Source organism: Acinonyx jubatus, chromosome B4 (genome assembly GCF_027475565.1).
Source record: "Acinonyx jubatus isolate Ajub_Pintada_27869175 chromosome B4, VMU_Ajub_asm_v1.0, whole genome shotgun sequence".
Taxonomy (NCBI): Eukaryota; Metazoa; Chordata; class Mammalia; order Carnivora; family Felidae; genus Acinonyx; species Acinonyx jubatus.
In genome coordinates this window covers 19,584,012-20,160,727 of record NC_069387.1, presented here as the reverse complement: position 1 = coordinate 20,160,727, position 576,716 = coordinate 19,584,012, and the positions used below count along the sequence as shown (strand labels likewise).

General features: G+C 38.5%; 3 protein-coding genes, 2 long non-coding RNA genes and 2 pseudogenes across 27 annotated transcripts; 4 read left to right on the top strand and 3 right to left on the bottom strand.

Moving 5' to 3' along the window:
• Positions 1-32,835: 32,835 nt before the first annotated feature.
• Positions 32,836-250,333, top strand: DNAJC1 (DnaJ heat shock protein family (Hsp40) member C1). The gene is made up of 12 exons (XM_027073603.2): positions 32,836-33,349; positions 105,929-106,030; positions 106,520-106,566; positions 112,974-113,139; positions 114,031-114,128; positions 115,099-115,192; positions 129,037-129,127; positions 149,360-149,523; positions 221,300-221,419; positions 245,878-245,926; positions 247,187-247,647; positions 250,108-250,333. The coding sequence occupies exons 1-12, from the start codon at positions 33,134-33,136 to the stop codon at positions 250,174-250,176; spliced, it is 1,677 nt and encodes a 558-aa protein (XP_026929404.2). The 5' UTR covers positions 32,836-33,133; the 3' UTR covers positions 250,177-250,333.
• A 19,872-nt stretch (positions 250,334-270,205) lies between these two features.
• Positions 270,206-504,069, bottom strand: MLLT10 (MLLT10 histone lysine methyltransferase DOT1L cofactor). 19 transcript variants are annotated; one of them, XM_027073587.2, is made up of 24 exons: positions 503,726-504,069; positions 503,296-503,455; positions 499,964-500,043; positions 463,876-463,930; positions 421,222-421,331; positions 395,359-395,462; positions 393,857-393,950; positions 391,934-392,029; positions 365,411-365,506; positions 343,397-343,649; positions 339,489-340,058; positions 331,753-331,797; positions 330,882-330,914; positions 317,321-317,368; positions 298,638-298,816; positions 287,384-287,501; positions 285,952-286,024; positions 283,023-283,177; positions 280,876-281,064; positions 280,359-280,447; positions 279,866-280,227; positions 278,729-278,825; positions 274,315-274,524; positions 270,206-272,013 (listed from the first exon to the last, which is right to left on the bottom strand). In XM_027073587.2, the coding sequence occupies exons 2-24, from the start codon at positions 503,453-503,455 to the stop codon at positions 271,969-271,971; spliced, it is 3,261 nt and encodes a 1,086-aa protein (XP_026929388.1). In that variant the 5' UTR covers positions 503,726-504,069; the 3' UTR covers positions 270,206-271,968. The 19 variants fall into 19 exon arrangements, with proteins under 19 accessions (XP_026929388.1, XP_026929386.1, XP_026929398.1 ...); XM_027073585.2 differs by having other exon boundaries at positions 503,598-503,732; XM_027073597.2 differs by having other exon boundaries at positions 339,489-339,626; positions 503,598-503,732.
• Positions 397,254-405,193, bottom strand: LOC113603612 (NADH dehydrogenase [ubiquinone] 1 alpha subcomplex subunit 5-like; annotated as a pseudogene).
• Positions 444,884-450,427, bottom strand: LOC128316301 (uncharacterized). The gene is made up of 2 exons (XR_008299948.1): positions 446,931-450,427; positions 444,884-446,698 (listed from the first exon to the last, which is right to left on the bottom strand). It is a non-coding gene; the product is annotated as an uncharacterized LOC128316301 (long non-coding RNA).
• Positions 483,237-483,322, top strand: LOC113603749 (uncharacterized; annotated as a pseudogene).
• Positions 504,070-512,249: 8,180 nt separating the features above from the next.
• Positions 512,250-532,718, top strand: SKIDA1 (SKI/DACH domain containing 1). 5 transcript variants are annotated; one of them, XM_053225374.1, is made up of 3 exons: positions 512,250-512,768; positions 518,770-519,594; positions 520,511-527,084. In XM_053225374.1, the coding sequence occupies exon 3, from the start codon at positions 520,621-520,623 to the stop codon at positions 523,366-523,368; it is 2,748 nt and encodes a 915-aa protein (XP_053081349.1). In that variant the 5' UTR covers positions 512,250-512,768; positions 518,770-519,594; positions 520,511-520,620; the 3' UTR covers positions 523,369-527,084. The 5 variants fall into 5 exon arrangements, with proteins under 5 accessions (XP_053081349.1, XP_053081348.1, XP_053081350.1 ...); XM_053225373.1 differs by having other exon boundaries at positions 520,508-527,084; XM_053225375.1 differs by lacking the exons at positions 512,250-512,768; positions 518,770-519,594 and adding exons at positions 520,016-520,396; positions 530,685-532,718 and having other exon boundaries at positions 520,508-523,072.
• Positions 532,719-569,224: 36,506 nt separating this feature from the next.
• Positions 569,225-572,590, top strand: LOC128316300 (uncharacterized). Its single transcript, XR_008299947.1, has 3 exons — positions 569,225-569,343; positions 569,709-569,861; positions 572,475-572,590. It is a non-coding gene; the product is annotated as an uncharacterized LOC128316300 (long non-coding RNA).
• Positions 572,591-576,716: the final 4,126 nt, after the last annotated feature.

Sequence of the window (576,716 nt, the reverse complement as noted above, 5' to 3'; positions counted from 1 at the left end):
ATGTTAAAGTTATTGGTAGATTTTTACAAAGTTTCAAAGTATGTCCCCAGAGGTTATTGATTACAAAGAGAAAATGGCAGCTACAATGAGGAAATCTGGTGGTCACCACCTTAACTGAACTTGATGCAACTTAACATGGCCAAAAATGGGAAACTGATGTAATACACCCATAGGTCATTTCATCATTCATGTGAAATTCCTGCCCCAAATGCATAGTCTTGAATCTAATCATGAGAAAACAATCAGAGCTGAAGTGAGAAACATGTTACAAAATAACTGGCTCACGTTCTTTAGAAATGCCAATGGTACAAAGAGGTGAAAAATCTACACACGGAAAAGTATAGAAAGCTTATGAAAGAAATTGAAGAAGACACACACACACACAAATGGAAAAACATTCCATTCTCATGGATTAGAAGAACAAATATTGTTAAAATGTCGATACTACCCAAAGCAATCTACATATTCAATGCAATCCCTATCAAAATAACACCATTATTCTTCACAGAGCTAGAACAAACAACCTAAAATTTATACGGAACCAGAAAAGACCCTGAATAGCCAAAGCAATCCGGAAAAAGAAAACCAAAGCTGAGGCATCACAATCCCGGATTTCAAGCTGTATTACAAAATCATCAAGACGGTATGGTACTGGCACAAAAACCGACACATATATCAATGGAACAGAATAGAGAACCCAGAAATGAACCCACAAACGTATAGCCAACTTATCTCTGACAAAGCAGGAAAGAATATCCAATGGAATAAAAACAGTGTTGGGAATGGTGTTGGGAAAACTGGACAGCGACATGCAGAAGAATAAATTTGGACCCCTTTCTTACACCATGCACAAAAATAAAATGGATGAAAGACCTAAACATAAGACAGGAAACCATCAAAATCCTAGAGGCAAAAGCAGGCAAAAACCTCTTTGACCTCAGCTGCAGCAACTTCTTGCTTGACATGTCTCTGGAGGCAAGGGAAACAAAAGCAAAAATGAACTATTGAGACCTCATCAAGATAAAAAGCTTCTGCATGGCAAAGGAAACAATCAGCAAAACTGAAAGGCAACCAGTGGAATGGGAGATTTTTGCAAATGACATATCAGATAAAGAATTAGTATCCAAAATTTGTGAAGAACTTAACAAACTCAACATCCAAAACACAAATAATCCAGTGCAGAAATGGGCAAAAGACATGAATAGACACTTCTCCAAAGAAGACATCCAGATGGCCAACTGACACATGAAAAAATGCTCAACAATAGTCATCATCAGGGAAATACAAATCAAAACCACAATGAGATACCACCTCACACCTGTCAGAATGGCTAACATTAACAACTCAGGCAACAACACATGTTGGCAAGGATGTGGAGAAAGAGGATCTGTTTGCACTGCTGGTGGGAATGCAAAATATTCTGGTGCAGCCACACTGGAAAACAGTATGGAGGTTCCTCAAAAAAGTAAAAATAGGGGCACCTGGGTGGCTCAGTCGGTTAAGCGTCCGACTTCAGCTTAGGTCACGATCTCGCGGTCAGTGAGTTCAAGCCCCGCGTCGGGCTCTGTGCTGACAGCTCAGAGCCTGGAGCCTGCTTCCGATTCTGTGTCTCCCTCTCTCTCTGCCCCTCCCCCGTTCATGCTCTGTCTCTCTCTGTCTCAAAAATAAATAAACGTTAAAAAAAATTTTTTTTTAGAAAGTAAAAATAGAACTACCATACAACCCAGCAAATACTGGGTATTTATCCAAAGGATATAGGAGTGCTGTTTTGAAGGGACATATGCAACCCAGTGTTTATAGCAATGCTATCAACAATAGCCAAAGTATGGAAAGAGATCAAATGTCCATCGATGGATGAATGGATAAAGAAGATGTGGTATATAAGTATATACAATGGAATATTACTCGGCGATCAAAAAAGAATGAAATCTTGGGGAGCCTGGGTGGCTCAGTCAGTTGAGCGTCCGACTTCGGCTCAGGTCATGATCTCATGGTTTGTGGGTTCGAGCCCCACATCGGGCTCTGTGCTGACAGCTCGGAACCTGGAGCCTGCTTCGGATTCTGTGTCTCCGTCTCTCTCTGCCCCTCCTCTGCTTCCACTGTCTCTCTCTCTCAAAAATAAATAAACATTAAAAAGAAATTAAAAAAAAAAAAAGAATGAAATCTTGCCATTTGCAACAATGTGGATAGAACTACAGTGTATTATGCTAAGCGAAATTAGTCAGAGAAAGACAGATATCGTATGACTTCCCTCATGTGGAATTTAAGATAGAAAACAGATGAACATAAGGGAAGGGAAGCAAAAATAATATAAAAACAGGGAGGGGCATAAAACATCAGAGACTCTTAAATATAGAGAACAAACAGAGGGTTGCTGGAGGGGTTTTGGATGGGCAAGCGTGTTAAGGAGGGGACCATCTCGTTGGGATGAGCACTGGGTGTAATATGCAGGTGATGAAACACTGGATTCTACTCCTGAAATCATTATTGCACTGTATGCTAACTAACTTGGATGTAAATTTTAAAAAAGAAATAAATTTAAAAAAAAAGAAAAAAATGCCAACGGTAGTGTCCATCCATAGATGAGTATATAAAGAGAAGGTATGTATATACAATGGAACATTATTCAGCCATAAAAAAGAATGAAATCTTGCCATTTGCAACAATGTGGGTGGGGCTAAAGAGAATAATGCTCAGTGAAATAAGTCAGAGGAACACGAATACCACATGACTTCACTCATGTGGAATTCAAGAAACAAACCAAATGAACAAAGGGGGGAAAAAGTGAGAGACATAGTAAGACACAGAGTCTTAACTAAGAAACAGAGTCTTAACAAACGTTCCTGGGGTGGGGGTGGGGGGATGGGTGAGATAGGTGAAAGGGATTAAGAGAACACTTACCGTGATGAGCACTGAGTAACGTATAGAATTGTTGAATCACTATATTGCACACCTGAAACTCACATAACACTGTATGTTAACTATACTGGAATTAAGATTTTAAACTTAATAAAAAATGCCAATGGTAGGAAAATAAAGAAGGGTTCAGGAGCTGTCCCAGATTTAAGGAGCCCAAAGTACAGAAAGGCACAATCCTAATCAGGATCCTGGATAAGAAAAAGAAAAATTGTTGTGAAAGATATTAGGCCAATTTGAAAATTGTCAACATGCGCCTTATGCCAGATCAAAGTGTTGTGTCAATGTTAAATTTCCTGAATATTGTAATTGTACTGTGTAATGAGCCTACATTCTGAGGCTAGCTTATATTAGGCCTTTGATAATTTGTTAAGCATTTTAGGCGACTTCTTTTTCCTAACTTGCATAGCTTCCAGTGTCTGCCTCAGGTAAGCGTCTCTCTTTGGAGACACCTGTTTTCCCTTAGATTTGGGGTGAATTGGCTGCCTGCAGTCTTAGCTCTCTGATGAGGTGTGAGTCTCCTGTGGCCGTGATAGCCAACTACCGCCAAGCTGGTGACTTAAAACAACAGAAATTTATTCTTTTGCTGTTTTCTTGAGGCCAGAAGTCTGAAAGCAAGGTGTTGGCACAGTCGTTTCCCTCTGGAGGCTCTGAATGAGAATGCATCACATACCTGCATTCCAGTCTTTGGTGGTTGCCACAGACCCTTGGCATTCCTTGCCTCGAAGCTTCATGACTCCAGTCTCTGCCTCCGTCTTCACATGGTTTTCTCTTCTGGTTTTTTTTCCCCCCTCGTCTTTCTGTTAGAATTTCCTTTTCTTACAGGGTCACTTGTTAGACGTAGGGCCCGCCCAGATAATCCAGGATGGTCTCATCTTGAGATCTTTCATTACATCTGCAGAGACCCTTTGTCCAAATAAGGTGACACCCACAGGTTTGGGGAGTCAGGACATAGATAATGTCTTTTTGGAGGCCACTAATCAATGATAGATTCAAATAACGTTAGGATTTTTGCAAATTATCTGGCTCTTTCTCTCTTTCTTTTCTTTTTGAATACTCAGAGTGTGGAAACAATTCTCTTTCTAGATTTCTACATCCTAAACGAAAACTGGGCATCCCCCATGCCAATATTTAATAGTCAAATATATCAAAAGTCTTAATATAGTTTCCGAATGTTGTGGCTTGCTCACTTACAGGTCTGGTACCTGTGCTGGAAAGACTCCAAAGGCAGAGGTCTGGAATACCTAAGGCTTCCCAGAAGCCTCTATGTGTGTTCTCTCCATGTGATCATTCTAGTGTGGCAATTTCAGAGAACTGGATTTCTTACATGGGAACTCAGGGCTCTAGAGTATGCCCGGAGAGAAACTCTATTGCTTTCTATGACCTAGATTCAGAAGTCACACAGCAGTGCTATTAACAGCCTTTTAGCTGGGAAAACCACAAATGTTGCCGGCATAGACTTCTCTTGATGGGAGAGAGGTGGCAAGGTTCTAGAAGAGCGTGTGGAACCAGAAATACTGTTGCCATTTGGGTAAAGAGAATCTGTTACAGTGAATATAATCCTTTATATTATACTTCATTTTTTCTTCTGTTTTATTGCATTGGCTAGAAAGTTCCATGTATCCTTGAACAAGAGGTATAAGAATAGACATCTTTACCTTTTTAATAACTTTAATGCACATATTCTATATAGATTCCCCAGTTAAGTAGCCCGTTAAATGTGATATGTGAACCCATGAACTTTGAGATCATGATCTGAGCTGAAGTCGGATGCTTAACTGACTGAGCCATGCAGGTGCCCCTAGAATTTTCTATAGTTTTCATAGATGTGTCTCTCCAGTTAATTTTGACTCCAGGATGTCCTCACCTGGGCATGTGAGTGCTTCTGGCTCCCTTGCAGGCTTCAAGCAGGCCTTGGAGAGCCAGAGACACTGACTTAGGCTCATACATACAACCACCTCCCTCACTGTCTTTGGGTCTTCACTCTTATGCTTACTGGGGTCTTGCTTCCTCCCCCTGCTATGCCAAACAAAGCAGACACTGGCTTCAGTTTTTCTCAAGCTTCCAAACTAGGGTGACCGTATAATTTATTATCAAGTCCAGTATATTTGGAAGTCAACAGGAGAGCTAGTAATAATTATACTGGGGTAACAAACATATATCAGGACAATCCTAGACAAATTGGGACTTATGGTCACCCTACCTATAACAGTCTAGATATTTTAACCACATAACCCTACCTCTAACTAGGATGCTTTCCTAGAAAACTATGAGGTAAATGCCCTAGGATCTTTGATCTGTCTCCACTGCCTTCCTTCTCTTGAGATACCATAGCCAGAAAAGACAGGCTTTCCTTCCTCCCATTCTATCTGGGTAAGACTTTCTTGCCCAAGTAATTTGTAATAGTTGGCCCGATTATGTATTTGCAGATAATAAGTTAATTTTTTTAATGTATCAATTCAATTGATAAATTTGATCCAACTAAAAGACAGTGTCCTAGCATCTTTTCTAGCAAAAGAATATCAACAGCCCAGGCAATCTCTCCAACACGTGGGCCAAGAAGCAGGGCTGCAGGGAAAGCGTCTTCAGTTTGGCTACACCTTTTGGAAGGAGGGTAAGAAAAATATAGAGAACTGTGACAAAGACTAATTCCTCCCCAATATTTATTTGCCCTCTTTCCCTTATCGAGATAGAGCTGCGGAGTTTTAGTTGGGGAAATGGCCACCCAGAATAAAGACTATATATTCCACCTCTTCCTGCCCCTGGGCATAGTCATGTGATTGAGTTTAAATGGGAAGTGAGTGGAAATGTTTTGTCTGATTTATAGAAAGTGTCCTTAAGTGAAGTCTATGTGTGGTCTCCTTACCCCTTCCTCCCTCCTTTTGCTTAGAACATGCATTTGATGGAGTGCTACCTCGGACCATTCAGACACAGACAATACTCTTTTGGGAACATGAGCAACAAAGTAGGGGAAGCCCGGTTACCTGGACAGCCTCGTAGAGCATTGCCCTGAAACACCTACCTCCAGAATTTCAGATAATAAAGAAATTAATTTGTCGTGAAGCTGCTGTTATTTATATGTAGTGAAACATAATTCCCTTTTATGTTTTAATTTTTTCTACAAGCTTTCACCTAAATTGCAGTCAACATACAGTGCAATATTATTTTTAGGCTTAGAATGTAGTGATTCATCACTTACATACAACAGCTGGTGCTCATCACAAAGTGCCCTCCTTAATCCCCATCACCTATTTAACCCATCCTCCCGCTCACCTCCCCTCCAGTAACCATCAAACATATATTCTAATCAATATAAGGACATTACTTAAAAGCTCTCATTTTTCAAAATCTTTTAGAGTAGCTCAAGTTCATTGATTTATTCACTCAACAAATCTGTAACTACTCTGCGCCAGGCAATGTTCTGCACACTGAGGATACAACTGTGAACAAGACACACAAAGTCTGCTTTCATAAGTTTACATTCTAGCAGGAGGAGGCATTCAGTCTACAAATAAATATGAAATATGGCAGGAGACGGTAGCACAGTCACCCAGTAGGAAAATAGAGTTAAGGAGTGACAGAATGCTTTTCTAACAAGGTTATAGCTGAGCACAGACCTAAAAGAAGTAGCAACATTGAAAACACTTGGTTATCTGGGGAAGGAACATTCCAGAAAGAAATACCAACTATTAAGTGAGACGTGGGAGCAACATTGACGTGCTTGAAGAATAGTGAGGCCATTATGGTTGGTGCTGAGGAAGCAAGGGGGAAAAGTGTAGGAGATCTGAGGGCTTGTCTGGTAAGGGCCTACAATTTTCCTAGGAGTGAACAATCGGAGACATTTGAGCAGAGGAATAAAGTGAGTTTGGGTTCTATTTTAAGAGCACCTCTGTGGAAAATAAGAGGGCAAGTGTGGGAACAGGACGATGAGGCGTAAGTTGATGGTGGCATGGATCAGGGTGCTAGTTGTAGGTGCTAGTGGTCAAATTCTAGATAAATTTTGAGTGTGGAGTAGCTGTGATTTGCTGAAGAACTGAATGGGAAAGGTGAGAGAATAAGGACTTGGGGGTGACTCTTAAGAATGGGCCTGATATAGGCTGTCTTCATAAAATCCTGCCATAAATCCTAGTGTGGGGCAGCAGTTTGGGGAAAGGGAAGGCTTTGTGGCTTTCCTAAATGATAGTAGTAACTACATTCACTGTGACCGGGCATATGCTAAACATGTATATGGTACTTCATCTAATGTTTTCACAATTCTATGGAAAAGCTATCTCCAGACTCATCTTACAGATGAGGACGTGGTTTTCAGCATGTCACATAACTTGTCCAAGGTCACACAACTAGTGGATGGCAGATCCAATATTCAAACCCATCTCTGCCTTGGAGACTGGATGTTTCCATGCTTCCATCAGTCGCAGTCCTACAGGCCAAATCGGGCCCCTCATCTGTTTTTTTTTTTCACGGCTCATAAACTAAGGAATTTTTTTTTTTTTTTTTGAAAAAAGAATCGAGAGAGAAATATTTCATGACAGTTGCAAATTGTATGAAATTCAAGTTTCAGTGTCCATAAATAAAAATTTTTTTGGAACACAGTTACGCTCGTTCCATTACATAGCGCCTATGGCTATTTTCATGCTACAGCGGCAGAGTTGACTAGTTGCAACAGAGACCATTTGGCCCACAAAGCCAAAAATACTTGTCACCTAGGCCTTTACAGAAGAAGTTTGCCAACCCCAGGTTTAGAGAATGAACTCTATTCTAACATTTGTGAAGTGCGATACTTGTGAAACATGTCTATTGTAGTTAATTTTTCTAGTGTCAGAGAAGCTACAGACAGCTCTGTGCAAGGGGGTTTGTTCAGCCGGTTAAAGATTAATTACTCATGTAGCTTTGTTCTAGAATGAAAGTGCAGTCCACCATGGAAGAGAAGCCAGAGCCAGAATAATCCAATAACCTTTGACTGCTCAATCTCTCTCCCCACCCTCTCTCTCTCTCTCCCCCTCTCCCTTTCCACCTCCCTTTTCCTCTCCCTCTTCCTCCCGCCCCTCCTCTCTCCCTCCCTCCCTCTTTCTCTAACCCTCTTTCTCAAATAGGGATTAAATATACTCAGATAAACTATGTATTTCAGAAAATTGAGAGTTCTTGTTATTTCGAAATCATTAAAAGATTTTCTTCCAGGAACTCTTTTTGAAAAATTTAGGTTCCCAAATTTCTAACTTTGAAATTGTATCATACAGTGGTATTTCATAGACCTAATCAAGTTCATGTCTACTGAATGCCAATGGTGAGAAATGACGGTAACACTGATCAAGGAACAGCGTTCCATAAATGAACAAAGCCTTTTGTTTCGACCAGAGAATTATATAAGGTCTACAAACATGTCTTGCCCAGTAGAAAGCTTTGTAATGATCTCATATGGACGGAAAGAAGAATATGGAAAACAAGAGGGACATATGAAAGAAGAATGTTCAGTCTCTATGTCACGTATAGAAAGGCTCTCTTGGCTACAGCTTTTATCTGGGAATCTAGAAGCAGCTGATATTGTGAAGCTTTGTGTGTTTCTGTGTTGCTATCATTGCTGCTGGATTTCTCTTTCAATAAAAATCTATCTTATCTGAATTGAGCTGAAACAGTTTCCATCCATCCCATTTTTGGCTCAGAGAGAGGTGGGAAATCCCATCCTTGGAGTAGCCTGGAAAAGAGATCCACCTAAATTACCCTTGTGTGTGAATGGTAATGCTACCCAGACTCCTTGGAGAGCAAGGACTAATTCTCTTCTTTTTGATTATGCCCAATTGCCTCTTGTCATGTCCAACTATTATATCATATACATAAACTTTTCTGTACTGTAGACATTATGTATACCTACTACTTCTGGTAACAGATATTTTCCTTGGGACCAAACTTTTGTTTAACAGCAATAGAACCAGCCTTGAGGGGGGAGGGGCATTGCATATTGTGTGATTCCCTTTATATAGCATTCTCGTTTTTGACAGCTTTATTGGTCTATAATTCTCATGCCCTTCAATTCGCCCATTTAAAGTGTAAAACTCAGTGGTTCCCAGTATATTCACAGAGGTGAGCGACCATCACCACATTCACTCTTAGAACATTTTTATTATCCCAAAAAAGAAGACCTGCACCTTTTTAGCCATCACCAACCACTCTCCCCCACCCCCATCATCCCACCCAGGCCTCATCAACCACTAATCTACTTTCTGTCTCCGTAGATTTGTTTATTTTGGACACTTGGCTTAAACGGAATCATCCAGAAGGTGGTCCTTTGTGGTTGGCTTCTTCTTTCACGTAGCATGTTTTTAGGTACTTTTAATCATTTGAGGAACCTCCACACTGTTTTCCAGAGTGGGTGCACCCGTTTGCATTCCCACCAACAGTGCAAGAGGTTCCCCTTTTTCCACATCCTCGCCAACACCTGTTGTTTCCTTAGTGGTTAATTTTAGCCACTCTGACTGGTGTTTGGTGGTATCTCTCAATGTGGTTTTAATTTGTATTTCCCTACTGAGTGATGTTGAGCATCATTTCATGTGTCTGTTTGCCATCTGGATGTCTTCTTTGGAAAAGTGTCTATTCACGTCTTCACTGTATTATTTGTTTTTTTGGATGTTGAGTTTAGTAAGTTCTTTATAGATTTTGGATACTAACCCTTTATTTGCTCCATCGGTTGCCTTGTAAAGTTTCATTGATTAATTCCTTTTCTGAATAGAAGATTTGTATCTTGGTGAGGTCCCAATGGTTCATTTTTGGCTTTTATTTCCCTTGCCTTCAGAGACATGTCAAGTAAGAAGTTGCTGCGGCTGAAGGTCAAAGAGGTTGCTGCCTGTTTTCTCCTGTAGGATTTTGATGGTTTCCTGTCTTACATTTAGGTCTTTCATCCATTTTGAATTTATTTTTGTGCATGGTGTAAGAAAGTGGTCCCGTTTCATTCTTCTGCCCAGTTCTCCCAGCACCATTTGCTAAAGATACTGTCTTTTTTCCATTGGATATCCTTTCCTACTTTGTTGAAGATTAGTTGGCCATATATTTCTGGGTTCTCTATTCTATTCTATAGATCTATGTGTCTGTTTTTGTGCAAAATACCATACTGTCTTGATGATTACAGCTTTGTAATACGGGCTAAAGTCTGAGATTGTGATACCTCCAGCTTTGGTTTTCTTTTTCAGCATTACTTTGGCTATTCAGGGTCTTTTGTGGTTCCATACAAATTTTAGGATTGTTTATTCTAGCTCTGTGAAGAATGCTGGTGCTATTTTGATTGGTATTGCATTCAATGTGTAGATTGTTTTGGGTAGTATTGACATTTTAACAATATTTGTTCTTACAACCCATAAGCACGGAATGTTTTTGAATTTCTTTGTGTCTTCAGTTTCTTTCATTAGCTTTCTGTAGTTTTCAACATGCAGATCTTTTATGTCTTTGGTTATGTTTACTCTTAGGTATTTTTTGGTTCTTGGTGCAAGTATAAATGGGATCAGTTCCTTGATATTTCGTTCTCTTGCTTCATTATTGGTGTATAGAAATGCAACTGATTTCTATACATTGATTTTTATATCCTGCGACTTTGCTGAATTCATGGATCAGTTCTAGCAGTTTTTTGGTGGAGTCTTTCAGGTTTTCCTTGTAGAGTATCATGTCATTGGTGAAGAGGGATAGTTTCACTTCTTTGCCAATTTGGATGCCTTTTATTTCCCTTCATTGTCTGATTGCTGAGGCTAGGACTCCCAACACTATGTTAAACAACAGTAATGAGAGTGGACATCCCTATCGTGTTCCTGATCTCAGAGGGAAAGCTGTCAGTTTTTCCTCATTGAGGGTGATATTAGCTGTGGGCCTTTCATATATGGCTTTTATGATGTTTAGGTATGTTCCTTTTATCCTGACTCTCTTGAGGGTTTTTATTAAGAAAGGATGCTGTATTTTGTCAAATCCTTTTTCTGCATCTATTGGCAACATCATATGGTGCTTATCTTTTCTTCTATTAATGTGATGTACCATGTTGATTGATTTGCGAATATTGAACCAGCCCTGCAGCCCAGGAATGAATCCCACTTGATCATGGTGAATAATTCTTTTAATAATATACGGTTGAATTCGATTTGCTGGTACCTTGCTGAGAATGTTTGCATCCATGTTCATCAGGGATATTGGCCTGTAATTCTTCTTTTTAGTAGGGTCTTTGTCTGGTTTGGGAATCAAGGTAACGCAAAGCCTCATGGAATGAGTCTGGAAGCTTTTCTTCCATTTCTGTTTTTTGGAACAGCTTGAGAAGAGTAGGTAGGTATTAACTCTGCTTTAAATGTATGGTAGAATTCCCCTGGTGCCTATGTCACCCGTTTTATCTCTCCTAATTCTCATACACGTACCTCTGTCCCATCAAGCTGTCTCCATCCACCTGTGGAGATCTTTCTGTCACTCCACAGACTGTATGCCTGAGTATTCCAAGGATATCATTAAATATATCAACATAGGAATAATGGAAATCCCACAAGAAGGGGACAGAGAAAAGGAAGCAAAAAGAATATTAGTAGAAATAATGGCTAAAATTTTCCAAAATTTGATGAAAACCAATCTATACATCTAAGAAGCTACAGAAACTCGGGATGCTAAATTCAAAGAGATGCACATCTAGATTCATCAAAATCAAAGGAATCTAAAGCCACAGAGAAAAAGACAATCTTGAAAGCAACAAGAAAGAAGAAAATCATCACATATGAAGGATCTTCAATAAGACGAACAGCTAAATATTTATTGGAAACCATGAAGTCCAGAAGTCAGTGGGATGATATATTCAAAGTGCTGAAAGAAAAGACTGTCAACCAAGAATTCTTTGTCCAACATTACTAACCTTCAAAAATGAAGGAGAAATGAAGCCATTTTCAGAAAAATAAAAATTGAGAGAATTGGGGCACCTGGGTGGCTCAGTCAATTAGGTGTCCGACTTCGTCTCAGGTCATGATCCCACAGTTCATGAGTTTGAGCTCCACATTGAGCTCTGTGCTGACAGCTCAGAGCCTGGAGCCTGCTTCAGATTCTGTGTCTCCCTCTCTCTCTCTGCCCCTCCCCCACTCACGCTCTGTCTCTCTCAAAAACAAATAAACATTAAAACTTTTTTTAAATTTTTGAGAGAATGTTCATAGCAGCATTATTTATAATACCAACAAGTAGACATAACCCAAATGTCTATCAGCTGAAGAATGGATAAACAAAGTGGTGTATCTCTAAATGGAATATTTTTCAGCCATCAGAAGGGATGACGTCTAGATACGCTACAACAGGGAAGAATCTTGAAAACATGCCAAGGGAAAGAGCCAGTCACAAAGAACCACGTGTTGCATAATTCCATTTATGTGAAATGTTTAGAATAGGCAGATCTATAGAGTTCATAAGTAGATTAGGAGTTGCCTAAGGCTGCAGGGTTGAGAAAAATAGGACATGATAGGTTAACAATGGTGGGTTTTTTTCAGGGTCTAATTAAAATCAATTCAAAAATTGATTGTGGGGGCACCTGGGTGGCTCAGTTGGTTAAGCATCTGATCTTGACTTCAGCTCAGGTCATGATCTCATGGTTTGTGGGATTGAGCCCCATGTGGGACTCCATACTGACAGCATAGAGTCTGCTTGGGATTCTCTCTCTCCCTCTCTGTCTGTCCCTCTCCCATTCACATGACCTCTCCCTCTCAAAATAATAAATATTCATAAACAAACAAACAAACAAATAAATAAATACATAAAATTGATTGTGGTAATGGCTACACAGCTCTGTGAATATGCTAAATATTATTGCATTGTATACTGTAAATGAGTGAATTGTATGGTATGTGTATTATATTTCCATAAAGCTGTTACCAAAAAAGGGGGGAGGCTAAAACAATTAAGACTCTTAGAAGAAAACATAGGCCTAAATCTTAATGACCTTGGATTAGGCAATGGTTTCTTAAATATGACATTGGAAGCACAACAACAAAAGAAAAAAATAGCTAAATTGTACTTCATCATAACTAAAAATTTTAGTGCTTCAAGGGACATCATCAAGAAAGTGAAAAGACAAGCCACAGCATGAAGGAAATGTTTGTAAATCATCTATCAGATAAGGAAACTTATGTAAAGGACCCAGAATTATTAAATAACTTTTACAAGTCAATAACTAAATGACAACTAACTCTATTAAAAATGGGCAAAGGATTTGAATACACATTCCTCCAAAGAAGATGCACAAAATAGCCAATAAATACATGAAAAGGTGTTCAACATCATTAGTCACTGGGGAAATGCAATCAGAACCACGAAGAGATATCACTTCACACCCACTAGGATAGCTTTACTTTAAAGAACAGAAAATATTAAGTGTTGATGGGGATATGGAGACATTGGAACCCTCATATACTGCTGGTGGGAGGAAAGGTGATAACAACCACTTTGGAAAACAGTTTGGCGTTCTTTAAAAATGTAATGGTAGAATTGTTAAATGACCCGAAAATTTCACTGCTAGTTATATTTTGGTCTCAGAATGTGCCATGAATCACATTTTGGCCAGCCAGATGTTGGGGATATAATGGAGTTTGCTGGTGATATGCCATGCGGGCCAGAGGGCATGGTGGAAGAATTTGGAAAGACAGAAAGGGGTGGGAAGATGGGTCAATTAGTAGAAACACAATAAAGTTAATAAAGTTACTGTTCTTACCATTTTAGAGTTTTCAGGGGGCAGAACGTAAATGTTCAACTTCTCAGGAAAATAGAGAAAACAGAAGAAAGGTGGCTTTGGGGGAGATGGGGGGGTGTTGTCTCACGAAGGTGGGAGTGGGTCTTCCTGATAGGCAGCTGACCCTATACTCAGTCTATGAGGAGAACAAAAAGCTGGGGGTGCCCTGAGGAGCCCTTCTATCCTCCTCTTCATATTTCCAAAGAAGGGAGAATATGTCCACTTGGCAGCAAAGGAAAATCCCAGGTTTTTTCAGTCTCCTCATTCACTTCTCCCCAAAATCGGGGAGTAATTTGTATTTAAAGGGACAGAACATATATGGTCCAACTTTTCTGGGCTCCTTTTTTCGATGCCTGGTATTAGGAGACATACTCCCTGCTCACCTTTCTCTAAGCTTTCCAGGGTTGACATAATTTGGTGGAGTAGGGGACTTTTTTAGGGATCCTGTGAAGGGCCATAACTCAGATTAGGATCTTTAAACCTACTGGGTCTAAAGCTGACGTTTTTATTTCAGTCTATTTGATCCCAGCATCTATTTCTCATTTGATTTTAACCTAAATGGGGAATAACGGTTTATTTGTTGATGGCCCTGAAGATTCCCCCAAACTCTAACAATGGAAAGCCAAATCAGTCAGAAGGGCGGGGAACACTTGGGTGACTCTCTTCTCCTGTAGTTGCCAGTGGCGAGGTGAGCAGAGGGCATGCTCAAGGACAGTTCTCAGGGCTCTGTTAGGTGCCAGGGACACAAGATGCTGTGAGGATCCTTTGCTTCCCATGGCAGTCGCGTATCCCGGAGCAGGAAGCTGGAGACTGCCACTTATCCCCAAAGAGGGTAGGGCGGTGGCATGGGATTTAATTGTAGACACCAGATTCAGTTACCTTCACTTCCATTGATTCAACACATGTTTGTTGAGCACCCAGTGTATACTCACTGCACCGTCCAAGACATAGGATGTCTTGTACATAGAATGAAGAGGTGAAAGTGAACATGGCAGACGTAGGATTATGTTGGCCCTTACAGACCTTGCATCTGGAATGAAAAGCTGTCTGCTCCCTGAAGACAGAATTTCACCACTGGAGTGGAGACTGGTTTTCCCTCTCAAGCCTCATGTACCTTGGACCTGAAGGAGGGGAAAGTCTTCCTTGCTCTCTAAATGCCATTTCCAGGCCTTCTCCCTGCCGCCACCCTCCTTCAAAGTTCTTGTCAGACTTTCCACCTGCTATCTCTCTGTCACTATCTTGCCGTCCTGATCACCCCACTTCCGTCGCTGGTGACTTTGACACCTGGCCCACTCTCTTCTCTTCCACCTCTACTCCTGTCTTCATTGTTTGGACGACTTTGACAGTCTCGTGGATAATCAGTCTGAGACAGGGTGTATCTCTAACTTCCCACGTGCCTTCTGTGAATTCTGTGCCTCTCTAGAAACCTGAAGGATGGTTCTACCCCTGGCCCAGCACACGGTGAAGAAGAAGCAAAGACTCAGAGAAGCTCCGCTGTGAACATAGGACAGAAAGATACAGACACGGGCTTGCTGAGTAAGTTGGGGCTCCAGTAAAAAGAAAGAGCAGGTAAAGAGTTGGCTCACAAAGAAGAAGAAAACCTTGAAAGAGCGGAGTTCTTGAAGTGGGAAGGGCAAGAAAGACCCTTCGTTGAGGGAACCAGGAAACGGAGCGGACAGGACTCCTGAGCTATCCTCAAGTGGGAAGGAAGTTTCCACCCACTGGGACATCCTGCAGTTCCCAGAGTTGAATTGTGCCCTTGATCCGAAGGTGGGGCACTGGGTCATCTCGTGTGGAAATAGAGACACAAAGGGACAAATCACACTTCCTGCCCAAGGTGGGACCGAAGAGAATCAGATTAGAGTTTCCTAAACTCTGCACAGAAGTGACACATCCTCACTGCCACATACAGGCCCACTTTGAAGATACTGAAGGTTTGGTTCCAGACCATGCCAATAAAACTAATATGGCCATAGAGTGAGTCAAACGAATTGTTTGGTTTCCCAGAGCAAATAAAAGTTGTGTTTATACCATACTGTGAAGTATGCAATAGCATTATGTCTGGAAAAAAAAGGACCTGCCTTAGTTTAAACGTTATTGTTTAAAAAATACCAACCATCATCTGAGCTTTTCAGCGAGTTGTTTTCAGTGATCACAGGCCACCATAATATGTAATAATGAAAAAGTTTGAAATATGGTGGGAATTGCCAAAATGTGCCACAGAGACACGAAGTGAGCAAATGGTGACCATCAACTTGCTTGACACAAGGTTGCTACAGACCTTCAATTTGGAAAAAGCAACTTCTGCAAAGCGCTCTAAAGCAATGTGCAATAAAATGAGGTATGCCTGGGGTCTCCTGGGTGGCTCAATCCGTTAAGCCAGGATTGATTTTGGCTCAGGTCATGATCTTGCAGTTTGTGAGATCAAGCCCCACATCAGGCTCAGCACTGACAGGAGAGAACCTGCTCAGGATTCTCACTTTCTCCCTCTCTCTTAGCCCCTCCCCAGCTCTCTCACTCTCTCTCTCTAAATAAATAAATAAAGTCTTTTTAAAAATGAGACATGCCTAGGGGCAACTGGGTGGCTCAGTCGGTTAAGCTTCCAACTTGGGTGTAAGCCATGATCTCATAGTTCATGAGATGGAGCCCTGCATCGGGCTCTGTGCTGACAGCTCAGAGCCTGGAGCCTGCTTTCGATTCTGTGTCTCCCTCTCTCTCTGCCACCCCTCCCCTGCTCATGCTTTGTCTCTCTCTCCCTCTCTCTCTCTCTCTCTCTCTCAAAAGTAAATAAACATTAAGAAAAAATTTTAAACATAAATAAAAAATGATATATGACTGTATCTGTACCATAACCTCTCATTTCTTGATTCTCATCTCCAGTAATCATTTCCTCAACCCATTTCAGACACCCACTATCATGATGATGATCTTGTCATCAGCACCGAGCAAACCTGATCCGAACCCAAACATTCTCTCGCTGCCAGTCACCAACACACGCCTTGCAAACCACATTAATATCATCCTCCCTTTTCCTTTGTTGTGCTTGGGCAAAGCCCCAGTCTGCTGTGTCCCTGTCCCTGAGCAGCTGAGTGGTGCCAGAGAAAATGCACAGCCCTTCGGAACAGTCTCACTGTGAATGTGTGACCTTAAGTCTCAAAGGGGTACTCAGTACTGTCCAGGGTCCTGTTTTACATTCCCAGTGTATTTCCTTTCTCAACTCCAAAATGGTTATTCTGTACCTTCTTTCCCATCAAATTCTCTGTGCACACCCCATCCCCCCTCACCTCAGTTCCCCGGACTAGAGCTTTCTCATCCTTCCTTTGCCAAGGTTACCTTACCTGCACACACTTCACCCCCCACTCTCCCTGCCAACTCTTCCACAAGGGCTGTGGAGCCATCCATTTTTGTGTTCTCAGGGACTGTGCTCCTACAGTTCCCCAACCTCTTCTAGACTTTTCCGGCCAGCATCCAAAATGCTGCAATCTGTCCTGTGAAGGAAACAAAACCAAAACATCTCATTTGACCCCATAATACCTTTCAAATTCCCGTCTCTCTACTCTTCTTCAAAACATTTTGAAGGCAGTGACTCTAATGACTGTTTCCACTTCTTGATTTTAGAATCTCTCTTCAACTCACTCCATCCAGTTTCCACCTACACCAGTCCATCAAGACTGCTCTTGTCAAGGTCTCCCAAGATCTTCATGTTGCCAACTCCAGGATCGAGTCTCTGCTCTTATCGTACTGCCTTGCCCAGCATTGGACACAGCCAACCATTCCAGCTTTCCTTCTTTCCTTGGTTTCTCTGGGCACACATCCTTTCAGGTTTCCTCATACCTCAATCACTGTAGCATCTCAGTTGTTCTAAGCTTCTCTTTCCTTCCCTTCCTTTAAACAAGTAGTCTCATTACAAAGGTGTGGTCTGAGAAGACAATATGAAAACCTCTATTTTCATTTATTTTTTCTTTAAAAAATAAGGAAGGGCGTGCCTGGGGGGCCCAGTTGGTTAAGTGTCTGACTTCAGCTCAGGTCATGACTTCACAGTTTGTGGGTTCGAGCCCCACATCGGGCTCTCTACTGTCAGTGCAGAATCTGTTTCAGATCCTCTAGCTCTGCCCCTCCCCCACTCGCTCCTGCACTCTCTCTTTCTCAAAGTAAATTTAAAAAAATAAAAAAGAAATGAAACTTCACTAATATACGATACACACTTCTATACTCATGCCCTCACTTGGTTGGTATATTAGATGATTAAAAGCCACATATGCAACACAGAACATGCTGAGGAAACAGTGAACATTCCACAATCCGAGAGGTTACTGTTTGCTATACTTTATTTGTGACCAGTCACGTGGTTTTATAGATGATATTGTCTTCTAAAATATTTTTTTAATGTTTATTTATTTTTGAGAGAGAAATAGAGCATGAGCAGGGGAGGAGCAGAGAGAGAGGAGACACAGAATCCGAAGCAGGCTCCAGGCTCCGAACTGTCAGCACAGAGCCCATGCGGGGCTCAATATCATGAACCACAAGATCATGACCTGAGCCAAAATTGGACCCAGGAGCCCCAGATTATATTATCGTCTTAAAATTTTTTTATTGTAGTAAAAAATACATAACATGAAATTTACCATTTTTTAAAAGATTTTTAATGTTTATTTATTTTTGACAGAGAGAGAGAGAGAGAGAGAGACAGAGCATGAGTGGGGAAGGGGCAGAGAGAGAGACACACAGAATGCGAAGCAGGCTCCAGGCTCTAAGCTGTCAGCACAGAGCCTGACGAGGGGCTCGAACTCACAGACCAAGAGATCATGACCTGAGCCGAAGTCAGACACTTAACTGACTGAACCACCCAGGTACCCTCCCCTGCCCATTTCAACCATTTTTTTAAATGTGTATTTATTTTTGACAGAGAGAGAGAGAGAGAGAGAGAGACAGAGTGTGAGCGGGGGAGGGGCAGAGAGAGAGGGAGACAGAGTACAAAGCAAATTCCAGGCTCTGAGCTGTCAGCACAGAGCCCAACGCGGGGCTTGAACTCACGAACTGTGAGATCATGACCTGAGCTGAAGTCAGACGCTTAACCGATTGAGCCACCCACGTGCCCATCATGTCAGCCATTTTTAAATGCACTGTTAAGTGGCATTAAGTATTTTCACATTGTTGTGCTGCATCACCACTATCCACCTCCGGAACTTTTTTATTTTCCCCAGTTTATCCATGAAACAATAACTTACCATGTCCCTCTGTCCCCAGCCCTTGGAAACTACCATGCTACTTTCTATGTCTATGAATTTAACTATTCTAGGTACCTCATTTAAATAGAATCATACGTTATTTGTATTTTTGTGACTGACTTATTTCACTTAGCAGAATATCTTCATAATGGATAAGCATAATCCATACAATCCAATGGATAAAGTTTATCCATATTGTAGTATGAATCAGAATTTTGTTCCTTTTAAAGGCTGAGTAACATTCCATCGTGTGTCTATAGCACATTTTGTTCATCCATTCATCTGAGTTTTTCCACTTTTTGGCAATTGCATGAATAATGCTGCAACAAACATTGGTGTACAAATATCTGTTTGGATCCCTGCTTTCAGTTCTTTTAGGTTATATACGCAGAAGTGGAATTGCTGGGTCATATGGTAATTCCAGCTTTAAGTTTTTGAAGAAGCATGATGCTAATTTCGACAGCAGCTGCACCATTTTACGGTCTCGCCAGCAAGGTGCAAGGGTTCCAATGTCTTCACATTTTCACAAACACTTGTTATTTTCTGTTTTGTTTTGGTTGATAATAGCCATCCCAATGGGTTGTGAATGAGTGTCTCACTGTTGTTTTGATTTGCATTTCCCTAACTATTCGTGATGTTGAGCATCTCTTCCTATGCTTCTGACCATTGGTATGTGTATATCTTCTTTGGAGACATGTCTATTCAAGTATTTTGCTGATTTGGGGGAAGTTATTTTGTTGTCGGTGGTGGTGGTGGGTGGCGTTGAGCTGTAGAGTTCTTTATATATTCTGGGTATTAATCCCTTATCAAATATATAATTTGTAAATATTTTCTTCCAGTATATGGGTTGCCTTTTCACTCCGTTGACAGTATCCTTTGATGCCCAAAAGTTTTTTTTTAAATTTTGGTGAAGTCTATTTATTTTTGCCTTCATTGCCTGTACTCTTGGTGCCGTATCCAATAAATCATTGCCAAATTCAGTGTCATAAAGATTTCTCCCCTATGTTGTCGTCTAGGCGTTTTATGGTTTTGCGTCTTAACGTTTAGGTTTTTAATCCATTTTGAATTAATGTTTTATATGATGTAAAGTAAGGGTCCAACTTCATTCTTTTGCCTATGGACGTTCAGTTTTCACAGCACTATTTGTTGAAAAGACAGTTCTTTCTCCATTAAATGGTTTTGGCACCCTTGTCAAAAATCATTTTACTGTATCTATGAAGGTTTATTTCTGGGCTCTCTATTCTATTCTGTTGATCTGTTTTAGTTGTTTCTGTTGTTTTAGTTACTGTAGACTTGTAGTAAGTTTTGAAATCAGGAAGCATGAGACCTCCAGCTTTGTTCTTTTCAGGACTGTTTTGTCTATTTGGAGTCCCTTGAGACTCTCTATTTAGGATGGATTTTTAATTCCCCCCCCCAAAAAAAACTGTAAAAAAACCCCAAAAAATACAAACCTTGGGATTTGATTGCATTGAATCTGTAGACCACCTGGGTAAGATTGCCATCTTCATAATATTAAGTTTTCCAATTCATGAAGCCAGGATGTCTTTCCATTTATTAATGTCCTATTTAATTTCTTTTAGCAATATTTTGTTGTTTTCAACATACAAATCTTTCACCTGCTTGATTAAACTTATTCCGAAGTATTTTATTTTTGATGCTATTGAAAATGAAATTGTTTTCTCAACTTCCTCTTCAGATTATTCATTGTTCCTGTATAGAAACACAACTGATTTTTTTTAAGGTTTATTTTTATGTATGAGAGAGAGCACAAGCAGGGGAGGGGCAGAGAGAGGGGGGGACAGAGGATCTGAAGTGGTCTGTGCGATGACAGTAGTGAGCCGGATGCAGGGCTCGAACTCAGGAACCGTGAGATCCTGACCTGAGCATAAGTCAGATCCAAACTGACTGAGGCACCCACGCACCGCGAAACACAACTGATTTTCGTGTGATAATTTTATATCCTGCAGCTTTGCTGAATTCGTTAGTTCTAACAGATGATTGCTGTTTGTTTGTTTGTGAACTCTTGGGTTTGCACTTATCTTTGACTCTTCTTTTTCTCTTTTGCTCTCTGCCTGCAAACAGCCACCAACACAGTTCGTTTTGATTTCTCGATGTTTCTGATATTTGACACTTTCATTAGGCTCATTATAATTCAACGTGATGGAATGAGTATTTGAATCCACAACCGTCTAGGGCCCTGCCAGAAGCATTTATTATCTAAAATAGTCCTTTATCTCACTATCTCAGTCAAACCTCTAAGAGTTCTGTATAAGAGCAGAGGTCTCATCTCAGAGGCGGCCCTGGTGGCTAAAAGTCAGGAGCACCCGGGATGGAAGCAGACGTCCTGCTTACTAGCTGTGTAACCATAAACGTGAAAGGCTCGCTTTTTCAGCAGGAAACTGGCAATGAAAATAATATCCACTCCACAAAGTTGTGGGAGGTGTCTTAACCTATTTGGGTTAAAATACCACAGACTGCCTGGCTTATAAACAACAGAAATTTATGGCTCATAGTTCTGAGTCCGGGAAGCCCAAGATCAAGACAGTGGCATGGTAGGACACTCTTCCTGGCCCGTAGCCACACCCTCTTGCTGTGTCTTCAAGGGATCTCTTTTATAAGAGCACTGACCCATTCAGGAGGACTTCATCCTCAAGGCTTAACCACCTCTCAGACGCCCCATCTTTTAACGCTATCCCGTGGGCATTATGATTCCAGCGTGTGAATTTGGGGGTGGGGACACAAACATTCGGACCATAGTGGGAGGCTTAAACAGGCTTAAAGCACTTGGTAAAACACCCCCTTTCTCCTCCTCTCTCCCTCTGAGGCCTTTAGGTTGGGTCTTTCGACAAAGACACAGATGGAACTGACTCTTCTTATCTATATTACTCCTTTGGCACTTACCATCGTCTGCCTTGCACTGTTTTATTTTATTTTTTTCTGTTGTGTTTTGTTTTGTTTTGTTTTGTTTTTGAGAAAGAAGGAGGGGCAGAAAGAGAGGGAAAGAGAGGATCCCAAACAGGTTCCACACTGTCAATGGTGAGCCTGACTTAGGGCTCAAACTCATGAACCATGAGATCATGACCTGAGCTGAGATCAAGAGTTGGACACTTAACTAACTGAGCCACCCAGGTGCCCCATGTTTGTTATCTTTTTATATGTACACATATTATCTTCCTTATCAAATTATAAATTTTCCAAGGGCCAAGAGCTTCTCATTTTTTCCTCTTTTTCCCCTCTCCTGTGTTTGTGGCATGTTGTAATACAATGCCTTATGTATCGTAAATGCTTGGTCAATATTTGCTTTTTAAATGTTTGACATGATGAAATTCTTCATTGCCTGATTTCCAATGTCTTGAGAACCAACGTTTCATTTATTTTATGTTTTTTCAGCAGTTTTCCCTTTTTGATTTTAAAAGAGCTGACATTTTAAAATAGCCAACAAGAAAGTAAGGAAGACATCACTACTTCCTAGAAGACCATCTGAGTGTATTTCAACCTATGTGTCCATAAAGAGTGGAAAAATAAATACTGGCCAGGGTTGCCAGGTAACATACCCAGTTAAATGTGAAAGCCAGATAAACAACAAATAATTTTTAAAAATTTTTAATTGTTACGTTTATTTATTTTGAGAGAGTGAGTGGGGAGGGACAGAGAGCAAGAGAGACAGAATCCAAAGCAGGCCTCAGGCTTGAGCTGTCAGCACAGAGCCCGACGTGGGGCTCGAACCCACAGACCGTGAGATCATGACCTAAGCTGAAGTCGGACACTTAACCGACTGAGCCACCTAGGCACCCCAACGACAAATAATTTTTTAGTATAAGCATGTCATATGCAATATTTGTTGTTTATCTTACATTCAAATTTAATTAAGTATCTTGTATTTTTATTTGCTAAATCTCACAACTCTAGCATGAAGGCTTTAATTAAAAAAAAAAAATGAACAAGCATTATTCTCTCTGGAAATGAGAATATTCCTATGTGCTTAAAACAAAGTGTTTTTGTGTCAGAGGTATACAGCCTGAGACATCATTATGAAACGATCCTTAAACACAGCTATGACCCTACGTGGAAAAGATGTGTAACGAAAAAGCTAATGAAGGGTAACATTAACTAAAATATCAACATGTGTTCCTTTGAATATAAATGAAAACAATGATGCTTCTGTGAAATGCAATCCTATACTAAATGCAAGAATTGGTTGGGCTTGTTTTATAGCGAGTGTATAAAATTATTGTAGTATTTTCATATCTGTGTCTTCCTGGAAATACTGTTGCTTTGCAGGTTGAAAACATGGCTCAGAATTTACAAGAAAAATTTTGAAAAAAAATTTGAATGATCTGTGGAATATCCTATTGCAACTGAAGAGAATATATATAAAAATCGTACCTCTCCGTAGTATTTATTCAAGATGTAAATAAGGATTTTTATGTGACCGAAGAATTTTTAGACATGGTCATCATTTTGGTGCCATGTTAGAATCTGATTTGTTTTTAAAAGTCATGAATAGTTTGGGGAGACTGGGTGGCTCAGTCAGTTAAGCGTCCAACTCTTGATTTTGGCTTAGGTCATCATGTCACAGTTTGTGACATCTAGTCCCACATCCAGTTCCTGCTTGGGATTCTCTCCCTCCCCCTCTCTGTGCCTGTCCCCGACTCGTCATCTCTCTTTCTCTCAAAATAAAAGAAAACATTTTTTTAAAGTCGTGAATAGTTTAATATATAGTAATCAAAACGAGTAAGTGTAGCTACAAATGGTATACCTGAGGAGACACTTACCTCAGACTTGCTGCAAATAATGCAACCAATTTATATCCAAACAGCATGTAGGTCAATTCATCACATCCTCCATCTTGAAACACTGGGTTCTACAAGGTGAAACACCAAATGGGGTACACAAGTAGCAGCTTACCCTGAGAGCTGGGTACTTTCCGATGGCTTGAACGGAGGCAATTTTCCAGGTTACGTGATTGTTTTGTCTTAGGAATCTGATCCACGATATGGTAAGTTATTTCCCTCAGAGAAGCAAAGGTGTTTTCGTTTTTAAATTCAACAATATTTCTTGAAAGCCTAATATGGGCCACACACTATTTGGAGAAATGAACAAGATAGATGAAGTTCTGCTCTCACGGAGCCTGCATTTTAGTGAGTAGAGTCACACAACAAACAAATGATGAATAAACAAGGAAAATAGCTAAGAGTGGTGAGTGCTATGTAGAAAATCGACTAGGGTGGTGATTTGAAAGAGAGAAACTGGGTGACCTGGTAGGTCAACTGGATGCCTTTTTAGGTTGGGAGATCGAGACAAGCGTATTAAAAAAGCAAAAAAAAAGGTGGTAGAATATCAGTGCAAGACTGAATGGAGGGAAGAAACCAGCCATCGGCAGATCTGGAAGAGTAAGGGGAGTGCAAAGGCTCTAAGATAGAATGGGCTTGGTGTGCTCTGAAGGAAGACCCGTGGGGAGAAGGAGGACGGTATGAGGCGGGGCTGCAGTTACGAAGGGGCCTGATTATGGAGGACTTTAAAAAGAAATGTATTGTAAGCATCCAGGGAAGCCATGAGCCTTTTCCATCAGAAGGAAGGAAGGAAGGAAGGAAGGAAGGAAGGAAGGAAGGAAGGAAGGAAAGAAAGAAAGAAAGAAAGAAAGAAAGAAAGAAAGAAAGAAAGAAAGAAAGAAAAGGAAAGAAAAGAAAAAAGAAAAGAGGGAGGAAGTTAATTCATTTCTTTGAGGTAAAGGTAGTATTTTAACAATGAGGAAAAAGTAAATATTTTTAAAGAGAATTAAGCACCAGATAAAATATTTTAATAAATTAACCTTACTATCAGCCTCCTAATTATGGCATCATGAAGTATTTCTTATACCAAGATGTTCCCCCAAAATGGAGAATGTTATTTACTCTCTACTTATTGAGAGAAATGTGATGTACAACAATGTCTCGAAAGCTGGTTTAACATTTTGTGATAAAATGAAGGTCTGATTCTAATTTCAATTTATTTAGGTGCTTAGTTTTAATGGATATTATAGGTGAGCATATTCCTCACAAAAAGATCATAGATCCCAATGAAGTGTGCATATAGATGGCTTGGCGCTAAGTCATATCTAGTTTTTCAGTTCCATTCAGCAATTGTACAAAGGTTTTTGCTAGAATTTAGATCAGCAATTTTCTGCCCTTGCTGATGTCAAAATAATTTTTCTTGCAAACAAATGGAAGATTGAAGGGTTTTGGGGGCACCTGGGTGGCTCAGTCAGTTGAGCGTCCGACTTCGGCTCAGGTCATGGTTTCATAGTTTGTGGGTTTGAGCCCCGCGTCCGGCTCTGTGCTGACAGCTCAGAGTCTGTGTCTCCCTCTCTCTCTGCCCCTCCCCCGCTCGTGCTCTGTCTCTCTCTCCGTGCATCAAAAATAAATAAATGTTAAAAAAAAAGAAAGAAAGAAAAGTTAAGGGTTTTTATAATTTTAACCAATGGATTTTAGGCCCACTGAAAATTTTCATTTGGAAGATTTCAAAGGAGTTTTTAAGAATCCACAGAGGAGAATTTTAATTAGTGATACAAATAATTTTTGGCAAAAGAAAAGAAGTCATATTGATATGATGATGGAAAATTTCCAAACCTTTTTTCCATGCTTTCTTTCTGGTATGAGCTCCTTTCTTGGTCATTGATGAAGTATCGCTTTTACCTTTAGTCGATCCTGTATGTGTATTCAAATATTTTTAGGAAGTGCTGGATAGCATACTGTGGACAACCCCTTGCCATTACAAAAAAAAAAAAAAGATCCGAAAATTTGGCCCGAGGCCAGATGATGGCGGAACGCAACTGTGGGAAGCTGGTTGAGGTCAGCGTGAGGCTGGTGACTTGGCTGACGTTAGTGTCAGGTGGAGAGGATTTGAAGGGACACACCAAGGTGTCTAATGCCAGTTGTAATGTATCAGAGTGAAAACCTTAGTCATTACTGGCTGGTCACAGCTGGAGGGCGGTTAGTGAAAAAGAAGTTGTTTTCGTCAATTCACATTAAAAACAAATTAAAAATAAAAAAGCAAATTGACAACAGTAAAAAAAAACAAAACACCCCACAAAAAAACACCTTATCTCTAAATGTTATCACTAATATAAAAGGGCTGCGTCATAGAATGTTCTTTAGTGTGTCTGAAATGGATGCTTCGTGCAGACTTTTTGCAACTTCTCTTTCTTTCTTCAGCTTTGCTTTCAGTGTTTATTTCAGTACGATTTCATACAGATAAAAATGTTCTTTCGGTGAACACATGGTGATGTCTGGTCCAATTCTGTACCCCCTGGAGACAGCCCGGGTGGTAAGGGCTGACAGTGCAGATAATGACCAGGCTTATGGTGAACAGTTGAGGGAAGGAAAATAGTAGATCTTGCCAGACCACTGCGGTGTCTTCATTCTACTCCAAGCCTAATTTGAAATAGTGGCATCATTATAATTGATTCAGGGAAATGTGGTCTCAGCAGGTACTTAGGAGCAGGAAGAGGGGAGAGAAAACAAGCCAAGAGAAATAAAATCTGTTTTGTTTTTTTTTTTCCTATACCACCGATACTTTCATTTCAATTAGCAGAGTTTTTACCAAGTCAGAAATTATCAAATATCCAGAAACTTCAGAACACAGGACTGATGCATATTGGGCCACATTTTCCACCTCTTACCAATAAGGTTTGCTGTAGCCATAATTGTGTTACTGTCCATTAGTTATCCATAGTTCTGGTACTTTGCCAAGTAAATTCAGTGATACCAGGTTCATAAAAGAGATCATTTGTGAAACGATGTGGTTATCAGTTATTAGTATCATTTCACACTTATAAAATTAACGAATGGCAAAGTATTCATCAAAACAAGAGTCAATAAATCCAATTTTAGACGGAGGTAAGGACCTGAGTACAATTAATCACACTGAGTTAACAACAAGCAGAGCTGAAATAAATGCTTGGGAAACCATTGGTTAAAAGAGAGCACGTGCTAAACGCAGTTGAAAGGCCAGCATAGACAAAAGCTAGGTTAGTATTTCAAAAATTCAAGTTCTATTTCTCTTCCGCATGTGCAAACATATGAAAGGAGAGGGAAAGGGGAGGCAGAAATTTCTGTTCAAGTGTTTAAAAATGATAGTAAATGAATGGGCACCTAGTTGTTGGTAACTTGTACACTTTTTTATAAACATGATTCTTCTTTAAATGTATAGATTTCAGTTAGAATCTGTATCTCTTCATTTGAAGCAACTGAAATCCTAACAACAACAACAACAACAACAACAATTATGTTCACACAAGGTAATTCCTTTAGAGTGTTGAAAATAACCTTCGCCTGTAAAACTGTTCTTTGCCCCCTGGTGGTGAAATTATTATTATTCAAGTTTTTAAAAGTTAAAAGAGTCTAATTATGTAGTCTTGGCACTAAGAAATCCTTCCGTGGTGAACAAAAATAATAGAGAATTATGTATCGGAAGTAGAGAGAGATGACGCTGGGCCACTGGTGTGGTAAAATAATTTAAATTTCCCATATTCTCCCATTCGGAACTAAGTTTTCCTGAGTCTAGCTCTATTTGTTTCCCCGTTGATCATACTGCTAATTTGGTATTATTTTAAAATTCTGCCTCCTCTTAATAAATTAAATCATGGGCACATGTGAGGCATGGAATTTCTGTGCGTAAACTAATTGCTTAGCGATGGCCTGTTGGCCGAGGTGAACAGCAACTTTGTACTGTTTTTTCCTTTGTATTCCAATTTGGCATCACAAACAATATTAGGACTCTGGCAGAATGCCAAAACCAGGCTGTTCAGCCTGAAAGAGTAGATGATGAAGGGGTCTGTGAAAATTTTTCTTTTGCAGACTAATTGGAGCCTCTGTATATGAGGAAAATACAATGATTGGTGTGCTTCAGCTGAATTGAGGAATCAGTCGGAGAGAACTTATTTCTTCCTTGCTTGGCTAAAGGAAAAAGGGGAAAAACTAGTTTTCAAATTTTAAAGACTGACTCAAGTGAGTTACTGGAAAGCTTTGAAAAAAATCAATGATAATCTTCAAATTGTAGAAGATGAGAGAAAAAAGAGATTTTAACATGGATTCTGTGGTGACACACTCAAGTCTATGTAAAGCGGAAAACCTCATTATCTGAAAATACAAGGCTACTTCAGGGTAAGACAATGACCAGTGACTCTTTAGGGACTAAATCACTGAATGTGAATATTTCCCCTTCCTTTTGTCCACTTGGGTTACATGCTTTTAATTAGGTATCTATTGTATAACTTTAAGCCGGATTTAGCCCCAAAATCATGAATAATGTTTTATAGAGTTGGAACAACAACAACAAAAAAATTAAACTGGCTTTGAGAACCAGTCATTAAAGACAGTCTTGTCTCCCACCATTTTGGGCAAGCCACTATTGGATAGTTTTCCGGTGAAGTGGGCAATCACCACCTAAGTTTAATAACAAATGATTTAAAAATAACATTTAAACATTTAAAGATTTATCTAGGAATCTTTAATACTAGGTAGATGGAGACTTCCCATAAAATGATAGTAACATTTGAGTAGCAGTCACTATTCTAGGCACTAATGACCTCACTGAGTTCCCACAAAAACCACCTTATGATTTTGGTAGTAGTATTATCTTAATTTTACAGATGAAGAAACTGTGAAACAAAGGTATCACCCAACAGGAGATCCAGGTGGTAGAACCAAGATTCAAATTTAATCAGTCTGGATCTAGAATCTGTGCTTTATATACTGTGAGATTATTAAAGCAAATAGTGGGGCGCCTGGATGGCTCAGTCGGTTGACCATCCGACTTTGGCTTAGGTCATGATCTCATGGTTCGTGGGTTTGAGCCCCGCATCAGGCTCTGTGCTGACCACTTGCTCAGAGCCTGGAGCCCGCTTCAGATTCTGTGTCTCCTTCTCTCTTTGTCCCTCCCCCACTCATGCTTTGTCTCACTGTGTTTTTCAAAAATAAATAAATTAAAAAAAATTTTTTTAAATAAATAGTACATTATTCAGAGAAATGAAAACCATGTGTTAACATGTTACAAATAAATTTATTATTTACAATATGAAGAAACTCTGTATTTATTCATGAGGAACTTCCAAATGACTAAAATTCAATACTGTAATTAAAAAGGAATTATTTTCCAAGGGGGTGCTTCCCCCAAGCATCTTGAACTTTTATCATTTTCAATATAAGTTTGTGGGTGTTATTTGGATAAACAAATTACTGAGTGAAGATAATGTTCCATTAAAGAGCAATGATATTGGGGCGCCTGGGTGGCTCAGCTGGTTAAGTGTCCGACTTCGGTTCAGGTCATGATCTCATGGTCTGTGAGTTAAAGCCCCACGTCGGGCTCTGTGCTGACAACTCAGAGCCTGGAGCCTGTTTCAGATTCTCTGTCTCCCTCTCTCCCTGACTCTCCCCTGTTCATGCTCTGTCTCTCTCTGTCTCAAAAATAAATAAACGTTAAAAAAATTTTTTTAAATAAAGAGCAGTGATATCTTAGAACTCAAGTCCTATATTTAAGAAATAGTTAGAGGGGGGCAAAGAGAAAATGTCAAGATTTAATGAGAGCCAGACATTTCTAAATCATAGGATGAATAGGTCTAACTGCTAAATGGCAATTTTAAGAGAGGTTTGGGTTTTTACTATAATAGGTATTGTATTAATTCTGTTGGTAGGGTTAAGTCTGATCTTACCCAAAAGTGAGGGATAGACTACTAGATGGCTTATTTAAACCTCTTTGAGTCCTACTGGTCTATGAAATCACCAGTGCTCTTTCACACACACCCCCCGCTCGGAAAGCAGGGATTGTTATGATGTTCAAGTTCATGTACAACAAGATCATCACATAAATCACATAAATCTAGCTGTTTCTCTAGATTTCTCTGCTTTCCTCACTGCCAATGGCATATTATTTTAAGACATTTCAGCCACATGCCATGATGGTCACATCTTGAACCTTGTCAACACCAGAACCTGCAAACTAATGAAATTAAAAAAAAAAAAAAAAACAAAAAAAAACTTTTTTTGTATATGAGCTAATATGCACCCCACTCAGATTGCATAAGTGCCATGTTGAAAACAATTAGGTGTCCTTGAGACCCTCACGCTGGGTTTATTTTGTGGTTATTTATGTACCCCCTCATGTTGAACATTTAACTCATGAATTTTCTGTCTTCCTAAGACATTTAAGGCTTCAAATGGTCTTTAAAGTCATTACCTTCACTATGTCCCACAAGCTTTTCTACAGTTTGCCTATGATATACTAAGGTATGATTTGCTTTTTTGTTGTTGTTGTTTTTTGTTTTTTCATTTATCCTTTGTGGGATTTGCTGAGCTCATTGCATCCGTGGGGTTGTTTTTTCTTTTTAAGTAGCTTTATTGAGACATAATTTACCCATTTAAAGTATACAGATGAATATTTTTTAGTACATCCACAGAGTTAATCAACCACAATCTAATTTTAAAACATGTCCATACCCCCTAAAAAAAATTCTGTACCTACTAATTGTCAATCCCCAACCTCCCCGACATCCAGTCGTAAGTAACCAGTAACCTACTTTTTGTCTTTGTAAGTTTGCCTATTCTGGACATTTCATTTAAATGGAATCGCACAATATGTGTTCTTTTGTGACTGGCATCTTTCACTTGGCATAATGTTTTCAAGGTTCGTTCATGTTATAGCATGTATCAATATTTCATTTTGTTTTATTGCTGAATAATATTCCATTGTATGGATATATCGCATTTGGTTTATTCATCCATCAGTTGATGGACATTTGGGTTGTTTCTAACTTTTGGGTTATTGTGAATAATACTGCCATGAGCATTTGGGTACAAGTTTTTGTGCAGCAAAACTTTTTTCATTTTTCTGGTGTACATACATAGGAGTAAAATTGTGTCATGTAGTAACTCTGTAGTTTTTTGAGGAACTGTCAAAGTGTTCCCAAAGGGCTTCATCAGTTTGCATTCCCACCAGCAATACAGGCAAGTTCTAATTTCTTCATATCTTCACTCACACTCTTTAGTATCTATTTGATTATCGCCATCCTACTGTGTGTAAGGCAGTGTCTCTTTTTAGTTTTGATTTGCATTTTCCTAATGGCTGATGATGTTAAGCCTCTTTCCGTGTACTTACCGCCATTTGTACATCTTCTTTGGAGAAATGTCTGTTCCAAATCCTTTGCTCGTTTAAAAAAAAAAAATGTTGTTGAGTTGTAAGAATTCTTTCCATATTCTGGATATAAGTCCTGTATCAGGTATATGATTTGCAAATATTTTCTCCCATTCCCTTGGTTGTCTTTCTGTTTTCTTGGGATAGTCTGTGACACAAAAGTTTCAAATTTCTATGTAGTCCAATTTATCTATTTTTTCTTTTGTCACACGCTTACGGTGTTGTATCTCAGGAGCCATTGGCTAACCAAAGGTCATCAAAATTTACCCCTATTTTTTCTTAGAAGAGTTTTATAGTTTTAGCTCTTACATTTAGGCATGATCCATTTTGAGTTAATTTTTTCATCTGTGGTTTTAGGTCTTTCTAGTTTTACAAAATAAATGACAACATTATTTTATTTCATTTTACAAAATAAATGTCTATGGTATTTTGTTATAGCAGCCCTAGCAGATGAAGACATTCCTGCTCTCCTACCTTTCAAAGGTAAGCCTCATGATGAAATTAAAATGTGATGAATTCAAGCATATACATTTTATTTTATTATTACTTTTTAAAATATTTTGTTTTTAATGTTTATTTTTGAGAGACAGAGTGAGAGCGGGGAGGGGCAGAGAGAGAGGGAGGGAGAGGGAGACACAGAATCTGAAGCAGGCTCCAGGCTCTGGGCTGTCAGCACAGAGCTTGACATGGGGCTTGAACCCATGAACTGTGAGATCATGACCTGAGCCGAAGTCGGATGCTTAACCAACTGAGCCACCCAGGCGCCCCAAGCATATACATTTTAAAGCAAGATATTCTTGCATTCGTTTAGGACTATTTAAAAATTGTTTTAAGCTGTATACTAATAAAAGGATTTCTTAAGATTTACTTCCTAGATACTGTTTTTCTAACCTTTATCAAACATATTCTTACTGTAAGAGTGCAAGTAGTTTTATCATTCCCCTATTGAGCTTAACTTAACTGGCCAGGTCTAAGATGGGAAAAATGTAGTGTAAAATTTTCAAAACTGGGCAAGCATCCTGTTATACAAGCATTTTTTTGTTCCCTTCTACTTCCTCAACAAGAGTAGGGGGTTAGGGAAGAGAAGTGTGAGATGCCTAAGAAAATAAGGTTTCATGCAAGAGAAAGCAATAGTGGTAGAGCAGAAGCAACATAGGACTAGAAGGTAAGACACTGGTGGAAAGAGAAAGGAGATTTTAAGCCTTTTTGCCTTTAAAAACATCTCAGTTGGGAAAGGAACCCCAATTAGAAATGGACTAAGTGGATAAACGGCACTTCCCTTAAGACCATGATTGCCCATTATTAATTCTACCAATCTGCCTATTTTATGGTATTTTGCCTGTAAATCTTCATTAGAAGTGTAGTTTTTGTGTTGGTCTGAATTCCATTTCTGCTTTACCTCTGTCATAAAGGACAATCTAGACAACGCACTAGATTTGCCCCTTCTCCTATAACTTTATGTTGGCGGTATCATGAAATGCATGGAACAGGGGCCATAATCAATAAATCAGTCTTCAAATATGTTCTTAGTTTTCAGTATGGGAGGGGGACTAAAAAGGTGGATGTTTCGCGGGAAATTTATAATTAGTCTGTTCCAGGTACACGCGCGATGCCTATGTGCTTTAATCTGTGTGCTTCTCAGTGAGCGCGAGCTACAGAAACGCTTTTCTCACAGGCCCCGATCTGGGGCGCCCGGCTTCCCTACTTCCGGCTCCGCCCACCCACCCGCGGTTGCTAGGAGACGTGATGTCACCGGAAGCGAGGCCTGGGATTGGCTGAAGCGAGGGGAAGCCTCTCCTCCTCGGCAACCACGGCGCCCGGCGTTGGCTTCACAGCTGTTTGTAGGCCTTGGGGTGAGGGTCTGCGGAAGGTAGAGCCTCCTGCGGCCCCGCCCGCCCTCCCGCTGCTGAATCCGCAGGCTCCTGCCGCCCTGCCTCGCCCAGCTTTGCCCTGCCGCTGGGGCGGACCGCCGGGCGGGCTTCTCCGGTGCGGCTGCCCGTGCTTCTGACTGACAGGCACTGTTCCCACAGCTCGTGGAGCCCGCCACGTCCCCGGTCTCGGCCGACGGCACATTGAGGCGGGTGACCTTTCCGAGCCCAGCGCGATGACGGCTACCTGCTCCCGGCTGGCCCGGCTTCCTCGGCGCCGCTGGCGTCGGCTTGTGCGGTTCCCGCCGCCGCCGCCACTACTGTTGCTGCTGCTGCTGCTGCTGCTGGCGGCTGTAGGGCCGGCACACGGCTGGGAGAGTGGAGACCTGGAGTTATTTGACTTGGTGGAGGAGGTGCAGCTCAACTTCTACCAGTTCCTCGGAGTGGAGCAGGTAAGCGGGGCCGCCGGCCGGCCCAAATGCTGCGCTTCCTTTGGCCGCTCGAGGAAAGAAACGTGCAGGTCGGGGCGGAAGGGAGGGGGTGGGGAGGGCTTTGACCCGCTTTCCTCGGAGGGAGCCGGGCACCGCGGCCAGGGCTTGGTTAGCCTGGGTTCTGGCTGTCCTCCTCTGCTCGGTCCACCGGGGTCTCTTCGGAACCCTGACCGCAGAATTTGCCCCCCCCCCCCCCCCCCAGTGCCTCTTCGCCGTGCTCCTCTTGATCCGGTCTCAGTGACAGGTTGGACGGTGCCCCTGGGCTGGTGATACCTTCTCTTTCCTCTGCCATTCTGCGGAGGATCCTTCCACCCAGCTGTGCTGGAGGAAGAAGGAAGAATGGTATAAGTAGACCTTTGACACCTTTCCTTTCTTGGCCCCTGAATGTGGAAAGAAAGTCATGTCTCCCCTAAATTTTCACCCACCCGGTTACACTTTTTATTTTAGCTGCTGCCTTGCTTCTTCCTTTCCGGGAAGATTAGGAATGCATTTTGGTTGGCGTCCGTGTGGCAGAAGTTTTTCTTGCGCTGTACTTTGGACTTTTTAGCCTGTTGGATAGGGGTGCGTATCACAATTTGGAAACTTGGAGGATCTTGAAACCTCCACCGTGTTGGTCCTGGAATTAGATTAGAGGGATCTATTAAGTTTTCTGGGCATTGGAGGCGCTTTGGGTGCTACAGGAAGAGAAGCCCTACCAGCAGCACAGGATTGTTTTCTTTCTTTTTCTCTTCCTTTTCTTTTTTAGCTTGAGACTAACTTGTAAGGTCCGTTTGTTGATCTTTACCTTCTACCTAGGGAGTCGTGAGTGAGCTTGTATATCCAATCTCTATCTGAAACCTACTGTCAAATAAAATGACATTTCACTGATTTAAGGATTATGGGGTGAAAGATAGGATTTCACACGATCTGACTGAACCCTTCAAAAAATGCTGTGAATAGTTATGTGGGTTAAAAAAAATAAGGTTTGCCAATAATTGTCATCAAGGTACACTTCACATGACTAGGTATGAAACGTACATTTTCCTCCTATAGGTTATCATAAATTTGTATGACCTGTTGAACTTAACACTAAATGGAAATTTACGTTTAAATGAAATATAATGGAATATAAAATTTTGCCATGCCACCATGATTTTAACGATTTCATTTGTGTAAGAGTTATAAAGCGTAAGCATTCACACTTCAGATTCTTACATGCAAGTAATTATGTGATGTCTGTCTATATTCATTATCTTCACTTGGTGCCAGTTCCTACTTATGGAGACAAAATATACCTCATTTTCAGAGTAAATGATCATACATTATGTTTAAAAATCATTAGTGAAAATATAACTCTGAAGACTTTTAAGAATGCCTTAAAAATCAAGAATATTTTTTACAATTTATCATGATTGGTTAAACTCTGTACAGGGTTATATATAACCTGTTATATGTAACCTGTCCAAAGTTATGAAGATGCTTTCCAGTTACACAAGGAAAATTAAGCCCCTTTAAAAGACTACAGAAATTTAGTAGCAGTAGTTTAAAATTTAGATTATATAATCTAGCTTGCATGTGAACCCTCATAGGATTTTCATTTATAATTTCATGCAGTTTAATTTCGGAGTTAATTAGGCAGTGTGAACAACCAGAGCACTTAACTATATCGGCAAAGATGGGAAAATAAAGAAGCATAGATAATCAAGAAGATTCTATGTGAAGGTAGAATTTGAAAAGAAGGATCCTGAAAATTGTTTTCATCTGTGTTTCTCTATCTAGTTGTGTTGAAATTGGAAAGAATGACAGAAGAAATTTTATTCTACCCAAGCAGAGACACTGATTGGAAGAAGTTCCTTACATTACATTGAATCTTAACTTTCTTGGAAGACTTTCAGGGGACCAGAAGTTTGGTAGAGACAAATGCAACCTCTTTTCGGTCCTGAATGTGTAATTTTCAGAGCCAATCAATCTTTTGGTGACTAGCCAGACATGAGGGACCAGGACAAAGTAGATAGGTTACTCAGAGTTGCAACCTGGCTGTATACACTCATCAGTTTTGTTGTCTATTCAACAGAGATTTATTTGGTGCCCGCTGAATTTTAAGCACTAGTCTAGTATATAAAACAAAACCCCCTAGCCTCATGAAACTTACTTTTTAGTGGGGGGGGGGGGGGGGGAATTAATGGTAAACGGCCAAACAAGTAAATATAAATGTCAGGAGGTCAGAAAAGGCCTCTGAAGGAGGAAGGGAGTGAGTCATGTTCACAAGTTGGGGAAGAACATTCAAGAAAGGCAGGCCGTAAATGCTAAGACCTTGAGGCAAGAGCCTGCATGATGTTTGAGGAATAGCAAGGCAGCCAGCGTGGCTGGAGCAGGGTGAACCAGGGGGACGGTAATAGGAGATGAGATCAGAGTCATGGACTTTGGCTATTACTTATAAGTAGGTTGAGGATCCATGTTGGAGAGTTGAACAGAAGAGGTACATGATTTGACTTAAATTTCAGAATGATTGTCACGTTGAGGATCGTTTGTATATATGTCGTTTCTTAGTGGGATACTTTGTGGTATGGAATGTAGGAATGAATCCGGTCACATTCTGGATTTAATTTGAACAACGTGCTGACAGAATTTTACTGATTGTTTGAATGTGGGATATGAGAAAGAAAAAGTTGAGGATCATTCTAAAGCTTTTGGCCTCAGTAACTAAATAAAATACTTGTCTAACTGCAGGTGCTATCTACTGAGACGGAGAAGCCTGGTATAGAAGCAGGTCTGGTTGGGGGAACATCAGAAATTTGGTTTGGGTCATGCTAAATTTAAGGTGTCTTTTAAACATTCAAGTGGACCTGGCATATAGACAGTTGGTTATGTAAGTCTGGAGTTACCAGGAAAAAGTTCCAAACTTTGAGTCAGGGAGAGGTGGGAGAACCAGCAAAGGAGATGGAGAAGGACCAGCCAGTGAAGGAGGAGGCAAACCAAGAAAAAGATGGTCTCTTTCAAGTCAAGTAAAGAGAGTATCTTAAAGAGGAGAAAATGATCAAGTGGAAGAAATGCTGATGTGATTAAAATCAGGTGAGTTCGGAGAATTGACTGTTGAATATGACAGTGTGGAGACCATTGGCTACCTCCGCAGGAGCTGTTTGGGTGTGGTGGTGAGATCAAAAGCCTGGTTAGATTGGGTTTGGGAGAGAAAGAAGGACAAGAATTGGAGACAGTCAATATAAATTGTTTTTTGTGATATCCATATGCCAATTAGAAGCCAGGGGTGATAGAGACTGAATGTAGCATCCATTTTATCCCCTTTTCCACCAGCTCTAAAATAGTTGGCTCAGTCACTGTCTGAACTCTGTAATTGGAATGACTGATGACTTTTAGAACTTGACTAGGCCAGTTTCTGACTTATAACCTTGGACAGTTAGTTGCCTCATTTTTAGGACAAATGGTGTGGTATCTTTATTTACTTCATAGTTAGGTACATAGTAGACACCTAAATATTATCTTGTATAGAAATGTGCAGAGATGGAAGGAGAAGAGTTGTGAAAAGAGAAACTTTTGATTGGAAGCAGTACCATAGCCCATTTTACAGTGAAACTGTAGTTATAAATGTTTTTAAAAACCTTTTTTTGTTTTCATCAAAACACTTGTGAAAGTGAGTTCTATATTAATGAGTGTGAGAAATGATTCCTGTGTTTTAAGTTTTTATTTACATTCCAGCTAGTTAACATACAGTGTAATATTAATTTCAGATGTACAGTTTAGTGATTCAACACTCCACAACACCCGGTGTTTATCACAAGTGTGCTCCTTAATCCCCATCACCTGTTTAAACCATCCCTCTACTCACCTTCCTTCTGTAACCATCACTTTGTTCTCTATAGTTAAGAGTCTGTTTCCTGCTTTCTCTCTTTCTCTTCCCCTCCCCCCCACTATGACCATTTGCTTTGTTTCTTAAATTCCACATACGGGTGAAATGATCTGGTATTTGTCTTTCACTGACTTACTTCACTTGGCATAATACTCTGTAGCTCCATCCATGTTGTTGAAAATGACAAGATTTCATCCTTTTTTATGGCTGAGTAATATTCCATTGTGTGTGTGTGTGTGTGTGTGTGTGTGTGTGTGTGTGTGTGTGTGTGTCACATCTTCTTTATCCATTCATCAGCCATAGACATTTGGGCTGTTTCCACAATTTGGCTATTATAGATAATGCTGCTATGAGCATCTGGGTGCAAGTATCCTTTTGAATTAGTATTTTTCTTTGGGTAAATACCTAGTAGCGCAGTTGCGGGATCATAGGGTAGTTCTATTTTTAACTTTTTGAGGAACTTCCATACTGTTTTCTACAGTGGCTGCATCAGTTTGCATTTCCACCAGCAGTGCAAAAGAGATCCTCTTTCTCCGCATCCTCGCCAACGTCTGTTGTCTGAGTTGTTAATGTGAGCCATTCTGACAGGTGTGAGGTGGTATCTCCTTGTGGTTTTGATTTGTATTTCCCTGATGATGAGTGATGTTGAGCATCTTTACATGTGCCTGTTGGCCATCTGGATGTCTTCTTTGGAAAAATGTCTTTTCATGTCTTCTGCCCATTTTTTAATTGGATTATTTGGGTTTTTGGGGGGGGAGTTTGATAAGGTCTTTATATATTTTGGATACTAATCCTTAACCTAATATGTCATTTGCAAATATCTTCTTCCCTTCTATAGGTTGCCTTTTAGTTTTGTTGATAAATTCTTTAGTTGTACAGAAGCTTTTCATTTTGATAAAGTCCTAATGGTTTATTTTTGCTTTTATTTCACTTGTTTCAAGAGACATATCTAGTAAGAAGTTGCTACAGCTGATGTCAAAGAGGTTACTGCCTGTATTCTCCTCTAGGATTTTTAATGGGTCTTACATTTGGGTCTTGAATCCATTTTGAATTTAGTTTTGTGTATGGTGCAAGAAAGTAGTTTAGTTTCATTCTTCTCCATGTTGCTGTCCAGTTTTCCCAACACCATTTGTTGAAGAGACTGTCTTTTTTCCATTGGATATTCTTTCCTGCTTTGTTGCGTATTAATTGCCCATATAGTTGTGGATTCATTCCTGGGTTTTCTGTTCCATTGACCTATGTGTTTATTTTTGTGCCAGTACCATATTGTCTTGGTCACTACAGCTTTGTAATATGACACAAAGTCCAGAATTGTGATGTCTCTGGCTTTGCTTTTCTTCTTCAGGATTGCTTTGGCTATTTGGGGTCTTTTGTGGTCTCATACAAATTTTAGGATTGTTTGTCCTAGCTCTGTGAAAAAATGATGGTGTTATTTTGATAGGAATTGCATTAAATATGTAGATAGCTTTGGGTAGTGTAGGCTTTTTAACAATATTTGTTCTTCCACTCCATGGGCATGGAATGTCTCCATTTCTTTGTGTCTTTTTCAGTTTCTTTCAACAGTGTTTTATTGTTTTAAGAGTCTTTCACCTCTTGGGTTAGGTATATTCTTAGGTATCTTATGGGTTTTGGTGCAGTTGTAAATTGGATTGATTTCTTGGTTTTTCTTTCTGCTGCTTCATTATTGGTCTATAGAAATGCAACATATTTCTGTGCATTGATTTTCGTATCCTGAGACTTTACTGAATTCATGTATCAGTTCTAGCTATTTTTTGGTGGAGGCTTTCGGGTTTTCTATATAGAGTCATATCATCTGCAAATAGTGGAACTTTTACTTCTTCCTTACCGATTTAGATGCCTTTATTTCTTTTTGTTGTCCAATTGCTATGGCTAGGATTTCCAATACTTTGTGTTTTTTTTAATGTTTATTTATTTTTGAGACAGAGAGAGACAGAGCATGAGCAGGGGAGGGTCAGAGAGAGAGGGAGACACAGACTCCGAAGCAGGCTCCAGGCTCTGAGCTGTCAGCACAGAGCCTGACGCAGGGCTCAAACTCACGGACTGTGAGATCGTGACCTGAGCTGAAGTGGGACACTTAACCAACTGAGCCACCCGGGCGCCTCCCCAATACTTTGTTAAATAACCGTGGTGGAGGGGACATCCTTGTCTTGTTCCTGACCATAGAGAGAAAACTCTGTTTTTCTCCACTGAGGATAGTATTAGCTGTGGGTTTTTTATATATGACCTTTATGATGTTGAAGTATGTTCCCTCTAACCTACTTTGTTGAAGGTTTTTATCATGAATAGATGTACTTTGTCCAGTGCTTTTTCTGCATATACTGAAAGGATCATATGGTTCTTATCCTTTCTTTTATTAATGTGGTATATCACATGGGTTAATTTGCAAATATTGAACCACACTTGCAGCCTAGGAATAAATCCCATTTGATTGTGGTAAATGATTCTTTTAATGTGCTATTGGATTTAGTTTGCTAGTATTTTATTGAGATTTTCTGTATCCATGTTCATTAGGGATATTGGCCTATAGTTTTATTTTTTTTTTAATGTTTTTATTTATTTTTGAGACAGAGAGAGACAGAGCATGAGCAGGGGAGGGTCAGAGAGAGAGGGAGACACAGAATCTGAAGCAGGCTCCAGGCTCTGGGCTGTCAGCACAGAACCCAGTGCGGGGCTCGAACTCACAGACTGTGAGATCATGGCCTGAGCCGAAGTTGGACGCCCAACTGACTGAGCCACCCAGGTGCCCCTATAGTTTTCTTTTTTTTGTGGAGTCTTTGTCTGGTTTTCATATAAGGGCAATGCTGGCCTCAGAATGAATTTGAAAGTTTTCCTTCCTTTTCTATTTTTTGGAATAGTTTGAGAGTAAGTATTAACTCTTTAAACATTTAGTAAAATTTGCCTGTGAAGCCATCTAGCCCTGGACTTTTGTTTATTGGGAGATTTTTGATTACCGATTTAATTTCTTTACTGGTTATTGACCTGTTCACGTCTTCTATGTGTTTCTTCCTGTTTCAGTTTTGGTACTTTATATGTTTCTCGGAATTTATCTATTTCTTCCAGGTTGTCTAGTTTGTTGGCATATAGATTTTCATAATACTCTCTTATAATTGTTTGTATTTCTGTGGTGTTGGTTGTTATTTCTCCTCATTGTGATTTTATTTACTTAGGTCCTTTCTCTTTTCTTTTTGGTAAGTGTGGCTGGGGATTTATCAGTTAATTTTTTTTAAAGAACAACTTCCTGGTTTCGTTGATCTGGCCTATCATTTTATTTATTTTATTTTATTATTATTTTTTTTAGTTTCCATATCATTTATTTCTGCCATAATCTGTATTATTTCCTTCCTTCTGCTGGTTTTAGGCATTGTTTGTTGTTCTTTTTCTAGCTCCTTTAGGTATAAAGCTAGATTGTTTATTAGCTTTTTATCTATATTGCTATATACTTCCCTCTTCGGACCGCTTTTGCTGCATCCCAAAGATTTTGGACTGTTATGTTTCTGTTTTCATTTGTTTCCATGTATTTTTTAAATTTCTTCTTTGATTTTCTGGTTGTCCCATTCATTATTTAATAGTATGTTGTTTAACCTCCATGTATTTGTGGTCTTTCCAAATTTTTTCTTGTGATTGTTCTCAAGTTTCATAGTGTTGTGGTCAGAAAATATGCATGGTATGATCTCCATCTTTTTTGTACTTGTTGAGGTTTGATTTGTGACCTAGTATGTGATCTACACATCCCATCTACACTTGAAAAGAATATGTATTCTGCTGTTTTAGGGAGGAATGTTCTGAATATATCTGTTAAGTCCATCTGGTGTAGTGTGTCATTCAAAGCCATTGTTTCCTTGTTGATTTTCTGTTTAGATGATCTGTCCATTGATGTAAGTGGAGTATTAAAGTCCTCTACCATTATTGTATTATTATCTATTATTTATTATCTATTTCCATTACGTATGTTATTGTTTTATGTATTTGGGTGCTTCCATATTGGATGCATAAATATTTACAATTGTTACATCTTTTTGTTGGATTGTCCCCTTTATCATGGTACAGTTCTTATATACAGTTCTTATAACTCTTGTTATAGTCTTTGTTTTAGAATCTAGTTTGTCTGATATTAGTATTGCTACTCTGGATTTTTTTTTTTTTGACATCCATTTGCATGATAAATGTTTTTCCTTCCCCTCACTTTCAATCTGCAGGCGTCTTTATGTCTAAAATGAACCTCTTGTAGGCAGCGTGTAGCTGGGTCTTGGTTTTTTTATTTTTTGTTTTTGTTTTTTTTAATCCATTCTGATACTCTGTCTTTTGATTGAGGCATTTAGTCCATTTGCATTCAGAGTAGTTATTGATAAATATGTATTTAATGCCATTTTATTACTTGTTTTGTCATTGTTTATGGAGATTTTCTCTGTTCCTTTCTTGTCTTTGTCACTTTTGGCCTTTCCTTTCAGACAGTCCCCTTTGGTCTTTCCACTCAGACAGTCCCGTTTAATATTTCTTGCAGGGCTGGTTTAGTGGTCATGATTTCCTTCAGATTTTGTGTATCTGGGAAAATCTTTATCTCTCCTTCTATTCTGAATGTTCTTGGCTACAAACTTTTCCCATTCAGTGCTTTGAATATATCATGCCACCCCCTTCTGGCTTGCCAAGGTTTGGTTGAGAAATCTCCAGTTAGGCTTATGGGTTTCTCTTGTAAGTTAAGGACTTATTTTGTCATGCTGCTTTTAAGATATTTTCTTTATAAAAATTTTTCTTTATCACTATATTTTGCAAATTAAAATAAGTTTATTTTTGAGAGAGAGAGAGTGAGGGAGGGGCAGAGAGAGGAAAGAGAGAGGATCCCAAGCAGGCCCCCCACTTTAAGTGCAGAGCCCGATGTGGGGCTCAGACTCACGAATCCGTGAGACCATAACCTGAGCTGAAATCAAGAGTTGGACACTTGCACCCAGCATGAGCATCCCATATATTTTGCAAATTTAATTATAATAGGTCTTGGTGTTGGCCAGCTTTTGTTGATTTTGATGGAAGTTCTCTGTGCCTCCTGGATGTGTGTGTTTCCTTCCACAGACTAAGGAAGTTTTCAGCTATTTTTTCCTCGAATTTTCTGCCCCCTTTTATCTCTCTTCTTCTGGCACTCCTGTGATATGAATATTACTACATTTGGTGGTGTCACTGAGTTCCCTAAGCCTATTCTTGTGTTCCATAATTATTCTTTCTCTCTTTTGTTTAGCTTCATTATTTTCCATTTTTCTGTCTTCTATATCATTTATTCATTCTTTTGCTTCTTCCGGCCTTGTGTTCATCGCATCAAGCCTTTTTCCAGTCTCAGTTATTGCAGTTTTTCACTTCTGACTGATTCTTTTTTACCTCTTTTATCCCTGTGGTTGGTAAGGGTCTCCCTGAAGTCTTCTTGTCTCAAGCCCAGCTGTAATGATTACTGTGTTTTAAGTAACATCATAGTATTCTGTTTTAAGAGCTAAATGTTTGGATTTCTAACTTAGATTTACTGAAATTTTGAAGAGTGTCATTAGGACTTAATTAGAAACTTAATCTAGAATTTGGATCTCATTCAAATCCTTGTTAACATTAAATTAGGTAGAGGGGAGCCTGGGTGGCTCAGTTGGTTAAGTGTCCAACTTAGGCTCAGGTCATGATCTTGTGGTTTGTGAGTTTCAGCCCCACGTTGGGTTTTGTGCTGACAGCTCAGAGCTTGGAGCCTGCTTCAGATTCTGTTTCCCTCTTTCTCTGCCCGTCCCCCACTCATGCTCTGTCTCTCTCTGTCTCTCAAAAGTAAATAAAAACATGAAAAAAAGGTAAGTAAGGTTAGGATTCAACAATTCATTTAGTAGGTGTTTCTGCTTAATATCATCCATGAACTGCAATCTCATTTGTAATTGGGCATGTTGCAAAAGCAAGGGTATGCCACATTCTACATTTCTGGTTAGAGAGAATATGTGTTTCATTATTAGATACCCATTTTAGTGCCAGTGAGGCAGTAAGCATAAAGTTCTGTGTAGCTACACAGTCAGCTAATAGAATTTGAATTGTTAAAGGTAAAGAGTAATTGTTGAGGATAAGAGTCTGAGGTTAAGAATTAAATAAAGGGTATCATAGTATAAACAGCAGTATTAAAATGGAAAAGAAGCAATATTAAAATGCAGCTGAGCGCAAACACTAAATTCTAAGAGGGAATAATTTCCTTAGTTAAACAAATTCTGGAACACACACAACTCCTGATTATTAAAGGCACAATAATTTTAAAAAGCTACTTTACTGAGTCTTTACTGTGGCATGTATAATGAGCAGTAGTCAAAACAAGTTAAGACCAGAAAGATCATTGTCATTTACTGGGAAGGTCCAAAGAGATCTAGGGAAATCATAGGGTACATCTACATGCCTACGAAGGAAGGTAGAGACTTCTTATTTCCAGTCAATTTTTAAGGACTTTATTCATGCCACATTAAAATGGATCAAGATAAGGATACTATCCCATGACCATTTATACATTATACATTTATACATTACCAGGAAGCCTCTGACTTTTTGTAATTAAAAAATATTGCAAATCTTATATGACCACACTTTTAGTTAACAGATAAAAAATTAGTATTTAGGTTTTTTTCTGACTTTAAGTGGTGTTTTGGTTAATAGTTGTTTCTAAATTCGATTTGAGAAAGTTAACATGTACGTATAATGTAGCTGGAAATTGTGATTTTACTTGTAGAGATTATATCATATCTTACGGTATTTTTAAATGGATCTTTAATTTATGATGGGAAATAGACTTCTTGTGTTTAAAGCATTTTAGCTTAGACATTTAAATGACTGCCATGCTGTGTAAGATCTGTAGTAGTTCACAGAATTAATGTGTGACTTTTTATATCATGCCTTTAGAAGTAGCATATGAGGTTTAACTTAGAGCAAATTAGATTGATCTTAAATTAGTTGTGGGAAGTGTCAGAGGTTTTCAGTAATGCTGCCATCTCTCAAACTATTGTTGAAACCACTTATTTTGAATCACCTTCAAAGCCTGCAGCATATTTGGCAGATTATTCTCATTAGTATTAAGTCTTTAAGATGGATTTGATTTTTAGCTATACCTAATAGTCATTTGGAGCTAAGTTCAGTGACTAAATTGGGTTAGCAAGCTTGGCTAAATACAGTTTGGACTGATAAAAAGATCTGAATATAAATTTAATGTAAGGTTCATAAACTGATTTAAGGACTGTTCTCAAAGAACAGTGTTCCAGAGAAGTTTGGAGCAATATCTACATGAAGTAAATCTATATAGCCTTACAAAGTAACAATGTATTCTAGTAAATGACTTTTAGAATGCTTATTACTTTGTGGGTAGCAAATTTTTAAAAGAAATTCACCTACAGGAGAAAAATATATAAAGATTACCCTAATTTTAGAGAGGGAGAAAAATAGAGCTAGAAGAAAATAATTCGCCTGCTTTTAGTATTAAGAAAAGTATTCATATAATACTCATATAATACTTCTATAACAAAGCTTGTTACAGCAGAGTGGCAGAGGAATCAGAGTAAGTGTTAGGGATAGGGACAATAGATGGCAATACCACTGAGGTGAAAAAAGTAGGAAATACATGGTGGGGGGGGCAGGATGTGGAAAAATGCATAAATTACAAATAAAAATGGTGATGGCGTAATATCTCCATCTTGTGGCCTTCTTTAGATATTGTCAGTAAAAATGTTGAGGGGTTGTGTTTTCACAACTGTAGGCATAAGTAAAAATAAAATTTGAGTCAGGTGAAAATAAAACATGGGTCAGAGATTTTTGCAGTGTTTTGGGTGAACCTTTAAAACCAAGCTTCCCAACTGGTGTGCTACAAGCAACTGTGCTTAGATAATGGTGTTTTCCCTTGGGTGGCCTTAACAGTTTACTCCAATGTGTCTTTACAAATACAATTTTCTGTGAAATGCCATGAAATAAGAAAGATTGGAAAAGCACTGTGAAGGCACATAGCTCTGATGTTTTTCTTCCAGGGGAAAATTTGTAAGCCTGTGTGTGTGTGTGTGTGTGTGTGTGTGTGTGTGTGTGTGTGTGTGTGTATGCAGATATGCACACACATACGTAGGTATAATAGATGTGTAACATTAGCCTTACTAAAATCTTTGCTATACTAAAGATCCTTATTTAGCTCTCATAGATGCAAAAGCATTATTTATTGTATCAGTGTGAAAATCTGAATATTAAAGGAATCAGTAAGTCTTTGATGAATTCGTGTCCTTCAGATACTTGGTTACTTACTCATTCTTAATGATGGAATAACCATTAAACATTGCCATGGTTTGCAGTAACACAAAGAATTTGTACCAATCCTCTGTGTGAAGGGAATACAAATAACTTTGGATATATAAATATAAAAATTCTGAGTAGGAGTGCCTGGGTGGCTCAGTCAGTTAGGCATCTGACTTTGGCTCAGGTCATGATCTCGTGGTCCGTGAGTTCGAGCCCCGCGTCGGGCTCTGTGCTGGCAGCTCAGAGCCTGGAGCCTGTTTCACATTCTGTGTCTCCCTCTCTCTCTGCCCCTCCCCCGTTCATGCTCTGTCTCAAAAATAAATAAACGTTTAAAAAATTTAAAAAAAAAATTCTGAGTAGCCTAAAGTAATATTTGTGACATTGGGAGATAGGTAATATTTTACTTAAAAATCCTGACCTATATTTCAAATTTTTGGCATTTGACACTTTTTCAAGCCACTGATCCCTTAGAGCAGCACTGTGCAATAGATATATAATATAAGCCACATATGGAATTTTATGTTTTCTGAAAGCTACATTTAAAAAGTAAACAAGAGGGCGCCTGGGTGCCTCAGTCGGTTAAGCGTCCGACTTCAGCTCTGGTCATGATCTCGTGGTTCGTGAGTTTTAGTCCTGCGTCAGGCTCCATGCTGACAGCTCAGAGCCTGGAGCCTGCTTTGGATTCTGTGTCTCCCTCTCTCTCTGCCCCTCCCCTGCTTGCACTCTGTCTCTCTCTAAAAGAAATAAACATTAAAAAAATGTTTTTAAGTGAAAAAGAAACATTAAAATAATTTTAATAGTATCTTAATCCAGTGTATCAAAAATATTTTAACATGTAATCACATTTTAAATGATCATTAATGAGATAGTTCACATTGTGGCTTTTTTACTGTCTTCAAAATCTGGTATGTATTTTACATTTATACTTCTATTATACTTCAGATACTAAACTTTGATAGAAAATACTTGATCTGCATGAGGTTTCATAAAACGTACAGCTAACAAGTAGATTCATGTACTCATTTTTCCAAGCATCCTTAAAAGCTTTCCAGTAACTGAATCAAATACATTTTAAATTTAAATGTAAATTAATCAAATAAAATTAAAAATTTGGTTTCTGCATTGTAACAGCATGTTTTAAGTGCTCAAATGTGGCTAATGGCTACCACTTTGGAAAGCGCAGGTTTAGAGAATTAGCATTTCTGTGTTGTAGAGATAGATTTAAATATTTTTGGATAAAATCACTAATTACTATTTCCATTTTGTCAGGATATAGTTTGTAGTTTTCTTTTTTTTCTTTTTTTTTTTTTTTTTTTTGCATTTTAACTGAGCATAGTTTTTGTTGCTTTATTTTGTTTTTAGATTGTTTGAGTTGTGCTAAATCTCATTTTCCTAGTTAGTTATCTGTACATTTTTCCATTCTTTTCTTTGGTCTGTAAAGGCTATCAGTATAGTCGTGCTGCTTTTCTAAGGACAGTGGGTTCTGAACGTCCATGCATAGAGGCCTGCCTACTAATAAGGGTGTTTTAAAGTAATCAATCTAATTCAAATTGGTTATTTACTTTTGCTGATTTGCCTGTTTGATAATTCTTCAAGTATTATTAACTTAATGGATTGTCTTCAATGTTGCTTTAACCAGGAATTCACCAGTGTTCTGTAATTTTAACCTTTGCTCATTCTTTCTATTTATTTTGAAACTCATCCATCAAATGTGTTGTTAGCTATGAAACAGTCACTGTATTCTCTACTGGCATCTATTTTGATTATTTTGTCTTTTTATTAAACGATTTTCAAAGGAGATTTCTAGATGCACCTCTGTTCGTTTGCCAGTATTTTGGCTCTTTAAATATCAATCAGGGATTCCAAGTAATCCTGTTGTACTAGGTGCCTCTGCCTCCTCTACATAGTTCCTAATAAGTATTTCTTTCCTTTAGACTGAATAATTAATTGCTGATCTTTTTGACTTTGCCTTTTGTAATTTCATACACAGTTGAGGAAAAGAAGTAGATCTTAATGTTGATGATTCTCATATCTAGCTATTGTTGTTTTAAATAATCTTGGTACAAGAAGGAAATTACACTGCGGTCAGAGATGTTAAGAATTCTATGTTGAGTGAAAAAAAAACCAACAAAAACAAAAATGAAAAAACCAATAATAGAATCCTGAAACTGGAAGAGATCTCACCAGTATCTAGCCTATTTCCTCATATAGGACTCTCTTCTATAGGTCTCCCAACAGATGGTCACCCACCCTGTTTTATTTATGTCTAACAGTGGGGTTATGAAACAACCTGTTAAGTTTTTAGATAATAGTACTCAGTGGAAATGTTGTTATGTAAAGCCAAAATCATAATTCTTATATCTAATTTCAGCTTCATTTGCATTTTTCCTTTGGAGCTCCCCTGAATATATATTCCCTCTAAATTATTGCTCTGAAATGCCTTAAAATAAAATGCACAAGGAAAATAGTTATTTGTTGATTCTCTCTACAATCGTAGGGTTACTTAAAAAAACACATACACACAATTCTTTGTATGTCAATTATACCTCAATAAAGCTATTACAAAGAAAATATACAGGCAACCTTGGGGTCTTCTTGTTTTCATGGTCTTTAGATATGTACCACATCCACCCTAGAGAAGACCTAAGCCACCATAGTTATGTTTTCTTGGAATTACATCCAGCATGATTTGAGATGACTATAAATGATTTGCTGGGCTCATCAAAGTCAGCAACAGAACATTTCTAAAAGTTGAAAACATGATATGATTTGGGGAATGCCAGCCTTGATAATATGGACCACAAGATTAATTTAATTAAAATTGTACCCAGACGTTGTTACAGAGTCCTAAAGCAGGACCCATGTGTGCAGTTGTGCGGGTTGTGTGTCTACTTCAGACTTCTATCATTGTGATACAAAAATCTTTTAGACTTGGAGATTATTATAAAGAACTACACATAGGTAGTTCAACTTGAAGGAAGTAGTTTCTCTTTCATGATTAAAATGTTATTTGTCTTTCAATAGTATTTTAGTTTTTAAGTTCATCTTGAGTGGGAGTTTCTCCTTTCTATGCAGCCCTCCCTAGGGGCTTCACTGTGGCTTTTACTCCTATAGGCAGCTTAGGGCTCCCTCCTGAGGTTATATTAGGGCCACTGCAGATCCAGCTACCAGCCCTGCGGATCGCTTACCCTGGTCTCGGCTGCTGCGGGGCTGAAACCATGGCGTCTTACCATCTAGGATACGTGATATTTTATAAGTCGTAGCCTCAGGTAGTCGCCTTTTCACTTTTTACCTTTTTCCCCCCACAGGTGGTAGAGTCCACTGCAACTCTTGGTTTCAAGCACTGAGCCTGGCTCTGATCCCAGGCCTTTTGTAGAGAATGTTTAGTCCTCGTTACTCTTTGAGAGTCCGTTTTCTCACGCACTGCCTACTTGTAGGTATGGAGTCCGGTAGGACTATACCTTAAGCTCTAATTGGGGCTACAAGTTTCCATTTGTTCTTGTCTACAGAGATACTTAACTAGGTTTTATCATGGCTATGTGTTGGTAGTTTTCTCTTTTTAAATTGTATCATTGGTATGTATTTGGAGTGGGGTTAGGGAGGAAGTCCCTCAAGTTCTTGCAGTGCCACTTTAACCCTGGAATATTTTTAAAAGCTTCATTTCTTTTATAATAATTATTATTTTTAATGCCAGCTTTCCTGTTACCTAAGAACATTTAACCATTTATCATCCAGAACTATAATCAGGCCTATTATTCACAGCACTATAAAAGACTATTAGGTATTGAAAGGGACAGTAGACCATTCACTTTCTGACCACTATTCCTGGATTTTATTCCAAGTCTGGGTGCTAAAACAAACAGTCAAGTAACATTTCTAAAGTACTTGAATCTCACAAGGTTTTGAATATGGTAATAAGTAGATTCTGTGACCTCAGAGTGATGCATATGGTCCTGTTGTTATTAGAGATGCTCAGAGGAGAGTTCTCAACTTTGTCTTGAACCTTAGCGAGAAAAATATGCCAGGTGGAGAGAAAGATAGTGAAAGTCAAGATACATGTCATCAAAACCATTGTTGGGGGAAATGAATGGTCCTAAAGTTAAGTTATATGCACGTATATATGTTGGCTATAAATATATGCTACTTGCAAGCCTCTTGAATTCTTTCTCTTTCTGGGGGTGTCTGGGTGGCTCAGTCAGTTGAGCATCTGACTCTTGATTTCAGCTCAGGTCGTAATCCCAGGGGCGTGGGATCTAGCCCTGCATCGTGCTCCATGTGAGTGTGAAGCCTGCTTGTGATGCTGTCTCTCTGCCCTTCTCCCCTACTTGTGCGCACTCTCTCTTTCTAAAATAAAATAAAAAATTTTCAAAACCTCTTTCTGGGCCTAAATAACTTTATGTTCTCTTATATTCAGTCTTCAAAGATGCGAAAAACAAACCATAGGACAGTGAGAGTTAACCTCACTGAAAACTGTTTTAGTAATTAACTTGATGACAGTACTAAAATCATAGAATTTCAGTGGCTATTAACTTCATGGAATTGAATGATCCTTAACCGAAGCTTCAATAAATGATTTATTTTAAGGAAAGAAGTATATAATTCAGATTTACAAGGAAAGGTAAAGAGTCCTTCATTTTGGATTCATAGCACTTAACTATAATCAGTTTACACATAATTTGAGGAATACGTTTGTTTTATAATTATTGTATACATTTAATACTTAGTTGTTAATCTGAAGGATGTGTTTAAAGATACAAACATGGAAGGCAACCGTGGTATAATGAGCTTTTTAAAAGATGTTTCACTTACAGACAATCATTGTTGGTTTTCTGATGTGGATAACAACCCTGTCTCTGCAGCAATGTTTCTTGACCTTTGTTTTTGTGATAGTATAGAATATGCAAAACTATCTAGATTATGTTACAAAACTGATAACAAAGCCTGTTTTTATATCTGTTAATTCATTAGTTCTTTTGATAGTATTACTAATAATAGTAAAGAATTGGAAACAATCAAATTTTAACCAGAGAATGTTTCAGTAAATACTATATGTGAAAAGCACGCAACAACATGGAAGAATACTTATAATATAAGTGAAAAAAAGCCAAATACCAAGTTATATTCACATTTAGTTATAATTTTGTAGGAATTATATATGTGCACAAAAGTGGGACAGTAACATGGACTAATGGGAACAGTGAGTTGTGGGATTAGTAGAATTAATTCATTTAGGGGTGAATATTTCCTTTTAGAGTTCTGTTAATATTAGTAATATATACCCATGTACATTCTATTTCTTTGGAAAAAGAATGCTATATAATTATATCACAGATAAACTAAATTAACAACATATCTTCATATTTATTAGATAAATTGAATGGGTATTTTTAAGTTGCCTTTAACCTATAACCTATTTATAATTATAAGTGGGAAGTTGGACAGACAACTTTAGACTAAAAAAACCCATCCATTTATTTTGTTATTTTAAAAATATCGAATAATTTCTAGTATTTATTTCAGTGAATCAAAACCTATTTCATCATAGTTTCAGATGTTAGTCACTTGAGAAATTAATAGCTTGGGTCAAAGTAGCTTTATGGTTGCAAATATACTTAGTATGGTATGGCTATAGTTCTTCATTTTAGCAAACAAACACCACAATGTCCTAGCCAAGAAAGCCAACTAATACATCTTGAGGATGAGACCACACTTTGATGCCTCTTAACTTTTTATTATTTTTCTGAATGCTTACACACATATATACAGCATATTGTATATACTGTTGAACAACCAGCTACATTATAGGCTTATTATAATTTCTTCAATCTTCACAGTGCGTACAGTTTAGAAGTGTGCTGTCTAGTACTGTAGCCTATAGCCACATATGACATCAGGCACATCAGGCACTTGAAATGTAGCTTGACTAAGAACATTAATTTTACATTTTATTTAATCTTGATTAACTAAAATGAAAATTTTAAAACTGAATGAGTAAAAAATATTTTCCTATTAAACACAGTTTTATTGTTTGGGTAGGACTACATTTCACTTTAGCCATCAAAAATTTGGCTTATTCATTGAGATGTGCTGCACATGTAAAATATACACTGGGTTTTGAAAACTTTGTAGAGAAAGTAGTGTAAAATACGTCAGTAATTTTTAATATTGATTACATGTTGGAAAGAATTTTTTTTTAAAGGGATTACAAGGTGTTTTGGTTTTTTTTGTTTTTTTTTTTTAGTGTTTATTTATTTTTGAGACAGAGAGAGACAGAACATGAGCAGGGAAGGGGCAGAGAGAGAGGGAGACACAGAATGTGAAGCAGGCTCCAAGCTCTGAGCTGTCAGCCCAGAGCCCGACGCGGGGCTCGAACTCACGAACCGTGAGATCATGACCTGAGCTGAAGTCGGACGCTTAACCGACTGAGCCACCCAGGCGCCCCAGAAAAGAATATTTTTATATATTGGTGTATATAAAATATTGTTGAAATTAATTTTACCTATTTCAAAAACTTTCCCCTTTTTAATGTGACTACTAGAAAATGTAAAGTTACATGTGGCTTGCGTTATATTTTTATCGGACAGTGCTGGCTTCCTGCAGGCATCAGCAAAGTATGACCTGTCCCTGGTGTAGATTTCTGGGTGGAGGAGCACGTACTTACCTTGCCCAGGGTGTAAAAGATAGTTATTGGGCTCAGGAAGAAAATGTTAAAGCTTTATTCACTTATATTTCTTTTACCCTTTAAAATTTTATGTCTTCATGTGTGTTTTATAATATACCATATATTGGCTACATGTAAGTTAGAGAATAAATATATATGAAATTTAAATATAAATATTAAAATTAAAAAGTTTTTTACAGAAAATTTAATGACCAAAAATATTTGGAAGCCATAGTTTAGAGGCTCCTTTAAAAGAGAAAGAGAAAGAAGGTGAAAGATAAGAGGCAAGGCTTTTGGATTAATGGAGTAAGGAGCTCAGCAAGTCTCCTCCCCCCCCCCCCCCCCCCCCACCAAATGATGAAACAACTATTTCAGGACTCTGAAAATTGAACAAAGGCACATGACAAATTGAGAAGCATTAACTAAAAAATAAGCTGGTGAACTTCAGGTAAAGTAAGTGGAAGTTGGTGGCATTTTTGCTCGGGATTGCACTCACCCCTCCTTCCAGTTCTGTCTGTGAGGCAGTTCTACCAAGGCAGAGCAAGTTTCCACCACTGCTGGTGGAAGAGCTGACTTGATTTGGAGTGAAGTGCAGAAAAGTCTCTAGCCATTGAGTACCGTCAGGAGTACTGGCTATCTCGGTGGCAAACAAATGGGGAGGGCCAAGATCACAGCCTCCCTGAGTTGTGATCCTAGATAGAGAAAGCAGTAACCCAGCAAAGTAGTCAGAAAATTAACCAGGAGATCCAGCGAATGGGACAGTCACGTGGGTCTTGATAACATCCCACCTCTCCATTATAATCTGGAAGGCTGTGCATATCCACAAGGCTGCATGCACATTCAGGAGGGAATGGAGAAGGCCTTACCTTCACACATTCCTGACTGAACAAGAGGTCTTGTGCATGTGCAGATGAGACACAAGGGGTCAAACAGAAAGTAAGAACCTCAAAAGACTTATAAAATGCTTAAATTATGAATGTGTTCCTTTGCTGACATGCAGACCCATCATCAAAAAGTGGAAGCTTTACTGGCTTGAGGTGTTTGAGCACAACCTCTAGCTAATGATTGACGAATCATTACTATGCTGAGCAAGCTTAAAAATAAAAACAAGGGAGGAAAAAAATCCTGAGCACAGATTTCAGTAGCAGCACACCACACAGAAGACAGACTCCATAGAATAATCCCTAGCTGGTCACTAAACGAACAAAAACAGAAGAATAAGCCCCAGTGCAAGGGGGGAAATCAGAATCTAAGGTTGCTCCAGTATATTATCAAATATCCAGTCTTTGATAAAATTTGTGATACAAAAGAACATGAAAGTGACCTGTATTCAGGGTAAAAAAGAAATCAATAGAAACTGTCATTAAATGGGCCCAGCTGTTGTACTTAGCAAGCAAAACTTCCAGGATGCTGTTATATTTTCAAAGAAATAAAGGAAATCATGTCTAAGGAAAAGTATGATGACAGTGATTCAGCAAGTAGAGAATATAAAAGAAAATAGAAATTAAAAAAATGAAAATTCTGGAGTTGAAAAATACATTAGCTGAGATGAAAATTCACTAGATGGGATCAACTGCAGATTTAAGATGACAAAAGAGTAAGTGAACTTGAAGATAGATTAGTAGAAGCTATTCAGTTTGTAAAACAGAAAGAAAAAAGAATAAGAAAAATAAACAGTCTCAAAAACCTGTGGGACACAATCAAGCATATCAACAATATGTGTAATGAAAATCTCAGAAGGACAAGAGAGAAAAAGAGGGAAAGTATTTTGAATGCTTCAAAATTAACCAAATTTGATAAAAAATATTAATGTGCACATCCAGGAAGCTCAACAAACTCCAAGAAGGATCAATATAAAGATATCCATACCTAAGCAAATCACGGTAGATTTTGGCTGTAGAAAGCCAAAAATAAAGAGAAAATCTTGAAAGTAGAATTTAAAAACCATACAGGATGACAGTATGATTAAAAACTGACTTCAATTCAGAAACAATGGAGACCAGAAAACAGTGTTATATTATATTCAAAGTTCTGAAAGAAAAAATTCTATATCCTACAAACTTAACTTTCAAAAAGAAAGCAAAATAAAGAAATTTCCAGATAAGCAGAGATTAAAGGAATTCATTGCTAGTAGATCTGCCTTACAAGAAATACTAAAGGAAGTTCTTTAGACTGAAAGGAAATGAAACCAGAGAGTAATGTGAATCTATATAGAAAATATAAATATGTAGATATACGATTACATAAAACAATAACTATAAAACTATACTATTGAGCTTTAACATATAAAGATTACTGTATATGATAGTGACAGCATAAAGAAAGGAGAAAGGAACTATAATGGAGCAATGTTTCAATATATTTTCAGTAAAGGGTTAGTATTAATCTGATGTAGATCTTGATAAGTTACAATATATATGGTAATCCTTAGAGCAACCATTAAGAAACTAAAAAACTGATATAGTATATATTAACTAAAAAATTAATATAGTAAAAATGCTAACAAAGTAAAATGGAGCACTAGGACATATCTATAGCTATGTAACTAAAAAGAAGACAATAAAGAAGAAACAGGGGAAAAAAGACATGAGATATATAGAAAACAAATAGTAAAATGGCAGATGTAAATCCGACCGTATCAGTGACTAAATTAAATATGACTAGCTTGAACAATAAAGTCGTAGAGAATGTCAGGCTGGATTAAAAAAAGATCCAACTGTATTCTTTCTACAATAGACACTTTAGATTCAAAGATACAAGTAGATTGAATATAAAAGGATGGTATAAGCAGTAATAATATATTAGTAATATACTGAGATTAAGCAATGTACCGATATACTGATATATTAGGCAAAATTGACTTGAAGACAAAAAATATTTCCTACTATAGATAGCGAGGGACATTTCCTAGTGATAAAAAGGACAGTTCATCAAGAATCTACAACAGTAAATTCATCAAGAATTTACAACAATAAGTCCATCAAGAATTTACAACAGTAAATTCAGTAAACAGTAAATACATCTAACAACAGGACTCCAAAATACATGAAGCAAAACTTACAGATTTAAATGGAAAAATAGATAGCAATAATTGTTTAGTACCCTGCTCTCAATAAATGATAGAATATAGACTGAAAATCAATGAGAATATACAAGACTGGAATAATTCTGTCAACTAACTTGACCTTACTGACATCTATGGAACACTCCACCCAAGAACAGAATACACATATGTCTTTTTAAAAATTTTTGTTTTTAATGTTTATTTATTTTTGAGACAGAGAGAGACAGAGCATGAGTAGGGAAGGGGCAGAGAGGGAGACACAGAATGTGAAGCAGGCTCCAGGCTCTGAGCTGTCAGCACAGAGCCTGACGCAGGGCTCAAACTCACGAACCGTGAGATCGTGACCTGAGCCGAAGTCAGACGCTTAACCGACTGAGCCACCCAGGTGCCCCTGGAATACACATATTTCAAGTTCACATAGAACATTTGCAGGATAGTTCATATGGTAGACCAGAAACCAAGCCTCAGAACACTTAAAGGCATTAAAATCATACAAAGTATGGTCTCTAATAATAATGGAGTTAAATTAGAAATCAACAACAGAAACAAATCTGGGAAATCCCCAGATATTTGGGCCTCAACACATTTCTCAAGTACCCTTGGATCAAAGGAAAAAACCACAGGGGAAATTAGAAAATATTTGAACTGAATGAAAATGAAAAAGGAACATATCACCATTTGGGGGATGCAGTTAAAGCAGTACCTAAGTGGAATTTATAGCTTTAAATACCTATTTTAGCAAAGAAGACAGATTTCACATCAATAGCCTTAAGCATTTGCCTTAAGACAGAAGGAGGAGAAAAAAGCAGATTCACAAGAAAAAATGAGGGAAATAATAAGATTAGAACAGAACAGAAAACAGAAAAAACAATGGAGAACAGTGAAACCAAAAGTTTGCTCTTTGAAAAGATTATAAAATTGATAAACTATTAGCTAGATTGATCAAAGGAAAAAAGAATAAATTATCAACTTCAAGAATGAAAGATGTGTATCAGTACTAACCCAACAGAAGTTAAAAGGATGATGAGAGAATACTATGAAGTTTGCCAACAAATTAGGCAACATAGGTAAAATGAACAAAATTTATTTCCCAGAACTGTCTCAATAGAAAATCTGTTAAAAACACAGAGGAAAGCAAACCATAAGAGACCTTTAAATACAGAGAACAAACTGAGGGTTGCTGGAGGGGCAGTAGGTGGGGGGATGGGCTAAATAGGTGATGGGCATTAAGGAGGGCACTTGTTGGGATGAGCACTGGGTGTTATATGTAAGTGATGAATCACTGGGTTCTACTCCTGAAACCAAGACTACATTGTATGTTTAACTTGAATTTAAATAAATAAATTTAATAAATAAATTTAAATAATAATAAAAAAGAAAATCTCAACAGACCTATAACAGGTAAATAACTTGCCTTAGTAATGAAAAATTTTCCACGAAGAAAAGCTCATACCCAGATAGCTTCATTAGTGAATTCAATCAGATATTTAAAGAATAAGTAATTATAGTCTTCCACAAACTTCCAGAAAATAGAAGAGGAGAGGAGGGAATACTTCCCAACTCATTCTGTGAGGTAAGTATTACTCTGGTAACATAAAGCCAGACAAAGATATCACAAGAAAAGAAAATTACAGACCAATTACCCTCATGAATATAAATGTAGAATTTCCAGCAAAAATGTTAGCCAACTGAATCTTGCAACATATCAAATGGATGAAACATCATGATTAAATGTGACTTATCCCAGGAATGCAAGGTTAGCTTAACATCTGAATGTAGTGTGGCATACTAATAAAATCAATAACAGAAACTACGTGATCATCTCGGACACGTGCATCTGCTTTAAAAAAATTTTTTTTACGTGTTTATTTTAGAGAGAGAGAGAGAGAGAGAGAGAGCGTGAGAGGAGAAGGGCCAGAGAGAGAGGGAGACAGAATCTGAAGCAGGCTCCAGGCTCTGAGCTGTCAGCACCGAGCCTGACGTGGGGCTCAAACTCACGGACCGCCAGATCATGACCTGAGCCGAAGTCAGACACTTAACCGACTGAGCCACCCAGGCGCCCCCACATGCATCTGCTTTTAAAAACCAACTCTAGTTTGTATTAATAAACATTATAGTAACTTAATTATAGAAGGTGAGATATTACACAGTCTCTATCAGTATATTATGTACAGTCCTGGTAATATATTACCAAATGGAGTTTTTTTAAGGGGGAGTTACAAATATAATAATGGTTCTAAGAATCTTGTCCAATGAAGAACATATTTAATGTGGAAAGGAGAGGCTAAAGGGATGAATGATCACTAACTTCAAAATTAGAATTAGAAAATATATTTTTAAACTATTTTTACTTATTATCTTTCATTTTGGAATAACTTCAGACTTAAATAGCAAAAATAATACAAAGAGGTCTTTGTACCCCTTTTACCTAGCTTTCCCAAATGTCTGGGAATAACCTAAATAAAATTATCAAAATCAGGAAATTAACACAGAACTGTTAACTAACCGATACTCTTATTCACATTTTGCCAACTGTCCCTCCAACATTCTTTTTCTGGTCCAGAATCACACATTTAGTTACCTCATCTCATTGATGTTTTTTACTCTGGGACAGTTCTTCAGTCTTTGTCTTTCTTAACACTTTTCAAGAGTTATATTTTAGATAGTTGTGTTTTAGAATGTCCCTCAATTTGGGTTTATCTTGTATTTCCTAATGATTAAATTCAGGCTATGTATGTTTGGCATGAATATCCACAGAAGTGATGTTGTGCCCTTTCTGGTATATCAGTAGGAACATGATATTAATGTATCTTATTACAGATGATATTAATTTTGATTACTTGGTTAAGCATCTGCCAAGTTTTCCACTGCAAAGTTACTCTTTTCCCTTTCTCATTTTTCTTGTGGGAAAATACTTTGAGACTATGCAAATATTTTGTTTCTCATCACACTTTTGCCCAGTAATTTTAGCATCCATTGATGACTTTTGCCTGTAACCAACATTACTGTGGTATTTACCAAATGGTGATTTTTCTATTTCCATTATTTGTATATTTATTAGTTGGTAGTGTACTGTAAGGAAGAAATATCCCTTCTTGTTATTTAATGAGTTACTTATATCAGTATGTACTCGTGAATATTTATTTTGTTTTATGGGTTATACTCCATCACCATCAATATTTCCTTGCTAATATTATATCACATTTGGCCATTGAGAGCTCCTTCATGTTGGGTCCTCTGTGCTTTAGCTTATACCTACTATTTTGCAGGATACTTTCTTCTTTTCTGGCAGCACAGGATGTTCCAGACTTATGTGCTTCCCACTGACCTAGCCCTGGAATCCGTCATTTCTTCAAGGAGCTCTGGTTCTTTTCACTGAAGAATAGTGTTTAGAAACTAAAATATGGTCACTAAGTGTGCATATTACTTCTGTGGTGCCATTGCATGTAATATTCCTCAACGGAAAGAACTAGGAAAAATGTGTATTTATATAGTTTGTTCAGTGTCTAGATTTTGTGTCTTAGGTTGCTTGCTGCCATTTCTTTACTATCTAGCACAGCGTTTATTTAGCATTGTGGTCAATAGATATTCGTAACTAAGGACTTTCGAACCCCCTAAGTCTATTATGTTTTGATTCTGAGAAAGGATGGTAAGCTGGGGAACTAGACAGAGAATCAGAATAAAGAAAATCAAAAGCCATGAGAGAAGTTTTGATCGTTATCAAAACCAGTGAAGGCGCTGAAGGCCTAGAACAAACGCTCAGAGTAGTAAGCAAGAAAAGATTGAGAGTCTTTTTATTCATTATACCTTAGTCTGACGGACTTGCAGAAGATTTTATCAGTAAGCCATGGTGAAACAAGTAAATAAGGACATCTCCTCTACAGGAATCCTGTCTTTAATTTGCTTTCCATTATTTTCTACTTTATTCAGGTAGACCAGATCCAAGAACAGTTATTTTTGCTGTAACTCAATTTTTGGCTTTCTTGTTCTGCAAAATCACACTCTAAGAAAAACAGTGTATAGGGGAAAAGGATTGAATACAGCCTTCTATGGAAGGCATTAACTACAACCATACTTTTAAAAATTTAATTAAATCTTCATCAGCATTTTTACCCAACATTATAGTCAGTTCTTAAAATCTTTAACTTTTGTGCTCCTGCTTTCTTATTTGAGATAATAGGTTTTTTAAAAAATTTTTAAAAATTTTTTCTTATGTTTAGTTTTTGAGAGACAGCAGTAGGGGGCGGGGGTTTGGGGAGCAAGCTGAGGAGGGGCAGAGAAAGAGGGAGAGAGAATCCCAAGCAAGCTCCACGCTGTCAGCACAAAAGCCTGACATGGGGCTCAAACTCCAGAACTGTGAGATCATGACCTGAGCTGAAACCAAAGGTCTGCGCTTAACCGATTGAACCACCCAGGCACCTTGAGATAATAGTTTTGGGGTTTTTTTAAATTTTTTTTTTATATTTATTTTTGAGAGAGACAGAGTTGTTGTTTTTTAATTTTTTTATGTTTATTTTTGAGAGAGAGAGAGTTGGGTTTTTTTGTTTTATTTTGAAGTAATTTCCAAATCCAACTTGGGGTTCAAACTTATAACCCCAAGATCAAGAGTCACATGCTCCACCGAGTGAGCCAGCCAGGCACCCTAAGATTTCCCTCTCTTGATGGAGATATGCTTCTAGGTAGCTAGTGGCTGTTTATGTTTTATATTCTTTAGTACTTCTTGAATACTTTATTACCTATTAAAAAGAGTTAATCAAGAAAAAATCTCACTCTATTTATATATAATTTGGTTGATGTGGAAAGAGAAAAGTAGAAGGACTTTCTTCTGAAGAGAAGAGCTTTAGGGAAAAAAAAACCTGAAGATTAATTACAAAATAAGCAAGGGGTACCTGGGTGTCTCAGACAGTTAAGCACCCAACTTTGTCTTAGGTCATGATCTCACGGTTCGTGGGTTTGAGCCCTGCGCTGGACCCTGTGCTGACTGTTCAGAGCCTGGAGCCTGCTTCAGATTCTGTGTGTGTCTCTCTCTTTCTTGCCTCTCCCCCCACTTGCACTCTGTCTCTCAAAAATAAATAAACATTAAAAAACAAAACAAAGTAAGCGAAATATTCCTATATACAAACTAGACGTCCTCATTTAAAATTTAAACGCTTTTGCAGTTAAATTTATCATCTAAATGTTGGGTAAATGTACAGAATGTACCAAAATAATTTGGGCATGAGTTTTTTTTTTTACTCCCCTTGCCACCTTGAAAAAGAAATTTCATTTATTTATTAGTTTTCTGTAGACTTTTTAAAGAATGTTTATATTAGACAATCTGATCAGCTTTTCTAGAAGAGAGAAAAGATCTATTATCAACTTATCAATCTACATTATCCGGCTGGGGAAGTAGAGATCCAGAGTGATGTAATGATCATATAGGGTCAGCACAAGAACATAAGCCTCCTGACTCCTAACTTAAATGTTATATTAGCTATGTTAAAGTGTATTTGTTTTATTTAATGTGAAAAAAATCATCATTATTGACAACCTGCTCCTGGGCATGTGTATTTTGGTCCTCTGCCCTGGGGTTCAATTCTAAACTTAAGTCCAAATTGGCTCCAGAGCTAGAATGTTGAGAAGAGAAATAGGAGGAGATAATGTATACTTCTTCAAACCACATAAATAATTACTACTTTTAGAAATTATTTCTCCTTCAGAATCTTGATTTTGATTCATATTGTACTTTGTGTGCTTATCTACAAAACAAGAAAGTAAATTCCTGAAGAAGACCTTGTAACAATTGCTTTAGAGAAACTGAGCTTTGTAAGTTATTAATTACACTATCTATATTGCAACTTTTAGGTAAATAACCTACATTTACTTGGCATAGTCTCCCATGGTATTTTTCTTTTCATTTTTGAAATTTGATAGTTTTCTTTTTTAAAAATCACTTAGATAAAATCCTGAATTTTGTGTGGCATTTAAGTACTAAGATTGGCTTTTGTCCTTGTGAGTGCCCACCATAGTCTCTACCTACCTACAAAGAAGCATCAGGATGCTCAGGGTCATTCATGAGGCAGATTTGGAGTTATCACTGTTTCTGTCTTCCGTTGGTTACCATTGGTCCTAATTTCTCTTCACTGATGTTGCTTGTTTTGATGGTTGCTTTTGCAATGGTTATGCTGGTGGTGTTATGGAAGAAAAGAGTAATAGGGGAACCTGGTGGGTGGCCCACATTCAAGAAGAGACTTGGAGAAAAGCAGAGGCTGTATCCTTCTCTTCCTCCACTGATTTTAACTTAGCTGTAGAAATCAATAAGCATAACCTGTGTAGCATGATGCAGGCCAAATTCTCTACCTCTTTGTCTTTTATTATCCATTAGGAAGAACTGAGAAAAGCCAGAACTAGCAAAAGTCCCTTGCTCCTAAAAGCAAGTGTAACCTTTTCAGACTGGTATTGATCTTTGTTAGGTTAGGAATTCTAGTGGGTATTGCTTTAAACCCCACCTCAAAAAAATCTGTTGGCATTTCCCCCAATATGTCAATAGCATTTTAAAAATTGTTGCTATTAAGATTCAGTGACAAATAACATGGCCAGAAGATTTGACATGGAATTTTGTCTGATAGTGGGATGATATTGGTTACCCAGAGCTGTGGGTAGTAGGGACAAGAGAGTGTTAGGATTAATGAATACGTGTTTATATGGATTGTCTTAACTTACTATTGAACAATGCATGTTTTTATTATTGGCTCTTCTACATCATAGAAGCGAGCCTTTCACATATGCCAACATTTCACAACATTGGTCATTACTAAATATTTGCATGCCTATATAAAGTGTATGATACTTTTCTAAGTTTTATAGAATGTGTGGAAGATACGATCCTTGTTCTCGAGTATAATGCTTCAACGAAGATACGTGACTTTTGGAATCAGGAAGATGAATACAGTTTTCACCAATAAACCTATTACTGTCTTTTTAGAAAATCATATTATAATATGATTATAATACACACACACACACACACAGACATATAGCCTATATATAGGTATATAGCCCTTCAAGATGCTAAGTTCTCAGAAGTAGTAAGTCATAAGTACAGATATAACTGCTTATATAGCAGCTGGTTGGTTTATAGAAGTCTTCAGTGCATATTAGGATTTCCCTATTAGAATTTTGCCCATTTAAATATGTTTCTCTTTCCCTAATTTTCCCCTAATTTATCTAGAAGAAATTTGAGGTGAATCTAACCGGGGAAAAAAAAATCCTTTAGGCCAAAAAACTTGAGTAGTAATCAATTCATAGTTTAATAAAGGACATGTGTAGTTTGAGTTTTTGGATAACCTTTCTTCCTTTGAAAGCATTCTTCAATTAAAACCAGATGAGAGTAGCAAAGAAGGTATTTAGAGCACTAAAAAATGGATATGCTTCATGGAATTTGCAGAATTCATCAATACATGTAACAGTGATTTATAATTACATTTGGTCCTAACACATCAGTGTAGATCTAACAGAGGCACAGTAAGTAAGATAGCTAGTATAAAACGCTAAGGTGAAAGGGTTAATTGGCCTTCCACAGTTCAATTTGCCACTCTGGTGGCACTTTCTGTTGTCTGTGTAAACAGAGTTGCTAAGTACTTTCCCACTAATCTGCCACCCTTTTATTTATACAGTTGAACCTCCAATGAGGAATGGATCAGTTTACCAGTTGTTAGGCCTTTTCTTCCTGCCTTTTCAATCCACTTCATGCTTCCCCTGCCTGCCGCCTCCCCCCCCCCCCCCCCCCAGCTGTTGCTACATACCTTCCTAATCTTTCCTTAGTCCTTATGATTTTGGTCTTTCTCCCCCCCAGCTTGTTTCACTCTTATTCATCGATGCAAGTATATGGATGTGTATACCTGGTTCTACTCCTCTATACCTCCTTATTCCTCACCTCTACTCCCATTCATTCATTCTACTCCTTCCTATCTCAAAACTTGCTGCAACTCTTCAAATTTGTTTTCAAGTAACATTTAAATATTCTTTAAACATTTAAAAATAATGAAAATTAAAAGCATATCACTAAAAGTCTCTTTAACCAGCTTTATTGTCTGAGAGCCTTCTACTTCTCTGTGAATTAATATAGTAATATATATATATATTTGTATATATATATATATATACATATATATACACACACTTCTGGCCATATTAGTAATTTTATATATGTATGTATACATATTCATAATCATAATATGGTATTGCTGAAAATCTACATAATTCTGGAAATACTGTTCTTCTTTTTTCACTCTATTTTTAAGGTCTGTACATATTACATAGCTAATTTCAACTGTTAACTGCTTCATAATACTACATTGTATTTTACATTTTAATTATCTACCTATCAGTGGACATATAAATTATATTCATTTTTTTCTGTTTTAAATAATGCCAGAGCAAACAGTCTTATAGATGTTGTCTTGTACATATTGCTATAATTTTTTAGGGCAGTGTTTTCCACATAGCAGGTAGTTGAATCAATTTAGGTAGGTTGGAATTTGCATTTTGAAAAAAAATAGAATGTAGAAGTGTCAGAGTAAAGGGCATATATTATTTTCATGAGACATGTATCACAACTCAGAACACAATTATAGAAAATGTATTTCCTACTGCAGGTCTCAGTCAAAAAGTTTATAGTGTGATACAAAATGTATTTTGTAATGTGTATCTAAGTTTGTTTTGGGTTATATACCCAGATGTGGATTAACTAGATCATAGGCTACATAATATTTTTAATTTTGTTGGACATAGCCAAGTTACTTTCCATAGTGGCTGCACTAATTTACCTTCCCTACACCCAATCAATATTTGATATTCTAGTCAGAATTTTACATATTCTATATTCTTTTTCTTTTCTTTTTCCTTCTTTTTTTTTTTTTTTTTTTGGTAATGCTTATTTTTTAGAGAGACAGACAGAGACAGAGACAGAGTGCTAGAGGGGGAAGAGCAGAGAGAAAGGGAGACACAGAATTGGAAGCAGGCTCTAGGCTCTAAGCTGTCAGCACAGAGCCTGTCATGGGGTTTGAACTCACGAACTGCGAGATCATGACCTGAGCCAAAGTCGGATGCTTAACTGACTGAGCCACCCAGGGCTCCTACATATTCTGTATTCTTAAGGATGAAAAATTCCATTTTATTTTAATTTTCATTTTAACTAGTGAGGTTGAGTATAATATTCTTATTGCTAAAAAGAAATTGTCAAGAACATCTGGTTGGTGGGATTACTATTCTTGCAAATCCTGCTTCAAACTAGAGAAAACTTCACCTCCACAATCTTTGCTAATAACACTTTCCTTTTATTTTTTAAAATATTTATTTTGGGGTGAGCATAAGCAGGGGAGGGGTGGAGAGAGGAGGACAGAGGCTCCAAAGTGGACTCTGCACTGACAGGCTGACAGCAGCGAGCCCAGTTGGAACTCAAATTCATGAACTGTGATAACATGACCTGAACGGAAGTCCGAAGTCGGACTTTCAACAGACTGAGCCACCCAGGCGCCCTTCCTTTTTTTTTAAAGTAGTTAGCCTACCATGCTGAGCATGGAGCCTGGTTGAGATTCTCACTTTCCCTCTCTCTCTGCCTCTCCCCCACTCATACTTTCTGTCTCTCTCAAAATAAATAAAATTAAAAAAAAATAAAATACAGTAATAGCATAAAACTGTGTGGCCTTATGAAATAATTTCTCAAAATAATTTTGTTAAGCATGCCACATTATGTTGTTCCATTTAGGTTTGTGTCAAATTTGCTTTGAAACTCTTTTCTTATTCACTGTGAGTAACTTTAGGTATGGTAGCATATTTGAAGAATACTGATATCCCTCAGTATATGAATTTAGATTCATTTCAGCAAAATTCCATCTATCGTGTATTTCTTCTGTTGTACAAGAGAAGATGAGTTCCAGCCAAGTGCTAGGAAATATTTCATCCCTTTGTTAAGACCACTATGGGTGGATAGAATCTTAGTACTGAGCAGAACATTAGAAAATAATTTTGGTTTAATTGTTGGTTATCTACTATATTATAATGATTTATAAAAACAATATATACTTAGTTACTTAAATGGCCAAAATCTGTTTCTCAGATATATTTGGCCTTTATTCACAGCTCCTGAAACTACTTTGGAGCCATAAAGGTGACATAGATGTCTTCTTACTAATGAAGGTGACTCTTGGACCCCACCCATAGGTAGGACCTGGTTGTCTGGAGGACTAACCGTGTGATTAGAAGTTTGGAACTTTCAGCCCCACCCCCTGACCAGAGAGGGGAAAGGAGCTGGAGGTTGAATCAGCCAATAGCCAATGACTTAGTCATGTCATGACCATAATGAAGCCTCTCAATAAAAACCCAAAAAGATTGGATTCAGGGAGATTCTGGGTTGGTGAATACATGGAGGTGCTGGGAGAGTAGTGTGCCTGAAGAAGGCACGGAAGCTCTGCACCCTTTCCCCACACCTTACCCTGTGTATCTCTTCATCAGACTATTGATTCATATCCTTTATCATATTAGAAACTGGTAAACGAATGTGTTTCCCTGAATTCTGTGAGCCACTCTAGCAAATTAAAAGAACCTAAGGGGAAGTTGTTGGGACCTCCAATCTGAAGCTGGTGGGCTAGAAGCACAGTTCACAGCCTGAGGCTTGCGACTGATATCTGAAGTAGGGGGTTGGAGGGCAGTAAGGACTGAGCCCTTAACCTGTGGAATCCAATACTGTCTCCAGGTGACTAGCGTCAGAACTGAGTTGAATTCTTAAATACCAGCAGGGTGTCCAAGAATTGGTTGGTGTTGTAGGAGTGGGACCCCACCCCCCGCCCCCCACCATGTTGGAATTGGATCTGGGAACCCTAAAAAAGTTGCTGTTGGCAGGTCTACCTTCTGTTTGATTTTCTCTGGTAATAGAGATATAGTCACTTTCTTCCTAGATAGTCATTTTCATTGTTAGTGTTGGTTATTAAAATTTAACCATGGGGGCACCTGCATGGGTCAGTCATTTGAGCATCTGACTTTGGCTGGGGTCATGATCTCCTGGCTCCTGAGTTTAGGCTCCACATTGGGCTTTGCAGTGGCAGCATGGAGCCTGCTTCAGATACTCTCTCTCTCTGCCTCTCCCCCACCCCCTCTCTCAAAGATAAATAAACCCTCACAAAAAGAAATACCTGTCAGGTGCATTCATTGGTGCTATATTTGCCTTCAGAAGTCACACAGGAAAGAGTATACAGTACTTCTTTAATTGTGACAGTTTAACAAGACTTCTTCGTTATGGGAATGCTGTTTTTTAGATAATTGAGAAAGCAGAACACATACTCAGTAATCTAACCAACAACAAGTAGCCCTGTTCTTTAGGTTATGTTTACGTATATGTATATATATACACACACTAATTAATTTTTGGTTAATTACTTTGCGAGACTTATTCCATAAATTGCCAGTTTTAAATATTTCTATACTTTAGTTAACTATGTGGTTGATAAAGCTGTTAACAAAGTTGGAAGCCGATTTGAAAAATGTCATCTTTTGAAGAGGCTTTCAGTTTTTGATTTTTTTGAAGCAAAGACTTTTTACTGGAATGTATCATAATATTTAGGTACTCTATTTCTGTTTTCAGCCTAAAATTACCCTGTTGCCATTTTCTTAATGTAGAACATGAAATATACCAGCAACTATTCTCAAGTAGTAGAAATAGGGCAGAAGTAGTTCTGGATTAAAACCAGTGGATGATCATCTGCCCATACCTGTGTCCTCCAGACCACTTATTTAGCAAGTACTGTTTTGTATCGGATAAGTAGGAATTGGTTATAGGACTGCGTTGACAACTAGTGTTACTCTTGAGGGAAAATAGATTAAATTAATTTGTAGTTTGTTATTTTCGAGATTCACGTTTTTTTAAACTAATTGCATGCTCAGGTGTCAAACTCTGAACTTCAAATGTGATAAAGCTACCTCTTAAGAAAGAAAAAAGTTATAATTCAACACTTTTATTTTATTTTATTTTTATTTATCCATATATCATCTATTTATTTATTTTTAAAGATTTTATTTTTAAGAAATCTCTACACCCAACGTGGGGCTTGAACTCACAATCCCAAGGTCAAGATTCTCCTGCTTCACCCACTGAGCCAACCATGAGCCCCCAACACATTTATTTTAGACTTTTAATTTTTTTTCAATGTTTATTTATTTTTTAAAGACAGAGAGAGAGAAAGACAGCACAAACAGGGGAGGGACGGGGGGGGGGGGGGGGACACAGAATCTGAAGCAGGCTCCAGGCTCGGGGCTGTCAGCACAGAGCCTGACGCAGGGCTTGAACCCATGAACCGTGAGACCATGACCTGAGCTGAAGTTGGACACTTAATCAACTGAGCCACCCAGTTGCCCCTATTTTCAATTTAAATATATCCTCTTTAACCATAAACTTGTTTAATACCTAGCACTTGAATAAAGCTTCAACCACTAATTCCTAATAATTATTTTTTGTTTTATGTTCTTTCTTGGTCTCTGAGATAATGCTATTCAAATTGTGATCTGGGGACTGGTGCTTGTTTGCAAATTGTTACCTTGTTTGCAATGTGATAAAGAAATTGAGAGCAAACATTTAGAAATTTTTATGGCAATTTGACAAAGATATATATGCCTGTTGACTCTAATAATAACAAATTTGGGAATTATATTTGATGTGTCCTTGTTTTAAAGTGTATTTTTCCAGTAATTCATTTATATTATATTTTACACAAGTCTCCTTGAAAGCAAAACACAGACTGGGTCATGCTCCATGTTAGTAAATAGCTGCAGCAGAGTGAGGTTCTTAATTTATGCAGGTATGTGTTAAATAAAGAAGTTAAAGGGAAACGGAGAAGATGGTGAACTTAAATTATAGAGTCAAATTCCTGTTTCTGAGAATAGCAGGTTTTTTGTATTGGAAATCTACTGTTTATATGACATATATGCCTTAGTTACTCTATGCAGTTATAGTACTAACCAGGTTGCTTGCTCTAAAATTCTGAAGTCCTGTCAATGACTGAGGGATCTTTTATGCTATACATTTATATTTGTACCATTTCCTCTTTAAATGATTAATTTTAGTTGAAGTAATTTGGATTGTGATGTTAGACTCTCTGTTCAAGACATTTCCCACGTAACTTTTAGGAGTTTCTGACATGTGCAGAAATTGGTTGTAACAAGTTATATATATATATACAAAAAAATGTATAGCATATCTGATGTTTCTCAAAATAATGGGGCTTTAAGAAATTTTTAAATGACTGTTATGTTTTTCTTACATCAGTTTTTCTTATAACAGTATTTATTTCTTTTTTAAAAGTTCAAATTGTATTTCTAGATGTCCTTTTCTTTTGATTTCTCCTAGAACTTAAAATTTTCTCTTAAGCTGGTCCTTATAAATATATAGCAAAGAGGGGCACCTGGTTGAGTCAGTCAGTTAAGCATCTGACTTTGGCTCAGGTCATGATATCATGGTTCACGGGTTCAAGCCCTGCATCAGGCTCTCTGCTCTCAGCATGGAGCCTGCTTTGGATCCTCTGTTCCCCTCTCTCTCTACCCCTGCCCCACTTGTGCACACTCTCTCGCTCTCTCTCAAAAAATGAATGAAACATTTAAAAAAAACTTTAAATATATACCAAAGAGGAAGACAAGATGTGACTCTTTGAGATGATTTTAGCTTCTGAAGGTGAAATATATTAAAATAAATGATTCATTGTTTGATATTAACAAAGGATATCCAAATAAATTATATCTTTCATTCCTAGTTATTATTGAATTGTTAATGAGCTGAATAATTGTTAAAGGGCAGTATTTATTAGCCATCAATGATTCCAAATCTCTTTAAATAAATTATATAGTTGAAGGCATTATGTCACACGTATGGTTAGACAGGTATTTTGTGTGTGTGTGTGTGTGTGTGTGTGTATATATATATATATATATATATATATATATATATGCTTCTGTGGCCTGGGTCCTGTCAAGACAAACTAAAATACTTATCCTAGTAGTGTGGAATAAAAGTTTAGAAGCTATATTTCAAAATTTTACTGTGATATAAAATGTATATGAGAGATTAGCAATATAGAAACATTTCATGAATGGAAAAATATCTCGAAATATTTAGGATAAGATTCCAAACTCTTAAATTGATAATTTTATCTTTTTTTCCTACCATAATCATGATCATATTAACTATCTCTGAGAATATTAGGAATAGTTTTGTGGAATTGGCACAGCAGAAATCATGTTTAAAAATATATCTTTGGTCTATCAACTTAAGATAGAGATTCTGACACAGGAAGTAGTCTGTCAAGATCTACAAAGGAAAGCATTCATTCTGGAAGCACAGGAACAAATACTTGAATAGTATCACAAATATTTTCTCTCCTCTTGATAAATTCCAAATTTTTTTTATTTAAAAATGTTTATTAGCCTATCTTGTAACTCACAATTGCCTGCTTCTACTTGCTTTCTGGCTCCAGTGCGATTTCTGCATTTTCCCTTTTAAAAATATTTGTATTTTAATACCTATTGAGAAATGGGGAATTTTTTGTTGTTTTCTCTTATTGACCTCCTTTAAAGAACTTAGTCTGAAACAAAAAGGAGACTTAATTTGTTAGTTAACTGTCAGAATCATAATATCTGGAGAGCGCAACGAGAATTTACCTAATTCATAGTGTTTATCCCATTTTTATTTGATAGTACAAAATTACATTGTAGCTTTGAATTACTATTTTTTATTTTGCATTTGTAATAAATTTGCCCAATTAGAGGAACGTAGAAACATCACAATGTTGAGTAGCAAAAAATGCTAACAGAAATCAACGAAATTGTTAAAAATTTTTCATGACAAAAAATTTAAGATAGTAACTCAAATGCCTAAAATATTTTTAGTTGTTACTGCAGACTTGCATATTATACATAGGTTAAGACATAAAGAAATCAGGAACTATTTGAATAAATTAGAAACTCAGCAGAAAAACATTGTACTTTATGACCCTGAAAAAAATTGAGAAAGTGTCAGTGCTATGGTATGGGTTAATTATCAGATTTTTGTCCCATGTAATGCATAAGCTCCTGGTCAGAGGTGAGGTTGGGGGGGAGGGCATGATATCATTGATGTTATATCTGAAGCTCTATGTTAAGATGTCCTTTAGTGAATTATATAGTAAACACTGGTTTTGCCATCATAGTATGTTGTACCGTGATTTTATATGCTACTTAAACGGAAGATAAACTGTCGCAGCTTTTTATCAGTCAGAATTTTCATATTTATTAAAAGAACTCTATCAGGATTGATGAGGCATACATTTTATTATTTTTTTTTTGCACATACCTGAACATGAAAACAGATATGAAATAAATTGGTTAAAGGATTGCTAAAGTTCTTTACATTCAGAGTCCAACTCTTGAATCGCCTTTTGACTCAGGCAGTGAAGTTCAGTTTCTCCACATGGAGTCTTTTCTCCGTGCAGCATTTCTGTAAGAATCAAGAAACCGTTGCTGCTGAGTTCTTGAGCCAGTTTTACAGTTTTGTGGAGCTAACCTACTTTTAATTGCCACATTGAAAAGTTGCTTGGAAGTGTTGCTGAATAGGTCTTATTTCCTCCACTTTCTCCCTCTCCTCACAGTTTTTGGTTCTTCGGAGTTAAAAGAGTGTTCCAGTATTATCTCTAGGATTTTCTTCCAACTCAAATTCGGCAGGTTTGGTGCTAGTGTTTTGGAGGTTTGTGTGTGGATAGGGAATGACAGCTGCCTCATTGTTGCCAACGTTGCTTCCCCCGTAGTTGTCATACACCAACAATTTTAGATACATCCTGGAGTTAAGGAGCTTAAAGTATGGGCAAAATGTTCATTTTAAAGCTAAGTGGCTTAGCCCAGCCTGCTCAAATTGGCTAAGATCTCACAGTTGGGTTGCTGTATTATTTGCTAGTTGTGTGATCTTGGATAAGTGCATAAATCTTAGTTTCTTCATCTGTGAGATAAGCAGTCCTTACCTTTTAAGATGGTTGTGAGGTTTCTATATTAAAAGTACACTGCTTAATAAATGTTAGCTATTACTTTATCTTAGTTTCTAAGAGGATGTACTTTTATTGAGCTCCTTGTATTTTTTTATTTTTTATTTTTGCTTGTGTGTGCTTTTGCTTTGAAGATAGCTGTAACTTGTAGAGGAAATGATACTGATAAATTTAGGTAGCAGATGACTGAGTGAAAATTCTGGAAAAATGTTTTAGTTGAACTTCAGTTATTGGTGCATTATAAAATTATTCAAATGTGCATTTATGATTCGAGGATGGTATTGTATATAATGGGTCATTTTGGAAATTTAATGCTAAATTATTCCTATTGTTTTAGAAGGTAATTAATAATTTTAAATTGAAGATTGTGAAATGATACATTTTGTAACCAGCGTGAGGATAAAAGCTTAAAGCTGTTGGCATATTTTGTGACCTTTGTTTTGGTTCTTGATCTGTGATCATTCAGAATTATTGCCACCTTGCACAGCTTAAAAGAGCGAGCAGGGCATTTGGTTTGTATGTGGTGCGTTGATCCTCTCAACTGAAACAATTAAAATACTGAATACAATATGAGGGGAAACAATTTGAATGCATTACTCAGCTGGCATAAAGGTTACCATTTCTCAGAACGCCAAAACCTGGCTATCTCAAACCTGGTGCTCTGTAAAGAGGCAAAAACATCTCCCCAGAGATTTTGTAACTGTGAGTGGGTCTTCAGGTAATTTGGTGGTCCTGTGTTATGTTACTTATGTTACAAAACCTCAGGTGAGGAATTTAATTTGAAGCGGACTCTCATTGGCACCAGAGTCAGTGCTAGTGATACACCAAGATTTCCTGGGTTATAGATGAATATATATGGCTTATGGCTGCCAGACTAAAACCTACATTTACTGACTTCCCTTGAAGGTGGTGTGGCCAAGGCTAATTCTGGCAATGGATTATTAACAGAAGTCAAGTGTGACACTTCTCTGTCTTGCCTTAAGAAGGAATGCCTACATATGCCCCTTTCATGCCTACTGATGATGAAAACTTGAGTCAACAGAATTTGGACACAGAGATTAAAGCATGTGTTGAGCTGCCCCTCCAGCCAAGCACTGCTTATTTCTAGACTTCTACATGAGAAGGAAACAATTTTCTATCTTATTTAAGCCACTATATTTTAGAATCTGTTACAGAGCTTAGACTGTATCCTAATTAGTGCACTTTAAAGAAAACCAAACAGATTTTTTTAAAGGACCAGTTCGTTAGTACTTCTATAAATGAAAAAGAAAATTGAAATAAAAACTCAGTGAGTGAATAAAAATAACCAGGGTTACATGAAATGATTGTTTTCCAGGGCTGGGACAGAGAAAAATAGATGAACTTAGAACACTGTGTTAACAAAGTAAGGAATTGCTTAAAACATGATAAAATTGTAACACTGCTGAGTAATTTTTAAAAAAATGAATAAACGATACCAGTAACAACATGTTACTGTATGAGCCTCTAAAACATTATGCTAAATGAATAAGACTACATATTGGGTGATTCCATTTATATGACATTTCTAGAGAAGATAAAATTAAAGAGATGGAAAGTAAATTGGTGATTATAATAATTTACTATTCATTCACCCAGAAGTGATTTATTGCCTGCTTTCTGTGTGCCTCGCACTATTTTAGGAACACAGCATTGAATAAAACAGGCAAACTTCCTGCCTTTGTGTTATTTACATTCTAGTGGAAGAGAATGTCAATAAATAAGTGAAATATATAACATACCAGATAGTATAAATACTATGTGGAAAAATAAAGCAGAGAGGATGGATAGGAAGTGTCAGAGGAGAGGTTGCTGTTGTCGGTGTAGTGGACAGCAGATTTCTTATTATTTAAAAGGTGATACTTAAGCAAAGAACTGAAAGAGGAAGGATGTGAACCATGGAGATGAGGGGGGAGTCCTTTTCAGGCAGAGGGATCAAGAGCTCTGAGCAGGATTGTGCCCTGTGTTCAGGGAACATCAAGGAGGTGTGAGTATGGAAAAAGCCAGAGGAAAAGTGATTGGAAATCAGATCAGAGAGATAATGAGTCATCTTGTCCTGGGGACTTGGTAGACCATTTTGAAAGACTTTGGAGATTTTAATGTAATGTGAAGACTGGCTTTTTTTTTTTTTTTTAAGTGTGGTAAAATATGTATGATGAAACGTTTGCTATTTTAACCATTTTTAAGTGTACAATTCGGTAGCATTAAGTACCTTCACAATGTTCTAAAACCCTAATCCCCATCTATTTCTAAATATTTTTCACCAATTCCCATCCCCCTTCCCCCAGCTTTTGGTAACCTCTGCTGTATTTTCTGTCCTATGGATTTGCCTATTCTAGGTACCTCATATAGATGGAATCATACAATATTTGTATTTCATTTTGCATAATGTTTTCAAGGTTCATCCACGCTATAGCATTTATCAGACTTCATTGCTTTTTTTGGCTGAATAATATTCCATTATATATCATTTCATCTCTTGATGGATTTGTGTTGTTTCCACCTTTTGGCTATTGTGAATAATGCTTCTATGGACGTTGGTGCACAGATATGTTTGACTCCGTTTTCAATTCTTGGAGGAATATTCTGAGAAGTTGACTTGATAATCATATCATAACATGATATCTAACTCACTGAGAAACTGTCATGCTGGTTTCCATAGTGACTGCATCCTTTTACTGTCTCATGAGCAATGTACAAAGGTCCCAATTTCTCTACATCCTTACACTAAAAAAATTTTTTAATGTTTCTTTTGAGAGAGAGAGAGAGAGAGAGAGAGAGAGAGAGAAAGATGGAGCATGAGCAGGGGAGGGGCACAGAGGGAGGGAGACACAGAATCTGAAGCAGGCTCCAGGCTCTGAGCTGTCAGCACAAAGCCTGACACGGGGCTCGAACTCACAAATGGTGAGATCATGACCTGAGCCAAAGTTGGACGCTCAACCGACTGAGCCACCCAGGCACCCCACTGTTTTCCATTTTTAAAGACTATATTCTGGGAGTTTTGAAGTATATATTATAGGTTTGATTTATAGTTCCCTAATTATTAGTGATGTTGAGCATCTTTTCATACACCTATTGGCCATTATATGTCATCTTTGGAGAAATGTCTGTTCAAATCCTTTGCCCATTTTTTAACAGTATCGTTAGTCTTTTTGCTTTGGAGTTGTAGGACTTCTTTATGTATCCTGGACATATACCTCTTATCAAATATACAATTTGCAAGTATATTTCCTCTTCTGTGGTTGTCTCTTCACTCTTTGGGTAGTGTCCTTTGAAGCTATTTGCTTCTGTATCTTATATGTTTTTTGTTCTTCAGTTTCCCCTGTTTTTGTATTTAGTTGATTTTTTTGTAGTATACTGTTTTTATTCTCCCTTTTTTTTCTTTTAATTTCTTTTTCAGGGGCACCTGGGTGGCTCAGTCAGTTAAGCATCTGACTTCGGTTCAGGTCATGATCTCGCAGTTCATGAGTTTGACCCCTGCTTCAGGCTCTGTGCTGACAGCTCAGAGCCTGGAGCCTGCTATGGATTCTGTGTCTCCCTCTCTCTTTGCCCCTCCCCTGCTTGTACTCGGTCTTTCTCAAGAAATGAATAAACATAAAAAGAAATTTTTAATTAAAAAATAAAAATAAAGAATTTCTTTTTCAGTTATTGCTTAATGGTTATATAGGTTGTTATGAGTTAAACTAGGTTGTTATAAGTTTAAGCGTTAATTGAAATTCCTGAGATAACCACCAAGGACTTTGACTTTTGATCTGAGGAAAATGGAAAGCTGTTGGAGGTTTTTGACTGGATCTGTTTTTTGTTTTAATCTGGCTGCTGTGCTGAAAACAGACGGTTGAGGGAAGGGACCAAGCAAGGGCTGAAGTCAGACAGTGTGTTAGGGGATTTTGTAATGATCCCAGCAAAAAAAGATAGTAGCTTGGCCAGAGATGTTAATGTTCAAATTCTGATATACTTTTGAGTGTAGAAACATCAGTACTTGCTAGTGAATTAGATGTGGACTGAGAGAGACAGGGGAGTCAAGGGTGACACGAGAATTTTTTGAATGATAGAATTCTGTTTGGTGATAAAATTGCATTTGGCGACAGAATTCATATTTTAGAAGACCTGTATTAAAGACCTGAACGGTTTTTTCAAATGTATTTCACATTTAGGAGAAACTAGAACATCTCAAGGGTCTATGTTCATCTGTTTTCTTTTGCTTTTCGCTAAGCTCTCAAGATATGTAATGGAATCAATATGGAAAGGCCATTCCTTGTACCTTCCATGTGTACTATACTAAACAATGGTGGCTTTTTTTGAGTGATGATCATTAAATACTACAGTGAAAATTGGCAAATGGAAGAAAGGAAGTAGAAGGGGGGAAGGTAAATAAGGCAAAGGAGTTCAGTTAGTTTATACTGTCCTTACCAAATGAGCAAAAGCATCTATAACTTTTAGAAAGAACTTCAACTGCAAAATCTTCACTCAAAAAAGAATATATTTTTTTTGCTGTTAAATCTGATACTGAAGTATATTAGAAAAATTTCATCCCTTCCATATATATGAAATGTCCAGAAAAGGCAAATAAATCTATAGAGATGGGTTTGAGAAAATTTGGGGGGGGGGGGGTTGGAAATATTTTAAAACTGGAATTGTAATAATGTTGTACAACTCTATAAATTTACTAAAAAATCATGTATACTTAAAACAGGTGACTTTTGTGGTTTGTAAATTATACTTAAAGCTGTTGAAAATATAAATGCACCAGAAGGAAAATGAAACCCACGTTCCTTGATTATTCTGATTAATATTTCAATACTTGTATGGAGAATATTTTGGTTAAACTTTAATCTCATTATAGTTTTACTTTCTGGTCCCTGCTTATATATTTTATGTGTTAAAATGATGTATGTTTTCCATAATGGTATTCTCAATTAAATGTTTCTTTTTTTATTATTATTTAAAATTTATTTCTTTATTTTGAGAGAGAGACAGAGACAGAAAGTGAGCAGGGGAAGGAGAGAGAGAATCCCAAGCAGACTGGGCTGCTAGCTCGAAGCCCAATGTGGGGCTTGAACTCACAAACAGTGAGATCATGACCTGAGCCGAAGAAACCAAGAGTTGCAGGCTTAACCGACTGAGCCACCCAGGCATCCCGCTCAATTAAATGTTTCTAATAAGAAGTCAAATCCTTGATAAAACTAGTTTAAGTAGCATAATTTGTATGAAAATGAAGATTACAACAAAGCCCAGCAAAGGAATATGCAAATGGACAGACATTAATTAGGAGTTCTTTTTTTAAGTGTATTTATTTTGAAAGAGAAAGAGAATGTGGGGGAGGGGCAGAAAGAGAGGGCGAGAGAAAGAATCCCAAGCAGGCTCCCTACTGTCAGCATAGAGCCTGATATGGGACTTGAACTCACGAACTGTGAGATCATGACCTGAGCTGAAATCAAGTTGAATGCTTAACCGACTGAGCCACCCTGGTGCCCTGAGTTCTTTTTTTTTTTTTTTTTTTTTTAATACAAGGAAAGTGCTTTGCTTAATGACTCTGTGCTTTCTTTAAAGGATTTCTGAATAATCAGAAATAATTGGGAAGAAAGCTTGCTCTAATGGGGATTGGCAAAATGTATGTGGTTAAAGTTATTGCAAAAAAATTTAGAAATCAGTAAGAATTTTTCGAAAAACAATTACACCCATTGTCATATACATCTTTAAATAGCACTCTTGAAAATATATACCTCTAGTGTCCTCTTAATTATTATTTGGTTTGCTAGCTTTCAAACCCATGGGTGACTATCTAATTTGTATTTTTGGCCTGATTAAGTACAATTATTTTTATCATGTATTTATTATATTTCCTATGTTAGCATGTAAGATAGAACATATAGGGAGAAATATGGGAAAACCAGTGAAAACAGCATATTTAATAAGCATTCCTGAAATGCTAATTTTAGAAAGAGAAAATTTTTCCTAAAATTTGGTTTCTAAAAAACTTGGTGAAAAAACAGTATGCTGTTTGAAAAAATTTAACACAATACAAAAATGTATAAAGTAAAAAGTGATATTCCCATACTTTGTCCCTTAGTCCCTTTGCCAGAGGTAACTACTTATATAAATTTGTATGAAATTTATGTATCTCCTTCACTGTTTTCATGTTTGCCTAATATTTTCATGTTTACCTATATAAATCTTGCATTATGAGGTTTGCCCCTCATATTATGGTTTTTAATTATATGACACATTATCCCCTAAACAGTAAGACTTAAGAGTGTTACTATCCTAACCCATCTGTAGATTTTAAAATTTCTGTGTTGTGGCAAATAATTTAAAATTAGGGACAACTAATTTCAGATAAATTGGTCACCATTTGTTTCTGCAATGTTATAACAGATTAATCAGTGATTAATCAGTGATTAATCTTAATCAATGATTCTCAACTGGGGGCAATCCTACTCTTCCTCCCCTAGACTTTTGGCATTGTCGGGAGACATTTTAGATTATTGCCTCTTGGGGGAAGAGGTGATGCTAATGGCATATGGTGGTAGAGGTCAGGGGTGCTGCTAAATGCACTGAACAGCACCCCTTTAATGAAGAATTATCTAGTCCAAAATGTCAGAAGTGCTAAGATTGAGAAAAACTGCCTTATATGAAAATGGTTAAGAGTAAGGACTCCCCAGGCAGACTGCTTAGGTTCATATCTTATGCCCTCTCCTTACTGTGTGACTGTGGATGGTTATTTAACCTCTCGGGGCCTCAGTTTCCTTATCTATATAATATTAATAGTACCTATCATAGGGTTGTTGAGAAGCTATTTAATACATGTGAAAAATTTGGAATGGTGCCTGACACAGAGTAGGAACTCTATAAAAGTTGGCTGCTGTTGTTTTGTTGTTAATTTAAATGTGGATTCATATCTGCAGTCAAAGAAATTTTTCAACTTCTCTGATTTAGAAATAAGTGTCATGGTAAAAATGAAAATCTAGTCAAAAGAATAAAATCAGCATTCTGAAATGTTCATGTTACAAATATATAAAACAGAATGGATCATAAACACATATTTTAGCAATTTGGGGGAGTTTCCAAACATGATTATGAGACTTACTGAGTTAACTATGTCCCCACATGCTATTTCATACACAATTTTTTTTTTTTAATATTTTTTACATTGTGCATGAGTGATGATGCATTTCACAGAGCGGTAGCCCTTGAACTGAGACAGTCTATCATTGGTCTTTCTCTTTGGTTCTGTAGTTTTGTTTCTTTGAAAGTCCTAAGTCGTATTACATAATTCAGGAAGGAAGTGTTCATAAAAAGAAGGAAAGGTATTAAATAATTTTGAATTGAATTATATTTCTGATTTGTTGCCTCAGTGTTATTTTTTGGGTTTTTTTTTCTTTTCTTAGTGTTGAATCCCTTATTCTCATCTTTCTCCATTCATAGGCAATGCTATGAGTACATCCTGAGAGTACAATGAGGGCATTGAATGTATTAAAATCTAGATTATTTTTAGAAAAAATAGAAAATACTTATTCAAGTTATATCATGGTTTTATTCTTTTCATAATTGTTGTATAAAATTCATTAATCATAATTCTTTGTGTTTCTCACTGCTATCTCTGTCAGTGAAGTAATTTATGAGCTGTACTTATATTAAATATATCATTAAACTGCATCATGATTTAAGGTATTTTTACATATCTTGCAAACAAAAGAATATCCAGCAAAGTTCAGATTTACAGACTATAGTGTTATCATTTTCTGGAAACAGATGGCAAATTTGTTTTCTCCTTAATTTGATTAAGATGATAAATGGGAAAAAAAACCCCACAAACTCATTTCTTGAAACAAAAAAGGTATGTAAGTGGTATAGAGTATATAAATTTTTTTCCTGTCTTTTTTGCCCTCTTCCCCCCCACCTTTTTTTTAATGTTCAGTTTTAGTTTTTTACCACTTGATGGCAGTGATGGAGCTACAGCAACCCTAAGAAGGTTAGGGCACGAACTCATTATGAATAACAAAAAGGTAGATACAAAAGAAATCTCTGACATTTTAATATTATTCACATTTCTAGGTGTTATTACTTATATTGAAAGTGACAGTAATAGGGGGAAAAGCCTCTAGATGGAGCTTCAGTACTTTCTAAGGGAGAACATTTTCTGTATCTTTCCAAATACATATTTTATATTGTTTTAGGTACTATGTTGAATCCAGAATGGATTTTTCTAAAACTGATATTTAAGGATGAATATGTCACTTGTAGAGAAATTAATTCACCAAGTCCACCAATAATTTGAAAACATGGCTATTTAAGTGTCTAAAATTTCTATTTCATTGTTAGTATTTGTTGAAAAAGTATATTAAAAATGTTAGTCAAATGTTCCTAACCTAGTATTAATTAGAATGAGATTGCATATCTAACCAGTTAGTAAAAGGCACTTTATTAGTAGGAAATCAGGTGCTTAAAATCAATGTTGCCCCTTAATTAAACATTATCATCTATACTGTTAATTGTTACATTCTCTTAACAGAACATAAATATTTTTTTCCAACTCAATTCCCCAAGTTTAAAAAAAGTTGAAATTAATGTAATCAAAATTTAGGAGATTTTATGTAAAATATTCTTTTACGGAACATACATACGTGTTCTTTAAGTAGTAATTATTCTTACTCTCATCAGAAATGTTTACCTTTTGTAGCCAAATAAGGAATCCATTATCACTATACATGGGAATAAAGTTGTCATTTTTATTAGGGAAAAAATGGATGTTAATATTCTCGGTACATTGTTGATTTTAGTTTCTAATTCATTTGGAATAACAAGAAAACTGAAAACAAGAATAGTAAGTTTTCTTACTTTCCTACTAGTATGCCATAACCTGGATTATTTTTGCTGTCTTATAAAATGTTTTAGTAAATATGTGCTATTGGTTTATAACTGGCATTTTTAGCACTCAAATGTTAGAGGGAAACCATGGGTAATATTTAGTCTGGCATTAACATGACATAGTAGTTTTATGTTGAAAGAAAATGTATAATTGGGAAATCATATGAGAAGCATGAAAAATGATTTGTGGTGGTTTTACCATTCTTCAGTTTCTTGATAAAATTTTTCTCTATTGAGGCAGTTCACTGAAGTAGAGGAGTTGCCAGTAACTTTTTATAATTACATTTAATGATAGAGTTTGTAGCAGTTAATTTGGGGGGATGGCTAAGCAAATATGGTATAAATTCATTTCAAGTTGTGTATAAAGTCAGCTGAATTTGTGGTGTAATTTGCTTGTTAATCACCTTAGTGGCAACAGTCTTCCAAAAAGCGACGTATTGCTTTGTTTCTTATCTTACTAAGATTTGTTTCTTATCTTACTAAGAAAGCCATGTACTGCTTTATTTGTTTCTTATCTTTATTTGTTTATCTTACTAAGTTTTAAACATTTCAGAAACATCTCATAATTTTTCAAGCATCTCCTTTTATTATTAATACTTTCTAAACAAATATAATTGGATTAAATTAGTTTTCAATTGTGTAGTAAAATGAACTTTGAAAAGATACAGTCTATTTCTCAGAGATAGGAAAACTCCAAAAAATTGTTAAGCTACTACAAATATCTGTAAATGATAGCCTTGTACTTATAGTTACTCCTAAAATAAATCCATTTAAAATAGTTATGGTTAAGTTTGAACTTCACTTAATTTGAGCAATCTCTCTTGACAAAAGTTAACTGAAATATTCTCCATTTCTCTGAAGTTCTTGCCCTAAGAAATAAAATCAGTTATGTATCAAGTTAATTTCACATGTCAAAGCTTTTTAAAGGAAAAAGAGTAAAGCATACAGTTGTTATTTGCTACAAATTTAAAAATTATCTTCAATTTGGTGGAGGAAAAATTCCTTTATTTTACATTGAGGTTGCTGAATTGCATTTTCTCCATTTTTAACCAGTATGTTGGCATTATGTAGTATCATCTTTAGTAAAGTTTCCTTATGTTACTTTATCTTACTGGTTGTAATGCCAAAGCCTGCAATGAAGCATTCTGGTTGATTAACACTTAGCATTATATCTCGAATATTATATACTCACTTTCAATGTTAGTACTATACACATTGTTAACAGTGAATTTTACCAATGTCAATAAGATAAAAGTTAACCAAGTAGAAAAGGATAATCAAACTTCTCTTATTTCTTTTGGTAAACTATTTTTTTTTAAATAAGTTTTCCTGAAATGTAGAATACCTAACAGACTTTTATTAAACTATATGTTGCAAGTATATCAAGCACAAGAAAATATGTAGCAGTTATTATAGTGCTTAATACAAATCTTTTGATTTTTCAAAACATTATATTAATATACCAACAGAAGCAGATAAGGCTCCTGTTATTAATACAGACTGAAGAATATAACTTCTGTTTGACAATTCTTAAAATGTGTCTGAACAACTCTATATTCCATTAGTTATATATGTGTTCTAATATTGTTTGTCTTCATTCTGTTCAAGTTTTGATTTTACATTAATATTTGATAGCTTTCATTGCTACCTAAAATATGATCACACAATAGCTAGAAAAACAGTTCGGCTCTCTAGTTGTTACTTTATTTTAATAAAAAATTTTATTTATCCTTTTCATTTATTCTAGCATTAAAGAATTTCTATTTTATTTTGCTTTTAAAAATAAAATTATATATATATATATATAGTGAAATAATTTATTTCATTTTATCTTGTATCATCAAGCTACCTAAATAGCTATTGAAATACTTTCCAGAGCTTACTTTCTTCTGAAAAAAAGGCTTTTAATGAAGTTGTACTACATAAATGATTTATTTGGGTTGTCCCTCACCTTGGATCCATCCCCTTTCCCTAAAATTTTCATTATTAAGCAGAAAAAAAGATATGATTGTTATGTAATAACACCATAACTTTTTATTTAAACTAAAAAGCAAAAGATCAATGAGTAAACCCTCTGAATTTAATCTTCTGTATTCTTTAAATATTTATGAAGGTAAATAACACCAAGTGAAAGACCATTATAATGTATATGTATTTTTTATAGTAAAGATATTATTTTAATTTACTTTTAAATATAAGTTTTATGTTAATACTCTTGAATAAAGTAGCTCTGACTTATGAACAAATTTATTTGCATCCAAATACAGGTGTGATGATTTGCAAAACTTGTCGTGTATGTTATCTCCAAAGTCACTGATTAAATTAATTTTCAATTGTGTAATAAAATGAACTTTGAAAATAACTTTAAAAAATTAGTTGATTTCTAAAAAAGTAACTTCACTATGAATTAATAGCTTATTAATGAAGGTTAAATAATAAGGTCATAATATATAAGACAAAGTATGTATAACGTCTGTAGAGTAGATTATATGTTATGCGAATAATTATGTATGTTTGTAAGATACATTTTGTGGCATATTGATAATGAAATAATTAGTTATCAATAAGAAATAATAGTGTTAACTGCATAGAAAATTTGCAGCTCTTCTATTCATCTATTCTATAAACATCAGCTAGATACTATTTTATTTTTTAAATATTTTGATAATACCTTACAGAACTCTGTGTTCTCAGTCCTCTTGCTAACATATTAATTGAACTGTAGCATAAAAATAGTAACTAGGTAAATTCATGTAACTGAAGATGACCTGTGAAAAGAAAAGTTTAATAGATACAATAATAGATATGTGTTAGACTGTTGTATTATGAAGATAGGTAGTATTTTATTATTTAAGCTTTCATCCCAGACCTGATATATAGACTTAATAAAATATTGAAAACTGATTTCTTGTATACAAACAGTTATTACATATCTAGGATTATCTTGAGGTTTTAGAAGGAGAGTGTTTTGTTATCAATGTAAGTACTCACTTATCTTTAAAAAATTAATTTGGTTTGACTTAAAAAGTTTTATATTGTCTTAATAAAGTTCCCTGCAAAAGCATGTAGCCTCACAGAACTGGGTATGTTATAATTAACAAAGTAAGCCTAAATTATTCAGATAACTGTGAATGTTATTATCATTCACAGTTTTGTTAGCTTCTCAATTAAATCGTTTTCCAGATAATGTGGTTTTAATCCATAATAATATGCAAAAGTTTGTTTTGTTTTAATTTTAAGTACAGATTTTAAAATAGATCTGTTCCGGGTTCGGATGGAAATGTGTTAACTTTTGAAGACTAGTTTGATTTCTCAGATATCGCTAATGTCATGCAAGGAAATGGGATATAATAAAAATAGTAGTACTAACCAGTCGTTATATCTTTACCAACTTGTAGTCTTTAGTGGTTCAGTCTGTAACTGTCAACATTTAACGTTCTGTATATTTACTGCTTTTCAAGACTATCAGAAACCCTGCACATAATAATTTTAGGAACAAAATAAATGGCAGAATACTGACTCTAAAAAGCACTTAATATGGTATCACAGTGATCTCCAAATCAGTAGTGATAGACTCAACATGGAAAATTTCTCATTCTAGGCAGATTGTGTTTGGTGACCTGTAGTGCACATTAGGAATCCATGTAAGTTCAAAAGAAACTTAGGACAAGTTAAGAGCACCCGTTCTTTAAAATGCCACTTATCTCAGCTTCATTCTCCACTCTTTCCCAAGTGGAGACTTTCTAGAAAATTAATATTACTAAAGCACATTTGATTAACTTGGAAGAGTAGCTGAAAGAAACTGTATCTTTCAGTGAGAGGTCAGACTCCACCAGTTGCATTGCAGGCAATACATTTTTAAACCTTTTGCTCACCTTCAATAGTTAAAAGTTTTAAAATCTGGATGCATGTTAGGGTTTTTCTTTTCTGTCTTTTCTGTTTACTGCTTAAAAACAAAACAAAACAAACAAAAAACAGAAATAGTTAAAATTCCCAGAAGAGAAGTGAGATAATCCTAACCAGTTTAAGAATGAAGGTTCTTTTCCCCCTCATGTTACCCATGTATTAGAACCAGGAATACATTGTTGAAATAATTTTTGGATTCGAGTATTCTTCTTTTTTTTTTTTTTTTTCATTCTCTACTTTTAACTGACTTGATAAATGATTTAAAACCATTTCCAGATTCACAAGGGTTATATCCTATTTTGTTTTGAAGTACCCATGTTTCAAGAAGTGATTGCTTTCTAACACCAAACTAGGTTATTCAGTCCTCTAAACCTTTGGGGTTACCTTGGTAATTAGGAGAGTTAATATTCCATATTACTTTATGGAATAATACACAGCATACTTTTATTGTGCTTGTGTCTTGTGTGATTCTGCTTGATGATCAGTGGTTAGAACTAGGTTGATTTTGTTCAAATTTGATTATGGTTTTGCTTAAGTAAGTGTTCATTGCAATAGCCTTTTTTCTTACCTCGTTCTCTCTTCCTAGCAACCAGCATTGCTAAATTCTTCAATCTTTCAGGTACTTCTAGCATCCTTTTGTTTTTACTTTGCCTCTCAGTTCACATCAAATTTCTCAGGTCACATCAAATTCTCTGTCTACAGACCACTAAGGTCTTCCTCGTCTTTCACAATCATTTTCTGTCGCAACTGTTCGTAAATCCCCTCAACCCATTCAGGCTGCGTACTAATTCTTGGAAATATAGATGAAACAGAACTTGGAATTTAATAGCCTATATTTGCTTTGTTTCTTTTGTAATTTCTTCAAAGATGGATTTATAAATTATTACAAATAATTCGATGACAGTTTGGTAAACAAGTAGAGTATTGACAAATATGCTAAAGTAAAGTACTTCAGATTTTTTTTCACAGAGAACTATCAGACCCTGACTAGAGCATAATGATCATGGAATAATCTATAAGAAGCTATTGCATAATAAAATGCCCCTGGGGAAACAAGACTTTGAAAATTCTTGGCTTCAGGAGCTGCTAAAATGTATAGGAAAGATACATAGTATCAAAGTATACACTAATACTGATTTTCTTTTATTACTTGCCTGTTTGTTTCCTAAGTCATAGAAATTACAACTATCCTGCAACAGGGAAGATAAATTATTGCAAAATTCTTCTCTGGCTACAGTCCTAAAAGTAAGCACAGAGCAAAGAGGAAGAATAAATCAGGTATCATCTCATACCATTTTATCTCATGGAAAGCTACAAATGAGGTTTTTTTTCTTTTTTTCTTTGTTTACTCAGGATAAGGAAAGGGGGGAAGATCAGATGATGCTATAGAATGAAGCTGGTTGGTGGAAAGTTTTTGTTTAATTTGCATGTGATATCTTTTGCCTTTTTTTTCTTTGGAAGAGAAGTTGCTTAAATGTGGAGGTTATATATTTTCTTTTCTTTTCGATTGTTGCTATTTCTTTAAGGAGCTCATTTGGAGAGTCAGATCTACCAAAGTAGTGTAACAGATACAGTTTTCTGAAGTAAAGTTTTTACTGAAATGCACAAATTGATACATTCAGAAAAATGCAAAAATCGTAAGTATTTAGTTGGATGAGTTTTCACAACTAAATCCATCTGTGTAATGACCAAGGTCAAGAAATAGAATGTTACCAGCCTTCCAGAATACCTCCCACCCCCCCCCCACCCCCCACCCCACCCCGCTGCCTTGTGCTCCCTCTCGTTTACTCTCCTTTGGTAGTCACTATCCTGCTTTATAACACCATAAATTAGTTTTATCTTTAAAATAAAATCTGTATACCCAGAATCACACAGTATATACTATGATTGCTTGGCTTCTTTTGTTCAATAGGCTCATAAAACTCAAAATTCATCAATGCTGTTGTGTAGAACAAAAGTTTTACTCATACTTATTGCTGTCTATGCATTTTCATTGTTTGAAGGTACCCCAATTTATTTACCCAGCCTACTGTGTTTTTTTTTTATGTTTATTTATTTTGAGAGAAAGAGAGCGCATGCGTGAGTGTGTGTGAGGGGAGGAGGAGCAGAGAGAGAGGGAGACAGAGAATCCCAAGCAGGCTCTGTGCTGTCAACACAGAGCCAGATGCGGGGCTCAAACTCACAGCCCTGAGATCATGACCTGAGCCGAAATCAAGATCTGGATGCTTAAGCGACTGAGCTACCCAGGTGCCCCCTATCCGTTCTATTGTTGATGGATATTTAGGTTGTTTCCAATTTGGAGCTGTTATGAACAGTACATGTATGAACATTTTTGCAGATGTCTTTTGATGAGCATATGGGTATGCACCCAGGAATGAAGTTGCTTGATCATAGGATGTGTGTATATGCAACTGTAGTAGATGTTGCCAGTATTCAAATGGTGGTGCTAGTTTATTCTCCCTCTAGCTGTGGTTTGATGGTGTAGTTTCTCCATATTTGTGTGAACACTTGATATTACCTTTATAAAAAGAAAGTCTTTTATTGTGTCATTTTATAAAGATTAAAAAATTATCTTTTTAATTTTGACCGTTCTGATAGGTACATAGTGGTATCTCGCTGTGGCCTTAATTTGCTTTTCTCCAGTGGTGAATGAAATGGAGTACTTTTTCATGTGTTTGTTGGCCATTTGGATATAAATATATAGATTGTAAAATATTATCTTTTTCTCTATGTAATATGTAGGGAGAAAAGCTGGGAACTTGAATTTACTGATCATTTTATTCAGTGATTGTCTAGTATAATTTTGGTTTTTCACATGTCACTTCTCAAGTTACTAAATTATCAGTTATTTTGCATAAAACTGGAAATATGAAGAAACACTAACATAGAAAAAAGGGTTAAGTTAAATGTAGACGTACCACTACATACTTCAGACCTTCTTTTATTTATTTTTTGAATGCTTATTTATTTTTGAGAGACAGAGCTCAAGCAGGGGGGTGGCAGAGAGAGAGGGAACCAGAGGATCCCAAGCAGGCTCCACACCGTCAGTGCAGAGCCTGATGTGGAGCTTGAGCTCACTTACAAACTGCGAGATCATGACCTGAGCTTAACCAATTGAGCCCCGCACCCCAGTCCTTCTTTTTAAAGAACAGCTAGAGAAAATTTACAGACTATGACTAGTTCTGTCTTCTCCGTATCCACCTGTCCATTTTTTCCCCTTAGTGTGACCTTCCTGCTACCTCTGATGAAGAGCTCAAGGCTAGGGGCACCTGGGGGGGCTCAGTTGGCTAAGCAGCCGACTTTGGCTCAGGTCATGATCTCACAGCTTTTGAGTTTGAGCCCCACATTGGGCTCTGGGCTGATAGCTCAGAGCCAGGATCCTGCTTCAGATTCTGTGTCTCCCTCTCTCTTTGCCCTTCCCTAACTTGTGCTCTGCTTCTCTCTCTCTCTGAAAAATAAACAAACATTAAACAATTTTTTTTAAAAAGAGTTCAAGCCTAAAAGAACTCTATACCTTCAGATTATACCCTCATTCTTGTTAATTCAAGCAAAGAATTCCCTTTCCAACTTTTATTACCAATGGGATTTATATATCATCAAGATTTATAACATTTACATTCAGATGCTTTCAGCTGCCCACGGCCCACCTACAGACTTACTCCTACATCTCCCTCTCCTTGCTGTTGGAGATGTCCCTGCTTTGAAGGCCAGTCTTTTTCTCATAATTTGAATTTTATCCCTTGCTCTGCTCCCACCCACTCTGGAAGCATACGCTCAGTTATCCCCTATTCACCTGTGTTTAAATTCTTCTCTCAACTGGATCCTTCTCAACCATTCTTTTATTCTTGAAATAAAACTACACTCTCTTCTTTCTGATTTTCTGCCTGCCTCTGGTTCTCTGCCACTAATTATTTACATTTTTTATACTTATTGAGGCCTTCATATCTTACCACTCCATACTTTCTTCTTTAAGCAATGTTATTCATAGTTTGATTTTTCTTCTTGTCCAACTAAATTTCTATAGCTCGCACAAACTACTTTGAGCTTCAGACCTATGTATCAAGGTGCTTAATTGGTAGTTGCATCTGATTATTTCAAAGGCACCTTCTGCTCAGCAAACTCACGGTCTTCTCTGTGCATCCAGTCCTCCTCCAGTATTCCCTGTTTCTGCCAATGGCACCAGTATCCTTACTTGTGCAAGTCTGACACCTACAAGTCATCTGTCATTTACACTGAACCTCGATCTAATTTATCAGTGGAACTTCTTCAAATATCATTTCTTCCTTCTCTTTCAGAGTCTTCCTTCTCTTTCCCCCACAGGTTACCCAAGGTAAACTCATTGCCACTCTCTTGTATCTCTTACTTGAACTGTACTATGATTGCCACAATTAGGAATCACCATGATCAGGACACTTTCATGACCAGTTAGACACTGAAACCTGTGCCAGCTCCAGACCTACACCCACCTCACTCAGAGACGTGCCCAGCATTCCTGAAGCTAGTGGTTAAATACTAGGATCTTTACTCATACTGTCGTCGAAAAACCCTTAACCTTGTTTGCCAAGTGGTCTTTACCTCATTTCTGCATTCTGTATCCGAGTGCATCTGCTGGCCAAATCCATCTCACTTCTAGTTTTTTGCTTTCTATCTCCTGTAATATGAGAAGGTACTCTAGAAATGCATTGTCAAGTACAGTTAGCCAGCGGCCACATGTGGCTATTTATTTATTTATTTATTTTTAATATAATTTATTGTCAAATTGACTTCCATACAACACCCAGTGCTCATCCTAATAAGTGCCCTCCTCAGTGCCCATCGCCCACTTTCCCCTCTCCCCGCTGCCACATCAACCCTCAGTTTGTTCTCTGCATTTAAGAGTCTCTTATGGTTTGCCTCCCTCCCTCTCTGTTCGTAGTTTTTCCCCCTTCCCTACCCACCATGTTCTTCTGTTAAGTTTCTCAAGATCCACATATGAGCGAAAACGTATGGTATCTGTCTTTCTCTGACGGACTTATTTCATTTAGCATAATACCCTCCAGTTCCATCCACGTTGCTGCAAATGGCAGGATTTCATTCTTTCTCATTGCCACGTACTGTTCCGTTGTATATATAAACCACATCTTCTTCATCCATTCATCAGTTGATAGACATTTAGGCTCTTTCCATAATTTGGCTATTGTTGAAATCTCTGCTATAAACATTGGGGAACATGGGCCCCTATGCATCAGCACTCCTGTATCCCTTGGGTAAATTCCTAGTACTGCTATTGCTGGGTCGTAGGGTAGATCTATTTTTAATTTTTTGAGGAACCTCTACACTGTTTTCCAGAATGGGTGCACCAGTTTGCATTCCCACCAACAGTGCAAGAGGTTTCCCGTTTCTCCTCATCCTCACCAGTGTCTATAGTCTCCTGATTTGTTCATTTTAGCCACATGTGGCTGTTTAAATGCCATCCTGTCTCTAAAAGGGAATAAATGCAAAACTGCATTAGGTGAACAACAGATGTTAAATGTCCCCTGTTATATCTAGAAGTTGTCTGGGCTGAGCTTTCAGATGAGATCATTCAACCCTGCTATTGAAAAATAGAGGAAAGGAAAGGAAAGTTGACATGTGACCATTTTCAAGATATAGAGACTGAGGTTTTGAGTGACTAGTGAGGCACTCCCTGGTACATTTTGTTCATCTTTCCAAAGAACTGGCTTTTTTCCTTTTTTGTTTCACTGCTTTCAGCTTTTATGATTATTCCTATTTTGTGTATTTTGTTATTTTTTTCTACTTTCTTAGGTTGGGCACTTGGTCTATTCATTTTCAGTTTACCCTGTTAATAATAGCATTTAAAGTTACATATATTTCCCTCAAAGTAGAGCTATAGCTCTCCGAGGCTTTGATGTTGAATATTTTCCTTTTCATTAATTTCTAGGCAATATGTACATAATTTCAACTTTTAATTTGCTTTCATAAATCTGTTTTTTTTTAATCTGTAAATAGCTGAGGTTTTTTTGTCATATTTGACACTGATAGTTATTTGATTGTTATTTTAAAATGTGAGCTGTAAAAATCACTTTTTAGAATTAAGACTTTCTTTGTGACCAAATTCATTACTGTTTTTTTAAATTTCTGAGCTTGGATTTGGGGCATTGTGCTGTTTTGTTTATATGTATGTTTGTATGTTTATATCTATGCAAAGTATAAGTATCTTAAAGGTTTTTTTTTTTTTAATCATTCAAATTCCTTATAACTGTGCTTATTTTTGGTTCACTTATGTCAAGTTCTGTAAAAGGTATATTAAAATCTCCTACCCATGATTATTTTTATGAAGTTTGGGAGTTTTTGCTCTTATGTATATGGATTTTGGGTTGTTTGGAGCATAAAAGTTTATGACTATTTTAACTTTTCAGTTGGTTATATGCCTTTTATCATTACCTACTACCACTCTTTGTGGTTAATTTTGACCTTAAGTTCCAATTTTTCTGATAATAATGTCAACACTCTTGCTTTTGTTTACTTTTGTCTTTATCTCTGGTTTCAAAAGTCTTTCGGGTTTTGTTTTGTTTGTTTTTAAAGGCAGTCTTTTTTTAAGTTTATTTATTTATTTTGAGAGAGAGAGCATGAGAGCATGACCGCCAGCAGGGGAGGGACAGAGAGAGAGAAGTGGAGAGAGAGAGATTCCCAAGCAGGCTCTGCACTGTCAGCACAGAGCCCAATGCAGGGCTCGAACCCACGAACCATGAGATCATGACCTGAGCTAAAGTCAAGAGTCGGACACTTAACCAACTGAGCTACCCTTGGTTTTGTTTTTAACTCAATTTGATGATCGTTTGTATTTTGATAATGGAATTCAATATATGTTTATATTTACTGAGAAATTAATGTTTGATTTTTTTATTCTTATTTTGTCTGTAATATTTATGATACTTTTTTGTTTTTTACTTGCTATTGTTGGCTTAGCAAAATTTTTTTTCTGCTAATTTGGAAGTTTTTGGTGGCTACCTTCTCATTTTTAAAAATGATAATAAAATCTATATTTCTCTTGTGGATCAAAATATAATAATAGCTTTTGTTTCACTACTTATCCTTCTTTCCCTCTTTACTCTTCCTTTTTTTTTTTTTTAATTCTTGGTTGCTAATAGTTTGTCTCTTATGGCATATCTCTTCTGTTTCAAGAGCACTTACTAAATACATAAAGCAACCAATTGTAATAGATTTAACTATATATTGCATGATTTATTGCTTACCATTATGATTTTGGGGTTTTTTTTATTAAGGATATTTAAAAACATACACAGAAGCAGAATAATTTAATCTTCCATATGCCTTCTTTAAGATTTCAGCATTTGCCACATTATCCTTTTTTTTTCTTCTGAAGTATTTAAAATGAATATCGACATTATGACATGTTATGCCTCTTTTAGATAAAGATATTTTGTTAAATAGTCATGATATAATCATCTAGCTAATAAAATTAATAATAATTCCTTAATAGCACCTAGTATGTAGTTCTTAGTCACATATTCCCAGTTGTCTCAAAATGTCAATTTTCACCTTGCTTTTGTTTGAATCAGAGACCAAACAAGGTCCATACATTACATTTGATTGTTCTGTCTTTCAAATCTCTTTAATACTGAACTATCCCTTCCACTTTTTTTCACCTGCCATTGACTTGTTAAAAAGACTTCCTCTTCAACAGGAACTAGTTGCAAAATGTAGTCTAAGATAACTAATCTGGTTACCAGAAGTGATAATTTTGTTTTGTGAATAGTTGATCTGGTCTTCCTGCCAAGTCAGTCCCCCAGTAATTAGATATCAGAAGCAGCTGTTTCTTGAGGCTGCAATCTTTTTTTTAACCTACATTTAGAGAGTGCTTACTTTTTTAATCCTGTGGAGAGAGCAGAGGTGTGGCCAACTTAAATAAACATGTTATTAATCCAAATGTGTTTTGGTACAAGTTAAAAATGAGAGGGCAGTATTCCTCTTTTACTGTACTAGGAATTATCTGATTTGTCAACAAATCATTTTTACTGACCTTGACTCCCAAAGGATTTTTATACAGGCTAACCTATCATTGGTTCCTATGTAGAGTTTAATGCTAAGAAAAATCTATTAAAACTATCATGTTATATAAATTTCAGTAGATTTCTTTAAAAGCAATTGACTTTAACAGATTTATAGCAGAAGAACCCAAAGCTTCTCCCTGCTTCTTTTGTAGATTAGCCATAGAAGCCCAGACTTAAAATTTATCGTGAAGAAAACTTACTTTATTCTATGCTATTTATTTATTTTTGCCATGGAAATTATTATTTATCTTTATTTTTTTATCAAATTTTTTAAATGTTTATTCATTTTTTGAGAAAGGGAAAGAGAGACAGAGATGAGTGGGGGATGGGCAGAGAAAGAAGGGGACACAGAATCCTAAGCAGGCTCCAGGCTCTGAGCTGTCAGCAAAGAGCCTGACACAGGGCTCGAACCCATAAACTTTGAGATCGCGACCTGAGCCGAAGTTATGCGTTTAACGACTGAGCCACCTGGGCGCCCCAATCATTATTTATTTTTAAAACATTTTCCTTTTTCAAGTTATTTTGAATTTTATAGCACCTGTTCTAAAATCCCATGGTCCTGAAGATGTGAATACATATCTTAGTATGTATAAGTTTCCTGCCTTATTTACCCAGTCCACTGACCAGAGATTTCTTCTCAGTGTCTCTATTATTTAGTTCTTTTCATGGTAATTGCATTTATGCCTAGGCGTGTGTGTGTGTGTGTGTGTGTGTGTGTGTGTGTGTGTGTGTGTGTGTTTGATGGCTTTTTGGCGGAAGAGGGTGGAGGGGGTGGACTCTGTTGACTAATAAATTTAAGTGCAAAGGCCAGAATAAAGAGGACAAAGTTCTTATTAAGACTTCATTTAGTGAGCTTTTAATCAGTAGTACCGAATGTGAAAATGACCAAGTCAGAAAGATTACATGGAATTACTAACTTTGAGACAGTTGATCTTCTGTAGTAACACTACACAAATTAAGATTTCTAGATGTCAACCAGAGTTTGAAGTCCCTCAGTTTTGTGCCTAAATACATAGTTTGGGTAACTGTGGTCTTTTCTCCTTGCTGAATCTGATAGCCAAATATATGTTCTTCTCTTGGATTTAATATCCTTGTGTTTTTTGAAGACAGTAGAAAGTTTTATTAAGAGTTTTCTTTGGTCAGATCTTGGATAAGGTCTTCTGATTTTTGTTTTGATTAACTAGTCATGTGTTTTTCTACAGCCTAGCAGACCTAAAAATAGGTGGGTCTCACATTTGTGAGATGAGTGTAAATAGAATCAATTAAATTATGGGCAATCCACTGATATAAATCAGAGGTGAAAAAACTACAGTCCAGCCCATGGCTGAAAGCCTGCTGCTACCTGTTTTTGAAAATAAAATTTTGTTTGGACACTGCCCCACACATTTGTTTTTGTATTCTCTGTGGTTGCCTCCTCACTACAATGGCAGAGCTGAATAGTTGGAACGAGACCCTTTGGCCTGCAAAGCCTCAAATATTTATTATCCAACCTTTACAGAAAAAGTTTGCCAATCTTCAATAGAAAGTAAAATAAATCTCTCTTAGGTCACCTAGGCAGTGATTTCACAATGCTCTTTGTCAAACTTTTATAAGAATAGACGTTATGTTTTGTTCATCACTGTATCCTCAATACTTGCACGTAGTAGGTATTCAATAAATGTCAAACAAATCAAAAAATAAGAAATCTCCAAATCCATTTTACTCTGCTCAGTTCCCTAGTTCTTGTGGTTTAAAGCACAAATCCAAAGTAACTTCCAGTCAGATTTGCCAAGTGTAAAAATGAAGGATAAATCGTGACTTTCTAGCCTACGTGTTATAATAATAATTTTCACTTCCTTGGCACTGCTGCCTCATACCATAATAAGCACGTCATTCATACGTATTATCATTTAAACATCCCAGCAATCTTTTTTACATTTTACAGCCGAAAAATTCTCCAAAACCACATAACTACTAAATGGCTTAGTTATGTTCACACCTGTCTTCATCATAAACATTGTAATGAATGCAAAGGGGCTAGTTCTGATAGGATCTAGAATATAAGTAAAATTTCTGTGAGCTCTGTCCCAATCAAACAGCAAGCCTACCAGGTCTATACATAAATACATTAGGTGAGAACTTTTTCTTTTACATTAGTACATCTGTCTCTAGAAGAATGGTTCACAGGGAGCAACACATACAGTTTAAACATCTCTGAGTTGAGCCGTATCAGATCATTAGTAATCTTGTTTTTCCGATTCCCAGAGATAACTGCCTCCATTTTGACGTATATAGGATATCTTAACATTAGAAGATGACCAAGGGACGCCTGGGTGGCCCTGTCGAGGAAGCGTCTGACTTCAGCTCATGGCTTGTGGATTTGGGCCCCGCATCAGGCTCTGTGCTGACAGCTCAGAACCTGGAGCCTGCTTTGGATTCTGTGTGTGTTTCTCTCTCTCTGCACCCCCCTCCCCCTGCTCACTCTCCGTCTCTCTCTCTCAAAAATAAATAAACATTAAAAAAATTAAAAAAAAAAAAAAGAAGATAACCAAGGAGTGGCCATAGGATATGCAGAAAAGTCTTTAATTCTAGAAGAGGTACCATGGGAGGTGAGACCAAATTTCTGGCAAGAAATTTTTTGCCACTTACTACCTGTGTAACATTGGGCAGATTACTCAGTCTCAGTTTGAGCCCCAGTTTCCTCATTGAAATAGAGATAGTAGTTATCACAAAGGGTTGCAAGGATGAAGGGAATTAGCATATATAAATATATATGTACATTAATATATATATCCTATGTACATCCTATATACATATACATACATATATGTGCTAATTCCCTTTATATATATGTATATTTATATATGCCTATATATATATATGCACATATATGTATACATATACATACATATAGTGGCTAGAATGATGCCTACTACATAGCATGCAATAAAGGTATTTCTGCATTGTCTTGGTTTTTTAAAAGCGAGATAAAATTCATGAAACAAAATAACCATTTTAAAGTATACAATTCAGTGATTTACAGTATATTCACAGTGTTGTGCAGTCATGATTTAATTCCAGAACATTTTCATCACCCCAACAGAAACTCTGTGTACATTAAGGAGTCACTCCCCTGTTCCTCATTCTCCCCAGTCCCTGGGAACTACGGATATGTTTTCTGTCTCGATGGATTTGTTCATAAAGTACAAATGTATAGTTAAAATGGATTCATATAACATATGGCTTTTGTGTCCAGCCCTTTTCACTAAGCATAGTGTTCTCAAGGTTTATTCATATTGTAGCATATATCAGTACCATATTCATTTTTGTGTCTGAATTATATTTATTGTGTGTATAGACCTCTACTGCATCCATGCGTAGGTCGGTGGACATTTGGGTTGTTTTCACTTTTTGGCTATTGTAAATAATGCTGCTGTGAACATTTGTGTGCAAGTTTTTGTTTGAACACCTGTTTTCATTCTTTTCAATAAATATCTAGGAGTGTAATTACTAGGTCATATGGTGCTTCTGTGTTTATTTATTCTATGTTTATTTATTATATATATTTTCAAGGAATCACCAAACAGTGATTTTGCCCAGTGGCTGCAAAATTTTAAATTTTGATGAAGTATAGTTCTCTCTTTTATCTTTTGTTTTCTATCCCTTTGATGTCGTAGCTAAGAGTGCATTATAAAATCCAACGTCATGCAGATTTACCTCTATGTTTTCTTCTAAGAATCTTATCATTTTAGCTCTTACATTTAGGACTTTGATCCATTTCTAGCTAATTTGTGTTTGTAGTGTGAGGTAAGGGTCCAGCTTCAGTCTTTTGCATATGGATATCCAGTTGTCTCAGCATTGTTTGTGGAAAAGGCTATTCTCTTCCTATTAAATGATCTTGGCATCCTTGTTGAAAATCAGCTGACCATGAAAGAAAGAGAGAGAGAGAGAGAGAGAGAGAGAGAGAGAGAGAGAGAGAGAAAGAAAGAAAGAAAGAAAGAAAGAAAGAAAGAAAGAAAGAAAGAAAGAAAACCAGTTAACCATAGATGACTAAGTTTATTTCTGAACTCTGAATTCTTTTATTGAGCTATATGTCTGATCTTGCTTCATGACCATATTATCTTAATGACTGTAGATTTATAGGAAATTTTGAAATTAAGACTTGCAAGTCCTCCGATTTTGTTGTTTGTTTGTTTTCATGATGTTGTAGCTATTCTGGGTCTCTGGCATTTCCCTATGAATTTTAGGATAAGCATGTACATTTTTCCAAAATTCCAGGTAGGATTTTCATAGGGATTGTATTGAATCTACTTGGGAAGATCAACTTGGGAAGTATTGCCATCTTAACAGTATTAAGTCTTCTTATTCATGAAATGGGATATCTCTCCATTTATTTAGATCTTTCATTTCTTTCAGCAATGTTTTATAATTCACATTGTACAAACGTTACACATTTGTTAAACTTATTCCTAAGTATTTTATTCTTTTTGTTGCTATTGTAAAAGATTTGTCTTAATTTCATTTTCAGATTTTCTTATTGCTAGTGTATAGAAATACAACTGATTTTTATATGTTGATCTGGTGTCCTACTACTTGTTGGATTTATTAGCTCTGATACTTGTTCTGTGATGCTTTAGGATTTTCTTTTCTTTTTTTTTTTAAGATTTTATTTTTAAGTAATCTCTGCACCCAATGTGAGGCTCAAACTCACAACCCCAAGATCAAGAGTCACATGCTCTTCTGACTGAGCCAACCAGGTGCCCCATACTTTAGAATTTTTTCCCTTTCTTTCTTTCTTTCTTTCTTTCTTTCTTTCTTTCTTTCTTTTTTCTTTTCTTTTCTTTTCTTTTCTTTTCTTTTCTTTTCTTTTCTTTTCTTTTTGTCTTAAGTTATGTATTTATTTTTGAGAGAGAGAGAGACAGAGAGAGAGAGTGGGGAAGGAGCAGGGAGAGAGGGAAGAGTGAGAATCTCAGGCAGGCTCTGCACTGTCACCACAGAGCCTTATGTAGGGCTTGAATCACAAACCATGAGATCATGACCTGAGCTGAAGTCAGGCACTTAACCAGCTGAGCCACCCAGGCACCCCCTAGGATTTTCTATATATAAAATCATATCATTTGTGAATGGAGATGGTATTAATTCTTCCATACCAATTTGGATGCCTTTTATTTGTTTTTCTTGAGTAGTTGCTCAGGCTAGGACACCAGTACAAAAGTGGTGACAGCAGACACCTGTCTTATTACTAATCTTGGGGGGAAACTTTCAGACTTTCACCATTAAGTATGAAGTTAGCTATAGGTTTTTCATATATGCCCTTTATCAACTTGAGAAAGTTCCCTTCTAGTCCTAGTTTATTTATTTTGTTATCAAATGGTATTATATTTTACCATATACTTTTCCCATCAATTGAGATAATGATGTGATTTTAGTCCCTCATTTTAATAATATGGTATATAATGTTAATTTTTCATACATCGAATCCACCCTTGCATTCATGGGATAAATAGCATCTGGTCATGATATATAATTCTTTTTACATGCTGCTGAATTTGGATTACTAGAAATTTGTTGAGGAATTGTGTCAATATTCATAAGGGATATTGGTCTATAGTTTTCTTTTTTTGTAGTGTTTGTCTGGCTTTCAGTATCGGTGCCCTATAGAATGAGTTAGAAAGCATTCCTTCCACTTCAGTGTTTTGGAAGAGTTTGTAGAGGACTGGTGATTTCTTTAAATGTATATTAGAATTCACTAGTGAAGTCATCAGATTTTGCAGTTTGGGGCTTTGTTGGATGTTGAGGTTTCTTTTTTGGTTTTGGGTCTTTAAAACTAATCAATTTCTTTATTGTTATAAGTATATCCAGTTTTTCTGTTTCTTCACGAGTCAATTTGTGTGTTTCTAGGAGTTTGTCTATTTTGTTTGAGTTTTCTAATTGCTTGGCAAACAATTATTTATGCATAGTATTTTCTTTTTAAAAAAATGTTTATTTTGAGGGGCGCCTGGGTGGCTCAGTCATTTGGGCATCCAACTTCAGCTCAGGTCATGATCTCATGGTTCATGAGTTTGAGCCCCGCATAGGGCTCTGTGCTGACAGCTTAGAGCCTAGAGCCTGCTTTGGATTTTGTGTCTCCCTCTCTTTCTTCCCCACCCCCTGCTCACGTTCTATCTCCTCTCAATAAATAAAAGCATTAAATTTTTTTTTTAATTTTTAAAAATGTTTGAGAGAGAGAGAGAGAGAGAGAGAGAGAGAGAGAGAGAGAGAGAGAGAGACAGTGGGTGTGAGCAGGGAGAGAGAGAATCCTAAGGAGGCTTTGTGCTGTCGTCACAGAGACTGATGTGGGGCTTGATCTCACAAACTGTGCGATCATGACCAGAGCTGAAACCCAGGATATTTAATGGACTGAGCCACCCAGGTGCCTCATGCATAGTATTTTCTTACAATTGTTTTTATTTCTGTAAGATTGGCAGTGATGTGTCCCCACTTTTAGTCCTGATTTTAGTAACTTGAATCCCCTCTCTCATTCAAGTATAGGTTTATCAATTTTGTTGACGTTTTCAGAGAACCAACTTTTGGTTTTATGGAGTCTCTCTGTTGTTGTTCTGTTCTTTATTTCACTAATCTCTGCTCTAATCTTTATTATTTCCTTTCTTCTATTTGCTTTGGGTTTAATTTATATTCTTTTTCTGTTTCCTTAAGGTGGAAGGTTAGGTTGAGATTTTTTTAATCATTGTTTATAGCTGTAAAATTCCTTCTGAGCACTGCTTTTACTGCAGCCTAAGTTTTGGTATGTTGCAGTTTGGTTTTCATTTATATCAAAGTGCTTTCTAATGTTTATAGTGATTTCTTTTTTTACTTTATACAAAATTGAATACCATGATTTAATTTACTTCTTGCTTAATGCTTAGTCATATTAAGTTAGAAAAATACTTATAAATAACTATTAATGTTAATGAATTAAAACCTCCCAGAATGAGTAAATCGAAAAGGAAATGATATGATCTCGAAATTTAATGACCTTTCCTGTTTCATTCACAATCTAAACATCCCTGGAAAAAGATTCTCTAGAGCTTTTCAGTTTTGTTCTTCAAGAACACAGTTTTCTAGGGGTGCCTGGGGGGCTCAGTCGGTTGGGCGTCCGACTTCGGCTCAGGTCATGATCTCGCGGTCCGTGAGTTCGAGTCCCTCGTCGGGCTCTGTGCTGACAGCTCAGAGCCTGGAGCCTGTTTCAGAATCTGTGTCTCCCTCTCGCTCTGACCTTCACCCATTCATGCTCTGTCCCTCTCTCTGTCTCAAAAATGAATAAACATTAAAAAAAATTTTTTAAAAAAACCACAGTTTTCTAGACTGTTTCTGTGTTCTTGTAACATGTACACAATTATCTTATAGAGAGATAACATAATGGCACTTGTCATTCATATATAAGTTGTTTTTGGTGGTTTTTTTTTTTGACTCACTGGTTGTTCATGAGTGTGTTATTTCCACACATTTGTGAATTTTCCAAATTTCCTTCTGTCATTGATTTTTAATTTTATTCCATTGTGGTTAGAGAAGATACTTTGTATGATTTCAGTATTTTAAAATTTATCTTGACTTACATTGTGGCCTAAAATCTGGCCTATTATGGAAATGTTTCATGTGTATTCTGCTATTGTTAGGTAGAATGTTCTGTGGATGTCAGGTAGGTCAACCAGTTGGTTTACTGTTGTTTAAGTCTTCTGTTTACTTGCTAATGTTCTGCCTAATTTCTCTGGACATTATTGAGAAACTGGGGTATTCAGGTTTCCAATATTACTGTACAAATGCTCCATTTCTCCCTTTAAATCTGTTAAGTAGTTGCTTTATATGTTTTGGGGCTCTGTTGTTAGGTGCATATATGTTTATAATTGTTATAGCATCTTGATGCATTCATCTTTTTTCATTATGTAATGTTCTTTTTTGTCTCTTGTAACCATTTTTGTCTTAGTGTCTGTTTTGCATGGTGTTAATATAGCCATCCCAGCTCTCTGTTGGTTACTCTTTGCACTTAGTATTATTTTCCACCCTCACATTTTCACTTTGGTTCTAAAATAATTTTCTTATAGGCCCCATATAGTTGGAGCATGGTTGTTTTTAATCCATTTTGCAAGTTTCTGCCTTTTAATTGGAGAGCTTAATCCATTTACATTTAAAGTAATTACTGATAAGGAAGGACTTACTTTTGCCACTTTGCTGTTTGTTTTCTATATGCTTTTTATCTTCTCTTTTCCTAAGTTCCTCCTTTTCTGCCTTTTTTTATGTTAGATTTTTTTTCTAGTGTACCATTTGATCCAGTTTTTATTTTACTGTTGATCTCTTTGTGTTTGTCGTGGGGATTAGTTAACATTTATTTATAGCAATGTAGTTTGAATTAATACCTATTTAGTTTAAATCATATAAAAACTTTGGCTCCTACAAAGCCTATTCCTATTTCCTTATGTAGTTATTGTCACTGATTACATCTATATACATGTATGCCTATAGACATAGATTTATATCATTGTCTTATTTTACATAGATTTATAATTATTGCTTTAGTTGTTGTCCTTTAAGTTGTATAGAAAAAAATTGAAATACTAACCCAAAATACACAGATGTTGACTTCTTTATTTATATATATGTTATCTTTACCAGTGTTTATCTCTTCATATAGATTTGAGTTACTGTCTAGTATTTTTTTTTTCCTTTCAGCCTGAAGAACTCCCTGTGGTATTTCTTCCTTAGCAAATCTATTAGTAATAAATTCTCAGTTTTTATGTAATTGGAATATTCATTTCTCTTTCATTTTTGAGGGATAGGTTTGCTGGACTTAGAATTCTTGGATAAAAATTTTTCTTGCACTTTAAATATGTCATTCTACTACTTTCTGGCCTCCATGGTTTCTTATGAGAAATTAGCTGTTAATAATGTGAGGATTCTCTCCCTTGGACTTTGTCTTTTAACAATTTGATTTTTATGTTTCTAAGTGTGGCTCTCTGAGTTATACTACTTAGGATTGTTGTAGTTCTTGGATGCATATGTTTATGTCTTTCATCAAATTTTGGCTGTTTTCAGGCATTTTTTCTTCAAATATTTTTTTTTTTCCATACCTTTCTCTCTTCTTCCTATGGGACTCTCTTCTTCCTATTGGACTTCCTATTGGACTTCTTCCTATTGGACTCTCTTCTTCCTATTGGACTTCTTCCTGTTGGACTCTTCCTATTGGATTTACTATTGGAACTCTTTATGTGTTCATTTTTCTTCATTCTTCTTTCTGCTCCTCATATTGGGTAATCTCAATTTGACCTATCTTCAAGTTCATAGATTCTTTCTGCTCGGCTCTGCTTTTGAGCCCCTCTAGTGAATTTTTATTTTCAGTTATTATATTTTTCAAGTCCTCCTTTTCTCCTTGGCTCCTTTTTAAAATTTCTGTCTCTTTGTTGAAATTCTCAGTGTGGTGAGACATTACTTTACTTCTTTGTATGTGCTTGAGGATATTTAAAATAATTGACTTAGGGGTGCCTGGGTGGCTCAGTCAGTTAAGTGTTGACTTCGGCTCAGGTCATGATCTCACAGTTCATGAGTTCAAGCCCTGCGTTGGGCTTGAACAGCTGTCTGTGCTGACAGCTCACAGCCTGGAGCCTGCTTCGATTCTGTGTCTCCCTCTCTTTCTACCTCTCGCCTGCTCACACTCTGTCTCTCTCTCTCAAAAATAAATAAACATTAAAAAAAATTTTTTTTTTAAATAGTTGACTTAAAGTCTTTGTCTAGTAAGTTCAATGTCTGGGCTTCCTCAAGGATAATTTGTATTAATTTCTTTTATCACCATACTTTTTTGTTTTCTTTGCATGCTTTATGATTTTTAATGAATACTAGACATATAATCAGATTCTCTCACCCCACTAGGGTTTTTGTTTGTTTTTCTGTTTTTTGCTGCTTGTGGTTGTTGTTTGCCTAGTGACTTTTTTTAACTAATTTTGTGACATGTATATGTTATGTGTAGCCACTGACATCTCTGTTTGATTTGCTTAGTGGTCAGCTAATGATCCAGCAGATTTCCTTAAAGGCCAGAAGCCAAATATGTGTGGGGGGGGGTGGGGGGGGGACTTTGCTAGGGGTAGATTCTGTGTGTATGTTGGGGCATGCCTTCAGCATTCAGCTAGGTTTACAACTCTCTCAGCCTTCACTTTCTGCTTGTGTCCAGGCTAAAGATCAGTCAGAAGTGAGAATTTAGAGCCTTTGCAGGTCTGAGTATGTACTCCACCTTGGGCATGCACATGGTCTTCTGGTTTCCAAGGAGTATGTGGGAGCTTTTCAAAGCCCATATTCTCCAAAGCATCTCATCAGTCTTTCCTCCAAAGCTTTCTGATGTCTTTGTATGGCCCAACTGCTATTCCTTGCCCCCTTTGGCACTGGCTAATAAATTTGCCATTATGTTTTTAACAAGTATCTTAGGTAATTAATTGCCTCTTTGCCTTGGAAAAGTTCTGAGTTTGGTAAAATAAAGGTAAGCCCTTTACACAATCCATCAGGGAACCAACAAGCAGACCAAAACAACCATGGTTCTTTAAGAACCACTTTGCTTCCTTCAGCACTTGGGAACCCACACCAAGAACTCAGATTGGTGTCTTCAAGACGCTGAGAATCAGCTGCCTTTTTCTTGTTTAAGTAGTTTGCATAGTTGAGATTGGGTCGATTCTGATTGTTTTTGCCAGATTATTTGCTGTTTCTGTGCAGGGACAGGCCCTTGCAATTCCCTACTCTGTCATTTTTGCTGATGTCCCATAGCATTGTTTCAATTTTGACAAACATCTCACTTTCATAGTTTTATTTTAAGAATGTTCATATGTACCTTCTTTACAGAGGTCATCCAAACATTAAGATAATTCATGTTCAAGTTGCCAAGGAACCATATCATATTTAGAAGGAAAAGAATTCTGCTAATTGACCTCTGTAGATCTACTGATGTCAACAGTGTTAAAGATAGCCAGTTCACCCACAGCCCTATCAAAAACTTTTCTCTGTAAGCCAGAGAGATAAAAGGCTAATCTAACTGAGTATAAGAGGTGAATGTTCTAACATTCAGGTCTCTAGTAGAAATATTACGTAAAATGTTAGAAAACTTAACACATATTAGGGTCTTTACCTTTAAAATTGCAGTTGAGGACCACCTGGGTGGCTCAGTTGGTTGAGCGTCGGACATTAGCTCAGGTCATGATCTCTCATTCTGTGGATTCAAGGCCCACATTGGGCTCTGTGCTGACAGCTCAGAGCTTGGAGCCTGCTTTGGATACTTTGTCTCCCTCTCTGTCTGCCCCTCCCCTACTTATGCTGCATGTGTCTGTCTGTCCCCCCACCCCACCCCCCGCCCTCTTTCAGAAATAAAAATAAACATAAAAAAATTTTTTTAAATAAAATAAAATTGCAGTTGAACATTCACATTGTAGTTATGGGGATGTTTTCCACATGGTTTATCAGATCAGTATGAATCTAACAGTTGTTCTCACTGCCTTCCCAAAGCTGTAGCCTCTTCCAAAATGACTCAACCCAAATCTACTAACTGAATCTAAAGAGCTAATATAGAGATCTCTGATTCTGATGCGGCATTTTTTAGGTTTGAATTCTGTTTTCATCTATTTACCAGCAGTATCAATTTGAGCAAGTTACTTAACCTCTCTCACCTCATCAGTAAAATTAGCCTAACAACAACTATACTTACCCTGTAGCTTTGTTTTGAGGATGAAATAAGTTAAGATTCATTAAGTAATTTACTGAAATTAAATACATCCATAAGCTAGTTTGAGGTGAAGCTTATCTAGAGCATGTCTTTTAGACAGGGAAATCCTCAAATTTTTCAGTTCTATGCACGCAGGGTGGGGCTAATTGGTGAAATAACCATACTGGACAGATTCTCAAGAGGAAAAAGTCAGACAATATTTGTGGGTAGCCTGAGATACTCATTCCTTAGCCAGGAGAGAACTGTCTATATCTACAGCTGGGTGCAAAACAAAAACATGAGGTTAGGGAACGGCATCCTAATGTGTAATGATCTGGGGGACCAGGAGGATGGGCCATGATAGTGGGAGATAAAGCTAAAAAGATTGGAAAAGACAGATGATGAAGGCACTTGGGAGTTACTGAAGGGTTTGAAATAGGAGAGCCATCTGGCTACATTTATATTTAGGGCACATATTGTGGCAGGAAAATGGAGAATTAGAATCAGCATGGTAAGACTAGAAGGAGGAAAATGCCTTAGGTGACTATTAGTTATTTTTATTTTTAAATATGGCAGAGGTGTTTCATAATGAGCATGAAGTAATTTTGTAACACAAGAAAATACATGTTTTATTTTGTAAGAAATCTACTTTTGGAATTGTTCTATGATATAGTCCCAATTTAATAAAATCCAAAATTAAAGTCCCAACTAGAGAACAGTTACTGAAAGACATTTGTCCTCTTTGCTCAACAAAATCTCCATCACAGATTTTCAGTAAATAATCATCCTCTTCTATTGCATGTTACCTATTAAGTATAAGGAACACATCATTCTGTTTAGCAAACTAGAATGAAATTTTAACTGTATGACTAGCAAAACTTACTCTGCTAACTTTATATCTTCGCAGTCCTCTGTAAGTCACAAGAATATTCACACCTAAGCTAAAATTGTTAACTAGAGTGACACCCAGGAGCAGTAAGCCCCAGAAAATTGATAGTGAAAATAGTGGTTCATAAAGAAAAGCTTTACAAATTCTCACTTTGCCTCTCTCCAGCTCTGTTTCTTTAACAGCTATTTAGTCCCAGGTACACAGATTTTTTTGTGTGTTTTGTTTTGGATTTTGAGTCATTTGGCCTTTTTTCGGACAGTAGTTTTAAGAATTGGACAAATTTTCAACTATAAAACAAAATAAATTTAATAAACAACTCTATTATCATTTTGTACTACTATGAATATGCTAGTTAATAGAATCATTTTGACCTAGGTGGAGATCAAGTTTTAAACCCAATTTGACATTGTGTTCATTGTTATTGTCATATATTTTATGCTGGCTATGTGAAATCATGTTTTCCGAGTTTATCTCTACACACAGGATTACATAAAATGTAATTTTAACATCTGCTGAATCCTGCATACCCTTACTGAACTATTGTGACCTTTTCAATATGTCTAAATTGTATATAAATAGTGGGCAAATTTATTTTTGCAAACTAGACTGGAAACTGGACCCCACTGAAAACACCCAGGAAACACTAAAAAAATGTTAATTATAATATACACAACTACATCTAATTATAGTTATTTTGGATAAATGCAAATGTAACTGCTTTCAAATAGGCATACTTTTGACATGTGAAATTGAGATTCCATAGGTTGTGGCTCGATGGTAAATTCAATATAAATAACAATGAAGAAACCACATATGGTAAGCCTGGGATTCAGAAATTGGCTTTAAGATTCTCAAATAAATAAAGACCTTCTTTGAAGGCACATGGATGTATTAATTTTTAATTTGTTTCTTTTTGATCTCTTAATTACTGAAAAAGATTTATTGGTTAATTTTAGGAAGGCAAGTGTTTGAAAAGTTTTGCCAAATACTGTCTTCTTTAAATGACTGTATGGTAATGAAAAGTTAAGAGGAGAGCCAAATTAGATTGAATAATTGTTCAGTCATGTGGGTCAGGCCAGTTGCATAGCCTGGTTGTTAGACTGATTGCTCAAATTACATTGCCTGGGGTCCTGCACTTGGTTGGCTGTCTTCTCAGATCTTAACAAGGTTCTGGGAATTTCTTTTTCTGACAACGTTTGCTTTGTGTTTTTCCCCTCCCCCTACCACTTCCAGGATGCTTCATCTGCAGACATTAGAAAAGCATATCGTAAGCTTTCACTGACTTTGCATCCAGACAAGAATAAAGATGAAAATGCAGAAACTCAGTTTAGACAAGTAAGTGAAGTGTGCTATTAATATATTTTGTAACAGATTTATAAATAAATGTTCTCTAGTAGAAATAGTAACTTATAAATGTAGAACATTTCTATTTGAAAATGAGGTTGTAGTTTAGGAATATAATACCATGTTTATTCATTTTTTTACAAAATATCACCAATATTTTTTTATATTAGAACTCTAAATTCTTGGAGGATCATAATTGTCATAATTTTCTTGTCTAAATTATAGCTTTTGTTTTTAAAAAGCACATTTTAATAATTACTTTTGGATCTTTCACAAAGATTTATTTTGGTATCAAGCATATTTTAACCTCTGAAGATCCCACTAAAAACATAAAATGTTACATATAATTAAAATTGTGTCTGTTCATTGTATATATGAGCACCCAGGGTTTTCTCCTTGTGCATTATAATGTGTTCACCTTCCTAAGTGATTTCTTATAGTTGAGAGTATTTTTGTTTTAAAGTGATGCTTTTATTTTAGTTGGTGGCCATTTATGAAGTTTTGAAGGATGATGAACGAAGGCAGAGGTGAGTGTTCATTTCTGCTTTTGAATTAAGATGTTGTAGTTTGATGTCTCAGTTTATAAAGGAAAGAATTGTCTCACTAAACATTATAAGTTAGTGTTTTATTTTTGTTTCTTCCTATGTTTAGAGCAGAGTTTATTTATATTCAGAATATTCACTAGGTTGATTCCGTACTCATAGACTTCAGGATCATGAGTCGTAACATTAGCAAGTCATGGCTCCGTTAGATATGATTTTTAACGTGAGTGTCTATGCTTTGGGAAATACAAATACCACTTGACTTCAAACAAATGCCCAGTCATTTTTGATATATCAGTAATAACTCCTACCTATGCTTGGTGGTCTTTTTATTTTTCTTATTCCTTGAATGTTTTGGAATTAGGTTGTCAGTGATATTCGCATTATCACAAATTCTTGGTATTTCCTCACTCTCAAAATAAACCCTGATATTTGTGAGAGAACAGACATGTATAAGTCTGTAGAAAATAGGTGTGGAAGAAAAATGTTTGCTTCTTTTTCCTATTTCTTTTGCCTTTTTCCCTTCTCTTACTCTGCTCCGGTGATTCTGCATTTAGGGTTAAGCTTTGTAGTGGAGGCAGCGCCCTCACTTCGAGACTTCTCTGTGCCCTGTTCGGAAGAGGAAGAGTAGTAATATATTTATGCAGTGGTTTATAGTGCCAGTGACAGGAGGAGATTGCAGAGAGGCCCCTTTCCTCTGCTCCTTCAGGATGTGTGGAATGTATAGACACTATTGCATTGGGCTTCAGAGTTTCTTAAGTCAGACCCACAGTAAGAAGTATATTTGGCAAAAAAAAAAAAAAAAAAAAAAAGTATATTTGGCATCATGCCTCAGAACACACATACACGTTCACATACCGGAAGCAAAAATTCCACAAAATACTTACAGTATATGAAACAGACTGATATGTTCTATTCTAGGCTAGTCTAGACTAGCCATTTCTTCAAAAAAAAATTCTTCAAGTGTATTATCTGGAATTATTCTGTGTCCTAAAACGTTAGCTACTACTCTTGGTTCTCATCTTAACTCTTTAATTTGAATACCTCAGTTTGTCAGATTGCAAAGCAAGAACTCAAGATATTCTCTGTAAGTGTTCTTTGCTTTATAACAAGGGCTGGCATTGGTCCAGATACCATAGCAGACATTCCTCTGGTTTGAGATAATCCATAGTGTTGAAAGAGTCCTAGAAGTGTGTTAAAAGAAGTGTTGGTCATTCTGTGCATATTTTCTAGTTGGTTTCTCTCACTGAGCCCCTAGTTTTATTTCACACATCAAGAATGTGTCTGTAAAGATAGCTTTATTTAGTCTCCCTACATCTTTGGCATTAGATTTTGTCTTTTTGTTTGTTGTTATCTTAAAGGTCAGTAAACTTTGTAACAATTTCTTTCTGTTGGTGAAAAATCATTTATATCTTTACAGAACAAATCACTTCTTATGTATAAAATGTTTCTTCATTAATGTATACTCCTCTAACATTTTCTTTTTAGGATTTCTTCTCTTTGCAATTTTTTTTCAATGTTAGTTGAAAAAATGGATCTGACAGTTACACAAACAGCTGTAGTATTTATACCCCCTGAGGCACAAGTAACTCTTTGGTAACTGGTTTTCCTTGAGGCAAAAGTCTTAACTAATCAAGCTGAGAATCACTTCTCTAAAGCTTGTGCCTGAGGCCAGGTGACCTATGTGTATTTAAACGTATATGAGAAATGCACCTCTACAGACAATTACCTGATGTTTCTAATTCCTTTAGGAAAAAAACCCCAGTTGTCATTTTTATCTTCCAAAAGAAGATTGCCTTATACTGGTATTAAAAAATACTCTTTGGTATCACAATTATTTATTATAAATATTCATTAAATAAGTACTTTTAAATGTGTAACCTCCCAGGAATTTGCAATTTGGAAAGTTGTCATATGTGTTTCCCTGTTTATTCCCCTTACAGGTAATTGTGCTTTCACTTAAATCAAGTGCCTGCTTTAAATTTTGGTAGGAAAGAGAATAGCAATGGAAGTAGATCAAATAAACTGGATAACCTTTTTCTTTTTTTCTTTTTAAGTAAAAGACAGATTTTATTTTTAAACAGCCTTATTTGGGTATAATTTGCATACCATAGAAGTCACAGATTTTAAGTGTACAAGATAATGATTTTTATTTAGTAAATTTATACAGTTGTGCAAATCACCACAATCCAGTTTTAGAACATTTCCATCACCTCAAAACATTCCCTCAAGCCCGTTTGCAGGCAGTCACCACTCTGATCCCAGATCCAAGTGATCACTGATCTCCTTTCAGTGTTTGTAAATTTGACATGTCTGGGCCTTTCGTATTAATGAAATCAAGTAATGTGTACGCTTTTGCATCTGGCTTCTATCATAATCATTTTGAGGTACATCCATATTGTAGCATATACCAGTAGTTCATTCTTTTTCGTTGCTGAATAATATTCCATGCCATATACCACTTTTGTCTATCCATTCACCAACTGATAGACATTTAGGTTGTTCCCACTTTTCAGCTGTGATGAACAATGCTACTATGAATATTCACATACAAATCTTTGTGTGAACAATTTTTTTTTTATTCCTCTTGAATAGATTCCTGGGAGTGAGATTCTGAATAAACTTTCAAGCCTTTTTTTTTCCTCCCCAAAACATAGACTACATTATGAAAATAACAAGTCTGCCTGGTTAGTGGAAGGAAGCTTAGCATAGCAGCCTTTTCTAAACTCCAGGGGTAACTTGGTTATTTTGGGGAATAGCAGCTCAGCTATATTCTGACATAAATTTCTATACAAGTATCCTGAGTGTTAGAGGAAATGAAGTCCTGAGTAGATATCAATCATTACATATAAACACTAGATTATGCTTTGTAATATCAGTATATTACTTTTGTTTAAAATATATTCTAAATTTTTAACCAGCGGTATTTTGCTAACCCAGTTGTACAACTTTAAATTTGTTTTAGTTTTTTCGGTCTGTTTTACAGTACTATATTTGTAAAAGTTGAATGTATTTTTTTAGCTTACTAAATAAAATCATGTTTTATTTCAAATTCAGTGAAAAGTATAGTTATCTCAGCCTTAATATGATAAACATTTACAAATCCATTACATCATTATTCTAAATTTGATAGCAGGTGTGTTTGAAGAAAAGTAAACATTAACTTGAGAATAAGAAATCTTAGTACCTTCCCTAATTAGGAGATATAAGATACCTATTATATGCAATACATGAAGTGCTGTGTACCACAAGTTTTGGCATATATATATACATTTTATAAAGGAGAGTATGATTGATTAATTTAGATGTGTTTCTTGTTTATGATCTTTGTGTAATTAATTTTTATTCAAAGGTTCAAAATGAGACCTAAGTGCATGTGGTTATTAGTGTTTTAAACTAAAAATTCACACTTTGTATGATGGGAAATTTACAGTTTAGGCAAATGCTAGAATTATTTAAGTACTTGTTTTCAAAATACGTATGTTTTCTATTTTAGTTTCATAGTTGCTATTTTGTATTTCAAAATATGCAAATATTTTATATTTATATAAATGTTTTTCCATTGGTAATTTAAACCTTTTTAGATTTATTTGCTTTCTGATGTTTGTATTAGGCTAAATAATATTTGAAAAATTGAGGTTATAGAGTGAAACTCACTAATGATTATGTAACCGTTATTTTATATTTATCATGTACATTTTAAGAAAATCAAAGTAAACATATTTTAGGCCATATGTTGAATGTGGAACTGATTAATCAGTATTTTAACTTCCAAGATAATGGCCTTAATAATTCCATACCAGTTTTTGCATTAGTGATATTTTCGTCACACAGATTTACTTTTGTTTTTTCTTATAACATATTCATACATGTGCGCATTCTTAATCTGGTTTTAACAAATTATTGAGAGTGGTTTGCATGAAATGAATTACAGAACATTTTAACAGTGTTATGTGTTAAATACAGAAACAGCATAACATAGTGATGCCTTAAATTTTATGTGTTGTCAACACATTTTTTCTTAAATGACTATGAATATAGTCCCTGCGTATTGTACAAAATATCTCTATTTTTCGGTGTTTCAGGAAAGTGGTGATTTATCTTTTAACAGCGTATATTCTAAAAAAGTGAACTATAATAGAAGCTATCTTCCCTTAAAATGGCCAGTCGTGTGAGCCATAATGTTCATTGATAGTAAAATCAATAGAGCATTGATTCTAAGCTTAATCCTTGGAGACTGTTGTTTAGAGTGGCAGACATAGCTTAGTAAATATCTGGTTCTGTTTAATGTGTTCAGTGCATGCGGTTTTGCTGTCTTGAATTTGGCTGTACACTAAGTACAACTTGTATGTGAGGGGAGAAAAGAGTTAGCTATTACTGGATACATAGCACTTCAACAATGATGGTGATAAAATGTGTGATATGAGATTCATAGCTACGAGTTTAATTATGTCTTCTTACAATACAGTGTAGATTTAAAACAAATTCAATACTTAGTAATGCTCTTAGGGAATCGTCGCCACTTCCTTAGATGGTCTTTATCAATAACCACTTTCTACATGAAGTTATTTCATGGGAGAGATTCGCTGAAAACAGTGGTTTCTGTATTCACCTCCTTTTCCCTGAACAAATCTGAAGTAGAATGTAGATTTAGAATACATGCAGGATTTAACATTCATTGGCCTTCATTCAAACGTTGTAATCTTGAAACCTTTTTGCCAATCCATTTCTAATTTAAAATGAGTCAATTTTTACAAAGATGGATTTAAACAAACTTCTGAGGACAGGAATGATAGCTTTTGATTCCATCGTGTTATTGTATCTTGATGTTAGTGTTCAAGAATTGCTATAAATATTTAAAAAGAATAGTTAACATCAGATTTTGTCTGGTCGAGCCACTACGCAACCATATTTTAATTTGTACACTCTTGTATACTACACAGTTTGCCTTTTAAGAGTTTAGTACTAATGTCTTTTGCTTTGAACATTAGTTATTCTGATCTGCCATTATTGTTAATAATCTAAGTTGATCTAAATGTCAGATTTTCCAGTCTTGCTAATAAAATATATTTTGAATTTGTAACCAATATTTTCCTACTGAAAAAAGAAGGTGCCTATAATAAATCCTCTGCTTTATTTTTTTTTCCAGCATATCTCCAAGGTATCAATTTAATAACTATCAAAGTAGCTACTGCAGTTGTTGCATTTAAATTGATTTACATGTCAAGACTGGCAGTTTAGCAGCTGCGCTATTATTCCTAGATCGGTCAATTTACTTGAGAAAAACCTACTACTGAGTTCTACTGACCTGCCTGACAATATAGGCCCTATTTCTATTCCTGTAATTAGGCCTGCGACTAACTCAGAATATTTTTAATTAAAATATTTTGGTCAATGTGTTGCACCAAATTAGGCCTTTCAGTGAAGATTTAATTCCAGAAATAGTGTGATTAGAATTTTTAATGAGTTGTGTTCAATTAAGATTAACAGGTTGTGTGTTTTGAACATACAGTGTTTGTGTGTGACCATTTTGAGTTTTACAATCATAAATGTTACTCCTGATTTTTAACCTTAAAAATATTTGTCTTAATAATGGTCTGACAGGTAAATTGAAATTCAGTTAAAATTTTATTCTAAAGAAAGCTGATTTAAAATGCATTACTAGGAGAGCTTTTATCCGTTATGTTCTGTCCCTCCAGCAAAGCCAAAAATGAGGAAATTGCCACTTAAATGTTTACAAATAAACAGTTTTACTGAGAAATCTAACATAAACACTGGTTGTTTCCCATCTCTTTCTACTATGGAAACTTGTTATTCTTTAAAGGAATTTGAGCAATACAAAATTAAAAGATGCTTGTCTTACAGGCTTTTAATCACGAAGGAGCTTTGATGAAATATTATATATGAATTTTTCAACCTTGCACTACATAGTGCAGGGTTGGAAATAATAGCACTGGCTAGAAGATGTATCCTGAATTTGGTTCAATTAATATATGATTCATGGTAACAAATAGAGCTCTTATCTTGATTTTTATTCCATTGAGATTGTTCCCTTTGTTGCTGGCTTCTATGGTGGGGTCTTTACTGCAGACTGATAGAGAGGTAGACTATATGGCTCCTGTAGTTTAGATGTCATTCTAGAAGTCACATCACTGTTAAATACAAGGTCTGGTGTCCACAGTGTATGACTGTGTATCTTTTTGAAGATTGTGATTGTACTACACACAGAGGTTTGAGTTTATAGGCCATTGTAATGCTGCTAATCTACACAAATGTTATATATTTTGGAGAAATTCTTTTTCTCTTGCCTCTTTGTAAATATGGGTATGAATAAATTTTTTTTGTTTTTATTTTAAACTCCCCATGAAAAACTATTATATTTGCTACTGTAGGTATGATGATATTCTGATCAATGGACTTCCAGATTGGCGACAGCCTGTATTCTACTACAGGCGGGTGAGAAAAATGAGCAATGCTGAGCTGGCTTTACTTTTGTTCATTATTCTCACAGTGGGTCATTACGCTGTGGTTTGGTCAATCTACCTGGAAAAACAACTGGTAAGTATTGGTAATAAATCAAATGATCTAGCCTCCTTAATTTTATCTGGAATTTCAGACATTTTATTTTTCAACAGATAAAAATTTCAATTTTTCTATATGTACTCCTTATCCTAATAGTTTTGTACTCCATAGCTGGTGTTCGATGTGCTTCTAAGTCAAGAAGAACCTATGACATAAAAGAAGGGTTGTTTTTTTTCTTTTTTAATAAAAAAAAGGTGGCATTTGAATTTGTCATAAAATTTTGTGAAGGTCCAAATATCTAGCTGAAAATTAGCAGGGAGAGCCATGTTTTCTTAATTGCCACCTTCCAAACAAGTATTTTTTATGTAAAAATGATGTTAGAAATTTTTGTGTCATAGCCTTTTATGTAAAGAATTTTACTTTAAAAGGTTTTAACTAAATATAAGACTTGAAATGAGTATAATTTTATAATTTCAGAGATCAGTTGGTTAAAAAATTACACTTTTCTTCTTTTAACATACCATTACATAGTTTATTCTGCTCAGGTTTTTTTTATGTGCTAAAGATAATCAAACATATTTATCAGTATTCATAAATTAGCATCTGTTTACTCATTCTTTTTGAAGTGACATTATTAAAGTTGGATGAATGAGAAAAAGTAAGTTGAATGCTTTCTCTTCTTAGAAAACTTTGATTGCTATGGAGATGCACATGACTGACAGTGCTGAACTTCATGTGTGTTTAAGGACTGGATGCCATGGCAACAGTTATTGTTAAAGATTGATGATTTTACTTAATCATGTTGGACCCTACATACATTTGCATAAATGTTCTTCTGTAATGTTTACCCTTCACAGAAGACTCTTGATAACATTTGAAGAGTATGTGTTAATGATAACCTGTAACCATAATTCTTTCCACATTAAGGATGAACTGCTTAGTAGAAAAAAGAGAGAAAAGAAAAAAAAGACAGGCGGCAAGAGTGTGGATGTGTCAAAACTTGGTGCCTCCGAAAAAAATGAAAGGTGGGTGCATATAAAAATATTGTGTAATTTGAAACTGTTTTAAAGCGTCTTTAATATGATCCAACTTCATATGAATAGTCATTTCAGATTTGCTAACATTTACATCTGTAGTAGGTTTATAAAAGATTAGTAATGTGCCATAGTTTATGAGACAAATCCTAATCTTAGACAAAAGTTCTACAGGTTTTTTCCCCTTGTAAAGTGTAAACATATATTTAAGTAATCAAACCCCCAAATGTTTGTCATTTGAAATTTTTATACTGAACTTTAGAAATAAAGTATTCCTAGAAGAACCTGTCACTTTAATGTTTAGCTCAAAAGTGACAATATGCAGAAAGGCAGTGATATGCGGTACACTCAAAAAGATACCATTTCTAGTATCGATTCATAAAAAGAAATAAAGGGTTTAAATAGTTCACACAGCAGGGCAGGAACTGGATCAATGTGAGATGGAGATCAGAGACTATTCTGCCTGTCTTCTGTTCTGATGACATCAGTGAGTAATGCTTCAGTGAACTGCAAATGACATTAATTTTTATGTATTGGTTTGTTTATGCTACAGTCTTCATATCTGCTTGTCAGCACTTGGGAACACTCTGATGGTGCTTAGTCTTTTATAGCTCAAGTAATCATAAGGTTTAAGAATTCATTTTACAGAACTGACAAAAAGTCCAGGTTAGAAAGAGAGCTTTTGTTTCTTTGTAACTTGTTTAGGAGTCTCCTTCCCCAAAATCTTAGCCTAGCTTTTCTTAGTTGCTATGCATATTGCACTTGTTGTAACTAACGTATTTCGTGATAGAATACATCAAATGTAGTGATAACTGTCATAAATATTTCATTGAAAAATTTCTTCGTACTTTTGTTGGAATAGCCATTCATAATAGAATTCATGATCTTTATAGAAATATTTGTTTCCCAACTTTCTATATTTTACTTCTTTGTTTCTGTTTTTGTTTTTTTTCCCTTTTAGATTGGTGATGAAACCACAGTGGCATGATTTGCTTCCATGCAAGCTGGGAATTTGGTTTTGCCTTACACTAAAAGCATTGCCTCATCTAATCCAGGTAGGGTGTACCTCTTTCATATAATATTAGATGCTTTCACTTTAATTATTCATGAAATAATTTATGCCCATGTCTGCTATCTGAGTACTGATAGACAATGGATGTTTTATAATACTGATTGAATTGATATAAGTATAAACCTAGTTAGAATAGTTCTAAACTTATTTAGGTGTTTATCCCTATAACTGTCTCTTGCATTGCTTTTAGAACAACTTAGAATTCTAAGACATAGAAAAAGAAAAAAAAATACAATCGTTAGGTATAAGAGCAATAAAAATTTAAGTCACTGTAATCATTTAAGGTGTATCCAGAAAAAAAAAGAACAGGACTCAAATAGCCTGTCACCTGTTATTTTAACAGCATTTACGTACACAGTGGGGGGGGGGGGAGGGGGGAGGGGAACGCATGAACATTTGCATAATTATGCAAAAATATATATTGCTTTCCATTTTATTTGCAACTTTAAGAGGAGTGAGATATTTTGTCTTACATTGGCAATCAGTTTCTGTTGCTAGTAGGTCTCGATCAAACAATAGACTGTGGGTATATATAATTTCTATGGCAATTTCTCGCATTTCTTAAAAAAATTCAGCATACCAAAGCATATTTTATTAAATTATTGCTTTGCTAATTTTAATTATTACATCTGGTTAGAAAATTCCGAACACATAAACATAACATTTAAAAGTATATGTAATAGTTTGGGTGTAAAAATTGCGACGTTCTTTTAAGTTGTAATTTTGGGTAGGAAATGTTTCATTTCAGAAAATAAATGTTTAGAAAAAACAAGAGAGCCAGATGATTCCCACCCAGTTCTACCGCTTCTTTTCACATAGCAGAGCTGTTTTTCCTAATTATTTAAGGAAATGAATGACTCCAACTTCTGCATTTTATCCTTTTTTCCTCTTAAAACAAAAATTTTATGTTAGAAGGGAAAATGAAATAAAAATCACTAGTGTGTTTCTTTGTGGTCGTTCAAAATTATTTACCAATTCTTCCATCAAAATAGTTCATCTTAATAGTTATTGCTTGCAGAATCATATATTTTGTTTATAGTTAATAGAGAAAATTGGAGTATTTTGGTAATTTAAAAGCTTTTGTTTATAAGTTATTTAGCATATTATCTTGTTTATTTGCGTAAAAACCCACAATCCTTGTATGCTGTGTATGTAAGTCTTAATAAGAGAGAGAGGTAAAGTATATTTGTCATACCAGTATCTATGTGAGAAGATGTAACCAAAAAATATTTTAGGACATGTATTTTCTTATGTTTTTTAAGAGTGACATTTTGTTTTGTTTTGTTTTGTTTTAGAATCTGCAATAGGCAAACCAGAGTGTAGATGCATTTTATAGTCATGAGGCAGAGTAAATTGAGTATCACATAAAATGTCAGTCTGAAACACTTCTTTGTAATTGTAAGCCAAGTCATTTGAAACAATGTTTATTTGGTAAAATTACCATAAATCCAGGTTAGTATGCAGAGCAGTTTGCAAAACTAGAACCGATATATTAAGATGGCTTAGATTTATAAGGTGTTATTTTAAATTATCTGCCTGCAGAGTCTGGAACTAACAGATTATGTTGCCTTGCCATAAATTTTTTAAAAGTTACAAAAATTAGAAATTTTACAAAAAATATGTAGTCTCTTTAGAAACTCTGCTTTCTTAAACTGTTGGATCAGTATGAGTTTTAAAGTTTTTACTTACTTGGTTGTACCTGTTGCTTTCAGTTTTGAGACACTAAGCATTAGGTTTTTAAAACCTTTGTAAATCTGACTTTTAAATTTTGTTCTAATTATTTCTTTCTGATAATTTCATTCCAAGAAGAAAAATAAGACAATGTTCCTTTTTTTTTTTTTAACAAATACTTGGTATTTTAATTCTGTTTTGAGGATATAAGATTTGTTTTTTCATGTTCACTAACAAAATAATGTATATAGTAGACTGATACAAGCTGTAAAAGTGAAAGTATTACAGATTGGTCAACATAGAAAGCATCAGCAAAGCAATACTGAATAGTTGCTGTTAGGATTAGATTTGTGTCTGCTTTTTTTTCTTTTTTTTTCTTCAGTCTACTGTAACTCTGTATTAATCTATCATCCATAAAATTGTGTAATGTGAGTACATACGCCTTCTTCACAACGCTGACGTTCTGATGTGATACTTCTGTGACGTCTTCAATAAGATATTTGTGAAATTTAGAAGAAGCCCTCCTTACCTGAAGCATTGTAAACTGGTAATTGGTACAGTGGTCAAAAAAGAGCCCTACCTAGAGCTCTAAGTATACAAAATGATGCATATGACCTCAAACATTTTAAGCATGTACTTTACATTTATTTATTTATTGACCACTCTTGTGATACAGGGCCATCGTTTTATTTTTTCTTGCATATACTGTCTCTATAATTTTGGTTTCTCTAAGGACAACCTTCCAGTTGATTTCTTAAAGAAGAGTTAAACGAGACTCTTGCCAAACAATGTAATTGTATAATCCTTACAGAGTTTTATGATTTCCCCTGGTCTTTCATAATTGACTAACTTATATCTAGTTAACAGCATTTTTAGCAACTCTTTCATTGAGCTTTCCAAAGCATCTACTTGGTTTTCATAGAAAGAACTCTCTTTTTCTATTCACTTTTCCTTTTTTAATGTAGTATTTAAATTGAATCATATAATTACATAACAATTATCACTGACAGATTTAAGAGCTAACACATCTAGCTCCTATAGGCATGCGGTAAGTTAGTTAAGCAGATGTCCGTTAAGAGAATTTTACTTATGTGTGTGAATCCCTTGAATTTTATGAAATTCATTAAAACTGATCTGCAAGTATTCTGCGTAAGTATGTAGCTATTTGGATATGAAGAAGGGTCCAAACTAAAAGTGGGAGATTCAGAGACTTCCAGCAAGTGGCCTTTACACTAGTCAGGTCTGTACTCAAATTTTGTCCTTGTCATATCAACAGCTCTTGGTCTCCTACTTCTTCCTGTGAATACCCATTCCTTTATTGTACTTCTTACACATAAATGGTTATCCAGTAGGAGTTGGAAAATGACAGTTCTAGATAATGGGAAAATTACAATAATTGGCATATTAGAAGAATGAGACAAAAGAACTAAAACCTATTATACTTGACACATATAAAATATTTGATAATGTTAAATTAATGTCAGACACTTCCCAGATTGGAAAATATCCAAGGAAAGGCGTATGGGCATAACTGTGTTTAGCAAAATGTATGCCTCATATCATTCACGCACCCACATATGCAGAAAAGTAAAAAGTCAAATGAGAAACCAAAGTAAAAAATGTGGAGTGTTTGTAAATTGATGAGAAGGAAGGTTAATGTGTGCATAGAGTGTGGAGAGAACATTAGAGAAGAGTAACATGCATGACTATATGCAGAGAAGTTGGGGAAACTTGAGAAAATGTGTCTTAGTACAGAAAGCAAGTAGAATGATCAACAGAAGACATGGAATATGAATTCGAATATAACAGAGAACTGGGACTGTATCAAGAGAGGCACTGTATGCTTGGAGCTTAGAATTTAATTTTAACATTGAAAGTTTAGCCCTAGTGACACTTGCGTCTTACCAGCCTGTTTCTCTTCTCATGGTAGTTTTGAAGGGAATACACATTCTCTTGGAATATGACTAAGCCAGTCATCTGTGTTAGCTAATTTCAGCCTGTAATACCCAAAAATTTTCCTAGCCTCCAAAATGCCCTTTTTGGATATTTTTTGATTTATCATATATATTCTGAAACATATTTATAACCATGAAAGTAGCAAACAATTGACGAAATATACTATGTGCATATTTCCAGTTTAACCCTTATAACTTAGTTAATTTTTGTTATTGCCTATCTTTGTTGGAGTCTTATATATTTGGGCCCATAAAAATTTAGGTTAGTAGTACCATTTGATTTCTCATATATAAAATCAGTAAGTGCCAAATATTCTAAGTAATTACCAGTCTAAATTATGGTTTATTCATAGTCTCTACACTGCCTTTTTGTTGTTGTTGTTCTCTATACTTTCTAAGATGAAAACGGTCTTAGGCACTGAGAATTTATTTGCTTGATAGTTTGTTTCTGAGGGAATTCACCAAATTTCTCTCTACCTGCTGTATTACATTTCTCAGTTACATAATTTATAAAACATAAAACTCCTTTATGTGTGCACTGCCCACAGTTGTAAATTTTTCCCATTGTTAAGTCCCAGCCCCATCTTTTCTCACTACCAAGCTGATCTTATGTGAACACAGTTAAACTAAGAATTATTGTAGGAAATTTCCAGCACGCATAGCCCTACCCCCATCAGGATTCATAGATTGCCCAGGAGCAGTGTCTGAAAAAATAGAGGAATCTTCTCTATAATGCTGTGGCTTTTACCTTAAAAAATAAAAAGTTACCTAAGAGAGTAAAGGGAATATTCTAGTTTACAGAACTATCTGTAAATGGAGGCATCCTCCCTCCCAAGAAGCTTCTCCCATGGAAACTACAACTGTGGACAAGCCTGGAGGTCACCTCTGTACAGTCAGGGCCCTTCCTTTCTAGCCCCTTTGCTTCTGCTTGCTGGGACTCTGTCAGAAACCAAATAAACAAAACATTCACAGCTAATTAGCAGCAGAAAAAAGCTCCTAAAAGGCTTTGAGGCAATTATAGCAAGCTGAGTTGCCTGTTCTACTCAGAGTTAAACACAGATTCTCCAAGGGATGGAAAAGCTTACTTTTAGTACTCTAAGAACTTTTAAAAAAACTTTACAAACATACTTTATGTAGGGAGTATGCAAACAAATGAAAAGGGATGGAAAAGAGCGTCTGAATTTTTGTAAGGCTGAAACTCTACTGCTACAGAAGGACAGAGAGAGAAAGGAAAATTGGAAAGACCTCACAACAGAAGACAAAGATTCCATTCCTTCTGTCCTCTGAAAGGGGAACGAACATAACATGGAAGTACTTGGAGGTCCGAAGATAGAATATAAAGTAGAGTTTTGTAGGTTATTGCTAGATGTAGAAAAGATTTAAAAAAACACAAAATGTTAGGTACAATGTTAGAGATATATAGTCTCATAGATTCCATATTTTATAGATAAAAAGTAGTTAAGACTTAGCTTGGTGAGACAGTTTGCTCAAAGTGACATAACTAGTGAATGGTAGAAATGAAACTTAAAGCAGATGAAAATAAGTATTAAAATATGAGAAATATAAAAGCTGAGGAAGATAACTTTTCCCAATAGTGGAATAACTAGAAGGATAGCTACTCTACAGTGAATGAATAAGCTATCTACTCTTACAAGTCCCTATCAGAGTATTTAGGCTGATTATAATTATTCTAAAGTTATAGGATTCTTGCATTGAGTTGGGGCTGAATACATGACTTCTGTAGTCTCTTCTGTTTCTTAGCCCAAGTGGAAAAAGTAGCTGTTAGGCCTTACATCTTGAATACCACTGACTGAGGGAGAGGAAGGCATAGCTTCTCATTTTTTGTTTTATTTTTATTTTATTAATATTTGTGAATTCAGTGTTTGTACAAAACTTTGGACTCTTATTTAAAGTCTACAATATAGGGGGCGCCTTGGTGGCTCAGTTAGGCCTTGACTCTTGATTTCGGCTCAGGTCATGGTCTCACGGTTTGTGAGATCAAAGTCTGCGTCGGGCTCTGTGCTTAAAGCACGGAGCCTGCTTGGGATTCTCTCTCCTTCTCTCTCTGCTCTTCCCCCCCCCCCCCCGCCGCCCCCCTTAGATTTGCTGTTTCTCTTTCTCTCTCTCAAAATAAATTTTTAAAAAAATGAAAAAAATCTTTTCAAAGCCTACAATTTATATTTTTCCTATGCTCTTCATTGTAATTTTATTACACATTATGTGTAACTCTGAGATTATAGTATAAGCCAATGGGAGAACAAATCTTGACATAAATACTTTGTGGGCAGATTTTCAGAAATGTACTTACGCTATTTCCCTATGTTGAAGCTTATATGTAAGCTTCAAACAAGAGATTTGTGCTGTCAGACTGTCAAACAAGTGGCACATCCTTCATCTCTTTTGTAGCTACCTGTCCTCAGAGCTCTTCCATGTTCCTTATTCCCATTAGGACAGGTGATGGGTAGCATTTCGCTGCTTGTACCACTCTAGATCAACTCCCTTCTTTCCTACGTTTCCTTCAGTCATTTAATATTTTGAAGGTTATTTTTTTTAAGAGGAAATGTTTATTTATTTGGAGAGAGAGAGATTAGGGGAGGGGCAGAGAGAGAATCCCAAGTAGTCTCTATGCCATCAGCACAGAGCTGGGATGGAGAAGTAAAAGAAAACCAAAACATGGCAAATAGTACCAGCTCAGCATGTTATTTTATCACTTAAATGCAATATGTCAGTAATGTTAAAGCTTTTGGTATGGATATTCTCCGTCTCATAACTCACTAATCTTGGAGATAGTATCTCCAAGGCTTATATGAATGGTCATTATCATTAGGAAGTCCTTCCTGATTAGGCCAGTTGAAAACTTCCCATTGTATATTCTCTGTGCTAACTTCTAACTTCATAGCACTTATTATTTATATTATAATAAGGATAGATTGATATACTATGGCAAGGTACAGATCATCCTGAAATTCCAGTGGCTTAACATATTTCTAGCTTATACCACTTGTCTGTCACTTCTTGGTAGGAAAGAGGGCATTCTGCTCTAACTAGTCATTCAGGGACTCAGAACAAGGACGTCTTTACCATCTTCCAGCTGTATGATCTGGAACATGTGGCCTCCTTCCTCACTATGGCAAGAGTATTGCACAGGCTTTTTGGTGCCTTCGTTTGAAGGTGACACATGATATTTCCATCCACAGCCCATCCAGAACTAGTCCCATGACCCCACCTAATCTCAAGAGGATAAGGAAATGTGGGGAAACAGATAGAATGTTGGGTGAGCTTCATTCTGTTTTCAAGCAATTCATTCAACAAGTATTTATTGAGTGCTTACTATATACCAGCTACTCTTCTAGGCCCTAGAAATAAAAAAAAATTTTTTTTTGAGGCAAAAATCCCTATTCTCATAGGTTATTTTCCAAATTTGGGGTCATTCAGTTATTTTAACATCTTCCTTAAAGACAAGTGCTTGTCTTTTTCTGTAATCTCCATATATCCCAACAAGGTACAGCACATATAATAGTGGTTCAATAAATAAGCATAAGTTAATATAACTAAGGTCTTATTGTGCAAGGACCATGCTCTACAATTACATACAAAGAAAACTCATAACATGTAAATTCTTTAAGTTGGCTGTACTTCTGCAATGTAAGATCAGGTCCCTGCTTGATATATATGTAGATAAGCTTTGAGCCCTTCAAAAAATTTTGTTAAGTACCGGGAGAGTGGCTTCTAAACTAAAAACTTTTGCTCATGTTCCGTTCATTGATGATTATGCTATAAGCTCATTGCCGATAGGAACTCTTGTTTGGAACCCTGTAAATCGCATAGTTTTAATAAAGTCTTAACAGAGCTAAACCTAGGCAGTCCAGAGCCCTGATTGATTAAAGTAAGCCTTCATTCATTCATTGAGTATTTATTAAGCTTCTGTTATGTTTCAGGCAATGTCCACAAAGATGGATAAGAAGTTTACTTAGAAATTCAAATTTTTTGTGTATAGGTAAACTGAGCTTATTTTGCTTGGACTCAAAATGAGACTTTATGTTTATCTTCTCTACTTGACAATTATATTGATGTGAATTAGCCACTCAGGAAGAATGGGAGGGGGCAATGTTTCAAAACAACTACTCATTTTTTTTTATTAAAAAAATTTTTTTTGTTGTTTCTGGCACAAATAAAGACACAGAGATAAACAGAACAGAATAGAAAACCCAGAAATGGACCTAAAACTACATGGTCAAATAATCTTTGACAAAGCGGAAAAGAATGTCCAAAGGGAATAAAAACAGTCTCTTTAAAAAATGGTGCTGGGAAAACTGGAAAGCAACATGCAAAAGAATGAAACTGGACCACTTTTTAAACCATACACAAAAGTAAATGCAAAAGGGATGAAAAACCTAAATGTGATAAAGGAAACCATCAATATCCTACAAGAGAACACAGGTAACAATCTCTTTGACATCAGCCATACTAGATATGTCTCCTGGGTCAAGGGAAAGAAAAGCAAGAAAAGAAAAAAGAGAAGAGAAGAGAAGAGAAAGGAAGGAAAGGAGGGAGGGAAGGAAGAAAGAAAGAAAAAGAAACAGAGAGGGGCAGGGAGGAAGGAAGGAAGGCAAGCAGGCAGGCAACTATTGGGACTTCACCCAGATGAAAAGCTTCTTCACAGTGAGTAAAATGAAATAATAAAATTAAAAGGCAACATTTAGAGTGTGAGAAGGTATTTGCAAATAACATATCTGACAAAGGGTTAATATCCAAAAAATATAAAGAACTTATAAAACTCAACACTCAAAAGACAAATAATCCAGTTAAAAAATGGGAAGAAGACATGAACTGACATTTTTCCAAAGAAAGCATACAAATGGCTAACAATATATGAAATGATGCTCAAAATCACTCATCATCATGGAAATGCAAATCAAAACTACAATGAGATTCACCTCACACTTGTCAGAATGGCTAAATTTAACAACACAAGAAATAACAGATGTTGGGGAGGATGAAGAAAATAGGGAACCACCTTACGCTGTTGGTACAAATGCAAACTGGTGCAGCTTCTCTGTAAAACAATATGGAGGTTCCTCAAAAAGTTAAAAAGAGAATACTATCCCACAACTGAACGTTTGCACTACTAGGTATTAACTCGATACAAAAATGGCAATTAAAAGGGAAACATGCACCCCATTATTTATAGCAACATTGTCAACACTAGCCAAGTTTTGGAAAGAGCCCAAATGTCCATTGAATGATGAATGGATTAAAGAAGAGGTACTACGTATATATCGCTTCTTGGCCTTTTGGCCAAGATCAAGTGAAAGAAGAGGTAGCATATATGTGCAATTGAATGTTACTCAGCCACAAAAAAAACAAAATCTTGCCTTTTGCAATTGCAAAATTGCATTTTGTTGATGGAGCTAGAGACTATTATCATAAGCAAAGTAATTCAGAAATAGAAAGACAAATACCATATGATTTCATGCATCTGTGGAATTTAAGAAATGAAACAGATGGGGGCGCCTGGGTGGCACGGTCGGTTAAGCGTCCGACTTCAGCTCAGGTCACGATCTCGCGGTCCGTGAGTTCGAGCCCCGCATCGGGCTCTGGGCTGATGGCTCAGAGCCTGGAGCCTGCTTCCGATTCTGTGTCTGCCTCGCTCTCTGCCCCTCCCCCGTTCATGCTCTGTCTCTCTCTGTCTCAAAAATAAATAAAACGTTAAAAAAAAAAAAAGAAATAGATGAACATAGGAGGAAAAATAGAGAGGAAACCATAAAACAGACTCTTAACTATGGAGAACAAACTGAAGGCTGCTGGAAGGGAAGTGGGCAGGGGGATGGGTTAAAATGCTGGTGGGTATGGGGCGCCTGGGTGGCTCAGTCGGTTAAGCGGCTGACTTCGGCTCAGGTCATGATCTCGCGGTCCGTGAGTTCGAGCCCCACGTCGGGCTCTGTGCTGACAGCTCAGAGCCTGGAGCCTCCTTCAGATTCTGTGTCTTCCTCTGTCTCTGCCCCTTCCCCTCTCTTGCTCGATCTCTCTCAAAAATAAATACATATTAAAAAAAGTTTTTTTTTTAAATCTCAAGATACGTATTGAAGTGGGCTTTCTTAACCTCTTACCCAACCTTCCGACCACCTAAATATGAGTGCGCATTTAAAAATACAATTTGGGGGGCGCCTGGGTGGCGCAGTCGGTTAAGCGTCCGACTTCAGCTCAGGTCACGATCTCGCGGTCCGTGAGTTCGAGCCCCGCATCGGGCCCCTGTGCTGACAGCTCAGAGCCTGGAGCCTGTTTCAGATTCTGTGTCTCCCTCTCTCTGACCCTCCCCCATTCATGCTCTGTCTCTGTCTCAAAAATAAATAAACGTTAAAAAATTAAAAAAAAATGCTGGTGGGTATTAAGGAGGGCACTTGTTGTGATGAGCATTGGCTGTTATATGTAAGTCATAAATCAGTAAATTCTACTCCTGAAAGAAATATTACGCAATATGTTAACTAACTGGAAGTCAAATAATAACTTGAAACAAACTAACTAAAAAAAAAATTTGTTTTTGATTCCAAAACAACTACTCTCATTCAACCCCTTTGACTATGTGATTCTCACTTAGAATATACCTTAAATAATAGCCATAGGTCTCTTCTTGAATATTACCTTTGTGGGACGCCTGGGTGGCGCAGTTGGTTAAGCGTCCAACTTCAGCCAGGTCACGATCTCGCGGTCCGTGAGTTCGAGCCCCGCATCAGGCTCTGGGCTGATGGCTCAGAGCCTGGAGCCTGTTTCCGATTCTGTGTCTCCCTCTCTCTCTGCCCCTCCCCCGTTCATGCTCTGTCTCTCTCTGTCCCAAAAATAAATAAACGTTGGAAAAAAAAATTAAAAAAAAAAAAAAAGAATATTACCTTTGAGATCAGTCTCTTTCATTTTAAGGTAATTTTAATTATTAGAAAGCTCTTCTTTATATTTATCCAAAATCAAAACTTCCATCTCTAGAATACACCATTCTCTCCTACAATGACCCTTAAGATATTCTATGATAGTTATCAGGTTATCTCTAATCTGATCTCCACCCCCTTTTAAGAAATAATTTCAAGCTTCCCTACCATTTGATCACTTTCCTTTTAAAGTGTTCCAGTTTGTCAGTGTACCTTAATGTGTGGTACACCAAACTGAACACAAGGAGGGTTGGAGTGGTGTAGGGTGTTGAATGCAGTAGAGTTCTTTGAGATCATAGGTTTCTTACAGAAGTGAGCCTTTCTGGAGTAGGCATATTGTTATTATGGCTTACAAGTACAAGTACGATATGACAAGAAAAAGGATGAGGAACATTTAAATAAATGCTTAGAAACAGAGCAAAAGAAGGAACGGATTCTTGGCCTAGAACAAACCGTGAGTGCAATTGGGGAATGTGTTAAAACTCTTGGAATTAGGTGAAGTAGGGTAAAGTGACTGAGTGGATAATGATCCTCAGATAAGTGTGATTTTGGGGTCAAATGGGTAATTTCAAAGAGGAATTTTTAGTGGAATTCTGTACTGTAGCAGGAAGCAGAAACACGAACAGAGAAATATTCAAGTTTGGTAGAACCACTAGGAAGAGGCTGCTATTACCAAGTAAAAGATTTTTGTTTTGAGAGGGTGCAGGTGAAGAAAGCCTCATAAGCAATAAGTTATAGGATTCTGCGGGAGTTTTGGTGAGGTCTGAAGCAGAAAAACTCACTTTTTGTGGTAGAGAATAAGGCTTTGGTAAAATAAGTAATAATAAAAATAGGTAACATATAGAGGACCTGTGTGCAAGATGTTATTCTGAGTGTTTGATACATGTATCAGCACCTCAGTCTTCACAGTAGCTCTGTGATCGTCCCCATTTATGAATGAGATAATTCATACAACGCTGAGTGAAGTAATTTGCTGAATCCTATTTAGGCTGAAAGAAGGCAGAGCTGAGACCTTAATTCAAGTCATGTCTAGCTCCAAAATCTGTCCTAGTAATCACTGTATTTTCTCTCACTATACTGTACTATGATGTTTGATTTCAACCTACCTTCTTTCACATCTCATAGATAACTTATCTGTGCCCCTTTTTCTTGTATGGTGCCACCTTTCCTGCTCCCTTCAAGGGTCCAGTGCTATCCTGACCTTTTCCCTACTATTAAAAACTACTGCCTGGGGGCGCCTGAGTGGCTCAGTCGGTTAAGTGTCCGACTTCAGCTCAGGTCATGATCTCAAGGTTTGTGGGTTCTAGCCCTGCATCGGGCTCTGTGCTGACAGCTCAGAGCCTGGAGCCTGGTTCGGATTCTGTGTCTCCCTCTCTCTCTGCCTCTCCCCAGCTTGCATTCTCACTCTCTCTCTCAAAAGTAAATAAACATTTAAAAAAATTTTTTTTAATAAATAAATAAATAAAAACTACTGCCTGGAAAGAAGGTAATAAGCTCATTCATTCATTCATTCACGTCATGGAACAAATGACTGATGTGGCTTAAAGAAAATAAGAGTATTCCAGGGCTGAGGTTTTTTTTAGGGGTGCAGGGAATGTTAAGGGGCTATAAATCCTTAACCCCAAATCCTGTTGCATTTTAAAGTATATATGGACTGGGAGGATGAGTATGTTGGATTCATGATTTTCTGTCCCCTTCAAGTTATACCATTATTTCGCTGACCCAGGGCTTGTGGAGTCCTGGTAGAAATGAGGTAGGAACATGAAAATGAGAATGGGAGAATAAGAGATACATCTTTATTATACTGATCCAGTGATTTTAGGAATGCCTATTATTTACCTAATTCATCGTCAGATGGAAGAGTTCTGATATAAGCCCAAGAGATACAGACTCGAAGAAAAGCTTTAACTCTTCTTGGACGGTCACAGATGAAAAGAGAAAATTCCATTCTAGGGTTTAAGTGTTCATGCATTTCCATTTGAATCAAGATAGAGCTTTTGTTCCTGTATTTCCTTCAAAAATAAACCCTCTCAGATGAGTCTATGATGTATCTGCCCTAGGAATCTTAAAATCTGGGAATGTTACCCTAGAGTTAATCCTTGATAGCTCTCTTTTTCCTATTCCACACACAAGCCCTTTCATTTCTTCCTTTACAAGATTTCTCATATATTTTGACCTAGTTCAGTTCAATGAATATTTATTGTGTACCTGTTTTATACCAGATTCTGTGCTCTGGGCACACAAGTACCCCTGTCTCAGATTTCCCATTTTCTAGGAGAGAATATAGCATGATACAAACAATCCTAGAAGTGTGCTTAAACACAGAAGCAGTATACAGGAGAGAATTCCTCTGCCAGGGAAGGTCAGAAAACCTTGCAAAAGGAGGTGATGCTTGAATAGTTTTCAGGGATGAATAGGAGTTCATCAAAATAATGGCAGGGGAGCAAAATATTCTAGTTAGTGGGCAAAGGGTATGCAAAGACTTAAAAACACAATGTGGCCTGGCAGTTACAAGTAGTATTGCTGTGTGATGAATGAAGTTGAAGCCAAGAGGTAGTGGAAAATTACCTGTTCTGTTTTTCTCATTGTCAGGATCTTCATATGCTTAGAGCATCAATTTGTTGATCTCCACGTTTGTGATTATTGTAGGCCTGATCTTTTTTCAGCACTCTGCTAGAGTCTTGCCTGTGTGCCACTCCTTGACACTTTAGCCACTGTATTTGGACACCTAAGTATGTGTCCTCAGTCCTCAAGCCTCCATGACAGGAACTGATCTCTAAGTGTGGTGGAAGGAGGAATGACATCTTCACTTGTATTGACAGGGGCAGATAGGTTTCTTAATCAGATTTGCATATGATAATTTTGAAAATCTTTTGAGGTGAAGGGATGAATATGAAAATAGTGCTTTGTTAGTCACAGTGACATAACTTACTGTGCCCATTGAGGTTAATTCAGCGAGTGTGTCTTCTCTTTGTCCATGGAGTAGCCCAACGTTGAGAACACAAACAGTGGTAGAACACAGGAAGAGGAGTCCTCCCTTCCATGTCTGAGAGAAAAAACTCTCCTTAGATTTATACTCACGCAGGTTCTGGCCTTAATAAATAAGCTCTCTGAGAGAGAAAAATCAGGGAGAAACATTTATTGTTTCTTGTGTTCATCATACAATTTAAAACCATAAACTGAAAGGAAGACAATACACGGCTTTAAAATGAAGTTGTGCGTGACGTAGTATCAAAGCAAACCGATCTTTATGTTAATTTCTTTGTAACTTCTTTTTTAAGGATGCCGGGGAGTTTTATGCTAAATATAAAGAAACAAGATTGAAGAGAAAGGAAGATGCATTGAGTCGGGCTGAACTTGAAACACTTCAAAGTGAGTTTTAAACATTGTCTTCTTACTGTGTTAACAATATCACATAAGACTGATTATTTAAATTTGGATTTTCCTTTAAAGTCAAAAGTAATTAAATTTTCTGTGCTTTCATTACCATTCTCTAAGAGCAGTTACTTCCTTAATGTATTAGATGTGGAAAGTACTATATTAGTTATTGCTGAGCCACCCATAGTTCAGTATCAGAGGGGGGATAAAATCCACATGAAGTCATATAGTTTGTCAAATCTAGGAAGCATCCCAAATCAAGGAAGTCCTAACATACCCCAGTGTTGTAATTGTCATTGATATTTAGTGCCATTTCTGTCCAGTTGGTCATTCAGCTTGCTGTAAAACAGTATCAACTCAGAAACCTGAAAATAGCAATGACTTTTGTTCTGAAAGTCTTTGCTTCATCATTAGTTGATGTATTATTATACAACGTGAAAACCCTGGACTAAATTATCGGTGTGTTGAAGTCTTCTATTGAACACTAAAGACAGTACTTGCTGATTTTAGGAAAAGTTAAACATACAATTAAATAAGGCATTTCTCCAGCCCCAGTCTTTTTGTCTCATTTTGACAGATCTACATCTTTCCCACATATATCCCCTCCTCCCTTTACTTTGCTTTATTTTTTTTAAGTTTATTTATTGGGGTACCTGGGTGGCCCAGCCAGTTAAGCATGCGACTTTGGCTCAGGTCATGATCTTGCAGTTTGTGGGTTCGAGCCCCCGATTGGGCTCTGTGCTGACAGCTCAGAGCCTGGAGCCTGCTTCAGATTCTCTGTCTCACTGTCTCTTTGCCCCTTCCCTGCTTGCTCTTTCTCTCTCTCTTTTTCAAAAATAAATAAACATTTAAAAATTTAGCTTATTTATTTTGAGAGAGAGAGAGAGAGAGAGAGAGAATGCACGCACATGAGAGAGAGAGAATCCCAAGCAGGTTCCACACCGTCTGCATGGAGCCCGACCGTGGGACTCCAACTCACGAACCATGAAATCTTGACCTGAGCCAAAATCAAGAATTGGAGGCTTAACCGACTGAGCCAAAGGCAGCAGTGTGATGTCCGACTTTGCTTCTGGAGTCACGTCTTTCTTTGACTGTAACTGGGAAAAGTTTCTGCTTTTAAGGGCCCATGTGATTAGACTGGGCAAATTTGGGTAATTCGGGATAGTCTCCCTTTTCAGGGTGCTCAATCTTAATCATATCTGCAAAATCCCTTTTGCCATCTAAGGTAAAATATTGCCAGACTCCGGGAATAGAATGTGGACATCTTCAAGGGTCCGTTTTTCTCCCTACCACAATCCTTCAGGTGTCTGGGCAGCTTTAGAACAGGGGCTGTTTCTTTTTTATCTTTATGTCTGCAGAATTAACTACAGTGTCCTGGCGCACAGTAAATGGATATATTGGATGAATATATGAATTAATGCCATGCCATGAATATTAATGAGCACCTATCCTGTATAGAACTCTGTTTTAAGGAGCACATAATTTAACTTCTAAAGTTTCAGGGTACTTGGGTGGCTCAGTCCATTAAGAATCAGTCTGACTCTCAGTTTCGGCTCAGGTCCTGATCTCACGGTTTCATGAGTTCGAGCCCCGCTTCAGTCAGTGCAGAGCCTGCTTGTGGTTCTGTCTCTCTCTCTCTCTTTCTCTCTCTCTCTCTCTCTGCCCCTTCCCTGCGCATGCTGTCTCTGTCTCTCTCAAAGTAAATAAACTTAAATAAATTCAACAACTCTACATACTATGTAATTTTCAAGCCAAGGATATCAAAAAGTAGATTTCTGTTAAGAAAGAGTTTAGGATGATAGAAGATTACATATAAAGATAAGCGTTGGGGAGAATGAGTGGGCAAATGACTATTATTGTTGTATTAAAAATACTGAAACAAGTTTGTTATAGTAATTGTTGAGAAGTTTTAATTATGGTGAGTAAATCAATAAAAGTCTAAATGTAATATTTAGAGTTAATGTGGATATACATTTTATAGCTTTCATAGGCACAGCTTATTTTTATGTAGCTTTTGTAACAAACCACTTAATTGTTATAATTTTGGCATATATATTAGAACTCTGTAATAATAATTTGTTAAGTTTATACACTAAAACTTGGAAAATAAGAGTTAGACATAAAATATGTATCACAATCTAAGATATTTTATCACAATGTAAAAATTCCTTGTTTGTGACCCATTTTCCCAAAGTCACTTGAAAATTTTTGTTCTAAGAGTTTGATGGAGGTTTTTAAGCAGATTAATAATTCTGGTTTTTTTTGTTATTGTCTAATAAAAAGATGATGTAAAGAAACACATGTTCGAATACATAAATATATGAAAACTCTGTTTGCTAGTAAAAATACGTAGTAATCTTTTAAATATTTGAAAATTCATCACGAGCTTATCAGTTATTGAAACTCAAAATGGAAACAGCACTACCAGAAAGCATATTAAAAACCGTATTCATACCAGCAATGAGTAATAAGACTTCTCATGCTCATGTTTTTGGTATCAGTGGTACATTAGGGAAAGGTCATGGTATCAACATTAAGAATGTTAAAGTACAGTCACATTATTAATAATGTCAGAAACTGTCATGTATTTTTTAATGTAGTCTCTAATGGTTACATGCAAAGAATCTTTTAATTAATTTTGTTAACTTCATTACAGTGTTCTGCATTGTATACTTTAGAATTAATATATAAAGGCCCCAAATCCCCCAGTGTGCATTTCATTTGCCCCTATCCTTCTTAATTTTAAAGACCATCATTGGAGTACTGAGTTCATAATAACATTTCCATCTGCTTAATTGAGTAAATGCTTCTCATGTAGATTAGCAGTAGCTATTTTATGCTGCCTGTTTTTCATGACCTAATTGCTAATCTGCCCTCAAGAAATCTGCTCTACTGCTGAGATTGTGCAGTACCCTCGGAGGGCCGGACCGTAAGGTGTGGTGGTCTCATTAAAACAGTGTGTTAGGACGGGAAATACGGAAAGGACGATTTCTTAAAAATAAACATCATTGTTCTGGGAGTCTATGCAGAAGATGTGATAGCTGTTTGGAAAACTAGAGGCCCTTATTTATTTATTTATTTATTTATTTATTTATTACCAGCTTAATCAATTTTTATGTTTCATATTTCAATACGTTGAATATTTATACATATGACTTTTTCATTGTTAATGATATTTTTATACATTCTCTAATTATATGAGTTTTCTTCTAAGTCAATAGATGCAAATTCTAAGTACTATAATGAAACAGCTCATATCATGAATGGGAAAAATGAGTTATTTTATAAATAAATTGGCTCTAAAGGTGAAAATTTGAATAGACAAAATTGGGGGAGGAAGAATAGAAGTAAAACTTAATATTTCCCTTATCTTTTTCTCCATACCTTATATGATGTCAAACAGAAACAAAATCAAGTAATCAAAGCCTTACAGTCAAGTACTTTTTGGCTGCAGATATGATAGTTTCAGACATTAATTATATTTTCTCCTAGTTTTGTGGTCCCCATTGCACACCCCAGTGATGGACCTAAGTACAGCGAGAAGGTGGAGGACTTTTTAGGGGGACAGGATGAGAAAACATGCACCTTCCCTAGAGTAAAGGGAGACTGGCTTTTAGAAAACTCAGGTTCGTGAAGAAATGAGATGCTAGTGCTGATTTAAGGGGTTGGTTGTGAGGAGGACAAAGGAGATAGGGTAGAGGTAACTCCAATTTAGGTTAGCACATTTACCCTGTGGTAATACAGTGTGCTCGTGGGTGGGAGAACACTGTCGGAGATAACCTAAGAAAAAGCATATTCCAGTCAGTAGCTCCAGTACGTTTGGAAACATGACCAAACAGAAACTCTGTACCTTAACTTAGGAATTGTGTTATATAGTAAAACCTAATAGGAGCCCTGGTCCCAAGAGTTTATATGTAGGCAGAGAATATCTAAAGAACAGTATTATTTCTTAGGTACTTTGCTCAAGTAACAATGCAATGTGGATTTTTTAAATCATATAGCTCAAATGTAAATTTACAATTCCTTCAATATTTCAAATTCTATGTGGTGTAGGCTTTAGTATAATGCCGTCTTAACACAATCTTAGTTTTCCCACTGAAATGATTTTAAAACCTTTTTATCCAACTGAATATGTAAACATTTATGGCTCTAGATTAAATTTGAACTAAAATTTTAACAATTAATTTACTTAATTTGGAACTAAAAATATACTTCTTAATATTATGCTTTTTATAAAATAATGTGTCCATGAAAAGCTTCATGCAGGAAGGTATTTTTGTGTGTCTTGTTTACAACCCCAGAGCCTAGAACAATGCCAGATATATGATAGGTAACTCAGGAAATACTTGTCAAATGGGTTAATGAAATACTTACTGTATTGTTCTTTTCTACTTCACACTTGTTAAAAGAATTTATTAAAACTTTTCAGTAACATTTTTGACAAGAAGATCTTTGTAATCAGTAAATCAGTAAAACTGCTTTTTGAGTGATCAACACAGCTTATTTATTAACACAGCTTATTAACAGAGTATACCCTCTTTATTTCCGTGTATAATGAAATATGGTCCCATGTATGGTGCTGACGCTGGAAACTTTATCCCAAGCCACAAGTACCTAGCCACTTAATGTTAGGATTTTTTTTTCCTTTCTTCATGATTGCTACAATAAAACCACTGTATTGTTTCTTTTTTTTCCCTAGTATTTTTTATTATGGTAAAACACACCTAACAAAATCTATCATCTTAACCATTTTTAAGTATACAGTTCAGTGGTATTAAGTATGTGCATAACGTTGTGCAGCCATCACCCCATTCATCTCCCATAGCTCTTTTCCTCTTGTAAAACTGAAAGTCTGTACCCTTTAGATGGTAACTCCCTATTCTCACCTCCCCACAGCCCCTGACAACCACCATTCCACTTTCTGTCTCTGATTTTGACTAAGTATCTCCTGTAAGGCTGATCACATAGTATTTTCTGTTGGGACTGGCTTATTTCACTTAGCATGAAGTCCTCAAGGTTTATCCATGTTGCGGCATGTGTCAGAATTTCCTTCCTTTCTAAGGCTGGATAAATAATATACCATTCTATGTGTACGCCACATTTTGCTTATCCTTTCAAATTTCTGTCAATGGTTACTTGGTTGATTTCACTTCTTAGCTATTGTGACTAATTCTTCTATGAACGTGGGTATACAAATAACTCTGAGTCCCTGGTTTCAGTTCTTTTGGGGGTATACACAGAGGTAGAATTGCTGGATCATATGATAATTCCTTTTTTAATTTTTTGAGGAACCAACATACTGTTTTCCATAGCAGCTATACCGTTTTCTATTCCCACTGACAGTGCACAGGGGTTCCATTTTTGCCACATCTTTGCCAACACCGATTTTGTTTTGTTTTGTTTTGTTTTTTTATTGTAGCCATCTTGATGGGTGTTTCTTTAAGGAAATATCTATTCAGTGGGGTGCTTGGGTGGCTCAGTCGGTTGAGTGGCCGACTTTGGCTCAGGTCATGATCTCACAGTTCGTGAGTTCGAGCCCCACGTCGGGCTCTGTGCTGACAGCTCAGAGCCTGGAGCCTGCTTCGGATTCTGTGTCTCCCTCTCTCTCTGCCCCTAACCCATTTGCATTCTGTCTCTGTCTCTCTCAAAAATAAAAAAATAAACCATTAAAAAAAAATATATCTATTCAATACCAAGTTTGAATTGGATTGATTTTGTTAAGTTTTAGGAGTTCTCTATATATTCTGGCTATTATCCCTTATGAGATATATGATTTGTAAATATATTCTCCCATTTTGTGGGTTACCTTTTTACTCAGTTGACATTGTCTTTTGATGCACACAATTTTTTCATGAAGTCTAATTTGTCTATTTTTTCTTTTGTTGTTTGTGCCTTTCTTGTCATATCAAAGCATTCATTTGCCAAATCCAGTGTCTTAAAGCTTTTGCCCTGTATTTCCTTCAAAGTTTTATAGTTTAAGGTCTTACATTTAGGTCTTTGATCCATTCGGACTTCACTTCATAGTGGGTAAGGGTCCAACTTCATTATTTTGTATGTGGATATCTAGTTTTCACTTGTCGAATTATTGCTTTTTTATTTAACTTTTTACTTTGAAATCATTATAGATTTATAGGAAGTTGCAAAAGTAGTGTAGAGAAGGTCCCATGTACCCTCCTAAAAACCGGGAACTTGACCTTGATATGAAGTGTGTGTGTAGTTCTCTATCATTTTATCACATACGTGTATTTATGTAACCACCATCCCAATCAGCCACTACCCCTTTATGATCACACCCATCTCCTCTGGTTCCCCCATTATCCCTAATATCTGGCAACTACTAATCTATTTTTTATCTCTGTCATTTTGACTATATGATTTAGAGAATGTGATTTGGAGAATCATACAATATTTGACTTTTTGAGATTGGCTTTTTCACTCAGCATAATACTCTTGAGATCCATTGAAGTCATTCCATGTATCAGTAGTTCGTCCCTGTTTATTCCGGGTATGGCTGTACCACAATTTGTTGAACTTTTCACCAGTATAGGACATTTTGGTTGCTTCTGGTTTTTGACTGTTACAAATAAGGCTACTGTGAATAGTCAGGTGTACATTTTTGGGTGAACCTAGTTTTTGTCCGGGATAAATGACCAGAAGTGCGATTGCTGGGTGATAGGTTTATGTTTAGAGTTCAAAGAAACTGCCAAATTATTTTCCAGAGTGCTTGTGTACCTTTTTACATTCCTACCAGTAATATATGAGAGATCTAATATCTCTGTACTTTTACCAGCATTTGGTATTCTCACTTTTTAAAATTTTAGCTATTCTAGTAAGTTTGTAGAGATATCTCATCATGGTCTTAATTTGCATTTCCTTGGCCAGTGATGCTGAAACATTCATGGGCTTATTTGCCATCTGCGTGTCTTCTACAGTAAATTCTTTCTTCATGTCTTTGGCCTATTTTCTAATTGGAGATAGATAGATAGATAGATAGATAGATAGATAGATAGACAGACAGACAGACAGATTTTTTTTTTTTTTACCATTGAGTTTGAGACTCCTTTATATAATCTATATATGACTCATTTTCAGATAGGTGGTTTACAAATGTTTTCTTCCAATCTGTAGCTTGTCTTTCATCTTCTTAATAGTTATTCACAGATCAGGTTTTTAATTCTGATGAGGTCCAATTTATTGTTGCTATTTTCTGTGGATTATGCTTTTTATGTTATTTTTAAAAACTCTTCACCGCCCTATTCTAAAAATTTTATCCCATGTTTTCTTCTAAAATTTTTTTAATTTTATGTTTTACATTTAAATCTATGATCCATTTTGAGTTAATTTTTTATAAGGTGTGAGGTTTAGGTTAAAGTTTTATTTTTTATTTTTTGCCTATGGATAGCCAGTTTTTCTAGCACTATTTTTAAATTTAAATTAAATTAAATTTTTTTGGAGAGAGTGCGTGCATGCAAATGTGCAAGTGGGAGAGGGGCAGAGGGAGAGAGGGAGAGAGTCTTAAGCAGGCTCCATGCTCAGCTCAGAGCTTGATGTGGATTTGATCCCGTGACCCTATGATCAGGACCTGAGCCAAAATCGAAAGTCAGACGCTCATCCAACTGAGCCACCCAGGCGCCCCTCTTTTTTTTTTTTTTTAGGTCAACTAGGGTGATTCTTCCCACTTTCCTATCCTTTTTCAAAATGTTTTAGCCAATCTAGTTCCTTTGCCTTTATATATAAATTTTAGAATAATCACCTGTGTATCCGCAAAAAATCTTGCTGAAACTTTAGGGATTATGCTAAACTTGTATATCAATTTGGAGAGAAGTGGATATTAACTATCTGGAGTCCTTTAATCTCTGGCTACTTATATCTTCTTTGATTTCTTTCTTAAGTGTTTTGTAGATTTTAGTATACAAATCTTTGTTAGATTTATATCTAAATGTTTTTCTTTTTGAGTGATTATACATGGTATTGGGTTTTTAATTTCACTTTCCATGTGTTCACTGCAGGTAAAGAAATGCAGTTGATTTTTTCTTTAATTTTTTCTAAGGTTATTTATTTTTGAGAGAGAGAGAGTGAGAGAAAGAGCACACACATGGGAGGGGAGAGAGAGAATCCCAAGCAGGCTCCATGCTGTCAGCACAGAGCCTGAAACGGGGCTTGATCTCATACATGTGAGATCATGACCTGAGCTAAAACCAAGAGTCGGAGACTCAACTGACTGAGCCACCCAGATGCCCAAAATGCAGTTAATTTTTATATTTAATTATGTATCTTGCAACCTTGCTAGATTTACTTGTGAATTATAGAAGTTTTTATATAGGTTCCTTGAATTTTCGGTATGGACAATCATGTCATATGACAATAGGGATAGTTTCATTTCTTCCTTTTCAATCTATATGCATTTTATTATCTTTTCATTTCTTATTTTGCTAGCTAGAACTTTCAAAACTATGTTGAACAAGAGTGGTGTGAGAGGACATCCTTCCTTTATTTCCAAACTTGGGTGGAAAGCATTTAGTGTTTTACCATTAATTATGTAAACTGTAGGGGTTTTTTGTTAGATACTTTATATGAAGTTGAGGAAGTCTCCCTCTATTCCAAATTTTCAGAGTTTTTTTTTTTATCATGACTAGAGGTTGACTTTTGTTAATTTTTTGTATCACTTAAGATGATCTTGTGATATTTCTTTACTTGTTAATTTGGTGTATTATAGTGATTGAGTTTTGAATATTGAGCTAGACTTGCATCCCTGCAGTAAATATCATATAATCTTGGTATATAATTCTTTTCATATATTGCCAAATTCTATTTGCTAATATTTTGCTAAAGATTTTTGCATCCATATGAGAGATTTTGGTCTATAGTTTTCTTTTTGTACTGTCTTTGTATGTTTTGGTATCAGAGTAGTACTAACATCTAAGGAATTGGAAGCGTTCTCCTATTTTCAGAAAGAGACTGTATTTAATTGGTGTTAATACTGTAAACATTTGGTAGAATTCCCTGGTGAGACCATTTAATATTGGCCTATTTTGGGAGTTTTTAAATTACAAGTTAAATTTATTTTGTAATTACAAGGCTATTCAAATATCTATTTTATATATCTATTTTATGGGGAGTTGCAGTGGTTTGTATTTTTCAAGCAATTGGTCAGTTCCACCTAAATTGTCAAATTTATGTGTGCACTGTTGTTTTTAAAACTAATTTACTATCCTTTTGATGTCTGCATGTCCTGTAGTGATTTCTCCTGTTTCAGTGTTAATATTGGTAACTTTTTTTCTTCGTCAGTTTTGCCAGATGTTTGTCAATTTTATTGATCTTTTCAAAGAACTAGTTCTTTGTTTCATTGATTTTTATCTATTGCTTTTGTTTTCTCTTTCATTTATTTCTGTTCTTAATTTTATTATTTTCTTCCATCTGCTTGATCTTGTTTTGGTTTTGTTTGCTTTTGATATGGAAGCTTAGATTATGGTCTTGAGGTTTTTCATCTTATCTAATGTAAACTTTTAGTGCTTAAAATTCCACTCTCAGCACTGTTTTGTCTGTGTCCCACCTATTTTGATACATTATATTTTCATTTGATTCAGTTCAGTATTTTTTTTCCCTTGAGACTTCTTCTTTGATACCTGGATTGTTTTAGGGATGTTATTTAGTTTCCAAGTGTTTGGGAATTTTCCTGTTATTTTTCTGTTATTGATTTTTAGTTCGGTTACATTGTTGTCAGAAAACCCATTCTGGGGGCGCCTGGGTGGCTCAGTCGGTTGAGCGGCTGACTCTGGCTCAGGTCATAATTTCGCGGTCCGTGAGTTCGAGCCCTGCGTCGGGCTCTGTGCTGACAGCTCAGAGCCTGGAGCCTGTTTCAGATTCTGTGTCTCCCTCTCTCTGACCCTCCCCTGTTCATGCTCTGTCTCTCCCTGTCTCAAAAAAAAAAAAAAAAAAAAACAACTTTAAATTGTTAGGAAAAAAAAAAAAAAGAAAACCCATTCTGTATGATCTCAATTCATTTAAATTTTTTGAGATGTGTTTTATGGCCCAAGATACGGTCTAGCTACGTATATATCCCATGGGCATTTGAAAAGAACATATATTCTGCTGTTGTTTAATGGAGTGTTGTTATGCTCCCAAAAGTCCCCAAGGCTCTGCTCTTTTTATTTATTTTTTTGTTTATTTTCTCTGTTTTTCAGATTAGGCAATTTCTATTATTCTGTCTCCAATTTAACTGATTACTTTCTCTGTTCCGTTTTTCTGTTGAGTTCTCAATCATTACATTTTTTTATTTTAGTTAGCATATTTTCAGTTCTGACATTTCCACTTGGTTGTTCTGTATGTCTTCTGGGTCTTTGTTGTTGACTTTTTATTTCATTTGTTTTGAGGATGTTCATTATTACATGTCAAACCATTTTTATATGCCTTCTCTAAAATCCCAGTCGGATCCTTTGCATGTCTTTTTCATCTTGTTGATTATTTTTTTCATTCAAGTTGAGATATTCTTGGTTCTTGGTTTGATGAGGGATTTTTTTTTTTTAATTAAAACTTGGACATTTTGGCTATTATGTTATAGTTCTCAGAATCTTGTTTAAGTATACTGCCTTACCTGATGTTCTATGGCAATGCTGTAGCTGAGGTGAGGAAGGAGAGAGTTGCTGCCCTGTTACACTCAGGTAGGGGTGGAAGTCCATGGCCTGTTTTATAGCTGCAGGAGAGGGTGGTTGTGGATCTTCCTAGGGTTGGGCAGGTGTGAGTGTCCTCACTTACCAGTAGGCTGCCTCTAAGAACACTCCACTAATATCCCCTTGCTGGCATAGGTAAGCAGGCCTACTTACAGCTCCCCACCTGGCCTTTGCTGACGTCGTTGAGTGTTTGTCTCTTTACTGCTGGGCAGTTGTGAAAGCCCTAACTCTCCTGTAGGCTTTCTCTGAAGCCACCCTGAAAGCAATGGGGAGGGATGCCTCATTACCCCTGGGTAGCTATGGGAGCCCAGGCTACCCCTGCCCCTGCCATTGACTTTACAGGAGGAAGGGGTAGGAAAGAAAGTCTGGCTTCCTACACAATCTTCTCCCACATCACCCTGGTAGTGAGATTGGGGCGCCTTATTATAGCCTCACAGTGACAGAAGTCTAGGCTTCCCATCAGCCTTTGCTGGCAAGGAGAAGAGGTTGGCCACAATTTTGTCTTTTGTTTGCTTGAAGTAAATCAGTTGTTATCTAAACTTGTCTTGCTATGCGAGGAAACCCAGGGTACTCACCACCTTGGTGCTCATCATGTCCTGCCATACCTAGCTGGCCTGTCTTCTCTTCAAAAATCAGTCTTCCTATATTTGTTTTATATGTAACATTTAGGGTTTTTCAGTTTTCTTAGGGGGAGGAGTATGGAAAAGTACTTTCCCTCCATTTTTTTAGAAGTGGAAGTTTTGAATTACTTTTTTTAAGCGATTTAAAAAAAAAAGTTTATTTTAAGAGAGAGAGAGTGAGAGGGGGAGGGGCAGAGAGAGAGAGAGGGAGAGAGAATGCCAAGCAGACTCCATGCTGATAGCACAGGGCCTGACGCAGGGCTCGATCTAACTGTGAGATCATGACCTGAACCAGAATCAAGGTTTGGATGCTTAACTGACTGAGCCACCCAGGTGTCCCTTTAAGTGATTTTTTTTAAATGCTTCTTTACAAAAACATCAAACACTTGAAACTGTGATACAACACCCTAGACATAATAACTACACTTATTTGTTTATAACTGATTCTCTTCAAGAAGGCAAAAACTAGTACTGATGAGGTGGATTCTAGCTTATACGTGTTTTCTTCAAGCAGTGCTTTGCTCAAAATAAAGGAATTGAGAGAAACTGAGTAATGCGACGTACGTCATGAGGAATCAGTTCTATGACTTCTTCCCCTTTCATGAGAAATATTTTGAAAAACAAAACCTGGTTGCCTAATTTGGGCTCGTATGGTACTCTGGTAATGCTGTCTTTTTAGTTTTTTGATACTTTTATTAGACTCACCTGTCATTTAAATTGCTAATTTTCTATTACAGTATCAGGAACTTTTTTTTAAAAAGTCACCATCTCAAAAGCCTGAAAATATAAAGGTGTTTAAGCAATATAAGGTAAAATATAGTGGTTAGATACCACATAATTTGTAGTTAAAATATCCCTTTCTAACTGGAACTGTTCCCACAGTACTATGTTCTTAATGTACATTATTCTTGGCATAAGCTAACTTTACAGACTTGAATGAAATGTGAGTGAATGAATGCATGATACTACTCCTCCCTTCAAAGTTTCCTGTTCACCCGGCAATTTTTTATTTGAAGGTGAAATAAAATTCATAGAAAATTATGTATTAATTTGTGGCTTCTTTTGATCTTTTCCTTTTGTTGTTTCTCCCGGCCCACATATGTGTTTTAGAAATTCTTACTTTCTTCAGAACAGCCCCTCTTTGTTTATTAGGATAGTAATTTTTTTTTTTTAAGTTTAGTTTTCTTTTCTTTGAGAGAGAGCTAGAGAGCAAGTGGGGGAGGGGCAGAGAATCCCAAGCAGGCTCCATGCTGTCAGCACAGAGCCCGACACAGGGCTTGAACTCACCATCCGCGAGATGATGACCTGAGCTGAAATCAAGAGTCGGACACTTAACTGAATGAACCATGCAGGCACCCCTAGGATAGTAATTTGTAAATCATGATAATACTATCTTTTTGCATAGTTCTTTATAAGTTCTTTATTTTCCACGTTCATTCTAATCATTTTATATGTGTTAATCTCATTTATTTCCCATTAACAACTCATCAGATTCAGTATTACCATTATTCGCATTTTACAAAACAGTAAAGGACTATAAGAAAAAGAGCTAGTAAATTGCAGAGGCTGAGTTTTAATCCCAGATCCGTCCACAGTGAGAGCTTTTTCATTCATTCATTCATTCTCTATTTAGCACCAGACATCGTCCCAGACACTGGGAATTCAGTAGTGAACAAAATAAGAATTTTTGCCCATGTACAAAGCATCAGTAAGATGAGTAGTGATAGATGCTGAGGCAAAATATAACAAGGAAGAGGGATAGGGAGCGTGTGTGTGTACACGTGGATGTGGGAGGCCTGCTGCGATTTAAATAAGGTGGACAAGGAAGGCCTCAATAATAAAGAGACATTTGAGCAAAGACCTGCAAGGGGTTAGGGAGTAAGCAAGGCAGACAAGGGAGTGGGTTTCAAGTAGAGGAAACAGATGAAAGGAGGCATAAATCACGTGGAGCCTTATATTCTAAGAACCTGGCTTTTACTCTTAGTGAAATGGGAGGTCTCAGGAAGGTTGTGCAGAGGAGTGACATGATTTGACACGTGTTCTCAGAAGAGTGACTGTGAGGTGAAGAACAGACTGAAACAAGGACTTGAAACAAAGAGACCAGTTGGGAGCTCTTTTAATAATCCAGACAAGAAATGGTGATGGCTTGGATCAGGGTGATAAAAGTGAAGAAATGGAACTCTTCATGTATTTTAAATTCGAGACAAGATTTCCTACCAGATTTCATACAGGATATAAGAGAGAAGGGGGGACTGAGGACTCCCAAGGTTTTGGACCTCCGTAGGTCGAAGAAATGGGAACTTCACTGGAAAAAGCAGACAGAAGGGAAGGGATTTTACCAAGAGCTTAATTTAGAAGACGGTTCTATCCCTCCTTAATATTTAGAGCACATTCCTATACAAGCCAGGATTTAACTTCTGCACCTGTGCTGTGAGATAGGTAGAGCAGATATTTCATTTTGTAGGTGGAGACTTAGAGATAAGTAATGTAAAGGAGGTACTACTGTATTGGTGAAGGACTAATGACTTATAGAAACTAGTTTTTCTGACTACTTGTTTCCTCTTTTTTCTACCACTTTTCATATTAATGACGTGATTCCAAATCTTTCCTATTCTGATAACTTTTCTGACATAATCTAGTTTTTCAGTTCTGCGTTATAGTATAGTGCTTAAAACTAAAACTTCCTTCCTGGGGCACCTGGTGGCTCAGTTGGTTGAACATCTGATTCTTGATTTCAGGTAATGTCATGATCCCAGGGTCATGGGATTGAGCCTTGCATCGGGCTCCACACCAGAGTGTAGAGCCTGCTTAAGATTCTCTCTCTCTTCTTCTGCCCCTCTCCCCCACTCTTGCACTCTCTCTATAAAATAAAAATTAAAATTAAATAAAACGTATTTCCTTTTCCTTTTCCAAGTTATGTTTCATTAATAACTGCTGCACTATTGTCAGAGCATTTCCAAAGAGAAATTCTCTGTGCCTGCTAGAAAAAGAAGATAACAAGTTAAGATGTTATGACTTTGCTCAATTTAAACTCTGTTCTACTGTTTTCAACACCATAGAGATACAAGTGTTAAGACCTAAAGAATATCCTCAGGTTAATGGTCAAGGACCCCAAATTACTATTCAGCAAATGTGTCTTAGCATAATAAACACTTTTGCAACATGTGACAGGAAGTATTTGGTCTAAGTAGCTGGCCCACTAGTTGAATTGTTTAGTGTAAGTTTCCAGATATATGAGAAGATAGGCTACTTATGCCAGAATATTTTGTTTTTTGTTCCAATGAAGACCCAAACTCTTCATTGTTTTGTTGAATAGGAGCATTAAACAGAAGGACTCCTTTAAGATGGTATTTGGCTCATTTCTCCTTCCTTTTATTTATTTATTTTTTTAATTTTTTTTTCAACGTTTTTTATTTATTTTTGGGACAGAGAGAGACAGAGCATGAACGGGGGAGGGGCAGAGAGAGAGGGAGACGCAGAATCGGAAACAGGCTCCAGGCTCCGAGCCATCAGCCCAGAGCCTGACGCGGGGCTTGAACTCACGGACCGCGAGATCATGACCTGGCTGAAGTCGGACGCTTAACCGACTGCGCCACCCAGGCGCCCTCTCCTTCCTTTTAAAAATCATACTGTGTAAAATTTTTCTTTTGAGAGGAAACCATTTCTCTTCATTCACTAGACAGAGTACCTTGGAAATTATTTATCTTTTCTTTTTTCTTCCAAGATTTTATTCAAATTTAAGTTAGGAAACACATAGTGTACTATCGGTTTCAGGAGTAGAACTTAGTAATTCATCCCTTACATATAACACCAAGTGCTCATCCCAACAAGTGCCCTCCTTCATGCCCACCATGCAAGTAGCCCATCCCCCCACCCACCTCCTCTCCAACAACCCTCAGTTTGTTCTCTATTGTTAAGAGTCTCTTATGGTTTGCCTCCCTCTCTGTTTTTATCTTATTTTATTTTTCCTTCCCTTCCCCCATGTTCCTCTGTTTTGTTTCTTAAATTCCACATATGAGTGAAATCATGTGGTATTTGTCTTTCTCTGACTTATTTTGGTTACCATAATACACTCTGGTTCCATCCATGTTGTTGCAAATGGCAAGATTTCATTCTTTTTAATGTCTGAGTAATATTCCATCATATATGTATACTACATCTTCTTTATCCACTCATCAGCCAATGGACGTTTGGACTCTTTCCATAATTTGGCTGTTGTTGATAATGCTACTATAAACATCGGGGTGCATGTATCCCTTCAAATCAGTATTTTTTTTTTTGTCCTTAGAGTAAATACCTAGTAGTGCAAATCAGTATTTTTTTTTTTGTCCTTTGAGTAAATACCTAGTAGTAGCACTACTACCTAGTAGTAGTGCTTTTTATCTGTGTTGTAGGGTAGTTCTATCTTTAACTTTCTGAAGAACCTCCACAGTTTTCCAGAGTAGCTGTACCAGTTTGCATTCCCCCCAACAGTGTAAGAGGATTCTCCTTTTTCTGCAGAAAACATCTTTTTCTGTGGAAAATAACCTTGCCAACATCTGTTGTTTCCTGAGTTGCTAATTTTAGCCATTCTGATAGGTGCGAGGTGGTATTTCATTGTGGTTTTAATTTGTATTTCCCTGATGATGAGTGATGTTGAGCATTTTCTCACGTGTCTCTTAGCCATTTGTATGTCTTTTTTTGAAAAATGTCCATTTGTGTCTTCCGCCCATTTTTAACTGGATTCTTTATTTTTTGGGTGTTGAGTTTGAGAAGTTCTTTATAGATTTTGGCTACTAGCCTTTTATCCGATATGTCATTTGCAAATATCTTCTCCCGTTCTATAGGTTGCCTTTTAGTTTTGCTGATTGTTTCTTTCACTGTGCAGAAGCTTTTTTTTTTTAATGTTTATTCTTTTTGAGAGAGAGAAGGAGTGAGAGAGCACACAAGTGGGGAAGGACAGAGAGAGAAGGAGACACAGAATCCAAAGCAGGTTTCAGGCTCTGAGCTGTCAGCACAGAGCCCAATGTGGGGCTTGAACTCATGAACCATGAGATCATGACCTAACCCAAAGTCAGATGCTTAACCGACTAAGCCACCCAAGCGCCCCTCTGCAGAAGCTTTTTATCTTGATGAAGTCCTAAGAGTTCAATTTTGCTTTTGTTTCCTTTACCTCCAGAGATATGTCTAGTAAGAAGTTGCCACAGCCAAGGTCAAAGAGATTGCTTCCTGTGTTCTGTAGGATTTGATGGTTTTCTGTCTTACATTTAGACATTTAATCCATTTTGAATTTATTTTTGTGTATGGCATAAGAAAGTTTCATTCTTCTGCATGTTGCTGTCCAGTTTACCCAACACCATTTGTTGAAGAGACTTTTTCCCATTGGATATTCTTCCCTGCTTTATCGGAGATAAGTTGACCATACAGTTGTGGGTCCATTTCTGGGTTCTCTGTTCTGTTCATTGATCTGCATGTCTCTTTTTTGTGCCAGTACCATACTGTCTTGATGGTTATAGCTTTGTAATATAGCTTGAAGTCCGGAATTATGAGGCCTCCCGCTTTGCTTTGCTTTTTCGACATTACTTCGGCTATTTGGCATCTTTCTGGTTCTATACAAATTTTAGGATTGTTTGTTCTAGCTCTGTGAAGAATGCTGGTGTTGTTTTGATGGGGATTACATTGAATGTGTAGATTGCTTTGGGTGGTATAGACATTTTAACAATACTTGTTCTGTTCTTGGTTAGCTAGTTTTTGTTTCTTGCCTTTGACAGGCTTGCCATTAGGAATCAATCTATCTTAACTTGAAGCCCATAACTTACAAAATTTTAATAGGACTTACAATTCCAGCAAAAATACTCTATATTTTCTATTTAACTACTTCCCCATGAAATTCATTGTGCTGCTTAAAGATCTTAGATTTTTTTTTCTTGGATGAACTATAAACACGGATGTGTTCACAACCCCAAAATTCATGATAGCTGGGCCCACACTAATTATATAGAGTTTATTGAAATCTGGAGGAAAGATGAGGGTAGTTAGCAGATAGGACTTTTTTTCCTTTAGGCATGTTTTGAAAACACCTGTTTTTGTTTTTGTTTTAATATATGAGAGGTTTTGCCAAGTGTAAAATGTTAGTTGCTATAGTCTTAGCCCTGTATTATTAAAGCAGCAAGAATTTAGTAAATATTTATAAGCTGTAGGTTTGTTGGTTTTAGAAATTGTATTTTCAGAAAGACTTATGTTGTATAATCTTTAAATTTTGTTTTTTTATTGATATCTACAACTTGGTAGAAATATATAAATATACATTCACATATATTATTTATTTTACTGATATGTTTCTTTCTTTCCCTTTATTGTCTCTTCCCTTCCTCTTTATCTGTACCCCCTACATACCTTGTAGGCATTCATCCATATTTTTCCCCATACTCTTATAATAATATTCAAATGTATTTAGATGAAAATATATATGCAAGCATATATAGGGATTTGAAGAGGCATTATTTTGCTTTGCAAATAGAGAATCTTATATGCTTTTCTGTATCTTGCTTTATTACTCAATGAAAATCCCTGTAAGTCAACTGGTATAGCTGTACTTTAGTATCTTTTTATGGTAATTTAATATTCCTTAGTATAGATACATCACCAACAATTATTCAGTCATTTCTTCTATTAATATGCATGTACTACATTAACAGTTTTGTATCTCCATGCTAACAGACACATATACATATATACCACATACTTACATACAATTACATTTTAATGCTTTTGTTTCTGAGGGGATTGCTGGAGAAAAGATTATTTTTTTTATTTTAATCGATTCTCTTAGATCACTTTCCGAAAAGGCTGTAATATAATAATTCAAATTTCTACCACCAATGTAGAGATGGCCCTTTCCCTGCCAGCAGTACCTTTTGTTGGATTTTTACATTTCTGTCATACGATAGGTATAAAATCATATTTTGTTATTACTTCAGTCTGCATTTCTTTAACCTTTTAGAGGTTGTGAGTATTTTTTCTTGTTTCTTGGCCATTTGGATTTGTTCTTCTGTAAACGTTGCCCATTTTTTTCTCTTGGGTGCTTACCCTCTTGTCAATATATACTATCTCTATATATTCTATAGATCAATCTTCTATTTGTACTCTAAATTGTAGATATTCTTTCCAAATATATTATCTCTCTCTCTTGATTTGTTTATTCTTTTTTTTTTTTAATTTTTTTAACGTTTTTATGTATTTTTGAGACAGAGACAGAGCATGAACGGGGGAGGGGCAGAGAGAGAGGGAGACACAGAATCGGAAGCAGGCTCCAGGCTCTGAGCCATCAGCCCAGAGCCCGACACGGGGCTCGAACTCACGGACTGTGAGATCATGACCTGAGCTGAAGTCGGACGCTTAACCGACTGAGCCACTCAGGCGCCCCTTTATTTGTTTATTCTTTCTCTTTTTTATAGCATCTAGGTTTTCAGTCTTAGTTAAAATTTCCTCATCTTTAAATATTGCATGTAATTTTTTAGATGTCTTTTTGCAAGATGTTTATTGTTTGGGCTTTTAAAGTCAAGTCTCTTATCTAACTGGAAGTTACTTTTACGTATTGGATAAAATTATGTCTACTTTCCTTTCCAATGGATATTAAGTTGCACCTGCATCATTTATTAAATCATTTTCCCACTGAATTGAAATGTTTAGGGATTCTCGGTTCTCTTCTAGGAATTTATCTATTTCTATGCCAATATCATGAATTTTACCATCAGCATTATAGAATCTGCAAACACACATGCACATACAGTAGTGAAGATATGGTTATAAGGCATTCGACTGTAGCAATTAAGAATGGAGTTTCTTCTCAGTATTGCCTCTAATCAAAATGGGATTTGGGGTGACTGGGTGGCTCAGTTGGTCAAGCGTCCGACTTCGGCTCAGGTCATGATCTCACAGTTAGTGAGTTCCAGCCCCATGTCAGGCTCTGAGTGTCAGGCTCTGTACTGACAGCTCAGAGCCTAGAGACTGCTTCGGATTCTGTGTCTCCTTCTGCCTCTGTCCCTCCCTTGCTCTCACTCTCTCTCTCTCTCTCTCTCTCAAAAATAAATGTTTTTTAAAAAATGGGATTTGAAGAGGCCAGTTGATATTGATAACTATCCCTGCTGCCACCAGATTAGATTTTGCCTTTGTTAAAATATTGAAAAGATGAATATATATGCTATTCATTAAAGAGCCACTGTTATACCACGTAGTATGTTAGAGTTATATAATTTTCTGCATATCAACTTAAAAGATTAGATTTAGCTCTCTTTTACAAATGAGAAAATAGACACTTGTTCTAACAGGGTTAAGTTACTTGCCCAATATTATGGCACTATTCGGTGGTAAGGATAGAATTAAAACACTAATGACCAGGCTCTTTTGTCAGTATGAAATGTTTCATGAAAAGTACTTTGAAAACTAAAGATCTAAACAAATTGATATAGTGGTTATATCATGATCATCATCTCATCGTTAGCATCTCTGAGTTTTCTTTAAAAACAATGCAGTAGCTAGTGCACAATAAAACAGCTAGCTATTTACAGCAAAGCAGTTGTAATCTTTTTTAACCCCCTTCACCCATCTCTCCACTCCCCACACCCACCTCTGGCAACCACTGATCTCTGTATTTGTGAGTGGGTTTATTGAGGGTTTGGGTTTTGTTTTGTTAAGCTTCCCCATATTAGAGAGATCACAGGTATTTGTCTTTCTCTCTCTGATTTATTTCACATAGCATAATGCCCTTGAGGTTCATCTATATTCTTGCGAATTGGCAAGATTACATTCCTTTTTATGGCTAAATTATATTCCATTGTATAGAGTTCTATTTTGATGAAAGAACAATTTTTTCAAGATACAGTATGAATAAAATGTTTAAAATTCTTTTTTATTCTTAACAAATATCAATAATTGATTCTCTTAAACATTTTTAGAACAGAAGAAAGTTAAAGTAAAAAAACCAAAACCTGAATTTCCTGTATATACGCCTTTAGAAAGTGCATATATTCAATCTTATGATCATGGAACTTCTATAGAAGAAATTGAGGAACAAATGGATGATTGGCTGGGAAACAGAAACAAAACACAGAAAAAACAGGTAAATAAACTTTAAAACATTTCTTTTAATTGAGTAAAATACGGAAAAGCACATAAAATACAGATACACAGCTCAGCGAACTATCACGATTTGAACCAAGTTAACTGTTGCCAAGATCAGGATGTAGAACATTGCCATTGTCCTGAAGCCTCCCTCATTCTTCCTCCTGGTCTGTACCTTCCTCTTCTTCCACAAGGATAAAACCACCCTGACTTCTAACATCATAGGTTAGTTTAACCTGTTGCTTGAAGTTTCTAAATGGAATCATCCTGTTTTAGTCCATTCAGGCTGCTATAACCAAAGTATGATAGACTGGGTGGCTTAAACAACAAACGTTTATTTCTCACAGTTCTGAAGACTGGGAAGTCCAAGATCAAGACGCCGGCAGATTCGGTGTCTGGTGAGGGCCCTCTTCCTAATTCATAGACAGCAGTCTTCTCGCTGTGTCCTCACATGGCAGAAGAGGTGAGAGAGCTCTCTGGGGTCTCTTGTGTAAGGGCACTAATCCCATTCATGAGGGCTCCACCCTCATGACCTAATCATCTCCCAAAGGCCCCACATCCCAATACCATCACACTGGGGATTAGGATTTCAACACATGATTTGGGGGGAACACAGAATTCAGTCCATAACACATTCCATGTGTACTCCTTTGCATCTGCTTTCCTCCATTTAGTGTGATATTTGTGAGATGTGTCCATTATTGTGTGTAGAAGTAAGTTGTTCATTTCATTACCGTATAGTAGTCCATTTAGAAATGTAGCAGAATTTATTCTGTTGAAAATTTGTATTTTTTCCAGCTTTAGGCTACAGTAAATAATTTTCCTGTGAACTTTGTTGTACTTTTAGTATGCATATGTGTACATTTCTATTTTTGTAGTTAAGTTGCAGGGTCGTAGCTCAACTTTACTTCTAAACTATTTTTTAAAATATTTTTATCAATTTATACTTCAGCAGCAGGATATAAACATTCCAGTTACTCTACATTCTTGCAACATTTCATCAAGTCTTTTATATTTTAACCATTCTGGTAGGTATATAGTGATATCTAATATGGTTTAATTTGCATATTCTTTGATCAATAAGATTGAATGAATACCTTTTCTTATGTTTTTGGACACTAATATTCTCCTATGTGAATAGGAGAGTTGGGTTGCCTATGCGTTCTATACTGATTTGTAAAGAGTTCTTTATATAATTCGTAAACAGGTCTTTTACATATATTTTATTCCACTCTGGCTTGCCCTTTTACTCTCTTAATGGTTTCTTTTGATGATGAGAGTCACTAATTTTAATTACCATGCTTTTCCTTTACTGTCCTTTCTTTGGTGTTTTTCGTGTTGTGTTTAAGAAATCTTTTCCTACCTTGAAGTCATAAAGATTAATTGCTAAATTCTTCTACAAACTTTAATGTTTTGTTTTTCACATTTAGATCAATAATCTCCTGGAATTTATTTTTGTGTTTTGGGGTGAAGTAATGTTTAAGTGTAATTTTTTTTTCAAAAGTTTTCAAACAAGTTGACTCAATTAATGAAAATACTGCTTCCTACAACTCTACAAATAACCATCTTTATCATGAAGCAAGTGTTTATAACTGTGTGGGTCTGTTCAGGCTTTCTACTTTGTTCCGTGAATCTACTTGACCATCCTATGCCAATACCATACGGCATTTATTACTGTAGCTTTGTAATAGGTACCTGGTGCAATAATTTTCCAGCTCTGTTTTCCTTCTACAAGATTTCCACTTTATATTTTCATACACATTTTTGAAGTACTTGTCATTGTCCACAAATTAGTCAGCTGAAATACTCAATTGGGATTATATTGAATATATAGAGATCAATTTTGGAAGAATTCACATCCAGACAGCATTGAGTCTACAAACCATGAATAAACCCATTCATTTATGTCTTTAAAACACTTTAATAATGTATTGCAGTTTCTTGTGTGTACATATTGCGCATTGTCTTCTTGGATTTATTCCCTGGGTATTTAGTGTTTTTAGAGGACATTGTAAATGATATTGTTTCTTTAATTTCACTTTCTAATTACGTTTGATATATAGAAATATGATGGATTTTTTTAATAACCTTTTATCCAGCAACCTTGCTAAATTTATTTTTAAATTCTATTTATTTGTATGTTATGCATTTTTTTCTTTTGTGCTAATTAGGATCTCCAGTACACATAGAATAGAAGTCATGACAAGTATCCTTGTTTTGTTACCCATCTCAAAAACTTCCATCATTGAAACTTTATTTCAGCTGTGAAATTATGTTTAAAATTTTATCATTTCATTATTAAATATGACCTATGTTGCCAGCTTTTTATAGAATTTTTATTGAGATATATTTCACATAACTTGAAATTCACCATTTAAAAGTGCATACACTTTGGGGTGCCTGAGTGGGTCAGTTGGTTAAAGATCTGACTCTTGGTTTTGGCTCAGGTCATGATCTCATGGTTTGTGAGTTGAGCTTTGTGATGACAGTGCAGAGCCTGCTTAGGATTCTCTCTCCCTCTCTGCCCCTCCCCTACTCACACTTTCTCTCTCTCCCTCTCTGTCTCTCTCTGTCTCTCAAAATGAATAAAGATTTTTTTAATGCATAGTCATTAGTGATTTTTAGTCTGTTCACTGTGTTGTGCAACCATTACCAGTATCTAATTTGAGAACATTTTCATCATACCAAAAAAATAAAAATAACCCTCTACCTGTTAGCAGTTATTTCCAATTCTCAGCCTTTCTAGTCCATGACAACCACGAATCTACTTTCTGCCCCTATGGATTTGTCTATTGTAGACATCCCATTTAATTAGAATCATGTAATATGTGCTCTTTTGTGTTTGGCTTTGCATAATGTTTTCAAGGTTCATCCATGTTGTAGCATTTAATGGTACTTCATTTCTTCTTATGGCTGAATAATATTCCATTGTATGGATCCGTCACATACTATTTATTCATTCATCAGCTAATAGACATTTGATTGATTCTCCTCTTTAGCTGTGATAAACAAAGCTACTCTGGACACCCACATACAGGTCTTTGTGTAAACGCTGCCTTTAGTTATTTGGTTTCCCTCAGTTCATTGAACATATTTAAAATAGCAGATTTAAAGCTTTCATCTAGAAAGTACATTGATCTTCCTCAGGCACAGTTTCTGTTTCTTTATTCCTTTGTATGGGACATACTATCTTTTTTCTTTGCAGGGCTTGTAATTTTGTTATTGTTATTGAAGATCAGATATTATCAATATTATAACTTGGCAACTCTGGAAACCAGATTCTCTCTCCTTCCTAGGATTTGTTGTTATTTGGGCTAATTGTAGTTGTCTGTTTAGTGGGGGTTTTTTTACACTAATTTTCTGAAGTCTGTGTTTTTTGTCATGTGTGAGCACTGAACTCTGTTTCCTTAGCTTAGTGAACAGCTAGTAATTGGACAGAGATTTCCTTAAATACCTGGAGCCCAAAATTCTTCCAGTCTTTGCCATGGCCTCTGTGTATGTGTTGGAGATTGCCTGGTGGTTTATAACTCTGCCCTATTCTTTTCTGTTTCCAAAGAGACTCAATGTCAGCAGCCGGTGAGAACTTAGATTATTTTCAGGTCTTTTCTGAGCATGCTCATAGCCTTGAGCATGCACATGGACTTCTAGATTCCCGGCAATGTCAGAGGATCTCATTCCTCAGCCTTTCCCCCCATGCTTTTTGGTTAATCTGTTGCTTTCCCAACTGTTTTCTGTCACCTCCGTCAGCAGCGGCTAAGATATCAGCCTGTAAAAGTTTTCAACCAATGCCTCCAGGGTAGCAGCTTTAGAATTAGGCCAATTTTGACTTAGGCAAAATAAAGACAAGCTTTTTGGACCAGTATTCCAGGCAGCCAGCAGACAGGTTAGAACAAATAATTGTTTTTACTTCTTTGCAAATTAGCTCATTCTGCTCCTGCCATAATTAGGAATCAGTTATTATTTGCACAGGCTGTGATGAGCTGTGGAAAAGGGTATATGACTGGGGTCAGTTAAAGTGCCGCAGAGTTTGCTGTGCTTTTTTTTAAATTGAAGTATAATTGACATACAATGTTATATTAGTTTCAAGTGTACAACATTATTGATTTGACATTGTGTACATTACTCTATACTTTCCACAGTAAGTCGTCATCTGTCACCATACAACGTTGTTACAATATTATCAACTGTATTCCCTGTGCTGTGCTTTTCATCTCTGTAACTTATTAATTTTATAACTGGAAGTTTGTAGCTCTTAATTTCCTTCATCTCTTTTGCCCACGCCCAATTCCCCTCCCCTCCAGCAACCACCAGTTTGTTCTCTGTATTTAAGAGTCTTTGGTTTTTAGATTCCACATATAAGTGAAATCAAAAGGTATAGTTTTCCTGTCTGACTTATTTCATTTAGCATAATACCCTTTAAGGCCATCCTTGTCACAAATGGCAAGAGCTCATTCTTTTTTATGACTGAATGCTATTTCTGTGTGTGTGTGTGTGTGTGTGTGTGTGTGTGTGTGTGTGATCTACTTTACCCATTTGTCTATCAATGGACACTTAGCCATATCTTGGCCATTGTAAATAATGCTGCAGTAAACTTAAGAGGTGCATATATCTTTTCAAATTAGTCTTTTCATTTTCTTTGGGTAAATACCCAGTACTGGAATTACTGGATTGCATGGTATTTATATTTTTATTGTTTCAAGGAACTTCTGTACTGTTTTCCATATTGACTGCACTAATTTACATTCCCACCGACAGTGCACAAGTTTTCCCTTTTTTCCACATCCTTACCAACACCTGTTATTTCTTGTCTTTTTGATACTATCCATTCTAACAGGTAAAAGGTGATATCTCATTGTGTTTTTGATTTGCATTTCCCTGATGATGAGTGATATTGAGCATCTTTTCATGTGTCTCTTGACCATCTGTATGTCTTCTTTGGAAAAATGTCTACTCAGGTCTTCTGTTTTTTCATTGTAATGTTTGATTTTTTTGGTGTTGAGTATATAAGTTCTTTGTAAATTTTTGATATTAACCCTTTATCAGACATATCATTTACAAATGTCTCCTCGCATTCTGTGAGTTACCTTTTTGTTGATGGTTTTCTTTGCAATGCAAAGATTTTATTTTGATTTAGTTCCTATAGTTTATTTTTCTTTTTGTTTCCTTGCCTAAGGAGACATATCCATAAATATGTTGCTAAGCCTAATGTCCAAGAGTACTGCCTATGTTTTCTTTTAGGAGTTTTCTGGTTTCAGTTCTCACATTTAGATCTTTAATCCATTTTGAGATTATTTTTGTGTGTACCATATGAAAGTGGTCCAATTTCATTCTTTTATGGGTAGCTTTCCCCAATTTTCCCAGCATCATTTATTGAAGAGCCTATCTTTTCCTCATTGTATATTCTTGCATCTTTTGTCCTAAATTAATTAACCGTATAGATATGGGTTTATTTCTGGGTTCTCTCTTCTGTTCTGTTGATCCTTGTGTCTGATTTTGTGCCAGTACCATACTCTTTTGATTACTGTAACTTTGTAGTATAGTTTGCAATCCAGAATTGTGATACCCCCAGCTTTGTTCTTCTTTCTCAAGATTACTTTGACTATTCGAGATTTGTGTGTGTGTGTGTCATTCCATACAAATTTTATTCTAATTCTGTGAAAAATGCTGTTGGTATTTTGAAAGGGGGTTGCATTGAATCTGTAGATTGCTTTGGGTAGTATGGACATTTCAATAACATTAATTCTTCCAATCCATGAGCGTGGTGTATCTTTCCATTTGTGTCATCTTCAGTTTCTTTCATGAATGTCTTATATTTTTCAGAGTACAAGTCTTTCACCCCTGGTTTAATTTATTTCTAGGTATTTTACTCTTTTGATGCAGTCATAAGTGGAACTGTTTTCTTAATTTTTATTTGTGCTACTTTGTTACTAATGTATATAAATGCAACAGATTTCTGTATATTAACTTGGTATCCTACAACTTTACCAAATTCACTTATCAATTCTAATGTTTCTTTGGTGGAGTCTTTAGGGTTTTCTAAACATAGTGCCATGCCATCTGCAAATAGTTTTACTTCTTACTAACCTATTTGGATGCCTTTTATTTCTTTATGTTGTCTGATTGCTGCAGCTGGGACTTCTAAGGACTATGTTGAATAAACTAGGTGAAAGCAGACACCCTTGTTGTGTTCTTGACTTTAAAGGAAAAACTTTCAGTTTTCACCACTGCGTATGATGGCAACTATGGGTTTGTCCCACTTGATTGTGGTGACAAGTTTTTTTTATGTATTGTTGAGTTTGGTGTGATAATATTTTGTTGAGGATTTTGCATCTATGTTTGTCAGAGATACTGACCTGTAGTTTTCTTTCTTTGTAGTGTCTTTGGTTTGGTATCATGGTAATACTGACTTCATAGCTTGAATTTGGAAGTTTTCCTTCCTCTTCTATTTTTTTTTTTTGAAAGTTTTAAAAGAATAGGTATTAACTTTCCTGTAAATGTTTGCTAGAATTCATCTCTGAAGCCACCTGGTTCTGGATTTTTGTTTGTTGGAAGTTTTTTGATGACTGAGTCAGTTTCATTGCTGGTAATCCATCTGTTCAGATTTTCTGTTGATTCATGATTCACTTTTGGAAGATTCTGTGTTTCTAGGAATTTACCAACTTCTTCTATGTTATCCAATTTGTTGGCATACAATTTTGTGTAACATTCTTTATAATTCTTTGTGTTTCCGTGTTGTCAGTTGTTATTTTCTTCCCCAATTTCTGTTTTTACTTATTTGAGTCCACTTTTTTTTTTGTGATGAGTCTGGCTACAATTTTATCACTTTTGTTTCTCTTTTCAAAGGGCCGACTTTTGGTTTCCTTGAGCTTTTCTTCTGTTGTGTTGTTGTTTTTGTTTCTGTTTCACTTATCTGCTTCAACCTTTATTATTTCTTTGCTTGTACTAGCTGTGAGCCTTGTTTTGTTTGTTCTTTTTTACTTTCTTTAGGTGTAAGGTTAGAACTGTTTATTTGAGATTTTTCCCATTTCTTTTTTATTAAATTTTTTACTTAATCCCAGTACAGTTAACATACAGTGTTACATTAGTTTCAAGTATACAGTATAGTGATTCAACAATTCTATACATTCCTCAGTGCTTATCATGATAAGTGTTTCCTTAACCCCCTTCACCTATTTCACCCATCCTCCCCCCACCTACCTCCCCTCTGTAACCACCAGTTTGTTCTCTATAGTTAAGAGTCTGTTTCTTGGTTTGTCTCTTTTTTTCTTCCTTTGCTCGTTTGTTTTGTTTCTTAAATTCAACATATGAGTGAAGAGATTTTCTTATTTCTTGAGGTAGGCAGGTATTGCTGTAAATGTGCCCCTTACAACTGTTTTAGCTGCATCCCAAAGATAAAGATTTTGGACCATTGCGTTTTCATTTTCATTTGTCTCCATGTATTTTTTATTTATTATTATTATTATTATTTAATGCTTGTTTATTTTTTAGAGAGAGAGACACAGTGTGATCAGGGAGGGGCAGAGAGACAGGGAGACACAGAATCTGAAACAGACTGCAGGCTCTAGGCTCTGAGCTGTCAGCACAGAGCTTAACGCAGGGCTTGAACTCACAAACAATGAGACTGTGACCTGAGCTGATGGTGGATGCTTTTAACCAACTGAGCCACCGAGGCACCCCTCCATGTATTTCTTTTTTTTTTTAATGTTTGTTTGAGAGAGAGAGAGAGAACATGGACAAGCAGGGGAGGGGCAGAGAGAATCCCAAGCAGGCTCTATGCTGTCAGTGCAGAGCCCAACGCAGGGCTCAATCTCACAAATCATGAGATCATGACCTGAGCTGAAATCAACCAACACTTCACTGACGGAGCCACCCAGGTGCCCCTCCATGTATTTTTTAATGTCCTCTTTGATTTCTTCATTGACCTATTAATTGCTTAGTAGTATGTTGTTTTACCTGCACATGTTTGTGTTTTTTCTGGTTTTGTTTTGGTTTTTTCCCTGTAATTGATTTTTAGTTTTATACTGCTATGGTCAGAAAAGGTATTTATGTGATTTCATCTTCTCAAATTTATTGAGATTTGTTTTGTGGTTTAACATATGATCTCTCTGGGAGAATGTTTCATGTGTACTTGAAAAGAATGTATGTTCTCCTGTTTTAGGATGGAACGTTCTATATATATATATGTTAGGTCTGTCTGTTTTAATGTGCATTCAAAGCCACTATTTCCATGTTGATTTTCTTTCTGTCTGAATGATCTATCCATTGATGTAAGTGGGGTGTTAAAGTCCCCTACTATTACTGTGTTTCTGTCGATTTCTCCTTTTATGTTTGTTAATATTTATTTTCTGTATTTAGGTGCTCTTATCTAGGGTGCATATATATTTACAATTGTTACATCCTCTCATTGGATTAATTCCTTTATCATTATGTAGTGCCCTTCTTGGTCTCTTACTGTGGTCTTTGTTTTAAAGTGTATTTTGTCTGATACAAGCATCGCTTCCCCAGCTTTTATTTTGCTTCCATTTGCATAGTAAATGTTTTTCCATCCCTTCATTTTTCTGTCTGCGTGTGCCTTTAAGTCTGAAGTGAGTCTCTTGTAGGTAGCATATAGTTGAGTCATTTATATTATCCATTCAGTCACCCTGTGTCTTCTTATTGGAACATTTAGTCCATTTACATTTAAAGTAATTATTGGTAAGTATGTATTGCCATTTTGTTACTTGTTTTCTGATTGCTTTTGTAGTTCTCTGTTCCTCCTTCTCTTGCTCTCTTCCTTGTAAGTTGATGGTTTTCCTTAGTGTTATACTTGGATTCTTTTCCTTTATTTTTTGTGTATCCATAGGAGTTTTTGATTTCTGTTTACCATTGGATTCATATATAATATCATATATAGTTCATAGATAGTGTATATTAAATTGATGATGGCTTAAGTTCAAACATGTTCTAAAATCACTAACTTTTTCTACCTTCCTCCACATTTTATGTATATGTCATATTTTACATCTTTTTATTTTGTGTATCCCTTGAATAGTTTTTGTAGATACAGTTGTTTTTACTACTTTTGCATTTTCACCTTGACACTGTAAGTGATTGATCTCCTACCCTTCCTGTATGTTTGCTTTTACCTGTGAAATTTTTCCTTTTATAATTATCTTTCTTCTAGTTATGGCCTTTTCTTTCTACTTAAAGAATTCCTTTCAACATTTCTTTTAAGACTGGTTTGGTGGTGACGAACTCCTTTAACTTTTGTGTAGGAAAGTATCTTTCCTTCTATTGTGAATGATAACCTTGCAGGGCATTCTTGGTTGCAGGTTTGGCACTTTGAATATGTCATACCACTCCCTTGCGTCCTGCAAAATTTCTGCTGAAAAATCAGCTGACAGATTTCTTGGGTTGTTGTTTTGGTTTGAGTTTGGTTTTTTTTGTTTTGTTTTTTTTTTTTAATGTAACTGTTTTCTTTGTTGCTTTTGAAATTCCCTTTTTAACAGTAGTCTTTGCCATTTAAACTGTATGTCTTGGCATTGACCTCCTTGGATTCATCTTGTTATGGGCTTTGTGATTTTCAGACCTAGAAATCTGTTTCCTTCCCAGATTAGGGAATTTTTCAGCTGTTATTTCTTTAAATAAGTTTTCTGCCCTCTTTTCTTTTTCCTCCCTTTCTAGGATCCCTATATGAATATGAATATTTTTCTGCTTGATGATATTACAGAATTCCTTTAACCTATTCTCATTTTTTTATTATTCTTTTTTCTTTTTTCTGCTCAGCTTGGTTGCTTTCTATTACCTTGTCTTCCAAATCATTGATCCATTCTTCTGCATTTTCTAATGTGTTGTTGATTGTCTCTAATGAGTCTCTTATTTCACTTATTGAATTCTTCAGCTCTGACTGCTTCTTTTTAATATTTTCTGTCTCTGTTGAAGTTCTCACTGAGTTCATCTACTCTCTTTTCAACTCCAGTGAGTATTTTTGTGTCGATTACATTAAATTCTATATCAGAAAGTTTGCTCTTCATATGAAGAATCAGCTGATTTTCTTGAATACATGTTACCTGTGGTGCTGCAAGCCTTTGACTAATTTCCAGAGTTAAGAAGGTGTTGATTGTCACAGTTTTTGCCCATTTTTTCTTACTTTTATAGAGAGATGGAATTTGGAGTTCTTTACTCTGCCATTTTCATTGACATTATTCTAGGTTTTTTATAAATCAAATTAAGTAAATTCTCTTCCTAGTTTTGCTAAGAATTTTTATTCATTAAAAATTAATATTATAAAATGTTATCAGATACCTTCCTCTTTGTTGATTAAGGTGATCATGTGATTTATCACCTTTATTTTGTTAATGAGATAATTTATATCGATTGATTTTCTAATATTAAACCACCTTTCTTTCCTGGAATAAACCTATTTTATTGTTTTGATTTGACAGTACTTTGTTTAGGATTTTTGTTTTTATGGTTATGAGAGAGATTGGCCTTTTCTTATGAGAAAGATTGATTTTCTTTTCTTAAATCTTTGCTAGGTCTGATGTCAATCACATGCTGGACTTATAAAATATGAAACACTTCTTTTTTTAAACTTTTATTTGAAATAATTTCAGATTCATGGGAAGTTGCAAAGGCAGTAGAGAATTCTTTTTTTTTTTTTTTAACGATTTATTTATTTTTGAGTGAGAGTGTGAGCAGAGGAGGGACAGAGAGAGAGGGGAACAGAAGATACGAAGCAGGCTCTATGCTGACAGCAACGAGGCCAAATGTGGGGCTCAAACTCACAAACTGTGAGATCATGACTGGAGCCAATGCTGGATGCTCAACCACCCAGGACTAAGTTAAATGGACTAAGCCACCCAGGCACCTGGCAGTACAGAGTTCTTATTTAACTTTCATCCATTTTTCCCTAATGGTTATATCTTCTACACCTATAGTTTAATATCAAAACCAAGAAATTGACATTAGTGCAGTGGTTTGTATGTACTTGAATGTCATTTTATCACATCCATAGATTATATATATATAAAGATATAGAACTATTCAAGATAGAGAACACACAGATAACTCTCATGCTTCTTTCTGTCACACCCATCTCCTCTGGTTATTGGATTTAAAATATTTATATTTCTCTTGGGTATCTAAATGTGAAGTTGCTGGGTCATCTGGTAGTTCTAGGTTTAACATTTTGAGGAACTACCACACTGTTTTACACAGTGGCTGCACTGTAAACTTTACATTCCTAACAGCAATATATGAGAGATCCAGTTTTTTTCATCTTAACGAGCATATGGTGTTTTCAGTTTTTAAAATTTTAGATACTGCAATAAGTGCGTAGTCATATCTTATGATGATTTTAATTCTATTTTCCCTACTGATTGTTTATGTTGAACATCTTTTCGCTTCTTTGTTGTCTGTATATCCTCTTAGAGTGAAATCGTCATGTCTTCTGCCTTTTTTCTAATTCAGTTGGTTGCTTTTTCTGTGATTAAAGTTTGAGAGTTCATTATATGTTCTTTATTTAATGTTTATTTTTGAGAGGGAGAAAGAGAAAAAGAGCTTGCGTGAGTAGGGAAGGGGCAGACATAGAGGGAGAGAGAATCCTAAGGAGGCTCTGTGCTGTCAGCGCAGAGCTAGATATGGGCTTGATCTCCCTGGGATTCTTTTTCTCCTCTCTCTCTGTCCCTCCCCCATTGGTGCTTGAGCACATGTGCACTCTCTCTCTCTCTCTCTCTCAAAATAAATAAATTAAAAAAAAAAAAGATCTTTTGAATTTTTTGAGTCTCTATATTGTATGCCTCTCTTCTGTATCACCGATTAGTGCTCTTTTATTATTTCTTTCATTTTACTTTCTTTGAGTTTGTTATTCTCATCTAACCTCTAAAGATGGAGAGTTACCACATAGATTTCCAATATTTCTTGTAACAACATATGCATTAAAGGCTCTAAGTGTCCCTCTAGAAATGGTTTAGCTACAAAGCCACAAGTTTTAATATTTTGTATTTTCATTTATCATTCAGTTAAAATATTTCTAATCTCAATGTGATTGCTTTGTTAAACCACAGACTCTTTAAGAATATATTTCTTAATTTGCAAACACATGAAAATGTTCTAATTATCATTTTGTTATTAACTTTCTGTGTAATTAAGTTTTGTGATAAGAAAAGATACTCTGATTTCAGTCCTTTGAAATGTGTTGAGATTCGCATTATGGACTACCCTATGTGGTCAATTATTACAAATACTCAGTATTCTTGAAAGAATTGTGTAATTGTGGATAAGTAATGTATATATGTCAGTTAAAGTTTGTTAGTTATGTTTTAAAATCATTTGACCGTTATTATTAGGTTTTATTATGCTTGTTTAACCAATTAGAGTGAGACAGGTGTTAAAATCTTCCAGTGAGAAATTTCGTATGTCAGTTTCTCCTTATGGTTCTGTCAGATTTTGCTTTGTAAGTATTGAAGGTATTAGTGCCTTTGAATTTTGAATAATTACATCTTTTTGATAAATCAAACCTTTTACCATATGAAGTACTTCAGTTTCTCTCTGGTAGTGCTTTTTTTAATTTTTAATTATTCTTATTCTAATCTTAATATAGCTATATTAGCTTTTTTTTTTTACTTTCTGTTTACAAAGTACATATTTTTCCATCCTATTACACTTTTGTTTCCTTAGATATGCCTCCTATTTTTTTAAATTATTTATTTGAGTAATCTCTATACACAACATGGGGCTCAAACTCACAACCCCAAAATCAAGAGTCACATGCTCTCTGGACTGAGCCAGCCAGGTGCCCCATGCCCCCTATTATTGTGAAATTTAAAAAATCTAGTCTGACAGTATTGAATTTCTTTGAAACATGTATTCTATTTTTGGTTTAATAAAATCGCTGAACTTTTGGAATTTAAATCTGCCATCTTACTATTTGTTTTTTATATGTCCATCCTGGTTTATGTTCTTTTTCTCTCTCAAATTTTGACTTATCTTTAGGATTGTTTCACTAATTTTTAGTATTCCATTTGTCCTTCATGTTCTAAGTTTTTTTTTTCTCTATTTTCTTTTGTGTTGATCGATTGTTGTTTGCATTCTATCTCTCCTTTTTAACAGCTTTATTACTGATATGCAAATGACATATATTGCACATATTCAAAGTGTTGAGTTTCATCCATTTTATGATACCTATTTACCTGTTAAACTATCATCAGAATCAAGATATTTAACAGATCTATCACTCCCAAAGGTCTTTTCATGCCCCTCTATAATCTCTCATTCTCCACCCCACATCTGTCTCCTGGCAACCTGTCATTGCTTTCTATTACTATAGGAAGTTTGCATGATCTAACATTATGTATATGGAAGCAGCATACAGTATGTGCTTTATGCTGTCTGGCTTCTTTCACTGTGCATAATGTTGAGATTTAACCATATTTCTTTATGTTTCAATAGTTTGTCTTTTTTAGTACTAATATTTTATTGTATGGCTATATTACAGTTGGGGTTTTTAAAAATCTTTTTACCAGTTGATGGACATTTGAGTTGTTTCCAGTTTATGGCTATTATAAGTAAACCTGCTGTGAAGTATCATCTACAAGTCTTACGCCAATATATGCTTACCTTTCTCCTGGGTAAATGCCTTATAGTGGAATGACTGGAACATGAGATGGGCATATATTTAAATAAGTAAGAAGCTGCCAAACTGTTTTTCAGAGCGGCTATTCAACTTTACATTCCTGCCAGAAATGTGTGAGAGTTGTAATTGTTCCACATCCTGACCAAACCTCGCTATCATCATTCTTTTTCCTTTTAGCCCTTCTAGTCTCATTGTGATTTTAATTTCCACTTCCCTGATGATTAATAATGCTGAGCACCTTTTCATGTGTTTATTTTCCATCCAAATATCTTCTTTTGTGAAGTTCTGTTCAAACCTATAGCCCATTTTTGTCATATTATTGAGTTTAAAGTTTTTTATGTATTTTAGATACAAGTCCTTGTCACCTGTGTGTTCTGCAGATATCTTCTGCCACTTCATGACTTGGTTTTTATTTTAGTAATAGTGTCTTTTGAAAGCAAAAGTTTTAAATTCAGATATTCAGTTTATCCAGCTTTTTTCTTGTATACTAAGTTGCTTTTATGTTCTAATTTAGAAATCTTTATCAAACCCCAAGTCTGTAAGAGATTCTCCAATGTTTCCATCTGGGAGTTTTATAGTTTTAGCTTTTAGATTTAGGTCAGTGAACCTTCTGAAGTTAATTTTTGACATTATGTAGGGTAAGGGTAGAGTTTCATACTTTTTTTTTTTTTTTTTTTTTATAGCTAGCCAGCGTTCTAGCACCTTTTGTTAAAATGTTATCCTTTCCTCATTGGATTGTCACGGTATCTTTGTTGAAAATCACTTGTGTTGGTTTATTACTGGGCCTCTCTATTCTGTTATATTAATCTGTATGTCTTTATTTACACCAGTACAATTGTGTCTGGTTTACTTTAGCTATATAATAAGTCTTGAGATCAAATAATGTAGATCCAACTTTGTTCCTTTTTTCAAAATTGTATTGGCTATTCTAGTTTCTTTACATTTCTATGAAATTTAAAATCAAGTTGTCAATTTCTACCAAAAACATCAACTTTTTATTGGAATTGCATTGAATCTGTAGGTCAATTTGGGGAGAATTGACATCTGAGCGATAGTGAGTTTTTTGATCTATGACCATGGTATATCTCTCATTTTATTTAAGTCTTTGTTAATTTCTCTTAGGAGCATCTTGTGTCAAATGATACCTAAATATTCCATATTTTTTATACTCTTCTTAATTGGCATTTTTAAATTTCAATTTCTAATGGCCTTTGTGAGTATATAGAAATACAATTGATTTTTATATATTTATTGATCTTTTATCCTGAAACTTTGCTAAATTCACATATTGGTCCTAGTACCTTATTTATTTATTTACTTATTTATTTTGGTACACTCCTTGAGATTTTTCTACATAGATGATTATGTGCCCTGCAAATACAGTTTTACCTCTTCCTTTCCAATTTTGAGGCCTTAACTATCTTTTTGTTGCCTTTTTGATTAGATAGGACCTCCAGTTTTAAGTGATGAAAGAAGATATCTTGGTTTCCTTGTTGATCTTAGAAAGCATTTAAGAATGATGTTAGATTTAGGCTCTTCATCAAGATGAGCAAAGTCCCTTCTGTTTCTAGTTTTTTGATAGCTTTTATTTTAAATAGATGTTAGATTTTGTCGAAAATTTTTTCTGCATCAAATAAGACAATAATGTGGCCTTTCTCTTTTATGTGTTAATATAGTGAAAAAAGGGGCACTGGGTGGCTCAGTCGGTTGAGCGTCCGACTTCAGCTCGGGTCATGATCTCACGGTTCATGAGTTCGAGCCCTGCATCGGGGTGACTGCTGTCAGCGCAGAGCCTGCTTCGGATCCTCCCTCCCTGCCCCTTTCTGCCCCTCCCCTGTTCACACTCTCTCTGCCAAAAAAAAAAAAAAAAAAATTTTTTTTTAAATATACAGTGAAACATCTGTCAGAATGGCTAACATTAACAACTCAGACAACAACAGATGTTGGCGAGGATGCAGAGAGGATCTCTTTTGCACTGCTGGTGGGAATGCAAACTGGTGAAGCCACTCTGGAAAAACAGTATGGAGGTTCCTCAAAAAATTAAAAATAGAACTACCCTGCGACCCAGCAATTGCACTACTAGGTATTTATCCAAGGGATACAGGGATGCTGTTTCAAAGGGGCACACACACCCCCATGTTTATAGCAGCACTATCAACAATAGCCAAAGTATGGAAAGAGCCCAAATGTCCATCCAGGGATGAATGGATAAAGAAAATGGGGTATATATATACAATGGAGTATTACTCGGCAATCAAAAAGAATGAAATCTTACCATCTGCAACTACGTGGATGGAACTAGAGGGTATTATGCTAAGCGAAATTAGAGAAAGACAAATATATGACTTCACTCATATGAGAACTTTCAGAGACAAAACAGATGAACATAGGGGAAGGGAATCAAAAATAATATAAAAACAGGGAGGAGGACAAAACAGAAGAGATTCTTAAATATGGAGAACAAACGGAGGGTTGCTGGAGGGGTTGTGGGAGGGGGGATGGGCTAAATGGGTAAGGGGCATTAAGGAATCTGCTGAAATCATTGTTGCACTGTATGCTAACTAACTTGGATGTAAATTAAAAATAATATATATATATAAACACACAAATATATATATAATATATACTATCTATATACATATAATGTATACAGTATTGTATGTATACAATGTATATTGTATACAATGTATTGTGTGTATATATATATATATGTATAGTATGTATTGTATATATATTGAGAGAGAGAGAAAATATTAAAGCAGGGATAAACTTATCTTCCAGGGATAAACTCCACTTTGTCATTAGTATCATTTTCATGTATTGTGAATTTGTATGAGAATTTTTTTAATGCTTATTTATTTTTGAGAGAGAGAGAGACAGAGACAGAGGATCCAAAACAGACTCTACACTGAGCAGAGAACCTGTTGTGGGGCTGACTCACAAACAATGAGATCACGACCTGAGCTGAAGTCGTATGCTTAAATGATTGAGCCACCCAGGTGCCCCTGGATGAGAATTTTTTTTTTAATTATGTCTATGTTCATGAGGGAGATTGGTCTATAACTTTGTTTTCTTTTCATATTGGTGTCTGATTTTCATATCAGGCAACTTAGCCTCACCGAAAGCATTGGGAAGTATTCTGTCATATTTTCTTTTCTACAAGCATTTGTATAGAATGTCATGTCTCTTTTTTTTTCTTTTCTTTTAAATTTATTTACTTTTGAGAGAGAGTGCAAGTGGGGGAGGGGCAGAGAGAGAGGAAGAAAGGGAGAATCCCAAGTAGGCTCCACATGGTACACAGAGCCTGATGCAGAGCTCACACCTATGAAACCTTGAGATCATGACCTGAGCCAAAATCAAGAGTCTGGACACTAAGCTGACTGAGCCACTCAGGCGCCCCTCACGTCTCTTTTCTTAAGTGAGCCGGTAGTTTCTATCTTTGAAGGGATTTGACCGTTTCCTCTAAGCTTTTAAGTGTATTGGCATCAGTTGCTTGTAATATATTCCTTTATTATCATTTTAATATCTGTAATGATGTCTTTTGTTTCTGATAATGGTAATTTGTGTCCTCTGTTTTATTTCTGATCAGGATCTTTTAAAGTATATGCATTTTACTGGTTTTCCTTAAAAATCAACTTTCAGTATTACTGATTTTCTTCATTGTTTTTCAGTTTTGTATTTCATTGCTTTCTACTCTTTCACTGATTTTTTTTCATGTCTTCTACTTATTTTGGTTTAATTTGCTTTTTCTAGTTTTTTAAGGTGGAAGCTTAGGTCACTGATTTGAGAACTTCCTTTTTACTGTTACTGCTGTAAATTTCCTCTGAACACTGTTTAATTTAAACATAATTTTATACCTTTATATATTTATATTACATCTTAGCTATATCCACAAATTTTTATATTATATTTCATTTTTATTCAATTCAAAATATTCTTTTTGTTAATGTTTATTATTTTAATGTTTATTTATTTTAGAGAGAGAGAGAGAGACAACTCGTGAGCAGGGGAGGGACAGAGAGAGAGGGAGACACAGAATCTGAAGCAGGCTCCAGGCTCTGAGCTGTCAGCACAGAACCCTACATGGGGCTTGAACTCATGAACTGTGAGATCATGACCTGAGCCAAAGTCGGACGCTTAACTGACTGAACCACCGAGGCTCCCCTCAATTCAATATTCTAATTTCTCTTTTGATTTTTCTTTTTGACTCATGTTTAGTTACCTATTTGATGTTTATTTTCCAGAAATCTGTTACTGCCTTCTTTTTGCATATGGTTTTTTAAATTTAAGTATTACAGTTTTTGAAATCTTGGGTGAGCATTTAATTCATTTATATTTAGTATTACTGACATTTTGGGATTTAAATTTGTTATCCCAGTGTTTGCTTTCTGTTTGTCCTTGTTTTATGGCCTTGTTTTTGTTGTTCTTTCCTTTCTTGGTTTCTTTTGGATTTATTAATTTTTTTAATTTCCATTTCTCCCCTCTATGAACTTGGTGTAGCTACATACTCTTTTATTCTTCTATTATTGGTTAATCTAGAGTATTTAAGTGCATCTTAACTTATTATACTATTGTATGACTTTCTTTTTGCCACTATCCAGACGGTAAAATGGTGTTGGACCCTTCGTATCATCTGTCTTCTTCCTAACCTTTTTGTATTATCATATGAGTTGAATTGTATCACTCCCAAAATTCAAATGGCAACTCCCAGTATCTTAAAATGTGACAAGCAGCTATAGGGTCACTGCATATTTAGTTAGTTCAAATGAGGTCATACTGGAGTTTTTGTATGTAGAACTGTATGATGATGTAGCATTTCCTTTCCTGAATTTCTTTGTTTCAGGGCTTATATCTTTAAAAAAAAAAAAAAATCCAAGGTAGTTAACATACAGTGTAATAATGGTTTCAGGAGTAGAATTTAGTGATTTATGATTTACATATAACCATATATGTACATATATCATACATATATCATACACATAACCCAGTGCTCATCCCAACAGGTGCCCTCCTTAATGCCCATCACCCATTTAGCCCATCACCCCACCAAACTCATCCAACAACCCTCGATTTGTTCTCTGTATTTAAGAGTCTCTTATGATTTGCCTCCCTCTCTGTTTTTATCTTATTTTTCCTTCCCGTCCCCTGTGTCATGTTTTGTTTCTTAAATTCCACATGAGTGAAATCATATTTATCATTCTCTAACTTATTTTGCTTAGCATAATACATTCTAGTTCCATCTACGTTGTTGCAAATGGCAAGATTTCATTCTTTTTGATTGCCTAGTAATATTCCATTATATGTGTGTGTATATATACATATATATATACACACACACATATATATATATGTATATGTATATATATACACACACACACACACACACACCACATCTTCTTTATCCATTCATCCCTGGATGGACATTTGGGCTCTTTCCATAATTTGGCTGTTGTTGATAGTGCTGCTATAAACATTGGGGTGCATGTGCCCCCTTTGAATCCACATTTTTGTATCATTTAGGTAAATACTTAATAGTGCAATTGCTAGGTTGTAGGGTAGCTCTATTTTTAATTTTTTTGAGAAATCTCCACACTGTTTTCCAGAGCAGCTATGCCAGTTTGCATTCCCACCATCAGTGCAAAAGTGGTCCCCTTTCTTAGCATCCTTGCCAACATCTGTTGTTTCCTGAGCTGTTAATTTTAGCCTTTCTGACAGGTGTGAGGTGGTATCTCATTGTGGTTTTGATTTCTGTTTCTGATGATGAGTGATGTTGAGTATCTTTTCATGTGCCTTTTAACCACCTGGCTGTCTTCTTTGGAAACGTGTCTGTGTCTTTTGTCCATTTGTTCACTGGATTATTGGGTGTTGAGTTTGATAAGTTCTTTATAGATTTTGGATACTAACCCTTTATCCAATATGTCATTTGCAGATATTTTCTCCCATTCCATAGGTTGCCTTTTAGTTTTGTTGATTGTTCACTTTGCTCTGCGGAAGTTTTTTTATCTTGACGAGGTCTTAATATTTCATTTTTGCTTTTGTTTCTTTTGTCTCAGGAGACATCTCTAATAAGAAGTTTCTGTGGCCAAGGTCAAAGAGGTTGCTTCCTGTTTTCTCCTCTAGGATTTTGATGGTTTCCTGTCTTAGTTTCAGGATGGTTTCCTGTACATATAGTACATACTGCCTTGATGATTACAGCTTTGTAATACAGCTTAAAGTCCAGAATTGTGATGCCTGCAGCTTTGGTTTTCTTTTTCAACATTACTTTGGCTGTTCAGGGTCTTTTGTGGTTCCATACAAATTTCAGAATTGTTTGTCCTACTCTGTGAAGAATACTGGTGTTGTTTTGATAGGGATTGCGTTGAATGTGTAGATTGCTTTGGGTAGTATGACCATTTTAACAATATGTGTTCTTCCAACCCATGAGCATGGAATGTTTTTCCATTTCTTTGTGTGGTCTTCAGTTTCTTTCATAAGCTTTCTATAGTTTTCAGCATACAGATCTTTTACCTCTTTAGTTAGGTTTATTCCTAGTTATTTTATGGTTTTTGGTGCAGTTGTAAACCAAGGCTAATATTCTTACTAGAATTTTTATCTATGGTTTCTGTGGTTGAACTGGCCATAGAAATGTAATCACATTTGGCTCTTATTTGATAAATTAATCCAGTGTTCCAAGTAATTTATCATGGTGACTTCTGCTGAGAGAGCATAATAACGAGGGGAGTAGTGACAAAATACTGGATTTTTAAGGTTGGGAGAACTGAATTCTAGTTTAGCATCACTGTTTATTACCTACTTGATCTACAAGTTAGTTTTCTTATTACTTAAAACCATACAAAACTTGTGAAGTTATCTACTCTTTTCACCTGAGAAATAAGAGTGTATATGTTAAAATATTTTATAAACTGAGAAACCTTAAACATAGTTTGCTTTTTATTCTAGCCTTCTTTGAGATCCTGTTGTAATTTTCAAAGTTTTTATCTACATTTACACTTTTCTTTTTGTCTTTGTATTACTAGAAACCAAATGAAGATAAATATGTCCCAGTTGATCTCTCTGCTGTTTGTGTTAAGAAGTTGAATCTTTCTTCAAGAGTTTCTGTACTATTCTCCCTAGAGGTTTTGGTTTTATCCAGTATATATTTGGGAAGGTTTTAATTTCATATCTGTAAGCTCTTACAAAGTATTGATGTAAAATGATGTAATTGAGAAATGTGCTTCTAGGAAAGGGTGCTCTGGGGATATGACATGTTGGTGAATGACCACAGACAGAGGTTAATGTACCCATGTATAGCTCGCATAGACAAATTGGCGTAGGGAAAATATTAGAGTAGAAGGCTAGCTGGTTATTTTACTGATGATTCCATGTCAAATAGGGTTAATACAAAATTTTTATCATCATCATCCACATTTCTAACCTCTTTTGAGTACCAGATATTGTTCTCTGTGCTGTATATGGAGTAGCTTATTTAATCCTCACAAGAACCCTAAATTAACAATGTTTTATCCGTTTTACAAAGGATGATTGGTTTGGGGGGACAACTGTGATATATATCCTTGAATCATATTCAGTAACAATTTTTTAGGGCCCAAATCACAGACATATCAGGAACTTTACATCACTTAAGCAGTATAAATAAATTAAGCATTAAGCCATCCATGGAATTTCTTAACCTTCTTAAGCTCGTGGAAGGGTCGAACCCCGGTAATTTCTCCCTGAATTTGCCAGAGCTTTCATTAGTGATAGTGCCTAGAGCGCTTTGGAGCAATAAGTACAAGATGAAAAATTTCCAAAGAGTAGGAATATGAAACAAAAAGCAAAAATGTTTAGAGTTATTTCAGATTATTTTATAATTACTTGGCATTATAAATTAAGGTGGTGATGGTAATTTTTTTTCAATTCCTGAAACAATATGGTAAAATATTTTAAATAAGCAGGTGTCAAACATTTTTTGTTAAAATAGCCATTCAGATATACGATCAATAAAAAAGAGGTTTTGATGAGTCACTGGGTAAGCAAAACCAAATAATTTTCTACTATAAATCTTATAACAAATAAATCTTTTAAAATAAAATGGTTCCTTCCCCTCCCCCCCCACTGGTGACCTAATAGTGATGGTCTGCAGTGTTTTATGTAGGAGACCTGGATTCCGTTCCTGTTCTCGTTATCTCTCTCCCTGCGGCTGCAATGAATAAAATAAGAAAGAAAATCACTATCCTGCATCCTTACTGCCATGGGCTGTACCCTTGTCAGATTTCACAAGCTAAGCTAGATGGGTCTGGTCAGTACTGGGATTGAAGACCTCAAAGAAAACAGAGTCTGTGGAACACACAGCTTCTGTGCAGCCAGTATTTCATCTTTCTTGGACTCTTGTCTTATAGTTATTATTGCACTTTACTACTTGATTGATTTACTTGCTCTGGGGGGGAAAAGGTCTCTAAAAGTAAATATTCCTAGTAATTTAAATCAGTGCATTTATTTATTTTCCCTTTTCACATTTGGAAGTCTATTTAGTTTGAAAGGTGTTTGGCCATATTTTTGAAGAGACACTAAGTATTCCAGTCAGCACTTTTTTGTTGTCTAAAAATTTAGTTTTTCAGGAACTTTTCATTTTATTTATCTGCCAAGTGTTGTCTGTTTCTGTGCGTTTGGGGAAATAGTGTTGCCCTTATTTTACAAATGATATAATACCACACATGAAATTATTTTTAAATAATTTATATAATTATTGTAATTAATACAAATACAATGTAACTGTGAAGATTCAAAATTTAGATTGTTTTCTTCTTCCCTCTAAAGTAGATTAATAAAGGGGTGACTGGGTGGCTCAGTCAGTTGGGTGTCCGACCTCAGCTCAGGTCATGATCTCACGGTTAGGGAGTTCGAGTCCTGAGTCGGGCTCTGTGCTGACAGCTTGGAGCCTGGAGCCCGCTTTGGATTCTGTGTCTCCCCTCTCTCTCTCTCTCTGCCCCTCCCCCACTCACTCTGTGTGTGTGTGTGTGTGTGTGTGTGTGTGTGTGTGTGTGTGTGTGTCTCAAAAATAAAAACATTAAAAAAAATTTTTTAAATAGATTAATAAATATACTCTGTAATTTTAAAATTTAATTTAGGGGTCTCATGGCACAAAATCAGACACTCAGATCAATGGAACATAATAGAGAACCCAGAAATGGACCCACAAATGTATGACCAACTAATCTTTGACAAAGCAGGAATGGATATCCAATGGAATAAAGACAGTCTCTTCAGCAAATGGTGCTGGGAAAACTGGACAGCAACGTGCAGAAAAATGAACCTGGACCACTTTCTTACACCATACACAAAAATAAACTCAAAGTGGATGAAAGACCTAAACGTAGGATGGGAAGCCATCAAAACTCCTTGAGGAGAAAGCAGGCAAAAACCTCTTTGACCTTGGCCGCAGCGATTTCTTATTCAACACATCTCCAGAGGCAAGGGAAACCAAAGTAAAAATGAACTATCAAAATAAAAAGCTTCTGCACAGCGAAGGAAACAGTCAGCAAAACTAAAAGGCAACCAATGAAATGGGAGAAGACATATCCGATAAAATGACATATCAGATAAAGGGTTAGTAGCCAAAATCTATAAAGAACTTACCAAACTCAACACCCAAAAAACATATAATCCAGTGAAAAAAAGGGCAAAAGATGTGAATAGATACTTCTCCAAAGAAGACATCCAGATGGCCAACCAACACATGAAAAAATGTACAACATCACTCATCATCAGGGAAATACAAATCGAAACCACAATGAGATACCACCTCACAACTGTCAGAATGGCTAACAATAACAGCTCAGGCAACAACAGATGTTGGCGAGGATGCAGAGAAAGAAGATCTCTTTTGCACTGCTGGTGGGAGTGCAAACTGGTGCAGCCGTTCTGGAAAACAGTATGGAGGTTCCTCAAAAAACTAAAAATAGAACTGTTCTATGGTCCAGCAATTGCACTACTAGGTATTTATCCAAGGGTGTGCTGTTTCGAAGGGGCACATGCACCCCAGTGTTTATAGCAGCACTATCGACAATAGCCAAAGTATAGGAAGAACCCGATGGATGAATGGGTAAAGATGTGGTGTGTGTGTGTGTGTAATACACAATGGAGTATTACTCGGCAATCCAGAAGAATGAAATCTTGCCATTTGCAACTACGTGGATGGAACTAGAGGGTATTATGCTAAGCGAAATTAGAGAAAGACAAATATATGACTTCACTCATATGAGGACTTTAAGGTACAAAACAGATGAACATAAGGGAAGGGAAGCAAAAAGAATATAAAAGCAGGGAGGGGGACAAAACATAAGAGACTCTAAAATATAGAGAACAATACGAGGGTTGCTGGAGGGGTTGTGGGAGGGGGGATGGGCTAAATGGGTAAGGGGCATTAAGGAATCTGCTGAAATCATTGTTGCACTATATGCTAACTAACTTGGATGTAAATTAAAAAGTAAATAAATTTTTAAAAAGTTATAAAATGGCAGTATAAATCTATTTAGTTGCCTAGAAATAAAGGAAAGTAGGTATTTAAAAAAGTAAATTGAGTTCTCTAATATCATCCCAACAGTGACCTATCAGTTTAAATTTTTAAAGCATCATTATGCACTCATGGGTGTAAATAATGTGATGTATTTCAACCCCCCCAAAAAATGTCAGAAGTCTCAGGGGTGCCTGGGTGGCTCAGTCAGTTAAGTGTCTGTCTGACTTCGACTCAGGTCATGATCTCACAGTTTATGGGTTCAAGCCCTGTGTCGGGCTGTGTGCTGACAGCTCAGATCCTGGAGCCTGCTTTGGGTTCTGTGTCTCCCTCTCTCTCTGCCCCTCCCCTGCTAATGCTCTGTCCCTCTCTGTCTCTCAAAAATAAATAAACATTGAAACAAAAGAATTAAAAGAAGTCTCAAATGACAATTTTAATTCGAGAGATGTGTGTGTGTGTGTGTGTGTGTGTGTGTATAATACACAATGCATATAATTCAATTAAAATGCTCTAATGTTTTAACCATAAATGTCCCAATATACCTACAGCTATTCCTCATAAAACACAAACACACCTTTCATATGCACATGCATGCACACACATAAACACATGCTTTTCTAAAACAGTGGCTTTGTTCCTTCCTTCCTTTCTTCTGCCCTCTCTCCCTCCCTTTTTTTCTAATGACGTTGTACATAGAGCCTCAATATATGCAAGAAAGATACAAAAAGCTGAGCTTCTCTGATTAATGTCAAAATGAGGGACGCTAGTCCCATCCATTCATCCTCTTCCTCACCCTGTGGAGGTAAGGCACCTAGGAAAAACCCTGAAGTTCTAAGATACATGTCTGCCCTCCTCAGTTTCACGTTAATCCATATATACAAATATTTATATTTTGAAAAAAGAGTTATGGTGAGTAAAGAAAATTGAGTAAACAAAACATAGTAAGAACAGAAAGTCTGGTCATAGCAATCAGTTAAAGATGAATGGTTTATCCTTCTTTATGAAATAAGAATGGTCATTTATATTATGCAGTATTCTAGAATGATCTAATTTATAACTGAGTACCATTTAAGATAACACTTATGTGTCACTAATGATTTTTCGGGGAGTAGTTTTTCAAGTATTTTAGTGTTACTCATGTTAAGCCATCGTCATCAAAATTTTAGAATGATCCATGGGAGTGGTACATGGTAAATTTTTAAAATTTGGTTCTTTAGGGGCGCCTGGGTGGTTCATTTGGTTAGGTGCCTGACTTTGGCTCAGGTCATGATCTCACTGTTCAGGAGTTTGAGCCCCATGTCAGGCTCTGTGCTGACAGCTTAGAGCCTGGAGCCTGCTTCGGATTCTGTGTCTCTCTCTCTCTGCCTCTCTCCCACTCACACCCTTTTTCTCTCGTGCTCTCAAAAGTAAATACTAAACATAAAAGAAGTGATTCTTAGAGGGAGAAAGCCTCAGTTTGTAGCATTTGCCAATTTCAGTGATAATTACTCCCATTATAGCTGATTTGAAATTATCAACATGAAATCACTTGAAAGTGGACTTAGGAAGAGATGTGCAATAGTAGTATATCATTACATAATATTTTTACCGTGTAGAAACCATAGATGTGAATATTCTCGAGGGCTTAGTAGTAACAAAGTACAGTAAAATAGGAAGTGATGAGTTTTGGGTTTTACCTTTGGTAGGATAATTCAATTCATTATACGTTTATATAATTTAATTTTTAGTGATGGATATAATAACTGGCTATTTTTTAAATTCTTAGTAACTCATCTTGTTATAGAAGTATTTTCTGAGTGGGAAAAGATAAAACAATCACAGTCTTGACCTCACAGTTTTACAGACTAGGGTAAAGTGAAAGCACAAAATAAACTGTCCCTCTGTTTGAATGAAAATACGTACATGAGGTTTTTGTATCAGTTTGTATGCATCACGTTCATGCACACATTCAAGTATGTGTGAGTAAACCAAAAATCCTATGAGAATAAATGAAATATATACGTCGTAGCCCTTCAGTAAATTTTTTAAATCTTAAGTAGACCATTTTCTAAGAGTTAATGGATTGTGGTTAAAATGGGTACTTCCCAGCATGTTTTATTCTACTGATGAATAAATACTCTGTAACGCCTTAGTTTCAAAATGTCTTTCAGGAACTGTATTTCACAGAAAGCTGAGGAAGATTTTTTTAATCATTTCTCTTGTGATGGCTATTTAACTTTTTAGTTACAAATTTAATTTCTTCTTAGAAACTTCCTATAATGGAAACAGTTTACAATCAGTTTGAAGAATGCCAAGATATTATTGATAATTAAGTCTTTAAGGTAGGACTTTTGTTAAGCCTGGGCATCTTATAATTAATGACTGCTACCACACCACCTGCTCTCTTCTGCCTCGAATCTTATCACATCGATGTTGCTTTGAAATCTGAGCATGCTTTCCACTTCCTAACAATAAATATGTTACTTGTTCTAGTCAGACATGATATTGCTGATTAGCTGAATACTATTTCCTGTTTTTTTCCCTCTGTCTCTAAATAAACTGTTTCTGTCTTAGTAGGATTATGATGTTATATAAAATACTTAAATAAATTAGGATTTGTGTTTTGCAGTGGGAAGGAGGTAATAGAAAAGACCAATCATAGTACACTAACTGCTTTCCAAAAGTAAAATTTTGATATTTGAAATATAGTGAGGTACACCCATGCAGAGAGAGTTTTTAAAAATCCACATTTGTTTCTGGTCTCCCTTTTATAATGTAGTGAATTTTTTCTGTGTTGTATATATAGTACAGGGTTTAGTTTTTGTGTTATATTATTTCTCTTGCATCCAGGCTTATTAATAACATAAGTAACTTTTTTAGGAAGAAACTGAAATATGATTCTGGTATTAGAGTTACTGGTCACTATTTTCCTTCTTTACTATACCATGAACCTCCCGATAGTGGAGTTCATGCTCTTTTTATATTCATGGTAGTGTCTGTCTGTAGGGTAAATGTTAATTGAATTGAATTGAGTTCAATTAAACTGATTCCTCTAATTTACTTACTCCATCACTGAGTATCCATTACTTGCTCTTATCCTCTATGTGTGTACCTTTCAAAGGACAATCTTATTTCCATTATTTTGAAGTTCCTGGGAGTATCTCACCATATTCTCAACTAAGAATCACAGGGGCAGCGCTAACTTACTTTGATTCTGAATTAGATTCAAGTTGCTAGACCGGAAAAGCAGTTTTCCAGTGTCAGTCTTTTAAGGAGACATTCTGATAGAACAATATGGGTACCATAGAGGAAATAACCATTTCTTTTAACTAAATAAAATACCCAGGAGGCCAAAGTTATGCTTTGAATGTTAACTTACTCATTTGTGATATGGATCAGACTACTCTCTAAACATGATCAGTTTATTCTCTTCCATGTGTAATCTGTATTACATATAGAGGACCTTTTTTTTTTTTTTTTTAATTATTTTTGAGAGACAGAGACACAGCACGAGCAGGGGAGGGACACAGAGAGAGGAAGACACAGAATCTGAAGCAAGCTCCAGGCTCTGAGCTGTCAGCACAGAGCCCCACACGGGGCTTGAACTCACAGACCATGCATGATCTGAGCCAATGTCAGATGCTTAACCAACTGAACCACCTGGCGCCCAGTAAATGCCTACACTGATAAAAAAAAATGTCAAATCAATAATTTAAACTTTGTATCTGAAGGTTAGAAAAAGCAGCTAATATTTAACCCAAAACTAGCAAAAGAAATAATTAAAATGAAATGGAGATAGAAAAGCAACAGAATCACTGAAACAAAAAGTTGGTTCTTAGTAAGATCATCAAAACTGAAAAAAACCTTAGCTAGACTGGCAAGGAAAAAAAGGTTATGCGAGTAAAATCAGAAATTAAAGTGGCAACATTACTACCAATCTTTCAGAAATCCAGACAATTTTTAGAGATTACTAATTGTCAACAAATTAAATAACCTAGATGAAGTAGCAAATTCCTCTTCTCAAAGAAAAGACAGTGAATTCTGGGAAGACATGTTGAGCAAAGATACAAAGGCAAGACATTTCAAAGCATGCTCAAGGTAGGTGTTAGGTCATGTATGTAGCTCCTAAAATATGGTGGGGGTATACTATAAGAGAAGGCTAGAAAGACAGGTAGATAACAAAATGTAGAAGTCTTTGAATGCTAGGCTAAGAAACTTAGATTTTATTTTTTATGTAGTGGGGAAACTGGATTATGAGCTGGAAGGAGTAGGGTGTTGATGTGCTGCTTTATAAATGACTCTAGCAGCAATAGACTGAAATTAGAGTGAGAGTAGAAAGGAAAAAAATTCCAGAAATGATACAGAAATAAAAATCAGACTTGCCTATAATCATAGCTAACTAGTAAATCATGGAGCTGAGACTCAAATGGTCTGATTCCAAAACCAATATGCTGTCTATCCTCCACAATATATTGTACTGTAAGTATTTATGTGTCTCTTTATTAGGAAAGAAAACTATGTCTTCTCATTTTTATGTTCCAGTACCTAAAAAAAAGAGTGGGTACTTCATTAGTTCAATCAGTAAACATTTACTGAGGGCCACCTGGGTGGTTTAGTTAGTTAAGCATCTGACTTTTGATTTTGGCTCAGATCATGATGATTCCAGGGTCATGGGATCGAGTGCCACTTGGGCTCCGTGCTGAGCGTGGAGCCTGCTTAGGATACTCTCTCCCACTCTCCCTCTCTCCCTCTGGCCCCCCCCCCCACCCCCGCTCACATTCGTTCCCTCTTTTTTTCTCTCTCTCTCAAATAAAAAAAAAAAAAAAACAACCATAAAACTGTCTCTTGAGCATGTTGTAGACATAGCGCCAGGGTGTACATGTTCAGCTCTAGTAGATAATCCCTGTTTTCTTTTAAATTTTTTTTTCAACGTTTTTTATATTATTTTTGGGACAGAGAGAGACAGAGCATGAACGGGGGAGGGGCAGAGAGAGAGGGAGACACAGAATCGGAAACAGGCTCCAGGCTCCGAGCCATCAGCCCAGAGCCCGACCTCACGGACCGCGAGATCGTGACCTGAGCTGAAGTCGGACGCTCAACCGACTGCGCCACCCAGGCGCCCCGATAATCCCTGTTTTCTTTAGTAACTATAACCAACTTAACACGTCCACCATTAGCTGATGAGTGTTCTTGTTGCTCCACATCCCTGCCAGCACTTGGTACGGGATGTCTTCTCTTCATTCTAGCTCTTCTAATGGGTGACCCAGTGTGGTTTCTTTTTAAATAATTTTTTAAGTTGAGGAGAAATTCACGTAACATAAAATTAACCTTTTAAAAGTGGGTAATTCATTAGCATTTAGTACATTATTGTACTAACCACCACCTCTTTTTAGCTTCAGAACATTTTATCATTCCAGAGGGAAACTCTATACCCATTAAGGACTTGCTCTCCACTCCCTGCCCCTTCCCCATACCAGCCCTGAGCAACCACCAACCTGTATCCTGTCTCTGTGGAATTATAAAGTGGGCCACCTGTTGCTTACGGCTTCTTTCACATAGCATGTTCACTTAGCAATGTGTTTATCCACACTGTAGCATATACCAGTACTTTACTTTTTGTGGCTGAATAATACTCCATTTTATACACACATACACACACACCACAGTTTGTTTACCCGTTCATCAACTAATAGACATTTGGGCTGAGTCTACCTTGTGGATGCCATGAATGGTGCTGCTATGAACATGATTACACCTGTATTTGAGTACCTGTTTTCAGTTTCTTTAAGTATATATCCAAGTGGAATTGCTAAGACATATCATAATTACGTGTTCAGCTTTTTCAGGACTCCCCAACCTGTTTTCCACAGCAGCTGAACCATGTTACATTCTCACCAGCAATGGATGAAGATTCATTCCAGTTTCACATATCCTCATCAACACTTGTTATTTTCCGTTCTTGTTGTTGCTATAGCCATCCTAAGTTCACTGGTATCTCATTGTGGTTTTGATTTGCATTCCCCTAATGACTAGTGATATTGAGCATCTTTTCATCTACTTGTTGATATTTGTGTGTCCTCTTTGGAGATCTGCCCTTTTTTTTGAATCAGATTGTTTATCTTTTGTTATTAAGTTTATTGTGTATTCTGCATATTAGACTCTTATCAGATATAATTCACAAATATTTTCTCTACCATTCTGTAGGTTTTCTTTTCACTTTCTTAAATATGTCCTTTAATAACAAAAGTTTTTAATTTTCAAGTTCAGTTTATCTCCTTCATTTGTTGCTTTTGGTACCACAGCTCTATAGTCTATTGTCAAATTCAAGCTAATGGATTTTACCCATTTGTTTTCCTCTATAAACGTTATGGTTTTAGTTCTTATATTCAGTTATTGATCCATTTTGCATTAACTTGGGTATATTGTGTGAGTTAGGAGTATTGCTCCATTCTTTTGCATGTGTATGTATAATATTAGCACAGTTTGTTGAAAAGACTGTCCTTTCCCCAAGGGTGTCTTAGCATCCTTGTCAAAAATCATTTGACCATATATGTGAGGGTTTGTTTTAGGGCTCTCTATTCTGTTGCATTGGTCTGGTCTGTATGTCTGCCTTTTGCCAGCACTCCGCACTGTTTTGACTACTGCAGCTTTGTAGTGAGTTCTGAAATCAGGAAGTGTGAATCCTCCAGCTTTCTTCTTGTTTTTCTGACTGTTTTGGCTATTTGGGCTCCCTTGAGATTCCATATAAACTTTGGGATGGATTTTCCTATTTCTGCACAATATCGTACTTGGGATTTTGCTGGAGATTGGACTGAATCTGTAGATTGCTTTAGGTAATATTCACATCTAACAATATTAGGTCTTATAATCTGTGAACATGGAATGTCTTTCTATTTATGTCTTCTCTAGTTCCTTTCAACCATGTTTTATACTTCTCACTGCACACATCTTTCACCTGTTTGGTTAGGTTAATTCCTAAGTATTTTATTCTTTTTGATGCTTTTTGCAAATGGAATTCTTTTCATAATATCCTTTTCAAGATTGTTCATTATTAGTGTATAGAACTACAACTGAATTTGTGTATTGATTTTCATATCCTACAACATTGCTGAATTCATTTATTAGTTCTAACAGTTTTTTTGTGGGATCTTTGCAGTTTTCTACGTGTAAGATGATGTCATCTGAAAAACATAATTTTACTTCCTCCTTTACAACTTGAATGTCTTTTATTTTTTTCTTACCTAGTTGCTTTAAAACTTCTAGTCCCAGACTGAATAGAAGTGGCAAAAGTCGGCATCCTGGTCTTGTTCCTGATCTCAGAGGGGAAAGCTTTTAGTCTTACCATAGAATATGATGTTAGCTGTGTTTTTGTCCACATGTGACCTTTATTACATTGAATTAATTTCATTCTATTTCTAGCTTAAGTGTTTTTGTCTTGAAAGGGTGTTGAATTTTGTCAAATGCTTTTTCTGCATCAATTGATATATGATCATGGGTTTTTTGTGTTTTTTTTTTTACATTTTTAGTTGGTTTGCTAGTATACCATTGAAGATTTCTGCATCAATATTCAAAAGGTATATTGGTCTGTAGTTTTCTTGTGATATCTTTGTCTGGCTTTAGAATCGGGGTAATACTGGCTTTATAGAATTTGTTAGGAAACATTCCCTCTTCTTCAGTGTTTTTGGAAGAGTTTGAGAAACATTGATCATAATTCTTCTTTAGTAGAATTTACCAGTGAAATCATCTGGTTCTGGACTTTCTTAGTGTGGAGTTTGTTTTTATTTTTAACTCGTTCAATATCTTTATTGTTATAAGTCTGTTCAAATCTTCTATTTCTTCTTCAGTTTTAGAAGTTTGTGTATATCTAGGAGTTTGCTATTTCATCTAGTTTATTTAATTTGTTGACAATTATTGTTAGTAATCTCTAAAACTTGTTTGGATTTCTGAAAGGTTAGTAGTAATGTTGCCACTTTAATTTCTGATTTTATTTGTATCACCTCTCTTTTTCATTGCCAGTCTAGCTAAGGCATTGAAAATGTTTTTGATAATCTCATTAAGAACAAACTTCTTGTTTCAGTGATTCTGTTTCTTTCTTATTCTGTTTCATTTTAATTATCTCTTTTGCTAGTTTTGGGTTAAATATTAGCTGCTTTTTCTAACCTTCAGATACAAAGTTTAAATTATTGATTTGAGATTTTTTTTTTCTTTATCAATGTAGGCATTTACTGGGTGCCTGGGTGGTTCAGTCAGTCAGCATCTGACTTTGGCTCAGGTCATTGTCTCGTGGTCCGTGAGTTCAAGCCCCATGTGGGGCTGTGTGCTGACAGCTCAGAGTCTGGAGCCTGCCTCAGATTCTGTGTCTCCCACTCTCTCTCCCCTCCTTTCCCGCTCATGCTCGCAGGCTCTCTCTCTCTCAAAAATAAATAAACATTTAAAAAATGTAGGCATTTACTGCATAAATTGCCTTCTGAGCACAGTATTCATTCCATCCCATGTTTTAATTTCATTTTCATTAATCTCTAAGTATTTTCTAATTTCCCTTATTTTTTTTTTTGACCCTATATGTTGTTTAATTTCTACATACCTGTGAGTTTTCTAGTTTTCCTCTTGTTAGTGATTTCTGGTTTCAATCCTGGTGATTGAAAAAGATACTTGGTGTCATTTTAATATTTTTAAATTTATTGACACTTGTTTTGTGACCTAACATAAGTTTATCCTGAGTTTTATAATTCAGCTTGAAGAATTTTAATGTTAGAGGCTCTACATGGTACTCTTTCTAGTCTTTTTGGTAAATATATATAGTTTTTGAATCCCTGTGGGTATTTTCACACTGATTATTTCTTTAAACATACTACACATGGTTGTTTTATAATCTTTGTATGACAATTCCAATCTTCTGATATTCTAACATATAAAGTTTTTGTGGGTCTTTCTACCTTCTATCTGTTGTTTCTGCAAGTTCTTACTCATGCCTAGTGGTTTGTTTTGTTTTTTTCCATTATTCTTATTGTTGGGAGTTCATCTTTCTTTAAAAATTATTGAACTCTTGGGCATCTAGGTGATTCGGTTGGTTAAGGAGTCCGACTTCGAAGGGCTCGGGTCATGATCCTGGCTCATGAGTTTGATCTCTGCATTGAGCTCCGCACTTGACAGCATGGGATTCTCTGCTTGGGATCCTATGTCTCTCCCTCTCCCTCTCTCTGCCCCTCCCCTACTTGTGCTCTCTCTCTTTCAAAATAAATAAATAAACTTAAAATATATGTATTGAACTCTTTGAGGCCTTGAATGAATGTACTTCCTTCCAGGCATCTGGTGATGGTAACACCACTAACATAGCATCACTTTAAACTGAATTCAGGACTTGCGGCTTTTTTGGATTGCCCAAGTAATAAATTTGGACTATAAATTCTGGTGAGAGCCAGCTCATGGTTATAAATTCTCCGGATCATCCTAAGGTGCTCAGCCTTTGGAAAAAAAAACCTTTCCTTATAATCCCATGTTGATGGGAGGTGTGTAGTGAAGTTTTTTCTTATCTGCCTTAAACTGAGGGTGGAATCCTTAATCGAAATCCCAGTTTTAATAAGAGGAGAAGATTCTATTAGACTTCCCTCCTTGTATGGACTCTGGAATTTCTGTCTCCTAAAATTTCAGGCACTGTTAAACTAGGTTTTTGCCTTTCCTTAAATTTTAGATAGAAAAATCCTTATTATCTTGTGAGTTCTTCAAAGCTTTTATATAGACATATATAATTGTTATTTTCCAGCCACAGTGGTAATCCACATACCTGGTTAGCCATTTTAAGGAAGCCCTAAGTTTTTGATGTCCATTTGCTATACTAAATTATTTTTTCTAGAGCCCCAAATTATATTCTAAAAGTATCAATTAAAGCAGTTTCAGTAAAAGAGCAGGTAGCTCCCTTCACAATGATATAATAATAGCAGTTAATGTTTGTTGATCATTTATTATATAATAGGCATTATACAGGAACTACCTCAAGTCTGAAATCAACTCTATAGGGTACTATTATTATCTTCCATTTCCTAAGGAGTTAGCTGAAGCTTAGTTACACTTCTGCACAAGTTTATATAGTTAGTAATTAGGGGAAACATCGATTCAAAAGGCCGTCTGTCTGATCCCAGTACTTTTACTCTTGATCATTACACCATACTGCCTTTAATAGGATGGTGGCCATTATATTATAGACCTTTCAAAACTGAATTTGATTCAACTAAGCATGGTTATACTTAGTAAGTGTAATTTAACTTAGAGCTAATTAAGGAAATCTGAAGCTCAAACAGTTCTTTTTTAATTTTTAAAATTTTAGAAGTATTTATATTTTATCAATACATTCAGAGCGTGGGATGGCATACATTTCTTTCTTTGACATTTTAAGTAAGTTTTTATCAAATAAAAATCATTTTTCCAAAATTATAACAATGTAATAGCTATGCAATTTTAAAAAGTTTTTTATAGACTTTAATGTACTTCTTTCTTTGGAAGTATTACAGTCTAATTACCCATTCAGACTATAGTGTATTTGATCCACATGCCTGATTGTCTTATAATCAGATTACCAGGGTGTTTTTTTATCATTATTTTCTTCATTAAAACAGTTGCTTTGGGGACGCCTGGGTGGCTCAGTCAGTTAAGTGTCTGACTTCAGCTCCGGTCATGATCTCACGGTTTGTGAGTTCGAGCCCCTCATCAGGCTCTGTGCTGACAGCTCAGAGCCTGGAGCCTGCTTCAGATTCTGTGTCTCCCTGTCTGTCTCTGCCCCTTCCCTACTCTGTCTATCTCTCTGTCTCAAAAATAAAACATTTAAACAATTTAAAAAACAAAAAACAGTTGGCTTTGGAGCATATAACAATCATAAATAATTGAGTGAATACTTTATGATTCTAAATGCTTCTAGTTAACTTGGACAGCCCAATTAAAAATAATATTTTAATTTTTATGTAATTCATGTAGACTTAAGCAGGAATTTTAGTGTAACATCTATTAACCACGTAATAGTGACCTTCCTCCTCCAGTTTGTTTGATCAAAGGTCAGGCTCTATGCAATATGGCAAATGAAGTTAACAAATTTGCAGTTTATCATCTCCTTATTAGTGCAACTTGAAGGGACAAAGAGAAGCATCGATATTACAGTATATCATCTAGAAAAGCCTTTAAACTTATCTCCATATATTACCAAAAACCCAGGTAATCTCTTCCCCTTAAAAAGTTGAAAAATCTGTTCTTTCAAGTAGCCATTAAGTCATAATATCTTTAAAAGCACTCAATGTAGGGGCACCTGGGTGGCTCAGTCTGTTCCTATATTACTGACTAAAACTTGTTAAATTGGCATTGTCCTCTATATACTCCTAAAATCCTTTTTTTTTTTTTTTAAATTCCAGTATAATTACCATACAGTGTTATATTAGTTTCAGGTGTACAAATAGTGATTCAACAATTCTAAAAACCTTAATATTCATATCTCCTTATACCTGCACAGATGAAAAACTGTCCAATGACAATAAGATTATGAAATAGTTTCAGAATTTTGAGGTCATTAGCAAACCTCAGTAAGTAAATGTACCGACTAAAACTGGAATTTTGATTAGAAGATAGCACACTTATATCTTCTTTGATTTGAATAAAAAATGAAGCTCTTCACCAAAAAGGTCGGAGAGCTAGGACTTCTTTCACTGAGCTCACAGAACCAGCTACATAAGTGTTTTTGATTCTCTTACTGATAAATGCAGGTGTGTGACAGAAAAAGAAAGTTAAGCTTATTCTAATAAATGATACATATTTCTTCTAACTTATGAAATACATTTGCTCAATTCAAAATAGTATATACTTCCAAGAACTTTGTACCTCTAATTCTGACATTTTGCTTAATATTTACACGTTATCCTAACTATTACATTGAATCTTTTTACCCACAAGCATATTTTTCAATACTTCTTATTCACTGATTAATTCATTGGATTCTAATCTATTGACTACTAGGTGCAAGGCATGAACTAAGCCCTCGGGCTCCATTTGAGAACATAGTAAGCCCTGCTCTCCCGAAATTCACATTCTGACTAGAGGGACAGATTTTACTTGGTGTTCCCACTGGCTAAGTTTACTGTGTCTCCCATGAGAACCTTCTTTGACAGTTTTTGATAACTGGGCTGTTAACTTTGTTAGAGACATTCAAAATTGCAGAAAGGCAGTGATGAATTTCCCTACAAACTGTACTCCGCAGTCCTCTGCTCATCTTCCCTCTTTACTCCTGCCAGTTCATGTATGTCTCCATTTTCGGCCATCAACTCCATTCTGAAGACTTCGCAATTTCCATCTTTAAAACCTCTCACCTTTCTTCTATAGCTACCTACAGAACCTTGCTGTATCATCACACACAATGCACCTTCAATCAATATATCTAAAACAGAACTTAAGCCTCCTGACTTTCTCAAATCTGTACTTGTACCTTAGTCTACCAGTACCATAGACTCAAGATTTTATATCTGTTTTCTTTAACTTCTTCCTGTGTTTGTAACCCAATTTATTCCGGCTTTGTTATCTCTCTGTTTTTATATCTCCCTTTGAAATCCCTCATGGCCAGCCCTCCTTAGTCCAGTATTTCATTATTTCATGACTGCTAATAGTTGCTTGACTATTACCCTATCAGTTCATCCTGTTGGCTTTTCTCAGATTAATCATTTTAAAATACTACTTCAGGGGCACCTGGGTGGCTCAGTCGGTTGAGCGTCCGACTTCGGCTCAGGTCATGGTCTTGCAGTTCATGAGTTCGAGCCCCACGCCGGGCTCCGTGCTAACAAACAGCTCAGAGCCTGGACCCTGGTTCAGATTCTGTATCTCTCTCTCTCCCCCCCCCTCCCCTGCTCATGCTCTGCCTCTCTCTGTCTCTCAAAAATAAATAAATGCTAAAAAAAAAAAAAAAAAAAAAAAAAAAATTAAATACTACTTCATTGGAGAGTCACTCTTTCCTAAAGTATTTTCTTACAAATTTCTCTTACCGTGATCTCTCATCCGAAGTCTTATAGCACTGTTTCTGTACTGCTTATACCTGGCTGTTACAGTGCCTGGAATTATCTAGTACAATTTGTATTAACTAATGTTTATTAAGTGGCTACTATGTACTTGCTACTGTTCTGTGCACTTTGTATAAACTCATTTAATCCTCACAGCAACCCCACGTGGTATGTGCTTTTATTTTCCTCATATTACACAGGAGAGAACTGAAGTACAGAGAAGTAAAATAACTTTTTCCAAATTAGCTTACTGGCATAGCCAATGATTCATGGCATAGCCATGATTCACACCCACCTCACTAGCTTCGATCACCATGCTCTTAGCCACTGCCACTACTATGTCATTTCACTGGAAAGTTAAGACAGAGACTTAAACACATTTTGAAGGGTACTGTAAGAGCTTTGTGAGAGGTTTAAAGTACTTTTGCAGTTCAGCAGATGGCAAGATGACTTCCACCAAGGGGACAAAAAAAAAAAAAAAAAAAGAAAGAAACCCAAAAGCTTTATGAGGGATTTGGAAGTGGGGTGGGGAGAAACATTCCAGAGAGAGGAATTTGCATGATATAAAGCACTCTTGAGACAGACTATTCAGAGCATATTACCAGGAATTCTAAGTAATGTAGTTTAGCTGGGACAAAGGATACTCAATGGTAAAGGGAAATAAGTTGTAAAAGTAGATTGCAGCCAAATTATAGGTCTTAAATGTGAAATTAAGGTGTTTAAGTCATAATTTATAGGTTGTGGAGTGATAAGTCTGTATCTAAGAAATGTTCGGCTACAATAATGTTTAAGGTCAAAGGGAAGACAAGGACCAGTTAGAAAGTTATTACAATAGTCTAAGAAATAATGAAGCCCTGAATTAGATAACTAGCTGGAAAGTAGGGACCAGAGAAGAGACTGTATGTATCTTCTTGAATCTTCAACATTTGCCAACTGATTGGCTACCAGGGGATTAGAAGAGGCAGGTACCATTAACTAAGATAAGGGAGCATAGTTAACAGGGGACAGAGAAAGAAGATATAATCAGTTTGAGACATATGCCAAGTTTATGATGCCAGTAGGAGGAAACATTCAGCAGACAGTAATGTAGAATTTAAGAGATCAGGATTAGAGATGTAACTATCGGAGACTTTGGTGTACATCTGATAGCTAAAACCAGGGAAGTAAGTAGAGGAAAAACAGCTAGGGGATAGATGGAGGAATCAGAACTACCGAAGGAATGTCCCCCAAGTAAGGAGAATCAGAAGGATTAAAATCGGAAGTGAGAGAGTGGAATGTTGCAGAGAGGTAAAACAAATGTGGCGAATTTCTTGGCCACATTTATGAAATCTAGGTTGTGAGAACAGGAGTAATTAGGCTTATATATGCTATTCTATTCCTTTCCCTTAGATATTTGTTTTGTCTCCTGTCATTGACTATTCTTCTTCAAATCATTTTCTAGTCTTTATATCATACAATTCCAGATCCCTTCACAGCACCTGGAAATCATAGACTGTGGTACCTATACATGTTGTATATAATAATATATATATGTATATGTGTGTAGATAGATAGATAAAGTATATCCAAAACATATATGGGTAATAACATATATATGAATAAAGTAAATATTATGTTATAGGCACAACAGTAAATGTAGGTTAGGTCTTGAGAAGGCTCCCTTGGGATCCTACCAACATGAAAGACAGCTGATATGAGTGAACCCTGCCCTTCCAATATAAGATGAAGTATTCAGAACAACAAAAAAATGTAATCATAGCCTTAATAAGAATAAAAGAGAAATCCAGTTTTGTTTTAGTGCCAGTAACAACAGTTCAAAACCATAGTCATAAGTAGAACTGACACCACAGAAATAAGCCTTGGTGCCTGGGGTTTTAATACCTACTTGAGTCAGAAATCGTGCCTTTGGGTTCACAGGCAGCTGGAATTGAGCCTCTTGCATAAAGCCTAGTCTCACAGGGCTACTCTCCTGTGAAAGGAGAGTGAGCAAAATTCAGTGGTCCAGAGCCATTAAAACCTGTAGGACCCTGACAAAAGCCAATGCAAAAATTGTTCTGTACCATGAAACAGGGCTTTGGAAATTCCTGTTGAGGGAATTTAAAAAAAAAAAAAAAAGCCCCAGTAAGGATGTGCTCACAGTGAAAATATAAATTTTGAGGGTAATCAACAGCTCCAACAAAGAAGACAGTTGTAATTCCAAGAACAGAAGAAAACCTGACCTGAAAGAGACCATAAACTTACTTATATTAAAATAAGTTACTTGAGAGATTAAAAAAAGGAATCAAACCATGATGAAAGAATATGACAGGAATAACAGGATAAGAAAAAAAAACGACAATGTCTGGAAATGAAATGTTCGTTGTTGTTGTTGTTGATTGTTTAATGGTTGGATTAAACTGCTGAGATGAGAATTAGTGAATTAGATGATCTGGTCAGACCACCCAGAATGTAGATTGAAGAGATGGGGAGATGTGAGAATGGCTGGGAGATATGGAAGGCAGAATGGGAAAGAACAGTATATACCTATTCAATGACAGTTTCAGAAGGTGAGAATGGGAGGTGAAGCACTCAACAAAGTAATGGCTGCGATTTTTCAGAATTGACAAAAGAGTCCTGATAGAGAAGTACACAATCTCCTGAGCAGGAGAAATAAAAACAACCCATATCTAAACAAACCATGGAGAAATCGTTAAACATTAAAGCAAATGGAACATGCTAAAACCAATGATGGAGAGGAAACCAAGGAACACCAGCTATACTAACAATTGCCTTCTCATCTACCACAAAAGGTATCAGAAAAAGTAGAAAAAGATCTTCAAAGTGCTGAGAGAAAATAATGGTCAACTTAGCATTTTAGGTCTAATTAAAATATTAGTTGAGAATAAGAATAAAGATACTTTCAGACAAATTAAGACTTAACAGCTTACGGAGCGCCTGCGTGGCTCAGTCGATTAAAGCGTCCAACTTCTGATTTCGGCTCAGGTCGTGATCTCACGGTTCATGAGATCAAGCCCCACATCAGGCTCCATGCTGACAGCACAGAGCCTGCTTGGGGTTGTCTCCCTCTCTCTCTGCCCCTCTTCCACTTGTGTGCATAGGCACGCTCTCTCAAAATAAACTTTAAAAACGATTTAGGGGCACCTGGGTGGCTCAGTCGGTTGAGCGTCCGACTTCGGCTCAGGTCATGATCTCACAGTCTGAGTTCAAGCCCCGCGTCAGGCTCTGTGCTGACAGCTCAGAGCCTGGAGCCTGTTTCAGATTCTGTGTCTCCCTCTCTCTCTGTCAAAAATAAATAAACATCTAAAAAAAAAAAAAAAAGATTTAACAACTTGCCTTTCCCTAACCCTTACTATGAAGGCTATTAAAGGATATATCTGCTTCAGCTAGAGGAAAATTGAACATAGAAGAAAGGAAAGGGCAGCAAGAAAAAGTTGTGACCAAAAAAATTAAATGTGATGATAAATCTTAAGTGTTGGTTGTACAAGAAACTATTGTAACAATGACGACTAATTTGGGAGGGGTTAAGAACTAGATGGAACTAAAATACATGAGAGCAGGGGCACCCGACTGGCTCAGTCAGTTGAGTATCCAACTTCGGCTCAGGTCATGATTTTGCAGTTCGTGGGTTTGAGCCCCATGTCGGGCTCTGTGCTGACAGCATAGAACCTGGAGCCTGCTTTGGGTTCTGTGTGTGTGTCTCTCTCTCTACCCCTACCCTGCCCATGCTGTGTCTCCCTCTCTCAAAAATAAATAAACATTTTTAAAAAATTAAAATACATGACGGCAAAACTTAAAAGACTGGAAAAGGAAACCAGAAACATTTTAGGATCCTTGTATTGAGTGGGACAAAGGCAGGAAAACTAACTATAGACTTTGTGAGTGATTATTTGTAAAAAAAAAAAAAAAAAGGGGGGGGTATTCATTAATAAACCTATGATGTGCAACTTTCAAAACCACTAGATGGAAGAAAAGAGAATAAGAAAACTTGATCAATAGAAGGAAAATAGAATAAAAAAAACACATGGTAAATTAAAAGAATAAATTAAGATAAAGAATAAGTCCTAATATTTTAACGATCACAGTAAATGAAAATAGACTTTTCAAATTGAAAAACTAATACAAAATGCAGCTACGTGTTATTTATAACAGAGACATCTAAAGCACAATGTCCCTGAAAGATTGAAAGTAAAAAGAAAAAATAAGAATCCTGACCCTAATAATCTTTATGCATCTAACATAACCCAAACTTATATATGGCAAAAAAAAATATACACAATTACCACACCTTCAAGGACCAGATAACCTCTATCTTATATAAAGTATTCTAATTTTCAAGGAAAACCTCCCATAGTTTTTTATGAGGCTAACATAAATCTTAATTTCAAAATTAAATTCAATATGTATTCTGAAAAAGGAAAAATAGAGGTCAGTGTTGCATATGAATATAGATACAAAAATCTCAAAACTGTTAGATACTGAGTTTTTAGAAGTTGTTTTCTAATGTCTTAGAGTGCTATAAAATAATACAAGTAATCCATTACACCCAACTGCCAAAATATAAAATACTATATACTTAGTAGTGAAATACTTAAGGCATTCCCTTAAAAATCATGAACATGAAAATAATACTGGCATTTTCTTCCATTCAACATTATCTGGAGATCCAGTTTATAAATAACTACTCATTTGTTGTGAAACCTTAGAAGAGTTACCTTATTTTGGGGTCCTAAGTTTCTGGTCTGTTAAAGGAGTAGGATTATAATACTGACCCAGGAACAGGGACTATAGGCGATCCAGCTGAGCTCCCTGAGCCCAGTCCAGCCCAGATCAGCCATCTCTGAGTCCCACAGACTCATTCCATAAATAAATGCCTTTTGTTTTATACACTGATACTTGCAGTTGTTTGTTTTGCAATAATAACAAACTAATACACTGTCAGAGTTAAAGATTAGATGTTGGCAAGTATGTGGAGGAAAAACAGGAACTGTCCATTGTTGTCGGTGGAAAAGTAATACAATCTCTTTGGGGAAGAGTTGGGCAATAGTTCATTGTAAAGTTGAAGTTACCCATATTCTATTATGATGGATCAGAAATTCTTCTAAATATATCCTCTAGAGAAACACACATATAGGTAAAGAGTCATCTAAAAGATGTTATTACAACATTCTAATAGTGAAAAATTGGAAACTGCCTAAATGTCTATCAGTAAGGGAAATGAATAAATTATATATTACATCATACAACATGTAGTGGGTTGAATAGTGCCCTCCAAAAATTCATATCCACCCAGAAGTTCAGGATATGATCTTATTTAGAAATAGGGTCTTAATTAAGATGTGGTCATACTGGATCCAGATGGGCCCTAAATCCAATGATGAGTATCCTTATAAAAACAGAAGATTCAGAAACACCCAGGGAAGAAGTCCATGTGGTGACACAGCAGAGATTGAAGCAATGCACCTACAAGCCAAGGAACACCAGAACACAAGGAACTTGCATTGCTGGAAGCCCCCAGGAGCTAGGAAGGAGGCATGGGATAGACTCTCCTTCAGAGCTTCCAAAAGGAACCTACCTTGATTTTAGACTTCTCGTCTCCTCATGGTGTATAGCCACCCAATTTGTGGTAATATTTCATGGTAGCCCAAGGAACTAATAACGCAACGAATACTACGTACCAGATAAAATGAATGAACTGCAACCATATATATATGGTTGCAGTTCATTAATTTTATATATATATATAAACCAGATATATATATGGTTGCAGTTCATTAATTTTATATACATATATGTATAATGGAAAGGCATCTCATGATGATGGAGGAAAGATTTAATATTGTTAGAAGTGAATACTACTCAGAGTGATCTACAGATTCAGTGTGGTCCCTATCAGAATGGAATCTCAAGGGACCTCCCCCAATCATGAAAAGGAAGAACTAAAATTGGAGGACTCACATTTCCTGAATTCAAAACTGACTGTAAAACTACAGTAGTCAAACTAGGGTGGTACTGGTATAAAGACAGACATACAGACAATGCAGCAGATTAGAGAGCCCAGAAGTATGCCTCACATAAGGGTCAAATTATTTCAATAAAGGTACCAGGACCATTCAGTAGGAAAAAGACAATCTTTTCACAAATAGTCTTGGGAAAAGTAGATGTCCACATGCAAAGGAATGAAGTTAGATGCTTGCTTTACACCATATACAAAAGTCAAAATGGATCAAAGACATAAACATAAGAGCTAAAATGACAAAACTCTTTGAACAAAGCATAGGGGGAAAGCTTTCAGGACATTGAATTTGGCAAGATTTCTTGGCTACGACAACAAAAACACACAGCAACAAAAGAAAACATTAAATAAAATGGACTTCATCAAAACTGAAAACTTCTGTATATTAAAGGACATTATCAAGAGATAAGTGAAAATGGGGGTGGCTGGGTGACCCAGTCAGTTAAGTGTCTGGCTCTTGATTTCAGCACAGGTCATGATCTCACAGTCATGGGATCAAGTCCTGTGTCAGGCTCTGTGCTAGGTGTGGAGCCTGCTTGGGATTCTCTATCTCTCTATCTCTATCTTACCTCTCTGTCTCTATCTCTGTCTCTTTCTCTATCTCCCTCTGCCTCTCTCCCCTACTCGCATTCTCTTGCTCTCTAAAATTAAAAAAAAAAAAAAATGTTTTTTAAAGAAAGTGAAAATGGAACAGGGTGGGAGAAAATATTTGCAAAGCATATATCTGATAAGAGATTAATTTCCAGAACATATAAAGAACTACAACTCAACGACAACAAAAAACAACCCAATTCAAAGGTGGACAAAGGCTTTGAATAGACATTTCTCCAAAGAAGATATACTCGTACCAAATAAGCACATGAAAAGATGCTCAACATCATTAATCATTAAGGAAACACAAATCAAATACAAATATAGTGAGATACCACTGCACACCCACTAGGATGGCTATAACATTTAAAAAAATGTTTCCTTAAAAAAGGAAAATAACAAATGTTGGCAAGGATAAAGAAAAAAATGGAATCTTCATCAATTACTGGGGGAAAATGTAAAATGATTCAGCTGCTATGGAAAACAGGTTAATGTGTCCTTGAAGTTAGTCAAACATAGTTACCATATGACCCACTGATTCCATTCATAGGAATTGAAAACACGTACACAAATACATGTACACACATTCTTGGCGACACCATTCACAATAGCCAAAGGTGAAACGGCCCAATGTCCATCAATAGATTCATGGATAAACAAATGTGGTAAACACATAGAATGGAACATTACTCAGCCATAAAAAGGACTGATTCATGTTACGATGTAGATGAACACTGAAACATTATGCCACTAAATTGTACACTTAAAAGAGTTGATAGGGTACATTTTTATATTATGTATACTTTGCCACAATAAAAACTTAGCAAGTGCAGGTTTGTGGCAGTTCTGTGAACTGGGTAGGAAGTGGCCACCGAGGGGAAGCGGTGTTGTGGCTGAGGCTGGTAGGAAAGCAGACACCAAGATCAGACTTCCCTCACTTCACCTCCCGTCAGAGTACTGGGACCTATTTGCGAGTTCAATAACCCAGGACTAACATTTATTAAATATTATTTTCTAGGGCCTTAATATATGCCCTTAATCTGTGACCTCACTTCATATGCTCAAATGTATCTCCTTCATGCTGTGATGACAAATATTTCCAATGGTTTGAGACATTAGAGCTCTTATTCTTATGTACCTATAACATTATTTGTGGAACTCTAACACTTGAGCCGCATTAAGCATTGAGAACAAAGCCTGGTTGAAACCCTCATCTCGAATGTTCCTTCCCTTCCCCTCTTGCCAAGCCGAGGTTTGGTATGGGCCCGCACCACCCGCTCTTAAACCTCCTGCCCTTTTTGAATGGAAGCTTTACTCTTCCCTTGGAAAAGCAAGGGAGCTTAGTCTGCTAGGTTACTTAAAAGAACTGTTTAGTGGCAAATTACTGCCCCTCTCTCAGAAGGACCAAAATCTTTCTGTTTCTTTCAATCATCCATTCAACATAATTATCGTAAGTTCGCCGGCATGGTCTAGCATGCTAAGATAATCGAGGAATTGCTCCCCACATTTTCACTTGCGGATAAATTTATTATATCCCATTTTTACTCTCAAATACTGAAAACACATGAAGGAATAATAAAGCACTTTGTACATTATTGTTCAAACAAAATCTGTTGGCTGATACTATTTATATATGTGGAAAGCATATCAGAAGCCATACATTTTTAAGACTAGATAAGGAAGGAAAAAATATATAATGACAGTTGAATAGCTTTTCTTGAGAGTGAGGAAAATGAACAACAGTGAGAGAAAAATAGCCACAAGTGTTAACTTGGGGGGACAAAAACCCCTGAACTTCTCTGTCTAAAAGTGCAGTTAGATGCATGGTGGTGCACACGTACGGGTACCATGGAAGGTATCGCGCTGCGATTTGATCCTGGTGTAATAGTGGCTTTTATACTTTTCACGTCCACTTCTCATCCTAGGAGTCGTCGTACAGCTGTGTAGCTGGTCATAAGGAGGTCTGAATAAAACATGAAAACCTGCCCTTCAAAGAAGTAGTTCTTCGGTGCACACTTCCTCTAAGTTCTTGTTTGCCCCTAAACAGCCTCTAATCGATTTGGTTGGTGGTTTTCTAGATTTAAGTCTCTGAATTTGCAGAGATTGGGGACCTAAAGAACACCTGTTTTTTAAATTCTCATTTTATAAATTATTCTTCTTTATTATGTTTTCCCCCGCTCTATTCTTATTCTTACCCCTTTTCTGTAAGTTTTACAGGCCTTCTCTTGTTGATTGTTAATACCTGATACTACCACATGGTATTCTTTCTGTCAACTCAACAAGTGTTTTTTGAGCACCTAGTATGTTTCTAGGACTTTGTTATCAGACAACATTTACAGAACAAAAAGGAAATAACGATATTTCTCCTCCTCTATAGAATTTGCAGGTCTTGTCATGACTATGATGCTGTTTCAAATTGTAATCCTCCCTTAACTTTGTAGAAGCATTGAAAAGGTGTCCCACTTCAGCAATTTGGCTGGATGTATGTTTAAGATGTTTCATGGTACAATACCTATGCCCATTGTCAGTGACAGCTTGACGCTTACACTGGTAACCTATAAAACTGATACTGTGTTACTGGGCTACAGCGGAAAGCCTCGGGTCTTAACTTGGCTTTGCCAGTGATTATCCCGTGAACCTAAGGAAGTTTTGTTCGACTTCTGTAGGCTTCAATTTCTTCTCTTAAATTATCTCTGTGATCCTTCTAATTCTAAAAATCGTATCAAATATTACAGCATATACACTATTGAAATGCAGCTTTTCTAAGAGAATAGAACTCCAGTATACATATGTAATACTGAATAATATGACTTTGACAAGTACTGGATGGGCCATAGTTGAACAGAATGGAAAGAATACTGCAGATTTCTCATTTCCCCTGTACCGTTAACAATCATAAATCCTGATTTTTTAAATCCCTTCAATTGCTTTTTATTGCAGTTATTTCTTTCCAAATAAGATAATATGGGAAATTTTCTACTGGAGACAAAATACCTATTCCTTTGAGGTTACGTTTAACTTTAAAACTTATAAATACATAGCTGATTCGAATGTTTGTAGTAGCACTATCGATAATAGCCAAATCATGGAAAGAAACCAAATGTCTGTCGACTGATGAATGGAAAAAGAAGATGTGGGGGGCTCCTGGGTGGCTCAGTTGGTTAAGCAGCTGACTTCGGCTCAGGTCATGATCTCATGGTGAGTTTGAGCTCTGCGTCGGGTTCTGTGCTGACAGCTCAGAGCCTGGAGCCTTCTTCAGAGTCTGTGTCTCCCTCCCTCCCTGCTCTTCCCCCACTTGTGCTCTGTCTCTTTCTCTCTCAAAAATAAACATTAAAAAAAGGAAGAAGGTGTGGTATATATATACAATGGGATATTTCTCAGCCATCAAAAAGAATGAAATCTTGCCATTTGCAACAACGTGGATGGAACTAGAGTGTATTATGGTAAGCAAAATGAGTCAGAGAAAGACAAATATTATATGATTTCACTCGTGGAATTTAACAAACGAAACAGATGAACATAGGGGAAGGGAAGGAAAAATAAGATAAAAACAGAGAGGGAGGCAAACCATAAGAGACTCTCAAATTCAGAGAACAAATTGAAGGTTGCTGGAGGAGTGTTGGGTGGAGGGATGGGTAAATGGGTGATGGGCATGAAGGAGGGCACTTGTTGGGTGAGCACTGGGTGTTATATGTAAGTGATGGGTCACTAAAGTCTCCTGAAACCATTATTACACTGTATGTAAACTAACTTGGATTTAAGTTAAATAAATAAATAAGTGTGTAGGTATGTATGTATGTATGTATGGTATAAATACATAAGTAAAAACATCCCCTGAAACATGAAAATGTGTCTTTTGCAGACTTCTACTTAGCACGAGATCTACATTTTGAGCCTCACAAACCCTGGGGAAAACATGTAATTATTTTTACTTCCTTTGTGTATGTTATTCACTTCAAATAATACATCTAGACATTATTTTTATACCTCCAATAAGCTTTCCATTTATTTCTCCTATGGGTTCTTGTATTTTTCCCCAAAAATACTCATTCAGCAATTACTCACTGACTTTATAATGTACTACAGGCATTGAGGATATGTAAATGAAAGGCATGATCCCAAAACTTGAGAAGATTATCATATACACAATTACATAAAGAGACCATCATAATATAATACAATGATTTTTTGTAAAAGTGTACTGAAGGTATGGAGTACCTCAGAATCCTGGGAGTTAGAAAGCCTTCACAAAGGAAATCTATTCCCCCCTGCCTTTTTTTTTTTTTTACTGTTTATTTTTTGAGAGAGAGACAGCGTGAGTTGGGGAGGGGCAGAGAGAGAGAGGGAGACAGAATCTGAAGCAGGCTCCAGGCTCTGAGCTGTCAACATAGAACCCGACACAGGGCTCGAACTCACAAACCTTGAGATCATGCCCGGAGCCAAAGTCAGCCTCAGGTGCCCCCCCCCCCCCTTTTTTTAATTGAAGTACAGTTGACCTACAATATTAGTTTCAGGTGTACAATATAGTGATTCTACATGTATATACATGAAATGTTCACCACAATAAGTGTAGTTACTTTCTGTCACCATACAAAGCTATTACAGTATTAATTCCCTATGCTGATTAATTCCCTATTCCCTGTTAATTCCCTAGTTCATCCTCATGATTTATTTTACAACTGAAAGCTTGTACTTCTTACACTCTTTCACCTATTTTGCCCATTCCCCCTGGAAATCATCAGTTTGTTCTCTGTATTTATGAGGCTGTTTCTGGTTTTTTAGTTGTTGTTTGTTTTGTTTTGGTTTTGATTTTACATAAAAGTGAGAGCATATAGCATTTGTCTTTTTCTGTCTGACTTAGTTCACTTAGCATAATACCCTGTGGTCCTTCCATGTTATTGCAAAGGGCAAGATTTCATTCCTTTTGATGTCTGAGTAATACTCCATTGTAGGGGCGTCTGGATGGTTCAGTTGGGTAAGCGTCTGACTTTTGATTTCAGCTCATGATCTCACAGTTTCGTGAGTTTGAGCCCCATGCATGTCAGGATCTGTGCTTACAGTGCAGAGCCTGCTTGCAATCCTCCCTCTCTCTCTGCTCCTCTCCTGCTCGCACTCTCTCTTTCTCAAAAACAAATAATAAATATTTCATTGTAGATATATATACCACATCTTCTTTATCCATTCATCTATCAGTAGATACTCGGGTGGCTTCCATATCTTGGCTATTGTAAATAACGCTGTGATTAACGCAGGGGTGCATGCATAAATCTTTTTAAATTAGTATTTTGTTTTCTTTGGGTAAATACCCAGTAGTGGGATTACTGGATTATATGGTATTTATATTTTTAATTTTTTGAGGAACCGCCATACTGTTTTCCACGGTGGCTGCACCAATTTACATTTCCAGTGTCGGTGCACAATGGTTCTTTTTTCTCCACATCCTTGCCAACACTTTTTATTATTTGTCTTTTGATTCTAGCCATTCTGACAGGCGTAAGGTGTTACCTCATTGTGGTTTTGATTTGCATTTCCCTGATGATGAGTGATGTTGAGCATTTTTTCATGTGTCTGTTCGCCATCTGTGTGTCTTCTTTGGAAAAATGTCTTTTCAGGTCCTCTATTTTTAACTTACAGATTTTTTAGTGTTGAGTTGTATAAGTTCTTTACATATTTTGGATTAACCCCTTATCAGCTATATTGTTTGCAAATATCTTCTCCTGTTCAGTAGTTTGCCTTGTTTTGTTGGTGGCTTCCTTTACTGTGAAAAAAATTGATTATTTTGTTTCCTTTGCCTGAGGAGACATGTCTAGAAAAATGTTCCTGTAGCCAGTATCAAAGAGATTAATGCCAATGTTTTCTTCTAGAAGTTTTATGATTTTAGGTTTCACATTTAGGTCTTTAATCCATTTTTAGTTTAATTTTGTGTATGGTATGAGAAAGTGGTCTAGTTTCGTGCTTTAGCACACAGCTGTACAGTTCTCCCAAAACTATTTCCCATTGTATATTCTTGCCTCTTTTGTTGTAAATTAGTTAACCGTATAATTATGGGTTTATTTCTGGGCTCTTCATTCTGTTCTCTTGATCCGTGTATCTATTTTTTTGTCAGTGCCATACTGTTTTGATTACTATAGCATTGTAGTGTAGTTTGAAATCTGGGGTTGTGTTACCTCCAGCTTTGTTCTTTCAAGACTGCTTTGGCTCTTCAGGGTCTTTGTGCTTCCATAGAAATTTTAGGATTATTTGTTCTAGTTCAGTGAAAAAATACCGTTACTATTTTGGTAGGGATTACAGTGAATCTGTAGATTGCTTTGGGTGATATGGGTATTTCAACAATATTAATTCTTCTAATATATGAACATGATATGTCTTTTCATATGTTTCATCTTGAGTCTCTTTCATTAGGGTCTCAGAGTTTTTAAAATACATGTCTTCATCTTCTTGGTTAAATATTCCTAGGTATTTTTTTGTTTTATTTTATTTTATTTTTTTATTTAAGTTTATTTATTTATTTTGAGAGAGACAGAGACAGTGCAAGTCAGGGAGGGGCAGAGAGAGAGAGACAGAGAGAATCCTAAGCAGGCTCTGCACTGCCAGGGCAGAGCCAGACATGGTGCTTGAACTCACAAAACCGTGAGATCATGACCTAAGCTGAAACTAAGAGTCAGTCACACGCTTAACTGACTGAAGTGCCCACTTTTTTTTTTAATGTTTATTTATTTTTGAGAGAGAAAGAGAGCATGCACTAGCGGGGGAGGGGCAAAGAGAAAGCGGAACAGAGTTTTTGAAGTGGGCTCCCCACTGACAGCAGACAGCTCAGCACAGGGCTCAAACTCATCAACTACAAGATCATGACCTGAGCCGGAGTCGGACACTTAACTGAGTAGGCCCCCCAAGTGCCCCTTGATGCATTTGTAAATGAGATTGTTTTCCTTCTCTTTCTAGAAATTCATTATTAGTGTATAAAAATGGCACAGATTTCTATATATTAATTTTGTATTCTGCAACTTTACTGAATTCACTTATTATTTCTGTTAGTTTTTTGGTAGACTCTAGGGTTTTCTATATGTCATCTGCAAATGGTGAAAGTTTTATTTCTTCCTTATCAATGTGGATACCTTTTATTTCTTTTTCTTGTCTGGTTGCTGCAGCTAGGACTTTCAGTATGACATTGAATAAAAGTGGTGAGAATAGGGGTGCCTGGGTGGCTCACTTGGTTAAGCATCCGACTCTTGATTTCAGCTCAGGTCATGATCTCATGGTCTGTGGTTTGAGCCCCGCATCTGCACTGACAGTGCAGAGCCTGCTTGAGATTCTCTCTCTCTCTCTGCACCTTCTGCACACTATCTCTCTCAAAATAAAAATCAACTTAAAAAACAAAAGTGGTGAGAGTGAACATCCTTGTCTTCCTTCTGATCTTAGAGGAAAAGCTGAAGGCTTTTCACCATTGAGTATTGTTAGCTGTGAGTTTGTCATATATGGATTTTATTATGTTGAGAGATGTTCCCTCTAAACATACTTTGTTGAGAGTTTTTATCACAAATGGATGTTGAATCCTGTCGACTGCTTTTTCTTTATCTATTGAGATGATCATATGATTTTTAATCATTCATTTTGTTAATGTGGTGTGCCACATTGATTGATTTACATACATTGGACCATCCTTGTATCCCTGGAATAAATTCCACTTGATTGTGGTGAATGATCCTTTTTAATGTATTACTGATTTCTGTTTGCTAATATTTTGTTGAGGATTTTTGCATCTTTGTTTATGAGGGATATTGAACTGTAATTTTCTGTTTTGTAGTGTCTTTGGTTTTGGTATCAGGGCAATGATGTCTTCATAGAATGAATGTGAAAGTATTCCCTCCTCTTCAATTTTTGGACTCATTTGAGAAGAATAGGTCTTAATCTTCTTTAAATATTTGGTAGTATTCACCAGTGGAGCCATCTGTTCCTAGACTTCTGTTTGTTGGGAGTTTTTGATTACCAGCTCAACTTCATTACTAGTAATTGGTCTGTTCAAATTTTATATTTCTTCCTAATTCAGTTTTAGAAGATTGTATGTTTCTAGGAATTTATCCATTTCTTATAGGTTGTTCAATTTGGTAGGCATATAATTTTTTGTATTTCTATGGTGACAGTTGTAACTTAGTGTCTTTCATTTCTGGTTTCATTTGAGTCCACTCTCGTTTTTTTTCTTGATGAGTTGTCTAAAAGTTTATCAGCTTTGTTTATCTTTTGAAACAATCAGCTTAGTTTTATTGATCTTTTCTGGTTTGTTTGCTTGTTTTTAGTTTTTTTTTTAATTTTTTCCACTCTGATCTTTATGACCTTCTCCTTCTAACTTTAGGCTTCATTTTTCTTCTTTTTCTAGTTCCTTTCAGTTTGTAAGGATTGTTTAAGATTTTTCTTCTTTCTTGAAGTAGGCAGGTATTGCTACCAACTTCCCTTTCAAAACTGCTTTTGCTGTGTCCCAAAGATTCTGACCATTGTGTTTCCATCTTCCTTTGTCTCAAAGTATTGTTTGATTTACTCTTTAATTTCTTCATTGACCCACTGGTTGTTTAGTAAGTTGTTGTTTAGCCTCCGTATGTTTTGTGTTTTTTCCAGTTTTTTTCCTTGTAATTGATTTATAGTTTCATACTGTTGTGTTCAGACAAGATGATTGACGATTTTAATCTTCTTACATTTATTGGAACTTATTTTGTGGCCTACCATGTGATCTATCCTGGAGAGAGTTTCATCTGCATTTGGAAAGACTGTGTATTCTCTGTTTTTGTTTGGAATGTCCTGTATATGTCTGTTAAGTCCATCTCATCTAATTTGTCATTCAAAGCCACTGTTTCCTTATTGGCTTTCTGTCTGAATGATCTATCCATTGATGTAAATAGGCTGTTAAAGTCCTCTACTATTACTGTATTACTGTCAATTTCTCCCTTTATGTCTGTTCATATTTGCTGTACATATTTGTTTCTATTTGTGTTCCTAGCACAGATATATAATTGTTTTATCCTCTTGTTGGACTGATCCTTTAATATATGTGCCTTTCTTGGTCTCTTGTCACAGTCTTTTTTTAAAGTCTATTTTGTCTGATAATAATATTGCTACCCCAGCTTTTTTTCCACTCTCACTTGTATGGCATGTGTTTTTTCCATCCCTTCACTTTAAGTCTGTGTATGTCTTTAGGTCTGAAGTGAGTCTTTTGTGTATTTTAACTGGAGCATTTAGTTCTTTTATTTATTTATTTTTTTAAGTAGGCTCCATGCCCAATGTGGAGCTTGAACTCACAACCCTGAGATCAAGAGTTACATGCCCTATCAACTGAGCCAGCCAGGTACCCATAGTTCGTTTACATTTAAGGTAATTATTGACAGTTATGTATTTGTCGCACCTTTGTTTATTGTTTTCTGGTTGTTTTTATACACTTACTCTATCCCTTTCTTTGTCTCTTACTCTGTTCTCTTGTGATTTGATGACTTTCTTTTGCTTTAGGCTTAGATTCCTTCTGTTTAATTCTTGTATCTTTATAGGTTTTTCACTTGTGGTTAGCGTGAGGTTCATATATAACATATATATAGCAGTATATAGTAAGTTGATGGTCACTTAAGTTCAAACAATCCTAAAAGCACTACATTTTTACTCCTTCCTCCACCTTTTATGTATATGACACATTTTGCATCTTTTTATTTTTTGTATCACTTGACTAATTATTTTAGATATAAATGATTTTACTGGTTTTGTTTTTTAACCTTCAAACTAACTTTATAAGCGATTACTCTACTACCTTTCCTATTCCAGTGAAATTTTTTCCTTTCATAATTGCCTTCTAGTTATGGCCCTTCTTTTTCTGCTTAAAGAAGTCTATTTAACATTTCTTATATGGTTAGTTGTGGTGAACTTCTTTAATTTTTGTTTGGGAAACCTTATCTCCCCTTAAATCTGAATAATAACCTTGTCACAGTATTCTTAGTTGTAAGGTTTTACCTTTTACCACTTCAACCTGTAGAGTTTCTGCTGAAAACTCAAGTTATAGCCCTGTGGGATTTCCCTTGTATTTAGTTAGTTCTTTTTCTCCTGCTGCTTTTAAGATTCTCTCTTTAATTTTTGACATTTTAATTTTTATGTGTCTTGATGTGGACCTTCTTCAGTTCATCTTGTTTGGGGTTCCTGGACCTGAATATCTGTCTCCTTCCCCAGGGTAGGGAAGTTTTCAGTTGCTATTTTTTTCAAATAAGTTTCCTGCCTCTTTCTCTCTCTCTTCTTCTGGGGCTCCTGTAATTCAAATGTTATCATGCATGATGTTGTGCCAGAGGTCTGTTAGCCTGTAATTTTTTGTAATTCTTTTTTTCATTTTGCTGTTCAACTTGGTTTCCATTACCCCATCTTCCTTCCAAATTGCTGATCTGTTCTTATGCATCCTTTAATCTGCTGTTGGTTGCCTCTAGTATATATTGTATTTCAGTTACTGTATTCTTTAGCTCTTTTTGGTTCTTTTTTTATATTTTCTGTCTGTTTGTTGAAGTTCTTCCTGAGTTCTTCCACTCTTCTGTTATGTCCAGTGAGCATCTTTATGACCATTAGTTTGAACTCTTTGTCTGGTAGATTTGCTTATCTCTGTTTCATTTAGTTCTTTTTCTCAGAGTTTATCTTGTTCTTTCATTTGACATCTATTTCTCTGTCGCCTCATTTTGTCTGATTCTGTGTGTTTGTTTGTATGTATTAGACCAGGTATAGCTCCCAGTCTTGCAGGCGGTGGCCTTGTATTGAAGGCGTCCTGTGGGGCCCAGGAGCACACTTCCCCTGGTTATCAAAACCAGGCACTCCAGAGGGTGTCCCCTGTGTGGGCTGCACGTGGCTTCTTGTTGAGACTGGGCTGCAACTACTTTGGGCGCACTGGTGGGTGGGGCTAGCCCCCAGCTCAGCTGCTTGTGAGGACCAGCCGTGGCTGCTGTGTGCGCACTGGTAGGTGGGCTCAGCACCCAGACCCCCTGTCTGAGGGCCCCGGTTGCAATTGTTGTGGGCATGTTGGTGGGCTGAGCTGCCCACCACTCCTCGGGGCAGGGGCCGCTTTGGAAGGGCACCTGCAGGGGCGAGCAGGTTAAATGGGACATGTCCACAGGGGAATACGAGGGAAGGACAAGCAGTGCTATCATGGTATAGATGAAGTGTGTCAGAACCGGCTGCAGTCAACGTCAGGCCAGCTGGGCTAAAGGGGAGCAAGAAGAATTGTGCCCCCCAGCACTTCCGTTCCCTAAGAGTTCCTACCGATCCCTGCCACATGCGCACATGCGCTGAAATTAGTCAATAAATTTACCTCACGTATAACCCAGGAGCTTTTCAGACTGTTGCCTGAGAAGAAGAACAACTATGCTAGCCCTTAAGAGCAGAGTCTGAGTTTCCTATCCCCCTCTGGCTCTCCCCAAGTTAAATCCTGCTGATTTTCAAAGCCAGGTATTATGGTGGCTTGTCTTCAGAGTACAGATTCCCAAGGCAGAGGATGCCCAGTGTGGGGCCTGAGCCTCTCAGTCCTCAGGGAGGACCCCTGTGCCTGTGCTCTCCCTCCCACTTATGGGTCACCTTACTGGGGGGTTGGTTCCTGACCAACTCTCTGCCCCTCCTGCCCTTCACAATGTGGCTTTTTCTTTGTCTCTTTAGCTATGGGAGAGCTGTTCTACTAGTCTTCAGGTCATTTTCAGAGTGAGTTACACTACACTGAGTTGCAGCTCTGGTGAGTATGTGGGAGGAGGTGAGCTCAGGTTTCTTCCGTTCTGCCATCTTCCTGAGCTCCAAAGCCAGTAAAATTTTGTTCAGTTTTATGTACACTGATTTTAAATCCAGAGCCTACATGTGATTTTGGAGGCTGAGACGTCTCATGATCTGCCGTCTGCAAGCTGGATACCCAGAGAGGTCTGTTTGAAGGCCTAAGAGTCAGAGAGTGATAGTGTAGATTCCAGTCCAAGTCTGAAGGCCTGAGAGTCAGGAATGCTGGAGAGGTTTTCAGTGAGGACAGACTGGGTGGGCCTGAGAGGCCTCTCTGAGAAAACTTACTCTTAATGGAGGAGGAGTTAGGTAGACAATACTGCATTCTGGGCAGAAGGAATGTATTCAAAAAGGCACAGCCATAAGTAACAGCCTGAATGTTCAGCCAGTGATTTTGGATATCTGAGACATAAGGTTTGAGGCAGAGATTAAGAGGAAAACTAGAGAGGTAGGCAAGAACCAGATGCCAAGCCTTTAGATGTCATGCATAGGAACTTGGATTCTTTTTCCTATAGGAAATGGGGACCATCGGTGGATTTTTTTAGTAGTGGATCCCATTTGTGAGCTCTTAGGCAAGTTCTATAATATCTCAATACTCTGTGATATGCTCTTAGATTGTTGAGGATTAAATGATTTAGTACATGTGAAGCACTGATAGATGCTTACTATGTGCCTGGCACTGTCTCAGAAGGCCGTGGAAGCCTTGTATGATCTAATCCCTGAATTCTTGAGTCTTATTTCTCAAAATATTACTTACCCTGTGTTGGACACAAGATTCAGGTTCATTGTGGTTTTGATTTACATTTCTCTGATAGCTAATGATACTGAGTATCTTTTCATATGCTTATTGGCCATTTGTATATCTTCTTTGGAAAAATGTTTATGGATATTTTGCCTACTTGCTTAATTAACATTTTACCTACTTGCTTAATTAACAGTTGCTGGCCTGTCTTATTGTTGAGTATGAGTTCTTTATGTATGCTGGATACCAGGCCCTTATCAGGTGCATATCTGGAACATGTATTTCACATTAGGGAAGTGCAAAGCAATGAGATATCACTTTACATCCAGTAGGATGGTCATAATAAAAAAGATAAGAGAAATACTGGCAAAAACATGGAGAATTTGGAACTCTTGTGAATGTAACATGGCACGGCTACTTTGGAAAGCAGTCTGGTAGTTCCTTAAAAAGTTAAACATGGAGTTACCATATGACTCAGCAGTCCCCTTCTTAGGCATCTAATCAAGGGAATGAACATATGTCTACACAAAGGCTTATACATGAAATGTCTGTAGCAGTATTATTCATAATAGTTAAGAAGTAGAAATAATCCAAATGTCCATCAGACAATGACTGGATAAACAAAATTTGGTATATCCATACACTGGTGTATTATTTGGCAACGAAAAGGAATTGACGTACTGTTACATGCTACAACACAAATCTTGAAAACATGCCAAGTAAAGGGAGCCAGTCATAAAAGACCACATACTGTATACATGAAATACCCAGACTAGGGAATTTTGGGGGGGAGAATGTAGATTAGTGGCTGCCTAGGGCTAAGGAGATTGGGGCAAAGGGGGGGGGGGGACACTAGGTAAAAGATTTCTCTTGGGGATAATGAAAATGTTTTAACATTGATTGTAGTAATGGTTGCATAACTCTTAATATACTAAGAAACATTGAATTTGATACTTTAGGTGAATTTATAGTATGCTATTTAGACCTTAATGTGTTCAATAATGGGTTTTTTTATACATTTATTTTTTATTAAGTGTGGCCTTATCCTTATTTAGGGAATCAAACTAAATAACTTTTAAAGACTACTTCCCATGTACCTTGTATCTAATCTCTCTAATCTTAAATTATGTTAGTTTTAGAACTTGAATTTCAAAGCATGACTGACAAGCTGATAGACTAATTCATTTCCACCAAAACTAAAAAAGTAGTTTTAACTGCTTTTTCAAGAGGTCTTAAAGCCATTGTCATGTTCTAAAATTTTTCTACTAACATGATGTCAGTCTTGAAATATGATTTTACTTTATCCTAAGTAGTGTAATAGTGATGCATGTAACTGACTTTCTACACTTTACTATTCTGCATTGTTCTAAAACAGTTTGCTGTTCTAAAAACAGCAAAGTTTCAGGCAGTGAGCAGTACTGTAATCCTTTATAAGGCATTTTTGTACCTTTCATCATATAAAAAACAGAAACTAATGACTGCATATAAATTATCTAATATAAATTTACCAGTGCTCATTTTCAGAGTCTTCCTTTCTGACTAATATAGTAAATACATGTTTTTATATATATATTTATTATATATAATATATAGCATATATTATATATAACGTATACATATATTATTATATATAATGTATACATATTATATATATTATATGTACTGTATACATATTATATATATGTACATATATAATATGTATACGTGTCTTTGTATGTATATGTAAATGATTTGGTAAAAGGTGGATCTGAATCTTTTCTATTTTGTCCAGAATACTTTCTTTTTCCTTTTATCAGGACCTTTTTTTAAAGGTTTTATTCAAATTCCATTTAGTTAGCATACAGTGTAATATTAGTTTCAAGTGTGCAATATAATCTAATACTTCCATACAACACCTGGTGCTCATCGCAAGTGTACTCTTTAATCCCCATCACCTACTTAACCAACGCCCCCAGCCCTCTCCCCTCTGGTAACCATCAGTTCTCTATAAGAGGCCATTTCTTGGTTTGCCTTTCTCTCTCTTTTTTTTTTTTTTTCTCTTTGCTCATTTATTTTGTTTCTCAAATTCCACATGAGTGAAATCAGATGGTATTTGTCTTTCTGTACCTGACTTATTTCACGAAGCATAATACTCTCTAGCTCTATCCATGTCAATGCAAATGGCAATTTTATTTTTTATGGCTGAATAATATTCCATTATATCTATATACCACATCTTCCTTATCCATTCATCAGTTGATGGACACTTGGTCTGTTTCCACACAAAATAGACACATAGATAAGTAGAACAGAATAGAGAACCCAGAAGTGAACCTCAATTATACGGTCAATCTTCAACAATGCAGGAAAGAATATCCAATGGGAAAAAGATAGTCTCTTCAACAAATGGTATCAGAAAAACTGAACAGCAATATGCAAAAGAATGAAACTAAACCACTTTCTTACACCATACACAAAAAGAAATTCAAAATGGATTAAAGACCAAACTGTAAGACCTAAAACCATTAAAATCCTAAAAGAGAACACAGGCAGTAACCTCTTTGACATTGACTATAGCAACTTCTTACTAAATAGGTCTCCTCAGGCAAGGGAAACAAAAGCAAAAATAAACTATTGGGACTTCACCAAAATAAAAAGCTTCTGCACAGCAAAGGAAACAGTCAACAAAACTAAAAAGTAAGAAGATGTTTGCAAATGACATATCTGATAAAGGGTTAGTATCCAAAATCTATAAAGAACTTCTCAAACTCAACACCCAAGAAACAAATAATCCAGTTAAGAAATGAGAAGACATAAATGATACTTTTCCAAAGAAGACATCCAGATGGCCAACAGACACATGATGAAAAGATGCTCAACATCACTCATCACACAGGGAAATACAAATCAAAAGTACAGTGAGATGTCACCTCGCACCTGTCAGAATAGCTAAAATCAGCAACACAAGAAACAAGTGTTGGCGAGGTTGTGGAGAGAGGGGAACCCTCTTACATTGTTGGTAGGAATACAAACTGGTACAGCCACTCTGGGAAACAGTATGGAGATTCCTCAAAAAGTTAAAAATAGAACTACCCTATGATCCAACAGTTGCACTAGTAGGTATTTACCCAAAGAATACAAAAATACTAATTCAAAGGGATACATGCGCAGCAGCATTATCATAAAGAAAATGGCGGGGGGGGTAGGGGATACAACAAACACTAGATGTCATGATTTATGTCCTTTGCATGCATGATCAGGCATTATTTTACATGCAGGGATAAAATTTAAATAGATTGAACATTTCTTTGTAATTTAAAACAGGTTTAATGCAAAAAAATACATTGTGATATGCTACATCTTAAATTTATCTATATAATGGAAATTATATGGCACACAATAACACAATAGACAAGTAGATCAGTGTAACAGAGGGTCCTGAATTAAATGCAATCGATTGCTTTTTGACAATGATATCAAGGCACTTCAGATGGGTAAAGAATAGTCTTTAGCAAATGATAGTGAAACAACTGAATATCCATGTGAAATAGACAATGAACCTATCTCATCCTAACAGGCACAGATTTCCTAAATAGTACACTCAAATCACTTACCATAAAAGAAAAATGTTAATAAGTTGTACTTCATGAAAATTAAAAACTCCTGCTTTTTAAGAAAATGAAAAGGCGTAGACTGTCAACAGCTGTAAAGGGTGTAAAATTTCACCCTATTTATAGACTAACAAGTTAGCCACAGTGTCAAGGATACTGATGGAAGACATGACTCTTGGGTCAGAGAGCAGTAGCAGTAGCCAGAATACCACCATTTTTATGCCAGTTCCACCACCCTCACGTATCACAAGATGCATTACCAATTGTACAGTTTCCACCTTTACCCACAGGAAACATCTGTGGCAGTTTGGTCATCCATAACAACCCTGGAGTTGAGGTTGACCTGAATGCCTTCTACCACCATGGTAGGTAGTACCATTGGTCAGTTCAGATAGTCAAGAACAAATTACATGCTATCTTTTAAAATTGGAGGATTCCCATTATATTATAACTTATCCTTGGAAGTCACACTAGTCATTTCCAAAGTATCCTAGAAATCAAATAAAAGAAGTGTACTAGAAAATTCACAAGTATGTGGAGATTAAACAGCATGCTGCTGAACAAGCAGTGGGTCAAAAAGAAATCAGAAGAGAAATGAAGTATCTTGAAACAAATAAAAATGGAAATACAACATACCAAAATTTATGGGATGCAGCAAAAGCAGTTTTAAAAGGGAACTTCATAGCAAAAAATGCCTGTATTAAGAAGCAAGAAAAATGTTAAGCAACCTAACTTTATATCTCAAAGAATGAGAAAAAAAAAAACCAAAGCTGAGTTAGTATTCAGAAGGAAATAAAAATCAGAATGGAAGTAAATGAAATAGAGACTAAAAAGATGATAGAAAAGATCAATGAAACTAGGACCTGGCTCTTTGAAAGATAAACAAAATTAGCAAACCTTTACCTAGACTCCCCAAGAAAAAAGGACACAAAATCAGAAACGAAACAGGAGACATTATATCTTATACCACAGAAGTACAAAGGATCATAAGAGAGTATGAACAGTTATACACCAACAGATTGGACAACCTAAAAGAAATGAATAAATTCCTAGAAACATACGACTGACCAAGACTGAATCATGAAGAAATAGAAAATCTGAGTGATGCCTGCTGGCTCAGTTGGTACAGCATATGACTGTTGATCTTGGGATCGTGAGTATAAGCCCAATGTTGGGCTTAGAGCTTACTTTAAAAAAGAGAAATAGAGGGGCTCATGGGTAGCTCAGTAGGTTAAGTGGCAGACTTTGGGCTCAGGTCATGATCTCACAGTTTGTGGGTTCGAGCCCCGCATTGGGCTCTGTGCTGATAGCTCAGAGCCTGCTTTGGATTCTGTGGCTCCCTCTCTCTCTGCCCCTCCCCCATTCACAGTCTCTTTCTGTGCCCCCAAAAATGAATGAAACATTAAAAAAAATTTTTTAATAATAAAAAAAAAGAAATAGAAAATCTGAACAGATTGGTTACTAGTAAGGACATTGAGTCATTAATCAAAAATCTGCCAACAAACAGAAGTCTAGGACCCAGTGGCTCCACTGGTGAATTCTATCAAAAATTCAAAGAGGAATTAATACCAATCCTACTTAGACTCTTCAAAAAAATAAAACAGTACCCTGAAACCAAAACCAGACAAGTACAACACAAGTAAAAATTACAAGCCAGTATCAATATCCTTCATGAACATAAATGTAGAAAATCCTCAACAGGGGAGGATTGAGCCTGGGTAGCTCAGTCGGTTAAGCATTCTGACTCATGGTTTTGGCTAAGGTCACGATATCACAGTTTCGTGAGTTCAAGCCTGGCTTGGGATCCTCTCTCTGCCCCTCACCCAATCACACTATCTCTGTCTCTCTCAAAATAAATAAACGTATAAAAATCCTCAACAAAATATTAGCAAACCAAATTCAACAATTTATCAAAAGTGTTATACACCATGATCAAGTATGATTTATTCCAGGGATGCAAGGACAATTCAACATCTGCAAATCAAATCAATGTGATATACTACATTCAAAAAATAAGATTAGAGCTATCACAATAGATGCAGAAAAAACTTTTGACAAAATTCAGCATCCATTCATGATAAAAACTCTCAATGAAATGGGTGTAGAGGGAACGTACCTCAGCATAATAAAGGTCATATATGACAAGCCCACAGCTGATACCACACTCAACTAACATCGTACTCAACAGTAACAGCTAACATGCTCAACAGTGAAAAGTTTCCCTCTAAGATCAGGAACAAGATTAGGATGCCCACTTTTGCCACTCTTATTCAACATAATGGTGGAAGTGCTTATGACAGCAGTTAGACAAGAAAAAGAAATAAAAGGCATCCAGTTTGGAAAGGAAGAAGTAAAACTGTCACTATGCATAGATGACATGGTATTATATATTTTAGAAACCCTAAAGACTCCACCAAACAACTATTAAGAACAAATCAACAAATTTTGTAAAGTTTCAGAATACAAAAATCAGTCACACAAAAGGAATAAAATATCGAGGAATAAATTTAACCACGAAGGTGAAAGACCTGTATGCTATTATATTAACATTGATGAAAGAAACTGAAGAAGACACAAATAGAAAGATATACCATGCTAATAGATTGGAAGAATTAATATTTTTTAAATGTCCGTACTATGCAAAGCAATCTATAAAGTCAATGCAATCTTATTAAAATTCCAATGGCATTTTTTATAGAAATAGAACAAACAATCCTAAAATGTGTATGGAACCACAAAAGACAGTAAATAGCCAAAGCAGTCTTGAGAAAGAAAGCTGTAGGCCTCACACTGCCTGGTTTCAAACTATATTACAAAATTGCAGTAATCAAAACAGTATGGCATTGGCATGAGAACAGACGCATAGAGGAAGGGAACAAAATAGGAAGCCCAGAAATAAACCAACACGTATATGGTTAATTCATTGATGGTAAAGGAGCCAAGAACATCCAATGAAGAAAGGCAAGTCTCTTCAGTAAATGATGGTGGGAAAACAGGACAGCCACATGCAAAAGAATGAATCTGGACCACTATCTTACACCATACACAAAAATTAACTCAAAATGGATTAAAGACTTGAACATAAAACACAGATGGTAAGCTCTAAGACAAGGCCCATAGATACAGAGAACCAACTGGTGGTTGCCAGAGGTAGAGGATACACACAGTGGGTAAAGGGAGTCAAAAGGTATAAGCTTCCAGTTTAAAATAAATTAGTTATAGGGGGGCCTGGGTGGCTCAGTCGGCTAAATGTCCACTTTTGGCTCAGGTCATGAGCTCATGGCTCGTGAGTTTCAAGCCCCACATCAGGCTCTATGCTGACAGCTCAGAGCCTGTGGCCTGCTTCGGATTCTGTGTCTTCCTCTCTGCCCCTCCCCCACTCGTGCTCTGCCTCACTCTCTCTCAAAAGTAAATAAACATTAAATAATTATAGAGATGTAATATACGACATGGTGACTATTGTTAATATGGTATTGCACATTTGAAAGTTGCTAAGAAAATAGATCTTAAAAGTTTTTATCAAAAGAAAAAATTCTAACTATGTGTGGTGACTGATTTAACTAAACATATTGTAGTAAACAATTTGCAATATATTGAATGATTGTATTATAGACCTGAAACTAATGTAACGTTATATGTGGATTATACTTCAATAAAAGTATATTAACATCATAGTTAGCTGTATTAAGAACATATGGGAACTCCATACTGTTTTTACAACTTTTCTAGAGGTCTGAAATTATTTCAAACTCGGGGCGCCTGGGTGGCTCAGTCGGTTGAGTGTCCGAGTTCACCTCAGGTCAGGATCTCGCAGTTTGTGAGTTCGAGCCCTGCGTCAGGCTCTGTGCTGACAGCTCGGAGCCTGGAGCCTGTTTCAGATTCTGTCTTCCTCTCTCTGCCCCTTCCCCGCTCATGCTCTGTCTCTCTCTGTCTCTCAAAAATGAATAAACGTTAAATAAATAAATAAATAAATAAATAAATAAATAAATAAAATTATTTCAAACTAAAAGTTAAAGGATTTTAAGTGACAATATAAGTTACAGAATGGGAGAAAATATTCATAAAACATTTCTGACAAAGATCTTGTGTCCACAAAATATAACGAACTCTTCACCCAATTAACATATAAGCAAAAGACATGAATACACACTTCATAAAAATAGATATTCAGTTGGTCAATAAATACATGTAAAGATACTCAAGATCATTTGTAATCTTGGAAATTATTACCAAAAGAAAACACGTTTCATTCCTACCAGACTGGTCAAAACTAAAACAACTGGCAATATCAAGTGTGGGTGAGTACCTGGAGGGACCCTTCATACACTGCAGGTTAGAATGTAAAACAATACAACTTGTTCGGAAAAATACTTACGTAGTTTCTTATAAAATGTATACTTTCCCTATGACTCAGCAATTCCACCACTAGGTATTTATCTAAGAAGAATTAAAACATATGACCACTATGACAATTATAAATAAATGTCCAAGCAGCTGTATTCATAATACATGATAGGGGTACCTAAGTGGCTCAGTTGGTTAAGTGCCCAACTTCAGCTCAGGTCATGATCTCACAGTTCGTGAGTTTGAGCCCTGCATCAGGCTCTGCAGTGACCGTGCACAGCCGGTTCAGGATTCTGTCTCCCTCTCTGCCCCTCCCCCACTTGTGCATGCTTGTGTGTGTGCATGCTCCCTGTCTCTCTCAAAATAAATAAACTTTAATAATAATAATGATATGTGATAACCAAGAGCTAGCAGCTACCCAAATAAATGTCCATCAGTAGGAGAATGGATAAATTGTGATACAAATCTCTTTTCTGATATGTGTTATGGAATATTTGCTCCTACTTTGTGGCATTCCATTTCATTTTTTAAATAGTTTCTTTGAAAGACCAACAGTTTAGGGGTGACTGGATGGCTCGTTCAGTTGAGCGTCCGACTTTGGCTCAGGTCATGATCTTGCGGTCCATGGGTTTGACAGCATTGGGCCCTGTGCTGACAGCTCAGAGTCTGGAGCCTGCTTTGGATTCTGTGTCTCCCTCTCTCTCTGTCCCTTCCCCGCTCATGCTCTCTCTGTGTCTTAAAAATAAAAACGTTAAAAAAATTCTTTTAAAGACCAAAAGTTTAATTTTAGCAAAATTCAAATATTTGTGGTTTTACCATTTTAAAGTTATTACATGTATTAAATGGTATTCTGATGCTGAGAGAAAGTTGCCAAAACCTCTCTACGATGAAGGAGTCTCTGGGGGGCAGTAACAGGAGTAGGAGTACCTGTCATTTTGCATTTTGGATGGGTTCTAGAGCCCTTTCCTAAAGGGGACCCCTACTCAAGAAGAGCCAGTTTGCAGCAAACAGCATAAAAGTATTTAAGTAAAATATGTAAAGGAGAAATGTGTTTCTTCCAGAACACAGAAAGGCCTAAAAGAAGTTGTGGGTGCTGAGAGAATCCGTAGCTGTTTCTGGACGGCATTATGGGTGGAGCATCCCTCTCAGTATACCAATTAATTTTCAAGACTTTAACCAAGGTGGCAAGACATTACATTTTGTATGAGGCAATGGCCCATTTCATTTTGGTGAGCTCCTTTGTCTGTCTTGAATGAGTATGTCAAATGAATCTCCTCATGGGAAGAAGTCATCAGTGTAATGTCATACTTGTCTTCCTGAAAGAATCAGGAAGTAGTTAAGAGCTTGTCCTTAAAGACTGTGAGGACAAGGCTGATGAGGTACCCCATGGTAGTTGGGTAGAAGTGTACCATACTTTGGAGGTGAGATAAACTGCAGTCAAGAGGCTGTTGAAATAGTCACTGAACAAAACATATTCACTAAATCCATAATAGCAAAATATTTACCAATTGCTAATTGGATGAAGTCAGTAACTGCAATAATATTGGCCATGGGGACCTTAATGAGGCCCACAGCATTTAGCTTGAGGTAATCTACCATGAGGCACCATTCATTCATTCATTCATTCAAGAGCAGGCCAAACTGAGCTGACACTAAAAGTAAAGGCAACAAAAACAAAAATAAACAAGTAGGACTACATCAAACTAATCCACTGAATGGGAGAAAATATTTGCAATTCGATATCTGATCCAAAACATTAAAGAACTCAGTACAACTCAATAGCAGAAAAACAATGATTAAAAAATGGACAGAGGATCTAAATAGACATTTTTCCAGGAAGACCTATAGATGGCCAATAGGTACATGAAAAGATGCTCAACATCACTCATCATCAGGAAAATGCAAATCAAAACCACAATGACATATCACCTCACACTTGTTAGAATGAGTAGTATCAAAAAGACAAAGAAGTAACACATGTTGGCAAGGATGTGAAGGAAAGGGAACCTTTGTGGGCACTGTTGGCGGGAAGGTAAATTGGTGCAGCCACGATGGAAAACAGAATGGAGATTCCTCGAGAAGTTAAAACTCGAACCACTGTATGATCCAGCAGTTCCACTTCTGGGTTATCTATCTGAAGGAAAATGAAAACGCTAACTCAAAAAGATATGCACCTCCACATTTACTGCAGTATTATTTACAATAGCCAAGACACGGAAACAACACAAGTGTCCCCTGACAGATGAATGGATAAAGGAAATATGATACACACATAGACACACACAAGAAAATATTATTCAGTCACTAAAAAAAGGAAGTCTTGCCATTTATGACATGGACAGACCTTGAGGGCATTATGCTAAGTGAAATAAATCAGAGTAAGGCAAGTACCATATGATCGCATCTATATTGGAAGCTAAAACAGAACAAAACGGAGCTCATAGATACAGAGAACAGATTGGTTGTTGCCAGAGGGGGAGGGGAGGGAGTAGGTGAAATGGCTGAAGAAGATCAAAAGGTACAAACTTCCAGTTATAAAATAAGTCCTGGGGGACTTAGTTAAGCATCTAACTCTTGGTTTTGGCTCATGTCATGATCTCCTGGTTCGTGGGTTTGAGCCCTGTGTCAGGTCTGCACTGACAGCAAGGAGCCTGCTTGGAATTCTCTCTCCCTCTCTCTCTGCCCCTCTTCCCCGCAAAGATAAAGAAATAGTCTTAAAAAAATCTTTTTCATATAAAGAAAGAAATAAGCCCTGGGATGTAATTTATAGCATGACAACTATAATTAATACTGTATTGCATACTTGAAAATTACTAACAGTACATCTTTAAAGTTCTCATCACAAGAAAACAAAATACTGTAACTATATATGGTGACAAACGTTACTAGACTTACCGTGATCATTTCTTAATACAGTTGACTCCTGAACAACATGGGGATTGGGGTGCCAACCCACTCACCCCCACCTTGTGCTCAGTTGAAAACCCACTTATAACTTGACTCCCCAAAAACTTAACTAACTAGAGAACAAATGTTATTAAAATCATAAGGAAAAGAAAATACAGTTATAGGACGGTACTGTATTAAAAAAAAAAAATCCGTGTATAAGGGGACCCATGCAGTTCCAACCCATCAAATCATTGTGTTGTACACCTGAAACTAATATAATGTCTGTAATTATACCTCCGTTTAAAACTGTTCCTCCAGTAGCTTTATGTATCATGCAGAGTAAATGAGCTAGAGTCCTTGCAGTGGCCTCTCAGTCCTTATATGATTTTATCTTCTTACCTCTCTGGCCTCCTCTCCTCTCCCTGCCCCCTTTGCTTGCTTTGCTCCAGCTTCCCTGCTCATCTCACTATTCCTCAAGCATCCTGGACATGCTCCTGCCGCAAGCCCTTTGCAATTTGCTGTTTCCTATCCCAGAGTAATCCCAGAGTGTCATCGTTCACTGTGTGTCAAATCACCACAACACTTAGTGGCGTAAAATAGTTTTTAAAGGATCAGACATCCTTGTGTCCGTTTCTCAAGAGGGATTTATTTACTGTTGCTTCCCCCAAAAGGAGGTAAAAAGAAATTTGAACTGTATGCATGGTCTTGAGCAAAGTTTCTCAAACTATCTGTAGTAAAGAACCAGGTGTAGAATATTTTTCTTTCCATCTGTTGCTGACCCATCTGTAGTCCTATTGTGCCCACACTTCACGTGACCCATCATGCTAGTCTGACAACATCTCACCATCTTATATTGTTTAAAAGAAGAGTTTACTGCTCACATACTTGGTTGTTGCAGCAGCGTCAATTTGCTGTTTCTAATCCGTACCCGAAGTTTCTGGACTTACTTGGTCATGGATTGGTGACAAACTGGTTGCAGGCTGGCACCAGCACATGGATCACACTTTAGGATCGCTGGTCCAGAGGAGACCTCTTTCTGGGAAGGTAGCTAAATCATAGATGAGGAGACCTTTCTGGGCACGACATGAAGCGATTACTGGTAAAGGGTCACAGCCTTAGAACAACAGTTTGGGATGAGTTACAAGCTTTTCTTTAAAGAAGAGTTTCACTTCCTAAGAGTGAAAAAACATTTGAAGAGATAAGCTTTTAATTTTTTTTTTTAATATTTATTTTTGAGAGAGAGAGACAGAGTACAAGCGGGGTAGGGTAGAGAGAGGGAGACACAGAATCCGAAGCAGGCTCCAAGCTGTCAGCACAGAGCCTGATGTGAGGCTCGAACTCAAGAACGATGAGCCGAAGTCAGAAGCTTAACTGACTGAGACACCCAGGCACCCCTGGGTTTTTTCCTTTACATACAGTTTATCCACATATATAGTCAAGAGCACGTAAATGCTCAATTTTTAAGTTGGAAAGGAAAACTGTATAGGTGAAAGTCAAATATACATTCTGAAACACAAAATCAGTATAGAATGTGGATTTGGAAGGTAGATTATTAGATTTGCCATCCATATTACTATGTATACATTATGAGATCTGATAATATCTGATATTTTAACTGGGTGATGGTATTTACAAGGACATTATTTCTTAGGTAAAATTTCTGAGAATTTATGAATTGAGTTGAATCTACTACAAACTGTTGAATCCAAAACTGTAACTTTTCTAGTTATGTAAATAATGGTCATTAGTAGGTCATGTGGATAGAAATATTCATTAGTGAGTTTTACTATTAGATAGAAATGGATCTTTTGTCCTTACAATAGGAAAATATAATAAATAAGCCCATATAAATTTCTTTTAATTTGGCCCTACCTTTCAGTACCAAATAAATTGCACGATACTTGGTAATTAACATTTGATGGTCTGCAGCTGTGAGGGGGAAGGTGCCTATGAGTTACTCAAAACATAGAGTGTGCTTTTCCTCTCTAGCTTCCAACTCCTATCCCCCAAGAATAGTAAGGATTTTCAAAGGCATCAAATCTTTGAACATATGTGGCTTTACGACAAAAATCTATCCCAAAGGGATATTATTTGGGAATACAATTTAAATTTTCCTATGAGCTCTTACTTTAGGAGATCTATTTGGGGATCATTACATAAAAATCGCGAATAATTTGAAAACTTACTTTTTATTTTTTATTCAGTATGGAGATTTAGTCCCAGAGTGGGGCTTTTCTGATGCAAAATTGGAATGCTGGTGTAGTCACAACAGCTGTCCCCACACCATGTGGTATCTTCCATTACTTTACTGTAGAGATGAATTTTTGGCCCGGTGTCTCAGTAATATTGGACACACATGGTTTTAAGTGGCAAAGCAGTATGCGTATGCATTCATTTGACTTTCACAGCTACAGTTGGCTCCAGATTAGAACAAGGAGAATACATTCACACCACGGCCACCCTCACGGCTGCTGTAGGAGCTGGGTCACAGTAGGCTCAGTTGCTTCTAAAGACACAACTAACTATTGCCGAGGAATTACACATTCACCAAAGTGCCTTACAGCTGTAGGAGAGAGAATAATGAATTGCTAAAAGGATTCTTTCAAAGATTTCAGATTATGGGCCTAGTTATTATCGATCCAGTTTTTTTTGTATTAATAATGAAAAAAATCACAGCCATGAAATAACCAGGAAACTAAAGGGAAAGACTGTCCTAGCAGTAGATGATTTTTCAGAATACCAGTCCAAATACTTAAAATTTTCCCTTCCCAGGGAAAAAAAAAAAGTGGCACTGTTCTTTTAGACTCATCTTATTAACAAAGAATTAAAATCTGATTGATTTTTAATGCCCATTGTCCATATATGCAGCATATTTGGAAAGCCAATCTACTAAAACTTGAAATTATTTTAAAGAATTACTTTATTAATGTTTCGGCTTTTTAGAAAGAAAAGTATTTCCTTGAAAATCCAGTTATGTCCCTCTAATATCTGAGTATGAATTTTTCCCCTAAATAAAGGGAAAAACAAGCAAGAAGAAAAAAGCTTCAGTGTAAATTTTCAAATTATCTGATAAGGAGCATTAGATTTCTGATATTCATTAAATATCAAAGAAATTCTGACCATACCCTATGTGGGCTACCTTTTTATAGAAGTGAATTTATGCCTGTATCGTACGGATTGTACTGATGAATATGTTTGAGGCTTTCAGCTTTTAGTGGATACAAAATAGAATGATTGATAAAATCCTCCCTACTATTGGCTATTATTTCCTGACTCTTAAGTGGCAGGTTGTATTTATGCCAATTTATCTGCTTCAGGGAACATTCTTGATAGCAGAACAAAGTGAATAAAAGTAGTTTGCTTTGCAAATGAATGCAAATGGGAGAGCCTTTCGGAAAGCCCTTTAACAGGGGCAGTGCGCTTTGATTACGAGTGAAGCTGCCGTTTGGACATGGTGAAAAGAGCACGCTTGAACCATTGATTGGGGGAGACAGTAAAAAGTCAGGAAGGGCCCCGTTAAGCTTGCAGTGAGGCAGGCGGATGTCAGTGCGGTTAGAGCACAGTGGGAGAATGACAGCGAGGATTAGTGTCAGGGAGAAGCTTTGCTGTAGCTGTGGAGATCGTCCCTGGGGTCACTCACCTCTGACTGTTGTTCTGTGCTGACGGTTCTGTAATGCAAACGGCCTGATGTATGCTGTTCATTATCGGAAATGGTGATTAGAAAAGGTATTTGTCTCCAAGGTTCCCTTCTTTCTTGTTTCTTTCTTTTTAATTAAGGAAAATAAGGTGGGCTTCCTCCATTTCTCTGCTGACTCCTAGAGTATTGTTTAATACCAGAGTGGCTGCAGCCTCTGGGAGGGAGTAGTTTCGTGCTAAAATCTCATGTAAAATAACTGTAACGTGGTTATTTGTTACTCAGTGATAGGTTCTTTTGCTTTGCTCAGCTTTAGGTTTGACCAAGTAGTAGTGCTGATAAAATGCAGAGAATATGCTTGCTCTTAGAATTTTTGCTTTTGGAAAAAAGATTTTATAATCTTTCGGTTATTTTGTAACTCGCTTTAACAGATCAACTTTTAGAAGCTATTTACCTTCTCAGAAATGAAGTGTTGCTTTGCTTGGACTTGAAATGGTTTAAGTCTTGGTTGTAGGCATGTCTCATTTTATTTCTGTTCCAAGTTTATTAAAACGCTAGCGTTTGAGAAGCTAAACTTTTTGGAAATGCACGATGTTTAGAATGAAATAGTGTTACACAGAATGAACAAAAACTATCTTTGTCTCAGTTCTGATTCTAAATCAGCACATTTGTTTGTTCACCTTTTCATCTTCGCTTATAAGGTGTTTTGTTTTCTTCAAAGTATAATTTTTCTTAAAACTTGAAGACCTTTTATAGTGACCTTACATGAGGCATCTGTGAGAGCAGCAGTGACACACAATGCATTTCATAGTCTTTGAGAGTCGTTCCTACTTTAATGCAAAACTGCTTTTTTTAGTGTCTTCAAAAGCCTGACTTCACAATATTTCTGCTTTCTTATTTCGTATACATAGGAAAATTTAAAAGGCTGCTGGAGCTTTGCATTCTAATGTTAAATATGCCATTCAAAGCTTTATCTAAACTACTGGACACGTGTTAATACTGTTTTTGTAGAAAACAAATTGCCAGTGGTTTGTTTCACAGGCTTATTAAATGTTTTGGCAAACGTTCTCTAAATTATCTTTTTCTATAATGTTTTGCAGGCACCTGAATGGACAGAAGAGGACCTCAGCCAGCTGACGAGAAGTATGGTTAAGTTCCCAGGAGGGACCCCAGGTCGATGGGAAAAGATTGCCCACGAATTGGGTCGATCGGTGACAGATGTGAGTTCACTCAGATTTGCATTGTATGGAGAGTGACAAACCAGAACAAGCCAACTATGTAGAAGACAGACATAGATGCATCCGACATTCTCTTTGGAGAAAGGCTACAATCCTTTTAGGACCTGGAAGTGAACCATTAACGAAATAAGCAAGAAGCAGATGTCAGCCAGTCCCCTGGTCCACAATTAACAGCTGTGTGAGGAATTCTAGTGTTTAGAGACTTAAGCTACAGTAACCTAACCACAGAAAACAATGCTGGTTTTTGTGTTTAAAGTGACCCCTTTAGCTGTGGAAAAGATAGTTCTCAGACTGATCAGAATTAGAGAAGTTAAATTTCAGCTGGATCTTTTTAACATTGAAGAACAGATTGCTATAGGTATTTAATCAGGTGGTTTGCATTAATTTAATCATCAATATTCTTATGTTTGCCTTTTTATTTCAAGGATGGTACCTACTATCCATCTTGACAAGTTGCTTAACCACAACAAAATTATATATATGAACAAATATATAATATAATATATATAACATATGTAATATGCATATGTGTGTGAATGAATCTATAGGTGAATGACTGCCTATACCCAACATTGAAAAGACTAAGTATTTGCCTGGAAGGTTTGAATTTAACACTTTGGATGCTTTTTATTCAGTAAACTTAGGGTAGAGAATCTTCTAAAAGCAACTACCACAGTCCCTGACATGTACTAAATAGAAATTCAGAAAAATTTTTATTTTTACCAATATGAGCCTTGTTTTCATAAATGACAGTAAATATTCTTTACCATATAAATCAGTAATTTACCAAGTTTACTTTAAATAAACCCTATACACCTAAAATATTTCAGGGGTTACTGAAAGCAAAGTTCAAGTGCCCTTTTCAATTCTGTTAGTATACCTTTGAGTCTTTTGATAATGAACAGTTTTAAAACCCTGCAAAATGATTAACACAACTACCCCCCCCCAAAAAAAACCCAGCTTGTTACATAAATGCTGAAAGTTATTTTTCATAGTGAGCTTCCACTATTTATAAACAAACTTACAAAACATTACCGTCAATCTTTTTTTTTATTTATTTATTTATTACCCTTTGGATAGGAGCTGCTTTGAGAATTTTAAATTATAGATATGAATTTTTTACTACCATGTAGGTCTTTTAAAAATCACATTTAAAAGACTGAATTTTTATGTGATGTTTTGCATTATTTTGGTTTCAAAGTCTCATCATGTAAAAAAATAGCTCTAGTATCTTGTAACAATTTTTTTTTTCTTGGTGTTACATGAGGAGACCCATTATCTTAGGTAACTGGAGAAGAACCTTAAGGATACCTTTTCTTCTGCTAAGAATGTTAGTGGGCTATGCATTTTATTACCTTGTTTCTAGGTTGCTTGTAAAAGATAAATTAATAATGCCTTATCAGTAAATATCTGACCAAATTAAAGATATTCCATAGTTATTGGGGTTTCAAATACTATGACCCTGTAATTATACAACTGCTGTTAATATAATGATTAATAAAAATTACTGAAATAATTTTTAGAAAGTTATAAAACAAACTGGTTTAAAAGGGCCCTAAACTTTTAGTTTTAATGGGAAAGAATGTTTCATTAATTTAGTGTCTCCTTTGAAGGCAGCACTGCCTTTAAATAAGATTTCTGGGAGACCTCATAGTTAAAAATGCCCAAGAAAGGCAATTGAATAGAGCGATATTTTAAGTTGTTGTCATTAAAATCTGGCTAAATTTGTATCTGTGTTTTTAAAAAGAGAGATGAAGGTTTAAATGCTAAGAACAGACATGATGTAACCAACACAGCCTTGAGAATGGCTAATTAGTATCAGAAATCTAGAAAATCTATACATAACCTAGTAGTCTTAGTGCAGTGTTAGTATAGGCAAAGACATCTTTTCGAACTTTTGTAAATTCATCCCATATGTTTCCATTGTTTTTCTTCTAGACTTACCCAGGGGAGACTGAATCCATGTCTGCAATAGATATTTTTCCTTTTACCATAGAAGTAGCAAACATGACTTTTGGGAATTTTTTTTCCCTCCAAGTATTCTATTTGCATAATACCAAAAGTACCTTGAAAATAAATATTTTAGTAAACCCAAACTTTTTTGGCACCAAAAAATGCCCTTGTAACGAACTTTTCTTCTAGTACAGCATGTACATTTTTTTTCATTCTGTGAGTATTTTCGTTCTGTGTCATTTTCATAGCTGGACTACACATTTCACATCATAACCGCCCCGCTTCAACACACACAAATCTCTCTCTAAAAGAGAGCAGGTGTCAGAAGACAGATAACTCATTTTAGTGAACACACAGTGAATTACATTGAAGCAGCTAAAGCAGGTTGAGCTAATACAGTTCCTTCAGTACAATGTCAAGTGAAAGTTGACCATACTTGAGAAGATCACTTATAGTTCTTTTTGGCTTATGGCGTTAATTAGATTTGTTTTCATTAAGTATTTAATTATGGGGACAACCCCAAGTTCAATTTGCTGTCATCAGAACCTCTTCTTACTGACCTAGTCACCTGTGCCAACTCTCCCTGGTCTGCACATCTGTTCCTTGACCCGTTTTTATTTTTTTGTTTTGCTAACTTTGTAGCTTCGGGTTTAGTTCTCTTTCCTTCAAGAGACAATTGACCTTTTTTCAGGGAGGGGCAAGAGTGTACTCTTGGTGGGATCTATATATTCTTTATTGGGATTGACAGATTACAATGAAAAACCCATTCGATTCTTCAATTTAAAAAGGAGTTTTCAGTGTATTAATTGTCACAGTCAACAAGTTGCTAAATTCTACTCTGGATAAACACAAGCAATGTGATTGCCTTTGTAAAAAATTAATGCAAAGTGTATTTTAACTCAGATATATCAAAAGTATAAGACTTCCTTTATTACAGATTAAGTAATTTAAACGTGAATGTATGCCTTTCAGCAGATAATTTTGATAATGACAGAGGATACTCAAATTGTAAAAACAACAAAGAAAACAAAAACTGGCACGTAAAACCAACCTTAATGTGATTATTAACTGCAGGCTTTCTAAATTAAGGTCAGGGAGCCTCAGATTTCTTGCTTGTGAAGTAATATCATTCTCTTGCCTGAAAGGATGTAAACTGATTCTGCTTCTCTCTGTGGCCACTAATCTCTTGCATTCTGGTTGTGATAACAGACTGATTGGAGATTTTCTGCCTGCTTGGAAAAGGCCCAGGTAGGCAGCCAAACAAAAAACAGGTGAATAGATTTAGACAGACTTTTATAATTAGCTTAGTGCCACAGTGAGAGGTAAGAGGTGTGTAGTTAGATAAGCATCCCCATGTGCACGTGAAAAAAAAAGAGGAGGGAAAAATCATAAAATTCCCAAGTGTGTTTTATATAGCTGCAGCTAGAGAGGGGATACTCTTGGGATTTGTATGTAATGGCAGTTGTTCTAAAAATATGTAAGTGGAATTTTATTCAATAGAAAATAAACTTTACAGTTTATATCAGTGAATTAAATATATACTACATAGTAATTACGTATTTAATATATATAGTAATTATTTTGGCAAGTATATTACTGCCATTACTTTTCGAGTTAGGCTAGACCTACATGAGTTGTAAAGATCACAAGGACTGCTTCCCGGCCCTCTTCTATCCAAGTACTAACCAGGCCCAACCCTGCCCTCTGAACCAGGCTTCCTGCCCTAGCACACTTCTCTTGGTTTGGGCCTGACCTCATCTTCTGGTCCCTCTCCCCCCTCACCTTCCCAACCTCAAGACCTTTAAAGGCATTTGAATCTTAGAAAGGAATAGGGCCTTTATCCCTTTCTTCTGCTACATGAGTCACTAGCTAACTTAATAACCAATTTTCAAACTAATATTAATAGACGATAATTTAATGTGTTACCAAACACACAGACGTATTTTAATAGGAGCCTTCAGGTTCTTATCCCAAGTATATGAATGATTGGAATAAGAGTTTCAGGCAACTTGATTGCCTGTTTAAAGGAAAGAGAAGACAGTAATAGGACCTTTCGGGGTCCCATCAGACAAAATTACGTAATTAATTGCTTAATCTGTCTACTGACCTGGTTAGACTTTTTCTACAATATGGCTTCTGGGCCAAAGGTGTGTAAATGTGCATTCCACATCACCATTTCTGTCTCAACATTGAGTAACGTCACACACAGAACAGGATGGCTAAACTATACATTCACTACATGAGCATAACATTGCAAAAATCAGTTAAGAGATCAAACCAACATTTTTAACTGTCTTAACTGATAATATTGGTTATTCCCTCATTCATCTTTATGCTCTTTTATATTTTTAAAACATTTAAACACTCCTTATTTTACTTGACCTTCACAACAGCATGGGGAGAGAGAGAGGCAGCCATTATTCATCTCCATTTTACAGTGTGTAAACTGCTGCTGAGACCTTTGTTCAAGGTGACACAAGGTGACTAGAGAGTTGAGGCAACACTAGATAGTTTGGTTCTTCATCTCATATGTTCCTGTCACCACTTAATGTTGTTTATTGCTGTGTGTATGAAAAATACTTTATTTTTATTTTAGAGAGCACACGGGCAGGGGAGAGGGGCAGAGGGAGAGAGAGAATCCCAAGCAGGCTCCATGCTGAGTGCAGAGCCTGATGTAGGGCTTGATTTCATGACCCTGGGATCATGACCTGAGCCAAAATCAACAGTCGGATGCTGAACCAATGAGCCACCCAGACGCCCCTGAAGAACACTTTAAATATGTCTGGAGACTTTTACCATTAGACCTTTTTTGGTAAAACTCTATGTTCGTATAAAAAATAAACTTTTAAAAGTACACTTAGGTAGGGACGCCAAGATGGTGGGATCGAGCCCCACGTGGGGCTCTGAGCTGAGAGTGTGGAGCCTGCTTGGGATTCTCACTCTCTCTGCCCCTCCCCCACTAGTGCTCACGCACTCTCAAACTTTAAAAAATAAATATACAGTCAAAAAAAATTTATCTCATCAGCCATAATAAAAATTATTTCTATAAACATTTGTCATATATAATTCTAGACTTTAGTCTTGTATAATTTTAACACTATTAATCAGTATCCTGTCCTTTTCACTTCGCTATGAAACATGAGCTACCTTTCATGACACTTCATTTTTCTAAACACAGAATGCTTTGTTGTTTTGATATAATTAAGTAGTATCATACTGATTGTCGTTTAAATTGCTTCCTTTTTTGCTGTTGTATGGGATTGTCTTTTTTTTTTTTTCATTCTACTTTCCACTTACTTGTGTTTTTGTAGCTTGTATTCCTAGAAGTAGAGCTGCTTGGTTCAAGGCTATGGATGTTCTGGGGCACCTGGGTGGCTCAGTTGGTTGAGCATCTGACTCTTGATTTTGGCTCACATCATGATCTCATGGTTCATGAGTTTGAGTCCTGTGTCAGGCTCTGCAGTGACAGCACGGAGACTGCTTGGGATTCTCTCTCTCTCTCTCTCTCTCTCTGCCCCTCCCCCACTCACACACACACACACACACACACACTCTCTCTCTCTAAATAAGTAAACTTAAAAAATATATATATATGGATGTTTTTAGGACTTTTGATGGCTTTAAAATTGGGCTCCAGAGAGGTTATAACAATACACAATGCCAATGGTAGTATATGAGAGAGATCACTTCCTCGTAATCTTACCAACACTGAATGTTATTTTTTTTTTTAAGTTTATTTATTCTTAGAGAGAGGGAGGGAGAGAATCCCAAGCAGGCTTCGCACTGCCAGTGCAGAGCCCAACACTGGGCTCGAACTCACGAACGCGAGACTTTGACTTGAGCGGAAATTAAGGCGGAAGCTTAAACAACTGAGCCACCCAGGTGCCCCAGATGTTGTTATTTGTTTTTTATCATTGCCTGCCAAATAAGTGAAAAGTGCTACAGCACTGATTTTTGTATATTGCCTCCTTACATGGTGGTCTTATTTCAAATAGAGTTTGTGTTAATTCGTTAGAATTTTAGGATAGACAGTCCTATCATCTGCATATACTTTGGCATTTTTTAATCTTATTTCTTATTTGACTGTATTACGTAGCTATTCCAGAGAAATATATTACAGTAATAGTGATTAGTGCAGACTTCTTGTTCAACGTTATAGTAAAAAAACCTAATGTTTGGCCATTAATTTTAATATTAGTCATTGATATAAGAGATATATTATTACGCTGAGGAAATTTTATTCAGTTTTTCTAATTCTAATTCATTACAATTGTGCTCGGGAGTAGATACGAAATTCTGACAATACTTTTTTGACATAAATTGACATGATCATACAATTCTTCTCATATGATCTAATGAGGATCTTTGTATTTCCAAGATAGACTTTACTTGGTCATATAATACTCTCCTTTAATAAATACCTGGATTTGATTAGTTAATAATTTAAGATTCTTGCATATATGTATATGTTTTGTTAATTGGATATCTTTAGGTAGGGTTATACCAACCTTCTAGAATTAATTATACTAGCCTTCTAACATCTGGAGGGTCAAGAAAGTATTGAATTCATAAAACAGGAAGAAGGAAAGGATGTTGTGGGGGAAAAAAACCAGGACAAAAATAAGTATCCAAATAAATGAAGTAGAATGGTTGAAGGTTATCAAGAAAATCTACTGTGAAGCAGAACTTAAAAAATGTTAAACTATTATAGAAAAGATAAGAACTACAGGGAATCAGTCCAAGAGGTCCAAACCTGATTAAAAGGAGTTCCAGTGAGAGAGAGAGAGAGAGAGACATGAGAGATGCATGAACATTATTCAGTAAACAGAAATGAAGTTTCCAGAGAGAGTAGTTTGTAAGAGCTGTCCAAAGTCAAGTTGGATACATGGAAAAGCTCCTGGGAAATTTTATGAACACTGAGATTACACAGAAGATCTTTAAAGCTTTTAGGGAGAACAGACATCCAAATAAGGCCAATCAGAGTGACATCAAATTGCTTTGCAACTCTAGGTTTTGGGACACAAGGGAACAATGCCTTCACTGTTCTGAGGAGAAATAGCTCTGAATCTAGAACAGACCAAATATGATAGTTAAATACATAAGGCAAGGAGTGTCTAAGGATTATTCCTTCTTAGAAAGTTCCCTGAGATTGTACTCTAGCAAAAACAAAACAAAAACAAAAAGGCTGGAGAAAGACATGGAATCCAAGGATCCAACCCAATGGACAGGAATCCCAAGACCCCACAGTGATATAATAGGCCCAAAGCGCAATACAGTAAAACCTTGGTTTATGAGCATAATTCATTCCAGAAACATTCTTGTAATCCAAAGCACTTGGATATCAAAGTGAATTTCTCCATAAGAAATGATGGAAACTCAGATGATTCGTTCCACAACCCAAAAATGTTCTTATAAAAATGATAACAATACTGTAACATAATACAAAATAATAAAAAAAATACAACATATAAGGAAAAATAAGCAAATTAACCTGCAAAACCTTTGTGACTAGTGAGGGAGACAAGAGAGAGGAGGGTTATCGTGTGGGACGACTTTCACTATCACTAATGGAATCACTGCTATCTGTTAGCTCAATGGAATCTTTTTCTTTTCATGAAACTGTAATAAGGAACCTATCCAATGACACTTGTTTTTGCCTCCTTTTGAGAATTTTGCAGAAATGTGACCTAGCACTGTCATTAAACAGATTCATGGCTCGTACTGCTACAGCCTTATTCGGATGGTGCTTTTCTACAGAAGTTTGCTCTGTTTCCTACATTTTACACATCTCCCTAATCTCATTTGAAGCGAGGGATTCCTCCACCTGTTTCTCCTCCTCCTCTGCAGACCAGATGCAGATGTAGACTTCTCATAGAATCTTGCAGTTTCGGCCACTTGAATCTCTCAGTCATACTTCTTGGTGATTACCATCTTAACTTTCACTGTAATCATCTCCTTCTTCTTACTCACTTTCTTTTCAACCTTTTTCTGCATGAGGGCTGTTGTATATGCTCATGTGGATGTTGACTACAGTGCCATATTAATAAACTTGCAATATACTGTATTTAATGTAACTGACAATAAGGCAACAGAGGAAAGGGTCTATATCTGCAGGCAGCCTGACCTAGAATGAAGCAAAGCATTCCTAAGCTTACTCTTGTGGGGAAGAGCAAAGGACTGTCCATAGGTTCTTTGAAGTGACAAAAAATATACTAGTGTGGGCACCTTCCAATGTTCTGAAAAATCACTAATTTCTGCCAAACACCACGGCCTGAGACCGAGCATCCGAGCATGGGAGATGAACACCCACAATGCCAAGTGAGAGAGAGAGAAGAACCATTAGCTCAGTTGTGATCATGTGGTGTTCGGCATACGTACTACTCGTATTGCAAGATATCTCTCGTTTATCAAGTTAAAATTTATTAGAAATGTTTGCTCATCTTGTGGAACACTTGCAGAACAGGTTACTCACAATCCAAGGTTTTACTGTATGTTCACGTTGAAGTAGGAGAATGAAGGATTGTTTGACAGCAACCCTTAAAGAAAGGGAAATTTTATAGACTAGAAAGTATGGCTGAAAACTTGGAAAAACTTTTATATATGGAAAAAGGCAACCAGAAACTCCACAGACAACAGAAAACCATACAAAAAAGGCAAAGTCTAAATTTAAGTATACTAGAAAGTAGAGTAATACAGCCAAATAATTTGATATTGTGACCATTCTCCTTTGAGTAGCACAAGAAGCATGTTCACAGCACAGTACTTGTCTCTACAGTGAGTAATACGTACCAGATCATAATTTATAATATCTTACAAAATGGCTTTTCATATTTGAAACACTTTATGTGTTTTACAGATGGTTTTCCAATTTTTAAAATCAACAAGTTGCAGAAGACGATGGCAAGCTGCCCAGCAACAATTTGTCCAAGTCCCCCAAACCTCTGCTCTAAGTTACTAATTTCTTTTCAGAGGAACATAATTGAAATGATGTGTGTTCATAGGAGCTCTTATTCACTTTTCCCTTCTACTGCGCTGAAATACAAAATTTGCCCACAGCCAAGCTGCAACCTTGCAGGCAAAGACAACAGCCCCAAAGATGGTGGCAAAGCACAGTGGAAAGAACCTGGGGATGGAGTAAAAGGAAAATTGTAGATAGTGACAAGATAAAAAAATATATATATATACAACAGATTAAGAGGTTAGAGACCGAAGGGAATTGCGATTAAAAGTGGGGTTCTGAGGAAGGTCTCTCAAGTAGGTAATATAGGAGCAGGGACACAAAGCAAGTAAAGGAGCAAGGTTGTCTGAGAAAAAGTGTTCCAGGTAGAGGGTAAGGCACTTACAAAAGCTTTAAGACCAAGGACCTCTGTGGGGTGTGCAGAGTCCAGCATAGAGGCCAATATGGCTGACAGAGTGAGTAGACAGGATTACAGAAGATGAGGACAAGAGGCAGTGGAGGGCCAGATGATATAGGACCTTGCTGGCCAGGATAAAGATCCTGGATTTTACTCTGAGTGAGATGGTTACAGCACTGGAAGATTTTGAGTAAAGGAGTGCAAGATCTAAACAGGTCATTCTGACTACTTTGTGGAGAAGACACCGTAGCAGGGAAAGTGTGTGAAGGCAGGCCAAGTAAAAGGCTATTTCAGTTGTTCTTGCAAAAGATAATGGTAGTTTGGTCCAAGGGTTATTGGGAGAGGTGGGAAAAAGAAGTTTAACTCAAAGCATACACACGTGCACACACGCGCGCACACTGTAATCTTCAGAAGAACTGTGAACATAAATTATTGCCTCAGGATGTAGGGTACATTGCTTTTCATCGTAAGCCCTTGTTGGTTACTGCTTTTCTTTTTTAAGCTATGAACATGTATTACCTTGATTTTTAAAACTATTTTTAAAAATCTAAGGAAACAGAATATGTTACCTTTAATGTTTTTCTGTATCAGTGTATATATACCTACCTGACTCTTCATTTTTTTTAATTATAAAGGCTTTATTGATTTACAGAAATAGGAAAAACAATCCTAAAATTTGTATGGAACTACAAAGGACACCAAGTAGCCAACACGATCTTGAGAAAGAAGAACAAAGCTAGAGGCATCAGACTTCCTGATTTCAAAATATATTACAAAGCTACAGTAATTAAAACAGTGTGGTACTCACATAAAAATGATGAGCAGACAATGGAACAGAATAGAGAGCCCAGAAATAAATACACATATATACAGCTAACTGATCTTCAAAAAGGATACCAACTGTACACAACGAGGAAAGAGTAGCCTCTTCAGCAATGATGTTAGGAATCTGCATGATAACCACATGCAGAAAAATGAAACTGGACTCTTACACCATGTAAAAAGTCAACTCAAAATGGGTTAAAAGTCAAACATAAGACCTAAAACTAAAACTCTTAGAATAGGGGAAAGCATCATGACATTGGTCTTGGCATTGATTTCATTGATATAATACCAAAAGCACAGGCAACAAGAACTAAAATAACTGGGACCATATCAAACTAAGAAGCTCTGCACAGCAAAGAAAACAATTCAAAGAGTGAAGGATAACCTACAGACTAAGGGAAAATATTTGCAAACTTTATATCTGATAAAAAATCTCTAAAATATATAAGGCTTTCCAACAACTCAATAACCAAAACATCTACATTACTTATAAAGCTAATCAGGAAGTTAGCACAACACACTCTTTTTTAAATGGTTAAGATGGGCACTTTTATTATTTCTTATATTTTTCTGTCCAGAGAAAACATAGAAAAATTTAGACATTGGAGAAATAATAAGAATGAAAAGTGGCGCCTGGGTGGCTCAGTTGGTTAAGTATCTGACTTCAGCTCAGGTCATTATCTCATAGTTTGTAAGTTCGAGCCCCATATCAGGCTCCGTGCTGACAGCTCAGAGTCTGGAGCCTGCGTCACATTCTGGGTCATCTTCTGTCTCTGCCCCTCCCCTGCTCGTGCTCTCTTTCTCTCTCTTTCTCCCAGACAGAGACCCTACAGAAAAGGAGAACTACAGGTCAGCGTCCCTGATGAACATGGATGCAAAAATTCTCAACAAGATACCAGCAAATTGAATTCAACAGCATATAAAAAGAATTATTCACCATGACCAAGTGGGATTCATTCCTGGGCTGCAGGGCTAGTTCAATATTTGCAAATCAATGTGATACATCACATTGATAAAGGATAAGAACCATATGATCCTGTCAATAGATGCAGAAAAAGCATTTGACAAAATACAACATCCTTTCTTAATAAAAACCCTCAAGAAAGTCGGGATAGAAGGAACATACCTAAGCATCATAAAAGCCATATATGAAAAGCCCACAGCTCATATCATCCTCAATGGGTAAAAACTGAGAGCTTTCCCCCTGAAATCAGGAACACGACATGGATGTCCACTCTCACCACTGTTGTTTAACATAGTGTTGGAAGTCCTAGCCTCAGCAATCAGACAACAAAGTGAAATAAAAGGCATCCAGATCGGCAAAGAAGAAGTCAACCTTTCACTTTTCACAGATGACATGATACTCTACATGGAAAACGCAAAAGACTCCACCAAAAACCTGCTAGAACTGATACATGAGTTCAGCAAAGTCACAGGATATAAAATCAATGTACAGAATCAGTTGCATTTCTATACACCAATAATGAAGCAACAGAAGGAGAAATCAAGAACTCGATCCCATTTACAATTGCACCAAGAACCATAAAATACCTAGGAATAAACCTAACCAAAGATGTCAAAGATCTGTATGCTGAAAACTAATGAAGGACATTGAAGAAGACACAAAGAAATGGAAAAACATTCTATATTCATGGATTGGAAGAATAAGTGTTGTTAAAGTGTCAGTACTACCCAAAGCTATCTATACATTCAATGCAATCTCAATCAAAATTGCACCAGCATTCTTCTCAAAGCTAGAACAAAAACATCCTAAGATCTGCATGGAACCACAAAAGACCCTAAATAGCCAAAGTAATGCTGAAAAAGCAAAACAAAGCAGGAGCCATCACAATCCCAGACTTTAGCCTCTACTACAAAACTGTGATCATCAAGACAGTATGGTATGGCTCAAAAACAGACACATAGACCAATGGAATAGAATAGAGAACCCAGAATTGGACCCACAAATGTATGGCCAACTAATCTTTGACAAAGCAGGAAAGAGTATCCAATGGAAAAAAGACAGTCTCTTTAGCAAATGGTGCTGGGAGAACTAGACAGCAACATGAAGAAGAATGAAACCGGACCACTTTCTTACCATACACAAAAATAAACTCAAAATGGATACAAGACCTAAATGTGAAATAGGAAACCATCAAAACCCTAGAGGAGAAAATAGGCAACAACTTCTTTGACCTCAGCCACAGCAACTTCTTGCTGGACATGTCTCCAAAGACAAGGGAATTAAAAGCAAAAATGAACTATTAGGACCTCATCAAGATAAAAAGCTTCTGCACTGCAAAGGAAACAGTCAACAAAACTAAAAGGCAACCAACAGAATGGGAAAAGATATTTGCAAATGACATATCGGATAAAGGATTAGTATCCAAAATCTATAAGGAAACTTACCAAACTCAACACCTGAAAAACAGTCCAGTTTTTCGGATTGAAAATGGAAAGAAATGGGCAGAAGACATGAACAGACACTTTTCCAAAGAAGACATCCAGATGGCCAACAGACACATGAAAAGATGCTTAGCATCACTCATCATCAGGGAAATACAAATCAAAACCACACTGAGATACTATCTTACACTAGTCAGAGCGGCTAAAATTAACAATTCAGGAAACAACAGATGCTGGCAAGAATGTGGAGAAATGGGAACCCTCCACTGTTGGTAGGAATGCAAACTGGTGCAGCCACTCTGGAAAACAGTGTGGAGGTTCCTCAAAAAATTAAAAATAGAACTACCCTATGACCCAGCAATAGCACTACTAGGAATTTATCCAAAGGATACAGGAGTGCTGATTCATAGGGGCATGTGTACCCCAATGTTTACAGCAGCGCTTTCAACATTAACCAAATTATGGAAAGAACCTAAATGTCCATCCACTGATGAATGGATTAAGAAGATGTGGTGTGTATACATATATATGTGCGTATATATATTTGAATGTACATATATATGTATATATGTACATCTATATGAATATGAATATATTGAATATATATGTGTATATGAATACTACTTGGCAATGAGAAAGGATGAAATCCTGCCATTTTCAGCAACGTGGATGGAACTGGAGGGTATTATGCTAAGAGAAATAAGTCAGAGAAAGACAGATATATGTTTTCACTCGTATGTGGAACTTGAGAAACTTAACAGAAGAACATGGGGGAAGGGAAGGGGAAAAAAATAGTTACAAACAGAGAGGGAGGGAGGCAAACCATAAGAGACTCTTAAATACAGGGACCAAACTGAGGGTGGATGGGTGGGGGGAGCAGGGTAGAGGGGAAAATGGGTGATGCGCATTGAAGAGGGCATGTGTTGGAATGAGCACTGGGTGTTGTGTGTAAGTGATGAATCAGGGGAATCTGCCCTCAAAACCAAGAGCACACTGTATACACTGTATGTTAGCCAACTTGACAATAAATTATATTTAAAAAATAAACATTAAAAAATAAATAAAGATAAAAGAAAAGAATGAACACTGCTTTCTACCAGTGGGAAACATTCTCAGGTAGTTTATTTAATGTTCAGATAACAGAGTGCCCTCTGTACTTGAAAGGTACAGTAGTTCTCAGTTATAATGAGTGCTCAGTTCATATAGAGAGTTGGCCAAAATTAAATACAACTGAATGAAAATATGAACTTCAGTTACACAATTTTTAATATTAGAGTAATACTTAAAATGTCATCAAATCAGCCAGAATTTGAAAAATAGGATTTGAGATTATCACTAGTAGTCATCATTTATTTTCTGAGTTATCTGAAGATGCCAGGAATTGAGGATACACTTTATATAGCTCAGAAAATTGGAAAATTCTTCTGTATATTGAGAGTTACATGGTGGCATATTTATACTCCTCTGATCCTAATTGTACCTTATGGAATATAATTTTCATTTTACTATTTTAATTTTCCTTTACTTTCATCAGTGTTTTCACTAGAAGGAATAAAACCTATTTTGGATTTTTTTTCATCCATCCCAACCTATGCCATATGTCCCAGATTTGATTGTAGAGCCTCTGTTTCATAAGAATTTTAAAGATAAATTTAGCCATAGCTATATTAAGAAGAAGGATTATAAAATGTTTCCTACTTGGAATCAGAACATGGGAAAACAAATTTTCCTACAGTTCTACAATCCATATAACTGTTAAAACACATGTATAATTTTTTTTAATGTTTGTTTATTTTTGAGAGAGAGCACGAGACTACATCTTCTACAATTGCACATGATATAAAAGCAGAATGAGTAACTGAAATTTTCATTATGGAATATGTGAGAATAATAACACTAAACATTCAAGACTAAATACGCACATGTGCTATTGAAGTCATCCAGATCTAAAGGAGAGAGAGAGATCTGGTGATGACCATGTCACCTCCAATGTCATCTCTGCAGATGACATGATATTATATATAGAAGACCCTGAGGACTCCACCAAAAAATGGTTAGAACCAGTCAACTATTTCAGTAAATTTTCACGATACAAAATCAGTACACAAAAATCAGTTGTGTATCTGTATATGAACAACATACTATCAGAAAGAGAACTTAAAACAATTCCATCTACAATAGCATCAAAAAAGTAAAATACTAGGAATAAATTTAACAAAGGAGACAAAAGACCTGCATGCTGAAAACTACAAGACATTGATGAAAGAAATCAAAGAGGACACAAATAAATGGAGATCTATTCTGTACTCATGAATTGGAAGAAATAATATTGTTAAAATGCCCATACTACCCAAAGCAATCTACAGATCCAATATACTCCCTATCAAAATTCCACTGGCATTCTTCACAGAAATAGAACAAACAATCCTAAAATCAGTATGGAACCCCAAAAGACCACCAGTAGCCAAAACAATTTTGAGAAGAACAAAGCTGGAGGCATCACACTTTATAGTTTTAAACTATATTACAAAGCTGTAGTAATCAAAACAATATGGTACTAGCATAAAAACAGACAAACTGATTAACGGAACAGGGTAGAGGCTACAAATAAACCCACACGTATATGGTCAACTAATCTTTGGCAAAGAATATACAATGAGAAAGGGCAGTCCCTTTAATAAATGGTGCCTGGTAAACTGGACAGCACATGGAAAAGAATGAAATTGGACCCCCTACACAAAAATCAACTCAAAATGGATTAAGAACTTGAAGACCTGAAACCCTAAAACTCCTAGAAGACTTGGGGGTAATCCCATTGACATTAATTTTAGTGATGATTTTTTTGGATTTGACACCAAAAGCAAAGCAACAAAAGCAAAAGTAAACAAGTGGGACTACATCAAATTTAAAACCTGCATAGCAAGAAAACCATCAACAACATGGAAAAGAAACCTATGGAATTGAAGGAAATACTCTGTAAACCACATATCCAATAAGAGGCTAATATTTAAATATATAAGGAACTCCTATAATGCAAGAGCAAAAAAAAAAGAGAGAGAGAGATAATGCTGGTGAAGATGTGGAGAAACGAGGACACTTGTACACTGTTGGTGGAAACGTAAACTAGTACGTTCCTCAAAAAATTAAAAATAGAATTACCAAGGTCACTGGGCAGCTCAGTTGGTCAAGCACTCCACTCTTGATTTCGACTCAGGTCATGACCTCAGGGTTTATGAGTTTGAGCCCTGTGTTGGGCTCCGTGCTGATAGCACGGAGCCTACTTGGCATTCTCTCTTTCTTCCTTTCTCTGCCCCCACATAAAAAACAAATAAACATTACAAAAAGTCACCTGGATATTTTTTTAGAAAAATAGAACTACCATAAGATTTGGCAGTCCCACTTCTGGCTATCTATCCAAAGAATGTAAATCATGAGATAACCATATTCCATGTTCATAGCAGCAATATTCACAATTAGCCAAGGTACAGAAACAACCTAAGTGTCTTTCAGATGAATAGATAATGAAAATGTGATTTTATATATATGTGTGTATATACACATACAAATACATAAAGACACACGCACACACAGGAATATGATCTAGCCAAAAAAAATAGTCAAACTCATAGAAACAAATCATAGAAAAGTAGTTGCCAGGGGCTAGAGGGTGGGGAAAATAGGGAGAGGATGGCAAAATGATAAAAACTTTCAATTATAAGCTGAATAGGGTCTGAGGATCTAATGTATAACATGGTGACTATAGTTGACAACACGGTGGTATATAATTAGAACTTGCTAAGAGAGTAGAACTTAAATGTTCTCACCAAAAATAAGTCAATACATGAGGTGATGAATATGGTTAATTAACTCAATGGGGGAAATTCTTTCACAGTGGATATAAATACAAAATCATGTGCACTGTAAACATCTTACAATTTTAGTACAGTTTTGTCAGCTGTACCTAAACAAAACAGTAAATTGACATCCATGGAATTGAAGTCATCTAGATCCACAGGGGAAAATTGGATTTAGCAATGACCATGGTCACTGAAAGATAATCTGACTTTCCTGAGGTGACCTACTATCATACCCAGGGACATCCTGGCCTTTAAGCTTTATATTAGACCATCATTTGTTTAGAAACATCTTTATCTGCTTAGAATCGTAAATAATATGCTGAGGATGCCACACTTGGCCCCAAAACAATTATTTTGTGATTATTGCCATATACATGTTTTCTCCTGAGACAAAGGCCAATGAAGAGAAATTCTCAAGGAAAGGGGATCATTGCTGTAATCATTGTCATACAACTGTTTAATGACACCAGGAAATGTGAACTTGACAAAGAGGCTAGAATATTAAAGGAACTCCTTTACCACATAGAACTGGAAAAGTCACAGTTGTGCTTTGCTTTTTTCTAATAAGTTCTAAATTGCCTTTTAAGTGGGAGAAAAATATGGTTCAAAGATAACTGTGGTGACATCCCATTAGTTTCATTGTTAGATGCTAAGGATTTAAAGGACACAGATTATAGCAGCTATTTGTTTTCTGTGGTAGACAGGCCAGATTTTGATATATACTGTATTCAGAATTCTCTCAGCACAAGAAGTAACTAACCATGTATGCTCAAACCCACTCATGAATACATTCTCTTGGAGGAGCCCTCCTGAGGTCAAAACAAATATGAAACACTGACCTCAGAAACTTTCCTTCAAAGGAGCCACAATTTGATTTCACTTGTTTGTAGAGCAATTTATGCACCAGGGCATCTTGTAAACAGTAGAGCATCTGTCAGCAATTAGTGGTTTTTAACAGCTTGGTGTGGTCAGGTAAAGAGAAGAGGAGTCCTACAAATACCACTATCATCCAGAATTACTGGGCCTATCCATAATAATGCAAAAATATGTTTTCTGATCCCAAAGGAATGAAATTAGAAATAAGTTAACGGGGGGGCGGGGGGGGGAGTGGGAACATCAACAAATATGACAAAATTAAACAGCAGACAAAGTGAGTCAAAGAAGAAATTACAAGGGGAATCCAAATTCTTAAACATGAATGAAAATGAAGACCTAATGCACCAAAACTTAGGGAATGCAGCTAATGCAGTGCGTAGAGGGAAGTTTATAGCTTTCAATGCCTTTATTAAGAAAGAAGAAAGATCCCAAATCTACCTTAAGAAATCTACCTTTCTACCTTAAGGCACTGGAAAAATAACAAACTACACTTAAAACAAGGAGAGGAAAGGAAATAACCAGTAGAGCAGAAATTAGAGACTAGAGAATCAATAGAGAAAAATCAGTGAATTCAAAGTTGATGCTTTGAAAATAGTAATAAAATTGACATTTAGCTAGATTGACCAACAGGGGAAGAAAGGACTCAAACTGCTAGAATCAATCAGAAATGAGAAAAAGGACATTACTACCAACTTTATAGAAATAAAAAGGGCTTTGTAAAGGAATACTATACCAGGAACAAGTATATGCCAAGAAATTATATACCTATTTTTTAATGCTTTTTTACTTTTTATTTTGAAAGAGAGCGAGCATGAGCAGGAGAGGGGCAGAGAGAGAGAGAATCTCAAGCAGGACCCGCACTGTCAGCTCAGAGCCCAATGTGGGGCTGGAACTCACAAACTGTGAGATCATGACCTGAGCAGAAATCAAGAGTCAGATGCTTAACCGACTGAGCTACCCAGGTGCCCCAGATATCTATTTTTCTAATAGATATTGACGAAATGGACAAATTCCTAGAAAGACAAACTATTAAAACTGAATCAAGAAGTAGACAATTGAAATTATAAGAAGTGTAGAAAGTGAACAAGTACTTAAAATACCTACCTACAAAGAAAAGCCCAGATCCAGATGGCTTCACCACTGAATTCTACCAATTTAAAGAATACTAGTACTTTACAAAATCTTCTAAAAATAGAAGAGAGTGGGGGCACCTGAATGGCTCAGTTGGTTGAGCCTCTGACTTCAGCTCAGGTCATGATTTTGAGCCCTGTGTTGAGCTCTGTGCTGACAGCTCAGAGCCTGGAGCCTGCTTCAGATTCTGTGTCTCCCTCTCTCCGTGCCCCTCCCCTACTAGTGCGCGTGTGCTCTCGCTCTCTCTCACTCTCTCTCTCTCTCAAAAATAGACATTAAAAAAAAAAAATAGAAGAGAGTGAATACTTCCCAACTCATTTTATGAAGCCACTATTAGCCTCATACCAAACCAGAAAATTACAAGAAAACTGTAGACCAATTTTTTATGAGTACGAATGCAAAAATCCTAGACAAAATACAGCAAACTAAATCCAGCAACTTATAAAAATAATCTGATACCCTGATCAAGTAGGGTTTAACTCAGGAAATGCAAAGGTGATTCAACAGCTGAAAATCAACTATTAAAGACATGGTATCAATAGAATAAAAAAGCAAATAGCACAAATCATCTCAATAGAAGCATATGACAAAAGCCAGCACCCTTGCATGATAAAAACACTCACCAAATTAGGAATAAAAGAGAATACCTCGACCTGAGAGTGTCTACTAAAACCCACAGTTAACATCAGCTTACTGGTGTAAGAGGGGATGTTTTCCTGATGAGAAAGAAGACAAGGATGACCGCTCTCACCACTTTTTTCAACATTGAACTACAGGTCTAGTCAAGGAAGTCAGGCAGAAAAAAAAATAAGATTGAAAAGGAAGTAAAGTGTCCCTGTCTGCCGATGACATGATTTTATATATACAAAATCCTAAGGAATTCACTAAAAAAAAACTATTGGAACTAATGACTTCAGTAAAGATTGGAGGATACATATCAATATGCAAAAATCAGTTTTATTTTTATAAACCTGCGGTGAACAACCTGAAAATTAAATTAATAAAATAATTTCATTCATAAATAGCATCACAAAGAATAAAATACTTAGGTATTAATTTAACAAAAGAAGTACAAACTCTGAAAATGACAAAACACTGTTGAAAGAAACTGAGGTTCAAAAGAAGTGGAAAAATATCCCCTGTCCATGGATCAGAAGTCTTAATTGTCAAGATAGCAATATTACCGTAAATATAAGAGCTAAAACTATAATTAAAAACTATAAAATTATAAAACTATAATTGAACCTCATCAGAATTAAAAACTCCATGCTTCACAGGACACCATTAAGAAAGTACAAAGATAACCCACAGAATGGGAGAAAATATTTGCAAATCATTTATCTGATAAAGGGCTTTTATCCAAAATATATAAAGAGCTCTTTACAACTAAATAATAAGCGAAATCACCCAAATTTTTAAAAAAGTGGAGAAAGGATCTGAATAGACATTTCTCCAAAGAAGTTATAAAAACGGCCAATGAAAAAATGCTCAATATCATTAGTCATTAGGGAAATGCAAATCAAAAGCACAAGATACTACTTCACACCCACTAAGATGGCTAGAATCAAAAAGTTGGATAATAAAAAATGTTTGCCAAGATGTAGAAAAATCAGAAGCGTCATACTCTGCTGATGTAAATATAAAATGGTACAGCCATATTGGAAAACAGTATGGCAGCTCCTCAAAAAGTTAAACATAGAATTACCATATGTCTCCACAGTTCGACTCCTAGGTATATACCCAAGATAAATGAAAACAGTTTGCCCAAGCAAAAACATATCCACAAATGTTTACAGCAGCATTATTCATAATAGCCAGAAAGACTAAAACAACACAAATGTTTATCAAATGATGAATGGATAAACAAAATGTGGTATATTCATACAGTGGAATATTATTCAGCAAAAAGGAATGAAGTACTCATATATACTACAACGTGGATGAACCTGGAAAACATTACCCTAAGGGAAAGAAGCCAGCCACAAAAAAATCTATACATGATAGGATTCCATCCATATGAAAGTCCAGAACAGGAACATCTATGGAGACAGAAAAAGTAGATTTATGGTTGTTTATTGCTTGCTGAGTGACAGGGTAGGAGGGGGAGAACAGAGGACGATACCTACAGGGTACTGCACTTCTTTCTGATGTGATAAAAATGTTCTGACGTTGGCCATGATGATGGTTATACATACCAATATACTAAAACCACTGAATTGTCACTTCAAGTGGGTGAATTGTGTGGTATGTGAATGACATTTCAGTTAAGCTATTTAAAAAAAAAAAAAAGGAGATCTTTGTGTACTATTCTGTAATAATCTCCAAAATGTTTTGTTAAATAAGAAAACAAGTCCAAGAAAAAAAAGAATTATCTCACATCTTAGATGTGGCGGTAGTTACTTGAACCTCTCTGAGTGTGTTTAGGGTGCCTCAGTAGTTCAGTCAAGCGTCTGACTCTTGATTTCAGCTCAGGTCATGATCTCGCAGGTTTGTGAGATCTAGCCCCACAATGGGCTCTGCGCTGAGGATGTGAAGCCTGCTTGGGACTCTCTCTCCCTCTCTCTCTGCCCCTCCCCTGCTCGAACTCATTCTCTCTCTCTCTCTCTCTCTCTCTAAGTTTAATAAATAAATAAAATTCATAGAACTATGTGACAAAAGAGAAAAAGATAATTAAATCTTTAAAAAACACAATAGAAATTGAGAGAGAAGAAGGATTAATTGTCACCAGAGTTGGTCACCCTGGTAGTGAACACCAGGAAGTCTTCAAGAAGAAAGTTATACCTGAGAGTACCCTGAAGGATGGTTTGGCTCTAGAGAGATAGATATTTAAGGGGAGGGTTGATGAAGAAAGGAAAATCGTTTCAGGCAATGTTAAGGATGGCAAAAAGTACAGGGTAGGGAAATTTCTGTCTGGGGGAGCATTAATTATTCAGTTCTGCTCAAAGGAAAGCTACCACAGGAAAGAGAACAGACCACAAATCGTGGATCTCTTTGCATGTCAGGTTAAGAATTAAACATTACATAATCAGTGATGCGCCATGCAAGGAATCTGATCAGAACTCTGCTTTAATTTTAATTAAATTTATTTAATTTATTTATTTATTATTATTTATTATTATAAATTTATTTAATTTAAATAATTTTAATCTATAAAAATTATTGGTAAGTAGGTGTCCAGTTAGAAGGCTGTTACATTCATCCAGCCACGGGAGAATGAAGAACTAAGAGAGGAGGTGTGATCTGTGAGCAGGGAACAGACGGGGTTGACATTGTGGAGCGTGTAGCAGCTGGCGGGGGCGGGAGGCAAAGGTCCACAACTGGACTCGGGTCGTGAGCCTGGGTGACTGGGATGACAGTTCTATCAAGAAAAGGAAGCAAAAGCAGACAAGTCGGTTAGTTTGGTTTGAGGAACTAGGAGATCGCTAAATAAGAGATTCAGTGGCAGTTAAAGAGGGCAGTCACGTAGCAGAGCGGAAGGAGAGCATCGCCCATGTCCTCATCTATACAACAAGAGATTGGGATTCCAAAGGCAGCATGTTACAGGGACTGAGAGACAAGATTTCAGAACCCAACTTGTCTGTGTTCAGCTACCCAGTAGTAGCCTTTTAATCTTGCGTATGTCCTCTATGCCCTGTGAGCCTCGGATTCTGTACAATGGGGGTAATATTACATACCTACCTACTGTGGCTGCTGTGAGGAATATTTGTACAGACACAGATCTTAGAACAACGCTTGGTACAAAGAAAGCTTATTGCTATGTAGACGAAGGCCTTTCGATCTGATGACCCATTGTCGCTATGTGGTCAATTCTGTTATACTGCCACTCCCAGAAGAGGTCAGGGCTAGACATACAGGTTAATCATTCCTTTCCAAAAGTGTTACTGACCCAGTGGCATGAGATACCAACGGAGAAAATGGAAAGAACATATGAATGGCAAGGATGGAATGTTGAGGAGCATTATATGGGGTGGGGGGTGGGATGGGCAGTGAAGGAACATTCAGAGAAAGAGAAAGCCAAAAGGAGCAGAAAAGACAGCTTAGGGGAAGATCACTTTCTGGAGTGGAGGCCACTTGAGCTCAGCGTGAAGAATCATGGGACACAGCTGACGGACAGGGAGAAGGTGAAGATGAAAGCAAAGGAAATTAGAGGCGCCCTGGTGGCTCAGTCAGTAACCGTCCAACTTCAGCCCAGGTCATGGTCTCCCAGTTCATGAGTTCGAGCCCCGCGTCGGGCTCTGTGCTGACAGCTCGGAGCCTGGAGCCTGCTTCCGATTCTGTGTGTGTCTCTCTCTGCCCTTCCCTCCGCGCACACTCTGTCTCTCCCTCTCTCTCAAAAGTAAATAAACATTAAAAAAAGAAAAAGAAAAAAGAAAGAATGCAAAGGAAATTAATAGATGGAGCATAGTTCTGGGAAAATTCAAGAGGAAGGAAGATAATTTCTTTGATTTGGGATAAAAGATAGGAAGGATATAAAGTGATGTAATCAGAATTTTGAGTTGAGAAAGTTGGAAGGCAAGGAGGCTCATGTTGGAGAACTTCCTTTTTTCTCACATTAAATAAGAAACAAGGTCATCTGGAAAGAGAGGAAGGTAGGGAATAAAATTGAAGAGTGTTTCTAAGTGGCTTTAAATATTTTCTGTAATTCTGTCCTTTGTATGAATGAAAAACAAATGACCCATGTCAATTATAATAGGTAGTATTTACTGAGACTTGAATATCTGCTCGGTATCCTGCTAAGAGCTTATTTCAAATTTAAAACCTAATAGGCAAATGGTATTACTAGCATTATCCACATACTACAGAGGGTAATTCTTGACACAGAGAAAGGATTGGAAATTGCTTAAGATCACCCAGCTAAGAAGAGGTGGGACCAAGATGAGTCTACCTGAGTTCTTAGCAATCAGGCTTTCTGAGGTTTTATTTTCAAATCTCATTAAAGCAACGAAACATTGATTCAAGAATATGCATGCATTAATGGGATAGAATACAAAGCGTAGAAAAATAGTTCACGTATACAGTGGCACTAATTTTAATAAAGTTAACATTTCTTTTTAATTTTTTTAATGTTCATTTATTATTTTGAGAGACAGAGCATGAGCAGGGGAGGGGCAGAGAGAGAGGGAGACACAGAATCCGAAGCAGGTTCCAGGCTCTGAGCTGTCAGCACAGAGCCCAACACGGGGCTCAAACTCAAACCGCTAGATCATGACCTGAGCCAACGTCAGATGCTTAATCAACTGAACCACCCAGGCGCCCCTAAAGTTAACATTTCGAATAAGTGGGGAAAGGATGGCTTGATTGAAAATTCATTGGGCAATCAACCATTTTTAATTTTTTTAATTAATTTTGATCCTGTATTTTAAGAAATCAGAACAGTGTTGTCAGTGGCGGAGTAGAGATTAACTTAAGGGCAGAAGAGAACTTTCTGGGATAACAGGAACGTTCTATAATTTGATTAGAATTAGAATGGTTATATAGGTCCTTTTTTGGGGGGTCAAAACCCATTGAATTGTACATTTAAAATATGTATATTGAATTGTATGTAAATTTTATATCAATTTAAAAAGAAATCCATATGTGGATCTCCAAGACATTGCTAAATGAAAAGCAAGGTATAGAACGAGACAAATAATGTGATACCATTTATACAGAGAACAAACAAGTAACAGCGACTGAACGAAACTCTTTCTGTGGCCCCTCACTCATGTACGTACGTCTCGTGGGCCTTGTGTTAGCAAGTATTTTCTTCTTCCTACTCTTCTAGCGTTAGCCTACTATGCTCCTGTGGTTTCTTGAATGCAAAGAAAAGACAGACTTTTATGTTAAAACATTAGTTGAATTTCTCCACCGTTTATGATACTCAAACAAAAGTTTCCTTGTTGCTTAACTAAATGAGCGGATGGATGAACGAGGGTCCTTCTAGGCCGAAGATTCAGTAAACCCGGTTCGTTCACATGGACCTTGCGTGAAATAGGTCACTTGACCTACAAGAGATATGTGGAAAGTAAGATTTCGTTGCCTTTATATTTTGGAACAGGTGACAACCAAAGCCAAGCAACTGAAGGATTCAGTTACCTGCTCCCCAGGTGAGTCAGTGCCCCCTTCACCCCACTGAGCTAAAGTGACTTCTCCCACACAAATCCCTTTTTGTAAGGGTGGGTGCTAAGATGGACCTGAAAAGTTTAAAAACCCTAAAAACCTAGTTCTTGGCTAGTACTGGGGGAGGGGCACGCAGGGGGGAACCCTCTGGACGCCACACAAACGCGCGGTGCACGGCTCCCCCACACGGTCCACCTGCCAGCCCCACGCACACGGAGCCGTCTTTCAGAATAGACCAGCTTTCCCAAGAACCCACATTTCTCAAAATATGTTTCCTCCAAGACTAACTGGAATTTTGCTAGAGTCTCCATACTGTTTGCCTGGAACCAGGAAGAGAATACTTCCTAAAACCTTCTAACTTAATTTAAATACACGTCCCAAAGACAGCAATGCAGGTGAGCAAACCCGGAGATCTCAAAAAGCCGTCCCCAGCAGGGATTCAATGTGGGGCTCTGCCGGCTTCAGGAAAGAAGGCATTTCCAGATTCCTGTTCTGCGAACACAATTCTTTGTTGGCACAGAGGCTAAAATGGGCAGTGAGAGGCCATGTGAAAAGGCCTTCCTGCAAGACACTCTGTGTATTCTGGAAAAGGCAGTGTGGTGTAGACTGTGGCACAGATAGGGATCTTACTAGAGCATTGGCGGGGGGGTGGGTAAAAAGTGACCAGAACAGGAGACGTATGGTTGAACATTCAGGGGCATCCCTGAGATGGCGCCTGGGAGCCAGTCCGTTTGCTCTTTACTGGCCAACGTGGTGGCACAGTGGCACTGGAAGCAGCTTGGAGCAGACAGCACGTCCCACAGCGTCAGTGGCTCACCTACAATGGTGTGAGCACAGCTCGAGTTTAGACAGATCCATTTTAGCTCCGCTAATGGAATGAGTCGTCCCAGTTCTGGATCGTAAAGAACATCCTTCCTTATCTAAAAAGTGTCAAAGAGCCACTTTGCATTCTTTGGCCACAACCTGATTCTGTACGTGGCCCTCAGTCCCTCAGAGCGTCGGAAAGGACAAAGAATCAGACAGAACTGGGTTCAAATCCCACCTCTGCTGCTCTCTGAGACTGATTTTTGCCATCTGTAGAATTAGGATAATGACACCTATCTTTCTAGAACAGCGTGAAAATTAAGCAGAATCGTAGGTGCACAGCGCCTACCACACTGCTGTGTTGGTGACAGCCGCTGTTACTCTTGTCATCTGCACTGACCTTGCCATTCCATCTGTGTGATAAAGTGTGTCCTTCCTCACAGGAATGGTCAGACTCTCCGAACTCAAGTCAACAGCCCAGAATCTCCGGCCCACCAGGGCCGCCACGGCCTTGCCAGATGACATCATCACCCAGCGAGAAGATGCACGGCAGGCCGGGGAGGAAGACAAGGAGGACGAGCAGGAGGAGGAAGATGACGACGAGCAGGAGGCAGTGCTTCCGGAAAGCCGGCCACGGAGGCGGAGGCCGGCCAGGCCGCCTGAGGCGGCAACGAGGGTGGAGCCTGAGGAGAAGTTCAGAGGAAAGAGGCAGAAGGACTTCGATATTTCAGAACAAAACGAATCCAGTGACGAGGAGAGCCAGAAGAAAGAGAGAACTCGTGCTGCCGAGGAGCCATGGACTCAGAGTCAACAGAAGCTTCTGGAATTAGCATTACAGCAGTACCCAAAGGGATCTTCGGACCGCTGGGACAAAATAGCCAAATGTGTCCCGTCTAAGAGTAAGGTGGGTGAGGCGGGGGAAGAACGAGACCTGCGCGGCCAGCTCCACCTAATTCCCCACCTTACGCACACCCCTCTAGCGACAGCTGTCTGCGTGACCGTCTGGTGCACTTCTAAGAGCATGGTCAGTCTGTGCACCGGATTGATTAGTGTGTATGAATGAGGTCAAGATTCTTAGGAGACCATACAGACCGGTTGGTTTTCCTCAGAAAATTCCATGCATAGAGGATAAATTTCACCCACAACAAGCCCGCCAACCTTCTGGAGCATTCGCCCCAGTCTGGCAGTTTGAGGAGCACAGGGGTGGCTGGGCCGCACCCTCATCGCTGGGGCAGCGGGAGCAGCCCTGGCGGCCGGCAGGCCCTCCCTCGGGCGGAGGCTCCCTTGAACCAGAGTCGGGGGAGGTCTCCCTCCAGCTCTGCGAGGAGCCGTATTTACCCCAGGGCGAGCGCGTGGCGGCCCGTGTCATGCTGGTCATCGGGTCCACAGTGCACATCACTCTGGACTCAGCAGCTGCACCGGACTGGCGACGCCCTGGCGGCAGGGGTGGGGGCCCGGGCAGGGATGACATTTAGGATTCAACCCACCCTGCAGCCTTGACTGTTTGTACTTTAAGTCTTTTCCCCATTTTCGGCTCTCGGTATCTGCTTACAAACCCCCACAGGTAGTTCCCAGCTAGGCGGGCAGACGGGGTGCCCCACAGAGAGCCAGCGCTCACCCCAGCCTTTGCCTTCCATCTGCCAGTTCGTGCTGCGGGGCTCACGGTGTGAGCTTTCCCACTCGGGCCTTTCTCGAAACACACACCATCTCCTGAGTTTCTTCCCTCCTCGCTATACTCTCAGTCTGAGGCACCAAGGAACGCAGAGAAATCAGAAGAACGAGTCTCTTCTGCCTCCTGTGCCTGTCACTCAGTAGCCTCTGGGCACACTGATGTTCATTTACATTCTTATTTTTTTTTAATTGAAATTCTATGTTGGAAAATCTAGCTTGTGGCCATAAATGTCCCCGTGTGTACAGGTCTAGTTATCTATCACCTACTTTAAAATGATGAAGTTGAGAATTCCCGGGGAGAAAAATAAACCATTAGCAGTTGATCTATTTGAGAAACACAGATTCTCCCAGCCTCTCCAACTGGTTTGCCAGAAGTAATTATTTTCCCTGAATTTCCCTAGCATCTGTCAGGACACAGGCATCTACATGTGCGATGAATTGACATTGGCTTAAAATGAAGGAGCTGGAACCGTGGATTCCTAAGGATAGAACATTCAGAAGCTCACTGCCTCAGGGTTTGGAAACCCTCCCGTTTGGAACAGACACGAGCAGCCCTTTTATTGTCCCACAAGTGTTCCCCTTAAGCCTTGACATTGGAACCAGTTCCCGGAGAGGTGGCCTGCTGACGCGTCTGCTAGGGAGCGAGTCCCTATACGTGGCCTGCAAGCCGCTGGCGCTGCTGGGCCTGAAGGAGGGGACTTTGCCTGAGGCCTGCGGCTCAGCGCTCTGGGTCGCCGTGGTCCCCGGTGAAGTCCCCGCATCATGCCCGGGGCCTCACCAGTGGGCAGCACAGTTATTCAGAAAAGGCTGGTATTTTGAGGACTGACCCCATGCGCGTGGTCGTTGGGGATCCAGAGAGGCACTTCTAGAAGCATCCCTCTTACAACTCCTGAGCTAGAACCCTAGGAAGAGCGTGAGCACCCACTCTGTGTCCCCGGCTGATCGAAGCATCTGCCAGGGAGCAGCGATCATGTTGCCCTAGACCTTAAGTTAGCGAAGGCTTCCAACGGCACGGAGGGGAGTATCTCTTGGCCAGAAACGGGAACGGACTCTGGAAAGTACCCCTTGATGGACAGGAGAGCGTGAGGCCCCCTGGCACCGCCCGCCTCTGCTCTAGGCCCAACTCCTGGCCCCCAGTGGCCACAGCTACAGGCAGGATCTGGGCAGCGCACTCCCTGCCATGGTCCTGGGGGCTGGGCCGACGCGGCCACCACAGGAGGGTCCCCACGGCCCCTTAAGGAGAGGCAAACCCAGATGGAATAACAGGGCGGCCGGCCGGCCTCAAGTTCTCCGCTTGCTCTGACGGGACGCGCGATGACAGTGAAATGTGAAAGCTGCTCGCTATCGTTAGCGAGTTGAGAGGCATCATCGTGATGCCCGTGGTGTGCCTCACATGCAGCAGCACGGGCCCCTCACGCCAGCGGCCCACGCTGCACCTCACAGGACTGCCGCTGGCCCGGGGGCACCCGGCAGCACGTGGGCCCCAGCCGGCGGGGGGGGGGGGAGGGCCCTGGCGTGTGCGCGTGGGCCTCGGCGTGCGGGCCACGGGACTCGTCCAGCCGGTTGCAGGCCGGCCGTGGGCAGAGCAGACGCTCACGAGGCCGCCTCCCCGCACAGGCCGCGGCTGAAGCCCACGACGCTCACGCTGATCTGTGGAAATAACCGTTTCACCTCTCTTTTTCTCTTCCTGCAGGAAGACTGTATCGCTAGATACAAGTTGCTGGTTGAACTGGTCCAAAAGAAAAAACAAGCTAAAAGCTGAATATTCTGGAAGATGATGTTCACCTTCATTTTCCAAAACGATTATTTTAAAAGTCTTATGCAGAAATTTGCATTTTGTACCTCAACCTTTCTATATGTCATGTGCCTTAGTAAAAAAAAAAAAAAAAAAAAAAAATTAAAAAAGTTTTTAAAATGTTGTGCTATATTGTTTAAACAAAGACTATGTTACAGGAGAAAAAGTATTCGGGTATTTTACAGATAATTTTCCCTCTCATCATCGCAAAGTTATTTCCCTGTGAACAAACTGAAAAGTGCTAACAATTGGCAAGTACAGGATTTTGAAGGAACAAATGAGCAAACGTGTAAGAATTAAAACTTCATGTGCTTTGGGGCACCTGGGTGGCTCAAGTCACGATCCCAGGGTTGTGGGATCAAGCCCCACATCGGGCTCTGCGCTGAGTGTGCAGCCTGCTTACAGCTCACACTCCCCCCCCCCCCCCCCCCCCCCCCCCCGCCCACCCGGAAAAAACCTAATGTGCTTCTGTGAGTCAAAAGCACATGGGTTAACGAGCTCATTGGTAGCGGGAGGCAGGTGCTTGGAGAGAAAAGCGGGCTCACTTCTGAGCTAGCCGGCTGGCTGAGAAGAGTGTGAGGTTATCTCAGATGCATCTAGAAGAAAACTCCGTGTCGATGAACAAGGATACAAGGTGACAAAGGCAGCCTACTCCAGTTCGGGCTGCTTGGGAGGAACGCGTTCCCCACTGCAAGACCTTCCAGAGGACACGTGGGACACGCGGGAGAGGTGGTGGGGACCCGTGAGGTTGGTCCTGGCTTTCGACAGCCGAAGTCACTGTTCTGTGCCGGTTTCTGCTGCCCTGTCACCATCCGCCGAACGCTGCCTTCCAAAGCTCCTGTCATTGGGTCAGGGCTTGCACACGGTTTGCTAAGTGCGAACCGTCTAAACTCGGAAAGCATTACGATCACGAGGACACATGTAAGGGAGGGACTTGAGAAAACATCTACGAAGAGATCACTTCTCTCTAAGGACTGAAATAAGATTCATTTCCTGCAGCAAAGTCTGGTGGCAGCGGCCCCACTGGTCCCATAACCGTTCACCCCCCGCGCAGGTCGTACCACCAGGGAAACTGAAATGCAAAAAAGGGGCAGGTTACCAACTAACTGGCTCCGTGGTCATTTGGTTTTCACAAACTAAGCCCCGTCCAGCCCCGTCCCGGTCAGGAGGGAGGGCAGGCCGGCCAGCAGGTCACTGCTCTGTCCTGGGCCGGGGGACGGGCAGGCGTGGAGAGGGGTGGGGGGGCCGGTGCTGTCACCGTGTCATCCCGGCCGTGCTGGCCACCCTTCCCGACAGCGAACGGGAGCTCCGCAGGCCACCGGGATGGCCCCGCCACCAACGGCTGCTCCCCCGGGGCTCGTTCCCGAAGCCGTGGGGCCGTCGCTGCATTTGTCGCGGGCCACAGCTCACCTCCCCGTTCACCCGGGAGTCTGCGCGAGTAAAACGTGCACGGAGGGAAACAAAGGAGAGAACGAGTCCGTCCTGGCTTCATTCCCGGCCCGGGACCCACTCATCTCTGAGTCCGGCTTCAGGCCTGGCTTTCATGCAGCCTGGTGGTCCAGCGTAGCCGGTCTGTGGGTCCGTGAGTGTCTGTGGGTCTGTGAGCGTGAAAGCACGCCCCTTACTTGCAGTACTTGGGGTTCCTGTCACACATACCCCCAGACCGCGTTACAAGTGTCCTGGGCTCCCGGGGGGGCGGGGAGGGAGCAGCCCACAGGGCTCCAAACATGCCCGATGATAGCACAACCGAGATAGAATGGCCTCTTTTCTAGACTCAAGGAAGTAAGTCTAGCATGGCTTTCTACGCATGACTGTTCTGCCTACTAAACTTCTTTAGAAAGAAGTCAGCGGCGCCTGGGTGGCTCAGCTGGTGAAGTGTCCAACTCCTGATTTCGGCTCAGGTCATGATCTCGTGGTTCGTGAGTTCTAGCTCCTGCTATCAGCATGGAGCCTGCTTGGGATTCTCGCTGTCTCTCTCTCTCTCTCTCTCTCTCAAAAGAAATAAGCTTAAAAAAAAAAGGAAGAAGTCAGAAAGGAGCCCTTTCTTCAGGAGACTCTGGAAGCCGTCAAGGTGTGTTGAAGTCGGCGGGCCAGTGGGCAGGCCAGAGCTCAGTGACACACGGGAGACCCATGGGGTTCAGTTTGAACAAGGTCACGGCCCAGAAAGCAAGGGAGCCTCCAAGAAGATTGCAGTACACAGATCACAGGGAGGGGGAGGGGGTAAAGCGCTCGGCAACACCAGCCGGCCGCCCCTTCCCACGCCACCTTCTCCAGGCCCGGCTCCCCAGAGATGTGCTCCCCTTTCCAGAGCCACCTTAGCTGTTGGAGCTCCAAGGCCAAGCTGTGTGACATCAGGTGCCTCGGTTTACCTCTCTGTCTCCGTGCCTCAACTAGAAAAATAGGAAATAACGGTAGCTGCTCCGTAGGTTGTTACGATGATAAAGCTAGATAATGCGTGTAAAACCTTTACATGCTGAGAATAGCACTCTTTTTCTATCTGACCAGCCAGACTTCCTGTCTCCATCATTTCAAGTGGCTGTTGATGCGTTAGCAGGGCTGATGGGCCCGACGGGGTGCACGGCCCCTCATGTCCTGCGGTTCCTAGTCCCGGGGGTCCCCGCTCGCTGGGTGCACTCGCAGGAGCCTGGGACCCCGGCAAAATCTATTTTGATTGTGTAGTTTTCAGGGAGCGAGTCCACATGTTTCACTAGGTGCCCCGGGGTCTCTCGCCCGAAAAAGCCTCTTTCCAGCCTGTGCTGCAGTATTTATCCTGACGCGGCCCAGGGAGGGCCAGAGTGGGACAAGGAGAAGCCTCAGACTTGGCCTCTGACAACCAGAGGCTCAGGCCCCAGCTCTGCTGCTTGTGAACCGGGGCGTCCATCTCCTGCCCCGAACACGCAGGTGTGAGTGTGCGCGCAGCCTCACGGGAAGGCAACGGCCTTCAGAGCAGCGGCCGCCTGGCCCCGGCCCCCACCTTGTGCTCCCATACGGTCTAGGGAAAGGGCGGAAGCTCAGAGTCAAAAGACCCGCGTCGGAATCTTGGGTCAAGTGCAGTGAGCGAGGGGGGAACTGGGCCACGAAGACGGGGGTTTGGAAGGAGGCACCCGGCAGAGGGTGTGGAGACCGGGCTTGAGGCACAGGATTCCGTTTTGACTCTTCGAGGTCCACACGCCCATTCAGACCCCAGCAGAGAACAAAGAGCCGCGCCGACTCCAGTCTGTTCCTGTTGTGTTGGGAAAGCCCTGGGCTGGCAGAGGACACATCCCCTGAGGACGCCGTGTCACCAGCCCCGCACGGCCAGGCGGAGCCCGCGAGGGAGCGCCAGTGATTTAGGTGGACCTTCTCCACTTGGGCAAAACCCCCCCAGGTACAGTTCTCTAAACCGTGATAGCACCCTTTTTTTCTTTCTTTTTTTTTTTTTTTTTTTTTTTTAGTTTATTTATTTTCAGAGAGACAGAGCAGGGGAGGGGCAGAGACAAAGGGAGAGAGAGAATCCCAAGCAGGCTCCACGCTGTCAGCACAAGAGTCCGAGGTGGGGCTCGAACCCACAAATTGCACGATCACGACCTGAGCCAAAGCCAAGAGTCGGATGCCTGACCGACTGAGCCACCCAGGTGCCCCAATAGCACCCATTTTTAAAGGCCGCTCCCGTGTTCTCGGGTTTTTCCTCACAAAAGCCCTGACTGGCTGCCCGGCTTCAGCCCAGCTCCTGCCTGCAACAGGTGCCCAGGGGCGTCGAGCCACCTGCGCTGTGCCTCACCGGCTTTATTGGTAGAAACCAGACAGACGGCTCCGCTTAGGTTTCTCGCACACGATGTGCTGCTTTCTGTGGAACTTGTACGGGAACGACCTAGAGGTCCTGCACGAGCCTCCCGCCAGACGTCCCAACCCCGCTAGGGGACGATTTTTTCCAACAGAAACACTGCAGCCAGCGGGTTTACTCTGCCCTGGGTTTGTGTTTTCAAATTCCCTGCTTGGTTTTAGAGGAAGATAATGATAAGCTTTCTACCATAAATGTCTTGGGATAACCTAAAAACATGCCTCTCACCTCGGGCCCGCTTGCTGTCGGGTGCCAGTTCCGCCCCCCAGACCACATCCACCTACCCCTTTGAAAGCAGAGACCTAATCCCTCTAAACGACCAACTATTTCATTCCTGCTTGTTTCTGCAGAGTATGTTTTTGTAGTTGTTTTAGCATTTAGGTTTTTCCCCCAGAATCTAAAAGGCACAGTTTAAATTCTGATATTCTATCCACACGGTCCCAAGTGGCCCAGGACAGTTCCAGTTTACAGCTGACTCAATACACCCATTTTGGACAGTGTGTAACATGGTCACGGGTCCATGTGTGATTGCTAACAGATGGCTGATCGCAAAGACTCTGAGGGATTCTGAATTCCTCCGAAGAGGACAGACAGCGAGGAGACTTCGGCATGCATTTGGCTTGCTTTTGCCTTGGAAAGTCCCAAGGGTGTGTTGATCCTGACCCCCAGTTCCTCCCAAGGCACCCCACCCCACTCAGGGGAAACTGAGGCACGGGACACACCTGAGTCAGAGTCCAGACGGACCAGGGACTCCTGCAACTGGCTCTTGTGGTCCCAGTGCCTTTGAGAGAGGGCCGAGGTTGTATCCGGAGGCTGAGGGGCAGGGAGGCCTCAGGGTGGGTCCAAGCGACCACAGTGGCTTAGATGAGTCAATATTAGTCATTGGTCAAAACAGAGTTTGACATCCCATCCTAAATTTATTTTAAAAATATTATTTTTAATGTTCATTTTAGAGAGAGAGAGAGAGAGAGAGAGAGAGTGTGTGTGTGCTAGTGGGGGAGGGGCAGAGAGAGAGGGAGACACAGAATCTGAAACAGGCTCTAGGCTCCGAGCTGTCAGCACAGAGCCCGACGTCGTCGGGCTCCAATCACAAGATGTTGACCAGAGCGGAAGAGGGTCGCTTAACGGACTGGGCCACGCAGGGTCCCCGCACCCCAGCCCCCCATGCCCCCTGCCGGTTCCTACATTTTAAAGTTCCTTCCCACCAAATGGTCCTAAAATAAAGCCAGCTTTCCAAGCAACAGGCTGAAAATAAGCGCCGTTGTCTCTGGCCCAGTGTCCCGTGTAACCTCACTCGCTCTCTGCACACGGAGCAGGGTGCTCGGGGCAGGGCCGGTTTGGCCACAGGTCCCAGGAGGAGGCCCCTTTATAGACTGTAAAGGCGGTGGGTGGTGGCATGGGTCTGTCACGCAAACATGCGGAGGCGGCTCTTTCTTTTCAGCCGCTTGTGGCAGTAAACGGCCCGGCTTCCCCTGCGGGAGTCACACGCCGCTCCACCTGTAGCTTGGGGGGTCACCGCGGGGCTGGCCTGGAAGCCACCCCACTGTCTTGGCAACAGTCCCAGTCTCCTGTCTGAGCAAACGACTTGGCCTTCAGCCTCGGACTTTATTCACTGGGGAGCTAAATTAACACGCTGTAAAACTGAGCGGCTACGAGTATTTTCCTCGGGTCGGGTGGGGAAAAAAGAGCGGCTTCATGCAGAACAGAAACAGGGCAATCACTCCATCAATGTGACTCCCAGGCGGAAACTCCTAGTGCCTCAAACAGCAGGGGTCCTAAAGGGAGCTGAGGCCCAGCGCTGTGCCCTCCCCCACTGGGGGGTGGGGCGGACTCCCGCCTCCTTCCGCTCCGCCCCTGCCCCCCCCCCCCCCCCCCCCCCCCCCCCCCCCGGCACCTTGCGCTGCTCCTGGATCGAAGCCCATTCTCACATCCCGCTCCCTGCCTCGGACCCTCTGTGTATCCTCACAGCTATTCCAGGAGTGGAGGGAAAACACACAGTTGTTTCCCTCTTGCCTTCGCGACCCGTAACAAACAAGCCAGGTGTGTAAGGGTCCCCGGGGCGGTGTCTCCTGAAGTATTACAGGAGTTTAACTCAGTCAAGCCCATCTTCAGTCACCGCCATTTAAACCGAATCCTAAGTCTCGCAAAATGAAATGGACCAAGATGGGAGTGGCAGTGAGGGAGTCTTTCTCTTACTCGGTAGGTCTCGAGTTATAAAGGAAATGAACAGTCGGTTAGGTTTTGTTTTCCACCATTATTTAAAAAAAATTTTTTTTAATTGGAAAATTTGAGATAGTATTGAATTGTTTATTCCAAATTATCTTAGTTCCAATCTGTTTCACGAAGGAAGATGTTACTGCAAACCAAGAGTAGATGTCTCTAGATATCAGCAGCTTGTCTCCCTAAGAGGCTTGGCTTAAGAAATTCCTATCGGAGGGGTGCCTGCGACCGACTTCGGCTCAGGTCATGATCTCACCGTTTGTGAGTTTGAGCCTCGCATCGGGCTCTGTGCTGAGACAGCCAGGAACCAACTTGAGATTCTCTCTCTCCCTCTCTCTCTCCGCCCCTCCCCTGCTCACTCTCTTTTTCTCTCAAAATAAATAAATAAACTTAAAAAATAAAAAGGGAATGCCTACTGGAAATCTCTTGGGCGAAGAGGAGATCTATCCTGTTATGTTAAAACTGGCATTTAAGAATTAGATGTGGACATCTTTGCCTGGGGTGGTCTAACCAGGAGGGGGCAGGGCAGATTCTGGCCGAAGGTGGGACAGGAAGGCAGGCAGTGGGAGGTACCGGTGACAGTGAACCCAAACTGGTTTTGATCCTCAAACTGTTGGGCCCCCCCACCCTCCACCTCCTCAGCACCCAAGAAACCTGCTCATTTCCAGCAAGCTACAGGGGGCCTGGGGACATGCCACCCTCCCTAAGAGCAAAGCCTGTGGGCGGGCAAGGGCAGGGCCACGGGCCACACCCCTGCCGAGGTGCGTGTCTCTAAGCCTGTTTGGTATCATTTTCCTGGTCTTGGGTTGGACATTGATTCCAAAAGTCAAACCCAAAACAGAGCTGCAGTAAGTTCTGATGGAGGAGTAAATGAAGGTCAGAAATCAAAAGAAGGAAACTTCCAAGAACCTAGGAAGTGGCAAAGCAGCAGGGCAGGGGAGGGCGGGGGCAGGCCGGCCCATGCTCCATGAAGTGGTCGCACCCACCACAGAGCTTGAGGCCAGCCAAGGGACACTCAGTCCTGCAGCAAAATCCAAGACTGAGCGTTTGTGTCTGTGATTACAACATCAAAGCTTCACATCGGAAAGAGCGACAAGGCCCCCTGATTCGCAGCTGGGAGGACAGGCTCTCCAGCACCATGCCAGTTCTCGGGCGCGCCAAGTCCCACGGACAGGAATGTCCCTCCACAAGGCTCCAACCATGAGCCCCGAAGGAGGCGGGAGTTCCCAAGAGAGGCCGGGAAGGGGCAGGACAGCAGCCTGATGGCCAGTGGCACCCATAAGGGGGGCAGGGTCAGCAGGACCAGACTGCTGGAGTCCTCAGTCCTGGCTGCACGCTGGGCTGGCCCGGACGTCTGCAGCCGCCCCAAGGGCTCCGATTTTCCTGGTCCCGGCTCCAGAGAGCATGCTCAGGGTCCTAATCCTCAGGCGATCCCGCGGCTCCCGCAGGAGGAGAGCCACTGCATTTTGCAAAGCGGATGTACACCTTATTTTGGTCAAGAGTCCTCTGTACTCAGTCGACTGAGTCGACTACAGTCGAGCTGCAGAAGACACCTGTCCGTGCTTGCTCTGGGAGAGACCAGGAGAACCAGATAGTTGCGAGGGGAGCGGCAGCGATGCCAAAAATGTAAAATCTCCTAATTAATCCGTCTGCTTGCTAAGCGAGCCAAGTGAAAAAACACCAGATGCATCAATCAGAATTTAAGGGGAATCAAATTAACTTGATCAGCAAAAAAGTCAATTTCCTTTTCTAAACTTCACAAGGCACAATCAAAATCAGAATGCCGTGAGTTAGCTTCTTCATCGGTGGCTTCACCCTTGGCCAGGCCATCACCCGCCCTCCCGCCCCCCCCAACACACACACCCTGGGCCTTCGGGTCATGTCAACTCTGCCCGGGTTCATGTACTTTCAGGTGTGATCTCACGGGGCCCCGCGCTGCCTTTCAACCGCGGCGAGGCCTCCAGGTCCTTCTGGAAGAAGCGCATGTAAATAAATAAACCGGGGCGCTCCCTGGCTCGTCCCCAGATTCCTGTGCAAGTGACCCGAGGGCTCCAGGGTTCCCGGTTGCAGACCCGGCCGGGCGCCGGGCCACCGCTCCCCCGAGGTCAGACCCGGTGGAAGAGTCGGGGGTCTCTGGCCCCTCGCTCGCAAAGGAGGGGTTCAGTCCGCACCCCCGCGCCCGCCCCAGTCGAGAAGCAAGACCAGGCATACGAACCTCTGGCCTTCCTTCCCCAGCCCCGGGTCCTGTCCCACAGCCACCAGCCTGGCGTGGCCTGCGTGTCGGGGAGGCGGAGTGACGACGGGCCTGTGTGCCCTGCGCGCTCCCGTGAAGCTGGGTCACACCCCGTCATTCCGCAGGGGATTTGGGGGGTGGTGGAGGAGCACCCTCTTTTCCGGGGTGATGCTGAAGTGCTTCCTACCTTACTCGCCTGGCTGCGTGTGCGTGGGGCCGGCTCACCCTGCGCCGCCCCAGGTGCCTTCCCTGTCGTGTGGACAGGGGCTCGCCGCCCGCCCTCGGGTCCGCGGGGGTGGCCTCGCTGACGCGCCCCCCAACTCCCACCCACGCCGGGCGGGTCGCCCCGGGAGCTGATCCCCGCCCGCCCCAGGCCTTCGGAAACCCTGAGTGTCGAGGGCCGTGAACTCCAGTCACTTGAAGCCGCTCGGGGGTCCGAGCCTTTGCAGTGGAGGACGCACCCGTGAAGACGCGACCTGGCGGCGTGGGTTAAAGAGCCTGCTACCTCCTGACCGGATCCGGAAACGGGACGTTTGCCCTTCCGAGTTGCACCTCCCGGCCCCCTCAACATCCGGTGATGTGCGTCTTGTGACCGTGTGACCGTGGGCTCCAGCGCCTCTCCAGGAGCCCACAGCACCTTTCCAGCTCGTGTTCTGGGCCCGTTCAATACCGTCCGAAAAGCTCACGCCCTCCTGTTTTCCACGGCACCGCACGGTCCGCCTACAGCCTGCCTCTCTGTCCTGCCTCGTCCCCTCCCCTAAGCCCCAGACACCCTTCCCTGAAACAGAGGAAATCACCCACCCGTAGGGAGCTCCTGCTAGGACATCCACTCTGGTAAAAAGGCCCGCCACCCCCTTCCCGCCTGCGCCGTAAATCCCCAGATGGTGTCAGGAGAAGGCCTTGGCCAAAAGCGATGGCTTTCCTTTTAAAGATTTGCTAATAATATTGAGGGTTTTGAGCTGTGGGCCCAAGAAACTGGTCATCAGAAAACACCCTTTCAAGAAACTCGTCATCAGAAAATACCCATAAAGACGACGCGCTGACATTTGTTGAATGGGACGCAGGTCAGGGGAAACTGCACATCTGACCCAGAAAATTACTGAGTTACAGCAGATACAAAATACAAAATTGAGTTTCTGAAATGTTTCAAGTGTCACTTTTTACTTAAGTGACAAAACCAGGCCACAAAATTATGCATCGACTATGATTCAACTATGTCAAAAGAGTACACATAAAAGTAGATCAGACTGTTGGCTACCTGTGTATATTTTAATATAAAAACTGCCAGTAGAAGGATGGACTAAATAGGGCATTTCTTTCTTTTTCTAGTTTTCAAAGTTTTGACAAAGTGGTCATGATAACTTCTGTAATTTAGAAAATACTTTGGGGCACCTGGCTGGCTCAGTCCGAAGAGCGTGAGACTCTTGATCTCCGGATAGTGAGTTCAAGCCCCACGGTTGGGTGTAGAGATTAAATATTTTTAGAAATATTCGTTACTGGGGCGCCAGGGTGGCTCGGTGGGTTAAGCGTCTGACTTTGGCTCAGGTGTGGGTTCGAGCCCCACATCAGGCTCTGTGCTGACAGCTCAGAGCCTGGACCCTGTTTCAGATTCCATGTCTCCCTCTCTCTCTCCCCCTCCCCTGCTTGCGCTCTGTCTCTGTCTCAGAAATAAACAAACATCAAAAAAAACTTTTTAAAAAATATATGTTACTGCTAGCACTTAACAGTGTTACAAGCACCCGGAAGAGATTTTCACGCTTGGACCCAACAGCTTGTCTGCTCCCCAGCTTGAGGCTTGGGACTTCCAGCAGGAAGCAGAGGGGGAACAGAGCACCAGTGAGGATGCGTGTGAGGGTCCGTTCCTCAGTCAGACCTGTGGAACCTGAGCTGTGACCAAAGTCCCCATCAAAGGAAACTCACGTTTTGCTGTAAACTTCACTGTACTTACAGGACTGTAAACATTCAATTATCAGTATGAAGGCTTTTTTTTTTTTTTTTTTTGGTGCCAATAACAAGGTGAGGAATGGGACTAGAAGGGGAGTAACAGTTGGCATGACTTTTTAACAAGGTAAAACTACTTAAAGATATATGAGCTTCCAAATGTTTACAAAAGTTCACAACTACTTCACTTAATTTCTACAAAAAGATTGGTGCCATCAATGTAGGTTTTCATTAGTAAATAAAACTAAGGCTAATAGTACTGTTCTCATTGAGAGTTCTAAAATCCAGAGCAAAAGCCCATCCCCTACTTTAAAAAACAGAATTACAGGTCACTGGAAGGCAACCTTTTGCCTACAATTCCAGGGGCCTCTCCTGTCTACTTCAGAGAGTCTGGATACAGCGATTGTCGCATCTTTTGCCTGGTTGACAGGGCGCTTAAGACAAGTTGGCAACTTGCTTTTCTTGGCATTCATTCCAGTGCTTCCCTCTGGACCCTGACACCGATCACACACCCACAGGACTTATGGAACCCACTGATGGAAACCCATGTCCCTGCAGAGCAGCCTTTTCCAAGGGTCAAGGGCTGGGGGAAGGCTGGGGGGCAGCAGCTCCTCAGCAACTTCTCAGAGCAGAGAATCAGCCAACACCAGGGAACCACAGAGCAGCAACCCGGAAACCCAGGTGTGCTTCCTAGTGGAGGTGATGAAGCCACCCAGGGCCTCCAGGGAGTTAGAAACCTACGAAAGCAAGTGCAGCTACACTGAGATACTACTATTCAGATCAACAGCCAAGGCGAGAACGTGCATGGCCAAGTAATGTTCGGTTCAGAGTTGATTCTCAGAGAGTGAGTCATCTGTCGTGTTAGAGGAGCGACCTTCCCTAGTCCTTCGGGAGACAAGACTCTCCAGAATCAGGTATTTTCCATTTGCATATAGAAAAGTCTCTCCGGGAACCTAAACTTAACTCTTTAGTAACGTTAAAAGCCTATAGAACCAGTTTTCCTTGTTTCTCAACTCTTAATCACTAGGAGCAAATTACCCAGATCCCCAAATTCTGAAGTCTGAGCATTTGCAAAGCCCCACAGGTGATTCTGATGGAAACCAAGACCCGAGAGCCGTGAAGTATGCTTAAATTTGTTTCATTTAACTTTACCAAGTATGAATACTACTTTATTAATGTGCTATAATTAATAATCTCATCTGGAATGTATTTTCCTTTTATTTCCACTGTAATTATTTTCCTCTTCTTTGCATGACAGCAGTTTTCAGAGGGCACTCTCTCTGATTACCTAAGATTTGAACACAAGGTCCGTTTGCTCTGCAGAGTTTCTCATGCTGTGTCAAGTTTACTCATGAGCAAACTTTAGAGAACCCCCAAGATGAACTTCTACCGGTAAAGCACAGGCAGAAACTACCAGAAAACACTGGCACCTGAGGCACCCCACTCCCCAGGGCCTTCATTCTCCCCAAACAAGAAAGGCACAGAGTGAGGTCGCCAAGCTGGTGACATAGGTCATTCCTGACTTCACTCCCACCTCACAAAACAACTAACAATTACTCAACAATAAGACACCATTACGAGAAGCCCAGAATGTGGGGGTGAGGTTGAAGTACCCTCGGGGACTGAGAGAGTCTGCATCGAAGGTCAGAGAAGCAGCCACGCGCGGGCGGCATCACCCCACGCAAGCACCACCACCCCCGCCCCGCCAGAACAGCACCGCCCCGAGGCCTCCCCCCCCCCCCACCCCGAGCCTACCGCTCCCCCAGGGTGGAGAGCCCCGGGGGAGCACCCGGCCCCGGCCCCAGCACTGCGGGTCGCTTCATGGAAACGCATACCCTGGTTCCAACCCACGGGGACTGCAGAGGAATCTGCGGGGCTCGACCACCGGGAATCTGACAGAGAAGCGGGGAGGCACTTGGAAAACACCCAGCATTTGGATCTTGCCAGACGGAGTTCCTACCTGCAGCGCCCGAACAGTCCGAACCAGCATCTCTGCTGTCCGCAGAGCCACGAGACCGTGACCTGGGACCTCGGTGGGGTGCCGGTCCGCCCACCCTCCGGCAATGGAGCTATCGCACAACTCCAGCCACTGCTGAGCGTGGCAGGTCTCTCCTCTGCTCGGGAGAGGCTGGGAACACCGGGAAGAGCAACTGGAGCCCAGGCAGGAGCGCGCCTTCACAGGCCCGCCCACTGCTAATTACGGCTCCCAGAGGGCCCGGAAGCTGTGTAGGAAATGCCGGAAGCTGTGTAGGAAATCCTACAGGCAGAGCTGATCATCTGCAGGCCAGAGGGTGGCCCCGTTCAGCCAGGGAACGTGGGGAGCGGGCAGGCTTGGAGTCAAGACCACAAAGAGCCTTGACGAGCCTGAAGTCCATCCCCTGACTCTACCCAGGCAGGGGAGCGAATTCTTAGCCCCACCTGTGGCCCAGAGTAGCTCCTGGCCCTTCCCAGCTGTGGGGAACACCTGGGAGGGGGCCTGGGACCCGCGCTCCAGTCCTGCCCAGGCAGGGGAGCTAATTCATAGGCCCGCGCGGACCGAAGTACAGTTCTGAACAGAGACCCTGGTCAGAACACCTGGAAAGCTGCATAGCACAGCAACACTCCATTCGGCCAGAGAACTTGGGGCAGGAGATGGCTTGGGTCAAGACCAGGGGTCCTGCCGGTCTTGGAGCCAGGTCTCCCACCCTACCCAGGTGGGGAGACTCACTGGTTGCCTTGCCCATTGCTGACCACAGCCTGCACACTGCCCAACCAGGGAGCCTAACCAGAGTGCACAGCCCTACTTCCGGTGTGGCCCCTCAATATGAGGGCACAGCCTGTGGTTTCCCCGCCCACTGGGCAAAACCAGTAGCCCTGTCTGGCCAGAGAATTCAGTGCCTAATCTTGCCTGATCAGGTTTCCCAGTGACCATGCGGGCCGTGGGGTCCATTCTGCTGCCCTGCGAGGTCAGGGAAGCTAACTCAGAGCCCCACCGACTACGGAGCATAGCACCCAGTCCTGACTGTCTAGGAAGCCGAACCAAAGAACCCAGGCAACAGTGGAGCCCATCCTCCAGCACCCCCCACCCCTCACTCAGACCTAAGGCAACAGCCTCACCCAAAAATGACCCCACCCCGCCCGGTAGCAGGGCCCACAGCTGGACATTCCCAGCAGACACATTCAGAAATCCAAAGTAAGCTGACTGATGAACGTTCTCTGCCTAAGCAAACCTGCAAAACCTGGGAAAAGAAGACTACTTACTCATATGCATAGATACCAGTATAAAAAATGAACGATCACAAAACTCAGGAAACCATGAGGCTACCAAAGTAAACTAATAAAACTTTAATGACTGACCCTAAAAAAATAAGAGATCTATGATCTGTCAAAGAATTCAGAATAATACCCAAACTTTAGTCAACTACAAGAAACACAGACACCAAATGAAATTAGGAAAACAACGCATGAACAAAATGAAAAGTTCAACAAAGAAACTATTAAAAAACATTGGGGTGCCTGGGTGGCTCATTCGGTTAAGTGTCCGACTTCGGCTCAGGTCATGATCTCATGGTTCATGAATTTGAGCCCCACATCAGGCTCTCTGCTGTCAGCTCAGCGCCTGGAGCCTGCTTTGGATTCTGTGTCTCCTCGCTCTCTGCCCCGCTCCCACTCGCACTCGGTCTCTCGCTCAAAAATAAAAACATTTAAAAAATTTGTTTTTAAATAAAAAATAAAAAATAACAACATCAACAGGGGCACCTGGGTGGCTCAGTAGGGTAAGTGTTCCACTTCAGCTCAAGTCATGATCTCGTGGTTCGTAGGTTGCAGCCCTGTGTCGGGCTCCGTGCTGACAGCTCAGAGCCCAGAGCCTGCTTCAGCTTCTGTGTCTCCCTCTCTCTCTCTGCCCCTCCCCTGCTTGCACTTTGTCTCTGTCTCTCAAAAATAATAAACATTAAAAAAAAATTTATATAAAAAAAAACATCAACAGAAATCTTAGAGCTTAAAAATATGATGACTGAAGAACTCAATGGAGAGCTTTCAAAAGCAGACTTAACTAAGCAGAAGAAAGTTATCAGTGACCTAGAGGACAGGACATTTGAAATTATTCAGTCAGAGAAACAAAAAGAAAGAGTAAAGAACGCCTATGGGATTTATGGAACACCATCAAAAGAAACAATAATCACATTATGAGAATTCTGGAAGGAGAAAAGAAAGAGAAAAGGTCAGAATGTATAATTAAAGCAGTAATGGTAACAACTGAAACTTCCCAAACCTGGGGAGAGAAATGGACATCCAGTTCCATGAGGCCCGAAGGACCCCAAATCGGTTGAACATGAATAGGGCTACACCAAAACACATTATAATTAAATTGTTAGAACTGAAACACAAAGAATTCTGAAAGCAATAAAAGAGGAGAGAGCAATTACACACAGGTAAACTCCCTAAGACCATAGGCAGATTTCTCAAAGGAAACATTTCAGGCCAGGAGGGACTAGGATGACACAGTCGAAATATTAAAATAAATGTCAACCAGGAATTCTATACTCGGTGAAGTTGTCCTTCAGAAATGAAGGAGAGATAAAGACTCTCCAGAAAAACAAAAAGCTGAGGGAGTGCATCACCACTTGTAAGACCAGCCTTCTTTGAGTGGAAGTAAAAGGACACTAATTAACATCATAGAAAACATTAAAAGGTAGTATAAAACTCACTGGAAATGGTAAATATCTAATCAAAGATTCTGTAATATGGGAACAGTGGTGTAAAATTCACTTACAACTGTAGTTGAAAAGTTAAAAAGCAAACAGTAAAAGTAACCATGACTATAATAAACTTATTACTGAATACACAATACAAAAAACATGTAAACTATAACATCAATAACCTAAACTGTATTAAACACAAATGAATTAAATTCTACAAAGTAAGTAAAATGGCTGAATGGACTCAAAAGCAAGTTACAACTACATGCTGTTTACAAGACTCACTTCAGCCTTAAAGACACACACACAGACTGAGTGAAGAGATGGAAAAAGACCTTTCAAGAAATGATAACAAAAAAAAAAAAAAAAAAAAAAAAAGAGGAGCTGTACTTTCATCAGACAAGACAGACCTTAAAAATGGTAAAAAGAAACAAAGAAGGTCATTAAATAGTGACAAAGGGGTCAATCCACCAAGTTGATATAACAACTGCAAATATTTATGCATCCAACATCAGACAACCTAAATATATAAAGCAAAAGCTAACAGAGCTAAAAGGAGAAATAAACAGCAGTACAAAAACAATTGGGGACTTTACTATCCCACTCTCAAATCAACACGGATAAACAATTCAGACAGAATCAATAAGGGAAACAGCAGATTTGAACAACACAATGGAACAAATGGACCTAACAGACACAAAGAAATTTCTGACAATAGCAGAATACACCTTCGTCTCAAGCACACACACAACATTTTCTAGGACACAAAATATGTTGAGCCACAAAACAAGCCTTGGCAAATTCAACAAGACTGATTATCATACCAAGTATCTTTTCCAAACACAGTGGTATGAAACTAGAAAATAACAGGAAAGAAATTGGAAACCTCACAAATAAATGGAAATTATACAACACTTTCCTGAACAACCAATGGTGTGAAAGAGAAATTCAAGAGGAAATTAAAGCAGCTTGAAATAAAAATGGAAACAAAACATACCAAAACTTATAGGATGTAGCTAAAGCAGTTCTAAGAGGAAAGTTCACAGCAATAAACACCCACATTAGGAAACAAAGATCTCAAATAAACAACCTAACTCTGTGCTTCAAAGAAGTAGAAAAAGAAGAACAAACTAAGCCCAAAGTTAGCAGAAGAAAGGAAAGAACAAACATTAGGGCAGAAATAAATGACATAGAGAACAGGAAAGTAACAGAAAAAAAATTAACAAAACTAAAAGTTGGTTCTTGGATAAGATAAAATTGACAAATTTTTATCTAGACTAACCGAGGAGACAAGAGAGAAGACCCAATCCAATAAAATTATAAATGAAAAAGAAGACATTATAGTTGACACCACAGAAATACAAAGGATCATAGGAACCTACTATGAACCAACAAACAGGGCAAGAAGAAGAAACAGAAAAATTCTTAGAAACATAAAGCCTACCAACACTGAATTAGGAAGAAATAAAAAAAACCCGAACAGCCCAATTACTGGTAAGATTGACTCGGTAATCAAAAATCTCTCAGCAAAGAAAAAAGCCCAGGGCCAGTTGGCTTCCCTGGTCAATTTTACCAAACATTTAAAGAATTAACAACAATCCTTCTCAAAGTCTTCCCAAAAAATCAAATAGGAAGGAATGCCCCAAACTCATTTTATGAGGCCAGCACTACCCTAATACCAAAGCCAGAAACAACACTCCAAAAACAAAACTACAGGCCAATATCCCTGATAAATACAGATGTAAAAATTCTCAATAAAATACTAGCAAACCTAATTCAGCAGCACATTAAAAAGATCACTCCTATGGAAGCCAGTTTGACAATAAATTATATTTAAGAAAAAAACAGACCGGGGCGCCTGGTTGGCTCAGTAAGTTGAGCAGCCGACTTCAGCTCAGGTCATGATCTTGCGGTCCATGAGTTCGAGCCCCACATCGGGCTCTGTGCTGACAGCTCAGAGCCTGGAGCCTGTTTCAGATTCTGTGTCTCCCTCTCTCTGACCCTCCCCTGTTCATGCTCTGTCTCTCCCTGTCTCAAAAATAAATAAAAACGTTTAAAAAAATTAAAAAAAAAACAAACCAGACCATTCACCATGATCAAGTGGGATGGTTCAACATACACACATCAATGTGATACATCACATTCACACAACGAAAAAAATCAGATCACCATCTCAACAGATGCAGAACAAACATTTGACAAAATTTAACACCCATTCGTGATTAAGAATTCTTAACCAATTCAGTATAAAAGAAATGTATCTAGGAGCACCTGGGTGGCTCAGTCAGCTGATCATCCTATTTTAGCTCAGGTCATGATCTCATGGTTCATGAGTTCGAGCCCTGTGTTGGGCTCTGTGTAGACAAGCTCAGAGCCTGGAGCCTACTTCGAATTCTGTGTCTCCCTCTCTCTCTGCCCTCCCCTGCTTGTGCTCTCTCTCGCTCTTGAAAGTTAAAAAAAAAAAATTTTTTTTTAAATAAAAAAAAAATTTGAAATGTGGGTGCCTGGGTGGCTCAGTCAGTTGAGCAACTGACTTCAGCTTGGGTCATGATCTCACAGTTTGTGGGTTCGAGCCCCACGTCAGGCTCTGTGTGGACAAGCTCGGAGCCTGGAGCCTGCTTCGGATTCTGTGTCTCCTTCTCTCTCTGCCCCTCCCCCACTCACATTCTGTCTCTCTCTCTCTCTCTCTCTCAAAAATAAACATTTAAAAAATGTTTTAAAAAAAGAAATGTACCTCAACTGAATAAAGGCCGTACATGACAAGCCCACAGCTAAACTCACATTCAATGGCAACAGGTTGAAAGCTTTTCTTCTAAGATTAGGAACAGGACAAAGATGCCCACTCTCACCACCCCTATTCAACCTAGTATTGAAAATCCTAGACTCCACCAAAAACAGACCAAATCAATGAATTCAATAAAGTTAAGGATACAAAATTAACATACAAAAATTAGTAGTATTTCTATACAGTAACAATGAATTCTCTGAAAAAGAAATAAAGAAAATGATCCTATTTACAACAGCATCAAAAACAAGGAAATACTTAGGCATAAACTTAATGAAGGAAGTAAAAGATCTCTAACCTGCAAACTACAGTGATGAAAGAAATTGAAGACACAAATAAAGGGAAAGGTATCCCACATTCATGGATTGGAAGAATACTGTTAAAATGTCCTACTACCCAACCACCATATATAGAATCGGTGTAATCCGTATCAAGATTCCAACGGCATTTTTTATGGAAGTAGGAAAAAAAAAAACAATTCTAAAATCTGTATTTAACCACAAAGGCCCCTGAGCAGCCAAAGTAATCTTGAGAAAGAACAAAGTGGGAAGCATCACACTTCCTGATTTCAAGCTACATTATTAAGCCATAGTTATTAAAACAGTCTAATTGGCCTAAAAACAGATACATAGACTAATGGACCAGAATCAAGAGCCCAGAAATAAATCTATGCATGTATGGTCAACTAGTATTTCACAAAGGAGCCAAGAATGCTCAATAAAGACAAGACAGTCTCTTCAATAATGCCCAGCGCTGGGGAAACTGGACAGTCGCATGTAAAAGAGTGAAACTGAATGCCTATCTTACACAACTCACAAGAATTAACTTGAAATGAATTAAACACTTAAATGTAAGACTTGAAACTGTAAAACTCCTAGAAGAAAACATAGGGAAAAAAACTCCTGGACATGGGTCTTGGCTATGATTTTTTGGGCATGAAACCCAAAGCACAAGCAACAAAATAAAAAATAAGTATGTGAGACTCTGTCAAATTAAAAAGCTTCTGCACAGCAAAAGAAACCATCAGCAAAATGGAAAGACCTATGAAATGGGATTTGCAAACCACATACCAGATAAGGAGTTAATATCCAAAATATATAAAGAACTCCTACCACTCAAAACACACGTGTGCGCGCGCACACACACACACACACTAAAAACCCAAATAATCCAATTTTAAAAACAGGTAAAGGACCCAAACAGACATTTTTCCAAAGATACACGTGGCCAACAGGTACATAAGAAAGTCCTCAACATCACTAATTAACAGGGAAATTCAAAACAAAACCGTAACAAGATATCGCCTCACACCTGTTAGAATGGCCATCATTAAGAAGACAAGAGGTAACAAATGCTGGTGAGGAAATGGAGAACAGGAAACCCTTGTGCACTGTTGGTGGGACTGTAAAATGGTGCAGCCACTGTGAAGAACAGGATGGAGGTTCCTCAAAAGTTAAAAATAGAACCCCCATATGATTCAGCATTCCTACCTTTGGTAACGTATCTAAAGGAAACAAAAACACTATGTCAAAGAGCTTTCTGCACCCCATGTTCACTGAGCATTAGTCACAAAAGCCAAGACATGGAAACAACCCAAGTGTCCACTGACAGGTGAATGGATAAAGAGGCTGTGGTATACACACACACTCTCTCTCTCTCTCTCTCTCTCTCTCTCTCTCTCTCTCTGTCTCTCCCCCCCCCACACACACATGGTATGAAATATGTATATTACACACATATAACATGGAATAGTACTCAACCATAAGGAAGAAGGAAATCCTGCTGTTTGTGACTCATGGATGGAATTTGAGGGCATTATGCTAAGTGAAATAAGCCAGACAGACATAGAGAAATACTGCATGATCTCATACATGCCATCTACAATCTATTAAAAAAGAGCCCAAGAGTGAGAGAGCGATAGACAAACTAACTCATAAAGATCAGATTTGTGGTTACCAGGGGAAGGGGCTTGGATGAGAGAATTGGATGAATGTGGTCAAAAGGTAAAAATGTCCAATTTGTCTAGAATAAATCAGTACCAGGGAGGTACTGCACAGCACGATGACAGTTAACACTACGGCAGGACCACGTGAAAGTCGTTAAGAGAGTAAATACTAAGAGTTCTAATCACAAAGACAAAACTGTTTCCGTTCTCTTATTTTTGTACCTGCAGGAGACGACACATGGTAACTAAATTTATTGTGGTGATCATTTCACAATACATAGAAGTCAAGTTATTGTACTATATACCTGGAGCTTACCCAGTACTGTATGTCAATTATATCTTAATAAAACTGGGAAAAGGAAATGACACAGAGTTATAAACATTATTAAATTTTATTAACAAAAACTTTGTACATTTTCTTTAATACATGTGGAATTTTACATCTAGGTAAAATAACAACACATTCAAAATTTACCATTTATACAAATTGTTACAGAATAACAACCAGTGGGTTAAATAAGTAAAATAAACCACACCGATTTTTTAATTATCTACAAAAGATTTGACTTTCTTTAAAATTCCCCTGAACATATAAAAATAAATTAATTTTACTTTTCAATTAAATCTACCAATTAGAAATATTACAAATCAAAATATCAATGTTATGAATTTTTCACAATACAAAACAGATTCACAAAACCTTATTTACAGAAATGAGGTAAGAACTGTGCAATGTTTAACCAAGAGACATATTGCAGAATTAACATGTTCTTCCAGCTAAGTACACAGTGGAGGTCTAATTACAGCTGGGTCTTTTCCACTAATAATTCACACATTTGAGAACAGTTCAGTGATTACATCCCCAATTGTTTAATTTCTACTCTGCCATACCGTCACCCCAGGGGCGTGGCTACCCCAAGTGTAAGGACTGTAAATACAGATTTCACCTGTTTCAGGAACTGCAGTTGTTCGGTCTGTTTGAAATCACTGTCAGTAAATGGGAAGTTGTTTAAATTAACAACAACAACAACAAAGAAAAACAAAGTAAAAAAAATAAACTAAAAACCTTACCAAATCCACTCATTTTTCTTGTGACTCATTAGTGGATAAACACCCAGGTAATAGTTTTGCCTGAGCTATCTACAGTGGCATAGAAAGTTTTCAATCAAGGCAGAAGCACGGGGAAGGCTGCTGTGCGGCACCGACTGCTCCCACTACTCACAGGACTGACGACGCTGCAGGCTCGGCTGTCCAGAGCCGTTTCAACACAACGGAGGTACGAACAGGCACTTGATTCAGGCCAAACCCTGCCAGCAGTTTCCAGAGTGGCCCCTCTTTCTGAAAGAAATCTTTCACTTTGAATTGATCTGGTTCCCCCAGCAGCCTTAGAACTCACTTAACTCAAAATATGAGTAGTTAACTTTAAACACGAGTAGGTCTAAGCACTTTAAAAAAAAAAAAAAAGTGTTTAGCAAAAGAAAATTACCTTTAGCAGAAGCAGACATTACCAGCCTAACTTGATTACCAAAACTGGCCAAATCCCAACATAAAGAAAATTTTTAGAACAAAGATTGCCAAGTCCCAGTTGATGACCTATTAATTTGCAATATTTAACCAACAAAACTCCAATAGAAGAAATTGGGACAGTTCCTTAAAATCTGTCTTAAGATCGGACTCACAGAGCAAGCATACTGTAACCCAAACAAAAGACTGTATTTCATATTCCAACTTGTACAACAAAATCAAAGTTTATAATGGAACACGTCTTTAGTTTTGCTGTTCATCTCTCCAATTTATAACAAAATGAGTTGTGCACCAACTATATTAAATTTCTCTTAGGTTGATAAATTCATTGCATGTAAATTATTTCATTGACAAAAGTTAGTTATTAAATTTTTTTCTCAAAGTTCAAAAAAATCTGGGTTGAGGGATGGGGGGCATGGAAATTCCATTTCAGTGCAACAAAGCAACAAGAAAATTAATCAAAGCCTTACAAGAATGTCCTTGTGGCAATTAATCCTTTGCTGTGCGGTTCGTTTCTTGTCGCATTTCTTCATAGGTGTAGGAGGGCTGCAATGGCAGCCAGATCAAGTGCTAGAGCAGCAGGAGAGGCAATTTCTAGAGGTTTCTCAAGTGTCAACTTTTCTCTTGAGTGACAGGCCCAGTTTTATCACTAAGTCTCTGCAGTTAAACAAAATCAAAGGCATTAGCTAAACGAATTTGTGGCCCACACTTGAGGTAACCTTCTCTTAAACTGGGATTAAAACTGAGATAAATGGTGGTACATATGGTTATTCCAATCTTCTACAAGTTGGCATGACTACTTCTCCGCACAATACAAAGACATGAATTTACTGATAAACATTATTGGCTGCTTTATATTAACTTCAGCAGGGCACAAAGACAGAAGTGCCCACCTGAAGGTCAGAAGTAGAGAACGGATGTAAATATCATCCCCCAAATTGACTTTTTCCACAAAAGTAGTAACATGGTGTTGTAGAAAATGAACTAAGAAAGTCATAGTTCTGATCCCACATGTCCTATTTGTCCCTTAAGCTTTAATCTCTTTGAGTCTCCTTTTTACTATCTATAAAAAAATTTTAAAGTCTTCAAAGACTGAAATCACATATACTATTGTATCTAACGGAGATAACATTATAACACAGAGTAGGGTACTCAGAAATATTATTTCCCAGCCTTACTTTTCTCCCATTAGGTCATACTGCTTATTTTCCTTATTTACTATTGTGGTTTTCCATTATTTTAAAACCAAAAGCTTTTCCATTAAAATATGCATTCCATTAGAAAATGCATCCCGGTACAACTCAGGAAAGGGCAGCTTATAAATCCACGCGCACCTCGTTTTGTTGCGCTTCGCTTTATTGCCCAACCCCCCCAACTGAAGGTCTGTGGCAACCTTGTGTCAACCAAGTCTGTTGCTGCTATTTTCCAACAGCATTTGCTCAGTTCGTATCTCTATGTTCGTATCTCTAGTTAGTAATTCTTGCAGTATTTCAAACTTTCTCATTATTATTATAATCGTCAAGGGGGTCTGTGATCAGTGATTACAACTTGCCGAAAGCTCAGATGTTAGCACTTTTTCAGCAATGAAAAGCAGTTTCGATTTAAGGTATGTACTTTGTTCTCTTAGACATAATGCTGCCACACACTTAACAGACTACGGTATAGTGTAATTTTTATATGCCCTGGGAGCAAAACAATTCATTTGACTCACTTTGTTATTGTTACAGTATTTGCTTTGTTGCAGTGGTTAACAGTGGCACTGAACTCCCACTACCTTCAGGGTAAACCCGTAATTTGCTTTTTTAACACAAGAAAAAATTGAGAAAGGAGAAAAACGGTGTAAGAAGTTCCTACATGAATACAGAATCACTGAAATTTCCCACGTCTGGGAAACACTGGAGAGGTGACTAGGTTTGTGATAATGACAGTATTCACCATCAGGAAGTCAGAGAAACAGTGGGGCAAAGGCACCGAAGAGTTGATGACAACCAATAAACCTGTATTTTGAACCAACTCTTGTTCACTAAAGACAAACTAAAGCTTCTGAGGACGAACAACACAGTAAACAGCAAGCTTTCAAAGTGACAGAAAAGAGCAAACATGGTGACTTTCCACACCGTTATCGGCCAAGTGTCCCACCTCATTGTTTCCCTTCTTCCTTTTCCTGACATCCAGTCTCCATTCTCTATCCCAATATCCTTCCTCTAACACGGCTCTGCCCTGAACTTGAATTTAGGGGAAACATTTATACGCCAGTAAAGTAGACCTGATTGAAGGGGGGAATTAATAGAAAGAAACAGCCTCAAAATGTGTGCTGCTATATGGACAGTACACTGTCCCTGCATTTATTTTTAATTTATCTTCACGTGTACGGTGAAAGGGTAAGATGCTGTCAGTTAAAGGAAATTAATAAAAAATTTAAATTCCATTACAAGTGTGATTATGATTTACTTTCTTTTTAAAATTCATCTGGCAGAGTAACTGGAGTGCCCTAAAATTTATGCATTAATCTTATTATAAATATAATTCAGTTTTAGAAAGTACTTTAAAGCAAAATAATAAAAATATTCCAAAATAATCTAGACTGGTTTTATAATTACAGATTCATTAGACAGAGATCCTCAAAAAACCCCAACTATTAACTTTTGAATGGACTGTCCCATACCACTTACTACATAGCTAAAATACATTTTCATTTTCAAATTGCTAAATTATAAAACGTCCTTCAAACCATATGCACAAATTTAAACCAATGTACTCAGGGGACATAGAAACTGGCTTGGGTCCTTCATGTTTACACTGGCCAGCTGCTGAAACAACTGGTTTTAAGATGAAATTATCAGGGGAATAATACGTCTAAAAAACAGTAAGAGAGGAAAACTAGAGACAGTCATCTCTGATTAATCAATACAATTCTTTTCCTAATTCCACGAGACAGAATAAAGCAAAGACACTCACCGTTACTTTCTGACTTGCACCGTCGCCGTGGATGGTGAGGAAGGGGTTGGTGGTCGCGGGGTGAAGCGGCGGCGCCTGGGTGCCCGCGAGCAGGTTGTTGATCGGTATTTGCGTGGGCCCAGGCATCTGGAGCTGCTGTAGCTCAGGCTGGTGGTGCTGCTGGTGGTGGTGCTGTTGCATCAACTGATACAGAAGGGCCTGATGTTGTTCCTTAGGGAAGAACACGTGCGACAAGATGAGTTCCCAGGCACAGAATTCAGCAGGCAGTGAAGCCTGACTTTCTGTTTTCTTCTTTACATTAGATAATACTAGATATTTAAATAGAGGTCACATTCATACTACTAAGAAAGAAAACGAGTATCTCATCCAGAAAAATACACTGCACTAGGTAATAACCATCTGCTATAAAATGTCTGTATTATTAGCGAATGGCGTATTTTCAAAACAGGGCAAACCAATATAGGAGATTTCTATTCAAATTAGGTTATCCATGATAATGAAGGGCAGCAGCAGCCTAGAAGTCACAAGTTATCTGGATCTGACTTCAGAAGGTGGGCCATTCTCATTCTCAATTCTGGGAACCTAAAGACACTTTCCAATTTCTCATTCATGTCAACAGAGAGTGCTCTCTTGCTGTAGTTATGAGACTATTCTTTGCAGCAAATATGTATTTTATTTCTCGAGTGTTTTACTATGTGCCAGCCAATGTTTTGAGACATATCAGTGGGGGGAAAAAAATCTCTGCCCTCTGTGTCTCAGCCTGGTGGGGGGAAGAGGGAGAGACAAACAAAAATGTTACCATGTGATTATTGGTAAGGATCCGGGTAAACAGGAGGGTAAGACAGTACAGCAGGGGTGAAAGTCTGAAACACACTGGTCAGGGCAGTTCGCACTTAGACAAGGACTTGGGAGGCAAGGAGGGAATTCGCTACGTGGGTATGGGGGAAGGGAGGGGACTTCTAGGCCGATGAAGCAGCCAGTGCTAAGGGGCGATGTGGGGGTATACCCAGTGTGATCAGGGAACAGCCAGGGGCCCGGGGGCAGGCAAGAGACAAGTGCACAAGTAGGACACGTGGGAAATGTGGGCCTCACAGTGGTAGGCCGTGAACACTCTGGCTTCTGCTCAGAGGAATATGGGAAGCCGAGGAGGGATGCAGTCTGACTTGGGACTTCTTGATGGATTCAATGTGAGGCATCAGACAAGAATGAGGGAGGACTGCAAGGTTTGTGGCTTGAGCAGCTACAAGTACGGTGCTGGCTTTGGCCAAGGTAGGCAAAACTATGGGTGGAGCAGGTTTGTAATAGATCAGCAGTGCAGTGTTGGACGTGTTATGCTTGAAATGTCCGTTAAAATACCCAAGTGGAGATCTCAAATAAGCAGCTGGATACAGGAGTCTGAAATTCCAGAGAGGGGCCTGGGCTGACGAGGGAGCATCCACACATATTTCAAGCTGGAATGGAGGATGGGATTTAAGTTCTTTGACTGGAGGAGGAGATCACTGAAATCTAGGATACTCTAAAACTGAGAGGCTGAGGTGAAGAGGAGGAGGACCCAGGAAAGGAGGCTAAAAAGGAATGAATGGTTAGGTAGGAAGAACACCGAGATAATGTGGTATCCTGAAGGCTAAGGGAAGAAAGTTTGCAAGGAGCAGGGAGTGATCAACTGTCAAATGCTGTTGCCAGATCAAGTAGGAAGAAGAACGACAACTGTCCACTGGACTTAGCAGTACGAAGGCCATTCTGGCAAGCAGAAAAACGGGGCAGCAGTTGGTGGGGCTGGGGAATGGCCAAGCAAGAGTTTTTCTTAAAATGAGAGAAGTAAGTATGCCTTAAAATAAAACGTGATGCCTGTAAATGAACAAATGTCACCCCACAACCTTGGCCGACAAAGAAAAGGTAGAGTTTAAACCACTTCGGTTCTTGTGGCCTCTAAGCAACAGTATGCTAAAACCTCCTAATCAACCATGTTCTAGAAATGAGACTATTATAATCTTGATGAACAGGAAGAACCCCCAATAAACTGAATTTTAGTACTTCACATTAAGATGAGAAAGAGATAAGAAAACAAGGCCACAATTTAGTGCAGCCATTAAAGAAGAATTTATATACGATCTCTCTTTTTACCACCGTAAGAACAGTAACAGTGAAAATGATGATCCAGAATCAAAACAAGTATTTTCAATATATTTTTGACTAAAGCAAAAAGTGGGTAGATACATTTTATTTTCAAAGATTTTAAGTTTTTTAAGAAGATTTAAAAATATGTTTTTAAGTTTATTTATTTTGAGATACAGTGTGCATGAGCAAGTGGGGGAGGGGCAGAGAGTGAGAGGGGGAGAGAGAGAATCCCAAGCAGGCTCTGCACTGTCAGTGCAGAGCCCAATGCAGGGCTCAAACCCAGGAACTGGGAGATCATGACCTGAGCCGAAGTCAGACGCTTAGCTGACTGAACCACCCGGGCGCCCCACTTTTTTCTTTTTAAGTAGGCTTCACGCTTAGCACAGAGCCCACAGCGGGGCCTGAACTCACACATCCAAGATCAAGACCTGAGCTGAGATCAAGAGTCTGACACTTAAGTGACTGAGCCAGCCAGGCACCACCCCCACTCCACCCAGGCAGTAGATACATTTTAGAAAAAAATTACAAACAAAGGCTGAAATTCTGAGTTAATTAAATAGTGCATTCTCCAAGCAGAGTCCAACTCAATGAAGTACGCTAAGGAAACAGAGCTGGACAGAGTCAACTGACCACATCTAACCCCGTCTCGCTTTAAGTTTACGACTGCACAGGGCCAGTCAGAGTTCCTTGCATGTGAGCCACACACTTCCAATCTTTTGTTTTCTTTTTTGAAACACTTTGTTTTTAAGTAAATCTCTACACCCAACACGGGGCTCAAACTTACAACCCCAAGATCAGCAGTCATATGCTCTACCAACTGAGCCAGCCAGGCACACCCTCCCCCCCCCCCCCCCAGCGGCACACACACACACTTCCAATCTTGGTCAATTCTTCCTCTCTTCTTCAAGACACCTATTCCACGTTTACTTCTCACCAAAAGCACAACTGCCAAAAACCTCTAGACAGCCAAATCCAGTGGTCAGTTCTTGTCCTCCCAGAAACATTTTACACAACTTGAGCCTTACCTTTGTTCAGATATTTATATTTCTGCATCCTTTCCTTGGACTCCAGACTCCTACAACTGTCCAGTCCACATCTCACCTGAACATCTAAACACCCGTGGCAAACTCGGCCTGCCTGTAACAGAACTTCCGTTTTCTCGGCAAAACCTGCTGCTCCTCCGAGTCTTCCAAATCTCAGGAAGACTCAACACCCAACTGTTTAGGACTCCTCTTTACCTTGAATGTCTGACAAACAAGTCTTGTTGGTTCTATCTTCAAAATACACAATCCCCGACAGTCGCCTGCCCTTACCTACACTGTTCTGCGACACCACATCTTGTCTGCGAACTACTCCAATAGCCTCCCTGTTTCTTCTTTTGCCACCATCTCCCCTCCCGACACATACAGACCATCTCCCATGCAACAGCTACGCCGATCTTTTAAAAATGTGAATTGTTATATCACTGTTATTCTGTTCACATCCTCCAATTAATTCTTTAAAATAATCCTCCAAGGAAAAGTGAGGCTATATGCAACAAGATTTTAAAAGGTGAGATACTTATTAAAACGAGGTGATTAGTACACTATATACGATTTTGACACATTTGACAATTTCCACAATAGACAAGCTTTAAAAAACGCGAATGGCTTTTCATCATACTTAACATCTAAATTTCCTGCCCCGGACGGCCAAACAAGGCCCACCTGTGACCTCCTTTCCTCTGCACCAGCCTCTCTCTTATTCTGCAGTCATGCCGGCCTTTCTAGTGTTCACAACATAAACACATGCAGTCTTTCACAACTGTCTCCCTTCCATTCACCCATGCCCCAAATTCACGCTCCTTCAACTGTTAATTCAGGTCTGTACTCAAAAGTCACATACGCGAAGAGGCAAGACTCTCTTATGTAGAAAGGCCCCCGTCCCACTGTTCCTCTGTCCCCTCATCTTCCTTTATTTTTCTTCTCAGTACCTCACTACCAAAAGCTATACATGTATTTATCGTCCATCTCCACTGTCAGAGCCAAACTCCGTGAAAATACAAAGTCGCCCTCATCACATCACCATGGTCTCCAAGAGGACCACGCTACATGGTCTAATATTCGTAAATGAATAGGTAATAATGTCGCCACAGGTACCACAGACTATACCAAATGGCAAGACAAACTGTTTTTGGGTGACGCATCCCATAATGCTGTTCACAAAGTGGATAACCTATACCCACACTGAACGCCTATTACAACTTGGGTCACTTGCTCCTAATAAAAATCAAGTATTATCAAAATGCAGAACTTACTGGCGTGAGCTGCTGAGAATTTAACAACTGCTGAAACTGCTGTTGGTGAAGATATATCTGTCTTTGCTGGTCAGAAAGTAATCCTAGTCCTGAGGCACTGAAAAACGATTACAATTCTTACTTTCTACTAGATACCTTTAATGGTTTTTAACATGTAAAATGAAAGACAACTTTACAACTTGACGTTCAATAAGTTAGCAAAGTCAAATTTTTAAACACAACACTTTCTGATCACAAAATCATGTACAAATATCTTATTTCCCTTTCTCTCTGTATACAGATAAACAAGAATTCACATTGTCAAGAAACGTTTTGTTTTCCTTCTTATTATAAACCAAGAAGGCACTAAGTAGTTTATGGAATAGAAATTTAAATGTGTTTGTAACATGCATGTAATAATTTTTATTTGTTTAAGGAGAATTTAACCCATACTAAGTAAGACATATGTAAAACAAAGAAAGAATTTCAACTACTAATTGACTTGACCTAACCTTTTTTTTTAATGGTCCCAATGGTCAGTAAAATTAAGCACCAATCAAAAGGGAGCCAGAAGAAATAGTTTACTAGTATCCCCTGCAATCCATTTAAAATGATTTATTCCTCAAAAGTATGTTCGATAACAACATGGCTTTAGTCTCCCTATTTTGAAGTCAAATGAAATGCCAGTACAATGAAACAGTTTCACTCACTGGAAATTCAAGATAAATATTTGACCTTCACCGGTACCAAAAGCTTTGATTATAAAATTAGCAAAATTGCATAGCTCAATTTTAAGAAATCAATATTCATATGTGACCTCATTACAATACTGTTTTTCTTCGGAATTTATGATACATGAAGGTATCGTAAGGGGATGAAGGTACAAGGGGAGAGAACACAGATCAAGAATGAAATTTTTCCCACAGAATATATTTCATGCTTTGCTACTAACAGTGATTTCATTTTGTTTTAATCTGAATGACTTAAGTTTCAAAAACAGTTCTCGCAATAACACAGTTGGCCTAGAAGTTTGCTGGATTTTAATTTCTTTGACTGCATCTACAAGAAGCACATTAAAACTCCCAATCTAACGCATGGACAGCACTAGTACTGTGTGGCACGGAAAAACCCAAAGTATAATTAAGTGGAGTTTCTTACCTGTTAGTCAGTGTGGCTGGCATTGGATGTGTTGCATTAGGTGGTACAGTGGTGTGGGTGAGGGGGGTAGGGTTCTGTGATATTGTGACAGGGGTCTGAATAACCCCATTTAAAGCTCCTACAATGCCATTAATTGCCAGTTGGTTACCTGGCAAAGCTCCAATTATTCCACCCACTCCAGGCACTGCAGGAATGGTGGATGTTACAGTCTGCATTCCACCAGCCAGTGCCCCCACTGTCACACCATTGACCTGCTGAACTCCGCTAACGCCTGAGCCCGGCTGCGCTGGACTCTGCCCAGCGGGAGGTGGGGTAGAAAGAGCAGAAGAGCTGCTGGTGCTCTGTCCACTGGAGGTCAAGTCCTAATGCAAGAAGGAACAGAAACTTAAGTGTGGAAGAACACAGCAGAACTGTGTAATATCATTTGAAGCCATTCAATGGGATCTACTATTGTTCATTAGAAAAACACAGAAACTAACCACACCCAAATTACCTGATTTAACACAGGAAGAGAATTATCAGGTAAAAAGCTGTTTCCCAGATGAGGGCTCTTACTGCTGTTCAAGGAATCAGTAGTAGGAGCTAGAATAATAAAAGACAAAAAGAAACCTATTTACCCTGTTAAATTACGTCATGTGTAAGATTAAAGGCTTATCTAAAAAGTTTATCCTGAAGCCCACATTAAAAACACTTAAATATTAAGTCTTGCTATTTCTAATACCAGTTTAAATGGGAAAATCTATACCTCTATTGAAGACTATGGCTTTAAATCAATAGAGATCACTACACATTTAAATAACTATTATCGTTAAATTATGTACTAAAGAAGTCAGAGCAAATTCAAGTCGATCACTTAACAGATTCTTCACGTTCTCTGAGAATAAGCTATCATTCCTTCTCTTAACCATCTTCATGTAACTGGTAACCAGTTATTATTCACTTATTATGAAAAAGATATTGAGAGTCTATCCTACTTTCCCTTAGATACACAATAAACATTTCACACTTACCATTCTGTGCTGAAAATGCATGCATTTGATGAGATGGGCTAGGATTTGTCGTTATTGTTGGAAAAGGCACTGAGAGCTGTGCATTCAGTAACTGAAGACGTTCTTTTTTGGCTGTCAAGTTTTTAATCTGTTCTTCTAATCTTCGATTTTCAACTTGAAGTTGATGTAATGACTTCAGCATTCCTAAAACTAGCAAACATTTGGATGGCTTTAATAAGGACAAGTTCCCACACACGACTAAGTATTTTACAGACCTAAGTGTCAATAACTTTAGAAATAAGTTAAAATAGGAAAGCGGAAATTCTGTAAAGCACTTTTATATTACTAGGTTTTATTTCTAAATTTCCTTTTATTTCTAAATTTATATGTAGATATAAATTGGGAAATAAATAAATACAGCATAATGTATGTGTGTGTATGTAAGCATAAAGGGATAGTGGGCCTGGATAATACCTTCTGGAAACTTTGTTGCCACGTATCAAAAAAATCCGCCCACCTGGTTCAGGTAATTTCCATTTCTCAAACAAAACTGATAGGACGTTTACGTTTTATTCTCGCCAAAATAAAAACCTAATCACAAAGTCGAAGTGCCTGCCCCAATCTTTCATTCAAATCGTAGTTCAGATGGGAAAGAATCCCTCCAATATCCCTCACCGCAATCAAGAGCCCAAGTGCGTGCGCGCTGCTCGGTTCCGCTCAGCGAGGGCGAGCCGCCCGGCCTGCTGCTGCTGCACACGTTGCCCAGCAGGGAGCAGTGTGCGCGCACCGCAGCCCACATCCCAACTCCCACAGGAAGGCGTGTGCTGTCTGTAAACGAGGCCGTTTCCATCCGGCCTCGTCACCTCAAATACAGTTTCGATTCCTTCCACAACTCGGACGTCTCAACTGACAACACAGAGTAGTTATGCCAGGGTGATGGACGCTTTAAAAGTTCTATGTACGTATTAAAAGTTGTATTTGTTTAACATGCCCTCAGGGCTTTCCGAAGACACAACTGTACTGGTACAGCCGTCTGTGGTCATTTCCCAAGGATTTAACTTTTATCCCTCCTCTTCAAAATCCCACAAAGAAGCCCTTAGTGTACCCAAATGAGATGCAATAAGACTAAGCTAAACCTGTCCTCCAGCTATCATGTTTAAAGGATTATCCCGGCATGAATTTCCTCACAATTAGCATTTTTTGTCAAGGCACCATTCACAAAAAAAAAACCAAAAAAAACAAAAAACAAAAACAAACAAACAAAAAAAACAATTTATGGCACTTGTCTACTAACAAGAAGCAAAATGTTTTGTTTTAATATAATAAAGCAGCAAAAGTTTATATCCCCAAATGATAAAAAACCATCTATTTTTTCCCCCAAAAATATATATCCTTAACACTATCCCAGCTTCTCCAGCTACCTACCACTTACAGGAACTTTGCTTTTTTGGCTTTTTTCACCCATGGCCCTCCATAATACTTAACACTGGAAATACTAAATATGTATACAAAGATATATATATGGGTATAGATATAGATATATGATACAACTTAATAAGTGAATATTTAATGAATGAAAATGGTATGTAATTTAGTAATCGTTATTCTTGCTCATCTAAATTGTAAAATTAGGAAGACAGCTTGCCATACTTGACTATATGCATCTTTAAAAATGAATTCTCTAGAGGTAAGCAAGTTTTCTTCCAACAAGTGAAGAGAAGATGTAACTCACGTGTTTTAGTAAAATGTGAAAACTGGTAAGAACAAAGTACCAACGTTAAACTAATTCAAAAGAGTAATAATAACCACTCAACAGATAGGTGCTTACTATGAGCTAGGCAATGTTCTTCACATTTTTTATGCCATTTAATCCTCAAAACAACACTATGATATAGGTACATTATTATTCCCATTCTATAAATGGGAGATTAAAGCATACTGACATCAAGAAATTTGCCCAAGATCATATTGTTAAGAACAAGTAAAGTGAAGTCCAGTAGTAAAACTGTAGAATCCCTATTAAACCACCACTCTATACTTTCTCACCATATTACAGAAAACATATTTCATAATTTCACTGCTACTCCTGATGAAGTGTGTCTGTTACATCCATCCATCTGTCTGTCTGTCCATCTATCTTTCTGTAAAGACATGAAAAGAATACTTACTGTCACTAGGAGTACCCTGTTCTAATAAAAACTGCTGTCCTTCACTCCACTGCCTCTCCAAAAGCTGTTCTATGCTGGCTGCTACTGGAGGCAGATTTTCCAAACTGCTGTTGACTGGTTGATCATAGCGAATCTGTAAGCTGCTTACAGGAGATCTGTTGAAAATATTAACTCTCAGGTTAAACAGAAAGAGAGTGCATTTACGCTTCTTACCTTATGCTGGCCCGTTTCCCGTACAAGTTTTCTAACTCTAGGCTGCCTATGCTGGAAGAATGATAAAACCATTATCCACCCTAAAATTGAGTAATTACCATTCTTCCTCCCCAAATTATAAAAATCACAGGAATAGCTGGCTAGAGTCAGTAATTAAAAACCACTAGAACACATAAACACAACACCAATAATCTCTGAAATAAGCTGTAAAAGAACTTGATACAGCCTTAGACAAAGGAGGGAAAGATAATATTAGAAAACTTTAAAATAATTAGCCAGAAAAGAAGAGTTCCACAATTCTGCTTTAATATGCAAAACACCAGAGGAACACTGTACAATTATAATAATGTAGAAAACATTTTAATACACAATCAACAGAATCTCAAATATCAGTAAAAAGAAATTTTTAATGATTTTGAAGGAACCCTTTGTTTTAAAGTAAAAAATACTTATTTTCTAGTATTTTCAGGATTAAGGAGCATTAGCAAGACCAAAGTAAATTTTTATTTGAGCCCTTTATACACATTTTTCTAAAACGTCTTAGACCTGTACTTCAAATGGTAATAACTCTTTCAAAGCAAATATTACTTATATTAAGATAAATATATAATGTTCTCTCGTCCACTTTTTGTCTTAAATTAGTAAGCATGCCCATTTCTGGTCTCCAGCCTCTACACTAACATAATATATTAGTAAAGGGCTTTGGAGTTTCCAAAGTGTTTCCATGTAATTATCTCATATGATCGTCAGAACGAGAGAGAGAGAGAGAGAGAGAGAGAGAGAGAGGAGTCAAAAGCGTGGCTTATTGGTTCCATTTCTACAGGAGGAAACAAGATGGGGCTTTAGTGACTTGTCCAAAGACACACTGCCGGTAAATGGCAGAGCTGGGGCCACAACTCAGGTCTCTAACAACCACCAGTGTTCTGCCACTGCCTCCATATGCTTCTCTATAAAAATCTCTTTGAATAACAAGTTAGACAAATGAGTTTTTTTATTCTACACATAAACATCACATGCTACATATAGTTGACCATCCCTCTTCAAATAATACATTATGCCAGGATACTTTAGGCTATTACATGTCAGGCTGATTTTTAAAGGATAACATAAAGTTGGAAATATATGCTGAAAATAATTTAGTATGATTTATTGTTGGAAATTCCATTTAGCTAATGAAAACCTGAGAACTATTGTGCTAAGCAAAATAGCACTAAGGGATCTCGCAGAATTTCTGGGTAGTTTCTAGGATATTTTAAGAGGGGAACATGGACATGCTTCCTCCACTAAACACACGAGCAAAAGTCCGCCTAGTTTTCTACTTTGAAAAGAAGAATAATAGAATAGTACAGAAGTAATCACAGCATAAAATTACAAATTAGTCGGTTGATGTTATCGTGTGCTTCTGATTCCTAGTTTCAAAAGAAGAAATATTTCATTTCCTATAGTGCTCAATTATGAAAAATACTACTACTTTTAGGTCATCCAAGAATTTTATAGGAAAAGACACACCTAGTGGTACCACTAGAAAATAGCAAAAGTCGACGTTACTGAACTAATCTACTGATAAAGATGTTCCTTAACAGACTTTACCAATATATCAGCAATACAACAACAGATACTAACAGTATCATCGCAGGAAAAATTTAATTTTTAATAGAATTTTTAAGTTTGCATAGTTGAAAAAAAAAAAAAAGACTCCAGAATGGGCTTTTCCCTCCTTCTGTTCTCCATTCTCACCCAGTCTAACCATGCTTGAGGCACAGTTTACAAAATTAGACAGCAGAGAGAGAGCAAACAAACTAGAAGAAGGTATAGAAGTTAAAAGTTGTATATGATTAATAAAAAGAGAGCTAGGGCCTAAAGTTCAACTGTTTTCCATAAGCTGGCACAATATTCCCTTCTGCCATTCTCCCCACTGAGAACAGAAGATGTGGGCATTTAGACTGTGCCCAGAAAAATTCAACCATTTCAGTCGAACTTTGCTAAGAGTGTCCTGCTAACTTCTTTATCTCCTATCAGAGATATTTAAGGCACCTAAGTTCGTTCAGATACTATCTAAGACAATTTTACAGAACGAATGTAAAACACTTATTATACTGTGATTCAAACAATTTTAGGAACTAGAGGGATTTTACTTTATTTTATTTAGTTTATTTTTTTTAGGCATCTCTACACCGAATGTAGGGCTCGAACTTACGACCCCAAGATCTAGAGTCCCATGCTCTTCCGACTGAGCTACCCAGGAGCCCCGAGAAGTAGAGGGAATTCAGAAATGAGCCCCAAGAACTAGGAACCAGAGATGAAAGGGTTCAAGTGCATTGCCTACAACAGAGCTAAAACTGGAACCCTAAGTTGAAAGCCTGGAGTCGGTAGCTTCAAGAGGTTTTAAAGACTATTTCATAACCAAAAAGAATTAGCCAAATTAATGTATTTAACAGTACCAGTCGCTAAATGTACAAATGATAAAAACAAGAGAGTTCAAATGGACTGGAAATCTAAGAAAAGGTAGGTCCTTCTAAAAGCTTAAAGTCTAACCATGTGTTTAAATTAATATTCAAATTAATTGAGAATCATTTTTCTTGACTGTCCAGACATGCTTCTTATCTACAGAATGCTTTTACAGCCTCACAAATGTGTGCTCTGATAGGAGATAAAGTAGTTTCCAAATCTCCAAACGTCTCCTTTGCCTCGCCTCTGCAGAGTAAACAGCGCTTACCGCGGTGAGAGACTTCCTCGGGGTGAGCTTCCTCTGCCAGCAAGGCTGCGGCCATTGTCTCCGAGATCTTGATCTGCAGTGTAAATATTTCATAGCTGATAAAGTGACTCTCACTAGATAAGAGGTTTTAAGCTCTTGCCCTGATTTTCCCTAAAACGTACATAAAACCTTTACCACTACTTTGCAGTTACTCTGAAAGTAGATCTAGTATGTTGCTAGTTCAGAATTGCTGAACTGTGGCATGTAAGGCGTTGTCCCTACACGTTTTTGTGGGTGTAGAAGGCCATGGATTATGTTCCGTTCTTTCATTCCTTTCAATTTTACAGCACAGAAGCGTGGTTTGCATTTGCAGTACCCTCCCCTCAGCCACTTTTAATTTCTACGGTTAAAGTAATGAATCACAGCTGTGGACAGCTAATCTGTATGCTTATCACAGCAAATCCTTATGCTTTGTATTTTTTAACACTTTGCATCCCAAGACAAGTCATCAAATACACAGTGTACGACATAAAGCCACACACCATAACTAAAATTACACATATTACACGGATCCTCACACCAAGAATAAAGTTAAATATAACACTAAATATTTAAATTGACAAAAACAAGTACGAAGATAGCATGCTGGACTTAAAAGGAAAAAATTAATTTCTTCAAAATAATTCTTAGGTAACACCAAATATCTCTGCTTGACAAGTAACCTGTGTCTCCCCTACAGTCAGTTCCTTATAAAATCACCCTATCTGGCCTCTTTCAAGGTTGTCCTCCCCTTATTCTGAGTCAGGTAACCTCTGACCTGAAAGGGTAAAGACATGACTGATCCATTCTTGGTGAACTGCTAAACCCATTCCCTTCCCCCAAACAGGCATGACTACTTGGACATGTCAACAAATCCTTAAGGATGGAATGAAACAAAGCAAATCCAGTGGCTCATTAAAACAGTACAAGAGGCAAATGCTACAAAATGTCAACTGGTAAAAATTCACAGGATTACTAAACACTGTAGAAATTCTCTAACAGGATTTTTTTTTAACCAAGTTTGTGTAATGCAATTTCATGAATTATGCAAATAAAGGTTTAGGCTATTCACAGAAAAGCCCAGTGTTATGTTACTTTCATTGCACAGAACTGAGAACTGAACACATCAATCACAAAAGTCACAGGAGACATTGTTGCATTCCTGCCTGCTGATGGCTCTGCTTAAACATTTACATTTCAGACAGTAAAAAAAGCACATCACTATTTTGCAGCACCGCACACTATTTACTTCCAACTGTGACTCTTTTGGTTGGGGGTCGGGGGTGGGCACAATCCTGTATTAACCACACCTTTAGACTTTTCAAAGAAAATGAGCCAAAGGCAGGGATGGGGTTGGGGGGGGGGGGGGGATTTACGCTGGGGGAGGAGAGCTGAAAAATTCTTGAAAACTTACCTGTTTGACTGTTTTCAGACTGAACTATAAGAGCTGCCATTGATGAATTTGGATTTAATCTATTGCCATACATATGAGATGGTGCCTGACTAAGAGAGGATCCAGATAGGGTATTCGCCTAAATGAAAAGAATTACAAAAATAAATGAATGATATTAGAAAATATCTTCACGCTTTTCCTAATAGACCTAGCAACTGTTTTCTCTAACCTAAGAATATAAGCAGACATTCCTGACTTTCTAAAGAGCAAATTTTATTCTTTCTTGTTTTACCATTCCAACATTTCAACTTTTTTGAAATAATTCCAAATAAAAAAAACAAAGACTGGCACATTCAAAGTTAACTACGCTAACTTTAATTTCAAAGTATCTAGTCACTAACAAAACCCAGTGGCATGGTAACCATGTGAACATATGACTAATTATTTAATCTTATTAAACCATTTACAAAATAAAGGCAGGTAGACAACAGATGTCTAACAAATGCTTCAGTCCCTTACATCACAGGCTGGCTAAGGAGGTCAAAAGGGCCAATTTCTACTTTTAGTATTTTAACTACACAGAGCTATATTTCCATTGCTTAACTCTGTCATTAGTAAAACCTGCACACTATTCTGTTACTTCCTATTTTGATAGACTTGGAAGCCTGCTGCTTTTTCTGTTTTGTTTTGTTTTTATTTTAAAAGAAAGCAAACAGGCATCACAAGTATGTTTTCTATACAATGCAGAGCTCAACGAATCACAGCTTTGCCCTGACCCCATATAAGGCACTGTCTTTTTGGCAGGAAGCCAGCTCCACTAACTGAAGAGCTGGTCCAAAGTTTGTAATTCATTCATGTTGCTAACCACAATTCTGAGGGCCTCTACTGGGCCTTGTGCCAAACAAGGGAAAATGAACCCTTAAACAGATGACGCTACGGAGGCTGGCCAAAGTCTTGCATAATCCAATGTAATAAAAATGCCTTCTTTGATGTGAATACTTTCTCCCACTTTCTAAGAATATTATAACCTTAAAATGTGGCATTCTGGGAGCAAATCTCCTGTACACAAAATACTGTTGTTACTCTAAGAAGGCTATTCCTAGCCTCAATACTTTTCAGATTTAACATAACCATAGATTTAAAGCAGACTTCTTATTCTTTTTCATGAATGAGATCAAACTTAACCTTTTATAAAATGAAATTATTGTATAGTTATTTCATAACAGAATTCTGGAAAAGAATTTCAAAGGCTTGAAGCAATTCGAATATAAAGAGGCTAAGTAATCGCAGGACAAAAGATGTGGGATGTTCTACCACACGTACAACTAACTACACACAGGAGACCAAGACAGGTCGACACAGTAGTTATAAAAAGCAAAATATTACAGAAAATAAACTGGGTTTCTGGGAAGATTCAGACCCTGACATTATATATGGCTTCTGGCCAACTTACTGGGCATGAAAACTGGACTTTACAATTCACAGAAGTAGTCTGTGAGATAGAATCCTGTCCCTGCTTTGCACTGTTTCAAAGGGTATATTTCCTAGTTCATTCTTCAATGTCTAAGTTTAATTGGTCAATTTCTGGGTTTCATTTTTCTTCTTATTAAAGATGTGTATACAAAGCCAATAAATTTATACCATAAAGTCTTGCTTAACAATCAATTAGCCCTCAGGAAAAGGTAAGTCATAATTTTAACTTCAAGATCATACTAGATGCTTACCAGGTATTTAGTAGTGTAGCATACTAAAATATACAATTCATAAATGGAAATATAGCTAGGTGTTTTTTTTGTTTTTTTACCTCTTGGTTACTCATAAAATAACTTAGGGTAAGAAAAACCACCAAACAGACAAACAGAAAAGTACAGATGTTACTAGTCCCATGTGTTAACATCTCAGGTAACTTACACTTAAAAATATCCTTTGCAGAGCCGATTTGCTCTTACTCTAGATACAATTCTAAAAAGATCATCTAAGCATATAAAAGATTAGAAAGTGGAAAATTCACTAGAAAGAGGAAGAAAAGCCATTTCTTGAGACATCTGCTGGCAGCAGGAATCAACAGCTGACAGGAGGAGAAGAAAGAGAAAAAGAGGAGTGAGGTGACGCTCAAAGAACATGGACGTCTAGATGCCTTAAACCTGCATCTCAGCCTTCTGGCTCTCCTGTTTCGTGCAGTCGTCGTAACGGTTGAAACTTAACTAACGTTACACCAGTTGGGTTATCAGTTTTATGAGCTGCCTTAGTCTCTTGATAAGAATCAAAAGATCCTACTCCAATCAGAAATACCCTTTTTCAGGAAGAATTCTTCCTGCAAGGGCTTTATATTTATCCTTATTAGCTTTCAAATTTTTTGATGCAGTCTTCAAATTATCTTAGTGTCTCTATCACACATTAGGCCCACCATACTACAGGATCAAAATGCAGAGCAGTACTGCATAATAACTGATTTGCATAATGACTATCATCAAGAAGAAGATAAATCATCTTTAGCATAATTCCAAAAGAAGAAAGTAGGTATTTTATAAAGGTGGCAGACAAAAGTAAAGTTAATAAAATAAAAACCTAAAATGGGAATACATTTTTCATCTTCCTAAATGATCAATTTCCCAAATTCCCTGAATGAGTAAAAATTACCTGGTAGTTTGTTTTTAAAGAATTATTGCATTTATTGAAACCAGAAACTTTGGAATGAGATTACAAGTTATTAATATTATCAGGTAGCATTTTATGGTGTATTAAAACATCTAAACCACTCTACATTAAAACTCAAGTCATTAACGTCATTTTAAGCGGTAACAAGAGTTATGAATCCACAAATGTCTGACACTGCTTAGCCAATACTTCTGAAATGATGTTTAGAATGGTTAATGTTGGGAACCCATGATAAGCTTGTTGCCACCTCTGGGCCAAGAAACCCTCATCAGTTTAGTGAAAAGATTCTACAAGTTAGTAGCAATAAGAAGGGTGAGTGAGGTGGGCAGGGGCAACTTACTTAGGAGAGCATACATATAATGTTGGACATTTTGTAGACTCAAAATTTTCTGTTGTCTTTAACAAGTGAAAGCACTAAGATTCTGGAGGACAGAAGGAAGTTCATGTGAACCTAAAGAAACACTGGTAAAGAAACATAAAGGGCACTTGAAAGCTTTCATTGTAAAAGAAATCTGGAATAAAGAAAACAACATACACATACTTCTCCCACAGCGTATGTCAGATGGGAATTTTTAAAAGAGCATCAAAAGCCAATGATGCACACTCCAGAAGTCTGCTTCAGGAGACCTGGGATAAAAGACAGGCAATTCTTTTTGGAGAGAACTACCCACCTTAGGACATTCCAATTTTATCTTGCCCAAGTAAGCGGAAGGGCTACTAGGGACAGAGATCCTCCTTGAATCTACTGGTACTATAAGAATAGCTGTTAACTCTGCAGAGGCCGAAGGAAGGAAATCTAAGATATATGTGAACTCTACTACTTTTGCAACTTTTCTATATACTGTACATCTATAATGATTTCAAAGTAAGAAGTTAAGGCATGCTTGGATGGATGGCTCAGTCAGTTAAGTGACCTACTCTTGATCTCAGCTCAGGTCATGATCTCTGCACTGACAGCACTGAGACTGCTTGGGATTCTCTCTCTCCCTCTCTCTGCCCCTCCCTTGCTCATGCTTGCGCGCGTGCTCTGTCTCTCTCTCTCTCTCTCTCTCTCTCTCAAAATAGGTAAACTTAAAACAAAAACAAAATTAGAAGTTAAAACAAAACAAAAAAATGATAAGACAAACTAGTTAATAGTGTCTCGCTGAAATCATATCATCTAATCAACACAGTGTTAATCAAAATAGGTTAGATTAGATCAAGATAAAAATATTTAGTAAATATTTTAAGTTCATATTGCCATAATAAACTTTTTTTTTTAAGTTCGTTTATTTTGAGGGGGGGAGGGAACGGGAAGGAGGGGCAGAGAGGGAGAGAGATAGAGAATCCCATGCCGACTCTGTGTTCCCCAACTCGACATGGGGCTTGATCTGACGAACCATGATATCATGACCTGAGTTGAAACCAAGAGTCTGAGGCTTAACCCACTGAGCCAGCCAGGTGCCTCGCCGTAATAAACTTCTGCTTTCATTTCCAATATATGATACCTCAGAGTTTTTGTTCCCTCCCCAAGATTAATTGAAAGGAACCACTTCCACCGAAGATGTTATAGAACACTTATTCTAATACTCTAGTAATAAAGCCTCAGTAAGAGAGGTATTTTACCAGATGGACCCAAAGGCAAGTAGAGGAAGAATAAATTGAATAATTATTGAGGAAAATTCAAGCTACTTTGGAAAAAAAAAGAGTATGTTTAGGTGCCTGAGTCAAAGAACCCTAAGCAAATTTAGAATAAGTTATACTAAAACACCTAGAAAGACACACAGGTCTCTACCAAGGCAGTATTCCAACTCAAAGCAAATGAAATCAAAGAAATTTATTGTTTCATAAGTAGACTCATGGACCATATTAAAATATTAACAAGATTAAAATGACATTTCACCTTGTAATTTCCCCTGCTGTTAATAGTTCACCTCCTATATTTCAAATGTCTGCTTATGACCACGGAGAAATTTTAAAAGAACTCTAGCTGCAAAGCAACGCTACCCAATTCCTAGGCACTTGGCTCCTTCTAAAAGCGTCAGATTATGAAGGAAAAAAGTCAGACTAAGCCTACTCAATTATCTGAATATCAGACAAAAATGGATGCTGTTTTGTTAGGGCTTTTTTCCTCCCAAATGTTGGTAAAGGCAGAATAATACAGAATAAACAACAAAAATTCAGTTTGAGAGAACAGAACCTATAAAAACTTCACTTTTGGAATGTATCATAGCAATACCTAGAGGTGGATATGAAACTTTATACTTTGATCATACAGGAAAGGGTTATAGTAAGCTTTTTTAAATGCACAATTAACCTGTCAATAAACATTAAAATCACATGATTCAAACAAGCTCAAAACACAGTAGAGCTTCTTCAAGCATTCCAACCCTGACATATGATATAAAATATATTCTTTCAAAATCTTGTTGGATTCACTAAATTGAATATTACTTTTAAAAATTTCTATCTCATATATACATCCTTAGAAGAGAATACTTTTATCACTATATCTGCCATAAATCAAGCTTTCTCACCGAGGGCAAGGTACTAGAACCTCTCTGTCCTCAATTTCCATTTGGAAGCACGGAGATAATGAGAGTACCCACCCTCATAAGAACACTGTGAGAATTAACTGAGTTAGTATACAGGGCTTATAAAGAATCCGTGGCACATGGTAAGCAAACTTTAACTTGTTATTTTAAAAATTATTTTCATAAGCTATTACGGCTTCCATTTTTCCATTAACTTCATTAGAGAATATAATATATCAATTATATTTTGATACTAATATGGCTAGACTTCAAAGATTAAAACATATTTCCTTAAGAAAAACTAGATGGTATAAATGTCTCATTATGCAATGATATTGTAATCTATGTATTCTTTGGTAATAATATAGCAATAGTGCAGGGGTGCCTGGGTGGCTCAGTCAGTTGGGCAGCTGACTACAGCTCAGGTCATGATCTCGTGGTCTGTGAGTCTGAGACCCACATCGGGCTCTGTGCTGACAGCTCAGAGCCTGGAGCCTGTTTCCGATTCTGTGTCTCCCTCTCTCTCTGCCCCTTCCCTGCTTGCTCTCTGTCTCTCTCTCTCTCAAAAATAATAAACATTAAAAAAAAAATTTTTAAGAGTATAGCAATACTGCAAATATAATAAAATTCAAATATTTTAATAATAATTTATACATCTTTTCAATTTGCAAACACAATTTGACCAGGAAAAATTAGAGAACAACGGAAAGTTTCAGATATTCTCCAACTCAATTCAAACTTTGCACTATGAAACATATTCTGATAACAGACCCCATTTCTGTGGCAGCTCCCACCAGTAAGGCTTTAATACTCAGCGTGTGATGAGAGATGAAACCAAGTGTGAACAACTTTCAGGTCCCATGAGTAGGCTGACTGTTAAAGCTGTCAGGTTCAATTGCATCATTCCACATTATTCAATGCCTCAAACTGCTCCCTAATTGTTAGGAGCTTAACGTATTCAAAACCATTGTTTAGGCTAATACTGAAATGCCCCACAATTGAGTTTCTATAAAGTAGTGGGAGGGATTAAATTATAGTTAAACCATCACTGAACACTCATGATTGGACAAGAGGATGGCAGAATAACCAACCAACTCTAAGCAGGTTTCCTAATTGGTTAATACCTAATCAATACATCACCCAACTTTAGGGGAAAAAATTTAGTCCCCAAGGACTAAAGCAGCTATTGAAATAATTTAAGAACTGGAAAAACCTCAGTCAACAGCTGAACCTAAAATGACTAAAATTCATATACCTATGTTAACATGGAATTATAAATCTTAACAAAAATTTTTAATACTATTTTTAGTAAGGGAAGTGCTTCTGTACAATTTATCTCACTGGTAAACAGGCTGTTTCTGTAACAGCCAAAATTAAGTCCTATAAAAATTGTAACATCAGTGTAATAACCTTTAATTCCAAAGTACTTTATGGTCTAGAAAGTATTCTCATTTGAACTTCATAATGTACCTGTCCCTATAGCCGGTAGGACAGGTATTTAAAGTATTTTATTTTACACATGAGAAAAACTGACACCCACAAATTTAAAAAGCCCCGCCCATAGTTATACTCGTGAGTAGGAAAGCTCCTGGAACCATGGATTTCTGACTCAAATTTCTGCTGTTTGGCATTATGGCACACAAATGGACACAGTAACATTCCTAACAATGTTTTTCAAAGAGATACCTCTTGACAGAGGCACATCGCTGGGAAATTCATTTTTATGGGAGGGAGGGATTCAGTAAACCAGACAGCAGCCTCCAGAGGCAGACTGCCTGGCTTCCAAACTTAGTTCCCCCACTTCCCAGACAACCAACGCTGCACGGTTACTGAACCTGTACATCGCCCAATGGCAAGTGACATCACAAAGCACTTATAAAAACTTATTTTGCTCAGAATGTTAATGTCCTTGAAATTACAAGTCATTATGAAACTATTTAAAATATAAAAGGTGAAACTTTCATTCTGACCAATCAAGTCAGAGATCTTCTGAAGTCACGTCTATCTGCCTGGGAAACTGAGCCATTTTCTCAAACAGAATGGAAATGTCATATCAGACAGACATCATCTGAAAGGAAATTGAGGACTACACCTAAGACAACTCTCAACACACACACACACACACACACACACACACACACACACACCACAAAGTTATCATATTGGAAAACAAAGTATTCAAAGCTGCCTGAAATAAAAGTCTCACAGAAATGTGCAAAATATTAGTCCTTAAATTAACTGTACCTTAAAAATACTTAAACACCTGCATTTACTAAGTATCTCATTAATAAAGCTTGAAAGTTCCTTCATCTAAAATTATTTAAATTTATTGTTTATGATAGTAAATACAGAGTTATCAAGAAACCAGGATTATATTTATGAAGTGTGTGCCCAAAAGCAAAACCCAGAATGCAGAAAATACAACTACTTTTCATTACATTCAGTCTTAAAATTTGTTTATTAAAGGAATCATCCTTCAAACAAAAGCACTTGAATTTTCCCAAAAGACAAACAGAATGAATGTAGAATTAGGACACAGAGTGGAATTTGAAAGGCAAAATGAAAAATTAATGACACACCTACAGAAACTAATTTATACCTCTACTCATGATACAACAAGGGCAGAGCACATCATTTAAAATAAATCATATGAACAGTAGTTCTATCTTCCAATAATGTTAAAAACTATTAACTATATTGTTATCTGAAAGAATAATTACTCTAAAAACAAATAAATAAAACAAAAGGATTTAACACTGAAGAATATAAAACTAGCTGATCAAACATTTTTAAAAGGTGTTTTCAAATTAGGGCTGCTAAGCATCACATTTTCCCCTACAATTTTACAAGTGTCTCCTTTTTCCCCCATTAAGGCACAATTCTATTCTAAGTTTTTAATTTCTATTAAGCTCTTCCTGATCTTACCTCCCTGACCACTTTCCAAGGAACAATTCTTAAGACAGCAAATAAGCCAAACAAGAGGCCTGTCTATCTTACTTAAAAAACCGAGGCCAGAAAGATCAAGAATGACCCCTGGATTTTTATCCTGCTGGCACCAGGCCAGTCACTAAAAACTACTACCTTCATTAAATTTGGCAGGGGGGATGGGGGGGAGCAGGGCATTATTCAATTTAACATTTCCATTATCTGTTTATATTTTCTAAAATACTTGCTTGCTAGTGTGATGTTACAATTGTAACAAGACTTCCATAATCACGTTTTAAATATCGGTAATTTTAATTAACCCACTTACAGCATTGCTAATCAGCTACCTGTAAAGAAACCCTAAATAACAGACTACGATTTGATTACCTAAACACAATGAATTGTGCAATTTGAAAACAAACAGGGCCCATATAAAAGTTAACCAGAAATAAACTTGTCAATTTGAAGAGAGGATTCAATCACCAAGTACATCCCAATTTGTCAGAGTCCTAGCTAAACGTTCCCTTTATTCTAAATATTTTTGTACCCTTTCCCTCACACATTGCCTAGAAAATTCACATTTTGCACATTCAATACCAATACTATGGTCTCAGGCAGCTAAATTGAAGTAGTTCTGCACTCAGTTCAACTGAGAGGTCAATGTGCCTCAGTTGCCTGGAGACTGATGGTTGCTACAGCAGCACAGATAAGCCAGGCTAAATAAGCTTCAGCTTGAAGGCAGAAAGCATTTACTGCCGGACAGAATCATAGATGCAGTTGTCTCAGCATGCAGCATTTGAGTCTAACTAGATGATCATATTTATAAGAGACCCATCTTACTGAACATGGAAAGAGGATAAACAGTAAGGATTTTAATTGGACTGAATCCTGGATTACTTGCAACTATGATTTCTTTGTTCTTCAGTTGAGTCATATGTTAAGTGGAATTTTCCCTCTAGCTATAAATTTCTCTTCACCACCACTTCCCCCATCTACCTCCCTAATGCCAACCCCCAAAACCACAAACATAATGAATGAGAAGAAATGAGATTTTTGCTTAATTCAGCCTGGAATTAACCAGAGAGTAATTAAAACAGACTTTTATAAAGAAAGAAAAGAAAAACGCACACTGGAAATGTTCATGTGAGACTTTGTCCAAGGATAGAAAGCTATCAACAGCATATGGCTACACTTAATTAAAAGAGATGAAACTATTTACAAGAACCATTCTCTCATTTATCCTTTCACCCTCTCTAACCCCACACCCCTGTTATGCTGCCTATCGCACCAGGGCTAGTGAAATGAGCTACAAAAAACTCTCCCAAATTAGTCAAACTCCCCTTATTCAGGTTGAGAGGTTCACCACATAGTTAACTTTCATTTTCAAACATGATACCACTAATCACACCACTGGTTTTCTGTGCTGAACTGTCTGTTGTTTATTCTAATACCTGATCTAATTATAATGGTGACTGCGCTGAGCCATTACATATTTTTAAAAATAACTAAGGCTGCACTCTGATGTACAGCTTACAGAAAATACTTAAAAAGTGTGTATATATTTTTTTAACTCTTGTTTAATATTTATTTTTGAGAGAGAGAGAGATGGAATGCAGGTGGAGGAGGGGCAGAGAGAGACACACACACAGAATCTGAAGCAGGCTCCAGGCTCCGAGCTATCAGCACAGAGCCCAACACAGGGCTCGAACTCACAAACTGAGAGATCATGACCTGAACCGAAGTCGGACGCTTAACCAATTGAGCCACTCAGGTGCTCCAAAAAGTACATATATATTCTAAAGGCCTGGACAATGGAAATTATGAACACATATGTAAAGCATAAATTTATAGTAACTTACAAACAACTAGCTCATAGTTTGTAATTAGAAATTTGTCTATATGGGGCGTCTGGGTGGCCCGGTTGGTTAAGCGTCCAACTTCAGCTTAAGTCGTGATCTCATCATGGCTCATGGGTTCGAGCCCCGCATCAGGCTCTGTGCTGACAGCTCAGAACCTGTAGCCTGCTTTGAATTCTGTGTGTCTCTCTCCCTGTCCCTCCCCCGCTCACGCTCTGTCTCTTTCCTTCAAAAATAAACAAACATTTAAAAACAATTTTTTTAAAGGAATTTGTCTTTTATAAATTTCTCTAAATACTAAGATTTACTTCTAGAAGCTTGGATAAAATTAAAGTAAAATTATAAAGAATTCCAAATAAAAATATCTATATATACTTTAGGAATTTTAAATTATTACACCTTTGGTGAGGTGGTGGGGGAGAGGGAGTAGGTATGTGTGTACAGCTTTGCCAATTTACTGTCCTATTTATAAATACAAGATTATGGTTTTTCTGATTTGACTCTTGCTTTTAAGGATTCCTGAAGACTGGCCTATCAAGTTACAGGTCTAAAGTGAAGGAAAGGGATAAATTTATGCACAATCACCAACAGAGTCACTTATTTATAATATTCATGTACATTTTTTCCTCTCCCACTAGGAAGAAAACAATATAGTACTCAAAGGGATCGATCACTCTTTAACCTATATTCTCCTACACTGGTTTTTGAAAATTTAGACAGCAGACGATCATATATTATTTCTGTGATTTTTAAAATTATAAAAGGAATTTTTAAAACCACAAAATCGGTTCACACTTTTGAAGTCCTATTTTTAATTTTTTTTATTTTTATTTTTTAAGTTTATTTATTTATTTTGAAAGAGAGAGTGAGACAGGGGCAGAGAGAAAGAAGGAGGGAATCTCAAGCAGGCTCCGGTTTGTCAGCACAGAGCCCAGCGTGGGGCTCGAACCCATGAACCACGAGATCATGACCTGAACCGAAACCAAGAATCAGACGCTTAACCAACTGAGCCACCCGTGCACCCCAAGTCCTACTTTTTAAAAGAAAGAGTAAAAGTCCCCACCAAGTTACCAGTTTACATTAGGACAAAATTAGAAACTCAGAAACTGAGAAGAGTCAGTTGAAGACAACATATTCCTTTGTCGTCTCTCATAAATACCATGTAAATATGTCTATTATTTCCACTAACATGTCAAAACAAATTGAGGCATTTTAGAAATTCCTATAGGAAGCCCTATTTTCTTTCTTTCCTCTCCAATGGAATTCGCTTTCAGAAACGACAAACCCACCTACAGGTCACTTCACAGCACTGCAATAATTTACCTGAGTTGTAGCAACAGCTGGGGCTGCAGATGATGCTGCTGATGGGGAGAGAGCTCCCACTTGTTGCAAATGCCCAGAAGATTGCTGAGGTAAATGAGAACTGGAGACAGGAGTACTAGATCCTGAGCCAGATACTACATTTGGAAAGGATACTGCTACATCATTGCTGTTATAAATACCTGAAAGAAAAAAAATTATTTAAATACCTTGCAACTTAGCTGTCAAATTTGTCACAGATACTTAATATTAACCATTAAGTCAGAACACCCACATTTCTTCCTGATCCCTCCCCTCAATGATAAATTTTATTGGTGGTGATAAAAAAAAATGTATTAATAACTGACTAAATACTGACTTGTCATAAAACACTTGTTTAAAAAGAACCTAAGTCATTTTTAATTTGTAACAAAAATGGCTCTGCCATGTGACTGGGATCACATCAGGAAGTGCCTCGTAAAAATAACAGTAAGTATTTTAGGAATCCCTAAGAGCAAAGAAATGTTTCTTAAAAAGGAGAATGAAGCAATTAGAGTTGCTTAAAAATCACCTGGTAAGCTTTTCAAAACGCAGATACTAGAGCCCCAGAATTCATGATTGAGAGAGAGGTCTGACATGGATGACTATGTTTTAGAAAGGTCACCCAGTTTACAATATAGAAAATAGAAGAGAACTAGACTGGAGATTCAAAGATCAGTAAGTGGATTCTAGAAATATTCAAGAGGAAGAATGAACAGACTTTATGACTGAATGGGGCGGATGAGTAGGGGGTAGGGATGGACGGGGAGAGAGGATTAAAAGATAATGACAACGTGGACTACATGGTGGTGGTAAGGGTCACTTCAAGGACACAGGAAAAAAGGATGGAGGCACAAAAGCACTTTCAGAAAGCATCATGGAGTTGGAAGAGAAGAGAAGAGAAGAGAAGAGAAGAGAAGAGAAGAGAAGAGAAGAGAAGAGAAGAGAAGAGAAGAGAAGAGAAGAGAAGAGAAAAGAAAGGAAAAGAAAAGAGAAAAGAAAAGAGAAAGGAAGGAAGGACTGGGTGAAAGCAATCCATTCTGAAAAGCGGATGGGAAGAGGAAGGAGAGAGATGATGAGCAAAAGTTAAGGGGAAAGAGGAGTGACTAGAAAAAGATGTTGATTTTTTAAAGATGGGAGATCATGCTCATATGCTCCACAGGAGAGGCTCTTTGAGGATAAAGGTGAGAGATGGGAATATCAATAAACCAATAGGGTTCTCAATCAGGGATGATTTCTGCTCCACAGAGACATGTGATAATGTCTGAAGACATTTTTAGTTGTCAAAACTAGGGGGCACTACTGACATACAGTAGGTAGAGGCCTGGGATGATAACTAAACATCTTAAAATGTACACGGCAGCTCCTCACAGCTAAGAATTATCTGTATTAGTGTCAGCAGTGCGGAAGCTGAGAAATCTTGATATAAACCAAGGCCCCTGGGAGGGTGGGAGAAAATAAGACCCCGAGATCCTAAGAATTTGACGCTGTAACAAGAGGAAAGCAAGAGAAAAATGAACCTAAGTGGGATGTAGTAAAAAAAAAAAAAAAAGAAAAGAAAAGAAAAGAAAGAGAGAAAGAAAGAAAGAAAGATTAGAAACTATAGCCCTTGCAAGCAACAATTATTTACATTAACAGTACAATGTATTTTGTTCTAGAGAACATAAGTATTATTGATTCATAATAAATAGAAGTACTCATAATCCTCAAACAAGAAAAATAAGGGAATTGTGACATTTGTAAAGGCCTTACAACTATAATTGAGGGTCCTAAGATCCTTTTTCAACAATTTCTCCAGGAAAAAAAAGATAATTTATTCATTCACCAAATGCATCCATTCCGCAAACATCTGAGAGCTCACTGTTTGCCAGACATTATTCTAAGCCCTGGAGATACAAAGCCATTCAAGTAATGTGGTCTCCGCCTTCAAGAAGCTTAGTGGAAAAAAGAGACTATTACAAAAGACTGTGAAGAGTGCTATGATAGAGACATCCTCAGGGGCTCTGAGCACATGAAAAGGGGTATATAACCCAGACCTGAGGTGAGAGGATGAGGGTCAAAAAACTTACTGGAAGCGATGGATGCCTTTAGAGCTCATTTCTAAAGGAGCTGTAGAACCGAGGTGAAGGGTGGTTTGAGGAAGAAACAGAAGAACATGTAAGTACCATCTGGGTAGTCGAAGCAAGAAATGAGGCTAAAAAATCAGCAGGAATCAGATCAAGAACATTAAAAGCTAAAATGCTGGAAATTTGGAAACAACAGGACGCCACTGAAGGACTGTAAGCAGAAGCATGGTGTGATCAGACTGAAGTTAAGCAAGACATCAATCCATGACACAAGTGGAGAACAGACTGGGGAGGGGATTTAAAGAGAGACTGAGAAAGCTGTTTAAGGGTTGCTACAATAATACTGATGGGCAAAAAAGGAGATTAAACTACAGTAATAGTAGTAAAGATACATTCTAAAGGCAGAGTTGACAGGACTGGTACCTAATAGGTCCTCAAAAAGAAATAAGAGGGAAGAGTCGAGGATGACTCTTCGGTACCAGTAAGTGGGCGTGTGGTGATACCACTCACTGAAACAGGGATAGCAACTGGGAGCATCTAGTACTGTACGTGGTTACTATATGCAGGTCACTGTGCTGGCGTAATAGCCCAATGAGGTATATATTACTCCCATTTCACACAACAGCAAGCAGAAGTTTAAAGAAATAATCTGCTGGGGCATCTGGGTGGCCCAGTCGGGTGAGCGTCCAACTCTTGGTTTCAGCTCAGGTCATGGTCTCACAGTTTGTGAGTTTGAGCCCCGTGGGACTTTCTCTCTCTCCCTCTCTCTCTGCCCCTCACCTGCTTGCACTCCTCTCTCTCTCTCTCTCAAAATAAATAAACTTTAAAAAAAATAATAAAGAAATAATTTGCTTAGTGACCTAACAGATGGTAGAATCGGGATTCAAAGTCGCAGCTGCCTGATTCTAAAACTGCAAGCACTTTGTAAGACAAGACTGAAGTACAGGTTGATCATTCATGGTCTCTGACATGCCTGTGGAACACAGAACTCCTTCCTCTATAGTCTAGAACAGAACAGGATCAGCCTGGAGCTCAGCAGGAAAATCAGGTGTGGAGATACAAACCCAGGAGTCAGAAGAATAATAAAGTTAGCGTAAGTAAACATGAAAACTCAAAAAGGCTTTCTGTTGGCTTGCACTGTTTGAAATCTTAAACTAGTTCATATTTAGAAACGCTGAAACTTCACGTTTCAAAGCGAATTCTAATTTCTCCTGAAAAACTGAAGGTCTGTCAATATTGGACACCAAGTTCTGAAATAGCAATAATCTGCTGGAACTTTGGTCAGGGTATAGATTCTTTAACCCACCAGAGTCCTGTCATTCCTTATTCTTCATCTCTTCACTCATTTACGTCACCTACCTGGCCCCTGTGAATATGATTTACAACTCCTGATATGGAAGCTGGTCAAAGCCAAGGAACAGAAAAATGAAATCACCTAGACAAAATTCTCAGCATGATCAAGAGGACCAAAGACAGAATCCTACAGAACATTACCACTGGAAGAGTAAACAACAAAAAATAGACCACAAAGAACAAAATAAGAAAACTAAGAGAATCTTAGGAACCACTAGAGAATTTCAAAGGAATAGGTCAAATGATTCCACTGGTCATTTAAAGTCAGGCCAGAAAAAGGAGTCACCAAATATGACAATAAATCTTGGCAAAAGTAACTGTTTTAAGAGGTTTGGCTGTGAAGGAAAGAAAAAAAGGTAGCATGTAAATGGAGCTTATAAACCTTACATTCCAAAAGACATGCACCTGAGAAATACAAGTTTTTAAAAAGTTTGTTATCTCATAATTCATTTAACAAGTATTTATTGAGGTTCTTATTATTAAAAAACAAAAAAGACACTGAAGATAACAAAGAACAGAAAGGAATTTTGCCTTCAAAGAACTAATAGTCTCATAGCAGAACTAGTAAGTGTTCATAAGCTAAAGAAATGCTAGGTACCATAAGGACACAGGACCTGAGGGATGACTGAGTTCAGAGGAAGAGACTAGGGGAGGTAGTTCCAGAGAGAAGCACTTGAACTCAGCCTTTGCCGCAAAGTACCTTAAAGGTAGAATGATGATAATCTAATTTTTTAGTGATGGAAAGCATACATGGAATCTCCAACTCTTAAAACTAAGATAACTGGAGACAGCATGCTAAAAAAACAAAAAACAAACAAACAAACAAAAAAACCGGAACAAGTGTTTGAGACAGAAATCCTGGCTCTCTCAACTATGTGATCTGAATCAAATTACTTAACCTTTCTGAGCCTCCATATTTTTCTCTATAAAATCAAGTAATCACTGGGGCGCCTGGCTGGCTCAGTTGGTTAAGCGTCAGACTTCAGCTCAGGTCATGATCTCACAGTCCTTGAGTTCGAGCCCCACATCGGGCTCTGTGCTGATAGCTCTGAGTCTGGAGCCTGCTTCAGATTCTGTCTCCCTCTCTCTCTGCCCTTCCCCCATTCATGCTCTGTCTCTCAAAAATAAATAAAAACATTTAAAAAAATTTTTAAAAAACAACAAGTAATCACTACCTTAGAGGCTTTTATTTGAGAACATCCATGTAAAGGGTCTAGGAGTAAGTAAGTCTCCATAAGGGTAGCCATAACTATTTTAGAGTTATTGCTCTAATAAAAATTTTAGGTTTAAGTCAGCAAAGAACAGTATTAATTACCAGGCCCTCTAATGTCCCCAATACTCTTTCAAAATTGAAAATACCATTGCCACATGCAATAATATATCCTAAAAGTGTAATGCTGAGAAGCAAAACTGTGGTGACTGAGGACCTCCAATATCTAAACTTGTATCTGTTTTTACATTGCATTAGAGTGTACTTAAATAGGAAAGTGCACAACTAAATATGCAATGTGGTGAACACATCTTTGAAACTGTGTCTGGTACTCGGGTTACTACTATAAATAGAACAGATAAAATTATCTTTTCTTATCCAGGCAGGGCAGTATAAATACCCAAATCTTTTTTTGAGTATGAGGATCACTGACTCTCCTAAACTTCCTCATACCTCATGAACCAACAGTTTACTAAGACCTCTAGAACTTTCAAAAGTTAAATGATCCTCCTTAAATTGTTCTGTGCCTGCTTTCTAACTTACTCTATTTCCATCTTTCACAAATTATATATATGTTATTTTTTAAAACTTCTTTTTTAAAGGTTATTTATTTTGGGGGGGGGGGAGACTGCAAGGGGGGGAGGAGCAGACAGAGAGGGAGAAACAGAATCTGAAGCAGGCTCCAGGCTCTGAGCTGTCAGCATGGAGCCCAACATGGGGCTCAAACTCACAAACCATGAGATCATGGCCTGAGCCGAAGTCAGACGCTTAACCAACTGAGCTACTCAGGCAGCCCTATGTTATTTTAATCTAAATCAAGGTGATATTCATGGAATTAAATAGAACTGAATCCTGTAATGCATAAACTCTAGGAAAATACCTGAAATTCATCTGTTCAGGATAAAGGGTAGGCACAAAGATATAGAATGATACAGAGGTTGGCAATGATGTACTGATCCATCCACCCAGCCATCCATCCACCCAATATTTATTGTGTGCCTACTAGAAGATAGGCACTGTGCTAGGAGCAGGGAAAGTAGGGAACATGACAGACATGACAGACAAGATCTTGGCTCTCCAAGAGTTTACAAGTTAATTAGGGAGGCAAACAATAAAACAAACACATAACTATAAATTGTGACAAGTGTTGTGACTGAAGAGAAAGTACCATGAGAATGACAAATTAGGAAGTCGAAAGTATCTATCTGAAGAAAAGATACGTAAGCCAAAACCTAAAGCTCACAAAAGTAGACGTTAAGTGAACAGAGTGAAGTAGAAAAGCTTGTTCAAACTTGACAATGAAATAGAAAAAAGAGGAAAAAAAAGGTAATATGGATAAAGCATAGTGGAGAGAATGGTGGAAGACAAAGCTGGAGAGAAGGGAAGGAACAGATTACACACGACCTTGCAAGCCATGTAGAGGTGTTGAGAATTTACACTAAGATCAATGGGAAGACACCAAAGGCAAATACAGCATGACTTGGTTTTCCAGAAGATCATCCTTCTAAATGTAGTAAATGAATTGAAAAGAGGAAGAGTGGAAACAAAAAGGTCATCTAGGAAGCTATTCCACAATCTAGATCAAAGATTATGTCCCTCAGGACGAAGGTGGTAGTGGTATGGAAACACTTGGAATGATATGGATCTGAAGTACATCTAGAAGTCAGATGCACTCAACTTGATAGTTAGCTACATTTGATAGATAAAGTATTATGAATGAACTGGCTAGTGGTTACAAGTACCATTCACTGAGGCGGTGAAAAAAGGGAAAGTGCATTTTTGCTTATAAAAGAGGAAAACATCGGTCTAGGACTAAGTCCTGAAGACCTCCAACATTTCAAGGAGGGTTAATGGAAGAGGAATCAGTACAGTAAATTGGTATCAGTGAGGTAAGAAGAACACCATGAGTGCAGCATCACTGAAGTCAAGAAAAGGGTCTAAAGAAAGGGCACATAGATGGTTATCAAGTGATGCTGAATGGCTAATTAAGAGATAGACTGAAAACGTCCATTGGATTTGAAATATGGAGACAAATGGTGATCTTAGTGAGAACAGGATAGGGTGGGCAGAGCCAAGAAAACACTGCTGAGACCTAAGCTTTTATTAGTGTGCCCATGGCAATGATATAAAAACAACATATAAGACAGAACTATACATGACCAGCGACATAAATATTAGTGTTCACCAACCAGAGTTCCTGACTCCCAATTTCAAACTGCCTAGGAGGCCAAACCAGTGCCACATCAGGTTGTTTGTCCAGCACTGAACCACAGTAAATGAATGGGACAGTCTTGAGGAATATTTAAGCTAGTAAATGACTAAACCTGTTAAGTTATCCCTAACCCATATCCTATGACTGAATAGTCTTTTCTGGAGGTTAATATGGTGTGAAAGTAGTTAAGTCCAAATCCTATTCCCTCATGCAAATAACCTCTCTGGACCTAGTACACCTCATCTGTAAAGTGAGAATGGCACCAATATTTCACAGGGCTGGTATAAGGATTGGCTAATACATGTACTAATACTATTAGTATGCTCTCCTACCACATAGAAAGCATTTGATAAACAGCAGCCATATTATTATAAAGGAGCGATATCTATTTCCATGATAAAAGAAGTAAACAGAATCATATATACAACAATAGAAGATTCCATTGTAAATGTTGCAATGTAAATGTAAATGTTCCACTGTAAATGTTAACATCCTTTCCCTTTGGCAACTAATGCATAACAGGATTATTTTGGTTTTCCCTTTGGTTTTAGATTGTGAAATTTATCTCTATATGATTAACACCTTCATTATTCAGAGAGGGTAAAATAAAATTTAGAAAAAGAGCTTTCTTTCCTGAGACTCTTGGCCACCTTGATGGAATATAGGTGTTCCAAAATCTCATTAGGCAAGCATTAACTATTTCTTAGGCTGCTCTATTTTTACAGAGATCTGAACAATTCTGTATTGCTTCTTTTGACTTTACCTATAAAAATACTACATACTAATTATTAAAAATCTTAAGTAGATGGCAAAGTAGGGAAAAATTCATCCACAAACACTGTTGACAAATTTTTTGGTATATAGTTTATGGTTTTGTTTAGCTTTATATAGCTGCCTATGTATGAAACTAAACATTTTTAATCCTTGTATACTTAACATATTTTCCTATTCCATTATAAAATCTTTACAAATGTTTTGAATGTTATTTTGACATAATCAATTGAATATTGCATAATTGATTCTGTTTTCCAATATTCTACAATTATTTATTGCCTAATGTACCCAGACAAAATACTAGATGAAGATACTACAAAAAACAAAAACAGGTATCACCCTTGCATACATGGTTCTTAAAATGAAGGAACCAGATATTAAGTAAGCACACAGATACCAGTGCGATGATGAAAAAGCAGAATGTACTGTGACCAAATCTAAGGGATAACTTAATTAAGATCAGCAGAGTAGGCTGCAGTGAAGAAGTGACACATAAACTAAAAGGAAGAGAGACCACTTCTATTGTTTTTACCTGCCCATAATTCTTTCCCGTTTTGTGTCCAAATAACATCCTATTTTCTGTCAGGGAAGTACCCTCCTCCATTTCATACACTCTCAGCCCAGAGATAAACATGTGACCCAAGCTGTAATAGTCTCTCCTGGGAATTAGTATCTTGAAGGCATACACACCAGGGCAGAAAATGGTCAGACCTGTTAGTCTAATGGTAGTAATATTAGGATTCTATTAATCCTTCTTTACCCACCCCTTGAATCTACCCTATTTCTGTCCTCTCAGAGGTCTGGGAAGGGGTTTTTTCCTTTAGTTCTCTAAATAACTGTACCTATCCAACAAATTCTTTTTTTATTTAATTTGACAGAATCCACTCTGTGACTTACATACAAAGATATAGCCAGTGTAGTATAATAAGCAAAGAAATAAAATGCTTAAGATAAAGCTAGAAGTCAGTCCAAGAGCCAGCTCATGTGGAACCTTGCAGGTCATAGAGGACTCCCCACTTTGATCCTACTGGAAAGCCATTGAAGCATTTTAAGCAAGAGAGTGGCATGATTAGAACTTTACTTTTAAAAAGATCATTTTGGATACAATGTGAACAATGCCCTGAAAGACAATGGAAGAGTTGAATCAGGGAGATAATTTAAGTAGTTACTGTAATACGGTAGACAAAAGATTTTAAGCAGCTTAAATATGGTGAGAATTTTAGAGAAAAGGAGAGGCTCAGATTTAGCCCCAAGGAATTTCAACACTAAATTAGGATAAAGGTGAAGTAAAAACAAACAAAAAACTAGTTAAGAAATAGTCAAAACTGCAGGATAACCAAGTTAAGTATAATGTTAGAAGAGAAGGGGGAGGGGAGGGGAAGGGAGGGGAGGAGAGGAGAGAAGGGATGGGATGGGAACAGGATGGGAAGGGAGAGAAGGGATGGGAACAAGACGAGAGGGGAAAGGAGGGACAGGAACAGGAGAGGAGCTTCCAGTAGCAGGAAGTCCTGAACAAAAATAAATATGCTAAAAAGTCATCTAGGCTAAAGACGGAAAAGTAGCCACTTGATTTGGCAGCGTGAAAACTACTTGTAGGCCGAGAAGAGTAGTAGTTGTAGAGCCAGTTTCGGGGGTTTGAAAAATAAATCAGTAGGAGAATTTGTTTCTGGCAATGAGGCAGACCAGATAACCTAAAAACCTCCCCAATTAAAATGACCTCAAAATGAATAGCTGAGCCCATAGGACAGTGAGGGACATCCTTATGAATGAGGAGGGAAAAGCTTTAATAGGCTGCCCTGGAGGAGTCAGCCTGTGTCAGTAACCCTGGAGCTTGGGCTTCAGCGCCACAAGAAAAAGAGACAACACACTGGGCCTCCAATGGCTGAAAAGTTAAAAGTGGTAAGACTTTGGTTATATAGATTGGACCTTCCAAGAGCTACATTTCTGGGGAAAGACAGACCAGCCCTTTCCCCCACTACCCCCACCAAAACCATACAAAACCATCAAAACACAGAAATTACAGCACAGAGACAGGACAAGGAAGCTCAATCCAATTAGATTTAAGCTCTGGATAGGGGATTTAAAGTCTGCACTTAGAATTTAGAGCCATAGCTTTGCCTTCAAATAGCTTTTTGAGTTTGATTTTTTTTTTTTTTTTTAATTTTAGAGAGAGAACGAGAGCGAGTGAGCTAGGGAGAGGGGTAGAGGGAGAGAAAGAATCTTAAGCAGGCTCCATGCTCAGTGCAGAGCCCGAGGCAAGGCTTGAGCCCGTGACACTGGGATTATGACCTGAGCCGAAATCAGGAGTCAAACACTCCTGAGTGAGCCATCCAGGCGCCCCAGATTTTGGGGCATATATGCCTAGTCTGATAGATCCCAAACATTAAATTAACGTAAGACGGGGCCAGCTGGTACTGTCACTTGAGTACACAGCGGAAGCAAACACAAAACCTCTCTGAAGGGATATAACCTCAATTCAGGCTATAAAATGAGTTCACAATCCACAATTAGAAAACACAGATGAAAACAATCCCCTTGATCACAAACTAGCAGACACAAACATTATTTGACTGTTATTCCAAGAACCTTAGAAAGAAAATAGAGCAAATAAAGATAAGACAAATATTTCAAATGACTAAGAAACTAAATGACTAAGCCAAGGACTCACAAGTGTAAGAAAGAAACAACACTCTCTCTATAAAAAAAGGCACCTGACATATCCTGCTGTGCTAGGCAGAATTCTAATGATGTCCACCCTCCATCCCAAGGTTCCCTTAATCAAGGCACTACTGTGAAGAGACTTGGCAGATTAAATTAAGGTACTGATTAGCTGACCTTAAAACGGGTGGATTATTTTGGATTATGTAGGTAGGCCCAGAGTAATCACATGAACCCTTAAAAATAGAAGACAAAGGCCAAAAGAGTCAGTGAGAGATGTAATAGCTGAGAAAAAAAGAGAGATACAACAGAAGAGGAAGTCAGAGCGATTCTAAGCGTGCAAAGGATTCAACTCACCTTTGCCGACTCTAAAATGTAGGGACATGTGAAAGGATGGGATAGAAGCCTCGAGGAGCTAAGGGAGACCCTCAGCTGTCAGTCAGAAAGGAAATGATGACCTCAGTCCTGCAACTGCAAGGAAAAATCTGAATTCTGCCGACAACCTAAATGAGCTTCTTGGAAGTGAATGAATTCCAGAGTCTCCTGATAGTAAGAGCCCAGCTGGCCAACACCTTGATTTTAGCCTTGTGCGACTCTAACAGAGCAACCAGATAACCAAACCCAGACATCTGACTATGTGCTAATAAATCTGAGTGCCTGTAAGTTGCTAATTTTGTGGTAATTTGTTATGGCAGCAACAGAAGACTAATATACTTGCAATGCCAGAAAATAAGTGTTCAAAGAATAATGAATGGGGACAACTGTGCCAGCTTAAAGGGGCTCCCACTAGCTAAACTGTGAACAATTTGAGCATTACAATAAATACATCATACCCCCACACAAATCTGTAAGTCCACACTGATACAAATTAAAAGTATGATGAGGAATGGGATATTTATAGTCTCATACTTAATTCCACAATATACATAATTACAAAGAGGAAAAGAAAACCTTTTCATTGGAAATGCCTGATTATGTGTCATCTGATAGATGCAATGGAAAGATCACATCTATGATATCCTGCTCCAAAATAAATAAATAAATAACACAGCTCTAATAATGAAAAAAAATTAACCAAACCCAAAAATAACTAACCTGTAAAATTCTGAGACAACAGTCAAAACGTGAATGGCCATCTGACGAGTAGATGGTAGTAATATGGTGATATTAATTTCCTGTTCTTGATCACTGTATTGTGATTTTACAGTAAAATGTCCTTGTCTATAAAAACTAAAGTATTCTGGGCACCTCGGTGGCTCAGTCGGTTAAGTGTCTGACTTCAGCTCAAGTCATGATCTCCCGGTTCACAAGTTCTAGCCCTGCATCAAGCTCTGTGCTGAAGCCTGCTTCAGATTCTATGTCTCCCTCTATCTCTGTCCCTCCCCTGCTCACGCTCTCTCTCTCTCAAAAATAAACATTACAAAAATAACAATAAAATTTTAAAAATAAAGACTGAAGTATTCAGGGCTAATGTGGCACTGTATCTGCAACTTATTCTCAAAAACTCTGGGAACATACAGTTCTGTATATTATACTCTATGTAACTTTTCTGTAAGTTTGAGACTGTTTGAAAATAAAAATATTTTACATGTGAGAAAAGTGCTACATGTTCTTAAAACCAAGAAAGAGAAAAACAAAACCAGACCAGATCCATTTTAGAAAGGACCAAAAAGAATTCTAAAAATTGAGGGGCGCCTGGGTGGCTCAGTCGGTTAAGCGTCCGACCTCAGCTCAGGTCATGATCTCACGGTTTGTGAGTTCGAGCCCTGCGTCGGGCTCTGTGCTGACAGCTCAGAGCCTGGAGCCTGCTTCTGATTCTGTGTCTCCCTCTCTCTGCCCCTTCCCCGCTCATGCTCTCTTTCTGCCTCTCAAAAATGAATAAACATTAAAAAAAAATTTTTTTTTAAAGAATTCTAAAAATTGAAAAGCACATTCACTAAAAATCTTTACCCATTAGGCAGGTAAAATTATAAATCAGTATAGCTGAAGAGATGATGAGTGAATATAAAAGATCAAAAGAAATTATCCAGGGGCACCTGAGTGGATGGTTGGTTAAGCGTCAGACTCTCGATTTCAGCTCAGGTCATGATCTCACGGTTCCTGAAATCGAGCCCCACGTCAGGCTCTGCACTATTAGTGCTTGGGATTCTCTCTTGGACTCTCTCAGCCCCTCCCCTGCTCACTCTCTGTCTCTCTCTCTCTCCCTCAAAATAAATTAATAAAACCTAAAAACTACTATCCTGCTAGAGCACAGAGAGATTGATAAATGGAAATTACAAAAGAAAGGTTAAGGGACATGGAAGACAGAATTAAAGTCCAAATATGTCTAACAAAAGTTACTGAACAACAGAAAGAATAGGGAGGATCAATATTTTAAATGGCCATAGGAGCACCTAGGTGGTTCAGTTGGTTGAATTTCCGACTCCTGAGATGGGTTCAGGTCATGACCCCAGGTTCATGGGATGAAGCCCCACATTGGGCTCCACACTAAGCATTGGAGCCTGCTTAAGAGTCTCTCTCTCTCTCTCTCTCTCTCTCTGCCCCTCTCCCCCTGCTTGCATGTGCTCTCTCTACAATAAAAATAAAAATAATAAACATAAAAATAAAAATATAAAAATACTTTAAAATGTAATGGCTAGAGTTGTGTCCAGAACTGACAAAAGACATGAATTCTCTTGGGGCACCTGGGTGGGTTCAGTGGGTTAAGTGTCTGACTTTGGCTCAGGTCATGATCTGAACCCACAGTTCATGGGTTTGAGCTCTGTGTCAGGCTCTGTGCTGACAGCTCAGAGCCTGGAGCCTGCTTTGGATTCTGTGTCTCCCTCGCTCTCTGCCCCTCCCCCATTCTCACTCTCTCAAAAATAAACATTAAAAAAAAAAAAAATGAATTCTCTCAATTAGGAAGCAAAGAGGTCCTAAGAAGAATAAAATCACATCTAGACATACCACCCAGAACAAAGAGAAAATCTTAAACGAGTGAGTGGAGGTAGAACAGTTTAAGGGGTAGGCACATGAACAGCAATGTGTGATTAAAGGAGTTTGGGTTCTTTGGTTCAGGAGGACGGACAGGAGAGAATGCTTAGATGTAGATGGGAAAGAAAAGTGAGGGTGAGAGGGTAAGGAAACTAACATGACAAGGCCTCTGAGAGGGCACAGAAGGGTGAGATGTGGAGCACAAGTACAGACTAGCCTTGCACTGCAAGCAGGACTGGAGAGAAAGAAAAGAGGATGGATACAAACCAAGTAGGTTTACAGAATTGGGGGACTAAAAGATGCAATTTTAACTGGCAGTAAAAGTTTTAAAATACAAACAATCATGGCAAAAAGAGAGTTTCCTAGAGATTCGTATTAACACTGCCAAGCAATTTAAATGTCAGTGAAGGCTACTATCACAAATCTATAATGATATGCATGTGTACATGACGTAAATTGTATTCTCTAGAAACACTCAGCTCAGATGAAGGATAAAAATATAGGTGGTCAGGTTAATGAAGGACATATTTCAACTAAGAAGAAAAAAGACTTACTGAAGTTATTATCAATCATAAGCCCAGATAACAAACATCATTGAGTACGTTACACAGTGTTTTTTTTTTTTTTTACTGTTTCTTTAGCTTAAGAAAATTGAAAGGGAGGCTTAGTAGGAAAAAATAAATTGCTAATTAAAATGAAGAACATAATCTTATTAGATGTGGCAGCTATTAAAACCATTTCCCATTTTTCATTAAAGGTTATCTATGATTTAAATAAAAACATACAAGTAATGACCATAATCAATTTTTAAAAATGAAGACAAGAAAAAAACTACTCTCAAATCTATTCTTTTAACATAATCGCCATGATAATTTTGCCTAACTTTTTATTCTGCAATTATTCATTTATATTTCTAACTCTTCCAATAGAATTTGAGCACCATGAAAACAGAATAAGAAATTGATAATCCTTTGTGCCATGTATACATTATTTTATACACAGTATACATACAATTTGTTAGGGTCAGGGAAAACCTATCACAGATATATTTCCAAGTTGTTAGGTAAGCTACCTAAATACCATTTAATAATTGAATCCAGGAGGTGCTACAAGAAATGTAACTGTAATCTTTATACTCCCAGTATTTTCAATTTTTTTTCCTATGATAATTAGCTCTGTTAAATCTAGACATTTCATATCTTGCACCACCTCCTTAGAACTGAAGTTATTTTTATGTAGTCTCCAAGAAAGACTTCATCTTAATAGTCCATGTTTTAGAATCCTTTCCTTGTCTGTGAGATTTTAAAATTTCCCCTATAATGTGTCTAGATGAGAATTTTTCCTTCACTCTTTTTTCTTAGGCCCACTATGTGCCACTTCAAACTAAGATATCTCATCTTTTTTTTTTTTTTTTTTTTTAAATGAAATTTATTTCCATTATTTCTTCAGGTTATTTCCTCCTCTCCATTTTTCTCTTTCTCCCTTTCTGGAGCTCCTGTTACCTGGATTCTACTTCTATCCTCCATACTATATAGTTTTTATTTTAAATATGTATAAAACCCATTAATTATTTTGTTGTTCACTGTATACACTGTTATTTGTCCTATCTATTGTGTTCTTTACTTTGACTGTTACAGTTTTCCATACCTAAAATTTCTACTTGTTTTTTGTATCATTATTTTTTATTTTTTAGAGAGAGAGCAAATGGGGGAGGGGCACAGAGGAGGAGAGAGAGAATCCCAAGCATGCTCTGTGCTGGAGCCAATGTGGGGCTTGATTCCCCGAACCGTGAGATCATGACCTGAGCTGAAATCAAGAGTCAGATGCTTAACGGACACAGCCATTCAGGTGCCCCTCTACTTGCTTTTAAAGATCTACTTTGTTTCAAATTATTATCTTCTCTCATGTCTTTCCTATCTTCTTTACACTGATTTATTTTCTTTCTATAATTTCTTTAGGACCTGGTCTGTAGGAAATCAGATTTCCTATTACTGCCAACATGGATTAAAAATTTTTGGTCTCTGGGATACCTCAGTCGATTAAGTGTCCAACTTCTGCTCTGGTCATGATCTCACAGTTCGTGGGTTCGAGCCCCGCGTCAGGCTCTGTGCTGACAGCTCAGAGCCTGGAGCCTGCCTCAGGTTCTATGTCTCCCTCTCTCTGTGCCCCTTCCTGCCTCTCTCTCTCTCTCTTTCTCTCTCTCTCTTTAGCTCTCTCTCTCAAAAATAAATATTAAAAAAAAATTTTTTTTTAATTTTGGTCTCCTAAATCTTGACACATCCAACAACTCTGAATATAATTTTTTATACATCTTTTGAATGAATATATTAGTTTCTCCTAACATTACAAGCATAATGCCAAACAGTCTGAGAAGTATAATTCCAAATACCTAGTGATTATTATACAAAAATACCACCTGTCAATAGGCACATACATACACCCACAGATCCTTAAATAAAATGACCCTCTGAGTGTGAAACAAGTAATACAGGCCATCTATAGAAAGGGCTCACCATAAGACATGGTTTCCTTTTTTTTTTTTTTTTTTACGTATATTTATTGTTGAGACAGAGAGAGACAGAGCATTAATGCGGGAGGGGCAGAGAGAGAGAGGGAGACACAGAATCGGAAGCAGGCTCCAGGCTCCGAGCCATCAGCCCAGAGCCCGACGCGGGGCTCGAACTCACAGACCGCGAGATTGTGACCTGAGCTGAAGTCGGACGCTCAACCGACTGAGCCACCCAGGCGCCCCCATAAGACATGGTTTCTAACTCCAAGTTTAGTCATCAAGGTAACTGGGACATAGTTCCTGCAAACACAGGACTAGAAATTAATGTGGAAGGAAGCTGCTAAGAAAGCAATCAACTGCATTATACAGAAAGAAAAAGAACACTATCAAGATGGTGATAATCTTTTTTTTTTTTTTTTTTTTTTTTTTGAGAGACAGGGTGAGTGCCTGCACACAAGAGCAGGGGAGGGGCAGTGAGAGAGAGAGAATCTTAAACTGGGCATGGAGTCCTACACCAGGCTTGATATCATGACCTAGATCTCATGACCCTGAGGATCACGACCTGAGAAGAAATCAAGAGTTGGAAGCTAAGCTGCCTAAGCCACCCAGGTGCCCCAACATGGTGATAATCTTTAAACATGACCTAACTAATTGTCCTTGTTCTGATGTCAGGTTCACTAATGAAGTAACTTTACAATTATAACTCGTTTTCCCAAGATTACTTTAATAGGAAAAGTAAGATAAGTAATTCTGGGCAATTCTTGACAGTAATGTTTTAATCATAAATGATTAAATGACATTCATTTCTGCCATACTGGCTTGAGTTAGCCCACCTGATCAATTCCAGGTATACTGACAAAACCAAAAGGAGACATACAATAATGTGTGAAAGAAATGATAAGGATCTGTACCAACCTACAGCTGTGAGAAGGTGGGATTTTGAAAATAATAAATTAGATATAAAAAGTCATGTTTAGCTACCTTCAAATTAGAAGGTACCACTTGGTGACTAATTCAGTTGGGAGCAGGCAGAGAACAGAATCAAAGATGCACACAAGAGGAAAGGAGATAACTTCTCAGGAAACCCTGAGAATTACAAAATAAAGTCTTTACATATACAGGTATCATTATCACTATTATGTAATCATTAAAACATTTTTCTCAAGTACACTAACAGGACAACTTTTGTAAACACTCTCAAGTTACTAACGTGTACCTGAAAGTAATCATTTGTTTTGGAGAGAAAACCTACTTCTAAAATTATCTAATTCATTAATTAACATTCATTAACCCCAAATTGTGGAGGTTAATTTTTTCTTTTATACTCCATGTTTCCACAGCTATTCTGTCTTCCTTCAAGTTACTTTTCTACTTGTTCATCTATCCAGTTTCTTTGATTCATGAAATAGTCTTCTCTTGCATCTTAACCCTTTATCTCTCTAGAGTCTTCCTTTCCACTTATTAATACTTTTCTATTTTAAAATAAACCTGATCCAACCTGTCTTCTCTACCAACCTTGCTCAGCCATAACCAATTTCAGAGTTTATATTCACCCCCTATATGAATTTACTTCCAATTCTGTTTCACTCTAACCTCATCTGTTCATTTGCATGCTAAACATCTCTACCTAAACATCTTGTTGGTAAATGAATACCCATCCTCCCCCAGCTACTGCCATTCAATTTACTGACAATTATTACCAGTTCTTCTTGAGTAACAGATGTCCCACTAGTCTGACTTCCATTACCCTCACTCAGACCCTTAACACATTCAGCTAGATTACAAAAAAATCTAATTGGTTTCTCTGTTCTCTAGCTCCTTTCAATATTCTTATATGCTACAGCCAGATGAACCTTCCTGAACAACAGGTTTTATTTTTTTCCCCAACTCAAACTATTTCCCAACTATCAACTATTTTCAACTCCTTTGGCTAATACGTAAGGTTATTATTTTTCATACATTTCATATCAAATATCGTTTCACCATCACTTTACACACCTATGTTCCACTGCTTGTGCTATCTGTATTCCAGGGACTGGAGTCTACCCCTGATCCCTATCTCCATATAGCTCAATTTTACATATTCCTTAAGCATCAGGTAAAATGTTACATTCTCTGGACATCTCATTTCCTCAGCTGAAAGTAGTCTTCCCTGCCCTGAATTCTTTTTATACTGTAGATCATTAAAGAAGTTATAATTCTATGTCTTGAAATTATTATTTATGCACATATTTATCCTTTTAGATTTTACTGCTCCTGAAAGGATCCATTTGCAGTATAGAATTATTTCCCCAAAGAAAATGACCAGGATTTTTAGATACAGAAAGAACTTTATACTTTTCAAATGAAAAAAGACTAAGACACTTTTGAGAAGGAAAAGTTCCATAGTGCAGGTAATCACACCCACAAGATTAGTTTTATAAATATGTGAAACTGAGGTTTTTGGGAGAGGGAGTAGCTGCATACATTAACTGGTTAAGAATACTGGATTCAGAATGCACATACTCACTCTCAACTGATCCAGAAGTATTTGAAAAGTACATCACAGAATTAGAAAAGTATTATAAATCACAAAATATGGTCTCAGATTCTTCTTTCCCTCAGTGAGACAGAGGGGTCACAGATGTACAAAGTGGCCTAGGCATCTAGATCCTGACAGGTAAATAACTTTAGAAACCCTAAAATCCACCTTACCATGTCTTAGGCAATAGGACAAATCCAAACAAATACAACAAGAACATGATAACAGTCATCCCATCAACCACCCAGAATTATGGAGAACTCCTTTCGGTTATCATTTCTGAGACTACAGATCCCCATTACTGCTTTATATAGGAAGGTTTCTAAGCTTCATTAGGATTAATTAACTTGACACTATTACCCTTTAAAATCATGCTTGAACTTCGTACATACCTATGAATTTAAGTTCCTGCTTTGTTAGTGTAGAACTGTCATCTCTGTCTAAAGAAAAGACACACTTTAATTTAAAATTTTTAATAACCAGTTCCTAAAAACGACCATGATAAGAAGTTGAGAAACTTAAAACACTGGGGGGGGGGAGGGGAGAAGGAGGGGACAGGAATCAGTAGGGTTAAAGTAAAACAAAACAACAAAAAAAAAAACTGTGGAAAATTTAAGTTATTATAAATTTGTTTTTGCTAAAATAAAAAGGCAGCACTCTAAATAAAGAGACTGTTAATGGCATTACCATTTAATTAATTTAAAAGTAATTCTTACAAATTCATTAGCATTTATATTAATCCCTTCCCTTTTCAGGTTCTCTCTTATAGTTTCAATGAAACTCCTGTAAGTTCATTTTGCTTTGTAGTAGTTAACATGCATACTGAAAATTACGTTTTCTTCCCAGTGCTGATTCACCATCCAAATGTTAATATCCTTCTGTGTTTATCACTTAAGATGAAGCCTATCTTCCAGAAGCTTAGAAGTGATCCAAGAGATAAATACCTTGGCTGATTTGAAATGGAAAAAACCGTACCATCTTATGGACAGTATATGTCTTCTACTACTTAGCAAGGCTATATAGTATTAGCCAAATTCCTTCCCGCATAGGAACAAACACTGGAACAAACAGTAGCATTTGCTGCATCCTGGAATGTAACAATGTACTGTATAAAAATAAAGAATACGGCCTTCTACATCACGTAAAAAGGAAAAACAAGTCTACTGTGATTAAAAAGAAATTAGATCTAGAATCATCTAGATCTATGGTTCTCAATCTCCCTACTGCTCACAGCAACAGCTCCTCCTATCACTAATACCTCATTATGTGCAGTGAATCTCAAATGATTAATAGGCTGTGGTGATGTCTGAAAATTGCTCATCTCTGTTCTCAGATCCCTACACCTTCTTCATGCTTCCCTGAAATGAAAAGGGGGCACATGTAAACAGCAAAGATCTACTTTCCTACAAACTATTATGACAAACCTCAGTAGGATTCCATTCTTGAGGAAGAACGTTCATTCCTAAAATCAATTAGCATTCATGCTTATTCTAAATCCTATAGCAGATATTTATGAATAATTGGTTGACATTACTTTGCCTCCTCCATCAAATGAGATTTGTTTAATGAGCATGGTCATGACAAACCAGAAGTACCATAATTAAAGAAAATTTAAAAGCATAGTAAATGGGGCACGGAAATCAATTAGCAATATACTGCTGTGAAAACAGATCTAAGCACTTTAGCTACTTTAATCTACTATTTCAAAATTATATTAAAAATAGGAATTGCCAAGATAAACAAATGAAGCAAATGCATTATTGTAGGAAGAACCAAGTTACTACTCTTGAGAGAAACAAGACTGCCCAATGCAAAGTTTAATTTCCAAAGAAAATGAACATATTACCAAGAATATATGAAAACTCTTCCAGGACTATGTAGCAACTGACAATGATTTATTCATTCAATATTTATGGAGCATCAAGTAGATGATGAGCTAAACACCAATGAAATAAAGATGAATAAAACCCAACCCCTACTGTAAATGAGTTTATAGTCTAGTAAGAAAAACTTGTAAATAAATAAATTGTTAAACAACCTAAAAAGCACTAGAGTAAAATCACACCTGAAACAGAACAATTAGAACCAGGCAGATGAGATGTTAGTTTGCAACTGGACTATGAAAAGCAAACCATAATCCCCGCATTCATATCATTTGTTTCATCATTTTAAATACACCTACTAGATGAAACCAAGAAGTCACACTTACACTTTAGAGGCATCATGAAATCTAAATTCTCCTAGTCAAGCTGGCTAGCTCCCAGGCACCACCATAAAACCAAATGTCACAAAACATAAAGCACTTCACTCCACGGGCACACCTGTTTAAAGTTTACCTTCCATACAGTGTTCTTTAAAATATTTAAATGACTATTTTGTCTTTCCAAATTGTTGTAAAAGTTCCCAAAATGTGCGAACAGAGTTTTACGTTTTATCTTTCTCCTACCGGTTCTCTTGTTCCTTTACTGAGACAGTAATTTTAATATTATTTCTCCTAAATTTCTCTGGTCACATAAAATTCATCCCACTGTGCCTAATTTGGTTTTTGGTTTTTATTTAGACTGGTTGAAGTGTTTTCCTAAATGTGTTTTTCTCTGTATTGATAATATTTCCTTATCAGAAAGTACCAATTTTGGGGCACGTGGGTGGCTCAGTCAGCTAAGCGTCTGACTGGCTCAGGTCATGATCTCACGGTTCATGGGTTCGAACACCGCATCAGGCTCTGTGCTCTGTGCTGACAGTCTGGAGACTGCCTGCTTCAGAGCCTTTCTCTATCTCTTTCAAAAATAAAAACATTAAAAAAAATTTTTTTTCAAAAGTTTATGGAGTAATTATACACACACACCCAGAAGAGCAACCACCATTAAGTCCTAGGTTCCTCTCTGAGAAATACTAAATTAAGATGTAGCTTAACACATAATGCCCATGACTATTAATTAATACACAATATTTCCTACAATATTAGCTACAAGTATGTTATACTAATGCAGCATAAAGTTGGAAAGAAGAGATAAGGCAGATTATGAAAAACTCCACGTGCCATGCTGAAAAATATTAATTTTATCTCAAAAATACCAGATAATTCTTTGAGGATTTAAGTAAGACAGTGACACAATCCGATTTGCATTAGAAAAATTTTTTAATGTTTATTTTTGAGAGAGAGAGAGAGAGAGAGAGAGAGAGAGAGAAAGACAGAGGCCAGCAGAAGAAGGGGAGAGAGACAGGGAGACACAGAATCTGAAGCAGGTGCCAGGCTCTGAGCTGTCAGCATAGAGCCCAACGCAGGGCTAGAACTCACACACCATGAGATCATGACCTGAGCCGAAGTTGGACACTTAAACAACTGAGCCACCCAGGTGCCCCTGATTTGCATTTTTAAAAATTTTTTTTAAGTTTATTTTTGAGACAGAGAGAGACAGAGCATGAACAGAGGAGGGTCAGAGAGAGGGAGACACAGAATCTGAAACAGGCTCCAGGCTCTGAGCTGTCAGCACAGAGCCCGACGCGGGGCTCGAACTCAGGGACCATGAAATCATGACCTGAGCCGAAGTCGGCCGCTTAACCGACTGAGCCACCCAGGTGCCCCTGATTTGCATTTTTAAGTAGGCCACTGATTCTAGCAGCAGCTAATGAATGAATTAGATAATGACATGAAGTTCAGGAAGCTGCTGAAAGAGTTCACATGACCCAACTAGGGGCAGGGAAAACATAAAGGTAAAAAAAAGCGATATATAACAGGAAAAACTTTTTTTTTAATTTTTTTTTAATGTTTATTTATTTTTGAGACAGAGAGAGACAGAGCATGAACGAGGGAGGGTCAGCGAGAGGGAGACACAGAATCTGAAGCAGGCTCCAGGCTCTGAGCTGTCAGCACAGAGCCCAACGTGGGGCTCGAACTCACGGACTGTGAGATCATGACCTAAGCCGAAGTCGGCCGCTCAACCAACTGAGCCACCCAGGCGCCCCATGAAAAACTTTTAAAAATAAAATGATAACCAAGAAAATGAGAAGTCACGATGAGCTTAGTTAACTCCGTAGCATAACAGATTTAGGTGGCTAAATCCCATACAGAGATAAGGAACACAAAAGAAGGAGCAGGCTTTGAATGGGAATGTAAGAGGAACAGAGATTTATTAATTTGTTGGAAATGGACTTGGAACTCAAGAGATAATTCGATATTTAGATGAACAGATCTGGGAATCTAATGAGCATCAATGATCGCTAAAGCTATAGATATGTGTTACAACATTTTCTAAGAGAATATGTGCAGGAGGAGAAGTAAAAAAAAAAAAAAGAGAGAGAGAGACAGAGAGAGAGAGACAGAGAGAGAGAATACTGGGAATACAACAAAGAATACTCAAAATCATAAAAGATACCCATATGCCCTCATAAAGAAAGCTATAGCTGTAAAGGCCTATTAAAAAAAAACAAAACAAAAAAAAACCTAGGGGTGCCCAGGTGGCTTGGCTGGTTAGCACCTCAGGTCATGACCTCATGGTTTGTGAGTTGGGAGCCCAGCTTTGGGGTTGCTGCTGTTAGCCCAGACCCCGCTTCATATCCTCTGTCCTCCTCTCTCTTTGCCCCTCCCATGTTTGTGCACTCTCTCTTTCTCTCTCAAAAATGAATAAACATTTTAAGAAATTAAAAAATAAATAAAATTTTAAATCAATAATCTTCCGGTTTAGAAACTAGGAAAAAAAGCAAACTAAACAGAAGCAAGCAGAAGGATGGAAATAATAAACAGCAGAAATGGAATAAAAACAGGAACACTTTAGAGAAAATGTTAAATGTTAAAAGCTGGTTTAAAAGATGAACAGAACTGACCAATCTTTCAGAATGACAAAGAAAACAGAAGACTCAAATTACTGAAATCAGGAATGAAAGGGGATTGTAAGGATATTCACCTTATCAAATTAAAAAGATTATAAAGAGAATACTATGATAACTGTATGCAAACAAATTAAAAAATGCAGGTGAAATGGCCAAATTCTTTGGGGGGGGGGGGGAAGACTCCTAAAAACGTAAAATTTTCAAGAACGGACACACAGAAAATAGAAATAGTCATTTCTCCAAAGAAGATCTAGAAATGGCCAAATAAGAGCATGAAAAGATGTTAATATCATTAGTCATTAGGAAAAAGCAATTCAAAACCACAATGAGACACCACACCAGCTTGGATAGCTATGATTAAAAAAAGAAAGAAAGAAAATAACAAATCTTGGTGAGGACTGAAGAAGTTGGAACCCTCATAGACTGCTAATAGGAATGTAAAATATATAAATGCTATGGGAAACAGTATTGCAGTTTCTAAAACATTAAATACAGAGTTACCATATGACCTAGCAAGTATACTCCCAAGAATATACCCAAGACAAATAAAAACACATATCCACACCAAAACTTGTACATGAATGTTCACAGCAGCATCTTTCATACTATCCAAGAAGTACAAACAACAATGTCCACCAACCAATGAACACATAAAATATGGAATATTCATACAATGTGTTATTCAGTCATAAATGAAGAATGAAGTACGGATGCATGCTACAACACAGATAAACCGTATGCTTAAATGGCCCCCTGCTGTACAATTCCCTCTATATGAAATGTCCAGAACAGGCAAATCCATAGAGACAGAAAGTAGAGTAGTGATTCCCGGGTGATTTTGCAGGGAAGAGGGGCTTGGGGGTATATATGATTTCTTTTTGGTTTGATGAAAATGTTCTGGAATTAGTGGTGACAGTTAATACAACATTGTGAATATACTAAAAATGTCCGAATTGTATACTTTTAAACAGCTTAAAATGGTAACTTTTATGTTATGTGAATTTTATCTCATTAAAAATTTAGGGGGGAAATGAGATAATGAGATAATAGAGAAGTAGAAGAACCACCATTTACTCTGACACAGCAAAGAATGAAACAGGGTAAGGGAATGTGCTTTTTATACATGCACACTTTCAGAATAGAGCAGAGGAATGATAAATGTAAAAATCAGGACAGTAGTTAAACTTTGGGGAATACAGTGGTAAAGAGCATGCACTAGGTTCAACAACATTAGTAACATTCTATTTTTTAAATTGGTGAAAGGTTCCTGAGTGTTTATTATTGCATGCTGCAGAGCTTACACATATTGCTTAAAATGTATCAAATATTTCATAAATTGGAAAAGGATCTATGAAAATATGGCAAAATATTAACAGATGTTAAATTAGTAATAAATTCATGATGTGTATCAGTCTCTGTACTTTACGTAATTCTGAAATATTTTATTTAAAAGAAAGAGGAGACTGTTGTAGTGTATACAAAAAGGTTCAAAACAGAGTGGCCAACAATTATTCTGCAAGGAATTGGCAACTGAACTAGTCACTAGCAGTTTAAGAGAGAAAAGTTAACAAAAAGGGTACTAAAGCCAAAAATACTTCATAAATGCCACGTGCTAATGAAACCTAATTTGGGGAACAATTTATGTAATACCTTCTGGCATACTGATTTTGCATCCTGCAACTATACTGAATTTGCTTATTAGTTCTAACAGTTTTCTGATGAAGTCTTCAGGGTTTTCTATATATAATATGTCATCTGAAAATAGTTTAACTTCTTTTTCCATCTGGATGCCTTTTATTTCTTTTACTTGCTTAACTGCTTTGGTTAGGACTCCCAGTACTATGTTGAATAAAAGTGGTGAGTGGACGTTCTTGTCTTGTTCCTGATCTTAGAGGAAAATCTTTCGGTTTTTCACTGTCAAGTATGATGCCGGCTGTGAGCTTGTCACATATGGCTTTTATTATGTTGAGGTATATTCCCCTTTTATACCCATTTCGTTGATAGTTTTTATCATAACTGGATGTTGACTTTTGTAAAGTACTTTTTATCTACTTAGATGACCGTATAATTCTGTCCTTCATGTTGTTATGTGGTGTGTCTCACATGAACTGATTTGCAGGTGTTGAACCATCCTTGCATCCCTGGAATAAATCCCATTTGATCATGGTGTATGGTACATTTTAAAAAATGTTTATTTATTTTGAAAGAGTATACATGTGTGTAAGTGGGAAAGGGGCAGGGAGAGGAGAGGGAGAATCCCAAGCAGGCTTTGGAGCCTGGTGTGGGGCTTGATCTCAGAAACCATGAGATCATGACCCAAGCCTAAATCAAGAGTTGGATGCTTAACTGACTGAGCCACCCAGGCGCCCCACTGCACAATAGTTATAATGCGTTATTGAATTTGTTTTGCTGATATTTTGTTGAGGATTCTTACATCTATGTTCATCAGGGATACAGGCCTGTAATTCCCTTTTTTTGTGGTGCCCTTGTCTGGTTTTGGTATCAGGGTAATGCTGGCCTAGTAAAATGAGTTTGGAAGAGTTTTGCCACTTCTATCTTTTGGAAAAGTGTGAGAAAGACTGATCTTACTTCTTCTTTCAATGTCTGGTAGAATTCACCAGTGTAGCCATCTGATCATGGAATTTTGTTTGTTGGGAGGTTTTTGATTACTGATTCAACTTCATTACTAGTAATCAGTCTATTCAGATTTCTCATTTCATCATGATTCAGTCTTAGAAGGTAATATGCTTCTAGGAATCCACCCATTTCTTCTAGGTTATCCATTTTGTTGGTATGTATAATTGTTCACAGTGCTCTCTTATGACCCTTTGTATTTCTGTGGTATCAGCTGTAATCTCCTGTTCCATTTCTGATTTTATTTAAGTCCTCTTTTGTCTTGATTGAGTCAAAAGGTTTGTCAATCTTCTTTATCTTTTCAAAGAACCAGATCTTAGTTTCACTGATCTTTTCTATTGTCTTTTTAAGTCTCTATTTCTGTTCTAATTTTCGTTATTTCCGTCCTACGAACTCAAGACGTCATTTGTTCTTCTTTTTCTAGTGTCTTGAGGTATAAAGCTACATTGCAGTTTTTGTTTCTTGAGGTAGGCATTAATTGCTATGAACTTTCCTCTTAGTACTGTTTTTGCTGCAACCAATAATTTTGGTATGTTACATTTCCATTTTTATCTCAAGGCGTCTTTTTATTTCTCTTTTGATTTTTTTCTCTAACCCATTAATTAATTATTCAGTAACAATGTTGTTCAATCTTGACATATTTGTGAATGTTCCAGTTTTCTGCTTGCGATTAATTTCTAGTTCCATATCATTGTGTTCAGAATAGATGTGTGATAGAATTTCAATCTTCTTAAATTTATTAAGACTTGTTTAATGGTTTAACATATGATATGTCCTGGAATACATTCCATGTGCACTTGAGAAGAATGTACATTCTTGTGTTTTTAAATGGATGTTCTATAAATTATCTGTGCAAGTCCATCCTGTCTACTGTGCTGCTTACGGTTGGTATTTCTTTACTGACTTTCTGTTTCAGTGATCTATCCAATGATGTAATGAGGTGTTAAAGTCCCCTATTATTATTGTATTGCTGTTTCTCCCGTTAGGCATTAATATTTCTTTTACATACTTGGTTGCTCCTATATTGGGTACATAAATATTTATACGTGTTATATCTTCTTGTTAGATTAAGCAGTAATACTTACTTGTAATAAGGCAGTTAAATAACCATGAAGCAGATATGGTAGGCAGATAATACCTCCCCCCGCCCCAAAGATAAACCTGTGAGTATGTTACCTTAAATAGCAAAAGGGACTAAACAAATGTATTTAAATTAAGAACGCTGAGAAAGACAGATTATCCTAGACTGTCTGAGAGAGCCCAATCAAATCATCCAAGTTGTCATAAAATTTGAATCTGAGAATCAGACAGGCATGAGCATAAGACAGACTCTACCCAACACTGATGGCTTTCAAGACAGAGGATGAGGCCGTTATGCAAAATAAGCAGGCAGCTTCTAGAAGTTGGAAATGGTAAGGAAACAGATTCTCTCCTATCACCTTAAAAAAAAAGAACAAAGCCTGCCAATGCCCTGATTTTAACCCAGCAAGTCCATGTCAGACTTCTAACCTACAGACTATAATAAATGTATACTGTTTGACCATAGAAAATGACTGAATAAGATAAAACATAAATTCTTTTTTTATTCCTCTCTGACAAGTTTCAAGCTTTTTATTGCTTGATACTCAATTAATAAAGAAATAAAATATGTAAAGTCTAACATTTAACACCTCACACCCAGTAGTGTGGTTACTATAAAAAACAAACAAATGAGCAAAATAATAGGATGTGGAAAAATTGGAACCCTTGTGCACTGGTGGCAGGAATGTAAAATGGTGCACCCACTGTGGAAACCAGTATGACACTCTGTTTTAAAACAGAACTACCATATGATCCAGCAATTGCATTTCTGGGTAAAATGGAGATTCAGAGAGATTACTTGCACATCTACATTCAAAGCAGCTTATTCATAATAATCAAAAGGTAGAAGAAATCTAATGTCTCTCAACAGATAAATGAATAAAGAAAATGACAGTATATACACACAATGGAATATTATTTAGCCTTAAAAAAAGGAAATTCAGATACATGCTATTACATGGATAAACCTGAAAGGCATTACTACTAAGGGAAATAAGCCATTCACAAAAAGACAAATACTGTATGATTCTATTCTTATGAAGTATCTAGAACAGTCAAATAGATACAAACAGAGAGAACTGTAGTTGCTCTTGGCAGGGTGGAGAGAGAAAAGGAAAGCTGTTGTTTAATAACTACAGAGTGCCAGTTTTGCAAGATTAAAAACTCCTGGAGACTGGTTGTACAACAATGTGAATATAACACTCAAAAATTGTTAAAACGGCAAATTTTATGTGTATTTTACAATTAAAAAAAATAAGCTAACACTTAAAAAAAAAAGTGAGAGAGAGAGAGAGAGAGAGAGAGAGAACACAAACATGGATTTTCCCAACTAAGTCCAAGTATTTCTCCCTCAAATCCTCATTAGGTTAAAATACCACTTCACCAGGCATCACTACTATTCTTCTCTTTGCAATAAAAAATATTAAGTCCAGAGCAACTATCAAGAAGAAGGAATTAAAACCATCCAAATTGAAATGGAAGAAGTAAAACTGTCACTATTTCCAGATGACATATTATTTATAGAAAACCCTAAAGATTCCACCAGTTAGAACTAATAAACAAATTCAGTAAAGTTGCAGGATAAAAAACCAACATACAAAAATCTATTGTGTTTTTATACACTAAAAACAATCTACCAGAAAGAGAAATTAAGAAAACAATCCCATTTACAATTACATCAAAAAATAAAATATTGGGGCGCCTGGGTGGCTCAGTAGGTTAAGTGGCCAACTTCGGCTCAGGTCATGATCTCACGGTCAGTGAGTTCAAGCCCTGCGTCGGGCTCTGACAGCTGACAGCTCAGAGCCTGGAGCCTGTCTCAGATTCTGTGTCTCCCTCTCTCTGACCCTCCCCTGTTCATGCTCTGTCTCTCTCTGTCTCAAAAATAAACGTTAAAAAAAATTTTTTTAAATAAATAAATAAAAATAAAATAAAATAAAATAAAATATCTAGGAATAAATTTAATTAAGGGGGTGAAAGATCTGTATACTGAGAACTAGAAGACATCAACGAAACAAACTGAAGACACAAATAAATGGAAAGATATTCCATGTTTATGGATCAGAATAGTATCGTTTAAATGTCCATACTACTCAAAGCACTCTACAGATTCAGTGCAATCCCCTATCAAAATTCTAATAGTATTTCACAAAAGTAGAATAAACCCCAAATTTGTATGAAACCACAAAAGACCTTGAATAGCCAAAACAATTTTGAGAACAAAGAACAAAGCTGGATCCTTCATGCTCCCTGATTTCAAACTACATTACAAAGCCATAACAATCAAAACAATATGATATCAGCATAAGAACAGACACACAGATCAATGAACACAATGGAAAGCCCAGGAAAAAAACACATGCATGTAGAGTCAAGTTATTTACAAGGAGCCAAGAATATACAATGGGGATAGGACAGTCTCTGATAAATGATGCTGGGAAAACGGAACTACATGCAAAAGAATGAATTTGGTCCACTACCTTACACTGTACACAAAAATTAACTCAAAATGGATTGCAGACTTGAATATAAGACCCTGAGCCATAAAACTTCTAGAAGAAAACATAGGCGGTAAGCTCCTTAACATGAATTATGATATTCTGGATTTGACCAAAGCCAAAAAAACCCCTCAAGTACATCAAACTAAAATGGCACTGCGCAGCAAAGGAAACCATCAACAAAATAAAAAGGCAGTGCACTGAATGGGAGAAAATATTTGCAAATCATATGTCTGATAATATCCATGTATTGTTGGTTTGTTTTTTTTTAAGAGAGAGAGAGAGAGACAGTGGGAGTGAGGGAGGGGGCAGAGGAAGAGAGGGAGGGAGGGAGGAACTAAAAGAAAGTGAAAGAGGGAGGGAGGAAGAGAAAGCGAAAGAGGGAGGAAGGGAGGGAGAGAGAGAGAGAGAGAGAGTGAATGAATGAATCTTAAGCAGGTTCCACAATCAGCATGGAACCCAGCATGGGGCTCAATCTTACCACCTTACAGTCCTGACTTGAGCCAAAAACAAGAGTGGGCCGGTCAACCGACTGAGCCACCAGGCACCCCCAAAACATACTTTAAAAACCTCATATAATTCAATAAGAAAAAAATCCTCAAACCATCTGGTTTTGATGGATATTTTTCCAAAGACAATGTACAGGTGGCCAAAAGACACATGAAAAGATGCTTAACATCACTAATCATCAGGGAAATGCAAATCAAAATCACACTGAGTTATCACCTCATATCTGTTAGAACTGCTATTATCAAAAAGTTAAGAAATCATAGGATGCAGAGAAAAGGGAACCCTTGTGTACTGTTGGTGGGAATGTAAAATGGTGGAGCCACTATGGAAAAGTTTGAAGTTCTTCAAAAAATTAAAAGTTGAACATATATCCAGTAATTCCACTTCTGGATATTTATCCAAAGAAAATGAAAACACTAATTTGAGAAAATACGTGCACCCCATGTTCACTGCAACATTATTTACAAATAGCCAAGCCATGGAAACAACCTAAATGTCCATCAATGGGTGAACAGTAATGAAAATGTGCTTTATATACATACAACAGAATATTATTTAGCTATAAAAATGAACAAAATTTTGCCATTTGTGACAAAGTGATGGACCTTGATGGCATTATGCCAAGTGAAGTTAAGTCAGATAGAAAAGAAAAAGATAAATACTATATGATCTCAAATATGGAATCTAAAACAAAACAAAATCCAAAATACTCCAGGCTCATGAATATAGAAAACAGACTGGTGGTTGCTTAGGTAAACAGAAGCAAGAGAGGAGGCAAAAGGGGTGAAGGAGGTCAAGAGGTACAAACTTCTAGATATAAAATAAAATAAAGGAAGATATTAAAAAAAACATTATTTCATGTTTCAAAATTATGTGACTAAGAACACACAAATATCTGACTATACTACCACAGTTTTCTCTCTCAAACACAATCTTTTAAAGAAACACAAAATTTTAAAGAAAACCTGTGTTCATTCTATTAATCCCAGGACATTAATTTCATTCACCTATAGAGAAAAACATGACAACTGTCCCATTAAATTGACATATTCCAGTACTTTGGTGGCCAACAATGGCAAAGGATTTATGTGACAATTCATACTCAATCGCTCCCCACAAAATCTACTTTCTTATTATTCCAAGTATACGCTTTTCAAACTTTCTTTATGTCTCTAAAACTCTAATATTCCAAAATTAGACAGCCAAGTTTATGCAAACTGAAAAAGATGTTAAACCTCTTCTGTTTTTATGCTTCCCTACCAAAGAATAGTAACATATTTAGTTTATTTTCAGGAATGCTTCCAATCCCTTTTTCCTCTAGATACCTAAAGTTCAAGAGTTCCATGTTATCTGGAGAATTCACTGAGAGTCTGCAATTCCGGTTACACAGGGAAGCAAAGATTATAAATAAAGATACTCATTAATAAAATGATCATTTGTAAAATGGGTTTCCCATCCTGACCACCCCAACCCTCAGAATCAACACAAGTGTCTATGCCTTTTCATCATGCCATTGGTTTCTTGCTATAGATTTGTAAACATCTGACAATATACTCCAAATTCAACACAAAGCGACTTGCAAATTAAGCTACATTACCAAAATATGCAAGATTTCATGAAGTTAATAAAAGTGTGCTCAAAAACCTCTTAGAATTACATAAACTATCTTGAGCAGGTAAGTTATGTCAGTTAATAACTGAAAATAAGCAACAAAGAGGACACTAGATTCAAAAGAGTTTTTTTGAACACTAAATTTTCTTCAAAACCGAAGAATCACTCAAACATTACTGCAAACGTGACTCTCATTATAATTACGCTGCAATATTGAAAAAAGCTAGCATTTGCCTCATGTCCTGATTTTAGAACCCAATTCTGCAGAAGATGCAACTCCCCTGTAAAAACCTGGTTCCAAATTAAGCATCATTTAAAAGGCTATCTTCCATTTATTCAGTATATAAAATATAGGGGCAATGCAGTAAAAGTATTCTACATAGTAACTTTTTTAAATCCCAACAACAAAATTCACATTTCAAGTTGTGGAAGAAGCAGCTAATTCTTGACCTAAGTACCAATTACTAACTGCACTGCCACAAGAGAGCTCAAAAGAACTAGAAAAACTATTTACAAAAATAGAAAAAAAGAGTTTCATAAAGTTAGAACAACACTATTATCATTTTGCCTTCCAGAGAGACAATAAAAGCGAAACTGATGAACTATATTGACCTAGCATCCTCCTGTAGGCAATCTACAGAAAGTTCTCACTGAGGGGCTGAACAATTGCCTCACTGCAGAGCTGGGTTTCATTGTATCAATAGAACATGCAAGCTTTCAACCCAGGTTCTCTATAAAAGGCAACCTTTGTGATAAATGAACCACTAGAGAAGATTCTAATAAAACTTACCATTGTGTATTGCATTCAGCAACTCTGAGAAAGCTTTTAAGTAAGGAAAAAAGGACTTCAGGTTAAGATCATTCTCAAACACACAAAAGAAATACATAGACTGAAACAGTATAATAAAATCTCAGTAAGTATCATGTATCATTGTTTGAATGATTAAAACTGTATGCTTGGCTCAGTTTTTATATGGTATAAATTTCTAAATATTGTATTTCATTTGTCAATCTATCACCTAATAAATTTAATATGTTAGATATATTGTCATAATAATGACAAATTTTCTTAATAATACACATATAAAATTACTTTTAAAAAGATGCTTCATAGTCTATGTAATGTCTTTCTTGCTAAAGTATCTGTAGGATTCAATTCTGTAAAGGTAAATCGATCACAACAAATTCTACACTCAGCAGTATTTATTATAAAGAAAAACTTCATTTTATCATCTAACCCAATCAAAAATTCTCATTTCCTAGACTTCAGTATAATAGTCTCGACATATATAGAGGTCAAAGCAAGAACTCTATCTAATGTCAACATACAAATATTAAAAAATTATATTAACATTAAGATTAGTGGGAACCAAATTCTAAAAAATATTACTTCAACAGGGAACAGAAGTCACAAGAAACACCATATTAAAAAGCCAACAATACTTAAAATTTGGTCGCAATTGGACTAATATGGATCCTGACCACAAGACAAGCAGCAAGTTAAGATATCTCTGTAGGAGAAAAAAAACCCAATTAAGAACCAACTGCATTATGGAAAATTAAAACTTAAAGAGGTTCAGGGGTGGCATTATATAATAGGAAAAAAAACACTAAAGTAGAAGTCAAAAAGCCTGGGTTACCAACCCAGTTCGACAACTTACTAGCTGTTGGACAAGCTCCATCATGCCGATACTGCATGGAAATTTCTGTTGGGAGGGAGGAGAAAGGAATCAGGAGAAGTTGCCAGTGACTGGAGGGTAGAAAAAGAAAATAGGCCAGAAAAACAAGGAAACATTCACCTCAAAGTCTAGCTGAGAAGGGCAAACAGAAGTGTGGGAATAGAAATTATAAACCAGTATCTGGCATGTGATAATGTGATGGGAAGAAGGACCAAACATGATGGAATTCTCACAACTCTTTGACGGGAGAGTGCGGGAATGTGTACATGTGCATGTGTATACAAAGAATGAGGAAAAGGGGCGCCTGGGTGGTTCAGCTGGCCAATTTAGGGTAAGGTCATGATCTCACGGTTCGCGGGTTTGAGTCCCATGTCGGGCTCTGTGCTGACAGGTCAGAGCCTGGAGCCTGGATCTGATTCTGTGTCTCTGTCTCTCTCTGCCCCTCCCCCACTCACACTCTGTCTCTGTCTCTCTCTCTAGGATAAATAAACATTAAAAACAATTATTTTTTAATTTTTAAATGTTTATTTATTATTGAGATACAGAGAGAGACAGAGCATGAGCATGGGATGAGCAGAGAGAAAGAGGGAGACACAGAATCCAAAGCAGGCCCCAGGCTCTGAGCTGTTAGCACAAAGCCTGACACGGGGCTTGAATTCACAAACCTTGTGATCATGATCTGAGCCAAAGTCGGACACTTAACCAAATGAGCCACCTAGGCGCCCCAACATTAAAAAACCTTTTAAAAAAAAGAGGAAAAGACATAAGGGCTTACAAATTAATCTGTGAAACAAGCGTGTAAGAAAAAATGGATTCATAATAAGAGGGAGTATAGTCAGCAATGTGATAAACTAATGTGTTTTATAGAATTCATTAGACGAGAACAATTTGTCAAAAACATCTGAATTCTGTGGTCAATTAGACATTACAATTCAAGTACAAAAAATTAGTTTATATATGAGCAGAAATCTATGATTTTAATATAAAACTTGTCAAAACTACACCCAGCTTACTTTCTTGTACTTTTCTTTCATTTTTGATGGCGATAATGAATGAATAAGCCATCACTCTTATTCTTCTGCTCCACCCAAATGAAGAGAACAAGTAGAGGATGACAAGGCAATGAAACACTGCTAAAAGCAAAAGCTCCTGAGAAAATGAAAAATAAATTTCTGTATGGCATTCCAAAGGAAAAGCTAACTGACACAGGACTAAGTCTGTGACTCAAAGGACCTGGCCTGCTAACCAGGGAAACAACAGGTATTCCTCTGTGGATAACACAGTTGGGCTTTTTTAAAAAGAATATCTGGAAATTCTCTGGAATTACTTAACCAAAAATATGACTTCTAGGAATCATGTGTACAACGGAGTCTTCTAGGCAACCATCACTCACACATCTACACATATGCATATCTCAGAAGTCAAGTCCAATCATGGGCATCCTCCAAATAACTTGAAATAAGAAAGACAAAGCAAGGCAGAGGCAAGTGAGCACTCACTTTTAATCGTTCTAATGTTTTTTTAAAAAAGGAAAAAAACCTTCACATTAGCTACTGTTGAAAAACCAAACTTCTGATGAGTTTAATGAAGTCCTTTCCAGATGATACTCAAAAACTGAGACATGGTGGAAGAATTTGACATCTTTAATGCTCATTAACAAATTCAAGTGAGATTTAAAAAAAGAGAGTGAGGGCTACTGAAAAGATTGAAATGGTACATTATAGAGAAATGGTAGTTGTCTGGAATGGTGCAGAAAAAGAACCAAAGGACACTCATAGCACCAAAAGGATTTTCTCTGGGGGGGAAATAAACAGAATACAGCTATTCTGGCCTTTGATCTGGTACTTTTGCAAAAAGACCTACATGGTACAGGGCCAGCAAATTTTCAAATCATCAAAGACGAAAACAAAAATCAGAGGATTTTCTGAGGAAGCAAATTTCAAGGTATATTCTGGTCTTAGCAGCATCCAATATCCTATGATTTTTGTTTATGACCCAACATAATCAATATATATAAAACCATGAACTTGAGTCATTAAGATGGGTTTGAAGTATGTTCAATAACTGTTAAGTCTACTCTTGTGAATTTATTAGATTCATTGTATCTTTATGATTCCCTTATTTGTTTACAGAATCAGACTATTCCTAATTAAAATATTTTACCAGGAAAAGACTTCTCAATTTCATTTTAGTAACCTAAGTAGGATATAACATAAATAAGCATATATTTAACACAAACCCATTCATAGTTACATGGGCTCAAGTTAAACTTTCATAACCTTCACTTTTCAGTAGAAGTCAGAACAAACTTTTTTCTTTTAAAATTTTTAATGTTTTATTTATTGATTAATTTTTGAGAGACAGACAGAGCGTGAGTGGGGGAGGGGCAGAGAGAGAAGGAGACACAGAATCCGAAGCAGGCTCCAGGCTCTGAGCTGTCAGCGCAAAGCCGGACACGGGGCTCAAACTCGTGAACCGCAAGATCTTGACCTGAGCCAAAGTCGTCCGCTTACCTGACTGAGCCACACAGGCGCCACAAGAACAAACTTCTCTTAAAGTGATCTATTCATATTAATAACTCATCTCCATGAAACCTCAAGACTTCATGACTAAGTACTCAAGGTCAGAATCAAACTGCCTTCCTAGAATCTCCTTTTACAGCATTTATCACCACTAAAGAATTCCATCACTAAAATACATTTCAAGTACCTTAACTTGCAAAGCTATGGCAGCATCATATTAAAGAACTAGAGACTAAGATTTTTAAAAACAGGGGGGGAGGGGGCAGCCGGGTGGCTAGGTCAGTTAAGTGACCAACTCTTGGTTTCGGCTCAGGTCATGATCTCACAGTTCATGAGTTCGAGCCCCACATCAGGCTTTCCATGGACAGCGTGGTGCCTGCTTGGGATTCATTCTCTCTCTCTCTCTCTATCTCTCTCACCCCCCACCCTCTGCTCCTGCTCTCTCAAAATAAATAAATAAACTTTAAAAATAAATACAATTCAAAAATAAAATAAAAAACAGAGAAACTTTGAAAGGATGCTCAAAGAAAATAAGTTAACGCTAAACCATCAACTACTTATCATTTAATGAAAACCAGAATTTTCTCAAATAAGATGTTAACTTTTATGAAGAAAAAAATGTTAACTTTCACTTTAGTAAATCACAAACTCTTGCAATGTGGTTAAGACAAATAGGAAAAAAGGACAAATACAACAGGTCAACTTTTCCACATGCTGTATTAATTTTCAATGTTTCAAAAGCTCTACTTGTCTAGAATACATATAGGAAAAAAAAAGGTTAACACAGGGGCACCTGGGTGGCTTGGTCGGTTGGGTGTCCGACTTCAGCTCAGGTCATGACCTCACTGTCCGTGAGTTCCAGCCCTGCATCGGGGTCTCTGCTGACAGCTCAGAGCCTGAAGCCTGCTTCAGATTGTGTGTCTCCTCCTCTCTCTGACCCTCCCCCCACTCACAGTGTCTGTCTCTCTCAAAAATAAAATAAAAACATTAAAAAAAAAAAAAAAAAAGCTTAACATAATCTATACACCCAAACTTACAACCTTTAGTAGCCACTTAAAACAACACACTGATTTCCCATTTTGTACAAGTCACTATAACAGTAAATCACTTATCAAGATGTACTTCAACTTACAATAAAAATCTTACAATCCGAACCCTTGATCAGACAAGGAGCTTACAGATATTTTCTGGATTTCTACTCTGACAGGATCTGAAGTTCCTAGAAGAAATATTTTGCTACATACATGCTACTATAATTTGAATATGTCATGATAAAACTTTGATTACTATTAAGTCAATGCTTCTAACAATTTTAAGACAATCACATTACAAGGATCTGATTCTACTTCTGCTATATATCCTAGTTGTGGTAAAATCAGAGAAAATAACAACAACGATAATAGCAGCTGCCCTATTTCACAAGGTTGTTCTTAGGAACAAGTAAGATACTAATTAAGAGTTCTTTGGAAACTGTTAGGTGCTTTCAAATATAGGACATTAATGATTACCGCAAGCTGATGGAAGCAATGTATTTTTTTCTGTCAATGAAGTTCTTTTAACAGGAAGTTGCCAGAATTAAGTCCAGGATGTCTATTCTAAGACCAGCCTGGAAGTTGGATTTCTTCGGCCTGACCTTCAACTTCCCACAAACTCATCCTGTCCTACTTAGTCCACATTACCTCCACCTATCCCACAAACACAAGTTTCTTGTTTCAATTAGGTTTATCCTTCAAATACAACTTTACTTTCTTTTCTGATACTGCTGTGGGCATTTCTCTGCCTACTCCGAAGTGTAATTCAAATCCTAACTTCTCTATGGTCTTTTCCAACTTCATTAACACATCCTAAACTGGTCTGTAATACTATATGATAAATAAATAATTTCACTTGCAACCTGGCTATAAACACTTAGAAGTTAAAAATCACACAGGTACTACTAACCACATGACGTGTTCTCGGTAATTACTAATAGTATTCATTCATTTAAAAAAAATATGTTTACAATCTATTATATACAAAGCACTGTGCTGGCAGTGAGGAGACAGCGATGAACATGACAAACAGACCCCCTTGCCTCATGAAGCTAGGATTATATAGAGCATGTTATAGTCTAACAGCACAGCCAACAAGTGCTTACAAAGGTCACCTTCATCATTACTAAATTATCAACTTGTCGTGAGAGCAAACAAATCTTTTGAAAAGGTCATCATGCAAAAACAATTCTGGATAACACAGTATACAGTATACATTTCTCCCTCCTACTTACTTATATGGGAAAAAAGTTTCCCGGTTTTAAAACTACAAAACTACTAACTTCTCAATCTAAAATTAGTTCAAAGAAAATTTAGCATTTTCATACTAGTAAGACATTCAACTTTGCAAGTGAAATTATTGGCTCAAATTTTCTCACTGATTCCGCTGCTTAAAGTATGACTGACACTATATACTAGCTAGTGTGGTTTTAGACCTTCATCAGTAAACACCTCTTGAATATTATAATCGAGGGTCTCTCGAATCAAGGAAAATGCATGCATGGTTCCACCATACAGAGCTGTGAAAATTGCTTCCACTTCTTTACAATGAGTAATAACACTCAATTTCTATCAAGTGCTTAGACAACGTGTAGTGGGGCACCTGGCTGGCTCAGTCGGTTAGGCAGCCTGACTTCGGCTCAGGGCATGATCGCAGTTCACGAGTTTGAGTTCCACCTTGGGCTCTGTGCTGACAGCTTAGAGCCTGGAGCCTGGTTTGGATTCTGTCTCCCTTTCTCTCTGCCCCTCCCTCCCCTCTCGCTCTGTTTCTCTCTTTCTCAAAAAAATAAACATTGAAAAACAAAAAGAAAACAAAAAGACATTGTGTAGTACATACTATGTGTCAACAGCGGTTAACAATTCTTAACTTACGATTTAGAGGGCATAATTCCTAAATATCCATGGTATTTAGCCAGGTTCTTCTAAGTAAGGAATAGACTTTTTAGTAGTGAGCTTATCAATAAGGGTATGCTCTGATCCAGTCATAAAACTTTTATTAAAATGTATACTAAGGATATATTATCTCAAATCATTTTAAGTAATCTTAGTCCATGATTATAGCTTTAACAAAACATAAATCTTCAGTTATTTTTAAACACAATTTTAAGAAAAAAAAAATCTTGGCAAGTCTAAATTTACACCATTTACTTTAATGAAATAATATTTATGGGAGTTTCTCCCTAAATTTCTTTACCTAACGGTGAGGTTAAAAAGGCACAAATTCATGCTTTTCTCCTATAGATATACCACAGACATTGCCCTCAGAAAGTAATTATTGTAAAAAGAACACATGGCTAAAATGTGTTTTAGCCCTCAGAAAGTAATTATTGTAAAAAGAACACATGGCTAAAATCTCCCTAAATCTGTAACAGGTAGGAAAATCTTTTCAGAGATGTAAATCGAGATTTAACTCCATTAACTTGAGGATGTGTATTTCAAACAGCATCTATTCGAATCAATGCAATTTCTGAAATGCAGTAATATTCAGACTATGCTTCGATGTATATAGGAAATCAGTGAGGATCTCTTCACAGAAGCAAATTCAGGCTTAATTTTCTCAGTAAGTTATTCACCTGATTACTTATGTCTCTTGCTAAAAAATGAGTATGAACTCCATTTTTTAAGTAAATTGTCTAAATTTATTTTGTTGTGACTAGGGGTTAATCCTAGTTGCTAAGCCCTTTGGTCTAAAAGAACACATATAAATAAAATGTATATTCAGATGTGCAATATAAATTTTTTCAATGGATTTCTTTCTCATTACAATTTGAATTATTCCCCTCTAAAATAGTGGGTTTAGATTTTGCACCCTTCCCCCAACATTTTTTGATGGTCACTACGGAGGGGTGAAGGGGAACTTTGGATGCTACTGGCATCTAGTGGGTAGAGGCTGGGGATCCTGATAAATGCCCTACCAATGCACAGGACAGGACTGCACAGTAAGGAATTGTCCCGGCCAAAACGTCAACAGTGCCAAGATTGAGAAATCATGCTCTAAATCCATCCTTAATGCTTCTAATGAAACAATCCTGTCACGGTTTCTACTCATTCCTCAAAAACAAATAGATCCACTGTGGCAATGAAGCTGGCTAAGAAAAACGGAAAGGACGAGATTGTCCGTTGTGATCTTGGGCAATTTATTTTACCTATCTAAACCTATCTAAGCCTTGGGATTATCAGCTGTAAAAGGGGGAAATAAATAGCCCATCTTTTGTAAAACTTGTGTAGGGATTAAACAAGATAATAAACATAAAGCATTAACAGACCCTAGCACAAAGGATACTTATAGTTAATAATTTTCACTTCTGACCTTTACATATGCTCTTTACTCCCTTAGAATGGGAGCAAATTCCCATTTACCTCAAATTGAAGAACAATTTAAAAGACAGATGTTGGCATTTAGGTAATATCTAAACTGTTAAGTTTTTGTCTAAAAACATGAACCTTGAAATCTGTAAGAACTGAAAATATTCATAATGCAAAGTATAGGTTAAACAGGCATCCCAATGATGTAACAACATATATAAAATTCATTCATACTATATAGTAAAGTCAATGGTAAAAAAAAAAAAAAAAACTGCTAAACATACTTAAAACAAAATGAACATAAATCATTTCAGATATCTCCTGAAATAAAATATGACTGTTAAAGTCCATTTTTCAAATCATTTATTACTGATTAAAAAATATTCCAGATGGAATACTTCAAGTAGAATTTGTGTGAGGAACTGAGAAAACTAAAACAATGTAAACTTTAGAGAACGCAAGCCCCAAAACAAGCACCAATCAAAAACAGTGCAAAACTATGCAAAACTCTCACACCTCAATTGTGAATTCTGAGTTGGTTTTAAAATACTTGCAGGTAAAGCAAAAACAAAAATGGGAAATTAATTCCAGGTATTTCATAAGAACTGAATGACCAATAAATAAACTATTCAGCCTATTTTTAGTTAAGCAAACTATCAGATTAGTGCCAAACATCTTGTCCAAATACCGAACTGTCTAAGATCTTACATAACACAATTTTCTTTTCATTCAGACAAGTAAATGTCATTCAGCAACTCAAAGTATTAACATAATAATAGCTTAATTTCCCTTTTGGGGTACAAGAAAGGGGACGGGGGCGTAAGTAAAAAAAAAAGGGGGGGGGGAGCCAAATCCCTACCTGAACCAACTGGAGACGAGCCAACACTAAGACTTTGTAAACTTCCATTCCTGAGCAAGGTAGGAGATTTCTGAAGACTAGAGCTGGTTACACTTCCTGCAGCTGATGCTACCGATGATGTTGGTGAAGCAGAAGAAACTGAGAGATGAGAAACATTCTCTTGATTTTTGTTTCCTTTAGGTCTACCAGGCCCATGCTTACTTTGTTTACTTCCTTTTCTTTTCTTTTCCTTTACAGTTTCTTCTTCTATGCCAGAAGTTTGAGCCCGTTTATATCCTGCTGTAGGAAGGCTGGAATTACCCAAATCTCCAGGTGAATTTTCAAAGCTTTTAGGCTGTGAAATAACAGCTGAGGTCGAAGGGAGACCCATTATGGAACTAAAACTATTTACCCCCCCTTCCTGGCTTCCAGACTCTCCTTTATGTACATCTTTGGTTGATGATGACTGTTGGGAGTGAGTATAACTGTCATTACGCAGATCTGAGTCTGTAAAGCTCAAGAAATCCTGGGGAGACTGTACTGAACTTCCCGAAGATGATTTTACACTGCCTGGAGTTCCTGAAAAACTGCCTGTAGTAAAATAAAAAAGGGGGGGGGGGGATAGGAAAAGAAAAAAATTGGATGCAAAAGTTCCCATGAGCAATAGAAACGATACAATCATCAAAAAGAGATGGAGAAGAAAAAACTAACTATAAAACTTAGGACAACACTATGTAACAAAGTAGAGTTTAAAAAAGGTGATTATGAAATCAAGTTTATCTATAAAACTTTCTTTAAAAAATATTTGTCATTTCATAGTTATTAAACTGAGTATTAACTCTTAAATTGTAAGCTATTACTTCTACAATGACCAAGATAAAAGATGTGCTTTATTCGACCTACCTTTTGCTATGGCAACATTCCTCAGTGTTTCCCCAAATACCTGTGTATGCTGGAGGAAGGACTGAAGAACAGCAATTCTCAAAGAGAGTTTGACAAGACTACTACTGTTAATCTGAATAACTGGGAGAACTTCCTCTTTTTCAATTACTGAAGATTTAAATGTTCCCAACACACACCCAGAACCAAAAGACGTTGCTTAGATTTTAAGTTCCGAGTTTTAACTTCAAGACAGTGTTAGTGAGTATTGCTATTCAGTTCATCTACCCCACCAAAACATGGATTTGATAAAATAAGAACGATCACATGGAACCCTAATCTATGTACCTTACATTCTCCCAGTCCACTTCCTCTGCAGCTGCATAAAGAAATCAGCCACTAACACTGTGCGATTGCTTTTATGAAAGTAAAATCATAAGAGAGGCACCCTAAGGAATCCCTTTCACAACTGCTTTTTCTCTCCTCACTCTTTAAAGAACATTAGTAGCCCACTATGCCATTGTAAAATAAAGGTTCTTAGTTACGTGGCAGAAAAACAATATGGCTGGGATGAAACAATAGTTTGGTCCACCATCCCAATTCACCAAACTGTCTCTAGGCTCACCAGACTCAGTTGTGACCACACATCTAATAACGTTTCATAAAACTTACACTGTATCGTATTTTAATTAATGTCTTAAAAACAAAAGCTCAAAATAAAGTGTTGCATCAGAATGGAAGGGAAATTTCAAGCTAAGGGTTAAATTTTATTGCAGAGCACATTAAAATATAATCACACATAAATCCACCTAAATATTTACAACAGTATTTTCCCACACACACAAGAATTTCTTTTTAACTAAAGTTTCAAGGTTTTGAATTTTAAATCTTAAGCTCTTCTGAAATGGCTTATAAAGGAAGAACATTAATAGGTCTAAAATTTAACTCTTTGAAAAGAATATCCATTTTATTCACTTACAAAATTATTTGTACCTATGTGAGCATTTTCAAGTTATATCTGTATAGAAAAACATACATATTAAGAAGCCATTTACATTACATCAATCATTTAAGGATAACTAATTTGCCACTTAATTAGCAACTATAAAGAAATTCTTTATTATCCATTCTGATCTGTCACCATCTGTCTTTTTTCCACACATTTTTGTTTTTACAGCTGGTGTTAAAAGCTCACTACAGTGTAGCAAATACTTTCAAACATTTAGTATATGCAATACTTTAATATATATTTTCTAAAATTCACATATTGCCCACAATGAAAAAAATAAAACCAAGCATTTTAAATACCCTATCTTTAAATTTCAACTTTTAAAACTTTTATTGAATATTACCTCAGATATGAAAACATAACATCATTCTACCATGTCTCAACAGAGGCAGGAAAAGACTCTTCAACATTATAAACTTCAAGAAAATGAGGTGTTTCTTTTCTAAATGGATTAGCACTTCAAAGATTAAAAACCAAAAAATGCAATTTTTAACAGTGGAAAATAAGGTCTTAATTATAGAAAAGAGATAACTGAATTCGCTAATATCACATTCAAAATGTAAATAGTTACATTAAAAATAATTAAGGTTTTACTACTTATTTCCCACAGTGGAATAAAAATAACAACAAATATAAAGTAAATGTATTAAACTAAAACAGCAGGTTTGGCATTTTATTTCTTTTTCTACTTGTCTGAATTTTTTGTAATATACGGCAAAAATTAAAAAAAAAAAAAACCTAGGACTTGAAAATCCTGAAGCCCAAAATAATTTACTTTAAAATATATAAACTTTTTAATGAAAGATCAGCACTTAGCCGTCTCTCTACATATTCAAATTTTTATTAACAGCAAAAGCTGAAAGTAAAGAAAAAGACAACTTGTCCCCTCTCGTTTATTCCTAGGGGGCAAAAACTGGGGGAAGGAGGTATATATATATTGTACACTTCACTAATACATTTATCTCCAACAGTTTTTAACATTTATATTTCTCAAAATATTTATGTTCAAGTTAAAAATTAACACAAAATAGGGGCGCCTGGGTCACTCAGTCACTTAGGCATCCAACTTCATCTCAGGTCATGATCTCATCGCTCATGGGTTCGAGCCCCGCGCTGGGCTCTGTGCTGACAGCGCAGAGCCTGGAGCCTGCTTCGGATTCTGTGTCTCACTCTCTCTCTGCCCCTCCCCTGCTTGCGCGCGTGCGCGCCTTCTCTCTCTCTCAAAAATAAACAAACATTAAAAAAAATTTCTTAAAGATTAACACAAGATAAAAACCTAGAACATAGGGTTAATGGATTGTAAAGTTTAGCTGCGTTATTCTGTTCTCCATAAAATAGGGTTATCGTATAGAATACAGCATGCCCAGTTAATTTTGAATTTTAGTTAAGGAACAGATTATTTTTTCAGTATAAATATATTCAGTATAAATATATAAATATACTCAAAGAAATGAGACATACTGAAAAATAATGTTGTTAAACTAAAATTCAAAATTAAATGGGCATCTTGTTATAGTAGCCTTACTAAAAGAATATGCAAACTTAGCAAAATTCTACTTTAAACTTCAAACTTTGTAATAAATGCATTAATAATCAACAGCTATTATTTTCTGAGAACTATTTAGGTTCCCTACAAATTACCCAGTATTTCTTTACTTACTAAAAATATATGCTTTAACTATTCTAGTGTTTAGGAAAGATAAATGATAACAATTTATTAAAAACAAAGACTGTTCTATAGAGCAGAAAGGAAAACTCCAGCTTTTATTCTTTTTTCTCCCCAAACTTAAACTTTATTCCACATCTATTTAAACATTAAAATTTACAATTCAGCTTTGGAAGCACATGTCATAACATAAAAGGTCCCAAAAACATTTTAACAAGGAAGACTAGTCTTAAGTAATCTCACTACAGCAACTATTCGTAAAATAATCTCCAATTATCCATTAGTTATAAAGAAAAAATAAATTATTTTACAAAACTTAACTGCTACTGATCATCGCAAGAACAATTATGTTAACTAAAACATCATAATTAATACCTTGCTGGAAAGGACTAGCTGCTGACACAGTCGTTCCTGGATTTCGGCCACCAGGCTTTCTTCCCCTTTGACCTGAGCTGTGAGCTGAAGATTTCTTCCCTTTTCCCTCTGACCCTCTAGCCTCTGAAACATCTTTCCCACTAGTTGTGTGCGCAGAGACTTCCTGGAAGTTTGCATTTGTAAATCGAGCTGCAGTATCTTCCAAACGCTTCAATGATCCAGATATAGAGTTGCTGCTAGTGCTTGTATAAGTCTAACATTTTGATTGAGAAAGGAAGTTGAAAGAAAAAAAGAACAGATTAGATTTTAGCTATAGGTGGGCGGAGGGAGAGGCATATTAATAATAATAAATAATTGTTCAGCTTCTAAGATAAACATATTAAAGTTTCAGTTATAAAGTGAGACCACCTAAGAAAATCACATGAAAACAATTATTTTAGTCTATTGCAAATATTTATAAATTGCAACAATAAGTTAAAGTACATATTAGTTATAGTTCTTCAGCAACACAGTTCTGGTATTGAAGGTACTTGCTTCTCAAGCAACACAATTTTCAATAAGAAAAAACTGCTTCCTAGTCATGAAATTACCATCAGCTTTAACGTTCAGCACAAAGGCAACAATGAGCGAGAAATAAAGTGCTACAAATTCATTAGAGAGTAGATCCATGAGATTATAAGGCTTCAGCACAGGTCAGAGCAAGAATCTTTAATTCAGGTGAAGGCTACCTTCCAAAACAGAAAGATTAAAGCCTTTAAAACACAAACCATTTCTTCCAAGTATTAAGATGAAGGAACTGTTATACTTTGCAGTTAAGATTTTTAAAAATTAAAAGTATTGGGTGCCTGGGTAGCTTATTCAGTGAAGCGTCCAACTCTTAATTTTAGCTCAGGTCATGATCTCAAGGTCGTAGGAATGTGCCTGGCATGGGGTTCTGCACTGAGCATGGAGCCTACTTGGGATTCTTTCTCTCCATCTCTCTGTCCCTCTTCCTCGCCTCCCCAAAAATAAATAAACATCAAAAAAAATTGAAAGAAAGTATTATATACCCTAAAATGGATCTGTAATCACCCCCATGATCTAGATATGTTTAGGAAAAATACAAAATAAAGACCTGTCTAAACAATTAGTTTCCAATCATTTCCAATTAGTTTAACAATCATTTTTAAGACAAGGTATATGCAAATAATAGTAAATTAAATGTCTATGAAAGGTGAGAACATGTTCTAACAAATGTATATTAATCAACATGCTTCAAACTAAAAGGTTTGGGGTGCCTGGGTGGCTAAGTCCGTTGAGCACCCAACTCTTGATTTCAGGCCAAGTCATGAGCTCACAGTTCATAGGATCAAGCCCCACGTCAGGCTCTACACTGACAGCATAGAGCCTACTTGGGATTCTCTCCCCACACCTGCTCCTCCCCTGCTCATGCTCTAACAAAATAAATAAATAAACATTTAAAAAAGAAAAAAGAAGTATAAGGTTTGTAAGTCCAATGGGTCAGGATTTTTGTTGTCCCTGTTTATGTTCACTAAATGCCTGAAAGACAAAGAGCCCTAAATTTCTGCTGAATAAATAAATGAATAAATATTTTTCTGAATCATCTATCTAAAATCTCTGATGCAGGGGCGCCTGGGTCAGTTAAGCATCTGACTTTGGCTCAGGTCATGATCTCACAGTTCGTGTGTTAGAGCCCCTGCATCAGGCTCTGTGCTGACAGCCCAGAGCGTGGAGCCTGCTTCAGATTCCGTGTCTCCCTCTCTCTCTGCCCCTCCTCTGCATGCTTGCTCGCTTGTGCTCTCTCTCTCTCTCTCTCTCAAAAATAAACAAACATGAAATAAATAAATTAATTAATTAAAAAAAAAATAAAATCTCTGCTGTAATACAAACCACTCAATACAAACCATCAGATAAATGTGAAAAACAAGAAAGGGATGCTAAAATCAGGTGTCAAAATAGTTGGCATTTGTAGCAAAATCAACGTTCAAAATGCAGAAAGAAAGAAGACTTCAAATGCTCTGCAAATCAAACATTCTTCACTACTACTTGTCTGCTACTTGCCTCTTGATACTGTCCTCACTCCACATCATCACACTGTCAAACAGATTTTCATCAAGTACAAGAGACGTTATCTCATAAAAACAAACCAATCACTATTCTAATAACAGAGACTCCACAAATGAGAAAGAAAGGCCCCAGAGTAAGTTTTAGGAGAAAGTCAATCATGTTTAGGCTTATTAAACTTCATGGATTGCTTTATGTCCAACTTCGGCTCAGGTCAAGATCTCACGGTCCGTGAGTCTGAGCCCCGCGTCAGGCTCTGTGCTGGCAGCGAGGAGCCTGCTTGGGATGCTTTCTCTCTCCACCCTTCTCCTGCTTGCACACTCTCAAAATAAATAAATAAACTTTAAAAGGTGGGGGGGAGGGCTAGGTGGCTCAGTTGATCAAGCATGTGACTGCAGCTCAGATCACAATCTCCTGGTCAATGAGTTCAAACCCTGAATCTGGCTCCGTGCTGCCAGTGCGGAGCCTGTTTGGGATTCTCTCTCTACCCATCCCCCGACCCGCCCCTCTCCTGCTTGCATACTCTCTCTCAAAATAAATAAATAAACTTACAAAAACAAACTTCATGGATTACTTTAGAAACATGAATGTTTCCATGCTGGGCAGGGTCACTTTGGGAACCACCTACTTTACTTTTCAAATACTTTTTTCTAATAACGAGTTGAGGTTCTCCATCCCATTCACATACAAGCCTAATGAAGTTTAAAAGTCATCTAAAGAGAACACAGTGATGTTCTTCATTCATGTACTTTGACCATGTACCAAATAAGCAAAGAAGAAAAAACTGGGTGGAGAACCAAATACAAAAATATACTATTTCCACATACCAACCTAAACTAGCGTTGGTCAATTTTCCCACTCATTTAATAGAATATCCTTGCTTACCCTTGAAGTATAAATATGTCCATAAACCCAATGAAAATATGCCACATGGAAGAAAAGGTATTACAAAGAAAGCAATGAATACAAACTAAGCAAATTTCACTGACAAAAGTCATACTAAACAAAATCGTAACATTTCTTTTTAAACGTTTTTTTTTTATTATTGAGAGACAGACAGAGACAGAGCATGAGCATGAGCATGAGCATAGGAGGGGCAGAGAGAGGGAGAGACACAGAATCTGAAGCAGGCTCCAGGCTCTGAGCAGCCAGCACAGAGCCCAACCCGGGGCTTGAACTCACAGAGCACGAGATCATGACCTGAGCTGAAGTCAAATGCCTAACCAACTGAAGGCGCTCCCATAACATTTTCTTTTTTAAAAAGTTATTTCTAAGTTTTAAAAATTATCAAAGACTTAAGAAAATTTTTAGTTATTATATATTTTTGAGAGACAGTGCATGTGAACAGGGTAGGGACAGACAGAGTGAGACAGAGAATCCAAGTAGGCTCCACGCTGTCACAGTGCAAAGCCCAACGGTGGGGCTCAAATCCAGGAACTGTGAGATCATGACCTGAGCCAAAGTTGGATGCTCAACCAACTGAGCCACCCAGGTGCCCCCCGAAATATCAGATGTTTTAACAAGAAAAATATAAAACTTTAGCTAAAGATTCTAACAGCTCTTTTTAAAAATTACACATAACAACAAGAGGGAAAAATCTGTATGATTTTACTCAAAAAGAAATCTCCACCTTAACTCCACCTTTCTAAGTTAATTCAAGAGTATCTGTTCCAGGGGCACCTGGGTGGCTCAGCTGGTTAAGCATCCAACTTCAGCTCAGGTCATGATCTCACAGTTCGCGAGTTTGAGCCCCGTGTCAGGTTCTTTGCAGACAGCTCAAGGCCTGGAGCCTGCTTTGGATTCTGTGTCTCCCTCTCCCTCTCTGCCCCTCTCCTGCTTGTGCTCTCTCTCTCTCAAAAACAAACATTTAAAAAAAATTTTTTTAATTAAAAAAAAAAAAAGGCGTATCTGTTCCATAATACACAGTTTAAATAATATGGAATGGTGGAATTCCATTACAAATACACAATCTAATCAAAATCAAGAAGTGGAAAAGAAGTAAGAGAGGGCAGTGGGGAGGAGCTGAGACACAAGGAGTAACCTAATGCCACAAATCTACTCTTTCCTTAGTTTCTCAACCTAAATAACTCTCGTTGCATGAGCATCTCACTGCTCTGAGAGCAATTCTAGTGCTTAAAAATACACATCTTCCATGTAAATTAACCCATAAAATACAAACTACTTCATTTGGAACTTGTCTGAATAAAATACAGTCTTTTTTTTCCCCCTTTTCCACTGGAGATAAAACTGCATATTTGGTCTTATTGAGAGTCTCTAAGGAAATGCATACATACTTCGGTTTATGTTGTGATTTACAGGCAACTTAATGAATCTTTTAAATATTTAGAACATGTGTGATTTTTTGTTTTATGGCTAGCTACAATTAGTCCTCAGATAAGATGCAATTGGTATACCTACTAAACAGTATTCACTGGAGCCAAAAATACACCCAACTTCAAAAAATTTTAAATTAGACTCACAAGTCAACAATGATTCTGTAACAGGCTAACCAAAAAAACAGATATTTTCAAAACATTGGTTGCCTGTAATCCACCTTTGGGAGAAAGAGGTAGAGGGAAAAGAAACAACCAACAGTTGTATGTCTTCTACCAACATGATCCAATGTAATAATGCTGGCTAAAATATTTTTTTAATTATGTAGTATTCAAGTGTCTGATAAAAGCCACAAATTTTTCACACACACAAGTCTAAGAACAAAGCACAGGAACTATCAAAAATGAAGCACAGAAGGGAATGAAGACTTTAAAAGGGAGTTTGGTGGTACAGGGATGAATCAGTGAGCTGTGGGACAAGGTTAAGCAGCCTATGTCACTGGAGTACCCAAAGGAAAGTAGGAGGGAAAAAAATGTGAAGAAGCAGGAAAAAAATTACAAAATTTGATGAAAACTATAAAATCTACTACTGATCAACTAACTCCAAGCGCAAGAAACATGAAGAAAAATCCACAAATCCACATCACAATCAAACTACTTATCATTAAGAACCAACAATAACGAGAAAATGGTAAGAACAGCCAGGGAGTTTTAAAAAAGAAAAAAAAAATGCTTTATCTGCTAAGAAACAAAGTTAAGAATGAAAACAGATTTCTCATGGAAATAATGCAAGTTAGAAAACAAGAGTAAATAAAAAATCTTCAAAGACCAAAGAAACAGGGCCACCTGCGTGGCTCAGTTGGTTAAGCATCTGCCTCCTGATTTTCAGCTCAGGTCATGATCTTAGTTTGTGAGCTGCAGCCCAGCATCAGGCTCTGCACTGACAGCAGGGAGCCTGCTTGGGATTCTCTCTCTCCCTGTCTCTCTGCTCTTCCCCCACTTGTGCATACTTTCTTTCTCTTTCTCAACATAAATGAACTTAAAAAAAAAAAAAAAAAAAACCTTTTAACCTAGAATTCTATACCAAGCTAAAATATTTTTTCAAAAGCAAAGGCAAAATATATAGCTGACCCTTAAACAACACCAGTTTCAACTGTATGACTTCATTTATACAATTTTTTCAATAAATACAAAACACCACTGTGAATGTATTTGCTTTTCCATATCACTTTCTTAAAAACATTTTCTTTTCCCCACCTTATATTATTGTGAGAACACAGTATATAATACATATACAAAATATGTGTTAATTGACTGTTTACGTTATCAGTAAAACTTCTAGGTCAACAGCAGACTATTAGAAGTTAAGTTTTAGGGAAGTCAAAAATTATATGCAGATTTTCTACTATGCGGGGGTCCTAACCACTACACTCTTCAAAGGTCAACTTTAATTGCCTTCCAGATTTTAAACAAACAAACAAACAAAAAAAGCTAAAAGAACTAATCAGCAAAGCAAGACTACAATAAATGCTAAAGGCTGTCTTTTAGGCAGAAAGAAAACAACAAAAGAAATGTGGATCTACACAAAGTAATTAGGAACACTAGAAACAGTAATTACATGGGTAAATATAAAAGACTTCTTCGGGGTGCCTGGAGAGCTCAGTCAGTTAAACGACTGACTCTTGATTTCAGGGATGCTCTCTCTCTCTCCCTCTCTCTGCCCCTCCCATGCTTATGCTATCTCAAGATAAATAAATAAAGTTTTGGGGGAAAAAAAGACTTTTTAAATATTTAATCTCTTTATAACTGAAGGCTTAGAGTAAAATTAGTAACAATTGTGAGGTTTAATAATATATATAAAAATTTTAAATATGACAAAAATAGCACAGAACCAAAAAAGGTAGAATTACAAGTATGTAAATTCTAAACTGTATATTCTTTTGTTTTTTTTTTTTTTTCTTGAGAGAGAGAAAAAACACATGTACATGCATAAGCAGGGGAGAGGGGCAGAAGGAGAGAGAAAATCTTATGTAGACTCTACACTCAGTGCAGAGCCAGACCCAGGGCTCAATCCCATGCCTGGGAGCCCAAATTAAGAGTCAAACACTCAACTGACTGAGCCACCCAGGCAACCCTGAATTGTATATGCTTACACAATATGTGAAATGGCATAATATCATTTGAAGGCAGATTTTGATAAATTAAAACATGTATGACATAAACCCCAAGGCAATCAATAAATAAAATAACAAAGAATCATTACTAAGCAGCCAAAATGGAATCATAAAAAATATTCAATGACAAAGACAGAAAAAAAAGATGAAACAGGCCAATAATAAGGATTAGCAAATGATAGCTTTAAATACAAGAATATCAATAATCATATGGTAATTAAGTAAACACTCCAGTGAAAGGCAGAGATTAGAACACTGAAAAAAGAAACTCAAGACTATATGCTGCCTATAAGAAAACCACTTTGGGGCGCCTGGGTGGCGCAGTCGGTTAAGCGTCTGACTTCAGCCAGGTCACGATCTCGCGGCCTGTGGGTTTGAGCTCCGCGTCAGGCTCTGGGCTGATGGCTCAGAGCCTGGAGCCTGTTTCCGATTCTGTGTCTCCCTCTCTCTCTGCCCCTCCCCCATTCATGCTCTGTCTCTCTCTGTCCCAAAAATAAATAAACGTTGGAAAAAAAAAAATTAAAAAAAAAAAAAAAAAAAAAAAAAGAAAACCACTTTAAGGGTGGCTCAGTTAGGGGAGTGTCAGACCCTTGATTATGGCTCAGTCCACGATTCCACAGTTCCTGAGATTGTGCCCCGCGACGGGGTCTGCACTGACAGTGCAGAGCCTGCCTGGGATGCTCTCTCTCCGGCTCTCTGTCCCTCCTCTGCTTGCTCTCTCTCTCAAAGTAAATAAATAAACTTTTTTTTTAATGTAAATATAAAGACACAAAGATATCAAAAGTGCAAGTGTGGGAAAGAAATATCAATTTAACACTAATTAAAAGAAGGCTGAATTCACAACATTAGTACAAACAAAATAAATTTCAGAACAAGGAATATTACCAGGATAAAGAGACCTATTTATCAAGAGGATAAAAAATCCTAAACGCTTTTGCACCTAATAAGAGACCTTCAAAATAAATTAAAACTGACAAAAAAAGAAAATGGGAAAAATAATAAAATCCATAACTACAGTAAGAGAGATCCAAAGCCTCTTCTCAGTAATTGAACAAGTACACAGAAAATATAAGTAAGCATATGGAGACCTTAAACAGTATAAATCAACTTGACCTCACATTTATAGAAAAACTCCATATACGAGGAGCAGAGTGAATACACATTCTTTTTAAAAGCATACAGGACATTACACACAATAATCCATATTGTGTGTCATTTTTTTAATGTTAAAAAACTTAAAAGAAATTATATAACACAAAGATATTAGAAATCAGTATAAAAAATATGTGAAAAGTTTCCAAATGTTTCAAAAGTAAATAATCTACTTGTAAATAACACATGGATCAATGAGAAATCAAAAGGAAACCATAAGGTATTGTTCAACTCAATAAAAACGAAAATACAACATATCAAAATTCATAAGTAGTGCTTAGAACAAAGTCTGTAGTATTAAATGCCTATATTAACACTTCTGGGATTCTGGTCCAGCATGTAAAAAAACTTAAGAGGACAGAAGAGATGGGAAGAGAAGAGGGGGGCAGGGGAGAGGAGGGGAACTTACGGGAGGGGACAGGAGAACAGAGATGCAATATTTCAATCAAAAAAGACTACAAATTTCCCAAATTAGTGTCAGAAACCATACCACAAATCCAGGAAGCTCTGAGACTACCAAGTAAGACACGTGTCAAAAAAATACACCTAGGTATGTATATCACAAACTACAAGAAATCAGAGATAATACACACACACACACACACACACACACACACACACGTACTGAAAGAAGCTGGAAGGGGAAAAAGCCTTATCCATGAAGTAGCAAAGATAAGAATTACATCTGACTTCTCAGAAATAATACAACCAAGAAGAGAATGATATGAAATAATGTGTTGAGAGGGGGAAAAGACCTAGCATTCTGTACACTGCAAAATCATCCTTCAAAAGTGAAAACAAAGACTTTCTCAAACAAACAGAAATTGAGGGAAGTTGTTGCCATAGGTCTACCTTGCAGGAAATGTGAAAAGAAATTCTTCAGAGAGAAGGAAATGATACAGCTCAGACATTTGGATTTATATAAAGAAGAGCATCAGAGAATGAATCAACGAAGGTAAAATTAAAACTCTGATTTTTCTTATACTTACTTGATCTAACAGTGTTCAAAGTAATGATAGCAACAATATGTTTGTATAGTCTTAAGCACATATACGCTTACATGTGCTTCTGTATAACTGAAATGAATGACAGCATTGACAGAAAAGATGGGAGGGAGGAATTGAGGAATATTTTGTCATTATAAGGTACAGGTACTAACTGTGAAGTGGTGTAGAATAATTTGAAAGTGAACTTGGATTAGCTCTATATTTATATATACTGCAAACAGTAGAGCAACTATGAAAAAAGTATAATTGATATATTAAGAAATGAAAGAAAATGGAACCATTTAAAAAAAACTCAAAATCCTTAGGAGGAGGGTCACCTCTCCCCTTCCTCGCGCTGACAGATAACCGGGAAGTTGTACTTGCTCTGCTGCTTTCCCTCTCCCACAATATATCCGCTCTTCCCTTTCCAACCAGGGCCCGGCAGAATGGCTCCCTCAAAGAAGCCTGGCAAGAAGAAAGGCCATTATGGGACACCTGGGTGGCTCAGTCGGTTAAGCATCTGACTTTGGCTCAGGTCATGATCTCACGGTTCTTGAGTTCGAGCCCCTCATCAGGCTCTGTGCTGACAGCTCTGAGCCTGGAGCCTGCTTCAGATTCTGTCTCCCTCTCTCTCTGCCCCTCTTCTCTCTCTCTCAAATATAAAATATAACATTAAAACATTTTTTAAAAGTGGGGGGGGGGGGGGAGGGCATTCTGCCATTAATGAGGTACTGACCAGCTCAGAGCCTGGAGCCTGCTCTGGATTCTGTGTCTCCCTCTCTCTCTGCCCCTTGCCCACTCACACTCTGTTTCTCTATCAAAATTAACACTAAAAACAATTTTTTAAACTGAAAGAAAAACAAAACCTGATAAGTAGAAAACATTTGGAAGACAAAAACAGTACCAAAGATCTAGAGCAACAAATAGAAAACAGTTACAAATCTGGGAAATATTAACCTAACTGTATCAATAATTACCTTAAACATAAATAGTTTAAATATACCAATTAAAAGAACTGATCAAAAACAAGACTCATTTATGGGGCATCTGGGTGGCTCAGTTGGTTGAGCGTCTGATTTTGGCTCAGGTCATGATCTCACAGATCACAGGTTTGAGCCCCATGTCGGGCTCTGTGCTGACAGCTCAGAGCCTGAAGCCTGCTTTGGATTCTGTGTCTCCCTCTGTCTCTGGCCACTGGTGCGCTCTCTCTCTCTCTCTCTCTCTCTCTCTCTCTCTCTCTCTCTGTCTTTCAAAAATAAATAAAAACATTTTAAAAAAACTTAAAAAAAAGACTCATTTATAGGCTATCTACAAGAAACACTTTAAATATGAAGACACTCATTGATTAAATATCAATGAATGGAGGGGTACCTGGGTTGCTTAGTTGGTTAAGCACCTGACTCTTGATTTCAGCTCAGGTCATGATCTCATGGTCATGAGATGGAGCCCCGAGACAGGATCTTACGGTTCGTGGGATTGAGGCCAGCTTCAGGCTCTGCACTGACAACAGGGAGCCTGCTTGGGATTCTCTGTCTCCCCTTCCCCTGATCATGCACACTCTCCTTCTCTCTCAAAATAAATAATCTTCAAACAAATTAATGTAATCCATCACATCAACAAGATAAAAAAAATCATACATCATATCAACAGTTGTAGAAAAAGGGGCACATGGGGGGCTCAGTCAGTTAAGCGTCCAACTTTGGCTCAGGTTACGATCTCACAGTCCGTGAGTTCGAGCCCTGCATTGAGCTCTGTTTCAGATTCTGTGTCTCCCTCTCTCTCTGCCCCTCCCCTGCGGGTTGCAGAAAAAGCATGTGACAAAGTACAATACCCATTCACAATGGGTGAAGTTTAAAAACTCTCAGAAAACTAGGAATAAAAGGGGAACTTCCTCAACTTGGTAAAGTTGGTTAACTTACAGCTAACATCATGCTTAATGGTGAGAAACTAGGTTTCCCACTAATATCAGAAACCACTCCATTACAACATCATACTGGAAGTCCTAGTTTATGTAAAAAGACAAGAAAAGGAAATAAAATATAAACTGATTGAGAAGGAAGAAGTGAAAGTGTGGTTTTTCATAGAGAACATGGTTGTCCATGTAGAAAATCCAAAATTACTGACCAAAAAATTCCTGGAACTAATAAACAATTACGTAAAGACTGCAAAACCAAGGTTAAATGAAAGAGAGAAACTGCTTTCATATATACTCACAAGGAACAAGTGGAATTTTGAATTAAAAACACAATACCATGTACAAAAGCACCTCCAAAAATTAAATACTTAAAGTTTTAATCTAACAATATGTATAAGGTCTACATGAGAAAAGCAACAAAACTTGTATAAACAAAATCAAAGAACTAAATAAATGAAGAGATATCCCAACTTCATAGACAGCAAAACTTAATATGGTCAAGATGTCAGTTCCTCCAAATTGATCTACAGATTCAATACAATTTCAACCAAAATCCCAGCCAATTTTTGCAGATACTGACAAATTGATGCTAAGGCACATACGAAAAGGTAAAAAGATACAGGATAGCCAACACAAAAGTGAAGGACAAGAATAAAGCTGGAGTAGTGACATACTCAATTTCAGACTTGCTTAAAAGCTACAGCAACTAAAAAAAAAAAAAAAAAAAAAAAACAACAACAACCCTCCAGTAATTAAGATAGTGTAGTGCTGTTGAAAGAATAGACAAACAGATCAATGGAACTGATTAAAAAAAACTTCAGAAACAGACCCACATAACTACAGTCAACTAACCTTTGATAAAGGTGCAAAAAAGCACTACAATGGAACAAACACAAGCTTTTCAACAACTAGGGCTAGAACTGGTTATCCCCATGCAAAAACTGAATCTAGACATAAATTCATTTACACCCTTCACAAAAATTAACTCGAAATTGATCATAGATCTAAATGTAAAACACAGAACTACAAAACTCCTAAAAGATAACATAGGAGAAAATAGGATAACCTTGGGTTTGGCAATGACTTTTCAGATATAACACCAAAAGCACAATCCATGAAAGAAAGAAATGGTAAGCCGAACTTCATTAAAATTAAAAACTTTTGCTTGGGGCTCCTGAGTGGCTCAGTCGGTTGAGTGTCCGACTTCGGCTCAGGTCATGGTCCTGAGGTTTGTGAGTCAGAGTCCCACATTGGGCTCAGTGCTGACAACTCGGAGCCTGAAGCCTGCTTCAGATTCTGTGTCTCCCTCTCTCTCTGCCCCTCCCCCAGCCATGCTCTTTCTCTCTCTCCTTCAAAATTAAATAAACATTTTAAAAACTAGTAATGAAATAAAATAAACTTTTGCTCTACCAAAGACATCATCCAGAAAATGAAAACATCAGCCACAGGCTGAGAAAATACTTAAAGAAGACATACTTGACATTTTTCACAAAACTAGAACAAATAATACCAACATCCATATTGAAACACAAATACCCCAAATAGCCCAAGCAATCTTGAAAAAGAAGAACAAAGCTGGAAGTTTCACAATTCCAGATCTCAAGATACACTACCAAAGCTGTCATAATCAAAACACTACAATGCTGAACAAAAACAGGCACATACATCAACAAAACAGGGGACACAGAAATAAACCCACACTTGTGTTTATGTGGTCAATTAACTCCATGACAAAGGAAGTCAAGAATATACATACAATGGGGAAAAGAAAGTCGCTTCAATAAATGGTGCTGAAACTGGACAGTGACATGCAAAAGGATGAAACTGGACCACTTTCTTACACCATACCTAAAAATAAGCCTAAATGTGAGACCTGAAACCAGGACGAAAACCTAGACGAAAAACATCTTTAACACTGGCCATAGAAACACTTTTCTAAATATGTCTCCCCAGGCAAGGAAAATAAAAGAAAAAATAAACTGTCAGGGCTACATCAAAATAAAAGTTTTGCACAGCAAAGGAAATCATCAACAAAACAAAAAGGCAACCCACTGCGGAAGAGTAGGTACCTGCTGGATCAGAGGGGTGGCTCAGTCGGTTGAGCTTCTGACTTCAGCTAGGGTCATCATCTTATGGTTCCTGAGTTCCATCCCTGCATCAGGCTCACTGCTATTGGTGCAGAGCCTGCTTCAGATCCTCTGTCCCCCTCTCTCTCTGCCCCTCCCCTGCTCACACTCTCTCACAAAAATAAATAAACATTAAAAAAAAAAAAAAAAAGAGTAGGTATCTGTCAATGATATATCTGACAAAGGGTTAATATCCAAAATATGTTAAGAATTTATACAACTGAACACAAAATAAAAGTGACTGCAAAATGGACAAGAGGACCTGAATAAACATTTTTAAAAGAAGACATACAGATGGCAGACACACACATGAAAAGATGTCAAATATCACTAATCATGAGAAATATGCAAATCAAAACAGTATCACCTCACACCCATCAGAATGGCTAAAATCAAAAAGACGATAAACAAGTGTTGACAAAGATGTGGAGAAAAAGGGATCTTTGTGCACTGTTGTTAAGAATGTAAATTGTTACAGCCACAGTGGAAGATAGTATGGAAGTTCCTTGACAAACTAAAAATAGAATTCAGAAGATAACTAAATAACCCTTTTATTTACATGCAATAAAGTTTTCTATTCCTCAAAAAAATATAAAAATAGAAATACCATATGATCCAATAATTCCACTACTGGGTATTTGCTACCCAAAGAAAACAAACACACTAATCTGAAAAGACACATGCACATTCTATTCTTACAGCAGCTTTATTTACAATAGCCAAAGTACAGAAGCTATCAAGCATCCACTGATGGCTGAATAAAGAAGATGTGATTATATGTATATGGAATGGGATGGAATACACAACAGAGTATTATGCAGCCATATAAAAGGATGAGATCTTGCCATTTGCAACAGGAATTAACCTAGGGTATTACACTAAGTGAAATAAGTCAGACAAATACAAATACCATATGATTTCCTTACGTGTAGAATCTAAAAAACAAATGAATCAACAAGCAAAAAGCAGAATCAGACCTAATGAATACAGGGAACAAAATGATGGTTGCAAGAGAAGAAGGGTATGGGGGGATGAGCAAAATGCATAAAGGAGAGTGGGAAACACACGCTTCCAATTATGGAAAGAATAAGTTATAGGAATTAAAAGATACAGCATAGGGCATACAGTCGATGGCATTTTCGTGACTATTATATGGTGATAGATGGTAACTACACTTGTGGTGAGCGTAACATGATATACAGAGTTGTTGAATCACTATGTTGTACAGCTGAAACTAATCTAACATAGTGTGTCAGCTGTACTCAAATTAAAAAAAAAGAGGGTGCCTGGGAGGCTCAGTCAGTTAAGTGTCTGACTCTTGGTTTCAGCTCAGGCTGTGATCTCATAGTTTGTGGCATTAAGCCCGGTGTCAGGCCCTGTGCTGACAGCACAGAACCTGCTTGGGATTCTCTCTCTCCCCTCTCTCTACCCTGACTCTCACACTTGTGCACGTGCATGCACTCTCTCTCAAAACAAATAAATACACTTATAAAAAAAAGGACATACCTGATAAGAAGACTTATCTAAAATATATAAAGAATCCTTCATAAAACAATAGCAAATGAACTGATTTTTAAAAGGACCAGAAATTCTGAAACCTCACCAAAGACGATATACAGATAGCAAGTAAGCACAAGAAAAGAAACTCCACATCCTATGGCAGCAGAGAAATGAAAATTTAAACAATGACATGCCACTCTACACCTATTAGGATGGCCAATATCCAAAAAACCAACAGTACCAGACGCTGGAGAGAACGTAGAGAAAAAGGAACTCTCAACTCATTGTTGGTGGAAATGCCAAATGATTCAGCCACTTTAGAAAACAGTTCGGCTGTTTCCTACAAAATTCAACATACTCCTACACTGTATTATCCCACAATTACATTCCTTGGTATTTACCCAGAAGAAGTGAAAAATTACATCGACACAAAAACCTGCACACAGATGTTTATAGCAGCTTTACTCATAATTGCCAAAACCTGGAAGCAACCAAGATGTCCTTTTGGATAAACAAACTGGTATATCCAGTCAATGGCTTATTATTCAGTCCTAGAAAGAAATCAGTTATCAAGCCTCAAAAAGATATAGAAGAATCTTGCATTCATATTACTAAGTGAAAAAAGCCAGTCCGAAAAGGCTACATACTATGATTCCAACTTACGACATTTTGAAAAAGTCAAAATTATGGACACGGTGAAAAGATCAGTGGTTGCCAGGGGCTAGAGAGGGTGGGAGGGATGAATAGCTGGAAAACAGGACTTTTTAGGGCAGTGAAACTATGCTGTATGATCCTATCATAGTGGATACGTGTGTCACCATACATCTGTCCAACCCATAGAACACACAACACCAAGAGTGAATCCTAACATCAACTATGAACTTTGGGTGATAATTAAGAGTCAATGTAGGTTCACCAGCAGTAACAAATTTACCACTTTTTTGAAGGATGTTGATAACAGGGGAGGCTATAAATGTGTGGGAATAGGGAAAAAAGGGATATACAGGATATCCTAGTACCTTCCTCTCAATTTTGCTCTGGACCTGCAACTACTCTAAAAAAAATAACATCTTAAAAATATTAAGAAAAAGACATGGAGGAAACTTTAAAGCATAAAACCACATGAAAGAAGTCAATATGAATAAGCTACACACTGTGTGATTCCAATTTTATACGACATTTTGGAAAAGTTAAACTATGGCGACCACTAAAAAGACTAGTGGTTGTTGGGGTTTGAAAGGAAGGAGAAATAAATTGGCAGAACACTGAGAAGTTTCAGGGGAGTAAAAGTTTTGTAGGATACTATAGTGATGGATACGTGTCCTCAAATAGTTACTCACAGAACCAAACATACAACACCAAGAGTGAACCCCAATATCAACTATGGACTTTGGGCAATAATGGTGTTTCAGTGTAGATTCACATATTATAATAAATGTATCACTCTGATAGTGGGGGAAGATGAATATGGGACAGAGGGTACACTGGAAATCTCTGTAATTTCCACTCAATTTTGCTGCGATTCTAAAACTGCTCTAAAAAATAAATGTGGGTATTGTCAGAGGCAAGGGAGGCACTGGGGGATGAGAAAAAAAATGGATGAACCGCTTTTGTTTTGATTTAAATTCAAATAAGCTGCATTAAAAAAAAGAAAAGAGCTATTTGTCTGCCACTAGATTGCAAGGCAAAATTTCCCCACCCACACAGCATTTAAATCTACCCATTTATCTATTCCTTAATTTTTATGCATGGAAACTTCCAAAGTTCCTTTATATAAATGTCAGTGCAAAACAGGTATTATTTGTAGATTCTACACTAGAAAGTATGATTCCATTCTTACTAAAAATTTAATTTAAAAAATCTAAAAAATTAATTTAAGTTTATTATTTTGAGGGGGGAGTGCCTGGGTGGCTCAGTCGGGTAAGCATCTGACTTCAGTTCAGGTCATGATCTCACAGTTAGTGGGTTGGAGCCTCGCGCTGGGCTCTGCACTGACGGGAGCCCGGAGCCTGCTTCAGATTCTGTCCTCCTCCCTCTCTCTGCCCCTCCCCCATTCACACTCTGTCTCTGTCTCTTGAAAATAAATAAATGTCAAAAAAAATTTTTTTAAGTTTATTTTTTTGAACTGCTATATCAAAAAAAGGCCTCAAATAAATTAAATCATCTTCTACCTTAAAAAATTAGAAAAAAAAGAATGAAGTAAAGCCAAACCAAGCAGTAGGAAGGAAAAAATAAAATCAGAACAGAAATAAAAACCTAAAACTACTAAAAACTAAAATACAAAACCTTAAGATCATTAGAAAAAAAAAAATCAGATTCCAAAAGCTAATAATTTAAGATCAATAAACTTCATAAACCTCTATCCAGCCTGGATTAGAAAAAAAGATACAAACTGCCAAAAGTACCTCAAGAAGAACAGCCTAAATAGTTCTCTATCTATTAAAGAAATGGAATTATAGTTTTAAAAAAACTTCCCAAGAAAAACTCTATGCCCAGATGGCTTCAGAATTCTACCAGGGGCAGCCAGGGGGCTCAGTCAGTTAAGCGTCTGACTTGATCTTGGTTCACGTCATGATCTCATGGTTCATCATGATCTCATGGTTCGTGAGTTTGAGCCCTGCATCAGGCTCCACACTGACAGCTTGGAATTCTCTCTCTCCCTCTCCCCACCTCCCTCCCCCCCACCTACCCCCTCTCAAAATAAATAAACTTTAAAAAAAAAAAAAAAGGAAACTCTATAAAACACTAAGAAATAATACCAAATTTAGACAAACTCTTCCAGAAAACTGAACAAGAGTGAACATTTGGCAACTCATTCTGAGTCTAGCATTATTTTTTAACCAAATCCAAAGACATTCTACAAAAAAAACTATAGGCCAGTATCTCTCATGAATGCAGACGCAAAAATGTCTTCACATTTCAAAAATCTGAATTCAGTAATGTACACAACTGGTAATATATCAAGACAAAGTGGCATTTATCTGGCTTAACAGCAGGAAAAAAAAATCAACCAATGAATGTACTTCATCATATTAACAGATTAAAAAAAGAAAAAACATCCATCATATTAATGTATCTATTAAAATATATAGAAAAATTATTTGACAAAATCTAATATCCATGGCCAATTAAAAACTCCACAAACTAGGAACAGAAGTAAACTTCAACATCATATACAATGTTAGAAGATTACTTTCCCCCTAATTTCAAGAATAAAGCAAAGATGCTCACTCTCACCACTTGTAGTTAACAATATAATAAGAAATACGGGGCATCCAGACCAGAAAGGATGAAGTACAACGGTCTTATTTGTAGTTGGCCTGATCATCTATGAAGAAAATCCCACGGAATCAATAAGCTACTGGAAATAAGAATTTTCAGCAAGTTTGCAGGACACCACATAAACATACAAAACTACAAAAATGTATTTCTATACACTAGTAAGAAACAATCAGAAATTTACACCTTAAAAAAGATTATAACAGCACCAAAAAACATCGAACATTTAGGAACAGAGCTGAAAAAAGATTTATAAAACCTGTATACTTGTTACTGAGATTAAAATACATTAAAGAGATATACTGTGTTCGTGAATCAGAAGAGTCAATATTGTTAAAGACATTAATTCTCCCTCAAAATGATTTGTAGATTCAATGCAGTTTGAATCAAAATACAGGCAGTTTTATTTCAACAACTTGACAATCTGATTCTAAAACTCACGTAAAAACTGAACCTAGAATAGTCAAAATGACTTTGAAAGAGAACAAAGTTGGAAAATGGATCCTACCTGACCTAACTGGTTATTATAAAGCTACAGTAATCAAGATAGTGTGGTATTAAATGTAAAAGACAGGGGCACCTAGGTGGCTCAGTCAGTTGAGCATCCAAGAATTGATTTCTGCTCATGTCATGATCCCAGCATTGTGGGAATCAAACCCCACATTGGGCTGTGCATTGAGCATGGAGTCTGCTTAAGATTCCCTCTCTCTCTCTCTCTCTCTCTCTCTCTCTCTCTCTCTCTCCCTCCCTCCCTCCCTCCCTCCCTCCCTCTCCGTTCCTCTCTCACACTCATGCACTCACGCACATAAATAATGAATGAATGAATGAATGAATGAATGAATACTAGTTTTAAAAAATGCAAAAGCAGACAGATCAACAGAGAACAGATTCCAAAAAGAGACCAATATATATATGGTCAAGTGGGATTCAACAAATGTGGGTAAAGGCAATTCAGTGGAGAAAGAACAGTCTGTCTCACAAGTGATCCAGAAAAACTGGGTATCTATAATTCGAATAAGTGGACTCTGATGTATAAGTCACATAAGCAAAAATTAACTCAAAAGGGTAAATGTGAAAGATGAAAATATAAAACTTCTAGAAGAAAACATATTTAAAAAAAGTATATACTAACCATTTAATTAAGATGTCTGCTTAAGGAGCGCTTGAGTGGCTTAGTCAGTTACCATCTGACTTCAGCTCAGGTCATGATCTTGCAGTTCACAAGTTCGAGCCCCGCGTCGGGCTCTGTGCTGACAGCTTGGGGCTGGAGCCTGGAGCCTGCTTTGGATTCTGTGTCTCCCTCTCTCTCTGCCCCTCCCCCTGCTCCTGTTCTGTCTCTATTAAAAATGAATAAACATTAAAAAAAAAAAAAAAAGAAGAAGAATGTCTGCTTAAGCCACTGAGTGGGAAAAATACCTGCAAATAATGTACCCGATAAGGGACTTGCATCTAGAACACATGTTGTCTCACAAAATTCAGAAAACAAACCAAGTCAATAAAAAAAGACAGGTGATGAACAGATCTGAGCAGACCTTCACCAAAGAAAATAAAGAAATGGCAAATACACACATGGAAAGACATTCAACATAATTTAATCATTAAAGAAATGCAAACTGAAACTTCAAAGAGAAAGTACCCCACACCCACTAGAAATGCCAAAATTAAACCATACCAAGTAGTACAGAGAATGTAGAGGAACAGACCCCTGATACACTGCTGGCAGAATCATTGAATGGTACAACTATTTTGGAAAATAGTTTGATAGTGTCTTTAAAACTTAAGGCTACACCTACCAGGTAACCCAGCTATTCCATTCCTTGGTATTTATGCAAGAAAAATCTGTCCATATAAAGATTTGTATTATATTCCTAGTAGCTTTGTTAATAGCCAAAAATTGGAAAACAATCTGAATGTCCATCAATTACTGAATGGATAATCATTATGGTATGTCCAGACAATAGAAAGTACTCAGCAATTGGGGCGCCTGGGTGGCTCAGTCGGTTAAGCAGCCGACTTCGGCTCAGGTCATGATCTCACGGTCCGTGAGTTAAAGCCCCGCGTCGGGCTCTGTGCTGACAGCTCAGAGCCTAGAGCCTGTTTCGGATTCTGTGTCTCCCTGTCTCTGACCCTCCCCATTCATGCTCTGTCTCTCTCTGTCTCAAAAATAAATAAAAGTTAAAAAAAATTAAAAAAAAAAAAAAAAGTAGTCAGCAATAAAAAGAACGTACTGATACACACAACATGGATGAATTTCAAAGTATGCCGAGTGAAAGAAGACAAAGTGTAAAATATTGTATGTTTCCATTTTTAACATTCTAGAAAGTTCAAACTAGAACTTTCAGATTACCATGTAACTAAATATGATAGCTAGTCCTTATATTATTATGACACAGTTAACTTTTTTTTTTTTTCCTTTTCTTTAACTTCACTTCCAGCATATTCACATCTTCTTTGTGTTCTTCCAAACTCTGGCCCTCTTCTCAGTCTTATTTGCTAGTTTCACCTCTGCTCCAAAACCTTTCAATACTGGCAGCCGTAGGGTGTCCTAAGGCCTCTTGTCCTCACCACCTGCACTCACTCCTCCACTGGCACCCACTCTCATGGCTTTACGTAAACTCTTTATGCACACAGTTGCCAAAATTATACCCATAGTCTGGACCTATTTTCCAAATGCTACACTATGCATGCCACTGGTTAATTAACATTTCTACCTGGGTGTCTAATAAATATTTCAACCCTAAAGTAGGCAAAACAGCCCAGCCAAGATGTCCACATCCTAATCCCTAAAACATGTGATAAGTTATGTTACATGGCAAAAGGGTCTTTGCTAATTTAAGTAAGGCTACAGACTTTAAAATAAGAAAATTATTCTGGATTTTTCAGGCAGACCCATTCTAATCTCATGAACCCTTAAAAGAAGAGAACTTTCTGTGGGCAGAAGCAGAAAAGGTGCAGCAGAGAAGAAGTCAGAGAGATCCCAAGTATGGGAAGGACTCAATAGGCTAGTGCTGGCTCTGAGACGGATGGACATACGTGTAAGGGCTGAAGAGAGCCTCTAGAAGCTAAGGGCAGACCGCAGCTGAGAGCCAGAAATAAAATGGACATAAATTAACAACTTGGGGGTGCCTAGGTGGCTCAGTCGGTAAGCGTCCGACTTCGGCTCAGGTCATGATCTCGCAGTTCGTGAGTTCGAGCCCCGTGTCGTACTCTGTGCTGAACACTCAGAGCCTGGAGCCTGCTTCAGATTCTGTGTCTCCCTCTCTCTCTGCTCCTCCCTCACTCATACTCTGTCTCTCTCTCAAGAAAAAATAAACATTAAAAAAATTTTTTTTGTAAATCAACAACTTGAATGAGCTTAGAAGCTCTTGCTCCCAGATAAGAACCCAGGCCAGCTTTGAGAGATCCAGAGGAACCAGCTGAGCCCACCAGTCTTCCAGCCCCCAGAACAGGGAGATAACACTTTTATATTGTTTTAAATTGCTACATTTGTTCTGGAAGCAAGAGAGCACTAATACCATATCCAAAACTGAATTCCTCATCTTGTCCTCAACCTAACACACCCCACCCACAGTCTTTCCCATCTTTGTTAACAGCAATTGCATTTTTCTAGTTATCTGGTCCAACACCCTTTGACTCTTCCTTGGATCCTCTCTTTCTCTCACACGTCTCATCTTCTTTCTGAGAAAGCTACGTGGGTTCTACATTTAAATAAATTCAAATTCTCATAACCTCTCACCACCTCCCCTATTACCACCATCTCTCTCTGCATTATTATAATAATCTCCTAAGGGCTTCCCAGCTTCCATCCTTGACTCTCTAGTCTATCCAGAACAAAGCAGACAGAGATCCTAATAAAACCTAAGTCAGATGGTATGCACCAATGGCTGGCTTTTGAATCAAACTCAAAAACCAAGTCCTTGCACTGGTTTGCACAGCCCTACGTGATTGGCCCCTTGGCCAGTATCACCTTCTGTGGTTCTCCCCGCTCCTTGCTCATTATGTCCCAGCACCTTTCCCTGTCCACACTTGTTTTCACATTAGGCACATATAACATTTACTATAATACTTCCTATGAACCAGATACTGTTGTAATTGTTTTACATATATTATCTTATTCAATTCCAATAATTATTTCACCCATTTTACAGATGATCAAACAAAGTTACAAAGAGGTTAATTAACACTCAGTGGTGAAGCCAGAATTCAAAATCACAGGTGAACAAAGCCCACTCTATAGCCTAAATTCTTAATCTCAATGATGCCCCCCAAGTTGTTAGCCTTACTTACTATTTTTCAGAACTGAGTATAAACAGAATGTAAAATAAAAGACTAAGAAATGGGAATCCTAAAGTGTTTAACGTAGGGTTAAAGAGGTAAGAAAAGTTAAAGGGAACCAGGACACTGAGAATGATATTACTTCTTAAAGGTAAAAGCCAGCACATAACTAGTTATTATATAAAACAAAATATGGCACTTAAAACTTACTTTTTCTGTGGTAACAGTCAAAGAAGGAACCAACGCAGGTGATGGCTCTGGTTGCTTCTTGTGTTTTTGTTTGTGTTTGTCCTTTTCTTTATATTTCTAGAAACACACAGAAATAAAATCCAATTTAAATTTAAATCATAAACCATGTATATAAAGATTAGATTCTTTCATAATTCTGTTTAGTAACTCAAAATGTTAATGAATACTTGACAAATAATAAAACATTACTTCCTTTGATTGTATTCATATTATTTGATAAACAATACTAGTAAAATAGTATTATTATACATTAAGATGTATAGTAACACGGGTAAAAATTATTTTAAGTGATTTCAGCTCCCTTATTCTTGACCAACCTAAAGTAATATATAAACAACTGAAGTCTATAATTATTTGATACATTTATATCAGGCAACCTATATTTTTTTCTACCTAAAAACACCAAAGGGGTTCCTCAGTAGCTCAGTCGGTTAAGCATCCGACTCTGGATTTCAGCTCAGGTCAGGTTCCTACAGTCATGAGACCAAGCCCCACATTGGGCTCTGTGCTGAGCATGGACCCTATTTATGATTCTCTCTCTCTCCCTCTCTCCCTTCACCCGCCTCAACTCTCTCAAAATAAATAAACACTTAAAACAAAACAAAAAAACATCAAATACTTTTGGTATATTTTATACACTGCACTTTAAAACTTCATAGCACTTTGACATACACTATCACATTAGAATAGTGTCAGATTCTACATCACTATGCATTAAATTGTATGGCCCACAAACTGGAAACCAGGCCACAGAAACTTAGGTTAAGAAATTTTTTCCTAGGTTTACTCAGAAAAATGTATGAATCAGCTATCTCAAACAAAAATAATTTAGGAGTGCATGGGTAGCTCTGTCAGTTAAGCGTCCGATTCTTAATTTCGGCTCAGATCATGATCTCAGTCCACACTGACAGCATGGAACCTGCTTGAGAGTCTCTCTGTCCCTCTGTCTCTGCCCTACCCCACTTGCACTTTCTCTCTCTCTGAAAATAAACTTAAAAATTTTTTTTAATCATTTAAAGTTTTGGTGTGCTACTTGCAATTTAAAGTACTAAAACTGATGAATTAAATATAAAAAGAATTCAATTAAATTAGAAATTAATTACATATTAGGAGACCAACTTTATTTAATGACAAAAAATTTAAACAAATTGTTTTCAATTGTATTGAAAGAATTGAAACTGAATTGAAAAAATCAGGATCGGGAGTAAAACTTACTATTATTTAAAGAGTTACATTTTAAGGATGCCTGGGTGGCTCAGTGGGTTAAGCGGCCGACTTCGGCTCAGGTCATGATCTCAGGGTTCATGAGTTTGAGCCCTGTGTGGGGCTCTGGGCTGACCGCTCAGAGCCTGGAGCCTGCTTCAGATTCTGTGTCTCCCTCTCTCTCTCTGCCCCTCCCCCACTCGCACTGGCTCTGTCAAACATAAACATTTTAAAATAAAAATAAAAGAATACATAGAGTTACGTTTTCATTGCAACAGATCTTAGTAATGACCACCAAGGAATCCTGCCTCTGTTTCTTTGTAGCAGGATGTCACTGCTCCTCCCATCATAACATGTCCCCTTCTCCACCGCCCCCACCCCCCCATGAACCTACATTAGCTTTGTGATTTGCTTTGGCCAAGAGAATGTGCACAGCGATGTACAAGTTCAGGAGTCCAAAGCTTTACAAAAGTCTTAGATGGCTGCCACCTTTGCCCTTTTGATTCCAGTCACCATGTAAGTAACCACTTCAAGCTTTCTGATACAGACAGCTTGAGAATGAGTAGAGAAGTAGAGAATGAGACCCTGTGGCGAAAAACTGAAGTACCCCAGCCCATAGCCAGCAGCATCTAACACCAGACATATGGATAAGACTACCTTGCTGGAATAATTTAGTGAAAGTAAGATGACTTAAAATGTCAAAAGAATAAAAACAAACAAACAAACAAAACGCCTATCTTACACTACCCTGCCAGCCACCAGCTGAATATAGTCTCATAGGGAAACCCAGCTGATAACATGTGGAAGCAAGATGAATTGTTCCTGCTGAGCACTGCCTGTTATAAGCCACTACAAGTTGTGGGGTGGTTTACCAAGCAACAGTAGCTAATTGTAACAAGACTAGAATACACAATTGGGTAATGAGAGTTAAAGAAAGTATAAATTACAGTATAACTTATAAATATGAGGTTCAAATGATCCCAGGTCTTTAAGTTCTGTATCAATATTTTTCTCCCATAAAGTTAATGAAGAAGCTTTTTTATCCTTCATGTTCTCCTTCCCATACTGGGTTTTATTCTTCAAAGGTTTTACTCTACAAGAGATGGGATGATTTAATAGTAAATAACCCTGACTAACAACAAGGTAGACAAACAAACTCTTAAAATGTGGAAACTGCTTGGGAGTAAAAGGCAAAGAATGCACATGTACATGTATGAAAATACAAACATACAGAAATCATCATGGAATTACACAGAATTCTGGTTCTATGTGGTACATCAGGAAAGGTATCCTGACATGAGGATTGCAAGTGTTCAGTGGAAACAGACTGTGAACAGATTATATCACTAGTCTGTAAGATATGAATCAAAACAGTCCAATTATATTCACTAAAGAGATAGGCTGATTTTACTCCAGAAAACAATATGGAGTTTTCTCAAAAAGTTAAAAAACAGAACTACCCTGGGGAGTCTGGTGTCAGTATCCAGTATCCCACTCTTAATCTCAGGGTCTTGAGTTCAAGCCCCACACTGGGGTTTAACTTAAAAAACAAACAAACAAACAAACAAAAATAGAGCTACCCTATAATCCAGCAATCGGCCCTACCAGGTATTTACCCAAAGGAAACAAAAATAATGATTCTAAGGGATATACATGCACCCCAATGTTTATAGCAGCATTATCAACAATAGCCAAATTATGAAAAGAGCCCAAATTTCCATCAACTGGTAAGTGGCTAAAGATGTGGCATATATACACAATGGAATATTGCTCAGTCATCAAAAAGCATAACATCTTGCCATTTGCAATGATATGGATGGAGCTAGAGAGTATTATGCTAAGCAAAGTAAGTCAGAGAAAGACCAACATCACAGGATTTCACTCATATGTGGAATTTCAGAACCAAAACAAATGCACATGGGGCAAGAAAAAAAAAAAAGAGGGGAGACAAACCGAGAAACAGACTCTTAACTATAGAGAACTGAGGGTTACTGGAGGGGAGGACAGTAGGGGGATGGATTAGATATGTGACAGGGATTAAGGAGGGCACTTGTTTTGATGACCACTAGGCTTCTACGTAAGCGATGAGCAACTAAATTCTACATCTGAAACTAACGTTACACTGTATGTTAACTAACTGGAATTTAAATAAAAATTTGGAATAAGATTTAAAAAAGAAAAGGGTGCCTGGGTGGCTCAGTTGGTTGAGCGTCCGAGTCTTGATTTCGGCTCAGGTCATGGATCTCCACATTCACGAGTTTGAGCCCCGCATCAGGTTCTGTACTGCCAGCACAGAGCCTGCTTGGGATTCTGAGTCTCCCTCTCTCTCTGCCCCTCCTCTGCTTGCACTCTCTCAAAAGTAAATAAACATTAAAATGAATAAAAATTTAAAAAGAGAGAGGCTGATTTTAATAGATCAACACAACAAGAGGAAACTGTAGAACAAGATTCAGTTATATGTAAACATTTAGTATATGATAAGGAAGGGTTCCAAATTTGCAAGGAAAGACTAAAATTACCTAATACTGGTACTAGAAAAACTGGTTAATAACTTGAGCAAAAGTACATTACTCAAAATATAATAAAATCCAGATGGATTATTTTAAAGAGCTAAATAATAATTAAAATAACCTAAATGGATGGGAAGACAGTATTTTTGAAATCTTTAACTTTTAAAAAGAAAAGACTCTTTTCTACATATAAAAACAAAGCAAAAATTATAAAGGGAAAAAGCAGGTTTAGCTACTGACATTTGAAATGCTTCTACATTAATTTAAAAACCTTTCAAAAGCAAAAATTTGGAAAATGAGTAAAATAAATATGTTCTACATTTTCAGCACTGTTTAATTTTTTTTACAAATCACTGAACATATATACACATAAATGCCATAGAACAATGTAAAAAGGACAATTCACAAAAGACACAGAGTCACTAAATAACAAAAAATGTGAAACTCAACCTTTAAAGAATTAAAGGTAGTATTTTGCTCTCACTAGTAATCAAAATTGTTGAGTTTTGCTTTTTGTAAGACCCAATGTTGCTCAGGTTATGGTGAAATGAGCGCTTGCATATATTAGAGACAGTATAAATTGGGAAGGACAATTTTAAAAGAATTAGAAACCATAAAAATGTTCTCTGTCCTAGAAATTTCACCTCTAGGAGGTGAACAAAGGATTAAATACTGTTTATTACAGTACTATTTGCCATGAGAAAAACCTGCAAACAATCTGAGTATGCAACAACAGAGATGTGACTGAAAAAATCATTATAAAACCATACAATGGCCATTAAAATTAGTATGTTCTGAAGAAATGCTTAGAGATTTAGGAAAGTGGTTAATATATGCATGAATAAAAAACAACCAGAAGGAAATAAACCAGTATTGGATATTTTTTATATAAAGCCATAGGTCAGAACCAGTGTCACTCCCAACTGAATCAGTGAGCACAACTAACAATAAAAATAATCAGAACCATACAAATACATATATCTCATTTAATCCTTAAAAGAGCCCTGTGAGGACCTATTTTTATAAACCAAGTCACTTAATCACAGAGTAGACTCTTTTATCCACACCCTCAAAGAAACTTAAAAGAAACTTTTAAAAAGCAGACTTTTTTTAATTTAAAGAAAAAACAAATGGACAAGTTAGCTATGATGAGAAATTTTTACATGGAAAGGTCAAAGAGTGGAGAAAGGAAGGAAAAGATGAAAAGAAGGGAGAAAAAAATTTCAATTTTAAAGTAGCTTTAGTTCCAGAATGAACTATTTTTAAGGACAATGATACAGGAGTTTTTAACCTATGTTTAGAGTTCTTGTGTGCAAAGTGGAATGGGTAAAGAAATTCCTGATGGAAAATTAAGGGGCACCCAGATGGCTCAGTTGGTTAAGTGTCCGACTTCGGCTCAGGTCACGATCTCACAGTTAGTTCGTGAGTTCGAGCCCCACAGTGGGCTTTGTGCTGACAGTTCAGACCTTAAAGCCTGCTTCGGATTCTGTGTCTCCTTCTCTCTGCCCCTCCCCTGCTCCCTCTCTCAAAAATAAGTAAACATTAAAAAAAATTTTTTAAGGAAAATTAAAGTACACAACAATAGATAACCCTTAAAATAAACTCATGTGTTTAGACCCAAAAGAATCAGAGAGATCTTAGAGAATTTTGAAAGTACACATATAATCAGTGAACCACTGACAGAAATGTTTGCTGTAAGTTAAAAAGTGAATTCTAGAAGGAATGCATTATCAGGCGGGAGGTTACTTTCCAGAAAAAAATCTAAATTTTTAACAAAGGTTCACTGGTATGTAGTAAAGAATTTCATTATTACTAAGTGCCAAGAAGAGTTCACCAGGAAGCCGAATATTAGAAAGTAATTGTGTAGCCATAACATAAGAAAGAAAACGGGGGCACTGGGTGGCTCAGCTGGTTAAGCTTCTGACTTAGGCTTAGGTTATGAACTTGGAGTTCACAAGTTTGAGCCCTGTGTCAGGCTCTGTGCTGACAGCTCAGATTCTGTGTCTTCTGATTCTGTGTCTCCCTTGCTCTCTGCCCCTCCCCCGCTTGTGCTGTCTCTCTCTCTCTCTCTCTCTCTCTCTCAAAAATAAATAAAAACATTTAAAAAAATTAAAAAAGAAAGGAAATGAATATGAGTTATTTTAATATAACATAATTCTGTATTGGAACTGAGTGAATTTCTATTAAGTTGCCTATGTTCAACTAACTCTCAAGCGCTTAAAAATTAGGTGATGTAAAATCCCACCAAAATTTCCAACGTTAACCAAGTAAAAAACAAATGAACAAACAAAAACCAGTAGAAAAAAAGAAATGAAACAACAAACCCAACAGTAACTGAAACTGGGGAGACGACAAAAGCAGATAATAATGCATTAACAGGGGCGCCTGGGTGGCTCAGGCTGGTTACCTAGTTACCTATCCAACTCCTGATTTCAGCTCAGGTCATGATCTCACGGTTCCCTGCTGACAGCACAGAGACTGCTTGGGACTCTCTTTCGGTCCCTCCCAACACACGCACGCTCCCTCCCTCTCCCTATAAATGAATGAATGAATGAATGAATGAATGAATGAATGAATGAATGAATTTTTTAAGTTATGATAATACTTATATGTAAGAAAATAATAATGCATTAAACAAAAACTGGCAACCAGCAATAAAACAGAAAATTTTAGAAATAAGAGCAGAAACTGTCCCAGTCTGAGCTATAGAATTCAGCTCTTCATCCTGCTTCCAATTCCTTAGAATTCTGAGAATATCACAAAAACTCCCAAATCTGGAAAGAAGAGATCTTTTTATCTTTTTGCTTTCCTGCCCCCTTAATTTGTTATTTTTCTGCCTAAAGAGTAATACCAGCTTCAGAGCAGAAAAAGGAACAAGTAGGATACAAAAACAGGAAGAGTGAAGAGGTGCTGACTCTTTGGAAGTCAAGGAAGGATCTAGGCTAAGAATGAATTGTATAAAATCAGGGTATTCTCCCATAGGAATGAGCCATCCCACATAGTTGACAGATTAAAACCTAGTACAAGGCATTTAATCAAGCATTTAAAAAGAGAGCTGAATCTGGGGTTTTACAAAAAAATTTATACCGCCCTAGCTGAAATTTTACACTGTACCCTTGCCATTCCCTCTGGCTTCCAAAAGAGGCAAAAATACTTATTAGCCCTCACCTACCTCAATATAATAAAGGCTTTATATGAAAAACGCACAGCCCATATCACACTCAATGGTGAAGAACTGAGAGCTTTTCCCCCAAGGTCAGGAAAAAGATGAGATGTTCACTCTCACCACTTTTATTCAACACAGTACAGGAAGTCCTAGCCACATAAAACAACATAAAGAAATAAAAGACATTCAAACTGGTAAGGAAGAAGTAAAACTCTATTTGTAGATGGCATGACAACTACATATAGAAAACTCAAAGACTCCACCGAAAAACCACCAGAGGATAACAGCATACAAAATCAAGCATTGTACAGAAATCTGTGGCATTCCTATACACTAAAATTGGAGTCGCAGAAAGTGAAATTAAGAAAACAATTCCATTCATAACTGCACCAAAATTAATAAAATATCTAGAAATAAACTTAACCAAAAGGTGAAAGACCTGTACTCTGAAAAACTATAAAACACTGATGAAAGAAAATCACAACAATGTAAAGAAACGGGTCAGAAGAACAAATACTGTTAAATTTTTTTTAAATGTTTTTATTTATTTTTGAGACAAAGAGAGACACAGCATGAGCAGGGGAGGAGCAGAGAGAGAGGGAGACACAGAATCTGAAGCAGGCTCCAGGCTCTGGGCTGTCAGCACAGAGCCCGACGCGGGGCTCAAACTCATGGAGTGTGAGATCATGACCTGAGCTGAAGTCAGACACTCAACCGACTGAGCCACCCAGGCGCCCAGAACAAATACTGTTAAAATGTCTATACTACCCAAAGCAATCTACACATTTAATGCAATCCTTATCAAAATATCAACATTTTTCACAGAACTAGAACAAACAATTCTAAAATTTATATGGAACCACAAAACACCTTGAATAGCCAAAGCAATTGTGAAAAGGAAAAACAAAACTGGAGGTATCACAAATTCCAGATTTCAAGTTATATTCCAAACCAGTAGTAATTAAAACAGTACGGTACTGACATTAAAAACAGGGGCATCTGGGTAGCTCAGTCTAAGCATCCAACTCTTGGTTTCAGCTCAGATCATGATCTCACAGTTTCGTGAGTCTGAGCCCCAGGTCAGGCTCCATGGTGACCATGTGGAGCCTGCTTGGGATTCTCTGTCTCCCTCTCTCTCTGCCCCTCCCCCACTTGTGCTATCTCTCTCTCACTCTAAATAAATAAATAAACTTTTAAAAAGTTTAAAAAAAAAAAAGGGAGGGGTGCCTGGGTGGTTCAGTCTGTTAAGCGGCTGACTTCAGCTCAGGTCAGGATCTCACAGTCTGTGAGTTCGAGCCCCACGTCGGGCTCTGTGCTGACAGCTCAGAGTCTGGAGCCTGCTTCCGATTCTGTGTCTTCCTCTCTCTCTGCCCCTTTCCTGCTTGCTCTGTCTCTCTCTCTCTCTTTCTCAAAAATAATAAGCATTAAAAAAAAAAAAAACTCTTTTTTAAGTTAAAAGAATTTTTTTTTTAAGTTAAAAAAAAATCTTTTTAAAACAGACACACAGGGGCACTTGGGTGGCTCAGTAGGTTGAATGTCCGATTTCAGCTCAGGTAATGATCTCAGGGTTTGTGAGTTCGAGCCCCATATCAAGTTCACTGTTGTCAGCACAGAACCCACTTCGGATCCTCTGCCCCCCTTTCTCTACCCCTCCCCAGCTTATACTCTCTCTCAAATAAATAAACATTAAAAAAAAAAAAAAAGACACATAGATCAATGGAAAAAAAACAGAAAACCCAGAAATAAATCCACAATTATATGGTCAACTAATCATTAACAAAAGAGGAATGAATATACTATGGGGAAAAGACAGTCTCTCCAACAAATGGTGTTGGGAAAACTGGACAGCTACATGCAAAAGAATGAAACTGGACCACTTTCTTTCACCATACACAAAAATAAACTCAAAACTGGTTAAAGACCAAAATGTGAGACCTGAAACCATAAAAATCCTTCAAGAGAACATAGGCAGACGTTTCTGTGACATCAGCCATAGCAACATTTTTCTAGATATGTCTCTTGAGGCAAGGGAAATAAAAGCAAAAATAAACTATTAGGACTACATCAAAATAAAAAGCTTCTGCACAGTGAAGGAAACAAAACTAAAAGGCAACCTATAGAATGGAAGAAGAATTCTAAAGTTAAGGCAGGAATGATTTCCCATTATGAAAAAATTCAAGAGAATACAGGCTGTAAGAACTTATTTTTGAAAAAACTTGACAATAAAACTCAATCAATTTAAGAGATGATATAAAAAACTTACTGGAGAAACTGTGGTAAGAGGCCTGGTAGTGACCATCTAACAAACTGAATACAGAACTCTGAGGAAGTGATTATGTTTTTACAAACCTGAAAAATGTAACATGAAAATTTTTTTTTAAACACTGGATAGCAGAAATGGGGTTGCTAAGGTTTTTATAGCAGAACTCAATATAGATTTTGAAGCATTTAGTCAGAAACATAATAGTTTGCCACCAAACAGTAATTACACATAAATCCCTTCCTTGTAGAAGGGATTTTCTTTGGCTAATCACTCTCTCATATACTGATAAAAGTGGCCTCATACTCCAACCCAGACAGGGAACATGGGTGTGTCTGAGTCAATTAAGATAAATCTATTCTCCTTAGCCACTGACTGCTTTAGGTCTGGGATAGGTTTGGGTTGGGATAATAAAACAGAAGGGGACATTTTCTGTGAGATGACTATGAACTGAACATCCCATTCTTAAAAAGGTACTCCCTTCCTGCTTTCGGATGTTCAAGTATTAGGTCAAGATCCTGGGAATAACTGCAGCGACCTGGCAATCATGCCCAGAAAAGCCAAAAGAACCACAAAAACACAATGCCCTGCCACTCTTGGACCGGCTATTGTGAAATTAACAATCTAGAAAAGTCTAGCCTCTGAACTTCTTATGCCAAATAATAAATTTCCTGTTCCTTTAGCAATATTCTCTAACAGCTGAGAGCATCTAAACTGGAAAGATAATGGTGTTTGTTTTTATAATATCCATTATTAAACTTAAAGTTATATTTACGGAAATAATATCCTTTGTGATAAGGAAATTTTATTTGAAGTTCAATTGTGGTATCTATTTTGCTTCACTTTTTCTTCTATGTACCTAAATCTGACTTTAATATTTTTTAAGTATTAACAGCATTACATCATCTTAACAAAATAACTTTTATCAACCTAACCATCCTTTTTAATGTTTCTACATGTATGTATAAAAATGACATGTAGAATGTTTTACTTAGTAAGAATGATGACTATTTCTGGATGGCAGATTCAGGAGTGGGTTTTGGGTTTTTTTATTATTATTAACTTGAAATGGTTAAAATGTTCTCTAGTTTTTGTAATTACCTATGACTTAACAAAAAGAATGGGCTAAAATGAGGTATGCCAGCTATCCACCAAACCCATCTCTTTATCTTCCTGAGACTATATATAACTAGACACTTCCCTCAGTTTCTTGTGCAGTTATATGCAGTTATAGAACTTTTGGGTTCTAGCCAAATGCAATCTGAATGAAAAAGCATGGAAGTCACCTCTGGGCATGGTCCTTAACAGCCCCCAACAATTAAGTGTCCATGCTCCTTCCTCTTCCAGAGATTAATGCAAATGACCATGGCAGCCATCAAAGCAACACAGAAAAGAAGGCTAAATCATAAGACGGAAAGAACCTAATTTCCCGATTCATGACCTGGAAGAAAGCTGTCTGCCAATCAAGATCACCGGTTTTGGACTTAGCTGTGAATGAAAAATTAACACTATATTAAGCCAACTCATAATTTGAGAACTATTAAGTGTTGGGAGACAATTCTATAGGAGTCTCTACTGTTTTCTCTGCATGTCTTAGGAGAGAGGCAATGCCTTAACCCATTGTTTTAGACTATCTTTTCAAGGTTGTATAATGAACAGAATCGTAAGACAGAGTGTCTACCTTAGGAGCAAAGGGCAGCCATGCTTACTGTCCATTAGAAAAGATTCAGATGCCCTAAACTCCAGGTTTTTCCACTACAATGCAACAGATGGCATAAGCAGATGTCACATGGCCCTTTCTGTGTTGCCTTATGGAAACTGGGTCTTGGGGGAATGGTACAAAAATACTGATACTCTGGCCTGTGACTCATGTAAGTAACAAACTGGCCTTCATCCCTGACCCAGAATTCTTCTGTCTCCTAAGCAGTTACAAGTAGGGTAATCATGGACCTCTTTCACTGCGCCTGACAGCTTGGTGATGAGAACACGACGCCATTAGAGAGAGAGAGGGGCTTCTGGAAAAGTAAGGATAAGGGTGCCACAGGCCAATTAATGGGATCCAAGAGAAGTCTATGGGAACGGGTAACAAACCTATCAAGTAAATTATGTGGGCAATCAGGCAGTAAATAAACTGTCCTCCATTTTATTGTTTTATAAGGAGAAGGATTTGAGGAGATGGTTGCAGGTTGAGAACTGGGAAATACAAAGAGAGCTGTCCAAATGATGTTCTGGTGGTTGCTAAACCTTCTCCAGAGAGAAAGACTTCCTTGACAATACACCAGTTGGCTTCAGTTCCATCCAACTTTAACAGTAAGATTCATTCATAGGTTCTATGATCTATTGATATAGATTCATCCTTGGAGGACAAAATGCTCCAACCCTCTTGAGGTAACAGTTACAGAGACACTGACCTCTACTGAATAGGAAAGGAGGAAAGCTAGCATGCAACCATAGTGGACAGAAAAGAGGCAAATCTTTAAAACTCTGATTCACTTGAAGGAAGAATGGCATCAGCAAAACTGTAGCAAAACACCTCCTGCAGGCTATCCTGCCAACTTGATTTTCATTTAGAGATGACAGTGAAAGATCTCAGTAGGTCCTGGCTGTTTAAAGGCAGTTCCAGTCCTCTCAGGGAGATTTTCCAGAGATAAACCAATTCCCATGGAAAATTACAGTTGAGACCTTGACTAGTATTCAGGCTCTTAATGCCCCAGATTGGATTTAAAATACTAACAGAGCATTTACAGTGTGATACAGGTCACCACTGGATAATGCGAAATCTAGCTAAATTCTTACCAGTTGGCAAAGCCACCCTGAAACACTCTCCCAGCCCTTATGAAACTACCACCTTACTGAAAGTACGTGAAAACTTGAGAGGCTACTTTAGTAATGGGGTGGCAGATATTCCAGATTAAGGCAAGCTCTCCAAAAGAGGTCCCCACTATGTTAAGCCAAGATCTAGTCAACCAAAGGGTAGAATCTGGCTGCTAAGTCAAGGGGTTCCAAGGGTTGAAATAAATGGCATCGATCACAAGGACATCACTTAACAGGGCATTGTAAGTTCTGAAAAGATGGGAAATTTATTTGAGTGGCTCATGAGCAGTCACCGTGCCTTTCAAAATTGAAAGTAAATACAAAGGCATATTTAATGGTACAGAGCCACTCTCTAACCCCACAACCTCTCACTCTTCCCCAACCTCCTCATCCTTTAAGGCAACACCAGTTTTGTGAAGAAGAAAAATGATTAGAGATGGCGATGAGGTTTCCCTGTCACCAAGAAGGAATCAATCAATGACCATATATAACCATTCAAGTATGCTGAGGAATGTGGAGAGAAGATACCCAGATCACTATCTTATCTGGGCCATTAAAGAAAAAGGCACTAGGATTCAGTGGACAGATTCAGTAGGGCAAGGATGCTAACATGACTTTGTAGGCCAAGCCTTTGGGTAATTAACTATTCTTGTGCTGCTTATATACCTAAAAGTGTAGCAGGAATTGATATGACACCCAACCTAGCAATAATCTTTGTATTTTTAAAGAACTGTTAAAAATGGTAGGGGGTGGAGGTGGGGAGAGGGAATATGTGACAGAGGCTGTATGTGATCTGCGAAGACTAAAATATTTACTATCTGGTTCTTTACAGAAAAAGTTCACAAACTCCTGTGTTATATGCTTGTCATTACCCACCTGTAAGTGCCAAACAGTATTCCCCCAATCAGGAAGTGCTAATGGAACATAAAAATAGTTTCCCAAACCATTTCCTTTCCCTCAGTGGCCCAAGAGAAATGGAACAGAAATTCCAGGAGGACAAAGGGAAACCACAACCTTGATTAAAGACTTACAGTAACAGATGTGCTATCTCAACACAAAAACCTTGCAAGGCCACTGGAAAAAAAAAAAAGGTGAACAGGAGCTAGAGACTTAACAATAGTAAATTACTGTCAACTGAGTTAGTTATTGCTCTCACAGTCACAGCTGCTACAGACTTAATCTATTACAAGGACTGATGGTACTTGCTAAGTTGTCCTGGACACTGCCAATGCCTTCTTTGCCATACCACTTATAACCAGAGGATCAAGTCAGTTCATGTGCATACTGCAAGGCCTCCGATAGAAGTCTGCAGCGCTTCCTCAGGACAATCTAAATCCCCTTGCCAAATGTCACACCAATAGGTATGCCAGGATGTAGTGTCTCTCTATCCTCTGATTTCCAAAGCTTTCGCTATGGGCTGTTGAGTCAGCAGAATCACTCTCAACACTCTTCCTTCAATGTTATCACACCTCTCCCACCAAGGCCAGGTGAAAAACCACAATAAAATTCAGGGACCTGCTCAACAAGTGAAGTTATTTGGAACTATGTGAGCAGATTTACAATGTCTGATCCGTCATAGGTCTCGATACCCTACTCCACTATCAAAAAGGAGACTAGGCGTCTTGTTGAACTTTTTAGGTATTAAAGCCTCTATATGATTCATTGGCATTTTACTTGTTCCTTTATATCAGCTCTCCTGCAAATATGCATTCTTTGAGAGGAGCCCAAACCAACAGGTTGTGCTGGAATCTGTGCAGCAAGCTATATTCTCTACCTTTAGGGCCCCTCATTATGCATTTGACCTAGAAGTTTCTGTAACTGATGATTCTGCCATTTTCAATCTCTGGCAAAGCACGCGCATTGAGGTTTTAGACTTGTTGCTGTCCTGACACAGCTATCAGTGCACCGAACTATATGCACTTAAGAATGGTTAAGATAGGGGCGCCTGGGTGGCTCAGTCAGTTAAGCTTCTGACTTTGGCTCAGGTCATGATCTCATGGCTCATGGGTTCAAGCACTTCATCGGGCTTTGCACTGACAGCACAGAGCCTGCTTTGAATTCTCTGTGTCCCTCTCTCTTTCTGCTCCTCCCTCACTTGTGCTCTCTCACTCTTTCTCTCAAAAATGAACGAACATTAAAAAAATTGGAGTGCCTGGGTGGCGCAGTCAGTTAAGCATCAACTTTGGCTCGGGTAATGATCTCATGGGTCATGAGTTCAAGCCCTGCTTTAGCTAAGCTGGAGCCCCACTTTGGGTGAGCTAGAGCCCCACTTCAGACTCTGCACTCTCTCTCCCTCTCTCTGCCCCTCATGGGATTCTCTCTCTGCCACTCTCTCTCTCTCTCATGCTCTGTCTCTCAAAAACAAAAAAAAATTCATTAAAAAAGAATTAGAGGATTGTCTAAAAAAACAAACAAAAAAAATCTTGAGATGCTCCATTAAAAAAAATGGTTCAGATAGTAAATGTTACATGTATTTTATCATAATAAACAGAATTAGGAGTTAGAACTGCTATGGAGAGAGAAATATAGGGCCCAAGGCATTATCATTACCATAGGAGAAGCAAAAATAAGCTTGTACAGAGAAGTACAAGTGGCTGGAGAGCTACCCCAAACTGCTTTTATTAAAATGTTCTGTCTATATGCTACATACTTCTTTTCCATACATTCTCCCCTCTTAAATGAAATGCTATAACTAAAAGTTTCAGATCAATTTGTTTCTGATACTGCCTATTTGTGAAGTGAAAAACAACAACAAAAATCACTTGCTTTTAAGATACAGCTATTATGACACAAAAGATCTGATAACACACTAAGGTATTGTAAAACTACTTTGTACTACTTCTGTCACAAATTATCACTTGAGGTTAATACCCCCTTTAAAATTTTAAGTGAATCAGGGGCGCCTGGGTGGCTCAGTCGGTTAGGCGTCCAACTTCAGCTCAGGTCTTGATCTCATGGTTCATGAGTTCGAGCCCTGCATCAGGCTCTGTGCTGACAGCTCGGAGCCTGGAGCCTGCTTTGGAATCTGTGACTTCCCCTCTCTCTCTGTCCCCTCCCCAGCTCATGCTCCGTCTCTGTCTCTCAAAAAATAAACGTTTCAAAAAATTTTTTTAATAAAATAAAATTTTACGTGAACCAATGATAGCGTGAATTATCAGTGATAAAAATACCTCACATGATACAATAAGGTAGTAGCATATAAAATTAACATATAAAAATCTATAGTCTTTATACATACAGATGATAAAATTACACAAGTAGAAAACTCCTTTTAAAATAAGAAAAAATAAAATAGTAAGAAAGGGAATTTGGTGGCAGCATATAGCATACAGTTTCCCAATCTGAGTCCCCACATAAAAAGAAACAGCTTAAACAAGAAAACCAAAATCCGTGGACTAACATTTACAACAAAACCAATTGTTCAAAATATCGCCATGAACTCCAAAATACAAGCAGGTTGGGACAAAGCCCTAAAGACATGCATGGTAACAGTATGTGTGAGGGGAGAAGGAAGTAGCAAGTAAACCCCCAAATCAACAGTCTCCACTGGAAAGCACTGGGGGCCAGTGTGAGAACAGCATCTGAGACAAGGGTTTTGTCCTTGCCAATACTGGTCAAATGCAAGAGGCCTACAGAGAAGAAGGACTGATCTAAGTCTCAAATCACCCTTCCAGGCAGGGGTCCATTGTAAAACAGGGACACACGCCAAACAGAACTGGCTTCTAAATACCATCCCCAGTAAAAGAATATGATATGATGATATTTTCTTTTAAAGGAGGTGATGCGCTATGAACAACACACCCCTTATGTGGTAATTCTATCAAATATATTTAACCTGGATCTAATCAGGAGGTGTAAATAAATAAGAAAAATCCCTGGAGAAGGATAATCTGTGAAACAAATGGTCTGGACTCTTGAAAAATATCAATGTCAAAAAGATAGAAAAGCCTGGAGACTGTTTTTAGATTATAGCAAATTAAAGAAAAATAACTAAATGCAATATCTGATACTTCACTCTATCCTGAGTCAATTTTTCAAATCAGCTATTAAAGTAAAGCTATTACTGGGACAAAAGGAGATATTTGGATATGGACTATGTATTAAATAGTGGTTATATTTCATAATTAATTATGTTTTATTTCCTAAGTATTTAATGTTATATCAAAGTGGTATTATATTATATTACACTAATATATTAAATATAATCATAGGTGATCATTTATAACATTAATAATTAATGAATAATATAATACATGACTTTCTACTACATTAATGTTATGTTTCTTAAGTAAGATAGTTACATTGCAGCAATGTAGAAGAATGTCCTTAGGAGATGCATGCCTATTTAGAGATGAAGTGTCACCATGTAAGCAATTAATTCTCAAATGGATACACAAGGTTTTTTAAATGTCTCTGTATTTTATGCATATGTATAAAGATAAATCAAATGTGGTGTAAAATGTCAACAATTGTTGAATCTAGGTTAAACCTACATAGCTGTTCATTGTACTATTCATACAAATTTCTTGTAATATTAAAATCTTTTAAAATAGAAAGGTAAGGGGTACCTGGGTAGCTCAGTCAGTTGAGCATCTGACTTTGGCTCAGGTCATGAGCTCACATTCCATGAGTTCGAGCCCCACCTCTGGCTCTGGGCTGACAGCTCAGAGCCTGGAGCCTGCTTCTGATTCTGTGTCTCCCTCTCTGTCTGCCCTTCCCCTGCTCATGTTCATGCATGCTCTCTCTCACGCTCGCTCACTCTCTCGCTCTCTCTCCTTCTCAAAAATAAACATTTAAAAAACTTAAAGAAAAAATAGAAAGGTAAAAATAACCTGGTATATAAGTTATTTAAAAACGAACTAAACAATATTTAGGAAATAGTCTTAAAAAAAAAAAAAGCTAAATATAGTAGAGCTATCATGGTTAACACCTATTGACTTTTCTTCCAGTCTTTTATAAATAAAATTATTAAGCAAAATTAGGAATAAAATTTTTTTAATTAAAACAATTTTTAATTAAAGGGGTGCCTGGGTGGTTCAGTCAGTTAAGCATCTGACTTCAGCTCAGGTCATGATCTCACAGTTCCTGGATTTGAGCCCCGCATCGGGCTCTGTGCTGACAGCTCAGAGCCTGGAGCCTGCTTTGGATTTTGTGTCTCCCTCTCTGTCTCTATCCCTCCCCTGTCTTGTGCTGTCTTGAAAATAAATAAACATTTTTAAAAATTTATTTAAAAAGTGTTTTTAACTAAAAAAAATTTAAGTGCATATTGCATCTTTTGTATATATACTGCATCTTTTACTCCTATTAAAAGGCCCTTCCCCCATTATTTGTCTTTTAAAATCATGGATTTTAAATATAATAATATTAATAATATTAACTAACACTTAAGATGTCTTTCAGTTTTCTGCACGGACAACCAGATTTCCAACTAGCACTTCTCAGACCTGCCAAGGCAGGGGTGGCACCTGGGTAGCCCAATCAACTGAGCATTGGACTTTGGCTCAGATCATGATCTCACAGTTGGTGGGTTCGAGCCCGACATTGGGCTCTGCGCTGATTGTGTGGGGCCTGCTTGGGATCCTCTGTTCCTCTCTCTCTCTGCCCTTCCTCACTCTCTCTCTCAAAAATAAACAAATCCTTAAAAAAAAAAATTTTTTAAGAAGTGCCAAGGCATTTTTAGATGCATTAATTCACTTAATTTTTACAACAATCCTATGAGATTAAATACTAATATCACCTAGACACAATGAGAAATGTGAGGCACACATATCCCACTCCACACGAGTCATAACTTTTCATTTATTCTTGGCCATTTATATCATTTCTAAAAATTAGGTGCTATAAGTAGCTAAATAGTGATAAATAACCATTTTATACATACACCTTAAAGTAATTATCTAATACTTATTTGGGGGAAAGAATATGAACTTTAAGCTCCTGACATGCCATATTTAACAGATTCTAAGTAACTTATTTAAACCTATAAAATGGACACGTATATTACAGTGATCCTATGTCACAATTTACTCGGCATCCTTTTTTCTTTCTTAGTGGTATGTATCAATCAGTGACAAGTCAAATTAGATGAAATACAGTAAACATCTTTTCATTAAACTTCACCTATTTACTCAACACTCTCATGGCTTGTAGCTCCATTTCTGAAACATACACAAGTCAAATGAACAGAGCACAAAAGTTTAAAAATATAAACTGAGCTTTCTCACTATTATGCTCCCAAATGTATAACTTTGGACAAACTGTTTAATATCAATGAGACGCTCTACATTTTTAATTTGTTTTCCTAGGAAATGAGCATGGTGTCTGAAATTCAGTAGATGCTTCATAAACGTTTATCAATTAAACATGCATGTCCTTATTTCTTCAACTATGAAAAAGGAAATTAAACTAGATAGTTTAACATAGATAATATACTGACAAATATTTGTATTATAATAGTAAAACAATTCCTTATAGTCACTTAATCTCCATAATGCTATGGTTTTTAGATAGCTGGAATATAACCCTAAACACCTAAATGTATGTAAGCATTTGAGTCTTTGTGTCTTGTGGAATCTCAACCTTACGAAAGATAATAACTCTATAGACTAAAGAACTTAGCCTTCAACCAATTCAATTAGTCACAAAAGCCCATTTCATGGACATGCCATTTAATTGATGCACACTGTATTAATGTTTGTCTTCAACATCTAAATTCAAGAAAAATTTCAAAAAGGTTATTCACACCAACTTGTAATTTTCACTTGTCATCCATCCTCTTTGACAAGGTATCTATCCCTTCTAAGCTACACACTCTTTATAAATCCCTTCTCCCAAACATTTACTAGGTAAATAACAACCTCCTGAAACACTGTATAAGATTCATAAGGAAAAAAAGATTCCCAAGATTCTTTGCACTAGCATTCTTTTTAGAACATGAAAAAACTTCACCATGTGTACTCATACAAAAGAAAAGTTTTGTAATATATCTGATTTATCTAACTTTTAAAGAAATGTGATTATTAAACCTCCAAGAAAAAGACAGGAAGATATATGAAAAATAATCCATGGACTTTGGGGTCAGGCATACTTGATCTTAAATCCTGGCTCTGTCATTTACTAGTAGGTATCTCTTGTTTTTGTCTGCCCATGATTTTTCTTTAGGTAATTCTTCCCTACTCCATGTAAGACCTTCAACCACAGTATCCCAACAGCCCTGACCACAAGACCACAATTAGCCAAAATAAGGTTAATCCTAGGTAGACAAATCTCACAATTCCCGAACATCCTCAATTCCAATAGCATTCACTTAAATTCTCTCTTCTTCAATATGCGTATAATAACATCTTGTGCCAGAAATTACAAAGGGTCTACTATCCTATTTAACAAGTGAGCTGCCAGCTTCATGGATGCTGCAAGAAGATACTAGAGTCCTGGTTATACACAAAGGGCTTTATTACTCACAACAACAGGAGTAGCCAGAAATGTCAGCATTTCCATGGTTCCCCAAGTCCCAGTTTTAACACGATGACCTGAAAAGTGTCAAATGATGCTTGCATACATAGTGGGTTTCATTACAGGAGAGGAACTTTGGGCTTAGGAAACCCAATTCTGAACAGTAAGCAGGCCTACTGCCAAATACCCCAGAAAGAGATATTATCTCTGTATATTTTCCATGGCTATAAGCAAATCTGCCCTTTGCTCTTGATGACGGTGCCTCCATTTTCCAAGACTGTTCATTACGTAAACAACTCTGAAAAGATAACCTGGAACAAAGGCAGTCAAGGCCTCTATTCATAAGATGTGTACGAATCTGAGAGACCCATGGAGACCTGTCTCGCAATAACTGATGTCAGAACGACCAGTGAAATATTAAACCACTATGATCTATACTTTCTCCATAACTTTGCGTTGATTCACACTCTTACTTGTTCTTGGACCTCAATGAGTCTTCCAGACCCTTGCTCCAACATTTTGTCCAAATCTATGTGACCCTGTCCCCTAGTTTCACTTCCATCTATTTATCCAACTTGGATCCCATGACTTACTACTTTAAACACTTCTGACAACAACTCACTTGTTCCTTTTCCTTATATTTACACCCAATCTGCATAGCAATATCTCCCTTAGGATTCTGTCCATACCTATTTTCTCTGCTTCATTATCCAGGTGACCAAGTTAAGGATCTAAATGACTCTTTCCTTCCTCCTCCCACAATACAGGAAGACAAAGTATTCTTCTTGTTCACTACTACACCTTAGTATCATGTATTCCTCTGGTTATTGCCCTATTTCTTCCCTCTTATTGACATCCAAGATTCTTTTAAAAGAGTTAAATACTCTATTTACATTTCCTCACATTTACTCTATTCATCTACCAACTTCAATTAGCTTCTCCTCTGACCATTACACTGAGACTGTCTCAAGAACTTCTTCAGCATTAGATCCAAAAGACATATACTTGCTTTATATTAGTTGATCTCTCAAATGCATCTAATTGCTGAGCACTAACTTTCTTAAAATATTCACATACCAGATCTCTCCTAATTTTCTTCCTGTATCTATGGCTACTTCCTTTATAGAGTCCTCCCTTCCCCATTACTGATGAAAAACGAGAGAAAGGGAGGGAAGCTCTAATTTACAGAATACCAACTAATTAATGGATATAGAATGAATTATGGAAAATTATTTTCTGTCAAACACTATTTCAGGTAGAAGCATCAATGGATGCTAAAACCTGTAAGTGAAAAATTTAATAGGAAACAGGGTATCTGCCCAATTCTCAAGGTGGAGTAGCCAGCCTCCAAGAATATCCCATGATCTTTGCCCATAGGTAGTATCCAAATACACTGAATAGGCTGCTCTGTGTAACCAACAGAATATTGCAAAAATGAAGTGTCTTAAAAGTGGTTAAAATGGCAAATGCTATTTTATATATATTTTACCACCAAAAAAAAAGTCATTCAACAAGGGGGGTGGGAAGGCAACATGTAACATGCAAGGCTAGGTCACAAAAAACTGCAGCTTTCAGGGTGTCTGGGTGGCTCAGTCAGTTAAGTGCCCGACTTCAGCTCAGGTCATGATCTAGCAGTTCCTGAGTTCAAGCCCCACATCGGGCTCTGTGCTGACAGCTCAGAGCCCAGAGCCTGCTCTGCATTCTGTGTCTCCTCTCTCTGCCCCTCCCCTGCTTGCGCTCACTCGCTCTCTCAAAAATAAACGGTAAAAAAAGAAAAAAATCTGCAGCTTTCACCTTGCTCTTAGATCACTCACCCTGGGGAAAACTAGGTGCCCTGTCACACAGCACCTAAGCGGCCCTAATGAAATTCACGCGCAGCCAGAAAGTGAGGTTCTTACTCAGCCAGCACCAACGTGCTAGCCATGGGACTAAGCCACCTTGGAAGCACATCCTCCAGCCTGAATCAAGCTTCAAGCTACTGTATTCCTGCCAAAATCCTGACCGCAATCGGATGAGAGACCCTGAGCTAGAAAAACCCTAAGTCCAAATTCCAGACCCACAGAAACCGTGAGACAATAAATGTTTATTATAGTAAAGCTACCCAACTTTAGGGAAATTTATTGTGCTGCAATAGGTAACTGATTCAGATTTTGTTATGAGGCGTGGTACACTACCATCACAAAAAACCCTAAGATGGGGGAGTGGCATGGAATTAAGCAATGGGCAAAAGCTAAAAGGACTTTCAGGAGATTATGAGGAAAGACTAATGAATACTGAAGAGACTATTACTTGAAACCTTCTGGCCTTTCAGGAAGGCTGCTATCCAGAGCATAAAACAAAGTGAGAGAAATTTAATTGTATATTAGAGGAAAAGGGGTCCTTGTTATATAGAAGCTGAAAGTTTAACAACATTGTTGCCTGTGGTAACACAGAAAGTAGAAAGTGTATTTAATGAATTGGATGATTTAACTAAGGCGATTTTTGAAGTGGTATGTTGCAAGTGCAATCTGATTTTTTGTTTAAAAAAATAAAGGAATACAGAGATAAACTAAATCAGGAAAGGTTATTTGGTGGTCCTGAAAATTCATATACTATGCAAAAAGCAGACAATATAAAAGTAAAGAATGGCTTCCAGACAAAGATAAATAGTACCACCTTTTCATGAACAACTCAACTATATAAATGGCAATCTATGAGTATCAGTGTATAATGAAGAAAATTAATCAGCTGACTAGAAGTTGAGTATACAAAAATTAATGTCTACATAAAATTGGTAACACACTTTTAAAAGGAAACCAATTTCTGAAGAGTAACAAGGTACTGAAGAGTACTCTCAGAAAACCATTCCAGGAAGAGTAAAACAAGGGTGTGACCATAAAATCCACTGTTAAGATCAAAGCAATGTCTCCAAGAACCTGAAACAGGGCTTCATAGTCATCAAGGTCATGAAAGACAAAGAATTAAGGAAATATTCCAGAAGGAACAGACTGAAAAGCTGAGGAGACATGACAACTAAACGTGATCCTGGATTGGATTCTGACCCAGAAAAAGTTTCCCCTGTCAGTATGGAGGATATCAGTGGGGGAAATTTGAATGGGATGTGCAGATTAGCTAATGGTTCTGTAAAAAATGTTAATTTACTGATTCTGATAATTGTACTATAATCATGTAGGAAATCCCCCTTTTTATTAAAACTACACACTGAGTAGTACACTTAGGCTAAAGGGGTATTACGTTTCTAATTTATTCTCTAGTAATGCAGAAAAAGAATACACAGAGTGAAAAAGAGGGACAGCAAAGAGGGGAGGGGAGGGACGACATGATAAAGCTTAAAATGTCAACATTTTGAAAATTTGGGTGAGTGGTACAGAGAAATGTGTACTATTTTTCAACTTTTCTCAGAGTCTAAAATTATTGCAAAATCAGAAGTCAACAAAATTTTAATCCTTTTGGCTGGCTGCCCAACACCTCAGGATGAAGGATCAAACAAGCATCACTTATAAAATCCTCAGGAACTGCCCTTTTTTGACCAAGTGGTCTCCTGTCACTCTTCAGCCCCACCAAACACACACCCCAGGCATTCTTAACTGCTGTTCCTGAAAAGACCTTGCCCTCTCTTAACTCTTTGCACATGTAGAAGCTTAAAGCTTTAACTTGAGTGGAAGATTTCCAAAAGGAAAGTACACAAAAAAGGAAAGGGGATGACAGGTAGCTCTCAATGCTGAAAACTTTTAAAAAGATACAGAAAAGTAATGACAACTCTGTGAATGAGAGTTTGTCCTCTGAGAGCCACAGAAGTAGCCCAGTTCTCTTCAAAGAAATGAGTATTCCTACAAAACGGTAAGTCAATATCTGTGGTTCACAAAACACTAACTGCAAACCTACCTCCCACAAACACCCAGCATACACTAACAATATTTATGTTGGCAAAAGCTCCTTTATCTATTGCCAATTGTTAGTAACAGTAAAGTAGAGCAAGTAAGGGGGGTGGAGAACACTGCAGGAGATAATCCCTCATAGCTACAGTAGTGGACAGAACAATTTTCTAGGAAACCTACATGGAAATGAGCGCATTTCCACATAATACATTGTCACTAATGGTGACTTTGCTGCAAAGTATTGTTAAGTATAATACCACACTTTTAATACATCATGGATTAGTTAACATTAATGAGTAGGGAGAGGATGTGTCTGAGCATCATTTGAACTGCATTATCTCAATGCATTAAATAACCACAGATTTCTAAATAAAGACCCACAAATTAACTTTCAGAAAAAAATCCTTTCTGAAGCTGGGAACCTCACAATACAACCACGTATTGCCATGTCTAATACCCCTTCTCCATTTCCTAACCTTGGCCCACAATCTCACATCTGTAAACATAAAAATATTAGGCTTAAAAGAAAATTCTGTTTTATAATGAACATTAATAGTCTTAGAGGGTAGGGGCGCCTGGGTGGCTCAGTCGGTTAAGCATCCGACTTCGGCTCAGGTCATGATCTCGCGGTCCGTGAGTTCGAGCCCCGCATCAGGCTCTGTGCTGACGGCTCAGAGCCTGGAGCCTGTTTCAGATTCTGTGTCTCCCTCTCTCTCTGACCCTCCCCCGTTCATGCTGTCTCTCCCTGTCTCAAAAATAAATAAACATTAAAAAAAAAAATTAAAAAAAAAATAGTCTTAGAGGGTATTCTTCTTAAACAATACTTAAAGATACAAACTGTGTAATGACTGAATTAAACCCCTCCTATACATAGTTTCAATTCATTTCAAACACGTACTTTTGTTCCTTTAAAAATACATATATATGCCAACTTTTCCATTTGTATGGAAACTGTCCTTTATTCAAAGTTGTAACTCACTATTAATTTTCCTTTCTCACAGTTAATATCTAACCAGTATTAATATATCTTGGGTCACACATAAATTCTCTGAAAAGCAAAAACTATGCACTTTTTTATGTTCTCATAGTTACATAAAAAGGTAATTTATAAACTGTTGATTTCATTTTCAAATAAGGGATCTGGATAGCACAACAATCAGTATGAAATATTCTTTATGACCACTTAGTTATAACTTAATACAAAATATTTAAAATAGATTTTAAAATATGTACCAGTATGAAGGTAGATAAAAAAATTCGAAGGGAGAGTGACTCCAACATACCTCATGAATAAGACCAAAATTCACCTCACAATATACAGTATTCTAAAATCAGAATGGATTGTGAGTGCTACCGTTCAATGCAACATTTTATAACAGGGTAAGAATATACTAGATAAACCTACTAGATATTAAAATCTTAAAAGAGATAAAGAGGGATAGAGGATGACACAGTCTATAACACCCAGTCTTTACAGCTGTATTATCATTTAGCATCATACCATAATAAAAAAAGTCCCTTCCCAAATATTCCCAAGGCAAGCAACCACGTCCAACAATAATAAATGTATAATATGTGTACCTCCTAGCCTTTATAGATTATCAGAAAAACTATTACAAAATAAAATGTAGAAATGATTTTAAGTTTGACAACAAAATCAAGTTATACTAATCTTACATATGCCAAAAACAAAATGCAAATAGTATTCATATACTAATGAAAATACCAACTGCTAAAATTCATAGCTAAACAGTTTGACTAAATACAACGTTGTTAACCTAGTATTCAACTGTAAAAACACTCATAAAATGAAAATCTCATTCCTACAACAAAAAAGATAAATATAGTCATTAGCACTGTATTTATTAAACACTGTACTACATTTAATAACTGACCGTTAAAAACAACCATGACGGGCATATATTAGGATAAACATGGTCATACCACAAACACTTCTTTAAACAAGATAATGCTCATGAAATGGCTGAAGAGAAGAGTATCATCAGTAAGACTTCCCTCGTCATAATTTACAATGAGCCCTACCTATATCCCTCATTCGTGGATTAAAATAAGCTTACATAAAATCTCACAGCGCTTCTTAGTAAAACTGCTAATTAAACCCAATCTGCCATTTTCCCATCAGTAATCCAAACAAGACTGCAAAATAGAACCCTATAATTGTCACTATCACAAAACCACCTCATTAAAGAAATCAAGATGAATATGTATACTTGCTGCCTATAAGGTCTATAAAACATATATATAAACCTAACAAATGCTATAAAGGCAAATACAAAGTTATAATTATTTCACTCATAACTGAAAACCCAAGTTCAAAATTAAAAATTTAAGCTTTAAAAATGTTTACCGTAAAAAAAGACACACACATAAATTCAAATCAAATCTGTTCCCAAATCCTAAGAATTTACAGACATGAAAAGGTTCCAAACTAGTTTATACCAAATGTTTAAGAGTAGTATTACTTTCCAATTGAAGATGTCTTTTTTATCCTCACTTCATTAAAAACAATTCACAGTAGTATCCTTTTCCTATGTTGGCAATATAACCTATGAATGATTCTACTGTACTTACTATTACTTCACTAAAAATTACACATATCCTATCCTTTAAAATAAATAAAAATGTAAGCAGAAAAAAGGTAAGTCAGAAAAAGACAGATTAGTATCAGGCAAGCTTTTAGTGCTTTATTAAAAGATAAAATATTCTCAAATGATATTACATTTGGCCATTAAAAAAATAATAATAATAAACCATTAGCAGCACCACTGGGGGAGAAAAAGTCAAGAATATACAGAACTTTAAAACTATTCCATTATAAAGTGAAAAAGATGATGAGATTTTTACTTACATGTGAAATAGTCAGTTAATAATGTATAGCCACAAATGCTGAAGTCACCTAAAGATTTCACAAGATGACCACAGTAACACATGCAAGAAATCTCTCATGCTTTCAGTCAAGCTGTATTTCAAATTTTCAGTTGAAACAGGTACATACAAACATATTCACAAATATGGCATTATTTTAAACCTACTCTTTGACTTTATACTCTCAATTAGTCAAAAATTTTCAGTATTTCCATGTCTCAATCCAGCTATCAAGAACTTAATTTTATATAAAAAAGGGAAAAAAAAACTATTAAGTAGATGTGCTACATATATAGCAACAACAAATCCACTTACTTTTTTCTCTTTCTCATGATGTTTATCCTGAGAGTGAGAGGAAGAATCACTTAAACTTTGATCATATGACCTATTAGATCCCCGTTTGCTCTTTTTCTAAAAAAGAAAATATATATACATACATGTATATGTATATAAAAAAATTTTAAATAATCTTTCTGTTAGGCTTAAACCAATTCAAGTGTGCAGTATTTAAAAATGTCTACTGAAGTAAAAACAAAAACAAAAAAACAAAACAAAAAAAAAACCACCTTGCTATTTCAAACTATATAATCCAGTTTAGACACCATCTATATGCTGTCTATTGCATTATAAAGGAAAATCTAAACCTAAATTCAACATTAATGCCATATTTTTGTACATATATGAAAATGTGTGAAAATAGATTATATTTTCAAATAAGCAGGAGCTTATTTGTCACTTTATCACAAAACCACCTCTTAAAAGAAATCAACTATAATTTTTCATTGTCTTCTTTAAAAAAGAAAAGGAGTTCCAACCAAAATAGAGAATGCCATACTGAGGAAGGATGCCAAGACTAGAAGAAAAGAAAAGTTTTCTGCCGCACTAGAAAAAGCAAGAAGCCTTTATATCTCATACTTTCAGTATTAGGGCATAGTTTTCTAAAAACTTGTCTCTGTAATTCATTAAGAAAAAAATTAAAGGAAATGTCAGCATTAGACCCATGCATTTCTCAAAGCATTAATAAAAGTATGCACATTTCTGTTTAAAATACTTAAACAATTTCATAATAAAGTATGACAGTGAGAGTTATTTGAGGTATTTAAAACTGGGTGGTACCATAACTAGTTCAAATTAGACAAAAATGGCTATGAAAGGCATTCAAATTCTATGCAAATGTAGGTTAAATAATCTTATTAAATTATTAGACTTTTCCTCCCTAACTAGCAAATGGGACAACAACATGTCAATAACTAGCAATGAGAAAATTCAATTTACAGACTCTCATAATCCATTTTCATTATTTCTGAATTTTGATCTATATCATCTTCCATTTAGAAAACTAAGATTCCAAAATGCTTTTAACATCTAGAAAGCAAAATTTTCAATTTTACTATCTCAAAATTAGTCTTAAAACACTTCAATATTCTTTGTTCTTAAAATAAAAGTTTTTGATAGCAAGCAATATATTTACACAATCTAAGTATTTCATATGCATGAACCAGAAGAGAATCATGAGCTGATTTCATGAGTAAGAGGCCCTTACTATTTACCTAAAAGAAAGGAATAAAAAAATAGCTCCATTCACAAGGGAAAGTTAATAAATATAAACAAGACATTAAAAACAAAGAAAACTTAAACTTTCGTGTACAAATCTGTCATCATTGAAGACTAAAAAAAATAGACACTTAGGACATTAAATATCGATCCTTCAAAGGAAAACGGACACAATATATGTAACAACTAACCAAATTTTACCAACTCAATCATCTATGCTATTATGTAACAGTAAAAATTCGCAAAAATCTAAAATATTCCCAAAGTTGTATTTAAATACATTTTTCTCAACATCTTCAACCAAGAAGTTACAAAACAGCTTTGTTTCAATTTTACTATCTCCTAGTAAATAAAAATGAAAATAAGTAAATAATAGTAATATAGCAAAAAAGATGACTAACAAGTGAGAAAAATCACCAGAGTTAGATTATAGAGTTCTTTATACATGCTTTTTCTACTAAATGTATCCTAACATTTACTATTAATTAATAGAACTTATTTTATAATATTCATCATTATAAATGAACCAAAGCAAAGCAAAATCTTTAAGAATTACTAGATCTTTTAAATCCCAGGAGAGACCATGAAATTGCAAACAATTTCACACAAAAATCAAGAGAAAAGCAACAGCTATTATGCCTTTTTTATAAAACAGAATTTTGCAAGTTCAAGATAAATTCTTACCAGCTTGCTAAAATGGTATTTACAGTAGCCACAGTATTGGACATTATCTGCACCATTACCTTCTTCTTCACAAAGTAGTCCAGCAAACTGAGCACTGAAAATAAAAGCCAAAAAATATATATATAAATATAATACGTATACATTAAATCTCAAACTACAGTTATGTATATATAAATAAATTAAAACTCACTTCCAAGCATGTAAGGTTTGTAATTAAACCTTATACATCTAAGAGTAAAGGGGGCAAATGTAAAGCTTTATTCTTACTGTGATCAAGTACATATTTTTTAAGTTATATTTGTAGCTTATAATAAACTTTTGATCCATCTACCTCTAGTAAGAATGAAGATTTATGTATGTTTTAAACATGCATATATATAAATGTTTAACATTACCAAATAGACATTAAATTGTTTTAAGATACCCCCCACCCATTTTACTTCTTCGCTCTATTATCACAGGTACTAACAGAAAGGCCAGGCTTCTAAAGGACTGAAATGACTTGGGATGGGATGTGCCCCATAGATGCAGATTACGTACTGTTACAAGGAAATGCTTCAGTTCATAGAACCATACAGGAGGCAAGATAAACATAAGCTGTGTTTTCCAGTCAAAAACAATAGAAGAAATGGAATCGAATCCTAAAGTTATGATATTCATTTAAAAAAAAACCCACAAAGTGCTAAAGTTTATAATCATTATCTTGTCAATTTGGCCTTCCACTTTTAACATTCCAAAGTTACAGTAGTATTAGCATATATCTTTACCCAAGAAAGAACTTTCATCTTAGAAAAATTAAGTTCATTAATTACAGAATTTATACAACCAAAAGTCTTTTCCATTCCCCAAAATTAACCTAAAATGGATTTCTTAAACGCATACACTAAAAGCTCAGGAAATAAAGCATGTGTCTATACTGGCTGCTAAATACAGACTATTTCCTAAAAGTAACAAGTCCTTGGATTATTCCCAAACTTTAATTTTGAACTGTTGTCTATCATGTTGAATATTTTATTTTAGGATAATTTTTACTCTTGAAATTTTATGCCAAAAAAATATCTTAAGTAACTTCTTAAGAAGTAGCCACCAGAATACTGAGAATATGATAGTGACTGCTTTCCCCCTCTCCCCCACCTTCAAACATGCAGTGAAGAAACACGATCATTGATTAAAATCCTTACTAATATTGCAGGCACCGCACTAAGTTTACCTACATCAGCTCTTTCAGTCCTAACAATAAATCAAAGGTTAGGTAACAAACACTGATATTTTAAACAAAATGAAACTAAATAAAACATGAGAACCAGAATCCACCTATTGAAAATCTGCTCTGGTAAATTCAATTATTAGAATCATCTTTATTAGAAGAAACTCTAAACACAGAAATCATCCCAATAAAATTTACTGTAAATATTTGAGTACCTAAGCCTTTAATTTACAAGGTATTTCCTTGTACGAAGCACAAGAATTTCGGTTTTGTACGACGACAGAAGCATACTTACCACGTCACATGGAAAGCCTGCCGACATCCGTGTTTATTACATGTCATGCAAGCACCGGTAGCTGCTTTGCTTTCTCGTCCTTGTTCATCACAAATGTAGCAAGTCTTAGGATAGAAAAAATAAACAAAATTAAGCAAAAACCTTACAAGTGTTTTTATAGCAATGAATCTTAGGGGCACGTGGGTGGCTCAGTCGGTCGAGTGGCCGACTTCAGCTCAGGTCATGATCTCATGGCTTGTGGGTTTGAGCCCCACGTCGGGCTCTGTGCTGACCGCTCAGAGCCTGGAGCCTGCTTTGGATTCTGTCTCTCTCTCTCTCTGCCCCTCCCCTGCTTGTTCTCTCTCAAAATAAACATTAAAAAAAAAAATGAGTTTTACAATTATCTTCAGAAGTCAAGATTAGGTTTACTGTCTAACCTACTTTACTTCAAAACATGAATTCATTTTTTCTGTCAGTAATCTGATTTTTACCAACATGCAGACATAAACAAGGATAGGTAAACAGTACTAGTGGAACTTCACAAAGACCCAGTCTTCCTTAGGCTCAAATACCCTGCACAGCAGCGAGAATCTTCACAGGCACCAAGGCCAGGGGCCAGGACATAGCCTACGACACCTTGGTCTTAAAACTTCCTCACCAATATTCAACTGATTTCTGGGACAAGAGTGTAAAAAAAGATTCGTCTTTTCCTCTGCTGGAAGTAAGCATATCTACGGGAGTTTGACACAAGGAGTTGGGACCTAAGAGATGAAGCATGGTCCTGGATGATGAGCGAAATTTAGGCCATTTCGTCTCTTCACAAGAATCCTACTTGAGCTGCCATTCAGCCTGCCAACCTGACAGACTGAGCCTTCGGGGAAGACATTTTCGCTAAGGAGGTCAGAGATGCCCCCAGGAGACACTGACCAATAAACACTGCCACCGACTTTGACTTACATCTTGTCCTTTTCCCGGGTAAAAATAGCTGATAAACAGTACCACCTTTTCATGAAGAACTCAACTATATAAATGGCAATCTATGAGTATCAGTGTATAATGAAGAAAATTAATCAGCTGACTAGAAGTTGAGTATACAAAAATTAATGTCTACAATAAAATCGGTAACACTTTTAAAAGGAAACCAATTTCTGAAGAGTAACAAGGTATAAGCTAGCCAACTTCAGTGGGACCACATATATTTTTAAACTTAGAGAGCTTTCCCCCATTATGCACTGTGGTGCCAGAATAACACAATTCAACAATATTTACAAGAACACAGTTCTCAAAAAAGCCTAGTATCTAGTCAGGTAAGTTAATTTAAACTCCTCTGTTGAAATACAAGGATTCAGACTGAGAAAAATTATTTTTTTAAGATTATTTTATTTTTGGGGGTGCCTGGGTGGCTCAGTCGGTTAAGCATCCAACTTCAGCTCAGGTCATGATCTTGAGGTCCATGGGTTTGAGCCCCTCGTTGGGCTCTGTGCAGACAGCTTGGAGCCTGGAGCCTGCTTCTGATTCTGTCTCCCTCTCTCTGCCCCTCAACTGCTTGTGCTCTCTCTCTCTCTCTCTCTTAAAACTAAATAAACATTAAAAATTTTTTTTAAAAGATTGTTTTATTTTTGAAAGAGAGCACATGGGCGGGGCAGAGAGAGAGGGAGGAAGGGAGGGATGGAGGAAGAGAGAGGGAGAATGGAGGGGGGAAGAGAGAGAGAGAGAGAGAGAGAGAGAGAGAGAGAGAGAGAGAGAGAGAAATATTCCAAGCAGGCTTGGCACTGTTAGGGCGGAGACTGATATGGGGCTCGAACTCACAAACCGTGAGATCATGACCTGAGCCAAAATCAAGAGTCAGACACTTAACCGAGTAACCCACCCAGGTGTCCCTAAAATAATTTTTGTAGGAGCACCTGGGTCTCAGGTCACCATCTCACCATTCGTGGGTTGGGACCCCACATTGGGCTCCTTGCTGACAGCTCAGAGCCTGGAGCCTGCTTCGGATTCTGTGTCTCCCTCTCTCTCTCAAAAATAAAATAAACATTAAAAAATTCTTTATTATTTTATACCTCTAACAAGTAAAATCCCAAGTTACAACAAAACCAAACCAGACACAGTGAATAAGAGCATCTCTATCCGTTCAAATTACAAAAACAAAGTATCAAACAATTACAATGGGAAACTGTAACATACATTTTTTAACCTACAAATGATCAAGAAGATTAAAAAAAGAAAAGACAGAGCAGACTGAAACAGTAACATTTTATATAGCAAAATTCATGGAAAATATGCAAGTGGGCCTTAAAGAATCTCTCAGTTAACTTCCAAAACAGTGAAAAGACACCACCTTTTGACAATTCAATAAAACTAAAAATTATGATGAATATTAAAAAGAGAGAGAGAGAAGGACTTCCAGACTCCTGGAATGGTGAAGTGAGAGCTCCATGGATCCCCTCTCCACTTCCAAGATTTGGAGGGCACTGGGGAGAGAGTCTCTGAAAATTATCCTAAAGACATGCAGCAAACAGTGGAAAATTTGTTTTTTGAAAAAGTGTACTGAATCTCACTAAGAACAGTGAGAGTCTAGAATCTGAGGCATGATCTGCTCCCATCACCACCCTACCACACACACAGCTTCTTGTGATGGAAATTCCCCTCTGGGTGGGTGTGGCCGAGAAGATAAGGCTCCCTCTCCCCTCAGCTCCTAGTCTGAAGCTATCGTTTTACCCTAGAAGAACCAGTCTCCAGTGACTCTCATCCTACTTATAGCTGGTAGCTCTCACTCATAGAATCCCACCCTAACAACAGGCCACGGGTCCTGAGGCCATTATCATCCCTCCCCCTTTTGCTAGTAGAATGGAAGTTCCATGAGAGGAGGAAATGGGTTGAGAAAACCAGGGGGCTACTATACCCTTTCTTCCTCCCAGCACACTGCTGGAGTACCTGTGTCTCTTCAGGAGAAGCAGAGTGCTATCCCCATCCCCAGTTCCAGAGCAGTAATGTAGAGATTCTCAGAAAGGCACATGGGTATGGAACATCTTCAGAACAAAGAGCCCAACAGCTTTGCCTGAGAGGACTGACTATGTGGAGAAGCTTAAGGACACTGTCAAAAACACCCTGGCAGAGGGGCGCCTGGGTGGCTTAATTGGCTAAGCGTCCAACTTCGGCTCAGGTCATGATCTCACTGCTCACGAGTTCGAGCCCCGAGTCAGGCTCTGTGCTGACAGCTCGGAGACTGGACCCTGCTTCAGACTCTGTGTCTCCCTCTTTCTCTCTGTCCCTCTACCTCTCTCTCTCTCTCAAAAATAAACATTAAAAGTAATCAATCAATCACTCTGGTGGCAAGCAATTAAGACAGGACTGGTAGCTCCAAGGTACTAATAGAAACAAGTAAAACCAGGCTGAAAATTAACAGAGAGAATGAGAGAAAGACAAGAAATCAGGGCCCTCCTAGGATCACATTCATCCCTGGGGGTATAGAAGGCTATGTACATGAACTAAGTTGCACCCACTCAGGAAAAATCCAAGTGGGACTCGAGGCCAATGTAAAAGCATTCCCTAAAGCCACACACAGATCCATCAGCCAATAAGGCTCATAAGGCTTTAGTACAAAAAACTGGCTGAAAAGTAAGTTACTGTGACCCAGAGGCAACTCCTGCGAATCTAGACTTGAAAATAAAATCACACTCATACGTGATGGTCTGAAAGATTGCATGCATGCTTAAGGCTGCACATGTTCGAGAACAACCGACAGAGAGAACCTCAGATCTCCTTAGAAAATAATCTCTAAATCACATACATATTAAGTGATAAAGGGTGAAAATGTAACTAGCTAAAGGGGCTTAATTTAAACACAATCTTTGACTAATAAGTGGTTTATGTTGATCCACAGGCAACCCTAAGAAGTCAGGCCTTTTTTTTTTTCCCCCCAGGACATTTGAGCAGGGCCACCTGAAGTTACACACTGTTGGGTAAACAGACATAAGAAAATTAGTCCAGCCAAGTCATTAAACAAATAAATGACAAAACAAACAACATGACCCATAAGAAGGAAGAATCATTCTCCAGAGTGACTATATTATCTAAAATGTCCATTTCAACAAAAAATTACAAGACGTGCAAAGAAACAGGTCAGTGTGACCTACACACAAGAATAAAAGTAGACATTAGAAACTGTCTTTGAGGAGGGACCCAGATGTTAGACTTGGAAGACAAAGACTTCAATCAAATGGAAATACTTGAGTTTAAAAAATTCATTAAAGAGGCTCAACAGTAGATTTGAGTTGGTAGTCAGAAAACAATCAACAGACTTAAAAACAGATCAATAAATGGGGCGCCTGGGTGGCTCAGTCGGTTAAGTGGCCAACTTTGGCTCAGGTCATGATCTCTCTCAGTCAGTGAGTTCGAGCCCCGCGTCGGGCTCTGTGCTGACAGCTCAGAGCCTGGATCCTGCTTCGGATTCTGTGTCTCCCTCTCCCTCTGCCCCTCCCCCATTCGCGTTCTGTCTCTCGCTGCCTTTCAAAAATGAATAAATATTAAAAAAAAAAAATTAAAAAAAAAACAGGTCAATAAAGGTGTGCCTGGCTGGCTGAGGGGAGAGCATGTGACTCTTGATCTTGGGGTCATTAGTTCGAGCCCCATACTGGGTGTACAAATTACTTAAAAATAAACTTAAAAAAATATATAGATCAATAAAGATTATACAATCTGAAGAAGGGACTTCTTTAGATTATACTACCTGAAGTACAATTTCCAAAAAATGTGGGACACCATTAAGTACACCAGCATACGTATGGGAAAACAAAGAGATGAAAGAAAGGGACAGAAACTGAATCTAAAGAAATAATGGCTGAAAATTTCCCAAATCTGGTTAAAACCAATAATCTACAATTCTAAAAATCTTGATAAACACTAAGAGATCCACACTCAAATTGGTCAAAGCCAAAACACACAAACAAACAAAGATATCTTGAAAGCAACAAGAGAAAAATGGTTCATCACAAGCAAGGAAAAGTACAATACAATTAACACCTGAAGTCTCAAAGGAAACAATGGAGAGCAGAAGGCAGCAGGATAAGATATTCAAAAAGCTTAAAGAACAGAACTATCAACCAGGAGTCCAATATCCAGGAAAGCTATATTGCATAAATAAAGATGCAATAAGGATATTCCCAAACAAACAAAAACAGATATTTTGTTGCTCCAATCCTGACTAACAAGAAATACTAAAGGAAGTTCTTTAGGCTAAAATCAAGTGACACTACACAACAATTACAACACACACACACACACACACACAGTCTAAGAGCTCCAGTCAATTTTACCTCAATAGAGCTGAAATCTTTAAAAAATAAATCTAACAGGCCAATTAATAAACACACATAAAAGGCTCTAACAAAGGTGATTATACAGAAAAAGATAAAAGACAGTATGATTAAATATTTCTCATTCTTCTCTTAATTCAAAAGGCAAAAGCATAAAACAATGCCCATAAATTGTATTGTTGGGCCTATAACAGAGAAATGTAATATATTTCACAATGACAACACAATTAAAGAGGGTGGGAATAAAGATATATTGGAGTAAGAAAGTAACACCAGATGGTAACTTGAACCCACATGAAGAAATGAAGAGAAACACAAATGGCAAATGGTATCTAGCAACACACACACACTATATAAATATATCTGTGGTCTTCTTCTCTTAGCTTTAAAAGATAAGGGGAGGCCTCAGTGGCTCACATGATTAAGTGTCCAACTCTAGATTACAGCTCAGGTCATGATCTCATGGTTCATGGGTTCAAGACCCGTGTCAGGCTCTGCCCTGTCAGAGCCTGCTTGCAATTCTGTTTTCCTCTCTCTCTCTGACTCCCACCCACTCTCTCTCTCTCTCAAAATAAATAAACATTTTTTTTTAATGTGTATTTTAAAAAAGACTATACAGAGCAATCATTATGTTTTAATTTGAGAAAGAGACTCAGAGCACACAAGCAGGGGAGGGGCAGGGGCAGGGGCAGGAAGAAGGGAGAAATGAGAGGGAGAGGGAAAGGGGGAGGGGGAGGGAGAGAATGAATATGAATATGAATATGAATATGAATATGAATATGAATATGAATATCCCAAGCAAGCTCCACACTCAGCATGGAACCCGAAGGGGGACTCGATCCCACAATCCTGGGATTATGACCTGGGCTGAAATCAAAAGTCAGACACTCAACTGACCAAGCCACCCAGGTGCCCTAACAGAGCAATAATTTTAACAATATATTATTGTTTGTAGTTTATACAAACATAATATCTCTACTAATAATAGCACAAAAGGGGGAAAGGAATGGAGACATATAGGAATGAATTTTCTATATCTTACTGGAGTTAAGTAGATTCTGATAAGATAAATATTGCAAACCCTAGAGCAACCACTAAGAAAATAGCCCCGAAAAATATAATTTAAAAATCATGAAAGGAATGAAAAAGGTACACTAGAAAATATCCACTTAAGGTAAAAGAAGGTACTATAAAAGAAAAAGAGAGGACCAAAGCAGCCATAAGACAATGCAAACAAAAAGTAAAATGGCGGGCATAAAACCAACCATATTAATGATAGCATTGAATATGAATGTATTCCAATCAAAAGGCAGAGATTAATAGACCAGATTAAAAAAAAGAAAGTTCCATACACTGTCTGCAAGAGGAATACTTTAGATTTGATAGTACAAGTAAGTTAAAAAGATTAAAAAAAAAAAAAAAGATATAGTACGCAAAGAGCAAGTATCAGATGGCTGGAGTAGCTATCATTATATCAGACAAAAACAAAAAACAAAAAGAAAAAAAATAGACTCTTGAGACAAAACATTACTAAAGATAAAGAGGGATATTTTATAACGATAACAGTCAATCCATCAGGAAGATACAATTATAAGCGTAAATGTGTGTATATACACATACATATACAGAGAGAGAGGGAGAACAAGAGAGCCCCAAGACACATGAATCAAAGTAGAAAAAAGTAATTTGATTATTTTATTTTTTTAAATGACCTGAGCTGAAACCAAGAGTCGGATGCTCAACCAACTGAGCCATACTAGCACCTTAATATTTTGATTATTTTTAAATATTAGCTATTAGATTAAGAAGAAAATATGCAAAATAACTGAGGATTATTGAAAAATTGTTCCCAAACAAAATCATATCTAAATAAAATGTGAAGCATGTGAATAAAGCCATACTCAAGAGGCAAATTCATAGCCTAAAAAGTTTTCCCTGTTTTAGAAAATATTTTAACTGAACTATTTATTTTTTTAGTATGACAGAACATTTAATTACATCAGTTTCCCATCAATACACTAGTCATTTAATGATGATTACATAGGCCATTTCCACTGGTTGGCAGGAGGCTCTTCCACTAAAGGCTCCAATGGTTTTCATTATATCATTTTTCCTGCCAGACTTAATTCATTTTCAGCTTGAAGAGTCACCTCTTCCAGTTGCCCACCCTGAAGTTGGTCTAACTGCTTAACATCTGATTCCACTGTAACCATACACATACAAACACAGTTGTAATCTGTTCTGTATATTTCCTATATGCTGCATTTTTAGGAATTTGCTCAAGAACATCAAGAATCTTTGTGTCCAATATTCTTAACCTCTCGTGTGGACTCTCACATACAGCCAATCCCACAAGGCCAGGGGTCTTCTTCAGCAAATCTGCCATGACAGTGCCAGTAGGCTCGGGACACACAGCCCTTTGAACCTAATTTTTTAAATTAAAGAAACAGGCCTCATATCAAAAGGATTCTGGGGCCAAATTCCAACCCCACCTAAGAAGTAGCTGAAAGCATCACTCCAAATATAACTTGAACAAGCCAGTTAAACTACAAAAATACAGCTCTTCTTGTAACTGAAAGATGTGCTGTTGTGAGGCAACCAAGTAGCCTGAAATCCAAGAGAAGACATATTCTCCCCCCAACTTCCTAAGAGCACAAAATGTTCAGACTCTCCATCACTGATACAGCAAGAAAGGGAAGACATGGAGAAAGACATGCATGTAAGAAGGAATCAGCTAAAATTTTAATACATTGTTGTTAAAGGCTGATTGAGGGCTAATATGATACTGCAGAACCACTAGAACCACTGATAAAAGAGTTCTCACTCACTCACAGGCTCTACTACATGAACTTTTATGAGGGGTTCACGGGGAAGACTGATACCAAGGAGACAAAACCACCAGAAAAAATCTCCCTTGAGGTTCAGGCATGAAGAAGAGGATCAGACTCTACTGATGGTAAGATATGAAATCCTACCTCTCACCCAAACACTCCTTTCAAAAGCATTTGGGGGACTGGAGCAAGCCCTGTCACATCCAAGACATGGGTAAGGCCCACCATGACTAGGAATACAAAGGAAAAACTCTTTACACCTAGGCAAGGGGCAGGAAAAATTCTCAAACCCAAATTCCCAACCCTGTTAGTAATAAAATTAAGAGGTCTTCTAGTGCTGGGGGTAGAAGCAGAAAGTTCTGTTCCTCACAAGTCGTTCCAAAGACACAAATATAAGTCTGCCATGGTGAGGAGGAAAGGAATGGTGAAACTGTGAGGCCCAGACATACAGGGCCTACCAAAGAGAGAGGGTGGACCAAAACAACAGAGAAATCCCAAGCCCAAAACATCAAATAACAAACAACGGCAATCTAACACTAAAGGAAAAACAAAAGCATACCAGGAAGAAATTTAGCGTGTCTGACTCAATATTGTTTCTATTTCCCTTGCTGCCATGACCTAAAACAGAAACTTCTGCTTAGCCCTGCACATAGGAATGTTACAGCTAAGATTTGAAAAAAACTGCTTTTTAAAATCCAAAATCTACCTCACCCGAGGAGACAGAGGAAATAAGGAAGTACATAAATGACTATGCTGTGTTTAAGATTTACAGGAACAACATGACCAGATTCCTATACACAACAAACTGACCAAGAACAATGAAGTTACTTGACCTTCCTTGATGTCTACAGGTATCAGTCGCCTTTTGACTCCAACTCCCTCCCACTTTCCCCCTCTTCTTAACATAAAAGAAGCTCAAATCTCTAGCTGAGGAACTGGCTCTTTGGGACAATAGTCTGCCATCTCTTTGGTCTGCTGGCGTTCGGTATCAAGTCTCTTCTCTACATCCACATCTTGCCTCTTCACTCACTGGCCTGTCACACAGCAAGCAGAACAAACTTGGGACTTAAAAGTGTGGTAAAGAAACCACCCTCTGTGGCACTGGTGAACAGATACAGCTAAACGCTGGGGGTGGAACACAAACACTGTGAAAGCAAAGAACCTAATACTCCAGGGCTCCTGGGTGGCTCAGTCAGTTAAGTGTCTGATTCTTGATTTCACCTCAGGTCATGCTCTCGCAGTTCATGAGTTCGAGTCCCTTAGGGTGAGCCCCGCTTTGGGTGAACCCCGCTTCTCTCTCTCCCTCCCTCCCCTCCAAAAAAAACCCCTAATACTCTGGCCTTCCACCTAAACTTATAGTATCATTAGAAGACGACCAAGGGGCAAGGCCACCCCAATGGGCTCAGAGGACAGAGCATCAAGCCACGCAGAATTATTCTCAATCTTAGAACCTAAAAACCGTCCTGTTGAGTTACAAACTTGCTTTGCTTTAGTCCAGTAACCCCTTTTTGCCTTCTAACTTCTCCCTTTCAAAATGGGACTATCTATACTACACCTATCCTACCACTGTATCTTAGAAGCAGACACCTTTCCTATATTTCACAGGGTCACAGATGGAAAGGAATTTTGCCTCAGGATTGACCATACCCAGAATTTCACCCACATCTGATTTACATGATTCAGAATGAGATTTGGAACAATCTCATTGAGATTGTTCCAAATTTTATCTAATACTAATACTTAGATAAAATTCTGAATTTAAGAGTTGATGCTAGAATCAATTAAGACTTTGGGAAATCACAGGATGAAATAAAAGTATTTTGCATGTGGTAAGAACATGAAGGCGGGAAGATTACTATGTGTTGAACTGTGTCCCTGAAAAAAGGTATGTGAAGTCCTAATAACCCCAGTAACTCAGAATGTGACCTTATTTGGACAAAGGGTCACTGCAGATATAATTAGTTAAGATGAGGTCACACTGGGGTAGGACAGGCCTCTAACTGAATATGACTGGTCCTTATAAGAAGATGGCCACTTGAGGACACAGAGGCAATGAAAGAACAGTGGGGTCAAAAAGCAGAGACTGGGGTGATAAATCCATAATCCAACGAATGCCAAGGATTTCCTGTCACCACAACAGGCTGGAAGAAAGGCACAGAACTGATGCTCCCTCACAATTCTCAGGAGGAACCAATGCCAATAACTTAATTTCAGACTTCTAGCTTCCATAACTGTGAGAGAATGAACTTCTGTTGTTTTAAGCCACCCAATTTGTGGTACTTTCTTAAGGCAGCCCTAGGAAACCAATAACAGAAGCTGTATGAAAAACTGGCTAGGAGTTGGTTATGTTTTGGAGTTGGGTGATGAACTAGGAGGGATGGGAAGTAGTTTCATTCTATTATTATTTTCTACAATGACAATTTCCAAACCAAATACTTATATTGTTATAATATGTAGAATAAAAACGAAAACTTCATGTAAGCATAATTTAAAAAGTTAGAAAACATTAGAATAATAAAATTAGACATAAAGCCTAAAACTGTTCTTTATTATTAGGCACAAAACGATCCATCAAGAGCTTAGATAAAGGTAAAAACCCCAATGAAATGTTTATGTGAAGAAAACCCAAAAGAAATGAGGTGACACAAAAAGTATTCAACACATTCAAAAAAGTAAATTAATTTGTAAAGAAAGCATCAAAATTATTTTATACTGTTATAAAGATCTATATGCCCCCAGTATCACACAGCACACCGATTTAGTAGCCTACTTTCAAACCAGACTTTTTGCAGCTAAGATATATTGCTTTGTTACCTCATCCTTGTGGAGGAGAGGAGGTAGATACAAAAGGTACCTGGCTTATCCCCTAAAAAAAAAAAAAAAAAAAGGTCACATGCTGTGTTAACTGGGGATTTGGGTAGTCACAATTTCAAAGCAGGCCAATGCTTTGAACTTTCAAAGGGAAAAACAAATCAGACCCATCATGGATTTAAAAAAATGGCAAACTGTATTCTACAACTTTGTACCTAGAGAAAAATCCCCCCCAGCAATAGTAACCTGATGACAATCAGAACTTGTTGCTAGGCACTCTACTTCTCTTTGACACTATTTCATGGTTTCCTACTACCTGGCGCTGCTGACATTACCGTTGGGTGATGAAATCTCATTATTCTAATTTCAGACCCAAATGTATCCTTATCATTTTCTTCTTAGATGTCTTGTTTTTTCCTGTATCTGGCATCTCTGATCATCTTATTACTCCTTGTAATTATAAATATGTACATGATATTTATATGATCCTGTAAAATAAAACTTCAAGTTTTCCTTCTCTTAAAATACTACTATAAGCTATGGGTCTCCCAACTTACATGACCTCCCCATTTCCATCCTCTCTCTTTGAACCTGCATATTCTACTGTCACCTTGCCATTTCCCTTTCTAACAAGTTAATAAATTTTGACTTGCACTGAATATAATTTGGTCTAATAAAAATATTTCTGACAGAACAGAAGCCTGATCCAGCAGTAGGGAAGATAACCATGAAAAAGCCTCCATGCTGCAGGATGGATGAAGGCAGAGACCAGTCTGCTATAGTACGATACAATACGATATGACGCGATATGATACAATATAATATCAGTTTTTCCATAGCTGTGGAAAAAATACTGTCAACATATCCAGATATGCAATTCAACCATTCTTTCCTTCATGAAAAAAGAATGGACCATGTGTGTACTCTTGCACAAAAGACATTCACTTCTGACGATCCTTACATATTTTAATTTCAACGTTTTGGTTTTTAGTTTCCCTCTTAACAGACAGTCTTTGAAAATGAGCAAAGTCATTTTCATCCTACATGTAACTTTGAAAACTGCAAGAGAAGTTGTATCACTTTGCCTTACAGGTCTCACTTACAACATGCAGAAAATAATTAGATTTTAACCACCTATGGAGAAAGAGCCAGAGTAAAGGGTTACTCTGTCCATTTTCTGGAGCTTGCTGAATGATTTTGTAAATGTGATGTGTACCCTTCCTTAGTCCCAGGTAGCTGCTCTGTGCTCAAGTGTAGAGATTAGTGTATAAAACAAGAGTAACACTGTTAATTGGTGCATACTCTATACAGCTGACCCTTGAACAACAAGGGGACTAGAAGCATCGATGATCCCCCATGCAGGTGCAGGTATAACTTCTGACTCCCCAAAAACTTAACTACTAACAGCCTACTGTTGACCAGAAGCCTTACCAATAACATAAAGAGCAGATTAACACATATTTTGCATGGCGTATGTATTACATACTGTATTCTTATAATAAAATAAGCCAGATGAAAAGTGTTATTTAAAAAAATCATAAGAAGGGGGGCCTGGGTGGCTCAGCAGGTTAAGCATCTAACTTCGGCTCAGGTCGTGATCTCATGGCTCGTGAGTTCAAGCCCTGCATCAGGCTCTGTGCTGACAGCTTAGCCTGGAGCCTGCTTTGGATTCTGTGTCTTCCTCTCTCTCTCTCTCTTCCCCTTCCACACTTGTGCTTTCTCTCTCAAAATATGAATAAACATTAAAAAAAAAAACTTTTTTCAAAAACTCAAGAGAAAATACATTTAGGTGCTGTACCGTACCATGCTGATCAGACGAAGTCTGCATGTAAGTGGACCTGCAGAGTTCACACCTGTGTTACTCAAGGATCGGCTCTAACCCTATATACCTTAATTACTTTGCAAAGATCCCATTTTTAATCACCTTGTTTACTGCCACCCCAAAAAAACTATAAGGTGTAACTGTGTATCTATGAATATTTTATGGCACCAAAATGAAGACAAAGTGAAAAAAATACTTGTGGTATATACAAACAAAAATTTGTTATCACTATTTAAAGAGGCCATAACTTTAGAGGCTCCTGGGCAGCTCAGTGGGTTAAGTGTCCGACTCTGGGTTTCACTCAGGTCATGATCTCACAGTTCTTGAGTTTGAGCCCCACATCAGGCTCTGTGCTGACAGTGCAGACCCTGCTTGAGATTCTTCCTCTCCCTCTCTCTCTGCCCCTCCCCAGCGCACACTGTCTCTGTCTCTCTCAAAATAAGTAAACCTAAAAAAAATAAAAAGAGTACATAACTTTAGAATGCCTAACAGTTTAAGAGCTAAATGGGCAAAAACAGACACAAAAAGAAATATTATTCTGACAACCTGACAAGTAATCAAAAATTCAAATAACTGGATATCATTTATTATCAAACTGGCAAATGTAGAATATGATTTTAAAAATGAATACAGACAATGGTGTGGTAAAAATGGCATTTTCATAAATTATTAGCTATATAAATGTGGAAAACAAACAGGCAATCTTATCAGAACCTTACAAACAGGTATAATCTGTAACACAATAATTCTAACTCTAGAGTTCTAGCCAAAGGAAATCAATCTAAACACAGAATAAAAGGGTTGGTGAAGCAAGATTCTTGTCATGCTTTAAATTACAACAGAAAAATAGCTAGGTAATGTGGGAATGGTTAGGAAAATTATGACATAAACATCGAGTCATCCAGGGGCACCTGGGTGGCTCAGTTGGTTAAGCATCCAACTTCGACTCAGGTCATGATCTCACAGTTCATGGGTTTGAGCCCCACATCGGGCTCTGTGCTGACAGCTCAGAGCCTGGAGCCTGCTTCAGATTCTGTCTCTCCCTCTCTCTCTCTGCCCCTACCCTGCTCACGCTCTGTCTCTCAAAAATAATAAACATTAAAGAAAAAAAGAAAAAAAAAAGTCATCCAAAGAGCCAAGAATAAAATCTGTATATTTGGCATTATTATAACTCATACTTACAGATTTTTTAAATGCCAAATATTTAAAAATGTTTATACATTTAAAATGTATTATTTTTAAATACATCAATTATTAAATCAATCATTTAATTATTTATTATTCAAGGTAATCTAAAATTTGGTAATCCTATGACAGGGAAGCAGAGAATTTGAGTATCAAGAAGTATTCTTATAATCCTTCAGAAAGTATATGTAAAACATTTTGTTATAGTTCAGATGTATATTACTCTGTAGAAAGAATTCTTACGTTTTATCAGAATCCCGAAGACCCAAAAAATGTAAAGAAGCACTAGTTTAGAAAAATCGGACATGCCTTCAAAGTGTCTTCCTGGACACCTGGTACACTTTGCTAAGATTTACTATTTTAGAATCAAGCAACTCAGGGGCATCTGGGTGGCTCAGTTGGTCAAGCATCCAACTCTTGATTTCGACTCAGGTCATGATCTCACAGTAAGTGAGCCTCACATCCGGCTCGTGCTGACAGTGCAGAGCCTGATTGGGATTCTCTCTCTGCCCCCTCCTCTGCTCTCTCTCTGAAAAAAAAAATAAACTAAAAAACAAAAGTTAAAAACAAACAAACAACTCAAAGAGATCAGTTTACTCAGTTTTATTCAGCATGATTCCATGCTGTCATAGAGTATACTAACAGTTTATGCCGTAATTCCATATGCTAGTGTTATATAATGAGAAAAAACATCCCAACATACAATTGTCCCTGGATCTGTTTTTTACGAAGTCATCAGGTGACCTTAAATCATCTCTTTTTAAACCTGGTCAAAACTCCTTTCTTTTTTAAAATTTATTTATTTGGGGAGGGGGTGTTATTTGGGGAGGAAGGGGGGGAGAAGAGAGAGAGAGAGAGAGAGAGAGAGAGAGAGAGAGAGAGAGAGAGAGAGAGAATGAATGCCAAGCAGGTTCTGCGCTGTGAGCAAGACAGGGGGCTCAATTCCACGGACCTGAGAGATCATCACCTGAACTGAAACCAAGAGTCATATGTATAAATTAAATGACTGAGCCACCCAGGCCCTCCGGCCAAAAACTCCTTTGTGAACTCCTTTTGAAAAAAAAAAAGATAGAAATTCTCAAGAAGGTTATGCAGAACACTACACTATTTTATAAAATTAAAGAATTAGCATATGCAATTTGGCACAGGTACATCAGGAACAGTTTATAGGCTTTTTTACCTAGTTGTTTAAATAGAATATTTACGAGGGGCGCCTGGGTGGCGCAGCCGGTTAAGCGTCCGACTTCAGCCAGGTCACGATCTCGCGGTCCGGGAGTTCGAGCCCCGCGTCAGGCTCTGGGCTGATGGCTCAGAGCCTGGAGCCTGCTTCCGATTCTGTGTCTCCCTCTCTCTCTGCCCCTCCCTCGTTCATGCTCTCTCTGTGTCCCAAAAATAAACGTTGAAAAAAAAAATTTTTTTTAAAAATAGAATATTTACGAGACATGAAGGTAAACAAGAGCACCTAAACTCCGGCGTCTTTTGTAGAAACTAACTGTGCTCAATTGTTTTTAATTTTTTATTATTATTTTTCTTTTTTAAGTTTATTTTTGAGAGAGCAAGAGAGACAGAGACACCACACATGAGCAGTAGAGGGGCGGGGGGGGGAGGGAGGGAGGGAGGGGGAGAGAGAGAGAACCCCAAAAGCCTCCATGTTGATAGTGTGGAGCCTGAAGGGGTTCAATCAAAGAACCATGAGATTGTGATCTGAGCCAAAATCAAGAGTCCAATGCTCAACTGACTGAGCCAAGTGCTCCTATTATTTTTCTTATTTTAGAGAGAGACAAGGTGTGAGAGTGGGGGAAAGGGACAGAGGGGAAGACAGAAGGAGAGAAAGAAGAGAGAGAGGAAGAGAGAGAGGAAGAGAAGAGAAGAGAAGAGAAGAGAAGAGAAGAGAAGAGAAGAGAAGAGAGAGAAGAGAAGAGAAAGAAGAGAAGAGAAGAGAAAGAAGAGAATCTTAAGCAGGCTCCACACCCAGCATGGTGCCAGATGCCACCAATGCTGGGATTCACGACCTGAGCCAGTATCAAGAGTTGGACACTCAACCGACTGAGCCACCCAGGCTAATGATGGAATGGTAACTAGGCATCTATGTTTTTCTAGGTGAAAATGGCTTCGAAGCCCAAGTACCTAGACCATACTTACTCTGTTAAAAATTGAGAACTTGGACACTGAGTCAAGTTACCTGTAGGAAACTCAGATAAAATGAGACACGGAATTAGATGATGTGGAAACAAGAACAGACCACAGACAGAAAAGAGACCGTAGGACCCTCACCACAGTTGGAATGGATGGTAGTCAGCCTGTGACTTTCTAGTTCCAGGTCCAACTCCCCACATATGTTGCAGGAATACCTACTATACTGGCCTTACAGCCAACCCTATTTGTACTTTAGCTAGTTTCAGTCAATTTAATTTCTGACTAGGATAAAGTTTTTGATCTTAACTCTAACCCTGTTATCATTTATTTTCCTATGAATAAACCAAATTTCTCAAGTATGACTTGCCTTGCTTTAAACTACTGCCTAGCAACGTAATTTCCCTTTAAGTACAGATGTTAACAGAATCTTATCCTAGCAGATTATACCACAGAAGCATCTATCATCTAGGAGTGCCCAAGATACCAAACAAACATGAAAAAAACCTGATACTGGCAATCTGTATGTTGGTGAGATTATTAAGTTTACTTCCATGAACAATTTTAACTTAGCCACTGTCTACTGGCATTTCCAGTTTAGACTGGACTGCTGCCTTGAAAAGAGGAGGGAAGAAATAACGGTGAAAGAAAGTACACTGCCATTCTTCCACAGTCCTTAATAAACCCTGCTTAATAAAACTGCCTCTGAGCCTCGGAGTTGAAAGAAGGCAATGAAGAATGAGGCTGAACACGAAAGCACAAATACACGAAAAGCAAATAAAAAGAAAAATAATTTACTATCCCCTGAGAAAATGAGAAACAATACCAAACAAAACAGAATACGTATACATGGGTGTACTGGCAAGCGGGGGAGAGACACAAATACTACAATACAGAGAAGCCTAACAGGGAAAGTGAGAATCAGCAGAGGTGCAAAAAAGGGCAAAAAGATTTTTCTATACAGACGGTTGCAAGATTGTTTTCCTTTTCCAAACGACACAAATGTCCACAAAAGAAAAAAAAAATTACGTGTTCATTTGAGTAACTAGGATACAAGTGCCAAGCAAAAACAAACGTGTATTATATTAGATATATACAAAAGCAAATATTCAATGCTTCAGCAGAAATGTGAATTTTATCTTGGAGTCTTATAATCATATTGTTAATGTATGCTGGCAAACAACTTGTAGATTCAAGATTTGTTCTACAAACCAAGTGGTAAGTCCCACCAACATCTGCCAAGAATTTAAAGCTTAGTGTCTTTGTTCTAAGAAATGAGTCAATTAACTTGATGACTCTATATAGACTCTATCTCAGGTGATGATGATGTGCTCAGTACTTAAGTTCTTGAAACTGAAAGGCCAGTCTGATTTTTTCTTCCTCCCTCATCTGTGTGTCATCACACCCAGTCAATCAAACCTCTCATATGTTACCAAAAGATCTGCCCCTTCTTCCTTCCTAGTACTACTCTCCTTCTTCAGACCCTCATTATTACCTCTGGAACACTGCAAAAGCTTAAATAGTGTCTAAGTTAACTCCTGTCTCTTCTACACTCCCTCTCCCAATCTTCCTTTCACTATCCTTTAGATGGTAGACCTGAGTACATCCCTCCCCAAGTAAATCTAAACACCCTTTATGGAAATAGAACTCAAACTCCTTAACAGGACACAGGAGGCCCTTGAGAATCTCTCAGCATTTTACATATCACACTCAAACTCCTAGCAATAGTGCCCTTCTCCCTCACCACTATACTACTCTCACTCCCTCACCCTCTCCCTCTCAACCCTCCCTATTTCCCACTTCAGAGCTTTTATGCTCCTCCAGTCCGTAAAATTAATAGCTGCTGTCGCACTCCCTCCTCTTTCCTCTCCTCACAGCCAACACCCAGAGACTTCTCACTCTTCAAAATTCAGAGAAGCTACCATCTTTTCTAAGATACACCTTCCCTCTCTTCAGCACTGTTACACTACGCTAAGTAAACGTTCTCTGTGTTCTCTAATCCTCGCACATGCTACACTAACAATCATTGGCGTGTACTTATCTATCCTACCACGTGGGAGCTTTATGTATTCCTTGCGCTTCCAGCAGTGCCTGGTAACAGGGCATGCCATACATAAACGTTGGCCCAATGAATGGATAGATATATGGAATGTTTAGCTCCACTCTCTGAAACCTAGCTTTTTAAATGGTACTAATGAGGAATCCCCCAATCAGAGAGCAAATTTGGTCCTTTCAAACTTTCCCACCGGATGCCAAATATACTGATCGACACTTCTCTTGACAGCCATTTCACACTACTCCTTTCAAGAAAGACTGGAGGGAAGTCGGGCTAGCAACTTCTAAGTATCCCTCCACCTTTAAGCTTCTATGGTTAAATGACACCATGCTTTTATTTTGTTTTTTGTTTCTCTGTTTGGTCTATTATGGTCCTACCTATACTTACATTCATTTCTTCGTGGTCATCGATAAATAAAGACTCTTCAAAAGCATATATACAGACAGAACACATGTATCATTTACCAACTATTCTCTGGAAATTGTAGCTTTCTAAAATAAATGCTTCCTGATGTGACATGATCTCGGGGTTGTAAGTTCAAACACCAGGTTGGGTGTAGAGATTACTTAAAAGTAAAATCTTTAGAGGCGCCTGCGTGGCTCAGTTGGTTAGGCGTCTGCCTCTTAATTTCAGCTCAGGTTATGATCCCATGGGATCAAGCCCCAAGTTAGGCTCAGTGCTGGGTGTAGAACCTGCCTGTGATTCTCTTTCTCTCTCTCAAAATAAACATATAAATAGATAGATAGATAGATAGATAGATAAAATCTTTAAAAATAAAAAAAATTAAAATTAAATTAAATAAAGGATTCCTTGACTCTGAATACAAGCCTCTATCCCTGAAAACTTCAAAAACAGCTCAAAAAAATGTTTCTTCAAAACTATTACAATTCTTCACATTTCTTCAAAATTATTAAGAGGTAACTTAAAGGTGACATATGCCACTCATTATTTTATTAACAAAATGTATATGTCAGTGAAATGAGGAACTGATTGCTACAATATGAGAGGTCAAAAAATAAAAACAAGGATCTGGTGACAAAATAATAGAAAAACTGGCCATTATGTATTTAATGACATGTAGAAAACTTAACAACATAATAAGTCAACACAATGAGTTCTCTGAAATTTAGATATACTACACAGACATTCTAGAAAATTTCCTTTCCTATCACTCAAAAGATTTCCTTCGTGGGTTTTTTTTTTCCTTTCCTAAATCCCACTATGTTCCAGCCACACGGGATTATTTATTATTCTGTGAACTGCCTACCGCCTTTCCTTTGCAGTTACTATATTAGTTTATGTTACTTTCTCTGAGTGGAATTATCATATGATCCTTTTTTCCACAGGTCAAATTCCTAGTTATTCTGCAAAGTCCCTATAATCCCTTTTTATGTTTTACTCAACTCCTTAGGCAAAGGTAATACCTCCTTTCATTATGTTCCATAACACTCCACTCACATTTTTTATTATGACAGATATCTCCCATTTTTCGAAAGTCTGTGTTATGCCACTTTGATTTGACAAAAGGCTTACATTAATAACTGTTTTTGCTAACTGAAAGAAATCCAAAAAGAATTTTTGCTTTTACGAAAAAAGGTGAAAAGTGAAAGCGATGTTCAGCATCTGCTTTGCCACGAAGCCGTCACAGGGTCAATGTGCACCCAGAGCAGCAAGAGCGGCGCTGCCCAGCTCCTTCCCCAGGAAGTACCCTGAGCATCCATCTCAGCACCAGACCTCCAGAGCTTTGAACTATGTCTGGAAGCATCTGTGCTTTGTCTCGGTTTATTTCATGCGCTTGTTAGCAAGATGGGTCCTAAGTTATCAGAAAAGCCTAAGAAAGGTTATTTTTTCAGACTGGAAACACTCAAAACCTTTCCCACATAGAGTAATGGTAACTGCTTCCTCAGCTTTACACCAATTTCAGCTTACGAAAAGTTTCACAAGAATGCTTTCTACTTTTGGATAGCTGCAGAAACCTGTACTTATATATTATTTTTATACACTATAATTACATTATTTACTCTTCTTTCTAATTGAGAGTGTCACATGAAGAAAAATCCTGCATTTTATACATCTTTGAATTCCCAGTGTCTAGCACAATGCTTGATATAAAGTAGGTCCACAGTATGAGCCCAGTATATTAATAAATGCTCTTCAATGCTCTTTACTACCATCCATTAAAAAGTGATATCTTCCAAAACTCAACAATCCATTTTCCAATTGTTCCTATCATTTCAGAATTACATGCCTCATATTAGCCACACTGAATAATCATGAAGAGAGTATTATTAAGCTTTCAAGGTTAACTATACAAATCAACATCCATAAAAATCCAAGAAACATAAACAAGAGAGTTGACCCATGACCACCATGAGTTTGAACTGCGCCTAATTATATGTGTGATACAGTACAGTATTGTAAGTGTACTCTCCTGTGATTTTTTTAAAAATTTTTTTAATTTTTTACTTATTTAAATTCAAGTTCCTTAACATATAGTGTAGTACTGGTTTTAGGAGAATTTAGTGATTCATCACTTACATATAACACCCAGTGATCATCCCAACAAGTGCCCTCCTTAATGTCCATCACCCATTTAGGCCAACACCCACCTACCTCCCCTTCAGCAACCCTCGGGATGATTTTCTTAAGAATATTTTGTTTTCTCTACATTACTATAAGAATACAGTATCTAATACATATACAAAATATGTATTTATTCACTTTATTTTTTTAGTAAGGTCAACAGTAGACTATCAGTAATTAAGTTTTGGGGGGAATCAAAAGTTATACATGGATTTTCAACTGTGCAAGGAGTCAGCACCCATAACCCCTGCATTGTTCAAGGGTCAACTGTACAGCACCCCCATATAAGGAAAACTACAAAAAACAAAAAACAAAAAACAACTTGATGGAGAGAGACACCAAGTTTCTAGAAGTAAATATTCAATATTATAAAAAGATCAATTCTTCTAGGGGCGCCTGGGTGGCTCAGTTAAGCGTCCGACTTCGGCTCAGGTCATAATCTCGCAGTTTGTGAGTTCAAGCCCTGCATCGGGCTCTGTGCTGACAGCTCAGAGCCTGGATCCTGCTTCGGATTCTGTGTCTCCCTCTCCCTCTGCCCCTCCCCTGCTCACACTCTGACTCTGTCTTTCAATAATAAATAAACATTTTAAAAAAAAATCAATTCTTCCTCAAAATAGTATTTCATTGTAATACTAATATAATCACAATTGTATTTTGTTAGTCCTAATGTTAATCTGGAAAAAGAAATCCATAACAATACTTGTTCTACCATGTACTATGGTGTATATAAAGCCATAATAATTTAGAATAGGTTTTAGGAAAAGAATAGACAGATGCAACAATGGAACAGAAAAAAAGTGTTCACAACATCCAAGAATTTAATAATGATTCAAACAGTATTTCATTTCTTTCTTTCTTTTTTTTTTTTTTTTAAAGTAACCTCTACGCCCAATGTGGGGCTCAAACTCACAACCCTGAGATCAAGAGTCTCAGGCTCTTCTGACTGAGCCAGCCAGGTAGCCCAAAACAGTATTTCAAATCACTGTGTAAAACACAGATCATTCACTAGTGTTGAAAACTGGACTATGTGGTAGGGGAAAAGTTAGACACATACCTCACCATATTATAAAATGAACTCTAAATGGATAAAAGATTTACACCTAAATAATTCTTCCTTCTTCCCTCCCTCTCTTACTCCTTGAATACATTAGTCTTAAAGCCTTAAGGTGGGTCCAAGCATGGCAGCATCCATGCCAGGGAAGGGAGAAGTCCAACACAGGTGTCAAAGCCCCAGCAGAGCTGGCTCCCACCGGGGTTTTGGAGGTAGAGGGGAAGGCAGTACCACACCCTGAGCAAGGTGACGAGACCAACTATTTGAGGGATGAGGGAAGAGTGGTGGCCTGGAGCTGAGTGTCAAATACCACAACTAATACAAAGGGCAGCCAGTGCAGGGAAGCAACAGCAACCCAGAGTGATGTGTGGAATCCAAACCAGGTTAGGGTGGTCATTGCATTAGGGGACGGGAGCAACGTTAATACAAGAGAGATTGATCAAATAAGCAAACACATTGAGGATAATGGGAGTCAGATTTCTCACTGTTGGCGTGAGAGTCATAAACATAAAAAAGTTTATGTTTATGTTAAATTTGTGTTCGTAAACTTGGAAAATCCTGCATTGCTGGATTGGATTTGGAGAAATTACTAAGAGTTTATGGTTCTCTATATATACAGAAATACATATGTATATAATGTATACCCATACACTGAATCGGAAGTATCACTGTGACTTAACAGTCTTCAATATATAGAGATAATCATTGAAAAAATACAGATGTGCATGTGCATATATCTCTGTATCTATATATACACATATATTTCCGGAGAGGGCTAGGGAATAGCAATATCCCAATAACAACAAGCATACTTAGTGCCCACTTTGGTTTCTAAAAGGAATCAATACTCCTTGGATAAATGGTGAGGATTCATGGCTAGCTGGGTCAAAAATGATCCAAGATGAGCCTGAACATACTGTAGTGTCAAAACTAAAGAGCTCACAACCTTATTAAAACACAAAGCCAGTCTGAAGGGAGTCCCAGCAGACAAACCTGAGACAAAATGATCATTAAAATAAATGGCAGTAATAGGGAATGACCCATTAAAATAAAATAGTTAACACAGAAGTCCATGTTAGTCCACACTTATATAAATGGGGACTGGAACTAGTTATTCCTTTAAGTGAACTACCAACTAAAAAAAATAAATAAATAAAAGTGGAGTGTCAACCGATGAATGTAAAATAAATGATGGAAACAGAAAACCACTACTTGCTATCAATTACAGTAATAAACTAATTAAGCCAAGAAAGAACAATGGATGCTAAAATCAGTGGGTTAAAGGCACAAGGAACAAGATATTTACATACAAAGCACTTCCTCCAAAATGCTTATTTATTACAAAGGGAAAGAAGATTAACTTCCCAGTGAAGAAACCTTACAGATACCACCTTAACCAAGTGATCAAGGTAACATCAAGTAATGGGGAAATCATGTACCACCTGACAGGATGCAATGAGAACACAGCATCACTTCTGTGACATTCCTGCCAAAATACAAGATCTAAAACTTAATCATGAGGAAACATCAGAAAAAGCCAAATCGTGGAATATTCTACAAAATAACTGGCCTGTAATCTTCAGAAGTATCAAAGTTATGAAAGTTAAGGAAAACTGAGTTACTATTTGAGATTACAAGACAAAATGCAATCTGTGATCCTTTTGCTATGAACAGCTTAACTGGGAACTGGAAACATGAATGAAAATTAGGGAAATGATGAAGTCTGTGGATTAGACAGTAATAATGCATGAATTCTGATGGCTGTATTCTGGTCATGCAGGAGAAAGTACTTTCTTACAGGAAATGCATGTTAAAGCATCTGGGGTCTGAGTATATAATGATAAATAACTCTGAAAATGGTTTAGGAGAGGAAGAGCTCTTTACACTATTAATGCAACCTTTAAGTTTGAAGTTACTTGAAAATTGAAAGGAAAACCAAGTATTTAAAAACATGAACTTAGGTGCACTTGTGTGGCTTGGTTAAAAGGCCACTTTGGCTCAAGTCATGATCTCACAGTTTGAGTTTGGGCTCTGCGTGGGGCTCTGGGCTGACAGCTCAGAGCCTAGAGGCTGCTTCAGGTTCTGTCTCTCTCTCTCTCTCTGCCCTTCCCTCACTTGTAGGGGTGCGCGCACACTCGCGCTCTCTCTCTCAAAAATGAATAAACATTTTTTTTAAAAAACACGAACTTGAAAGCACTAAAAAAAAAGTCTTATACAGTAACATAAAGATTTCCTTTGGAAGCATCTGACTTCAGCTCAGGTTATGATCTCGCAGTTTGTGAGTTCGAGCCCTAGGTTGGGCTCTGTGCTGACAGCTTAGAGCCTGGAGCCTGCTTCTGATTCTGGGTCTCCCTCTCTCTGCCCCTCCCCTGCTTGCTCACGCACATGCGTGCACTCTCCCTCTGAAAAATAAGTAAAACAGTAAAAAAAAGAAGGAAAAAGAAAAAAGAAAAACATTACAATATTAAACAAAGAGCTTTTCAAGGTCAACAAACATGAAAGGCTTTTTTTTAAAAACTGTAGGGGTGCCTGGGTGGCTCAGTCAGTTAAACGGCCAACTTTGGCTCAGGTCATGATCTCGCGGTCCGTGGGTTCGAGCCCCGCCGTCGGGCTCTGTGCTGACAGCTCGGAGCCTGGAGCCTGTTTCGAATTCTGTGTCTCCTTCTCTCTGACCCTCCCCGATCATGCTCTGTCTCTCTCTGTCTCAAAAATAAATAAACGTTTAAAAAAAAAAATTTTTTTTTAAAGTGTAAAATATTTAACCTTACTGTTTACTCAGAAAAAAAATCAGACACTAATATTTTTCACTAAAAAGAATAGCAAAGATTTTTTTAATGGTAATATATAGTGCACTTACCAGGATATAAGGTTATTAGCACTGTCACCTATTACTTATGTAGCATAAATTAGAAACTGCATTCCACAGTACAATTTCATACAATATATTTATGGAAGCTTCCAAAACATTCGCACCCCTTTACACAGAGATTCTATTGCTACGTACAAGCCAAAGCCAAAGCCAAACCCAATCAAGGCCCTTCAACAGTTAGGCATTCCTTAACCAGTTTATCAAAACTAATAATACTGTATATTACATGCTAACTATCCACTAAAAATAATGTCAAAAACGTAACTGATACAAAAAGATGTTCAGGGTTGATAAATTTCAAAAACAAACAAACCAGTATAAGCAATATAATCCAATTTTAATAAATATATATTACATATAAAAATGTACACACACACAAAAATCTAAAAAGATCAGAAAGAGAAGATTAGGATGACTTCTGTCTTGCACTTTTCTATTTGTTTCCTGTATTTTTAAATTTTAAAAATAAATATTAATAACCTATATTGGAAAATGTTTAACACAAAAATATTTGTGTTAGAATTGGTGGTAGTGATAATTTCTCCCCACAAATGAAATAAAGTAACAGTACCTTAAATTAATGGTGACACCATACCTAAAGACACATTGGGTGAAAGAAAAATCATCTAACGTACAAAAAGAGAATGAAGCAATAATATATATATGTACTATAAATCAAGAAAAAGATATGGGGGAGCAAAGCAAAGAAAATATTAACTAAGTTGTTAAGAAAAAGCTAACAACAAAAATCCTATCTTGGGGATAGAAAAGAACTGGGGAAAGGAAAAGAAGCACGCAGTATTCTGTAATAGGGTTATTTTTCAAGAAAGGATGTATAGTATCAAAACAAATGTTATACCAAATAATGATTAATTCGAATTTAATAGAACCTTTATGTTTGAAAGAACCTAAAAAGCCAGTAATTCTTAAAGGACAAATCTATATAAGGACGGAAATGTCACATAAACGTTAAAATGCTAAATACATAGGTGAGTATAAAAGGTAATATATTTTTGTTTGTGTTGTACTCCTGTGACTTTACAACATATTTTAATAAATGTAGTTTACCATTTAGTAATTATACTTTCTTCAAATCTCTCTGGAATCTGGAGGCCTATGATTTAAATTTTTTTAATGAAAGCCTATAATAAAACAAAATATTTTACATTTCCCAGTTTTAGAACAAAAAAGTTGTATTTAAACATCAATAAAATAACATCCACTGTACCTTATTGTAACGATCATGTGGAACAGACTGTAAAACAATTGGTTCCATTGTAGAAACATTGGCAAACTGTACCTCTGGAATATACAGGGCACAAACCACATGAGCCCAACCTAAAAATAAATAAAAATAATGTCATTTTCCAGTTTTCAATACAACTTTTTCAAAGATAAACAAAATCATTAACTTCCTAAAGAGATCCCTTCAAAGCCTAGTTAAGCAAAAGTACAACAAAAAGATGAACAAATTCTCATTACTGACTATAAATAGTCAAACCACTACTGATAAAGCACTCCATCATTTCTCCAGCACAACGGCACAAACAAAAGAACATTCTTAAAATGCAAATGCTAGCACGGACACTTCTTATAAGAGCACACTAAATGATCTGAATCAACACTACTTCTGAGAACCACTATGAGAAAATAAGAAAGCTTTAGAGGCGCCTGGGTGGCTCAGTCAGTTAAGTGTACGACTTCGGCTCAGGGCACGATCTCACAGTTTGTGGATTCAAGCCCCCCATCGGGCTCTGCGCGGACAGTGTGGACCCAGTTTAGGATTCTCTCTGCCTCCCACCACCACTCACGCTATTCTCTTTCTCAAAATAAATAAACTTTAAATTAAAAAGTAAGAAGCTTTATAGTTGAATACCTAAAATTAAAATTTTAATCTTAAATGTCAATTATTAAAATTTTAACTTTTATATTAATATTGATACTTTAAATACTAGTACTAACATTCATTATTTTACTGTTTCAATATTTAACTTAAAATATTTTAGCAATTAATAAATATTAATGTTTTGGGGCACCAGGTGGCTTGAGTGAGTTAAGCATCCAACTCTTGGTTTCAGCTCAGGTCATCATCTCATAGTTCATGACTTCGAGCCCCACATCGGGCTCTGGGCTGACAGCACGGAGCCTGCCTGGGATTCACTCTCTCCCTCTCTCTCTGCCCCCTCCCCTGCTTGCTCTCTCAAAATAAATAAACTTAAAACAATTTTTTTAATAATAATAAATAAATGAGTATTGATGTTTTAGTTTTTGAAATGTGGCTGAAACTATCAAAGAACTGTGATAATGAGGAAATACTGAGCCAAAATTGGAAAATAATGAAAGTCCAAGGAGGTGAGTACAGCTTTTGGCCACTTTTGCCCCCCCACTGCCTATTTCACAGAAAGCAGGTAAAAAGGGTAAAAGGTGGTTTTGACAAACTCAGAAGGCTGGAAGTACAGGGATCTATGTCCACAGACAACTGAAGGAGAAGGGGGAGGAGTAAGCCCTTCCCTTCCTTCCAGCTGAGACATTGAAGGCTGCAAGCCAGAATAATCCAAGTACACAGGCCCTCAAAGAGATTGCACCTAGGCTTTAAGTTCATCTCAAACTCTGAAACTGGACTCATGTTATACTAAATTGCAAGTGCCCCCAGGCACCAGACAGAAGCAAATTATACATCCTCTCTGGAGGAAAACAATGTAATCTTGACTACAAATAACTTCTACTACTATTGGTTCATTATCATTTTCAGCACAATAAAAAGTACCAAACACATGAAAGACACAACATAAATGAAAACCAGCAGAAACAAGAAAGTCAAACCAGATCTGTATTTTGGAGTTTTAGCCACAGACATTAAAATAAGTATACTTATTATGCTCAAATACAACACAAAGTTGAAAATTTTTTCAAAGAACTGAAAACTGTAATAATAAAAAATTCTAGAAGTAAAAACAAAAATTTGTTCAAAATCAATGAATGGGATCAACAACGGTTTAGACATAGATGAAAACAGAATTAGAAGGCAACAACAAAATAGGTCAGAAGAAAATGTCCAGAATGTTAGCACAAAACACAAAAGTGTGAAAAATACAGTAACAGGACAAGAAGCATGAAGAATATAATCAGCAGGTCTTACACACATGTAATTAGAATCCCAGAGAAATGTGAGAGACAAAGTAGCACAAAAGCAAAATTTCAAATGATAATACCTAAAAACTTTCCAGAACAGAACACAGCAAATCATGGACAGAAGAAACACAGTAAATCTCAGAATAAATAAAAACAAATCCATACCTAGGCCAATTAGTAAACCTATAGAAAACCAAAAGAAAGAGATAAAAATCTTCATACAACCAAAAGGCAAGTTATCATCAAAAGAACAACTGGATATCAGAGTAGCTAAAATGAACAAATCAGGAGACTATAGATGCTGGACAGGATGTGGAGAAACGGGAACCCTCTTGCACTGTTGGTGGGAATACAAACTGGCGTAGCCACTCTGGAAAACAGTGTGGAGGTTCCTCAAAAAAATTAAAAATAGATCTACCCTATGACCCAGCAACAGCACTGCTAGGAATTTACCCAAGGAACACAGGAGTGCTGACGCGTAGGGGCACTCGTACCCCAATGTTTATAGCAGCACTTTCAACAATAGCCAAATTATGGAAAGAGCCTAATTGTCCATCAGTTGATAAATGGATAAAGAAGTTGTGGTTTATATATACACTGGAATACTACTTGGCAATGAGAAAGAATGAAATATGGCCTTTTGTAGCAACGTGGATGGAACTAGAGAGTGTTATGCTAAGTGAAAGAAGTCATACAGAGAAAGAGAGATACCATATGTTTTCATTCTTATGTGTATCCTGAGAAACTTACCAGAAGACCATGGGGGTGGGGGTGGGGGGGGGAGGGAAAAAAAAAGAAAAAGGTTAGAGTGGGAGAGAGCCAAAGCATAAGAGACTCTTAAAAACTGAGAACAAACTGAGGGTTGATGGGGGGTGGCAAAGAGGGGAGGGTGGGTGATGGGTATTGAGGAGGGCACCTTTTCGGATGAGCACTGGGTGTTGTATGCAAACCAATCTGACAATAAATTTTGTGTTTAAATAAATAAACAAACAAACGAACAACTGGATAAATAAAGTCCAAAACTATCTTTAAACAGATTTCAATTAAAGGGAACACTAAGTAATTTTCCTCAGGCAATGGAAAAATGAGCCAAGAAGAAAGCTCCAAGATGAAGTAAAAAAATGATAAGCATGTAGGTACTTTTAATGGCTACTGACTAGATAAAACAACAATATTCTCTTCCAGTGAAAATACATGACTGCTTACATCACAAGTTAAAAGTTGATCTGGTAAAGTTTTCAGTGTATATAAATTTAACACATATTAAAACTACAGTAAAGACTGGAGAAGAAGGTAAAAGAGATCTATATGGTTTCAGTGTTTTTACATTTTGTGTGAAGCAGTACACAGAGTAGTCTAAAATTATTAGTATGAGAACTGTAATCCCAAGAGCAGCTACTATATACATAAATACGGCCAAAAAGGTAATTTAATGCAATTAATTAAATTTAAATGCAACGCTAAGTGCATTATTAAACTGATTAAATGCAATGCTAAAAAATATTCAAATAATCACAAAGAAGGGGGGAAAAAAGGGAAGAAAGGAATAAAGTAAAAATCGAAGTTAAAGAATAGGTGGCACCTGGCTGTCTAGGTCAGAAGAGCATGAGGCTCTTGATCTCAGGGTCATGAGTTCAAGCCCCATGTTGGGTGTAGAGATACAAAAAATAAATAAACTTTTTTTAAAAAAAGAAAAAAATAGCAGACTTCTTCTGGTCAAGATGGAGAAACAGGGACCATATTTGGCTTCTTGCATGAACAATACATATTTCCCATGGCAAAAAAAGAATAAAAAGATAAAATAATTGAGACAATGGTTTTCAAGACGCTGTGTATCAGATAACAACAATAGTAATCCCAAAGAAACAATAAACAAATGAGATGAGCTCTCAGTTTGCCCAGTTTAACATCTTGAGAATTCTTCCAGGCCAAGGCACAGGGAGAGAAACTAAGGCCAAGCCCAGAACACTCCCAAAGTTCACATCAGGTAAGACCAAGGCAGCTAAAACTGTAAGGACAAAGCACCAGAAATGAAAACTCTTTACAGAGAGAACAAATGCTCACAGAGAGATACAGAGAACACCATTTGAATATTAAAGGACTGAACATATGAGAGAAGAAATTACCTGAGGTTGAAAAAAGAACCATTCAAAAAGAAGTAAAGGAAACTGTATCCAGCAGACAGGAAGAGCTAGGAACATTGCCTGGTCTCCTTAGCCAGACTGAAAAACCTCAACTCTCAGGACATTGGGTATCTGAATACTCAGAAAGATCTTGCCTCCATAGTGGGAAATAATTACCCCTAGACCAAGTACTGCTCCTAATAAATCATAAGAGCAGGACCTGACAGGATCTAACTATTTCTAAGGAACCTAACTGTATTTCAGAACAAACCTGAAGAAGATATAAAGGAAGGCAAAATTCCCAGACTTCCATCAGCCACAATAGTGGAGTAGGAAGCTCCAAGAGTACCTTCCACCATGGAAATATCACAAAATCACGCAGGAACCGTCAGAACCAATTTTGTTAGCACTCTGGAAAAGAGAATGAAAGGTTTGCAGCAACCAAACACTAAATCAAGAAAAGGGCAACTTAAAAATGGCAGGAAAGCTTTGGGCATTTTTACTTTCCTATAACCCATGCCCACGCTACGTTTAGCAGAGGTCTTGAAGACAGCACTGAGTTTGAGTTTTCAATGCGGAACCCTAGTTCTTTCTCCATTCCGAAAGTTCAGAAAGTTAAGTACAGACACAAAAGATACAAAAAAGATCCACAGTAAACAACTGTTTAAACAAAAATACCGGGAATTTGTTGTGGGGTTTATAACAAAAATAAATGCATGACAACAATTGCATAAAGGCCAAAAAAAAGAGAAATGGAATCACATTATTTTGAGGATCTTATACTATATGAGTAGTAGTATAATAATAACACTTGATGGTAAACTCTGAGACAAAGATGTAAACTTTAAGCCCTAAGACAATGACTAACGTAACACAACAAAATTCATGGCTAATAACACAACAAAGTAGACAAGATGGAATCATAAACATTTCAAAAGAAGGCCAGAAAAGAAAAAAAGAGAACAAAAACAAATGGAGCAAATAAAAAACAAGTATCAGGGCACCCAGCTGGCTCACTCAGCAGAGCATGCAACTCTTGACCTTGGGGTTGAGTTCGAACCCCACACTGGGTGTAGACATTACTTAAAAATATAAAATCTTGGGGCACCTGGGTGGCTCAGTCAGTTAAGCAACCGACTTCAGCTCAGGTCATGATCTCGCGGTCCGTGAGTTCGAGCCCAGCGTCGGGTTCTGTGCTGACAGCTCAGAGCCTGGAGCCTGTTACAGATTCTGTGTCTCCCTCTCTCTGACCCTCCCCCATTCATGCTCTGTCTCAAAAATAAATAAACATTGGGGCGCCTGGGTGGCTCAGTCAGTTGAGCATCCAACTTCGGCTCAGGTCATGATCTCGCGGTCGGTGAGTTTGAGCCCCGCGTCAGGCTCTGTGCTGACAGCTCAGAGCCTGGAGCCTGTTACAGATTCTGTGTCTCCCTCTCTCTGACCCTCCCCCATTCATGCTCTCTCTGTCTCAAAAATAAACAAACATTGGGGCGCCTGGGTGGCTCAGTCGGTTGAGCATCCGACTTCGGCTCAGGTCATGATCTCGCGGTCTGTGAGTTCAAGCCCCGCGTCAGGCTCTGTGCTGACCGCGCAGAGCCTGGAGCCTGTTTCAGATTCTGTGTCTCCCTCTCTCTCTGACCCTCCCCCATTCATGCTCTGTCTCTCTCAGTCTCAAAAATAAATAAACGTTAAAAAAAATTTTTTTAATAAAAAATAAAAATAAACATTAAAAAAATAAATAAATAAAATAAAATAAAATATTTAAAAAATAAACAAAAAAACAAGTATCAAGATGGTAGACCCAAATCTAACCATATCATTAGTCACACTAAATGTAAATTAACCAACCACCCCAACTAAAAAGCATAAATTGTCGGAATGAAAATAACAAGTGGTCAATAAGCACATGAAAAGATACTAGTCATTAGAGAAATGAAAAATCAAAAACAAACTGAAATACCCTTCATATCCACCAGGATGGCTAAAACCAAAAAGACAAACATTAGCAAGTATTGACAAGGATGTGGAAAAATTGGACAACTAATGCACTACAAGTAGAAATGTAAAATGGTACCTCCACTTTGGAAAACAGACCAGCAATTTCTCAAAAGGATAACAGTTAACATGTGACCCAGGAAATACACTCCCAAGAATAATCCAAAAAATTAAAACATATTTCTGCAAAAAAATTGTAAATGCATGTTCACAGCAGTATTATTCGTTCACAGCAGTATTCAAAATAATCAAGTGAAAACAACCCAAATATCCATCAACTTTTGAATGGTGAAGGAAAACATGGTATATCCATACACTGGAATATCAACTGGCAATTAAGTGAATTACTTAGACATGCTGCAACATGGATGAATGTGGGAAATAGTGTGCTAGGTTAAAGAACCCAGTCACAAAAGACCACATATTGTATGATTCTAGCTATATGAAATATCTAGAACAGGGCAAATGGACACAGAATAGGTTAATTATTGCCTCGGGTGGAGGTGTTGAAGGGAAATAGGAAGTGAATGCTAATAATGGTGACAGTGTATCTTATGAAAATGTTCTAAAGTCGACTGTGATGATGGTCACACAAGTCTTTGAATATTTTTAAAACCAATGAATTGTGTGCTTTAAATCAATCAATTGTATGATATGTAAAGGTATTATATCTAAACAACAATAAGAAAAAATTCAATTTTTTAAATGGGCATTTGATTTGAACACACACATCACCAAAGAAGATACAACAATGTCAAATAACCACGTGAAAAAGAGCTGAAATTTTCTACTCATTACCAAAATGAAAATTAAAAGCAGAAGGATACCACTACATAACTATTAGAATGGCAAAAACTAAAAAGAGTGATCATACCAAGTGTTGAAGAGGATGTAGAGCAACTGGAACTCTCATACGCAGCTGGTGGGAATGTAAAATGTTACAACCACTTTAGAAAATAGTTTGTCAGTTCCTTGAAGAATTAAACATGTGAAATGAAATAAGTCAGAGAAAGATAAATACCATATGATTTCACTCATATGTGGAATTTAAGAAACAAACAGACACAGGGGACGAGGGGGAAAAGAGAGAGAAGCAAACCATAAGAGACTTTTTTTTTTTTTAAATATTTGCCTGGGTTTTTTTGAGAGAGACAGAGAGAGAGAGAGAGAGAGAGAGAGAGAGCGAGAGCGAGAGCATGAGCGGGGTAGGAGCAGAGAGTAAGTGAGCGAGTGAGATACCGAGGATTCAAAGCGGGCTCTGCACTGACAGGAGAGAGCTCAATGTGGGTCTCAGACTCACGAACCATGAGATCACCTGAGCCGAAGTCTGACACTTACCCCTACCGGAATGAGCCACCCAGGCACCCCAAGAGAGTCTTAACTATAGAAAACAAACTGAGGGTTGATAGAGGGAGGGAGGTGGGGGGATGGGCTAAATGGGTAGGTGGTGGGTATTATCATGGTGATGAGCACTGGGTGTTACATGAAAGTGATGAATCACTAAGTTCTACATCTGAAACCAATTTTACCATATATGTTAACTAACTAGAATTTAAATTAGAACTTGAAAAAAAGAATTAAGCATGCACTTATTATTATAAACTAGCCATTTCATGCCTAAGTATTTACCCAAGACAAAAAAAGACTATGATTATAGAGAACATGTACTCAAATATTAACAGGATCTTAATTTGCAACACGTAATACTAGAAACAATCTATCTACAGGTAAATAAACTGCTAGATCCATACAGGGGAAAAACAGTGAACCAAAAAGGGAATAAAATATTAATGCATGTCACAACAAGAATCTCAAATATTTATACTGATGGAAATAAGCCAGACAAAAATAGTGTCTGTATTACTATAAACCCATTTGAGTGTCTAGACACACAAGCACATACATTCCACTTAAAACACAAGAAAATACAAATTAATCTATAGTAATGGAAAGCAGATGAATGGTTACCTGGGACAAGGCTGGGGAGGAGATGGGTTGGTACAAAAGAGATACAGTACAAAAGAATAAGAGGAAAGTTTTAAAAGCGATGGATATGTTCACTGCCTTAATTATGTTGATTTCATGGGTACATACAATAGTCAGAACTTAACAAGTTGTTCACTTTAAATATAGACAGTATACTGAATGTCAATCACAACTGAATAAAGCTGTTTTAAATACTTTTTAAAGAACAAAAAGATCTCAATCCTAATTTCAATTCATACTAAATGTTAGTCATTTATATACAACAGGTAAGGGAGAGATTAAGAGGGCCAGAGTCGATTAAAATTTTAAAAAGACCATACTACCATATGCTGTCTGTAAGAGACACACTTTTAATAAAAAATGCTAAGTTTAGGGGCACATCTAATTTTAAGATGATTTTAAGCATCTGATTTCACCTCAGGTCATGATCTCACAGTTCATGAGTTCAAGTCCCTCATCAGGCTCTCTGCTATCAACCCACTTTGGATCCTCTGTCCCCTTCTCTCTGTGCCCCTCTCCTGATCCTGTGTGTGTGCTCACTCGCTTGCTCTCTCTCAAAAAAATGAAAAACAAATTTTTTAAAACCTTTAAAAAAATACTGGTAAGTTTAAAGCAAATAAAGCAAATGTATGGAAAATAATATATAATGCTAACAGTAAGAATACAAAGGCTGACATGACTATTTTGATGTCGTAGCACACTATGAAGCAAATACTCCATAGCTAAAAGGGGACATTTTCCTAATGATAAATAATTCATTACAAAAATCAACAATTAGAAAAGTATCTACACCTAATAAAAACACTTTAAAATACATAAAACACTTAACACTATTAAAGAAAGAAGCAGACGATGTTCCAATCGTTACAGATGTTTAACACACCAGACTCAGTAACTAACAAATGAAGTAGACCTCCCCCCAAAAAATCAGTTAAGACTAATAAAAGAGCTTGAGTTCAACTACCTTATTCAACCAAAGAATATACATTCCTTTTCAAATGCATATGGTACATCCAACACAAACCATATGCTAATACCTAAAATAAGACTCAGTGAATTTTAAAGGATTAAAATCATCTAGAGTGTAATGAGTAACCACAATGAAATTAAATTAGCAACTAATAATAATTAGATAGCTACAAAAACCCCTAATATATGGAAAATAATAAACTTCTAAATAATTTAAAAATCTAACACAAAATCACAAGGGAAATTGGAAAACATTTGAACTGAATGGCAACAATTCAACAATATGCCAAATTTTGAGACATGCTGCAAAAGCAGTCCTAGTAGGGAAACATATCTTTATATACTTTTACTAGAAAAGAATGTCTCAATTCAAAGATCTAAGGTGCTACCTTAAGAAGTTAACAAAGAACAAAATATACAAAAAGTAACTAAAAGTAAGGAAACTAAATATACTAAAAGTAACTAAAAGTAAGGAAAGTGAAGATAAAAGGAGAAATCAATAAAATAGAAAACAGGCATACAACTTGAAAAATTAACAAAGCCAAGGGGCACCTGGGTGGCTCAGTCAGTTTAGCGTGCGAAACTTGATTTTGGCTCAGGTCCTAATCCCAGGGTCAAGGGATCAAGCCCCGAGTTGCACTCTGTGCTGGATATGGAGCCTGCTTGAGATTCTCTCTCTCTCCCTGTCTGCTCCTCCCCTGCTCTCACACTCAAGCACTCACTCTCTCTCCCTCTCCCAAATTAAACAAATAAACTTTAAAAAATAAACTTAAAAATGTTTCTCAAATAAAAAAAAAAAAAAGAAAGAAACAAAAGAACAAAACTGCAACTACCAACATAATTGAAAGTGAAATTTCAACACGATCCCTCTCAAGTGGAGAAGAAATAATGGCCTACAATCATCACTTCTATTTAGTGTTGTGCTGTGAGTCTTAGTCAATGTAGTTAAGGCAAAAAAATCATATACATTCATTTTTATTGTGAGTTTTTTAAAAAGCACATAACATAAAATCCACTACCCTAACTATTTAAATGTACAGTTCAGAACAATTAAGTATATTCACATTGTGAAAGAGAACTCCAGAACTTTTTTCATCATGCAATCTGAAACTCTATACCCAGTAAACAATCACTCTCCTTTTTGCCTGTCTCCTCAACTCCTATAACCACTATACTGTCTCTACAAATCTGACCACTAAGTACCTCATATGAGTGGAATCATAAAGTATTGTCCTTTTGCGATTGGCTTATTTCATTTAACACAACATCCTCAAGATTCAACCATGCTGTGGCATATTGCAACATATTCAGCTTTTTAAAGATGGATAATATTCCAGTGTATGTACAGACAACATTTTGCTTATCCATTCATCCACTTAAGACATTTGGGTTGCTTACACTTCTTGGCTATTGTGAATAGTGCTGCCATAAACATGAGTGTACAAGTATCTCTTGGAGACCATGCTTTTAATACTTTGGGATACATAACCAGAAGCAGAATTGCTGGATCATAGGGTAGTTGTTTTTAACTTTTTAAGGAACCTCCATACTGTCTTCCATAACTGCTACACCATTTTTCAATCCCACCAACAGTGCACAGGGGTTCCACATCAATACTTGTCATTTTCTGGGATGGTTTTTGTTTGTATGGGGTGGGGGTGGATTGAAAGTAACCATTCTGCATGGGTGAGCACTGATTTCATTGTGGTTTTGATTTGCATTTCTATGATGATTAGTAATGTAGAGCATCTTTTCACATGCCTGTTGATCACCTGCATATTATCTTTGGAGAAAAGTTTATTGGTGTTCTTTGCCCATTTTTAAATCGGGTTATTTGATACTTTTGCTATTGAGTACTAAGAGTTCTTTATATATTATCTCCCATTCTATTGCCTTTTCAATCTGTTGATTGGGTTTTCTGATGCACAAAAGTTTGTAAGCTTGTGTATGGTCCCACTTGTCTATTTTTTTCTTTTTCGTTCTTTTTTTAATTTTTTTTGTTTTATTTTATTTTTGAGAGAGAGAGAGAACGAATAAGTGGGAGGGGGCAGAGAGAGAGGGAGACACAGAATCTGAAGCAGGCTCCAGGCTCTGAGCTGTCAGCACAGAGCTCGACGTGGGGCTTGAACTCACAGACTCCAAGATCATGACCTGAGCTGAAGTTGGATGCCCAACCGACTGAGCCACCCAGGCGCCGCCCCCTCCCCCTTTTTTCTGGGGGGGGGGGGTCTATGCATTTGGTGTCATACCTGAAAAATCATTTCCAAACCCAAAGTCGTGAAGCTTTTCCCATATGTTTTCTTCTAGAAATTTTACAATTTGAGTCTTATGTACCTAAATCTTTGATCTACTGTGAGTTAATATTTGTATATGGTGTAAGATAAGGGTCCAACTTCATTCTTTGGCATGTGGCTATCCCATTTTGCCAACACCATTTGTTGAAGAGACTGTCCTTTCCTCAATGAGTTGTCCTGGCACTCTTATCAAGGATCATATTTAAAAAAAAAGGGGGGGGGGGTCATTTGACTAACATACAGAAGAGTTTATTTGTAGGCTCTCTATCCTATGCCATTGGTCTATTTGTTGTTATGCCAGTACCACCCTGTCTTGATTACTGTGGCTGTGTAACATGTTTTGAAATCCAGAAGTATGAGTCCTCCAACTTTGTTCTGCATTTTCATAATTGTTTTGGCCATTCATGGACTCTTGAGATTTCCCATAAATTTTAAGGTTAATTTTAGCATCTGCACAAAAAATGCTTTCAGGATTCTGAAAGGGATTATGTTCAATACACAGATCACTTTAAGTACTATAGACACAAGATAGTTTTCCATTTATTTATGCCTTCTTTCATTTCCTTCAAGAACGTTTTGTAGTTTTCAGTGTACAAGTCTTTCCTTCCTTGATTAGGTTTATTCCTAAGTGTTTCATTATTTTTTTTACACCTTTATAAAAAAAAATCTTAATTTCCTTTTCAAATTATTTATTGTCACCGTATAAAAACAGCTAATTTGGGGGGGGGGGGTGCCTGGCTGGCTCAGTCAGCGGAACGTGCAACTCTTGATCCTGGGGTTGTCGTTTTGAGCCTCAAGCTGTGTGTAGAGATTACTTAAAACTAAAATCTCAACAGCAACAACAAAAAGATAAATTATGCTTATTTTTTTAGTGCTAATAGTTTTTGTGGGTTTGTTTGTTTTTGTTTGTTTTGTTTTTGGGTTTTTTTGGTGGGATCCTTAGGGTTTTCAACATACTGGATCATGTCATCTGCAAACACAGATCATTTTACTTCTTCCTTTTCAAACTGGGTGCTTTCTACTTCCTTTTCTTCCCTACCTAAGTACTCTGGCTAAGACTCCAATAATACACTGAATAGTGGTGAGGTGAGCAGACATTCTTGCCTTGTTCCTTGTCTTAAAGGAAAATCTTGTCTTTAACTACTGAGTATGATATTAGCTATGGGTTTTTCATATATGGCCTTTGCATATATGTTGTACTTTCCTTCTAATTCAAGTCTGATGGGTTCATTTAACATAAACAGGTGTTGAATTTTGTTAACTGTTTTTTCTGCATCAATGGAGATGAGATTATCACATGGGTTTTGTCCTTCATTTTGCTATTATGGTATATTATGCATTGATCGACTTTCATATGCTGAACTATTCTTACATTCCAGGAATAAATAAGTCATATATGATCCTTTTAATATGCTGAATTCAGTTTGCTAGTATTTTGCTGAGGACTTTTACATCAATATGTATCAGTGATACTGGTCTGTAGTTTTCTGTTCTGCTTGTAATGTCTTTGTCTGGCTTTTGTTTTCAGAATAATGCTGGCCTCATAAAATGAGTTTCAATGACCTCCTCTTCAATTTTTTAGAAGAGTTTCCAGAGAATCAATTCTCTGGCAAAACCATCTGGATGTGGACTTTTCTTTGTTAGATTTGTAAATACTGAGTCAATCTCCTTACTAGTTGTTGGTCTCTTCAGATTTTTTATTTCTTCATGACTTAGTCTTGGTAGGTTGTGTGTTTCTAGAACTTTATCCGTTCTTCTAGGTTATTCAAGTGTTATCAAATTATTATTAAATTCTCTAATAATTCTTTTCATTTCTGTGGCATCAGCTGTAATGTTCCCCTTTTTCATTTCTAATTTTAATAATTTGTATACTTTTTTTCTTAATTTAGCTAACAGTATGGAATCTAAAACACAAAACAAATGAATAAACAAAAAAAGCAGAATCGGACCTATAAAATACAAAGAACTAACAGTTGCCAAAGGGAAGGGAATGGGATAACAGGCAAAATGGGTGAAGGGGAAAGGGAGATACAGGCTTCCAGTTATGGAATGAGTAAGTCACAGGAATAAAGGGTACTGAATAAAGAATATGGTCAGCTATATGGTGACAGATGGTAACTTACAAAGAAGTTCAATCACTACATTATACACTTGAAACTAATGTAACATTGTGTGTCAATTATACTCAAATAATAAAATAAATAAATGTCACTCATGCCATAAAAAAATCTGTCAATTTTGTTCATTAAAAAAAGCTCTTAATTTCACTGCTTTTTTTCTGATTTTCTATTCTCTATTTCATTTATCTTTCAACTAATGTTTATTTCCTTCCTTCAGTTCACTTTGTTTTGTTTGTTCTTTTTCATCTAGTATTTTGAGGAGTTCAATTAAGTTGTTGATTTGAGATCTTTATAACATATGCAAGAAAAAGGCAAAGGAGCGTAAGGTACAAAAAGGTGACAAATGTTATAATATTAATTATGGAGGGACTGGCAGAGGTAGGTTCACTTAGTGTTGCAGACAGTTGGAGAGGTGAAGCTGCCTTTAACTGAAATAGGCAGGGTAACAAAATGGAATGAGAAGGTCAAGTTCAGATAGCCATGGGGTTTGTTTTTGCTTCTATAGTATCTTTTTTAAATTGAAACACAGTTGACACATCATGTTACATCAGTTTCAGGTATACAACACAGTGATTCCACAACTCTATACCAAATGTCCATGTTGAGTTTATGTACCCATCACACAAGCAGATGATGTATAAGCAACTAGATATTTATGAGTCCAGAGTTCAAGAGAAAAGGCTGGAGATATATATTTGGATGCTATCCATGTATACATCACAGACGTTATTCAAATCCGTAATACTCAAAAAGTTCATTCTGGAAGTAAGTGTAGAAGGCCTACACTCTGAAGCACTCTATGTTTAGAGGTAAATGTCCATAAGGGAAGAATGCAGAAAAATAAAAGGGGTAATCAATAAGGTCAAAATAAAAGAAGACTGCTGTCCCAGCAACAAAATGAAGTGCTCAAGAAAGAATGATCCAATGTGTCACATGTTGCTACAAGATGAACTAACAAAGAACTTGAGAACTGGTTCAGCCACAGGGAGAGCACAGATTACTTTACCAAGAACAGGCTTTGGTGGCTTGGTGGGGAAAAGCCGGACTAGAATAAACTCAAGAGTAAAAGAGATGTAAAAATAAGAAATGAAGTGGAGGAAACAAAATTGTGATTTATATACATTATCACTGTCTATATAGAAAATACAGAGTACCAATTTCAACAACTTGCATAGACTATAACTAGTTCTTCATGTTTTTCATTTTAAATTTTTAACTCTTACCTTTAATGTAGAGTTTACTATGCCCAGGCCTTGTTCTACAACCTTCACATAGATTAACTCATTTAACTCTCATTCAATACAGTACCTATTATTAAACACATTTTACAGACTTAGAGAAAACTGGACCATAAAGAAATGAATACAATTCTAAAATTTATATGTAAAAATGATGTTCTAAGACTACGCAAGACCCGCCTGAAGAATAACAAAGAGGCTCCTAGCCTGGAGACTTGAGAGCTTATTATAAAGTTGATTTCCAACACAGCAGCCACAGTGATCATGTTTAAAAACTTGCTTTAATCAAGCACCCCTCAGCTCAAATCACCCCAGTGGTTTAGCAACTTACCCTATGTGACACCAAATTATTACAGTGATTTCACAAACCCTACAAGACTTATGCCCACCCCCTCCTCCAATTCATTAATCTCAGGTCCCTTTTCAAATGTCATTTCTTCAATGGAGTCTTCCCTTATCACCCTACTTAAAGCTTCAAAAGCACATTTCAGATTTCGCTCTGCACCTCTTCTTTATTTTGCTCCATAATACACATCATGCTACAAATTTTATTTACCTATCTCATTTATTGCCCAACTTCCCTCACCAAAATGTAAGTAAACCCTGAAAGGGCATGGATTATTAGCCTATTTTGCTCAATGCTGTATCTAGACCACTGCCTGTACATCGGAGGCACACAATAAATATCTTGTTTGAAGACTGTCAATTTTCCCTAAGCTAACCTATAAATTTAAGACAAGCATCATAAAAATACCAAAGGGATTTTTAAAACTTAGCCTGACAATATCATTCATCAGTGATGTCTCATGGACAGTTTTATACTCCCTGATACGACAAAATAAGAAACAGACTTAACCTCAGCGGTACTTTTTCCCAAAATCTATTAACCCAAGCTAATTATGAGAAAATATCAAGAGAAACCCAGACTTGGGGGAAGGGAGGCCAGTGAACATGTATCTGGCCAATATTCCTCAAGACTGCCAAGGTCATGAAAAACAAGAAAAGACGGAGAAACTCTTTCAAACCAGAGGAGACATGGAGACATGGCAATCAAATACAAAAGGGCATTAAAGAAAAAAATTGGTGAAATCCAACCCTTCCCCCCCCCCCCCCCACCAATACAACCAATCATCTGGTGGGGAAAATGTCCAGCAATTCATACCACAAAGGACTAACTTCCCTAAAACATCAAGAGCTCCTACACAACAATCCAAAAATGTACCTCGAGGAATTTGCCAAGAGAAAACCAAGGTAAGAATATGAATGAATACTTCACATAATGGAAATATAAATAGCTTTAAGCATATGAAAAAAAAGGTGAAAAACTTCTCTCACAACAGACATACAAATGAAAGCTATACTGACATAATTTTTATCTACCAGATTGGCAAATATAAAAAGATCCTTAACAATGATGGATGGAAAGGGTTAAGAGCTAGACTCAGAATCCCTCCTTCAGGCTCTTGAGGAAAATATGGTAGTTGAACTTCCTGCAACATCAACCCTGAAGACAGATGACCGTACTCGGGGTCTGCCATGTACTAGTAACTTATCCAAGATGCTCTTTAGCCTGTTGCACTTGGTTGCCAGGAGTCTACATTATAGGAGTTATAACTTATAGTCCACAGCTACATTAAAACAGGATAGCTAGCCACTTACAAATACAGAGGATGTATAGCTAGCAGGCATTTTTAAGCTGAGGGTACACAAACCCGGTGTCTTCCCATGCTAAAGTGACCTGCATTCACATTAGCTTCTTGTCAACCTTACAACCAAACACTGAAGACATTAAGACTTGCATCAGAGTCTGGAAGTCTCTGAACGATTCCAACTGTATTATGCTTTTCCTTTATTAAGTATATCTGGTGTGGCATAAACCAACTGTGACTTGTGAGTTTGATGAATAATCCAAAATTGAAACCCACTCAGATGGTTGTGTGACCGTGCTGAAATTAAGCATGCTATACACAGTTTCTTCTCATGTATTGTGAATAAAGCATGAATTACTGCAATCTCAACAGAGGAGGATTTGGGAAAATCCACTAAAATTACAGATGTACATACCCTCTGATCCAGCATTTCCACTTGCAGAACTTTTGCCTATAACTAACGACCCAGTGTATCCATGATTACATACAGTAACTGATCACAGTCAGTTACTACAGTACTCTTGGTTAAAAAGGAAAAAAAAAAAAAAGAGTACAGACAGAACAGAGAAGCCAACCTGAGAAGTAAAAGATGAAGCCCTCGATGCCTCAAAAACAGGAAACAAAATCCCAGACAAGTGACACATATGTCTTGGGAGCAAACCTGCCCTGGAAATACAAGGCGATACCTCCAGATCCATGGACTAAATGAGAGATCCTGGAGTGTGCTTCAGATTCTGGCTGTATTCCCAGAATTTCCATTTCCATGTGGCATATCTTTATGCTCACTTTGAGCATCCCAGTGCCCAGCTTATTGCTGGCTAGAGATACCTGAAAGGAGCTGGCATGGTAAAGAACAAAAAGAGAGCAATGCATTGTTTGAGACAAGCCTCCAAGCAGGACCATCCCTGTGATTCCTTTAACCTTGCAGTAGAAAAACTGATTAGGTCCATAGAAGTAGGCCTATTGTTTCAGGAAGCCAGTACCACCTTAAAGACAAGATGAAGGAGGCTAGTAACGCTTACACCATTCCGGTTGAAACTGGCTGAATCCTGTATTTCCCTATAAAATCCCCCAGCCCCTTCCTCAGGGAGGGCTTGCAGTTTTTCAAGGCCACAGCCTGCTGCAGTAATAAAGCTATGTTCCTCTTTATTACCAACTGACACCCCCCACACACACACAAAAAAAAGTCTGACAGTAACTAACTTTCCATCAATAAGACACTGGTGAAATAAATTATGGTTCATTTATACAATTAAATATCAATATCACACACATATATATGAGACAAAAGGAGAGCTCTTTATTATTATGCCCATGATATTCAACACATAATCTTAAATAAAGAAGCAATTCATAAGGCATTGTACCCTACATTTGTTTAAAAGAGTGTTTATGCAGAAAATAACTGTGGACAAATATCAGGAATGCGGAGGCCTCCCAGGAGGGAAACCACATGACAAAGATGCAGGAAAGAGCTAAAAGCTGTACTATATCCAATGCCTACTGACATATATAATATTTGTCTATCTCACCATCAACTTAAACTCCACACACAACAAGTACATCTTGGGGCACCTGGGTGGCTCAGTCGGTTAAGCGTCCAACTTTGGCACAGGTCATAATCTCATGGTTCATCATTTCAAGCCCCCACATCAGGCCCTGTGCTGACAGCTCGGAGCCTGGAACCTGCTTCAGATTCTGCGTCTCCCACCCTCTCTGCCCCTCCCCTCTGGGACCTTGTCTCTATCTCAAAAATAAACATTAAAAAAAAAAAAAAAGTAAATCTCAACATTCTCTATTCTGCATATAACATCCTCTAATGCAGGTTAAGACCATCTACATTAACCTATCCACACAGGAAATCTGAGCAGCTCTTCTTCCTCATCTGGGCCCACATCCATTAAGTCATATGATACTATTGTAGATAGCCAAGATTTAAGCATGTTCAGTGATTAGTTTGTCTTCTTGCTAGAACACCACTCCTGAAAAGACTCTGTTAGTGGCTCTAGTTACTCCAAAAAGCTAGCTGCCTGATTTTCTCTGTAAGTCTGTGAGTTTATCATACCCTTCCATACACTTTTTGTTTAAGTTATCCAGATCTATTTCTGTTACTGACAACACCAAATAGTATGCTGCACTTTAAAAACTGGCAAATAAACGTTAAGAATAAAACATGTGAGGGCACCTGGGTGGCTCAATCAGTTTAGTGTCTGACTCTTAATTTCGGCTCAGGTCACCGTGTCAGGGTCATGAGATCGAGCCCCACATTGAGCTCTGCACTGAGCATGGAACCTACTTAAAATCCTCTCTCTCTCTCTCTCTCTCTCCCTCCCTCCCTCCCTCCCTTTTGCCTCTTCCCTGCTGGAACACACATGAGTGCTCTCTCTCCCTCAAATAAAAAAGGGGGGGGGGGGGGAACAGAGGAAGAAAAAGAATAAAGCATATGGAGTGATAGTAACTCCAAGTGCCTATCCTATTATAGAAACACTGAAATAGAGTAGAAAATGTCAGAATCAACTATGACAGAACCCCTGAAAATAGTTAAAAAATTATAGCAACCAAAAAAAATAATAAAACCTAACTTTACACCTAAAAAAACTAGAAAAAGCAAAGTTAGAAGTAAATAATAATACATAAAACCTTAAAGACTCCACCAAAAAAAAAAAACTATTATAACTAATAAATGAATTCAGTAAAGTCACAGCATACAAAATTAACATACAGAAATCAGTTGCCTTTCTATACACTAATAACAAACTATAAGAGAAATTAAGAAAACCTCATTTATAATTGCATCAAAAAAGAATGAAATACCTGGAAATAAACTTAATCAAGGAGGTAAAAGACCAGTACTTCAAAATTATCACACATTCGTGGAAGAAATTGAAGACAACATAAATAAACAGCAAGATATACCATGCTCATGGATTAGAAGAATTAATATTTTTTAAATGTTGATACTACCCAAAGTGATCTACAGCTTCAGTGCAATCCCAATCAAAATACTAACAGAATTTTTCACAGAATTGGAACTAAGAATCCTAAAATTCGTATGGAAGAACAAAGTCCCTAAATGGTCAAAGCAATTTTGAGAAACAACAAAGCAGGAGGTAATCACATCCCCTGTTTTCAAACTATATTACAAAGCTAGAGTGATCAAGTATGCTATAGTACCAGCACAAAAACAGCCATATATATCAGTGGAATACAGCAGACAACCCAGAAATAAACCCACACATATATAATCAATTAACCTATGACAAAAGAGGCAAAAATATACAATGGTACTGGGAATGCTAAACAACTACATGCAGAAGAATGAAAATGGACCACTATCTTACACCATCTACAGAAATTAATCCAAAATGGATTAGAGAATGCAGGAAGTAATCTCTTTGAGATCTGTCATACAAACATTTTTCTAGATAAGTCTCCTCAGGCAAAAAAAAAAAAAAAAAGAGAGAGAGAGAGAGAGAAAAGGCAAAAATGAACTAGTAGGACTACACAAAATAAAAAGGCTTTTGCACAGCAAAGAAAACCATCAACAAAATGAAAAGGCAACTGAATAGGAAAAGATATCTGTAAATGACTTATCTGATAGTAAGGTTAATATCCAAAATATATAAAGAACTTCTACAACTGAGGGTGCCTAGGTGGCTCAGTCAGGGCATTTGACTTCCGCTCAAGTGATGACCTCACGGTTCATGAGTTCGAGCCCTGCATGAGGCTCACTGCTATCAAGTGCAAAGCCCACTTCAGAACCTGTCTCCTTCTCACCCTTCCCCTCCCCCACTTGTGCGCTTGCACGCACTCTCTCTCTCAAAAATAAATAAAACATTAAAAACAAAAGGTATACAATTAACATCAAAAAACAATCCCATTAAAAAGTGGGCAGTCAAAGCATAAGAGACTCTTAAAAACTGAGAACAAACTGAGGGTTGATGGGGGGTGGGAGGGAGGAGAGGGTGGGTGATGGGTATTGAGGAGGGCACCTTTTGGGATGAGCACTGGGTGTTGTATGGAAACCAATTTGACAATAAATTTCACATACTGGAAAAAAAAAAAAAAGTGGGCAGAGAACCTGAATAGACAGTTTCCCAAAGAAGACATACAGATGGAGGCACATGAAAAGATACTCAGTATCACAAATCATCAGGGATATGCAACTCAAAATGACAATAGGTATCACCTTACACGTCACACTGGCTGTAACCAAAAAGAGAAAAAAGAACAAGTGTTCACAAGAATGTGGAGAAAAAATAACCTTCATATGCTATTAGTGTGAATATAGAGTGGTGCGGACACTAAGGAAAATCGTATGGAAGTTCCTCAGAAAGTTAAAAACAGAACTACTATACAATCCAGGAATTCCACTTCTGTGAATTTATCCAAAGACAATGAAAATACCAATTCAAAGAGATACATGCACCCCTACTGTCTTTTCGGCATTATTTACGATACCCAAGATAACGGAAGCAACCTAAGTGTCCACGAAGAGATGAATGGATAAAGATGATGCGGTACACGCGTGCACACACACACACTACACAATGAGCTACCTCTCAGCTATAAAACAGAATGGAAACTTGCCATTTGCAACAACGTGAATGGACCTAATGTGTATTACGCCAAGGAAAGTAAGTCAGATGGAGGAAGACAAATACGGTATGATTTCACTTACATGTAGAACCTAAAAAATGAACCAAACAAGCAAACAAAAGGGAAACAGACTCATAAATACAGGAAACTGTTGGTTACCTTAGAGGGGAAAGGCTGGGGAAGATGGTGGGTAAAATAGGGGAGTAGGAGGTACAAAACTCCACCTCAAAATAGTATCATGGTGATGTAATGTAGCGCACAGAAATAACATTGGGGTTATTTTGTAACATAAGCAAATACCAAATCGCTATGAAATACACATGAAACTAAGAGAATACTGCATATCATCCGTCCTTCCTTTTAAAAGGTTAATAGCTGGGGCACCTGACTAGCTCTGTCAGCACAACATACAACTCTTGATCTCAGGTCCTGGGGCTGACAGCGCTAAGCCCGCTTGGGATTCTGTCCCTTCCCCCTTCTCTCTGGCCCTCCCACTCTCACTCTTGCTCTCACCAAAAAAAGAAATAAAAACAAAAACCACAATGAGATATCACCTCACAACTTCAGAATGGCTAAAATCAAAACTCCAAGAAGCAGCAAGTGTTGGCAAGGATGTGGGGAGAAAGGAACTCTGACGAGAATGCAAACTGGTGCAGCCACTAAGGAAAACAGTATGGAGTTTTCTCAAAAAACCAAAAATAGAACTACCCTAAAATCCAGCAATAGCACTACTCACTATTGAGTATTTACCCAAAGAATTCATTCATTTGAAAGGATATATGCACCCCTATGTTTACTGCAGCATTATTTACAACAGCCAAATTACGGAAGCAGCCCAAGCATCCATCCAAGATGAAAGAATAAAGAAGATGTGGTATATTTACACAATGGAATATTATTCAGCCATGAAAAAGAATGAAAGCTATCTGCAACAACATGTAGGGATCCAGAGGGTATAATGCTAAGTGAAATAAGACAGTGAAAGACGAATAAAATATGATTTTACTCATGTAGAATTTAAGAAAGAAAACAAATCAACAAGAAAAAAGAGACAAAAAAAATCCAGACTCAGAATTCTCAAATCATTATAATGTCCACCTGAAGCTAATACAACACTGTATGTTAACTATACTAGAATTAAAATTTTGTAATTAAAAAAAAAAATTCTTAAACAAAAAAGTGTACAGCAACCAATTAAATAGTCAATGTGAGGCTCAAACTCACCACCCCAAAATCAAGAGCTTAAAAACAGTCAGTTTTGGGCTCCAGGAGTTAAGACTGAGGAAGTAGGAGGAGGACCTCGATTTTCCTCATCCCTCAAACACAGCTGTATTGAAATCAGATTACTTGGAACAGCCAGGAGATAGATCTGCGGAGCAGCAGAAGTATCTCCAATCGGAGGGAGACAGCTTGGCAGGATCAAGGTGCATGTAGGTGAGCTGAGGGAGATAAAGCGGCGGGCCCATGGAGGAGATGGAACCCTTTCTGTGGAGAGACACAAGGCAGACAAAGAGATAGGGGTTGTGAAGGTGTGGCATCGAGTTAGCAACAAGAGACACAGACTAGGTAGCAAGAAGCACTGAGGATGCCAGCTCTTTTTGGAAACAGCCTTTGGAGCCAAAACACTGACGTTTTAAATTTTTTTCTATTTACTGTTTATTTTTGAGAGAGAGAACAAATAAGTGGGAGAGGGGCAGAGAGAGAGGGAGACACAGAGTCTGAAGCAGGCTCCAGGCTCTGAGCTGTCAGCACAGAGCCCAAAACGGGACTCAAACCCACAAGCTGTGAGATCATGACCTGAGCTGAAGTCGGACACCCAACCGACTGAGCCACCCAGATGCCCCTGAAATGGTGAGGTTTTGGAACTGTGTGACTTTCTCTGGAGCGAAACCACAGCCCATGCTCCTGGGGAAGTGGGAGCTGGCCCCGGAGGGCATAGTGTGGTGTAGTGATCTCACAGGTACACTGGGAGAGAACAATCCCATTCCTGGAGTACTCTGGGAAGAGGGTTTATTGCCTCGCCAAGGACAAAATTCCTAGCATGTACCCACCAAAGGCCTTTCATCAGCAGGGTGGCAAGGCTCTACTCCAGAGGGGAGATCCCCACTGTGCTGGGTCCTTTAAGACCCTGGGTTTGGAATCCCAGCCGCACCTTGAGTTCCGGGTCCTTTAAGACTCCGGGTTTTGGGGCACCTGGGTGCCAGGCGTTTAGCATCCAACACTTGATCTCGGCTCAGTTCATGATCTCATAGTTCATGAGTTAAGAGCCCCACGTCAGGCTATCAGCACAGAGCCTGCTTGTGCGCTCTCTTTCAAAATAAGTAAGTAAGAAAGACATTGAAGAAAAAAGACGACTTCGGATTTTGAATCCCAGCTGCATGCCAGAGAAAAAAACAGCAAGAGAGTTTGGGTGCAGGACAAGCTGGCTTCCCTCACTAATCTGTGAGGGCTGCCTGAACAGCAGGGGTTGAGATACCTGGTCACAGGACAAGAAACTGGGGTGGTGCCATCACTGCCCCCCAACACCAACAGGGTGGGATTTCAGAGAGCAATACAGTGGCCGCCACTGGTGGCAAGGCCTGCTTACCCCAAACCCTGCCCAACCCTGCCTGGCAACTGCTCACTTACTGGGGCAAGAGTAACACTAAGCCAAGACAGCCAGCCTCTCCTCCCGACAAGCACAACCACCAGCATAGCATCCAGGCACCAACAGAGAACACTTTTTTTTTTTTGGTTTTTTTACCTCCTTCATATTGTGCTTCTGGAATAAGGCTCATAGTTTGATTTTTTTTTTTTTTTGTCATTTTATTTTTATCGAAGCTTTTTAAATTCTTCTTCCTTTTCTCTTTTTTTCTGCTTTTTTTCCTTTCTTTTTTCTTAGAATCTGATGTATACTTTTGATTCTCTGTTTTTTGTTATTGTTGTTCCTTTTCTCATTTTATAGGATCCAGCTCCCTGTTCCCCGTTATTTTTTTTCCAGACTTACTTCAACAACAACAACAAAAAAAATCAAAGCACACCTGGTTAAAGGTCCAAACACTTCACCACTGCAAGCAAGGAGGAGCTCTCCAGAAGACTGACCAGTGGGAAAGAGCAGCCAAATCACAACAGCACAGTGCACACAGCATACACCAGAAGCACTCTGTGGAGTGCCAGGCCCTCGTCAGTGTATGACCCCTTTTTAATATAGTTGTACTCTCAGGTGCAGGAAACATAAGATTTAAATACACACAAAAGATGGAAATTTAGCCAAAAGGACAAGACGCAGGAATTCTCCACAAAAGAAAAATCAAAAATAAATCACAGCCAGGGACTTGCTCAAAACAGATATTAAAAATATATATATGAACAAGATTTTGAACCAAAGTCATAACCCTACTAGCTAGGCTTGAAAAAACGCATAGGGGAGGTGGGGGGGGGGTAGGTTAAATGGGTGACGGGCATTAAGGAGGGCACTTGTTGGGATGAGCACTGGGGGTTATAGGTAAGTGATGAATCACTGGGTTATACTCGTGAAGCCAAGACTACGCTGTATCACTCTGTGTTAACTAACGAGAGAATTAAAAAAAAAAAACAAAAAACATAGAAGACACCAGAGAAACTTTTGCTGCAGAGATCAAAGATCAAAGAACTAGTTAGGATGAATTTAAAAATGCTATAACTGAGATGCAAAACAAACAGGATACAGGGACAGCGAGGACCAATGAAACAGAGGAGAGAATAGGTGAAATAGAAGATAAAATTATGGAAAATAATGAAGATTTATAAAAGAGGGAAATGGGGCACCTGGGTGGCTCAGTCGGTTAAGTGGCTGACTTTGGCTCAGGTCATGATCTCGCGGTCCGTGAGTTCGAGCCCCGCATCAGGTTCTGTGCTGACAGCTCAGAGCCTGGAGCCTGTTTCAGATTCTGTGTCTCCCTCTCTCTGACCCTCCCCCGTTCATGCTTTGTCTCTCTCTGTCTCAAAAATAAATAAACGTTAAAGAAAAATTTTTTTTAAAAAAAGGGAAAGGAAGTAGCTAGATCATGAAGAGAGACTTTAGAAAACGAAGTGATTCCATGAAATGAAATAATATTCATATCATAGGAGTCCCAGGAAGAGTGAGAAAAAGGGACAGAAAGTTTATTTGAACAAATTCTAGCTAAGAACTTCCCTAATCTGGGGAAGGAAACAGGCACCTAAGGACAAGAGGCACAGGGAACTTCCTTCAAAACCATCAAAAACAGGACAACATCATGAGTTCTCATAGTGAAACTTACAATATACAAAGATAAACAGAGAATTCTGAAAGCTGCTAGGGACAAAACGTCCTTAATCTACAACGATAGACACATAAGGTTAATAGCAGACCTGTCCAAAGAAACTTGGCAAACCAGGAGGGAGTGATGGGAAATATTCAATATGCTGAATACAAAAAATGTGCAGCCAAGAATCCTTAATCCAGCAAGGCTGTCATTCAGAATAGAAGGAGAGATAAAGACCTTCCCAGACAAACAAAAACTAAAGGGGTTTGTGACCACTAAACTAGTCCTGCAGGAAATTTTAAGGGGGAGTCTGGGTGGAAGATGTTTAAAAAAAAAAAAAAAAAAGATTGGGGAGCCTGGGTGGCGCAGTCGGTTAAGCGTCCGACTTCAGCCAGGTCACGATCTCGCGGTCCGTGAGTTCGAGCCCCGCGTCAGGCTCTGGGCTGATGGCTCGGAGCCTGGAGCCTGTTTCCGATTCTGTGTCTCCCTCTCTCTCTGCCCCTCCCCCGTTCATGCTCTGTCTCTCTCTGTCCCAAAAATAAATTAAAAATGTTGAAAAAAAAATTAAAAAAAAAAAAAAGACCAAACATCAAAGACCACAGAGAACATCACCAGAAACACTAAACCTACGTATAACACAATGGCACTAAATTCATATCATTCAACAATCACTCTGAATGTAAATAGACTAAATGCTCCAATTAAAAGACACAGGCTATCAGAATAGATAAAAAAATAAGATCCATCTATATGCTGTCTACAACAGACTCATTTTAGACCTAAGGACACCAACAGATTGAAAGTGAGGGGATAGAGAACCACCTATCACACTAATGGAGATCAAAATAAAGTGGGAATAACCATACTTACATCAAACAAACTAGATTTTATTTTATTTTTTAAATGTTTATTTATTCATTTTTGAGAGAGAGCGTGCACAAGAGCACAAGTGGGGGAGGGGCAGAGAGAGAAGAGGAAACAGAATCTGAGGCAGGCTCAGAAACTGTGAGATCATGACCTGAGCCAAAGTCAGACACTTAAACCAACTGAGCCATCTGGGTGCTCCCACACAAACTAGATTTTAAAACAAAGACTGTAGGAGCAGCTGGCTCAGTCAGTTAAGCGTCTGACTTCAGCCCAGGTCATGATCTCGTGGTTCATGGGTTCATGGGCTAGAGCCCCGCGTCATGTCGGGCTCTGTGCTGACAGCTCAGAGCCTGGAGCATGCTTGGGATTCTGTCTCTCCCTCTCCCTCTCCCTGCCCCTCTCCCACTCGCACTCTGTTTCACTCAAAAAAAAAAAATGAATAAACATTAAAAAAATTTTTTTAAACAAAGACTGTAATAAGAGACAAAAAAGATCATTATAACATAATTAGTGGGTATATCCATCAAGAACACCTAATCATTGTAAATATTTATGCCCCCAACATGAAAGCATATAAATCAGTTAATCACCAACATAAAGAAACTCATAGATAATAATACCACAATAGTAGGAGACTTTAATACCCCACCTACAGCAATGAAAAAATCATCTAAGCAGAAAATCAACAAAGAAGCAATGTCTTTCAATGACACACTGGGCCAGATGGTCTTAACAGATATACTCAGAACATTTCATCATAGAGCAGCAGAATGCACATTCTTCTCCAATGCACATGGAACATTCTCCAGAACAGATCACATACTGGATCACAAATCAGCCCTCAACAGGTACAAAAAGACTGAGATCATACCATGAATATATTCAGATCACAACACTATGAATCTTTAAATCAACCAGAAGAAAAAATTTAGAAAGCCCTCAAATACATGGAGGTTAAAGAACATCCTAATAAAGAATGAATAGGTCAACCAGGAAACTGAAGAAATTTAAAAATACATGAGAGCAAATTACAATGAAAACACGACATTCCAGACTTATCAAAATGAAAGGAGGACCCAAATAGATAAAATCACCAATGATGGAGGAGAGAACACAACCAACACCACAGAAATGCAATTATAAGAGAACACTATGAAAAATTATATGCCAACCAACTAGACAATCTGAAAGAAATAAATTCCTAGGCACTTAGACACTACCAAAACTCAAACAAGAAAAAACAGAAAATTTGAACAGGCCCACAACCAGCAAAGAAATTGAATGAGTTATCAAAAATCTCCCAACATAGAAGAATCCTGAGCCAGATGGCTTCCCAGGAGAATTCTATCAGACACTGAAAGAATACCTATTCTCAAACTGTTCCAAAAAGCAGAAATGGAAAGAAAGCTTCCAAACTCATTCTATGAAGCCAGCATTACCTTGATTCCCAAACCAGACAAACACCCCACTAAAAAGGAGAATTACAGGCCAATATCCCAGATAAACATGGATGGAAAAATTTTCAACAACATACTAGCAAACTGAATTCAAAAGGACATTAAAAGAATTATTCACCATGATCAAGTGGGTTCCTGGGCTGCAGGGCTGGTTCAATATTCGCAAATCAATCAGTATGATGCACCACATTAATAAAAGAAAAAGAACCATATGATCCTTTCAATAGATGCAGAAAAGGCTTTTGACAAAACACAACATCCTTTCGTGATAAAAACCCTCAAGAAGTAGGGATGGAAGGAACATGCCTCGACATCATAAAAGCCATATATATATGAAAGGCCCACAGCTAATATCATCCTCAATGAGGAAAAACTGAGAGCTGTCCCCCGACAGTCAGGAACACAAAAGGGATGTCAACTCTCGCGACTGTTGTTCAACATAGTACTGAAGTCCTAGCCTCAGCAATCAAAAGAAATAAAAGGCATACAAATTGGCAAAGAAAAAGTCAAACTTTCACTCTTCACAGAGGACATAATATTCTACAAGGAAAAATTCCACCAAAAAACAGCTAGAACTGATACATGAATTCAGCAAAGTCTCAGGATATGAAATCCATGTACAGAAATCAGGTACATTTTTGCACACCAATAATGAAAGAGCAGAAAGAGAAATCACAGAATCGATCCCAATTGCACCAAAAACCGTAAGAAACCTTGAAATAAACCTAACCAAAGAGGTAAAAGATCTGTACTCTGAAAAGTACAGAAAGCTTAAGAAATTGAAGAAGACACAAAGAAATGGAGAAACATTCCATGCTCACAAAAGGGAGAACAAATATTGTTAAAATGTCCATACTACCCAAAGCAATCTACACATTCAACGCAAACCCTACCAAAATAATACCAGCATTCTTCTAAGAGCTAGAACAAACAATCCTAAAATTTGTATGGAACAACAGAAGACCCCAAATAGCCAAAGTAATGTTGAAAAAGAAAACCAAACCAGGAAGCATCACAATCCCAGACTTCAAGCTATATTACAAAGCTGTGATCATCAAGACAGTATGGTACTGGCACAAAAACAGACACAAAGATCCATGGAACAGAATAGAGAACACAGAAATGGACCCACAAACGTATGGTCAACTAAACTTTGACAAAGCAGGAAAGAATATCCAATGGAATAAAGACCGTCTCTTCAGCAAATGGTGCTGGGAAAACTGGACAGCGACATGTAGAAGAATGACTCTGGACCACTTTGTTACACCATACACAGAAATAAATTCAAGATGGATGAAAGACCTAAACATGAGGCAGAAAACCATCAAAATTCTAGAGAAAGCAGGCAACAACCTCTTTCACCTTGGCCACAGTAACCTCTTACTAGACATGTCTCAGAAGGCACGGGAAACAAAAGCAAAAATGAACTATCAGGACCTCATCAAGATGAAAAGCTTCTGCACAGCTAAGGAAATAATCAACAAAACTAAAAGGCAACTGACTTTTTAGAATGGGAGAAGATATTTGCAAGTGACATACTGGATACAGGTTAGTGTTCAAAATCTATAAAGAACTTATCGGGTTCCTGGGTGGCTCAGTTGGTTAAGCATCTGACTTCGGCTCAGGTTATGATGTCATGGTTCGGGAGTCCAAGCCCCACTTCATGTAAACGCGAGCCGGGCTTCGGGTGAGCCACTTGTCTAGTTCTGCCCCTCATGGGATTATCTCTCTGTCTCTGCCTCTCACTCACTAGCATCCTCTCTCTCTCTTTAAAAAAAAAAGAAAGAAAGAAAGAACTTCTCAAACTCAACACCCAAAAAGCAAATAATCCAGTGAAGAAATGGGCAGAAGACATGAATAGACACTTTTCCAAAGAAGACATCCAGATAGCTAAAAGACACATGAAAAAATGCTCCACATCACTCATCATCAGGGAAATACTAATCAAAACCACAATGAGATACCACCTCACACCTGTTAGAATGGCTAAAATTAAAAACTCAGAAATCAACAGGTATTGGTGAGGATGTGGAGAAAGGGGAACACTTTTGCACTGTTGGTGGGAATGCAAACTGGTGCAGCCACTCTGCAAAACAATATGGAGTTTCCTCAAAAAATTAAAAATAGAACTAACCCTGCAACCCAGCAACTGCACTAGTAGGTATTTATCCAAAGGATACCAAAATGCTGATTCAAAGGGGCACATGCACCCGAATGTTTAGAGCAGCACTATTGACAGTAGCCAAATTATGCAAAGAGACCAAACGTCCACTGACTAACGAATGGATAAAGAGTATATACTATACATATACAATCGAATACTATTCAGCGATCAAAAAGAATGAAATCTTATCATTTGCAACAACGTGGATGTAACTAGAGTGTATTATGCTAAGTGAAATAAGTCAGAGAAGACAAATATCATATGATATCACTCATATGTGGAATATAAGAAATACAACAAATAAACATAGGGGAAGGAAAGCAAAAATAAAAACTGAGAGGGAGGTAAACCATAAGGATTCTTCATACAAAGAACAAACTGGATTGCTAGAGGGGAGGCGGGTGGGGGGGATGGGCTAAATGGTTGATGGGCATTAAGGAGGGCCCCTGATGGGATGAGCACTGGGGATTATAGGTAAGTGATGGATCACTGGGTTCTACTTCTGAAACCAATACTACACTGTATATTAGAATTTCAATAAATTAATTTTTTTTTAAAGTTTTATGTCACTTTTACTTGCTCTTGTTCCACCCCTCCTCAGATTGACAATGGTCTGGAAGACTGTATCCCGTGTCTCTAGCGTGGAACTCTCATCCCTGGTTCCAGAAGGGATACAGCAAAGCTTGTTCGCAAAGACCTGTGTTTTTTAACAGGCCTAACTGTATGACGGGCAGAGAAAGCACATGAAGGACTGACTCAAGGCATTTGCCTTTGTTTCCCTTAACTTGGCTATTTCTCCAAGTGGTATGAATTTAAGAGATTAATTGTAATCACCATGGTAACGACTTAAAATATATATAAAAAATGAAATAAGAATTAAAATCTGTGGGGTACCTATCTGGCTTAGTTGGTGGAACATGAAATTGTTGATGTGAGGGTGGCAAGTTCGAGGTCCGCCCTGGGTATAGAGATTACTTAAAAATAAAATCTTAAAAAAAAAAATTAAAATCTGTCACAAGGGATAAAGAAAAACATTATACATTGAAAAATAGGTTAAAACACCAAGAGAATATAACATTTATAAACATACATACACCACATATCACAGCTCCAAAATACATCAAACAAAAACAAATTTAATTAAAGCTAAAGACAGACAATTCTTCAGTTGGAAACTTCGCTACCCAAGTTTCAATAATGGACAGAACTCTGAAATTCAATAGGGATATATAGAGAACCAAATAACACTACAGACCACCTATGCCTACTAGACTAAAAACAGCCAAATACACATTCTCCCCAAATACACAGGAACACTCTCCAAGATAGATCATAGGTTAGGCCACAAAACAAGTGTCAATAAATTTTAAAACAACTGAGATCAGATCTTATCCAACCACAATGAAATGAAAACAGAAATTAAAAACAGAAAGCAGGATGTCTGGCTGGCTTAGTCATTAGAGCATTCAACTCTCGATCTCAGGGAGGTTGTGAATTCCAGCCCCACTTTGGGTACAGAGGTTATATAAAAATAAATTCTTAAAAAAAAAAGAAATTAAAAACAGAAGGAAAACTGGAAAATTCACAAGTATGTGGAAATTAAGCAACACTTAAATACCCAATGAGTCAATGAAGAAATCACAACTGGAAAATAAGCAGTAAAACAAAACAAAGGGAAAAAAACCACAACATACCAAATCTCGTGATACATAGAAAGCTGCAATAAGAGATAAATTCATACCTGTAACACCTATGTTGAAAAAGAAGAAAGATGCTCGGGTGAGGTGAGGTGGGGTGAGGTGAGGAGGGGTGGGGTGGTTGAACAAATAAGGGGGTGAAAGCTTAAAATCACAGGCTTTCCTTCTAAAATGATGGAAATGTTCTAAAACTGCCTATGGAAGTTGCACATATCTGTAAATATGCAAAAAAAAACATGAATTGTACACTTCAAATGAAATATATAGTATATAAACTACATCCCAATTAAGCTGCTTTAAAAAATGGAGATCTCAAACCAATTAACTATATATACCTATCTATCTATCTATCTATCTATCTATCTATCTATCTATCTACTTGGAGAAGAAAAAGAGCAAACTAAATCCAAAGCCAAACACAGGAAGGAAGATTAAAGATCACTGTGGAGACAAAAAAGAGAACAGAAAACCAATAAAAGGGGCACCTGGTGGTTCAGTTGGTTAAGCATCCAACTTTGGCTTGGGTCATGATCTCACAGTTTTTGAGTTTGAGCCCCACATCAGGCTCTGTACTGACAGCTTAGAGCCTGGAACTTCCTTCTGATTCTGTTTCTCCCTCTCTCTGCCCCTCCCCCACTTGTGCTGTCTCTCTCTCTCTCATAAAAAAATAAACCTGAAAAAAAAGAAAAACAGAAAAACAACAAGAATCAACAAAACCTAAAAATCTTTGAAAAGATCAACAAAACTGACCAACTTTGAGACTAAAAAAGAAAATACTCAAATTACTAAAATTGGAAACAAAGGTGAGGACATTACCATTGACCTTACAAAACTAAAATTGTAAGAAAATACTATGGGGGCGCCTGCGTGGCTCAGTCAGTTAAGCGTCCGACTTCGGCTCAGGTCACGATCTCATGGTCCATGAGTTCGAGCCCCGTGTCAGGCTCTGTGCTGACAGCTCAGAGCCTGGAGCCTGCTTCGGATTCTGTGTCTCCCTCTCTCTCTCTGCTCCTCCCCCGTTCATGCTCTGTCTCTCTCTGTCTCAAAAATAAACATAAAAAAAAAAAAAGAAAGAAAAAAAAAGAAAATACTATGAACAATTACACACCAACAGATTAGACAACCTACATGAAATGGACAAATTCCTAGAAACACAAAAACTAACAAAACTGAAAGAGAACATCTGAACAGATAAAGAGACTGAATCGATGAGTAAACAAAAATCTCTCAGCAAAGAAAAGTCCTGGATCAAATGCAGTCACAAGTGAATTCTACCAAACATTTAAAGAAGCATTAGGGGCACCTGGGTGGCTGAGTGGATTAAGCATCCAACTTTGGCTCAGGTCATGATCTCATGGTTCATGAGTTCGAGTCCCAAATCGAGCTCCGTGCTGACAGCTGAGAGCCTGAAGCCTGCTTCGGATTCTGTCTCCCTCCCTCTCTGTCCTTCCCCCACTCACATTCTCTCCCTCTCCCTTTCCAAAAATAAACATTTAAATAAATAGATAAGTAAGTAAATAAATACATAAAATAAGATTAAAATAAAATAAAATAAAATAAAAGCAACAAGCAAGCAAGCAAGCAAGCAACATTAACACAGGGGGCACCTGAGTGGCTCAGCTGGTTAAGCATCTGACTCTAGATTTCATCTCAAGACATGATCTCATGGTTCATGAAATCAAGCCCTGCATCCAGCTCTTCTGTGCTAACATCCTGAAGCCTGCTTGGTATTCTCTCTCACCCTCTATCCCTGCCCCTCTTTCTCAAAATAAATAAACATTTTTTTTAAAGAATAAAATAAAGAAGCATTAACACAAATCTCAAACTCTTCCCATTAATAGAAGAGGAAGAACCACTTCCTAATTAATTCATTCTATAAGGTCAGCATGTTATCAAATGCCCCCAGAGCCCGACAAAACATAGGAAAACAAAATTACAGACCAATATCCCTTATGAATATACATGCAAAAAATCTCAGCAAAATACAGTGTATTAGTACCCTAGAGCAGCCATAAAAAATATTACATCAAATTTGGTAGCTTAAGAAAACAGATTTATTCTTTCACAGTTTGGGACATAGAAACCCAAAATCAACAGGCTTCTATCCTAACTTCTGGTGGCTCTGGCAATCCTTGGCATTTCTCAGTTCACAACTAGGTAACTCCAATCTCCACCTTAGTCTTCACATGGCCATGTACTGTGTCTCCTGTGTCTTCTCCAATCATCTTTTACAAGGACATTTATCATTGGATTTAGTGTTCATACTAGGCCAGGATGACCCCATTCAAGATCTTTACCTTAATTATATCCGTAAAGACCCTTATTCCCAAATGTGGTCATATCCTGAGGTTCTGGATGGACAAATCTTTTGGGGGACAAAATTAAATAATTAAAAGAATTATACACCATGATCAAAAGGGATTTATGATAGAAATACAAAGGGTGTACAACATAAGAAAAACAGTCAATGTAATATATACCATTAATTTTTTAAAAAATTTAAAAACCACATCACCATCTCAATACAAAAAAAGCATTTGACAAAATTTGACACCTTTTCACAAGATAAACACTCAACAAAATAAAAAAAAATGGAACTTCCTCAATATGATAAGGAGAATTTTTGAAAAATCTACTGGTAACAACTAACTCAACAATGAAAGACTGATACTTTTCTCCCTAATATCAGGAAGAAGACATGGACACCCACTACCTAGTTCCACTGCTATTCAACATTGTACTAGAAATGCTAGCTAAAGCAATTAGGCAAGAAAAATAAAAAACATAAAAAACATCCCAATTGGAAAAGATAAAGTAAAACTATCAGTATTCACATCATCTTACCTAGAAAAAAGCTTAAAGAACACACAAAAAACATTAGAACAAATTCAGTAAAGCTACAAGGTGTAAGAACCACAAGATATCAGTTTTATTTCTACAATGAACAATCCAAACAGAACATTAAAGAAAAAATCCTTTTGTATCTAAAAGAATAAAATACTTAAACAAAGGATGTGAAAGACTTCCCCACTGAACACTATAGAGCAAGGCTGAAAGAAATTAAAGACATAAATAAATGGAAAGACACCCCATATTCATACAATAAAAAACTTAATACAATTAAGATAACAACTTTACCCAAAGCAATCTACAGATTCAGCACAACCCCTTATCAAAATTCCACAGATCTTTTTTGCAATCCTCAAAAATCACATGGACTAGAACCTGAACAGTCAAAGCAATACTGAAAGATAAAAATAAAATTGAAACATTCACAGTTCCCAATTACAAAACTTATTATCAAAGCTATGGCCTTTCAAAAGTTTGTATTGGCATTACAACAGACATAAAGACCAATGGAATAGTAGAGTCCAGAAATAAATCCATGTATCTACAGCCAACTGATTTTCAACAAGGGTACCAAGACCACTCAATGGGGAAAGAAGAATCTCTCCAACGAATGGTGCTGGGACATCTGGATATCCATATGCAAAAAAAAAAAGTTGGATTTAACTCAAAATGGATCAACAACTAAAAAAGTTCTAAAAAGAGAAGTCTGAGAAAGAAACATAGGTATAAATCTTACTGACCTTGGATAGCAATGGATTCTTAGATATGACACCAAAAGCATGAGCAACAAAGAAAAATTAAATAAACTGATACTAATCAAAGACTACTGTGAATCAAAGGACATAATCAAGAACATGAGAAGACAACATACAGAGTGGGAGAAAAGATTTGCAAATCATGTATCTGATAGGGATCCAGAATACATAAAGAAGTCTTACAGCTCAACAACAAAAAGACAGACAACCCAATTACAAAATAGAAAAGAATATAAATAGGGGTGCATGGGTGGCTCAGTCAGTTAAGCGTCTGACTTCGGCTCAGGTCATGATCTCACGATTTGTGGGCTGAACTCCATGTCAGGCTCTGGGCTGAGAGCTCAGAAATGAAAGCGTGCTTCGAATTCTGTGTCTCTCTCTCTCTCTGCACTTCCCCTGCTCGTACTCTGTCTCTCTCTCAAAAATAAATAAACAATAAAACTAAAAGAGGGGCAGCTGGGTGGCTCAGTCGGTTGAACGTCTGACTTTGGCTTAGGTCATGATCTTGAAGTTCATGAGTTCAAGCCCCATATTGGGCTCATTGCTGTCAGCCTGTCAGTGCAGAGCCTGCTTCAGATCCTGTGTCCCCCTATCTTTACCCCTTCCCCACTTGTACTTTCCCCCAAATAAATATTAAAGGAAGGGGAGGGGAGGGGAGGGGAGGGCAGGGGAGGGAAGGAACAGACTTCTCTCCAAAGAAGATTCACATATGGCCAAAAGGCTCATGAAAAAAATGCTCAACATCACTTATTAGGGAAACAGAAATTAAAACAACGAGGTACCACTTCAAACTCACTAGGATGGCTATAATTTAAAAATTCAGAAAAAAGTTAAGTGGTGGTGAGAATGAAAAGGAATTGGATCTCTCATACTTTGCTTGGAGGACTGTAAAAATGGTGCAGCCACTATGAAGAACAGTTTGGTGGTTCCTCAAAAAGTTAAACACAGAATCACCGTACGACCCATCAATGCCACTCCTAGTATATACTCCTCAAATCTAAAAACACATAAAATAGGTTCTTCTACAACAATGTTCACAGTAGCACTATTCAAAACAGTCAAAAGGTAGAAACAATGCAAACATCCAACATAATGTAATCTCTCTCGTATGCATGTGCACACACACTCTCGCTCTCCTTCTCTCTCTCTCTCTCTCTCTCACACACACACAAATATTCAGCCATAAACAGGACTGAAGTACTAATACAGGCTGCAACAGTGATGACCTTGAAAACATTATGCCGAGAAAGAAGCCAGACTCAAAAGGTCATATGCTGTGTGATTATTATACTTAAGTAAAATATACAGAATAAGTAAACCCATAGAGACAAAAAGCAGACTGATGGTGGCCAGGGGAAGAAGGAAGAATGCACAGTTTCTGCTTATGAAAGTGTATTTTCTTTTAGGGTAATAAAAATGTTTTGGAAATAAGGGCAATTAGGGGCACCCGGGTGGCTCAGTCAGCTGAGCATCCAACTCTTGATTTCAACTCAGGTCATGATCTTGCAGTTTGTGGGATTGAGCCCCGTCTGGCTCTGCACTGATGGTGTGGAGCCCGGCTGGGATTCTCTCTCTCCCTCTCTCTCTCTGCCTCTCCTCCACGCACAAATGCACTCTCTCAAAATAAATCCACTTTTCAAAAAAATGTTTTGGGGGCACCTGGGTGGCTCAGTTGGTTAAGCATCTGACTTCGGCTCGGGTCATGATCTCATGGTTCATGACTTCAAGCCCCATGTTGGGCTCTCTGCTCTCAGCACAGAGCCCACTTTGGACCCTCTGACCCACTCTCTCTCTGCCCCTCCCCTGCTCATGTTCTCTCTCTCTCATCATTCTCTCTCAAAAATAAATAAAACATTAGAAAAATAGTAAAAAAGAAAGTAAGTAAGTTAGTTAGTTTTGGAAATTAACAGGGGTAGCAGTTGACCAATACTGTCAAAGTACTAAATACCACTGAACTGTATATCTTAGGATGGTAAATTTTATTCTATAGGAATTTTACCTCAATTTTAAGAAAAAAGAATAAAAGATCTTGTCCTTCCTTCACAAACTATATTTCAGGATAATGAAATAATTGATAAGAAACAGGTTTTCTTTATAGAAGTAATCCTGCTAGACGGGATGGGGTGGTGGGAATAAAAGAAGTAATCCTAATGCATGATAGAATATCACAATTTATTCAACCTCTATTCAATAAAATAATGGTCTAGATACTGGTCAACAGCTGCTGATACCACAAAAAAGAAAAAAGGAAGTATCATATGCTTCATGAAGAAGTATACAACACCATGAAGTATTTTTAGCTGCCCCCACAATAAACTGAACGAACAAGCCTAACTACTCATGTACAGAAAATACATGGAACAAAGCAACGTGTTCACACACACACCATCTGAGATGCCATCAGCAACATCTACTGTGAGAAACCCTGCAGGGCAAATGTCCCACATTTTCCACAAGTAAACCAACAAGGAAATCAAGGGGGAGGATTACAAAGAGACCTAAGAGATATTTTAAGCAATTGCAACGTAGGCACCTTATAGATCCAGCTTATGGACCTTAGTTGGATACTGACTTATTCAAACATAAAAAGATAACATTTAGGGGTACCAAGTGGCCCAGTGGGTTAAGCGTCAGACTCTTGATTTCGGGTCAGGTCATGATGTCACAGTTCATGAGACCAAGCCCCACACTGGGCTCTGCACTGATAGCACGGAGCCTACTTGGGATCCTGTCTCTCCCTCTCTGCCCCTCCCCTATGCTGGCACGCATGCACATTCTCTCTCTCTCTCAAAACAAATACATAAACAATAAAAAAATTAAAAAAAGATAAAAACAGAAAAAGAAAAACATTTAGGAGATCAGGAAACTTCAACAAAGACTGAACGGTTGATGGCTTTAAGAAATTCTTGTCAATTTTTTATGTGTCATAATATATTGTGTATTTTTTAAATATCCATGCGTGTCAGTGATGCTCACAAAATTCAAAATAATCCTAAGAATGGGGTATGGAAAGGTATAAATGAAACAAGACTGGCCATGACTTGATCACTGTTAAAGGTTGGTCCCTGGGGATTCTCCCTACTTTTTTGTAGGCTCAAAATTTCCCATAATGAAATAGACATATAATTTTTCAATATACCTGTAAACTTTTACCACTTAATACCTCTGCTGTCCATTCCTTCATTTTTACCCTCCTACTACTATCTTCAACCAGTCCCTCATCAATCTCTCTCTTAGACTGCAATAAAGCAGAGTCTCATCTTTGCAAGGTTCAGATTCTAAAGCAAAAAATAAGCATAATCAAAACTATCCTTGGGGCACCTGGGTGGCTCAGTCAGTTAAAGGCCCAACTTCAGCTCAGGTCCTGATCTCGTGGTTTTTGAGTTCGAGCCCTGTGTCAAACTCTGTGCTGACCACTCAGAGCCTGGAGCCTGCTTCAGATTCTGCGTCTCCCTCTCTCTCTGCCCCTCCACCACTTGCACTCTGTCTCTCAAAAATAAATAAACATGAAAAACAATTTTTAAAAAAACTATCCTTGAAAAATCCCTTAAAATTCCAACAGAAAATGCATTACACTGTATATCATTTTGAATATATATAAATATCAAGATTCTGTAAGTTCTTCTCATCTTTCTGTCACATAGTGTCTACCAATGACCCTCAATTCATTTTGAAATTTCTTCAACAATTCAAGTAATAAATAATCCAATTAAAAATGGGCAGAGGACATAGACATTCCTCCAAAGAAGACATCTAGATGACCCACAGACACATGAAAAGATGCTCAACATCACTCATCATCAGAGAAATGCAAATCAAAAGCACAATGAACTATCACCCCACACCTGTCATAATGGCTAAAATAAAAAACACAACAAACAACAAGTGTTGGTGAGGATGTGAGGAAAAAGGAACCCTCGTGCACAACTAGTGAAATGCAAAATTGTGCAGCCACTATGGGAAACAGTATGGAGGTTCCTCAAAAATTAGAAATAAAATTGCCATATGATCCAGCAATCACACTCCTAGGTATCTACCCAAAGAATACAAAAAAAACTCTGGTTTGAAAAGATATATTCACTTCTATGTTTATTGCTGCATTATTTACAATAGCCAAATTATGGAAGCTGCCCAAACGTCCACTGATAGATGAATGGCTAAGATGTGGGAGTGCCTGGCTGGCTCAGTCAGAAGAGCATGCAACTCCTGATCTCAGGGTTGTGAGTTCAAGACTCACGCTGAGTGCAGAGATTGCTGCAAAGAAAATAAACTTAAACTTTAAAAAAGACATAGTATATACATATAATGGACTATTATTCAGCTATTAAAAGGAATGAAAGCTTGTCATTTGCAACAACACAGATGAATCTAGAGTTATAATGCTAAGTGAAAAAAGTCAGAGAAAGACAAATACCGTATTATTTTACTCGTATGTGGAATTTAAGAAATGAACAAACCAAAAAAAAGAGACAAACCAAAAAAAAAAAAAAAAAGTACTCTTAACTATAGAGAACAAACTAATGGTTACCTGAGAGGAGGTGTGGTGGGAGGTGGGGGGGGGGGGGTGGTATGAAATAGGTGAAGGGGAAGAAGAGTTAACACTTATCAGGCTGCCTGGGTGGCTCAGTCAATTAAGCACCTGACTCTTAAGTTTGCCTTGGGTCATGATCACATGAGATCAAGCCTGGGCATGGCACCTGCCTAAGATTCTCTCTCTCTCCCTCTGCCCCTCCCCCACTCAGGCTCTCTCTCAAAAACAAAACAAAACAAAAATGTGTAATACTCTTGATGAGCATGGAGTAATATACAGAATTGTTGAATCACTATCTTTTACTCTTGAAACTAATATAACACTGTATGTTAACTATACTAGAATTAAAAATTTTCTTAATTAAAAAAATAAATGAGAAGTAGCATCACCACCTCTTGCCTGACCCCTCAATAATATATTTCATATCTTTGTCAATGATGGTTGGGAAAGCCTTACAGTCATTCACAGGGAGTCCCATTAACGTTTGCCTAGAGTGTATGCTCACTGGGTAAAATGGCAAACTGAATTACCTCTACAATTTATTTATTTGCCTGTATCTCTCCCCATTCCCCAGGATATATAGTTGATTTCAAGTATGTTAAATGCACTTATAATTCAGCTCCACTATTCTTTTTTATAGCTGGTGTAGTGTCATATCCTTCCAATCTATTCACCACAATGCCATCAGAGAGTGATCCTTCTAAAATAGAAATCTGTTACTCCTCAGCTTCAGTGGCTCCCCACAATCAACAGGATGAAGTCCTTAGGATAGAAAAGAAGGTGGGGAAGGATGGGGGGGGAGAGGGAAGGACAGGAGCAGGGGAGGGGAAGGAATGACAACTTTGTGTGTATTATCGGTTTCACCTCTCAGAAGGCCTGCCATTCAAACCTTAGTCTAATTCCCAATTGTTTCCAATTCTGTATATCTGTGTCTTTATCATTTGCTTCTCCTTCTGCCTGTAATACCCCAACCCCACTTCTCACATACTAACCTATGTTAAGCTAAAGTATTTACTTACCTTTAACAACTGAGAACTACATACAGCAGCTGAGATTGAGAAAATTAAAAGCTGCATTGAGAAACTCCTCATCCTGAATGCCAGAAAAGGAAAACCTAAACTAAAAACTTGTAATATACTTTCCAGCATGAAAAAAAGGGTATTAGATATTAAAGAACAGTTATTATCAATACTGTACCATCAGGTACACTGTGGGGTTTTGTTAACTACTCTAGAAATATAATTAGCATTTCTATAGGAAAATGAATTCCAGGTTCCAAAATAATTTACAAATCAATTTTGGAACATAATTTAGTCAGAATGTTTTAAATACACATCAAATTTAGACTCTAACAAAGATGGCATTTCAAATCAGTGAAGAAAAGATGAACAGTTTAATAAATGGTGATGGGACAAATGGAAGCATTTTAGCATCTAGGAAAAAATAAAGTTGGATCCATACCTCACATTGTATTACCTGGATACATTCCAAATGTATCAAAGATTAAACTGTAAAAAAAAAAGAAACCATAAAAATACTAGAGGAAAATGTGAAAGAATTCCTTTACTAACTCTGGAGTATGGAAAGCCTTTCTAACTAATGGTTCAAAATACAGAAGCCATGAAAGACAAGATTAAAAAATAAACCTAAATAAAAATCAAGAACTTCTGCATGGTAAAAAGCCCCATAAGACTGAACAACTGGGAAAACCTGGTTCAACTCATATCACAAAAGCCTAAGGAATGAGGGGCTCCTATGAAAGCTCCAACAAATCAAAAAGAAAATGATCAACAACCAAAGAGAAAAATCATATTAACAGACCACAAAGAGAAAAATGCAAATTGCTTTTAAAAACGTTAAGATGCTCAGCTTTACTCATAATAAGAGAAATGTAAAATAAATGCTCTGAGATACCAATTTTCACCTACTGGATTATCAAAGGGTATGGAGAACACAAGTTTTTCATTCACTGCTGCTGGAAACAAATTGGCACAACCACTAGGGAGAATAATTTGGGAATATCTACCAAATTAACTGCAAAATCCCTTTCACCCAACAGTTCCACCCCTGGGAATTAATAATCCTACAGACATGAGCGCATATATGCAAAATGACATGTATACAAGTCATGAAAGCAGAAGATCAGAAAGTCTATCAACAGGTGACTGATCACACAAAAAAAGAAAGCTTTAAACTATTAATAGATAAATTTGTTCACTGGAAAAATTAAGATACTTAAAAATTAGAGAAGAAAATATTTGTTAATTCACATTTATTTCTATATGCAAAAATAAAAAACCTAGAAGGATATGTAGAGAAGTAATAACAGCAACTATATCAAAGCAGGAAAGTTGTTGAGAAACTAGGCAAATGGTGAACAAGGATAGGAGAAAAGGTTTCTAACATTTTTTAAATTTTGTATATGACTGTGTAACAGTCTAACCATTAAGTTTGTATACAAATAAATTTATGTAGAGCCAGGCAAAAACATTTTATTTTTCCCTTTCATTTACTAACATCATTACTCTATCCCAAAATGCTTTAGAATTGGCTACCCAAAATGGAAGTGTACTAACAGTAGTTATAACCTGTGCTTTTAAAAGTTTCTTTATCAGTTAGTTTTCATAGTATGCACAGTTTAAGACATTCATGTTTACATGTTTAAGAATGGTACTGAGTTATAAAGAAACACGGATTTCTCAGAGGAAAGTAATGAAAAATGGAGATATAAATGAGAAATACACAAGGGTTCTCAGGAAAGCACACCAAAATTTAAAGACAGAAGTCAGTATTTCTTTATATTCAAGCAACAAAATTCCTCAGGGTGTTAAAATTAAGAATTCACTGGAAATATCATCTGTCTAGTAATACACAAAAGAGAGGGGAAAAAAAGACTGTAAAACACTAGAGTTTAGCTCTAACAAAAAAAGTGGTTTATGTTTCCAAAAATAATTTCTAATATAAGAAACTGTACCCATTTTTTTTTAAATCAAGATTTTAATTAGAAGTATGTAGACCATTCTGCACAAGAAAAGTGCTTAAAAGTTTGCCCACGAAGTACGGGGAAGAAATCCATAAATTACATACACTACTATTACAATTATTTGAGTGGTAAACATTTATTTGATATTATAATATGAACTGCCAGATATTTTTAAATACCCCCCACTCCACTTTTCAATAAAAAATTTTTAAAAAGTCTCTGTACTTACCCCCATTATCTGTTCTTTTTAAAGCTCCATCCTTATGAGGACACAGTTCACATCTCTATGTAAAAAAAAAGAAAAAAAGATTTTTCAGATTACCAAGCTATAACAAATTCTCTATAACTCCAAAACTATTAAAAATGTGGGAGTATGTGCACTACTTACCACTAAGAGTTTTTCAGAATATTCCTCACAAAGTAATTCTCCTCGACATGGGATCATCCTCAGAACACCAGATAATTTTATACACATCTATACATATGTGCATATATAAATATGTACACATATACACACATGTTTTAAGTAATTGCTACACCCAATGTGGGGTGTGAACTCACAACCCACAGATCAAAGAGTCACATGTTCTGACTGAGCCAACCAGGAACACCATCAGATAACAACTTTACAAAAGTATTACTCAACTATTACATTCCTGCCATGATTTTTTGTAACATGAATAAATACAAAGAGGGGGCTGAAGCACAGTTTTTAACATTTGCCTCTATCCCTTTGCTTTCTGTCTAGGATTATCTAGTATTATCATAGTCAGTTAGGTTTGGTTTCTCCTAAAATAAAGAGCCAAAGTCAAAAACTTTGAATTTTGATTTAAATGAGGGGCAGCTGGGTGGCTCAGTTGGTTAAACGCCCGACTTTGCTCAGGTCGTGATCTCACAGTTTGTGGGTTCGAGCCCCGCATCGGGCTCTGTGCTAACAGTTTGGACCTGGAGACTGCTATGGGTTCTGTGTCTCCCCCTCTCTATCCCTCACCTGCTCACACACACTCACTCTCTCTCTCTCTCAAAAATAAATAAACATTAAAAAAAATTGGGGGGGGGCAGCAAATACTGTTTCATATACTGTTGATAGCACTATAATCCAATTCTTTTGGAAAGCAATTTATAGCAACATGATTCCAGAAAAATACTAATTCAATTACTTCATTTCTAGAGAGCCAAAGGAAAAATATGATAGAAATAGGCACTAAGTACTATGTGTCATTTTTATATCATTTATATACTTTAATTTCAAGACATGAAAATGTATCTATATAAAAATACTTTATATGGCTTTTTATTATAACTATAAAAATTGTATGAAAAGTCTAACTGTATAACACTGAGAGAACTAATGTAATAGTACATTAACAAATATTTATACATAGAAATGAACTCTAAAATATACAAAACATATTAACAGGATTATGGTGAGGATGGTAAGATTATGAGTGAATTTATTTCTTTATTCTAAAATACTTCATTTCTTTTATAATTGGAATTTTTGTAGCAATACATTACATGTTATATCTTCCTACTAAAGATAATAATATAGGAGACTTTAAAGAAAAAACTTTCAGGAAAAGAAAAGAAGGTTAAGTTATAGTTAAAAGACTGTACCCTAAACCCAGGAAGAAAGGATCTGGTATGAGGGACCTTGGACCACAGGGACTCCAGATCCTATAGTCAACCAATCCAAAGTGGAAGGTTTTATAGGGCAGGATGCAGTCATACATGTTACTATTACAATTCCACAGATCCATTCTTATTTTAGTGAGAAGTAGTGTTAAAAAGGTATAAGTAGGAGGCCAAGGCAGGGGAAAAAACTAAAAATTAAAAATTAAAAATAGTACAAGTAAATCCTATGAAAGGTAACAGACATTATAAGGAAACCAAAAACAAACAAACAAGCACACATTAAAGACGTCACATTTTAGAGGAAAAAAAAAAAAAAACAAGAAAGAAAACGAAGGAAAAAGAAAAACACCTTTAATTGAAATGGCCCCAACAAATGCCAAGTTACACAAGGTGGCTCTTTCTTTTCTACATCATATAGTATAGCAAAAAATGATGCAACTATTTTCCATCTTCAGAATGTAAATGTCAATTTCCAAATACTTTTACTACTTTATATTAGATTCTTCTGCCAAAAGATAAAACCCACTATATCAACTCACTAAATCAAGTACAGCCAACAAAAATACTGACCTTCAGGAAGCTGTGGTTATGTAACAATGTATTGCACTCATACTGGCTTGCCCACACTGTGATTACCATCATATTGCAAAAACAAGGTAATAAATGAAAATAATATAAATATATAAAAATAAATAAAATGATAAAAGAGAAGGTTTTAAGTTTGATCTTCCTCATATTATATAGAAGATATAACTGTGGCACACAGACGCATCTGTAGGATAAAACATTTACACCATCACTATTTCTTTTTTTTTTTTTTTTTTTTTTAAGCAAAAGATAAAAAATAAATCTAAAATAACCTATCTTGGGGCACCTGACGTGGCTCAGTCGGTTAAGTGTCCGACTTCAGTTCAGGTCATGATCTCATGGCTCATGAATCCAAGCCCCGTGTCAGGCTCTGTGCTGACACCTTCAGAGCCTGAAGCCTGCTTTGAATTGTGTCTCCCTTTCTCTCTGCCCCTCCCCCTGCTCATGCTCTCTCTCTCAAAAATAAACATTTTTTTTTAACTTTAAAAAAATAAAACAAAATAATCTATATTCTCTTGTGTTTTACAAAGGCTCAAGGTTACAACAGAAATGAGCAACCTAGTGCCAAGGTTGTGGTGTCCAAACAACATTTCCCAAAGGAACCAGGACCCCTAAGAGATGTAGAGAATTCTTGGTCTAGGTCAAGTAAGTCCAGGTAACTTGTTCTATCAACTAGCCAGGAAGCAATAAAAGACTACTGTAGTCATGTCCAAAGGATTTATCAGCCAACCTAAAGAGGTTCCTGCCAGCCAAAGATGAAATCATTTAAGACCAATAAAAGATAATAACTGCAATGAACTGAAACACACCAAATATTTTTAAATCTGTAATAAAATTCATTTGTACTTCCAAAACAGCTAAGTAAGGTTATAAGAGAGAAACTCCTATACAGATAAACAGCCAGATTCTGGTTTCCCACTAGAAGTCAAAACTTGGAAGGAACCAGCAAGAAGTCTCCCATTTTTTAGGACTTACTTTTAGCCTGAAGGCAAATTTGTACATACAGGATCTGTCTCACTAACCTTGGACCATACATGCACAGAACAAGCTTGAACCCAATTAAGGAAAAATGAAATAAAAGAAGATTTAAGCAACTGCTCAAAATATACAATAAGCAGTTTGAATCCAACCAAATCAATTGCCTGATAAAAGCAGTAACAATTTCCTCAAAGGAATATAACAGAATCAAGGCTTCCCACATACAACGTTCACAACGTCTAGAAAACAATCCAAATTACCTACTCTATTAAGAACCAGAAAAATGTTAATCATGCTTACGATAAACGACAATCAATAAAGGCCAACCAACCTTAAGATGACCTAGACACTGGAATTAAGACTTTAAATAGCGATTATAATAGAGTCCTAGGAGGCAAATAAAATGTACTTCTATGAAGTGAAACAAGAAATCCCAACAAGAAACTATAAAAAAGAATTCAATAAAAATTCTAAAACCCAAAGCTAAAATTTGTGAAGTGAAAAATTTACTGGACAGATTTAACAGAATCAAGATGACAAACAGAGTCAGTGAGCTTGAAGCTACACTAACTCAAATCTTTACTCTGAGAGAAAATAGTGGGGAAAAAATGAACAAGGCTTCAGGGACCGACTGAATGGTATCAAGAAATCGAACATGTATAACTGATGGTCTGGAAAAGGAGGAAGAAAAGGGGTAGGGAGTAAGAATACAGAATATGAGAATACCAAAAAGAGTTCTGAAAACTAGTGGATGAAAATTTTGATTTGAAGAAAGACAACTTTACGGATTCAAAAAGCACAGGGAATCCCAAATAGCCAAACTGGTTGCTGAAAAGCAAACGCAGGACAATCTCTTCAAGGAGCCAAGAGAAAATGACACATCAGATACAGGGGAACGGTGATTAGAGAAATGGCTGATTTCTCATCATAAAGTATGGAAGCCAAAAGACAGTAAAATAAAATCTTTAAAGTGCTTCAAGAAAAAGAACTGTAGTTCCACCCAGAATTCTATATGCAACTAATATATCCTTCAAAAACAAAGGTGAAACAGATATTTTCACATAAAAGGCAGTAAACAGAATTCATCACCAGGAGACATGGACTACAACAAAGGCTAATAGAAGAAGTTCTTCATAATAAAAGGAAATGGTACTAGATGAAAATATAAATCTTTAGGAAGTGAAGAAGAGGACCACAAATGGTAAATATCTGAAGAATATAAAAAATTTTAGTTCTTAAATTCTCAAAACTACAAATGATTATTGAAAGCAAAAATTATAATACTGTTTTCTGGAGGTTATAACGTATAGATCTAACACATATAACAAGAGCATAACTGACAGCAGACAAACGGTACATCAAACAATCTCTATGGTTGCAAGATTTCTACCCATTCAAGAAGTGATACAGTATTAACTGTAAGTGGTACACTATATAAATACACGATAAAAAGCTAAGGAAAGATATTGAAATTGCTAAAGAAATAAATGCTAGAAGGAATAGCTTTACAAAACTGATATATTAAAATTTTAATCTATATGCAGGGGTGCCCGGGAGGCTCAGTCGGTTGAGCGACTGACTTCGGCTAAGGTCATGATCTTGCGGTGAGTTTGAGCCCCTCTTCTGGCTCTAAGTTGACAGCTCAGAGCCTGGAGCCTGCTTCAGTTCTCGGTCTCCCTCTCTCTGCCCTTCTGTTCAGGCTCTGTCTCTCTCCCTCTCAAACATAAATAAATAAACTTTAAAAAAATGTTTTTTAATAAATAAAAGTAAAACAAAAGACATGCAAGACCAAAGACTGAAAACTACAAAATATAGGGAAGAAAAAAAAACAAACAAAGATGATCTAAATAAATGGAGATATACCTTGTAATTAAGAGGAAGACTTGTGGCACCCAGGGGACTCAGTGGGATAAGTGTCCAACTTCAGCCCAGGTCATGATCTCCCAGTTCATGAGTTCGAACCCTGTGTCAGGTTCTGTGCTGACACCTTAAGAGCCTGGAGCCTGCTTCAGATTCTGCCCTCCCCCCTCCCCCCCCCCCCCCCACTCTCCCACTCACACTCTGTCTCTCTCTCTCTCTCAAAAATAAACATTAAAAATATTTTTTTAATAGGAAGACTCAACATGTTAACATGTCAATTCTCCTCAAACTGACCTACAGATTGAAAGCAATGATAATCATAATCCTATCAACCTTTTTGAAGAAACAGAAAAGCTAATATTGTAATTTATATAAAGTGCTTAAGACTTAAAATATGCAAAGCAATCTTGATAAGGATGGAAAAGGTTGAAGGACTTGCAAATCTAACTTCAAGACTTACTATAAAGTACAAATAATCAAACTAGTATTACAATGATATAAAGACAGACAAATAAATCAATGGAGCTGAATGAAGACTCCTGCAATAGCCCACTTACGCAGCCAAGTGCTGTTTCACCAAAGCAGTTCAGTAAGGAAAGGAGACTCTTTTCAACAAATGGGGCAGAAACTGGTTATCCAGATGCAAACAACATAACCTACAAAACTTAACTTGAGATACATTACAGACCTAAGTATAAATTAACAAAAACAAAGTTTTAGATGAAACAAAGCAAATGACCTTCATGATTTCAGGGTTAGGCAAAAGTGTCTTAGCTCATAGTAGACAATAAAGACAAAAAACTGACAGACTTCATCAGACAAATATTTCTGCTCATCAAAAGCACAGTTAAGTAAATGAGATGGGGTGCCTGGGTTGGCTCAGTCAGTTGAGCGTCCAACTTCAGCTCAGGTCATGATCTCACGGTTCACGGGTTAGAGCCCGGCGTCGGGCTCTGTGCTGACAGCTTGGAGCCTGGAGCTTGGTTTGGATTCTGTGTCTGCCCCTTTCTCTGTCTCCCCACCCCCCCCCTCCCCCCCGGTTCATGTTCTCTGTCTCAGAAATAAATAAACATTAAAAAAGAAAAGGAAAGGAGGGAAAAAAACACAGACTTCGAGAAAGTACTTACAAAACATTTATCTAACGAAAGACTAGTATCCAGGACATGCAAGGATCTTTAAAAAGACAAATTAAAAAGGGGTGGGGGGGAATTTTACCAAACTCTTCACAAGGGAAAACACACAAATGGTCAACAAGCAAATTAAAATGTGCTCAACATCACTAGTCATTATGAAAATGTACAATAAAACCATAATAATATCACTTCTAGTCGGGATTGAGTAAAAGGGACCAACTTCAACCTTTTGCATAAGATAACAAAAACCTAACAAAATGTATATGAAACAACAGCACTGAAGATTTTGGAAAAGTAATGAAAGACAGTGATCCTGGGAAACAAAAAACAAACAACAAGAGAGGCCATACATTTGCCCAGCTTACTGCCTTGAGTTTCCAGGCCATGAACAGGCAGAAGGAACCCAGGCAGGGCATGTGGTCTCCCCAAGTTGAAGAAATAATGTTGGGCGTCCAAGAAAGCCAAGGCAGTTAGAACTCAAAAGGAATACTGGCACTGAGGAGAGAGCTAGAGAAAAAGAAAAAGGAAGAGATCTAAGGAGGCCTGTCCTAGAAAATACTGAGTAATCAGTACTTGCACGCGAGAGAACTATTCAAGGCCAGGTAGAGAACCACCAGTTGAATCAGAAATAACCCCAGCACCAGAGCTCACAGAAGGATGCAAATAATGCTTGTTTCGGAAAGTCAGAATTAAACCACCCAATATTTAATACTGCATCAAAGTACTAAGAAGGATTATGCCTCCGAAAGTGGGAAAAGTTAACCCTAGACTAAACTGAGCTCTGGTCTATCTAAACAAAACATAAAACCAAGACCCAAAAGGGACAAACTTTTCTAATAACCATGTCACAGAACAAAGTACAAAAAGTATTTTTAGGCATACTAAAATAGAGAACATAACAAGATAAAATTCACAATGTTTATAAATCAATACAAACTTACAAGACATACACACAGAAGCAACAAATTACATCCAATAATGAAACAAGTACCAGTCAAACCAATCTTGAAATGACACATAACAAATTTAGTACACAAATCTTATAAAACAATTATAGTGAATACACTCACTGTTCAAAAAGCTGGCAAAAACATTAAACATGTTAAGTAGAAATATGAATAAGAGTTTTTAAAAATTTGAACTTCTAGCGATGAAAATGACCAAGGTCTAAGATGAAAAATATACTGAAAAAAAAAGATGAAAAATATATTGTATAAGATTTACAGCACAAGAAATCAAGTAATAGCTAATAACTAAAATGAAACACATAGAAAAAATACTTTAAAAAATTAACAGAGTATGGGGCACCTGGCTGGCTCAGTAAATGGAGCACATGACACTTGATCTTGGAGTCGTGAGTTTGAGCCCCAAGAGTAGAGTTTACTTAAAAATAAATGAAGACAGTTTAAGTTAGCTGTAAGTTAACTTCAAAAGGCCAAATATACTTGAATTTGGAGCCACTAACAAGGAGATAATGCAGGTGAAAAAAATCGGGAAAAATGTCAACAATTTGCCATTCTTAATGATATTGTAAGCATACAGAACAAAAGCACTCTTTAAACACCACGCAATAGAAACATAATGAAATGTAAACCATGTGTCAATATATCCAAAGAAAGAAATGTAAACTAAAACATATGACTACAATTGGCAATAATCTTTATATATAATATACTTTTAAGTATCTTTAAAGCAGCCAGAGAAACAGTTCATATTACATCATGGAGTATCAAAAAAAGTAAAAATGGTTATATTAATATCACTTAAAGTAGATTTAAAAATCAGTATTATCGGGATGCCTGGGTGGCTCAGTCAGCTGAGCATCTGACTTCAACTCAGGTCATGATCTCACGGTTCATGGGTTCGAGCCCCACGTCAGGCTCTGTGCTGACAGCTCAGAGCCTGGAACCTGCTTCGGGTTCTGTGCCTCCCTCTCTCTCTCTGCCCCTCCCCTGCTCGTGGTCTGTCTCTCTCTCTCAAAAGTAAAATAAACATTAAAAAAAATTTTTTTAATCAATACTATCAGAAAAAGGAGGCTTATTTCACAAAGACAGTGGGTTTAACAAAGGTGAATTCTACCAAACATCTGAAGAAGAGTTAATACCTAGTCTTCTCAAACTATTACCAAAAAAAAAAAAAAAAAAAAAAAGGAAGTAAAGCTTCGAAATTTATTTTACAAGGCCAGCATTAACCTGATACAAAAACCAGATAAAGACACTACAAGAAAAGAGAACTACAATCATATCTAATATAGATGCAAAAATTCTCAACAAAATATTACCAACGGAATCCCACAATAATCAATAAGAATCATTCACCACAATCAAGTGGGATTTTTTTCCTAGGATACAAGTGTAGTTCAATATTTGCAAATGAATCAACATGATACATCACATTAATAGGAGAAAGGATAAAAATCATATGATGTCAATAGATGCAGAAAAGTCATTTGACAAAGTACAACATGTATACATGATAAAAACCCTCAACAAAGTAGGTGTAGAAGGAACATTTCTCAACATAATAAAGGCCATATATGAAAAACCCACAGCCAACATCATAGTCAACAGTGCAAATTTAAAAAAAGCTTTTCCTGTTAAGATCAGGGAGGAGACAAGGATGTTCACTCTGACCATTTTATTCAACACAGTACCAAAGTCCTAGCTGCAGCAATCAGACAAGAAAAAGAAACGAAAAGTATCCAAACTGGTAAGGAAGAAGTAAAACTGCCACTGTTTGCAGATGACATGATACTATACATACAAAACTCTAAAGACTCCATCATTTTATTACACTGTAAATGAATTCAGTAAAATCACAAGATAAAATAATAATAGAGTAATATACAGAACTCTGTTGCATTTCTATACATCAACAACAAAGTAGAGAGGGGGCTCTGGGTGGCTCAGTCGGTTAAGCATCCGACTTCAGCTCAGGTTTGTGGGTCCAAGCCCCACGTCAGGCTCTGTGCTGACAGCTCAGAACCTGGAGCCTGCTTCAGATTCTGTGTCCCCCCGCCCCCCCCCGCCCCTCCCCTGCTCACACTCTAAGTAAGCACACATTTGAAAAAAAAAAAAGAACAAAACTGGACCACTTTCTTAGTCACCCACACACACAAAAAAAACTCAAAATAGATTGAAAATCTAAATATAAGACCTGAAACCAGAAAACTCTTAGAAGAAAACATAGGCAGTAATATCTTTGACATCAGCCATAGAAAAATTTTTCTAGATATGTCTCCTCAGGCATATAAATAAAAGCAAGGATAAACTTTGGGACTACATCAAAATAAAATGCTTTCGCACAGCTAAGGATACCCTCAACTAAAAGCAATCCACTGAACAGGGACAATGTTTGTACATGATAAATCTGATAAGGGGTAAATATTCAAAATATACAAAGAGGGGCGCCTGGGTGGCTCAGTCAGTTAAGCATCGGACTTCGGCTCAGGTCATGATCTCGCGGTCCGCGAGTTCGAGCCCCGCGTCGGGCTCTGTACTGACAGCTCAGAGCCTGGAGCCCGTTTCAGATTCTGTCTCCCTCTCTCTCTGCCCCTCCCCTGTTCATGCTCTGTCTCTCTCTGTCTCAAAAATAAATAAATGTTAAAAAATAATAATAAAATAAAATACAAAGAACTTACACAACTCAACACACACACAAAAAAAATCTGATTAAAAAGTGGGCAAAAGCCCTGAATGTACATTCCTCCAAAGGAGACATACAGAAAAAGAAACCCTCATGCACTGTTGGTGGAAACTCAACGGATGCAGCCATTGTGTAAAATAGTATAGTGATCCCTCAAAAAATTAAAAGTAGAAGTATCATATAATCCAGTAATTCCACTTGAATATTTACCGAAATAAAACAAAAATACTAATTCACAAAGATACATGTACTTCTATGTTTACTGCAGTATTATTTACAATAGCCAACATATGGAAGCAACCAAAGTGTCTATGGATAGATGAATAAAGAAGGTGTGCATGTATGTGTAGGTAATGGAGTATTACTCAGCCATTAAAAAAAAAAAAGAATAAAATCTTTCCATCTGCAACAACATGAATGAATCTAGAGAGTATAATGCTAAAATAAGTCAGCCAGGGAAAGACAAATTCCATATGATTTAGCTTATGTGTGGAATCTAAAAAAGAAAACAGTAAGTGAACAAACAAAACAGAAACAGACCCATAAATACAAAGAACTGGGGGCTGCCAGAAGGGAAGGTGGGGAATGGGGAGTAAAATGGAAAACAGTAAAATGTAAGTCGGTAAAATAGATAAGAACAATAATAAAGGTGATTAGATTAATGATTATGTTGATGAGCACTGAGAAATGTATAGAATTGTTGAATAATATTGTACCCCTGAAACTAATGTAACACTATGTTAATTACACTTCCATAAAAAGACAAAAAAAAATCAACAATATCAGGAAAAAAGAGGATCATTTTACAAAGATAAAGGCTTTAACTCATTAAGACAATATAAAAATCCTAAACATTTATTCATCTAGTAACAGCTTCCAACTACATGATGTAATAATAACAGAACTACAAAAAGAAATGGGAAAATCCACAATTATATATGGAGATTTCAACAAACCTCTCTCAATTGGTAGAACGAGTAAACAGAAAATCAGTAAGAATATAGTAACTTTGAACAACATTATCAACCAGAAGAACACCATCAAACAAACTGACATTAAGTGACACTGACAGGATACTCTACACAAACTAGCAAAATACACATTCTATTCAAGGACATATGGAAGATTCACCAAGACAGATCTATATTCAGGCCATGAAACAACTACTGATAAATTTTAAAGGTTTCAAGTAATACAAAGAATTTTCTCTGACGAGTAAGTCAACAAAGAAACCAAAAGAGAAAATTGAATCTATTTTTAAATGAATGAAAATGAAAACAAAACTTACCAAAATCTGTGCAAGGCAGTTAAAGCAATAACTGAGGGGAAAAGTTAGAGCACTAAATACCTGTTAGAAATCTCAAATCAATGACTTCACCTTGTACCTCAAGAAATTAAAGGACAAAAACAAAAGAAGAAATAAGGATCAGAGCAGCAATCAATGAAATATAAATCAAAAACAACAGAGCCAACTCATTGAAATCAAAGGCTACACTTCCTCCATTTACTGGATGATGGAGATGTACTTTTCCCTCTTAGGCAATACAAACAAAACCTGTAGACACTATAAATGAAACAAATACATTCTGAAAAATGTTAAGAAAGCAAATTAGCTAGAAACCACAGGACTCAAGGAATAACATGGCACTGAGGTTCCATAGGTTTTCTTTTTGCCTAATATATCCCACTCTTTGATTGGAAAAAGTCAGCAACCCAGAAGCACTGACAAGCACAGAACAGACCCCCCCCCAACCCCCAAAAAAAGCTCAAATGAAAGGACTCCTCTCTCTTGCTAGACAAACAACCAGGAAGGGCTCATATTAGCTAGGAAAAGAAAACTTTTAGACAGTAGCTGCTCTACTCCAGCACATTACCACAGAAAAAGCTAATCCCACCCACTCCTGCAATGGTCAAGCAAGGAAGCTAGACATCCACTCTTGTGAGATTATGAGTCATTCTAAGACTACCCCTGGGGTAGTGTAAGAGCACAACAAACAGGGAACCAGAATTCTCAACCTCACTGGCTGGTAATGAGCATGTCCCCCAACTGTGTCAATGGAGACAACAAGGGAAGCCTGGACTTTCACCTCCATCTGGCAGTAACAAGGAAACTGATCCTGTCCCTGGGGTGGTGTCAGAACATCTAGCAAGGAGTTAGGAGTTTCACCAACACACAGTGGTAAATGAAGCCATATCCATTGTGGCGATCAGGTAGAGCACCATCATACGCACCTCTGCTTAGCATTAACAAGCAGCCTCCCCCAAATGTCAACAAAGGCCCAATAGGGAATGTGAACTTCATCCCACATCTGGCATAAGGAGATGCCAACCACAACTCCTCAAATCAGACAAGTGTCAGAAAAAGCCAGCTAAAACAGGTTTGTGTAAGATGCAAAGTCCCAAAACATAACACAAAATGTTCAGGTTTCAATCAATCATTTGTCATAGGGGCACCTGGGTGGCTCAGTTGGTTAAGGATCCAACTCTTGATTTCAGCTGAGGTCATGATCTCATGGTTTGTGGGTTTGAGCCCCACATCAGGCTCCATGCTGGCAGTGTAGAGTCAACTTGGGATTCTCTCTCCCTCTCTCTCTGCCCCTCCCATGCTCTAGCTCTCTCTCTCTCTCTCTCAAAATAAATAAAATCATTTGTCGTAACAAAAACAAGAAGATCTCAAATTGAATGAAAAAGACAATCAACAGATGTCAACACGTAAATATTTGTAATTTTAACATCTGACAGAGGTTACAATTATCCTTTATTTTATTCTTCTTAAGAGAGACAGCATGAGTAGGGGTGGGTCAAAGAGAAGAGAGGGACAGAGGATCTGAAGCAGGCTCTGCACTGGCAGCAGTGAGCCCAATGTGGGGCTCAAACTCACCAACCGTGAGATCATGACCTGAGCCGAAGATGGATGGATACTCAACCAACTGAGCCGCTCAGGCACCCCAGGATGTTAGAATCTTCTGATAAAGATTTAAAAACAAACAAAAAAAAAAATTTAATGTTTATTTTTGAAAGCGAAAGAGAAAAAGACAGAGTGCAAGCAGGGGAGGGGCAGAGAGAGAGGGAGATACAGAATCCAAAGCAGGCTCGACTCTGAGCTGTCAGCACAGAGCCCAATGTGGGGCTCGAACCCACATATCATGAGATCATGACCTGAGCCAAAGTCGGACGCTTAACCGACTGAGCCACCCAGGTGCTCCCTGATGAAGATTTTAAAACACCCATAATAAAAATGACTAAATGAGGAATGCCTGGCTGGCTCAGCCAGTACAGCATACAACTCTTGATCTCAGGATTATAAATTCAAGCCCCACACTGGGTGTAGAGATTAAATTAAGTCTTTTTTTAAAAAATGATTCCAGGGGCACCTAGATGGCTCAGTCAGTTAAGCATCTGACTCTTGATCTTGGCTCAGGTCATGATCTCACGGTTCTTGGGTCAAGCCTCACATCAGGCCCTACACTGACAATGCGGAGCCTGCTTGGGATTCTCTCTCCCCCTCCCTCTTCCCCTTCCCTGCTTGCATTCTCTAATATATAAACTTAAAAAATATAAATAAATAAATAAATGATTCCATGAGCAGTTACAAACACAGAAATGAAATATAAAAAGCCTCAGAAAAAATCTAAAATATAAAGAACCAAATGGAAAATTTTAGAACTGAAAAGTACAATAAACAAAATTAAGAGCTCAATATGTGACTTCAATAGCAGAATCAAGGAAAGAGAGTAAAAGAATCCATGAGCTAGATGATATAACAATCAAAATTATTCAATATAAACAACAGGGAAGAGTGTGAAGAAATAAAAATGAACAGATCCTCAAAGACCTTTGGGACCATAACAAAAATTCTTAACATTTATGTCATCAGTCTCAAGAAGAAAAGGAGATATAAAGCGGGACTACAAAAGTACTCAATCAGTTGGGTGGCTCAGTCAGTTGAGCATCCAACTTTGGCTCAGGTCATGATCTCACAGTTCATGGGTTTGAGCCCCAGGTCGGGCTCTGTGCTGACAGCTCAGAGCCTGGAGCCTGCTTCGGATTCTGTGTCTCCCTCTTTCTCTGCCCCCACCCATCTCTCTCCCAAAAATAAACATTAAAAATTTTTTTAAAAGCAGAAAAAAGAAAAAGTACTCAAACAAAGAATGACTGGGGGCACATGGGTGGCTGAGCATATGACTTTGCCTCAGGTCACGATCTCATAGTTCACGAGTTCAAACCCCACACTGGGCTCTCTGCTGTCATCTCAGAGTCTGCTTCAGATCCTCTGTCCCCCTCTCTCTTTGCCCTTCCCCCCCACTCAAGCTCATTCTCTCAAAAATAAATAAAACATTAAAAAAAAAGAATGGCTGAAAATGTTCCGTTTTGGTAAGACATAAAACTACAGAATCAAGAAGCTGAGCAAATCTCAAAAGGGATAATTCAAAAGGCAACTACCCCTAAACACATCCTGATTAAACTTCTGAAATCTAAAAACAAGGAAGATATCTTGAAAAGAAGCCAGAGAAAAACATTTTCTTTATACAATAAAATTAACTTGGGAGCAAATTTCTCATCAGAAATCAGAGGCCTGGGGTGCCTGGATGGCTCAGGTTAAGCATCTGACTTTGTCTCAGGTCATGATCTCACGGTTCGTGGATTTGAGCCCCACATCAGGCTCAGTGCTGACAGCTCAGACCCTAGAGCCTGCTTTGCATTCTGTGTTTCCCTCTGTCTCTGCCCCTCCCCTACTTGTGCGAGCGCTCACGCACTCTCTCTCTCTCTCAAAAATAAATAAACATTAAAAATGTTTTAAATAAATTAATAACAAAAGAAACCACAGAGGCAAGAAAGTGACGCAATATTGAAAGAGGAAGTTGTGAAGAAAATGAAAAAAAAAAAATCAACTCAGTGAAAATCCTAAAACCTGTGGGACATACTAAACCAGTAATAAAAGGGAAATTTATAACCATGCACAGAAAAGTCAGAGTCTCAAATCAATAATCGAAGCTTCTACCACAGGAAACTAAAAAAAGAACAAAATAAACCCAAAGCAAGCAGACAGCAATTAAAAATAAAGAGAAGTCAGTAAAATTTAAACTAGAAAAAAAAAAAAATCAACAAAACAAGGAAGGAGCTGCTTCTCTGAAAAGATCAATAAAATTGATAAACCTCTAGCAACGCTGACAAAGAAAAGGAAAGGGATATCAGCACAGAACCTGCAGACAACAAAAAGATAATCGGGGAATACCATGAACAACTTCACACGCTAACTGACAGCTTAGAGAAGATGGATCCCTTCCTTGAAAAACACAAACTACTCTGACTCACCAATTATGAAACTGGTAATGTGAATAACCCTGTAACTATTTTAAGTTTTTTGGGGTTTTTTGTGGGGTTTTTTTGGTTTTTTTTTTTAGTAATCTCTACATCCAATATGGGGCTTGAACTCATGACCCTAAAATCAAGAGTCATATGCTCTTCCAAATGAGCCAGCCAGAAACTCATAGCCCTGTAACTATTTTTAAATTTTAACTTGTACCTTAAAAACTACCAAAAAAGAAATATGAAGGTCCAGGTAGTTTCAGTGGACAACTGTACCAACCATCTAAAGAATTAACACCAATTCTATACAATCTCTTCCAGGAAACAGAAAAAGCAGCATTTCTCCCAACTCATTCTACAAAGCTAGTATTACTCCAATACCAAAACCATATAGAACATGAAAAGAGAACACTACAGACCAGTATCTCTCATGACTAGAGAGATGAAAAAATCCTTAACAAAATATAAATAGAATCCTGTAACACATAAAAAGAGTTATGTGCCATATCAAGCGGGGCTTACTCCACTTAAGTTAAATATTCAAAATCAATGAACGTAATCTACCATATTAACAGGTTTAAAAAAAAAAAAAGTACATCTATTAATGCCAGAAAAAGCACCTAACAAAATTCAACACCCATTTGTGACTTTTTAAAATAAATACATAAGAATGGGGCGCCTGGGTGGCTCAGTGGGTTGGGCTCAGGTCATAAGCTCATGGTTAGTGAGTTCAAACCCTGCATCAGGCTCTGTGCTGACAGCTCAGAGCCTGGAGCCTGCTTCAGATTCTGTGTCTCCCTCTCTCTCTGTTCCTCCCTTGCTCGTGCTCTCTCTCTCTCTCAAAAATAAAGATTAAAAATTTTTTAATAAATACATACACACATACATAAGAAAAATAGGAATACAATGCAGGTAACTTCCTCAACTTCATACAGACATCTACAAAAACCCTACAGTGGTTTTCATCATCTACAAAAAAGCCTACTTAGTGGTTTTCATCATGGAATCAATCCTTTCCCCAAAGGTCTTAAATCTTAAATCCAAACCATGCTGAGATTTCTAGCCAGAAATTTCACTAAAGGCGTACAAATTGAGAAGGAAGAAATAATAATAACCCTACAAAGAAAATCCCAAGGAATCTGTAATAAAACTCCTGTAATTCATACAAGAATTCAGCAAGGTTGCAAAATCTAAGGTAAAAATCAATTGTTACTACCATGCCATGACACCAAAATTAAACATTCAATACTACTTCTAACTGCTTCCCCAAAAATTAAATACTTAGGTATAAATCCACAAAATGTGTATAGGACTTACAGGATGAAAACTACATAAAAGTGCCAAAAGATGGGCACCTGAGTGGCTCAATCAGTTAAGTGTCTGACTTCAGCTCAGGTCATGATCTTGGCGTCCATGAGTTCAAGCCCGGCATCAGGTTCTGTGCTGACAGCTCAGAGCCTAGAGCCTGCTTCAGATTCTGTGTCTCCCTCTCTCTCTGTCCCTCCCCAAGTTGCGCGTGCACACGTGTACAAGTACTCTCTCCCCCCCCCCCAAAAATAAGCATTTTAAAAAATTATTTAAAAAAGGGGTCAGTGAGAAATACAATACTTATAGTAAAAATACTATGGACAAGGGAAAAAAGTTTCCCTCCACCAACAGTTAAGATACACTACAGGAGGGGTGCCTGGGTGGCTCAGTTGGTTGAGCATCCAACTTCAGCTCAGGTCATGATCTCAAGAGATCAAGAGTCGCATGTTCCATGGACTGACCCAACCAAGTGCCCCCACTATTTATCTTTTTATATTTTTGAACCATGTCAATATATCACCTTACCAAAAACCAAGTAAGTTAATTCAAGCTATTGCAATTCTCCAGACAAAAAAAAAAAAAAAAATTAAAGCTTAAATTATGCCAATGACTATAGAGGTAAAGAAATGAAATTTTAAAAAATTTTTTAATGTTTATTACTTTTGAGAGAGAGACAGAGAGCAAGCAGGGGAGGGGCAGAGAGAGAGGGAGACACAGAATCGGAAGCAGGCTCCAGGCTCTGAGCCGTCAGCACAGAGCCCGACGCAGGGGTCGAACCCACAGACTGCAAGATCATGACCTGAGCTGAAGTCGGCCACTTGACCGACTGGGCCACCCAGACACCCTGAGAAATCAAATTTAAGATGCCTAGGATACCTAGATACAGATATCCAGAGGGTAATTGCAAATATGGATCTGAAGGCTAGAAAAAAATTATTCAGGTGATATTATTAATACTTAGATCCCCAAGCATACATCATAATTTTTCACAGAGTTAAGATAATCAAACAAACAAGCCAGAAAAGCAATCGTGTAACTTAAATTTTAAAGGAAGGAAGGAAGTAACGCCAAACAGGAAACCAAAAGGCAATATGTTTAAAGAGGTTAGAAGAAAGCAGCTTCCCAAAAGTCATGAGAAGAGAGAGTTGCAATGGAGTGATCAGTTTTTACAATGACACTAGTGATCACAGAGCAACTGAGTGATCACAGTTCTAAATGCTGACAAGTGGATCAAAGAGAATGAAAACTGAAAAAATGTTGGATTTGCCCATTTGAAGTTAACAGCATAATCAACAATGGCAGACTTAGAGCCAAATGTAATAATATCAAAGGTGAATGAACAGGAGGTTGTGATATCTTATGCACTTATTTATTTACACGCAAATTTTTTTCAGAAAAGGATCTGAGGCAGTGCACACATTAACAACCTGTATTATAACAACAAAAAATAGAAAAATGAACATTGAAAGCCAGTATGAAGGTCATCCCCCTGATTTAGGGAAACTGCTCTTACCCCTGACTCCAACTATGTAGTTCTAGTGAGGGTTGCCATTCATAGTACCCTCCCCACTCCAGCCACAGGGATGGTGGGTACATGATCCAAGACAGGCCAATCAGAGTCCTTCCCAGGATTCTTCAAGAGAGCCCCTTCTTCTGGTAGAAGGGGCTGGGAAGATGAGAGCCAAGAGCTGCCAGCAGTCATGGTTCCAGCCTCATGAAGTAGAGAGTCTGTAGTATGAGAGAATGAAATCAACACGCAGAGAAACAGAGATAAGAGGTGAAGTCCTAAACCCCACAGGAGGAGAAGGAAGAAACAAACATACTAATAATCAGATTAATATAACTGATGTGACTAAAGACCAGATTTGGTTCTGGGCTGCCTGATAGCCAGAACAAAAAGAAAAACAGAATGTGTATCACCAGAGCTATCAAAAAGGAGGAAATATACCAAATCCTCAAGGGAGTCACTTTTCCTGATGCTAAGTTATTAAAAGAATTTCTTGTACACGAACTTTTATATAAGGATTACTAAAAGACGAAATGGACAAGTGTCCATGATGAGAGTCTTACAGCAAATACAGATTTCATACACAGCTGCTTAAAATGACAACAAAGTTGTATCTCAATCATTATGTACAACTAAGAGGCTAGACTATACTAGACAGGTGAAGCAGAAGTATCAACTACAGCTTTATTCTTCCAGGAAGCTCGCTAGGGAAAGAGAAAAGACAAGAAATGAAAAGGGAAAAATGTAAAGGGAAAGTAGAATCCATGGGAAGATTCAAAAATGTCTGTAAAGTGAGTAGGGGAAACAAATCAAGTAAAAAGGACAGACTAAAACATAAAACAAGACCCTGGAAGAAATGGGAAAAGACCACATCATGAGCACAGGTAGTTAATTCCACCCTCCTTCCTAGAACTCCAGTAAGTGAGGTAAAAGGACATAAAGTCACAAATAGAAAAAGAACATAAGAGAAGACAACAGCTATAAAATTTTGGAAACTAGAAAGGAGACAAGGAGTAAATGACTTAACAAATCAGAAAAGGTTGCTGCAATAAGATAAGCCCAAAAGCAATGTATCTTAGACTACATAGCACCAGAAACTGGAGAAACTTTAGGTACCAGGCACTAGGGGGTAGGAGTCACACATGCACACTGCTGGTGTATGTATCCAAAAAGAATGCGTTCAGGTGAAGCTAAAAAGGAGAGACGGGATATACTGAAAAACAACCAAACTCCCCTCTAATCTACTTCTCAACTACCCCCATCCTCAGAAACTGCAGAAAGGGTAAATGAGGAAATCTGGATTTGAGGATACCAAGCACAGCTGAGGAAAGGGGTACCATACTGAAAAAGAAGAATTAACTGAAAATCTAATTGTAAATAGGAAATTCCAGCAAACATCTGGCTCAAAGAATACTGGTAACCAGGTCTGTCAATCCCAACCAGATGAAAGACTTCCCTCTCAATAAACTAATCAGCTGGTGGTCTCCTAATAAAAGAATCCAGTTAGATCACCTAAAATGAAGGCAATCAGCAACAATCCCTGCCCACACACACAGAGCTTCCAATCTCAAATAGGTGCCTAAGAGTCACCACACTTTTTTAAAGGAATTCTTTTATTTATTTTTTATCGCTTCTCAGCCTTTTGGCTAAGATCAAGTGTAGGAATTCTTTTACTTTTTTATTAATTTTTTCTGAGAGAGTGCGCACACACAAGTGGGGAAGGGGTAGACAAAGTGGAAGATGGAGCTCTTAGGCAAGATCCAGGCTAGGCGTGGAGCCCAACACCCGGCTCAATCTCACAACCTTGAGATCATAACCTCAGCCTAACTCAAGAGTCAGCTACTTAACTAACTGATCCACCTAAGCACTCCCAAGAGTCACCAGATTTTTAAGCAAAGTCTCTAACAGGACAGGCCAAAACAACAATACAAAGAATTTCTGAGGAAGAGAGTCCCAGGAGCAGAAGAAAACTTCAGAAAACTGACACAAAACAAAACAAAAAAACCTTCTGGTTAATACCTTCACAATGAAGGGAAATACAACATTCAAGAGATATTCCATACTCATGGAATGGAAGAGGCAATATTGTTAAAATATCCATACTACCCAAAGCAGGCTATAATCCCTATCAAAATACCAACATTTTTCACAGAACTAGAATAAAACTAAAATTTGTATGGAAAACCACAAAAGACTAAATAGCCAAAGCAATCTTGAGAGAGAAGACCAAAGCTGGAGGTAACACAATCCCAGAGTTCAAGATACATTACAATGCTATAATAATCAAACCAGTATGCAACGGCACAAAAACAGACACACGGATAAGTGGAACAGAAGAGAGCTCAAAAATAACCCGACGCTTATATGGTCAAGTAATCTCCAACAAAGAAGGCAAGAATATACAATGGAGGAAAGACAGTCTCTTCAACAAACGGTGCTGGGAAAACTGGACAGCTACATGCAAAAGAACAAAACCGGACCCCTTTTTAGTCACAAACAAAAATAAACTCAAAATGGATTAGATCAAAATTTGAGACCTAAAACCAGAAAACTCCTAAAAGAAAACATAGACAGTAATATCTTTGACATCAACCATAGAAACATTTTTCTAGGTAGGTCTCCTTAGGCAGGGTGAAAAAAAAAAACAAAAATAAATTATTGGGACTACATCAAAATAAACCCTTTTGTACAGCAAAGGAAACCCTCAACAAAATGAAAAGAAAAGGCAACTCACTGAATGGGAAAAAATATTTGCAAATGATGTATCTGATAAGGGATTAATAGGCAAAATCTATAAAGAATGGGGGTGGCCTGACTGGCTTAATCGACAAGAGCATGTGACTCTTAATCTCAGGGTCATTAGTTCAAGGTCCATGTTGGGTGTGGAACCTACTTAAAAAAATAAAAAATTAAAAAATATGCTAAATGAAAAAAAAAGAACTTAACACCAAAAAATCCAATTTAAAAATGGACAGAGGTTGAGGCACCTGGCTGGCTCATCTGGTGGAGCGTGTGACTCTTGATCCCAAGAGTTTGAGCCCCACGTTGGGTGTAGACATTACTTAAAAATAAAATATTTTTTAAAAATGGGCAAAAGACCTGAAACAGACATTCTTCCAAACAAGACATACAGATTGAACAACAAACACAATAAAAGATGTTCAACATCACTCATCATCAAGGAAATGTAAATTAAAATCACAATAAGAAATCACTTTACACCAGTCAAAATGGCTAGTATCAAAACCACAAGAAATAACAAGTGTTGGCAAGGATATGCACGGAGTAATGGGAATCCTTGTGCACTGTTGGTGGCAGTATGAATTGGTGCAGCCACTTTGGAAAGCAGAATGGAGGTTCCTCAAAAATTAAAAATAGATTACCATATGACGTAGTAATTCCACTACTGAGAATTTACCCAAAGAAAATGAAAACACTAATCCAAAAACATATACGCACCTTTATGTTTACTGCAGTATTACAATAGCCAAGATAACAGAAGCGACTCAAGTGTCCATGGAAAAAGAATGAGCCATAAAAGAATGAGACCTTGCCATTTGCAACAACAAGGATGGCCCTAGAGGATATTAGGCTAACTAAAATAAGTCAGAAAAAGACAAATACCATATGATTTTGTTTAAATGCGGAATCTAAACAAAACAAATGAAGGAACAAAGAAAATAAGCAAAAACAGACCCTGAGGGAATGGGCAAAATGAGTGAAGAGGAAGTAGGAGATACAGGCTTCCAGTTATGGAATAAGTCACAGGGATACAAAGGCACAGCAGAAGGAATATATTCAGTGATTGTGTCACAGCACCGTAGGGTGACAGATGGCAGCTACACTTGTGGTGAGCACAGCATAACACAGAGAGTCGTGGAATCACTATGTTGCACACCTGAAACTAATGTAACCTTGTATGTCAACTATACTTCAACTAAAAAACAAAGAAATAAAGACATCCAAGAAATAAAAACAGAAGATAAAAAATAAAAAACAGAACACAAGAGAAAAGTATAATAGACTTTAAAAATTTAAGTGAAGGGTCAGAAGACAAAGTAAGGAATTGCCTCAAAAAGTAGAACCAAAGGGGCGCCTAGGTGGTTCAGTTGGTTAAGCGTCCGACTTCGGCTCAGATCATGATCTCAAAGTTCATGGGTTCAAGCCCCACATCAGGCTCTGTGCTGACAGCTCAGAGCCTGGAATTTCCTTCATATTCTGTGTCTCCCTTTCTCTCTACCCTCCCCTGCTCATGCTCTCTCTCTCTCTCTCTGAAAAATAAACATTAAAAAAAAAAAAGTAGAACCAAAAAAAAAAACTTAAACACAAAATATTAAAAATTGGAAAATTAGTTCAAAAAGGCCAACATCTTACAGAGAACAAACTGAGGGTTGATGGGGGCTAGGGAGAGGGGAAAGTGAGTGATGGGATTTGAGAAGGGCACTTGCTGGGATGAGCACTAGGTGTTGTATGGAAACAAATTTGACAATAAATTATGTTTAAGAAAAAAAAAAGGCCAACATCCAAATAAAGAAACATACAGGGATGCCTGGGTGGCTCAGGCAGCTAGGTGTCCAACTCGATTTCAGTTCAGGTCATGATCTCAGTGTCATGAGATCAAGTCCAGCATCCAGCTCTGCACTGGGCATGGGGCCTGCTTACAATTCTCTCTCCCTCTGCCCCTCCAACCACCCCTGCACACACACGCATGCTCTCGAGATTAAAAAAAAAGTGAAAAATACTCAACATCACTCATTATCAGGGAAATACAAATGAAAACCACAATGACATACCACCTCACACCAGTCAGAACAGCTAAAGTTAACAACTCAGACAACCACAGATGTAGGCAAGGATGCAGAGAAAAAGGATCTCTTTTGAACTGCTTGGTAGGAATGCAAACTGGTGCAGCCACTCTGGAAAACAGTATGGAGGTTCCACAAAAAGTTTAAAAAAAAGGGTGGTGGCGCCTGGGTGGCTCAGTTGGTTGGACGTCCAACTGCGGCTCAGGTCATGATTTCAGGATTTTTAGTTCAAGCCCCTCGTCAGGCTCTCTGCTGACAGCTCAGAGCCTGGAGCCTACTTCGGATTCTGCGCCTTCCCCACTGCCCACCCCCGCACTGCTATCGCTTTGTCTTGCTCTTAAAAATAAACAAACATTTGAAAAAAAAAAAGTTAAAAATAGAACCACCTACCAATTACACTACTAGGTATTTATCCAAGGGATACAGGTATGCTGTTTCCAAGGGGCATATGCGCCCCAATGTTTATAGCAGCACTATCCACAATAGCCAAAGTATGGAAAGAGCCCAAATGTCCAACAACAGATGAATGGATAAAGAAGATGTGGTATATATATACAATGGAGTATTACTTCACAATCAAAAAGAATGAAATCTTGCCATTTGCAACAACATGGATGGAACTAGAGGGTATTATGCTAAGAGAAATTAGAGAAAAATATCATATGACTTCACTCATATGTGGAATTTAAGATACAAAACAGATGAGAAGGAAAGCAAAAATAATATAAAAACAGGAAGGGGGACAAAAATAAGAGACTCTTAAATATAGAGAACTAAGGGTTGCTGGAGGGGTTGTGGGTAGGGGGATGGCTAAATGGGTAAGGGGCACTAAGGAAGACATTTGTTGAGATGAGCACTGGGTGTTATACATAGGGAATGAATTACTGGAATCTACTCCTGAAATCATTATTGCACTATATGCTAACTAACTTGGATGTAAATTTAAAAAATTTTTTTGATTAAAAATAATAAGAAAAAAGAAAATAAGAAAAATACTAAAAAAAATGACAACAGAACTGATGAAATCATCAAAGAAATAATTTTTAAAAGTTCTACTATTGACTGAACTTAAGTTCCCTAACATGATTTGCCAAATCAAAAGGGCCACTGTATGCCTAACACAATGAGTGAGGGGAAACACACTACCATGAAAAATATCAGAAATAACCTGGATAAAAAAATACTAAATCCAGAGAGAACAATCACATACAAAATATTAGAAATCAGGACTTTACAACATTTCTTAACAGAAACACTGAAAGCTAAAAAGCAAATTGCCAAAATTCTAAAGGAAAATGATTTCCAACCAAGAATTCTATATTCAGCCAAACTATCAATCAAGATGATAAAGCCAACAATTTTATCAAACCTGAAAAACCTTTAAAAAATTATTCCTCACACACCATTTTCTATGAAGTTGCTAGAGACGCCCACCAAAACAAGAAAATAAACCATTAGAGATGAAGAAATGGGGAAGTGAGGTGTTACAAAACAGAATCCAAAATAAGCAAGAAACAAAGAAACTCCCAAGATTATAGTGAAGGGAAGATCCAGGCCTAAAGAGAAACCAGCCCAGATGACAGCAGGGAGATGGTACCCAGAAGAAGGTCTACCGATTTAAAAAGGAAAGGAAAGTGAAAAGTGAAAGAGGAGGGAGAAGAGGAGGCAGAAGGAGAAAGAAAAGAAGGGGGAGGGAAAGAGAAAGAAGAGGGAGGAAGAGGGGAAGGGGGAGGAGGAAGAGGGGAAGAGGATGGAGAGGAAGAGGATGGAGAGGAAGAGGAAAAGAGGGAGAGGAAGAGGAAAAGAGGGAGAGGAGAGAGAGAAAAAGGAAAAGGAAAATTGAATTCATGGAAAATTTTACTAATACACTACCTGATTCATTAACCATTTGGAAGATTATATGAAGAAGCAACAGAGGGAAAAAATTTAGCCTTAAATAAAGAATACAAGGAAACTTAAAATACAAGATGATTATTAATCCCAAGGAAATGAAATTAATAAAAAAAAAATCAGTATACTTTTGGCTCAAAAATGAACAAAATATTTAAGTAGTCATAATAATGTAAATATTACTGTTCAACACTACTGATTTAACAAAAATCTGTGATATACTGAAAGGCAACTACTAAAATTGATATGTCAAGAACAGCTGCTTATGGGGGTGCCTGGCTGGCTCAGTCAGTAGAGCATGCAACTCTTGATCTCAGGAGTTGGGTGCAGCTGGGGTGCAGAGCTTACTCAACAAAAATAAACTTTAAAAAGCAATAGCTGTGGGGCACCTGGATGGCTCAGCTGGTTAAGCGTCCAACTCTTGATTTCACCTCAGGTCATGATCTCACGGTTCATGAGTTGGAGCCCCCAAGTCAGATTCCGAGCTGACAGTGCAGAGTGGGCTTGGGGTCCTCTCTCCTTCTCTCTGCCCCTCCCCTGCTCGTGCTCTAAATCTCTCTTCCTCTCTCTCAAAATAAATAAACATTTAAAATTCTGTAAATAAAATAAATAACTGCTTACCCATTCCTTTTAGAAACATACAAGTATCAGAAGGAACGGCCAAAAGAAGTTGCTTCTGGTAATGAGATGAGGGTTCAAGGGTAAAGCAGCAGGTACTGTTTTGTTTGAGTGAGAAAAGTTTTTGGTAATACCAGACTTAGACTATGTGCATTTATCGCTCTGGTAAACATAAAAATTAAATCCAAAAAAAAGGGAATAAATAGGTGCCATATGCTGGGCAAGGTATCAATTTCCTTTCTCTCACTAGTTACACAGGTGAGAGTTACACTTGTTAATACAAACAAGTATTAAGCACCTACTTCATATCAGCCATTAGGTTAGGCTCTTCTCACAGTAAAAGAAGAATTCAAGAGAGACCAGAGAAATTGGCCACTTACTACATTTTATCTATGGTGGTAAGCACTAAATCTGTTAACTTTCTAAAAGCACCTCTTTCAAAGCTGTAAGAACTTAATGTACTATGAGAAATTTAAAGGCAAATATTAGATATGAATCAGCAATAAGAAAAAAATGTTAGCAAATACTTAACTCTGAAGGCATTTTTTTTTTTTTAATGTTTGTTTATTTTTGAGAGAGACAGAGTGCAAGTATGGGAGGGGCAGAGAGAGGGAGACACAGAAACCAAAGCAGGCTCCAGGCTCTGAGCTGTCGGTACAGAGCCCGACACAGAGCTTGAACCCACGAACTGTGAGATCATGACTGAGCCGAAGTCAAATACTTAACCGACTGAGCCACCCAGGTGCCCCAATGTTTGTTTATTTTTGAGAGAGAGAAAGACCGGGCACGAGTTGGGAAGGGGCAGAGAGACACAGAATCTGAAGCAGGCTCCATGACCTGAGCCAAAGTCAGATGCTCAACCGACTGAGCCACCCACCCAGGCACCCCAATTCAGAAGGCACTCTATTTAAAGTATACAAGCTAAACTGCTTGTACAGAAATAAAAGGGAGAAAGTTATATATGAAATTTTAACTGCCTTCTGGCACTCGGGAATCAAAGGTAAATTGAAAAAAAAAGAAATCAAAGATAAATTTGAAAACAATTTTTAATTATGTATATATCATGGTAAATCTCCAAGTGGCAGAAATAAAAAAGAAAAGTTAAAAGAATAAACATCAGTTGAAGCTGAGGCACTTAATGAAAATATCAGATCTAATATATAATACATACACCCTAGAGACTGGGGTGGACTATGACACCAGCATAGACCCTAGACACGTTAAAAAAAAAAAAAAAAAAAAAGTTCTAACTGGGTTCCCTACAGGAGGACAGGAGTTGTTAAGTGCCTATCCCACAACCAGAGGGGAATCTATCCTAGAAAAACATGGCCTAGACCAGTAAGACTAGTCTTACTGCACTGAAGATGTCTGTTCTGGACGTGAGGAGTCACTCTAGAAAAACTGGAAACTCAAACCTATGTTGAGGGAGAGTGGGGCCCAAAATCCATTATCTAAAGGGTCCTGGGACACCTGGGGGGCAGACTCACGATTTCAGCTTAGGTCACACAGTTTGGTTAGGAAGACTGAGCCCCACCTCTCACTCTGCACTGACAGCAGGGAGCCTGCTTGGGATTATCTCCCTCTCTCTGCCCCTCCCCCACCCACCTCCGCATGCATGGTCTCTCTCAAAAATATATATAAACATTAAAAAAAAAAAAACAGGGGTGCCTGGGTGGCTCAGTCAAGCGTCCAACTCTTGGTTTCAGGTCAGGACATGATCTCATGGTTCATGGGTTCAAGCCCTGCGCTGGGCTCTGGGCTGAGGGTGGAGCCTGCTTGGAATTCTCTCTTTTCCTATCTCTCCGACCCTCCCCTGCTCATGATCTCTCTCAAAATAAATAAATTATTTATAAATAGATAGATAGATAGATAGAAAGAAAGAAAGAAAGAAAGAACGAACGAACGAACTGCAATCCAAATCAAGAAACAAAAATCAGTCTGGAGCAATGAACTCCATCCAGTAGGCAAATAGTCTGCTGTTACCAACCCCAAAGCCATTCTCCAGATCTTCCCTAGTAACAAAACTCCAATTGTATTTAGCTCTCCAATTGACCCATATTTTGAATTATAACAATTCAAAGCCAGTAAAATTAAGCATAATCTGTTGCCTGGGGCTTCAAGAAAACTTAAGAGAATCAGTCAGCTGGGAGGAAAATCAATTTTCATTTTGCACCCCCCTTCTGCCTAGAACTTCTTTCCACAGTCACAATGACTGTTTCAGCTGCCATCCTCTCTCTGACTGTGGGACAACCCTGAAAACAAAAACCATGTGCTAAGGTTGGTATAGTAGGAGGACAAAAAAAGCCTGATCCCAAATGATGTCACAAGAGCTTTCATAAAAGCTTTAAAAGGCCTTTTGAACTCCTTTTAAATGAAAGAATCTGTAAATCTGTAAATTCCTAATCTATAGAAGCCACTAGAATCTGGTCTTTGGTAAGGTCACACAGGGTTCTTCAGAGACAGAGCAAATGCAAACACTTTCCATAGTAACATCTTCACTGTGTTCCTAGAGGAACAGGAATCCCAAGGAAGACAACTCCTGAGGATTAGCTCACAGCCAAAAATTACAATGAAGACATCTACCACCAGAGTTAACAAACAATTCTAATTCTAATTTAGAGAAATCTAAAATCTCTAAGAGGTTTTAAAATAAGCATTTTTTTTTAAGTAAGCTCTTCGCCCAATGTAGGACTTGAACTCATGACCCTGAGATCAAGAGTCATGTGCTCCATCGACCAACCCAGCCAGGGGCCCCTAAAATAAGTATGTTTCAAATGTTCAAGTAATAAGGGAATATAATCCATAAGGCAATAATAGCAAAATATTATAAAAAAAGAAGCAAATGGAAACATAAAAACAAATAGAAAGTCTACATATACTTTACTCAGACAAGAAATTCACTCATAGGGTTAACAATATGCATAAATTTCAAGACAGAGCTAAAGAGATTATCCACAATAGAGAGAGAAGATAGAAAATATGATGAAAAAGAAATTAAAAGACAAGCAAAAAAGAACAAGAATCTCAAGCATATACCTTAATTAACAGTTCCAGAAGAAAATTAAATGGGAAGGTGACATATGAAGAGAGAGCAGAAAATCTGCCAACATGTAAGAAAAACTGAGTCCACAGAACAAAAGCTGATCAGCTCTGAAGCAGGATAAGCATACTGTCAACAGATTTTCTATTAGCACAATTAGATACCAGAAGACAAACTAGAATAAATTCTTTACTTACAGGAAAACAATGATTACTCTAAAATTCAAACTAGCATATAAGACAGCAAAATAATAACATTTTTAGACAGAGATGAATATAGTTTGCTTACTGCTTACTAGGCACTGAACCCTAGAACTGTATTTTAAAAAGAGGGGTGCCAGGGTGGTTCAGTCGGTTAAGCATCCAACTTCAGCTCAGGTCATGATCTTATGGCTCATGGGTTCAAGCCCCACGTTGGGCTCTGTGCTGACAGCTCAGAGCCCGGAGCCTGCCTCAGATTCTGTGTCTCCCTCTCTCTGACACTCCCCCACTCGTACTCTGTATGTCTATCTCTGTCTCAAAAATAAACATAAAAAAAAAAAATTTTTTTTAAAGAAAAGTAAATGACTATAAAGCAGCAAGGCAAACAAAAAACTGGGTTACACAAAAACATCAGTAATGTTATATCTAAATTATAAACCCCTATTTAAAAAAAACACAATTTGGGATGCACCTGGGTGGCTCAGTCAGTAAAGTATTTAACTCTTGATTTCAGCTCAGGTCATGATCTCACAATTCATGGGTTCAAGCCCCACATCAGGCTCTGTGCTGGCAGTGCAGAGCCTGCTTGGGATTCTCTCTCTCCCTCTCTCTGCCCCTCCCCCACTCATGGGCTCTTTCTTTCCGAAAACAAACTTTTAAAAACTAAATAAAATATAAACATAAAAATAAGGAAATTAAATACACTGTGGCTCTATAACAAAACACTAAAAAGCAGATAAAAAGAATGAATTAGATCAGTATGTATTAATGCAGCTATATCACAATTTATAGAACACATATACAATGATACCATTCCTGTAAAATAATACTAGATGGTATTTATGAATATAGACATGTAGTATAAGTACTAAAACAGATGGTAGTGTATGCATACAATGGAATATTATTTAGCCATAAAAACGAAGGAAATCATGCTGTTAGCAACAACACAGATCAACCTTAAGGGCATTATGCTAAGTGAAACAAATTAGAGAAAGACAAATACAAATCTTCCCCAATATACAACAGTGTTATGTCCCAATAAACCTATCACAAGTTGAAAATATGATATAAGCTAAAAATGCATTTAATACACCTAACCTACAAACATCACAGCTTAGCCTAGCCTACCTTAAATGTATTCAGAACACTCACATTAGCCTACGGTTGGGCAAAATCATCTAACACAGAACCTATTTTATAATAAGGTGTTATGCATTGAATACTGTACTGAAAATGAACAACAGAGTGGCTGTTAAGTATACTGGTTATTTGCCCTCCTAATCAAGTTGGCAGCTGACTGGGAGATGAGGCTCACAGGTGCTGCCCAGCAGCATCAGGAGCGTATGGTACCGTGTATCACTGTTCTGGGAAAAGATCAAAACAAAACTTGAAATACAGTTTCTACTGAATATATACTGCTTTCACAACCACGTAAGGTCAAAAAATCCCAAGTCAGGAACCGTCTGTACTATATGCTCTCAACTTACATATGGAATCTAAAAGAACCACTCTCATAGAAACAGAGAACAGAGTGGTGGTTGCCAGAGACAATGGATGGAGGGTAGGGAAAAGGGGTGAGGTGCAGTCAAAAGGCAGAAACTTCCAGTTATAAGGTCTGGAAACATAACATACAGCATGGTGACTATAGTTAACAAGACTGTATTGTGTATACGAAAGTTACTAAGAGTAAATTTTTTTCAAGTTGTTTTTGTTTTTTGTTTTTAAGGAAGCTTTACACCCAAACATGGGGCTTGAACTCATAACCCTAAGATCAAGAGTCCTATGCGCTACCAACTGAGCCAGCAGGCATCCCAAGAATAAGTCTTAAAGGTTCTCGTCAAAAGAAAAGAAACAGGGCACCTGGTGGCTTAGTCAGTTAAGCACCCAATTCTTGATCTCAGCTCAGGTCATGATCTCAGGATGGTGAATTCAAGCCTTACGTTGGGCTGCAAGTAGGACATGAAGCCTACTTAAAAAATAATTAAAAAAAAAAAAGAGGGGTGCCTGGGTGGCTCAGCTGGTTAAGCGACCAACTCTCAATTTTGGCTCAGGTCATGATCTCACAGTTTGTGAGATCAAGCCCCACATCAGGCTCTGTGCTGATAGCACGGAGCCTGCTTGGGATTCTCTCTCTGTGTCTCTCTCTCTCTCACAAAATAAATAAATAAATAAACTTAAAAAAGAAAAAGAAAATTGTAATTATGTTAGGTGATGAATGTTAACTAAATTCACTGTGGTAATCATTTTACGATATATAAACATATCAAATCAGTACATTGTATACCTTAATACAATGTTATATGTCAATTATATCCCAATGAAACTGGAGAGGAAGAGAGAGAGAAACAGACAGACGGACAGGTTGGTCCCAAGACACGCTAAAAGGTTAACGGATGACTCAGACTGGGGACAGAACAAAAGTATTTCAAGTTAATTTTTTTTTTATTATTCTTTTTCAGAAGGTAAGAGTTGAGGCAAATATGAAGAATCAACATAGTTCATTGTGAGTGAAGAGTATTTATGTTCTATATTCATAACAATTTGTGATAACTAAATATATACTAATGTAATTTTACTTAATAAAATTAAATAGAAATATACACTACAATTAAGCATATAGTTTAGATGGTTTTATAGATATATAGGGACTTTTACATTATATATCTTCATTAAACAAAAACTGAAAAATGTGCAACTCTAGGTCAATCCCCAAATTCTGGGTTTACATTCCATCTAGTAGTTCTTCCCCAACAATGTTAAGCCAGGAATAAATACAATATAAAGAGGCAGAAGAGTAGGAAAAAGTTACATCTCACCTCCGGTAGAAATCGTCTTTTCATTTAGAGCTAGAATAGCAATACCTAAATAATGTAAAATCCTAATGGGCTTTTGGCCATTTTACTCTCTTGCACAATCCACTCTATGTTTTCAAAGTAGAATATTTAAAACCTAATATATCCTCTTTATCTCATTAAAATTATATAAGTAGATAAAATTTCTAGTAAGTCTCCTCAGCCTGTGGTAATTAAAAACAAATATCCATTAAATACAAAACAGTCATCAGTAAGTGTCTTAATCTCTAACCACCAAGAAGTTAGTAAACAGTGTTAAGTCTAATCAAAAATCTTCAGCAAAAATACATGTTCACTTGAGATAAATAAGCAATTCAAGTGCTTTTTCTGAACAACGAATGCCTACCTACAAAGAGTTTCCCTTAAAAACCATCCAAACCTTCCCTCATTTACTTTCCTCTTCCCTTACTTTTTCAACATTCAGTCTAATCCTACAACTTCTACTCTCTTCAGTACCCTATAATGAGAGGTCTGCCCAAACCAGGGAACTACGACTGTGGTCTTAGAAACTTTTCTCAATCCTTCAGGTCCTTACAGCAAGGTTCTACCGCAGGTTCTCCTTTCCTGAACGTTCATGATCCATTCGTGGTAACTTGTTCTCTTACTCTCCACAAGTGTGGATGGATATTCACCATAGCCATCTTCATTTTTCTTTTCTCTAACAAAAAAATGTCATTGGTTCCCAGTCTTCCTTCTAGGCAGCTACAACTCCAACTTAACTCCATTACATTAATCCTAAATTTCCAATGAAAACTCCCAGCAGCATCAAAACGAACATGCCCAAAACAGAACTTTACTCTTCAAGTTTGCTCTCCTTTTGCCATTACTCTAGGACTATTTACGGTACCACCATTCCAGATTAACTTTGGTACTCAGAATTGTCTTTGATTACTCCCTTTCCTTTACCCAATATCCATGTGTCATTTCATCCTTTAAAATGTTCCCTCCCTTCCTTTTCACTCCCTCTCCTCCTTTCCACACCCTCCCCTTCCAGTCTCACATATTTAGTGTAATATCATCCTGTGTTTCAGTTTCTAACTTCCCATTTCAAATCCATTCCATCCACTACCAAACTTCTTGTGTGAAATTACAACTTTATTACTCTGGTTTTTACTCTATAGTATCTGCCAAGGTACTACCAGCTCATAATTCCCTCTTCTCTGAGAAATGAGCTATCTCAAACCCACAGACATCTTGTGTCTTAAGCAACCTTACTTCCTAGCCATGGCTAACTGATCCAGAGTCAGGCACCTCATCCAAGCCAACCCAGTTTCTTTCCTCCCCAAAGGAACAGGAGATTCAGATGGACATTTAGTCTCTTGAGACAGGAAACAGAAAATATTAGGAGCTGAAGTATGGCCACTTTTCACCACAGAAGGCAATACAGAACATGATGGTTGAGAGCTTAATCACAGCCCAGCCTCCAAATAGATACGTATTTCTCTTAAAATCATGATGTCTTGGGGCGCCTGGGTGGCTCAGTCTGTTGAGCATCCGACTTCAGCTCAGGTCATGATCTCACTCAGTCTGTGAGTTTGAGCCCCGTGTCGGACTCTGTGCTGACAGCTCAGAGCCTGGAGCCTGCTTCTGATTCTGTGTCTCCCTCGCTCTCTGCCCCTCCCCCACTCGTGCTCTGTCTCTGTCTCAGAAATAAATAAACATTAAAAAATTAAATAAAAAACATGATGTCTTTACCCATAAAATGTGAACAAAGTACCTCAAAGGTTTGATAAGATGATTAAACCAGATAATTGTAGAACATTTAACATAGTACCTGACAGATAGTAAACAGCTAGTAGCAGAGAAACCTGCAGAAAGGAAAAGAATAAAGCAGACAAAGAAAAGCAAAAATAAGATTAAGACTAATTCAATTCTGGGGCACCTGGGTGGTTCAGTCGGTTAAGCATCCAACTCTTGATTTCAGCTCAGGTCATGATCTCGCAGTCTGTGAGAGAGTCTGTGGGGATCCAAGCTGTCAGCATACTCTCTCCTCTCTCCCCTCTCCTCTTCTTTTTCTCTCTCTCTCTCTCTCTCTCTCTCTCTCTCTCTCTCTCTCTGTCCCTTGGGATACTCTCTCTCCTCTCTCTCTGTCCCTTTCCTACTTGCGTGCCACACACTCACGCTCTCTCTCAAAATAAATAAACGTTAAAATAAATAAATAAGGGGCACCTGGGTGGCTCAGTCGATAAAGTATCTGACTTCAGCCGGGGTCATTATCTTGCTGTTTGTCAGTTCAAGCCCCACATCAGGCTCTGTGCTGAGCGCTCAGAGCCTAGAGCCTGCTTCAGATTCTGTTTCCCACTGCCCCCTCTCTCTGCCCCTCCCCCACTCACACGCTGCCTCCCTCTCTCTCTCTCTCTCTCTCTCTCTCTCTCTCTCTCTCTCTGTCTCTCTCTCTCAAAAACAAACATTAAAAAAAATTTTTTTTTTTTCATAAATAAAAATAAATAAATAAATACGGGTGTCTGGGTGGCTTGGTTGGTTGAGCATCCAACTTCAGCACAGGTCATGACCTCACAGTTTGTTTGAGCCCCATGTCAGACTTTGCGCTGGCAGTGTGGAGCCTGATCCAGACTCCCTGTCTCCCTCTGCCCCTCCCACACTGGCGTGAGAGCGTGTGCATGCTCTCTCTCTCTCTCTCTCAAAAATAAACATTAAAAAAATAAAAACAGGGTGCCTGGGTGGCTCAGTGGGTTGAGCGTCCGACTTCGGCTCAGGTCATGACCTCACGGTTTGTGAGTTCGAGCCCTGCATCGCATTGGGCTCTGTGCTGACACCTTGGAGCCTGGAGCCTGCTTCGGATTCTGTGACTCCCTCTCTCTCTGCCCCTCCCCCACTCGCACTCTGTCTCTGTCTCTGTCAAAAATAAATAAAATGTTGAAAAACAATTTTTTAAATACATAAATAAAAATTAAAATAAAATAAAATAAAATAAAGACTAATTCAATTCTTGGGGTGCCTGCCTGGCTCAAAGCATATATGACTCTTGATCTTGAGGTCCTGAGTTTGAGCCCCACCGTGGGGGTAGAGATTATTTTAAAAATAAATAAATAAGCAAAGTAATAATGTAATTACTGAAAGGGAAGGATTTACTTTAAAAAAAAAAAAAAAAAGACTTATTTAATTCCCTAAGTAACGGATACATTTCCATGTTAGGCTTCTTGGCTCCTCTATCCTCACATTAAAATGTCCTTGTGGATGGGGCACCTGGGTGGCTCAGTCACTTAAGGGTCTGATCTGGAGGTTCGTGGGTTCGAGCCCTGCCTTGGGCTCTGTGCTGAGCTCAGAGCCTGGAGCCTACTTCGGATTCTGTGTTTCCCTCTGCCCCTCCCCTGCTTGTACTCTGTCTCTCTTTCTCTCTCTCAAAAATAAACATTAAAATGCCCTTGTGGCTCAGTCACTAGAGCATGTGACTCTTGATCCCCAGTTGTGGATTCAAGCCCCATGTTGGGTGTACAGATAAGTTAAAGATAAAACCTTAAAATAAACAATAAGATGACCTATCTCTGCCTATTTAAGCTTAGAATGAGTTTTTGTTTTTACAAAGGACCTTATCTTTTATAACTGTACACTACAGGAAATTAAAGGAAGTTGTGCCTCTTCTTTAGAACCTCGAATGGCCCCCACATCCTACCGAATAACACTAAAATAAAATGTGTTCTTCAATATGCCTTGTAAGGTAACTACCTCAATTCACCTTGATATCTTACCCATGCCCTCAGAGAATAAAGGAATAAAAACAGGCAACAAGTGGCATTTAAGGCAAATAATTTTGGCATTCTACTACTCCCCATTGACAGAGCTCTTTATCCTCTCTCAATATCTGCCTTCCTATTTTCTAATCTTCCTCTGGCCTTGAATCTACTGTGACACCCTCTGGAATAGCCTCACCTACTATCAATGTTTACTAATGAGTTAAAACATAACTTCCTTTGCTTGGTGACCCATCAACCCCAAAACTATAAAATGCTACAAAGAGGAACAAAAACCAGAAAGGAGACCTATGCATACATCAAATCCTAAAATTTATATGACTGATTCCATCCCCTACTTGCTAATTCCAACCATTATAATGCTAGAATAAGCTATAATTCTGCTATAGTGTATTCTCACACACAAACAAAACATATGAACAGAATAATGCTCTGAGTTTCACAGTCCTAAATAGGCTACTCAGCTATGACTTCTAATCAAGAATTGCCTAGGCAAAAATAAAGTTTCCATGCTACTCATGTAGGTAGAAAAGCTGAAATGTTTGTTTTCTACCTTCTGTCAAATTCTCTAGTCAACACCAAAAAGGAACTATCGCATAGCAAACAGTAATACTTTTATATGATTGATGAAAATTAAGTTTATTTCTCCCTAATATTTCCAGAAGCTCAAATGTAAAAAATGCCTTGGGCCACAAAGAATAAACATATCTCCCTTATGATTACAATAAGTTTACAAAAGTGTTCAGAAAGAAGGTAGCCAGCCATGTGAAAAAGGAAGATTCTTATGTTGCTTTGCCAAAGAGACTAAATGTCTGAAAATATTGAACATTCAAAGTTAAAATATACATGTGCAATGCAGTAAAAATATGAGTGGTTAAACTCTAGTGTGTTTTTTTTATTCATTAAACAGACCCTAGCAGAATTATCAGCTTAACTTCCTTATGTTCTACTGCCATCATATTTTCACTAATGATTAACTAATTTAACCCTTCAAACCAGTAAAAAGGGCTAAAGCCCAGCTACAACTTTATGTTTTATCTGTTCAACATATAGTTATGTGGCTCAATTTGTTTTTTCAGAGTTTGTAAATTTGGTTTAAAACAGTTAAGTTGATATCTGGCCCAAACTCAAATTTGAACAAGACTGAAAACCTTTCAAACTGAAACATAAGTGTGTAGCATCCTAAGCTACTCACTGAAGTATTTTAATGTTTTTGATAAAACAGTTCTTACCACTCTGGCTGCTCTCTCCTGAGATTCACATTTCCTGCAAAACCATGGTCCAGTGGGTACTTGAACAATGCCATAGCAAGCTATTGGGAAATAAAATATTTTAAAATATATTAAAATTTAAAGAATTACAGAAAATTAAATACCCTTTCAAAGCCCTCTTAAAATAATTACCTCAGACTATTCACATAAAACACCTTCTTTGTAAAGAATTAAAACATTTTATATTTTTATTTACCACATATATATTACCACCACCTAATAAAACCTGTATGACATTTTAATAAAAATGTTAAAGGACCAGCCTTTTGTTATTTTATTTAAATAAGTTTAAGCATTACAAAGGGTACTTATCTGGGGAGCTGGGTGGCTCAGTGATTTAAGCATCCAACTCCTGATTTCAATATGGGACCACCCCCACCCCACCTCCCCTCCCACACACACACACACACACACACACACACACACACACACCCTCTCCAGTTCCACACTGACACTGGGGGGCCTGCTTGGGATTCTCTCTGCCCCTTCCCTGCTCACTCTCTCACACTCTCTCTCCCTCTCTCTCAAAATAAATAAATCTAAAAAAATTGTTTATTCTTTTATGATAGAAAAAATATCAAGTAAAAATTAACACATAGATTCTTTACAAAGAATTACTAAGAAACTCATTAATTCATTCCTGTATCCTACAGTTTAAATAGAAAGCATTTTAGGTAAGGCTAATGAAAATACTTCTAAATCACCTGTCAAAATGAGCAACAAGTATTGCAGAAAAGAAAACGAAATGTAATGTTAAGCGTGAAATGATTCCATTTGTATAAAATGGAAAAGGCAAATCAACAGAAAGTACACTAGTGGTTGTCTAGGGGAGTTGGGGAGGTGTTGGGAAAAAAAGGACAGTAACTGCTAACAGTCCACGGTTTTCTTGTTAGGTTGATGAAAATGTTCTAAAACGGAGTCTGTGGCAATAAATGCAAAACCCTAAATGTACTAAAACCAGTGAATTGTATGTTTTAAGTGGGTAAATTATTTGGTATGTAAATCACATCTCAAAGCCATTACTTTAAAAAGCGTGTATTTATTGGGGCACCTGGGTGGCTCAGTCGTTAAGCGTCCGACTTCGGCTCAGGTCATGATCTCGTGGTTTGTGGGTTTGGGCCCCACTTCGGGCTCTGTGCTGACAGCTCAGAGCCTAGAGCCTGGAGCGTGTTTTGGATTCTGTGTCTCTCTCTGTTTCTTCCCCGCTCACACTGTTTCTCTCTCTCTCTCTCTCTCTCTCTCTCTCAAAAATAAAGCTTAAAAATCTTTTTTTTTAAAGTGCACATTTATTTCTAAATATATGATGTGAATGTTCCAACAAGTGATCTGAGTATATGTAAATCACACTCTATTTAAAAAAAAAAAAAAATTTTATTGGTATTTAACTAGGAATTGAAATTTTCCCAAAAACCTAGAACACTAATATCCAACTGACATTCTCGCATGAACTTGCTCACAGGAAGCTTGAAAATATCTTAAATATTGGAAAACACTCAAAGAATACAAAATCAACACAAATTTTTAAAGCTCCCAAAAGCTAAACTTGAAATTCCTTTTAAAATTCATAAATATATCAGTGTAAAAACATTCGGTCAAGAAACCCTGCATGAATATCCAAAAACTTACATTTTAATTCAGAAGTACTACTTCCGGACAAGAAAATTTATGCTTAAATGAATGTCTTCCGTATTGGGAGATGACATTACTTATTAAAACTTGGTAATTGAGGATCCAATTCATAAGAAATACGTCCACAAATGCGAACGAACACTGTGATGGAAATGCTATACATCATTTCTAAAACTTTAAAAATAGCATATAGGTTTCAACACACATTGTTTTCACTCCTTAAAAAAGGAAGGTGTGCAGGGCGCCTGGGTGGGTCAAAGGTTCGACAGGGTGGTTAAAGGCCCAACTCTTGGTTTCCACCCAGGTCATGACCCCGTGGTTCCTGGGTTCAAACCCAAATCAGTCTCTGTCCTGATGGTGTGGAGCCTGCTTGAACTTCTCTCTCCCTCCCTCTCTGTGCCCCTTACTTGCTCACTCCCTCTCTCGCAAAAAAACAAAACACAAAGTTTAAACGGAAGATGTGCAATTAGGTTTTCGTTAAAACTGACTGCACCCCAGTAATTAATTCACTATCTCCTAAGTCTCCCTTCCCCATTCTGAGATTTCATTCTACGAAGAATGCACTTCAACCTCTTATGTTTCACACTGTCTCATTTGGTAATGTCCTTTCCATATACTACTAAATACCAACACCACTCGGCCAAATACAGAAATGGGAAGCGGGGCGGATTGGTAACAGGGACAATATGTGTAACAGACACCCAAAAATTATCTAGGTTTCCTTACCACAAGATACGGGAAAAGTCAGAAACTTCAATGGCCAAAAAACTCCCTAAGTGCCCTCGCCTTTTTTGTAATATCCAAAAAAACTCACCGAATGGAAACACCCAGAAATAAGCTAAGATGCTCCCTAAGTCACTGGCCGCACCACCACCTCCTCTTCTCTCCAGTCACTTTAGCTGAGGAAGTGGCCAGATACAGCCACTGAACAGCCTTATCCACCAGCCTAGGGCAGCTCAGCCAAGCCACTCCTGCAGCACACGACGGCGACGGCGGAAGGCCACCGTCTTCTACGCAGGAAGCTCCCAGTCCGCAGCAGCAGGGTCTCCGCCAGAAGAAAGCTTGGGGGTGCAGCAGTGGCGCCTTCCCTCCCTAATCTAAAGCGCCAAGGCCACCCCTCTGCCTCCGCGACCCGCCCAGGCGCAGCGAGTGGCATTCCCGAGCCCGACTCCATGCCACAGGAAGTCTCCAGATACACTGCGGCAGACAGGAGCAGCCAGTGAAGGGGGAGGGGCCTCCACGTTCCCAAACCCAAACCCACGGCCACCGCGACACCACCGAAGGGCGCACACTCGGTCCTGCCGCGGCCCCGCACCCCCACCCCCACCCCACCCCTCCCCCTCGCCTCCAACCACCGCCTCGGAAAGTCTCCAGCCCCACGGCTCCGGGCGCAGGCGGCGGCCAAATGACACTTGAGAGAGTGAGCGCAGAATCACATGACAGCCCAGGCCACACGCACTTTCTCCCACATGCACAGCCCACACCCCCTCCGCCCCGCTGCGGACCCTCGGAGTCAATCCCCGGCCGCGGAACTAGGCGGGGGCGGGGGCGGGGCGGGGCGGGGGGAGGGGCGGTAGGAGAACTGGCAGTTGCTGCCAAGGTGGGGGAAGCGGTGACGGTTGGGAGCAAGCCGGGTTCGGCCCGGCGGGCGGTTGGGTGTTTACCTTGATGCACCGCGACGCTGCAGCCGTGCCCGTCGCAATAAACCAGCGGGTTCTCGGCCCAGCCTCTCTCGTCTGAGCAAACGCAACAGCCTCCAATCATCTCCTTCATACTATGGGAGACCTCGTCCTCCAGTGACACGGGCCGGTCGCTAGAGACCATCTAAGAGGGAGTTGGGGGGACCATTAAAAAACACATGCAAGCCAATTAGCGCTCTCCCCCCCCCCCCACCGCACAGCCACCCGCGTCCCCGCTCCCTTCCCTACGTCCCCGGCCCCCGCCCGCCGCTCGGCCGCTCGCTCACTCGGGCTTTGCCGCTCAGTCACTCACGTTCCGCACAGGAGTCAGGAGCCATGTCCTTGCTGACTCCCCCCACCTCCCCTCCACCGCCTCCTCCGCCTCCTCCTCCTCCTCGTCTTCTTCCCTCCCCACCTCCACCCGGCCGCTAACGCTGGAGCCCGGAGAGGGCACACATAATCAAGTAGGCCTCCGCACAGGCGCACTGGGGGGGCTCCCGCTGGGGCAGGGGCAGCCAGGGAGGGGAAGGGGGCTGCGCTTCCTCCTCCGAGCGTCACTCGGCGTGCGCGCCCGCCCTGCGGCCGGCGTGAGGGAGAAGGCCCGGGAGAGGCAAGGCCTGCGTGCGCGCCGCCGCGTCCGGCCCGCAGCCCCGGCCTACCTCCCGGCCCCTTCCCCTCCCCCGCGCAGCTCGCAGCCGCCGAGGTGTGCTGGGGGGGGGGGGGGGGGGGAAGGAGGGGGTGGTGAGTGGAGCCGGCGGCGCGCTGAGGCCGGAACGAGCCAACGAGAGGACGCGGGGGCGCGCACGCGGGGGCGGGGACGTTGGGGCCGCCGTCTGCAGCGCCGCGCCGGTCGCGCGGGCTGAGCGTGCACGTCTGGAAGGGGCCTCAGAGGGAGGGAGGGGAGGAGGATGCCGAAGACCCGGAGGGAGGGTTTTTTTTGTTTTTTTGTTTTTTTTAATCGGAGTAGCCAGAGGGGACTGACTTCCCCGGGGCACCTCTCTGCTTTGAGAACCTACCTGCGGGCCTTTTCCTCAAGAGCTGGCCCGTGGGTAACAAGGGGTAGGGCAAGTATGCCAGCTTCCATGAAGGGTGCAGTGAAGCATGGCTTCCTGCAGTTGGCCGCGCTAACTTCACAGTGCTGCCGCAGCTTCTCCACCCATTAAATTCACATCCTGGACTCTACCCAAAGTTCACGCAGTGGAAGTGCCACCAGATCCGCAGCCCGTTTACACACCACATTGGCCCCAGTGACAAATGAAAGTGCATCACACACTGAAGGTCAAAAGCCTGGGTTAGGGTAATACTCAAAGAGGGAACACCAAGGCTACCTTTAGCTTGCTGTTAGAAGAACAAATGGTTGTTAATCAGGAATTAGCAATATAAAGTGATGACCTGGAAAATGCCGTAATGTGATACCAAAGGATGAAGGAACCCAAGTTCTAGTCGGTCACCAAATGATAACACCATGAGAGAGGGGAGCCCAGTTTTGTTTGAGGATTTCTCTGATCTGACTCTGTACCCCAGATTTACTCTCTTGAAAATTTAAGGTCACTTTTTTGTTTTTTCAAGGTGATTTAAGTGGCAGAAAGATGGGAGCTCGCTCTTCACATACAAATAAGAAATGGATTAGGCCTATCTGAATAGAGTAATTAGCCAGATACTACGCAGTTTTGAGCTGTAAAATCTTCCACTGTTGCCCTATCCCCTATGTATCCATGTAAGCCCAAGATTGATTTTAGACAAAAAGTGTCTAATTATGAAAATTTATCATGAATAGGAATATAGATTGTTAAAATAACAGGCATACTTAACAAGGTGAATTCATGGCTTTGGTTAATAACTTGCAGGTACAAAATGGTTGTTCATCAGGAATTAGCAGTATAATGTAAAGATCTGGAAAATGTAGCTATTCAATGATAAAGGATGAAGGAACCTAAGTTCTCTTAGTCACCAAAAGATGATTGGTTTTATCTTTAAAAGCATTCCAAATGTTCTCAGAAAGGAAAAAAAAACGGTAGCATGGCTGTTTTTTCCATTTCAAATTAATTGCTAGAAATCTACTTAAGAACTACAGTAGATACAATACAATGCAAGCATATGTTAGCAAGTATATTCAAACATTTTAAAGCTAAGTGAGATATCTACAGTAGTGGAAATCAACTAAAAGTTTAAGGGAAAATGCACACTAAAGAGACACATAAAAATGAGAATTCTCTTTTAGCTATTAGTTCATTAAGAAAACATGACTAAAAGATTACATACCTATACAATGCAAATTCTTTTGAGGGGTATGGCAACACTTAATAAATTTCTAAACATATAATAATTATGTTCTTAACAGGTCATTGATATTTATAAAGTTAAAACCACCCTCAAACAAAACTGTATCATTTTGTGTATCTTTACTATGTATTTTATCTTTACCCTTTCACAAGGGATACCAAATCGACATCCAATTCCTGCTCAGGTTCAGACTTCTAATGAAGAGTAATCCTGAGTTAAAATCAGTGTGAAACTTCCCTTCCCAAACACTGCTGTCAAACCTTAATGCTCTAAATTATTCACATACATTCATTTTATTTTTAATACATTGGAGCCTAGTTCTTGTAATAGAATTAATTTATATGTAAAGAAGGATGGGTACTTTATCCTATTCTATAACACTTAATAAAATATAGGTAAACAGTCTATTCAAAATAAAACAAATTCATCATTCATAAGAGACTTGAAATTTAGAAAAATAGAGAAAATACACTATTTCATAAGAACAGGCCTGTATATTAAAAAATAGCATCTGAAGCAGAAATTTTATTAAAGATGTACATATAAATGTTGATAACATATGTCAAGTTATTTAAAACATATTTAACATATTAAATGTTGAGTTATGAAAATTATAAGAAAAAAATAATGGTTATAAATAGGCCACTCTAACATCAACTCATGTACCAGATATAGAACTTTTCTTATGTTATATACCAAAAGTGTAATATTTAATATGTTTCTATAAAACATTAAGTGGAAAGGAAGAATAACAGACATTATAAAATAGTTCAGATATACAATTCATTATTTATTCATTCAGTAAATATTTATTGAACATTTACTGTGAGCCAGGGGCTGTTTTGGACACAGGAAATATATCAGTGAGCAAGTTATATTTGTCCTTTGTGTGAGATATATACCCGTACATGCATGCACACACACACACATATATACATATACACACATACACATATATACATATGACATTGACTGAATATGCTAATTCTCATATCTTAGAATGGATAAAACTTACCAATTGCCATTATCGTTAAAGTTCAAGTAAGTTTTTAAAAATACATGGTAATGGGGAAAAAAGTCCATGGGATTTATAAAATAACTTCGTAGAGAGGACAATTTCAATCTTAATATTACTCTTTATATCTGAGTCCTCGTTCTCCAAATATCCTTTGGAAAAGTATATCTAGTACCTGTAGAATAAAACAAAAGCCTGTTTTCTCCAGTATTCTTCTTCACATAACAGCAGCTAACTCAGTACTGGCTCATCTATTTCTCTGAACTAATCATCTGAGGCAAACCACAAAAAACTCAAGTAAAGTATTTTATGATGTAACCTCTAACCCTACTATAATGGGAAACTGTATTTTTTTTTCTCTATGGGTAATATATCTTCTTATAATTTTCTTTATTCCTCAACCTAGGGACCAAATTTTTGGATTTCCTTTTCCATAATCATTTACGTAAGTGGATACTATGAAAGAAATAGTTAAAACCAAATTTGGTTCATGGGTTAGTATTGCTTATATTCATCTCCTTTTTAAATTGAAGTTTTATTTCTCTTCTGTTTGTGCACATATTTAGTCTACTATATCCATTGTTGATGTATATCTCTATAATATATGGAAAATGACATATATATCTATAATGTTAACAGTAGATGCATTTTTCTTAACTCAGATTCTTAACTTCCGTAAAGTGTTTAAAATTCTGTATTGGCTCTGATACGAAGGTTTTAGAACAAAAGCAGTTGATACTGTGGTTTTAAAACAACAGCAATTATTAGATTTCATTCATCTACTTAACCTCATCAGAAACCATACCCTTATTTCTAAATAAAGTATTTGGAGAATGCAAAAAGGCAATTTCTTATGATCTGTACAAATTTTCAGATATGTCCTCTTTTACATAAAGGAATCCCTGAGTAACATTTTTCCTTGCTCATTTGTAAAAGGTTTCCTACCTTTTAAATTAAGAGTTTATTATGAACTATATATTTACACTAGTATGATAAACATATTGAGAGACTTCTGAAACTAGTTTTATTTGTCTCACAATAAGTGAGTATTGTATCTTTATACTCCATACAAACACACACATGGCACCTATATTATGGAGTACTATTAGAAATTTCATTAAAAGGTATTCATTTCAATTCCATTTTCAATTGATATTCTGTTAATGGCTTTTGGGAAATTCCACTTAATGAAGCATGTTGATCTTACTAGGTGATTTTTTTTTTTATTCACCATACCACCTAGCAAGTCTCTTGCACGTAGTAGGCCCACAATGAATATTCCTTTAATGTACAATGCTAGTGTTTAAAAGCGAATTGCAATCTGAACTTTATTCTTCAGAGTAAAGCAAGACTTTATTTTGTATGTACAACTGAACTAAAATTTCTAAGTAATGATTAACAGAAATGTTCAGATAAATTGGTCTCTTTAAGGATTTTTGATTGTTGAAATTCATATTGGTGAAGAGTTTTTATTTACCAGGTAGTTTAGAATTTATATTTTATTTAAGTAGCACTCAAATGTTAACCACCTTTTCATGTAAGAGTCATCATTTTCTTACAAAACAGACTGCAACTTAGAATCAATCACAATTAATATCATTGTGAGATACACTTAACTGTTGAAAAGTTAGGTAGGTCATCCTGAAATTTAAATTGTATGTAATCTAAATTTTAAAATATTTTTAAGAATCAAGGCCTAATATTTACTGTAAAGGGTTTGGCTTGGTTAATCTTGTGTTTGGCTTCAGAACTACTCCTTCTGTTATAAAATTGATATATATTGGTTGGATTTACATTTTTGGATAAAACACCTTGTACTTACCAGTAGAAAAATCATATCTAAAAGATGACTTTAGATTTTCTAGGCATTGCATAAACCTCAGTAACATTTCAGAGTTGGACTATTTTTTTCCATGATGCAACGATATTTAAGGGTGTTAAGTGCCTGACTTTTCCGAGTATCATCAATATAATATATAAGAAGGGTGAGGTCCATATTCCCATTTTTTTAGTGATACTGAAGAGATGCATTTCTGTTATAATTTAAGTGTGATTAAAGTGACCTATTTAGGTGTCTGTTTATAGGAGACGATAACATTATGTAGGTGAAAAGATTCTGGACATAGAAAAGAGGAAAATCAGTTTTTGCACTGGAAGAGACCTTGAAGGAAATGAAACAAATCTTGGACTTAAAAAAGAAGAAGAAAATAAACTGAGTGGCTAAATACTATTTGGGCCAAAGAAGAGAACTTTTTAAGATTTAAATGTTTTCCTCTCTGAAAGGAGCCACTGCTTAGCAAATCCAGAAACAAGCCCAAGAATATGTTAATTAACTGCATTGTGTCCCAGAGAGAATGAGGTTGACAAATTCATTTTTTTTATTCCTTCAATTAATAAACTGTTTGCCTATTGCATCTTAGATTTTTAAAAATCTATAATATGTATATTTATCTCTTGAAATTATACAGTAACAGTGCCAAGGTCCAACATGGCCCCATAGGGTGAATCTTAGGAAGCTTAACATTCTTGGCGAATTAAACACACAAGCCTCCGATCACTTATTGTCAGTCTTACTTTACTGTGGCACTTAAGAGCCAGAATGTAAGCAATTTTTATATGGTGGCCCTTTACTCCAACTTAAAAAGCAATGATCTTTGGTACAAGCACAAGTGGAAAATATAGTGACATAATATTAATGAAAGGTATTATGAAGACTGACCAGGAATGCTACATATCCCTCTCCATCCCCACCCCCATTCATGCCCTTTTTTCCACCCATTTGTTGTTTTTCTCACAAGTATATCATGACTTGTAACACATTTTTTTAATTTGAAATGAAACAAAAAATGTCTCAAACACCAAAAGATGTAAAAAGATTCACCTTCTACAATCAACTACATAGCAGAAAACTTCTAAAGCTATTCTAAATATTCAAAGACTTATAAATAAAAAATGTAAATTGTATCCAAGTAGTTGGGGAGGGGGACCATGGGAGGATGAGTGTGTAAGGAATGAACAGATTGAGAATACCTCCTTTTCAACACCAATGTTTTTTTCTGTTCAAACCTTTCCATGGTTACACCTCCAGTGATTTCTTCTATAAGAATTTCTCCGTATACCTAGAAATAACTGAATGATTTCCAAGAGGAAATGCAAGTTTAAGGAAGAAGATCCGTAAAATGAAAGTGTGCAAAAGCAAAACACTTTTATAGCATTTCAAATGCAAAATCACCGCTACCTTTAACTGACTCTTAAGGGTTCTTTTCAAACAGATGCTATATATGAACATCATCTGTTAACTTCTTTCTTGTAATTCAAAACTCTTGTCAAATGATGTTTTCATGATGACGTGCAAATATAATATTCCATTAGAGATCAATTCTAATTGGTTTTTTAAAATCCACCTTGGGAAACAGTGCTGCATCATACACAGACCAGTAATGGGAATTTTAGAAGGAATTTCCGCAAAGTCTATTATAAATCTAAGTTTAAATTACCCTCTTGCCCTAGTAAGGTTTGGGCCAAAGGATTGAAATCATTTCTTCCTGAGTTTTCACGCACGATGACTTTGGTCTTGTCTTCGAGACTCGCGAGCACTTGTTGGAAATCTTCATTTTTTAGAACTGTGACGTTTGCCAGAAATATTTTTTCCACATGTCTCACAAAGGAAAACAGGCAGAGTTTCGTAGGTGGGTTGCAATTGTTTCCAAAACGTGCTTTAAAAGCAAATGACACGTTTTTCCCTTTTGAATTTCACTGCTATTTTGAAAACGCATTTCACGTTAAAAAATCAAGCCTGTTTTTGTTCAGAGCAGCTCAGCCCTTGCTTTTAAATTTTACTGTGTATACAACAAAGAGCTGAATAAGAACAAATAGAGACAGCGAAACATGCTTTTCCGAACTCCTTTGGACCCCGACATTCACTTTCGTATCCATACGTTAAAGATATTCAAAATGACACAATCTGCTCTAACTTTCCGGATCCTGGGAAAAAAAAAAATGCCCACATTTGTCTCTACCTAGTTATCACTTTAAAAACATATCTGGGCTGCTTTCCCTCTTCTTTTAATGTGTGACTTGCAGGCTTGCCCAGCTTCCTCCAATTTAGCGGCACGTTGTAAAGCCTTTCTACAGGCTCCTGAGTTGGGAACCCCTCGCTGGCCGAGTCTGATAATAAAACTTGCGGCGCCGACCCGGCCCGGCCCGAGCGCTGGAGTTCGGGGAGGCGGGAGTAGGGGGTCGAACTGGGCCGCAGGACCCCTCCCTCGCGAAGGACGCGCTCGGAGAACAGCGAACCGCAGCTAGAGGGACGAACAATGGGGGCGGCCGGGCGAGAGGAGCCCGGCTCCCGCTTCCTCGGCGGCGCCAGCCGCGCGCCCGGCCCCCGCCCACCGCGGCCCTCCCCGCCCGCGTTTTCGAGCTCGCACGGCCCGCCGCAGCCTTCCTCCCGAGGGCCGCAGCCCGCAGCCCGGCCGGGTACCCGCGCCCCGCCGCCTCCGCGCGCCTCCTTTCCCTTCCCGGGCTGGCCCTCCTCCTCCGTCTCCTCCTCCTCCAGCCTGCGACACCGAGGCGCTCCCTTCGGCGACTTCAGCTTTCGCTGCGGCCGCCTTCCCGCTATTTCGTTAATATATTCTAAAAATTTCTCCTTTATTTTCAGAAGTGGTTGAAATGTCTCATTTCCACCTTGATTTTAATTTGCTATTTCCCTCCGGAAAATATTCCTCAGGAAATCCAAAATCTAGAAGGAAATACAGCAAATCCAATAAAACCCTGTAACTCTAAATACATTTCGTATTTTGTTAAATTTGAACGCGTTTATGTCGTCTAAACTGGCAAAAGAACTCTCCCCTCTCTTTTTATTTCCTCCTCTAAATACTGATATTTTAAACTCTCCATCAAATGCGTTTTGACGAAGAAGGCAGAGAATGTGTCCAGCAGCACGCAGCAAATCAGAGGTTTTATCTTACGCCTCCTGGGACGGAAAAAAAAGTGGAACGTGGACGAGGGAGCTTCTAGGGAAGAAAAGCAACCCAATTCGCTGGGGATGAAGCCGGGCCAGGCGGGGGGAGGGGGGGGAGGCCCGGCGGGGGCGTCCCGGGCCCTCGGGCTGTGAGCAGAGGAGGTGGCCAGGAGCAGAGAGGTTTTAAATAGCGGGGGCTGGGAGGGCGCTGGGCCCGCGCATGACGGTACTTTATGAGAAAGGTTGGGGCAGCGGATGAGATTACTTTGCTTTCTCATCCCCCAAGAAAAAAAATAAAGTTAGAGGGAGGCGGAGAGAAGAGCCATCCTTGTTTCCTCCCCACGTTTCCGCGGAAGGGCCGGGGCTGCGGCGAACGGGGAGAGGGCGCGGGACGAGGTGGACCAATAGCAGTCAACAGGTCCAGGCCTCGGCTGGGCAGCGGGGCCGGGCCGCCGGCCGTCCCCCCCCCCCCCCCGTATCTCCTCCCCCCATCCTCCCCTTCCCTCCCCTCCCCCGCAGGCCCGGCCCGGCAGGGGAGGCCGGCTCTGCGCTCCCCGCCCTAAGCGGCCTCCCTGCGGCCGGGCGGCCCGGGCTCTCGGGGTGGGGGTGGGGCGGGGGTTCCCAGCCAGAGAATCCTCCCCCGGGGCTGGCGGCGGGGGGGGTGGGGTGGGGGGAGGGGAGGGAAATCGGGGAATGGAGGATTAAGAAGGACTCGAGCTCGGCACGAGCGCGGCCCGCGCGAGGGATCCTGGGTAAAAAGTGGCCGCGCGGCACCGGGAGAGCGCGGAGAGGAGCCGGGGTCAGAGGTCAGGGCCCTGGAGCCCCGCGTGCAGAGCCCCCCACGTGAACGCTGCGAGCAGGAGGAACCTTTTTGTTTTCTACCGCGCCAGCATGCTCCCCTATTGACCGAGCTGCTTTTCCCGGGCCGCTGGAGAGAGTAGCTCCGTCCCGGATCTCCTAACCCCACCCCCCCCCCCTTCCACCACCAACACACTACCCAACTCGACCCTTCCTCTCAACTCACTTCCCAGCCCCCCGTACCGGGCTTGCAATAACGCAGTAAATTTGCTTTAACAACAAGTGGGGGTGGTTGCATTTACTCCTCCCTCTCCTCTCTCCTCCCCCTCCTCTTGCTGCGGCTCTTGACGCTACTACAAACCAGGACTATAAACATAAACATGTGTCACTGTAACTGGGCAGGTAATATACGGATTTGGGGTGGGGTGGAGGGGGGGCTTGGTCGCTGCTTGGGGGGCAGTAAAAAAATGTATGTTTCACGTGCTCGACCGCTTTGGGGGCTCCCCCCACACACCAATCCATTTATATAATGCCGTCGGCACTCGGTCACTTACTCATTCAGCCACAGAGACCCACAAAGGCGGACTTGCTGATAACCACCGTACCCCAAAGCAAATACATTTAAATACGAATCTCTCTCCTTTCCCAGCCACCGCTGCCACTCAATACTTGAATCCCCTTTCCTTTTTACAAAATTATTTTCCACATAGCAATAGCGAACAGTTTTTCGAGCAAAACAGTACACCACCCTCTTGCCATAGACAGTACTAAGGATTTTGTACGCAGAAATCCTTCCAGACAGCAAGAACGGCCATTTAAATGACTGAGTTCGAAATCTATACTGTAAAGGTTGTTTCCTGGGCTTTGCCTTCATAGATTTAGCAACTTCTCCTGTAAGTTGCTGCGACCGGTGCGGTGGAGATTCGCCACAGCACGCCTTTATTATTATTATTTAGTCTATATTTACACTGCCGCTCAACTTTTCCCCTCATTCTCAGTTCAACAAGGCTAGCAACAACTACCTAAGGTAGAGTAAAGCGAATCCCCTCGCCAGCTTTTTGGCTTGGAACGGAGGGAGACACAGAAAATATTCAGATGGAGAAGTGGTTCCCTTTGTTCTTTCATTGTTTCTCTACGAACTGGTGGATACAAGGACAAACACTTACCTTCTCTTCTTTTTGCTCCAAAAACCAGACGTTCCCATCAGCCTTAAAATACACAATCCACCTTGAAAGTAACTACGAATGTCGGGAGAGTTTGTATTCCATTCTTTTTCGCTCTCTGCCCTCTTTTAGCGTAGGATTAAGTTGCCGAGCACGTTGCTGCAAGTGTAGCCCCCCGCCTTAGTGAATCGGTCACGTTTAGGACCCTCTAGGTCCATCCTAATTCTGCCAGTAGAATTGAGGGTATTGGAGCTCTAAACTTTCAAAAGGAAAGGGGCCTGCAACTACCCAGAAAACTTATGGATACCCTGAATTTTTTTTACCACTGTATTTTTGTACCACATCACCAAATAGAATTTGCCAAGAAACATTAGATATTTCTTCAAAGTTTTTTTTTTTTCAGTTTATACCTAGTAATGTGCTACTTAGACAGATGGTGTTAAAAGGCAGGTTTGTAAGGGCATGTAACTGAGCCAGTGCGTTTTCCACAATGTTTGTTATGTCCTGTGTTTTTCCAAAACACAAACAAAACACCACTAGACCTGAAAAAGGACAGAAATGGAAGTTTGAATCACAACGTTGTAGAATGACATAAAAAGAGGCGTGTATTTGAAATTTATTAGTGTAAAAATTGGCCTGAAAAGCTAAGAGTAAGCTTTTCGAAGTTCAAAGACTTAATTTTCATTCTGTGATTCAAAACAACAACAATAACAACAACAACAACAACAACAAGGACAACGGACAACTTTTCTGGTTAGTGGGTGATACTTGTCAATGTTTAGTGCCCAGCCTGGTGGGTATTACTGCCCAAACCTTGTTTAAATCTGATTATGATGTGATTTGTTGGAGTCATGAATATGAAATGATCCTTGTGTATCTATAAATGCGAACTTGGGATTTTTTGATCTCCCGCTTTTTTTGTGTGCGCCCAGTAGCTGCAGCAGTGGAAGACAGTGATTGGCTCCAGTGCTCCTAGAAGGATTTGGGCTGAAGCCAGGGGAACAGAACCAGAGGATTCCCTTTCCAGAGACCATCAGGCCCCACATGTCTTATGTTTCCCTTCTCCCCTCTTGGGTGCTCAGAATTTCTCCATGGCTTCAGCAGCCTGTAGGTAGGCCTCAACACTCAGTGTCATCACTGCGGTTTCTACACATTTGACCCTTGTGCAAAATAAACACAAATTTGGGCAACACAAATAAATTGTAGGTTTTGATATTTGTGTATTATTTAATATATCAACACTGAACTCTACTTTCTCAGATTTTTTTTTTTTCAACATTCAGGATCAATTGTGAGAAGCCCTGGTGTCTCGTAGGAAAATATTGCAACAAAACAAGATAATTGGGGGGAAAGGCTGTTGCAGTAGGAAAAGTGGCTTTTCGTTGATAGCATTTAATTGGAATTAAAAGATTCTTTAGCTGTAAACATTCTTTATTTATTCAGCACACATAAGCAGGCATTGTTTTTATCACCATCATAATTATGGTGTCCTTTAAACTGGCTGATAGCAGGAAAGATAAGGGAATGTGCGAGTAGATTCAGATCGCTTTTCGCTCGCTCCTCTCTTTCTTTCCCTTCCTCCCTCCCTCCCCTCTCTCTATGCCCTTCCCCCCACCCCCATTCCTTCCTTGGTCACTAGGGTCCCCCACAGCCCTTGAGATGAGGAGAGCAGGAAGATTGTGGCCTAACCATTTCTTACATCACGAAAGAGATTTGTACCACACTCTAATTTAATGCAATGTATAACCTTCTTGTCTCCCATGTTTATAACTGCTTTTTAGCTTACAATATATGTTAACTGAAGAGTTGTCTATTGCTCACCTGTATAAAATCTTGTCCACTAGGTTTTGTTGCTTTACCTTTGTCTAATTTAGAAAGTACACTCTTAGGGCTTTTTCAGAACAAAGCCTCACAAAAACCCCTTTACCTCCAAGGATTTGCAAATTTATAAAGCCTGCATTGAATTCAAGATGGGTCAGGGGGCAAAAAAAGGGTAGAAGGTCAGTGCATTTTGATTATGGGTCAGTAGACAACATGGCATACACTCTGTGTCCCAAACTTCTATTAAAAACAGGATTTCAAAATGCCTAAGAACAGAAGGATGGGCCCTTTTGGAGACTTGCCTTGATTTGTGTGGATGAGACAAAAAAAAAAAATTAAGGAAAATATACTAAGTTATAATTTACGCTACTCCTTAATTTAGCATTTCCTCCTCCATTCTCATTTTCCCCTCCCCAAAAGTAGAAAACATGTGAAATTAGATGAATTTTGATGAGGAACTGTTGACTATCACAAGATTTTATTGTCCTATATCCTAAATTAATTCAGCCATGTGAGGCTTTGTATTATTATTATTTTAGAATGTGTTAGATGTATTATAATTACTTTTGGCTAACAGTACAAGGGGCTTCTTTTATTCTCCTAACCAGTATACTTACATTGTTGAGGCCTTTGTGATGTCCTTAGTCTTTTCTGTCTGAATTCACTTGGAACAAAATGTGCCCAGTAATCAGTAAAACAAATGTATATGGTGAAGAGTTAGGTGGTGGTGATGGTGATGTGGGGGGATGATCCTCATTTAAATTATATGTGTATGGGTGAAAGCTTGGAAGGAAAAGGATTATTTTAATGCTCTTCAATACTTTAATTATATGACAGTTGTAGTGTAGAAATGCAAAAGTACTCTTAGGTTTTCCTTCAGGTTTTCAAAAGAACTTTCCCCATTAGTAAACTACTCCTGCAAATTGCTACTGCATTTCCCAGCTAACCATTTAAAAGACTGTAAATGCCGTGTGCATTACTTCGCTCCAGAGGAAAGAGGTCAGACTGAATTGCAATGGTATTTAAACATAAAATACAGTGAAAATAAATCAAAATAGAACATCCGAAGGTAAATTTACCACATTCATACAGGGTAAGTAAAGACAAATATGTACGTATCTTCATAACCCATCACTTTAAAAACTGAAAGTACTGTGTTTTTTTTTTTACAACAAATGCAGAAGTAAGAGGACATTAAGAATATACTTCTATCTGTATTTGCCACAGAGGATTTTCCTTTAGCCAGCAGCTTTGTTTCCAAAGCTAAAATGCTTTTTATGATAGTGAGTAGATTGTGCATTCCTCACTGAGAAAATAATTACATGTAATTAACAAACTCCATGCTTATCATATATATTCCTAAATTCTCAATAAGGTAATTCTCTGTACTCTTAGAGATGGATACACACATAAATGTTAATTTGGGCATATCTGCCCACATATGTATATGCATTTGAGAAACAGAAGTTGATATATCTTTTCTTAAAAAAGAATTTGAATACAGTCCATCATCTGAATTGGGTTCATCTTTGATTGTTGAGGCGGCTGACATGGTCAACAAATTTATCAAAGAAACCCCCTGGCTTTTGAAGAATAGTACTTTATACATCTGGATCTGCACATCCAGGCAAAGTAAGTAAATTATTGCATAACTTTAAGCATAATTGATAACAGACACCTTTAATTTTTCATCCCCATTCTTTTGGCCAGCTTTCACATTAATAATCTAAGCCATAAATGTTGGTAGCTATTGATCGAAATCCCCTGTGTGCATGCAAATCCACCTTAAAGTCCCCTGCCTTTCATGTGTGAGCGCTCAGGGGTCTCTGGTAGATCTTTTTATCGGGATCGACCCCCAATGTGCCTGGAGAAGACCCCGGATATGCAACGTGTGCTGATGGCCACAAGAAAGCTGTCTGTCACATTCTATGTATGTGTGTGTGTGCGCGCGCGCGCGTGTGTGTGTGTGTGTGTGCGTGTGTGTGTGTGCGCGTGCATGTGAATGCACGCACTCGCGCCTTAACACACACACATACACACACACACAATAATGGGGAAGTTAAAGGAACAAAAGAATGTATTAGACAAGAAGAAAGATATGTAATAAGAGTATTAAAAATGTATAAGTGTAAAGGTGCCTGAGTGTACATACAAAGATACCTGCATAAATTGTATATATAGACACATCTCCCAAGTCATCTGGCCTTTATTTTTCTTTCTACTTGACCCAACAGATTGTACCTTTGGTTTAAAAAAAAAAAACACAATATTCTACTAGTTTTAACAACCACCTATGTTGCCAGTGTTTTAAAGGTGGAAACAGAGGAAGGGAGAGAAAAAAAAAAAGGTAATTTTGAAAAGGTTACTAAATCATGTTGCCATGTGCAAGAGTAGGAGTGTGTGTGTGTGTGTGTGCGCGTGTGTAAATCTAAATAGGAATGGAGAACAACTAGAACTACCTGGCCAAAAAAATAAATAAATAAGGATAAGGATGTTCTAGCCAACCTTTTGTAATGTCTTCTCAAAGGCTTTTTCTGAGTTTACTATTTCTTGGCTGTTTGACTCTTTGGTCGAAATCTCAAAGCTGGAGGAGGGGAATTGGACGGGGGTGGGGTTGGAGGAAGAGAGCTGCCAGTATATAAGTGCATCAGGAGGAATTTTAAAACGACATTATTGTCGCTGGCAATGGAAAGACTCTGGTCATTAGACTTTAAAAAACAAACACCAGCATCTGCTTTTTCTGGAAACTTTGCTTTCTACTTAAGCCTTTTGCATTTTGCCTCCTGTGAAAGTGAAAGAGAAAAACGCGGTGTGATAGATCCAGATGCAAAAGAAAGCCAACTCGGTGGATGGTATTAGCTGTGACGAGGCATTGTTCATTGCTGCCTCTCGGTTACGTTTAAAGCCTGAAATATCACGAGATCCATTCAATGATCCTTCTCTCATTCAAGGGACAAAAATGTAATTTGCTGTAGCTCTGATTTCTTGGATGGAAATGCTAGCCTTAGATTTCAAAGGCAAGAACTAGACATCGTGGTTTGTACACACATTGATTAAGTTGAAGAGCGGCGATTACATCTGTGCTGAGTGCAACAGTAGTCCAGGGCTGACTTTTCAAATCCCAACCTCTGAGTTACTGACTCTCTTAAATAGACTTCCTTAATTTCCGGATGCACTTCTTGAAATTCCCAATTCTCTTCAAAATTCCTGGGAAATTACTAGGGAGATGAGGGTGGGGGTGGGGAACTATGGCCGAGATTTCATGCAAACTACCTTTTTATATGTCTGATTCCTCTGTTTTTATCTTTTTTTCCCTTTTCTTTTGAGCCATACCTGCTTGTGCTAGCCAGACCAGAGCAGGGGAAACTGGAACTTTTGAATGGGAAGGAAGAAATTACTGTACAATTCTTTTCTTGCAGGCTCAGAAATATCCGTTTATTCTTTTAACCACACGGATGTGTCTATTTTTGGAGGAACAAGGAAACATATAAATGCCTGGGTTGCATTTATGCTGTAGTTGCAAACACCGAACAGTTAAGATTTTGCCGAATTTTGCAAAGGAGCCAACAAACCACCTTGGGATCCTGATAATGCAACTGGGAAGACCCTTGCTCTCATTTGGCAATATTTTGGATATCCTTGAAAAGACACCAAAATGTGCCTTAACTCGACTAAGAAGAGGTTAAACAGCATTGATATTCATCCAAAGTGATTATTTTTTTAAGCAGATGCTTGGCTTTCATGGAAAAAATGAGAGTTGTGGAAGATTCATTTAAACTCGCAACCGAAAGCATCACAGACCACTGGAATAGTCTGCATCGTACATCAGCACTTTCTTTTCATCGTTATTACGTAAAACCTCTGGAAGCACCTTGGGCGTTTTACATTTTCTATTCTTCGCTGCAGAAGCAGTCTGCTCCCTGGAATTCTGACCTGTGGTGAACAGGACCCTGGCAAAGGCTGTGCTGGGGACTCTAGGACGATCTGGCCTCTAATCCAGCCTGGTTAATTGTGAAAAGTGTACACATTTCTGGCTTATCTATGCTTTGTTATGGGTCTGACGTGCAGCTACCTCGTCCCCACCCCACCCCCCAGCAGAGAACCCAAATCCAGTTGAATTGTTACAGTGTTTCGGAGCTGGAGCCTTGAACTGCTTCCTTGGTCAAATAACTTTGTTTCTGGTTGTAAAAGGCATTTCAGGAAAAAAAAAAAAAAAAAAAGGAAAATCGAGAGAAATTCAAAACGTAAGTCTGTACTGGGGTGGTTCACTGCGCGGGTTTAACTTTGGAGCTCCCAGCCGGTCTCCTCCACTCCCATAAGGGAAATACCAGGCTATTCTGCACATTTTCGCTTAAGCTCCATTTTCCCAAGGAAAAGGGGGTGGGGTATGTCTATTTACGCTTGATAATGTTTTTAAAATGCTTTTCTTTGAAATGATAATAGCTGCAGCGGTAAAATGCAAATAAAGGAAAAAATAGGCAATATTCCTTTAAAGGCGAATATACAGGGATTTTTTTTTTTTTTTTTTTTTTTTTTTTTTTTTTTTTTAAGCGTACACACACTGGTTCAGATGAAGTCTGTGAGTCAGGCTGTTTCTGAGCTCCGATAGTTTAATGGAAAGATTTATATACCGACTGTATTATTTACTTTGGGAGGGGAGGTGGCAGTATAAGGGTATGCTAATTAGTGGGAGATTTTGGGGGGAAGGGGTGGAATATCAATTTTTATTGCATCACCTGTCAGGAGTGTCCAATCAGCGCTGGCTTTAGGGGAATTAATTGATGAAGGTGTCTCCGGACGAGCTCACTTCACTCTGTCATTTTATTTGTAGCTAAAGCAGCGGCGGGAATAGCAGCTGCATTTCTTTTCTCTTTCTCCCTTCACATTCCATTATCATAGTGCTCCAATGGAGAAGGAAGGAATAGAGGGGCCCAGGTACTGATCTGCATCGGGGACTTAGACCAACACACTGGCAGATCAGAAACCGGATGGTTTTTTCCCTCTTTTTAAAAAAATACGAAAACCAAAAAAAAAAGCAAGAATCAAGTCAGTGTAATTTCATGTTTTGTTTTGTTTTGTTTTGTTTTTTTTCCAATAATTTTGCCTAGAGTTTGGCACTCCCTTCGCCGGGAATAACAGTCTTTGTTATTTTATTAGCAGGATGCCTTGAGACACACGCAGCATCTGGTGGAGGATTAACATACATACATGTGTATGTATGCGTCACGTATATATTTACTGCAAATGGTGGGGATCATTTAGTGCCCGAGATGGGAGACCTGAAGTCAGGTTTTGAAGAGGTGGATGGCGTGAGGCTCGGCTACCTCATCATTAAAGGAAAGCAAATGTTTGCCCTCTCCCAAGTCTTCACGGATCTGCTGAAGAACATCCCGAGGACGACCGTGCACAAGCGCATGGATCATTTGAAAGTGAAAAAGCACCACTGCGATCTGGAGGAGTTGCGGAAACTCAAGGCAATCAACAGCATCGCATTCCACGCCGCCAAATGCACTCTCATCTCCCGGGAAGACGTGGAAGCACTCTACACCTCCTGCAAAACCGAGCGTGTCCTCAAGACCAAGCGCAGGAGGGTCGGCCGGGCCCTGGCCACAAAGGCGCCGCCGCCAGAGCGCGCCGCCGCCGCCGCCAGCCCCCGCCCGGGTTTTTGGAAGGACAAGCACCAACTTTGGCGGGGCCTGAGCGGATCCGCGCGGCCCCTGCCAATCAGCGCGCAGTCCCCGCGCCCGGGCGCCGCCGCCGCGCGCCCCGCCGCCCATCTACCTCAGATTTTTAGCAAATACCCGGGCTCGCACTACCCGGAAATCGTGCGCTCGCCTTGCAAACCCCCTCTAAACTATGAAACTGCCCCGCTCCAGGGAAACTACGTTGCTTTTCACTCGGACCCTGCTTATTTTCGGAGCCTGCTGTGCAGCAAGCACCCGGCCGCCGCCGCCGCCGCCGCCGCCGCTGCCGCCGCCGCCGCCGCCGCCGCCGCCGCCTACTACCAGGCTTCGGCGGCCGGGCCCCAGCCCAAGGCGGCGGCGGCGGCGGCGGCGGGAGCGGGAGGCCCGGTGAGCCTGACCTACCGGTGCAAGCGCAAGCGCGGGGGCGCCAAGGACTGCCTGCTCGCGCCCCACGCCGGCGCCCGCCGCCTGCTGCTGCTGCCCAGGTCCTACAAAGCCAAGGCGGCGGCGGCGGCGGCGGCAGCGGCGGCGGCGGCGGCCGCCGGGGCCACTTGCCTGGAGAGGTTTCATCTGGTTAACAGCTTCTGCCCGCCTCCCCACCACCACCACCACCACCATCACCACCACCACCACCACCACCACCGGGCCCAACAGCCGCAGCAGAATCACCACCCCCCTCATCACCACCGGCCGCAGCCCCATCTCGGCAGCTTTCCCGAGAGTTGTAGCAGCGACTCGGAGTCCAGCTCCTACTCGGACCATGCAGCCAACGACTCCGATTTTGGCTCCAGTTTGTCCAGTTCCAGCAACTCCGTGTCCTCGGAGGAAGAGGAGGAGGAGGGCGAGGAGGAGGAGGAGGAGGAAGAGGAGGAGGAGGAGGAGGAGGGGGGCAGTGGGGCCTCGGATTCCAGCGAAGTCAGCTCGGAGGAGGAGGACTCGTCCACGGAGTCGGACTCCAGCTCCGGCTCCAGCCAAGTGTCGGTGCAGAGCATCCGTTTCAGACGCACCAGCTTCGGCAAGCCTCCCAGCGTGCAGGCGCAGGCCAACTTCTTGTACCATCTGGCCTCCGCCGCCGCTGCAACCAAACCCGCTGCTTTCGAGGATGCCGGCAGACTTCCCGACCTCAAGAGTAGTGTCAAAGCCGAGTCGCCGGAGGAGTGGAATCTGCAGAGCTGGGCCCCCAAAGCGTCTCCGGTGTACTGCCCGGCCAGCCTGGGGAGTTGTTTCACAGAGATAAGGAACGATAGGGTATCTGAGATTACATTCCCACACTCTGAAATTTCCAGTACTGTAAAGAGAACTGACCTGACAATTAACTGCTTGGCGGAGGGGGCCTCTTCACCTAGCCCAAAGACAAACAATGCATTTCCACAACAAAGAATACTCCGAGAGGCTAGGAAATGCCTACAAGCAACTCCTACTACGCACTGTGCTGATAACAACACAATAGCTGCTAGGTTCTTCGATAATGATTCTTCAGGAGCAGCCGCAAATTCAGAAAAAGACTCCAAAATCCCTCATGGTGCTGAATTTGCTACGGATTTGTCCTCTTCCCAAACCGCTTCTGAGGTGGATGGAGCAGCACCAGCAGCAGCCACGAAAGCTGAGAATCCGTGCACTAACGCGGGCGACAAGACCTTGCCATTTCTGCACAATATTAAAATCAAAGTAGAAGACAGTAGTGCTAATGAAGAATATGAACCTGACCTTATTACAAATAAGCTTAAGTGCGAGTGCAATGATACAGAGGGTGAGTTTTACAGTGTGACTGAAAGTAAAGAGGAGGACGCCTTGTTAACCACAGCCAAGGAAGAAGGTTTTGCATGCCCTGAAAAAGAAACGCTTTCCTTAAACCCACCGGCTCAGAGTCAGGGCCTCTCATGCACTTTAGGTTCTCCAAAACCCGAGGATGGGGAATATAAATTTGGTGCCAGGGTGAGAAAAAATTACCGGACACTAGTACTGGGAAAACGACCCGTACTTCAGACACCTCCAGTCAAACCAAATTTGAAATCAGCTAGAAGCCCTCGTCCTACAGGTAAAACCGAAACACATGAAGGAACACTGGATGATTTTACAGTTATAAACAGACGCAAAAAGGTAGCCAGCAATGTAGCATCAGCAGTGAAAAGGCCATTTAATTTCATGGCAAATTTTCCTTGTCCACCATCACTCATTATTGGGAAGGATGGGGATTTGTGGCCGGCGTATTCCTTAAACACCACTAAGGATTCCCAACCTCCTCACAAAGCCCATCCTATATGGAAATGGCAGCTGGGCGGTTCTGCAATACCTCTTCCACCGAGTCACAAATTCAGGAAATTTAATTCATAAAAGTGTTTTGGAAGATATTTTCTTGAACCATATTACCTTCCTTTTGTTGTATAACTGCACAGGATGGTTTGTACAAGTCCATTAATGTGTTACACCCCTTTTGGAGCCCTGGTTTATCGCATTTTGAAGACAGAAATCGGATTACTTTTTTTCCATTGCGGGTTTTTTTTTTTTTTTTTTTTTTTTTTTCCTGGAGGAGGGTGGGGGCGGGGTGGGAGAAGGGTTGGTTTACATTCCACAGACTACTTCAGGCTAAAGACTCAAGTAAAACTCAGTTATTAAGGTAGAGCTGGAACACTTTACTGTTTCAATGCTAATAATGCACCCGGTACCTCAATTCAACTGCTACAAATAAATGTCAAAAGGTTGAATAATAAATATTACAATGAGCCATTAAGTTTATGCACTAGATTTCAGACCTGAAAGTGTAACTGTTAATTCAGTGAAAGTTTGTTAGGTTACGTGGTTACACAGTGAGGTAGAAAGAAGTTTCTGTGAGCCCAAAATGTTCTTTTCTGGAGCTCTTTTTTGTGGGGTATCTTTTTCTTTTGCTCCCCTCATTCCTTCTCCAAGAGTAGTTGCACTTAATTTTCTTCCTTCCTTCCTTTCTTCTTTCTTTCTTTCTTTCTTTCTTTCTTTCTTTCCTTCTCTCTCTTTCTTTTTTTGAGTGGAAAGATTGGGGAGTCCTGCTTGAATGCTGGTAAAAGCTGCCTCATATATACTGAGTAAAAGGAATATGAGATTGCTTTTTTTTTTTTTCTTGTAAAGGATGGGATTTTACTCCTTGCAATTGGAAAAAGTCCTTTTTGTGTTCTCACCCAAAGGTTATAAATAAGGTGACTCTTATTCACTATTGTCCTGCTTACCTTGTGGTCTGACTCCTCAAGTTTGACTCCTCAAACTTGCAAAACAATTAAATAGTTCCCTTAATAGCAGGATATTTTATGGTCTGACTCTTCATAATGACAGAGCAGTAAATACAACCGAGAAAAGTACAATGGGTCAGAGTTCTAAGCATATCCCCAATGAAAAATAACAGTTATTTTAGGGCTCTTTGGTATCAGAACTCAGGCACTTGGGTTTTATTACCTTTTACTTTTTCCGCATCTCTCGAAACTTCTGTTTTCAGACCATCCTGTGATAAAGCAGGAGAGTTTCTACTGCAAGTGACAATCAGAGGTGACTATCTATATTTGCACTTAAAATCAAAGTAGTTCAACATGCAAATGGCTAGGGTCTAGCCCTTGGTAAGGGCCATGCTGGTGTGCTATCTTGTGATGATGGAAGCAGCAAATCAAAATTATGGAAATTTGCACTGTTGAAAAGCATGCTTTAGCTTTATTTTCAATTAAAAACACTGTTTAAAATTCCTGGTTCCATACATTTCTACTTATTCCAGATTGAAGAACGGTTAACAGGAAAGAATGGTTTTGTTGGCATTTTCATTTGTCATGTTTTTGCCTGAAAGAAATGCATTTGTTGGGTGTAGTGTTTTGTTGTAACACCATGTGATGAGGCCAGGCAGGTTCTGTGCAAAACACTGGATTTCTTTCTAAATAACAACAGAACTTTGCAAACTTGTTCCAAATCAAGCGCAAAAAGTTTCAGGTTTAAGACAGTGAAGCAGAGATCAATTGCTATTTTAATGAATGTTAAATCTGGCAATTTTTGGTCCACCCCCCTTAGTCTGACAAATTAATTATGGATCTCAGATTTTTGCCATCATATTCCTAAGAAGTTGCATCTATAGGTCATAAATCGTAAAACAAAACAAAACATCAATGAGATGTTTACTGTGTGAATTTAAGTCACTATTTCTCATGGAAATGGACTCTTTTTTTTATTCCTTGCCCTTCACCTTCTAATTCCTACTCCCTTTGAAATTTTTCTTTTGTCTATAAATGTTTCAGTTAGATCTGGATGGTCTCAGCTCTAATTGCTGTATATGATCTGTGGTTTTACTCTTACTGTAAAGGACAGAGGCTGAGAATACCTGCATCCAAATACATTTGGATGGAGTAAACACATGCTTTGAACTGCCTCCCTTCCTTTCCTTCTTGAATGGTGCCAGAGGTAGGTTCACTGGATCCTTTTTTTATTGGGATGATAGATATGGTCAAAGCAAAATTTGGGGGATGTCCTCCTTGAATTCATGTTTGTGTATCATTCCAAAGACCAGTACAAGTTACAGTTAAAGCCCCTAGAAAGCTGAACGATCAGCTTCACAGCCTGAGTTCTTGCCTCTTTGGAAGGCCATACAGAATTTGGGTGCAGTGATTTGTCCTGCAAAATCAGTCTGTAAAAAGTGTGATATACACACACTGGAAGTCTGTAATTTCTATTCTTTAATTACTGCTAAGTCAAGAGAGTTCAAAGTGTGATGACTTCTAAGACTAGTACTTTTCTTGTTGGCTATGGAATCATTGTTCCCATATTATAAATTGAGAATATATTTGAAGTCTACAGATCTTGGGGTGTGAGAGGACCGCTAGGTAGAATAAGCACAATTTAAAACAAATATACCCAATGGAATTTCTGACATAAAATATCGGCTTCCAGCTTTGACACTTGGTCTCCAGCCCTCAGAGAATCAATAGTTTCAGTTTATAGGAGCTGGAGAATGAGCAGCATGGAGGCCGAGGCATTCCAGAGTGATACCATCAAAAGGAAAGAAATTAAATAGTCAACACAGATTTCACCCCACAGTACTACAACAAGCCAGCCAACCACAGCAGAATCTGAGTTGGGGCTTCTGTTAGGAGAGTGTACCAAATAGTATTCAGTAACTTGCAAATACAAGGTATTCTTTAGTCCCTTAGCTGTTTTCCCATTCTGCTGTGGGAATTATTCTCGGTACAGTTTATTTCATTTTGGTTGTTTTATGATTAATGTTTTCTAAGATGCTATAAGTGTCCCAGTTGTTCAAAAAGTGAAGCCTTATTGAGAGAAAAACAAAGTTACCTCCATTGATAGATTGCATTTTTACCTTTCGATGTTTTCAGGTGATAGCATTTTTTTAAAGGCACTCTGTGGTCCCAGGGTCACTTAGTCCTATGTCTAAAGCTCACCACCTACAAACATAAAGAAAATGAAGGAATCTATGACTCTTTGGGGAAACAAGCTTATTTTGGGTCTCCTGTAAAAATAGTTTCCTGATAAGATTCTGAAATGAAGACTTAATTATTTTTTTAAGAGATGTGTGCACTTGGTCTTACAGTCAGGTTCTCTGCCTTCGGAGAAAATGGAGCTTGCTCTTTTTCAACTATTTACTCTTTAAAGTGGGTGTTCTTTTTACTGGCTTACTTGATTACAGTGCAGTAATCTCAATAATGGTTGTTTATTTTTAAATCAACAACAAGGAGCCACCACTAAACGGCAATAACACAAACTAGATGGGCTCGGTGTGTGGATTTTTATCTTACCCGTGTCTGGGTGACTTTCAATGGTCTAAAAAATTTTCAAAGTTCTGGTCACAAGAATTGAAGTGTCTGCTTGATAGGAAAATGATAGTTTTGTTTGAAGGCAGGAAAAGATAGAGACTCATGCCTCAAAAGCATTTTTTTTTTCTTTCAAAGAAAGCAAAAACAAAAGTCCTACATGTTAAAAAAACAAAAACAGAACCCTCACATTAAAAAATAATAATAATAATAAAGCTCTAGTATCTACAAAAGCTAGAAAATGTGAGTTTTGCTTCACCTTGAAAATAACTTCCTGCTGATAAAACATGTGAAAAAGAGTTTCTTAGAGCTAAACTGGAGGGGGGGGGGGTGGGAATTAAAGGCTCCCCATCAACTAACTTAAGGAAATTGACAAGGAGGAACAGGCCATCCACCTTAGGGAGTCCGCCCGGTCACCCAGGTCTTCCCCAGGATTTTCCCCTTCCTGGAAGGAAGAACTATTTTTAACGCTAGCTTTGGTTTTGGTTTGCTCCCTAGGCCAAAGGGCATTTGCAAACTAGCCTGGGGGGTAGGGACGTAGGGAAGCTCAAGGAGGTGGGGGGAAGGGCTGCATTTTACCTGTTTGGCAGGCAGTCTTTTGCAAAAAAAAAAAAAAAAAAAAAAAAAAGGAGGGGGGCCCAGCTATCATTCTTTGCCCATGCCCTAGGCCCCCGCTCTTCTCTCGCTCCTTTTCAAACTGTGGCGGCCTCACAAGCTCCTACTTTAAAAGGCCTGAGATGTTTTGCATGAAGCCCTCACAATAGGGGTTGAGGGAATTGACAGTTTCAAAAACAAGGCGTTCAGTCCTTTCCAGCTGCCGGGCCCGCTCTCTCGCACCAACTCCTCGTTCCTCTCTGCTGGTGGCGTCCTCGGGAGAGAGCTGCCATCCCCCACCCCGCCAGCCCGCATTCCGGCCGGCCCCACCCCGCCCCCGGGCTGTGTTTGTAAACAGGGGTCAGTGTCCAGGGGCTGCTGGCGCGGGGCTTGGGACAGGCGGGCTGGTAGGGAACGCAGGGGACGGCCTAGCCGGCGAAGGGCCGACCCGGGGGACGTAGCGGCTTCGGGGTCCCTTTCCCCCTCGCTTTCCACCTAGGTGCCAAGCTCTGGCCACCGTGCTGACCCAGGGCAGCTCTTAGCTCTCTGGCCTGGGCCACCACACCGGAAAGATGTTTAAATGCCGCCATTTTGCATGGTGGCAAACAAATTTCTTTGTGACTCCCCCCCTCCCCCGGCCAGATCCTGCTCTCCTCTGAATTTGTCACCTACTGGCTCCCCGGGGCGGAACAGCCCCGTACCCCTGAGCGCACGACCCCCAGCTCCTTTCCACGCAGCCTCCTGTCCCAGTGGCCTCAAGGCCAGGCCCGCCGGGAGCAGAGGCGACAGGGCGCGCGGCCGGTCCTCAGGGACTGGACCGCCTCCTCTCACTTTGCGCTCCTTTTGTGTGTTCTGAAGTCATCTCCCACCCCGGCACACGCACACACTGCCTAGCCATTTCTCACCTTCTCGCCCAGGCCTCATCTCTCTGTCCCAGGCAAATGGGGCCCAGCTTTTTTGCTCTGGGCGGAGGGCTGGCCCAGGTCTCCAAAATGCGTGCGTGCGACGCAAGTGGCAAAGAGATGAGGCTTCACACTGGGCCAGCCAGCACGGCTGTGAACGCCTTCTGGGAAGTGGCCCAAGACCTGCGGGCCCGGAGTCTGGGGAGGGCACGGGTGCGCAGGCGAAGGCCCAGCAGAACTCCCAAAGAGGGGGGATGTGTGATGGGGCAAGGCTTGCTTTTCTTTGGCGCCGTGGTTCCTGTCCTTGGAACCTCTCTGAGCCTCTGCAAGTGGAATGATGACCTGGAAACGGGAAACGGGCGACAGTGACCTGGAAAACCACCCTTGGTTGGGGAGGTGCAGCAATGCAAACAAAGCTGCTCCCGGAGGAAGAGGGGAAACAGAGGTGCACCGCAGATAGGTCACAGGAAAGTGCAACAAGCTTGCTTTTCCCGGGTGTTTAAAATGCAGCCCCAGTTGTAAAGTGTGTGAAATTACGCACTGGTCTCTTAAAGAGTGCCTAATTTATAGTAAATAGCAAGGTCTTTGTAAATGGCTTTATTATGTTGTTTCTTGTTAATTGTTGAGAAAATCCCCATTGTTGAGTGTGAAAGGCTTTATGAGCTAACCTGGTCCTCGGCGCAATCAGAGGGCAGTAAATGGCCGCTCGGCCTCGGAGGCCCAGCGCGGAAGCGGACGCCGGGCCGAGCGCGCCCGGGCGACCTCTGGAGACGGCGACTCGGCCTGGGAAGCAAGTGGAGAGGGTTTCCAGGCTTTCATTAAGGAGAAGGCGTGTTTTGAACTCGCGGGCCCCCGAGAGCGGCTCGCTAAGTGGGCCGCGGAGAACCGGGAGCGCCGGGGCGATCCGGGCGGCTTGGGCCGCGGGGAGGCGGAGCGGGGCCCGGCGCCCCTCTCCGCTCCCAGAGCGTCGGACACAGGCCGGCCGGGCCGAGCGCCGGCTCCAGCCGCGCCGGGGTGGAACTGGTTCTTGGGCATTGTCTCCACTTCTCCAGCCGCGTGGAGCGCAGGCTCAGGCGGTTTTGGCCAGGCCTGCGGAACGCCCGAAGATGCCGGGCCGAGAGGCTGGAGGGGCTCCGGGCGGAGCAGCCCCCCGAAGGGGAGCTCCAGACCCCTGCCTGCGCCTCCTTGTCTTTTGTTTAAAAGCTGTCTCTCTCCCTCTCTCTCCCCCACTCTTTCTTCCTTTCTCTCTCACGCGCGATCTCTCCCTCTCCCTCTCTCTCTTTCTCTCTCAGAAACCTGAAATGGACTCCGAAGAAATGAAAGGTTTTTGTGTGGGTGTGAGACAAGGAAAAGAATTTCTTCTTTGGTCTAGGATAAGATAGTCTTATCTCCTTTCCCCATCTTCTCCAGCTGTCCTTCCAGTGAGTTGGGACCCAGGAAGTGTATGGGCAAAACCAGGCAGGCGCTGGGGTCATTTGATGAACTTTGAGGCGAGGACCCCGCGGGGTCCTGCAGGCCTGGAGAGGGCGGACGGAGAGCGCCTCCCTGGGCTCGGCCCGCGGCCTTCCCGGGACTCGAGACCCGGTGCATCGAGGGGAAAAGCAGCAGCGGCTTCCGAGCTCTGGCAGTGGCCCAGGGAAGAGAATTTCTTCGTGAGCCTACTTGGGGGGGGGGGGGAGGGGGGCGGTGGAGAGACTGGGTTAGGTGGACTGTACGTCAGGGTTTGGACATTAGCAAATGCAAATCACAAGGAAATGTTAATTCCAGTCAGAAAAACCTATATCTTCCCTATCTTCCTGGCCTTCTAAGATGGCCCTCTGCTTGCGCACACTCGCTCTCTCACCAAATTAGCTATTACGTGAAATCCCCCTGGGTTTAAAGCACTTGTTTCGCGGATTCGTGTACAACCCATATTAACTATGCACTTTCTGCTATTCCTCTTGTGACTGTCCCTGTCTCTTTCCTTCTTTGAGGAGCGTATGATGCATTTTATTTTAGCCCAATCGATGCGTGCAAATACTGGGATAACACAGCCCACACTTCTGCGAGGGAGGCTGTTTTCAAAATTGAGTTTAGGGATCAATACGAAGTCGAAAAGCTCCAAATTGCACGAATGCACCAAATTCAAGCCTTGGGGCTCCCAAGCCCCTTTCCTGAGTGATTAACGCACTGGTGGGCAGTCACCGGCGCTCCACCGGTCCTGCTTTCTCAAAACAGGATGTTTTCACCATGTGTATTTGGCTTTCCCTGAAGATCACTCCAGTTTGCTTGGAAAAAGACGACCCCAAAACGTGTGGAGTTAAACCCCAAGTCAGTGGCTTCATGCGGGGCTCCTCTCATGCTGGCACTGCTGACCTCCATTCCTCTTTTTTTCTCTTCCTAGGACCTAACAGCAGCACCTAAAATTGCCATAGTGGGTGCCCGGAAAACGTTTGCCCAGTTGAATAAATGTTTTGCTGGCTGGAGCAGCCCTCTCCTGGACCACTATCTGACTCCCACGACTTCTTCGCCCAGAGCCAAGCTGTATGGTGCAGCAAGAGCTCTCTATTCTTCTGCGGCTGCCGCCATGGCTGCGGGGCTGACTGGTGTCTAACTGGGGGAAGGGCAGTGGTTGTCCCTTGCAAGGGACGTTAAGGCCAGAGAGGTGAAGGGACAGAGATTTTGGAAAAAGAATTAGGAGAGCGTGCTGCCCGCAGATGTGTGTGTGTGTGTGTGTGTGTGTGTCCCAGTAGTGTGAAGAGAACGTCTACAGGAGAAATAGACCAAGTACCTAGGATGCTAGGGTATCCCTATTCCTTAGCTCCTGCTGTTGGGATCTTCCTTTCCTTGAGAGACTAGAGCAAGACAGAAGGAGGTGGAGAGAGAATGGCAGGCAGCCTAGAGGCTCTCCAGTAAGATCCAGTCATTCATCTAATCAGTGCCATCAATATCTTTGTGTTTGACCCTTTTGGATGGAAGAGGCTTAGAATCAATAGATTTAGACCCTAAAATATTGCCAGTCTAGCAGAGAGCAACTGCTCACAGGTCTGCAAGGGCCCACCCTGGCCAGGGTGCTCCAAAGGAAACAGAGGGAAACAGGAGAGAAACTGAGTGGCTGCCTACCTTCATCTCCAAGCCATCAAAACAAACAGACAGACAGACAGACAGACAAACTCCAGTCTCCTGGAGGCTATTGGACAAGCACATGCTGGGCACCAAAAGGTTGGAATATAATTTCCATTGTTAGTGCTTGTCGTCTTTTAAATCAGTTTAGGTTAGCTCCAGGAACCACACAATACTTGTGATAAGTGCCCGGCAAAAGGGAGGAAAAACAGTGTAGAAGAGAGACTGCACTAAGGTTAGACAGCAGCCTTCCCTCTTTCCTGGGGAAGTTAGAAACGGACACAAACATGTAAGAGATCTTGAGGCTACAACTCGGTCAGTAGGTATGAGTTTCTGTCTCTGAAATGACTGCAAAGGACCTAGATTCTTGGATCTCCCAGGAATAAAGGCACATTTTTACATTCATTTTTCCTCATGTCTCTCTCACCCTCTCTCTTTCTCCCTCCTGTTCAAATGAATGAATCCCCTGATTGTTGGTGGGGCAAATGTGGAAGATTAGTTTTTGGCCTCTACGTTGGACCCAAATATGCAGACCAGTGGACGCTAAGCTTTCAAATGCCTGGATATTATAGCCATTCAAAGTAAAACCTGCATGATGCAGTAGAAATTGCCAGGACCAGGTTTATTCACCTTTTCCCTTTATCTCCTTTTTCTCCTCTCCCACCTTTCTCAGCTTTTCCTTTTCTCCCCCTCCTCCTACCTAACCTTTGTGCCCAATAGTCAGCAATACTTTCTCCAGAGGTGGAAGGAGGGTAAGACCTGGGCTTAAACCAATGCTGATGGAGGCAGTGTGGGAACCTGCAGTGACCCTGAGCTTCCTTGCTGGGGTGAGAGGCCAGGGCTTCCCAGCCTCTTGCCCTGCATGTGCTAAGCTATTCCTGTTAGGCTGTAAAAAATAGAGTGCATCTCAAGACCAGGAGAGTCGACTCCATAAACACATGGCTGTGGTTCTAACATGTAGTGCATTGCCCAATGCAAATGCAGAGATGCTTTTAATTTGGTTCCAAGTGTGTTAGACGTCATGTGGCAAATTGGTCTTCAGAAAGCCAATTTTGATATTTTCTGTTAATAATAAAGGCTTTTCAAACGAACAACCTTAAACATATACGATTGAGAATGAATCACACTCCTACCAGTGTGTTTCTTATCTGAATTTACAAAAGAGAGGTCGTGCTTTTTACGCCCTTCTAAATAAGAAACATTTTAAAGTAGAAGAGGTTGGTTAACATTTGGATTGTTCAGTTGTTTTGCGGCTCATATGATTTTAAGAAAATAAAGTATTTAAACCTTTGTGTTTTTTTAAACCCTTTTACATCTTTACGTATGTAAATTTAAAAGTAAATTAGGAAATTAGTTACACACTCCTGCCATCTTCTATAGAAAAATGACCTCAGAAACATGTTTTACCTAAAATGTCAAAATTTCATATTATCTTACACAATTTCAGCCGGCTGCTTGTAATTTAATGCTACTATCAAATTGGAGGGAAATAGAACTTGCTTTGTATTAATTAAATGGGAGGAAAATATAACTAATTTGTAGATTTAGGGAGGTTGCCAGCACTTCTAAAACCTTGTGCTTTGTATCAATCTCTAGCTGGTTTATCTGAATACGATCCGATCCTATGTAACATGTGGACTGCCTATAATATTCTGACACAATGCAATATTTCTAGATGAACTGAAGGCTCCTGACTGTGAATTTCCCATCTCTTACTGTTTTGAACCAATAGTTTAGTGTATACTCCAAAGTTGGTTTTTAAGTGTGATCTCCTTCGAGAAGAAAGTGCAAAAATAATTACAAAAAAAAACCCAAAAAACCCACAGGAAATCTTTTACAACTAGTGTTGGGGCCATTGATCGCCAGTTACCTGCTATAATGTGAATGGAATCATTATGGCTGTTCCATTGACACACTTTCTTCATTCAGGATTCTGGCCAAAGGAATAGCATGTCAACGTGTAAAATTCTAGCCAAAGATAAGCCATTACAATGGAAATCGCGATGTGCAAAGTCTCATTGAAGCCAATGAAATTGAGTGTAATATCCATACTGCATTCTCATCGGCTTGCCCCAGGATTTAGTATGCGGCTCCGCATTGAAATGAGATTATGCATATAAAATGCCAATATAGAATACAATGCCCAATAAAACATTAGAAAAGCAACTTACAGCCCATACACATGGGCTTTACTTAAATTCGAACTTCATGTGCAAAATAAGCACACCACCGTCGGAACACTAAATCTACAAAATGTCCTCACTCTGGTTTTTCATGCTTCTTTCTGCATGATTCCCCCCCACACCCCCTCTTATCCAAACACAATTCTTTTAAGGGCACTCTTCAAATCATCTAACAATTCCCAAAGGGTATTCCAGGAGTCTTTTAAAGTGTCTTTCTAAATTAAAAGGCCCCAAACAATTTAAGTGCATTTTTGAACCAAAAATATCAGAAAGCATTTGGATTTTGGCAAACCTAAGGGTTTTTGCAAGAAGAAAGGGACCAAAGAGAAAACAACCCCACAGTGGATTACAAGGTTAGGGGACAGGTCACTAGGAAAGGGAAATAAAACTGAATGTTAGGTTGGGCTTGTAAATTATGCACCTTTCAGGGAAAGCGGTTTTAAGGTCTCTTCACTCAAGGGTTTTTTTTTTTCCCCCATCCATTTTGCTATTAATTCTTAACTCTTGGTAGGCAGCTCTTTAATGAGGCTGTTTGTGGCAGGTTAATTTTCTCCAATCTACTGAGCTCCTCGTTTTCCCTTTTAAGTGCACTGCTGCCTAGAGCTTTCTGCAGTGTCCCTACCAGAAAACAAAATACACGTGAAGTTGTTGGGCCAGGCTGAGAAATAAAGGCGTTACGAGGACAGAAAACCAGAGGGCCTGAACAGATTGGAGTAGGAGGGTAGTAACCCGGCCGAGTTGAGGGCGTGAGGGAGAGGGAATTCGGTCTTAGGAGAGCAATGACCCTGGGAGTGTAATATATTAAATATTGCAGCAATCGATTTCAATACCCCCAAGTGGACACGGGAATAAAAATTCACCAACAAGCTGAAGTGATTAGGAATGCTTTGTTGCGAAGGAGGGGGAAAAAATGTGATTTTCTTCAGATCCTTTTTGTTCGGGTTAGAAGAGGCCTAGACAATCCAAGTCTAAGCCTGGACACTCAGTTTGGGATATAACTCTGGAGGTTAGTCATATCTCAGTGGTGCTTCTGCATAGTGAAAAGATGGGCCTTTGTACTAAGGAGGATTAAGCATCAACCACAATTATGGCTGGTCACTCTAGGAGCCTTCCTCCCAAGTCGGAGAGGAGTACATCTTGGAAGGGCTGCCCCTTTGCTGTGTATTAGTCTTTGTTTCAGCTCTGGGACAAAGCAGTTGCTTTTGCACAGTTCTTCTTTCATTAAAATCCAGGGGAAAATGCACAATATGGTTTACAGAAGGTTGATTCACAATAGCGGGACGTAAAACAGCCTTTGGTGCTATGGGGGGGGGGGGGAAGAAACATTTTTGAAATGTCATTCCTTGGCCGAAAGTAGGCAACTGTCCTGTATATTTGCACAAATACCCACTACCACACGTGATTTTTCGTTAGCGATTTCAGCATTGGGTGGGATTTTCTGTTCTTTTTTTCTACCAAATCTAGCTCTTTGACAGTCATGCTATGAACCGTGTGTCTCTCAGTCCAGGAATCTGCTTAGGGATTTGGGGTAGCCACTGCGGAGCCTGCTTGGAGGTGGGGGGGGAGGGTTGTTTTCAGTCACAGCCCTAATGGGCAAGGCCTGGGCTCTTCACACTGGGGACACCAAGTCTGCTGCTGGGGACACACTGCTGGATGCCTGCATGTAGCCGCAGCAGCCACAGCCACTGCCTGCCGCCCTCCTCCTTCGGTGTGGTCGCCACAAATCTGGGAAAGAAATGCAGCATCATACAAAGGATTTCTTTAATGAGGATGAGTTCCTCAGAATGACTGGGGGCTGTGCCTGCTGCTCAGGCCTCTCTTTCCCTCTGCCAGATCTATCCCTCCCCATCATATCCTTCCTTATATACTAGCCTGGGGTTGGAAAGGGCATCCCCCCACCCCACGCCCACCCCCACCTCCTCCGATAACCCAGAGGCTGATTTCTACTCTACTCTGGTGGCTGAGTGAGGATGGACTGGAAGGTCAGGGGGAATCTCCGAGTCTTGCAAAAGTAAACATATGTGTATATATCTCTAGTGCCCCCTCCGTTCTCTGCCATCAGTCTTGTCTTCTATCCTAGTTATCACTTATCACTTATCCAAGCTGCCACTTGGAGCACGGTCCTAGGGACTAGCTATATTTCTGCATGAAGATCCTACCAGGGGAATGTTCAAGGCAGAAGGAACCCTAAGCCTCCCCATCTCCTTTGAATCTAATTGGGGTGACCAGGGTATAGTTAAGGCCCAGGCTGGTTGTGAAACAGAGCCCTTAGGCTCCTGCAGCTTGAAACTCCCAGGCTCTCTGTGGAATGGTGACTGGTTACAGGGAGGCCATTTCTGCCTTAGAAAGCTGTTCGTCTCCCCTAAACCTACATGGCTCCTTGCTTTCTTCAGGGTGGGGAGAGAGGTAGGTCCAGGAGCAAAAGATCGCTCAAAAAAGTTACTTGGAGTTAGAGCCACTGAAACCAGTTCTCTCTCTTCTTGAGTGTGGGAAAGACTGGGTTGGGGGGTTGGGATCCGGACAATAAAGGTATTGCTCTGTTTTGCTCTGGCCCCCCCTTTGGCTTTTTATTCTGCATTCTGCATCTCTCCCTGACTTTTGTCTTCTTCTGCTGCTTCTCCTTGTCTTTTCCCTCAAGTCAGGTCAGGAAGAGCAAGCAGGTTGGAAGCATCAATGGACTTACGCTGCGAGGGCCAAGCCAAAATGCAGCCTGGCCATGTCTGGGCAGGTGGTTCAGAGCTCAGAGATTCTTGTGTGACTGAGGAGTAATTTGGAGAAAAGGAATCTCCTGGGGGTGGGGGCGGGGAGGTGCAGGGGGGGGCACTCTGTCTCAGGTCACTGAGAAGCGGGTTCTGCGCCCAGAGCCCAAGCTCTGGGATCCCGAGAGCCTGCCTTGCTGTGGAGTACCTGTTGCCTGAAGCTGCTTGGGGGAGCTTTTGGGCCTCTGCCCTATTGTGAGTCTTGGGGGTTAGGTCTGGCTTCCCCTGGGGCCGCTGGATTCACCTGTCACTACGCTCACTGCCCAGGGACCCTGACAAACCTCCACAATGTGGGCCTGAAAAAGGGCGCTTAAGGTTCACTGATCTGTGTGTAGAACTTTGCAAAACTGCAAATAAGCGAGAAAATTTGTCTATTCTTGTGGAGGGAAATACAAGTTTGCACTTAACATGGAAGCCTGAGAAAAAGAGGGGGGGAAAACACTTCTCCTGGCCAACAGCCCCACTGTAATCTCCAGAACAATTTCATTTCCTCTGCAGCACCCTGGCTACCCTAGCCGAGGCCTCGGAAAGGTCAGGGAAGAGATGGAGCTGAAAAGCGGGGGTGGGGAAGGAAAGCGGGGGCTAGGCCCTGGGCAGGGTCGCAGGTGAGGGCCAGGCCGGGTGGCGAGGAGGAGACTGACAGGTTGCAAGGCCACAGGACGGGAGGAGGGGGCAGAGCCGCGTCTTTTGGAAGGTTTGCGTGTTTCCGAGAGGGTTTTTTTTCGGAGGAATTCGCACCGCCCGCCTCCGGGGCAGCTTGCTGGCGCTCTCCCCCGCCCCTTCTTGCAGAGCAGGTCGCAGGGAGCTCGGGTTTCGGCGAGGCCCCGCGCCGCCAGGCCGCCCGCGCTCCGCCAGCCCCGGCGCGCAGGCCTTTCCCGCTTGCTGAGAAAGGGAAAAGCGCACGCCCGGGGCCCTGCGGGCGGGGAGCCTGTCGGTGCGGCGGGAGAGCCGCTCCTCCGCGGGAGCCGAGCCGCTGCGGCCCGCCAGCTCGGTCAACCCGGCCGGGCCGCGCAGGCGGCAGGGGCTGTGCCCGGGAAGGGTCTCCTGCGAAGGGCGGCCGAGCTCCCCCCGTCGTCGCGCGGCTGCTGGGAAGCCGCGCGGGCTGCAGCGAGCAGCAGGCCCCGCGAAGCTGGTCTGCTCCCCTGCAAAGGGGAGGTTGGAACTTTTGAACCCTTTGCTTAAAAGTGATTGATCGTGTCCCGCCAGAGAGCGGCCCCACCCCCTGTCCCCACCTCCGCCGCCTTCCCTGGTCACCTCGGCTCTAAGCGTGCGAGAGGAGACCGCGCTGGGCGCAAGGGCTGGTGCCTTTGGAGACGTGTGCAGCAAACGCGAGCACATCGAGCCCACAGAGCCAGAGCGGCTGTTGCGATTCTGGATGAATCCCTTGTGGGAACTCCTAACGGGAGGGTGGGTTCCTGCCTCCTTCCCCACAGCCCTCTAAGTGAAAGACGCAAACGACAGCTTTTCCCCCTGAAACCGTCCCTGCACGCCGGCCTCTCCCTACGAGGAAGTCCTCGCAGGAGCCGGGCTCGGCTCTGGGAACCTTCAGGGAACTCTGCATGAAGGCTCGAGGCCTCCACGAGTTAAGTTGATTATTAATTTGGGCTGTTCAGGAGGAGTAACACACTTAACGCCTTTGGCTTTGGGGATTGTCCCGGAGCTGGGACCGAAGCACAGATGACCCAGGGTTGCGGATGGGAAATGCGAGTTGCCGAGACTCCCGGACGTGTCTGAGTGGTCTGGGTAGAGCTCCCGGGGCAAAGGTTGGCTCTTCCTCGCCCCCAAGTAAATTCCTGGTTAACTAGTGCAGACTAAATACCTTAGTATCACTAAATGGGGTAAAACAGACGGGGTTGAAAGTGAGGGCATGCCAACTGGACCCAGACCTGGTCATACTTCTCCACCGGTGATAAGTCAGGGTGCTTCAAACACGAAAATAGAAATGTAACATTCAACTGGACGAATTAATTTTTGACGGATTTACGGTATGATTTTCTTTCGAGCGGTATTCATTGGTTCCTTCGAGCAGTAGTGCGGTCCGAAGACAGAAATATAAACAAGCACTTTCTGCTTTGCGGAAACCCCTTAACAGTATCTCCCAAAGAAAGATCAAGACACTTTGTGAATTTTCCCCAGATAATGCCTCATATTCCGAATGACTGATCAGAGAACTCCGGTATTGTTAAATAAAATGAGAGGAAGGGGAGTGACGTGGGAGTCGAACAATGGCATTTCTGAATCAGTTTGCTTGATTGACATTGGGGGCTTCATGACCCCAGGGAATAGGACTCATTACGGTGAATACACCAAAACATCAACCAAGATTAGAACTCTAGATCCTGTTTTAATCCCATTTCAGTCTAAATTATAGTGGGAAAATATAAAATCCAAGAGGAGAGAATTACTCCATCATATATTGACCTAAAGTCTTAATTGTTCAAAGGGGGAAAGAAAAGTGGAAAACCGATATACTTTTCATCACTTTAGAAGTGGCACTGACATTTAAGTCAAGTGTAAAGGTTTGGTAGGGTTGATACTAAGAATATTTCTGTGCTATAACATATACTTATTTGGGGGAGACATACTGAAGAAATACACAGGGAGCTTTTTGCATGCATGAGAAAAGCAGAATCCTCCGCCACTGGGTAAAAAAGAGGGATCATCAGCAAATTGATGCTGAGAAATAATTAGATACCTTAAAGGTGGAGTCTCAATTTCCACTATTATTTGGAAGACTTCTCTATTTCTTCGGAGAAGATTTCTATTTTTAAATGACAAAAGTTGTGTAAATTTAACCCTGTAAGTTGTTGAGAGCAGATCTTCAATTCAGGTTGGAGAAACAGAATGTGTGTGAGCAAAGTCTATTTTTAACCACAGAAGAGTGTGAGATACTGTGGGCTGTGTTAGATGGGAGTATAATCTATGGCAACTTCACTACAAAAATTTTTCATTCTTCATTGGAACTTATTCTCAGTTCTCAGGAACTTGAAAGACTGGCGATCTTAAGTAATATACATTAAATTGAACCCCTACCATACAGAAGGACAAAGCTGTGGCAAAAGACATTGTAGTTATATTCTATTTTTTTTAGTAGGTAAATCACAGCAAAGGGGGAACGTAACAGGAAGATATAAAAAATAGAGCATATATATAAGTAATGAAATAGAAAGGGTTGCTCCACAATACAGCTTCACATATTTTGAGGGGTGGATTTTAATGAGAAGCCTCTGTGTTGCATGGGAACTGGGAATCATAGAAATTATTTATGCAGCAAGAAGGAACGAAAATTAATTATTAGGAGCTCAGTAATCACCAAATAAACTCTGAGCTTTGAGGTTAAAAATAGACGACTATCTTCATGTTCAATTATACAGTATCACTTACTAATACAACTGATGTTTCAGCCTCTCGGTGAGACCAGATACCATCTTCTATGGAGATATCTTGGTATTAATTAATGACTGCTTTATTCTCATTATTCACAAGGAAAAATAGGGGTCGTGTCACATTAAAATTAAGATTATCTTAGTTTATCTGGGCTCTTAAACAAAGATCATTCAAAGTAATTATATTTTGAATTAACAGAGGTAGGCAATTTATCTCGTTTTTTTTTTTTTTTGTTCAAAGACAGAAAATAAAGATCAGAAATAAGCAAAGTTTCATTTTGAAGATAGAAAGAACCAAACAAACATGTCTTGACTTTTGCAATATTTCCCTTGCTAAAGGGGGAATGAGGGAACTGTAAAAGACGTGACTTTGCAAAGTCAAGTCCTTTTTAAAAGACTCGGATCGAAATTCTTGCTATGCAACAAGGATTCAGGTTTGATTAATTTTCTGCAAGCGACGTGACAGCGGTGTTTTAAAAGATTAATTAAAATTGAAGTGATACGGAGCAGGAATTCAACCTGCAGAGGCGTCCCTGGCGCCTTGGGGGGCTTTGCAAGCGAGTCCCAAGTCCAAACTGCGGGCTTTCCCGAGCCTGGGACGCAACTCCCCGTCTCCTGGAGAGGAACGCGGAATTTGGCAGGGCGCCCGCCTGGCCGCCTGGCATCCCGAGCTGGCCGCCAGCTCTCGGGGGTGGGGACGGGGTGTGTCCCGGGGAACCCGCTGCCCAGAGAACGGCTGGCGCGGCGCGCGAAGAGCCAGTGAGGTCCAGGGTCACACCAGAGGCCGGAGGGGATTCCAGGAAGCCCCGAGCTGACTGCCCCAGGCCGCGTCCACTTCTCCCGGGGGGGGGGGCGGGGGGGGAAACCTACTTCGCGCCCCGGCTCCTCGGAGCCCCCTCCACGGTCGCGAGCGCGCGGAGGGCGTAGATGGCACGCTGAGAAGGCTCATTCAGAGCGAAGGGCGTGGAGGGCTCGGCTGCTGGGCTGCGGCTGCCCGGGCCGGGGCGTGGGCCTGCCCGGGCAGTCCTGCCTCAACTGCCTCGGGACTCGGGACTCAGGACTCCGGGAGGCCGTCCACGCCTGGGCCGCCCAGCCACGTCCTCCTACCTCTCCGTTCAGTCTCCTGCCCCAGCTTCTGTCCCCCTGCATCCCTGTCCCTTGGCTTCACTTAGCGACGCCTTCGCCTAAGTAAGAAATGAAGCTGAGCGCAATTGTAACTGTACTCAAGATACAATCGCGGGAGCCCTCGGGGTCGCGCGCGGCGGCGAAGCTACGCGGGTGGCGCCCCAGAGGGTGGGTAGGGGAAGAAGGGGGCGTCCGTTTGCAATTCGCCTTCCCAGGGCACGAACTACGGTGTCCCCTTTTCTCCAACCGGGGAGAAACGGCGTCCCCTTCTCTCCAAGCGTGGGGCTCGGGTGCCGACGGGGAGGCCACGCACGGCGGGGCCCTCACCCCAAGGCTCTGGCGGGGTTGTGCGCCCTTGGGCTCCCGGCGACGCGGAGGGGGCGGCCTCCCAGCTGGGGCTGTCCCTTCGCCCTGCGGCGGCGCCGGGAAACCCCTTCCTCTGCGGCGGGTCCCAGGGGTCGGGGCCTAAAAGGCTCCCTGGGGATTCTCCGAGCCGCGGAGGCGACGTGGTTCCTCCTCCCCCTCACGTCTGCCTCTCCCACCCTCTTCCCAGAGACCTTGGAGGTGGCCAAGTGGGAAGGGAGGCGGGCAAACAGACGGTGGAGGCCTGGGAGCCGGAGGCTCGGGAGCTGGGGGGGGGGGGGGGGGGGGAGTCCGGGGCAGGAAAGAAGCATTAGGACGCGAAGGAAGGGGCGGTGGGGCGAGGAGGACTTAGCTGCGAAGGGCTGAGGGTGGGGGGGGGTGAGGCGAGAATCCCTTTCTTTCCGAGTGGCGCAGGGGGACCTCTTCCCCGGGGAGCCCCCACCCAGCAGCTCCCAACCTCGAGAACAAAGGGTCTGGGAAGCACGGTCGGGGTCGGGGAGCGGAGGTGGAGGGAAGCAGGAAGGCAGGCGGTGGGGGCAGGGGAGGGCGCTTCCCCACATTTCCTCTCGCGGCAGAATGACGGAAAGCTCCCTCCAGCAAACGCCTCACTGAGGCCGCTTCAAAATCCGGGAGGGCTCGGGTTCCTTACCTAACGGATGCACTCGCTCCCTTCCTCCCCCAGCGTCCCCACCCCCTCCGGCGACCGAGGCCCGCGAGCAGCGAGGCCGGCGGCGCGCCGCGGCGCGGGCGGAACCGCGGGGCAGCAGCGCCTCCTGCAGGTGCCTGGCGCCTCCGCAGCCGCCGTGCCGCGCGGTCTCTTAAGGTGGAACCAGCCTGGTTCCCCCACCCGCGCTTTCGGCTCTTCCGCAACCGTGATTCCACCCGCCGCAAGTCTCCTTCGCGAAGCGGGCCTGACTGTCCAGAACGGTCGGAGTCTGTTGGTCCCTGCTGCTAGTTCCTTGATGCCTTGACTCCATTACCTGCAGCACCTCGTCCGAGGAAGCCCCGGTATCGATTTGGAAAATCACAATTGATACGTCCCTGCAGGTATAAAAGGCTGCGTAAGTCACGCTTCAGGGCGGAAAGACCAAAACGGCGTTTCTTTAATCTCAAAGCAAACTTTTATTTTGGTTTATTAAAACCAGAAGCCTAGCACGAAAGGATCGCCGAGAGTAGACCTGCCCAGGGGTCTTCTGGATCTAAGAATTCAGGATAAGATTGGCCGGTCAGAGGGTCGCATGCAGCGCCCACACCCCGCAAACTCGTGGGCAGCTGCGGGCGCAAATAGGCCGGGGAGGAGCTGCAGGACTGCGGGGAACCCCTCCTTGCGCGTCTCCCGCCGCCTCCGTTTTCAGCCCACTCTTTGTTTAGTGAAAAGCGGGAACGGGGGGATAGAAGAGCAGTTTTTGTTTCTTTCCTCTTTTAAACTAAATGTGCGTGTGTCCGTGAATTCATCGTCCTTGAACTAAGTGTCCTCAGCGAACTCGACATTCTTGGGGGAACCCTGCGAGCTCTGAGCAGGACACGAACAAGCCAACTTTGGTTCCGCTGCCATGTGCAGTAAATTCTTCTCCTTTGCTCTTCCCTCTCTCCGCGTCACGGAGAGGGGGCCCCCTGGGGGCTGCCTCCGTACTCCCGCACCCCCAGGACCTGGAGCCGCGGAGAGCTCAGGTCCCAGGGCAGGGGCGCCAGGAGGTATCGGGGGAGGGGAGACTAGCGGTCCGCCTGGGGTGTGAGCCTTACCTGCACCTTGGGAACCTCCTTTCCCCTGGACGCCCGGCCTTGGCTCCGCCCTGTCCGGCCCCGCCCCAGGGAAGCTGGGCCGCGGGTGGGGCCGCCGCGGGGACAGCTCCCAGGGGCAGGTGCCGCAGGGTCACACCCGCCCCGGGGGTTGCAAACCGCAAGCGAAAGTCGAGAGGGGCTGGAGCTTTTCCTCTAATCCGTTTTACACTGTGAAAACCGCAAAGCTGTCGCCTAGGCGGCCACTTTTTAATTGGGAGGCAAACAGACGAAAAACCAAAACAAACGCGCGAGCTGACTTTTCTTTCCCTCTGTTTTCTCCTCAACAAAAAGCTCGCTTTCTGGCGAAGAGGGAAACCAACGACCCGGGCTGACGCTTGCTCGCTTCGGGGCCTGGAGCGGGGCGCGCAAGGGGGCAGCTTGCGCCGTGCCGCTGTCTCCACGCTCTGCCCGCGTGGATCTCCAGCCGCGTCCCGCCTCTCCACGGGCCACGCCTGCCGCCCCGTCGCGCGCTTTCTCGTTCGCGCGGAAGGGCAGATGTGGGGGGACCTGGGTGTTGGAGGCTCGGAGGTCGTAAAATTGGCCCCAGGTCCGGGCTCTTCCGAAGCCCGGGGCCGGAAGAGCAGGGGCTTGGGCCGCCAGTCCGGGGAGACCTCCAAGCGGAACAGAAGGAGCACCTGCAGACGCTCGAAGCTTCCCCTGGGGAAAAGCATACATCGGTAGACACGCTGCGCGGCGCCAGAGCTAACTCTCAATTTACCGCGCGTCCTGCCTTGGGGGGTGCTGAGGCCCTTGGGGGGAACCCTTGAGAAAAGCAGAGGACGCGGGAGACCGTCCGGGTCAGGTGGGCCGAGACCCACGAAGGTGGATGTCTGCTTCCCTACGTCCTGCGTAGAAAATGATTTTTAAACATTTATTTTTGAAAATGATTTTTAGTCACACTTGTCGTGGAGGTAGGAAAAGGGAGGGAAGTCAAAAGAAAGGAGGAGGCCGACCTTTATTTTACAAGAAAAACCCAGGAAAAATGGATTGGTCGAATTGTGGAGTAGGAGGGAGGGAAGGAAGGATGAAGACTTTCCTTCTTTGTTCTTAAAAGCCCGAGCACTTTGGTTTGTTTGTTTGTTTCCCAAAATCAAAATACAGAGAGGCAGTCCTTGTAGGGGCATGCTTATGCAATCGAGGGATGCTGCTCATTAATTAGTTCACTTTTAAAACATTTGCTGGGCTGAGCAAAGTTTTTAGAAGGTTCTTTCTCAGAACCCAGCCCCGATGTGAAGCTCAACTCGATTTAAGGCAGACCTAGGATCAAAATTTCAGACGAGATCATGCGTGTATACATCTGTACAAAAATACACATGCCACAGAGTTTGTATTCCTTCCAGGCTAAGACAAGAGATTCTATAGTAAATTATATGTGATGGCTGAGTTTTTTTCTGGTAACCTCTTGTCACCAGAGAGGAGTACTGAGTTATCTTTCTCTCCATTCCCAATTAATAAATCTACTGAGAGAGAACTCTCCTTATGAGAATGTGGCTTCCCCCCCCCCCCCAACTCTCTTTCTGGTTTAAACGTTCTTTCCTACACGTGAACACACACAGAATATACATGATAAGCAGAGTTTTCCCTAATCAGCCTGTAATGTATGATCTATATAAATCCATGCCCACTGTTGAGGACTTACTTTGTTCTTCACCATGTGGGCATTTCATCAGGAATCTTTGGTAGACCAACAAAACGATTATCTTTGCTGTGAATTTCTTTGTGATTAAATGGAAAATAGCATTAATGAACAACTTGAACAGTACTTTTTAATATCAAATGTCAACCAGTAAAAAAAAGACCCATACTTGTTCCAAATATTCAGAATGATGGCTTCTCATCTGCAGTCATATTTTGGCAAAACTACTTCATATTAATGGAAAATTACTAAAAACAGTGCACGCATTCCAGATAGAGAGGCTTATTCACTGAGCTTTACCTCTAGCAACTTAAGCTATCTGGTTCAAATTACTTAAGTAGTTTCAACTGAAGGAAGGGCTGGAAAATTAGGAACTGTGGAATAATTTGTGTTTTGGTCTTTTCACGAAGCTTTAATCAAATCTGATTTTTGTGAAAACGAAAACAATACGATAATCCCTTCAGTGATCTTGTAGAATAGTGTGTAATTGTTATTAAAAAGGAAAAGCGTGCCCAAAGGATATTTTAATGAAATGAGATGAATACAAATACAACTATTGCTAAGTTGTTTTTCCAGTTATCTTTCTCTCACACGTAAGACATGTAGGACTCCAGAATATGCACTTTAATGTGTTGTGATAATAAGAAAACCATTGCTGGTTTTCTTAGAGGAGCACTGTTATCTAGGGGCAATGCCAAAATCATTAGATAAGCATCATCTTTCCTGTCACATCATTGTCTACATGAAATTCCATCTTAGGAAATATGCGGGAATATTATATTTGTTTCAAAAGCTTGAAAATACAATAGAATTTGAAATATTGAAAACATGATCCTTACTTGACAGTGTCTTAGAAGTTGCAGAGGTATCTCTTTTTGAGATGACTTTAATAATGACTGACTTTAATAATGCTGGAACGTAAGGGAAGATTTCAACAGCAGGCAAGATGTGATGAACGGACACAGGAACAATGAAGCTATTGACAAAACATGCCAACTTTTAGAATTCTATTTAAATTATTATTTTTCCTTCTAGTGCAGAGGAAGACGCCCAAGTGCATCAACGTTCATCAGATGCAGGGTAATAAAAACGTGAGCGATGGTCAATGGACCGTGACTGTAATATGATTGTTAGTGTAGGTGGGCGAGTGCCTGTTCAAAGAAGGTTTGCAGTCCTCAGTGGAGGTAGGGGAAGCTTGTAGAAAATTGAGATCGTGAAGAAGAGGGAAAGAAGGTTAATCAAAGAATAAAGCAAATTCAGTAATTAAAAGACTATTTTCTATTTTTGATTTGACTTTCGTCAATTGTTCCTGCCAGCTATTTAGATGAAATAAATGGAACATCATTTAATAAGCGGATCCTCTGAGACATTTTCCTCTTAAAGTGTCTGATTCCTGGCATCCAAAGGAAACTGGAATACAAGTTAGTATTAGAACTTGAATTTGTTCTGCCAGAGTGAAAATTGGTTCCATTAGGCATCAGTCACAGAACTCTTACAGACCTGGCTAGGGCCGTAGATATGATATATCCAACTAGCTGAAATAATAAAGTCTTAAGTGATGCTAGATGTGCTTTAGGAAACCATCCAGAGGGTTTTAATTTTTTTTAATGAAAGTTTCCCAATTTTACAGTCCTCATAAATCTGGAACAAGCCTAATTTAGGTCATCAGGGTGAGTGAAACCTAAATGCCTGACCCTTTGGAAATAACGTCATAAAAATAAGTTAAAACGTGAAATATTCAGTTGCGCACCATCTTTACCAAGGATTCATTCCTGGACATTTTTCTTACTCACTTGCCCATACTTCCTTCTCATTATAGATTTATAGTGCTCTGCAGAAACCCTTGGAAGAAGTGATATATCAGAGAGATACACTTTCCGGAAGCTTAAAAGTTAGTCTGGCTATATAAATAAAAATCTAAACAACAACAGCCGTACACACACACACACACACACACACGCACAAATCAACTGTATCTTAGATGAACAATTATATCTAATATATTAAGAAGGAAGGGGAAAACGTGTCTGTTAGCCAAAAGTTCATAGTTTGTTAAATATAGGAGGGTTTCAAATAAGTTCAATTCATAATACACATGTGGATTTATATGTATAAATATAATGATCTTTCATAACTAAAATTGATTGAAACCCTTGGCATATTCCTTATATGAAAATATTTTATTGCTATCATTAGATAATTAATTATACATTACAAGAATTTAAAAGTTACTAACGAGAAATAGACAGTAGAAAATAGAATAGACAATAGAAAAATTAAAATAAATTTAAATTCTTTTAAATGCATCACAGAAACCTGTTTTCTATTACTTTTTATTTCGGGCAGAAAATGTGTCAACTTATTATTTGGCATCAATTTCTCCTTCTATGTATTTTGCCTTATTTACTTGTGAACAGATGTTATTAGCTAAGTTAACAGTACCAAATTCAGTAATCATAAAATCTCAGAAGTAATGTTTTGACATGAATAGTAATTCAAATTTAGAAGTATTTATGGACAGCCTAGAAACCTTACTTAAGTTAATTATTTTCTTATTCTTCTCTTGCCGCCGGATTAACTTCTTTTGTCTACAAATGGCACATACCAATTTTTTTAAAACATGTGGAAACAAATGTTATCTCCAACAATTTTGGTAATTTGGGACTTGAACTGAGCTTGTCCAAGTTCTTTAACAAATGGTTAAAGTAGATGAAGTAGTTTGCATTTCTTTTGCAGATTAAGAAAAACATTGAGGAATATTCCTCCGCATAAATGTAAGTATTTTTTAGTTCTTGCAAAATATCTGTTGGCTCCGAAACCATTAAGCCACAACAAAAAAGTCCCCATTAAAAGTTAATGAGTGAGGCGCCTCTGCGGCTCAGTTGGTTAAACCTCTGACTCTTGGTTTCGGCTCAGGTAAGGATCTCACAGTTTCGTGGGCTTGAGCCCCATGTCATGCTCTGCGCTGGGAACATGGAGTGTGCTTGGGATTCTTTTTCTCTCCCTCTCTCTCTGACCGTCCCCACTTGGGGATGTCTCTGTCTGTCTCAAAATCAATAAACTTAAAAAAAAAAAGTTAATGGCCACCTGGCTGTTTAAAAGTAGTTCTGTAGATTGGCCAGAAGCTGCATGTCGGAGCCTAGCTCTTCCTGGTTTTTCTCTCCTTCCACACTCAGAGATTGCTTTGCCCGTGGCTCTTCCCAATAGTGTGGAAAAAAAAAAATGCAATAGGCAGTTTCAGGAGTGTTGCCTTTAACAGCGTGTCTCAGGGGACTTAATATTGGAGGTGGCAATTGGCCAAAATAAGTAGGAAACTTGGGGGAGCTGCCAAGCTACACTGCTGATGAAAGTCCTGCCGTAACTAAGGAGAATTCGGAAGGAAAGTTTTTCCATGAAAAAGGGCTAGACGCTGAATGACTAGTGGGGACTGCTCCTGGTGTGTGTGTGTGTGCGGGGGGAAGGATAAACATTTGTGGATCTTTAGAATCATCTTATAAAAAAGCTATTTGGGGGGCGCCTGGGTGGCTCAGGCAGTTGGGCGACCAACTTCACTCGGGTCATGATCTCATAGATCATGGGTTCGAGCCCCGCGTCGGGCTCTGGGCTGACGGCTCGGAGCCTGGAGCCTGCTTCCGATGCTGTGTCTCCCTCTCTCTCTGACTCCTCCCCCGTTCATCCTCTGTCTCTCCCTGTCTCAAAAATAAATAAACATTAAAAAAAAAAAAGCTATTTGGGAGTAGATTTTACTTTTGTAAAAAAATGCTTATTTCTTTTTGAGACAGAGAGAGAAAGAGGAGGGGAGAGAAGGGGAGGAGCAGAGGGAGAGGGAGAGAGACGATCTGAACCGGCTCTGTGCTGATAGCAGCGAGCCTGAGGTGGGGCTTGAGCTCACAAACCCATGAGATCATGACCTGAGCTGAAGTCAGACACTCAACCGACTGAGCCACCCAGGCACTCCAGGAGTAGATTTTATTAAAAAAAAACCTTATAGCAAAGCTATTTGAAAATAGTTTTGTTGATTTGAATATTGCTTTTCTTCATGCTTTAGAAAACAGAATTTTACCATTAACAGTACTTAATAACATTGGTCTGAGCTATGAAAATAATATAATGTGGAATTACAACATTTATTTATTTATTTATTTATTTATTTATTTATTTATTTATTTATACTGTTTATTTCTGAGAGAGAGAGAGAGAGAGAGAGAGAGAGAGAGAGAGACATCCAGAACATGAGCGGGGAGGGTCAGAGTGAGAGAGGGACACAGAATCTGAAGCAGGCTCCAGGCTCTGAGCTGTCAGTACAGAGCCTGACGTGGGGCTCGAACTCATGAGCTGTGAGATCATGACCTGAGCTGAAGTCCGCGTTTAACCAAGTGAGCCACCCAGGCACCCCACAACAATTATTTTTTTAATGTTTATTTATTTTGAGAGAGAAGAGAGAGAGGGAGAGAGAGAGAATCCCAAGCAGGCTCCACTGTCAGCACAGAGCCCCAGGGTGGGGCTCAAACTCATAAACCGGGAGGCCATGACCTGAGTTGCTTGACTGTCTGAGCCACCCAGGCACCCCACAACAATTGTTTTAATGGCCACAAGTTTGGCCTATTCCAGAATGCACAGCCCTTTGTAATGTGACTTTGCCGCTCCCATCCAGAAGCAGAATCCATTTTCCAGCCCCTGTAACATAAGCTGGCCTCTGTGACTTACTTTGACAAATGTGATAGGGTGGAAGTGATGTTGTGCAAGTTCTAGAATTGAGGCCTTGTAAAGCTTTTGCAGCTTCCTCCTTTGTCGTCTTGGAACCTCATGCCCCCAAGAAGCCTGGGATTTTCATTGTGAGCAACTCCCACTGAGCCCAACCCCCAGCACTCCGACTAGCTGGATGCAGCTATGTGAATGAGCCCAGGGAAATTCAGCAGAAGAACCACACAGCCAACAGAATCATGAAAGACAATAAATCATCGTTGGCTTAAGCCACCAGGCTTTGAGGCGGTTCCTTACACGGCAATAGATAACCATACTTGTCTTGTTATCTGCAAAGATCACAATCATACAAAGTTGAGAGAGAATTTGTTGATATAGCAAGTATTTAAATCAAGAGCTGTTTCTTTCTTTCTTTCTTTCTTTCTTTCTTTCTTTCTTTCTTTCTTTCTTTCTTTCTTTCTTTCTTTCTTTTTTTTAAGAGCCTGAGTTAGCATATGTGAAGTCATCACAGACCTGAGGTTCCTATCTATGTATGATTGTTATGGGGACATTTGATTTTCATCCCTGAGGTTGGTGAGATTTCAGAAAGTCACATTATTTTATATCATCCACAGAGCCACCCAGTGAAGCAGGCAATGTGTTTGCTACCTACATGTTAAGGTTGAATAAACGGGCACAGAAATCTGGAGACCAGCGTGTGGCTCGAGAAGGGGTATCCCCGAGGCGATGTCAATGAACCTCTTTTTTTCTACTTGGAAGTGGAAGAGATTGTCTTAGAGGATTTCTGAAGTTCCTTTCATCATGGCAGAAGTCTCAGACTGGGCCACATGAATCAGAGCGAGTGGAGAGGAGGACAGAGCTGACCCCAACAGGAGCAGAAGCGGAGAGAAACCAGCTTGCGTGAGGCCGGGGCATCTGGATTTAACAGAAAGCTGTTCGTTCACTCCATTCATTGAACAAGGATTTGCAGACCGGTTTTTTTTTTTTTTTTTCAACGTTTATTTATTTTTGGGACAGAGAGAGACAGAGCATGAACGGGGGAGGGGCAGAGAGAGAGAGGGAGACACAGAATCGAAAACAGGCTCCAGGCTCCGAGCCATCAGCCTAGATCCTGACGCGGGGCTCGAACTCACGGACCGCGAGATCGTGACCTGGCTGAAGTCGGACGCTTAACCGACTGCGCCACCCAGGTGCCCCTGCGGACCGGTTTTTATCTGCCCAGCACTGTTCTAGGCACTGGAGATGCAGTGGAGGCTAAATCCCATAAAGCCTTGGCTTCTATGGGAGTTCTTCTTCTTCTTTTAACATTTATTTATTTTTGAGAGAGAGAGAGAGTGTGTGAGCCGAGAAGGGGCAGAGAGAGAGGGAGACACAGAATCTGAAGCAGACTCCAGGCTCTGAGCTGTCAGCACAGAGCCCGATGCGGGGCTCGAACCCACGAACCGTGAGAACATGACCTGAGCCTAAGTCCAGCACTTAACCGACTGAGCCACCCAGGCACCCCAGGAATGTTCCTTTTTAAAAATTTCATTTCATTTCATTTCATTTTATTTTATTTTATTTTATTTTATTTTATTTGAAAACACTTTTTAAAAGTTATTTATTTTGAGAGAGAGACAGAGAGAGTGATCAGGGGAGGGGCAGAGAGAGAGAGAGAGACAGAGAGAGTCCCAAGCGGGCTCTGCACTGTCAGTACAGAGTCTGATGCGGGGCTTGAACTCACAAACTGTGAGATCATGATCTGAGCCAAAACCAAGAGTCAGACACTTAATCGGATGAGCCACCGAGGCGCCCTGGAATGTTCCTTAATTAAGGCCTGCACTGCAGAGTACTTGCTAATTCCCTGTTCTTTGAGGCTTTTAGTTCCACTTAGGGATCTTGGCTCTACTTTCTGAGATATCCTACTTTCCATAAAAATGGCTTGTGTTTGTAGCTGAGCAGTTTCCTCAGCCCTCTTCCTTCCCTGAGACCTGGGGACTTAGAGGGCTACTTGCAATCTGGACAAAGCTAGCCTCTTTCAGTCCTAGCTGATACAAGTCCCTTAAAAGGTGTTGTAGGCTTTCTATGTGTGAGATTTATAGGCTACTCCATGAGAGAAAAGCCACACCCACAATTCTTTTTGATGCAGGCCTACCCCTTAGACTTCTTCATAGCTATTTTGAAATTAGGCCTCTTCGGGACCAAGATTCCTGGTAAGATTCCTGGAAGCCCTTTTGTCTATTAGGTACCGCCTTTAATGTTTCTGAAGTTTTAGCAAAGGGTCTGATCGTCCAACCCTCAAGTTCCTCTTTACCCTGAGGCCATTTCTTACTCTGAGCATCTTTTGCTGCCCGGATCAGCTAGAGATGTGAAACAGTTTTGTTTTCCAACATAAGCAAGTCCTGGACTTCCTGTGAATTCTTCTAAATTCTACTTGCAGACTCTAGTTGCTTCTTTCGCCCCCCTCTCTCTGGAAGGACTTTTATCCTGTGCCGCCAGGATTAGCCAGCTGGGACTTCCAGCATTCCACTTGGAAGCCGGTGTAGCTAGATTCAAAAGTTTATTAGCTGCCTTTTCTGTCTTCCAAGTCACCACAGGTGACAGCATTGCCAACTGTTTTTACTGCTACATAACACAGATCACCCTTCCACTTTTTCACTGCTTTTGCAATCTCTACTGATGATCCTTTCACTATTTTTCCAGGCTTTGCTAACAGTTTCCTTCTGCTTTTCCAGCCCCTACCCATTGCCTGTCCCCAAACCAAGTCTTGGTACTTTCAGGTTTGTCCTGGCCGCACTTCACTCACAGAACCAATAATTGCATCAGTGAGAGTTCAGTCAGGGAAGCAGAGGCGTCAAGAGCATCGGAAGAGAAGGCGTTAGGAATTGGAGACATTACACAAATGGAAGACGAACGAGGGAGGTAAGCGGAAGTCTGGTAGGGGAGTTGAAGGATCAGAAGAAGAGTCATTATCCAGACTGCCTGCAGTCGGGCAAGTTGGAGTTGCAGAGAAATCTGAGAGGCCAACCACCGTTCAGGCTCTGAAATGGGACCACAAAGGGAGAGCTCACAGACAGGTCTTTAGAAGCTGTTGCCTCTGTGAGTCTGTGACTGCACATCTGGTGGTTTATCTGGGGCTGCTGTTAGTCTCCGGGCCAACAGTTGGGGAGATGATCCGTATGCAGGGGGAAGGAGAATGATGACAAGCCGGGGCCTGCCCAACCGCCCCCTCCGCCGCCCCCCGCCCCAGTCTGTCTTTTACCTTGTCTGGCTGGACAACCTCCTGAAGATAATGGCTGTTTTTTCACTCCTGCCTTTCCGCTCAAGTTCCTCTTCTGACCCGTTCTAACTTGGAACCCACAGGAAAGGGGATTCTGGGAACTATAGTTAACAAGTGGGTAATAGCCCAGTCCAATGCACCCCGCATGCATCTTTCCATGCCTCTTGGGGGAATGGTACCACTTTACTGAGGTCTATTGTGAGAGGCAGAGAAGTCCAGACATCCAGGCATTTATGTGTGTGTGGGTAAGTGGAACAAAGGGAGTGACGGATAGTGCCATCATGATTTTGAGTGACTGGCCTGACTCTACTTTCTGTTGGAAAACAGAATCCAGCCTGTTCTTGGTGTCTAAGAATTATCTACAGCTGTGGTTTCCAACACTTGATTCACGTTAACCTCTAGGCCCACTGTCATCTGTCTCCATTAAAACTGATCTTATAGAGAATACTAATGACCTCCTTGATGCTAAACCCAATGGACGCTTTTCGGTTTTTATCATATTTCATTTTTGGGGGGGAGAGTATGAGTTGTCAGCCATTCCCTCCTTGGCGTTCTTTCTTTCTTGGTTCTTAGGATGGCTTATTCTTTTGGGATTTCTTTTGTTCTGTCCATCCCTTGAATTCTTTCTTGTGTGAAGGTTCCATGCAGGGCTCTCTTCTACTCAGGGCTGAGCCGGAGCTGGCCTGCAGCAGCTTTCAAAAACCGATCGGGTGCATCTCGTCCCAGTTCCGTGTTCAGTGATGACAAGTTGGTAGTTTGAAACTGACCACAGTGGGAGTATTTACACCACAGACATCAGCAAATGCTGCAATCAGGGCTCCTCTTGCTGGAGAGCGGATCGTGACACACTTAAGCAGCACATCGATGCTTCTATTCTGGCTCTTCACACGCGCTCCCTGGATAATCCACCGTTTTAGTTTCAAGGACCATCTCTGAATTGATGGCTATCACATCTTTCATCTCCAGTTGAGATCTGTCTTGAGGCCCAGCTTTTCAAATGCCTTCCGGCTTCTCCCGGCTGTCCCGCAAGCATATCATATTTCCCCTTAAAATAGCTTTTTTTTTTTTTTTTAATTATCTGTCTCAGTGAATGGCACCATCCGTGCCCTTCCCCCCCCCCCCCATCTCCCTACTCCTTATTCAAACAATCATCAAATATTCATCAAATATGCTCAATCACTACTCTGATTCTTCCTGGAATCCAGCCGTTCTTCCTCATACCCACTGCAACAGCCCTGAATCAGTGTTTCTCTCCCAGATTACTGCAACAACTTCCAAACTGACGTTCCTCCTTGTGGTCTTACCTCCTCCCAGTCTGTTCTCTGTGCTGCAGCCAGAATGATCTTTCAGGAGCACAAATATGATCATGTGACTGCCTTGTTTAAACCCCTTCAGCGGCTTCCTGCTGCTGTCAGCCTAGAAGTCGACTTTAATTTACATGGTGCACAAATTCTTTTTTTTTCTTTAATGTTTATTTATTTTTGAGAGAGTACAAGCAGGGGAGGGGCAGAAAGCGAGGGGGACAGCGGATCTGAAGCGAGCTCTGTGCTGACGGGCAGAGAGCCCCATGGGGGGCTCGACCTCACAAACCATGAGATCACGACCTGAGCCCAAGTCCGCCTCTCACCCGACTGAGCCGCCCAGGCGCCCCTTGGTGCACAAATTCTTTGTAATGAGACCTTGCTTACCTTTTCAACCTCACAGCTTATTACAACTTCCCCAGACGGTTTTCATTTCTGGGTTTTTGTTGTTGTTGTTGTTCTTTCTTTTTAGTGTTTATTTATCGAGAGAGAGAGAGAGAAGGAAAGAGAATCCCAGGCAGGCTCCATGCTTAGCACGGAGGCCCACGTGGGGCTCAATCTCACGACCATGAGATCACGATCTGGGGCAAAATCAAGAGTCAGATGCCCAATCGACTGAGCCCCCCAGGCGCCCCACCTCTGGGTTTTTTTTTTCTTTTTTAATTTTTGTTTTCAACGTTTTTTATTTATTTTTGGACAGAGAGAGACAGAGCACGAACGGGGGAGGGGCAGAGAGAGAGGGAGACATAGAATCGGAAACAGGCTCCAGGCTCCGAGCCATCAGCCCACAGCCCGTCGCGGGGCTCGAACTCACGGACCGCGAGATCGTGACCTGGCTGAAGTCGGACGCTTAACCGACTGCGCCACCCAGGCGCCCCCACCTCTGGGGTTTTTAACACGCAGTGCTCTCTACCTGGACCACACCGCCTCTCTGCTCTCAGTTTCTCCGTTCACTCCCCTCATCCTTTAACTCAGAAAGCGCCTCTTCTGTGTGGCAGAGACAATGCTGTGGGCTCACCGAGGCATTTCATTTTCTTTCTTGGGCCCAGGAAACCTGCATGATCCGTATCTCTTGCATCGAGGTGGGGCCATGCGGCTGGTCCTGGTTAATGGAATGTAAATGAAAACTATGTGTGCTTTCCAGATGCAAGTTGTTAAGTATCTGATGTGCCTTTCCACCACCATCCCCATCCCACCTCACCCCTGCCCTATGCTGGACGACCCAGGGGCAGCCTTGAAGTTCTAAGTTTGTGTGGTCACAACATGGAAGCTGCCTGGGGCCCCTGAGACACCTTTGGAGGAAGACCACCAAGGAATCTGCCCAGGCTGAACAAAAAATACTTATTGTATTAAAATCACTGACATTTGGGGGTTGTTTTACCAGGTAGTGAGCAAGTGTCCTGATTAATGCAGTTTGGGAATCTGTTCCTACAAGCCCTTTGAGGTTTGGTCGAGTACTCGCCTACGTATTCCCGTACCTCTGTGTCCTTATCCCTCACAGAGACTTTCTCTCTATGTCCCATAAATGCCTATGCTGTGGTTTCTCTCCGGCAGCTGTAAGCTCTTGGAGGCCAGGGATTGTGTCTTGCTCATGATTGCCTAGCCCAGCACCCAGCAACTGATTTGCCATCTGCAACTGGTTTCCCATCTGCTCCGCTAGTCCTTTCCTACCCTCTTCATTAACCAGTTGAGGCCTCCCATTTACATAAGTGCAGCATCTCTTGAAGCTGTCCCCTCCCTCACCCGGTCATCCAACAATACTAGGGGCTTATTCAGTCCAGACGGATGAGTGCTGCTCTCAAACATCAGGCAGAGAAAAAGCTGGAGAGTTGAGTCAGTTCACCTCTGGGCTCCCGGTTAGGACTGCTGTTCCTTAGATCATTGCTCTGTGATATCACTCTAGTCAAGGCCTGGCCTCCACTGCTATTCCTCCTCTGTGGCCTTCTAGGCCTGGATATGGGACCTGGATCACCTGTGCAGAATTCTCCTTCATGGTGAGTTCCCCTTTGAAGCCTCCCATGTGCTTTGTTCCTACCCCATCTCAAGCCTTTGGAGCGGTTGCCAGGACATTGAATCTCACAGGGAAGGGGTCAGGGTTTCATCACTTTCCTCCCAGGATGCTTCTTGGTCCCCATGCAAATTGACAGGGACCGCCTCCGTATACCAAGCTTTGATCAAGAGGCAACTTTTTCAGGCCACAAAAGGTCCTCTTATCCTTTCTCCCAGAGCAGCAAGTGCCTGTTCAGCACGTATTTATATAACTACTAAAGGCCACTCATGGGTTCTGGCCCCCTCCGGTCACCAATAGAGAGCAGATACATTCTAAATGACGTCCTCTGTTCAGCTCAACCAGCAGTTGTCAAACGTTTTTGTCTCAGGACCCATTTTTCCTCTTAACAGTGTTTATTTAATAACAGTTCTGTTTATCTATAGTTACAATATTAGAAATTAAAATAGAGAAATGTTAAAAAATACGTTCATTAATTCATTTAAAAATAACAATAATAGGGGTGCCTGGGTGACTTAGTTAAGCATCTGGCCCTTGGTTTGGGCTCAGGTCAAGGTCTCATGGCTCTTGAGTTCGGGCCCCACATCGGGCTGTGCTGTCATCCAAGAGCCTGCTTTGTATCCCTCTCTCTCTGTCCCTCCTGCCCCCCATCGCTCTCTCTCTCTCAAAAACAAAATAAACATTAAGAAAGTAACAATAATAAACCCTATGTTAATGCAAATAAAATGCATTTTATGAAAATAGCTATCTTTTCCAAAATAAAAAGCTTTAGTGGGAAGAAAAAAATTCACATTTTTGTAAATATCTTTCCTATCTGGCATAACAGAAAACGCTGGATCCTCGTATTTATTTCTGGATTCAATCTGCTGCAATATGTAGTTTTGGTTGAAGTACTTGGGAAAAAGAGGAATATTTTAGTAGCCTTTTTAGAAAATCATATATTATTCTTTGATACCACACCAAAACTTGATAAATTTTAATTTGTTAAAATTTAGTTTGTAATGTTGAATCTGAAATCATACCAAATCTGTTGATCTATTTTGCAGTTTGTCTTTTTTATTAATGTTACTTATTTATTTACTTATGTAAGTTTATTTATTTATTTGTTTGTTGAGAGCGCGAGAGAGAGGCAGAGAGAGCGACAGCGATGGAGAGAATCCCACGCAGGCTCCACGCTGTCAGTGCAGAGCCCCACATGGGGCTCGATCTCACAAACTGTAAACCTGAACTGAAATCGAGAGCTGGACATTTAACTGACTGAGCCACCCAGGCGCCCCAGTCTATTTTGCAGTTTGAATGGAGTTTTTGGGTGCAGAGAGAGAGAGGGAGAGAGAAGGAGTGAGAATGTGGAGCTCGGAGTGGGGCTTGAGCTCACCTGATGTGGGGCTCAAAATCACGAACCGTGAGATCATGACCTGAGCTGAAGTTGAAGGCCTAACCGACTGAGCCATCCAGGTGCCCTGGATCTTTTACCCATACAAAACTTTGTTACATCGTGTGCTGGGCACGTGGGAAATACTAGTCCCCTGAATTATGTAGATCTTTTGAATGTTGACACAAGTCACTAAACAATATTTATTTATTTATTTATTAAAAAAATTTTTTTTTGATATCCTGAAATTTTTTTTAATTTTATTAAAAAAAATTTTTTTTAACGTTTATTTATTTTTGAGACAGAGAGAGACAGAGCATGAACGGGGGGAGGGGCAGAGAGAGAGGGAGACACAGAATCGGAAGCAGGCTCCAGGCTCTGAGCCATCAGCCCAGAGCGGGGCTCGAACTCATGGACCGCGAGATCGTGACCTGAGCTGAAGTCCGACGCTTAACCGACTGAGCCACCCAGGCACCCCTTAAATTTTATTTTTTAAAATTTACATCCAAATTAGTTAGCATATAGTGAAACAATGATTTCAGGAGTAGATTCCTTAATGCCCCTTACCCATTTAGCCCATCCCCCCTCCCACAACCCCTCCAGTAACCCTCAGTTTGTTCTCCATATTTATGAGTCTCTTCTGTTTTGTCCCTCTCCTTATTTTTATATTATTTTTGTTTCCCTTCCCTTATGTTCATCTGTTTTGTCTCTTAAAGTCCTCATACGAGTGAAGTCAATGATTTTTGTCTTTCTCTGACTGAGTAATTTCACTTAGCATAATACCCTCCGGTTACATCCACGTAGTTGCAAATAGCAAGATTTCATTCTTTTTGATTGCCGAGTAATACTCCATTGTATGTATATACCACATCTTCTTTATCCATTCATCCATCGATGAACAGTTGGGCTCTTTCCAAACTTTGGCTATTGTTGATGGTGCTGCTATAAATATGGGGGTGCATGTATCCCTTCGAAACAGCACACCTGTGTCCCGTGGATAAATGCCTAGTAGTGCAATTGCTGGGTCGTAGGGTAGTTCTATTTTTAGTTTTTTGAGGAAACTCCATACTGTTTTCCAGAGTGGCTGCACCAGCTTCTATTCCCATAATTTTTTTTAACATTTATTTATCTTTGAGAGACAGAGCATGAGTGGGGGAGGGGCAGAGAGAGAGAGAGGGAAACACAGAATCCAAAACAGGCTGCAGGCCCTTAGCCGTCAGCACAGAGCCTGATGTGGGGCTTGAACCCACAAACTGCGAGATCATGACCTGAGCTGAAGTCAGACCCTTAGCCGACTGAGCCACCCAGGCGCCCCACTAAACAGTATGTAAAGAATCACATTTGTTGTCTTCATCATTTATCTCATCTGAATACCTTTAAGGATTGGGAAGCTGTTAAACTCATAGTGGCAGATACAAGTTTTCCAAAATCCTAATTTTCCCTTAAAAGCTCACATTTTATCTCTGGCAACCAACACTGTCAGTTGTTTTCTTTGAAGTGACAGGCTCACTTCATTTATGTTTGAGAAAATGTGCCAAATACCCAAGTCAAAATAATCATAGTACGTCTGTCAGTTCTTTTAAGTAAAAATGGTGTTCCATGAAAAAGCTGCTGGTTCAGCTTAGAACTCAAGCAATCACACAAGTGCTTTTCCCTGGGGCAACCAGGCTACTTTGGTATGCAGCAGAAATGTTTTATTTCCATTTTGTCACATAGAATATTAAAAAGATGCATAATTAGAGTTAGGATTTAACACAATTAATAATTTTAAGTAAAAGTGGCTTTATGTTTATCTATCTATCCATCTATCATTTTTTGTTTGTTTTTGTTTGTTTTATTGTGAATGTATGAAAACAGTTTGGTGCCACTGCCTTGATTTGTGCTAAGTGGCTAGCATTTTTACACACATTTGCTTTTGTACCATCAGTGCAAATGTAAGTAGTGGAAAAGGCAAATTGACATCTTAAGGCGTATTATTAAAATACTTTGATCTTACAGATTCCCTGAAAGGATCTTGGGTCCTCCAAGATTTTCAGACCACATTCTAAGAACTGTTGAGTTAGACCGTTCTCCTTCTTTCTTCTCCTAATTAAAACAAACAAACAAACAAATAAATAAAAAACAAAAAACCCACAAAAACCATATTGAGGTATAATTGATATACAATAAGCTGCAGATATGCTTCTTTACCTAAGAAAAATTCTTGAATTCTACCTTATCAGGCACCCAGCATGTGGAAACACTTATCCCAGCCTTACCATGTATTTCCTGCCCCTGACTTGGAATTGGCTATTTCTTCAAGGAGCCTTGCTTCCATTTAGTGAGAGATAGTATTTAGAACACAGAATCTGGGGCACCTGGGTGGCTCAGTCGGTTGGGCGTCTGACTTCGGCTCAGGTCATGATCTCACGGTCCATGGGTTCAAGCCCCACATCAGGCTCTGTGCTGACAGCTGAGAGCCTTGAGCCTGCTTCAGATTCTGTGTCTCCCTCTCTCTCTGCCCAACCTCCGCTTGTGCTCTGTCTCTCTCTGTCTCAAAAATAAATTTAAAAAATTAAAAAAAAAAGAACACAGAATCTGGGTACTAGGCATGCTTACTGCCACTTGTTTAAGACTGCTCCTAGGTACTTTGAGTGGTTAGAGCTAGGAAATATAACTATATATATCTCTCTATATCTCTCTATATAGATGGATAATGGAGATACAACTATATAAATCTCCATATATCTCTCTATATAGACAGATAATATAGATATATCTCTCTATATAGATAGATAGGAGGAGAAAAGATAATTTTCACTCTACCCTCTGAATTCTTGGCTGAGACTCCTGTAATAAAAGACAGATTAACAAGAGAAGAACAAAGAGAAGTTTACTAACATGTATACTTCATGTATATATGGGAGATGCCTAGGGAAAAATGAATAACTCTCAGAGGTGGCTTAGAACTCCAGCTTAAATATCATCTTCAGCTAAAGACAAAAGAAAGGTGTGGAGGAGACCACTTATGTGGAACTTACCAGAAAAGGTGTGGTAAACAAGAGTATGATTTGTTATGCAGGTTTAAGTCAGTGCCTTCTTCATTGGCAAGTTGTCTCCTGGATTAACTTTTCTCTTTCTTGGTAGAAAGGAGAGAAGGGGCACCTTTGTACATGAATGTCTTGCTTTAGAGAGAGAGTAGAGAGTTTTCTTGCTTCTGCTTGTTTTTAATTGCTTTCAGCTCAAAATAATGCTATGACAAAGTGCAATATTTTGGGGTGGCATATTTTGCAACCCTTCAGTAGATAGATTTAAAAATCAAGCTTATATTAATATTTCCAATTCAAATTTAATAAGTTCAGTGTATTTATTTGCTTCTTTTATTTTATGCTTCCAACTCTTTCATGCTGAAATTCTTGGTACCAAACAACAGTAATGTAATTATTTATTTTCTTGACCTATATGTTTATAAAATAGTTTGTGAATTTTAAAAATAATTTTTTAATTTAAGCTCACCTATTTATTTATTTTAAAGTTTATTTATTTATTTATTGAGAGAGAGAGAGAGACAGAGAGAGAGAGAGAGATTGATTGAGAATCCCAAGCAGTCTCTGCACTGTCAGCACAGAGCCTGACATGGGGGCTCAAACCCATGAATGATGAGATCATGACCTGAACTGAAGTTGGTTGGTTAACCACCAGGTTAACCACCTGAGCCACTCAGGTACCCCTAAAGTTCATCTATTTATTTGTCACCATTTCAATCACCTTCACAGCCTCTTAACCAGGAGTAGATTCCATCTCAAGAAACCATGTTCTTTGCTCATCCATAAAAAGCAGCACCTTATCCAATCAGGTTTTATCATGAGAGGGCAGCAATTCAGTCCCCTCTTCAGACTCTTCTTCCAATTCTAGTTCTCTTGCTATTTCCACAACATCTGCAGTTACTTCTCCCACTGAAGCTTTGAATCCCTCAAATTTATCTATAAGGGTTGGGATCAGTTTCTTCCAAATTCCTATCAGCGTTGATCTTTTGACTTCTCATGAATCACAGATGTTCTTAATGGCATCTAGAATGGTGAATCTTTTCCAGAAGGTTTTCAATTTTCTTTGCTCAGTAAAGAATGCCGAGAGGAATCACTATCTATGGCAGCTATAGCCTTATGAAATGCATTTTTTTTTTAAATTTTAGAGAGAGAGAGAGAGAGAGAGAGAGAGAGAGAGAGAGAATCTTAAGCAGACTCCACACCCAGTGATTCAGGGCTTGATCCCATGACTCTTGGGATCATGACCTGAGCTGAAATCAAGAGTCAGATGCTCAACCAGCTGAGCCACCCCCAAATGGCCCCATTAAATGCATTTCTTGAATAATAAGACTTGAAAGTCAAAATTACATTTCGATCCACGGGTTACAGAATGAATGTTGTGTTAGCAGGCATGAAAACAACATTAATTTCATTGTACGTGTCCCTCAGAGCTCCTGGGTGACCTGGTGCATTGTCAATGAGCAATCATATTTTGAAAGGAATGTTTTTTTTCAGAGCAACAGATCTCAATGGTGAGCTTAAAACATTCATCAGCCATATTGTACACAGATGTGCTGTCATCCAGGCTTTGCAGTTCTATTTGTAGAGCACAGGCAGAGTAGGTTGAGCATAATTGTTAAGGGCCCTGGGATTTTGAGAATAAGTGAACTTTGGCTTCACCTTCAAGTCACCAGCTACATTAGCCCCTGACAAGAGAGTCAGCCTGTCCTTTGAAACTTTGAAGCTTTGAAGCCAGGCATTGACTTCTCCTCTCCAGCTATGAAAGTCCTGGATGGCATCTTCTTCCAGGATAGGGCTGTTTTCCTTACATTGAAAATCTGTCGTTTAGCATGGCCACCATCATTAATCATCTTAGCTAGTACTTCTGGATAACCTACTGCAGCTTCTACATCAGCATTTGCTGCTTTTGTCTTATCGATATGGCTTCTTTTCTTAAACCTCATGAATCAACCTCTGCTAGCTTCTAACTTCTGTTCTGTGGCTTCCTCACCTCTCTCAGCCTCCAGAGAATTGAAGGGAGTTAGGACCCTGGTCTGGATTAGGCTTTGGCTGAAGGTTGTGGCTGGTTTGATCTTCTCTCCAGACCACTCAAACTTTCTCCACATCAGTAATAAAGCTGCTTCACCTTCTTACCATTTGTGTGTTCACTAAAATAGCACTTTTAATGTCCTTCAAGAAATTTTCCTTTGCATTCACGACTTGGCTGTTTGGCTCAAGAAACCTAGCTTTTGGCCTATCTCAGCATTTGACGTCTTCCTCACTAAGCTTAATCATTTCTAACTTTTTTTTTTTTAATTTTTTTTAACGTTTATTTATTTTTGAGACAGAGAGAGACAGAGCATGAACGGGGGAGGGTCAGAGAGAGGGAGACACAGAATCTGAAACAGGCTCCAGGCTCTGAGCTGTCAGCACAGAGCCCAATGCGGGGCTCGCACTCACGGACCGGACCGTGAGATTATGACCTGAGCCGAAGTCAGCCGCTTAACCGACTGAGCCACCCAGGCGCCCCAATCATTTCTAACTTTCGATTTAGGGGTGCCTGGGTAGCTCAGTCGGTTCAGCGTCCAACTTTGGCTCGGGTCATGATCTCATGGCTTGTGAGGAGCCCCGATTCAGGCTCTGTGCTGACAACTCAGAGCCTGGAGCCTGCTTCAGATTCTGTGTCTCCCTTTCTCTCTGCCCCTCCCACCACTCATGCTCTGTCTGTCTCTCTCAAAATAAATAAATAAATAAACATTAAAAAATTAATTTCTGATTTAAAGTGAGAGAAATGTGACTCTTCCTTTCACTTGAACACTTAGAGGCCATTGTGGGGTTATTAACTGGCCTAATTTCAATATTTTGTGTCTCAGGGAATGGGGAGGCCTAGGGAGAGGGAGGGAGAGAAAGAGAGAGAGAGAGAGAGAGAGAGATGGGGGACTGCCTGGTTGGTGAAACAGAACACACATGTTTATCAGTTAAGTTCATCATCTCATATGGGCGTGGTTTGTGGCACTCCGCAAACAATTACTGTGGTGACATCGAACATCACCCATCATAGATCACCGTAACAAATATAATAACAAAAAAGTTTGAAATATTGCGAGAATTGCCAAAATGTGATAGACGCAAAGGGAGCAGGTGCTGTTGGAAAAATGGCACCAATAGACTTGCTTGACGCAAGGTTGCCACGAACCTTCAGTTCGTAAAAAATGCAGTACCGTGAAGTGCAACGGAAGGAGGTGTGCCTGTACTAGAACAGGAGGCGACTGGGAGAGATGTTAAGCCTTGCTTTCCCACAAGAATCCCTGGAATTTTGGGGACAGACACCAGATTTCCCCCTGAATACAGGAGAGGACAGTGAGACTTTTTTTTTTTTTTTTTTTTTAGGTACAATCCTATATCACATTATATTAGTTTTAGACTTACAACATAATGATTCAATGTTTATATACATTGCGAAACAGTCACCACAATGAGTGTAGTTACCATTCATCACCACACCTACGTATGGGATTTTTTTTCTTTGTGATGAGAACTTAAAAACATTTTTTTTTCATTCCAGTATAATTAACAGTGTTCTATTCGTTTCAGGTGTACAATATAGTGTTTTTAACAATTCTATATATTATTCAGTGCTCATCGTGATGCATGTACTGTTGACCCCCTTCACCTCCCACCACCTCCCCTCTGGCAACCACCAGTTTGTTCTCTATAAGAACTTTTTTTTTTAATGTTTATTTTTTAGTTTTTTTGAGAGAGAGAGAGAGAGAGAGAGCGAGCACACGTGTGTGCATGCACGTGAGTGAGGGAGGGGTAGAGAGAGAGGGGGACAGAGAATCGAAGTAGTCTTTGTGCTGCCAGCAGAGAACTCCACGTGGGGCTTGAACTCTTGAACTTTGAGATCATGACCTGAGCTGAAGTCGGATGCTTAACCAACTGACTGAATCACCCAGATGCCCCATCTATGGGAACTTTTAAGATTTATTCTCTTAGCAACATTTCAAACGTAGCTATTGTCAAATTACCCTCTAGATAGGTTGTGCCAGTTTTCACTTCCAAAGGCTAATTCTAAATTATTTTTTAACATTTATTTATTTTTGAGAGGGGTGGGGGTAGGGGCAGAGAGAGAAGGGAGGCTCAGAATCCAAATCAGGCTCCAGGCTCTGAGCTGTCAGCACAGAGCCCGACGTGGGGCTTGAAACCATGAACTGGGAGATCATGACCTGAGCCGAAGTCTGATGCTCAACCACTGAGCCACCCAGGTTCCCTTCATAGGCTAATTCTAATCATGAACTGCCTGTTGACCCTAGATGACCAAAGGACTTGTGGACAGGCAGGCAACTGAATTTTGGGTTACATCCAAATGACCTGTTTGGCATAGCTTTAGAAACTTTCACTCCTGTGGCTACCCTTGTGGGTCATACCAGGTGGGCTTTGGTTACCTTGTCATGCTCTTCATTAGTTTCTTTTGTTGGTTTCATATCCTCTGTCCACCCTTTAAGCTTCTTTCTTGCTTGCTTTGTATATTTGTCTGAGTGATTTGATTCTTCTATGGCTTTGAGCTTTACAAGTTGATGCCTTCCAGATCTATACTTTCAGAGTTAAACCCATGTATTCTTTGTTGCCATTTGTTTTTGTTTTTAAAGTTTATTTATTTTTGAGAGAGACAGAGACAGCACCCAGTGGAGGAAAGGCAGAAAGAAAGGGCGAGAAAGAGAATCCCAAGCAGGCTCCGCACTGTCAGCGCAGAGCCCTACACGGGGCTCAAACTCATGAAACCATGAGATCGTGACCCAAGAGTTGGTCACTTAACGAACTGAGCCCCCCTCTTTGTTGCCTCAGAATAAATAAATAAACTTAAAAAAAAAAAAAAAGGTAGCAACTTGGCCACTGCCATAGCTCTGTGACAGTCCTCCCAGGTTCCAGTTTCTTCTTTTATAATCTAACCTCCAGCTCACTGTGAGAATTCTCTTTTTAAAGCTGTGTTTCTTTTTCTTTCTTTTCTTTCTTTCTTTCTTTCTTTCTTTCTTTCTTTCTTTCTTTCGAGAGAGACAGAGACAGCGCAAGCAGGGTAGGGGCAGAGAGATAGGGAGACAGAGAATCCCAAGCTGTCACTGAGCTGTCAGCACAGAGCCCCATGCAGGGCTCAAACTAACGAAGGGAGCGATCATGACCTGAGCCAAAACCAAGAGTCCTATGCTTGACCGGCTGAGCCACCCAGACGCCGGAGAATTATCTTTTTAAATCCAAGTCCAATCCTCAGCTTGAATGTCTTACCTTTGTGACTTCCAGAATAAATCTGAGTGATTTAGCACAAGGTCATTAGCCATCTGGAATCCTGTCTGCCTGCGAGCTTCATGGTTTTCCATTCCTTCCTCCCACGCACTCCCAGCTGCCCTTATCCTTGAGTGCGGCGGCCACACTGAACTGGACTCTTTAACACCTCCTTTTCCTTCCCGGCTTACTTATTGAATAGGGATCTGGTTAAAAGGTAACCTCTTTTACAAATGCTTTTCCACCCTTTCTCATAAAGAATGGCTGTGACAGAGATAATCACTGTCTGCTCTGCTATGAAAGTGAGGGCATACCAGCATTATTGTACTCACCACACCGGACTAGGACATCTGACTACCTTGCTTGATGGGCACTCCCAAGGGGGGCGGGGTCCAAGCATCCTGGTCATTTTCATAGTCCTGACTATTCACAATGGCTGGCCCATGGTAGGCACTAAATACACATTTGTTGACTCGGTGAATGAGAACGAGGGTCTAGAGTAGCATATATGAGCTGGGGAAAATCCTTTATTCTCATCTGGGATCAGTGTTCTTTATTTGTAAAACGGTCCCTTCCTTTCTCAAAATTAAAAAAAAAATTTTTTTTTAATGTTTACTTATTTTTGAGAGAGGGAGACAGAGTATGAGCAGGGGAGGAGCAGAGAGAGGGAGACACAGAATCCAAAGCAGGCTCCAGGCCCCGAGCTGTCAGCCCAGAGCCCAACACGGAGCTGCGAGGTCATGACCTGAGCTGAAGTTGGATGCTCAACCAACTGAGCCCCCTAGGTGCCCCTTTCCTTTCTTAAAGGTTTATAGTCCTGAGAGGATAGATATGTCTCAACTCTTGAAATTGAGGATTAGGAAGTATCACTTTTGCTCTTTAAGTAACTATAATCCTACTTCATTAATATGAGATCTGCCCAGCAGCCTGATTTCTTTTCTGCACGGCCTGGCCATTTCGGGTTTGCAATGTTGCTCAGCAACATTCTAGATTCACCACATCATAATCAAAGAGCTCAGTACAAGTGCATTATTTATTTATTCAGAACTCCTTCAATGTATGTCAATGTTTGTCTCATATTTTCCTGGTATTTTTGCCCTTGAATATTTTTCCCGCTTTATTAAAATATGATTGGCAAGCAAAAATGATATGTATTTAAGTTGTATAAACATAATTTGGGGGGAAATTTTTTATTGTGGTAAAACATGCATAACATAAAATTGACCATTTCAACCATTTTTAAGTGTTCCTCCTTAAATTTTATTGGCAAATAATTCAAGGATATCATTCCAATCCCCCCCAATGTTCAATAATATATTGAATATCTATCTATATCAATATATAGATTTCTCCTATAGCAGTGGAAATCTGCATATCATCTGAGAGGTTCAACACTTAGAATGAGCAAGTACAGGGGTGCCTGGCTGGCTCAGTCAGAAGAGCATGTGACTCTGTCTTTTTTTAATTTTTTATAAGTTTATTTACATATATATTTTTGAGAGAGAGAGTACAAACGGAGGAGGGCCAGAGAAAGAGAGAGAAGGAGAGAGAGAGAGAGAGAGAGGGAATCCCAGGCAGGGAGCCCTATGTGGGGCTCAAACCCACAAACTGTGAGATCACGGCCTGAGCCGAAACCAACAGTCGGGCGCTTAACCAACTGAGCCACTCAGGTGCCCCAAAGAGCATGTGACTCTTGGTCTCAGGGTTGTGAGTTCGAGTCCCAGATTGGGTGTAGAGATTACTTAAATAAATAGGACTTAAAAAAAATAATGAGCAGGCCTATCATTTTTCAGACCATTTTGTGTTTAAGAATTCAATGACAATGCATAGTCAGCTCGTTATAAAGGCTTGAGCACCTTAGAACGAGGTCACAATGATCAAATCTGAGAATGCATTCCAATGTAAAAATATTCTTGCTCTCTTTCTAAAGTGATGCCATGCTGTTCAGGTTTAAGCAAGGAAGGTTTCTTTCCATTTCAGAGCTGGGGGGGGGGTGTTAGAGTAGACCAGTTCAGCTGTTTTTGTACAAAATGATTTTCAAAAATCCTGGTGACCTTTTCCTGCCCTCAAATAACTTTAAGAACGGTTGGACATAAAAACTTCAAACTCTACATATTCATAGCTCTCTGAGGAATATAATCATTGTTAGTTTGAGAAAAAGCTTACTATTTTTTTCAGCTGGAAAGCTCTAACATTACATGTTTGCACATGCTTGGTACGTAACTCCTAGTCTGCCGACGAAAAGTGATGGGAGACTTTTATAGCATATGTGTAGATGCAGATTTTTTTACTTTATTTACCATGTCATAGAACTTATAAAGGCATATGGAATTTATGCTGTAACCCTTCTATCAAAATTAAAACTTTACATCTGTTCAGCCATATAAAAACAGAGATCCTGCTACGACATAGCAGAAGTCATGTAGAAAACCTTAGGGTGGCTAGTCTGAAGAACTCTCAGCTCTGTTCGTGTCCTCATCAAAGGAAGCCCGAGTCTTCTGGCACTCTATAGGAAAGGGTTGGTTTTTGTTTTGTTTTTTTTGAGGATCCGTAAAAGACTGTCACACACACGTTCTGGTTAGAGCCCTAAGCAAAGATTGTTGATTGCTGGTGAGGTCAGGCTTCTGACACCTGGGGTTTAAAAATAACTTACATCAGAGTTCTTTTTTAGAACACTGAAGGTAGTTAATTCCTCAGTGCCTCATGCAGGACCCCCTGAATGTTTGGCTATCATCCAAATGCAAGCCCTTTGTATCATCCTCTCCTCTGGTTTAAATTCCACATTGTTCTACATTTCCTTTTCCCCATTTGTCTTCTGACTGCTGTACTCTGATCTCTGGAAGCTCTTCCATCAAAAGCAAACCCCCTGTACTCTAAGCGTCTTTCCAGAAGTCTTCCTCTCCCTACTCGAAGAGATCTACTCACTCATACTACATCCCTGACTGTTGCCAGCAGGGTTAGTTTCCTTGTAGTCTCCATTCCTGTGAAGAACTTTTCTTTCTTCTTTTAAGTAAACTCTACCCACAACGTGGGGCTCGAACTCACTACCACAAGATCGAGAGTCGTATGCCCCACCTACTGAGACAACCGGGTGTCCCTAGAAGGCTTCTTAAAAGAAAATGAAAATAAAAACTCTCCCTGATCCCCAACCAGGAGATAAACATTGTTATGTTTTTTAGTATATCTTTCAAAACACAGGTAGTGAATTATACTGTATGTATTCCCCTCCCCCCCCCGACATATACTATACATTTCTTTAAAAATCTTCTACTGTAAGCAAGCCTGGGTGGCTCGGTTGACTGGTTGAGCATCCGCCTCTCGATCTCGGCTTGGGTCATGATTCCAGGGTCATGGGATCGAGCCCCACGTTGGGCTCCCTGTGAGTGTGGGGCCTGCTTGAGATTCTCTCTCTCTCTCTTTCTCTCTCTCTCTCTCTCCCTCTTGCCCCTTTCCCCCATTCACACACACTCTGTCTCTAAAATAAAAAATAAATAAATAAAATAAATTTTTTTACTGTCAATTATGTCAAAAATATAGAGAAAAATAGAAATATGAGGATCTCTTGCGCACCCACTAACTGGTTTTATGAATTTGAATAGGCCATCTATTGCATATCTTCCGGTTATCACTCCAGGTTCATCCTTTACCCTTCTGTACCCTGCAGACTGCCCCAAGGGGCTGGCTATTATGGACTGATCTACTGCCTCCGTCTTTAGCTTCCACTTGGTCCATGGGAGCACCTATGGGAGGAGCCAACAGGAGGAGACAGAAGGGTAGGAGGTGAGTGAGGTCAGGATATTTATTCCTTCCACTCTCCAGCTCCATTCCTGCCGGGTTGCCGCTTGTTGACTGAGTCTTTTCACTGAAAGCCCTGGTTCCTATATGAGAGCTGTCTCTCTCTGGGCTCTGAGCAGCTCTTCATGCCTAGAGTTGAAACAGCTCTCTGGTGTGATTAGCCCCAGGGTACTGTACTATCTATCTCTTTTTGGTTTCCTCAGATGCTGTCTAGGGCTGTCATGGGTTCCGTTCAGTTATATCCCCTCCCTCTCCCCGCCATTTATAGAATCTTTACAGAGGGAATCAAATTCAAGTGAGGCCAACAGGGTGGGACCTAATTCAATATGATTGTTGTTCTTCTTGAAAAGAGAAATTTGGACACAGACATGGAGGGAAGGGAATGTGAAGGCACAGCGAGAAGAGCGGCACGGGCAATCCAAGGAGAGAGGTCCTTCCCTCACAGCCTTCAGAAGAAATCAACCCTGCCAATACCTTGATTTTGGACTTCAGCCCCCAGAACTGTGAGACAATAAAATTCCAGTTGCTTAAGCCACCTAGTCTGTGGTATTTTGTAATGGCAGCCTTTTATAAATACTCTTTTCGGGGCGCCTGGGTGGCGCAGTCGGTTAAGCGTCCGACTTCAGCCAGGTCACGATCTCGCGGTCCGTGAGTTCGAGCCCCGCGTCGGGCTCTGGGCTGATAGCTCAGAGCCTGGAGCCTGTTTCCGATCCTGTGTCTCCCTCTCTCTCTGCCCCTCCCCCGTTCATGCTCTGTCTCTCTCTGTCCCAAAAATAAATAAACGTTGAAAAAAAAAAGAATAAATGTTTAAAAAAAATACTCTTTTCATTTAATAATATTTGAGTATCTAGTTTGTGTTATCTGTTTCCTGTAGGAACAGATTGATCTAGGTCTATAATCTATAAGCCTGTCTATGCCTTATTTACTTTATTTTTTATTTATTTATTTTTAAAAATTATTATTTTTTAACATTTACTTATTTTTGAGAGACAGAGAGAGACAGAGCACCAGCAGGGGAGGGTCAGAGAGAGAGAGGGAGACACAAAATCCAAAGCAGGTTCCAGGCTCTGAGCTGTCAGCACAGAGCCCGATGCGGGGCTTGAACATACGAGCCATGAGATCATGACCTGAGCCAAAGTCGGCCTCTTAACTGACTGAGCCACCCAGGCGCCCCTGTCTTATTTACTTTAGACTGTTTCTTTCTGTTAAGAAATTGAACACTATAGATTCGTGAAGTGCTTTCACGTCAATACACATGTTTGCACAACACTCTGAACATACTGAGGAAGTGTGACCTAGAGTACTCCCCTAATATCAGCTCATATCTAGACTTTTCCACACACAAGGAGATAGGACTCCTCTGGAGCTGTTTGTCCCTCCAAGATGCTGTTACTCATTGGTCACTTTGACCAAAATCATCCTTGGAATCACTCAGTAACGGTGCTATTTCTGTGCATATAAATGTTTTAATCACCCTCCAAAGTAGACCTGTAAGCAATTGTTGGCTTCTGACAACTCGCACATCTGTTTTGTGGAAATCTCTTTTATTGTAAAGAGGCAATACAGTTGTCTGAATATTTCACTTCAAGCCTTTTTATTTCGAAATTGTTATTTCTTTGTTTCCAGTAATTCATTAGCTCTATTTTTTTTTTTTTTTTTAAAGAACACCACTAAAGAACAGAAAACTTTTAGTGCTCTGATTTTTAAAAGGGGAACAAGGGGTGCCTGGCTGGCTCAGTGGTAGAGCATGTGGTTCTTCATCTTGGGGTTGTGAGTTCCAGCCCCGTGTTGGGGGTAGAGTTCACTTAAAAAAAGACTTTAAAAAAATAAAAAGGGAACAAAAATGCCAAGAGCTTTTCACTGGAAATACCCTACTTAAAAAAAAAAATACAAACAAACAAGCAAACAAAACCACAAAACCTCTCTCTGCCAAATTAAGTTTTAATGATGTCAAAGGTGGTGAAGTCAAGCTTTATGTTTTCTTTCCTGTCTTGGATAGGATTATCTTGGATAATTAGCAAAGCAGGTCTTTCAAACAGAATTAGCCAAAGAAGAATGAACAGTTTAGGAAAAAAGAAATGTAGCGGTCTTGGGGAAAATATAACTAGAAATTGAAAATTCAATCTGTGTTACATTTTGTGCTACTGAATGTGATTTGACTGTATGGGAGAGTGGCCTGGTAAATCCCTCCAACCACTGTCCATCTTAAAACATGGCAATGCTTGTCACTTAGGTTAGTATTTCACTGTGGCTTTCAAGATAATATGCTGTCCATTTTTTAATAACGTTTAAAATGTTCATCTCCTTTTGACTGGGCACTTAGAGCAAAATGATTAGTGCTTACGGCTTACTGCAGACAGTATTTATGCTGCTTTCCAGAAGCTACTTTTATCTGTTGGGAAAAAAAAATCTCACTGTAGGATTTCCAACCTTTTAGGCTAACGTCTGACTCTATTAGCTCCTAAGGAGAAGGACCATAAATAATCTCCCCATTTTATATTCTATGCTTTTAGCCATAGCATTAATCACAAAGGTTTTTTTTCTTTGCCTCATGAGAAAAGCCAGCCTTATGGTTTGAAATTTTGGTTTACAAAATATGGTTTTTAGGGTAGGCAGGCATGGGGGTAGGATGTAGAAAGAAGGGGTCTTTGCTGGGCTTTATGAGTAGAAAACTTTGGGAACAAATGAGTTCTTTCCAGGGCCAGAAAATATCTCAGGGGTCTCCCACTTTTGTGGGGAGGGGAATCTTATTAACTCTTTCAGGTCAGAAGGGTGCCATTTATTCATCACAGTGACAATGCACTTGAACCATCCCGAGCAGTTGATGTGGCTCCCAAAGGGCTTAGTGTTTAAACCTACTGGGGCGGTAACCTTAGAACAAGATTAAGGCTGATTAACTCCGCTTCTTTTTTCCTGGGCTTTCTCTGAAATTCTCATGCATACAATTTAATTATTATTGTCATGATCTTTCTTGTCATTGAAATGATAGGTATTCTTAGATGTACTTCATTCAGTAAATAGGCATTTTCTTTTTCTTACAAGATGATCATAGGAAAGCAGTTTTTAACACAATTCTCTCTCTTTCTCTCTCTCTTTTTCCCCCTTTTTTTCAAAAGGCACCCCATCATCAGTAGGAGTTAGCGTGGCAAGGCTTGATGGTTCAACCATGAATTCCTTAACGTCACTTGCTTCTTGAACTAGGTTTCTGCCAGGTCAGTAACTCATTTCTGAGCCTTGAGAATTGCTTGTTTGATTTGATTTTACTTGCTGACAAAATTTGCCTTTTAATTTTGTTAATGCCTTCATACTATCTCTGACTTCAGTTAGCTCCGACTTTCAAGGGACAATTTCAGTTGATTTGGATTAACAGCGGTAATAATTTACTAAATGGCAGTGTTATTCATCCTTAAATATATATCTGGTCTTGAAGTTTCCAATTTCTGTAATAGCTATAAATGGGAATAAAATGGCCAAACTACCACATACAAATTTTTCCTACACTCCTCAAAATCGCTTTAAAGAAACAAATACACCAGATTTTCTTTTTATTTTTCGTGAATCTCAAAGAACTTTATCACACTGTTGTTGTAACTTCAGTATCTCTGTTACCTCATCTGTTCCCCATTAAGCTGTTATTCTTCAATCATTTAAATATTACTGTTTCCAAGAGACTCAACTTAATTGGTAAATAAGATTCCCATTAAGGAATTGTGTATTTTTTCTTTTCTGAGACACCCAAGTTTCCTCCTCCCATTGGCTGTTTGGGTGCTAAGAACAAAATGTTCTCCATTCTTAGAAATATTCTTTCTTTGTTTCTTTCTTTGTTCCTTTCTTTCTTTCTTTCCTTCCTTCTTTCTTTCTTTCTTTCTTTCTTTCTTTCTTTCTTTCTTTCTTTCTTTCTTTCCTTCCTTCCTTCCTTCCTTCCTTCCTTCCTTCCTTCTTTCCTTCCTGCCTGCCTTCTTTCTTTCTTTCTTTCTTTCTTTCTTTCTTTCTTTCTTTCTTTCTTTCTTCTTTTGTGTATTTATTTTGAGAGAAAAAGAGAGAGAGAGAGAGAGAGAGAGCTTGTGAGCGGCAAAAGGGGCCCAGAGAGAGGAGATATAGAATCCATGCTGACAGTGCAGAGCCTGATGCGGGGCTCGGTATCACAAACCGTGAGATCAAGACCTGAGCCGGAATCAAGAATTGGCCGCTTGACTGAATGCGCTTCTTTTTTCTTGACGCTTACTTCCTTTTGTTATGTTTTAAAACTACATTACAGGTATCTTTGTTATTCAAATAATCTATTCTTTAACATGCTTTAGTTTGTACTTTATTATGTATGTATGTATTCGTTCATGTTGTATTGAGGTATAGGAGACACGCGATGTTACATTAGTTTCAGGTGTACAACATAGTGATTTGATAACTCAAATGTTATGCTATGCTCCCCCCAAGTGTAGCTACCGTCTGTCACCAACGTTGTTAACAATAGCATTGACTATAGTCCCTATGCTATGCCTTTCATCCCCATGACCGACTCATTCCATACCTGGAAGCCTGTACCTCCCACTTCCCTTCACCCATTTCCTCCATCCCCCACCCTCTCCCCTCTGGCAACCACTAGTTCTCTGTATTTATGGGTCTGTTTCAGCTTTTTTCGTTTTTTCATTCATTTGTTTTGTTTTTTAGATTCCACGTACGAGTGAAATCACATGGTATTGGTCTTTCTCTGTCTGACTTATTTCACTTGGTATAATACTCTCTAGGCCCATCCATGTTGTTGTAAATGGCAAGATCTCATATCTTTTTGTATGATTTTTAAAAAATGATTTATTGGGAGCCTGATACGAGGCTCGAACCCATGAATTGTGAGATCATGACCTGAGCTAAAACCAACATTCAGACGCTAATTGAGCCACCCAGGCCCCCAAATGTGAGATTTTAAAAACTGTATTTGGTACCCTGAGAAATAAATCACTTCTCCAATGCCAAGTTCCCTGGCATCTTGGCACGACAGGGAAGGGGATGGGAAATCCTAACAGGTTAATATTACCTGTCAGATTAGTGGAATGAGGAGTCATAATGAAAATTAAGTTAAGGTGTAGAAAATAAAGTTATATATTTTTTTTAAAACTTATTAATTTTTTTTAATGTTTTTAGTTTTGAGAGAGAAAGAGAGGCACCAATACACTCAATGAATGGTAGTTATTACTATTTGGATAAATACTTCATAAAAGGTGAGTGTCAATATTGAGCAAGGCTAAAAATGTCATGTACTTGGGGGCACCTGGGTGGCTCAACCAGTTGAGCGACTATCTTTGGTTCAGGCGGTGACCCCACGGTTCATGGGTTCCAGCCCCGTCGGGCTCTCTGCTGTCAGCACAGAGCCCGCTTCGGATCCTCTGTCCCCCTCTCGTTTCTGCACCTCCCCCTCTTGCCCTCTATCTCTCTCAAAAATAAATAAACATTAAAAAAAAAAAAAGTCGTGTCCTCCAAGAAACCATCTTTGAACCTCAGTTTAAATCACATTCTCTCAAGCTGCGTGTTTTCCCTTTATAGCCTTTGCTGCCATTGGTAACCATGCATTGATTATTTCTGTTACTGTTCAACAGAGTAGATGCAAACTTAGTGCTGAGCTGGGGAGATCACGTGTGGACTGAGAAGAGCTCCATGTCTCTAACCAAGGCAGTTCCCACAAGGGTGTGTCAGTTGTTCTTTTGAGGGAGTGAGGGGCTCAGTGCTCCTGGATTTTCCAGTTGTTCATATAACCCGGAACCTTGGCTTTTTATAGGAAATGACTTGGTCTGAAAAGGTGGGGAAAGAATTCAATCAAAAAAAGACATGGTGGGGCACCTGGCTGGCTCAGTCAGAAGAGCATGCAAACTCCTGATTTTGAGATTGTGAGTTTGAGCCCCACTTTGGGTGTGGAGATTACATAAAATAAATAAATAAACATTAAAAAAAAAAAAAAGACAAAGATATTGTATGGCCAACCAAACTCATCTGTGTGGTCACAAGAGATCTGAGAGCTGCCAATTCACAATCTCTGGTTTCTTTTTTCTTTTTCTTTTTTTTAAGACAGAGGGAGAGCGAGCATGAGTGGTAGAGGGAGAGAGAGAGACTCTCAAGCAGGCTCCGTGCTGTCAGTACACAGCCCAACATGGGCTCGAACCCGTGAACCGTGAGATCATGACCTGAAGTGAAATTGAGTGGGACCACTGACTGACTGAGCTACCCAGGTGCCCCCAGTCTCTGGTTTCTATTTGTCTCCATGATTAGACTGTATTGTTTGTATAGTGCCTGACAGAGTAGGGGTACACAGTAAGCACTAGGTGTTGAAAGAAAGAGAAGGCAGGAAGTAAGAAAGAATAAAAGACTGCAGTTGATTTCTTTTTTTTCTTTATAATAAATTACATTTGAAAAATTGCCAACCTCGAGGACATTAGACAATCTGAGCAAGTTGATAGATTTCATATTTAAGAGTTCCATGTTAATATAAACTAAGAAAGAAAAAGCACTCACTCCTTCTCTGTATAATTTTCAGGAAAAAGTAAAAATATGAGGTTTGTGGGGCACCTGGGTGGCTCACTCGGTTGAACGTCTGACTTCGGCTCAGGTCATGATCTCACAGTTTGTGGGTTCGAGCCCCGCATCAGGCTCTGTGCCGACCGCTTGCTCAGAGCTGGAGCCTGCTTCAGATTCTGTCTCCTTCTCTCTCTGCCCCTCCCCCGCTCATGCTTTGTCTCACTCTGTTTCTCAAAAATAAATAAATGTAAAAAAATAAAAAAAAATGAGGTTTGTTGCATTTATAACCAAATGGTAACAAAATGAAAAAAATGTTTTGACTACCTCAGAAGCAACATTTGCCATGTGTAAGCATTTTATTGAAAAGACTGTTGGTCACATATTGTCAAACCAAGTTTTGTTTTCTGGGAAATAGAATTTAATCTCTGACCTCAAGTTTTATTTTGTAATGAGCTCACCAAATACACTGAATTGCAGATTTCCATGGTAGTATGATTTGTGTACTGACATGAACTCTGGAAGTCATTGCAGCTGTCAGTTGGCGAAAAATAGGAAAAGAGAGGCTTTGGGGAGCTTAGATTTCTAGAGCCAATGGAAGAGGGAAAACCTTAAATGCCAGATTCTTTAGAAACTGTCTAAATTGAAGTGGCTGTCTTTGACATATTTGTAAATTTAAGGATTCTTAGAGATTTGCCTTTGGGGACACAGAATATGCCTCAGAAACTAGAGTGGTCTACCGATCAGATCCCTGAGTTGCAAAATTGAAGATCAACAAATGTTCCTAACAGATAGTTATATATTCTGTACTACATCAGGCACTATGGCCCCAGAAAGTAAGTATTAGAAGTAATGGT

Bases quoted from the DNA above. Each gene is read 5' to 3' on its own strand.
- DNAJC1 (XM_027073603.2), top strand. From the start codon at position 33,134: ATGACGGCTACCTGCTCCCGGCTGGCCCGGCTTCCTCGGCGCCGCTGG. The intron at 115,193-129,036 runs GTAGGGTGTACC...TTCTTTTTTAAG, and splicing joins CATTGCCTCATCTAATCCAG to GATGCCGGGGAGTTTTATGC. The intron at 245,927-247,186 runs GTGAGTCAGTGC...CCTTCCTCACAG, and splicing joins TTCAGTTACCTGCTCCCCAG to GAATGGTCAGACTCTCCGAA.
- SKIDA1 (XM_027073579.2), top strand. From the start codon at position 520,339: ATGGTTTTTTCCCTCTTTTTAAAAAAATACGAAAACCAAAAAAAAAAG. The intron at 520,397-520,507 runs GTCAGTGTAATT...TTATTTTATTAG, and splicing joins AAAAAAAAAGCAAGAATCAA to CAGGATGCCTTGAGACACAC.
- MLLT10 (XM_027073587.2), bottom strand. From the start codon at position 503,455: ATGGTCTCTAGCGACCGGCCCGTGTCACTGGAGGACGAGGTCTCCCAT. The intron at 500,044-503,295 runs GTAAACACCCAA...ATTTCCCAATAG, and splicing joins CAGCGTCGCGGTGCATCAAG to CTTGCTATGGCATTGTTCAA. The intron at 281,065-283,022 runs GTAAGTATTCTT...AATGTTTGCTAG, and splicing joins ACAGGGTACTCCTAGTGACA to TTTTAGGAATGCTGAAGTCA.